At 60.1% G+C, this 555,718-nt stretch overlaps 6 protein-coding genes and 3 long non-coding RNA genes across 20 annotated transcripts; 3 read left to right on the plus strand and 6 right to left on the minus strand.

Annotated features, from left to right (window-relative positions):
- Nucleotides 1-18,970: 18,970 nt before the first annotated feature.
- On the plus strand, nt 18,971-384,641 carry CDH23 (cadherin related 23). 5 transcript variants are annotated; one of them, XM_051823796.3, is made up of 68 exons: nt 18,971-19,109; nt 60,183-60,254; nt 63,801-63,878; nt 117,911-118,053; nt 118,737-118,784; nt 118,895-118,987; nt 169,618-169,812; nt 172,957-173,085; nt 182,249-182,327; nt 218,663-218,775; nt 220,586-220,774; nt 240,326-240,475; nt 240,891-241,049; nt 261,184-261,248; nt 263,543-263,780; nt 265,189-265,294; nt 267,157-267,284; nt 271,238-271,310; nt 272,986-273,102; nt 276,467-276,579; nt 277,644-277,751; nt 283,297-283,486; nt 283,715-283,860; nt 287,252-287,471; nt 288,753-288,905; nt 290,690-290,803; nt 293,436-293,584; nt 307,229-307,289; nt 308,052-308,200; nt 312,071-312,206; nt 313,438-313,826; nt 315,380-315,481; nt 317,922-318,071; nt 318,830-318,958; nt 319,751-319,879; nt 320,452-320,679; nt 349,651-349,872; nt 350,006-350,125; nt 350,710-350,890; nt 355,032-355,165; nt 355,529-355,738; nt 356,225-356,332; nt 357,773-357,875; nt 358,906-359,031; nt 359,645-359,848; nt 362,442-362,900; nt 366,014-366,130; nt 367,097-367,321; nt 367,811-367,980; nt 368,184-368,321; nt 369,077-369,196; nt 370,977-371,154; nt 371,302-371,513; nt 373,665-373,856; nt 374,011-374,124; nt 374,658-374,787; nt 374,898-375,149; nt 375,227-375,388; nt 380,055-380,311; nt 381,130-381,227; nt 381,572-381,692; nt 382,046-382,125; nt 382,209-382,249; nt 382,340-382,400; nt 382,734-382,863; nt 382,949-383,071; nt 383,194-383,298; nt 383,804-384,641. In XM_051823796.3, the coding sequence occupies exons 2-68, from the start codon at nt 60,188-60,190 to the stop codon at nt 384,128-384,130; spliced, it is 10,056 nt and encodes a 3,351-aa protein (XP_051679756.3). In that variant the 5' UTR covers nt 18,971-19,109; nt 60,183-60,187; the 3' UTR covers nt 384,131-384,641. The 5 variants fall into 5 exon arrangements, with proteins under 5 accessions (XP_051679756.3, XP_089169531.1, XP_089169532.1 ...); XM_089313405.1 differs by lacking the exon at nt 383,194-383,298; XM_089313406.1 differs by lacking the exons at nt 358,906-359,031; nt 359,645-359,848; nt 362,442-362,900.
- On the minus strand, nt 298,563-303,104 carry C15H10orf105 (chromosome 15 C10orf105 homolog). Of its 2 annotated transcripts, none has more exons than XM_017348639.4 (2): nt 302,965-303,104; nt 298,563-299,105 (listed from the first exon to the last, which is right to left on the minus strand). In XM_017348639.4, the coding sequence occupies exon 2, from the start codon at nt 299,098-299,100 to the stop codon at nt 298,696-298,698; it is 405 nt and encodes a 134-aa protein (XP_017204128.2). In that variant the 5' UTR covers nt 299,101-299,105; nt 302,965-303,104; the 3' UTR covers nt 298,563-298,695. The 2 variants fall into 2 exon arrangements, with proteins under 2 accessions (XP_017204128.2, XP_069913902.1); XM_070057801.2 differs by lacking the exon at nt 302,965-303,104 and adding an exon at nt 301,740-302,179.
- On the minus strand, nt 321,425-345,498 carry VSIR (V-set immunoregulatory receptor). The gene is made up of 7 exons (XM_070057799.2): nt 345,276-345,498; nt 335,951-336,379; nt 335,288-335,344; nt 330,889-330,996; nt 328,382-328,409; nt 327,396-327,595; nt 321,425-327,281 (listed from the first exon to the last, which is right to left on the minus strand). Exons 1-7 carry the CDS (start codon nt 345,355-345,357, stop codon nt 327,247-327,249), a joined length of 939 nt encoding a protein of 312 aa, XP_069913900.1. The 5' UTR covers nt 345,358-345,498; the 3' UTR covers nt 321,425-327,246.
- A 130-nt stretch (nt 384,642-384,771) lies between the features above and the next one.
- Nucleotides 384,772-411,313, minus strand: PSAP (prosaposin). Its single transcript, XM_008269996.5, has 14 exons — nt 411,246-411,313; nt 398,590-398,723; nt 397,072-397,146; nt 396,289-396,414; nt 394,685-394,885; nt 394,259-394,402; nt 393,070-393,126; nt 388,906-389,037; nt 387,604-387,699; nt 387,164-387,362; nt 386,920-387,077; nt 386,559-386,639; nt 386,212-386,319; nt 384,772-385,481 (listed from the first exon to the last, which is right to left on the minus strand). The coding sequence occupies exons 1-14, from the start codon at nt 411,283-411,285 to the stop codon at nt 385,446-385,448; spliced, it is 1,587 nt and encodes a 528-aa protein (XP_008268218.3). The 5' UTR covers nt 411,286-411,313; the 3' UTR covers nt 384,772-385,445.
- Nucleotides 411,314-414,912: 3,599 nt separating this feature from the next.
- LOC108178457 (uncharacterized) lies at nt 414,913-417,716 on the minus strand. 2 transcript variants are annotated; one of them, XR_016221353.1, is made up of 5 exons: nt 417,374-417,716; nt 416,759-416,905; nt 416,449-416,556; nt 415,276-415,424; nt 414,913-415,036 (listed from the first exon to the last, which is right to left on the minus strand). It is a non-coding gene; the product is annotated as an uncharacterized LOC108178457 (long non-coding RNA). The 2 variants fall into 2 exon arrangements; XR_001795182.4 differs by having other exon boundaries at nt 416,759-417,716.
- Nucleotides 417,717-445,631: 27,915 nt separating this feature from the next.
- LOC149122019 (uncharacterized) lies at nt 445,632-461,650 on the plus strand. Of its 3 annotated transcripts, XR_016220922.1 has the most exons (4): nt 445,632-447,831; nt 450,117-450,493; nt 458,726-458,935; nt 459,882-461,511. It is a non-coding gene; the product is annotated as an uncharacterized LOC149122019 (long non-coding RNA). The 3 variants fall into 3 exon arrangements; XR_016220921.1 differs by lacking the exon at nt 445,632-447,831 and having other exon boundaries at nt 449,885-450,493; XR_016220923.1 differs by lacking the exons at nt 445,632-447,831; nt 450,117-450,493 and adding an exon at nt 454,489-456,619 and having other exon boundaries at nt 459,882-461,650.
- Nucleotides 461,651-461,689: 39 nt separating this feature from the next.
- Nucleotides 461,690-493,563, plus strand: CHST3 (carbohydrate sulfotransferase 3). Of its 4 annotated transcripts, none has more exons than XM_051823795.3 (3): nt 461,690-462,746; nt 487,447-487,662; nt 488,630-493,563. In XM_051823795.3, the coding sequence occupies exons 2-3, from the start codon at nt 487,523-487,525 to the stop codon at nt 489,885-489,887; spliced, it is 1,398 nt and encodes a 465-aa protein (XP_051679755.1). In that variant the 5' UTR covers nt 461,690-462,746; nt 487,447-487,522; the 3' UTR covers nt 489,888-493,563. The 4 variants fall into 4 exon arrangements, with proteins under 4 accessions (XP_051679755.1, XP_008268211.1, XP_008268212.1 ...); XM_008269989.5 differs by lacking the exon at nt 461,690-462,746 and adding an exon at nt 463,547-463,686; XM_008269990.5 differs by lacking the exon at nt 461,690-462,746 and adding an exon at nt 463,702-464,415.
- Nucleotides 491,369-500,480, minus strand: LOC149122020 (uncharacterized). Its single transcript, XR_016220924.1, has 2 exons — nt 495,425-500,480; nt 491,369-494,366 (listed from the first exon to the last, which is right to left on the minus strand). It is a non-coding gene; the product is annotated as an uncharacterized LOC149122020 (long non-coding RNA).
- Nucleotides 500,481-536,905: 36,425 nt separating this feature from the next.
- SPOCK2 (SPARC (osteonectin), cwcv and kazal like domains proteoglycan 2) lies at nt 536,906-555,115 on the minus strand. Its single transcript, XM_008269988.4, has 11 exons — nt 554,788-555,115; nt 544,363-544,371; nt 543,979-544,024; nt 543,638-543,752; nt 542,555-542,669; nt 541,038-541,152; nt 540,540-540,659; nt 539,991-540,209; nt 538,747-538,809; nt 537,465-537,602; nt 536,906-537,365 (listed from the first exon to the last, which is right to left on the minus strand). The coding sequence occupies exons 1-11, from the start codon at nt 554,974-554,976 to the stop codon at nt 537,220-537,222; spliced, it is 1,275 nt and encodes a 424-aa protein (XP_008268210.1). The 5' UTR covers nt 554,977-555,115; the 3' UTR covers nt 536,906-537,219.
- Between the last annotated feature and the right edge of the window lie 603 nt (nt 555,116-555,718).

Consider the following 555,718-nt stretch of genomic DNA (forward strand, 5'->3'; position numbering starts at 1 on the left):
TGCCTGGCCCCCAGACCCAGTGCCTGTCTGATGCCTGTTGGGTGGCCAGGCCCCCTGCTTGGTATCTGCCTGCACAGACAGGCCTGACCTGAGCAAGGTGCACTGGGCAGAGAGCTGGAAATCTGAGATCCCACATCAAGCTCGGCCACTCACTTTGGAAGCCATTCCACTCTGTTTTCTAAGCCCCAGCTGGAGAAATGGGGACCCCAGCACCTCTCCTGTCTCCCCTGTCTATGTGCAGCCAGAACCACAGGTGTCCCTAGAGACTGGTCATGTCCCCACGTGGCCACGAGACCCTGGAGCCAGACTGCCCCCACTTCCTGGCTGTGTGACTGTGGGCAATTTCACTCCTTGTTTCTTTCTCTCGTTTGAGCAGCGCACTGCTCCCCGGGGGAGGCCGGAGGGTGACCCAGGCCTCCCGGCATCTGTCCTCGGCCTACAGTAAGGGCCAGTCACAGGAAGCAAGTGGTAGCTTTAGGCCTGAGGCAGAAGCCATGTGTCTGAAAGGGCCCAGCGCGCGGGCCTGTGAATGTCCGTGCCCTGGCCATCTGGAATTTACCCCGTCTCACCTGGATCCTGGAGGCACAGGGCAGCTACCGCTCACTGGGCGCCATGAGCAACTGTGGGAACACGTGGTCCTCATCCACACTAGGAGCACGCGTTCTTATCCCCATTTGACAGGAACCGAGATGGAGACCCGGACACGCAGCTGCTCCATGGCAGAGCTGAGACTCAAACCCAGTCCTCTGTGACCCCGGAGCACCTGCTCACAAGGTTGTCACTGCAGCCGTCATCTGAGCCGCGGGGAGCGCAGGGCGCACTGGGAGTCTGGGGGGGGGGGCCTGAGAATCTGCATTTCCTACAAGCGCTCAGGCAGTGCCTATGGAGCTTCCAGAGGCCAGAGACTGTGGCGGCGGGGTCTCTCAGGAGCTCCCACCCAGCGGAGCCGGAGAGTGAAGGCTCCAGGTGGGGGCACAGGCATGCATCGTGCACACTCCCTCGCCCTTCCCTGCACAGGGTCATGGTCACGGCTCGGGCAGCCTCTGCGTGTTCATGCCAAACTCATCTTCTCCTCCGCCTGCCCCGGCTGGGCGCCCAGTGGCTTCACTCCTGGGCTGCATCTGTCCCACCTGCTCCCGTCAGCTGCGGCCCCAGCACCATGAATATTCAGGAGCGGGGCGGAGGGCGGGGTGAGTGAGCGAGGGTGAGAGCCCAGGGGCTCGGCTGCCTAGCTCAGGGCCTGGAGATGACAAGGCGGCTGAAGCGCGATCTCACGCCCTGGCAGGCATTCTTGTAGCTGCAGGAGCGGGGCGGGGGTGCAGGGCCGCCTCCTGCCAGGGGTGGCGTCACACCTCCTACCTGTTCTCTGGCACTCATTAGCTGCTAAGGTGATGTGAACTGTTTAAATTCTGCTGAGTCTTCGCTGAGACTCAGGAAGGGAAATGAGCCGTGACCACACAGCAGCCCTTTGGGAAACAGTGAACGCACTACATTTGGTGAGCCCGGGGGCACATGCTGGCCCCTCTCTCTCACACTTCCAGAAAGAGCTGCTCGGGGGGGCGGGGACAAGAGGGGTCAGTGCCACACGGTGCCAGGACTGTGGGTGCCAGGCCCGTTGGTATTTAGAAAAGTCCCTTTCCTTGCTGTGGCTGCACAGGGTCCATAGGCGGTGCCTGGTAGGCAAGGCCCAGCCACTTTGAGTTCTTGAAACGGGGGAGTCAGGCACAAGGCTTACAACCGGGGAACCCAGGGTGAGCCACTCACGCCTCCAAGCCTCAGTGTCGGGAATCTGGGCAGACTTTGCAAGGTTCATGAGAAAATGGAATTCAGTTTATTTTGGTACAAAAGTTTTTGAAGTCCAGCCTAACTTTTTCATATTGTGCACTCCCCAGTGCCTTTTTGAAGGTCCTTCATGGTCATCTGTGTACCCCTCAATTCGGCTGGCAGAGTGCCTCAGAAACGGTGAGAGGCACACTAGCTCTTGTTCCCTGAGCCACTTGTCCCACACCTGGGGACAAGGAGGCTGCGGGACCAAGGGGACACAGCAGCCGAGTGCCCCCCATCCATTCTCCTTCTGAACCATGCTCTGGGCGGTGGGGACACCTGCATCCCTGTCTGAGTGGCCTTGGGGCTGCCTTGACTGCTGGGCTGGCTCCCAGGCCCACTTCCCTGAGGGCACATGGCTCCAGGCACACCTAGGAGCAAGGGACAGCCGTGTGCACAGCGCCCCGCTGGGGTGTGGCAGGATTTCAGCTGTCCTGTCCCTCCAGCTGGGTGCAGAGGTCTATGAGCCAGGGGTAGGAAGCACAAGGAAGCTTGACACACCCGCTGGGGCCTATGCCCCGGGCCCCAGCTGCCCCACAGACCCCAAGGCCTGGCCTGCTCACTGTTTCTCCACATGCGGAACTGGCACTCTGGGAGCCATGCCGAGCGCCGGTGCCACCGGCAGGGCGTTCTGCCACTCGGAGTCCCAGCGCGCGGGTCTTCAGTCCTGTGGTTCCCACTCCCCAGGGAGACACTTGACTCAGTGCTTGGGTTCTTCAGCACCTCACCAAAACTCAACGTCTCTCTTCTTAACAAAGATCTTGCTTGCCAAAGTTGAAAATAATGTTTCTGCTTGTATTTCTTCCTGTTGTTTTTATGACAGGTGATACTGGTTTTTCATTTTCCATACAGGTTCTTTTTTTTTTTTTTTTAAGATTTTCTTTATTTGAGAGGCAGAGTTACAGAGAGAGGGAGAGACAGTGAAAAAGGTCTTCCAACCACTGGTTTAGTCCCCAAATGGCCACAATGGCTGGAGCTGGGCCAGCCAGAAGCCAGGAGCCAGGAGCTTCTTCTCGGTCTCCCATGCGGGTGCAGGGGCCCAAGGACTTGGGCCATCCTCCACTGCTTTCCCAGGCCATAGCAGGGAGCTGGATTGAGAGAGGAGCAGCTGGGACTCAAACTGGCACCCACATGGGATGTCGGCACTGCAGGCAGAGGCTTAGCCCAGTACACCACAGCGCTGGTTCCAGGTTCGTTTTAAAAAGTAGACGCAAATAAAACAATTGAGTTAAAAATATTCGATGAGACAAAAATACAGGTGGCATTTGGATATTATGTTTTTCTTGAGAAACAGGAGTGTCCACGCCCCAGGACAGCGGGCAAGTGTCTGACCCTCAGGAAGAGCATTGACAGCCGTGAGCCCCTCAAGCCGGTCACAGCTAAGTCCCCCCTTTTAAATTCAGGACCCCATCACCCGAGCCCTGGAGCTGGCTGTCCCTGTGTGTGTGGTGGTGGTGGGGGTTCGGGGGCCACCAGGTAGGGGTAAAAATAGAAGTGGAGAGAAGTGTAGGCAGGAAGCGGCCGACAGACGCCAGGGCAGCGCGTCAACGTTTCTAAGGCCCGGCAACTCCGCGGAGTGGTGCAAGTCAGCCCCAGGTTGGCCCTGTGCTAGGCGCGCAGTGCAGTGTCCCTCACAACAATCCGGCCACAGCCACAGCCACAGCTACTCCGGCTGCCGTGGCCGCTACGCCTGCCCAGCCGGCTCTCCCCGGCACGCAGCAGGTGCCAGCCCCTGCAACCCCTCCTGTTAGCATCGCCGGCCCTGAACCTGTTCCTCATCTCCAACCGGGATACAATACCCACCGCTTAGATTTCCACATTAGAGCGTTTATTAAGGAAGGGGAGGAAGTGAGCAAACGATAAGCATGGATGATTATTCACAATCCAATCAGTGCTGCTGGCCCGCCGTGGGTGGGGGGGCCCAGGCCGCTCCAGGAAGAGGCTGCAAGCGGCCGCTCTCAGCCTCCGGGGGCTCAGCAGGGACTTGAGAACACATCAAGCGGGATGCGGCGGAGCTCGGCCCCGCACGCCGCCCAGCTCGGTCTCACGCCAGCCAGGAAGCGCTCCCAGGCCAGAGTCCTCCTGGCAGCTCAACAGCAACCGGCCAGGGAACAGATGGCTGGGCGCCGCTTCCGGGAGCCGCGGGGCATGCCGGGGGCTGGGCAGCACAGCCAATCCCTGTGGGGGGACGGGCGGTGGTTACCAGGCAACGGGAGGGACGCGCAGGTGAGGGGCGGGGCCAGCAGGGCAGGCTGAGCAGGTGTGGAAGCAGGAGGGGCGGGCGACCTGCCAATTCCGGACCTGCGTTTCCTGTCGCCAGTTCCCTGGCTCCGACCTGGACTTGAAGGAGAGGGACGTCCTCAAGACCCGTGATAGAAGAATAAATTTGGGAACAAATGGGGAAGACACTCCCGGGGGTTGTGCACCTGCTGAAGCCCCGGCCGCACAGGGAGTGCTTCCTTGGTTCCTCACGTGATTTTCCCGGGAAGGCGTGATTACTTGTGCCCGCCTTGTAGTGAACGAGTGGACGGAGCTTTAGGCAGTGTGAGTGCATGGTCTTGTGTGGCTAGTGGCCAGCGGTGGACGCTCATTGCAGCTCCCCAATCCTCAGCCTGGGTGCCTCTGAGTTCCAGGAGGCCATCCTGGCGTATTGAAGCTTAGGCACTGGAAAAAGAATAAAAAACTGCAAAAATAAAGCCAGGTACCCAAAAGGAATACAGTCATTCTTGCTTAAAGGACAGGGGTAGGTTCTGAGAAATGTGCGGTCAGACCTTTTTTTAAAAAAAAAAAATTATTTATTTGAAAGGCAGAGTTAGAGAGGAAGGGACAGAGAGAGAGAGGTCTTCCATCTACTGGTTTACTCCCCAGATGGCCATAACAGCTGGAGCTGGGTGGATCTGAAGCCGGGAGCCCGGAGCTTCTTCTGGGTCTCCCACATAGGTGCAGGGGCCCAAGGACTTGGGCCATCTTGCACTGCTTTCCCAGGTGCATTAGCAGGGAGCTGGATCGGAAGTGGAGTAGCCAGGACTCGAACCAGCTTCCATTACTACGATTACTGGAACCTTTCCATTTGCAGCTCTCTAGAAATTGAGCCCCAGCTACAGCCTGGCTGGGAGGGACCGCTGGCGGGTGGGGGCACGAGGGCTCATGGGACCTCTGTCCTGTCTGGTACTTGGAGGCTCAGGTGGGTGTGCGCATTTCCGGGAAGCCACAGTCCTCACTCCCTTGTCACCTGCCCTTACTTCCAGTGGCCCTGCCTTCTCTTGTTCCGCAGCACCTGGGACTCTGGGTCCTAGCTGCCTCCCATGAACCATTGCTCTCCCTGCTTGGATGGCCGGCTGTGTGCCCAGGTGGAGGCAGATGGGAGGAGGGCAGCCATGCGCTTGCAAGCCTCGTGCTTTAGCCTCGCTGCTGAGCTGGGGCGAGTCCTCGTTCACCCCTCAGAGCCTTCACATTGTCATCAGTGAGCCGGGGCGCCCTGCTGCCCTCCACGGAGGATCGTTCTAAGGAATCCATGCTCACTCACAGTGAGTCAGCAAGGTTGGCACACATTAGGACATGAGCCGAAAGGGGCGGGTTTGCAGTGGGGACCCCCTCTGCCTGCCCCATCACAGCTGACCGGAGCGTGGGGGTTGCTTTGGGGTCATCTAGGATCTGGCTCTGCCGGGAGGCAGAGGGTGAAGGGTGAGAGGTAGGGCACTCTCACCAGGACACGGCCAGTCTACCCTTGGTGGGGGTGGGGGGGGTCTCAGGCCCCCCTGGGCCTCGCCCTGCCTCAGACTGACCCTGGACCCACCGTGGCAATCAGGTCCCTTGGCAGCAACCCCCCAGCACACCACGCGCTTTGCCTGCCTGGTGCTGTGTACCCACCTCACAGAGGGGAGCAGGCAAGGACTCTACTAGATACTGTTGCAAACGTTCAAAGAAAGCAGAGCCGCAGTGGGGGTGGCCTGCCCTCAGCCCTCGGTTCCAACAGCCACTGCCTTCCCCAGCTCGGGGAGGCCTCACTGGCTTTTCATCCGCAAGCATCCCCGGATGTAGGGGGAGGAAGCCGCGCCCAGACCTACAGAGTGTGCGCCCCAAGGGCAAATCCCCCGGGGGCCCGGTGCGTGCGTGCATGGTTGCCGTGTCTGTGTACGTCCTTCGCTGCGACAGACGCGCGCTCTTCAGGGAAGTGACGTGGGTGAGGGGCACCACGCACTTGAGGGGAGGGCAGGCGACTCGGGGGGCATCTCTACTTTCCTCTGGGTTTTGCTGTAAACCCAAAATTTGTTTTAAAAAGTCATTAAAATACCCAATCACAGTGCTGTTACCAAAGCTAGAGAACCAGTGAGCCCTTGCTCGGCGCTAGTTGTTCACGTCGCCGCCCCTTGCACGAGGCTGGGGCTCCCTGATAGCTCCCCGTGTGCCTCTGGGCTGTGCCCCAGCATCTAGCCCCTGGCGGGGCCTGAGTGTTTGCTGACGGATGGGAGGAAGGCCACGGGAGCTGGGGGCCACGTGGCTTCCCCAGGACGCCCCTGTCCCTTCAGCACTAGGGGGGGTGACTCTGCCCTGCAGGCTTGGGCAGGACCAGGCAACCGTAAGCCACTCCCCGCCCCCACTGCCCCACCTTCCACGCCACCGGGCAGCACGTGGCACTGATCCTCCCCTGATGGGTACAGCCAGAGCCTGTGCAGGGAGGGCCTCGCGGCTCCGGAGGGCTGCTCGGGCAGTGATGATGTCTGGAATCTGCCAGGCCCCCAGGGCGCCAGCTGGAGCAGCAGGGGCACCGGCGCAGCCATGGCCTCTTAGTGAGTCAGTTTCATCCGCTGCGAGGTCGGGGTAGGGATTAAGGAGACGCCGTCTGTATGGTGCCTGGTGCTGCCCCCTCACACCCGACTCGGCCTCGGCCGCTAGTGTGCTTTCCTTGTATAAAGGCACTTGGCAGGGGGCAGGGGGAGAATGAGGACAGCTCCCTGTGTCGCTGACCAGGACGGGGCCGCCGGCACAGGCCTTCAGGTCTGTCTGATCCCACAGCCAGAGAAGGTGAGCAGGCGGGCGATTGTACCGTGCTTTACAGGTGAGTGAGCAGACTGAGGCCAGGGAGAGAAAGGAGAGGCCTGTGAGTGTTGGAAGCTGGAGCCGCACTCCCCGGCCTGCCCTCGTGGATGCACCTGGGGAGGAGCTGGGCCTGTCTCAGCTCTGGTTCCAGTCTTAAGAGCTTCACAAGCTACAGGGATTCCTCCTCCCGCTGTGCCTGCCACAGGCTGTATCCCAGTGTCCTGTGTTTGCTGAGAATTTCAGCCTGAGGGCAGCCATGAACAGCTGCTGTGGTTGTACACTGTGCAACTCGAGGGACTAGATACTGCTTACCACAGTGGCCATGCATCAGCAGAGGGCTAAGGCCCCACGCTGAGGTTGGGGGTGGCTCTAGGGAGAGGCAGGGGGTCCCCTCCATGCACTGCCCGGACCTGAAGTAACAGCACTGCTGCAGGATGCATGCCCCGCCCCCAGGCGCTCCCTGGCTTGGCACAGGTGAGCAGGGTTCAGTCCATAGTGCAAGCTGATCACCCCCCCTCCCCAGGGAGGAAACAGGAGCACACTGGGGTCTGAACCTAGCGTCAACACTTGAGGGAATTGGGGGAAGGGAGCTGGCCTCCAAGATAGGCTCTTCCAGTAATTCAGCCTTGATAATGAAACTGCATGAGCTCCTCAGCTGAGCTAACAGAGGCAGATGAATTTAGCTGCCTTGCCAAGGGTCCCAGTGGGGAAGCAGCCCAGCTGGGGTTCACCCCGGGCCTGCCTCGAGGTCCCCGGCACTCACGCCGTGTAGCCTGTAAATCACAAGGGCTGTAGATGAAGTCCAGAGAGGGCAGGGATGTGCCCAGCACCAGCAACTGGGCAAAGGCCCAGACTCTTGCCCCATCATGAGCACTTCGGGGGGACGTGTCCCATAGGAGGTCTTGGGTTAGTACTCATGATAGGAACACAGTGAGGGTGTGTGTGGTGAAGCAGACGCTGCTAGGGACCACCACCCCGCTGTTTCTTTGGTCCAGGTCCCTGTAGGACTGCCCCTCTCCCCCACCCCCTCCCAGCCTTCACTCCAAAGCAGGGCTGGGGGGTGGGGTCCAGGAAGGTGAGAGGTGCCATGTGGCTCTCAGCCTGCAGGTGGCGCCCTGCGCTGCAGATCTGGACTCCCCTGGGGACTTAGCCTGGGAGAATTTTCCTGTGGGTTCTCACGGGACTGGCAGTTCATCTGTCCTCAAACAAAACAGACCCCTGTCTCCCCAGGCTGCCTCTGGCTGGCTCCGCCCAGACTGGGGACTCTGTCCTCCCTGGCTGTGCCCCTGAGTGCCTCGGGGGTCACCAGCTGCTTCCCGGACGCTTGTTGCTGGTTGTCGTACGTCTGAGCCCCACTTGCCTTGTGTGTTGGATGGAAGTGGCTGACCGCAGGCCGGTGCAGGAGCTGATGGACAGCCGGCCCATGGCAGGCGCTCAGCAGATGGGAGCTACTGGGGTCATCCCGCCCACCTGGGCTGCCCGTCCAGAGGGTACCGGTGCCTGGCTGCCAGCTCACCCCAGTCTTTCTTGCCTGGTGACACCAGCCCATGGCACTGTGCCTTACACAGCCCAGCAGCCTGTGCCCTCCTCCTCCTCTGGGCCCTGGTACTGCCCCAGAGACAACACAGCCCGTGCTTCAGGACAAGGCTTGTGTCTCATGACCTGGGTTCAAATCCTTGCCTCTCCCCTTCCTGTGTGGGGCTTGGGTGCTGCAGGTCTCCAGCCTGCCGGGAGTCGGCGTGAGCCACGCACTGGTTCTGGCAGGGTGACGCGTGCAGGTGTCACTCCTGGCTGGCCTTGGGGACCTGTGTGTGGCCCAGGGCCGTGTGTCCCAGGAGCACAGCGGGAAGTGGAAGCAGCCGCCTCCCACTGGCCTGGGTGCCAGCAGGGAGCACACTTTCCCGCTGCTGCTGCTGGAGCTTAGAGTCGGTTTATAGGGCCGTGTGACCTGGCCGAGCTTCGCTGCCGCAGCCTACCTGTGCCTTGACAGTCTCATCAGTGAAATGGGGACAATGACGGCATTGTCACAGGTTTCATCATTGTGCTTGAGTGGCAGAGACAGAAGTACAGAGGCGCAGCAACTGGCAGGGCTGAGCCGAGCCGGAGCCGGGAGCCAGGGACCCACCCAGGCAAGCCTGTGCCCGCTGCCTCTCAGGAAGCTGGAGTCGGAAGTCAGGGATTTTTTTAAAAAATAAGATTTATTTATTTATTTGAAAGGGGAGAGACAGAAAGGTCTTCCATCTGCTGATTCACTCCCCAAATGGCTACAGTGGCCAGGGGTAGGCCAAAGCCTGGAGCCAGGAGCTTCTTCCAGGTCTCCCATGTGGGTGCAGGGGCCCAAGCACTTGGACCATCCTCCACTGCTTCCCAGGCGCGTTAGCAGGGAGCCGGATCTGAAGTGGAGTAGCCGGGACTTGAACCGGTGCCATATGGGATGCCAGTGCTGCAGCCGGTGGCTCAACCCACTGCGCCCAAAGTTAGGCATTTTGATGTGCAAATGCCCGCCCTATGGGAGGGTTGCATTCTGTGAGGTCATATGATGTGGAAGCCTCAGTCCCTCTCTCCTCGCATCAGGAGGGTGACACTGAGGCCCAGGTGGAGCAGCCGGGGGGAGGCTGCGTCCCAGGCCACCGAGGCGGAGCTGAGTCCTGCCCAGCGTGCCTTGGGACACACCTCAGTCCTGCCCTCTGGAAGCAGATGATCTGATTAGGAACAAGACAGGTGCTACAAAAGGTCTCTCAGGATTCCACTCGGAACACAGATGAGGGCGACGTCCAGAGAGGGAGGACTCTGAGGATCTGGGGGAGTGGGCAGGGAAGGCTTCCTGGAGGTGGTGGCACTTGGAGAATGGACTTCCACAGAGATGGGCAGTGAGCACTGGGCATTGGCAGGGAGAGGGCAGCGTAGGCCAAGCCAGTGGCCAGCAGGGCAGAGCTGAGTTGTGTTCCGTTGACCCTGTGTCTGTTCCACGTTGAGGGCTGTGGAGGTCCTTGTTCCTTCTGCCCCTCTCAGGAACAGCACCGCCCTGAACGTCCTGTGCCCAGCCCGGGGTGTTGGTGCCTTTTGCCGTCTGAGACACGGGCTGCTGTGGAGAAGAGAAGGGGCCTGATTTGCAGGGCTGGGGCTGGGGGCTCTGTGTGCTACAGGGAGGAGGCTCAGCTCCATTCGCCAGCTCCAGAGCTCCCCGCCTGAGTCACAGACCACAGTACAGCGGCGGAACCGCAGGCCGTGCAGCCAGAGGCCGAGCACGAGGCCTGACTCCCCTGCGAGAGGGGATCAGCAGGTGCGAAGCATGCACTCGCACGCCCCAGACCTGCCCTGCGCGTGTCTGGACTGCAGCGGGATTTAACAAGGGGTTCCTTTCTCGTTGGCCTGGACCTTCCTGAACCCCACCCCCACAGGGTCCCAGGGGCCCTTCCTGCTGTGGCTCGGCTACTGTGGGTGCGGAGGTGGGCGACGCGGAGGTGGGTGAGTAGACCAGAGGCTGCCCGTCTTGCCACTGGACGTTAGGGTTTCTGACGTGTGCCTGCAGGGGGAGCTGGGAGTGTGAAGGGAGCAGGCGTCACTCATGGCTCCCTGGTGCAGGCTGCAGACACGCCTGTGGCCACTGCCTTCTCCCTGCGCCGTCCACCATAGCCAGGCTGGCTCTGTGGGCGTGGGGCTGTGTGGTCACATGGGGCCAGCGCTCTGTTCAGCACTGTCATCTCTGGCTTGCCGAGGACTGAGCGCCCTCGGAGGGAGGCAGACCCTCTGCAGCAACGTGGACAGAGCCGCAGTGGGGGGATCCTGACGGCAAGAAACAAGTCCTAGGGTAGCATGTGCGACAGGACTCTGCTCATAGACAGCAGCTCCCTAGCCTGCACACACTCAGGGCAGGCGCTGGCCGGCCCCTCTCCTCCCCTCCATGGGCTGGTGGGGGACATCTCCCACCTCCCTCCCTCGGGCTAGCCTGGAGTCGGGGCAGCAGCCTGCAGATAGTTGGGCTCACTGTATCTGCACACTTCCACCCACTTCTTGGACCGTTCTAGAAGGTTCTGACTCATTCGTCCCCTTCCTGACCCACGTGCTGTTGTGTCCCGCGTCTTAATTCCATTTTCTTTCTTTTTTTTAAAAAATATTTATTTATTTGAGAGGCAGAGTTACAGACAGTGAGAGGGGAAGACAGAGAGAGAGTGGTCTTCTATCCGTTGGTTCACTCCCCAAAATGGCCATTGCACCAATCTGAAGCCAGGAGCTTCTTCCCAGTCTCCCACATGGGTGCAGGGGCCCAAGGACTTGGGCCATCTTCTACTGCTTTCCCAGGCCATAGCAGAGAGCTGGATCGGAAGTGGCACAGCTGGGACTAGAACTGGCGCCCATATGGGATGCCGGTGACACAGAGGATTAACCTAGCATGCCACGGCACCGGCCCCCTTAATTCCATTTTCAACTGAATGCTACTATTACGCACAGCAATGTTCATTGGTCTTCACCCGCATTTCCCTTTAGGTTGATCCTGCTTGTGCGTGGGGCCCCATTCCTGCTGCCCCAAGCACCCCTTTTCTCTTGCATTTGTAGAAGTCAGGAGTACCGAAGTGTGCCCCGAGACGCATGTGTCTCTCTCTCCACCTCCTGCCGCCAGACCCGGGCAAGGCGTTCCACTTGTATCTAGAGCATTCCACGGAGGACAGACAGCAGACCAGGAACCATGGCTCATGTGCATGGGAGTGCCAGGGCTACACGGCCAGGAGAGCCCCGCTCTGTGGATGGGCAGCCTTTGGTGATGCCCCACAGGGCACGCAGTCTATGTCCCGCGCGTCCCCATGGGGCCGGAGGGCAGGCCTCCCAGGCTCAGGGGAGTTCACCACCCCAGCTGCTGTTACGACGAGCGATCACTGTGTGCTGGCTGCCGCTCTACATCATGGACTCATTCCGCCCCCACGGCAGCCCTCCTGGTCCTGTCCCCATCTTACAGAGGAACAAAGCAAGGCCGAGATCATTAGGGAACTCCCCAGGACCTGAGCCAGGATTCCAACCGAACTCAGGCGGGCAGCTCCAGAGCCAGCTGCCGCTGGCCTCATCTCACAGGGGAGGGAATGGAGGCCCAAAGGGGCTGAGCCGTGGAACCCAGCCCTCCCCCAAAGGGGCTGTCCTCTGCCGCCCCTCCCAGGAGCTTCTCAAGTGTGCCCGGGGTTCAGACCCGCTGCCCTTATCCACAAGGAGCAGGGCTTGGGGTCAGACTGGCAACACTTGAGTTTACCCCAGACTTGGCCTCTCCCTACCTCCTCACTGCCCTCTTGGTTCTGCCCTGCCTCAGTTTCCCTCACCCGTCAGGTTGAGGAATGACAGCACCATCTTCCTGTGAGGACCGAGGTCACCGCGCAGAGCCACTGGAACAGAATCAGCTTAAGTAAGTGCAGGCGTGGTGGCGGTTGCTGTGTGACTTGGTGCAGAATCTGGCGCTCTCTGGGTCCCAGGTCCTCCACATTCCGCTTCATGTGGTGTGGACCGTGTGGCTAGAAAGGTGTCTTCCAGCTCCGAGGTGCCTGTGGCAGGGATGACCTGGCAGCATCTCGGGCCGGCCCCGGGAGCCCAGCCTTGGGTGGGCGTGGAGGCTGCAGCAGGCACGTGCCTCGGTGGGCCACGTCTGGCCTGGGGTTACGGCATCGACGCCTCTTGCAGCCAGGATGTGCTAGGCTGTGTGGAGCGGAATTGCTCTCCATGGGCTGGCGGCTGATGAAGGTGCCAGCTGCCCCCAGAGAGAGGTGGGGGGCCCTGGATGGAGGCCCCTCAGAGAAGCAGGGCAGGGGCTGAGGCAAAGCTGGTGGCCCTGTGCCCACTTCTTACCAGTGCCCAGGGCACTTGGTGCCAGTCCTGGCCACCGAGCACCATTCTGCACCCATGCATAATTCATGCCCCCGCGTGCCAATCTGTGCCAGCTTTAATTAGCTTCTAACTTTTTGTCATTCATTTTGCTATGAACACCTTATAAATAAATGATGGGCCGGGGGAGCAGGCAGCAGGGCAGGCACGCGAGGGGCGGGGCCTCGCTCCTTAGGGGGCTAGGGCAGGCTTCCCAAGCTGGGCCTGGGGAGTCCCATGCCCCCTTGGGGGTTCCTGGAGAGGCTCTACCCTGCAGTTGGGGACCCCAGCCCACCTTGTTAGTCTGAGCCGCCCCGCTCTTCTTTGAGCCTCGTGGAGCTGCTGCAGCTGTGCCGGGCTCCAAGGGCTCACAAAGCAAACTCGGGAGCACGCACGCTTGGTTTATGGTGGCAGCGCCGCCTCGGGAGAGAGCCAGGGAGCTGGGGACGCTGCTGACAGGAAGCCACTAACAGCAAGCAGCAGCTGAGGGATGAGGGCCGAGGGGCGCCGGCACGTTGGGACGGTGACGGAGGACACCCCATGGAGAGGCGCGGAGGCGGGAGTGTGAGTGCCGTTTTCCTGTGATAGTTCACAAAGCGCTCCAACACCAGCTTTTCTCTCCCACCTGAACTGCCGCCTGGGGAGGTTTTCGTGGGGGCTGCAGGCTCTTGTGCCCGTTCGAGTTGAGGAAACCGAGGCTTGGGTGAGCTGGCCGAGGGCCAGGGTCACTGCCAGCCTGGTGAGGTTTGTGTTTTACCACTAGGACCCCTCCTCTCGACAGGGGCGGCAGCCGGGGCAGAAAGCACCCAGGTTGGGGGCTGCAGGAACCGAGGCGCCACCCTCCAACCCCAGCAAAGTGAAGAGGTAGACACACTGAAGCCAGATTTGGGGTCCCCTTCCTCTCTCCCTCCTCGTGAGGGAGGCCATTTGGTGTTCCTGGGGCGCAAGCATGCTGATGGGGAGATGCCCCTTCCTGCAGGAGGCCTGCCCAGGGCCAGCCTGGACCACACGCCCTCTCCCCCACCTTTAGCTCCACGTGCTCCTGTCCCTCCCTGCGCATCGCCAGCCCCCAGCCGATTCCCCGCCACCTACATGGAGCCCAAGGCACACCAGGCCCACACCTCCCGAGACTCCTTTCTCGCCTCTGACCAGGGCACTCCTTGGTCCAGCCCCAGCACCGCACAGCCTGGAGCTGCTCGCCTGCCAGGTGCCCCCGTGCTTTGCACACACAGTCGTCTCTGACTTAAATCCCCTTGCTGCCGATGTCACCAGGGATGCTCATCTTCCCAGGCTCAGTATAAGGGGCCCCCACTCTCGGTTAGGGCGGGCTGCACCCCGCCTGCTGTCCCCTCTGTTGCTGCTGATCCTTGTCCTGCTGCTTCTGGCTGGTTTTGGGTTTTGTTTCTCTAGCTGGACTGAAGCTTCCCTGAGAACCAAAATTATGCCCTACATTGTGGGATGTTGTCTGTGCCTTCGGCACCCAGCCCGGAGCCCGCACACGGCGAGCCCTCCGGGAAGGCATGCCAGACAAATGGGTAAGGACCAGTCCCTGCTCTTAGGGGTCTTGAGACCCAGCGTACTAAAGACGGACCAGAAGCCACGGCGGGGTGTGGGTACAGGAGGCCCCGAGCGTGGAAGGAACCTGGACACCATGTCTGTCTTCTGCATGTCGTTTTCATCATGGGGGGGGGGGGGTCCCTGTAGCACTGCTGCCCTGCCATTGTCAGAGACTCGTCCCCAGGTCCACACCACGTAGGGGCCTCACGGTTTCCAGCAACAGAATTGCACCGCGCTGAACCAAGGTGGAACGGGACTGCTAGTTACACACTCTTAGTTCTAAATGCTGCGACTCTCCGTAAGGTTCAGAAATGACTGAAGCTTCTGATTGGCCAGCCCTGGCCATGGGGGCGGGCTCTATGGGCAGGAGGACCAGGAACCACCTTCCCTTTCAGCTTTGGCCTGGTCACAGGTCGTGTGCGGGGGTGCGCCCCCTACTGGCTGACGCTGGGTCCTGGGCAGTGAGTGTCTCTGGGGGTCTCTAGCATGGCCCCAGCCCTTTGGCTCTCCACTGCCAGGCTTAGAAGTTGACAGATAGGGCGGGAGAGGTCTCTGCCCCTGTGACACAGTGCCCCGCCCTCCTGATGGCCCAGGTGCTGGGGGAGGAGCCAGTGTTCCCCAGGGGAAGGGAGGCAGGGAGAACGGGCTGCCAGGCAGTGGATAGCCCAGATGTGGTTTGAAGAATGGAAACCCCAGGAAGAGAGGAAGGCTAGAATTCCAGCATTTAATCTCCTGGAGACAGAAGCCTAGAATGTCTGAGACGCCTGCTGGCTCAGGGCTCAGGGGAGGGAGGCGGCTTCCCCTTCCCCAGCTCTGAGCCGCCTGCCTTGGGTGCTTCATGTGCCAAAGAGCCAGAGTGCTTCAGGTCCCGCAGTTCCCTGGGGAGGGTCCAGATGCGTGCCTCCAGGCCCTGACATATGCTGTGCCCTCCACAGGGAGCATCCTCCTGCTTTGGCTGCCTGCACCGTGCAGACCCCAGCGCTGACGTCCCTTGTCCAGGCAGCCTTCCTGGACTGAACCTCCTTGGGAATGAGTCACCCCACTCCTCCTTCGGCCACCTCTTGACTTTGCCACACTTGGCTTGCTGGGCTGTAATGGGTTTGTTTGCCTGCCTCTCATTTGCACCAGGAGTGCCTCAAAGACAGGCTGGATGTCAGCACGAGTGCTCATCCCTAGTGTGCGGCCCTCGCTTGTCTCCCTGCTGCACCTGCCGCCTGACCCTGTGGGCTGTGACTCCCAAGCTCCGGGGTCTGCCGCCAGGTGGGAGAGCTGGGGATGGAGGAGCCAGGACACCTCCTCGCACTCTGCTTTCTCGGGCAGTGGCCGCTCTCCTCTGTGGCCCTGGCCCCCATCGGACAGGTCCCCCAGGGGTTCCCACTGCCTGAGTTCACTCCTGGTGATACTGCCACTGCCTCCTTTCATCCCTCCAGCCCAGGGCTACCAGAGTCTGCTTCTGTGAGCCCTGGGTTACCGCACCGCCCTGGTATCACGTGGGACCTAGGTTCACCCTGAAGCCCATGTGTGTGGCCCTCTCAGAGCAGGCAGAGGCTCCCTGACTGCCACCCTAGTGCCCAGCGCGGTGTTGGCACAGAGCTGGCCCTTGACAATGCCACAGAGGCACGGCGTCCGTGTGGGGGGAGGGGCCAGTCCCCCCTGAGCTCTGCGCTGCGTTGTTCACAGGCCAGATTGCTCAGGGTCAGGGAGACGGTGAAGAATCAGAAAGAAGACTGAAGAGTGGGAAGTGCTGTGATAGTCAACATTTTAATTTGATGACAGAGGAGCAGGCGGCCGAGAGAGGCTCAGTCAGTGTCCAGCCGTGCAGCGACGGGGCGATTGGAGCCCAGGACTCCTGGCCCCAGCACCCTGTCTGGGACTGTGACTGTCACAGACACTGAGACCATCGCTGCTGCTCCACCTGTGCCCCAGGGACACCTGCTCACCTCCTCCAGCGCCCCCTCCAGAGAGCCCCACCTCCGTTGTCATCCACAGCCAGGAACCTGGGCTGCTCCTTGATGCTCGCCTCCTCCTTAGCCTGGAACCCCTCCGTCTCCTAGCCCTGTAGATGCGCACCTCCTCAAAGTCCCCTCTCTCCTCTGCCACCACCGCCCCTCCAGGTCCTGGCCACCAATCACCTGGATGGGTGCAGCAGCCACAGAAATGGGAGCTCCACGGGGCAGGGATTTGGACGTGTGCACGTGTGCGTGTGTGTGGTTCACTGATGGGGCTCAAGCGTCAAGACACGATGGCGGGCTTTCCGGTCTCTGACCCGACGTCTGAGCTGTGCAGCCGTCACGGGCATTGGGTAGGTCTGTGTTCTGCTAACCCTTTGCACCGCACGGGAAAGGGCACAGATCCAGCTGTGGGCAGCAGACTCTGACCCCGCTCTAGATGTGCTGGTGCAGTGTTGTACCTGAGGAGTGTGCAAGCTACTCATCGCGGACACAAACACCCCAGAGAAGCTACGTATCAAGGCTGGAGTTTTTTTTTTTTTTTTTGTATGGTTTGGGGGTTTGCTGTGCAAGATTGGGTGGCATCATTGGCCTGGCATCTGAAGCGGGTACTGGAGGGAGGATCTTGTGGCGCTCCACATGGTCGCCCATCCCCTGCTGCGTGATTGGGGGCCAGGAGCGCAGGCGCTGGCTCTCTAGTTGGTCTCTCCTGGTGCAGCACCCACAAGCCAATCCAATGCAGTCACTTTGCAGGGCCCCACCCCCAGACGCACCCCTAGTCCCATAGTGTACGACTCTGGGGTGACACCTAAACTATCACCCATCCATGGTGGCCAGCAAATACTTTTAACTGAAGTCTCCTCTGGTCAGCTGCTGCTTCCGAGGCAACACCCAAAATCTTGCTATATCCAAATGATGATACTCCCACCCCTCAGCCTCCACCCCACCCACCTGCTCAGGAGCCCTTGAGCTGAGGACAAAACCAACCCCTGATTAAGACCAGTGTGCTCTGCAGTCAGGCCCCTGCCTCCACGGTGGCCTTATGTTCCCTGTGTGTGCCGCCTGCCCCCATCTCACTCCTCCCAGCACTGGGCCTTGGCACATGCCGTTTCTCCTGTCTAAAGGCCCTCTATTGGTCATCCTTAGGTCTCAGCTCAGTCACCTCCTCCAGGAAGTCCTCTCTAGGCCAGGCACCTCTAAAGCACTCTTCCTCCTGGCATCGATTCTAGCTGTGAGCTTACCTGTCTATGTGCTCCAATGCCTAGCGTCTGCACTGGAGGATTCCCACGAGACACAAGGGCCTAGCCCGTTGTCCACCTGCCGCAACCCCAGAAGCCACGTCGCACTGCTGACTGTGGATGGATGAATGCCCAGTGTGAGGAACTGCAGCTCTGGAACCAGACAGAGGCAGAGTTCTAGATCCGCCGCCACCACGGGCCCTGTTTCCTCACTGCAGCCTGGGGAGGAGGTTCCACAATGAAGGAACCTCCGGGAGACTCCGCCAGGGTCTGGCTCCAGGCAGCTGCTGACAATGTGCTGCCCAGGATGGCGACAGCTCCCACAGCTCCTGGAGCCTGCGGGTGAGCCCGAGCTAGAAAGATGCAGTGTTTAGCTCGGGACGTGAAGATCCAGTTCGGTGAGCAGCCCCCCAAGAGGGTTACCCGGCAACTTGTCCCCAGCCCCCCAGGCCTCCCTCTCCCATCTGTCTCTGAAAGCCACGAAGTCCTGTCCTTGTGGGAGAGCGCCGAGGGGCCAGGACGCAGGGGCCCGGCTGTAGGGTCTCCAGCAAGGGGCTCTTCCCGCCCCGAGTCGCCCATTTGCAAGCACTTGGAGGCCCTTTGCGCTCCGGTGAGGGAGGGGTGCAGGTGGGAGCCCAGGAGAGGCGCCTGGCAAAGGCAAAGGCAGCTGGTAGGAGCGAAGCGCTGGCCAAGCGGCCCCAGGGACGACAGGGACCGCTCGGCGACTCTGGAGCAGAGAGGGGGCGCTTAAAGCCAACAGATGGCTCGGGCTCACCTACGCCCGGCGCCCGCTCACTAGCTCGGCTTCCCGAGAGCTTTTCCTCGTTTGGCCCGAGGCGCGGAGCGGGCGGGAGGCTGACCAGGCCCCCACTGCTCCACGCGCCCCTCTGCGGGACAGCTGGTGGCCCTGCGGGGCGCGGCTCCGGCACGCACCTGGGGCCGCCTGCGCGGGCGTCCTCCCTGGCCCTTTGGGGGAATCGCCCAGTTGCCACAGCAGCCGGTGCCATGACATCGGCGGAGGACTGCTTTGCCAGCACTGAAATATTCATGCCCTGAGCGCCTGGCTGGGCTCCGCGCCGCTCCCGGGGGTCCGGGCGGGGCCCGGGAGGGAGCCGGGGGTCCCGGCAGCCCCCGTGGGTGGGGGCGCGGCGGAGCGCTGGCGGCGGGCGGGGACCGCGCGCGGGGCGGAGGGGAGCCGAGGAGCGTCAGGAGGCGGGGTCTGGGTGGCGGGGGCCGCGCGGGGCGGAGGAAGCGAGGGAAAGTTGATCGTGGACTTGAGCGGCGGCGGCAGCGGCGGCGGCGGCAGCGGCTCGGAGAGAGGGGCGCGGTGCTCGGCCCCAGGACGCGTCCGACGGCGGCGGGCCGCCGAGCCAGGAGGGGCGGGGCGTTCCGGCCCCGGGCATGGAGCGCGCGGCTGCTGAGCCTCGGGACATTTGGGGCGCGCCTCGTTCGAGCCCGTGGCGCATCTGAAGTTGCGGCCGGCGAGCGGCGAGCGGGCGGCCCGAGGGGACCCCAGAGCGGCCGGTGCGCAGCGGATGAGCCTTCGCGCCGGCAGCGAGACGCGGTGGTGGCCGGGGCCCGACCAGGCGGTCCGCGGGGGCCGATCCGGTGGAGAGCAGAGCCCGAGGCGCGGCGCGGCGCCGCTCCGCACAAGCACACGGTACCCGCAGCCGCGCACCGCCCTTCCCTTCCCGCTTCCCTCGCCTTCCCCCCGCCGGGAAAGTTGGAGCCGCGGGGTCGAGACCGCAGCCGTGGAGCCACTGGTGCCCGGCGTGGCCGTCGCCCGCGGCGGGCTCTGGCCCCAGCCCCGCGCTCCGCGTCCCGCTCGGAGCCCGTTGCCAGACACGCGGCAACTTTGATTCCCGGGAACTCGAATTCCCTCCGCGTTGGCCTTGGGAGGACGCGCACCCATCCCTGCCCGCTTCCTGGGAGAGGGAGCCCTCGGGCGCCCTGCTCCCCGGGTATTGGAGAGGGTGCAGCATGGCGGAGGGTTTCGGGGTGCAGAGGGCGCTGGGATCCAGTCCCATCCCCTTTGAGCTCTGGTCCCCGTTTGGACGACGGAGATGGGGTGGGGCGCACCCCCACCGCAGGGTGGGCAGCAGCGCTGAAGGGACCGAAAGTCACGTAGACCTCCCCGTTCCTCCCCTCCCCTTCCCCCCCTCCTTTTCCCTTCCTACCCCTCCCTACCCCTCCCCACTCAAGGCCCGCGGGAGACTCCCAGGGAACCCCTGCAGCCTCCCCAGTTCTGCCTGGCCTTGGAGAGACGCGCCCCTCATGGAGCCGGGAGCCTCGTGCGGCCGGCGGCGCGTGGCCTCTCCAGCCCAGGGGTTGGTACGCTCTGGGCAGTACTGGTTGTCCCCAAGGCCTCGCGCTGGGAGCGCTGCCCTTCCCTCCTTGGCGGGTGAGCCCGGGATGCGTGCAGAGCCCGCGCATTCCGTATGGTGGTGGCGGGGCCACCCCGCGGCACCTGGCGCTTTGCTTTCCCGGGGCTGGCACATAAGGCTGCCGCCTCCGGCGTGCATAGGTCTGTGCCCTCGCGGCTGACCGCCGCCCCGCCGGGCCCCAGCCCCGTCAGCAGCCCACTGGGAGGAAATTAGCCTTTCAGGGTAGTGATGTGCCCCCACTCTCCGCCGCAATTCGGAAAGCAGAGCCTGTGCCCCTGCACACAGCATTTTGCCCTCTCCTTCCGTCCTCGGCGGCTGCCCCCGCCCCAATCTGGATTTTGAAATCAGCTGGAGAGACCTTTGAGGACGGGTTCCGTGGAGTCAAACCCTCACCTGGGGGAGAATTTCTTTGATGGGTGGGGGTGGGCTTGCAGAGCCTGGTGGGGGCCAGGTGCAAGGTGTGGATGAGTCAGCCCACAGTGGTGGTGAGAGCTGGTGCTGGCCCAGAGGTCAGATCGGCTCATGGTGCAGGGGTAGGCGCACTGCGGTCAGCACCCACGGGGGTGGGGGCACCCGATGTCACTCTGCAGAGCAAGGGCCCCCTGGCTGGGGGATTAGCAGCCTTGGTGCTGTTGCCTAGGGCTGGGGACAGTAGGAAGGCAGGGTGTCACGTGGCAGAGAGCGAGCGTAGCCTGTGGGCTGGGGAGGTGGCACTGGAGGAGTGATGGGTGTGACTGGGGAGAGCCAGGAGGGGCAGGCGGCCGCTGGCCTTCTCTGTGCTACACCCTGTGCACCTGCCTCAGCCTTCCTGACCCCCAAACAGCTGGCATCGTCACATCGGCTTACTCGAGGGTGACAATGGCAGAGCGTTTTGGTCGCCTCCCACCTAGCTCCCTGCCCAACGTGCTCCCGTACCTGCCACATCACCAGGCTCATTCCTTTGAGCTGAACATTTTGAAAGGCACCTTTCTGAGTGCTTGTTCGGAGTGCCCATTCTCCTGGAAGCGGAAGGTCTTCTGGAAGCTTGCTTCTCCGAGAGCGGTCTGTGCACCTGCCGCGTCAGCAACCCGTGCGAGGCAGAGTTGCAGAAATGCAGAGTCTCAGGCCCCTCCCCGGCCTTCTGATCTTGAGTTTGTGTTTGATAAGGTCACTGAGAGAGGTGTGTGCTCTGGTTCACAGTGTCTTAGAGGGTGAGCTTTTCTTTTTGAAAAGTTTATTTACACCTTCTGTAAAGGGAAGGGGAGGGAGGGAGGCCAGCGCCAGCATCCCACATGGGCTCCCGTGCGAGTCCCGGCTGTTCCACTTCCGATCCAGCTCTCTGCTATGGCCTGGGAAAGCAATAGAAGATGGCCCAAGTCCTTGGGCCCCTGCACCCACGTGGGAGATCTGGAGGAAGCTCCTGGCTTCAGTGCTGGCCATTGCAGCCATTTGGGGAGTGAACCAGTGAATGGAAGACCCTTCTTTCTGTCTCTGCCTCTCTCTCTCTCTGTAACTGTACCTCGCCAAAAAAAAAAAAAAAAAAAAAAAAAAAAAAGAAAGAAATCCACCCGTGGTGTCTTGGGGCTGGGGGCTGTGGGGGCTGTTGCCTGCTAATGCCGCCATCAGGTTGTTTGTTTTGAGGTCCTTGAAACAGACTTGCCTGTTGGCTCAGCTTCCTGTGTGCTTCACAGGCATGGGGTACAGGGCTCCAGAAATGGGGCTGCAAACCTAGCTCGTAGGTGCCTGGGGCTGGGCAGATGCTGGCTCTTCTGCCCTCCCACGGGGGCGGGGGCGGAATGGCTCCTTGATAAAACCCCAAGGGGTCTGCTGGCCTGTAGGAGAGACTGGGGCAGGGGCCGTGGGTGAAAGGTTACTGCATGGGCTCTTGTCCCTGGCCACGCCCCACGGAGCACTGCCCCTCCCTATGTTTCCCCGCCCCCTTGAGGAAGAGGGAGGTCTGCGGGGGTGCAGGGCAGAGAGGACGAGCTCTGCAGGACCTGGTTGGCACTGCGGGGGCTTACAGAGGGTGACGCTGAGGTGATTCTTTGGTTTGTTTGAAAACCAGGGGTGCGAACGTGTGTAGCTTAATGAACGCTGTACCGCCTCCTTAAGCCCTCAGGTTTTTAAAAATTTCACATCTTAATGTGTAAAGGTGGCTTTAAAAATTAGCTTAATTGACTTTGAACTCATTGGTTTCAAATTCGATTATACTTCTTTCATTTTAGAAAATCAGTTTTAATTTTTTTTTTTTTTTTTTTTGAGCCTCAATGCGGGTCTCTGTGAGCACTGGGTGATCCCGTCCGTCTGTTAACAGGCGAGCAGGGCTGTTTAGTCGGAGCCGATGAGCGGCTTGTTCAGGAAGGGAGAGCTTTGCCTCCACTGGAAGAGAAACGGGGATAGGATTAGGTGGTGGGGCTGCTGCTGCTTCATTTTAAGATTGATTTATTTGGAAGGCAGAGAGAGTACAGTCTTCCTTCTGCTGGTTCACTCTCCAGATGGCTACAACAGCTGGGTCTGGGCCAGGCCAAAGCCAGGAGCCAGGACCTCAGCCCAGGTCTCCCACATGGGTGGCAGTGGCCCAGGCTCTTGGGCCACCTTCCGCTGCTTCCCCAGGCCCATTAGGAGGGAGCTGGCTCGGAAGCAGAGCAGCTGGGACTCAGACTGGCACCCCAGTGGCGGCTTAACCTGCTGTGCACAGCGCCAGCCCTGGCGGGTTCTCTGTGCTCCAGCCTCGTGAACGTGGTGTGGGGGATCCTGATGTTGCTTGGGAGTCACCGACTGCAGGAAGCCTTCCTGGCTGTGGGGTCTTGGGAGGCAGTGGGTGGCTGCCTCTCCAACCTGCACCCCTCCCTCCCTGGCCTTCCATGTGCCTCCCCACTCTGCTCGGGGCTGGCCTCTCCTGAGCTGGGCTTCCTGCATGGCACAGGCTCTGTGGCTTTTGCCTTGGTCTCCTTGGGACCCCACGCCAGTGGAGGGAGGGCTCAGTGAGAGTCCCTGACCACCTGGGCTTTTGCCAGGTGAGTGCAACTTCTTTAGCCTGTGGGTTAGCTGGGCAGTACCACACCAAGCATTAGCCGTGCCTGTAACCAGTTCTAACCAGTTCTAACCAGTCATGTGAACCAGGTTCATGAGAGGTAGCCAAGGCCCACCTTGCCGTACTCTGGGCTCTGGGCATATGCCCTTGGAGGAGAGGCCTCTGACCTGCTTGCCTAGAGGGGCCTGGTGTGAGACAGTAGGGAGTGGTGGGAACTGTGGAGCACTGAAGGGCAGCAGGTGTCATAACAAAGGAGGGGTACGAGCAGCAGAGTCGGGATGGTGGTGACCCCGGGGGTGGGGAGTGACTGGGGCACGGTGGTGTTTTCGGAGTGCTGGCACTTTCTCTAACTTGCTCTGAGTGGCTGCCGTGCTGGGAAGCGGTCGTGTTTGCACGAGAGCCCATTGAGGAAACGTTAGACGGCGTGTGGGCCGCGTTTATGTGGCTTCAGCGTGGAAAGCTTCACTGAACCCCACGGGGGAGGACAGCACACGCTGGCGAGAAGGGTGGCTGAGAGGAAGCAGCCTGGGGAATTCCCTGGGGAATCCGACCCAGAGCCCCCGTGGGGAGTGGGGAGCGGGCCAGCTGTGGCTGCTTCTCACCCTCAGCACGCGGGACTCCGGGGTTCACACTCCCAGGGACGGGTCCCTTCTGTAAGGGTCACCGCGTGCCTCTGCCTAATGCTGAGGGGATGGGAAGGCCAGGCGGCGCTCCCCGCCTCCGGGGCCGCTGGCTGTGCCGGGCACAGAGACCCAGCTGGCTCAGGCTTAGCCGTGACCCAGCCCCTCGCTAGAGCCGGCTGTTTTGACCGAAGCCCGCTGCCTTCACGGTTTCTGGAAGGCAGCTCGGAGGCCGACAGAGCCGGGCTCGGGCACCACTTCCTGCACTCCGGAGCTCTGAAGCTGTGGCTCTGGTGCGGGACCGCGTTCCGGTCTCCCGTTTCTCCTCTTTAAAGCAGGAATTATTTCCGATTGCCTCGTAGGCTTGCCGTGAGCGTTAATAAGCTGAGAAGTCTGTAGCCGGCTTTTTGGGTGGCGCCTGGCACGCAGCATCCATACGAGAGCAGCAGTGGCTTTTGTTCCCTGCCTCCGACTTAGTCACGCTGGGCACAACGTAGCCCCGCAAAGAGGCGCGACCTCCCTTAATCGTCACAACTTGGCGATCTGTAAGTGCAGGCGCTGAACCTTGCCTGAATGTGTGTGTGTGTGTGTGTGTGTAAATGCTGTTGTGGTTTCTTCATTTGGAAATAATTACTAATGACATTAAAAAAAAATCCTGCAGCTTCACATAAAAACCTAGACTTGCGGCGTCTCTGATTAGAGCTGCCACTTGGGGTCCATGTTCCTGATTGACAGGCTGCTGGCTGGAGGTCAGCTGTCACGGCCCCGTGTATTTTTTGCACTGCTCAGCTGAGCGCTGCACGCAGGTAAGAAGGTAAAGGCATCTTCCACGCCAGTGGTGGGTGTTCCTGCAGGTCCACCCACGTGACTGCCCCAGGAGGAGGCATTTCCCACCACGGCGGGCTCCCCTCCCAGGCCTTCTTTGTCCTGACTAATGCAGCCCTCCTGCCCCCCCCCCCCCCACTGCCCCATTAGATTTTAGGCGAGCCTGCAGCCTGCAGCCTGCAGTTCTCCACGGTCCACACCCTTCCCCATTGTCTCACGGGGCGGCCCGGCTTTCCTCATTTGCCCAACCTCCTGGCCCTTTTGCCTGTGAGTTTGTGGCTGCTACTCAAGGGCTGGGAGCTCTCCTGGACACCAGCCAGCCCTTCCATTTTACAGACAGGGAAACTGAGGCCCAGACTTGGGAACGGCTTGTTCAAGGTCCTCAGAGGAGGCTGGGCCAGAGTGTGAGCCATGAGGAGCCCTGCTGTTCCCAGCTCCCGCAGCAGGAGCTGTGTTGAGGGGGGTGGGCCGGCTTTTGTCTCCCAGACCCCAGGGGCCCCAGCCTGCAATCAGGCCCCCCCCCCAGCTCACCCCTGGAGCTGATCAGCCCAGGAGGGAGGGAGGAAGCCTCTCGCGGCGGGCACTTCTGCAGCCGCCTCCTCTCCTCGCGGCGGGCCGTTGGCCGAGCTGCCTTGGAGAGGACCTGAGATGCCATTTGTGACGAGGGCCCCTCACGCAGCCTTGATTGTGTCTGTGCAGCCAAGGCTGTGATTTGGGAGCCAGCGAACGCTGGGGAGTGAGGACGGAGGGAGGAAGAGGGGAGAGAGGAAGCAAGAGGGAGCGGCTGTGACCTGTCTGTCTCCGTTTGTGCCTCCCGTCCTGCCCCTGGGCTAGGGTGAGGGTGCGATGGTCTCTCCAGGGCTCTGCCTGCTTCTCTCCAGGGCTGTGGGCAGAAACAGAGCCCTCCTGGGCTTCATTCTCTCCCATGTCCCTGCCTGGCTGCAGGCGCCTCCTGCACTCCTGGCCTGGGGCCGGGATTTCTGAAGTCGTCTCCCAGAACCACAGTGACAGACTGTATCCCGGGCCCCTCCCTGCCCCTCCATGGGGCCGAGGTCTTGTCTTGTCAGGGTCGCATGGGTGGGCTGCTGCAGGGAAGCCAGCACGTGTTGGACAGGCTTGGGGGTCCTCCCAGGCTTCGGGGGGGGGCCCTCATTCAGCCATTCAGGCCCCCAGTCCCCAGCATCAGCCCTGTCCCAGCCCCTGACTGTGCTGGGGGCTCACGCTGAGGACGAACGTCAGAGCGTACCTCCTGTCACATTCAAGGGAAGTCCACACAGCTCATGGGAAATGCAATGAAGGGAGAAGCTGATGCTGGTGCAGAGGGAATTGTGAAATCCACACTTGCAGAAGGTCTTCAGCAAGTTCATGGAAAATGTAAAACAAGAGAACCATGCACAAAACAAGAGAACCATGCACAGGTTTCAAATTTTCTTGCACCAAAACAACTTTTTTTTTTTTTTTTTACAGGCAGAGTTAGACAGTGAGAGAGAGAGAAAGAGAGAAAGGTCTTCCTTTTCCGTTGGTTCACCCCGCAATGGCCGCTGCAGCCGGCACACCAGGCTGATCCGAAGGCAGGAGCCAGGTGCTTCTCCTGGTCTCCCATGGGGTGCAGGGCCCAAGCACTTGGGCCATCCTCCACTGCACTCCCTGGCCACAGCAGAGAGCTGGCCTGGAAGAGGGGCAACCGGGACAGAATCCGGCGCCCCAACTGGGACTAGAACCCCGTGTGCTGGCGCCGCAAGGTGGAGGATTAGCCTAGTGAACCGCTTTTTTTAAGTACCCTCATGTATATACTCGTTTTGTGTCAAAAAAGTTTAACATTTACAAAAGGAAAATGATGCAGACAATGTACACTACTAAATTTCATAGACACCACCTTGAACAGGTTCACAGAGACAGGGAAATTCTGATTTAACTTTATTTTTTGGAGAGGTGGACAGAGCCCCTGCCACGGTTTCCTCCCTAGGTGTTTGGGCCAGGCTGGAGCTGAGAGCCAGGAACTCCATCCCGGTCTCCCACAGGGTGGCAGGGGCCCAAGCCCTTGAGCCGTCACTGCTGGCTTCAAGGGTTAGCGCTGTAGGAAGCTGGAGCCAGGACTTGAACCTGAGCAGTCTGATAGGGGACGTGGGTGGCTCAGCTAATCTGGTGAAGTTATTTTTGATAATGAACTTTACCTACTAGAATGTCTCCAATGTCATTTCAACACGTACTCAGTGGAGAGGATTGCCCCTGGGGTGAGGAGATTTTCGGGGTGCTCTTCTCAGGATCTGCCGAGTCTTCTGCATTTGTAGCGCCTCTCAGGGTGGACCTGTGTGTGCTGGGCTCTGGTGGCGCATCAGCGTGTCTCGTGTAAGCACATCTCCAGTGCTCAGTGGCCTGATGCCCACATTGCATGGGGGCCATAGACAGTAAAAGCACACATGGAGGCCAGCGCTATAGAGCACGCAGGCCAGTGACGAGCTGGACGGGGGAGCTATGGGGCTTGGGGAGTCCTCTCGGTCAGAGAAGGGATGGTGGGGTCTGTGTCCCTGGAGCTGAGCCCTGGGCAGGCTGGTGAGTGGTGAGAGGGCCGTGGGCACATGGACATCTCCCCAGCACCCCCAGATACCACCGAGCAGGGGACACTGAGTACCTTCTCCACGAAGACTGGGGCCTCCCGTGGGGTGGGCTGTGCAGGGACGACGGCGACCTAGAGAGGTTTGTGTGTCTGCCTGAGCACTTGGTTTTCCATTTCCCTGTCGTTGCTAGCGTTGTTTTTTATGCTTGGGAGCTGCCAAGCAGGGGCGAGGTCCCTGGAAAGCCACGGAAGCTGGGGCAGCTTGGAGCATTTGGGCTCCGTCCTCTGGGGCTGAGGGTCTCGGGATGCCTGGCAGTCTCTGCAGCTGGACGTGGTGGGGAGGGGCTCTGGGCTTGGGAGAAGTCTCTCGCCTTGGGCAGATGCCCTGGGGCCGGGTAACTGCAGACCTCTGCCACCTGGACTTCCCTGTGGTTGTGCCTGGCTGGGGGTGGACATCCAGTGCCTCTAGGCACTGGCCAGCTGCACCTGCTCGCCCCACCTGGAGGGGACGCTGCTGCTACCACAACTACAACTGCTAAGCTGGTGTGCAGAATGACTTTTAGCCTGGCCAGACACTTAGATTTTTCAAAAGATTCTAGCAATCTAGATTTAAGAGAAAGCAAACCTACAGAGTCTCCCTATTTGAAATGCTAGCACCTAATTTAAATATTCAGAGCACTGCAAGACTGGTCGCCCATTGCAGAAATAGCTGCTGAGCCTTTCCTGTGTGTCCCTGGGGGCCTCTCCCCTTGGGGAGCGGTGTCACAGGGAAAGCCTTGGGCCAACTGCCTGCCAGTCTGTGACCTCTGCCCCAGACCTAGGGAGTGGCAGACTGACAGTACGCACGGGTAGCATTAATTAAGCACTTACTGTGTGCCAGACCCTGCGCTTAGCACTTGATCTAAAATATCTCACTCCGTCCTTGTGGCCAGCCTGAGAGAGAGGGTTTACTGTTACCTGTAGCTTGCAGATGATCCGAGGCACAGAGAGGTTAGGCAGCCCGCGCGGAGTCACCTAGCCAGCAGGTGGGGGGCGGCTGTCCTCATTACTCCTCTGCATTTAAAGAAGGCAGAGCCTGTCCCCCCCCCCCCGCCCCAATCCAGATGGAAGCTGAGCTCAGAAAGGCAAAAGTTGGAATTAAACTCCTAAGAATAACTCTGTGTTAATTAAAGAGCTCAACCAATGGTATCAAGTAGAAAAAGAAAATACTGAAAAGAGTAAAATAGTAAGCTGTCCCTCGACAGTCAGGATGAGGGCTGATCCAGTCATTGTTCCTCATAGTGTCAGGTTCACTTCTACAGGTTTCCTTTTAGGTGCTCAGTTAGTTGTCACTAATCAGGGAGAACATATGATATTTGTCCCTTTGGGACTGGCTTATTTCACTCAGCACGATGTTTTCCAGAATCCTCCATTTTGTTGCAAATGACTGGATTTCATTTTTTTTTACTGCTGTGTAGTATTCCATAGAGTACATACCCCATAATTTCTTTATCCGGTCTTCTGTTGATGGGCATTTAGGTTGATTCCATGTCTTAGCTATTGTGAACTAAGCTGCAGTAAACATGGAGGTGCAGATAGCTCTTTTATTTGACAATTTAACATTGATCCCTGTTAAAAATAAGAGTGGGAATAAGAGAGGGAGATGTACAGTTTGGCACACACTCACTCAGACTTATCCCTAAGGGTAAAGCTAAAAATGTGCCATGGGAGTCCAAATCCCATTAAGTTGGCAGGTACCAATGCCATCTTACTAGTCAAAGTGATCAGTTTAAGTTCATAACTGACCATAAAGATAGAGTTAAGTGTTAAAGGTATCACATAAATAAGACCAAGTGTCTGCTAATAATAATAGATAGAATTAAAAAGGAGGGAACGATCCAACATGGGAAGTGGGATACACAGCAGACTCGTAGAATGGCAAATGCCCTAAACAGTGCTCTGGCCTCAGAATCAGATCTGGCTAAAAAGCCCATGAGAACATTTCAGGCATGGAAAGCCAAGACACTGTGGCAAAAAATGACCCACATGAAAGATCTCTGCAAGTGAGATCCCAGTGGAAAGAACAGGCCATCAAAGAAGGAGGTACCTTTCTCTGAAGGGAGGAGAGAACTTCCACTTTGATTATGGCCTTGTCTAAATATGATCAGAGTTGGTGAACTCAAGAGGCTTCCATAGCCTTGGCAGCTCATGACAAGAGCCTAGGGTGATTACTGACATTATAAATAAGAGTGTCAAATTGTTAAGTCAACAACAGGAGTCACTGTGCACTTGCTCCCCTCCCCATATAGGATCTCTGTCCTTAATGTGCTGTACTATGAGAATTAATGGTAAAACTAGTACTCAAACAGTACTTTATACTTTGTGTCTGTGTGGGTGCAAACTGTTGAAATCTTTACTTAGTATAGAGTTGATCTTCTGTGTACAAAGATAATTAAAAATCAATCTTAATGAAGAACGGAATGGGAGAGGGAGTAGGAGATGGGGTTGTTATGGGGGGAAGAATCACTATAATCCAAAAGTTGTACTTTTAAAATTTATACTTATTAAATAAAAATTTTCTAAAAAGAAAAGGCAAAAGGCCCACCTCGGGTCCCTAGAGAGGCAGCCGCAGAGCTGAGGCTCTGCCCGCACCCCTGCCAGGTGTGTGTACTGCGGCCTGGACTTCCCCTGTAAGTGACCTGGGCTGAGGGTGTTCACAGGCACGCAGTGTCCAAGCAGGGGATGTGAGAGAGAGGATGGATGATTTAAAAAATATTAAGTTGACAGGGGGAGAGAGGTCTTCCATCCGCTGGTTCACTCCCCAAGTGGCTGCAGCAGCTGAGGCCAGGCCGGGTGCCAGGAACTCCATCTGGGTCTCCCACATGGGTGCAGGGGCCCAAGCACTTGGACCATGCTCTGCTGCCTTCCCAGGTGCATCAGCAGGGGGCTGGACTGGAAATGGAGCAGCTGGGCTTTGAACCCATGCTCCAATTTGGGATGCCAGCATTGAGGGTGACGGCTTAACCTGTTGCCCTGTAACTCCGGCCCCTGTACGAGTCACCCATTAGTTACATGAACCTGTGCAGCAAAATGCATCGTGGTATACAAAAATTGTGATAAATATACATTTTCACTTTATTATGTATGTGTTAATAAAATACATGCTGTATTAATGTATGATTATGCATTTGTGACTTAAACTACGCAGGGCTCACAAGATACCTGCAGATAGATGTTAAAACCCCGTGGCAAGTGCAGACCAGAGAGCCATGTCTGTGGAGTGGCTCCGTGCCGCTCTGGGCCCGCTCTGTCAGTTTGACACCCATCTTCTTAAGAAGGTCCCAAGTCCACAAACATTTATTAAGTGCCTGCTGTTTGCAGTATGCTGTGTATGGCACACTCAGATACAGAAGTAGACAAGCTTGGCCCTGTGTCTTCTGTAAGCTCTCGGAGAGCCGTATTTGGGATGGTCAGTTCAAAAAGGGTGTGTGTGTGAGTGTCTGTGAGTGTGTGAGTATGTGTGAAAGGGTGTGTGTGAGTGTATGTGAACATGTGTAAGTGGGAGTGAGTGTGTGTGAAAGTGTGTGAGAGTGAGTGTATGTGTGAGTGTGAATGGAGTGTGTAAGAGTGTGTGAGTGTGTGTGTGAAGGGGAGAGTCCCATGGCCGCCTGATTCAGGGCCGTTCGCCCCGTGTCTGGCTTTCCGGTCAAGGTTTCCCTTTGCTGTGCTTTACCGGCCCCGAATCCGCCCACTCCCCTTGCAGTGCTTCTGGGGCACCAGGTGAATGGATGCGCCTTAGGAAGGGGTAGGGAGGCCGAGGGGTGTAAGGAGTGGGGGCTGTCGTAGGCTGGTCCAGCAGAGCGGCTGACCTGCCAGGCTGGGGCTGGTGCCCGCCTCAGGGCTGTCGGAAACTGGAGCTTGGGCCGGAAGAAGGGAGCCCATGAATAATACAGCGGGAGGGAGCCTGCTAACTGGGTGACCTTGTTGCACCTGCGTGTTTCGCAGCTTTCCCAAGAGCCGCGGCAGAGGGCCTGGGTGGCAGAGGCAAGGGCAAAGGGACACAGGAGAGGCCTGGTGGGGACACAGCTCCATTTTCCCTGGCCACTCTCCGTTCTGCAGCCTGGCTCAGAAGTTCATTGTCCCACCAGCACCCTCTCCTCTCTGTCTCTGACGAAGTGGCCTTGGTCACATGAGCCTCTGCGTGTATCTGGGTCTGTGACCTGGCGGCCTTGGGCATGCGCACCTGTGCCTGTGTCTGGGTTTGTGACCTGGCGGCCTTGGGCACGCGCACCTGTGCCTGTGTCTGGGTTTGTGACCTGGTGGCCTTGGCAATGCACCTGTGCCCTTTGTTTCTGGTCTGTGTGTTGACTGACTATGTGTGGTCTTCTCTCATTCCTTGCCCCCTTGACCTAACTTCCGGGTCTGCCTGTTCAGTTGGGCATCGGCCTGTCCCCGGTCTCTGGCACAGACGTGCTGTGTGACCTTTGCTGAGTGGCTCCCTCTCTGGGCTACCACTGCCCAACAAGGAAAATGAAGCCTTCTGGGCAGCACTGCCTTGTCTGCGAGGCGAGGCTCTGCGAGGGGCCACTGTTTGATGTCAGGATGGGGCATTCCTGTCTTTGCCTTCCCCTGCTGTGCATCGGTCATTCTCTGTGCCCTGTCCACACCCACCCCGGCCTGATACAAAGGAGCCGCTGTGAGCGCCATGCCTCCCAGGTGAGCAGGGTACGTCTCTGGGCAGAGATGAGCGCCACTTCCAAGGCTGCAGCAGTCCCAGGGAGGTGCTGGGCGTTTGCTGGGGCTGGTGTGGGCAGGGGCAGGTGAGATGCTGGGATTCATTCCTACCTGGCTGTTTCCTGACCCTGGCCGGGAGATGCTCAGGGCTGGGAAACTGTGCCTGGGGCAGGCATGGGCGCCCCCGCACCCATCCCCTCCCTTGCCCGAGTGCTGACGCCGCAGCATGGTTCCCGAGGAGCTCCGGGAGCCTCGTCCTGCAGCCTCAGCGCCGTCCCCAGGCCCAGGCCCGGGAGTGGGCCGTGCCTGCCGCCCTCTGGTCCTGGACCTGGGCCTCACACTCCCCACACACTCCCACACACCTCCTCTGTCCACAGAGACATAGGGAGTGGGAGGAAATAGACTTCTCCACAGTGGTGAAATTTCCAGCCCATGAGCAAGATTTATGACTTCAAAAGTTCATGGAAAATGGAATTAAAAGATGGGTTTATTCTGGTGTTAAAACAAATTCTGGGATCCATGCATAGTTTTCTCACGGTGTTCATTTTCTGTGAACTTCATAGCGACCCCTCGTATTTCTCCATTTAATAAATTTCTTTCAAGGATGCTTTTCATTTGTCTATAGCAGTCTTACACTTCTTTCATTATATCTATTTCTGTGTGCTTTATGCTTTTTCATACTGTGATACTTAATTTTTTTCTTTTCTAATTATTTGTCACATAGCATAAAATTCATTTTTAAAAAAATCGGTCTGTATCCTACAACCTTTGTTACATTTACATATTCTCATGGTAGTAACAGATAGGATTTTTTTTTTTTTTTTTACAGTCAGAGTGGACAGTGAGAGAGAGAGACAGAGAGAAAGGTCTTCCTTTGCCGTTGGTTCACCCTCCAATGGCCGCTGCGGCCAGCGTGCTGCAACCAGCGCACCGCGCTGATCCGAAGGCAGGAGCCAGGTGCTCCTCCTGGTCTCCCATAGGGTGCAGGGCCCAAGCACTTGGGCCATCCTCCACTGCACTCCTGGGCCACAGCAGAGAGCTGGCCTGGAAAAGGGGCACCTGGAACAGAATCCAGCACCCGACTGGGACTAGAACCCGGGGGTGCCAGTGCCGCAGGTGGAGGATTAGCCTAGTGAGCCGCGGCGCCGGCCAGATAGGATTTTTGATTTTTAACATACACACATGTTTCCTGTAAATAATAATAGTTTTGTTTTCCTTTCCAATTCGTAACACGTTTTCTTGCCTTATTGCAATGGCGAGGACTTCGAGCAGGATAGCAGATGCACATGGTGTAGGGAGCACGCTTATTCCCATTGTAGCATTAAAGAACATTTGGTGTTTTGCCATTAAGTGTGATGTTTGCTGTAGGGTTGTTCTAGCCCTCTATCAAATTAGGAAGGCTTTCTTATTCATTTGAATAATAAATATTTTTTATTTTCTGATTCTTTTCCCCCCAATTGTGATAAAGTATATAAAACATAAAATTTATCGTTAGATCATTTTAGTGTCCAGCTCCGTGGCATTAAGTCAGCTCCCAGCACTCTGCATCTCCAGAGCTGCCCATCATCCCAGACAGAAGTCACGTGCCCGTTGAACACCAGCTCCCGTTCCCTCTCGCACCAGCCCCTGCTAACTCACTCTCTCTTCTCTCCGAATTTGCCCGTTCTAGGAATCTTGTAGAAGTGGAATAATACCATATTTGTCCTTTTACGCCTTGCTCATTCCAGTTAGCACAGTGTTTCCAGGCTCACCCGTGCTGTGGCGTGTGTGAGAATTCCTTCTTCAGGCTGGATAGCAGTCCATCGTCTGCGTTTGCTGCATTTCGTGCGTCCCTTCATCTGGGATGGCCTCTCGTGACTACTGTGAACAGTGCTGCTGTGACGATTTGAGTAGGCTCCTAGCAGTGGCATTCCTGGAGGGCGTGGGAATTCTGTTTCGTGTGTGGATGAACTGCTGCACAGTTTCCATGGCAGCCCCATCACTTGATGTTTCTCTGTGTGTGCAGGGCTCAGCTCCTCCGTATCCTCGCCAATACTTGTTGCATTGTTAACTTTCCATCCTGGCTTACTGTGCACGTGAAGCGGCACCTCACTCGGCTCTGACCTGCATCTCCCCAGGGCTAGCGATGCTGAGTGTCTTTTTATGCACACAGTGGCCCTCTGTGTGTTTTCTATGCAGAAATGTCCCTTCCGGTCGTTTGCCTGTTTTCGCACTGGGTTGTTTGTGTTGTTGTGGAATTGTAGGAGTTCCTTGTAAATTCTGGATTTTAATCTCGCACTAGCTTCATGATTCACAAGTGTTTCACCCTTTTCACTCTGTCGACAATGTTCTTTGATGCACAGAAGCTTTTAATGATGAGGAAGTCCACCACGTCTTATTTGCTGTCACTGTTTCCTGTGCTTTGGGTGTCACACACAAATCATTTTTGAGTCCAACATCATGAAGATTTTCTCCTACGTTTTCTTCCAAGAAGTGTATGGTTTTAGTTCTTATGCTTAGGTCTTTGATCCACTTCAAGCTACTTTGTGTTTGCAGAGCGAGTCAGAGTTGAGTGTGATGCTTTCGCGTGCAGGTGCAGAGTTTCCCAGGGTCCTTTGTGAAAAGGGTGTCCTCCCTGCATCCCGCGGTCTTGGCGTCCTTATCGACGTCAACTGGCCATGTACGCGATGGTCTCTTTCTAGGCTCTTGTTCTAGCCTATTGATCTGTGCGTTAGTCTTTATGTCAAGACCACATTTCTTGAATTTATTTTATTTGAGAGGCAGAGAGAGAGAGAGAGAATGATCGAGAGAGCGAGCGAGAGAGTGAGCACACTCCCATCTGCAGTCACTCCCCAGATGCCCTCCGGTGGCTGAGGCTTGATAGGGACTGAAGCCTGGAGCCAGAAACTCAATCCCGAATTCGTAAGTGGGTCCCAGGAACCCAGTTACGCGAGCCATCCCCCCAGTTTCGCAGGGCTTCCTGGCAGGAAGCTGGAGCTGGGAGCTGGGGTCAGTAAGCGGATCTGGTGCTTGGATGTGGAAGGCGGACGTCTCCACCACAGGCTGAATGCACACCCTGGGTTGTTCTAGCTCTCCGGCACGTCTGGACGTCGGCCGGCGCGAGTCCTCGCCCTTCGATCTTTTCCTACACGGTCTGCTTGTTTGGGACCCCTTTGAGATGAACCATGAAAGCTTTGGATGGGTTTTTCTATTTTGGTAAAAGCATCAGAGGGATTTTGATTGGGATTGAATTGAATCTGTAGATTTGTGTGAGCAGCGTGGTCCCAGAGCAGTGGCAGCACCTTGACGATGTTGAGTGTAACCTCCTGACAAGGTGAGGTCTTCCGCCCTGTGAACGTGGGGTGTCCTTACGCTGATTTTTCCCTGATTTATTTCAGCAATTTTTTATGGTTTTCAGTGTACAAGTCATTTGCTTCCTTGGGCAAATTTATTTCTAAGTATCTTATCCTTGTTGCTGTTATTATAAACCGATACAAATGTTTCTTTCTCATTTCCTTTTTCAGATTGCCCATTGCAGTGTATAGGAAAATGGAAACAAAACAGAATTTTATTTTGGTACAAAAAACTTACAATACCCATTTTTCATAGCTTTCTTGAAGATTTCTTGTATACATGAATTGCAAAATTTCTTGCACCAAAATAAACTTATATTTAAATTCCATTTTCCACGAGCCCTTTGGGGCCCCAGGTACCCCTGGTCTGTCTGTGTTGACTCTGGATCCTGCAGCCTTGCTGAATGCACGGATGAGCTGTGGGAGGGTGCGTGGAGTGCGGGTGTTTAGGGATTTTTGTGGGAATAAAAACATGCCAGCTGTGAACAGAGGCCGTCTGGCGTCTTCCTTCCAGTTTGGATCACTCGTATTTCCTGCTCTTCTAGAACATGCAGAACCGGGCTGAGCGGAAGTGGCTCAGGCCGGCTTCCTTGCCTTACTCCCGACCTCAGGGGCTGCTGTCCGTCTTGTGGTGCTGAGTGTGACGTCAGTGTGGCATGTTCCACACATGGCCTCTTCTATTTCTTTTTACTAAGAGTTATTATTATCATTATAACTGTCTAATTTTATCAAGTGAATTTTTGCATCTGTTGAAATTATAATATACTTTTTTTCTTCTTCTTCAAGATTTATTTATTTATTTATTTCAGAAGTCAGAGTTACAGAGACAGAGGGAAAGCCAGAGAGAGGTCTTCTATTGCCGGTTCACTCCCCAGATGGCTGCAGCGGCCGGGGCTGGGCCGGGCTGCAGCCAGGAGCCAGGAGCTTCGTCCAGATCTCCCACAGAGCTGGCAGGGGCCCAAACATTTGAGCCATCCTCTGCTGCTTTTCTCAGGCTGTTAACAGGGAGCTGGATCACAAGTCGAGCAGCCGGGACATGAACTGGTGCCCATCGGGGATGCTGGTGTTGCAGGCAGCGGCTTTACCTGCTACACCAGAATGCCAGCAGCCAATTCTTATTTTTTTTAAGATTTTTTAAAATTTATTATTTATTTGAGAAGTGGAGTTACAGAGAGAGAGAGAGAGAGGTCTTCCATCCACTGGTTCACTCCCAAATGTCCACAATGGCTGGAGCTGGGCTGATCCAAAGCCAGGAGCCAGGAGCTTCTTCCAGGTCTCCCACATGGGTGCAGGGGCCCAAATACTTGGGTCATCCTCTGCTGCTTTCCCAGGTGCGTTAGAGGGAACTAGATCAGAAGTGCAGCAGCTGGGACTTGAACCGGTGCCCACATGGAATGTTACCATTGGAGGCAGAGACTTAACCTGCTGCACCATGATGTCAGCACCATTTAATTTGCTTCTTTGAGAACTTTATGAGTTGTGACCATTGCTTTATAGAGTTTCTTCTTTTCTAAAGTCTGAATTTAAGGTTGTCAATTTCCCTTTAATCACAGCTATTAATACTTTGCAGATCTTAATGCCATGCTTTCTTTATTGCGTGGTTAAAAATATTTTCCAATTTCCATTCCAATTTATTCTTTGCTCTGTGGGTTTCTGAGAACTGCAGTCCTTCATTTCCCAACTTTTGGGGCTTTCCTCATTTTGTCACAGTTGTCTTTGAGCTTGATTCTGCTGGGGTCCTGGAGCTCATGTGGAATGGCCGTCCGTGTGAGTGTCTCAGGGACTTCTAGAGTTCCTTTCAGCTCAGCCTGGAGGATTTTGGCAAGTGTTTCCTTCCTCCCCAGCCCCAGCACTCACGCCCTCTGCGACTGTGTGCAGCCCGCGGTTTTGCCTGTGGGTCAGATGCGTCCCTCGTGTTCAGATGCCGGTATCTTGGCGTCTCCCATTGTGACTGTGGATTTGTCTATTTCCTGCTCTCATTTTTGTTTTTTTTGGTCAGGTAGATTAAAAAGTTAGAGTTGTTTAATTCTGCCCGCTTTCCTTATTTTCCTGCTGGATGAGCCCTTGGTCGGGTCTGTTTTGGAAGTGCCCATCGTCCTATCTCCAGTCGTATCTCGTAGCTTCTTTCTCTGGAATGTCCCTTGTAGCTGTGCCAGCTTGCCTTTGAATAGAATTCGCATGGCCTAACTTGGGTAATCCCTTGATTTCAGAGCTTATGAGCCTTTATATGTCAAGAGAAACTTTTGCAAGCAATGTATAGGTGGTTCTTTGTTTTTTGTTATTTTAAAGATTTATTTGAAAGTCAGAGTTTCACAGAGAAGGAGAGGCAGAGAGAGAAAGAGGTCTTCCATCTGCTGGTTCACTCCCCAGATGGCCACAATGGCTGGAGCTGGGCCAATTTGGACCCAGGAGCTTCTTCCGGGTCTCCCACACAGGCACAGGTGCCCAAGGACTTGGGCCATCTTCTGCTTTCCCAGGCCATAGCAGAGAGCTGGATCGGAAGAGGAATGGGATGCCAGTGCTGCAGATGGCGGCTTTACCCATTAAGCCACAGCGCCGGCCGCTGTATAGTTTTTTTTTTTTTTTTTTTGACAGGCAGAGTGGACAGTGAGAGAGAGAGACAGAGAGAAAGGTCTTCCTTTGCCGTTGGTTCACCCTCCAATGGCCGCCGCAGTCTGCGCGCTGTGGCCGGCGTACCGCGCTTATCCGAAGGCAGGAGCCAGGTGCTTTTCCTGGTCTCCCATGGGGTGCAGGGCCCAAGCACTTGGGCCATCCTCCACTGCACTCCCTGGTCACAGCAGAGAGCTGGCCTGGAAGAGGGGCAACCGGGACAGAATCTGGCGCCCCAACTGGGACTAGGCGCTGCAAGGCGGAGGATTAGCCTAGTGAGCCACGGCGCCGGCTTGTATAGTTGTTTTAAAACACAGTCATTGTCCTTTGAGTGTGTATTCCATTTACATTGAATGTACCTGGTGATGGCGTAGGCTGTGCTAGGCTGTAGGTACCATGGTCCTATGAGGCCACGTGGCTCGGTGACACCACAGCTGTCCCAGGCCATCAGCGTGCCCTCCGAGGTTCACACAACCATGAAGTCACCAGGTGAGATATTTTCTAGAACACATTGCCAAGGTTACATGACAAGTGGCTGTGTTTAGGTGGTGTCTTCTACCATAAGAGTTGTTTTTTATTTGCTTGACTGACCTTTTTTTAAAAATGCACTGTTGCCTTATTTTGAGTTCCTTGGACATTTCTTACTGTTTGGTTTCCCTTGACTCCTGGAGTGGACATGGGGGAGGTTAGCCCTGTGTGCTTAGCTGGTCGCAGTCACGTTTGCACTCTCTCAAAGCACGTGGCTCCATTCAGCCGCATCTGCAGTTACTGCGGTGTTTGTTATACATCCCAATGGTCTGTGTATTCTGTGTGCCACGAGACACTATTTTTTCTCTGCTTGCCTGTTTACCTTGTCTGGCGTTCTTTACCTTTCCTCCATGTCATGTTTTCCTTTGGAATCGTTTCCCTGGTGTCTGGAGCTCGTGTGCGCTCGCTCTCATGCGCTCCTCCCCCCGCCCCCAATGGGTCTTCTGTTGAGTCCTAGCAGTTTCTGTTCATCTTAGATGCACCTATCACACCTCCTTGTCAGGCTTGGGGAAGAAGGTTCCTTTAACAACTCACCTGTGAATTTTATTAACACCTTAGAATATACCTTTTCTCTACGGCTCCTCTAAGTTTTTTCCTTCTTTGCTTTTGGTTTTCAATAATTACAGTTTGCTTTTCTGCAATACAGCAATTATACAATCTACAGCTTGATGTTTTTAATTTGTTTAAGGAGAACTTTTTGGCCAATATGTATCCAGTTGTTGTTTCTCGGCTATTCTCCTTCTTTCTCTGGGCTAAAGTTACTCCTGTCTTAGACATTGTTGCCACGCCTATGTAGCTCTCCGGCTATTCTATCAGTTGCTCCCCGCCCCCCCGTGTCTGTCTCCATGCTTCATCCTGGGTCTTCTCTCTCTTCGGTGCCGCATGTCCATGTGCGCGTCTGACGGATGTGCAGCAGTGACCCTAGTCAAAGAGCTGCTCGTTTTCCACTGGCCTCTTTTCCATTTGCTTAGCTCCTCTCTGACTACATCTAATTTAATGGTAAGACTTTGACTTTAGTTATTACATTACATATTTTCTTTTGTTTTATATTTTTTGATTATCTGATGCAATTATCCCTTTTTATTAAATATTTTTTAAAGGTTTATTTATTTATTTGAAAAGCAGAGTTACAGAGAGAGAAGGAGATATGGAGAAAAAGATGAATCTTCCATCCACTGGTTCACTTCCCGAATGGCTGCAAAACCAGAGCTGGGCCAGACCGAAGCCAAGGGCCAGGAGCTTGGACTTGGGCAGCCGCTGCTGCTGCTATCCCAGGCCCTTAGCAGGGAGCTGGATCGGAAGTGAAGCAGCTGGGAGCCGGGACTTGAACCAGCGCCCACATGGGATGCTGCTGTTGCCGGTGGTGGCTTAACCTGCTCCACCGCAACACCGGCCCCGTCACCTATTTTTTTTTTTTAATATGTATTTCCAAAATGTGTCTGTCGGGAAGGTTGCCAGCTCACCTTGGCTCGGGTGCTTTTAGAGCTGCTTCCTTCTGGAGGGGCGGCCTCTGGAAGCCTCGCTTCTCCTGTAGGCCGGCGGAGGACCGTGGAGCAGCCAGCACGCAAAACTCTTGCGTGCGCGCGGCCAGAAGCCCTGGTGACTTTGTAGCAGCCCGGGTGCTTCACATCCATGCAGCAGGACCTGGGGCTCCGCACCAGGCGCTTCCCCTGTGTTTCCTCTCCCCTCTTCGGAGGGGGACAGGGAGATTCTCTGTGAGAGGCATGCTTGTGTGGATAGCTAGGTCGTCACCCCCCGAAAGCCAGCTCTTTTCTTGAAGAAGTCGCTGTGAATTTGTAAGGCCCTATTTTCCAGCTGCAGCGTCCAATCACCTGTGGGCCCCTTTTGTTGTCCGTGTCTCCTCTGCTGTCTTCCTAGCATGGCCGGTCACGTTTCCCGGTGGTGTCAGCGTGCGCGGTGGGATGTGGGGGCTCCGGGACGAGCCGCTCCCTTGCAACCCTGTGGCAGGCGGCAGGGCAGCGGGTCGCTTTACCCCAGCCAGGGCCTGGGCTCCCTCTGGGCTGGGCTGACGCCTTCCTACCATGCTGCCTGCTTCTGCCACCGCCGTACTCCTGCAGCTCCGCCACCCCACCCCGGGGTCGGTGTCTGGGGCCTGGGCCTCCCTGGTTGTGTGCCACCCAAGAGCCCCTCGGCCACTCGCTGCCATTCACTGCACCCTCCCCCCCCCCAAACCTGTCTTCCAGGCTGGAGCCTCGGCACGGGTCCTGAGGGTCACGGTCACTTCACTGCCCCAGGCCGGGCTGCTCTTTGGGATCTGGGATCCTCAGGCCCTGGCTGCCTCCTTAGCCCTAGACTCAATCTTTAATCTCCCCAGGTGGCTGAGATGGCCCACGTTTTTTGTTGCCTCTGTCCCCGCCCCTTGCCAATGCCCTGAGTGGAACAGAAGCTCTCAGGAGGTTGCATTCACCGTGGGAGCTTTGCCCCTTGGCTCCTGGCTTCCCTGCCGGCTCTCCTGTGGCTCCACGCAGATCTGGAAGGGTGCGTGTGTGTGTGTGTCTGTGTGTGTGCGTGTCCAGCCCTGTGAGTGTTAGACTCCCACAAGTTATTGCATCCTGGCTGGGAGCAGTGCCCAGCTGGGATATGAATCCCAGTTCACTATTTCCTGGCTGAATAACCTTGGGGTCCTGACTTCTCTCTTGGCCTCAGTCTCCTCATCTGTGGAGTGGGTATAATGTCACCACGTCCTCCTTATCAGCTGGTGACGAGAACTCATCAGCGCGCTGCTTGCCACACAGATGATGCACTCAGCAAAGGCCCTCGTGGTGGAAACTGACCTTGTGCTTGCTGGTAAGGGAGACTCTGGACCCCTGGTCTGACTTCGAGGAGACTGAGTCAGTGCTACTCCGTGGCCCCAGCGTAGCATCAGCTGCCTTGTCCCTCCCTTCCTGCAGCCGTCTGTAGTCCCCTCCTGCTGTCACCCCCCTCGCTTCTCCCTGCGATGCCAGGATGGACAAGGCTTTCTCCTCCCAAGCCGGGCTGCCCACACAGCCTCTCTGGGGAACCAAGTGACCATGAGGGGGAACCAAGAGGCACCCGCTCAGCTACTGCCCTGCCCTTGCCAGTGGAGGCTGGTTTCCCCCATGGAAAGTCCCTCGCCCGCAGGAGGCCATCGGAGGAGCACTGGCATGCAGAAAGCATTTGTCTCGTGCGCTTCCAGACGTGCAGGAAGAGTGAGTGTGTGCGGCGAGCAGCCCTGGCCACCACCGGGATTGTGCAGTCGACATTCTGGCATTCGGTCACATTTCCTTTCCCATCGTCTGCCCCCGCCCCTTCCCTGTCTGCCCATCAAACCCTCGTTCTTGGGTGCATTGGTTTACGGCGCCTCTAGACACTTCAGCGTGGGTGTGGTTAAGCGGCCACCTCGCCTCACTTAGAAATGGAGAATGGGGACTACAGACTCAAGCCGGCCCCGGGAACAGCTCTTTAAGGGCGGGCGGCCCCCAAAGGGACAGAGGGGGTGCTCCCCGAGGGTCTCCTGTGCAGTGCTGGGTCTCAGGCCCTCCGGCGGCCGCCTGCAGGGAAGGGGTCCCCCGGCTTCTGCAGGCCCGTTGCTCAGGCAGTCTGCCGAGCTCCAGAGGACAGAGCTGAGTGTGCGACTCGAGACCAGAAGTCCACGCAGGGAACGGGGGCTCCTGGAGGGAGGTGGGGGTCTCTTAGGAGAAGGCATCTGTCTCCCTCCCACCCTCCCCCCCTTCCTTCCTGGTTGTTAACATACAAATTATTGGTTTTTCTCTTTATTCCCACATTTATTCTTGGGAACATAATTTGTGGGAAATTACAAAGACCCCCGATGGAATCCGCACGTCCTCTTTCCCCCAGCCCTCTTGCCCTGCCACCCAGGTCTCCCTCCCACAGGGGTCTGTTTCTGGCTTCTTTCCAGTAGTCCCAGCACACACATGACGATGGTGGTGATGGTGGGAATGGCGAGGATGATGGTGGTGATGATGGTGGCCATGGTGACGATGGTGATGGAGGTGAGGATGATGGTGATGATGATGGAGGTGATGGTGATGGTGGTGATGATGATGCTGATGGTGATGGTGACAACGATGGTGGTGGTGATGGTGGGAATGACGAGAATGATGGTGGTGATGGTGATGATGGTGGAAATGATGGTGACCATGGTGATGAAGATGGAGATGAGGATGATGGTGATGAGGATGGTGGTGAGGGTGGTGATGATGGGGGTGATGATGGTGGCCATGGTGATGATGGTGATGGAGGTGATGGTGATGGAGGTGATGGTGATAATGGAGGTGACGGTGATGATGGAGGTGATGTGGTGATGATACGGTGATGGTGGCGATGATGACACTGCTAATAACACTTAGCCAGCGAGAGCTTGCTCACTGTGAAGTCCTAGCCCATGTGTTTCACATGCACCACCACATTTGACCCTGCAGTGCCCCTTGGGCAGGCACCATGACCGGGGGAAGCTGAGGCGCAGAGCAAGGCTGCTCTCGGGCCCACGCCGCTAGGGAAGCAGCTGGGATGAGTGCCCAGCAGGTCTGGCTGTTCTTGTGGGGCCTTGCTCTCCTCCTCCCAGCATCTCTGGGCACCGCTCTGTCTGGAAGGTCCCCCCAGTGCAGCAGGAGGCTGAGGAGGTGCTGAGCTCTGTCCCTGGAGGAAAAGCAGACCACCTCCCGAGGCCTCCCTGCCTGTGGGGCCCGCCAGTCCTCAGGGGTCCCTTTAATCCCTGAGCAGGGGCCCGCCCAGCACTGTAGGAGGAAGGAGGCGGCGACAGGCACAGAGCAGGCAGTGGGCTTTGCTGGGTCGCACAGCAAGGCTGCATCCAGCCAGCAATGCCCCTTCCTGCTCCCCGCCCAGTCCTCCGCTGTCTCCGGACATCGGCCCGGCCTGGGGGGAGCTGTGTGCCAGGGAAGTGGGCGGGGCCCAAGTGGGAAGGAGCGGAGTAAAATTCCTCACTGGGAACAAATCTCATTTTCAAGAAAGTCTTGACAAAATGAGGCATTAAATTACAATATTTCGGAGAGCGTCGTAATTCTATTGCCGACAGCCCTTCATCATGGCATCTGAAAGCTGGGGAAATACAGAACTCATTAGATTAAAATAAACCACCCACTGCTCCAAGCCAGGCTTATTTATCAATATCAATTTACTTACGATTTCTCTGGCCTGCAATTTGTTATTTTTAAGAATTATGATTTGTGTATTGCTCATACAGATGTGAAGGTTTTTTTTTCCCTTAAATTGAGTATTTTTAAAAAGATACCCTTGTCCTTAGTAAAGGTTAGAAAGCCTTCTGGGGAGCGGGAGAGAGCAGGGGGTGAGGAAATGGAGGCAAAGCGGCCGGGGCGGAGGACAGTGAGACGGGTGGGGGGCAGGTGGGGGCAGATGGGGCAGAGCGAGCCGCGAGTCATGGGAGGTTTTTGGTCTTCAAGAAGAGGCCTCTGGGGCTGGCATGGTGCAGCGAGTACAGCCACCACCTGAGATGCCGGCATCCCATATGGGCACAGGTTCGAGTCCCGGCTGCTCCACTTCTGATCCAGCTTCCTGCTGATGGCTTGGGAAAGCAGCAGAAGATGATTCCTGCACCAAAATGAGAGACCCAGATGAAGCTCCTGGCTCCTGACTTCAGCCTGGCCCAGCCCTGGTCTTTGCACCCATCTGGGGAATGAGCCAGAGGATGGAAGATCTCTCTCTCTCCCTCCCCCTCTCTCCCGCCTTGTCTGTCTCTCTCTAACTCTGTCTTCCAAAATACAGGAGTGTGTGTGTGTGTATATTATATATTTGGCCTTGAATTCATTAAGAGGAAGAACAGTCTAGTCACCCAAGCTTTCCACAAGGTAGACCACATCCTGAATAGGTAGTGAGCTTGCTGTCAGCAGGGTGTGCAAGTCAAGGCTGAAGTCTATGGAAGGAGAACAGCCAGGTGCAGCACCAGCTGCAGTTCCCTGCGTCCGTTGCTCAGTGGTTGCTTGACTCAGACCTGGGCAGTATGGGCTGGCAGTGGGCAGAGCAGAAGACCCTGGGTTGGATGTCAGTGACCTCCCATTGTGAACTTGTTGGCTCCAGCACTCCTGGTTCTGAGCAAGTCCGTGCCGTATGTTGCCACAGCAAGAGCTCTCCCCCTGGGTTCGAATCCTGCTGCCGCCAGTTGTTGCTGTGACAACTCTGTCAATCACAGGCTCCCCTGAGCCTCAGTTTCTGCATCTGCAGAATGGGTCAGTGAGGCCCCCTACACAGGGTCTCCATGGGCTTATCTGCCTTCGTGACACAAGACCCCCATTTCACAGATGGGAAAGTGGAGGCTGAGAGAGGGGAAGGGTTAGCATGCTTGTCTGCCTCCCCGCAGCCCTGGGCCCCTATCCTGACTCCATTTCCCGGGCGGCTCCCCTGGCTGTGTGCGTGGACGGGGCAGAGCAGAGGGAAGATTGCCGAGGTCCTGGGAGAACTTACGTGTTCTCTCTAGGAGCAGGGGTGTGCCGGGTCGCCCGTCCCACTCGCTCCTTTCCGCTTGCTCTCCTGGAACATTGCCGCCAGCGCTGAGCCCCTTCCCAGAAAGGCGGCCCCGCGTCAGGCTCTGGGTGAATAAGCAGGACCCTGACTCTCCGGCCCCAGGAGGCTGAAAGTCCCTTGAAGAAGACGGCTGTGCGCTCACTCCCACACACATGCACACACACACACTGCGCAGGGGCTCAGGCAGGACAGTCTGGGTGTCAGGAGCCCAGCAGGGTAGAGGGAATCATGCCACCACCTCGTTGGTGGAATCAGGGCAGACTTTCTGGAGGAAGTGACGGCCAAGTCCTGTCAAGGGTGGAGAAGGGACTTGCTGTGGATTTTGTGCACCTGCAGAACTGGGGCTTGGTGATACCTCAGTGACTGGCTGTGCATTTCCGCCAAGGCTGGGTTCAAAATCACACCCTGTCCCAATCCTTTTACTTTGTAAAATTTTTATTATTGTATGTATTTGGAAGGCAGAGGGACAGAGAGAAAGCTTCCATCTGCTGGTGCACTTCCCAAATGCCTACAACAGCTGGAGCTGGGCCAGGCCGAAGCTAGGAGCAGGGGACCCGATCTGGGTCTCTCGTGTGGGTGGCAGGGACCCAAGTACTTAAGCCATCACCCGCTGCCTCCCAGGTGTGCGTTAGCAGGAAGCTGGAACCGGGAGCAGAGCTGGACTTGAACCCAGGCCTTCTGATACAGCAAGCAAGTGTCTTAACCACTAGGCTAAACAGCCACGTGTAAACCCCAGCATTTCTAGTTCTATCAGTCATACGGGGATGCGGCCCCTGCGAGATCTTGGGGCCTGCCTCGTCCCCTCCCTGAGATTCAGTTTTAGCATCTGAAAAATGGGCAGCATTCCTGCCTCCAAGTGGCCAGGGAGGCAGCTGGCACTCCGCCGGCAGGCCGGGGTGGGGGGGCCCTTGGTCTGCCATCTTGGAGGGGAGCAGGCTCGGGGAGAGTGTGGCAAGGATGGCATTGGGTGTGATGGCGCTGTCTGCAGAGCTGGGCAGGAGCTATGGGGGCTGGAGGTGGGGCAAGGCAGGGGGCACCTGCACGGACTGGGCGTGCCTGTGTGCCATGCCCCCTTTCAGGCTCAGCCCACAAGTCAACCCCCATAGGTGTTCTTGTCTCAGCTCAGAGAGCAAACCAAGGCCACTCAGGGATTTGAACCTACATCGCTTGCTCCCACTCTGATGGCACCCGTAGGGGAATCGTCCCTTTCTTGCCCCATCCACCACAGAAAGAGACCTGGGGGCATCCGGGTCTTCACTGACCTCTGAGTCAGGGCCCACACTCCTTCCTTCTCAGCCCCTACCCGGCACCCCCGTCCTGCTGCGAGCTGGGATGTTAATAGGCGCACAAACCATGCATGCAGAGTCTCACCCAACTATGTGGGGAGGAAGCAGCTGTCACAGGCAATCTGGAAAAGATTTATCACTTAGCTCACAGGGAAACACCCCACTTACTGTTAGAACCCTGCTCTGTCTCCTCCGCCTCCTTGGGGTGGGGCACAGCCTGCCAGCAGGAGACCACGCCCCCGGTTACCTGGCCGACAGCACCTGCTCTGGTGGCTGGTGGGCCTTGTGTCCACATCGCCACCTCAGGCTGTTTCGGCTGGAAGGGACTTCATTCACTCCTTTGTTTATTCAGGCAAGCATGCACTTATTAACTGCTTACTGTATACCTACTGCACACCCAGCTGCGGCTGGTTCTGAGGAGCATGTAGCTGGTCCACGAAACTGTCATACAAACTAGAGCTCACCCTTAATGCCAAATGCATTAAGGCACCTGGGTCACATATTTGGGACCCAAGCCCCAGGATGGAGGAACTGTGTCTGCTGGGCACCGACTCCCCACGGCCAGGTTGGGGACAGGGCCCGAGCCGCGTGCAGAGCTGTGATGTCCTGAGTTGTATGTCGCAGACGACTCAGGTCTGGAAGTCACCCAGCTGAGTCCCGGCACCTGAGTGAGGGCTCCGATTTGTGCCCCAGAACCAGAAGGAGGGGTGCATGCTGCAGAGAGTCATAGGAGGGGCCCTGGAGGGGGTGAGGGCGGAGAGTGGAAGGGAGGATGGATGGAGACAGAGAGAGACAGGGCGACAGGGACTGAATGGTTTCTCCCAGGTCACCAGATTGCCGTGTGGGAGTGAGGAGCCAGGAGGGGCCGTTGCCTGGGGCCCGCCATGCCCAGCTGCCCTGGCTGGGGCCTTACAGCTCTCGCGTGGGGAGTCTCCAGTGACCTGGCACTGGCCTGGTCCTCGTGTTGCCTTCACCCCTGCAGCCCCTGGGGTCCTGTGTTGGGGGAGGCGCCGTTCAGATGGGAGGCCCTGACTGCCGCCAACATCCTAGCTGACCCTGAGCGGCACACACACGCCCTCTCACTGCTCAGTTTGTCCACCTGTGGCCTGCATCTAATGTCCACATGTCTGGGTTTGTGGTCACATTTACCGAGAGCCTCTGCTGGGCTCAAGTGCCCAGAGAGATGGTCTCCTGGCAGCTGCCTGGAGTTGGGGACCGTAACCCAGGACACGGGATGGAAACTGTGGGTCCCCAGGACTCCCTTGGGGCAGATTTTGGGGGATGAGAGGAGGGAGGGCAGAGGAGAGAAGGACACAAACTCCTCCAGGGCTCATTCTTGGGGAGGGCATGAATTAGTTGGTGGGGGTTGAACAGGTGGCCGCTAGGAGTGGTGTTGGCCCATGGTTATCTAGACTGATTGCACAATCTCTCTCTTTTTTTTTTTTAATTAAAGATTTATTTATTTACTTGAAAGGCAGAGTTACAGAGAGGCAGAGGCAGAGAGAGAGAAAGGTCTTCCATCTGCTGGTTCACTCCCCTAATGGCTACAACAGCTGGATCTGGGCTCATCCAAAGCCAGGAGCCAGGAGCTTCTGGGTTCCCCATGTGGGTGCAGGGGACCAAGGACTTGGGCCATCTTCTGCTTTCCCAGGCCATAGCAGAGATCTAGATCAGAAGTGGAGCAGCTGGGACTGGAACTGACACCCATATGGGATGCTGACACTGTAGGTGGTGGCTTTTACCCAATGTGCCACAGCACCGGCCCAGCACAGTCAGTCTTGAGCACATGGTCTTGACTTGGGGCCAGCGTGGGGTCAGCATGTGCGAGGCTCACAAGGGCAGGGCTGGGCTTACTTGAAGTACCAAGTCCACCTGTCACTCTCAGAGTGTTTAGGGCTTTTTGAGGACCACCCAGCAGGTGCACAGGGGACAAGCCTAGGACTAGGATCTCCAATTCCATCCCTGGCTCTCGGACTGAAGATCTGAAGACAGGGCAAGCAGCCCCTCGGGCCTCACTTTTCTTGTCCATTTTGAGTTCATGTCTTATATACGGAGTGAGGTAGGGGTCCCATTTCACTCTTTTGCCAGTGGCCGTCCAGTACCATTTGTTGAAAAGACCGCCTCTTTCTCCCCGCTAGTTGAATGCTCTTCACACCCTCATTGAACTGCTTGACCGTAGACACTCAGAACCCCCAAGTCATAATTAGTGCACTTGCAAATGGGATATTTGTTACTTTATTTAAATGCTACTAATAAAGTTCAAGTAGATAGCTTAAAAAAACACAGAAAAGCACGAAGTATAAAAATCACCATTGTGCTACTGAAAGATACAATGAAGACACCTAAAGACACAAACGTGAATTCTGTTTTCCCAAGGGACACATATGTGTATGATTTGCAGAGACTCCCAGCCTGAGTTTTCCTGTGTGACGATTTGCCATGAACGCTTTTCCTTGTCAACAAACGTTCTCTGGGAACGTGGTTTGTCATGGCTGCTAGCTTGTCACCACGTGGGTGCACATGCTGTCCTCATGTCCACTTCGGCCGCTGAGTATGGAGTCGTCTGGGTTTGCTGGTCCACACAGCACCGTGCTGCGTGTCTGCCCCTTCCTGGTGGGGAGATTCCTGTTGGAGGAATCTGAATCCAAGGATGTGGCTGTCTCTCTGGCTGTGGTTTTCCTGGACTAAGCAGCCTTGCAGAAATTGCAGCCAGTTCACAGTAGAGGTTTTCTGGAAGAAATTGCTCTTGGATAGGTGGAGGCATCTGTGACGTGCAGTGTTCCCTCCTGCTGGTGCGTCCCATCCTTCCAAAGGTGGGCACAGGGCAGGAGAGAGATGGCAGTGTGCGTGATCAGGAGGAGCCCACCCTGCCAGCCCCTCCCCGCCAGCCTCCTCCTCCTTGGCCGGCCCCTGGCTGGGGGTCTGGGACCCTCCGCCTCCCTGTGACCAAACCGAAGGTGAGGGGAGACAGATGGCCAGCGAGAAGGTTGATGGCGCCCGCTGAGGGCGCCGAAAGCCGTGGGAGCCAGCGCAGGGTGCGGAGAGAACAAACAGGGCAGGGGGGAGCTGGCTGGGGAGGGTCTCGCTGAGAAGTGGACAGTGTGGCTGAGATAGAACGGAGCAGGGTCGAGGAGGAGCCCCAGGGAACAGCTGGGCTGGCTGGCAGCTGGCGCACCTGTGAGTGCATTCCCACAGGGCTGGCCCCTGCTGTGACGCTGCGTCCTGTGGGACAGGGGAACAGTGTTGGCCGTGGTAACCCGAGATGCGCCGGAGCCTTTATTTTCTATTCTGCATCGTGGCAGAGCACACACAGCACAGGGTTGACCTTCCGACTCCTGCAAGCGGTCAGCTCCGCAGCACTAGGGCAGTCGTCTTGTGTGACCCCCAGCCCCTGCCTTCTCTGTAGTTCTTTTCATCCTGTGAAACGGAAACTGTGTCTGGTAAACATAGCTCCCTCACCCTGCCCTCCCCCCGGCAGCCACTGTTTCGCTCTCTGCCTGCAGAGTTGACTATTCCAAGCCCCTCAGCTAAGTGCAGTCATATGCTATTTGCCCTGTAGTGTCTGCCTTATTTCACTTATGCATAATGTGTTCAAAGGGCATGCATGTGGTAGCATGTGTAGAAGTTCCTACTGTTAAACGTTAAACTTTTTTTTAAAAAGATTTATTTATTTACTTGAAAGGCAGAGTAAGAGAGGCAGAAGGAGAGAGAGAGAGGTCTTCCATCTGCTGGTTCACTCCCCAGATGGCTGCAACGGCTGGAGCTGAGCTGATCTGAAGCCAGGAACCAGGAGCTTCTTCTAGGTCTCCCAAGCACATGCAGGGGCCCAAGCACTTGGGCCATCTTCTACTGCTTTCCTAGGCCATAGCAGAGAGCTGGATTGGAAGTGGAGCAGCCAGGACTCAAAGTGGTGCCCACATGGAATGCTGGCACTGGAGACAGTGGTTTTACCCTCTACGCCACAGCGCTGGCCCCACTGTTAAACTTTTTTTTTTTTTTTTAATTCAGGAGCCAGAGCTGTGGTGCAGTAGGTTATGCCTCCTCCTGGCATCCCATAAGGGTGCCAGTCATAGTCCTGGCTGCTCCTCTTCCAATCCAGCTCTCTGCTATGGCCTGGGAAAGCAGTACAAGATGACCCAAGCATTTGGGCCCCTGCACCCACGTGGGAGACCTGGAAGAAGCTCCTGGCTCTGGATCGGCGCAGCTCCGGTTGTTGCAGCCTTTTGGGGAGTGAACCAGCAGATGGAAGATTCTATCTCTGTCTCTACCTCTCACTGTCTGTAACTCTGCCTGTCAAATAAATAAATAAAAAAGAATCTTTAAAAAAAATTCTGAGAGGGGCCGGCACCGTGGCTCACTTGGTTAATCCTCCGCCTGTGGCGCCAACATCCCATATGGGCGTGGTTGCTCCTCTTCCAGTCCAGCTCTCTGCTGTGGCCCGGGAAGGCAGTGGAGGATGGCCCAAGTGCTTGGGTGCCTGCATCTGCGTGGGAGACCATGAAGAAGCACCCAGCTCCTGGCTTCGGATCGGCATAGCTCTGGCCATGGCAGCCATTTGGGGGGTGAACCAACAGAAGGAAGACCTTTCTCTCTCTCTCACTGTCTATCTCTGTCAAATAAAAAAAAAATTCTGAGAAAGAGAGCTGTCCAATCCATAGTTCACTTCTCAAATGTTCCCCAAATGTTTGCAACAGCTGGAGCAGGGCCACGGCCAAAGCCGGGAGCTGGAAACTCAATCCAGGGTCCCACGTGGAGGGCAGGAACCTGCTTCTCAGGGCTTGCTGTCACGTCCTGCGCCTCCGCTGCAGTGTGTGCGTCTGTTCCATCGTCCGCCGGTGAGCGTTAGGGCCTTGACCCCGGGCCTGTTACGAGAGCCATCGCTGCAGACCTCAGTGTGCAGGGACTCAGGCTGTGGTTTCGGTCCCTTTGTGTATGCTCCAGAGGGGAACTCCTGGACTGCGTGGCGATTCCATGACAGTGAGGAGCTGTCGCAGTGATGTCTACAGTGACCGTGCCGGTTGGCGCAGTGACCAGCACCCACAGGTGTTTGCGTCTCTCCACACCCTCACCCACACTTGTTTCCTGTGTGTGCCTCATCCCAGCTTTCCCCGCGGCTGCCAAGTAGGAGCTGGTGGTGGTTTTTATTGGCGTCTCCCTGGAGGTAGTGAGGTGGAGCCTCATCTGGTGTGTTGATTGGCTGTGTGTGCCCCCGCCTGGGGGTGATGCTTGGACTGTGCAGCCCCCAGCCCCATCCTCCTCCGTGATTTGGATGTGTTTGGTTGTTGCTGAGCGGTTAGGAGTTCCTTATGTATTTGGATATTGATCCTCTATCAGCTCTGTGATTTGCCGATATTCTCTGTTGACAGTGGCCATTGAAGCACAGAAGGTTTTCATTTTGGTGAAGTCTAATTTATGTCATTTTTGTCTTTTCTTGCCTCTGCTCTGGGTGTTGTATCAGGAAGTCCTTGCCTAATCCAGTGTCTTGACGTTTCCTTTATGTTTCGATGCGGTTGGTAATCTATGAGTGTGTACACACACACACACACATGCACCCCAAGTTCACGGTGCTGGCACTGGTCAGCCACTGCCTTGACAAAGCTGCAGAGAGACCAGTGCAGGAGCATGGCAGTCTCGCATGGCCTGGGGGTCGCAGGGTGAGCAGCAAGCTAGGCCACGTGCAGGTTCCTTCCGCTCATGCTGCTCACTCTTCCGGGCCGGGGAGCTGCCTGGGGCATGTCCTTCTCTGCTCGAGTGGCAGGAGCCCAGTGCATGTGGGGCTCGGCAAAGCATCTGTGGGCCGGAGCACCTCCCAGGGCCGAGTGCAGTGTGAAGAGGTCGCAGCACCGCGCTCGGTGAAGTCCAACCACGGTGTGTGTGTGTGGGGAGGGTGGGGGCAACAATCTCACCCCCCACAGGGATGGCCAAGGCTGAGGCTGAGCCTGCGAGGCCTGGGGCTCCCAGGACTGCTGTGGCTGAGCCGAGGGCTAAGGAGGAAAATGACATTTACTGGGAGTGTGGCAGAAATTCGTTACTGACTTCACCCAGAGAGGGTACGAGGACTGCCTGGATGGATGGAGGTGGATTTGCTGAGACAAGAAAGGCAGGGACTGGAGAGGCCCATCCCCCTCTCCACCCCCCACCCCCACCCCCACCCCCACCCCGCACCTGCTCAGGGCAGACGCGTGCCAGTGGGCAAATGGCAGCAGGCCTGCCACGGATTCTGCTTCCGACAGCAGAGGTTCCTCTGGCCGGGGAGGGGGGCACAACAGGCGTGTGTGATCGTCCCTGCAGCTGGGCTGATGCCTCCGAACGTGTGCTGAGGACAGCGCTCGCCGAACATCTACTTCCCAGCAGGGGTCAGGTTGGCTTCCTGGAGGAGGTGGTCTCTGGGGGCATGGGACCTGCCGGTTGGGGCCAGGTGGTGCTGCAGGCAGAGGGGGCAGCCCAGCCCAGGTGCAGAGAGGGGCACAGGACGGGGCAGGAGTGGGAGCTGGTTAAAGCAACGTCCCAGGCCTGGGCCAGCAGCCATCAGTGGCTGCCCTGCTGCTGAGTCGGGGGTGGGGAAGTTGACCCTGGTCAACTCCTACTCTTGCCCTCCTGCCCTAATGGACTGGGGCTCTGGGGATCGGGAGTCTCAGCTATCTTGGCGGAACACAAAAAAGAACAAGGGAAGCCGGTGCTGCGGCTCACTAGGCTAATCCTCCGCCTTGCAGCGCTGGCACACCGGGTTCTAGTCCCGGTCGGGGCACCGGATTCTGTCCCGGTTGCCCCTCTTCCAGGCCAGCTCTCTGCTGTGGCCAGGGAGTACAGTGGAGGATGGCCCAAGTGCTTGGGCCCTGCACCCCATGGGAGACCAGGGGTACCTGGCTCCTGGCTTCGGATCAGCGCGGTGCGCCGGCCGCAGCATGCCGGCCGCGGCGGCCATTGGAGGGTGAACCAATGGTAAAAGGAAGACCTTTCTCTCTGTCTCTCTCTCTCACTGTCCACTCTGCTTGTTAAAAAAAAAGAACAAGGGTGTGGTGATGGTGGAGGCGCGGGGAGGCCAGCCCTGTGCTGACTGCTGGGGGTTAGTGCTTGGGGTCCCTCTCTGGAAGGCATTTTGTCCACAGCTTTCCTACTTCCCACATCTGCCACTGATGGATTCAAGTGCATGGAGATGCGGGGACAAGGGCACTCGTGTGGCCTCCAATGTCAGAGCAAAGGGTTATAAATGGCCTAGGTGGCCACCAGCAGAGGACGGGCTAACCTGTGATGCTCCCGGCATAGCAGTGAAGCCGACACGGAGCAGTCTCCGGTACCCCGGCCTGTGGAAAGCTAGGACTGGGCAGCACGAGTGGAGCTGCTTTGTTAACATTTTTTCCAATTATTCACTGAGAAATAAAGAGGGAGAAAGACAGCTTCTATCCGCTGGTCCCCACCGCATGCCCTCCGTGGGAGCTGGGGACTGAGTCCAGGCGCCCCACAGAGGGCCTCTCTTTCCATCCCCGCTGCTTGTTGACTGGAGCCTGGGCTGCTGTCTCGCAAGGCCTGCACTGGCAGGAGGCTGGACTCGGGGCCCGGAGCCGGTTAAGGAGGGCGGCCACCCAATGTGGGGTGTGGGCGCTCTGAGAGCTTGTTGGAGGGAGGGAGGCGCCCGTGTCCAGATCCCTCTGTGACCGTGCAGTCTTGCTGGGATGACGCGGCTGAAAAAGGTGTCCGCCCTGTGTCCAGTTTTCTGAGAGACAGTGAGCGAGCCAGCTGCCCCTCTGCTGGCTCCCACAAGGACTAGGGCTGGAACTGGGCTAGCCTGAAGCCAGGGATCGAGAACCCAGGCCAGGTCTCCCACGTGGGTAGCAGGGACCCAGTACTGGAAGCTGGAGTGAGCAGTGACTCTGCTGGAGGTGGGACGTGGCCGTGCGGTGGCGTGGGAGCCGCTGCCCCAGACACCTGCCCCTGTGTAGGTATTTACCCGGCTACACGCTGCTCCCAAGGAGAGTGAAGGAAAAATGGATCTCTCGCTGGAACGTTCTTTCTTTCTTTCATTTTAAAGATTTTGTTATTTATTTGAAAGGCAGAGTTAGAGGAGAAGAGACACAGAGATCTTCTATCTGGTTTACTCCTCAAATGGCTGCAACGGCCAGGCCAAAACCAGGAGCTTCTTCTGGGTCTCCCACGTGGGTGCAGGGGCCCAAGCACTCAGGCCATCTTCCATGGCTTTCCCAGGCCATAGCAGAGAGCTGGATCGGCAATGGTTGCCGGCACTGCAGATGGCAGCTTAACCCGCTGCGCCGCAGGCCGGCCTCCTGGAAGATTTTTTTAAAGTGTCCTCCCATGGCACCCCCTCCCCACAGTGTCTCTGGTTGTGCCCCCCCCCCCCACCCCAGTCCCAGGCATCCCTTGATGGGAATTGTCCAGGACAGAGAGGGCCCCTGCTGTCCCTCACAGCAGCCCCTGTAGCCCGTGGCCTGGGCAGTGCTGTCACCAGCAGCCCACAGAGGTGCCCATGAGCTCCCGATGGCGTCGTCCACGGGCGCCCTGGCTCACGCACGAGCCTCCCTGTGTGTACTGGTGGTGAATAATCCCCAAATTGCATTTGACTTCTGCAGTGTCTTTCTGCATTTCTATTCAAAGCTGAGTGCATCTGATTTTATAGGAATTCCTAACAGTTCAGACTCAATCGTGGCACCCTGCTGTGAAAATCTCTCACTCCCGAGGAACAGAAACGATGCTTAGATGTCCCTCCTGCCCTTCGTGCTGGGCCTGGGAGTGGCTTCTTGCCAGGCGGTGCGGTGCGTTCTGCCCATGCACCTCCCGGCCTGGCTGCAGAGAGGGGCGGAGGCGCGCGCTGAGGGGCCTGCCGGGGACTTAGGCCCAGAGCAGGCCCTTTTCCCAGGAGAGGGGGTGTGCTCTGTGCCAGAGGCCACAGGCAGGGAATACGGCTTTCCAGTCTTTGTCCAAGAAACCAGGCTGTGATGGGGTTTGCCTTAGGTATTTGAGGAGGCATTGGTGGGAGCAGGAGACTGCTGGGGACCTTGGAAGGAACTGCAGCCTGTGCAAGGCAGAGAGGATGGGAGGGAGGGCCTGGCACGATTGGGCCAGGAGCCACAGCTGGGTGGGGCAGCTTGGGGGCGCACCTGCAGGGGCCAGTGTGTGTGTGCGCATGTGTGTGCACGCACCTGCATACACTCGGGCACCTGTCTTTCCTGCATACTGTTAGCAGGGCACAGGAGAGCCCTCAGTCCAGGGCCACACTTCAGACTGGGGCTGGATTTGAGCCCAATCTGCCTCTCAGGGATGCAGCAGTGGGGGCGTGGGGAAGTCCTCCTGATGACGGGGTCGTTGGTCCCCCGGTGCTGCAGCTGGGGAGAGGCGGGGGCCTCTGAGCTGGCGCCTGCTGCCTGGGACACAGGGAGCCCTGGGGCCGGGGGAGTGTCCAGGTAGCTGCTGGGGCCTGGGCTCCAGCTGCAAGAACCTCCCTGGGAGTTCAGCCCTGGACTGTGGGCCTCAGGGAGGCCCAGAAGCGAGTGGGAAAGAATCTTCTGATCCGAGTGGTCCATCCTCTCCCAGGTGTGGCTGCAGGTCGCTAGAGTGGACATAAGCTAGGCCACTGATTATAAAAGCAGGCGGTATTTATTATAGACAATATGGAAAAGCGGAAAGTAGGTAAAAGAAGAGAAAATCACCCAAGACCTCACCACTCACACCAACAGTGTATGGCACTCCACACCTGTTCACAGGTGTCCACACATAGGCACTCACATCTACACAAGTTCACACGTGTCCACTCATCCACACATGTCCACGCACACACATCTACACAAATTCACAGGTGTCCACCCACTCACACATGTCCGTACATGGTCACAGACATCCACACACATTCACACATGTCCACACATATCCATGCACATTTTACATGTTCATACACACTCACACATATCCACACACAATCCTTGATCTGCTTCCCAGGGAGGTCTGACAACCGAGCCAGTCCCCTGTGGGTGCCTGGGCTGCTCAGGGTCGCACCTCTCTGTGGACGCCTCTGTGGCTTCCCGTCCACATCCAGCCAAGCTGATCTCCCCCGCGGAGGTCCTGGACGTGGGACTGCCCGGCAGGCTGGCCTCTCTGAGTAGATGCAGGGTCTTGCCCAAGCCCCCCTTCACCCAGGTGCTCCCTTGGAGCACGTGTCTCAGCTCAGCAAGGGCTGAGGCTGAGGCTGGGAGTGACCGTGATGGCCATCAGTATGGGGCTCAAGTCCAGCCTTGCCTGCTTCGTAGCTGTGTGATCTTGGGCAAGTTATTCCACTTCTCTGAGCCCCAGCACACAGAGTGCATTGCACACCCAGCACCGGCCTACTGCATGTGCTCAGGAAGTGAGAGTTGTGGCTCTTTCACATCTTTGCCGTTCCTGGGAGCCTGGGGTTTCTCTCTCCCAGTGGCCCTGGGCAATGAGGGTCTGTGTTACCCGTGTGGCTCCTAGCACCTGTGAATGCCCATTCTCATGGCCCTGGGGCACCCACAGCGCCTGGCACAGGCTTTGGCATGAGGGAAGCTGTTGGGTACGGGCGGCCGGAGGGGCTGTCTGTGGCTCTCTTTGGCAGTGGATCTGTGCGAGAGGTTCCTGGAAGGCTTCCTGCAAGAAGGGCTCCGAGCCAGGCCCCTGAACGGCGGGGGTGACCAGCTGTGGCCTTTGCTCTGTAGCAATGCGTCAGGTCTCTGCACGCATCCCGGGCCCAGGCAGGAAGTCCAGCAGGAAGGGCGTGTCTGGGAGTGAGAGGTGAGGGTGGGTGGGAGCTCAGGCCCCATCCAGCGAGTGCTGCAGACTCACAGGGTGGAGGAAGCCACGAGGCTGTGCTGGGGGGGAGCGTGGGAGAGTGAGGAGGAAACAGCCGTGGCGCAGGGCAGAGCAAGGTCAGGCTCTCCCAGGGGACCCAGGCCATCCCAGTAAGCAAATGGAGGTCAGGGCCCACGGGCCTCTTCCCTCTGCCCATGGCCTCTGCTCTCGCAGGGCCTTGCTTTCCTCCCTACAGCCAAAGAGGCCTCAGAAAGAACACGAGCTGGGGCCCGAGGGGAGCCCAGCAGCAGGAGGGGGTGGGCCAGGCCTCCCGCTTGCTGCACTCTTGGGAGCCTGAGCCCTGTGTCTGTCCCAAGGCGAGGATGCAGCCAGGGGGAACAGGGGGCTCAGCTCGTCCCCGCTCCTTGAGGTGGCCCTGTCTCACCGAGTCAGGGTTCTGTTTGGCCGCCCTTGAGTGACAGAAGGGGACACTGAGGCAGTGAGCCCGCCCCTGAAGGGGAAAGGAGGCGAACAGGCAGGCATGCAGGGAGAGAGGCAGGGGCCCGAGTCAGCGCCATGGGCACAGGAGGAGCCTGGGTGCCCGGGTGTTGGGTGCAGGTGCCCTTGCTCAGTGGGCGTGGCCCCAGGCTTAGGTGTGGCATGTGCCGTGCTGAGGGAGGGTCTCTGCCTGCACTTGCAGGCACAAGGAAGCAGCAGCAGCAGCATGGTGTGATAGAAAGAGCATGCGGCTCAGTCAGCAGGCTTGGGTCCAAGCTCTGAGCCTCAGTGCCTTCATCCGTAAAATGGGGACAAGAACACCTGCTTCCCAGAGACACCGTGGGAAACTGAGTGCAAACAACACTTTGTAAGCCCTTTGCCTGGGGGGGTGTCACCTGGGGGGCTCCTTCCTTCCCCGGCAAGCTTCCTGCCCCACCTGGCGCTAGGGTGTGCTCACCCTGGCTGTAATGTTCTTAGCAGATGCTTAATGTGTGTAACACCAGGCTGCGAGAGGCAGGGAGCTGGTGGCCGCCCTTCCTGACACGCTCACTCCCTGGGAGATGTCACGTTGTCACGTTGTCCCTGTGCAGCTCTGTGCCTGGGCCTCTCCACATGTGAACCAGGGCTGATGTGGGCGACGCTGGCTGGCTCCTGCATGGACTGGCTGGCCCGAGGTCACAGATGGAAAGAGGCCGGGACGGTGAGAGGGAGGCATCTTGCTCCATCTCACTGGTACCTAGGGAGACTCAAATTGAAACAGCGCTGCTAGGCCGATTGCCACGCGTCGGAGTGGCAGCCATTTCAAAGAGGGATCGCTTCCAGGCGGCCGCACGCGCCGGAGGGCCTGGGAGCTGCCCCAGCCTTCTCCAGCTCACAGCGGTGTCGCATCAGGGTCTCCCTGCACGCTCTGTGTTGTGTTTCCCTGACCCGGCGATCCCAGGACTGGAGAACGCAGATGTAGAGCGAAGTCCCAACACCGTAGTGTGCAGAGGTTTTAAGCGGCAGATAGGGTAACGAGGCAGAGAGGCCGCCCCTGAGGGGGAAGATGTCCAGAGGCAGAGGCCCAGCAGCGACCTGCCTCGGGCAGCAGGGACCCGGAAGCGTCAGGAGAGGGTGGCGGCCTCGACATGAACCATCCCTACTCTGAACTGTCATTAGCTCTTAACGAGAAGGCGGTGGGGCGCACATTGTGGCCAGCCGGTTAGCCATGTGTTGGGACGTCCACAATCCGTAAGGGAGTGTCTGGGTTTGAGATGCAGACCCTGGGAGGCAGCAGTGGTTACTCAAGTGGGTGGGACCCCGCCAGCCACGTGGGAACTCTGGATTGAGTTCCTGGTTCTTGGGATCAGCCCCAGCCAGGGCCTACTGTGTGCACTTGGGGAGGGGACCAGCGGATGGGAGCTCTGTCTGTCTCTCTGCCTCGCCAATCAATCAATCAATGTAAACTGACAAGAGCAGGGGTCCTAAGCCAGGCTGGCCGGGAGGCTTGTGCGGGGGCTGCCACACAGGAGGAAAGCAGGCTGCTGGGATGGCGAGGGGGCCCCTGTGTCCGAGCGGAGCCGCCGGGAGTGACAGGGACGTGGATGCCAGGCGGCAGGCAGAGGCCAGACCTCTCTGTGTTGGCGGCCGCCCGGCGCATGCTTGGCACACAAAGTGTTACTTCCTGACCGCATTATTTGCCAACATTTAAGAATTCAATTTATCGAAACAGCCAAACAGCCAGCCTCTGTTCATTGAGAGAAGTGAGAAACTCCCTTTTGACTGAAACACAGCAACAGCTGCCAGTTTTGGACAGAGCGTGGCCTCCACGTGGCCATTGTCCGCCTGCCTGCCCAGTGTCGCCCAGGGTTCAGTTCCCTGCCCGTACCCCTGGGAGAAGCTTTAGCGTTTGGATGCTGGGGGGGGGGGGCTGGTGCAGGGCTGGGGGCCGTGTGTCCTTGCTTATTTGGACACCTCAGAATCTGGGAGCCGTCGGTACCTGTCTCACGCTGTGGTCAGGATATTTTAAATACCCCATGAGAACGAAAACAAGTGAGCACCTTGGATGTGGGGTCATCTGGGTCAGAAGCGACCCTGGCGGGGTCCCCTGCTTGTCCACTCAGGGTGGGATGGAGAGAGAGTGTCCAGGTGTGGAGTTACAGGTGGGACCTCAATCCCAGTGCTTTCTCCAGCTCCCCGACCCTGGCCAGGCAGACAGGAAGTCTCCCCTGCGAGTCCTTGTCCCTGGTGCCTGCCCCCGCCCTCTGTTGTCCTGTGGTCCAGATGTCGGCACCCCCACTCCCTGGTGGGCACCTCTGAGGGCTCCAGACCCTCTCCGGTGGACAGGTGAGCGCACGGGCAAGGTGGGGGCACCCGAGCCGCTGCCCTGCCCTTGCCCTAACGCGCCTGACAGTTCTTGGGAGGTGGGCTCCCTGCTGGTGAGCCCAGGTCCCCACTGTTCCAGCTGGGCTCTAGAGCGGCAAGGAGGAGGCAGGGCCCCGCCCCTGTCCCACCTCTTAGAGAGGGGCCCTGGCCCTGCTGTGCCTCCGCCACTGGGGCCCGGAGAGCTGTGGAGCTTAGCTCTGAACGCCCCCAGTCCGGCTTCTGCCTCCCACAGACTTGCCGTGGGGCCCCGGGCCGGTCACCTCCCCTCTCGGAGCCTATTTGCACGTCATGACCTGCTGCCTCTTTGCCTATCCGAGGTTATGGGGTAATCGGGTGGATACATTGTAAAAAATAGAAAAGATACGCTCTCTGGCTGGGTGGGCTTCCTGGCCAACAACCTCTCTTTAACCCTGACCCTAGCTAACCAGGCTGTGTGGTGCATGTGGGATGCAGTCCTGGCGGCTGGGGACTGTCCCCACAGCCACGGAGCCCAGACTGGGTCTCAAATGCACCCTCCGTGCCTGCCCCAGGTCTTGCCCGGAGTCCCCCGCCGGGCACTCGGCCCAGCCCACTTACCCGGAGGCCAGCGAGGGTAACACCTGGTGGGGCCAACCTCACTCCTTCCCGTTCCTGCCCACCCCTTGCAGTGGATTCTTCTACAGAGAGTGGGAGGGGCCGGAGGGGCTGGCAAGCCCCTCCCCCACCACAGTAGGAGGCTTCTCACTCTCTTCTCCTTCTTTGTGTCCCCAGGAGCCATGAGGGGCCACGTCCCCAGCGTCTTCCATATGCTCTGGCTTTTGGTGCTGCTCCCTGGATGCTGGGGTAAGTCTCCCTCCCAATCCCCCAGGCTGACTGGTGTTCAGGTGCTGGGGGTGTGCACGCTGGGGCTCCACCTGAAGCCAGAGAAGCAGCCGGCCCAAGCAGGGGTCTCAGGTCCTCCGTGGGGACCTCTCTGAGACTGCCCCCCGGCCCCTGTGTGCAGGCACCTGCAGGCAGCGCTGGCCTCTGGGTTTGCCAGGCAGTGGGAGGTGCCTCAGCCTCCCCAGGGACTCTGGGACCTTGGGCACCTGTGCCCTTTCCTGCTCTGTTCCCCTTGCTCTCTGCACCTGTTACCAAGATGCACGTGCGTGGACAGCAGCTGCCTGCCGCCGGGATCCAGGGTGTCTCCCCTCGCGCTCCCCGGGCGACAGATGCTTTGGGCGTTTGTCATGGGTGCTGGAGAGGAGCTGAGAGCTAGGTTTCCGGGGCCACAGCCCTGCCAGCCGAGGGCTCCCCCTAGCAAGTGTCTTCCCTCTCTGCCTCAATTCCTTTGTCTCTAGGTAGAAATGAGATGGGATTCACCTGCCCCAGTTGCCAAGTGGGGCCCTGGGGAATAGCGCCCAGTGCACACTAGGTCCCTCAGTGCGTGTTTCTGCTGTGAGCTCTTTGCTAACAGCCGTCTGCCTCTCAGGGGAGCAGAACAGGGCACAAAGAACAGAGAAGCTGAGCAAGTTGCCCGAGGCTGCCCAGCAATGCTGTGGCACCCCCTGTGGGTTAGCATGCCTTCCTGTCTGTCATTGCTGGCAACAGCCCCCATTCCCTGTCCCCATCCCAAGTGGCCGGTCTTGCTCCTTGCCCGTGGTGGGCGGTGGCTCCTTGGGGACTGAAGGGTGAGTGGTCTCCTGTGCCGTCTCCCTCTGGACCTTCGCCCTGGCCCCCTAGTCCTCCACCTGTGCCCTAGGCCAGAGCACAGAGCTGCTGCCCTTTCTTTCCCTGGTCCCTTCTACGGCAGGGGGACACTGTGTTCTCCATGGCACACACCGGGTGGGAGCCACTGTGCCTTCAGCTCCTGCCCCCACGCCCCCATTGCTGCTCTGCAGCCTGGGGAGAGAGGCCTGGGCCCGGAGTCGGGCTGCCACGTCTGGATCTGGGCCCTGCCACCTGCTGGGGTCCTTCACACCCTGAGAGGACCCCCCCAGCGGGTAGAGCCGTGTGGTTGGTGCTCCGGTGCCTGGTCACTCCTGCATCGGCGCCCCAGATCTTGGCCCCTATTCCCACCTCGCCGATGGCCAGTGTGGCCTCCCCTCCCCTCCCCTGGCCTCGTCTCTCCTCAGGCCTGCACAGGACTCTCCGTATTTAAAGCTGGCTGGCTCCCTGCGCTGTGGCTGGCCCTGAGCGCAGCACACAGACTCCATGCTTTGCAAATGGTGTTGAGGACAGGAAGGGCCCTGTCTGCCCCGCTCGCTGCCCTGGCCCAGACCCCCGGGCCCCCTGCCTCCTCGGGGAGCTCGGGTCCTGCTGGGCTTGTGGCCTGAGCCCGGCTGCCTGTGCCGAGTGTCGGCAGGTCCTGGGAAACACAGCCGACAAAGGAGCAGCGCTCCTGCAGGGGATGCGGCTTTGTTTCCCTGCTGGCTCCCCCCAACCCCGGCAGCTCTCCCCACCCCGGCAGCTCCCGCCTGCTGCTGAGCCCGAGCCCACCGCCTCTGCTCCCCTGCACCCAGGGCCTGAGGCCCCCAGCGGGGGTCAAAAGCCTTCCCCTCTAGGGCTTTGAAGGAGGCTTCTTTATTCATACCAGGGTCAAGAATAGCTTCCATTTATCGAGTGCTTGCTGTGTTCCGGAGGCACGGTGCTAAGCGCTTTATGTATGTAATCTCCTTTAATCCTTGGGCTGCCCAGGAAGTAAGTGCTACTTTTGTTGTCAGTTTACACTTGAGTAAACTGAGGCATGGGAAATCGCGTGGCTAGAAGGTAGCACCAGGAGGCTTCACAAAAGAAGTGGCCCTGGACCACCAGCCCCTCCGAGGCAATTGTGCTTCTGGATTGAGAAGATGGCGATGTGAGCCCACATGCAAGTGCGTGTTTGAGGTGGTCAGGGAGGGCTTCCTGGAAGAAGGCACGTTTAAAACGAGATCTGAAGGATGAATAGGAGTTCAGTGCATGAAGGCAGAGGAACTGGCAGTCCCGGCTAGGAAACAAGAGAGGAGCCAGAAATGGCGTCAGCCCAGCTGCTTGAACAAGCTGGCTGGGCGGGGAGGAAAGGTGCCGGGGTCTCCTCATCCTTCCCTGTCCCCCCAGCAGGCATCTTGGGAGGGAAGACGAGGTGTTCCACTCTGGTTCCAGCTTCTCTGGAACTTGGCACTAACTCTGAGGGAGCCGCAGAAGGCAGAAACTGGGGGCGGGGAGGGGGGGAGGCTACCCTCTGCCTGGGTCCTGGGCACCTGCAGGTCCCTCCAGGAGCCCCCGACACAGCTCAGCGGCCAGTGAGCCAGCTGCCCCCTGGAAGTGCCCTCGCGTGCCTGCTGGGGACAGCTGAGGCTAACCCCTTAGCCGGGGGCTCCTCTTAGGTGCCAAGTCCCCTGGCCGCTGCGGGCATCAGTGCTGGCCCCCATCTGGAAGCCACGGGAGTGGTATGCAGCTCTCCACCCAGGCGCTGAGACCCGGGCTGCTGTGTGGCCGGCACTTCTGCCGGCTGTGGACACAAGCGAGGGGTCTTCAGAGTCCGTGGAAAACGTGCAGCGTGCAAAAATTATGCGAGGACTTCAAAATTGTTTCACACCAGAATAGCCTCATCTTGCAATCCCATTTCCCGTGACTGTTTGGGCACGGCTTTGTCTGCACGGCAGTTGCTGGCCCTCTGGCCGTCATTGTCCACAGTGCGCTGGGGCTGCGCTGGCCGTCGCCGGGCCACAGGGCTCCACTCAGGAGGCTGGCGTGGAGCATGGGCCCCGGCGGCGGCGGCGGCCTGTCAGTGTGAATATCATTCCGGTTTATTCTGCGGGATCAGCTGGTGCTTGCTTCTCGCTATACATTCCGCTGAGTGTGGGCTGTGCTGTGGCTCCAGGGTCCCCGCGGGGCCAGCATTCAGTCTGGGACCCCCCTGACCAACAGAAAGGTAGCACATGCGCGGGGCGGGAATGGAAACTGGGCAGGAGCCATGCTTGAAATGCAAAAAGAAACAGGCGAGGCTCCCTTTCATCAGCCCTTTGATTCAGTCCCAAGCACTGAAAATAGCATCATGGCGGCACCACGCAGGCAGTGCGGTCGGCCAGTGCGCTGTTGCACGCTGGTGGTTTTTTTTTTTTTTTTTTTTTTGCACAAAGTCTTCTGAATGCCCGCATGTGTGGGACGCTCAGAGTGACTCTCAGGGTGCACCAGGCCCGGAGCCGCCTCTGCCTGGGGGCCCCGCTGACCTGCAGCCCGACATTGCCATCCTGCCTCCTGCCACTACTCCCCACTTGCCTTGGGGCAGGACCAGGGGCCTGGGAAGTGGACGCTGGCCCCGCACACAGGCTCAGAGCCCGCTGCAGCCCCACTGTGTGCCGCCCTAGCAGAGAAAGCAGGGAGCTGGCGAGCCGGTGCGCGTGTGACGCCCTGTCCTCTGCCTTCCAGCCCAGGTGAACCGGCTGCCCTTCTTCATCAACCACTTCTTTGACACGTACCTGCTCATCAGCGAGGACACACCTGTCGGTGAGTGGGCGTGGGGCCGGCGGGCACACGGGGTGGCACAGGGGCAGGGGGTCGTGGAGGGGAAGTCCGTCTTCCACCCGCTACTGGACCGTCTTCCGGGGCGCTCCTTGGGCCCTGCTCGCGTGCTCCGGAGATGGGATGCTCAGCGCCCCCGGCGGTGGCCTGTTCCAGCAGAGGCGAGTGTGACATGTGGACGTCACTCGGCTTGCAGTGCACGTGCCCGTGGGCACTCGTGGACAGCTGTTGTGACGGAGCTCGTTCTGTGGCCGTGTGCACCTCTCTGATCGCTGCGTTTGCCTGCGCCGAGTATGCCTGGTTTTGTCGTCCGACCAGAAGCGTCCTGTGCCTCCCCACCCCCCTAGCTTGAGACATCCAGGCCTGCTGGGGGGGGCCTGGCTCTGACGCCTGCAGCTTCCGGGTCTGGGTGTGTTTACCCATCGCCCTAGCTCAGCTGTAGGGACCCCAAAGCTTCCCAGGAGATGGGGGCGGAGTTGCAGCTGTGTGGCTGGCAGCTGTGCAGGGAGGAAGGTGCGTGTGTCTGGGGGCACGGGGCAGACAGCAGCACCTGAAGAGGCTCCTCCCTCTCCACCCCTGCGGATGCAAACCCCTGACCCTCTCGTTATGGGGCTCCTCATGCTCGGCGGGTGAAGGGTGGGAGCTGTGTGCTGGGGGCTGCGGGCGTCTGGAGCAGTGTGGGGCATCTTCTTGAAGCCTCACTTGTAGCTGAAAATGAGACGGGACCCTGGCTCGGAGAGGGGCGTGGTCTTGAGGTCTGTGGCCATCGGGTCCGTTCAAAGGCTCTTCCTGTAAATCCACGCGGAGGTGCGCGGTGGAGTGGACACTCAGCCCTTCCCAGAACATCTCTGCGGCCTCAGGTGGGGGCCTCAGGTGGCCCAGGCCCTGCCCTGCTGTTTGTGGGGGCCCCCCTGGGGTAGGCTGTCCTGCAGGGGAGGCCGGGCGCGGCAGGTGTGTGTTGTGGGATTGTCCTCACGGCCGGGACTCCAGTGGCAGCGGTGACGGATCCGTGGGCTGCAGATGGATGTGAGGTTGGTGATTGGGATCTGGGTGTTCGAGGGCCATCCAGGAAGGAGGTGGCCTGGGATGCATCCAAAGGCAGAGCTCACCCTGCGCCTGCAGCTGGCACCCTTGCGAGTCTCTGGGGAACTCTCCGAGCCGTTTGCACACAGCCTTCAGGACTGGGTGGGGGAAGCTGGGGGCTCTGGGTTTGTTGCACAGCTGTGTCCTGCCCTCCGCAGCACTGGCGTGGCACCACAGAGCGGGCCCCCAGCTCGTGTGTGTGGCCGAGCTGGTGCGTGGCGAGCAGCGCCCATCGCCGCTTGTGCAGCAGTTGTCAGTGTCAGGCTGACCGGGTGCCCCTGGGCGCCAGGCCTGGGGACGGAGGTCCTGGGGCAACCAGAAGGGCAGGTAACAAAACCAGGGCCTGGGGTGCTTGGGACTGAGCGGGAAGCCTGGTTAAGCTCTGGTGGGCAGAGAGGCGGAGGGGTTTCGGAACGTGGTGGAGAACCCGGCAGGTGCACCTTCCCGTTCGTTCTGCTGCTTCCTGCGTGGTCCCTCCTCCCTTTGGGCCTCATCTGCTAGCGGAGACTCCTTTGCAGGGGTAGGCTGCTGAGGCAGGGGCGTGGCCAGCTCCTCGCTGACCTGGGGCCTGCTGGCGGAAGTGAAGACCCCTCTGGGGTGAGCAGGGCCTCTACTTGACCCCACAGTGCCACGCACAGTCCTGAGCATGGCATCCTCCGATGGCAACGGCGGGAAGCACACCTTGGCCAGTGCTGATCGTGACAAGCCCTGGGCCGTGTGCCTGCCCAGCGAGCCCTCCAGCAGTCTCTGCACCATTACCTTTGGCTCCGGCTCGCCATCGTCTTCTGCAGACGCCAGCATCGATCGGCTTCCGGGAGCAGCTGCCAGGGCCCCGGCTCTGTTAAGGCTGCACTTGGCAGTCACAGCAGGGGCATCTGTCTAGTGCCGTTGGGATTGATCCCTGGCTCCGGGGGGCTGTGGGACTGGGGCAGGGGGAGGGGGAGGGGCTCGGTGAGCTGGAAGACAGCTCTGCTCTTCTTGCTGGGAGGGGATGGGTCCCTGGCCAGCTCGACCCCCTCCCGACCCCTTCCCAACTTCTTGCCTGCCTCTTGCATGCGCATGAGGGCAGCGTGGGATGAGGTCCGGATGCAGCTGCTGTCCTTGCTGTGTGACCTTGGGCATAGCGCGGCACTTTGCTCCGTGTCGCCAATGAGGAGGCATTGGAAAGATGGGCCCCTGGGCCTTGGCTTGAGCAGCCTGGGCAGCCCTGGACATTCCCAGGCCCTCAGGTGAAACAGGTCTGGAGCCCCTCACTGAGCACTGGCACCTGTGTGGCTTTGGGTAGTACAGAGGGTGGACGTACATTCATGTGGACAGGGCAGGCTCTGTGAGTGCATGCCCTGGCTGGCAGCAGCCAGCGTGATGGCGAGGGTAGAGGCTTCCAGTCCAGGGGACTGGCCTTTCGCTTGCCATGTGGGATGGGGGTGGGGGTGGGGTCTAAATATTTGACTTTGGGGCTTGGCTCTCGCTAACTGTTTGCTTTCTGAGTCTCAGTGTTCCAATCTGTGGAATGGGCTACTCCCCTCAGTGGGTTGGAGGGAAGTTCCCATACAATCCCACAAACTCCAGAACCTCTACACCTGGGATGATGTGTGCACCTTTAGGGAGAGCCTATATATGGCCAGGAATGGCTGGCGGGGCCATCCTGCCAGCCACTGGCTAAGCTGCGTCCAGGGTCAGGGTCAGGGCCAGTAGCTGGAGGTGGAGCCCAAGCCGGCTGCCAGTGTCGGCTCCCAGAGGCCAGAGCTGTGGGCAGAATGGGTGTCCAGCTCTGGGGCTGACCCTCCAGCGCCTGCTCGGACACCCGGTGAGGAGGAACGCGTGGGCCTGTCTGGACTGCCAGTCTGCTGGGCCTGACCTGACAGCTGGAGCCTCCCGGGCCCTGAGAATGGAGCACATCCCAGAGACTAGAGTCTCGGACGCTGCTGTGCCGGCCGCACTGTCAAGACTGCGTCCTGAGCGTTTTCCTGCATTCATCCATTTTTTAAGTTGCTTTAAGAACTGGAGGTCAAGTGTGGCTGTGGGCTCTGTCCATGTGAATGCAATTCCTGTTAGGGACGGGGACTCGGATCCACCCAGACTTCCTGAACCTGCCTCTTCTTCACATTTCCGGGAGTGCGCCAGGGGCAGGGAGCAGAGCACGGGGGCCTGGCACGGCCACCGAGATCCCCACGCTATCTCTGCACCTGTCTCGGGCTCCATTTCCCTCTGCCTGATGAGCTACTTGAAGACCATCTCCTCCCAGGGAAGACAGAAGCCAAATGATGTCATTAAGTAGCCTGCTTCCCCGGACAGGGCCCCTGGTCTTGCTCCCGGTGTGAACATCAGTCTGCATCAGAGGCGGGGCTGGCTGTGTGCGATCGGGCGAGGGCAGAGCCGTGGCTCGGTTCCTGGGCAGGCTGGTTGGTGTCCCTACCCTGTGGCCTTGGCTGTGAGCAGTGAACAGCCTCAGGGCACCTGTAGGGTGAGGGATGGGCACAGTTCTGCCCCCAAATCACCTCCAAACACCTCTCCAGTGTTACCCAAGCCAAGTGCACCCCCAGCCTCCACACTGCTGAATCTGATGGTAAAGTCTCAGGCCTGTGGCAGTTGATTTTATTCATTCATTCATTTAGAAAGTCAGAGTTACGGAGAAGGGGGTAGGGGAGAGAAAGTCTTCTATCCACTGGCTCACTCTCCAAATGGCCGTAACAGGCAGCACTGGGCTGAAGCCAGGAGCTTCTTCTGGGTCTTTTACATGGATACAAGGGTCCAAGAACTTGGCCATCTTTTGCTGCTTTCCCAGGCCATGAGCAGGGAGCTGGATCTGAAGTGGAGCTGCTGGGACTCGAACCAGCACCCATACAGGATGCTGGCATCACAGGCAGCAACTTAACTGCTACACTGCAATGCAGGTCCCAAGAAGTTGATTTTTTCGCCACCCTCCTCTCCTTCTCAGCCTCTGTGCTCCCACACCCCCTCCAGCTCTCGACCCTGGAGGACTCTCACCTCTCCTCCGCCGTCTCACCCCACAGTGCCCTCGCCCAGCCTCGTGCCGCTACACACTACCCTGCGCTGGCAACCCCTGGGATCCCCTTCCCCCCCCACCCCCGTGTTTCCCCTGAGTAAGGGGACCGCCCTGACCCCAGCCCGGCCCACGCGGCCCTCCACCTTCCCCCAAACACCTGCCCCTCCAGCAGCCTTTCCACCCAGCCATCGACCCCGGCCAGAGCCATGCCTGGTCCCTGCCTACCGACCCCCAGCCAGTCACCCTGAAATCCCACTGGGTGTACCTTTAGGAAAGTCCCCGAGTCTTCTCACTTCTCGCCCCTCCCCCTCCCACCACCAGGGGCCATGCTGGAACCTAATGAGCTTCCATTCATCAAGCAAGCCTGCCCAGAAGCTGCCGCCTCTGGGCAGCCCTCCTGGGCCCCTCCAGGCATGGGTTAAGGTGCTGCTTCCTTTGCTGTCGGGGGCCGGGTCCTCCCCTCTGCTCGTGCCAGTCACTCTCTATCATCTTGGACTGTGGATGCACCCAGGTGACTGGGCTGTCTGCGTCCCCTGCCCTGTACCTGGTTTGTGCCTGGAACTCGGGGTCCCTTAGGAAGGAACGCCTGGGCTCCATGAGAGGGTAGGGGACTCTCCCCGCCCGCCACCCTTGCAGGAGCCCTGATCATGAGGGAGGGCTGGCCGCCCCGGGAGCGGGCCCGGGAGAGTGCTTTCTGCAGATGGCACAGATGCCGTACGTGCCAGCATGTGAGTGGCGAGGCCCGCACCGTGCCGGGGCTTGTAATTTTGTCATCCCGGCTGCCCGCTGGAGCTGGATGTGGCACATTTGCTGGGGACCCGAGGGGCACTGAGCACTGGCTGGCCCTGGGGAGGGAGCAGCGCGAGCCTGGCTTGGAGACACGGAACCGTTACCTCGGCTGCCACCCTCAGACCTCAGGCCCTGGAGGAGGCAGAGTCCCCCTCCCCACTGCTAATGGCCTCCCTACCCGAGCCCCCCAAGTGCCTCCGGGAAGGACGGGAACCCCCAGGTCTCCAGCCCTGCCGACACCTTCTATACCTGGTGCCTCCCTCCCAGCTCACCACAGTGCCTTTGCTCATCCCGTTCCTTCCGCCGGGAGTGCCCGTTTCTTTCCCTGTCTGGTAAGCTCCAGCTCAGTGCTCAAGGAGCAGCTCAGGGGTCCCCAGTTCCCTCTCGCCGCACCTGCGTGGGTCTTGTCGCTGCCAGGAAAGCACTGGGCACACTGAGGTCATTTGGAGTTGACCTCCCGTGGGGCTGTTCCTTTTGACTTATTAAGGTGATTAATGCTGACCCTGGAGCGAGCATCTTGGCGCTTATACACAGCGCGAGAGTGCAGAGCGCTCCTGCCAGCTGTGGTTTCTCCCTGCCCACCGGTGCCCCTGGCAGGGCTCCTGCAGGTGCCCGTGACTCACAGAGGCGACTTTGACTCCTGCACACAGAGGGACGAGCCAGGCCTCCCCATCGTCTGTGTCACACGCGGGGCCGGGCACAGGGTGGCCCCGGCAGATGTGGACAACTGGCCGACTCCCCTCCCCTCGCCTCCCTGTCCCTCCGTTTGTCATCGAGGCGGGTGCACGTGGAGCTGCCATTCCCAGGCCAAGTCCCCAGCACGCCCAAGCGTCCAGAGTCATGGCAGAGCTGGTGCTGCCCAGGCTAGTCACCTCGGCGGGTGAATTAGTCTTGTCGGGAGCCATTGCGGTGGGAGTACCTGAGGCTGGGTCGGGCCTGGGCAGCGCCTGGCACTGCGGCCACTCGATGCTGATTAATCTCTCTGCAAACTCCATCAATGCCCAGCTGTTTCATCTGGACCTGGGGAGAGTAGTTCTCGGGTGGGCTGGCCCCGTGTCAGCATCTCGGCCTACGGAGGAGCCGTGCGTTTGCAAACACACCGACGCCTCCCACGGCGTGGAGTGGGCCCTGAGGGCTGAGTGGGCAGCCGATGCATGGTGTGTGTGTGGGGGGCATGAGGCAGTCGGGCTCAGACTCGAAGGCGTGGAAGGGGCCGTGAGAGGGGAATCTCGCAGAGGTGTGGGCCTTTCTGGGACTGGTCTCTGCATACGGTGCTCCAGAAGGGGCGGGGCCGCCTCCCGGGCCCTGTTCCTCCCCCTCTCTCCCTCATGTCCCTCTTCTCTCCCTCCCCTCCTTATTTGAGAGGTAGGCGGGTGCATGCGCACGCACACACACACACACACACACCCCCACACAGCCCTTCCATCTGCTGGTTCACTCCCCAAGTGCCTGCAAGGGCCAGAGGTCGGCCAAAGCAGGGAGCCATGAGCTGAATCCCATGTGGGTGGCAGGGATCCAACTACTTGAGCCTCCCAGGGTGTGCATTAGTAGGAGCTGGAGCTGGCTGTTGGTCCCAGGTGCTCTGCTTCTGGGACACAGGCATATTAACCCCCACGTCACAGGCCTGCCCCTCACCCCTGTTTGTTTATTTATTTTTTTAAGGTTTATTTATTTATTTGAAAGGCAGAGTGACAGCAAGACAGCAGGAGGGAGAGACAGATACAGAGCTTCCATCTGCTGGGTCACTCTCCAAATGGGGGTGATGGTCAGGGCTGGGCCAGGCCAGAGCCAGGAGCCAGCAGCTCCATCCAGGTCTCCCACATGGGTACAAGGGCCGAAGCACTTGGGCCACCTCTGCTGCTTTCCCAGGGGTATTAACAGGGAGCTGGATCAGAAGCTCAGCAGCCTGTCCTCAGACTGGTGCTGTGGTATGGGACGTCGGTATCATGGGTGGCAGCTTGACCCATTGTGCCACACGCCGGCCCCCAGCCCCTTACTTCTTTTTTTTTGTTTAGTTTTGTTTTAAAGATTTATTTATTTATTTCGAAGTCAGAGTTACACAGAGAAGGAGAGGCAGAGAGAGAGAGAGAGGTCTTCCATCCTTTGGTTCACTCCCCAAATGGCTGCAATGGCCGCAGCTGCGCTGATTGGAAGCCAGGAGCTTCTTCTGGGTCTCCCACATGGGTGCAGGGGCCCAAGGACTTGGGCCATCTTGTACTGCTTGCCCAGGCCATAGCAGAGAGCTGGATCAGAAGTGGAGCAACTGGGATTCAAACTAGCGCCCATATGGGATGCTGGCACTGCAGGCGGCGGCTTTACCCACTACACCACAGTGCTGGCCCCAGCCCCTTGCTTCTTTAAAGGGAAGAAGCCTCAGGGTGAGAAGTATTTTTCTCTTCACACAGGGTTCTTTAGGACTGATATAGACACGAGGGGCTGTGGCATCCCAGAGCCACTCCTTGGCGAGGGCCAGGTGCAAAGCTATGGGAACCCTGGGTGCAGAGGGCTGTGGCTGTGAACAGCCAGTGTGTCTGAAGTCCAGTGGGCTGTGTGCTCTTGGCAGGCCTGGCTGCCTGTGCAGTGCCAGCCGTGTTAGACAGGAGTGTGGCCAGGGGTGGGAAATCTTCCCCTTTGGTTGGAATTGAGGTCTGCACCGGCGGGGCAGGGGTGGACACCAGTCTGTGTTCCCCACCCGTGCTTTGGCCCCCACCTGAAGGTTCCTCTCTGCTAAGGGCCTCTCACTGGGCAATTTGATAGCCACTCTTTAATCCAATCTGCCCATCACTAGTCACGGGCTCAGTTTGCTTGTCTGTGAAGTGGGGACGATCATCCCGAATTCCAGTCTTTGGGTCTCTGAGCCTATTGAGTGAGCAAACTGTGAACTCTCAGAATCGCATCTGGCACAGGGCACATCCACGCTGGCTTATTCAGACCCACTTGCTGGCTTCTAACCCCTGCACACATGTGTGTCAGGGGACATCGGATGTGTCGCATGGGCTTCCAGCCTCCCAAGGGAGGACCTACCTCTGCTGGCCAGGCTACTGCAGGGCCGTTCAGAGGCTCTCGGAACTGACAACCGGGGACCACACCTGGAAGGTGGCCAGTCTGGCTGTGCGCTCGCTGTGGCCGCCACGTGCGAATCCTCCCGCTCCTGGATAACGCAGCAGTGCCCAGCTGGCCACACACATAGCCTGTGTCTGTGCTCCAGCTGTGGGTGTGGGGGTGCAGAGTGAGGCTCCACCCCCACCAGCTGCTCCCAGTGGGGGAATCTCCAAAGACAGGGAGGTGGGGGCACAAGAGGCACCCCATGCAGAGACAGCAAAAGCTCAGGACAGAGGCACTGTTTGCACACAGCACATGTTAAAATAACACACCGTGTGCGACAGGAAGAGACCCGATCTCCCCCGATCCCGTCAATGGACCCCTCCACGCATTAGGGGCACTGGAGTACCCTAGTGGGCTTACATTTTATGAATTTTAATGAATTAATTTGTTTTTATTTGAAAGTCAGAAAAAGAAAGGCACAGAGAGAGAGAGAGAGATCTTGCTAGTTCACTCCCAAATGCCTACAACGGCCAGGGAAGGGCCAGGCCAAAACAGGAGCCTGGAATTCCATCCGGGTCTCTCACATGGTGGCAAAGACCCAAGGACTTGGAGCATCACCTACTGCTTCCCAGGCTGCACATTAGTAAGAAACAGAGTTGGGACTGGAACCCAGGGCCCCAGTATGGGATATGTGTGTCTCAAGTAGGGTCTTTACCTGCTTTGCCAAATGTCCATCCCTTATTTTTTCAATTTTTATTTGGAACTAACCATAGTTTTAATAAACATTTATTTATTTATTTGAAAGTCAGAGTTATGGAGAGGGCTAGGCAGAGGGGAGAGAGAGGGAGAGAGAGAGTGAGTCAGTCTTCCATCCACTGGTTCACTCCCCATATGGCTGCAAAGCCGGGGCTGGGCCAGGCTGGAGCCAGAATCCAGGAGCTTCCTCTGGGTCTCCCACATGGGTGCAGGGGCCCGAGGACTTGGGTCATCCTCCACTGCTTCCCCAGGCCATAGCAGAGAGCTGGATCAGAAGTGGAGCAGCCGGGACTCCAGCTGGAGCCTGTTTGGGATGCTGGCCCTGCAGGTGGCAGCTTTACCCACCATGCCGGCCCCTGGAACTAATTTTAGACTTACTAAAAAGTTACAAAAATAGTAGAAGCTTTCATGTTTGCATACCCGGCAGCCAGGAGAGCAGCACCGACACCGCCTGTTAGTGATAGGCAGTCGTCACTAACTCCCCAGCTCCCTGCTCATTCTTTTCCACAGGCAGGAGGACTGTCAACTTCTCTTCTAGCTGTGGCGTCGTGTGGGCAGGTGCAGCCGTTCCCAGACGCCTCACCCAGCTGTACCCGGAGACACGTGCATGAGTGTGTTTGGATTCATCCTTTTATTTGGCACACGCCGTCCTGGGTTCTGCTCTGTTGGGCACTGTTCCTGGTACTGGGGCTGTGAACCAGACAGCAGCCCCATCCCGCTGGACTGACCCACACCAGCACTGGGAAGAGTCCCGGGCGGTGGCGGCCGGGGTGGAAGTTCACAGCCGGCAGCGGGGGCGGGAGAGGGAGAGGGAGCTCCAGAGGGCTCTAGGACCAGGACGGTGGATTGCAGTGTTTGTTTTGGTGTGGACGTGTTTTGGCATCCAGGCACAGATTTCTAAAATACGTGTTTTCAGAGAACTGGTTGAAAACACCTTGCATTCCCCAGCTCTGCTTTCACCCCCAACCCAGGGCATCTGGAAGGGGCTTTGGTGAGCCCCTGGTGGGGGGGGGGGGGTCCCTGTGGGATGGTTTGATGACCCGTGTTCTGGTCAAAGAGCCCCATTTTACAGATGGAGAGACTGAGGCACAGTTGTGTGACTGTTGGGCTCCAGCTGCAGCAGGAAGGCCAGGGGCACTGCCCATGCAGCTCTGGGGGTTGGTGGGGATGGGGCAAACCTAGGACCTGAACTTTGGAACAGGGGCTTAGGTGCCTCCCAGGTACCAGAGTCGGGGGGTGGGGAGAGTGCCTGAGTGGGGGAGGGGGTCAGTGCAGCTCAGAGGCTATGGCGGTCAGCGAGGGGGTGGCTGGGTCTGTGCGGCCCAGGGCCCTGGGGCCTCGGTGCCCTCACAGAGCCAGGCTTCTCCTCTGCCTTCGGAGAGCTGGGGGGACAACTTGCAGAGCCCCAGTGGTCCGGCTCCTTCTACAGCCCTCGCCTCCTCTCTGCCTTTCTCCAGGACGGCACAGTCCCGCCCCCACCCCCGCGGGCAGTGGGACAGACAGATGCCCTCTCGGCGGTCCTGTGGGCTGCAGCCACAATGCCACTACTGCTGACCACGCCGCAGCACCTGTGAGGGCCGTGTGGGGGCGCAGGAGGGACAGGCACAGCAGGGATGACGGGGAAGTAGCCCTGGCCCTTAGTTCCACGCCCCTCAGGGTCCACCTCAGCTCCCTGTGCACGTGTCCCTACTGACTCCTTGGAGCCGCTGGAGAAAGTGGGTCTCCCAGCTCACATTTTGCACGTGAAGAAGCAGGGGCTCAGAGAGGTTCTTGAGCTGGTGCTGGGTCACACAGCTTATCTGGGTTGGAACTTGGACTTGAACATGGTGTTGCCTGACCACAGCCTGTGCACTTGACCACAGCTCTGGGCTTCTGCACGTGGGTCTTTGCTTTGAAGGAGTAGAGGAGAGAAAGAAACTCAAGTAAATGACCAGCAGAGCCCAGCATGCAGGAGGCCAGGGCTCCAATGCTGCTTAGTGCCCCGACGAGGGAGGAGTCCTTTCTGGGCATAGCACCGGGAAGGCTTCGTGGTGGAGGCGGCACCCAGTGGCTGGGTTTTGCCAGGCTGAAGTCACAGGGGCGGCTTCCAGAAGAAGGTTCTGGAACAGGCTGGCTGGCAGTGGGGCAAGCCATTCATGGTGTGTCTTGGGTGGTGGAAAGAGACTGTTGTGGTTAAAAATAAAAATAAAGTAGTAATTGTTTAGTCCTTGCCTCTCACTAGCTTGGGTGCCTGCTGGATCAGGTTTAACGCTCACCGCAATGGTGTGAATTCTGTCCCACTACGATCTCCGTGTCACAGGCTTGCAGCCGCTAAGCCAGGTGCCCGAGGACCCTGGCTGAACGCAGCAGAGTCAGGACCGGAATTCCAAGTGTGGAATCTCCACCAGGTCGCTCTTAACCTGCTCTGCTGTGGGGGGATCCTTCTCTAGTTCCCGTGCAGCTGTGTGAGCTGGGGTGAGTCTGATTCTCTGCCCAGGCCTCACTTTCCTGTGACCCTGAAGTCACTGCTGACAGATGACTTGGGGCAGGGAGGACAGAAGCTGACATCAGCTCACTCACTCGTGTGTCCACGGCCATCCAGCAACCCACAGTGGGGGCCAGCGGGGGTCTCGGTCTCTGTGCTGTGGCTGCTTGCAGGGAGCCACTCTGGGGGCTGGCAGAAGAGCCTGGCTCAGCTGTGCAGCGGTGGCGGGGGTGGGGTGGGGGGACGAACGTGCAGCCATGCGGGAACGCCTGGGCTCCCCGGGACCCAGCCGGAAGTATAATTTACAGGAGCTGAAATCCCTCCAGCTGGCGGGGGAGACCGGGGCAGGCTGAGCTGACTTTGAACCTGTCATCACTCCCCTTGTCCAACTGTTCTTTACACGCCCCAGGGGACCTGTGAGCCCGGCAGTCCGGCAAAGGCTTGGCCTGGGCAGGAGATCAAGTTCTTTTGTCAGTCCTTGACAGAGCAAGGGCGTGGACACCAGGGAAGTCAGCACTCAGGGCAGCGATGTCCCTGGGGCTCCCTCCCCCGGGTGCCTGCCTCTTCCTCCTCTCTCCGTCCAGGCTCACTGTGCTGAGCGCCGGGAGTGGGCACGAGGCACGGGTTCCATCTCAGCTGTGGGCTACGTTCAGGTCCCTCGGCCTCTCTGAGCCTTGTCGTCTTCCTCTGGAAACGGGGCTGGTTATAGGTGTCCAGCCAGGCTCACGGGGAGTTTGTGAATGAGCCTTGACAATGAACTGGCCGTGCGAAGGTGGACGTTGCTTTTATTGATCAGTTTGTCTTCAAGTGCCTCCTCCTCCAAGGAGCCCTCCTCTTCTTCCCTGGCTACTTGACCTCTCTCTCTGCTTCGGCCAACTCTGTTGGAGAACGGGAATGATGATCGGAGGGTGCAGTGAGGACTGAGTAAGTTCATGGAAGCCAGGTGCTTGCCACACCCATAGGTGCTGACGGTTGTAGTTGTTGTTGACTTCAGCCAGGGAAGCAGCTGCACCAGGGCAGGAGTCGCATCCCCTGTAGCCCAAGCCCCCGCTGCTGCCATAAGTGTTGGGTGTGGCCTGATGCACTATTGGTTCCAAGGACATGCTCTCTCCAGGTGGCAGAGGCTCAGGGGCCGTCCCACCTCTGGCCTGGCCAGGAATCACCATGGGGCATTTAGACGAGGAAAGGGAGTGACTCGCGTGCAGTCAGAGCTGCACACCCACCAGCACCAACGTCAGGACCCGGAGGTCTGACCCCTTGGGCGTGGGCTCGTGCCCCAGCTCTGCAGCCTCAGTTTCCCCAGCCTGCAAGCCCAGGGCTCCAGGGCTCTCCCAGGTCCTTTCCCTCCACCTCCAGCAGGTTTCCCAGCCACCTGCAGCAGGTGCCAGCCGTGCCCTTGGAGTTTGATTCAGGAGGTCCAGGGCGGGCCTGAGAATCTGCATTTCCAGTGGCTGCAGTGGCCTGTGGACCCGGTTGGCGGGAGTCCTCTATCTTCCAGGCCTGGTCCCTTTTGCCACCCTGGGCAGGGTCAGGGCTCCCCAGGACCTGCCTCTGGCCTCCTGACCTTGCCGGCCCCCTGCAGAGGACGGGCCAGTGTCTCCACGCCTCAGTGGGGACACATCATGGGCAGCAGATGTGTGGGCCGGGGCGGGAGCGTGGCGTTCTGCTCACCGCTGCCCGCCTGCCTGCCTTGTTTACACGGAGTGGCTGCACACAGCGGACATAATCAGTCCTGACGGCCTTCATTAAAAGCGCAGGAGCAATTTACAGTCAATTAAGGAGAAAGGAACGGCTTCCCTCTTCAGGAGCGCCCCCTGCACCTGCCCGCGAGGCAGCCCTGCGGAAGCTGTGTCTCAGGTGCGAGAGGAGAAAGGAAAGGCAGAGCTGTCCTCAGAGTCGCCCCCGAGGGTCGGCCCTGCCCTGTGCATGCAAGGCCTCAGTGTCCATATCTGTAAAATGGGGCTGGTCCAGTGCACTTTGCAGACGGTTGTGGTTGCATAGTGAATGACTGAGTGTGGTGAGCACAGAACCGGGTACTCAGAGGCTGGGAAGGTAATTCCTGTTCCACCCCAGGCTCCCCCCTACACACACAGGTGCACAGGTGCTTTCTGAATCAAAAGGCTATCCAGATGTTGCCAGCCCAAGGCCCACCTGAGCCTAGCTGGGTCCTTCCCGCATGCTTTTTTTTTTTTTTTTAAAGATTTATTTGAAAGAGTTACAGAGAGAGGTAGAGACAGAAAGAGAGGTCTTCCATCCACTGGTTCATTCCCCAAATGGATGCAACGGCTGGAGCTGAGCCAAATAGGAGCCAGGAGCTTCTTCTGGGTCTCCCATGTGGGTGCAGGGGCCCAAAGACTTGGGCCATCTTCCACTGCTTTCCTAGACACATTAACAGGGAGCTGGACCGGAAGTAGAGCAGCCGAGACTTGAACCAGCACCCATATGGGATGCCAGCACTGCAGGCTGGGGCTTTAACCTGCTGTGCCACAGTGCTGGCCCCTCTCCCTCATGCTTTGACACTGGGGTCCAGGCAGGGAGTGCTGCTCTGGGCCCGTCGCTGGCCTTAGCCTGGGATGGGAGAGTTGATGGCCCCTTTTTGTGCCGAAAGGCAAATCTGGGAAAGTGAACATGGAGATGAGATGAAAGTAGCTCCATCAAAAGCTGCTGTGGGGGGGGGGGGCTGTGCGTAATGCCCACCTTTGTTGACAAGAAGACACGCGTCGATGAGAAAAGCGGCACCGCTTTTTACTCCAGAAACAGAACTCTCTGTGCCTGTGTGAGAAGTGGCGCTGAGGAGGCCCCGCTCTGAGATGAGCTCGGGCCCGCGTCGAGGAGACAGGCTGCCCGGAGCCTTGCTTGGGAGATGACGTATGGGCTGTGACACGTGACATGTGGCACACGCTCAACACAGAACCTGGCACACCGTCAGGCTGCAGACCCCAGCCTGCCCTCGCCCAGCTGGCCGGAAGCGTTGCCTTCTCCTTGCTGGAATCCAGTGATGTTCCACCAGGAATGGTGAGGAAGGGGGCCAGGCCCACCCCTCTGGCCCCTTCCAGTCCTCACCTCCTGGGAGGCGGCTTTCCCCGCACCTGTGGGTGGGGAGCATCGGGGCTCGCCGGCCCCAGCTCTGCTGCCAGACTTCCCTGGTACGGAGAGCAGCATGTCCACTCTCTTGGCACAGGCACCACGCAGTTGTCCGGAAGCCAGGAGCCTGAGATCAAAGGCGTCTTGTGTCATATGTGTGGCCTGAGGTTTGCCCGCTGGGGTTCCCTGTCCCTCCCTTGGTCTGGGCATGTCCTATCCCCAGCAGCTCACCTTCTACCCCGGGCCTGCTGGGGTCTCCAACATTGGCTGCCTCTTTTTGAAGAAGGGGTGGTAGACGCTGTCCACCTGTTATCCTCCCTTCAGAGCCCTCATTAGAATATTTTCTTCGGCCATTGCCGTGGCTTACATGGTTAATCCTCTGCCTGCAGTGCCGGCATCCCATATGGGCTCCGGATTCTGTCCTGGCTGCCCCTCTTCCAGTCCAGCTCTCTGCTGTGGCCCCGGAGGGCAGTGAAGGATGGCCCAAGTCCTTGGGTCCCTGCACCCGGAGACCAGGAGGAGGCACTTGGCTCCTGGCTTTGGATCGGCGCAGCGCCAGCCATGGCAGCCATTTGGGGAGTGAACCAATAAAAGGAAGACCTTTCTCTCTGTCTCTCTCACTGTCTATAACTCTACCTGTCCAAAAAAAAAAATATTTTCTTCAGTTTGTCTGTTTGAGAGAGAGACTTTCATTAAGCACCACACATAGCATTTCTGTGTTGATAGCGGCTTTTAGCTCTTGTCATCTTTATAACGATCCTGTGAGCAAGGTACTATTATTCCCAATTTGTAGATGGGGAAACTGAGGCCAGCAGAGTATCAGTGACTTGCCCAAGGTCACAGAGCTGGCACTGGAACTTGGGCAGCCTGGCACCAGTGCCTGTCCTCTCAGCCTAGGTGCTCTCCCTGAGGCCGTGTGACCAGCATGGGCGCAGCGTCCATTAATAATTGAGCATGAAGAAGTGTCAGGTTCAAGGGAACATCCAAAAGTTCATGGAAAATGAAGTGAAAGGAGATCTGTGTGCAAACAAGTTCAAAGCCTGCCCACAAAAATGCAGATTATGAAAAATATAGATGGATTTAAAAAATTTTATATCAAAATAAGTGAAAAGCTTAGTTCTGTTTTTCCATGTATTTTGTAAGGCCCCTTGCAATGGGCACAGCATTGTATGGAACCCTACAGCCGCCCGGCAGGTATTCCTGTCGCGTGGTGGCAGATGCGGAAACCAAGCTGCAGAGGAACCATGAACTTGGCCACAGTCAGAGAGCCCACGGAGCCACGACCTCCATCTGGGGCAGTCTGGCTATGTGTCCCTGCTGCAGGGACGCAGAAGGCGGCCAGCGGTTACTCCCCGGGCGGTCCTGCTACATGTCCTGAGTTAGGTGTGACCAGGACTCGTCCCAGCGGAAGCAAACCCGCTCAGCCCCAGCTGTGGCTACCTACGAAGTGCAGGGACCTGGGTGACTGACTCATCTTCAAGCTCCTGGGAGAAGCCAAGTGAGTGGGGGAGGGCGTGGGGACAGTGTGGGGTCAGAGGCTGATGATGACGCAGGACAACAGCTCCCCTCGTGGGTGGCCGACAGCTGGCCCGGGCCGTGTGCTCCCCTGTGCTCCTCACTGCCCGCATCCAGCTCTCCCTCCCAGTGAAGCCCCACCCTAGAGACAAGAAAGCAAGCCACGTGGGGTCGCCGTACCGAGACCCCTGATTTCGGCCCCTCTGTTGTGTTCTGACTGTGTCCCAACTGTGTCCCGTACATTAATTAGAGGAGGGCCAGGTTTCACCTGCACCCCCTTGGTCTGTCCTCACAGCAGCCCGGGGGGAAGGCAACTCGGCTCTGAGTGCATTTGTTTCAGCATGGGTTCGCCCTGCACACGGAAAAGAACAGAGCCGCGTGTCCAGTGTGGCATCCCCCAGCCACGTGTGGCTATTTAAATGCAAATGAATCATCAGTCAATACAAACCATCATGTACACTGGCCACACACAGGTGTCCCGGAGTCACGTGTGGCGCGTGGCGATGGTGGCAGACAGGGTGGACAGAAGTGGTGGCAAATGCCGTGGCCGTGCTGGCAGGAAGCAGCTCTGCATTGCAAATGAGAAACGGAGACTCTGCCGCCTGCTCAGGGCCACTCAGCCGGGGACGGCAGCTCCCTAGGGCATGCCTGAGCTCTTGAGCTTGGCTGTCAGGGCTCGGGCTCGAAGGACAAGCAACATTCCGTCCAGGTGGCCGTGTGCGGAGGCACTTGCGGTACAGGGAGGCGGCGTGACCTCCCCAAGGGCGAGGGACTGGAGCGCCTGGGAAATGCAAAGTGGGGGCCCTGAGCCACTTGGCGGCGCCACCCAGCTGCCTGGCCCCCCGCTGGGCCAGCTTGGAGCTGGGGCTGTGGGCGAAGCGCCCGCCCCTGGGCCAGAGGCAGCCCTGCTGGTTATGAATTTTTACAGCTGTTTACCCGACGCTGTTCCATCCAGGAATGAAATAACTCTCCCCACGGCCACTATGAATTCCTCGCTTCCCTGGGACAAAAACAGCGCCCGTGATTGGAACATTGTCTGCAGTCCTGTCAGGTAGCGGCAGTGAGTGACAGGTGACAGAAAGCAGCCGGCTGAAAGCCATTACCCTCTTACTTCCGTGGACTTGGAAAAATAGTCATAAATTAGTGCCGGCTGCTGAGCGAGGGGAGAGGGAAAAACACAGAAAAGCAAAAAAACTTCTTCCCGGCAAGTCGTAATTTTCCTCCCGGGATGGGAGGAGCAGGGTGTGGGGACGGGGTGTCCGGGAGAGCCTGCCCGCGGCTCCCGCACCACGCCCCCAACGTGGGTCCCCTCCTGGTGGGATGGCCCCCGGGGACGCACAAGGCGCCGCCTCCTGCTGGGGCAGAGCCCTGCCCGTGTGTGTGTGTGTGTGTGCGCGCGTGTGTGTGTGCCTGTGTATTTGCACATGTATACATATGTGTGAGCGTGTGCCGTTCTCTGTCCTCATGCCTGCATAGGTGTGTCCCTGCCCCCATGTGTGAGAGTGCCCGAGAGTGTGCCCACGTGGAAGTGTGCATGCGTGTGTGTGTCTGTGCGAGTGCGTGCACGGATGTCTCTGTGGGAGAGCCGCGCCTTGGAACAACCTGTCTCGTTGCACGGTGTGTGCGCCAGGATGTGTTTCTTCACCTTTAGCTCACACTTGGCCGCTTCTGTGCTTTTGCGGTGACTCACTTGGCGAGGCAGTGAGGGGGACGCGGTGTGTGTATGTGTCACAGGGCACCCGGGAGGCCCCAGCTCACGACGTGAGTGGGGAGCCGCAGGGCTGTGTGAGCCGCAGTCGGGGTTACCATGCCTTTAAGCAGGAGTTGCTGGGGGCAGGGACTGGGCACGAGGCAGCGTGGCTTGGCGAGCCCCTCCGGAAACCCCAACCTCTGATCCGGGAGCAGCGGCTCTGTTCGTTGTACAGACAGAAACGTGTGTGTTTGAAGGAGCACCGTGTGTGGGTGGCTGTTGTGGTCCTGCGACACCAGTGGGTATCAGAACCCTCTGGAAGGCAGGCTAAGGTGGCTTGCACGCCCCGGCCCCAGGGTGTCTTGTGTGGCAGGTGCAAGGCGGGGCCTGAGAGCCTGGCTTCCAGGGGTGCCGCTGGTCCGGGGGGCTGTTATGAATCTCAGACAGACACCTTTGACAGGTGTAACGGGTCCCTGTGTGTGGCTGGGCAGGGGAGTGCGGGTGCTGACTGCTGGGATTCTAAGCCGGATTCTGCCACCTGTTTGCTTGTGGGTCAGGCACTTAACCTCTCTGTGCTTGGTTGTCTCCTGTGTGAGGTGGGGTGGAACTGGTCACACGCGCACAGGGCTGGCTGGTCAAACCTAGAGGAAAGCAGTGTCCGTGACTGGCCGGGACCCTGTGGCTTGGCTGCTGCTGATACCCCACTGTGCAGCTGAGCAAACCGAGGTTCACTGCAAGTGAAGGCAAAGCTGGGGGGAGCCCAGGCCTCGTGACGCCCGCAGCCTCCACTCCCCTCTCCCCCTGCTCGTGCTCTGTCCCTGGGTCGTCTTTCCTCGCGCCCTGGCTGCCCGTCTCCTGAGCCTCCCCTTGTGCGAGGGGAGGTAAACTCTTACTTGTTCCCTCAGCAAGAAAATGAGGGCGACACAAACCCCGATGGGCCAGCTCTGACCTCTGCCCCCACCCACCTGGGACCCGGCCCCTCTCGCTGTTCTACCGAAGCTCCTGGCCTGCCCAGCCCTCAGCTGTGTGGCAGCAAAGCCAAACCTGAGACTCACCTGTGGCACCTGAGCCGGGGAAGTGGAGGCGTTGCTGAGAGAGGAAAGCCTGGTAAAAGGTCACACATGCACACACACACACGTGTGTTTCCACACATGTGTACCCATGTGCCCACACAGAGACACACACCCACACATGTGCACCCACACGCCCACACATGTGTACACATGCCCACACATGTGTACACACTCACACATGTGCACCCACGCACCCACATTTGTGTACCCACACATGTGTACACATGTGCTTTGCCCAGGAGGAATTCACACGTGCATGCGCAGGTGCAGTATCACACATATACCCGCATGCACCAGTGTAGGGCACACTCCACGCACACACACGCTACTGCGGAAATCTCGGTCTCCTGAGAAGGGAGGGGTGTGGGAGGGGAGCAGTTTGTGGGGGCTGTCCGCCGTGCATCGGAGGCCCCCCGCCCCAGCCTCTCGTCCACCTCACTCCCCATGGGACCTCCTGTGAACAGTGCGGGGCAGGGGAGCAGAGAGAACCCAGCACTGAGTTGAGGACCTGAGACTCCCCCTCACCACGTGCGGATGACCTGAGCGTGGGGATTCGGGGCAGTCCTCCGGCGCCACCACCAAGCACCTTGGCAGTTTTCCCTGGGGAAGCCGAGCCTTCCATGGGAGCTGCAGGCTCTTGACGTGGGTGCTGTCGGGGATTGGTGGCCTTCCTGCTCCACTCCAAGGCTTCCTGAGTCTCCCTGGACATGGAGGGGGGCCACTCAGCACATCCTGCGGCCCCCACCTGCCAGGGCTGACTGTGGCCACTGGGGCTGGACAAGGTGTAAGGGGTGGGGCGGGTGTAGGAGAGAGGCACAGCACTGGGAGGGGACCTGGTGGAGGGAGCACAGGTGTGGCAGGCCAAGCCACCCCCAGCTCTGCACTGGCATCTGCCTGTGGCCCTGGGAGCATGCCGGGAGGACCTTGTGCTATCCTCGTTGGCCCCTGCCAAGGATCAGAGGAAGGCATGTGCATGGGCCCTGGGAGCAGCACTGTCCGGGGTGAGGTCTCCTGCAAGAGAGGGACTGAAGACAGTGTCTCCAGAGGCTGCGCAGAGTGACCAGGACAGGCAGAGACCCAGGGGCTGCTGTCGCCAGCATGGGGCCGTGGCCTGGCGCTCCATCCTCCCCACCCCCGGGGCAGCCAGGCCCTGCCCTGCCCTCCGCAGGGGCCCCCTTCCCTCTCCCCAGCCTCTTCTCCATCTGCCTCCCTCCTTCATCCAACAGGTGCGGCGGGCAGAGCCCTGTGCCTGGCCCTGGGGGTGTCTGCATACTGTGGATATTGGAAGGAGCTCTCCACTGTTGCGAGCCACAGCCACTCGCCTGTGACAGTGTAGGCAGCAGGAGAGGCCGTCACGAGGGGGTTATGGTGGTGTCTGAAACGCACGCTGGTGTGGCAGAGGTGCCCAGAGCCGGCCTGGCACTGACACGGGCCCGTGAACTGACAGCCATAATGGCAATCGTTGGGCACCTCCTGCAGGACGGCCCTCATGGCTCCTACTGCACGGCCAGGGGCCTGGAGCCCATTGGCTGGCCCGGTGGGGCCTGGCTCATCATGGGCACTCTCGGGTGTTCAGGATGAGGCTGCGTGGGGAGGGAGGAGGCTGTCAGCCTCCACCCCTCTCCGACCCCAGCAGCCAAGCCCGACCCCCACCGTGCAGTCAGGGAAAAGTCAGGGACCCCTGGACATAAGCCTTGGTAATGGTGAGCCACAGCAGGTGTCTGAGTGGGGTCCACGCAGGGCCTTGGAAGCACTGCTTTGTGGACTCAGCCCAGGCGCCCACAGCAGCTCCGGCTGTCTGCGTGTCAGTGCTAGACTTCCTACCCGACCAGCCTGGCCTGTGTGATTGCATGTGCTTTCCCCACAGCGTTCTTGAGGTGTAATTGACGTGTGCTAGTCAGCACCATTCGCAGTGCACGGTGGGTAGGTTTTGACACAGGTGCATGTACCTGACACCATCGCCGCAGTCAAGACAGAAGTGTCCATCAGCCCAGAAATTGCCTCCTGACCTCTGCACCCCCCTCCCTCCCCAGGCAGCCACCAGTCTACCTGCTCCAGATGTCTACGTGTCCCCAACTGTCACACAAGTGGGTCCTCTCTGTCTTCATCTCGCGCAGGCACCTTGTCATGGACATGGGTGACTCCTCCTTGTTGCATCCTAGTCTGTTGTAGAAATGCTCACCCCTTGTTTATCTGGGAAGCCCCGGAGACACACCCAGACTCTGCAGTTCTGGGTAAAGCAGCCATGGGTGCACCTTGTAAGCACACGCGCCTTCTCATGGGGGCGTTCCTAGGCGTGGTGACTACATCCTGTGTGCACAATGGCAGGGTGGAAGTGGCCGTATTATAGACTGGTTGGTATGGCCGAGCTTCTTGGGCTAACCCAGCTCGCTCTTGACCTTGATGCCTGGTTTCCCGAGCCACTGCGTGCCGCCGGGCTCCCACTCCCATCTTGCCCCTGGGCTGGCACACACCGAGGCCTGCCCACAGCCTGCATCACACACAGACCTCCATGCTCTCTCTGCTGTGTTTGACCCCACACAGCTCTCACCACCAGGGTCCCGGCTCCTCGGACCCCTCCTGCTTCTCCCTGGCCCCTGGGTGGATTCCTTCCCAGGAATGTGCCTTTCCCCCTTGCACGTGCTCTCCATGGGGCTTTCCCTCCTCCATTTGCCCCACGGTCACTGCCGGTGAGTCCTGGATCACCGGCCCCAGCCTCTTCCCTGGGCTCCAGCTGTGCCCTGGCAAACCCACATCCCATGTATCCCCATTGCACCTGCTCTTGGGCCCTCCTTTCCTAGGCCTGCCCACTCCTTGCCACTGCCTACCCCAGGGCCTTGCTTGTGCCCTGCCTGGGCCCTGGGCTGCCTTGGCTCTCTCTCTTCCCTCACTCATGTCAAGGAAGAGACATGAGTCACTCCTCTCCAGGAAGCCCTCCTGGAATCCCTTCCTCAGGTCTGTCGTCTCACAGCCTGCAATAGAGCGCAGCCCCTACCGTGTGGCCCAGAGATGGCCCATGTGTGCTTTCTCTCCCTCAGCAGGCAGTGACCGCCCAGGGCGCCAGGGCCACTTCTGGCTCATGGCTTTGTCACCCTCCATGGGTGTGCCCGGAACACATGCAGGGCTCGGGAAACAGGGCCAGTCTGGTGTCTGGTGTCAGGACTGGACTCACGGCTGCCCCTGGATGCATCCTTAGGCAGCTCCAGCTCCGTCTGCATGGCACGGAGCTGTCCCAGACCCCCGGCCAGCTGGCCTCCATCTGGATGGAGCCAACGTGATGTCCGGGCAGGAGACCGCAGGCCATTTGTCCCCCCGCCCTGTTCCTGGGCAGTGGCCCCAGGGCTGTGCTGCTGGCTCTCGTTCATACCACGTCCTTCCAGGTCCTGCGGCACAGAGCTGGCCGTGGTTGCCACGCCCCCAGCTTGGTCTCCCTGTGCTACATTCCCTCCGCGCGGCGTTCCCGGTGCTGCTGGCTGGCTGGCTGGGCCCTCACCGACTGACCCTGGCACGCACTGCCCACTGCCTGCAGCGCTGGGCCGAGAAGCACACGGACACGCAGACCCTGGCCCCAGTCTGCTCAATCCTCACCCTCTGGCTGTGGAGGTCCTGCCTGCTGACTGCGCCACTTGCGCTGCGGTCCTGAGGTGGAGGTCCTGACACAGCCGTGAGTGGCAGGCTGGTGCGGGGGCCGCACCGAGGACTCCCCGTGCTCCGTGCGTGGCCCCTTGTCTATGAAGCCTGCTGAGTGGTAAAAGCCAGAGTGGCCCCAGGTGGCGGGATAATAGCGCCTTTAATTGCACTCGCAATGAAATTAACTTCTTATCTGACAGTTTGACATCTTTATTGTTATTAATGCCCGAATAATGCATTGTTATTTTTATAAACTCGGTGGTGGCAAACATTTCCCCTTTATTTGGATTAAAAATAGATATATCTGTTACTTCCCCTCATTATGCCAGGTCGGGACGCTGGGGCCCTGCCTGGGGAGCTCTGTCCACGTTGTCGCCTCCCAGGGGCCCAGGCCTCAGCGTCGGTCACCTGGCAACAGCGCAGCGAGGCCTAAGCAGGCCAAGGCCCCGCCGGGGCAGACGGGGGCCGCGTGCCAGCAGATGGAATCTGGAGACCCGGGCTGGGCTGTGTTTGGAGGAGTGGCTGACTCAGTGGCTCCCAGCAGCAGCACGGGTTCCCCGCGGCATCCAGGGGGCGGAGGAGAAGACGCGGCCTCCCGAGGGCCCAGGGAGGATGCCCACCCTGTAAAACCGCGCGTGCTGTTCCCCGGGTTTGCGCCAAACGAGCTGATCTGGGAACTCCACTTCCCACACGCTTTTTGAATTCCCCTCGATGAAACACGGGAAGAGCTCAGAACACCCTCTGCTCCCCCACCGCGGGCCACGTCCTCTACCTACTGGTGGGTTGCAGCGTGCCAGCTGCCAAGTGGCTTCCTTTGAGAATGGGGTCGAGGGATGGGGCAGGCCAACTCCAAGGTCACAAGCGTGGCTCTGAAGTCAGATTGCCTGGCTCCAAATCCCGGTGCCAAGCGGGACCCTCGCCGGGCCTCAGTTCCCAAGGTTCTTGGAAGCGTTAAATGCCCACGGAGCCACTTGCTGCTCTGCCCTGGGCACAGAAGAGACCGGCAGTACTGGCGATGGCCACGTTTGGTGCCACTCACCGGCCTCGGGCAGCCGGAGCTGGGACAGCTTTCCTGGGGCTCCGAGGGGCAGCCCAGGCTGTGGGGTCGGGTCCTGCACAATTGAGGCAGGGTCCCACGAGTTGTGCGAGAGAGCCCACAGCCCGGTCCCTTCCGCACGACCCCCTGCCCGCTCCCAGGCCCCCCTGGCACCGCCGCTTACCCTGTCGCTCACCAGGCTGACAAGGTCGATAATGCCGCTGCCTGGTAGAGCCGGCGCCGACGTCTTTATCAGAGCCAATATTAATTTTCACTAATTAGAGCTGCCGCTAATGAGCGTCACAGCTAATTTAGCTCATCTATAACCCGGGAACGGCACTGCTCTTGGGCCAGGCTCCCGAGTCCAGGATGCTGGCGCCCGCCGCCTCTCCCACCCCCTCGCTGCAGCACCAGGGGTACCAGCTGCCAATGCAGCCTGCTCCTGCCTGCCAACCGGCCTGTGTGCTCTGTGGGGGGCCCAGCAGCCTCTGTCGCCAGGAAACCCCCCCCCAGGCGGGGCCAGCAGGGCAATCCCACCCTGGGAGGGCTCAGAGTGTGCACCTACTGGCCCCCAGAGCAGATTTGTACCCAGAGTTGGCCCTGGGAGGCTTCCTTCTTATCAGTGTCTCGTCTGAGGCTCAGACTCCATTCTAATGCCTCTGCTGCCTCCTCTAGGAAGCCTTCCAAGACCACTTCAACCCATACAGACCTTTCTCCATGGATCAGACATTGGCAGCTCATCAAGTTCTGCCTCTGATGGTACTTGCCCTGTTGCTTTCCCCTAGGAGGCAGTGAAGCATGGTGGGCAGAGGTGGGTGCTGGGTTCTAGTAACTGTCAGCCGTTAGACCCCTGCCTCAGTTTCCTCTTGACGTCTGACTCGCAGGGGCACCGTGGGCCCGAGAGCCCCGCAGCAGCCATGATTGTCGCTTTCTTAACCGTCCCGCTGTGCTTCGAGGGCCCCGTGCCCAGGGAGTCTGTGTGTCTGCCAGACTGCCTCGAGGGGGCTCCGCCGTCCCCACCTCCATGCCAGGCACAGGCTTTGCTCCAGGCTGGACCCTGGCTGCTGGCTTGGCCCTCACTGAGGTGTCGGTGGTTGTGGAATGGACGAATGGACCTGACTTCTTACTTCCAAGTCTCAGCTTTCTCCATCTGTAAAATGGGTCATTGGCTGCTCCATCTCTAAAGCCCCTCCCAGCTCCTCTGTGCCGAGGTCTCGGGAGATCCCAGGTCAGCAGCTGGGAGCGGATGGGGCCTCGGCCCCTCGCTAACAGGACAGAGCGGTGACTCTGCAGGCCCCCCGGGGGGGTGGCTCCCAGTTCTCAGCGAGGCCTGTCTGAGCTGAGCCCTCTCCCCTCCCTGCACCCGCCACCTCCCAAGCCAACACACGCAGCCTTGTTCACCTGGCTGTGCCCTCGGGCATGCAGTGACAGCCCCAGGAGCAGCCCGGCACTGCCTGCCTGACACACGTGAACCTGGGCCGGGGTGAGGCTGGGGTGGGGAGCAGGCGGCGTGGCACGGTGGGTACACCCTCTCCTCCTTGGCTCCGAGCTCCTGGAGGCCGGGGAGGGCCTGGGAGGGGCGAGGACATCTCGTTCGCACTTATCACCTCGCAGCACGACCTTCAGGCCGAGCCGGGTTTGGGGGAAGTGCCTTCAGGCGTGACAGATTTGCCTATAAATCTTCCGTATTAATGCCCGGTTCCCAAGGTCTGTCATCATGTATGACCACGTGCCGTGGCCCATCCGTCACCGAGTGGTCCCGCCCCTGCTGGCGGGCTCTGGGCAGTGGTAGAGGGGAAGGTGGGGGGGCTGGCAGGGGCGGGCCTGGGGCGCAGGACCCCAAGGTGCTGGCTGGAATGCAGGGTGGAGAGCCGGGCCCCACGCCTGCGTCCTGCAGCCTGGACGAGGCTGGGGGGTTGTCAGCCTCTGAGCTGGGGGCTCCGCTTCCAAGCGACTGTGCGGCTTGGGCAGGCGGCCTGCCCTCTCTGAACCTCAGTCTCTGATTTGCAAAGTGAGAGTGTGATTGACAGGACCCCCAGGCCCCACCCTCTCGCTTGGGCACCTCACCAGCTGCTTTCAGACCTCTGTCTGCTGCTCCGTGCGCTGGGAACTCGGCGTGCTTGCCTCCAGCTGGCGTCGGGGTGGGGGACGCTTTAGCTAGGGCACCATGGTGGGGGTGGGGAGAGCACTTCCTGGCCCCTCCCTCGAGAAAGGCCCGGAGTGTGGTGCTTCTGTGGCTTTATTTATCATCAAAGAATGAGAGACAGACAGACCGAGCTCTTCCGAGTGCTGGTTCACTCCTCAGATGCCTGTAACAGCCAGAGCTGGGCCCGGGGCCAGGAACTCTGCATCCGGGTCGCCCACGTGGGTGGCAGGGACCAGGTACCTGAGCCATCACTGATGCAGGAAGCTAGAATCAGAAGCGCAGCCAAGGCTTGCACCCAGGGCCTCTGATGTGGACTGTGGAAGTCCTGGTGGTGGCTTCAGCCGCTGTGCCGCCTGTGCGCCCCCACGGCAGCGGCTGGAGGACAGCAGGTGCACCCCACGCTCACGAGAGGTGGGTGCTGGGGAGTCCGAGACGGGCATCAGGAAGGGCCCTCGGCATGTCAAACGCAGTCCTCTCGCCACTGCAGGGATGGTGGAAAGGCAAGGGGGTGTGCTCCAGGTCACACAGCTGGGGGTGGGGGGAGGGGAGGCTGTGCCTGCAGCCCCCTCTCCCCCCCGCCCCGCCATGAGCCCTTAGGGTTCTGTGGGAGGCCTGGCAGCCAAAGTCACGCTTCAGGTTCAAAGGGAAAATGAGGAGGCCTTCTGGCCCCTCCCCTTTGCTCCTGCTGTCGACTCCAGAGCTTGGCTTTGGATTTCCCCCGTGAAGTGTGTCACACGGGTGGGCCCATGTGCACTGGCGGCCTCCAGCCCCGGGGACTCCTGCAAAGCACGCAGGCTGAGTTGCGCCCCCTCCCCTGAGCTGCTCGCAGTACCCTGGCTCCTCCAGAGCTAGAACTTTCTCTGGGTCGCCAGGGGAAGGGCAGATAGAAGCCCTGGACATGCCAGGACTGCTTTAGGCGTGCCCTTGGGGAGCCCCCCCGGGAGCTGCTCTCCGGTCTCCACCGGGTCTCTGTGCAGCCCTGACACGGCCCAGGGCTCCTCCCTCTCTGCCCGCCCCTTCCTGCTGGGTGGCCTCAGGCCCCTGTCTTCAGCCCCTCTCCTCCTCCCTGGGATCTGCCTTCCCTGGACCTCAGCCCTGGTGGCTTCAGTCGCCGTGTGCAAGTCCAGACTGATAAGCCGCCTCCTGCCCCTCCCTTATCCTGACACACAGCTCCACACGTGTGCGTCCCCCATCTCCTGGTCACTGCTTGAGACTCCCCCCAGAACCCACCTCCTCTAAGTCTTCCCGTTGCCTGAGCCAAGACACTGCATCGTCCGCCTCCTTGTCCTCCCGCCTGTGTCCTAAGTCGCTAGGTCTTGCTCTTCCTACTTCACAAACATCTCACACTCTGTGTCCTTTTCTCCCACTGCCGGGCTCTTAGCATCTCTGCTGAGGGCAGAATTAGAAAATCCCTAGCACTCGCACCACGTCTGTCTTGTCCTGGGGCTGGGTCAGACATCACTAGTCAATCGCCCTCTTCCTCTTCTCCACATGGCGTTGCAGCAGCCATGACCAGTCTATCAGAACTGGCAACCAGATGAAAGGAATCTGCAGTCCACAGCCTCACTTTGGTAATAACCTCTCCACTGGCCCCTTGCTGTCAGCCTCTGTCCAGACAAAATCTCTTCTGTGTGGCTGCCAACATAACTATTGAAAAGTACAGGTGAAGCCCAGTGACCCTCCGTGGTAAAGTCCTGTCCAAGTTCTCGTTGGTAACAGGATGCAACCAGGGACACGGGCCCTTCACGCCCCAGACCCCGCTGGCCTCTGCACTGCCCAGCCCCGGCCCCTATGCTGTGCCAGTTGCCTCTGGCACTCCCACCATGCCTGGGGGTTCACGGTGCTGCTGACACGTCGCACGCTGTCGAGACACGTCACGTGGCCTCCTGGCATGCCACACACCCTCACAACATGTCATAAACCCTGGCAACAGGTCACACACGCCCCGAGACATGCCGCACACCCTCACACCTCTGCACCTGCAGTCTCTCTGCCGTGGGCAGCCTCCCTGGCGCACCTGCCTCCTGCTGGCTCCTCCCCATCTTTCAAGGCTCCACCTTCCTGCAGCCTCGCGACCACTAGAGCCCCAGGGACAGGCCTTGTCATCAGGGCCCGCCTGCAGCTCCCACACACACACCCTGGGGCCCCAGCTGGTGCATCGGGTGCTGGCGGGGCTGGCTTCTGGGCACCACACCCTGCCTCGCCCCAGCCTGTGCCGGTCTCTGGCGCGGCTCTCACTGGCTGGCTCAGCCCCGACCAGGCTCAGCCCTGGTGGCTGCGGCGAGGCATCGTTGCTGGCTCCCCGGACCTGAGCCACACGTGACCGTGCCCTCGTGTTCTCCTACACCCCTCCATATGAACGCCTCGGCCAAAAATGAAGGCCTCCCTTCCTCTCCTTTTCCATATAGAGAGGCTGGGCGGGCAGGGGCCAGGGGTTATTATCTGTCCCATTGTTTTAAATTTATTTATCTCTTTGAAAATCAGAGTTAGGGAGAGACAGAGAGGTCTTCCATCTGCTGGCCCACTGCTCAAATGGCCACAATTTCCAAAGCTGGGCCTGTCCGAAGCCAGGAGCCTCTTCTGGGTCTCCCATGTGAGTGGTAGGGGCTCAAGCCATCTGCCCCTGCTTTTCACCTGTGTTTCCCCGCTAAGTCCTCAAAATGGCCCTGAGAAGCAGGAATGTTTGCCCTATTCTGTAATTAGGCTCAGAGAGGGCAATTGCCTAGCCCAGTGTCACACAGTAATAAGTAAAAGAGGCAGGGCTCAAACCCAGGGACAGCTGTCTCCCAAATTCCCCCACTTGTCTCTTTCCTACACTGGCCTCTAACCTGCCCACATACAGGGAGGGGAGGCAGGGCTGGTGCCATGGGTGCGGGGGGGGGGCAGGGCTGGTGCTGTGGGTTCAGGGGTGGGCAGGGCTGGTGCCATGGGTGTGGGGGGGGCAGGGCTGGTGCTGTGGGTGTGGGGGGGGCAGGGCTGGTGCCGTGGGTGCAGGGGGGACAGGGCTGGTGCCATGAGTTCCTGTGCTCTTTCTCTCATGCTCTCCCTGCTTTCTCCTGGGGTGAATCTGTGAGAACAGGAGTGGGCAGGGCAGGCGCTGGGACCAAGGGTGGACCTGTTTCCTACAGGGCACTTTGGTGAGGGGCATGGTGGGTGCAGAGGGACCCTGACCAGCTCTCCCGAGCTAGGAAAGCGCCCCTGCTTCTGTGAGTGCCAGAAATTCCACCATTCGAGAGCCGTTCCTTTGGGTCTTGCAACTTTGGATTCTCCAAGACACACAGTGCTCCTGGGAAGCCTCAAGCTTAAGGGGCAGTGGGGTCATGAGTCTCGTGAGGGTCTGTCAGGTGTCAGGAAGGTGGGGGAGCCGAGGTGAGGTGGTGCCAGGTGTGGGCGGGGCCCAGGCAGGGAAGGAAGCACACAATGTCGTGAGCGAGGTGTGTGTCTGTGCGGGGCTGTACACACGCAGCTGGGTTACGACAGGTCGGGGCTCAGCAGAGTGAGGTCTCCTTGCTGTGCACACAGAATGCCAGCCGGGTGACTCTGGGCACCTGCGTGCCGCCTGAGGCTTCAGTCTCAATACCGTGCCTCCTGCGTGTACTGCGGCAGGGGGAGGGGGAACGCCCTGCCCCTCCACACCGCAGCCCCTTCTTCCTGCAACTCAGCAGCCAGACCCAGCGCCAGGCTCTGCTGAATGCCAGGGGGCCTGGGAATGTGGCGGAGCGTGGCACAGATGTCTGCCTCCAGTTCCAGGCAGGATCAGGGTCGTCTGCGCCATCGCCTCCCCCTGGCGCGTTTAACCAAGAAGCGCGTATGACGTCAGGCCGTGTGCCAGGGTGCATGCTGGGATGAGAGTGGAGAGCAGGACATGGATGCTGACAATGAGAGTGAGACTCATATCCCAAAGGCCTGTTGTAGGCTGGGCAGTCGGGGGAGGCTCCAAGGAGGAGGCGGCATTGGAGCTGAGCTGTGAGGGCCAACTTGGATGCAAGGAGATAGTGCTTCCTGATGATGGGGGCGGAGCAGCAGGGGGCGGAGCTGGGAGAGAGCTTGAGCCTGTGTGGGGCACGGTGGGCGTGGGCGTCTCAGAGGCACCGATGCTGTGAAAGGGAAAGGTCAGGGTCAGGATGCTGGCGGAGGGAGGACTATGGGAGCCGGGCCGAGTGCAGGGGGCTGGGAGGAAGACTTGCGTGGGGCAGGTCGGGGCATGGCCCTGACGGCGCTGGCTGGGGGCTGGGGGTCAGGGTGACCACGGAGGGAGATGCCACAGGTTCCAGGGTGGCTGCCGGCTTCCGTGGCTTTGGAGCTGGCGAGGAGCGTTGCCTTCTGGGCAGGAAGGTGGGATGTCATTGTAGACATGTGGGGTTGAGTACCCAAGTGCACCTGTTAGCATGGCTTTGTACAAATCTGCAGCTCAACTGCTCAGGAGCGTGGGCTGGGGCGGGGGGCCTCTGAGGAGCCCTGTCACTGTCCAGCGGTGGCTGGGCGGCAGCCCTGGTCCCTTGACTGGAGGCCTGGAACTGGGCTCAGCTTGTGGGTGTGCTGGCTTCCCCCAGCCCTACCTGAGGCCTCCCTCAAAGCAGAGGATGAGTAAACCCATTAGAAGGGAGAGAGTGAGGCTGCGGGGCAGCTGGGATGGGGGAGCGGTGGGCACCGTGAGCGGGGGCTTCCCAGGAAGGGGTGTGTGGCAAGCAGCCAGCGGCCGACTCCCAGCCACCCTTGGGAGTTAGCAGGCAGGGAAGGGGGCCCAGGATGGGGGGAGGGTCAGCGTGGCCCTCTGCCTGCTGGGGGGCCCTGAGCTGCCACTCCCCTCCACTTGGGTGTCAGGGGGCAGACAGTGTGGTCTCTGCCGGCCCCTGACTAAACAGTAGGTGCGGGGAGGAAAGCTTTTAGGACCTGGAAGCTAAGAGCTGCCGGAGAGAGCGGCGGGAGGAGAGCACTCCTGGGATCTGCCCCTCCTGTGTGGTTCCTACCTGAGCCATGCGCTGGGCAGCTCGGGCCGCCCCCCACCCCCACCCCCACCCCCCGAGCCCAGTCTGAGGCCCACGTAGGGAGGGGCCTGGCTGGGTGTGCTCCTCGCACCTGCACGGGCTGAATGAGCGCCCGCCAGCCTGCAGCCGGGGCCCGGGAGGCAACACAGCACCGAGGGGTGCTGGGAGGGCTACTGTCCTGCCATGCAAGGAGCGGAGAGTCCTGTCACCCCCTCCCCAGAGGAGCTGGAGGTCTTGATCCAGGCCCGGCACCCCTGATCCGCGTGTCCCCCACATCCACAGCCTCCAGCACCTGCCGGGCTAAGCCCCTCCCTGCCTGCTCATCCGCCCCTCGCCGCCTTCCTCACTCTCCTTGGTCTCTTCCTCTCCTGCCTTTCTCTGTCGGCCTCTCCTCCTCTCCTGTCTCCTCCTCTCCTCTGGCCGTGAGTCTCCAAAGCAGACACTCCTGACACGAAGGACCCCAGCCCCAGACTCCCTTGCACGTCTGCCCCTCCCGCCTGGAGGGAGAGGCCTCACCACCTCTTCTCTCAGCCACAGGCTGCTTGGAAGCCATGCTTGCAATGTGGGGCTCCGGGGACCGCTCAGGCAGGGGGTGGGGAGAGGGGAGGAGGCCTCGGCTGCAGGGGACCCTGCGGAGGGGCTGGGTGACCGAGGTCAGCGGGATCGCTCCTGCCGACGGGACCTCGTGTTTATTTCCGACCTCTGACTGCGCAGGCGCAGATCTGGAGGAAGCAGAGAGAGCCGGTGGTGTCCGGCACCTGAGGAGCCCCGGTGACCACAATGGGGACATCTTGTTTGGCCCTATGTTTTCCAATGGTTCAAGGTGAAAGGGAGCCCCACCTGGTGCTGCCCGGCCTTGCACCCAGGAATGTGCAGGGCAGGCTTTCTCCCTGGAGTGCGACTCCAGCTGGAGTCCTTCACCTGGGTCCTAGGACAGAGGACACGAAGGAACATGGGTGACGCTCCCTTCGGACTCGGCAGCCCACCCTGGCCTCACCGTGCAGGGCTGGAGTCGCTCAGCTTGATACACTGCTGCTCTCCCAGCCTGAGCCCTCCCGCAGCCAGGGCAGGTCCTCTAAAACCTCTGGTAGGGGAGGGGGGCTGAGCTCTGCAGGGGCCGGGGCCGCCGGCATCGAGCCTGCAAGTGGCGGTCCGTGTTTTCACTCCCGGATGTCTGTGCCCCTGCGTCCCAGCTAAGTCTCAGCCCTGCCTCTCATCTGGTTTTTTTCTTTTTTTTTAATATTGTATTTATTTGCTTGAAAGAGTTACAGACAGAGAGAAAGACAGAGAGAAAGGGGTCTTCCATCCGTTGGTTCACTCTCCAAAATGGCCATTGCACCAATCTGAAGCCAGGGGCCAGGAGCTTCTTCTGGTCTCCCACATGGGTGCAGGGGCCCAAGGACTTGGGTCATCTTCTACTGCTTTCCCAGGCCATAGCCAAGAGTTAGATCAGAAGTGGCGCAGCCGGGACTAGAACCAGTGCCCATGTGGGGTGCCAGTGCTGCAGGGGGAGGCTTAACCCACTACGCCACAGCGACAGCCTCCTGGCCCTCATCTTGCTCCCCTGCCTGCCCTGTCCCCAGCCTCCACAGGAGCCCAGGGGTGCCCCACCCCTCCTCCCCTCTGGCACCCTCTCCCTGGCTCTTGCTCCCATGGGTGAGTTTACCTTATTAGCTGTGAGGATGGGATGGGGGAGAAGTTCCTGTCCTCGGCCTCTGTGTGGTTAGCCGATGCGCTCCCCCAGGGGCTGTGTGGCAGGTGCAGCCATTGTGCCCATTCTGCAGGTAAGGACACTGAGGTGTGGAGAGTCAAGTTCCAAGGCTGGGGCCTGGTGAAGCAAATGCCGTCTGTTGGTGTGTATCTCACATGCAGCTGTGTTTCTGCAGTTGCTGTCCTGCGCACATGCGCGTGTGCAGACCTGGACATGCGTGCATGCACACACACACATACCATCTCACACGCAGTTTTATATTCCCACTGCCGCAGCTTGGGACCAAGGCCGTGGCTCCATCCTCCGGCCAGAAATTGTGGTCCTGGGATGCTCGAGGCAGCCCACACCTCCCTGGACCAGGGTGCAGCGTGGTCCCAGGGCCGTCCCTAGGCGTGGGGGCAAGGGCCCCACTCCTTGCGGGTGGGAGGAGGCGGGAGCAGCCGGGCGCTCTTAGACGTCTCTCCACGTCGTCCTCATTAATAACCGTAATGCCAGCATCACTCGCTCTTAAATAGCCTCATTCATCAACAAGCAATTTGCCGTGGCGAGGTGGCAGGGACGCAGATAAGCAGACGGGGCCGGGGTGCTTGCAAGACACCTGCCAAGTATCCGTCCCTCTCCTCCTCCATCTCCCTGGGAGCAGGCAGGGCACGGCGCTACTCGGCCCTGATTTGGGCTCTCAGGATCCCCTCTGCGTCCTGCCGCAGAGCAGTGCCGGGCAGGAGCGGCTGCTGGCGAGGCCCCGGCCTTCCCTGCACCCCAGGCCTGTGTGGCACCCTTGGGGTTGGGGGGGGCACTCTGCTTCACAGCGCTTCTCCTAGCATAGGACTGAGAGGCAGGAGGTCAGAGCCCAGCCCTGCTCGGCCACCTCCAGGCAGTGATCTTGGGAACACCTATGGCCCCCCACGGCGGCATCTGCACTCGTTGGCAGTGACGGTGGCACCCCTGTCTGGTGTCTGATTTACGTGGCAGGTGGCATCAAGGGCAAGACCACTTCCTGGGCTCTGTGCTGTTAAGGCTGTTCCCTCCTGATCCTGGCTTGCTGGGGTTTTATTACACATGCATGTCCATCTTCTCATCCACGCTGATGGACTCCTTGTCTACAAAACGGGGACCCGGTAGCCATCGCGAGGACCGAGTGCATCGTCTGCGCCACGGTCACACTGACAAGCCGCATCGCTCAGGGGTGCCCTCGGCTGCAAGGTGATCAGCCGGCTACGGTATCAGCAAACAGAAAGAAGCCCGAGGTTGGTGGCAGCAGCACTGGTTGATTCCAAGAATGAATGACCCCATCAGGGACGCTGGCCGTGTCTGTCACAGTGCTTCCTGCACCTTGCAGGCAGGAGCAAGGGACAGGAGCCTGAAGCTCTTCCTGCACACTGGCCGGAGCCAGCCAGGGGCGTGAGGGGCTCCTCTGCGTCAGCCCAGCCTCCCTCCATCTCCCACAGCCAGGAGAGGGTCCCGCCTGCCTGGAGTCACGGGTTGCCCACTGGGGTTGTGTGGGCCGAGGAGCAGCGTGGGGGCGGCCGGCGGTTGTGGGTGCCAGGGCTGGTTTGGAGGCTGATGCTGTGGATCCCACGTGAATAGTTGTCTGGCCTTCTCACACAGGGGTGCATGGGCCCACGCTGCTCCCCAGGGGGCCAGAGACAAGCCCGCCCACCTTCCTGAGGGACTGGTTGTATTTGGCAATGGGACAGGTAAGGATGGCGCTTCCTGTGGAGTGAGCAGGAGCGCGTCGGGCCTGGAGCGCAGGGTTCCCACGGACTTTGCCGTGCAGGAGTTCAGGCAACACCTGCTGAGTGCAGAAATGGGCAAGTGAAGGGAGAAACAAATAAAACGGTGCCCCTGAGGCTTGGTTTCCAGGGCCTGCTCCATTCCAGAAATGCATGTTCCCTGCCCCACATCTAGGGAGACCTTGGTGGGCATCGCTGAATTAGCAGGTTATTTGGTGCAGACCCCAGCTCTCTCTCAGTACAGAGGAGAGGAGGGCAGTGGCATATGTGACCATCAGGGAAGGCTTCCTGGAGGAGGAGGAGGACCTTGGGCTAGGACAGTTGGGATGGGAGTTTGCTTTTGTGGCATGGGCCAGCCTGGCGCTGAGGGCAGGGCAGGGGATTGCAGTGGGATACCTGACAGGAGCTCAAGCACAGGTCACGTGGTGTAAGGCGACGTCGCTGTCCAGCAGGGCTTCCCCACGGGCGTCTCTCACCGCCTCCTGCAGAGTAGGACAGTGAGTCCTTGTTCGATGCTGAAGTGAAGCTCAGGACACAGCCCCCACCCCACGCCCGCCGTGAACGTGGTGGGTCAAACTCCAGCACGCATGCTCGGACCGCTTCTCCTCTCTCGTCTTTGGGCCGGCCTCCCAGCCGCAGATCTGTGCTCAGGAGGGCTGTGGGGTGCAGGGGCGGAGGAGACGCCAGGGCCACGCTCTGGGAGGGGAAGACCGAGCCAGGGCGAGGGGGCCTCCGCAGCCCCCCCCCACCAGCCTCTCTCGGGACACAGATGGCCCCCGGAGGGCGTGTCCTCCGTGCCCCTCCCCACCTCCTCTCTCACCCCGCCCCCACTCCAGCGGAGCCTCCAAGTCAAGTGCACGCCCTTTCCTCTCTCTCTGAAGTCCACTGATAGAGCCTCACTCCGGGCTGCAGAACCACCAGGCTACCAAGAAGTTACAGCTCTGTACATGTGTGTGTGCGGGTGTGTGTATATGTGTGTATATGGACTGCTTCAAAAGTCTGAAAAACGGAATTAAAGGAAGGTTTGTCAGGGCAGGTGTCATGGTGGGGTAGTGTTGTGGTGGGGCAGTGTCGTGGTGGGGCAGTGTTGTAGTGGGGTGGGTGTTGGGGGGCGGGTGTTGTGGTGGGGTGGGTGTTGTGGGGCGGGTGTTGTGGTGGGGTGGGTGTTGTGGGGCGGGTGTTGTGGTGGGGTGGGTGTTGTGGTGGGGCAGGTGTTGTGGTGTGGCAGATTAAGCTACTATGCCAATATTTGTAACCCGTATCAGAGTGCCTGGCTCAATTCCCAGCTCCTCTGTGCCTCTGCTCCAGCTTCCTGCTAACGCGCCTGGGAGGCCACAGGGAAGGCCCAAGCACTTGGGCCCCTGCCACCCATGTGAGAGACCCGGGTGGAGTTCCTGGCTCCCAACTACGCCTGGCCCAGCCCTGGCTGTTGCAGCCATTTGGGGAGTGAACCAAAGGATGGAAGATCTTTCTTTCTGTCTCTCTCTCTCTCTCTCTCTAACTCTATCTTTTGAATAATTAAATAAATCCTTTTTTTAAGGATTATTTTTTGAAAGGCAGAGTTACGGAGGACTTCAAGTCCGCTGGTTTACTCACCAATGGCTGCATTGGCCAGGGCTGGGCCAGGCCAAAGCCAGGAGTCTGGAAGTTTATCCAGGTCTCCCACGTGGGTGCAGGGGCCCAAGCGCCTGGGCCATCTTCCGCTGCTTTCCCAGGTGCTTTAGCAGGGGGCTGGATCAGAAGTGGAGCGGCCAGGACTTAAGCTGGCACCCACTTGCGATGCCGGCATCACAGGCCACAGCTTATCCATTGCGCCACAGTGCCAGCCCCCAAATCAAATAATTATTAAGAACACACCGAGGTTTGGAAAGTGTGGTACAAGCATGGGTGGGTGGGGCCTGGCCACCTCTCGGCCCTACATGGCACTTGTCACCCGTGTGATGCAATAGCTCCTGGTGTAATTAGGAATTTAGCGGTCACCTCCACCCCAGACTGTAATCGTCGTGAAGGTGCCAGCTCGCTGCCCTGACCCTGTGTCCAGCACAGCCCACGGAGCCCTGCAGGCAGCAGAGTCATGGTTCTCCGGCTGACAGCTCCTCCAGTGCCCGTGCATAAAGCAGCCTGCATCTCCCCTGCGATGGCTTACCCTCAGGCCCGGGGGCCTGGCACAGCCTCCCCAGCATGCGTGTAAGGGGGAGTCGTGAGTGTGTTGGTGACATGGGGGCAGCTGCACCCCCAGGCCAGGCCCCTGCCCACCTCTGCTGTCCACCGGGGCCAACTCCACGCCCTGCGAGGGGCCAGGGCAGGCACCAGGGAGTGTGGGGAGGGGTGGCCCACAGACAGCTGTTTCTTGTGCTGAGTCTGGGGAGGGAGCATGGGCAGCCGGCGGTGGGCTGGCTGGGGAAGGCTTCCCCCAACCCAGACACAGCCCCTCTCCCCAGAGCTGCCTGGGCTATTGTGTGGCGGAAACCACGCTCACCGGGGGAAAGGCGGGGACGGGCGGTGAGGTAGAGGAGCTTCGGCCTGGCCCCCTCGCCTGAGTATGGGATGCTGGGGGTTTGGGTCCAGCCGACACCCCCGTGGCTGCAGCGCCCTGGCTGCCTGGACACGCCTCCTCCCATGCCCCTGAGTGCCCACCACCCGTCCCCACCACCGAGCCACCCGCTGCATCGTGTTCCCAGCAGAGTTCCTTTAAACACCTTATTGTCAACACTTAAAGGTTGGGAATTTTTCTACTAAAACGTGGGGCTCTGGTTTTGGGCGACAGCGAGCTGAACCCAGAAAGCATCCGGTGTGGAAGGGTCCCCGTGCCCTGCCGCCCCTCGCGGTCCCTGCCGAACTTCTCGGTCCGCCCGTCTGCCTCCTGACCTCCAGCGGCCTTGCGCTCGCTCATGATGCCGGTGACTACTAAAGTTAAGTCAATTAAAAGCCCGAGTATGTCTTTGTTCCAATGTGTTCTGGAACGAGATTTTTGCTCAAGATGGATCCTAGGTGGGCATAATTTCACTCCCTCTCAGTGCCTTGAAGACATCCATCCACGGACTTTGGCATCCATTGTTGTCAGAGGGATGTTGAAAAATGAGCTCCCGGCTTCGGTGTCGGTGCCTCGGCGCCATCCGTCTTCCTTCTGGGCTGCGTTTCTCGCCAGCGCTCTGCAGCTCGGCCTGATGGGCGCAGCTGCGACTTGCTGTTTATCCCGCCGGAGTTTCACTGGGCGTCTTGAAGCTTGGGAGTTTCTCATCAGTTCTGGAACATTCCCAGCCTTTATTTCTTCAACCGTTGCTTCTGTCCCATTCTTTGCTTCTCCCATCTCAGCTAAACATAGTGAGACCCTTTCGTCTTAGCCTGGTGCCTGTGAGCCTCTCCGTGCTATTTTCCCAGCACTGTCGCCCTGTGCTCCAATCAGGGTAAATTCTTCAATTCCCTAATTCTCTTTCCAGCCATGTCTGTAAAAGCAACACACTGGAGAGTCTGATGATTGCATTTTAATCTCTAGGTGCTGCATTTGGCCCCTTTAAAAAATCCTCTTGCTCTTTGCCCATATTTGCAAGCCTCTCTTTTAGTTATTGAAAAATAGTGTATTTTATGTTCTGTGCCTAATAATTCCCGCATTTGGAGTGCTTGAGCGTCTGAGTGTGCAGTCTGTTCTTGCTTTTCAAGTTTCTTTTCATAGAGCTTTGCTGAAAGAGACCAGGGTGGGGGTGGGGGTGGGGATGGGTGAATGAATGAACCGGGACTGCGAGCTGCCTGTTTGGCTGGCAGGGGCAGTGACTCGGAGGCCCACGTGGGAGACAGAATAAGCTCCTGGCTCCTGGTTTTGGCCTGGCCCAGCCCCGGCCTTTGCAGCTATTTGAGGAGTGAACCAGCAGATGGAAGATTCTCTCTCTGCACCTCCTCTCCTCAGTGACTCTGCCTTTCAAATTAAAAAAAAAAAAGAGCAGTTGGTTGGTGGCTGACGGCTGGGCCAGGACTGCTGAGGGCTACTGAGGCTCGTGGAGGCCAGGCCTGGCCAGAGCAGGCATCTGCGATGTGAGCCAGCCAGGAGACGACACCGACCGCCGGCATTCATTCAACGCGGCTGTGTGGCAGACCCTCTCCAAGTGTCTCACGGATGTCACCTCAGTTCTCCCAGGCTTACGAGGGAGGTGTTAGGATTATTCCCGTTCCCCAGGTGAGGAAGCTGAGGCAGAGAGAGGCCCGGTAGCTCGCCAGGGTCCCTCACCGTCTCGGTCTGTGCAGCGTTGCTACAGCAGAACCCCCGAGCTCGGTCATGGAGAGTGAAAACATGGTTCTTTCCCACATTTCTGGAGGCTGGGACTTCCCAGGTGGAGGGGTGCGGCTGGAGAGGGCCCCATGCTGTATCCCAGCATGGCGGAGGGCACCCCAAGGTGAGGCAGCTCAGTGCTCTCTGCTTCTGCTCACGAAGCACCGAAGGCCGCCCTGGGCCCCGCCTCCCACCCTCCAACACCCATCACCCCGGGGCCCCACCTCCCTCCTCATCCAGCACCCATCACCACAGGGGCCCCAGCTCCCACCCTCATCTAGCACCCATCACTCCAGGGGCCCCAGCTCCCACCCTCATCCAGCACCCATCAATCACCCCAGAGTCCTACCTCCCACCCTCATCCAACACCCATTACTCCAGGGGACCCACCTCCATGCAGAAACCCAGGAGGCCCCAGGTGCCAAGTGTGTTAGGTCTGTGTGGATGGGAGGCTGCCAGGACATGGCCCACGGGAATCAAGGTGGTTTATGGGGGTCTGCCGTGAGACCCCCTTTGTGCCCACCAGGCTGGTGGGTGTGATGCAGACAGGGGAGTTTGGGTTAGCCTGATTACATTATTCCTGGTAGCCCCACAAACCCATTCACCGGAAAGTGTCCCCTTGGGCACTGACCCCCTGGCCCCTTGGGAGGCTACAGATGGAGGGGGCAGCGGGCTTGGGGGTTAGGCTGGGCTCCTGGCCAGGGTTGGGGAGCAGACTGTGGGAGCGCAGGCAGGCTGGCCTCGGGCGGGTGCCGCGGCTCGTGCTCTGTACCAGCTCTGTGCAGCCCCTGAGACGTCTCCACTAGCACCGCCCCCAGTCCCAGGCCCATGTGGCTGACTCCCCAGCTCCCCACCCACGGCAGGGCCCCGGGAAACATCAGTCACCTTGAGAGGACCTTGAGATGCCCAGGCAAGCAGACCTGCCCAGCCTGGGGCGCGTAGTCAAAATGCAGCAAGCTCTCCCCTTGCCACCCCCCCCCACACACGGAGGCTGGGGGCTGATTCTGGCGGCAGGCAGACCTTGGGAAGTTTGACCCACCCAGATAGAGCACAGCTCTCCCAGTGAAGGAGGCCGCCGCCGGGCAGGCTGGGCATTCAGAACACTGTCCACCTCCTGCTTTCTTCTCTCTGCCCCTCAAAGTCAGCAGGTGGCTCCTCGCGGTGCCCCTTGAAGTGACTTTTAGCATCGCAAGACCCGTACACCTGCAAGCGTAGAGCGTACCACCTGGAGTTACACATGACCCGTCACTCACCCACTCATTCATTCATTCATTCGTTTATTCCGTAGACCCTGACTCAGGCCCGCCGCTGCCCAAGGTTCTGTGGGTGCTCTGGGGGCACTCGCGGGATGGGGACCCACAGCTCCTTAGGCTGCCGTGTGGGAAGCACTGTGTCGGGTCAGGGTCTGCCGTGGGGTCTGGAAGCCTCTTTGGCTGGGTGGGGCTTCTGAGCTGCTCCTTCTGTGCCCTCTGGCTTGACCTTGTGCAGCTTCTGAGGCAGGGACCGGCTGAGGAGGAGGTGCGACCTGCTAAGGCCACACAGCTGGGCCCAGCGGGGAACGCACCCGACTCTCATCCCAGCAACTCTGCCGGCCGCTCTGATCGCTGCTCAGCTGAGCCGAAGGCGGCTTCTCCGGAGACCGTGGCTGGACAGTGGGCGTGCGGCGAGGCAGGTGAGGGCCCACGGTCAGTACCGCGGCATGTCCTCCAGGAAAGGCGGCTCAGTCTGTGCCCCCAGCTAAGGAGGCCCCGGCTGCCCATGCGTGAAGGGTGACCGACAGCCAGGCAGGGAGTTGGGCAGAAGTCAGACTGCGCCCAGTCTCCCCTCCACAGCAGGGGTCCCGGGATGACCCTCAGGTGAGGAGAGTGTAGTTGCTCATCCATCCCCTCTCTGTTCATGGACACATCTTTCCACTACCCACCCTTCAGCCCAACTACCCTCTGTCCACCCATCCATTCACCTACCCACCTACCCATTCACTCACCCATGTGCCCACCCACACACCCACCTGTCTACTCACCCATACACCACCCACCTATCTATCCATTAACATATCCTTCTGCCCACCTAGCCTTCCATACACCTGTCCACCCACCCACCTATCCACTCACCCACCTATCCACTCACCCACCTATCCACTCACCCATCCACCCATCCATCCAACCATCCATCTGCCCATCCCCCAACCATCCATCTATCCATTTACCTATCCTTCCGCCCATCCACCCTTCTGCCCAGCTACTCTTCCATCCATCACTCACCCCTCCATCTATCTCCCCATCCATGCATCCACTCACCTATCCACTCACCCATCCACTCACCTACCCCTACACCCACCCTTCCATCCATCCATCCATCCATCCATCCACTCCTCCTGAACTGCCCCCATGCTCATGCCCACGCCCACGCCCACGCCCACCCCCAGTCAAACAAAGCTACATCCGAAGTCACAATAGCCAGAACAGCTCCTGGCCCAGTGCCTCCCCGGCTGCTATTCCCTGGACCACCAGCGTCCTCCGAGATCCTCCCAGAAGAAAGGGTTTCTTGGCCAAATAAATGTGGGTGCAGCCGTATCTCGCCCAGCACCTTGCGGAGTGCCGCGGGCGCATTAGCGTAATGAAGGCTCTGAGAGAGCCTGCAGCAGAGCCGCCTGTGCGAATGTTTCTCTAACGCCCTGTTCGCCAGTCTTTTCTGACCAAGGAGCGCTTTTTCATGGAGTACCTGTCCGCTCTCGCGGAGTTAATGATTCGTGAAATGCACTTTGGGAAGCATTCCTTTAAGCACAAAATCTTCTTTTAATTATAATGACTTGCATGGAATATTCATAAGACTGATTCTGCGCACACCCGCCTCCTGCTGGGGGAAGGGTGCCTCGTCACCCAGCACCCTCCTGGCACACGGGTGGTGCCGTGACGCGCTGGTGCTGACGGGAGGTGTTTCCAGCTGCTTTCGCAGGCTTGGTGAGCTGCCCTCTTGGGAGCAGCACAAGCTGTTGGTGGCTCCCCTGCTGTCACTGAAAGCAAAGCACTGGGCGCTGGGCAGTGGAGTGACCACGGACCACGCTCGGGACAGTCGTGTGCAAAGAGCGGTCAGGCCCCGGGTGAGGGTCCCACCAATCCCGGTGTTTCCTAATGGGCTTGAACTTCAGCACGTGCTTCGTGCCAGCACTTTGAGCCACTCAAAGGCCTTTGGGGTGGTCTTCTTACTGTTTTTGCCCATGTTCTGGATAACTGAGGATGTGGGGTGTGGCCCTCGGATATATGGCACATTCGTCACTAAACCCCCAGGGGAAGGAAAGGCCTCTGTCAATCACAGGGGCTGGTCCCAGATGTCTTCAAGGTCAGACGATTCCACATTAGAATCCTCGCTGCATTTCTTCCTTGCTGTGTGATCTTGGGCAAGTTGCTAAACCTCTCTGAGACTCCGACTCCTCACTTGTATGTGGGAGAATACCTTCCGCACGTGCTTTGGTAAACCTTAAACGAGGTTGTGTGCAAAGTGCTTAGGGGCTGTCTGTCACGGGGCAGGGCTCAGGAAGTGATGGCAAAGCCGAGACAAGAATGAAGCAGGCGCAGTGCCCGGAGAACTGAGTGTCAAGGGTACTCGCAGCCTTGGGCAGGCGCGGGGCTGCGCCTGGGGGGTCAGCGTCATTTAACTGCTGTATCCTGAGGACCTCCTTGGCCTCCCGCCTGTCTGCGCCGTGGCCAGGTGCCGCCGTCACTCCACTCCACGGTCGTTCTCAGAGGCCCGGCCTGGGATGAGGTGGGAGAGCCCTAGCCCCACCACCTGCAGCTGCATGCTCCCCCAAGGAGCATGCAAGGACCCTGCCATAGAGGAAGACAGGGCACTGCACCTGGGCAGAGATGGGCGCCGGGGGCGGAGCCAAGTGGGAGGCTGCAGGTGCTGGCTCACCTGGGGCCCATGGAGGCCAGGGAGAGCCATGGAGCCCCACCTCCACGTCAGGGCCCCCGAGTCGGGGAGGGCTGTTGCCAGCTTGTCCCGGCCCTCAGTTCCCCCATCAGAACTTAAAAACACAAACAGTGGCAGGAGCAGCATTTGCATAAATCTCATTAGAAAAAGTGCAAGTTTCATAAATCTTGTGATAAATTAGTGCGATATCATTCTCAACGTGATGTATTAATTTTAGGGCAAAATGAATGGTGCTGTGATCATTGTGGGTAATTATGAGTCTCCTCAAAGAGGAAGTGGTCTCTGGAGGGCCTTGGCCGGCCGCCTTGGCGGAGGGAGGGCGGCAGCCCGCGGGGCCGGGGACGCTGTCTCTCCCACCTGCCTGGCTGCTGGCGGCTTGCTCGGTTTCCTGTCCTGCTGTTGAAAGGTGAAAGAAGCCACATGGGGCTCTGCCTAAGGGCTGGATAGTGGCCGTGAAGGAGGGGCGGAGCGTCCCTGGAGCCCAGTCACCCTGGCCTGGGCCTGGAAGCTCCAAACCACTGGTTTGTAAAAAGACAAAGAAAAAACAAAGACGGGGAGGAACCTGGGGAGGATGTGCTGACGCAGGGGATGAGCCACCCCTGTGACACCGGCATCCCATAGCAGAGTGCTGGCTCGGCTCCCAGCTGCTCCGCTTCCAATCCAGCTCCCTGCTAATGCCTCTGGGAAAGCAGTAGAAGATGGCCCGAGTGCTCGTGTTCCTGCCACCCACGTGGGAGATCCAGATGGAGTTCCAGCTCCTGGCTTTGGCCTGGCTCAGCCCTGCCGTCAAGGGCATTTAGGGGAGTGAACCAGTGGATGGAAAATCTCTCTCTGTCTCTGTCCTACTCTGTCTGTCACTCTGCCCTTCAAATAAAAAAATAAGTAAATCTTTAAGAATAAATGAGGACCTGGACAGGCAGCCTTGGCGTCACTTGGAAGCTTGCTGGGAAAGCAGATTTTTGGATTCCCCTTTTCAACACACCCTGGCACAAGCTCAGGGCTGCCCCTCACTCCTCTAACCCAGGTCTCTTAGCTTGACTGTGCATGGAAGTAGAATCAGCAGAATGCTGATGCCTGGGCCCACCCCCAACCAGTTCGTTCGGACAGCGTCCCGAGGGCTGGGTGCCGGGGGGCTTTCGTTTTAGAAGCTTCCCCGGGTGATGCTAATAGGGCTTCAAGCCCAGAGCTACTGCTCAAAGCCCAGACTTCACTTCCTTCTTGGTGCAGGGATTCGAGACGTTCTGAACACAGAAGAGGCCACAGAGCATTTGTTTGCCTTGCCTGGGGGTCGGTCAGAGCTGAGTGTGCCAGGGGCAGCCCGCTCACTGGGGAGCTGGTGCGAACCTCAGCTGTGGTGCTGCCTCCCAGCCTCACCTGCACGGGAAAATCACCTGGGGATTTGGAACTTTCCACAGCCCAGACCACACCCCAGCCCCACTGATCACAACCACGGGATGAGGGGCACAGGCAGGGGCCTGATGGAAAATTCCAGCTGAGTCCAGGGCACAGACAGGTGAGGGAGCCCTGACCTGTAGGCCGTCCTCCATCAGAGTCACTGGACTAGCCCTAAAGGCAGAAGGAGCCCCAGAATTCATCTCGAGCTGCCCAGACCCATAGGAACCATCCTGTGTTCCTTTTCTAAGTTCGCATGCTCAAGTCCCTCCCTGGAGACACTGCTGTGTGTGTGGCCTGGGGCAGGGCCGGGTTTGAGGATGTCACAGATGCTTCAGGGGGTCCCCATGGGCAGGCAGGGCTGGGATAACCCTGCCAGGCAGGATGACGGCCCTGAGCGGGAAGGACGTCCGGAAAGGCAGCTCCTTCCTGGTCGGTGGCCTGGCCATCTCCCCGTCGGCACGTATGGGGAGCTCTGACGCTGGCTGGCATGAGCACAGCCCGGGTCCTGGGCTCTGGGCAGGAGGGGAGCCCAGGGGTCTCTGGACACGCAGCAGCCAGCAGGCGCCTGCCCGTGTTTGGATAATCTCTTCCCGAGCCTTTAGCAGCCTGTAGTGCTCTGTTTATTTTAATGATAATGTCAAGTTCAATTTGCTGTCATTTTTCCACATTTCCCTTTGTAAAGTTAATTGAACAGTTCAATGAATTGAAAAGTTTCAGGAGAAGGGAAAAAATCGCCAGCCCATTCTTATCGCGCGGCTTCGATCTCATAACCAGCGCCTGGCTGTGCGGCCCGGAGTCGGGACGGCAGCCCCCGTGGGTGTGGGAGCTGCAGTGAAGGTCAGAGGGAACATTCCAAGCACCTTTGTTCAGAGGCTGCTGTCTCTGGGCAGGAGGAAACGTCCCGTCTCCCACAGGCTGGGGGCCGCCGCTCCCTGGCGGGCGGCTCACAGGTGTCTCCGGCAGAGTGTAACCCCTCCACTGTAGCCGGGCTGGCCTGGGCTGGGCCCTGCAGCCTCTGGGGTTCCACTCTTGCCCTGTGTACAGATTTTCCTGGACGGGACCCCAATGAGCGATTCCAGTGCCTGCCCCACCACCTGCCGGCTGTTTAGCTGGGCGGCCATAGAGGTGCCACTGAGCCACCACAGGGGCTTGTCCCCACCCGCAGCACCAACATGTGGCGTGGGTACCAAGACCCCAGCCCTGCTCACAGCCGGGGTCACAGTGCTCCTGCTCCCGAGCTGTCCGGGGACAGGTGTGGGCCCCGGAGCCTCAACCCCTTTGTCAGGCCATTCCCCCCACAACACATGGCTGGGAGAGGGAAGCTCAGAGAAGTGTGGGACTCACCCCGGGTCATAGCGGGCGCCGGCTGAGCCCAGAGCAGGGCCCGCCACGGGAGCCCCGTGCCCGGCTGATTCCGTCTTACACGTCTCCGAGGCCCCCTCGCTCCCCAAGCTTCTCCTGAACCGTTCAGTGCTGTGTCCCAGGCCTCAGACTGTGTGGCACGCTTGCCTGCGGCGCCCCAGCCGTGGACCTGGTGGCCGGTGGAAGCTGGATGCACTGCTGAAGTCCTGATTCTTCTGCTGTGTCGCTGTCCTATCGGCAGTGCCCAGAGCAGGGCTGGTACGACAGGTGCCCCTGCAACCCTTGCTGAGTGACGGAATGAGGGACTGTAATCCGAAGGGTGGTGAGCCCTCCCGGCTCCACCACGGGCTGGCTGTGGGACTTCAGCACTGGGGGCGAGTAACTTAACCTCTCGGAGACTCCTTGGGCTCTGGGGGCTTGGAGCACACGGGTTCCTGGAACTGGGCCTGGCAGCTGTCAGCAAATGACACCTCTTAGCTGCCGTGTGACGCCTGGGTTTCTGGGAGTCGCGGCTGAGTCCCTCAGATATCGGTGTCTTCTGACTTCTGTGTGTGTGTGTGTGTGTGTGTGTGTGTCTTTCTTTCTCACTCCCTCCTCCTCCTGGGTTTGTGTTGCCCTGTTCTGCGTAACGTCTACTCCCCTGGATCAGCCCAGCCCCTGGCCATCCAACACCACACCTGTGTGCCCAGGTGAGCTGGCAGCAGCTTCTTTGTCTCTCAGTGCAATGGCCATCTTGCTGACAGGTGCTAAGCAGGCTATGAAATCCCAGGGTGACCAAGGTTGGGGTGAGGGGGACCCTGCACTATGGTCCCTGCCTCGCGGGAGCAGATGGAGCCCCCACAGGGCCATGTGGAGGTGAGAAGAAGGCTGGGTTTTTGCCTTGGAGCAAAGGTTTTGCAGGAAGAGCCAAGAGTGGTGAAGTTGGACACACCTAGGCTAGCCGCGTGGCTCTGCCGCCTCCCGGCTGTGTGACCTCGCACAGGTCACTTTCCCCACTGAGCCTCAGTTTCTCACTGGTGAAGCAGGCGTGCTAAGGCCTGCACGTGGGGCGTGGAGGGAAGCGACGGAGAAGGAGGATGAAAACCCGGGTGCACGCACCTGGTGGTCCCTGTGTGAGCTTCCTTTCCCTGCACAGCCCGGGCCGGCTTCTGTGGGGGGGATGGAGTGACAGGGGACAGCAGGTGTGAAGATGGCCCCCGGGCTCTACAGAGGTAGCTCCCTGTGCCCAGGGCACGGGCTCGCTTGGAGGCCACTTGCCTCTTGGGAGGGATGATGGGGCCTCTGTCGGATCTCACTCCACCGCTGGCTTCCCCCAGGTGGATATAGGCAGAGCCTTGGACGAAGGAAAAAAAATCAGCTCCCCTGAGGTTAAAGCAAGTTCAGGACCCAGCGGGGATGAGAGAGCAGGAGCCTGAGCTGAGTGAAGGCAGGAGAGCAGAGGGGAACGTAAGACAAATGAGCTGCTCCCCGGGAATCCAGGCACTTAAGTGGCCTGTCTCATCCCGCAGGGCAGACAGATGGGGCTGCAGGCTCAAGGCCAGCCAGGCTGCGGGGCCCAGGCCAGGGGAGGGGCCGGCAGGGCCCCCAGTGCTGGCAGAGACGAGGGCCAGACCCAGGAGGGGGCTCCCCTCCTGCTGGGGGGTAGGGGGTGCTTGCAGCAGGCCTGATGGGCTGGGGGTGGATGGAAGGAGTGGTTAATCTCAGAAAACCCTGGTCAGAGCCCGTGACCTTGGATTTGGGCTCGGGGGCCTGCCATCTACTTCTGTTTGGCTCTGCACCATCCCAGACAGCCCCCTCCCGGCTAAGACCCTTGCTTCCCCCTCTGAAAAATGAGGACACTTTGCCTGTTGGGTTCTTGTTTCTGCTGTAATGAGTCTGCATGTCTGAGCCAGCCTGTGGACTCCACGCCTGATTCTGTCCCTGCTAACTGCTCTGACTGGGTAGGGGATGGGTGCTGGGTCCTGGGCCCTTGGATGGGAACAGACAGTAGATCACAAGTGGTGTAAAGCCCTTTTAGGTCATAGAGGGCAAAAACTGTCTGGCTCTCACGTGCCTTTGACGATTGATTATAGTGGCTGCAAGGAGCCCAGTGTAGCGCAGGATTCTGAAGTTGAATATGGACTCAACTGAAAAGGGTGCTATGATTGATTAGTAATGTCTACTTGAGTGACACCTGGGTCTGGCTGGTTCCTTGGCCCCTCGAGGAGCAGCCGTTCCTCGTGGGGGGGGGTGCGGGGAGAGGAGGGAGAGATTTGCCAAGCGCGTCCCAACACAACAGCATCCACCTTCAGGGGCGATGACCTCTCACCAGCCATGCAGAGTGCAGAGCAGGAGGGAGAACTTCCGGGCGGAGGTGGTGCTTGGGGCATGCATTTGAGGTTGACTGGGATCTGAGAGGCAGTGAGAGAGGGGAGGGCCTTCCAGGAGAGGGAGCAGCAGTGCCCCTGTGCAGCACGCCAGCCTTGCTGTGCCCAAGGGAGGATGCAGCCAGGCCGGGGGTGCTGTAGGAAGTGCGATTGGCTGGGGAGGTGGGGGCGCAGTGGGAGGAGCATGGGATGTCACGGCAAGGTCTCAGTTCGGGGGGAGCCCGCAGGAGTGGTATGAGTGGGAAGACAGTGTTGCAGGAGCCGGCATGGGGCTCCTCCTGCCCCACCCCCACCCTGGGGAGCGCCCGCAGCCTCCATGTTCCTCCCACCCAGGACTCAAAAGCCCTGCAGCCTGTCCCCGCCCTTGCCTGAGCTTCTGGCCCACCCCTCGTCCAGCAAGCAGAGCTGCATGGCTCTCCGGGAGCAGCAGGACACTCCAATCTCAGCCCTTGCCCTCGGCGTGAATAACAACAATAATAGTAATAACAGTCATCTCGGCCATCAGCGCGGGCCCAGCGGGGCTTCGGGGAAGCTGTGATTGTCTGCCCCTCGCCTGAGATACACGCGGCCTGCTGCTGAGGCCACCGTGGAGGACGTGGCCCAGCGCTGCCCTTGCAGGGCCCTCTGTGCCCCGCTGAGCTGATCCCCACCTCTTCCAGGGCACAGGAGAGGGAGCTCAGCTCCGAGACGATCCAGGGCTGGTTTCTGAGACTGGACCCCCAGCCAGTGCCCACCCGTGATTCCAGCTGCACCCAAAGCCCAGTGTTCCTGGCCTGGGAGTTCTCAGGCTTTGATGAGCCCTGCCTTTCCCCGCCCATGTCATGGATCAGGGGTCTCCATGACTTCTGGAACTATCTTCTCCCGACACCCCCAGGCAGCAGGCAGGACCCGCCAGTTGACCTGTCGGCTGTTTATTGGATGCCGGCCCCTGTGCTAGGTGGGTGTGGACTATGAGCCAGACTGCTGCCCCCAGGGAGCCTGCAGGACTGTGCTTGTGCGCTGGACAGGGGCGTGGCTCAGGGATCAGCAAGTGAAGTGACGGAGCAGACTGCTCCAGGCGGACGGGGCTGTGAGCACACGGACATCAGCGTGGGGATGTGAGGGACTGAGCGAATCTTCAGGTAGACTATTGCAAGGCGTGGTGGAGATGCTGTCCCTTAGTCTTGGCAGGTGCACACGGGGGAAGCCAGTGGGCGGTGATGCAGAGTGAGGTCGTTCCTGGCAGAAAGTGCAACCGGGGCCAAGGCCCTGGGGCAGCCACTGAGCACTTGGCCTGTCCAGGAGCAGAAAGAAGGACCTTGGGGCCAGGGGAGGGTACGTCCAGGAAGCCTGTGAAATGCGATGGGATGGGCCACCTGGGGCTAGGTCGCATGGGCCCTGGATGGGGTCTGGTTTGTGTGTGTTTTTTCAATGATGGGAAAATACACATAACACCAAGTGGATCACGTGCCCATTTATAAGTGGAGAGTTCAGCAGTCTTGGGTACATTCACGTTGTCACATAGCAATCTCCAGAATGCTTTTTATCTTGAGCACAGAAACTCTGAGCCCATGGAGCAGCGCGTCCCCTCCACCAAGCCCCAGGCCCTGGCAGCCACCACCTGCTTCCTGTCTCTCTCCACTGCAGTGCTGCAGGCACCTCACCGGTGTGCACCCGCTCGCTCGCTCGCTGCCCTTTCGTGACTGGCTCATTCCACTTAGCCTCCTGCCCTCCAGGGTCACCCATGTCGTGGCATACGCAAGCATCGCTGTCCATCCTCCACGGGACCTGTTCACCTGGGGAATCACCCGTGGGTGCCTCCCTCCTTTGACCTCTCATGCCCGGCGCTGCTGTGAGCATGGGTGTGCTTCCTGCCGGGGCTGGGTTGGCACAGAGTAGAGGGTGCCCGGCCCAGGGGTGCGATCCTTCACCATGGAGGTCGGGAAGGCCACGTGTGCAGAATCCTCCAGCTACCCTGATGAGGCCAGGAGCCCCAAGACAGAGCCTTTACATCATCATGGGACTGGGGGAGCTTTCTCTGCATCCGGAATGTGAGCCATAAACCAGGCTGACTCCCAGGCAGTACTCCTGCATTCCATCATTGATGGCCAGCGCCCCTTCTGATTGGCTGATGCCTGGACTGGGCCGGTGGCTGAACAGTTGGCTGTCACCCTGCCACAGGCCAGCCCCGGGACTTCCACACCTGGCTCAGCGGCAGAGTCTCAGCAAAGAGGCGGGGGGGAGGGGGGCTGCTGTTCAGAAGGGCACGCACTGGGCTCCCCCAGGCAGCAGGGCCTGGGAATATGCATTGTGCATTCTTGGGGGTTCTTATTCAGGTTCCCCCAGAGCAGATCTTGTGATGGGGACTGAAGGGCAAGTGGTTTTCCTGGGATAGGGGATCCCGGGAAGGAGGGCTGAGGCTGGGAAGAGGAGGCCAGGCATTGCCAATGGAGGTGCCCACCACCGGTTCTGTAACTGAACACCACACGCTGGGTCACTGTGCCAGGGGCGAGGTGTGTGCGGCTCATGGTTCTGGAGGCGGGCGAGCCCAGGGCTGAGGTGCTGGCCTCCTTGCGGCCCCCCGGGCTGCACTAGCGCATGGCAGACGGTGTTACGTGGTAAGACAGAGCCCACTGCAGGCTGGAGTCTCTCTTGCTCTTACGGTGAAGCCACCAGTGCCGTCCCAGGAGCCCACTGCCCGGCCCGCCTCAAATATCGCTAACGTGTGAATTGGGGGATTGAGCTTCCAACACGTGAACTTTTGGGGACACAAAGCACCGCAACAAGCAAGCTCCATGCTGTGAGAACCTGGAGGTGAATCCTCCAGGGACCCCCAGAGCCAGCACAGAGTCTGGTCCTTGGGGCAGGGGGCCGGGACGCTTCTCTCCCCAATCTGGTCATTACCCACCGTCTTCCGACATGCACATGTTGAGTGCTCTACCAGGGCTGTTGGTTCCCTGGCACTTCCAGTCAGTTGCCCTTGGGAGTCACCGGGCATCCTTCTGCCCACTGCAAGGGACCCCAGCCTCCATCCCTGTGGTGGGGATGCACTGAGCACGAACATCGTGGTTTCTCGGTAAGCTCACACCACAGAAGGAGCATGCGGCCTGGCAGGTGCGCTCACACAGCGACTGCACACAGGTGCTCACGAAAGCTAAAAGGGGGAAGCAGCTGAAATGTCTGTGGGCCAATGAATGAGCACGAGGTGCCATGGCCTCACAGTGGGACGGGGTACCCCGTGAGGTCCCGTCCCAGGCCGGGGCACGCATGAGCTCAGCGACAGAAGCCAGACACAGATGGCCCAGTGATGATGGCCCCACCCCACGGAACAGGCAGAATTCCAGGCAAGTCCTGAGAGATGGAAGGCAGGTGGGTGGCTGTCAGGGGCCGGGGAAGGGGTAGGGCTGCTTCATGGGTGTGAGGCTTCCTCCAGGGGTGATGCAGCTGTCTTAGAACTGCGAATGCACAGGGGGCTGTTCGATCTCACGTTTTCATCCATTTGAATGGGGGCTGGCATTCAGCACGATGGCTAAGATGCCACTCAGGCCGCCCATGTGCCTGGACTCAGGTCCCAGCTCCACTCTTGACTCCAGCTCCCTGTGAAGTGCACCCTGGGAGGCAGCAGTGATGGCTCAGGTACTTGGGTCCCTGCCACCCACATGAGAGATGCAGGTGGAGCTCCCGGGTCCTGGCATTGGTTCAGCCCAGCCCCAGCTGTTGGGGACCTTTGGGAAGAGAGCCAGCAAATGGGAGATCTCTGTCTGTCAAATAAATTTCAGAAAAATAATTAAATCATTAGCAAAGGTAAATTTTATAGGATGTGGATTTTGCTGTTTTTCCAAGAGCTCTGGGCCTTCTATAGCCTCGAGACGCAAGGTGCACGGTGTGTGCACTCCAGGCTCTCACGGCCAGGCCGCAGTGGCCCAAGTGGCTGCCACTGGTGGCTCCAGTGGCCTCCCTCCTGCAGGAGTGGGACCGAGGCGGCTGGCCGCCTACCCTGCTGGAGGAGTGAGTCCTGGTTCCTGAAGAGGCCAGCGTGACAGCAGAGCGCGGGCGGGGGAGGACGGGCCCAGCTGGGGACTCGTGGGGCGTCTCGTCTTACATATACTATTAAATCGGCACCTGTAATTAGTACACTTAGAAAAGGTCAGCCACAATTGCCTGGGACATGGAGGAGGCGTGAGCAGGCAAGAGCCCGTGAGGACGCCAACAAGGACCATTTTGAGCTGCACATAATTGAGGGGAAAATGGATAAAAGTCCAGGAAATTACAGGCTGGGTGACAGCAGCTGATGGCCCCATCCCTGTCCTGCCCAGCACCCCACTTCTTGGGAGGGCTTCGGCGTTGGGCCTCACGGAGCCGTTTGGGACAGTGGGCTAAGCCGAGTGACCTTGAGTAGAGGGCCAGCAAGGCCTGCCCAGAATCCCCGGCCCAGCTGGCAGTGGGGCGTCCCCACACCCCACACCTGGACTGGGCTCTGGAGCGGGAGCTGGGGGCTGGGGGCCGGGACAGCAGGCTGCGGGGACTCCTTGTTTTACTGTGGACAAAGGGAACTTATGGGCCTCACTTTCCCAGTGGTGGAACCTGCCCAAGGCCCGGGGCAGCAGCTCTGTGCAGCTCAGCTTTGTCCCTGAGGGACCCCAGAGGGCTATGGGAAGGAAATGTGTGTTCCTGGAAGTCGTGGCCAGGCTGGCCATCCTTTGGCAGCTTTGAAAGGATAAACGATGCCCCGCGTTCTGCCGGGCTGTGTTCTCCTGTAAGAACGGAGTCGCTGCCAGGCATCGAGCAGCACGGGTCTCTGGGAAGGTGCACGAGTCTGTGACTTCCACACACCCTCTCTGCCCCCTCTAGAAAGAGCTCTGGATGAGTCTGGAAGCTTGGCTTCGCGTGCTGCCTCTGTTGCTCCCACCTGACTTCAAGCAGCTTGCTAACCGCCTGCAGCTGCCGCACCTGTCAGATGGGAAGGTTGGGTCTGGGGGTTGCTCCTGCTCTGTTGCGTGGGCTTCCTCCTCTGCCCTTCACCTTGGGGGTGGGGGCGGGGGTGGGGGGCCGGGACCTCCTCCTCTGCTTTCTGCTTGTCCGTGGCGAGGCCGTTCTGCACCCTGAGCCCAAACTGCCCGATAGGACGAGAGAAGTCGTGTGCTTAGTCCTGGGTTCTGGCCTGTAACAAGAGCCAGTGTCTTCCCTCCTGGCTGGTCAGCTCCTGCCCGTGGAAGCCCCGAGTCTTGAGTTCACATGGCGAGTGCTGGGATGCGCGTGTACCAGAGCAGAGGTGGGCTCCGGGCCTGCGGTGTGGATGTGGGGGACGCGAGCTCCGCCGCCGGTGAGGCCGTGGCCAGGGATGTCATCACTCTGCGGCCTGGACGAGGTGGCCGTGGGGATCGCTCCACTGCCTGCCTGGCGTGTGCTGCACGTAGCTGTCCTGTTGCCAGTGTCCCTCAAGGTGTTCCCAGCGAGGGCCCATCAGCCCTCTTTTCCAGACAATTCTCAGAACCTGGACTCCTTCATAGTTGCGTCTTCAGAGCTGTCTGCTAACGCTGGTCGGTGTCTGGGAGGAGCCGTCCGTCTTGTAAAGGTGTATTTTATTTTCAGTTGACGTCACAGTTGTACGAACACGTGCCTGCGATGTGGACGTGCGTGTGCACTGTGGAAGGATCCGGTTAGGGTAGACACACTCCTTGCACTGAAACGCGTGGAACGCCCTCTGTGAGCTGCAGTGAGCTGCACAATGTGTTCCTGTTGACCGTGGTCGCCCTGGCAGGGTGGCATCGCCCGAGGCCGTGGCTGTGATCTTCCCCTGCTGGAGGGCCAGAGGCCCCCTCCAGATCCCATCACAGGAAAGGAGGCCTCGCACGTTCGCAGCGTTCTGTGTGCAGCTCCGGGGCCTGCGCGACTCCCAAAGTGTGGGTGACCAGCTTCCCTGGTGCACCCTGCTTTTATTTAGCACATGTCCTGCAAATGCCTCTGTCCTGGGCAAGCCAGGGCACTCAGCTGCCCTGCGTGAGAGCTGCCCGGGGAGCTGGGAATTCCAGAAGATGGGACGGGGCCCGGCATCCTGACGGCAAGGGTTTTGCTTCCTGGTGATGGCCAGCACCTCCCTCTCGGTTTCCTTCCTGAGGGCAGGAGCGAGACGGCGGCACGCAGTTCTAGACTGGAATTCCTCACGGCTGAGCACTGCGCTGCTTACGAGGCTGGCACCTACACACTGTGGGGCGAATGCCAGAAGGCTTTGCAGAATATTCAGAGTTGGAAAGGGTGCTTCCATCTGCAAAAGACAGAAATCATAGAGCTGACGAGTCCAGAGGATGGAACTAATATCGGCACGCTGGCCACGGACGCTCAGACCAGCAGGAATCTGCCTCTCTCTGCACTGCTGGCCTCTGTTCTCCTCCCTGTTGGCAGGATTCTCAGGCAGCCTCGTCCCTTGTGGTACCAGAGATGGCTGCCAGCAGCACCAAATTAGCAACCCCATGGGAAGAGCCCCTCCTTTCCAGTCATTCAGGCCAAAGTCCCAGGGTTGGCTTTGATTGGCTAGTCTGGGTCACATGCTGATCACTGAGCCCATCGTTGTAACGAGGAAGATGGCCTGCCCTGCTCGGCTGGGGCTGGGTTGTGTCGTCCCTCTGGGAACATGGGAATTGCAACTTGGGGGCTGGTTCTCTGAGTCACTTGGAGAAGGGGGTCTTCAATTTAAAATCAGATTAACGGGGGCAGGCAGCTGTCCATGGCACACCTCGATCATGGTGGGTGATGGCTCCTGGTACAACCATGCATGCCCACGCCGTGACGGGTGGGCCAGATGAAGGTGGGGCACCTGGCTCAGAGCCTGGGGGGTCTTGCGATGACCCGTGACCTGTGCAAGGTTTCTCTGGTGGCTGCTCCCTGCTGGCAGTCCAGGCACCCGAGCAAGGTGGTGGGGAATGAACCTGACCTCTGTGTCTGCTCTCTCCTCCCCGCCTTGGCTCCTGCAGGCTCTTCCGTGACACAGCTGCTCGCCCGAGACATGGACAACGACCCACTGGTGTTCGGCGTGTCCGGGGAGGAGGCCTCCCGCTTCTTTGCCGTGGAGCCTGACACAGGCGTGGTGTGGCTCCGGCAGCCACTGGACAGAGAGGTGAGCCTGGCTCAGTCCTTGCCTGGTGCTTCCCGGGGGGCCAGGGAAGGCAGCTTACCACCTCTCCAGGGCCTCCCTCTGAGACCCCATTCTGACTCGCAGCAGTGCCTTCCTGCATGAATGGGGCTGGAGTGGGGAGACCAGAGGTGTCCCCCAGCCAGGTCCAGCAGAGGATAGATAGGGTAGACAGTGATCCGGGGTTCATCCTTCGGGGGGATGGGGCTCTGCAGGGGATCCTGTCCACCCCACTCCCAGCAAGTGTCCCCTCGAAGGGCATTTTTCAAAGAAGCAGGAATTATAAAATTTACACACGGCCCCAGGCTTGCCCCCTTTTGCCCCCAAAGACATGGGCCTGCTCAGTGTCCGAGGCTCCTGGCGCCTCCCTCTGTGGCTCCTTCAGGCGACAGAGTCCTAGCCCACGCCTGCATCCCAGCCCGAGCACAGTGCTGGCTTTGTTAGGGAAGCCGCTGGACCCCGGGCCCGACGGCCTCTCGGGGCCCAGCCAGGGCCTCAGCCCTGCCTCTCGCCTTTTTGTTTTTTTTTTTAGATTTTGTTTATTTGAAGGGTAGAGCCACAGTCAGAGAGAGGGAGAGACAGAAGAGTCTTCCACCCACTGGTTTTCTTCCTAAATGGCGCCTTTCACCTTTCTAATGCTGCCCTCCGCCTACCTCCCTTTCTTTCAGACCAAGTCCGAGTTCACCGTGGAGTTCTCTGTCAGCGACCACCAGGGGGTGAGTGTCCCCTGAGGGTCTGTGGCTCTGGGCGTGGTGGGATCTCTGGGCCCTGGGCGAGGGGAGGCCGGAGGCAGCGGCGGCGCTAACTCCCACTCTCCTCCTGCCAGGTGATCACACGGAAGGTGAACATCCAGGTGGGGGACGTGAACGACAATGCGCCCACGTTTCACAACCAGCCCTACAGTGTCCGCATCCCGGAGGTAGGAGCCCGTGGCAGGTGGTGGGGTCCCGGGGCTGCTGCTCGCCCACCACGGTGGTGTGGCGTGGGCCGAACATCAGGGCCTCTCCTGCTGACACCTTTTCCCCGGGCGTCTACTCTGGGCAGCTTGGTGGCCATGCCGGCCCCTCTGAAGGCCAGGGGGGTGTCTGGTGTTCAGGAAGAGTGGCCAGGCCAGTGGGTGGCACTAGCTTTGCGTCTGAGAAAGGGTCTGCCTTGGTGGGGCCCCCGATGCTGACTGGAGTCAACCAGAGGTGGGTGTTACACCCTCCCTTGTTCCATTCAAGGCCAAGTGTGGGTCCCAGGTAGGGTGGACAAGCTGGCCTCCCCCTAGCCCCTCTGGCTCTGGACAGAATCAGGGCTTGCCGGGACCCAGGGAGCACGTGGTTCCAGGAAGGGCGTCCCCCTGCCCTGCACTCTCGCCCGCTGTCTTGGGCCCCTCATCTGTGTCTCAGCGTGTTTGCTGAGAGTGTGGAGAATCAAGCCACGGCTGGTAATGGAGAAGTATAAACTATTGCATCACAGACACCTCGTCAGTGAGCTGGCTGCTGGCTCCCAGGGGCTCCAGGGTGCTTGTGGCTGGCTGGCTCTCACCTGGGTGGCTGATGGCAGCCATATGGGCTGGCAGTTAATGACACAGGGACCTTGAAGATGCTGGGAAAAGAGTTTCCAGCTGGGTGGCCCTCAGACCTGCCCTCAGGGCTCTGGGTTGGGCTGTGGTGGCAGAAAAGGGTTGGGATGGGAGCCAAGGGATGGAACCTTCTAGAAAGGCAGGCTGGCACCAAGGCCTTAGCGTTCTAATCCCTGTTTGCCATCATTCACCAGTTGAGGGGGCCAAGAGTCTTAGAGAGGATCTATTCTGTTTATAGGTAGGGTTCCGTGTGGGACAGTGAGCTGCCCAAGGCCACATGGCTTTGATTGGGTGCCTCCTGACTGACTGCCAGAGTGAGCTCAGACCCCTCAGGATGAAAAGCACCTGCCTCATGCTCCCCACATCCCCCGTTTCTGCCCTTGTTACTCAGCTGTGAGATGGGAGTGGGGAGGGCAAGCATGTGGAGGGTACAGTCAGGCACAGGTGCCCCGCCCTGCCCTGCACAGCCCAGTCTTGGGAGGCAAAGCCTGCTGTCCTGAGCGGTGGCCGCTGCGCCCGGGGACTGCAGCTTGGCTCCAGGCGCGTGCTCATTTGGAAGTCTCCCTAATTTAATTAAGGGTCTCTACGTGCCAGCCTGCACTCTGGGCCCGGACTCAGAAACCAAGGGCATGGCTCGGAGTTAATGAGCCTCGGACCCATTGCTCAGCTGTCGTCCTGGCAGGCATGGCTGCCCCCTGGTGTCCCTCCTGGGGGCGGGGCGGGTGGGCAGTGGGCAGCAGCCATGGCAAGGGGACAAGCATGCACATCCCTCCTCCCCAGCCCTGGGCCAGAGCCAGACTTTTGCCATCTCTTCCTCCAGATGTGACCTGCACCACCCGGCACTGTTGGAACCCCCTGGGCTCCTCCAAAGGCCCTGGCTCTGGGAACAGAGCCTTTTCAGTCGCTCATTTATATAACAAATATTTACTGAGTGTCTGCGTGGGCTTGGCCCTCGGCCAGGCTCTCAGTTCACAGAGGCCCAGGACATGGATGGCCAGGAGTGAGACCCCAGGCAGGAGACAGGGCCCAGCCCTGCTCCCAGGCTGCTGGATCCCTTTGGTGTGTCCCTATGCTCTCCGGGCCCTAGTCCCCCTCAGCTAGTAGCAGCACAGGGCAGGTGGTAGGACGTGGCCTGCCCGTGCCCATCTGGTGAGAGTGTGGGCTGGGAGCCGCGGCGGCGAGGGATACAACGTCCTTGGAGGAAGGCCCATGTGGCTCACTTGCTCCAGTGTGAACACCCCAGGCCACTCGGGTGGCCTGACACTCGATGCCTTGCTCAGGGCTGCTCAGCATGACCAGTGGGGATGGGATGTCAGCTGGACAGTGGCCGGGCCACTCATGGCTCACAGTGGCCTGGCCCTGCCCAGCCCTGGCCTACTGTGGTCACCTGAGCTAGAACTCGGCTGCCTGGCTCAGGCCCCAGCAAGGGGACCAGCACGGGCCCTGCTGGCCCCTGGCCAACTGCCTATATTGAGGTCACCTTGGAAATTCTAGGCGTCTGCCTCTGAGACGTGTGACAGTGGCAGAGACCTGAGGATATGAACCAGAGAAACAGGAAAGGGCAGGCAGGGCCACCACACACCATGAGGCATGAGTGCCGGGGACTGCCTGAGTGAATAGAGAAATCTCAGCGGGCTTCTCAGAGAAGCGGAGTTTCCAGCAGATGCCGGCTGAGGCAAATAATGGGTGCTGCTGTGCTGTGGACGGAAGAGGCAGGCCGGGGTCGAGACACCCAGCTCTAGTCCTAGCTGTGCCGATAACGGGCTGGGAGTGACTTTGGACCTGTCACTGCCCCTCTGTAGGCTTTGCCCCAATAGCTGTCAAACCGGGGAGCTGGACCAGCCACCCCCTCCCCGGCAGGGCTGACACGTGTGGTGTGATGGTGCCATGTGGCCAAAGAGGCTCCTTATCTGTGGGGGCCTTGCTGCTCCCCCTGCGGCTGCCTCAGCCCCCTGCACCCCACCCCTCGCTCCCCAACCGTCTGCTCCCTGCATCCTGGGCCCCAGAACCCGGGGGGAGGCACAGGGGACAGATGCAGGGAGGCAGACCAGGTCTGTGTGGAGAGGACTTTGCTCACCGAGACGCACACACACGCTGCCCCCCGACCTGCCGAGGAGGCGCTGAGCTCCCTGTCCCTGGAGTTACGCAAACAGAAACAGAAGCTGTCCGGCACTGCGTGCTGGGAAAGCGAGGAGGCAGAGGGCCCCAAACGTGCCCCAAGAGGCCTGTTCCTGCTGCGTTTCTCCTGCGGCTCTGCATCAGTAGGCCGGGGAGGGCCAGCCCAGGAATCTGCATTTTTTTTAACCAAACTCCCCTGGAAACAGTGAGACTGACCAGGTCTGGGGAGCCCTGGAGGGTGACCCAGCAGAGCACTTCTGAGAGGCACTGAGGGCGGCCCCTCCGGGACAAGAACTTTAGCCCATCCAAGGCTGCCTGGAAACGTGACCCAGGGGGGTCCTGGGCCCTGAGTCTGGGGATAGCAGAGGGTAGGAGGCGGCCAAAGCCAGGCCCTGTCCTCTGCCCACCCTGCCCTGGCCCGGCCCAGGCCCCAGGTCAGCAGATGCCAGGCTGGTGTGTGTTTGGGTTTGTTTGTTCTCTGTCCCCTCCCGCCCACCCTTCTCCCCTCGCTGAGCTGTTCTCCATGTAATTATCCATTTTATCAGGGTGAAAGACCCTCCATTCACTTGTCGAAGCCCTAACGAGACAGTGTGGATGCTTTCAAGTCCGTAAAGAAAAGGGAAATCCTGCTAGAATTGGCAACTTAATTCACCAAGCCAGCCTCGACAGACCTCATTAAGTCCCCGTGTATTCATTTCAGGCTAATGGCTGTCATGCTGACTGCTGTTTGATTTGCTGTAATAGACTTTTATGGCGTGCCAATTTGCTCAGACGTGTTTGCCTGTGTCTGTGCCCAGCGGTGCTGCTCCACTACCCCGTCAGGGGCGCGTGCCTACCTCGCTGACCTTCAGCACTGCCCCCGCCCCCTCTGCCCGGTGGTCGCCCCCCAGAGCCATCCCCCTAGCTCCCGACATGCCCTGGGGAAGTGACCTGGGGAGGGGGGAGGGCGGATCTCCTGAGGTTAGCAGTCGCAGTCGGATGGTGCCTGGCGGCTGCCAGGGGGCCCTCTGGAGTTCCAGAGTGGACTTGTCCTTGAACTTCTGACAAAGTCAAGCTCCTTAGCTGGACAGTCAAGGCTTTTATCTGGGCGTCCTCAGCCTGCTTCTCCCAGCTCACCTGCTCCGGCTCCTGCTCAGGAATTGTCAGCCCGAGTGTGTGTCTGTGTGTCTCTCTCTCTCATACACACACACACACACACACACATGCACACGTACACTTTTCTAGCCCCAAGTTTCAGCCCCGCTCTACCTACCCTTCCTTCAGCTCTCCAATCTGCTCTGCCACCCTCTGTCCGCGGAGCCCCGCAGGCTCGGTTCATTTGTTTTCCGTAGATGAACGCAGCAAACGTCTGTTGGACGGGGCCAGGGCGTCCACGCTGACCTGCCTGTGCAGGGTGATGAGCAATTCTGCCAGCTGCCAGCTGTGTGGCTTTAGACAGGTGACGTGGCCTCTCTGGACAGGCAGCAGGGTTGGTCTTGCAGGATTGCCATGGGGGCTGCAGTGATGTTGGCAGGAGGAGCCCCAGGTCAGCCCGTGGCTCACAGTCTGTTCAGTAAGGTGCTGGGGCTTGAGGTCAAGGGCTTTGTCCTTGGGGAGGGAAACTTTGCAAAGAGAAAGGCAAGGAAGTAGGTGTCTGACCACACCTAAACGTATCCCACGCCGTGGTGGCACAGTGTAACGAAAGCGCTGTGGTGGTCTGTATAGGGGCCATTTGTTTGGGATGTGTGGGATGAGTAGGAGGGAGTTAGAGCAGGAGACTGTCTCTGGGTACCATTTACATCCTGGGATCATCAGGTGTCATTGCATATGTTGGAATTTCCCGAAAAGTGAGGTAGATTCTGCCCCTGACCTGAGACCCTGCTGGGGAGGGACCGTGGCTGTGTGCATGCGCGGCCCTTCCAGGTCCCTGCTGTTACCTCGTGGAAACAAGGCCAAGCTGCAAGTAGGTCCCTCGGGTCCCTGCCCAGGTCTTGACAGACAGGTCTCAGCCGGATCTCCTGTGGCTTCAGGTGACCGGGCATCGGCTGGGGACAAGGCTGCTTGTGAGGGAGGGGCTGGAGCTGGGGTGAGAGATGGGAGCCTGAGCCTCAGTGGCTGGGACAGAGGCAGAGGCAGAAGCCAGGTCCCGTTGCTCCATAAGGGCAGGGGAACTGCTCATTCGCCAGACCCCTTAATAGATATGGGAAGGGGGGGGGCGCATCCTTGAGATCATGTGCCGGGAACCGACTCGGCCCGTCCTGTGCTGCCGGTGAGACGCTGCTGGTGGGTCTGCAGTGTCCTACACACCCAGGGCTGTGCCTTCCCGTGGGGTCCCAGTGAGTCCCCACCACCACCTGTGGGGCCATCCCTCTGGCTGTTCCCATTCTACAAATGTGGACGTGGAGCCAGGATGGGGAGACAAGGCCTGATGTGAGGCTGGTGGCAAGTGGCTTCCCTTCCCTGCAAACAAGAAGTGACCTGGGGCGTGGGAGCCTCATCAGGAAGGTGGAGGCAGGCTCAGGCCAGGGTGGATCAGTGCCCAGGGCTGGGCTGCTGCTGTCCACTCTGTCTCTGGCCGGGTCAGTGAGGACCAAGCGCCCAGACCCAGAGCCGCACTGCTCTGCTTGCCTGTGGGGTGACCATGGGAATGAAGGTGGCACCTGTGAAAGGTGTCACTGGTCATCTTGTCTCTCAGGGGAGGGGTTCCATGGCCACAGCCAGGGCTGGCGCTGTGCAGAACAGGGCACATGCACACCTGCCCTGCACCCCACTTCTTCCCAGGACACCCGAAGGAGCCGTCCTCTGTGCCATGGCACATGGGGAGCCCTGAGGTGGTGGACAGGTGAGGCCCAGAGCATGTGGGAGTGCATTTGGCCAAAGACACCAGCTTATTAGTACCCACGGGGCCAGCAGCTTTAACCCCGGTGCCCTCCCCGGTGGGTGCTGAATGATTTATAAACTGCAGCTTTAGGGTGCAGCCAGAGGCAGCAGGGAAGGGGGGTACCTTCTGGCTTGTGCCCACTGCTCCCCCTGAGGTGTCAGCTCCACTCACGAGAGCGCCAGCTCTCCCAGCATGCCAGGGGAGGCAGCTCCTTGACAGGCCGTATTAATTTATCCCCTGGGGCCATGGTGCCCGTGGCCCCCTCTGCATCTCTAACCACCCGACTATTGATCCAGGAGAAGGAGCCAATAAATCATGCCGGGGCCCAGGCTCCTGCGGCCCAGCCTCTGTGGTTTGTTCTCGCCAGCCGGCAGTCCCAGATGATGTCGCCACACCCCTGGGTGAGCACCCTCGGGTGCTTGCCACTCCTCTGCTTGCCTTCCTCTGCCAGCTGAGCGACAAATACCCAGGACCTGCATTGGTCACAGTGGACACGTGCCACTGCTCGAGGCAGCCGGGACAGCAAGCCCTGGGCTGGTGGTGGTGACCGCATCTGCCTTGGACAGAGCAGCGGGTCACCTGTTCCCACACAGTTCTCGGATGGAGGGCTGCACCTTCCTCCTGCTTTTTCTTTTCTTTTCTTTATTTTCTTTTTTTCTTTTTTCTTTCTTTCTTTTTTTTTTTTTTGACAGGCAGAGAGAGAGAGAGAGAGAGAGAGAGAAAGGTTTTCCTTCCATTGGTGCACTCCCCAAATGGCTGCTACAGCCAGCGCACTGTGCTGATGCAAAGCCAGGAGCCAGGTGCTTCCTCCTGGTCTCCCATGTGGTTGCAGGGCCCAAGCACTTGGGCCATCCTCCACTGCACTCTCTGGCCACAGCAGAGAGCTGGACTGGAAGAGGAGCAACGGGGACAGAATCTGGTGCCCTGACCGGGACTAAAACCCGGGGTGCCAGCGCCACAGGCGGAGGATTAGCCTAGTGAGCCATGGGGCTGGCCCCTCCTGCTTTTTAAAGATATATCCATTTATCCGAAAGACAGAGTGAGAGAGTGAGACAGAGAGAGAGTGAGAGATTGAGCGTCCATCTATTGGTTCACACCCCAAAAGCCACGATAGTGGGGACCAGGCCAGACCACAGCCAAGAGCCTGGAACTCCATCTGGGTCTCCCACATGGATGGCAGGAGCCCAACACTTGGGTCCTCTTCCTTTGCTTTCCCAGGTGCATTAGGAAGCGGCTCAGAAGTGGAGCAGCCAGGACTTGAACCGGCGTTCGTATGGGATGCTGGGGTCCCAGGCAGTGATTTAACTCTGTGCCACAACGCTGGCCGAACCTATTCTGATGGTATCATCTTCCTTGCCTCCCCGTGTTTTCCTTCTCTTTCTTTTGTCCTCATGACAACTCTGTAAACGAGGGGGATTATATCCTATTCCATAGAGGGAAACTGAGGCCAGAACAGGCTCACTAGCATCTCCACATCGCCCAGGTCAGAGCTTCAGAGCTCACACCTGGACCCGTCGCATTCCATCCAATGTCCGGCTTCCTATGGGAGCCCTGTCCACTCTCTGTTTTCAGGGTCTTTGCATGTGCCTTTAAAATTTTAAAAATAACTTGAGAGGCAGAGAGACAGAGAGGGCTCCCATCAGTTGATCCCCTCCCCAGATGCCTGCAACAGCCAGAATTGGGCAGGACCAAAGCTGGAAACTGGAAACACAAGCTAGGTCGCCCATGTGGGTGGCAGGGCCCCTGTCGCTGCCTCCCAGGGTCCACATTAGCAGAAAGCTGGGATTCAGAGCAGAGCAGGGACTCGAACCCAGGCACCCCGAGGTGGGACATGGGCATCTTCACTGCTTTTTGTGACTTTGCCACAAGTTGCAAGGATGAGGGCCTGGTGCATCCAGGGGATGTGACTGGGTGCTCTGGGCCTCCTGCCAAGGCTCCTCTGCCCCACAATTCTCACACAAGTGGAGGGGCCCGGGTTGGGGGGACACTGCACTTTGAACTCACTGCCTGCCCTGTACCTGGTGGGCATCCCCGTGATCTAGGGACTCCCCCTCTTGTGGCCCGCAGGGTGAGCGTATCTCAGGGGGCCTCCACCATGGCAGCATCACATGTACACACAGCCAGCCCCCTTGCCTGCAGAGAACACTCTGTGCCTATCTACCACCTCCTCCTGGTCCTTGGGTGCCCAGGAGGGAGGAATGCGGGTGCAGAGGGCTCGGCCCAGCCTCTGCTCCGAGTCTCCCCACTTCTTCCCCCACCCAGTGGGCTGACACCAAGCACCCCTGGACCCTAGCTCACCTGTGACACCTCCTCCTGTGATGCCCATGGGGGTGTGGCCAGAGCTGTGGGCACCTCCACTACCCTGAGCATAGGGAGAGAGGACAGGGAGGGAGTAGGAGGTAGGAGAGCCAGATGTAGTTCCAATGCTGATTTTGTTTTAATGGTAGTAATTCCTAATTACATCGATTTCCTTGCTGATTCTAGCCGGCAGTCTTTAGGGGCCCATAGAATTCTGCGGTGACTGCAGGACCCCTGCCGTGAATACGAAGCAGGGGCGTGTGCTGAGCCTGACGCATGGGTATTGGGAACTCTGGCACGTGCCGGGACGCCCTGTATTGGGCTCTTCTGCCCTTTAAATGCAGAAGCTGGTAGTGGCCTGCGACGTTCAGCCCCATGGCTAGGCCCTCACCCCCAGGTGCCTAGGCTCCATCTGCTGTCTCGCATCTGCCTTCCTCTTTAGGGGTGTCAGCCTGCTGCTGGGGCCTGTTGGGGGCAGGGCGTGAGTCTCCTGCCTGCGCCTCTTTTCCTCTGGACAATGGGGGACCCACAGAGGGGTGGGCTTAGGAAGGCAATGGTCCAGGAAGGTGCCACCTGCAACCAGGAGCCATTTTGTCCTGGGGCATGCTGTGTGGGAGCCATGAACGTGGACTCTGATTCCAAACTGGAAGGCTGAGAACAAGGTGCTGGCTGCAGGAGGCCTTGGTTTCTTCATCCAAGAGACAGGAGTGGGTGGAGTTATGCAGGGTCAGTGAGGGCAGGCGCATGAGCCACAGACCGTCTGCCCAGCCCTGGGAGTGCACGGGGATGGCCCGCGTGATGCTCCAAGGAGGGCACTGTGGGCTCGTTGTTGGCTTCACAGGAGAAGAAGCTTATGTGCAGCGGGAGATGGGAAACAGGTGGGAAATGTGCTACCCAGACGTGGCTGGAGGCAATGGAAACAGTCGCCAGTGGGCATCTCATCCTAGGCCAGGGTGCCGGATGCTTTGAAGCCCGCCCAGAGGATGTGTAGGTGACTCGAGCCAAGCACACACCCTCTGGGTGGTCCCCACATCCGGGGAGACCCCAGCCTTGCCCAGGGCACCCAGTCTGTGTGTTGGAAGCCACTGAGGTCTTGGCGGTTTCTAGGATCTGCACAGCGGCACTCATCCTGGGCAGGAGGTGCAGCCCTGGTTCCTAGCCAGGCCTCCCACAGCCTCCAGACCTGAAGAGACACGCCCCACACTGCGCTGTCTGCCTGGGGTGCCCCTGTTCCTGGGGGCTTTGGGCTTTTGTTGCAGCCGCTCCGCTTCCCCTAAGGAGTGTGAGTATTGTCAGAGCAGCTTGGTGCGGTGGTGGCGCGGTGACATTGAGGCCTGTTTTGATGCTTGCTAGCTCCTGACCCACCTTGTTTCCCACCAGGAGGGAAGAACCGGAGGGAAAGAGCTCCTGGCTGATGGAATTATTATAATTTCTCCCAGTCCACAGCAGCCTTTAATTACTTTGCAACTTTGTGGTGCAGGCTCAGCTCTCCCTCTTTGTAATAGCCTTAAGTGGACCCCGCCTGTCCGACCATTAAAAAGCGCGCTTGTCTCTCAGACGAGATAATACCACCGGGAGATGTCGCCTGGGGCATAATCACTAGGTACGCACGCCGCCTTCTCATCTCCCACCGCCCTGCCCACCTCCCGGGCGCGGGGACCGGCTGCTACCCGGTGCAGAGCGCCTGGTCACATCCTTGTCCAAGGGGTCAGGGATTCGGGCTGGCCCCTTCCCCCCGGAGATGCCTGCTGACCCCTGCTCTGAGCCCAGCCACGCCTCCGGCCAGGCCCAGCACAAGCCCTGCAATTCAGGAGGCGCTGAGCTGCAGGCGTGCCTGCCTCCGCTCTCCTCAGTCCCCACCACAGGGTGGGCGGCCACTCTGCTGCTGCCCAGCCTTTGCTCCTGCCGTGTCCTCCCCTGAGATGCTGTCCCCAGAGCCCACTGCATGCTCTTCTCACCAGTCAGCCAACCCCGGTTCTTCCTTCCGCGGAACCATCCAGTGGGGCCGGGCCAGATTGGTCTTCTCTGTACCCATTTTACAGATGAACAGGCCAAGCGCTGGAGAGGTCGCAGACTTGCCCACACCAATTCCTTTACATGTGGCTGGCTGGGATTCATGTGTCCTTCCCTCCCCTGAACTGAAAGACGCAAGTGCCTGCTCCTTGTGGGGAGGGGGTGCCTTTCCTCTGCCCCTCCCCAGTATCTCAGCCCCATTCCTGGGCAGACCCACTGCCTCCTGACCGTGGCCTGGCAGGAGAGGCCAACCTCACCAGGGCCCAGTGCTCAGCCTTCCTCAGGTGGGCCCATGCCCATAAGGTAGGTGCAGCTCAGGGAGTTAGAGCGAGGAGAGCTCAACCGGGGGGTCCGGGGAGACCTGGTGAGTCGCTTTGTGTCCCAGGGCTCAGTTTGCCCCTCTGTTAAATGGGGCTGTCCATGCCCACAGTGGGGAGACGGAGGACTGGAAGGACGGGAAGCCTTGAGTGTAAATCCTCGTGCAGGTGGCATGGATTAGCTCGCAGGGCATTGTCTCCCAAGGCACTCAGGGGCTTCAACAAATCTAGTTTTCATCTCTTTTTTTAATGATTTATTTATTTATTTGAAAGGCAGAATTACAAAGGGAGGGAGAGACTAAGAGAGAGAGAGATCTTCCATCTGCTGGTGCACTCCCAAAATTGCTGCAAGGACCAAGGCTGAGCCAGGGTGGAGCCAGGAGCCAGAGCTTCTTCCAGGTCACCCACATGGGTGCAGGAGCCCAAGGGCTTGGGCCATCCTCCGCTGCTTTCCCAGGCGCATTAGCAGGGAGCTGGATTGGAAGTGGAGCAGTGGGGACTCAAACTGGCGCCTATATAGGATGCTGGTGTGGCAGACAGAGGCTTTACCTGCTACACCACAATGCCGGCCCCTCGTCTTTGTTTCTGAGTGAGCGTATTACTTAAGCATGCATGTGGAGAGGTGACCGACCAGCGTTCAGCTTCGTATGTCGTATAGCGCGCACGCCGTGTGACTGTTCCAGCCCCAAGCAACACCCTTGGCAGTGCCTGGAAGTCCCATGTGCCCTCCCAGCACCCCCCAAAAGGGTACCTGCTGTCACCTGAGCCCACGGGGATGGGCAGCCCCACGGAGCAGCGTTTGAGCCCCGGCTTCACCTGAGAAACTTAACGTCTCCCGTCAGATCGTGTCGTGCTGACACGGGGTTGCCGTGGCACGGGTGGCGGGACACTCAGCCTGCACAGGGCACCCTGCAGGACTGTCTCCGGTCCCTCTAGATGCCATCTGGGTTTTGGAGGAGAGAGGTTTGGTTTGGCTTGAAGTTGTGGCTTCAGGATCGGGTGGGACGTAGGGTACAGCTTTGATGACAGCGCTCTTGCTGCAGAGTCCCGGGGCGGGGGCAGAGGCCATCACACGGTGAGACAAGGCATGTGTGCATGTCAGTGGGGTCTCTTGTAACCACGGATGCCCTCCCCCAGCAGCCTAATCCAATCCAGCCCCACCACCACCACCAAGGCCTCGCCTCAGTGCCGTAATTGGGTGAAGTTCACACCCTGCTAGTGCCGTTGGTGTAAGACTTTGGGGACTAAACTGCATTCTGGGCACAAATATTAAATTGTAGCAGGAGTCACCAGTGGCCATGGAGCTGCCCAGGGGCTGGGGTAGGAGCAGAGGAAGTGTGTTGAGAAGAAGGAAAGGGACAGGAGCAGGGGGTCCCTTTGCCTCGTGCTGTCTCCTGTGGTCCTCAGAGCTGTCCTTCCAGTTAGTAAGATGTACCAGGCCTGATGTGACAGCTGGGGACAGGCCCAGAGAGGGGCAGCGATTTGTCCAGAGCCACACAGCCAGACTCAGGTCTCACTCTCTTTGTTCTGCCCCCATAGCAAGGCCAGACGCACGCAGCGCTGGGCACCTGCTCAGGGCTCAGGGCTCTGGGCAAGGCCATTGCCTTCGGAGGAGGAGCAGCCCTGGGTCTGGGGAAGTGGGAGGGAGCAGGTGCATGGCTGGGGGAGGGGCGTGCTTCCGAGGTGACCTTTCCTGTGTCCCCACACCTCCAGCCTCCCGCAAAGCTGCAGTCCGTATCAGCAACCCAATCTCAGGCCTGCATGGAAAACACGAAAATCTTTCAAGGCTTCTTAGCAGCTCGAATGGATTGCTTTTCTTCTCTTCGCTTTCCTGGGCAGGACTGGGCAGGGCCAGGGCAGGAGAAGGAGAAGAAGAAATTCTTGCAAAGCATTGTCTTTCTCCTCCCCTTGCCTCCCACCCACCCCCACCCCAAACTGATCCCCTGAATTCGGGGGCTACCAAACCTTGAAAGAAAATCGTGTTGAGCCCAGCCCCAGGGACGGAGAGGAAGGAGGTGCGCGGCAGCTATCAGGGCGGAAAGCCCTAAATGGTGCGGAAGTAATGCCTAAAGCGTGCTGGCGATTGCAGCCATCTCCATGGACGCGGCGAGAAACCGGCGTGGCCTCGGGGTCCCGTTAACTGTTGCCGCGCAGAAAGGCGGTTTGGGGCAGAGACGCACGTTCATTCAGCTGCACCGAGTCCCCATGCTGTCTGAGGGGTGTTGCAAAGCCCCTCCTATGGTAGTCTCAGGGTGATGACCAGAATCCCCAAATGCTGGCAGGTCCTGACTCCCTGTCCTCCCTCCAACCTCCCCTCGCATGTTCCTCCCCTTGCTTGTCTGCCTTCCTGCCCCTCCACCTCCTTTCCAGCCGCTGAGGGTGCCATGCCACAGGGCCTTTGCACAGACTTTGCAGCTGCCTCTTCTGCATCACCCTGCATCCTTGTCCCGAGCTCTTGCTTTCCCCCGAGGTCTCTGATCCCTGATGGAGCCCCCTTCCCTGTGCAGAGCAGGCTTCTGGGCCTTCGGAGCACCCCAGCTCTGGTCTTGGAGTGCGATTACACCTGCAGGGCTGTTGATCACCGTTGGTCTCGTGCATGTGGCCTTGAGCCCTGGGAGAGCACAGGCAGGTGCATGTGGTCAGAGCCTCAGGGCCTGGTGCCCCACGGTGGTTTGCTGCATGATGCAGACCCTGCCACGGGGGGCACCTGCAGCCCACCTCCTGGACCCGGTCCTCAGAGCCCTGTACCCCCAGCCAAGGCTGAAGGTATTTCAGAAGGGCCCGTGTCGTGTCACCGGGGTTCCAGGCGGCCGACAGGGAGAGGGAGACGCCTGGCACAGGCTGCTGGGGGAAGGTTTGCCTTGCAGTCGTGGCCTCAGGACCAGGTGGGCCCGGCGCAGCCTCCTGGGGTCCCTGCTGCTCCGTTTGGCCCAAGCTGGAGGGAGCAGGATCCACCTGGGTGGAGGCAAGCAGAGGGGCCTGCCTGGCCTCTGGGCTCTCCACATGCGTCTTTATTTCTGGGGCTGGGGTGGAGGGAGAGCCCAAGAGATGGAAAAGGCAGCCTCGGAACCAGGCTCAGAGGGGCCGCCGCTTCCCGTCTGTCTACGCCACTCGCCGGACGCCTGGGCCCTCCAGCCCCACGTGCCAGAGCTCAGGCGCTCATTGAAGACGGGGTCTGTGCCTTAGGACTGCCAGGAGTCTGAACAACAACAACAATAACAGTAACAGAGACCCGCAGCCCTCCCTCCCCGGTGCGCTCTGTCCAGCCCGTGACGTGGGTACTGACTGAGGTCAAGCCAGTTGCCCACGGCACTGGGGTGTGGGCCCCGCGGGTCACTCCCGGTTGCCGTGGCTCCAAGGTCAGAACATGCAGGGTGTTCACGTCTCAGGCGTCGACTATGTGTGCCTGAGGTTCCCAGAGAACCCAGCAGGCCGCAGACCGCTGTGAGTCGGGGCCAGGCTCCTAGGCAGTGTCTCCCCGTCTCCCACTTGCCAGCTCAGTGCCCAGGGCCTGGGCCAGCAGGGGTGCCAGACAGCTGGCCCGGTCCTCGAGAGCCAGGCGGACAGCTGTTCCTGGAGAGACGCCTCCCCTCCTTCCCCCTGCATGGGCGCCCGCAGGCGCGCACGCCCCTGGGCCGCCGCCTCCCGTCCTGGGTGTCTCCCTCACGGGTCAGCGCCCTGGAGTGCTAAATCATGAGCAAATCGGCCGCAGCCAGCGCCAGCGGGAGGCCAGGAGGACGCGGGGAGGGGACGCTGCCGTCAAGGCCATTAGCAGCAAGCTGGCCAGGCAGACGAAGCACAGCTGATTGGGAGAGAATGCCCAGCCTCCCCTCCGGGGTGCTGTGTGTGGCCCCCCGAGGTGTGACGTGGGAGGGGACAAGCCTGGCGCTCGCCGAGGACCCTCTGAGCTCACTGGTCCATGGCGTGGAAGCGTGATCGCCCACCCCCAGCCACCGCAGTGAGCACAGTGTTCAGAAGGGGGCAGTTGCTCCCTTCCTTGCCGGGGTTTAGGGATGTTCCATCTTGAAGGCAGCAGAGCAGCAAGACTCCACAAGTGATTTAGCCGCCTCTGAGCCCTTGGTTTTGTCATCTGTGAAATGGGGACAATCATGAAACCACTCTGGAAGGCTGTGGCAGTGTGTGTGAGGCACTGAGGAATGGGACTTCCCTGGCACACGGCAAGCGCTCCAGGAGCTGAGAAGGGGTGGCGGCTTCTGCAGGTCCCAGCAGGTGTAGGGAGGGTACAGACACACTGGTTGCCACCCCAACTCTTTGGACAGGGACAAACCTCGCCCCCTCACCCACCACGACTGCAGGGGATCCTGAAGGAGTCTGACACTGGGATTCTGCCATGTGTCTTTGGGCCTCAGTCTACCCACGTGAGCAGTGGGTTTCATAACCTTGGCTCTGGCAGCCTCCTGGCAATGAAGCAGAGGAGCCAATGGGCATCCAGTGCCGTGTGACTGAGAGGACAGCGCCCCAGGTCAGGACCCTGCTGGCCAGTGCCAAGAGGCTGTGGGACCAGGAGGGGCCTGGATGGCATTCCTGTCACACCAAGGGGACAAGGCAGGGCCAGAGGCAGGACAAGGAACACCATCCTGGGGGGGGGGGGTCACTCTGCGGAGACTTGGGTCTTGGGTCTCTGTCTTCTGTGCCCAAGGCAGATCATAGGTCAGTCCAGTCCCAACAGCTGATGGGTGGGGTCAGGGCATGCACTGGTAAACTGAGGCTGGGCGCTGCTGTGGTGTCACTGGAGGGCTGGGCGGGGGCGTCGGGCGGCAGCCCCGTCCCTTCTGCACGGCTGGTTCTGCAGCCGGCCTGCAGCAGACACGGCTTTTTTGTTTTTGGTTAAGAAGCCTCATTGGAGCGTTATGATATTGGAATGTGAAGGGTAATTGAGCTGAAAGCTATTCTCTTCCTGCGACCGGCGCGATAGGAGTGATTGAGTCGCCCGGGGCCTCCGCGCCAGCCTGGGAATCCTGATGCAAGGACTGTGGAGAGAGGGGCTCGGCTGGCCGGCTCTGGGCTCCCGACCCTGCGGGCCCGGGTCTGCTCCCAGCATGCTCCCCCCGACGCCAGGCCGCATGGCTGAGGCCCCTGGCGTGCTGGGATAGTAGGGGTCTCTGCCAGTGGTGGGTCTCTGGGGAGGGGGGCTGGACTGTGGACGGAGACCGACAGCATAGGCTCCTGCCTGGAGGCCTGCCTGCTCCTCCCTGCTTCTGATCGGACTCACCCCTTTCCTGGGCTCACCGGAAGGGTCTCTCTCGTCTGAGTCTCTGCCTCCTGAGCCGCCCACCCCACCGGCCGTGTTCTGTCTGACCCCTGCTGGTGGTTGGACAACCCCCAGTGTTTTCTGCGCCAAATTTTAGCACACATACGAATTGCCCCGGCTTCTTGTTCGAATGCAGGGCCTGATGCAGTGGGTATGGGCGGGGGCCTGGACCCTGCATTTCTGCCAGGCTCCCAGGCGATGCCAGTACGGCAGGTCCTCCCGTCTTCCTTTGAGGACTAGGGCTCTAGGAAGACATCAAGGCCAGGCCAAACCAGAGGGATCCAGGTGTTCAGCATGGGGCCCAGGCGTGAGGGAGCCACCCAGGATAGTGACAGTCGGTGCCCCAGCAGGGCTGCCCTCGGTGGCTGTGGGCGCGGTGCCCTGAGCCAAGGGGAAGGTGCTGGCCAAGTGCAGCCCCAGCGTTGCTCTTGCAGCTTTGCCCCCTGGAGCTGGGGCACGTATGCTGGAGAACGCGCGCTGTTCTCCGCACCGGGGACCGTTTGCTCGGCGAGCTGGGTGCTTGCTCTAAGGCCATCTCTCTCTCTCTCGTTTTGTACAGAAGCACCAGCTGGGTGCCCATGCAGGAAATCTCACCCTGGGCACACTCTGAACCACACACGGACTCCCAGTCCCCTGCACGGGTTCACATCTCCCTGCGCAGTACAGAAAAAGCCCCAGGAGAAGGGAGTGCCTGGGGCTCACACCCCAGCCTGTTTCCCGCTCCGTCACTGCAGCCCCCACCTGAGTGGGGATGGGGTCTCAGGGCTGCCGGAGCCCCGGGAGCTCGAAGTGCAGGCTCCTCCTGCCTCCTGCGCCTCCCGGCCCACGGAGCTCAGCTGGATGGGACTCTCGTTCCCAACATGGGGTGGGGACCTGGGAGGGGATCCTCAGCCCCTGCCCTACCCCTGCCACTGCCCACCCCAGTCCCCAGTGCCCGGTGCACACACTAAGATCAGGCGCTCTTCCTGGCCGGTTATTAATGGCTGCACAGGCAGAGCTGAACGGGTCCCATTAATATGGGCTCCAGCAGCTGCGAGGCCCCGGGCGGTGCTGGGAGGCTGCCCTTATCTCTGCCAGCCAGGCTTTCCTGGCATGGGACTCCCCTAGCACATCATGAGCTGTCCTTGGGGCCCTTGGGCGCACATGCCAGGCCCGGTGAGGAGCCGGGCCCATTTCTCATGGCTCGGCCCCGCTAAGCACAGGCAGTCTTCCTCGCATCCCATGGTGCCCACGGGACAGGTGGACGGGCATCTGCGGGACACCGAGTCCCTGTCCCAACCCCAGCTGGCCTGTTGTGCCAAGGGCCATGGGGACTGCATTGTTCCCCCTGCCTGGCTGGCTTGTCCTCGCAGGGCGGTTGTGGGAAGCTGGGTTGCAGCCCTGCACGTGAGCAGAGCCATCTCCTCTCCTTTCTCCCTCTTTCCCATGCACCTGCCATTCCAGCAGCCTCCGGTCTCACGTGCCCCTGACCAGGGCTGGCATCTCTGGAGGCCGTGCATGACCAAGGGGAGAGGGAGAGACCAGGCAGCTCAATTTCCCAACTCAGAACCAGCAGTGAGCAGCATGACGTGCACGGCCAGTGTTCATCGAACGTGCTCTCTGCCCGGCACTGTCTAGGTCTCCTTCCGTTCTTCACCCACTTGGGAGAAAGGTGCGTTCGCTCTTGCTGGTATGCAGGTGAGGAGGCAGAGGGGGTAGAGGACTGCCCAAGGTCACACAACTGGCTAGTGGATCCCAGAATATACTTGGCAGTGGAGCCTCTGTCAGCACATTTGGCTGGGTCAAGGTCATGGTCTTGGCTCCAAGGCCATGCAGGATGTTCAGGCTTCCCTGCATGATAAGGAAACTCTGCCTGTGCTTCCCTGCCCTTTGCACCCTGCCAGTCTGTGTTTGTTGGCTGGGATTCAGGTCCAGCTGTTGTCATGCAGCTGCTGGAAGCTGCTATGGAGGTAGGCCCATTAGCACTAGCGTGTGACCGCTGGCAGCTTGGGACTGGCTTATAAGGGCCTGTGAGGAGCAAGGAGACCTTCAGATCATTCCCCCCACCCAGGACTTCAGCAGCCCTAGACCCTTGGGCTGCATTGCTTGATTTTTGCCAGGGATAGCAATGCTAGGATCCTGAAGCTACATCATGGAGGGTTTCCAGACTCCACTAGCACTGACCTAGCCCCAAAGTATTGCATTTCTTCAGTGCCAAGATGCCCATTTGCTCCTCAGTTTACAGTGTATGGACTTGAGATGTGTCTGGGTTAGTTGACTAGAGTCTCTTACACAAATACTCATACACACCCCTCCCTTTACAAAGTGTGACTGCTCTGGGCTCCTGGAAAAGTGGGTGGGGGCACTCCTCCCAGCCCCACAAAGGCAGGCTGGGGAGAAATGAGGAGCTGGGGCAGAGGACAAGGGAGCCTCCAGAGGCCATCCCTGCCCTACACCTGGCTGTGGATATGCACTCACCACATGGATAACACGTGGTACTTCCTGTGCAGACAGGAAGTGCTGCCATATTTTACTCTTGCACTCTTCCTGGTTCAACATCAGTGTGACCCCTCAGGCCCAGTCTCTGGCCTTGTCCTCTGACCTCTGGGTGTGCTATTCAGAGCCAGAGAGGGGAGTGGCAATGTTCATTTTCCATTCTGCGCATGCATGGGCCGAAGAGTTTGGAGCAGAACTGAGTATTTCCCATTCTTGTTCAAAAGACCCCAAATCCCCAAGGAAACTACAAGCCAGCACCTCCCAGAAAAGCAGCACCCCTCCAGAGACCCCTGATGGCCTCAGCAAGAGACAGAAAGGGCCGTGACGCCTCTGAGGCCTGAGACCTGGGGCCCTGAGTCCGTGTGAGGTGTGAGGGCCCCCGGAGGCGGCCAGCGGCTCCCCTCCCTGTGCAGCGCTTCCCAGCAGCCCTCAGCGAGGAGAGTTTAATTGATGAACGTGTTCCTAGGTAGCTGTCACATGTCTTGAGCTCATTACAGCCCCATCTGCCTGTCGCCGAGGCCACTCTCCCGCCAGCCCCCGGTTCTGTCTGGAGGGGAGAGCCTGCAACAAGAGCAGCTGGGGTCTGAGGCCCATGAGGACCTTGGAGAGCCCAATCAGGGTAATGGCAGGCGCTGCTTCAGGAGAGCTGAGGGGGCGGGACTGGAGGAGGTGAGTTAACCCTTAGCTTCCGGATGCAGAGCCTGGGGCCATAGCCAGGCACACCGCACTGGGGCCGCTCTGCCGTGTACCCTCCCTGAGGTCCACTTGGCGCTCCCTGGGTGCTGGCTGGCGGCTCAGAGGCCCCAACCCTGAGCCTTTCTTACACCAAGGACTAGCCCTTTCCCACTAGTAGCACTGCATTGACCCGTCTCCATGTGCCCAGTGCTGTGTCCTCCACGTGGGTGACACCCCTGTGTTCCCGTGTCCCCTGCTGGCGTTCAGTGAGTGTCTGCCGGAGCAGCATAGTGCGCTGCAGAGCCACAAGGCCCCTCCAGTTCTGGGCCTGTCTCCGCTCCCCAGCATCCTACCTCTGGCTTCCTCTCCTGCGCCATGAGGACGCGACACCTCCCTGCTGTGCTGCACTTAGCTCTCGGTTTTAAAGGGGATTTTTTTTTTTTTTTTTGACAGGCAGAGTGGACAGTGAGAGAGAGAGACAGAGAGAAAGGTCTTCCTTTGCCGTTGGTTCACCCTCCAATGGCCACCACGGCTGGCGCACTGCGGCGGCGCACCGCGCTGATCCGAAGGCAGGAGCCAGGTGCTTCTCCTGGTCTCCCATGGGGTGCAGGGCCCAAGCACTTGGGCCATCCTCCACTGCACTCCCTGGCCACAGCAGAGAGCTGGCCTGGAAGAGGGGCAACCGGGACAGAATCTGGTGCCTGGCTGCTGTTTATTGGGCCCTGCCCTCCAGGAACCTCCAGTCTAATGGAGGAGGCAAATGGAAACCCACAGCCTCCTGAAGCAGGGCAGATGCTGGCCATCAGCACCCAGCGGGAGCGCCCCCCCACCCCCCACCCCGGAGAAAGCTGAGCCTGAGCAGAGAGCCCCATCACAAAGGACCCGCACCGCCCAGCCCCACTCTGCTCTGCACACTCTCCTCTTGCTGGGGCGGGGGCCTGAGGCCCGGACCAGATGCCATGGTGGCTGTACCTTTGGGGAGGGGCTCTGGTGCTGCAGGTGGATGGGTGGCGGGGCAGGGTGTGTGGATATAGATTCCCAGCCCCCACTGCCCATCGCACCTGCTGTCTAAATCCATCACTGCTTGTGCCCGGGAGTGCAGCTCACCCCACTGCCTGCTCCCTGCAGCACTTGGGCCTGAGGTTTCAGAACGCATCTCCTTCAAGGCTCTCACTGCCCCCACCGCGGTCCTGGCCAGGGTCTGAATTTTAACCATTCTATTTTCTTTACCTAGCTGATGATAAACAGCCCGGTGTTCCCATGCCTTTCCTAAGTGTGTCAGGCTGTCCCTCGAGGCGCTGTCGTGTCCCTTCGCAGTGAGGTGTCCAACCCCATCCCCTCCCGGGCGCATGACTGTCCCCAGCTTCCTGCCAAGTAGCTGCACAGTTCCAGCTCACCCCCGACCCAGAGAATTTGGGGGTGCGTATGGCCCTCGCGGGGGGAATCTGGGGCATGCTGGCTCGTGCACCAGCACGTGGAGCCCGTCTTCAGCCCTGCCAAGGGGCATCCTTGCTAATCTTTCACCGTTTTCCTGCCGCTCTCACACCTGGGAACCCAGCTGCCCCCAGAAAGCCTTAAAGCAAGCCCTCGGCAGAGGCGGACTTACTGTTGAGACAGAAGCTGCCCCCGGCCCCTCGCCCCCCACCCCTCGCCCCAGCATTTCCTTTGCTCTGACCCCATCAAGCCTTATATTGCTGATACAGAAATGCAGTGATTTTATTTAAAACCCCCGAGCCCGGTGCTTTCCTGAATTACCCACGATCCCTAAAGTTTGGAAGATTCCTGCCTACCTGGCAAGTACGGGTGTCTCTGTTTCCACCAAATTCTGCCGCCAGCACCACGACAGCAGTGGCACTTTGACTCCTAAGATGTCAGCCCAGCTCGCCTGAAGTGCTGGGCCCGGCGACACCCGAGGTGCTTTACGCTGCCTTGGCTTCCACCTGCTGTCCACCACTCTGTCTGAGGGTGGCAGGCGCCACCTATACAGGGTACCACACGCAGCGTAAGTGCCCCCACTATTCCTTGGGACTAAGGAGTGAGCTCTGGGATTATGGGATTTGTTCTTGCTATAAACGCTGGCATCCCAGGAACCCCGACCCCTGCCTGGACAGGCAGAAGAAAAGAATGGTCCCTGAACTGATGGCTGTCCCCCTCCCCGGGTGGGAGGCCAGGAGAGGCCCTTCTGGGCCCGGCTCCCTCTGCCGCGTCCTCCGAGGCTCCGCGGGGCAGCATGGCTCACTGCCCGCTCTGTGCCCGGTCTCTCCATCCACACTGCTCATTGCACTTTTTATGGCTTGGAGCCGCTGGTTTATGGAGCAGGAGAAAGACAGCAGCCGAAGCGGAGGAAGGGCAGGCTGGCTGGGGGCGGGGCGGATGGAGCTTCTAACCTCTGGTGAGGCCCAAAGACGCCGGGTGAGTTATGGCCCGTGTCTGTCTTCGTCCTCACTCTGCATTCTTGATCAGATCACCCTTTCTGCTGGGAGCAAGGTGAGCCGGGACCCCTCACTCGGGGCGCAGACCCCTCCTGCCTGCCTGGGGCTGCCCCACATGCCCAGCAGTCTCCAGACCCGCGGACGCCAAATCTGCTCACAGATGAGTTGGGGTTTGGGGCCCCTACTTGCCGACACCCCAAGAAAGCTGCCTCCCATGGAGCCAAGTCAGTGAGTCCATATATAACTTACTTGAAAGAGACAGATCTTCCACCCACCGGTTCACTCCCCAAAAGCCCGCAACAGCCAGGGCTGAGTGAGGGTGAAGCCAGGAGCCTGGAACTCAGTCCAGGTCTCCCTTGTACATGACAGAGACCCAAGTATTTGAACCTTTGCCTACTGCCTCCAGGGTATGCACTAGTAGGCAGCTAGAATTGGAAGCCGAGCTGGGACTTGAACCTAGGCACTCTGATGTGGGCCGCAGGTGTCCCGTTGACACTATTCCAAACACCCACCTGCAGAGAGTCTTAAGAAGAAGGAAGAGGGCCAATGTTGTGGTGTAGCAGGCTAAGCCCCACCTGCAACACCAGCATCCCTTATGGGCACCGGTTCCAGTCCCGGCTGCTCCATGTCTGATCCAGCTCCCTGCTAATGCGCCTGGGAAAGCAGCAGGTGGTGGCCCAGGTACTGGAGCCCCTGCCACCCACGTGGGAGACCCAGAAGGAGTTCCAGGCTCTTGGCTTCAGCCTGGTTCAGCCCTGGTTGTGACTACTTGGAGAGTGAACCAGCAGATGGAAGATCTCCCTCCCTCCGTCTCTCCCTCTCTCTCTGTCACACTGCCTTTCAAATAAATAAACCTTTGAAAAAGAAAAGGAAAAGGCAGAAAGCCTCATTGATGGGCAGGTAGTATCGTAACAGCTCTCCCTGTGTGCAGCTCCTCATTCTGCCTCATAGCAGGGTTTCAAGCATCCCCAGACCCGGGGCATCTGCAAGGGGCTGGCTAGCTGGAGAGACTGCCCCTGATGGACCCCCCAGGGCAGGGGCTTAGTTCACTCTGCCAGGGCACAGCTGGGACCCCTGCCCCTCCCCCAGGAGCCCTGGGGACATGACAGTTTATGTCAGGCAAGTGGCATACTCCCCCTTGTCAACATCCAAAAGGTGCTGAGTCGGCAGCTGTCTCCCTGTGGCCCTGAGTTTGGAAAGTCCCCATAAGTGGAACAGACATTGTCAGCCCAAGACAGATGGCCTGGGAGATGGCTGAGGGAGGGGGCACGCTCTGTGCAGAGGTCCTGCATCTCCGTATTGAGGGGCTGGCCACCCAGGCCATGAGAAAGCACGTGGGTATCAGAGCACGTGTGGACAGGGGGTGGCCCCGGCCTCCTTCCTGTTGTAGGAGATGCACTTCCTGGGGACAGGAAGATGTGGGGGTGCTGATGGGGAAGCTGTCTAGGGAAGAGCCCTTGAGGTGCCCTGGCTGCAGCTGGGGTCCAGGCAGAGGAGCAGAGGTGGGGGCGAGTGCAGTGAGGGTGCTGGGGAGGATAAGGCAGGTGCGGCTGCATCAGAGGGCGCTGGGAGAGAGGGCAGGGCTGGAAGCACAGGGGAGGACACACAGCTGGACTTTGCTCCCGAAGCAGTGGGAACAGTGAGCCCTGGAAGGATTTAGAAGCGATGGCGTGGCACTCGAGAGTGGGCTGCAGTGAGGCAGCCAACCAACCAGGAGGCGACTGGGCAGAGCTGCAGCCTGTGTTTGGGGTGGGACTGGAGACTCGCTTTTGGGTGGGTAGAGTAGAAGATGGTGAGGTAGCGGAGATCCGTGGCCGATAACCAACCTGCTGGGCTCCTGTCCGTCCTGCCCCAAAGGGGCCCGTGAGAAAACAGGCTGCGCTGGGCCGAAAGGGTGCAGAGCCCGTGTGGAGGTGGGGCGACCCAGCAGTGCAGAGTGGGTTGACTTGGGTGCAGGGGAGCGCGTTGAACACAAAAGGGTGAGCACCTCCACCGGAGGAGGTCCCCGGGGCCCTGCAGGCCCGGAGGATAGCTGGCCTGTAAGACTGGGATGCGCCGAGCACGCCCTGGGCACCTGCGTGGGGCGCTGCTCTTGGAGGCTCTGGCACCTTGCCCGGCCCGCACCCCTGCCTTGCCAGCGTGCCCCGGAGGCTCGGCTGGGGGCTGGGGTGGTCGCAAGTGGCAGAGCACCCCCTCTGGGCTGGCAGCCGCTGGTCCCCACGCGGAAGAGCAGCTCGGCTCTCTAATTGAATAATGGGAGGAAATAATGGGATTTCTCCCAGAACCATCGCTTATATTTGGGAGCCAGATCATAACGAGAAAGTCATTAGTAGTAATAAACACAGCAGAGAGGCCGGGGCGCCATCCGTCAGCGCCGTGGCAGCCCCCCGCCCCGGGGGCGGGGGAGCCGGCCTGTCTGCATCTTCGTTAGCTGGCAGGACGTCACTAACGGCTCGCCCCCCTCCAAAACAGAGGCAAGATGCGAGAAGGCACTGAATAGGAGGGATCTTTGTCTGGTATCGACGAGGCTGAGGCCCACGCAGCCGATAACTGCTCTTCCTCTGCCAGGCGCCTCTTTGTATTCCCTTAAAACGGAGGCTTAGTGAGGCGGCTCCCATCGCTTCTCACTTTGCAAGTCCTGGAGGAGCCCCTGCCTGTGTGAGCCGTGCGCGCCTAGCCCTGCAGCGGGCTCAGCCTCTGCCACCTGACCGCCCGCCCACCTGCCTATCATTCTGCCTTTTTGCTTCCTCTGCCCACCCCCAGAAAGATCCAATGGAAGGCGGGCTGGCTCTGTAGCCGGCTTCATGCAGGGCCCTGCACTGGCAGGGCAGGCCGCTGTCAGAGGCACCTTCCCGAGGGCCAGCACAGGGCTGATTCATCCCAACCACTTTCCCTGCTGACTCCTGGGAGAGGACGGTGTTACTGTTGTCCCATTTCACAGAGGAGGAGACCGAGGCCAAGAGGAACTGAAGTAAATGTTCACATTCACTGAGCCGTAGAGAGCAGAGCTGGGAGTCAAGCCAGATGTCTGCTCTCTCCCGCGGGGGGCCTGGCACCAAGCAGGTGTTAGTGAATTTCTCCTAATCATTTTCCGTGTCTAGGAGCCCCTTTTACAGATGACAGTAACCGAGGCCCCAAGTCAGGCCACAGTCACGCAGCAAGGCAGGGGCAGAGCTAAGTCTGCATTTCTCCTGCCCACTCCCTACCCCTACAAGGTCTCCACAGGTCACGTGGCCCAGAGAAGGGTGTCGGAGAATGGTTGATTAGTTCACTTCCAAATATACCAAGTGTGGGGCAGCGCTGTGGTACAGTGGGTTAAGCCAGCACCTGCGATGCCAGCATCCCACATGAGCACTGGTTTGAGTCCCAGCTGCCCCACGTTCAATCCAGCTCCCTGCTAATGCATCTAGGAAAGCAGTAGAAGATGGCCCAAGTGCTTGGGCCCCTGCACCCACGTGGGGGACCTGGATGGAGTTCCAGACTTCTAGCTTCGTCCTGGCCCAGCCCTGGCTGTTGTGTCCATTTGGGGAATGAACCAGCAGATGCAAGATCTCTCTCTGAGTCTCTCTCTGTAATTCTGCTTTCCAAGTAATAAATAAATAACTCTTAAAAGAAATACACTAAGGGTGAACCTTAAGCTGTGAATTCTCACACCTTGCAGAGGGCATAAGGTCTCCTAAGGGCCATGAACAGTGAGGGAAATGCTGTCACCACCGTCAACTTCCCAGAATTCCAGAGCCTCCATTGCCAGCTGGGGGGACCCTAGCACCCCTCTGGCCTGCCCCCAACTTGACATTTGGGGGCACTGAAGCCTAGGTAAGAGCCTGTACTTGCTGTGGAGCCGTCAGCTCTCCGGAAACTGCTTCTCTGCCTGTTCAATCATAGGCGATGTATTTTTATATGTTTACTTATTCTGTTTATTTGAGAGGCCAGAAGATAGAAACAGACAACAGACCGAGCCGGGCCAAGCCGAAGCCAGGAGCCAGGAACTCCATCCAGGTCTCCCATGCAGGCGGCTCCCACTCAGCCATCACCTGCTGTCTCCCAGGGTGCACGCTTGCAGCAAGCTGGAGTCAGCCGTGGAGCGAGGACTCAAACCTAGGCTGGCATCCCGACCAACGTCCTAAGTGCTACACCAGACCCCGGCCTCTAAAGCTATTTTTCCCCGTGACTGATCTGATCTTAGCAAAACAGATGCAGGACGAGTGCATCGGCAGTGTCTGACGCTGGGGCGAATACATTCCGGCAAATGACAGGCGCTGCGCGAGCTGCCTGCTCTCGGCCGCAGCGTGCGACTCACTCCCGGGAGCTCGCACCAGGCATGAACCTTTGTATTTTCCTTTCCTTCAGTGAGCACCTGTGGGTTCCGAAAGGGCACCAGGAGCCTTTGCCTGCCCTGTTCGATTAAATCCCCACCAAGACGCTGCAAGGTTGACCAGGCAGGGTTCCTAGCTCCACAGAAGGCAGGTAGAGCGGTGCCGGGTCCCCGCGGGGCCCACAGGGCCTGAGTCAGGGCAGGTGGGGCAGAAGCCTGGGCCCAATGGCTGCTCTCCTCTCTTGAGCTGCTCTGTGAGGACGGTCCTGCTGGTGTCCTGTGACCTAGGGAGCTCCCAGGGTCGGCCCCCAGAGCTCACCACTGCCTGGTTCACTGGCTGGCTGGTGGGGCAGGTGGTGACAGCTCTGTCCAGGAAAGGGGCACTGAGTGAGGGCCCCGCCACCAGCACACTGCAGCTGGCCACTGAGGCCACTGCTCACTGGCCCTTGCCTGCCTCTAGCCTGCTGGTTCCTCTGCGGCTCCCGGCTCCAACTCCCCAGCACTCGGGGTGGGGTGTCCCCTCCTGCTTCCTCTCCCTCTCCCTCTCCCCCCTCTCTCTCCCTCTCCCCCTCCCTCTCTCTCTCCCCTTTCTCTCTCCCTCTCCCCTTTCTCTCTCCCTCTCCCCCCTCTCTCTCCCTCTCCCCCCCCCTCCCTCTCCCCTCTCTCTCCCTCTTTCCCTTTCTCTTTTGGTCTTTCTCTCCTGGCTCTGTTTGTTAGACACATGTCAAGCCTGATGAACTAAATGATGCAAAACTGGAGATATAGCCGCTCCTTTCATCTCCCCTTTTGAAACCCAGCTTGATCCTGCCGTCCCCTGAGGGCTGGCTACAAACCCAGAGCCTCTCCCAGTCCAGCCGGCCCACACCCTTCCCTCCCCGCCCCTTCGCACTCTCCCTCCTCCTCCCATCTACCCTTTGCTCTGACTCTTTTGGCCTCTCCCTGTGTCTGTCTCTCACTCCCTCTCCTGCTCAGCCCCCTCCCACCGTCCCTTGTCTCTCTCCCCTAGGACAGACTGTTTGCTGTGATCCCGTTGTATGGCGAAGTACAGGTGTCCTGGCAATGGACCGGGACTTCCTGCTGGCTAAGGAGGAGGAGCCCCAGGCCACCGCAGGGGTCCCAAGATCAGGGTGCATTCTCCCTTCCCCTGGTGGAGTGGTTCGGAGGGGACCGGAGTCCTCAACCCTTCTGGGTCTGCACTGCGGAGGGCACCCCCTCCCCTGCCACAACCTGAGCCTAAAAGCAGCTCGTTTCCCTCTGCCTTCTCCACCCATCACTTGGCAGGTGCAGCGGGTTATGCAGCGCTCGTGACGGAAGACTCAGGCTGCTGGGCAGAGCCTGCATGGGCGGGCACTTGCTGGACTGCGGCCGCTGGACACCCCCCCACCCCGCCTCCCCAGCCTCCAAGCTGCTGTCTTTGGGGATTAACAGGAGTGGGTGGGCCCTGGCCCCTGTACAAGCCACACCCAGTGCTGCTGGGGATTGTGGGATCTGATCTGTGTGTTCCCGCAACAGGTTCGGGGCAGGGCTCACCCCACTTCATTCCTGCCCTGAGGGATCCCTTTAAGGGGACTGTTTCCCGCCTTCTCCAAGTTGTGCTGACCGAAGCCCCAGCTCAGGAGTGCCCAGCAGACCAGTCATGTGCTGACCCCGAGTTCCCAGGGACCTCCTCGCCCTTGGGATGGCAGCCCTGAGGCTAACAGCTCGCCCAGAAGAGCATCGAGGATCAGCCCAGGCCTGGGACCTGGACAGGGTCTTCCTCTGGCGGTCCCCAGGCCAGGAGCATGTTCCCCACTGTTTCCATCTGAGGCTGGCTCTCGGCACCGCAGGCCTCTGGCGGTGGGGCAGCAGCTAAGGGGCGGGCCCCACATGTGCCGCCCACGTGTGCCGCCAGCCCCGCGCCCGTCCCAAGCCCGCGATTCTCATGCAGCACATGCCCCCTTGCAAGCAGACACTCATCAGGCGCTTCTGGGTCCTTCAGACCACTCCCTCCCTAATAATCCCTCCTCTGGGGCGGCATCGATTCCCGGCCGCCGGCCGCCTCTTGGTATGCCGGAGCCCCGTCTGGGCTGGATAAATCGCTGTGCTGTCATTTTCACACAGCAATTACCCGCTCTGATTCCTCCCGGCCCCCGAGCCAGCGGCACAGCCACCCGCTTGTTGACAACACACTCAGGCCTCGCAGCCGGGCAGGGTGCCCAGGGGCCTGTGAGCCGCAGGAAGTGGCCGGGAGCCCTGGCTGTGTGCTGGGGGTTGGAGGGAGGGAACCTTGTCACTGTACTTGCCATGAGGACACCGGGGAGCTGGCGCAGGAGCCCCTTCCCTGGGCTCCCTCCACAGGAGTTCCTGGCCCGCCTACACCAGGGGTGGGGGCCCAGGCCCACCTCAGCCTTTTCTGTATGAAACGGTGGAGTTTTTGTTGCTCAGCTTTCTTGTGGAACAAAAGCAGTCGTAGGCAACACACAGCCGAGGGAACTGCTGTGTCCGGGTGCAGCTGTGCAGGTGCCGAGGTGTGAATGGGTCTAATGTGGGCATCTCACGAAACTGTCCGTCGTCTGTCAATTCCCTGCCATCCGAACCCTTAAAAATACCGAAGTCACTCTTTGCTGGTGGTCTGAACAAAAACAGGCCGAGGGCAAGACCTGGCCCATGGACCACACATGCTGACTCCCAATTCAGATCCAAGGAGGCCCACGGGGGTGGCAGGATGTGCCATTCTCCCTGTCCCCATTCTCCCGATGGGGACACTGAGGCTCTGCGAGGAAGCGTCTGGGTCCTCCGCAGGAGGAAGGAGCAGGGTAACTGGGGCTGTGTCAGAGTCGGGGTGGGTTGCTAAGAGCTGCAGAGGTGGCCCTGTCTGGTGACTGACCGCGGGGATCCGGGGGCCAAGGCCTGGCCGTGACCTTGGCAGGTTATATGGTTTCTCCTGAGCCTCAGTTTCCTCATAGGGGAAATGAGGACGAAGGGGACAGGGGATGAAAGACCACCAAGGGTCTCGTAGTTCTTGGAGCAGCGACTGCCATGTCTGGGACTCTGCGGTCCAGGTCCGATTCCGGGCACTTCGCGTGCCTGGTGGTTCTCGGTCGCAAGGCCCCCGGCTCCCTGCCCGGGCAGCAGATGTCAGTCGTCCGGGCCCCCCTCCGCCCATGAGTCTGGCTCCTGGCGCAGCCTGGACAGGAAGCCAAGGAGATAAGGCTGGCCAAGGCCTGGCCACTGATACCTGGCGTGAAATTGAAAAGTACCAGACTCCTGCTTCTGTGGCCAGGAGAGAGCGGCCGGGAGCGGTGGATGGAGCTGAACACGGGCCGGCGCTGGCAGGCCTCCAGGCTGCCACACTTCAGCTCCCCCTGCCCGCTCCGGGGCGGGGGTGGGGGAGCACACACTCGGAGCTTCTTTGAGGATGCTGGGGGCTATGAGCAGGAAGCCCCTTTCCTTCTCGCAGTCTGGAGGCGCTTCTGTGGGCCTGCTGGGCCCTTGGCCTTGGGCTGGGGCCACCCCAAGGAAAGCATGGTACATGTGCATGTGCAGGCATGCCCTCGCGGGATGGTGCCCATCTGGAGGCGGAAGACCGTCTCGTGCCAGGCCAGCAAGTCCAGAACCTCCCAGCTGGCCTGGGTATCGGGGGCACCTTTAAATAATTTGTGGAAAGTAGGATTAAAAGGTAAATTTATTTTGGTAAGAAAAGCTTTGCAATCCATGCAGCTTTTTAAAACAATATTTATTTATCTGAAACAGTTACAAAGGCTGAGCAGGAACGACATAGAAAAAGAGAGAGGAGAGAGAGAGAGAGAAGTCTTCCATACACTGGTTCACCCCCCTGCCCCAAATGGCCACAATGGACAGAGCTGGTCCAAGCCAAAGCCAGGAGCCTGGACCGCCTCCCGGTCTCCCACATGGGGGCAGGGCCCAAGCACTGGCCACTTTCTACTGCCTTCCCAGGTGCATTAGCAGGGAGCTGGATCAGAAGTAGAACTTGAACTTGAACCAGTGCTCCACCTGCAGGGGTGGCAGGTGGCAGCTTCACCCATGGAGCCACACGGCTGGCACACAGGCAGTTTTTCTCAAAGTGCACATTTTTTGTGAACTTCTTGAAGACCCCGTGTATGCATGGGCTTCAATTTTTTTCATGCCAAAATAAACTTACCTTTTAATTCTGTTTCCTATGCACCTTGTAAAGTGTCCTCATGCGGAACCACAGAACACTTTCCCAGCAACCCCATGCACGAGGGGAGGGCACCGGGGCCCAGCAAGCTAAGCACCTGGTCCCAGGCACCCAGGGAGTCAGGTGGGGGCCCCAGGCCCAGGTTCTTGAGACAGGGCTCCCACCCGTGCAACCTCGCAGGACCCAGACTTGTGGCTTGTGACCCCCCGGGCCTCCTGCCTCCTGGAGGCACTGTTGCTGTCACAGAATGAGGGGAGGGGGTCTGGTGACAACTCTCCTCTCTCCCCCAGTCACTCTCAAAGCACCAGAGGGTAGGATGTGATGTTCTGTGACAGCTGGCCAACGGCAGGTGTACTGGGTCCACTTCCAGTAGATGCCATCTGTGCCCGGTGATTTCCTGTACACCCCCCAGCTCCTTCTAGATGATTCTGGCCATGGGGGTGAGCAAACAGGAAGGGAGTCAGCTGTCTTTCCTTCAGTCCATCCTCGGAATTGTTCCACAATTGTTCCATTTCTCGCCACTCTGGCCAAGGAGAAGGTTTTCTTCCCATTTCACAAATGGGAAAATAGAGGCCCAGGGGGGTACTGTGAAGGAGCTGAGCCTCCCAGCACCTTACAATCAGCTGCTCCCTCCCACGTGCTGGGAGTTCTTGCCTCCAAATGACTCGGTTCTCCCGGGGTCGTGGAGAGGGAGGGCCAGGTGTGGACTAGCTGGTGCCCGTGGCTCTGGGCTGGGTAGTGGGGGCACCTGGACTTGTAAAACTAAGTCCAAGAAGGAGGGAAAAAAGGTGAGAAAAAGCAAATTGGAGGAGAGCAGGCTGCGGTGCCCATCCCTTCGATTTAAAGGGCCAGCCTCGCCCTGTGGGGTGGGGGCAGGGTGAGGAGGCAGCACTCTGCTTTTAATCAAAGCAACGCTAGATGAAGCTCTTATTATTCACCTGGCTTTATTATAGCTATTTTTACCCTGAGGTTAGAAGTTAATTTTCCTGGGTTTTTACTGAACTCTGGTCTGCCCGAGACACGGGCGCGGTGGCTGGGAGCGGAGGGAAGCAGGGGGTGGGGGCAGAAATCAAATGGAATCGACTCCCCTCAGCCAGCGGACCGAGAAGGTGGACGGAAAACAGCTCTAATAACAGGGGAGGGCTCCAGAGGTGGGAGCAGGCGGGCGAAATCAGGCCTAATCAGGCCTGCAAGGAGGGGTGCCAATCACCCAGCCGGGCCGAGGGCAGGCAGAGCGGAGGAGGCGCAGGCAAGGCAGCAGGCCGCACCTCTGGGCGGGCCACCCGGGCCCCGGGAGTGCAGTGCACCCCACGCTCCCCACCCCCATCCCCACTGCCCCACCAGGTGCCGGCTGCGGGAGCAGGACTGGCACGCCATGGCCGCAGGTCCCCCGGCGAGTGCCACGAGGCAAAGAGCATTGGCCACGGCTGTCTGGGGCGAGCGATAGGGCTGCCGCCTCTTACTCTCTGAGCCTTCAAAGGGAGCCGCCGCTCTGGCCGCGGACTTCGCGGTCAGGGAATCGCTTTACGACTCCGTGTGGGTTTAGGAGGCGGCCCGTGGCTGGGGTCAACTCTGCCTGGGTGACCGGGGTCTGCCAGGGGCCGGTGGGTGAGGAAAGCCACGTGCCCCCTGGGAGTCAGTGCTGAAGGAGACATTGGCATGCGCTGGCTGAGCGGCCACGGGACGGGAGCACAGGATGCGAGAGGCTGAAAGACCCGGCACTACACCACCCCCGCCCCCCCTCCCCGCCCCGTGGAGTGACAGCAGTGCCGGGAGGGTGTCGGCGGCGGTGTGGGCCCTGGAGGGAAGCAGGGGCCCAGCCTGTGTAAGGTGGAAAGCTGGGGGGCCTGGAGCCTCGTGTTTCTGGGGTGTCACACGCCCTGTCTGGGAGCCTGGTCCCACGGCTGCGTCCCCTGTGGCCCATGCAGGTGGTCACGGGCTGGGGAGGCTCAGCCTCCTTCCTGCCACATCTCCTGACGCAGGGAAGGGATGCTGCGTGTCACTCACGCCCTCTCCACAGCACAGTCGTGGGCAGGGGCTGGCATCCTCCACAGGATCCCCACAACCAGGCGCACCCCAGTTGTCCCACCTGTGCCCCCTCAGTGCTCTTCTTACAAACGACCCTTCTCCACGTTCCTCTCAGCCACCTGTGCCTTAATCCCCACGCTCTCCCCGTCCACCCAGAGCATGCTCAGACCCAAGCCGAAGACATAGGCATCTGTCTTTGCAGGAAATACATTCCGAGTGCCTGACACACGCCAGGCAGAGGGACACACAGGGACTGGGAGCACCGTGGCAGGAACCGGAGCGATGTTGATGCGGTGTGATTGTGATCAATGCCGTGAGGGAGGCATCAAGACTCTGGGAGCCCACAGAATAGGCAGCAACCAGGTTCAGGGAATCCGGAGGACTTCCTGGAGGAAGTGGTAATCAAGTTGGCACTGAACAGGGCATGGGCATTTGTCCCTGTGTCCCTTGTACCTAGGACATTGCTTGGAATGTGTCAGGTGCTCGGTGGCTGTTGAATGAATGAATGAATGAATGAGGCAGTGTGTTTCAGGCAGAGAGAGCAGCATGAGCAAGTACCGGCTGGCACCCCTACAGGTGGTCACGGGCTGGGGAGGCTCAGCCTCCTTCCTGCCACACCTCCTGACGCAGGGGAGGGACAATGAGTGTCGCTCACGCCCTCTCCACAGCAGAGTCGTGGGCAGGGGCTGCATCCTCCACCGCCCCACAGGTCCGAGGACAGAGCAGGTGCTCAGGACACCTTGCTCCCTGGCCCCCGCCCAGGGGAGGAGGCATCATGGAGGTCAAGGTAGGTGCACAGAGCTGGAGCTGGTGGCCCTCGGCCCCGCTCTACCCCAGGGGAGGAGGCATCACGGGCGTCTAGGCACATGCAGGGCACCTGGGCACAGGGGAGTGGAGGACAGCAGGAGACCAATGTGGCTGCAGTGAGCACACGAGGAGTGGGGTACAGGCTGGCGCGCGGAGAGCCTGGCAGCCCAGGCCAGAGCCACAGAAGTGGGCTCGGGTAGCCATCTGGAGGGCAGGCCGGGGGATGGGGTCACACAGGTACCTGCCAGCTGCCATGGGCTGGGGCAATGGTGGTGGGTGTGCGGGGAGAGGAACAGATGGGAACTGGAATAGGGACTCAGAGTGTGGCTTCTGGCTCCGTGACTGGATGCGGGGCCGGGCCTGGCGGGTGGGGGCAGGGCTGTTGGGGGGGGCACCTTTCCCCCATTTGTCCTTGGACATGTGGAGTCTGAAGCATGCTGGAGACATTCGTGGGCAGCGGCCCCTCCGCGTCGTCCGTGCATGTGGGGCTAGGGGTCCGCCTGGCCTGCCTGGGGTCGGGCCCAGTGCCAGTAGAGAAGCCCATCGAGATGGGGGCTGCCGGGGGCCAGGGGGCGGGGCTCGCCTGCCTGGGGCCTGTCACATTGTCGTGGGACAGAGTGTGATTCTCAGTGCTGTGGGAGATCCGGGCTCAGCAGTGCTCTGCCGCACACTGGGGGCAGCAGGGGGCTGCAGTGGGGTTGGGGCCCAGGGAATGGGGAGCCCCAGCCTGCTGGGGACTGCTGACCTGCTGTCACCCAGGGGAGTGCGGAGGAGGGGCTGGAGGACGGAGGCAGGGGAGAGTGACTGTGCAGGGCAGCAGTGGGGGGTAGGGCACTGGTCCTCCCTGCTCCGAGCCCAGCGGCCTGGGAGCGCAGGGCTATCTCAAGGCCCGGGAGGGGCGCTCGAGCCAGACAGCTCCTTTCCCTGACGCGTCGTCTTTGCCTGCCTGCATTAGCAGAGGCCCCAGCTCTCCTCCGAGTGGAGGAGCTAGGACACGGGATGGGAGGGGGCAGAGTCTGGGGCAGACCGTGTGTGGGGCTGGAGAGAGGCAACAGAGTCCCTGATGTGGGGAGGGCACTGCGCACAGGCACGAGGAAGAAGGAAGTAGTACAGTCCCAGGAAGTACTTAGTGGTTGTCATCTCATCTTTCAGACTTCACCCAAGAGCAGCGTTGAGCTGTCCCCTATGAGGCTGCAAAGGGTGTGCCGTGAAGAGGCTGCTGGCTTTGCCACACCTGCCCAACGCAGCCTACGATCAGGCAAAGCCCTCCAAGCGTTCTTGAGCAGCTAGCTCTGAGCCCATCTTGGCGCCAGAGAAGTGACATCCTGACCGCAGTCACCGTAATTGATGGCTCGCACGGCAGACAGTAAATAATTGTTCCACAAGTTTCGAGAGCGGGTGTAATTAGTACCGCGAACAATGTTAGGTGATGGATTGGTTCGTTCAGGACCGGTGTGAATGAGGGAGAGGGTGAGCGGGAGAAGGGGCTGGAGGCCCACCAACACCTGGCTGTGAGCGGCGGCCCGGTGCACCCGCCAGGACCGGGCCCCGGCCCCGGCCCCTGAAACTGTGGCCAGAACACACTGAGCGCAGAGAGCGAGGGCCCCTCGGGGCACAGGTGCAGCCTGCAGAGCGCGCACCTGAGCATAGCCCGGGGGGAGGGGGAGTGAAGGCCTGCAGCTGGCCTCTGTCCCACCCTTTGTTAGCCCAAGGTACAAGAGAAGCGTGCCCGGGGGTCCGTGCCCGAGCGCAGGAAGCCCTGGGCACAGCAGTAGGGTGGGGATCAGAGCAGCCTGAGCCCGGTTTTGAAGTCCTCCAGGGAAAGGGGCTCTGAACAGGGTAACAACCAGCCTTCAATCATGCCGCGATTCCAGCCCCCTGCGGCGCTGGAGCCGAGCACTGTGTTGATTGGTACTGTCTGCCCCTGGCACAGAAGGGCGGAGTGGCAGCCTGGGTGCCGACCATCGCGGTCTAAACCCACCTGAGCCGCCCAGGGTGGCCTCATGCTTTTCTCCAGGGTGGTTTCCTGCAACTTTCTTGTCCCAGAGAAGCAAACGTGGTCTTGACTGCAACTTCAGAGCCCTGGTGTAATGGGGGGAGCGGGAGTTTGCACCAGGAAGACCACCAAGGAGCCAGCATCTCGCAGGGCCCTTCCCGGCCCTCTCAAGAGCACAGCGTGTGGGCCAGGTGCTCAGCCTAGCGGTTAAGGGACCGGCATCCCATAGTGGAGTACCTGGGTTGGAAACCTGGCTCCAGCTTCCTGCTGACGCAACCTGGGAGGCGGCAGCGACGGCTGGAGCAGGTGGGTCCCCTGCCGCCACATGGATACCCTGCAGTGAATTCTCAGCTCCAGGACTTGGTTCCGCCCAGTCCCGGTCCCTGATCATCTGGGAAGTAAGTGGATGAGTAGATGGGAGCACTCTCTCTGTGTCTCTGAAATAAATTTTCTTTAAAAATCTTAAACAAAGGAAAGATGCCAGTGTAGAGCCCCGAAAAGCGAGCCCCTAGCAGCGGCGCCACCAGTAGGACACGGCCCCCTGCTGGGCGGGTGGGAGCTTCTCCCTGGGAGGAGCTGCTGTGTGGACAGCTTTGAGTCCCAGGGTAGCCTCTGCTCTCTGGAGCTGTGGCTAAGCCGCTTGCTTCCTCTTCCTGTTTCCTCTTCTTGTCCATGGGGATAAAGCCTTGGGGTCATTATGAGCACTGGAAAGAGAGTCCATCAAACTTCGGTGCTTGTCATCGGACCTGCAGATCCCCCTCCCGGGACGCCGTGGGGCTTGAGGTGAACATCAGGACTGGTCTCACTGTGGCAAACCTCTCAGGAGCCAAGGGCTGCTGGGGCCATGCCCTTCCAACCCTCTTCCAGCCAAGGTCCATGCAGAGCCCTCACCGCTGTTACTCCTTCCCCTACTGTCCGATTCACAGGGCCAGAGAGCATCCAAGGGGTGCTGGATCCACAGGGCAGAGACATTCTAATTGTGCTTCTGCTGTGAGGGTCGCTCAGCATAGGGGAGGGCTCTAGGGAGAGAAGGACGCATCCTCTGGGGTGGGGGTGCTGCCCCTCCCCCGGCCCAGCACCCTCACAAACATGTATACACGTTTGCCAGCAACAGGACCAGAAAGTGGCAAACCTAATGATTCGTGATTATTATTTGAAGGGTCCCACTGTTACAGATTTATTTGTCATTTCTTGTAATAACACCGACGGTAATGAATTCATTTGTATTAATGTGAGTGTCACGCGGACTTCCGTCGAAATTCCGCATTAATTAATGTACCATTAAAACAAAGTGTCGCCCAATTAATATCAAACGGAGGTGAGGCTGCCAGGGTCCTCTTCCTCTGGGTTTCATTTGTAATTCATGGCGTTAGCACCCCGCTTAATGAAAGGCACGTGTGGTTCTCCCCCTTGGCGGGGGAGCTGTGAGCCCCAGGCGCTGCTCTGCCCTTCCACTTCTGGGTGCCATTGTGGGAGGGCTTGGGCGAGACCCCTGGAACTTCCTGGTCAGGTTGTCCATCAATCCTGAACCCCGGGAGAGGCACCTGCTCTAGGTTCCGTTGGGAGGCAGGGAGGGGAGCTGGTTTGTTTCTTGGCCGAGTCTAGTCTTTTGATTATTAATAATTTGTTTGAGAGGCAGAGAGGTGGAGAGAGCGCCCATCTGCTGGTTCCCTCCCCTCGCTGGGGCCACAGTGGGGAGCAGGCACACAAGGCAGAAACCCTGCAACTTGAGCCCCCAAGGACCTGCCCTGGCAGGAAGCGGAAGTCAGGCGGAGCCCAGGGAGTGCGCGCACTGTGGGATGTGCGTGTCTCCACGTCCAAGGCAAATGCCTCCCCGGGGTCTCAGCTCAGCAGATGAGGCTGTGGCTGTCCCAAGTGCGGTGGGGACTCCGGCTCTCCGTCTTGTCTTGGGGTCCGTCTTGCAGCTCCTCAGGGTCTCTGTGTGCCAGGACGTCGAGCTGTGGGACCCGGAGGGCTCGGGCCACCAGGTGCAGCAGACCAAGGGCTGGAGCAGCAGGGTCAGAGGTGCTGTCACACAGCATGGCAGGTCCCAAGGGCGGCATAGAAGGGCACCACCCCCACCCCAAGGTGTGTCCTGTGCGGGAGTGGATCTCCCAAGCCTGCACCACCGAGCAGAAGGAGGTGAGGCCACTGTTGCCGGGCAACAGTGAAGTTTATCCCGGTTCTGCCTCTGCCACGCTGGGCTGAGCCTTTCTGAACCACATCGCCTCCAAGAGCCGCTGATTCCAGAAGCAGGTGCTTTTAAAATATAGTAATTTTCTGTATGTTTATTTTTTAATTAGAGAGAGAAAGAATGTACCTTCTATCCACTGGCTCATTCCACAAATGCTTGCAGCAGCCAGGGCTGGGCCAGGACAGAGCCAGGAGCCTGGAATTGCATCCAGGTCTCCCACACAGGAGTGTGCCTAGGCAGGAACGTGGAATCGGGGGCAGAAGAGGCGGGACTCGGAGCAGGCACTCCGTACCGGCGTTTTATCCCCACATACAGATTAGGAAATGGAGGTGCAAGCAGCTTGCAGGCTTGCCCAGGGTCACACAGACGTGGAAACAGGGAGACAGGCACCTGGGATGTCACACTGATGGCTCAGCACCTGCCCCCTCCTTTCAGAACGGGGGACCCCCCCACCGAGAGCTGGCAAGGCAGGGCCGCAGGGGTGCGAGCCCAGGAAGTTGTCACCTGCGTGCAGGGGCTGTGTCCTGTGGTCCTAGCACAGGGCAAGCACCTACATCTGGCAGCTGGCACTGTAAGCTGTGCTTCGTCCCAGGGAGAGCCCGGGTATCGCAGTGGGGAGTGAGGCTGTGGGAAAAAAGCCGAGAAAAATGCCTGTGCTCATTTTCACTTCTAAACGTCCTACCTTTGTGCAGTCTGAGGACTGTCCCTGAGCAGAGGGGCTGGCTTTGCAGCAGGAAAGCCCTGGGTTAGATTCAGGAAGGAATTACGACCGCACCCTCATGGAGTAGGAAAGGAACTGAAGGCAACATAGAGTCACACCAAGGCCACCTTGATACAGATCTTCCGGGACTTTTCCCAGCACCCCCTTCTGCTTTCCTAGAAGGTGAGAATGGTGGGTGTTGGGCAGCACCTTCCAGGCTTATGAGGACAAACGAGGGGCCGTCAGGGGCTAAGCGTGAAGTGGGTGCCTGCGGTCGGTTGGGAGCTCTGCTGCCAGCCCCGTGCCCCCAGCCTGGACTGGTTTTGGCCGTATTCCTCCATGCTGGCCGCCCTGGCTGAGCCGCCCCCTTGGGATAGAAGCTAGAGAGCCTGAGCATAGCGGTGCGGGTTTACTGCTCCCGGGGTGAGTGTGCCGCGCAGCTGAGGCCTCGGGTCTTTCCCGCTATGGGGATACCAGCCTTTCTCCGCCTGTTGAAGCTGAAACCATCTCCCAGGGCCCCAGGCCCCAGCGCGTCCCCGCAGCTGCCCTGTCCGAGCCTCGGCCCAGGACCCACCACTGCCCCTTCTCCAGCCCTCACCACTCTTGGCTTCCCTGCAGCCCAGCGTACACCTCCCCCCAGTCCTGCCTGCCATAAGCCCCCAGGCACCAAGTGACAAGTTCCACTCAAGTGACAAGTTCCACTTATCACGTCACTCCGCCTGCAGGGCCGGCAGCAGTAGCCACGGGGATCGCAGAGACAAAACCCGCACCAGGCCTACCCCACGCTCCTGCCTGCCCAGGCTCTGCTGCCCACTTCCCCTACCCGTCCAGCACACACACCTGGCTGGTGGCACGCATGGGCACATGCAGTGCAGGAGCTGGGGGCACAGGAGGGGAGGGGGCCAAGAAGTTGCCTGCCTGAGTTGTCTTCTTGTTCAGAATCCATTTGTTAACCCAGCTTCCCATAGATGTAAGGCCCGCCCTAGGGAGATTTGCATATTCATCGATTTGCATATTCATCGTGTTTAATGTGATTCATCATCACGCGGGGGCTGGGAGATGGAACCCCATTTGTGAGTGATGGATCTGGGCACTGAGAGCTCAGGGCAGCATTGGAGGCTGCTGTGTGCTCAGAGTGGGCCCTTGGGGATGGAGGAGGGGGCGCAGGGCACCCAGAGGGGCCTCTGCTGAGAGCCAAGCAGGGACCTCAGCCTTCAGAGCCGTCCCCTCCACTCCCTGACCTCCCCCGACGAGGAACTTGCAAAACACCTCACAGCTTGCCTTGTCTGAACACATTTGCTCCCAGCCCCTGTGCCCACCCCACAGGTCGGGACATGACGATGGCACACCAGGTTTATTGAGCACCTGTCACCCACTACACACGTGACACGCGTGAGCTCCCACAGGGCGGCTGTCTTGTTAAGCTCATCTGAGGCTGAGGCTCAGAGAGGCTGCCTAACTTCCCCAATGTCACACAGCACGTGAGGGATGCAGCTGGCACTCCATGACTGCAAAGCCCCTGGCGCCCTTGCTCCCCAGAGCCTCCCTTTGTGACATCTGTTCTCGGGCTTGGCCACTTGTAGCTACTCCTAATCACACTTCTGCTGGGAAGCCAAGCAGTGTGCATGTAGCCAGGGCAGCCCTGTGCCGTGTGGCTCCCTGAGTGTGTTTGGGACAGATGTTGAAAGACATGACAGGGCGCGAAGACTCACCCCTCCACTTCCAGCCAGAGCCTGCAGACACCGGACACCTGTCGCCCACAGAGTCCCGCCCCGCTACACAGAGAGCACCCGGAACCCTTGTCACAGAAGGCACCGGCACTTGGCCAGGATGCTAGCAGCCCGGTTTCTCAGGGCCACCTTAGCGACCTCCCCACCCCTGGACCTGGCCTGGCTGACTCCCTGGTCACCAGGAAGGGTAGAGACGGGGTTAAAAGCGTGGGCTCTGGGGCGGCCTGCCTGGGTGTGAATCCTGTGCACCTGCTCATTATCAGATGGCCCTGGGCATCTGGACGATAGGGGGAATCAGTGTGTACTTCACGGGCTGCTGTGGATTGTACCAGAAAATACTGCAGGGCGCTTAACACAGCCTGGCACGCAGGAAGTTCTCAGTAAGTGTGAGTTAGTCCCCTCGACTCACAAATGCCTACTGCTGGTTTTTTAAAACTCCCTGGAGACTCTGTGCCTCCATCAGTTGCTGCTTTCTAAAACCTGCCAAGGCTCGTGGCTCCTTGCAGCCCTGGGCTCGGGGATGGCGTCCTGGGTGCAGGCGTCTGGGCTCTGGGCTCCATGCTCCAGGCTCCGGGCTCTGGGCTCTGGGCTCCGGGCTCCTGGCTCCAGGCTCCAGGCTGTGGGCTCCAGGCTCCGGGCTCCAGGCTCCAGGCTGGCTTGTTGGTGAAGACTCTTCTGTAGTCGCACCAGGACTCTCCCTGGCCCTTCCTCCTGGGGTTTCCTGCCTCTGCAGAGGGTTGTAAAGAGTTGGTTCTTCTGTCTTTGACTTTTCAAAGTGCATTTGTGCTCCAAGTTGAGGACCCCTAATCCCAGGGGCTCGGGACCAGAAGTGTTTCCGATTTCAGAGTTCCAGCACTCAGAATATTGACATAGCCTTTCCAGCTGAGCACCTGTAACCCAAAAATACAAACTACAAAATCTGAAACTTTTCAAGTGTTCTATTGGTGTCTGCAAAGGCTTCTTTGGCGGGGGGCAGCCATTGTGGTACAGCGGCTGAGCCGCCTGCGGAACTCCTGGATTGAGGTCCCCACCCTTCTTCCCATCCAGCTTCCTGCTGGAGTGCACCCAGGGTGGCAGCAGGTGATGGCTCGATACGTGGGCCCCTGCCCCCACTTGGGAGACCAGGATGCAGCTCCGTGCCCCTGGCTTCAGCCTGGCCCAGCCCTAGTCCTTGTAGGCATTTGGGGAGTGAACCAGCTCTGGCTCTGTCTTTCAGATAAAAAAATAAGTAAATAAAACCTTTTAAAAGACGTTTTAGATTTCGAAGCATTTTGGATTTTAAACTATCGGATCACGAATGCTCAACTTGTGTGAGCTCATTTTATTCTATATCCACCCCCAGCACCGTGCAGGAGGCAGCACAAGGACTGCAGTGCCCATTTCCTGGATGGCCACTAAGACGTCAGGAGTTCTCTAGCGACAGAGAAGGGAGTCACGCAGACTGGGGTGGGAGAGCCGGCAGGTGCGACCCAGGGTTTGAGCGGACCCGTCTGGCTGGCAGGAGCTGGTTTGCAAGCCCCTGCTGGAAGGAGGGAGGAAGGGGCTGATCAGACTGATCTCTCAGACTGGGGACGCAGTGGGAAGTTTCCTGGTCCCTGCCTCCACTCCCAGTTACTCCTCCTGCTCCACAGAGAGGAAAACAGACGCCCTGCCCCAAGTGCCAAGGAGGGTGGTACTGCCTGGCATAGCAAGCAGTGGATCATGGCGCTGGTCTCCACCCTGCCCCTGTCTCTGTGCATAGCCAGCTGCTGGGAAGATCTGCCGGTGGGGCAGGGTCCCTGGGATGCACCTGCTCCCTCCCTCTGCACCTGCCAGTCCACAGGAGGGGGTGCCTGGAGGAGGCAGGTGGACAGCCCTGGAATGTGGGTCCTCACAGGAGTCGGCGCTGGGGAAATCTCCAAATTCTGCCATCACGCGTTGCACAGGAAGGTCACAGGGCTGGGGTGGGGATGAGAAAAATCGCCTTGGATCTCCTTAGTCTCCAAACAGAAGAGAAATGTGACCGTTTCACACTGAGGACCACACCTGGCTCTGAAGATTAAGCCTCTGAAAAGGAGAGGGCAAAGCCTCAGATGTTCCTCAGGTGACGCTTCCTCCAGCCCTGCGCGCCCGCGTCTGGGCAAAGGCCAGCGCGTGCATAGGGGGTAGGAGAGGGCAGTGCCACTGAGCCTGAGCATGCACACTGGAAACGGGGTGGTGCTAACAGCCTCTCCCAAGGAGGAGGAGGTGTGGATCCCGGGCGTAGGGGTTCCCCTGGCCCCCAGAGGGAACACCAGTAAGGTGTGGGTGAAAGAGAACCATGCTACAAAAGGCCTGGAGGGGTACTGCCCTTGGTGGTGGATGCAGAGGCCTCTGGGGAAATGGGGCAAGGTAGGTGGGATGACACTCAAGGAGTGGGAGACGCGGCCCTGGAGGACAGAGGCGAGGGGCCATTGAGGAGCAGGCAGGAGTGGAAGGGTGCTGGAGAGCCGTGACCTTGCTGGGGGTTGAAAGGAGGAGCCGCTCTGGGGTACACACTGGGGAGGCACCTTGCTCTCTCATTATTGAAAACACCTTTATGGTTGCAACACATGTGTGGGCTTAGAAGTCAGGGACAGCCTGGTCTCCCAGGAAAGGGCCCCATGCCTTCCACTCTCCTTGGCGAGACAGCCTCACTCAGCTCCCTCCCCTACTCTTCTGCAACTCCTACGCACCTACATTTCATACTTACACGTGTTGTTCACTTACTGCCATGGGGGCTGAAGCTCCACTTTTGCACCACCCCCTCCTCAGCTCCGCCACTGTCCCCTCCCCGTCCATCCTCCCTCCTCCTAGCCGGCCGTGTTCGGTGCATGTGGTGCTGCTTATGTGCGTGTTGGTCACAGCTGAGCCACATAGCATACTGTGGTTGTGCTTCTTCTTTTGTTTCCCCTAAATTAATAAGCGTGTCTTAAGTGTTTGTTCAGGGTTCCATGAGCCTGCCGCATATTCATCCTAAATATCCTGACATAATTGAGTGCCTCCCCTCAGGATATGAAAAGTCTGCTCAGTCTGTATGTTTCTTGGCAACATTGTTCCTCCTGGACAGGCTGTGCTGTCTTGGCTGGTGCCCTGGAGGGAGGTTTGATGAGGGAGAGGGGACCGTGGGGAGAAAAGAGAGTTGTGCTGGGAATTTCTCTTCTCCTGTGTCGGATCCCCTGTTTCATGGATCCCTTGTTTTCCTCTTTTTGGTGGAATACACCCTTCAGTGATTTCCAGGAAGACAGTTCATGGGAAGTCCCCCCCGCCCCCGTCTTTATATGAAAATGTGTTTATTCTGCACAGATATTGGTTGATAGTTGGGCTGGGTATAAAATTCTGGAATGGCGAGCACTTTCCAGCACGGTGATGTCACCCCCTTCCTTTGTGTTTCAGCTCGCAGTGTCAACAGCCAGAGAGCTGTGATGCCATTTGATTTTGTTTTCTCTCTGAAAGTCTCTAGAAGACGGACAGATAGTTCAGTCTGCCGCTTCCCAGTTTTAGGACTCAGTGTGGGTCTTTCTTACTGGTCCTTCAGATCTGGGAGAGTAACTTCCTTCCTGTGCCCTGCTTGCTCCCTGGAACTCCTATAAGCTGGGGGCTGGGTTTAACTGCCTTACAACCCACCCCCCCCCCCCCGGCATTCACCCCTTCAAGTTCTGTTCTCCCGTATCTTCCAGCTCTTCTTTTGAGTTTCCCACTTCTCCTGGGCCCTTCTTCTTCTGGAATGCTCTCATTTAAAGATGCTGCTTCCTGTCTCTCTGAGTGTGTTAGAGACAGTTGTTGTTGTCACTCTTCTTGCTGTCCCTCCCCCGGCCTTCACAGTGGAGACTGTTCACTAACGTTCCGTGGCCCTTAGTTGTTGTTTCTTGTTTAAGCCAAGTTCATGCTTGACTGTTTGGGTGTTCGCTCTGTGTGTTTGGGGCTGGGTAGGGTGGCTGCTTGCCAACCAATAGCTGGTGGTTCAGTGAGGGCCTCCCCAATGTGCTGTCGTCCAGGTTTCCTCGAGGACCAGTTTTCTGTCTGCTGCTGGCCGCTGGGTGACTGACGAGCCCTGAGTGGGGGGTGAGAGTGGTGGGAGACACACACTTGCACTTAACCCCCCCTGGTCACGCATCTGCATCAGCTCCCAACCTTGAGGCCAGGGTCAGACTAACAGACCCTTCAGCAAGGAAACACCTGTTCTGCAAGAGTTTGGGGAGGGATTTGCTCTTTTAAAAACCTGCAGCCAGTCGCCCGCCCTGCTGTCCATGCCACTGCATCCCTCCGCACACAGCCTTACCTGGGTCCTGGTCCCTGAGCTTTCCTGGGCTTCAGCTCCCCGTCTCCTGCTCCGCCTATTCCCAGGTTCCAGATCTCAGCCGCTGTTGTGTCCTCTCTTCTTTTTGCCCTTGTGGATTTATGCATTTTTAATTTCCTTATTATCATTTGGTGGAAGTATTGGGACAAAAGAAAGTGGAATGAATGTGTTCAACCTGCCATGTTTCTGGGAAGTCCTGAGGTTTTTCAAACATTCATTGAATGCCTTCCACACATGAGTGACAAAGCTGGGACTGACGGGATAGCCGAGGCAAATAATGGAGAGATGGAGGAGTCCCAGGAAAGGCGGGGGAGGTGGGGGTGCAAGGTCACCCAGCAGTCACGGGCAGAAATTAGGAAATCAGGCCAGCCAGTATGTGGGCACATTGCTGAATGTCTTCTGGGGATTTGGGGGTGACAACACACAGCTGGAGTGGCTCTGTGACTGACCACAGAGCACAGAAGTGACTCAAGACAAAGCTCTCAGGGCCTCCCTCTGCCGCCCAGAGCTGGCACCGCCACCTGGCAGCCCACCAGTGCAGATGTAGCACCTTTGCGATCCAACAGGCATCGTCTAAGAGCGAGCAGTCACTGTGGAGAGAAGCCGTGTGTGAGATGATCGCTTCCCAGATCCTCCACTGTGCCCGTGAGTGGGTCTGTGCCCTCCCCCCCCCCCAACCCCAGCACAGAGCCACTGAGACGCTGTTCTCAGTGCCCATGCAGGCCTTCTGGCCCATGGAGAGAGAAACGCGGCCCACAGTTCCCAACCCCATGTCTTTACTTCTGTGCAGAAGCGAGAATGCCGCAATCCCTGTGTGGAAGTGGCACCCTCCCAGGGCGACCCCGGGCCTCGGGATGCACCTGCCTTAGCGCTCAGGCGCTTCCCCTCTGCGCAGGCACCTTCCGCGGAAACTTCTTTCCTCCCGCCTGCAGGAGCCCACCACCTTGTTCTCAGCAAGGAGTACAGTTCTGAAGTACCCTCTCCCTTCTGAAATTCTTGAGGGGCCAACGCCTCCCATCAACCCCCTCTTCTCTCAGCAGCACAACCTCAGGCCCCTCCCCCAGGTCTTCAGCCCTGGCCCAGCGGGAGGCCTGAGCCCCTGCTCCACCCTCAGCTCTGGGCCTCAAGAAGTGGGGGCAGAAAGGCTGTCTGAATTCAAACCCCGTTCCTGAACCAGCAAGCCCTGTGACATCACTTCTCTGCGTTTGTACTGCCTCCTCCTGGGATACACCAGGGTGCAGACCATTGCCGGGTGGGAGGGGCTGAGCCCGGCCCAGCCTCTGAGCAGCACCTGCGCGTTCCAGACGGGCCGGTTCCCAGCTCTGATCCACCGGAGCCGCCTGCACCTTGTCAGAACTGCATCTGTCAGGAATTTATTACTAATGCATTTTATAACAGGCTCTATAATAAGATATTAAAGACTGTAGCAGCATCTCGCAAGCATTCCATAAATATTAATAGTGCCTTTAGAGATGGCACCTACGGTAGGCGCAGTAGGGCTTTTTGCTGAGGTGCGGTCAAGGGTGTAAAATGAATGTGACCGTGGGGGCCAGTGCGCACGGTGCACCCTGCAGGCGAGGGTGTGGCCACCTCCTCTCTCCCTGTCTTCCTTCCTCAGGAGGCCCAGTGGCTGGATTTGTGTTCATTTGTCCACAACTTTCCGCTCACTCCCCTTCTCCCTTTGCCCCAGCTCTGCCCCTCCCCTTCTTTGCCTGCCTCTCTCCCCCCCCCCTCTCTCTCATCTCCTCCTGACCTCTCCGGCTCACCCTCTCTGGCCCTCTTCTCCCAGGCTGCGCCTCCCCCACCCCACCCCACCCCGTTCCAGTGAGCACCCCGAGCCCCCTCTGGAGCAGCCTGGAGTGGAATGTAACTGAGCCTGCGAAGTGAGCTATTTATCATGATTATTAACGAACAGGATCCCTTGCACGGCAGAACTTTCCCAGAGTCTATTCCCTTGTCACCCCAGGAGCAGTAGAAAGATTTATTTGTCTCCGAATTGCACAGGGTGGCCCATTTACAGCAGGTCCATCAGAAGTGATGCGGAGCTGAAATGGGAGCTGGGAGAGGCAGAGCCTGCCCTGCCCGCGACCTGTGTGGTCCCCTGGGGGCCTGTTGGCACGCCAGTGGAGTGGCCTTGAAGCCACGGAGGAAGGGGTGCAGAAACGGGCCAGAGCAGGCAGCCAGGGGGCCCGCACCAGCCGTGAGCCTTGACTCCAAAGACCACAGCTGCTCCCTCATAGCAAGAAAGGGGGCCCAGGGCCAGCTGCTACTTGGGCTGTGCAGGGAGAGGTTTCCTCTAGAACTGGGGAGGACTGACCCCCGCTGCGAGGAGCCTTTTGGCCCTGTTTCCCCGGCTGGCCATAGTCCTGCAGGCCCCTGAGTGCCAGCCCCGCACACCACACCTTCAGGCTCTGCTGGCCCAGTGCAGAGACCTGGCCATCCCCGCCCACCTTGTCCTCCCCAGGAGGACGCTGTAATTGCTGTGACCTGAGTGCATTTGCATATGAAAAGGAGAGCCTGGGGGCCACTGAAAAAGCAGAGGAGGCCGCCCTCATTCTGGGCCCTTTCATTCTCCCCACTCTTCCCGCCTGGCCTTGAGGGGTGGGCCCAGCGCCCTCATTAGCAGGCCCTGGATGCTGGCCCTGCTGGGGGCATTCAAGGGGCAGGAGCGCAGCCATGGAGGTGTGGGGCAGCCTGAGGCAGAGCTGCAGGAATGTGGAGCCCTTGCCTGTGGCTGGCATGATCGGAGGGTGCCAGGCGAGAGCGTGAAGCTGCAGCAAAAGGGGCCCCCACAGGGAGGACAGCTCCGAGAGTCACCGCGGCACAGCCAAGGGCAGGGAACCATGTGCAGAGGGGCAGGGAAGATGGCGCGGAGACTGGCAGAGCCCTTCCCCGCTGTCTCTCACCGCGCCCCTCTCATCTTGCTGCCACCCTCTGTGGCCTCCACGTGGCTGTCATCCTCTCCTGATGCCCATTCCTGCCCTAAGGCAGCAGATTCCCACGGGAAACTGGATTAATATCCAAGGCCCTGTCTGATTGGCCTACTTGGGTCAGGTGGTTGCCTCTGGACCAATCCCATGTGGCCTGAGTCTGACATCACTTGCGACAAACATGGCTGCCTGGCCTGCTCATTTGAGGTGGCTGCTTTTCTTGGAAGGAGGGTGGGAGCAGAGGCAGCAGTTGGCATCAGGGTGGATGGTCTAGAAAGAGCGCCCAGCCAAGGTGTCCGACTTCTAGCCGCAGCTCTGCCGTGAGCCAGCCATGAGAGGCGGAACAAGGTCGTCCCTGATCAGTGCCTGCTTTTCCCATCTGATAATGGGGAGGTTATGCTAGCTGGTGCCCAGGTTCCCTCCGGCTGCTGTATCCGAGCCGTCCCAGAGTAGTGTATGGTCGGGACCACTCTCCTGGTTTGGGAAACGTTCCTGGCATCGGGGGCCCCTCCTCTCCCAGGCTCTGAACCCACAGAAAGGTCTGCCCGCCAAGGCTCTCCCAACTCATGGGTCCGCAGCAGCCAGGAGCCAAGTGGTGAAGGTGTTCTCTTTCAGAGCTTTAAGGTGTCCAAGTTCATGGTGCAGACTCATTGTGAAACTATTTCTCCTATCTCTGCGCTTTAAACAGGTCCCATCTCACCTGGCTGCGTGGTCCTTTATTACTAGAGTAATGATTGCAATGCCCGTTTACTGAGTTGGTGTCCTTGGCCGTGTGAGAAGCTTTAGGTTTTTTTCGCACCTTATCTCATATAATTCTGGCTCCCAACCCTAGCATAGGTACTGTTATTAGCTCCATTTGGCAGTTGGGGAAACTGAGGCTGAAACAGGCTCAACTGCCTATGTCTGAGGTCTCCTAGCCAACAAGTGGAGCCAGAATTCCAAGTTAGGTGGTGTGTCTCAGAGGCCAAGTTCTGAGCCATCAAGATTTATGCCTGCAGGATACTGGGAAACCCATGTGCTGCTGGCCCGGTGAACTGCTTGTGTCAAGGTCATAGACCTGTGTGCACATCGTGCCTTCCACCGGGTGCTTGGAGCAACGCCCCCAGGTCTCCCTGACGGAGTGCAGCACCCAGGACCTGAAGTGCAGGCCGGCAGCTTTCCTCTCTGCACTGGCTGGTCTCACAGGAGTAGCTGTTTGCCAGACCCGTTCCAAGGAGAGCCTAAGCTATGCAGAAATGCAATGAGTTTTCACTGCAGGGCACGGCACATGATCTCAGAAGGACAGAAACCGGGCTTGTCACTTCTTTCCGACTTCTCCACCTTGCCTGGATTTTGCTCTGAAATCCTCTGATCAGGTGCTCCAGGAGCCTGGGGACAGATGGAATGTCCTGTCCTGCCCGAGGCCAGGGGCGGGTGCAGGAGCTCACATCCTGCTGGAGCCGTCCCTGTCCTCTGGGCCCCTGCTGGGGGGCGTGGCCAGGCAGCTGGACACACCGGAAGCCAGATCTCCTGCCGAGCACAGAGAGCAGGCTGCTCTGAAATCCGCAGGGCGCATCCCTTACCCTGGCAGCACCCACAGGCCTCCGTGGTGCACTTTGTTCTGGATTGGAGGGGCTGGCTTTGGCACTGGTGTGTGATGGGGCGGGGGTTCCTGTAGCTAAGAACCTCTGGAGGATCTCAAGACCAGCGCCACCCTGTGGGCGTGCCAGGAAGCCCAGCCCAGGGCGAGCTCAGTCTCCAGGGCTGTGTACAGGGTACCTCGAGGTGCATGTTTGTGGAGTGCCAGCGAGAAAGGGGTCATCTGTGAAGAGCCTGCTTACAGGGGGACGCTCCCACTCCCCTAGTGCTGGCAGAGATGGCGAGGGGAGGCGGGGGAGGCGAGGGAGGCAGCATTTGCAGAGCCCACTGCACGCAGGCGCTGGGCCGCTGCTGGCCGGAGCCGGAGCCGGTGAGGATACCATACCCGGAACCCCTTCTCCCCTGCCCCTGAGCTCCGGGCAGAGGATCTGGGGTTCTGGAAGACCTGGTGGATGGTGGGGGGGCTCTGTGTGCTTCCCACTCAAGGAGCCTCCGCTCCACACCCCCTGCCCTGAAGGTGCCCTGGCCTGCACTGCGAGGCATCCAGACCCTGGAGTCACCACGGCCGTGTGAGCGCCTGTGTGCTGGGAAGTGTACACCTGTGAGCTTACAGACTCTTCCCTCTAGCCCTGTGGGAGATGGTTAATTACAGTGTACACATCAGAGAGGTGAAGTGCTTAACCCGGAGACGCACAGCGAGGCTGGGGTCCCAGCAGATGGCAGCCCATACATCCCTGGAACTCTAGCCCCTGTGAGTTCATTTCCTTGTGGTGGGAGAGTACATCTGCCTTCCCAGCCACGGAGCTCGAGAGCGCAGACCCAGCAGAGGAAAAGCGTGTTCAGGGGCCCAGGGGTGCAAAGGGGCCGGCCGGGCCCGAGAAACACACACAGTGCCACGCCACCAGGAATCAGTGTAGGCAGCAAGGCGGCATTCAACCTTGAGGCCTCTGCACAAGGACGCGGGGGTCACGGAAGGTCATCCACTGCCATCTGTGTCCCCAGAGGCAGGTGCTGGGCTCTCCGTGCACTTCCGGGTCTGTGGATGGGGGAGACGCGGAGGCCACCTGGAACACAGGGAACCTGCTCATCGTCCCAGCATAAAGAGAGCACAGAGACCTAGTGTCCATCCTCGGGGAGCTTGCTAGCCAGCCCCACGCTCCTGGCTGGGAGCTGCATCTGTGTGGACAGTTTGCTGGGACATCGTAGAGGAGTCAGGGAAATGGCTGTTGTCTGTGTCTTAGAAAAGTGACTAGCAGAGAGCTTGAGATCACGGGTTTGGGATTAGCTAGACTTGGACTCAAGGCCTTGGTCTACCATTGCCTCGCTGTGTGACTTGGAGCAAATTACTCTACCTCTCTGAGCCTCAGCTGCTTTTTCTAAAACTGGGTAATAGCTACCACCTGGAGAGCTCCCTGTTACACAGCTGGCAGGTGCAGCCCAAGTGTGGGGCCAGCACCCAGCCCTCAGCGGTGGCTTTTACCTTTCTGTGTCCGTGAAGAGCTCCGTGAGCTTGCCTGTCCGCAGTCACGCCCAGAGTGCGTTACGTTAGAAATAGATCCACCCAGCCAAGGTTCAGCAGGCCTGACTTTCTTACCAGACTCTGCCAGGTGCTGCAGACATGGGAGCAGACCATCAGGCAGGGGAGGCAAACGGTACTCAGAACATTACAAGGGGCCACTGTTGTGGTGCAGCGGGTAAAGCCGCTGTCTCTGACACCAGCATCCCACGAGTGCAAGTTCAAGTCCCAACTGTTCAACTTCCTGCCCAGCTTCCTGCTAATGGCCTGGGAAAGCGGTAGAGATGGCCCAAGTGCTCCTGGCTCTGGCCTGGCCCAGCCCTGGCCATTGTGATCATTTGGGGAGTGAACCAGTGGATGGGAGATCACTCTCTCTCCCTCTCTGTGTGTAACTCTGCCTTTCAATTAAATAATCTTTTTTATTTAAAAAAAAAAAAAAAGAATATAATGAGCTAAATGATGTCAGAGTCGCTCACATGGGCTCGAGGAGATTGATGGAGCACCTGTCCTGTGCCAGGCTCGGTGCTGGGCAGGCAGATGGAGCCCATGGCTCCCCACACCAGCTGTGGTACGGGAAGCCTGGCCATGGCCAAGGGGAATGTTGGGGGGTGCCCTGGCCCCCTGCGTGTAAACAGTGGTGCTGACCTGCCTCGGGGGATCTGGAAGGCACCCATGAAGAAGCTGCACTTAATCAGTGGCCCCCAGTCAGAAAGGGTTCTGTGCGCCTCGTAGGGCAGAGGGAGTCCCGGAAGGCTCCCAGGAGACGGGGACATCTGAGTGGGCATGTGGGCTGCCCCCTCGCCCAAGAAAGCAGGCAGCCTCTGTGGTGCCCGGTGGAGCCCCCCAAGGACCTCAAAGTGCACCCCTTGCTTCTCCCGCCCTTGAAGCCTCCCCAGCACACAGACCCCCGATGCCTGCCTGAGCGGCCCCAGCCTGCAGCGTGAGCAGCCAAGGGGCGCCTGACAGGGGAAGCGAAACCGCCAAGAAATGGGTTTGGGGACTCAGCGGCCCCTCGCCTGGGACTCCAGCGGGAGCAGATGAGCTCTGCAACCAGTGCTCTTATGGCCACCAAGAGGCCATCAAAAGGGGGAGAGGCTCACCGCCGCGTGCCGTTAAGTTTCCCGACACCCTCTCAGAATGAAAATGACCAAGGCCGGGGTCTGCTGGCTGCGGGGCTGTGGTTAATGGGCTCTGGGGGGACAGACCGGCGTTGGTGAAGCCACTGCTCCGAGCTCCAACTCACCCTTCTGCTGGCTTTGCTTTCACCCCCAGAACACACCGGTGGGGACGCCCATCTTCATCGTGAACGCCACAGACCCCGACCTGGGCGCCGGCGGCAGCGTCCTCTACTCCTTCCAGCCCCCCTCCCCATTCTTCGCCATCGACAGCGCCCGCGGCATTGTCACTGTGACCCGGGAGCTGGACTATGAGACCACGCAGGCCTACCAGCTCACGGTCAACGCCACGGTGAGTCTGAGTCGCTGTGCGGGGGGCCCGGCGCCCACGCACAGCTGCCCTCTCCCACCCTAGAAGGAGCAGCACTGAGTCCCATGCCCCCCAAGGGTCTGTGATGATGCTGGGGGCCACAGCAACGGAGGTGACAGCTACTGGGGTGTCTGCGCCAGCCCTGGCGCTGTGCTGAGCCGTGCACCCTCACGCAGCCGTGAGGATTACTAAGATGCCCATTTGACAGATAAGGAGGCTGAGACACAGGTGGAACTCGGTGACTTTCCCTTGGTCACCTAAAGACCTGAGTCCAGAGGCCGCCTGCAGCCTCTCAGGGCCTTCACAGAGCAGTGTCCCCTCGCTCCCTGTGACACAGGATGGCAGTGTTAACCCAGCTGCGTCCTGACCCCAGTCAACACATGGGGCCCAAGGGCTCCAGCATGCTGGCCGCCACTTCCCCACGGGGCTGTGCTTACGCAGTAGGAACATCTCTGCCAAGCCCGCTGCTCTGGCCCCTGGGAGTTCCAGCAGAGAACCCTCAGTATCCCATTTTATGGCTGGCATGCGGGATTCACGTAGCCCAAAAGTAGTAGGGGAGGCAGGAGGCCCCGGCTTGTCCGAATCCCAGGCTGTGCCCTGAGCACCAGGCCCCAGGCCAGGAGTGTCTGAGTGACCAGCACTAAGAGGCTGGACCCTGGCTGTGAGCTGGGGACAGGCCGGCCACACCTCTCAGAGCCCGCCCTTCCCCACCCCCTGCTCCTGGAGCCCCCAGCTGGCAGCAGGGCCAACGCCGGCCTGTGCTGCCTTTGGTTTCTGCTGACCAAGCTCAGGCCAAGAGCCAAGCAAACTGTGGGGTTCCTACCAGGATCCAGGGGCTGGGCTCACAGCAGCACTGGGGTCCCCAGGGGGCAGGTCACAGAGCCCGGAACCCAGGCCTTAGGTCTGGGCTAGGCTGAGGGTCTGAATTTTTGTTTTGTTTTGTTTTGTTTTGTTTTGTTTTTATTTTTTTGACAGGCAGAGTGGACAGTGAGAGAGAGAGAGAGAGAGAAAGGTCTTCCTTTGCCGTTGGTTCACCCTCCAATGGCCGCCGCTGCCGGCGCGCTGCGGCCGGCGCACCACGCTGATCCGATGGCAGGAGCCAGGAGCCAGGTGCTTTTCCTGGTCTCCCATGGGGTGCAGGGCCCAAGCACCTGGGCCATCCTCCACTGCACTCCCTGGCCACAGCAGAGAGCTGGCCTGGAAGAGGGGCAACCGGGACAGAATCCGGCACCCCGACCGGGACTAGAACCCGGTGTGCCGGCGCTGCTAGGCGGAGGATTAGCCTAGTGAGCCGCGGCGCCGGCCTGGGGGTCTGAATTTTAAACATGGGGTTCCCCAGGCTTGGCCAAGACGCAAGAGGCCTCAAGAGGCAGGAAAGGCAAACTTCTCACTCAACCCTGGCCCAGCAGCCTGTGAGGAAGTCACCTCAGGCACCCGATGTTTCCTCCTCCCCTGGTTCCCATTACCCGGGAGCAGGCGTACGCCCTCCCCACCACCCCCACCTCCTGCCTTGCACCCACACACTTGTGTGCCCTCCGCCCCCGTCCATTTGCACACACCTGGGCTCATCTTCCTGCAAATCCTTGCCCTCTTTCTCCGTGCAGCTGCATCACGGGATAATTTGTCCTCACCATAAAGGTGGCTCTGGGTTTAGGGGAACGGGCCAGGCAGGACTCCGGGTGGCCCGACCGTTCCGGAGGCCTGGGCTCACGCGGGGACGAGGAACACAGTTAAATCGCTCTTAATCTTGCCGCAGTCGGGCCTGAAGCAGCAGACCTTGGGGATGCTACGACTCGCTGGGGGATGGCTTCGCGCTCGCTCCTGGCCACACGTGCCGTGCGTGGGCTGCTGGGCAGCTCCCCAGGGAGATTCTCCCACGTGGGATCCCAGGCATGGGGAGAGGGCCACGCCCAGGAGGCGCAGCCTAGCCCGAGCAGGGTGCCTGCCCCTCCAGATGTGCTGTCCCCAGCCTTGGGGCGCATGCTGGGCTGCCTGGCCTTAAGGACCACTGGCCCTCTCCTCCCCCACCTGGAGCAGGCGCCAGACCTGTGCCAGACAAACCAAGGGAGCTCTCACCTGGGGATCACAGAAGCCATTCTGTGGAGCCCCTTCATCCACAGAACAGAAGGGAGGACTCCCTGGGATCACTCAGAAAGCTAGCGGCGGGGCTGGTGTTAGAGCCCAAGTCAAGACTGCTGGGGGCAGGTCCCTTCGTGTAAAGGACCTGAGTTGTGAGTCTTCGTGACCCACTCGCACCTCTCTGATCTCTGTTAACTCACCTGAGTAATGGGCCCATAGAACAAATGAATGCAAAGCAGTGCATAGCACAGTGCCGGGAATATCATTGGCATTCCATGCCTGTCAGCAGCCAACAGCGCCGGCTCCCCCCCCCCCCGTTTTTCCCGGTCGGCCTTGGCTTTTAGGGCCCTAGAAGGTAGGTCTCCGGTCTCCTCCCTTGACGAGCTCTTCTAGGTCTCGGTTCCAAGCTGACTATGAGGATTCAGCACTGCCTGCCTGGCCACAGCAGGTGGGCTGCATGACCCCTCAGGATCCCTTCCCCTGCCCCGCAACGTCACAGGCCCCAGAGTGCCCCCTGCTGATACTTCTGGAAAAGTCACTTGCCCCGTAAATCCAGAGCCCAGAGCAGGGATGCTGGGCTGTGTGTCTTCTGGGGAGCCTCCATCCTACTCAGTGCCCTGCTGCCCTAGGAGGAGGGGAGCTGGGAGTGGGCACGGAGGGGGTAATGGCCCCAACCGGACACAGTGAAGGAGCTGAGAATGGCCAGTCTTCCGTACTACTTGGTTATCTCACACACACACACACACACACACACACACCGACACCCAGAGCACCCAGAGCTAGGCAAGGCTGGGGAAGACCTGGTATTAGCCCAGCCCTGCTTGGGACCCTGGAGACCCTGATTTTGGTTCCTGCACAAGTCAGCACTCACAGGGGTTCTTGCAGTGCGTGGGCTTCCTCGTGCTAAGCCCTTGCCTGCAGGAGTACTGGAGTGTATGTGTGTGAACACGTTTGTGTGTCACGTATTGTAGGTCTGTGTGCGTGGACGTACTCATGCGCGTCCACAGCACCGCCTAACCTAGTGCTGTGCACGCTCTCTTCTCACAGGATCAAGACAAGACCAGGCCTCTGTCCACCCTGGCCAACTTGGCCATCATCATCACCGACGTGCAGGACATGGACCCCGTCTTCATCAACCTACCCTACAGCACCAACATCTACGAGCACTCTCCTCCGGTACGGGCCTTCGCTCTGACTGCTGGGAGTTAGGCCCTGGTGTGTGTGGCGGGGGGGGGGGGGGTCGTGCTCCTCCTGCGCCTGTCCTGTGTGTGGTAGCCGTGGATGCCCCAGCAGTGAAAGCCTAATGCATGTCACACCCACACCCCCTTCCCCCCCAAAGACAGACGGGCAAGGAAAGGGGAGCGGTTCTGGGAGATCCATGTGGAGTGCCCGGAGTGCCGTGGAAAGCTCAGCCTGGGCTGGGGGCTGGAGCTGGGCTTGGCCAGCCTGGCTCAGCCACGAGCACCATGGCTCCGTCTGCCTCTGCCAGCCGGCACCACCCAGGGCACCAAAGGCTTGCCCTCCAATCCAGGGGCCCTGTGAAGCCCTGGATTGGGGTTCTCAAGTCAGGCTCCTGCATCAGTGCCAGCATGTCCACCCCAGGCCCGACCAGCTGTGCCTGGGGGAAGGGTCTTGCAGTGCAGAATCTGACTGCCCACCGCGGGGGCTGTGGCCACGCTGCTGTGCTGAGCGGCGGGCCAGGTGGGACAGACGTCTCTGGTCAGGAAGCCCCCCGTGAGTTTGTACATCTAGAAACACGCGCTCCTGCCCGTGCCACCTGGGGAACAGCGTCTTTGGAGAGATAAGTGGGCCCCTTCTTTTCGGGGACGTTGGTGTGTGTGGAGGAAGGCCTCATCGCCTGGAGAGCCTAGTGTGGCACCCACAGAGGGGCTCAGGGCCCGCCTGCACATCCACGCAGGCCCCAGCACGGAGCATGGCTAAGGGCAGCTTCCCTGGGCCAGGTGCAGAATGTGCTCCCAGGCCACCACTGGCCAGGGATGCCCAACCCAGGCTGGACAAAAGGGCTGTTCCAACCTCTGGCATCCTAATCTAGATTGTTTCTGAGCCCTGGCTCCAGTCTCCATAGGTGTGAGGCTACCATTTGGCCACTTCCTACCTGGGGTCAGGGGGGACGGAGGGACTAGCAAGCTGGGTTTTCCAGCTGCTTTGAGGGCAGAGACGGCCTCTCATGGCCCCCAGCTTAGCCTTCTCCTGCATGGCATTCCGTGGGCAGTGGGAACACCAGCCTCCGAGACCAGGGCCCCACCCACTTCCTGGGATTTCCAGACCCTTTTCACCCTGCCCTGCCTGCCTTGGCCGGCAGCATCTCAGCCTGAGGCCAGTGCCCAGGGCTGTTTGCAGATGTCCCCGCCTGGCCTGGGGCTCCTCTAAGTGCTGGGTGCTCTTGTGCCGACTTGCGCAACCGCGGCCTCCCCATGGGGCTGGAAGAGCAGTCTGGAGTCCAGCTTCTCGCGGCTCGGATGCGATTCCCACAGCAGCCTAAGGGCAGGGGGAACGTGGCTCCTTCTGGCTCAGTTTTGGAGGCTCACGGTCCATAGGCAGGCAGCCCTCGTGGACGTGGGCTCTGGCGCTGTGCTAGCAGAGCCCCAAGGTGGCACAGGGTAATGGCAAGAGCCAGGCTTGTGTTTCCCTGTCTGTGTGGTCCCTTATCAAGCAGCAGCCAGGGTTTAATCACGGGGCTCCACCCTGCTCACCCAATCCCAGCCAAAGGCCCTGCCCCCACACGCCCTGGTGGGATCCCATCCTCAGCTCTGCTAATGTGTGCCTCGGAGGTCTAGACTCCTGCCTGAGCCCAGGGTCCAATACTTGAACCGTGGCAGGCAGCCTCTGTGGAATGTACGAGTGAGTAAGTGCACAGACGTGCTGGTCAGACAGCCCCTCCGCCACAGGCCCCGCCCTTCCTGGCTTCTTGTCCCCCCACCCCCCAACCTGGTCCCAGGCGCGGTGACTGCTGCCCGCTTGGCTCTGGTGCAACTGGCGCTCTCTGCCGCTGAATTCACCTCTTCCTCCGTCGCACCTGCAGCGCCCACCTGTGCGGGGAGGTGTGTGTGGGGGGGGGGGGGTACTTCTGAGCCCCTGGTGGGACATCATCACAGGCTGCCCCAGGGTCTCCTGGGGCGTTGTGGCCAGGGTAGAGTGCAGAGATAAGGGACAGGACAATGGCCGCCAGCCAGAGAAACCCGTGAGGTGGGTCTGCTTCGCCATCCACGGCCTTGGCCAAGTGACCCGGGAGAACGAGGCCTTGGTGCCCGGGCAGCACCTGCCTCAGGTTAGCAGACAGGAAACCATGGCTGCTGGCAGCTTGCCTAGTGGGTGGGTCTTAGTGGTCAGGTTGGGCTGGGACTCCCAGCCTCAGCTGAGCCTCAGAGTGGTGAGAGCAAGGTCGGTGGCCGCGGGGTGAGCGTCCTGACACCCCCAGTCTGTCCCTAACTTCCCTGTATCTCAGCAGAGCAACAGGAAGTTACACTGCGCCCCTGATCTCTTGCTCAGCCATCAGACATGATCAGGCTCCCGTGTGTACAAGACCCCGTGCTTAGCTGCTCCCTCTCCCACGTAGAGGGTCCCATGGGCTGCTCTGAGGGCTCCCCTTACTACTTCTTTCAAAAGTTCTTTATTGGAAGGCAGAGAGACAGACCCACAGAGGTCTTCTGCCTGCTCCTTTAATCCCCAAATGGCCCCAACAACCAGGGCTGGGCCAAGCTAAAGCCAGGAGCCAAGAGCTCCATCCAGGCAGGGTCCAAGCACTTGGGCCATCTTCCAATGCCTTCCCAGGCACATTAGCAGGGAACTGATCAGAATCAGAAGAGCCGGGACTGGAACCAGCCCTCCAGGATGGGACACCAGCATTGCAAGTGGCAGCTTAACCTGCTGCACACGACACCTGCACCATAGCGCTGGCCCCACAGAGGGGCTCCCCTCGCAACTCAGTTTCTCAGCATCTGATCTGATGGCCCTCTCTCAGGCGAGTTACGGACAGAGAGGGGGGAGAGAGACAGAGAGAAAGCCTTCTATCCACTGGTTCACTCCCCAGATGGCTGCAATGGCTGGAGCTGGGCCAGGCTGAAGCCAGGAGCCAGGAGTTTCTTTTGGGTCTCCCACAGGGGTGCGGGGGCCCAAGCACTTGGGCCATCCTCTACTGCTTTCCCAAGCCACAGCAGAGAGCTGGATGGGAAGTGGAGCAGCCGGGACTCGAACTGGTACCCATCTGGGATGCCAGCACTGCAGGCGGCAGCTTTACCCACGGCGCCTCAGCGCCAGCTCAGGGAGCTTGCTGTGTCTTTGCCTTGCCTTCTACTGCCAACTGCCAAGGCCCTGTTGTGGGCAGGACACATCTGAGTCCTGCCCTGTGGGTCATGACTGCACTGGAGAGCCAGACGTGCAGGGAGTTGGGGGCTTCAGACCTGGCTCTGCCAGCTCCGTGTGCACTCCCTGAGCCCCTTCCCCCACGCTCCGCAGCTGAAGGCGCTCCCAAGCTTCCCCTCCCCCCCCCCCCCACAGGCTGATCCCTGTCTGCTCCAGGCCTGATCTTCCCAGGCTTCTAATCGGTTTCCGTGCCTTGATCCGGGTCCTCCGTGTCGCTTTATGGTGTGGAGCCCCGATTTAGCACAGTGGATGCCAGGCTGGGCCAGGATGGAGGCACCCCGTGGTCCGCACGGGCTCAAGGCCCCAGCTCCCGGGCCTGCCTCCGCCTCTGGCTGGGCCCTTCCTTTCCCGCTCGCTCGCCGCCCCTTTATCTGGCGCCCGCAGCATGTGCGCCCCGTCTATCGGTGTATCAGGCCGGCACGCCTCATCCAAAGTGTATATATTACCTAATAAAATCCTTCTTATTGGGGATTATTGCATCAAATTTTAATTTCCTCACTCGAGCGGCAGCATGTCGCCTGCCCGTCAGTGGAGGGCCGATAGAAGGGAAGAGCGGATAAACTGCACAAATTACCGCCAGCCGATGCCTATCAGCCCTTTGACTGGAATTGACTGGAATTAAGGACTGAGAAATAGGATTTTCTGCCTCAGAGTCTGCTGTGGCAGCTCGCGTCCCACTCCCCGCTGGCCTCCCTCCCCCCACAAGGGCGCCTCCCATTCCCCAAGCAAACTGTGGTCCCCCTTCCCAGCCCTAGCCCTGGCGTGGGAACGGGTGAGGGGCCGTTCCTGTCCCCGCTGAGTCTGCAGGGAAGGAGGGGGACCTGGGCCTGGTCAGCTGGCCCTCCTGCCTCCCCCCCGTCACAACAGGTAGACTCACGCACCGGCCCTTCCAGAGAAATCCCCACTGCCCTGCGCTGTGTTCCCACTGCCCACGCCCCGCCTCGGTGCACTTACTGGGTCTAGAGCTGTGCGCCCTCGCAACTCCACTGGAAAGCGATGGGCCCCCCTCCCCGAACCCAGCCCCCACGCAGCCCTCCGGGCCCTCACCACCCCAACCCGCACCCCCACCCCGAATCCTGGACCCTTTGAGCCTCAGTTTCCCTACTGAGACAGACAACCCCCACTGGGTCCCCAGCGTGATGTCGGGCACACAGTAGGTGCTCAGGCAGTGGCCGTTTTTCCCTGAGGGCTGCTAGCTGTTCTTTTTTTAAAAAGATTTATTTTTATTTATTTGAAGGACAGAGTTACAGAGAGAGGTGAGACAGAGAGAGAGGTCTTCCACCCACTGGTTCACTCCCCAGATGGCCGCAACAGTGGGAGCTGCACTGATCTGAAGCCAGGAGCCAGGAGCTTATTCCAGGTCTCCCATGCGGATGCAGGGGCCCAAGGACCTGGGCCATCTTCTCCTGCTTTCCCAGGCCACAACAGAGAGCTGGATTGGAAGAGGAGCAGCCAGGACTGGAACTGGCACCCATATGGGATGCCGGCACTTCAGGCCAGGGCGTTAACCCGCTGCGCCACAGCACCGGCCCCTGCTAGCTGTTCTTATAAGGCACAGAAACTGCCTGCACCCTCGGGTGGAGACTCCTCAGCTGTGCTGCTGGGGAGTCTGAATCTGCCGAAACCAGAAATGTCACGTGCACCTGCGCCGTCTGGGAAGAGGCACCCGGTCTCCAGCCAAGGCGCACGGCGATGCCAGGCCCCGGTGGGCAGTCACGGGCACTCTCACAGCATTTGCTGTGCACTGGGCACTGCTCAGAGCTCTCCATGCCCAATGGTACTTCAAAGGGTTCGTGGAAAAATGGAATTAGAAGTATGAGTTTATTTTGCTGCCCAAAAGTTTTTTTCCATAATATGTGCAAAATGCATATCGTGAGAAAGACTGCATGATTTCAAAATTGTTTTTGCATCCAACTCACACTTTTAATTCCATTTCCCACACGTTTTTTTGAAGTACACTTTATAGATCAGTTGCTGAGGAGTGAGGACTGTTCCACAGAGCAGGTTCTACCAGGCGGTCTGGCCGCGGAATGAGGCCCTGAGCCACCCGGCCGTGCCACGCTGTTGGCCTCTCTGAGGACCGCAGCTCGTTTCCCCAAATCACGGGCTCCTGGCAGGGAAGAGGCAAGCTCAGCCTGTCTCTAGCCAGACCTGGGCCTGGCACCCCTCCCCAGGGAGCAGGGCAGGCAGGGTGCCCTCGGCCGTGGGCAGGGCTGCCCATGATCACCGCCTGTCTGCAGGGACGAGTACCGCTATATTGAAAATGTAATCACCGAGGCTGGAAACAAGAGCCGTGGGGTCCCGAGAGCCGCGCTCCTCCCTGTTAATTCCTTCTCATAACATTTCCAGTCCTTCTGTCTGCACTTGTATTAAAAGCTCAGGGTTTTATTAAAAGTGGATTTATTCACCCAAAAAAAGAGATGAAACCCCAAACTTTAGTCGCGAGCCTGTCAGAGCTTGTTCTGTGGAAGCTCTGTGTGGCTCCTACTGGGGAAAGCCAGCCCCCCTTGTCCACCTGCCCTGGGAGCCAAGGGTCTCCTCTGAGCCCTGCCCACCTGGGAGGCCTCTAGGCACCCTCCTGCCCATGGGGAGATGCTCACAGGGCACTGAGGATGGAGGGTGCTAGGTCTAGCCTGACTGTGCACCGGGAGCACGCAGCTGCCCCTGGGGTGTGTTTAGTGACTCCCTGGGAAGAGCTCTATTAGCCCTGGGCTCAGCGACCCTGGCAGGCCAGCCCAGGGATGTTCATGCTGGGTCTTATGTGGGGCTTGGGAGGACGGGGGGCAGTGGAGAGCTGCTCCTGTGCCCAGAAAGGCCATCCTGGCAGCCGGAGCCTCGGGCCACCTCCTGGGGACCCCCTCCTGGGAGAGAACCAGGGCTCTCCTGTGTGTGAGCGACCCCAGGAGGGACAGATCCTCAAAACAGCCCCCTGCCTGGGGGGTGGTGGAGATGGCAGTGTGGACCCCCTGGCCTGGAGCTGTGCTTCCCAAGTGACCGCCCCCCAATATACACACCCCTGGCCCTGGGCCACACGGCAGGCGCTGCCCTGTGAAAGCCAGCAGAGCGGGGAGCCGGGGTCGCCTTGCTGCCTCGGCCCAACTACAGCACATCCGTCCACGCATCTCCCAGGGAGGGACAGGCCACAGCTCCACCTGATTTCCCATGAGTGATTGCAAAGGGCTTACCTACAGCCTGACTCAGAGCAACCGCTTCCCCCAGCACCGTCACGATTCTTAGAGCCCAGCACAGGCAGTGTCACCTAGGACCCGGCCCCTCCATGTGCTCCTTGCCCCCCATGCCTGCGCCCCCTCCCTGCGAAGTGGCAGGATCTCCTGCAGACGTGAAGCCGAGATGAGTGAGTGCCCAGAAAGCCAGAGCAGAGTGCGTGCTGGGGAGCCACGCCTGCCATGGCGGGGCCGTGCGTCTGGGCACCACTCACGCGGCAGAGCGGAGCCCGCCCAGGGGCGCTGGTGTTCTGGCGTCTTTCTCGGCTTCCCTGCAGTCTGGCTCACCCCAGGGAAGGGGCCAAGGGAGAGGTCGGAGCTGCGTCCTCAGGGCAGCTGTTTTTCAGAATATCTGTTCCTTGCTCAGCAAACCTAGACATGTTCCGGATCCTGCACCCCAGGAAGGGACAGAGGGACAGAGCTGTGGCTGCCCCTGCTGTGTCCTGGTGTGGAGACCAGGAGGAGCTGGGAGAGCAGCTTGTCCCCCAGGGCGGAGGGCCCGGCATCAGGGATGATGTCTCTTTGCACAGCGGGTGGCACTCTGGGGGCGGGTGCTGGGCAGGCTCCTGCTTCCTGCTGATAAATGGTGTGTGGGGCATAGGGTGGCCAAGGCCACCAGAGCTCATCACTAGACATGCCAATGCTGGGGTGGGGGGTGTTTGCTGAGGGGGCGGGGCTCTCCAGCTCCGGTGAGGGGGCCTGGGCAGCAAGGGGAGGGTCGCCCCAGGCCCACCTGGACATTTTTTTATGCAGTCAACAGCAGCTATTTGAGTGTGCCCCTGTATGCCAGTCTCTTCCTGGCAGTCTACATAGCATGCCCCCGTATGCTGGGTCTCTTCCTGGCAGTCTACACAGTGTGCCCCTGTATGACAGTCTCTTCCTGGCAGTCTACACAGTGTGCCCCCGTATGCTGGGTCTCTTCCTGGCAGTCTACACAGTGTGCCCCCAAATGCCAGATCTCTTCCTGGCACAGTCTACACAGCATGCCCCTGTATGCCAATTTCTTCCTGGCACAGTCTACACAGTGTGCCCCTGTATGCTGGGTCTCTTCCTGGCAGTCTACACAGTGTGCCCCCATATGCTGGGTCTCTTCCTGGCAGTCTACATAGTGTGCCCCCGTATGCCGGGTCTCTTCCTGGCACAGTCTACACAGTGTGTCCCCCTGTGCTGGGTCTCTTCCTGGCAGTCTACACAGTGTGTCCCCATATGCCAGGCCTCTTCCTGGCACAGTCTATACAGCATCCCCTGTATGCCGGGTCTCTCCCTGGAATGGTCTACACAGCATGCCCCTGTATGCCAGTCTCTTCCTGGCAGTCTGCACAGCATGCCCCTGTATGCTGGGTTTCTCTCTGGCACAGTCTGCACAGCATGCCCCTATATGCCGGGTCTCTCCCTGGCACGGTCTACACAGCATGCCCCTGTATGCCGGGTCTCTCCCTGGCACAGTCTATACAGCATGCCCCTGTATGCCGGGTCTCTCCCTGGCACAGTCTACACAGCATGCCTCTGTATGCTGGGTCTCTCCCTGACATGGTCTACACAGCATGCCCCTGTATGCCGGGTCTCTCCCTGGCACAGTCTATACAGCATGCCCCTGTATGCCGGGTCTCTTCCTGGCACAGTCTACACAGCATGCCCCTGTATGCCGGGTCTCTCCCTGACATGGTCTACGCAACATGCCCCTGTATGCCGGGTCTCTCCCTGGCACAGTCTACACAGCATCCCCTGTATGCCGGGTCTCTCCCTGGCACAGTCTACACAGCATGCCCCTGTATGCTGGGTCTCTCCCTGGCACAGTCTACACAGCATGCCCCTGTATGCCGGGTCTCTCCCTGGCACAGTCTGCACAGCATCCCCCGTATGCCAGGTCTCTTCCTGGCAGGGTCTACACAGTGTGCCCCCATATGCCAGATCTCTCCCTGGCACAGTCTGCACAGCTTACGCACTTCCCCTCTGTCTGCTCTCCCTGGCAAACTCCTGCTCATCCTTCACAGCCCAGCCCGAACGCTGCTGCCTGCATAGTCCATTGTGGCTTCCTCTGGGTTAGCACACTTCTCCGTCTGGGCACCCCAGGTGTGTGCAGCACATGTATCAGCCTTAGCCCCAACTCCTCACCACAGACGTGCTCCCCTCCTGTGAGTCCCGGCTCCTGACCCCTCTCCCAGTCCTGCAGGGACTGAACTGGTTGGGGACGGAGCCATCTGAGGCAGGAACTTCGGGCACCATATTGTGTGGGTCGTGGTTCTTTTGGCCGAGATGGCCCCTGGGACAGCCACTGTCAGCCCTTCAGGGTTCACGATGCTCTCGCCTGTAGAGTAACTGATAAGGGCCCAGGGTTTTTGCTGTTGTTCATATTAGGGTGGGGCAAACAGGTCAGAGAGGTGCAGCAGCCTTCCTGAGGTCACACAGCAATCTAGTGCATGGCTCAGGTAGAGACCAGATCTCATCTGTTATTCTCCTACAGATGAGTCACCCAAACGTGGCACATGAGGAGGGGAAGGAGGAGCCTTGCTTGGGCCTCCCCAGAAGACCCCAGGGTATCTGCCTGGGAGCCTCAGTGTGTGTCCCAGGGACAAGGGGCCCAAGCCGAGTCCTGAGCACGTGACCTCTACTTCCTGGGCTGCCCCTGCAGCTGCCAGTCAGCCTGGGGAGGGGAGATATGGGGGCCAGGAGGCTGCAGGCAAAGGCAGCTGCCTGGATGACCAGACTAAGCCCCTCCTCTCTCCCACCAGGGCACAACAGTGCGCATTGTCACTGCCATCGACCAGGACAAGGGACGTCCCCGGGGAATTGGCTACACCATTGTCTCAGGTAAGGCACAGGTGCACCTGTTCCCCCTCCTCCTCCGAGAGGAGCCCCCACTGGGGCTAAGGAGACTCTTGAGGGTCAGTGTATGAGTCCTGCCTCTGGGGACAGTCCTGGACTGCCTGGACTGCGGAGGGAGGAGCGGGAGGAGAGGAGGGTCTGGGGAAGCCAGCAAGGGCTGGCGTGTGTAGGGTGCTGGGCAGTGGTGGGCGCAGCAGTGGGGGCTGGCATATGCAGGATGCTGGGAAGGTGGGAGCAGGGGCTGGCATGTGCAGGGTTCCAGGGTGGTGGTGGCAGGGGCTGGCATGTGCAGGGTGCTAGGGCAGCCGTGCCAGGGGCTGGAGTTGGCTGCTGTCCCTAGTTCTGCCACATTGCCCACACCGGGGCTCCGAGCAGGGTCGCCAGTGACTGCTACCGAGCCTCTTTCCTGCTCCAGCTCTGTCTCCTTGCTTTGTGATTACATGGTCTTAGAACAGGCAGAGCTGCGTCTTCTCTTGTCACACGGCGGGCCAGGAGAAGTCCCAGTGTGCCGGGGAGGTTGCAGGGGCAGGAGCATCAGCCCCTTCCTTCCTGGTGTCCCTGTACTGACCGGGCAGCGAGTGCTGACCCCTGCCACATGTCCCTGCCCAGCAGCAGCCCCGTCGGCTGTCCCAGGGCTGGGTGGTTTGGGAGTAAAGTTGCTGGTGAGAGATCCAGCGAGAGCCTGCTCAGCCCCCCACAGACTCGGGCTGTGTCTCCACCCCACACAGTGGACACCCCACTCGGGGACCGCCGTGCTCGGCCCACTGCTCTACAGAGGCTGAGCCAGGAGGCTGCCAGGCCACCTCCGAGCCTCTGCCCTGCCTGCCACAGCCTGCAGCCCTGAGGCAGGAGTGCCTGGTGGAGCAAGGCGAGTGATCGGGAGTGCAGGATGGAGTCTCTCGAGCAAGATTGTTCTGGGCGCGTCTCTGCCTCGGTGTGAGTGGGAAGAGCAGATGCCCACGTCCGGGCGGTTTAGTGTCAGCTGACTTAGTATACGACCAGAGCCTCGTCACCGTGCGTGAGGCACTGGATGGTGTGGGCTGTTGTTATCCTTTGTGCTGGAAGCGAATCACACCTCAAGGAGCTGGGGTCAGCTGGAGGAAGAGAGATGCCCCGCGTCCCTGGGAACAGAGGAGATGCAGGTGCTAGCAGGACTGTCCCTGGGCCTCCAAGCCCAGGGCGCCCCAGGAGCCAGAGCCCGGGTGGTTTGGCCTCTGTGCCACCCAGTCGGGAGCACAACACAGGATCCAGCCGAGAGTAAATCCCAGTGTGTGCCTGTGGATAAATGAGCGAGTGTCACTCCAGGGCAAGGAGGGAGTGTCCAAGCCCAGGAGGCCCAAGAACCACCTGGAACTCATTGCCAAAATGCAGAGCCCTGGGCCTCAACAGTCATTCCTATTCTATGGTGCTGGGGTAGGGCCAGGAACCGTTCCCGTCTCATGGCGTGCCAGGCGCTTTCCAAGGCCAGAATGCGAGAGAGTCGGTGTGGGAAGAAGCCCCTTCTGCAGGGCTCCTGGGAAAAGGGCCCACAGCAGGTGGTGGGCAGAGGGGGAGTGGAGACCTGTGCTGGTGAGTGTTGCAACTTGGAGAGCAAAGCACATGTCTCCTGGGGACAGGGATCTGTGCTGGGACAGAGGGAGCATCAGTGTGCCCAGGGCAGCTGCAGGGGAGGGCGCTGGATAAGGTGGCAGCACCAAGGGGACACAGGCTGGGTGGAAGAGCCTCTCCTTTGGCCTCACTGCCTCTGAGCTGGTCCAGATGCACTACCGCCTGAATGGGCCAGGGAGCAGGCGGTCAGGACCTGGCCCGAGGACACGCCCAGACGGGGAGCCTGTCCTCCAGGGCACTGGTCCATTCCAGGCCAGCAGCACAATCCTCTGATCGGCTCCAGCCAGCACGCCCTCCCCCTGGAGGGGGAGCAGGGCCAAGCTGTGGTGCCTCCAGTGTCTGAGCTCCAGTGCTTGCAGTCTGGATACAGGGGCTGCACAGCATCCTGTGGAACCCTCAGGGGCTTCATCTCCTGGACTAGGTTCCCCAGGATGAGAAGGGGGACCCAGGATGTGGACCTATGGGGAGGGGATTGTGCAGAAGCAGGGCCAAGTGGCAGAAACTTCAGAAGGCCAAAGCACTTAGAGCAACTTTAGAGGATTCCCCTTGCTGGCTTTTAGAAAGGGTGACCAATGGATCTCCTCTCCTATGCCATCTTCGATTGATTGGTAATGGCTGCATGAAGAAGATTATGGAGGCAAATGGGCTCAGTGTCAAGAAATGAATGAGTGCAGTCTTCAATTGGTAGTGTCTGCTCTGGGTGTGGAAAGGGAGAAGGCAGCACCTGCGGCATATGTGCACCTTTGGCAAGGAGCACTGGGACCGCCTCAGAGTTTGGCCCCGCTTGTCCTCGCCTGGAGTTTGTCACCCCCACTCTGCCCACGGGAAGCCAGCACGAAGGGCTCATTGCTTTTCTTCCCCACCCCTCTTGCCTGGCTCCACTGGGCCGGTCCCCCCTCGTGTCTGCCCATGCCACTTTCCCAGCCGGGGCTGGTGTGCCCTCGGTGTGAGCCCAGCCCCTGCACCTGGAAGAGGCCTGCCCTGCCTGGGGAATGCTGGCGGAGCCTGGAGGCTCCCTGCAGCCGGCCCGCTGCTGTTTGTCAGCCCCGCGGCCGTGGGGATTTATGTCCGCCCACGGCGCTCTCCCATTACTAACGACCCCACTGTTCTGCCAAGAACAAAGAGGCCTTCAGCAGTAAGTTACGGCTCCATCGCCATCAATTTGTTCTCAGCCTCTTGTGGCCAAACCGAGGCTGGGGAGTGACAGGCTCTGTCCCCTGGCGGAGCTGGCACGGGCCCTATCCCTCTGTCCTGCCACTCACCAGGGACATCCCTGCACCCAGGGCCCAAGGCGGGTGTTCCCAGTGCTTGCCTTGGCCTCATCCCTCCCTTCCAGGCAGAGACAACCCTGCATTAAGGGGCACTGTGCCCCCGCCCCTCTGCACAGCGCTGGACTTGGAGTCCGAGGTTCAGGCACTAGGGTCAGCAGTTCCCTCAGTGGAGAGGACGGTGTTGGGGAGACTCTAAGGGACACAGAATATTGAGGATGATTCATTATAAGAGGCCCCAGGGACACATTCATCCAATCCCTCCTGGGTTCATAGAGAGGTGCTGAGAGCTGCTGTCCGTGGTCCTGACTTGCAGCTGTGCTGGCCAACACAGCTAGCGGTCACTACATGGCTACTGAGCCCTGGGCTAGTGGCTCGGTAGTGAACCAAGAGACACCGTGAACATGGCACCCAGATTCGGAAGGCTTCATGTGCCAGAAAGATGATCAGAGATCCTGATGGGGTCAGTATCGATGACAAGCTAAAATGAGGAGATACTGCATACACAGGAACAAATACAACATGATTTTTAAAAATATTTATCTGAGAGACAGAGCTACGGGGTGGGGAAGGGGGAGAGAGACAGACAGACAGACAGACATATCTTCCACCTGCTGGTTTACTCCCCAAATGGCCGCAGCAGCTGAGGCTAAGCCAGGCTGATGCCAAGAGCCAGGAACTCCATCCAGGTCTCCCAAGTGAACGCAGGACCCAAGTACTTGGCCATCATCCACTGCCTTCCCAGGTGCATCAGCAGGGGGCTGGACCAGAAGCAGAGTGGCCAGGACTCAAACCAGCACTTCTCTATGTGGTGACGGTGTCACAGGCGATAGCTTAGCCCTCTGCGCCACAACACGGGCCCCCACATAACGTATAATTAAGATCAAATTTGCCTATTTCCTTTCCAGTTTTTTTTTTTTTTTTGGCCACAAGAGCATTTGATTTACATGTGTGCCACTGTTCCCTGTGTGCAGGCAGCTCTGTTCTATGTCAGACTGCCTTGCGTGGCTCCTACCACAGACCAGCCGTGTAACCTCCTCGGCATCGTGTTCCACTCTGTAGAATGGAGACAGTGGTGCCTCAAGCCTGCCAGCGCTGATGTTAGCGTGAGGAGAGTTGGGCCAAGAGAGCCTGCAGGGAGCAGCTGACTTCAGAGTCGGCACTCAGGGCGTGATTGAGGGTCTCCTCTGGGCAGGAGCCTTGCAAGTGTCCTGAGGCAGAAGGGGCCGAGGCTCCATCCCAGAAGCTGTGCTTCACTCCAAGCAAGTGGGCTGGCCACTCTAATCCCTGGGCCGGCGGCGGCAGAGAGGAGACACAGGAGATGGTGCTGCTGCTGTAGAGTGAGGGCTCGCGGGGCGGGGGAGGGGGGCGCTCAATGTTCACTTTCCTCTCCTGGGTGTGCAGAAATGTCCCTAATGAGAAGTAGCCGTCGCAAGGAGGGGAGACTGGCCCAGGAACTCTCAGCCAGGTCGGGCGTCGGCAGGGGTGCGGGAACCAGCGAGGAAGGGTGCCTGCGAGCAGAGCCCTGGCATGTCTGAACGTGGGCAGGGCGCGGCTTCCTCATGCAGGTTCGGTCCACATGTGCTTGGATCTGAGCGTAGGCGGGTGCGGCCCCTTCACCCAGGGGCAGTCGGCTTGTGTGCGGGTCTGAGTATGGGCGGGTGCAGGTCTGAGCATGCTCAGGGTCGCGTCTCACCACGCAAGTGCAGTCACACATGACTGCTGCAGAGTACAGGGCGGGTCATGGGGAGATGCGGCCGCAGTCGGACAGGGCCCAGGCAGGCAGCCATGGAGCGCCCGAGAGCAGCAGGAAGCCACCATAGGGGCCAGCGGCAGAGGATGTGGCCAGAGGTGCGCTGTGGTCAGAGTGTGGTGGAACCAGCGGAGGAGGGGAGAGGTGGCTGCAGCAAGCAGGCACCGCCCGCGAGAGACTGACCATGGCAGCTCCCGGGGGGCCCAGCCTGGGAGGGGGTGCAGAGCTGGCAGCAGGTGCCACGTGGGACAGGTGGTGTAGGTGACGGGAGAGCCTGAGAGGCACCTTCAGAGCCGCCTTGGAGAGAGAAGCTGCCTCGTTCACCCCTGCTGCTTGTTTCAGACACCCTCTCTTCCTTCTGAGTGACCTTGCATGACCTTGAGTTACGGACCCTCTCAGAGGGTGTTTCCTGCCTTTAACTGGGGCCGATGGTGTCTTTCTCAGTCAGGAATGAAAATAAGTGTTCACAGCTGCCAGGATATGTGAGCCACCAAACGTGCTGCGTGTGTGCAGGAACACTTGCGGGGGTGTGTAGTGTGAGGTGTGTGGGATGCAGTGTGTGGTGTGTCTGCTGTATGGTGTGTGTGTGTGTGTATATGGTGAGTGTGGTGTGAGTGGTGTATCTGGGTGAGTGGTGTGTGTGTGGTGTACGTGTGTGTGTGGTGTGTGTGGTGTATGTGGTGTGAGTGTGTGTGTAGTGTGGGGTGTATGTGTCATGTATGAGTATGGTGTGTGTGGGGTGTGTGTGGGGTGTGTGTGGGGTGAGTGTACTGTGGTGTATGAGGTGTGTGGTGTGTGAGTGTGTGGTGTGAGTGCAGTGTGTGGTATGTGTGGTGTGTTTGTGGTGTTTGTGGTGTGTTTGTAATGTGTAGTGTGTATAGCGTGTGGTATGAGTGTGTAATGTGTGTGTGGTGTGTGGTGTAAGTATGTGTGATAAGGGTGTGATGTGTGGTATGAGTGTGTAGCACTGGTGTGGTATATGGTGTGAGCGTGTGCTGTGTGTGTAGTATGTGGTGTGTGTGGTATGTGGTGTGGTGTGTGTGTGTGTGTGTGTGCAGTATTGTTCAGCCTTTAAAAAATGGAATGCTGGCATGTGACAACGTAGGTGGACATGGAGAACATTGTGCTGAGTGACACAGGTGTGACGCAGAAAGTACCGCATCTCTCGCTGACACGAGGGGTCTGAGCCAGAGCCACGGTCACGGCAAGAGACAGAGCAGTGGCTGCCGGGGCCCGGAGCTCTTGGGCGGAGGCCCCACGCTGCCGGCTGCGAGACAACCCCGTGCGTGGTGACTGCCAACAGTGCAGGTGCACTTGAGCCCTGCTGAGAGCAGATCCCCAGAGGGACGGCAGCTGGGCCGTGCTAGCTTGATTGCGGCCGTATTCCCCAGCGTCTGCCGGCAGGGTGGGCCACTTCCATTCGTCAGCCCCGCCTTGACGAGCCGAGTACCGGTGTGCCTCTGCGGCCTCCGTGTAGCAGGCCTCGGCAGGTGCGAGCCGCTCCCCCGCCCCTGCTGTCACGCCTGCTCCGCTCCACAGCCAGGCCCAGGGAGCCTGGGGAAGGCAGCTCTGACAGCCCTGCGGGTCTGGGCCCAGGGTTCTTCCACACAGGCCAGCCTCGCCTGCTCCAGTGCCCCATCACAAGGAGCTCATTGACCAGAGCCGGGGTTCTCAAGTGGGGTCCCCCAGCCGGCAGCGTCCACGTTCCCTGGAAACCAGCTCAGCGTGCAGAATGAGTGGGCCAGGATCTGGGCGTGGGGCTCCGCAGTCTGGGCTTTTCCAAGCCTTTCTGTCTGCAGCCTGCTGGCACCTCCATGCGCACTGACAGGTGGGGTCTGGCGCTGGATTCCATCCTCTCCAGCGTCAGAGGGGCCCTTGCCACCCGGGGGCATGCGGCTTGGAGAACGCGATCTTGCCGGAGCTTCTGCTTCCCGTGGTCCAGCTCTGCTTGGGGCTGCACCGGTCTGCTGGCCAGAGGGGCCTCCTGTCTCCTTGCGGCCCATGTCCCTCTCCCGGTCTCCTCCTCGTGCAGCAGTGAGGGAGCGAGCCCCGGGAGTGGTCAGGGCATGCAGGCTGGGCACGAGCGGGGGGCCTACGAGGGAGCTAGTGTCCCCTGTTCTATAGACCAGGCACGCGAGGCCCCGGGAGTCTGCACGGGCTAGCTCAGTCAGGATCCCTGCTGCTAAGTGGCCGAGCAGGGATGTGAACTCGGCTCCAGAAGATACCCGGTTTCCTTGACAACAGAGCTTCTCAAAGTGTGGTCTCTGGACGAGCAGCGTCAGCATTACCTGGGAATTATTAGAAATGCAAAATTTTCTTCCCATCCTAAACCAACTGGATTGGAACCCCCAGGTTGGGGGAGGACACAGTAGTGAAATTTCATGCAAGGGGAGGGGGCCATTAGGAAAAAAAAAAAAAGTCCAGAATAGCTGTTGGCAGTGCAGTGCGGGGGGGGGGGGGGTTGCGATGGTGAAGAGGAGGTTGAGACACACTGGCCCGGCACGGAGGGCAGGGGCTCACTGCCAAGCCCGTGGGGGCCATGTCCAGGCTGCCTTGCCCAGCTCTGGGCTTGACGTTAACGCCACTGAGTGAGAGATTCCTGGAAAAGCCGTGGGATGCTGGGCAGGGAAGGCTGTGTGCTGTGTGAGTGTGCGGAGAGGGAGAGACCAGCTTGTTAGAGTCCGGCCGGCCCCCGCCCCAGCACGCCTGCGCTGAGAGCCTCCGGCTGAGCCCCGGCCACGTGGGACAGCTCTCAGGAGGCCACCGTCTGATGCACATCAAAGCCCCTGTGATTAGGCCACTTGGCATTTCTCTCCCCCTGGGAAGCAAAAGCTCGGGAGAAGCTGCATTGCTTTGGAGATCTGAACTGCACGCCGCAGCCCCCAGCCTGGGGCCGCACAGTGGGTGCCTCAAAGCCCCTGAAACATCAGGGCTTCTGGCCCAGGCATGGGAGCACTGGCCAGAGAGGAGTCAGGGCAGACGGGGGCCATTGGCAGAGGGCACAGAAGGCAAAAGGGGTGGGCGGGAGCACGGCCTCGTCAGAGATCTGTCCACAGGCTGCTGCCCTGTTCCAGCCTTGCTGGGGGAGGGGGCAGAGGCAGCAGGCTCTGCGAGATGCTGCCCTTAGATAATGCAGGAGAAAGGGTGGCCAAGGTAGCTGCCAGCCGGAGTCTGGGTTTCTAGGGTCCTGGTGGTGGCCTGGGTAGAAAGAAGGGGGCATATTTTTAAGGAACGCCCATCTGTTCGTGACTATGAATGGCACCCTTGACCCACATCAGCACGTGGAAGAGGGTAACCCATGTCTGCTTCAGGTAACCCAAAGCAGACATCACTAACTGATGTCAGCACACACGCAGGCCACCTAGCCTGCCCTCTGGAAGCCCACGCTGTAGACGGGCACCTGGCAATGAGGAGTTGTCCAAGGTTTAGCCTGTTGGCCTCTCCGGCTCTCTTCTTGGGAGCGATTTTAATTCAATTATCTAATTGTTTACAGTTCTGTCCCACCGCTATAAGAAAGCAGTGCTGTCCATCACACGGACAGGCGTTCATCCCGAGGAAGCCAGGAGAGCGTGCACAGGGTGCTGCCCCGGGCCTCTGTGCAGGGGTGCGTCTCCCACCAGCAGCCTCCCCTGGCACTCTGCGTGCTGGCCCCAGCTCCCGCCCCTCAAGTGAGGCCCTGAATGCTCCTTGCCGGCAGCAGTGGCCGGGCCCCAGCTCCCATCCTGAGACCACACGGGGTCATGGACTGCCGAGAGGTGTCCCAGCCATGTGGTCTGACACTCCCTTTCCGCCTCCTCATCCCTGCACCCTCCCTGCGGGCAGGAGCCCCTGTCCCTCTCTGGGATACAAGGCCTCCTGGTGCCTGCTGATCTGGGGGGGGCCCCCTCGAGTTCCCGACCCTGTGGTCAGGCCTTCAGTGCACTGCCCCCAGAAGGCAGGGTCGGTAGCTGGGCGCCCAAGGTCCTTTGGGTGATGGGCAGTGTGTAGGCACCAGCATGGTTGGGCAGAGCCGGCCACGGCCCAGGGAGCCGTGAGGGTAGTGGCCGAGGGTGTGGAGAGTGGGAGAATTCTCTCATCTCCCCTGTCATTGCCTCTTCTCGGCCCAGGCTCTGTCCTGCTCTTTGCTCATCTCTGAGACAACTCCCGTGCTCACTTCCAAGGGCCCAGAGGTCTCAGGAGGGTGTGGGAGCCACCCTGTCTGTCTCACTTCAGGGCGCCTCAGCACACAGACTCGACTGAAACAGAGTTCATGCCTTCTGACCCACCTCGGGCTGGACCCGGCTCCCCTCTGTCCAGTTCTCACTTTTCCTACTGGCTCAGACCCAGGATGGCAGCAGCTGCGGACAGGCAGGCGCCCGGCCTCCTGCCCAGTGCCCGCCGCTCCCCCGCCCAGCACGCTGTGCCTTTGAGCCTCGCACCTTTCCCTTCCCTGGCTTCTGGGAAACACGCTGTCACACACACGAGGGGTCTCCACCACGCTGTGAAAATGCTCATCATGAGAAAGCTAGGCGTGGATCACAACATGCTTTGAGTCAAAACGAACTTATCTTTTAATTCCGTTTTTCTCCACGAGGGTTTTTGGGCACTCTCGTACGTGGGCCACTCCGGCTTGGAGGTGGACGTGTCGGAGCTGTTTTTCACAGTACTCTGCTGTGCACGGTCCCCGGGTGCGCGTGTCTTGTGCTCAGTATCCGAGATCCGTCCATGTTGCCCGTTTGGTTTCAGGGCCGCCTGTGGCTCCAGCAGGTGACACTGCCGCAGCTTCCTGGGCCAGGTCCCTCCCCACAGGGGTTTCTGTTGTCAGAACCTGTGCCATGATGAACACCACGTCTCTCTCCAACGAAACCCCACATTCTCTGCCCTCAGTTCCCATCCTGCCTGATGCCCCAAGTGTCTCAAGCCAAGCCTTGGGTCTGTGTGCGGGGCTGGAATAGCCGGATCCGTCCTCCCTTCAGTTAACTGCCGAGTGTTCGTGCAGTGGTTGCCGTGTCGGGCTCTGTGCTGGACCCTGGGGACCACCTAGAGGGAGAGGCAGCCTCATTCAGGGAGGGGGGGGGGCTGATAGATGAGCATGGGGGTGTTTCCCCGTGCTGGGCACCGGGGAGAGAACACCAGGGCGAGGGAGGGACCACGGGGCAGGCGGCATTTAGGGAGGGATTAGGCAGCCTGGCCGGGGGCACCTCGAGCTGCCTGCCTCTGCCTGCCCAGGCTGTGGGCGTGGGGCAAGGTCCTTGTCGCTCCCACCCCAGGAAAGCGCTCCCGGGGCATCAGAGCCAAGCCGAGCCCCTCAGCAGCTCGTGCCCCCAGCTCCCGTTTTCTTCCCACTCCCTGGATGACTGCTCAGCCTTCAAGGCAGCCCCCAGCCGGGGCTAATCTGAAATAAAAGTTTTTATTTATCTAGCTTGATACCTGGTGCAAGGTTAAATCATACAAGAGAAAAAGCAATAAAAGAGAAAGATTAAGCGTAAGGCGCTGTCTTAGGCATGCCCTTTCGCAATGTGGTTACAAAGATATTAAGCCTGAAGTCACCCACACCCCTCCGTGCTGTGCCCTGTCTCTCTGGGCTCAGTGGCTTCGAGGGACCGGAGGGAGGAGAGGATGGGCTTGGGGTCGGGGGGCACCCTGCAGTGCCCCACAGAGGGCGAGGGGCCAGATGGGGCCCCGGTGCCTCCGCTGTCAGCCGCCTCCCACCCCAACACAGTTGTGATTTATGCCTTCCTCGGGGGACAGGCACGGTGACATCTGTGCCTACCTTCGGCCATCCTCGCCCTGTCACTCGTGTGAGGCACTTAGGGAGAGAGTGGGGTGGCAAGGAGCCTTAGTCACTGTGCCTTCCTGCAGGCAGCCCAGCTGCAGATCTCAGGTTCATTCTCCCATGTGAAACTCGGTCCCCTCACCTGTGAAATGGGGAGCACGCTGGGGTTATGGCGAGGGTTGGATGAGGTCATACGGGCAAAGCTCGCAACACCTCCTGGGCACTGGAGATGGTGTGGAAACCATCGTGGTCTGGCTGATGACAGACATGTACAAGGGAAAATACCCAGGTGCCCGTGCCTGTGGGTGGTCGTGTGGCTCATGAGGCCCGTGCTCCTCGCTGGGAAGCTCTCGGCAAAGGCTGCGGAAGCCGGCGGGCCCCGCGAACTTCCTGTCTGACTGGCCGGCAGGTGCCCCGGCACAGAGCCACTTGAGAAGGGCGACTGGCTTCCCAAGCCTCTGCCCACGGCCTCACCACTGCAGGGTGGTCCAGCGTTCCCAGGATGCCCTGTAACCCTGGAGAGGAAGGGACCATAGGTAGAGCCAGGGGCTGCTCCTCTGCCCCACGAGGGGTCTGGGGCCTGTGCACGCATCCCCACCCCCCACCCCCTGGAAACAGCCCTTCCCTCTGTAGGACCCTGCACCACCTCCCCACCCCTCTGTCCCGGAGCCCATGCTTCAGAGCCGCAGGTACCCAGGGTCACATGGCTGCTCGGTGGGAGAGCCTGAACCCCACAGGCCCGCCCTTCTTTGCTGCTCCTGGCCCTGAGCCCCTGCCCGGTGTCGGGGAATCACCAGCTCTGCCTCTAGGCTTCGCTGAACTTCCCAAGCCCCCTGCACCTGCTCAGCCTCTCGCTCCCTCTCTCCCCTCTCTGCCTCTGTCAAGTGCTCTGAGTCAATTAACAGGCTGCTCCCCCTTCAAATATTTGACCAATATTCTGGAAACAGAGATTTCTGAGCAGATCTGTCAGACACTGATGGAAGTGAACAAACACTGGCGCAGAACGAATTCCCTGCTCGACACCTCACGTGGCTGCGCCCGGCTCCCTCCCGGAGATATTCACGGTGCACGGGTGGGGTGGGACCACCCCCCACCGCACCCCGCTGCCTGGAGGACCCTGGGGTGAAGTGCTTTCCAGCTGATAGGCACTGTGCACCAGTGTCCAGCGGCCTGCGGCTTCTTTCCCGGGGGCTGCGGCCAGGGCCTCTGCATCGCCACCCTGGACATCTTACATGACAGCAAGAGCGATGGAGCTGACTTAACGGAGCACTTTGCACATGAGGAGCCGACATTCCGGAATGCTCAAATCCTCTTTAGAAGCCAGCAGGGACGGGAGCATTGCCCTTGACCCACCCAGCAGATGGTTGCGGGGTCTCAACCAGCCAGCCCCCGGCCGGGTTGGTCCTGGGGAGACAGGGCTGCATCGCGGAGATGGCAAGGGGAGAACCGTGCGTTAGAGAAGCTTGCGGATGGGCGGGGAGCGAATGCATGAGGTCACCCGGGTGTATGCACACACTGCTGAATGGTGCGCTCCATAGGTCCTAGGGAGATGAGAGCAGAGTGGGGGGCAGGCTGGGGCCCGGGGCGGGCCAGTGGCCCCCCCCACCCGGCCCCGGCCCGGCTCCCCCAGCTGTGACATTGAATCACACAGTGAGACCAGCATCCCCTTCTGCGTTCCTGCTACTGATTTCTATTTCAGCTCAGTCCAGGAGAAAGTCCGGTCGGGTGCTCACGGCGTTAACCCCTCTCTAGCCCTGGGCTCCTCTCCCCATGGAACAAAGAGAGAGGCACAGAGGCAGAGGGGATGTGGCCAGCTACTTTTCCCAGCCACCCTCTGTGCATGGCCCTCTGTGACGCCCTTAAATTGTCCCTTTGAGAATGATTTTTCAAGAGAAAAAAAAATTGAGTCCGATTAGAGAAAAGCTATGAAATGAACCGTAGGGCAGTTTGCATACAATAGAGCAGGAATTGGGAGTGTGACGTCCAAGCCTGTCAGTCGCCACCACACATGTGACGCACACCGGACCAGCCTCCCCCCGGCCCCGCCCTGGGCTGTGGAAGTGAGGCCACCCTGCACGTGGGGAGCTCTAGCACCCAAACACCAACTTCCGGTACTGCTGCGGCGACGGGCCAAGAGACTACCCCCACCACCCCGAGTAGGGAGGACCAGGTGAACAAAGGCCTGGCAGGGGCTGGAAGGACACTTAGCAGGCAGTGGTGAGTGGTTAAGCCAGCGAGGCTGCAGAAGAGACGAGGCGGAAGAGGGTGTGCAGGGTCTCGTGAGCCAGGCTTAAGGTTGCGACTTTCAGGACAGCCATGGTCGCAAGAATCAGAGCGTGCAGAGAGCTCAGGGAGAGATGGCAGGGGTACCAAGCAGATCCCCCTCCGAGTTGGCCTCCTGACCTTGGAGCTTGGTCACCAGACCCGAGCGCCATCTCCTTCCTCACAACCGCTCTGCAGGTTTCCTACCCCTGCCTGAACAAAGCGCCCCCTACAGGAGAGCTGTGTTCTGCATCCTGAGAGCAGAGGTCCAAAGCAAGGTTTAGGGCGCTAGAGCGAGGTGTCGGCAGCGCTGGGTCCTCTTGGAGGCCCCGGGGAGCCCCTGCCTTGCTGTCGGCTCCTGGCGCTCCTTGGCTTGTGGCCATGTCGTGTCCCTGACTTCCACCCAGGTCGCGAGGTCTCTCCTCTTCTGGAGTTGGCTGTCCCTCAGCTGCCCTCCCAGGACACCTGTGATGGCCGCCCAGGGTGCTGTTCCTGTGTGCGGGTCCTTTACTGCAGAATTGCACCTGCCAGGCCCTTTCCCACATCGGGTCCCACGCAGAGGCGCCAGAGTGAGACCTGTTCTGCCGGCCGTTCCTCAGCCTGCCGCCACAGAGTGTCCTTACACTCAGCCCTTTCCCAGCCACGCCCCGCAGAGTGTCCCTGCGTCTCCACTGCCCAGGAGGGCCACGCTGCCTCCCAGCTGCTGGCAGCCGTCGCCACCTCCATACTCCAGTGCGCCAATTCCAAGCATCCTGGTGGGGCCACATTGGCCGGCAATGCCCAGGCCACAGGGAGCCAGAGGCCTGAGACGGCAGCGCCCCTGGTGGCCGGTGCAGGCAGGGGCAGCAGGGGCCGCGGGGCACAGGCTCTGACTACTTCTCTGCCGTGTTTAAAATAGACTGGTGGGACAGAATAGAGCTCTTTGTCCCAGCCCCACGGATAAATATAGGCACTTGATATATGATAAAGGTGGCCTCGCAAATCAGTGAGGGAGGATGGCTTGTTTAGTAGCCGGGGCCGGGAAAACCAGCTCACCCCGCGGGGAAAAATAAAGCCGATCCCTCCCGTACCCCGTGTAGAAGGTGGCCTCCAGATGGATTAAAGACCCGTGTGTGAGAGGTAAAATATAGAACGCTCATAAAGGAAAGGGGGGGGCATCTGCGTGACCTTGTGGCGTGAAAGGACGTCTTAGCACCCATGGTGTACAAGGCAGAGAAGACAAAGGGGCCTGTGTCAAGGAGCGCCCACTGCCCAGGAATGTGTGGGCAGGGGGAAGGCAGAAGGCGTCCCGAGAGATCCTGTAGCCATGAGAACAGAAAGGGACTCTGGTGGGGGACAGGCGGGGACCCCAGGAAGTGCATACTATGAGTGAACTAGGCAGAGCTTTCCAGCATTGTTGGCTTAAATTAGGCCTCGCTTTTGATTCCACTGCTGCACAAACGAAGTCCCCTTGGATGAGACATTTCTGGATATTGATAGGGAAAAGCTGGGGAATCCACTAGAACAGAGCCTGGAGGAGCAGGTTGGCAAGTTTCCCAGGTGGAGTATGGGGTTCAGTTAAAAGAGGAGTTTACTGAGCTCTATCTTCAGCCCCTGGAAGAGTCCCCAGCCCGCACCACCTGGCTTTGACGCTTGCAAGCTGAGTGGCCTCGGCCAGGTTACCCAAGATCTCCGAGCGTGGCCGCCTCGCCTGTCAGGGGGTGGAGCTCCAGCACCTGCAGCACCTCAGGGTGCAGTGAGGACGCAATGAGCCGTGCTTGGAGCTGCTTAAGCCCAGCAGTGCCGGCCCAGGGCAGCGAGCCGGAGGTGTGGGCAGCAGTCGCCACAGAGGTGCCCCTGCCCACCTCCACCCCGCCTCTGCTGGCACCCTCTTGTGGAGGATCTAGTTTCTTAATGATTCATTTGGAAGACAGACAGACATACACAGAGGAAGAGATCTCCCATGCAGTGATTCCCTCTCAAAGGGCTGCAACAGCTCAGTCTGGGCCAAATCACAACCAGGAGCTCCCTCTGGGTCTCCCACACGGGTGCAGGGGCCCACGCACTTGGGCCACCTTCCACTGCTCTCCCAGGTGCATTAGCAGGGAGCTGGATGGGAGGCGGAGCAGCTGGGACTCAAACAGGCTCTGACCTGGGCAGCTGCCTGGCCCGCTGGCTGCCTGTTGCTGTGACTACCAAGCCTTGGCTCTGTTTGGCCTTGTGTAGGTCTCTGAGGTTGAATCCAGAGCAACTGCGGACATGCAGCTGGTTCTGATCCAGCCCAGCGGCACAGGGCTTCTAACAGATACAGCACGTCCTGCAGTCGGGGTCACTGACCTTTCTCTGCCAAAGGCCACAGTAGTCCGAGAGGCAAGTCAAGGCCACTGTGTCACCACTTCTCACCAAGAAAGAGAGCACATTTTCACCAAGATGTCTGAGTTCAAAATACAGTAATACTTGCGTATAGTTTTTTATGCTCCAGGTCCGCTAATGAGAACAGAGTTTGGAGGTGGGGACGGGCAGGGGTGACGTTTTACCTCACTAGGGCTCTCAGGCAGTATTAGCAGACTTCAGAGCAACTGCGAAGGGACTCATCTCTAAAACCCCAGCTTGGTGCCAGCACGGTGGCCCAGCAGCTCCCACTGCCGCCCGGGTTGCTGGCTTCCCATACCCGCGCCATTTCAAGTCCCCGCTGCTTCACGTCCAATCCAGCCCCCTGCTAATGTGCCTGGGAAGGCAGCTGAAGATGGCCCAAGTGCTTGAGCCCCTGCACCCACGAGGGAGAACCAGATGGAGTTCCAGGCTCCTGGATGTGGCCTGGCCCAGGCCTGGCTGTTGCAGTCATCTGGGGAGGGAACCAGCAGGTGGAAGATTCTCTCTGATGCTCTGCCTTTCAAATAAAAAAATAAATAAATAAAATGTTTAAAAAAAAATCCACAAAGCCATTCTTAGCTTGCAGGCCGCCCAGAGGCAGAGGGAGTGGGGCCTTGGCTCCTGTGGCGATATGCGGCACCCACGGCTGGCCGCTTCAGCTGCCTCTGGCATTGGTCTGATTTCCAGTTTCCAGTCGGTTCCAGAACCTGCACACCTGTCCTCCGGTCACTGGGGCTTCCCATGCTGGGAACGGCCCTGCCCTAGCCGCTGAGCGCCCGCCAGGCACAGGGTCCGCAGAGTTTGGGGGCCTGGGGCCTGCCCTGCCTTGACCCAGACTGGAGGGCTGGGCTGTGTCGTGCGCTCTGAGAGGTGGCTGCGGCCCTGACCGCGCAGGGGCAGCTAAGGGCGTGGGGCCGCTTCGCGACGTTTGTACGAAGGTGGAACTGAAACCTGCGTGTATCTGGGTGGGAAGATGTTTGAGATCAGCCTAGTGTGTCCATATAGGGATTCACTAGGAACTTTGGGAGACCCCTCATCTGCACGGAGTTTCAGAAGTTTGCGTCAGAGTAAGCTCCTCCCTAGTGCCACTTTGCAGGAGCCCTTAGATGTACCCTCTGGCGGTGAGTGTTCGGCTGATCGTGAGCTCGTGAACACCCCCTGAAGGAAGGTGCAGCTGGGCAGAGCAGGGAGGAGCCTGCTCCATCCTGTCCACCTGCCTGTCCTCCCGCACCATGACCACACCACCATCCCTCTCTCTACAGCCCTCCCTCCTTTAAAGCTCATCTCCAGGAAGTCTTCCCCGACTACCTGACCACATTCTTGCTTAGCTGATGGGAGAGGGTTGGTTGCCCCCTCTGTCTGCCGCATTCCTAGTGGGGAGATGAATGCTTACCCAGCAGCCCGGCTTCCATTTCTCCCAACCCACCATTCCCAGGCCTCCTCCCAGACCAGTGTCACCCCTGGCATGGCCCCTGGGTGGGCTTGGGTGTTCACAGCCATTGTTTCCTTTGCCCAGTCTCTCCCTCCCCGTCATGGTGATCCTGGAATCCCTGGATCACAAGATTGATGAAGTGGTCGGCACTGAACTGGCCCCTGGGCCGCTCTTGGTTCTGTCCGCCATGCATAGCCCTTTCCCAACCTGTGAGCAGTAGATGGTTGCACCCCCATGTGGCTGGGTTTCAGAAAGCGCTGGAGGCCAAGCCTTTGGGATCTGGGCCAGGAGGGAGCCGGCAGGAGCTTAGAGGGGAAGGAGGTGATGACTGGCACTTCCCAGCCCTGCCGGCCCCGCCCGCCCCTCCGCCCCACGGTCCCTCCCTCACCGCGGGGACATTGGGCCACGGAGGTCAGGTCTTTGTTTGAAGGACAGATAATTAATCCCACAAAGTAATCCCCGGCACACTCTGGCAGATTTATGGACATCGCCGCTGTCCCAGGAACTCTGCCTTATCATCTTTCATTTCCCAGGCGGAGCGAGTGACTTGTTATATCACAGGCCCCACGCCACGCGGAATTTCATTTAGGGAGTGCTCCAGGTGGAGGGAGATTGATAACCCAGTCCCCGGGCGCCACGCCATGGAGCGGGTCGGAGCACAGAGGCACCGCCAGCCTCTCCCGTGCCCCCCACACCCCGGCTCGTCTCCAGCCTCCTCCCCAGGAAGCCCCTTTTCCCACCAGCCTCACCCATCACAGGCCACAGGTTCCAGCCTTCATCTAGTCTGACCCTCCCAAGTCACAGGTGAGAAGACAGAGGCCAAGGCAGAGAGGGGCCAGGTCTCCAGGCTGCTCGGCCCGACTGTCCCCTCCTCCCCACTCCCCCTCTGCTCTGCCCGAAGCTGCCCCACAGGAAGCTGTCAAGGACTGTAGTGAGGGGTGGGGACTCCTGGGACACCCGCCATGGTTCTGCTCAGAGCCTGCCTTCCACAGGGAAGGGGAGCAGGGGCTGGCAGCTCACCACCAGGGAGTGAGGGAGGAGGGCGTGGCCTCAAGGTCAGGGCAGCTGCTTCTGGCCTGGTGGCTCCGCCTGCAGCTTGCCGGGCAGCTCGAGTTAATGTTATTATTCATGAATATTTATCAGGCACTTTGCATACACCGGCTGCTGAGAGTATAACCATGAACAAGACAGGCAAGGCTGTTGTCCTTGAGGAACTTACAGTTGAGAGGATGACAGGAGAAATAATCAAATAGATTAGTGAGTGAGATCATTTTGCAGAGTGACAACTGCTTGTAAGAAAATCCAGTGGGCATGTGATGGGAATGACTGAGCTGGGGCGACCTAGCGGGGCTGCTGGGGACGGCCTGTTTGATGTGGGGACACCGAGCCTTGGTGCAGCAGGCAGCCACGCGGGGCTGGGGAGGGGAAGTGCTGCAGGCGGGAGAAGCAGCACGTGCAAAGGCCCTGAGGCAAGGACAAGCTGGGTACATTTCAGAAACAGGAAATTAGGGGAAAGCATTTTTTTTTTTTTTTGATGGGACTGTCACATGGCAGGGAATGGGTGAGGCACAGGAAGTGAAGCCACAGAGCTGGCCCAGGACCAACCACTCAGGGGTCTGCAGGCCAGGGTGCGGCAGTGGGATTTGCATCTGTGCAGGGAAGACACTGATCTGTGCTGGGTATTTAGAAGGCCTGCTTCATGGAGAATGGGTGGAGAAGTGGCTAGAGGAGGGTGGGGGGTGTCCAAGAAGCCAGCGTGGGGACAAGCAGAGGGAAGAGCCGAGCGTGCATCCCACTGCCCACTTCCCACATGTGCGTCCCCCTGCCCAGCCACTCGCTTTTCCCGGCCGCTGCCAGCTCCCGGGGCAGCCGCACGTCTGCTCTGGGGCCCTGCCTGCCACTGGAGAAACACCAGGCCTCACCCGCTCTCCCCACCCTCCACCCCAGACCGACACAGAGGAGACCAGGCTCTCTCCTGGGCCAGGCTGGAGCTCCTCCTCCATCTACTGCCCTGGGAGACCAGGGTGGGCACAGGCTCCGGGCACAGCGCAGGGAGCGGGGGGTGTAGCTTGGCAGCGTGTGGGCAGCCCCCAGCATCACCCTCGCCCATGGGCAGGCCGGGTTGGCAGGGACCGAGCACGCAGGGCTGGCTCCTTCCTGGGGCTCACACCCGGTCCTCAGTAAGGAGAGCCACGGGCGGCCCTGGGGAGGGGGCTGCCTCGGCTGCTGCTGCGGGGAGGGTGCAGGTTTGGAAAGCAAAGGTTGTCCGTCCTGGCCCAGTTGGGAGTGGGGTTTGGGCCTTGATGCTCTGCTCGGTGCCGGGACCGTGCCAGGAGCTCCCTCCGCCAGCAAAGTCTCGCTTCCCTTTCCGACGGGCGCCGAGAGTCTCCAACTTGCCAAAGCTGCTCTCTGCCTGGAGCAGGATCCGGGGCTCCCCCCGCCCCTCCAGGGCTGCCTGTGCAGTGCACACAGCTGGGAGTCGGGGTGCAGGGAAGGGCCCTCTGGGCTGGCGGGCTTCCCAGAGAAACTGCCTGCCTGCCTGCCTGCCTGCCCGCCGGGTGAGCGGGGCTCGGGGTCCCAGGCCCGAGAGCCCCTGTGATGGAGAAGGCCCCCAGGCCACCCGTGCTGAGGGTGGCCCCGCGGCAAGACCCTGAACCCCGACCTGTAGCTGCTGTGTCTCAGGAGAGCGGCCAGCGGTTGGGAAGGACCTTGGCTGCTGAGCCGAGTTCTCCCTGGCTGGAGAGCCAAGGCCGTGGCACTCGGTCCAGGCTCTCGCTGGCTCAGCAGGAGCCCTGCCCGGGGAGCCAGGTGCTGGGAGACATCCGGCTGGCAGGGCTCGGTCACTGAGCGGCCTCTGAATGCATCCTGGGTGTGGGCCCTGGGCAAGGGGCCATGGGCACGCAAGAGGCCAGGCTGCTGGGAAGACATGGCCAGTGCCCTCAGCCATCACAGCAGCCCTGGACCCCTGGCTCTCATCCAAGAAGCTGGGCTGAGTTCCCTGGCGAGGGTGAAGGAGTGAATCCCTAGGGAGGACAGGAGCCGTGCAGCACACCCATGGGCCCACCATCCCCGCCCCCGCGTTTGCTGACCCTTTGTCACGTTTGTTTCTGGTCTTTTGTTTTTAAGATGTGTTTATTTTTTTGAAAGAGTTAGAGAGAGAGAGACCTTCCACCTGCTGGTTCACTCCCCAGATGGCTGCAACAGCCTGAGGCTGGGCCAGGCCAAAGCCAGGACCCAAGAGCTCCACACAGGGAGCCAGCATCGCAGGTGGCAGCTTTACCCGCTGTGCCACGCGCTGGCCCTGCTTCGGGTCTCTGCTCCCTGCAGAGGAAGCTGAGGGCGCCTGTTCTTCCGTCTCATTGGCTTCGGGGCCTGCACTCTGGGGACTCCGTGGTGGGGGTGAAGGCCTCCCCCCTTCAAACAGGGGATCCCCTGGGCGTGCGATTGCGTGGTGGTTAGGACGCCCCTCGGGGCGTCTCCTTCCCTACCCCAGTGCCTGACCTGAGTCCCAGCCCCTCCTCCACTTCCCATCTGGCTTCCTGCTGGTGCTCACCTGAGAGGTAGCAGGTGGTGTCTTGACTACTTGGGTTCTTCCCACCACGTGGAAGGCCCGGATCGAGTTCCTGGTTCCTGGCTTTGATGTGGCTCAGTCCTGGCATTGGGGAATGAACAAATAAATGGGAGATCGATTCTCTCTCTCTCTCTCTCTCTCTCTCTCTCTCTCTCTCCCTCTCCCTCCCTCCCTCCCTCTCTGTCTCCCCCTCCCTCCCTCCCTCTCTCTCTCTCCCTCTCAGTCCTTTCTTTTTCAAAACAAAAACCAAGTTTTAATGGCATTCCTGACCTGAATGTGGACTGCATCTTATATGATGTTGAGGAATCATTTCTTTTGTTTAGTGTGATGGGGCATGTTTGATTGCATTTTTAAAAGTCTTTCTGAGAGGGGCCGGCACTGTGGCACAGCAGGTTAAAGCCACCTCCTGCAGTGCCAGCATCCCACATGGGTGCCAGTCTGAGTCCCGGCTGCTCTGCTTCCCATCCAGCTCCCTGCTAATGCACCTGGGAAAGCAGCAGAGGATGGCCCAAGTCCTTGGACCCCTGCACCCATGTGGGAGACAGGGAAGAAGCTCCTGGCTTCAGATCAGCTCAGCTCCAGCCGTTGCGGCCATCTGGGGAGTGAACCAGAGATGGAAGACCTCTCTCTCTCTACCTCTCTCTGTAACTCTTTCAAATAAATAAAATAAATCTTTTTTAAAAAGTCTCTCTGAGAGATGTATGTGGTACTTTTAAATTTTTTTAAAATTTTATTTAAAAAGCAAAGAGAGAAAGAGAGAACTGCCAACTGCTGGTTCACTCCCCAGATGCTCACAGCAGCTAGGACTGGGCCAGACCAAAGCCAGGAGCCAGGCATTTAGCCTGGGTCTCCCCAGATGTGGCAGGGACCCAAGTCCTGGGGCCAGCGCTGGCTACCTCCTGCCTCCTGCCTCCTGCCTCCTGCCTCCTGCCTCCTGCCTCCTGCCTCCTGGGGTGAGCATTAGCGGGAAGCTGGAGTTGCTAGCAGAGCCAGGATTCTAACACAGGCAGTGCACTGTAGGATGTGGGCGTCCCAAGCAGGATCTTAACCACAGGCCCAGCCCTACGTACCGTGTTTTTTAAGTGAACTGGAGTTTTCTCTGACAACCCTGTGAAACAGTTGGTGTCTGCGTGTATGTGTGGAGGGGTGATCTTAAAATAAGGTTGGAAAATTTGCGGATGCCAGTTGAACCCTGGCAATGGGTACATCCTAGGGGACCTCACAAAGTCCCCCAGGAAGGGAATGAAAAGGTTCGGTGCATTTTCCATGAACTTTTTAAGTCACCTTGTGGGGCTCCGTGGTGTTCTGAGCTCTGTATGTGTGTTGGAAATTTTCTGTAGCAAAAAGCTTTTTTTTTTTTTTTTAATTTGACATGTAGAGTTATAGACAGTGGGAGACAGAGAGAAAGATCTTCCTTCCATAGGTTCATCCCCCAAATGGCCACTACAGCCGGCGCTGCACCGATCCAAAGCCAGGAGCCAGGTGGTTCTTCCTGGTCTCCCATGTGGGTGCAGGGCCCAAGCACTTGGGCCATCCTCCACTGCCTTCCCTGGCCACAGCAGAGAGCTGGACTGGAAGAGGAGCAACTGGGACAGAACCCGGCGCCCATATGGGATGCCAGTGCTGCGAGGCAGAGGATTAACCAAGTGAGCCACGGCACCGGCCCCACAAAAAACTTTTTTAAATGTGTTCCCCAAAGATTCCAGGGGACCAGAGGCTGCCCTGGGACCCCTATGGCCTGTGGCCTAGCCCAGCACCCAGACTTGAGCCAAACCTGACACCTACGCGTTTGCCACCGTCTTGCCTCAGGCTTGCTGTGTGGTGGTGGCCGAGTCACTCCCCACCTCTGGGGAAGTCTGAACCAGATGGCTCTTAGTCCTGTGGGCTCTCCATCTCTGACACTCCTATGCTCAGGTGCGCCCCCTGGAGGGCAACCACGGAAAGGGCGCCTTTAGCCCTTCATTCTTCCCCTGCAGATGGCTTGTAGAAAAGGGTTCTGGGGCCAGGTGGTGGGACAGACACTGGTGGCAGTGTCTGTGTCCCGGCTGCCCCCAGTGCCCATTAGCACACTAAGGCCCTGACAAGTCCTGCAGTGATGAATGCTTGCTTGACATTTCCCAAATTTATTTGAGCACAAAAAAAGTGTGTTATTTATTTACTTGCAAGGCAGAATGACAGAGAGAGAGGGAGAGAGACAGACATGGAGAGAGAGATTTTCCATCCAGTGGTTCACTCCCCAAATGGCCAGAACAGCCTGAGCTAAGCCAGGCCAAACCCAGGTGCTTCATCCAGGTCTCCCACGGGGGTGGGGTGGCCCAAGCACTTGGGCCATCAGCAGCTGCCTTCCCAGGCCGTCGGCAGCAAGCTGCGTGGGAAGCAAAGCAGCCGGGACTGGAGCCAGTGCTCAGGTGTGGAACGCCAGCACCTCGGGGAGTGGCTTGACCCGCTGTGCCACAAACCAGCCCCCACAGCACTTTTTTTTTTTTTTAAGCTTGCCTTACACCCCTGGCATCAGAGTTCCCAGGGCACCCAGGCCTCCCTGCTCTCCTACAGGTTCCAGACCCCGAGGCAACTTTGCGTCTTTCCTTGTGAGCAGCAAGGGGCTCGCTGGTTTCCAGCAGAGCCCAGCACCTGCGATGCCTCCCACGCTGCTGGGCGCCTCTGTCCTCAACTAAACACACAGAGTACGCCTCAGTCCCTTCCTGGCCAGAACCAGCCACCTTGCCATCCTGCTCTGGGTCACTGCCCAGATGCCCAGAACAAGCCTACCTTCCTGGTGGAACCTTCTAGAAGCCGTGTTTCCAGAGAAGAGCAGGAGGGAGAACCCAAGCTGCGGCACTGAGGGCCATGGGTTCAGCTCTCAGCTCTGCTACCCACTGAGGCCACGGTGAGACAGAGCAGCACGGCAGATCCAGTGCTGGGGTTCATTCTGCTCCCGGGGAGTCGGTAGTAATCACCGAGTGTTTACCATGTGCAGGACGCTGCTGAGCAGGTGCACGGCCGGCTGTCATCCCCCATCAGCTCTGACCTGGGAATCACCCCTCCCCCTTTACAGCCGCGGACACACCGAGGCCCAGAGAGGGCAGGTCTGTGCCCACAGCAGATGAGGAGTGGCACTGAGACGCGAACTCTGACCCTGCGTGCTGCACCGTGTGGTCCCCATGGGGACATGGTGTGCTCCAGGCCTCAGGAACCTCACCTGACCTGGCAGGGTTCCAGGTCCTTATGTGACTGCGTGGGTGACATCGACCGCATGTGACCTTGGGCGAGTGCTTGTAGGTGACGACGGCATCTTAAAACCCAGAGAACCTAACGGACATCCGGGCCCCTAGTGCAGTGTGCCGGACTGCGGAGCACTCCTCGCCTGTCGGGCAAGGGCATCGGGCTCTGAGTCGAGCTGCTGTTGTGGACTGGGGTTCTGGGGGATGTTCTGTCTGATAGGGGAATCGGCTACCGAGCGCAGGACGCTTGCTAAGCCACTGCCTGGAGCAGCCCTGAGCCCCAGAGATGTCAGTGACTCCCCCTCGGGCCGGTCTCTGTGTCCTCTCGCGGCTTCCAAGCAGGGCCCAGGCTGGGGGGAGGGGCCCTCAAGGTCAGCGGTGGGTGGGCCCCCTGGGCGGGCAGGCTCTGTACAGATCAGCGCCCCGAGGCCGAGGCCAGCTCCCTGAACCTCATCCCGCCACATCTATTTCGGGGCCGCAGAGCCCTGACGGAGCACAATTTGATTCATAAATTACCCAGCTGGAGGTGTGTGCCGGCCTCTCCTTCGCCAGATTTGAAAGTCATTCCTTCCAGAACTGGCCGCACGTGAGGTGCACCCGAGCCCAGTGCAGGCCTGCCGTGACCAGCACCCCTGGGCACGGTGCTCTGCGGGTCAGGCAGTACCACTCCGTGCTGGCTCCACGCTGCCGGGACCCGGTGTGGCAAAGTGTATCCTGCCCCTTCTCGGCAGGGGAGAAACCGGGCCTGGGAAGTCGTCACTGTCCAGAGCCACACCGATGGCAGTGATGGAGTCAGGATTCGCACTCAGAGCTTCCAACGCTGAGGCTTCCCGCGGGTCATCACGACGACGGCAAGTGGCATTAGAGGAGGGAGCCAAGCCAGGGAGCAGGGTGGAAGGTTCAAGGGCGCCAAGCCAGCTTCAGTACACCTGTCACTGGTGCTGCACCCCACCTCTCCACACCAGTCTCTCCTGACCGGCATCATCCACCCAGCTCCGGGCCCTTAACGGTTCCACCTGTGCCTGGCTCGCGGTCCTTGCCACGCACCTGAGGTCGGCTCAGCACTTGACGGTTTATGCGTTTCCGGATCCCTTATCTCGTGGAACCTTCCAACAGCCCCGTGAGCAGAGCAGGTGTCCCACCCCACCCCCCAGTGAGGAAGTGGGTTCAGGGAGGCCCACAAGCCCAAAAGCACGAATCTGGGTCCTAACTCCACAGCCAGTCCTTTCTGCGTCCCTCGATTGACTTACTTATCCCTGGGCTTTGTCTTTCCCCCGTGTGTGTCAGTAGAGGGGTGGCAGTGTCCAGTCTTTGGCGTTAGTTGCCCTGGGGCACTGCCCGGCCTGCCTCTACCTGTGTCTGGTACAGAGGGGCCCGGTGGTGTGGCAGGTGGCCCCTGGTGCCCAGTGCCGGAGGAGGGGGTGACAGCACCACCAGAATGACAGAGCGTGCCCTGCCCCCTCGCACTCCTTCTCCTTGGGCGCTCATCACTGTCTTCTGTGTTTTCTTAAGTGCCTCCCCTCCACCGCCTCCCGCCTCCCAGACAAGGCCTCTCAGATCATCAAATATCAGACGCTGCTTATGCGAGCACCGAGATGGCTTTATCGGGCAGTAAATCTCCCAGAGCCCTGACCTCTCTTGAGTGCCAAACCTCGCTGAGTTATGCGGGCAGCGCAGTGGCGGGCGCAACAGACGCCTTCCGGGCAGAGCCCAAGGAAGGAGTCCAGGTGAGGGTGGGCAGGGGTCTTCTGGGCCCACCGCCCCAGGCCCGGGAGGTAACCAGGTGCGCGGTCCGTGAGCAGGTGGGACGCAGAAGGGTCTTAGCCCCAGCTTCCTCCTCCTCACCTGGCTCATCTCCTGGCCAAGGGAGCAGCAGTCCCACACAGGGGACACCAAGCCTCTGGCAGCCATGAGGTCCGTGGAGACCCAGACAACCCAGGTTTTGCTCCCAGCAATGATGCACCCTGGGGCATGTCGCTCTCACCTGAGCCTGTGGCTACTCAGCGGCTGATGGGCTGCAGGGCAGCCTCACAGGGGGTCCTGAGTGCCCAGGGAGATGGGGTGCAGGGACGCACACGCCAAGCACTTCGTCAGCAAGCAGAAGCGGGCGTCTTCCCAGTCTCTCGGGCACAGCAGTGCAGGAACTAAGCCTGCGGGCTCTGGGCGGGCACCCTGCCTCTACTGCTTGCCAGCAGCAGTGGAACTCTGGTGAAGTCAGCCTCTCCGTGCCTCGGTCTTCTGCCCTGTACAATGGGGAGAGCGGTGATGGCGCGGAGGACGAGGCTGCCCTCCACCTGGAGCGGCCTCGCAGACCGATTGACTGATTCGGGGAAAGTGCTTAGACCCTTGCCCGCTGTCCACAATAAACACTGGCCTTCGTGACTGTTCCTTCCCTCAGTGCCTGCCCTCATCACCCACCCAGCTCCCTGCCTCCAGCCACCCCCTACAGCGGAATCCACGCTGCTGGCCTTGTACTGCCCACTCTGCCTGCTGGCGTCAGCGCTCCTGACTGCTCCCTGTGGCCTCCCGGCTGCCCCCCTGGCTCCCTCCTGGGAAGCAGTGGTCCCACCTCCAGCCTGCCACTCAGGCTGGCCTCCCCCCTCCCCTGCTTACCCAAGGGCTGCCTGCCAAGGCCTGCCTGCAGCAGCCGCCCCACCACTCCCCTCCAGGAATCTTCCAGGGCACAGTGGGCCCCTTGGGGCACAGGGGGGTCCTGGTTGCTGGTCTAGACTGGACCCTGCCTGGGGGCAGAGGCCTCTGCAGTGCCTTTGTCCTGGCCAGCATAGCAATGAGTGAGGCCGGAAAGGTGCCTGCCAGGGCGGGGGCGCGGAGAGGAGGTGCGGGGAACGGGGTGCAGAGTGAGTTGTCAGTAGCGGCAGTCACCCAGGTAGAGGAAGTCACTCATTAAGATGCGTCAGTTGATGAATCAGCCTGCGTGGAACACTGCTCAGAGTACACAGACTTTAGTGCGTGCTTAATGTACAAAATGTGTCATTGTCTGCAGTCAGCCCTGTCCGTCCCATCCACAGCCTGTGAGACTCGCCCCTATCCACTTACAGATCTTTGGGGATGATTTTTAAAGGAACTTGTACTGGCCTTTATTTTAAAAAAATGCATTTTTTATTTTATTTGGAAGGCAGAGAGAGAGAGATCTTCCATCCACTGGTTCCCTCCCCTGATGGTTGCAAAAGCCCCGGGGCTGGGACGGGCAGAAGCCAGGAGGCTAGAACTCCAGCTGGGTCTCCCGCATGGGCGGCAGGAGCCCAAGCACTTGAGCTGTCACTGCTGCCTCCAGCCTGTGCGTTGTCGGGAAGCGTGTGCAGGTGTCGGGGAGAGGTTCAGGAGCAGGGCTGGGACTGGAACGCAGGCACCCAGGCGTGGACCCATGCATCCTAGCTCTGCCTGGGGTCTGGAGCACTCTGCCAAAGCCTCACCTTTCTTTTCAATGAATTACTTCAAATGAGTCAAAAAGGAGAAGCTGGAATGATTCTGGAGAAGTGGTTCTCAGCCAGGGGTGACTTTGTCCCCGGGGAGCCCTGGAGGGAAGGGTGCAGACCCCCACGCACCCAGGGCAGTCCCCACATCTCGGGGACATCCCGCCCAACACGTGCTCCGCCCAGCCCGTGCCACCCTGTTTTAACATCTCGTTCTGTTTAATGTCTCATTTGCATTTCTTTGCTTTTTCCATGTAGATATTTTTAAGCCAGAAAAATGTATGTTGTAGAACCAGGCCATTTTATGAGTCGTCGCCCTTTTTTTTTTTTTTTTTAACAAGTCTTAAACGTGTCTATCTTTTCAAGCCATAAACCTCGGCTGCGTTTTAGCGGCTGCTGCATTTCATGTCAGAACTTCCCTCGCTGGTGCCCTCCTGACGGGCAGCCGGGTTGTCCCGGGTTTCCTTCCTGGCGGGCACTTCCCCGATGGTTCCCTCTGCAGAAATTCTCTCGGTTTTATGGGAAGGTTTCTCAGGAACGGAGAGGTTCTGCCTCTGGCCGTTGTCCCTGGGGAGGACGTCTAGGGCTCCCAGCGGAGCTTCTTCAGGGGACCGGGGGCCGCCTGAGGTTGCCCATATACAGCGCAGGGCTGTGTGGGGGCGAGAGGGGCAGGTTCCGCCCTCCGCAGTGCTCGGTGTAATGGGCTTCATTAGCCTTGGCCACTCAGGTTCATGTCTCATAAATTAGCGCCAGTTATTAGCCAATTAGTCAGAGCCGGGCTTGGAGTCGCGTTAGGAGAGGCAATCACTTGTTGGTTTAAGTGAGTCGGATGAAAACTGCCGTTGTGGGAAGCACCTGGGCGACCGGCGCCTCCCGCAGGGCCCTGGCAGCCCGGCCTCCCCGAGGGGACAGACAGTGCCCCGAGGCCGCTGTCGCCCACTGACTGGCTTCCCTTTTCCTGGACCCTGGTGCAGGGGCAGCGTTGTCGTGATGGGCCGCGTGGTGAGTCACCCCGTATCACTGTGGGCGGCAACCTTTCAGGCTGGTCTCAGCGTGGTCCCGGACATCCTACTTTGGGCCCATTCATTAGTTCAAAAAACACTGAGCACCTGCTGTGTGTGGCTTGGCACTGTGGAAGCAGTCCCCATGCCCTGGGGCTCCCATTTCCGCTGTGGTGGGCCAATGGTAAGAGGCAGAGGAGCAGAGAGGAGGGCTTTGAAAGAAGTGGATAGGGAGCAGAGAGTGACAAGAGCCCCTCTCTGGGGTGCCGTCTGAGCAGGTTCCTGATGCAGACGCACCCAGCGGAGATCGGCCTGACACCCCCACCCCAGGGCCTTTAAGAGGAGCAGCAAGCTCTCTGCCCCCTCCCCTGGTTGAAAGTCAGGGCAGCGCAGGCCGCCGGTTACCATATGCTGGTCTAGGGACTGATGAATGCAGCCCTGCGCAGGTGCTGCCCGGGGCCGGGGGAAGGGGGCCTTTTGTCAGCAGGCAACTAAGTAACAATTTTTAATTCATAAGCTATCTTGCCCAAAGCCCATACCTGAGACTGATTCGCAGTTTCCATTATGCAGTGATAAAATTCTATCCCAGTTGGAATGCCAGGGCCCCGCTGGACAGGGGTGGGACTGCAGGCCCGCCTGCCTCAGGGCCCCAGGTCACCTGCGCGGCCCCCCTGCATCTACTGATGAGCCACAGCAGACAGGGCAGAAAGGAAACAGCAGCCTGTGCGGAGGACAAGAAGTCCTCAGCTCCGGGGTGGGGGGTGGGGGGGCTGTTTCATCCCCCCTCCCAACCTGGTGGCCCATTGCCAGCTGTTTTTAACTGCTCTGTGCCTTGGTTTCCTCGTCTGTTACCAGGGGTGGTAGCCCCTGCCTCATTAGGGGTCTTGTGAACTGAAAAAGATATGCATGCAGAACCCGGTGCACAGTGCCTGGCACAAGAGCTCGGTGCAGCTGGCCGCCGTGGGGACCCCCTCCAGCTCTGGGCGAGGTGGGCTGCAGTTGGGACTCAATCAGAAAACAGCCCAAGCAGGAAGACAGGAACCCAAGTGTGCACCTGCTGTGGCCGGGCAGCCTGTAAGTGGGCTCCACGGTACAGCCCGACCACACCGTACCCACAGGAATCCGAACCGCTGGGAGCTGGCAGCGCTGTTGCTGGCACCTGCGTCCTTTTCCTCCTCAGTGGGCGGTCTTCCTGGGTGCCGATGGCAAGGGACCCAGGCCCAGAGTCCATGGGAGGGGAGCGAGTGCACAGCCCAGGCCTGCCCATCTCCCCGGCAACGGGCGCCTGGGCAGGCCGGGTGAAGCATCGGGACTCGTGGGTCATCTCACCCAGTCCCCTGCCTGCACTCGGGGATCAGCCTTTGGAGGGGTGGGTTCTTCACCCCGGAAGATGACAGCTCCTCCTAAGTTCTGGCTTTTTTTCCTTCTTCTCTCCCAAGACCCCAGCCCAGGGCTGGCCCAGGGCCTCCCCATCATGTGTGCCGGCTGACCCTTCCTGATTACCACAGAGGGAGGAAGCAAAGCTCAGGCCCTCCGACAGAGACACCCAAGTGTGCTTGAATAAGTCCATTTAAAGTGGAATTAAAAGATAAATTCATTTTGGTGCAAAACGATTGAAATCCAGATTCATCTGGGGCTTGACCAAGTCATGGAAAATGTGTGGACTAGGGAGGAACTCTGCATGGATTCCAGAAACCGTCTGGGGCCAGCCCCAGAGACAGAGTGCAGGACCCAGCTCTGATTCTCAAGGCCAGGCTGGGTCCCAGGGTGTGAGGACCAGGGAGCCGCCCAGCCGGGGCAGCTGAGTCAGGAGCTGGGAGCCGGCAGAGCCCGTGGCCAGGAGATGAGGATGAGTATCTCACAGCAGGCGACAGGTGACAGCAGGTGACAGATGGCTTCTAAAGGCAGACAGGGCTCAGGCCAAGGTGTGAGCCTTGGGTTTTCCTGTCACTCAGGGCAGCCAGAGCAGAGGCAAGGCCCCACAGAGCAAAGCCACTGAACATCACCCACCTGTGTTCCCACACAGCCGCCAGTGGCTCACCAGGCTGCTCTTTGCCCAACCCGGCCCATGTGGGTCAAGATGCGGCCAGGGACCTAACTAGGGGATGAGATGTGGAAGGATCAGATTGGCAGCCTGAGGGGACCTGGAGTGCCAGCCTGGAGGGACTGGCAGGTGGCAAGATGGGCCTGCACTCCTCTGACTCCCACGGGCCTGAGAGGGAGCCCCCCCACAAGTCTGACCACCCCCAGACCCACAGCCCAGCGCCCCTCCCATCCCCTTCCCTGCTGCCTCCCAGGGCCTCCCCCAGCCTTGGACCAGGAGGAAGAACCTAGGCCCTTTGCTTGACTCTGCTGCGCCCTCTAGCGGCCGCTCTGCCTCTTGCAGAGTGCACTGCAGCACCTGTGGCCCCCGCCCCAGTGCCACATCCCCACCCTTCCTCAAGTCCTGAAGTGGGATCCTAAGCTCCGTTGGCCGGCCTCTGCATGGTCTGACCGTGGTGATCCTTCTCACCATGGTTTCCTCTCCTGCACCAGGCCCCGGGGCCCCGTGCTGCTTCCGCATCCACCTCTCTCACCACTGCCCCGTCTCCCTCGCTGCCTTCCACATATGCCTGTTGGGCTGAGCACTGGGCACACTTGGACGCCTGCATCCACATTAAAGTTTCAGTTCCAGTTCCTGCTCCACTTTCAATTCCAGCGCTGCTGACGCACCTGGCAAAGCATCAGACGATGGCTCAGTGCTGGGGCCCCTGCCACCCATGTGGGAGACCAGAGGAGTGCCTGGCTCCATCTGGGGAGTGACCCAGCAGATGGAGGACCTCTCTGTGTGTCTCTCCCCCTCTCTCTTCCTTATTAATTAATAAATATTTAAAAATAAATAGCCCTGTCCTCCCCGGTGGACCCACAAGTCTGCCAGGGAGCCCAGGCTGGCCCAGGTCCCTTGTCTTCAGTGCCCTGATGTCACGGGCACTCCTGTGCCCACGGCCCGTCCAGCTCCACCTTCTCCCCCTGGTCCTCGCTGCAGGCCACACACACATTCTGCTGCTACGTGAAACTATCATGGAGGAATTTACCTAGAGCTTCCCAGAGTGCGTGGGTTTTTTCCAGCACCTCCTCTTTTTGAAGTCTTTTACTTTGGACACCACGTGGTGTTTATCAGGTCATTGGATCTGGCGTACCTGTTGCCTCTGTCATCTCTCTGTGGTGAGAACATTCGGAATCTCTGATTCTCGCTGGCTTCAGAGGCATGGTGCTCACGCCTCCTGCGTGACTGTAACGTCCCAGGCTCCGTCCCCAGCCTGCTCGAGGCTTCTGTGAGATCCGTCTCCCAGTGAGACCCCGTGCTGTCTGTCTCGCCGTGCCTGGCTTATTTCCCTTCGGGGTCATCAGTGCCAGGACTCCCTCTCTTTATGGCTGAATGGATTCTGGGTGTTGTGCATTTGGACCTGTGTTCCTGATCTGCTTGTGAGCTGATGGACGCCTAGGCTGAGTCCACACCTGGACAGGTGTGCCTAGAAATGCCGTGAACCTGGGAACGCAGCTGTCTCTCCAACTGCTGATTTCACTTCCTCGGAGATGCGGGACATCTTCAAGAAGTTCATGGAAAGTGCGTGCTGTAAAAATACTGTGTGTGGATTTCAGATGGTTTTTCTTGCCCCAAAATGAATTCCCTTTTTGTGGTTCCATTGTCCGCAGAGTGTCCGGCGGTGGGCTTGGCGGGTCATGTGGTAGCACTTGTTTTCATTTTCCAAGTGCCTGCAGGCCGATTCCACAGGGACCTCACTGCTTGGTGCTCCCACTGTCAGCGCCCTGGGGTGCCCTCCCCTCCATGACTCCCCCACAACGTGCTCCCTGTTGCTTGCCGGAGCAGCTGCTCTAACAGGTGTGACGTGGCTTTGATGCATCCCCATGGGCCATTTGTGTGCCCCATGAAGTGTCCCTTGTGTCTTTTGCCCATTAGGACCCCTAGAGCGCTTCACGGCCACCTCCCTTTGTGACGGACGAGGATCTCACCTTTGTCTTGCTACGTTTCCACATCCCGTAGCACAGGGCACAGTGTGCAGGGGGCGATGCCTGCGGGGAGAAACAAGACATCAGCCTAGGTCCCAGCTGGTCCCTTCCCGGGCAGGTGACCTTGGCACTTCTTTATCATCGCTGCACCTGCCTCCTCACGCAGAAAGGAGGTGATTGCGGAGAATAAATCATCTCACTGTGCAAACAGCTGGAGGCGGAATCCGCCCCGTGGCGAGCGACCCGCAGGCAGTAGCCACTGCTTTTTAATAGATAGGAAGATGAAGACCATGAAGTACCTTCCCTCCCCACCCCCAGCAGCCCGTCCTGCTCGCAGGGCTGCCCCATTCACACCCTCTCCACCTTTCTCTGCAAATCTCAAGAGGTCCTGATTCTCCGAGGGAGCTGATCCCAGGACAGCCCGCTGGGCCAGGGGCGACCTGCTTCCACTCACCAGCTCCCAGAGCCCCAGGGTGCCAATGCTGCCCCTCCCCTCCACCCCAAGAGTCTCTCGCCTGCCAGGTGCCCCCCCACACACACACAGGAAAGCACCTGTCGCAGCAGCTGCCCTGCTGCACAGTGATGGGGTCTGAACAGGTGAACAGCGTCCCTGGCCACCTCCCCAGACCCCCGGACCCTCCTGGGACCTGGGTAAAGAATTCATGGGTGTATCAGTTTCTAGGAAAGCAGGCAAGCGTGTGTGTGTGTAGGTAGGTGTGTGTGTGTGCGTGTGTGTGTGTGTGTAGCTAAACCCACAGTACTGTTGGGGAGGGGAAGAGGGAGCTGATTCGAGTGGGGTCAGAGGTGAAGTGCACGGAGGTCAGAGCCTCAGTGTGATGCCACACGGGCCTGCAGGCTGTGTTCTTGGCCTGGCAACCAGTTTGTACCCAGCAGCCCTGTTTGGGAGGCCCTGCTGGGCAGAGAGAGCTGTGGGTACAGGGTAGGGGAAGTGACGGGACCATGGTGGTGTCCTCTTGGTGCACACAGGCAGCCAATGTGGGCCCAGCACTGTATAAGCTCATTTAACCATCACAACGTTCTAGTATTACCCCCATTTTACAGACTGGAAAACTGAGGTCCAGATAGGGTTATTTAACCAAAGCCACACAGCCAGAAAGTAATAGGGCTACGATTTGAACTCATGCTGTCTGCCTCCAGAGGGCATAGTCCTTTTTTAAAAAGGTTTATTTATTTATTTGAAAGTCAGAGTTGTGGGGGGAGAGGGAAGGGAGAGAGAGATCTTTCATCCACTAGTTCACTCCCCCAAATAGCCACAACAGTCAGGGCTAGGCCAGGCTGAAGCCAGGAGCCAAGAGCTCCATCAGGGTCTCCCACATGGGCGCAGGAACCCAAGGACTTGGGCCTTCCTCTGCTACTTTCCCAGGTGCATTAATAGAGAGCTGGGTCAGAAGTGGAACAGCTGGGACTCGAACCAGCATCCATATGGGATGCAGGCGCTGCAGATGGTGGCTTTACTGCTATGCCACAGTGGTGGGCCCCAGAGGGAACAGTCTTAATCACCTCTCTTGGGGCCAGGCACAGCGGGTTAAAGCCCTGGCCTGAAGCTCCAGCATCTCATAAGGGTGCCAGTTCTAATCCCAGCTGCTCCACTTCTGATCCAGCTCTCTGCTGTGGCCTGAGATAGCAGTAGAAGATGGCCCAAGTCCTTGGGCCCCTGCACCCATGTGGGAGACCCGAAGAAGCTCCTGGCTCCTGGCTTTGGATCAACACAGCTCCAGCCGTTGCAGCCATCTGGGGAGTGAACCAGTGAATGGAAGACCTCTCTCTGTGTCTCTACCTCTCTCTGCAACTCTGTCTTTCAAATAAATAAAATAAATCTTAAAAAAAAAAAAAGTCGCCTCTCTGTACTGTTCTGTTCTGTTGCTTTTCTTCAGGGGCCTCAGCTGGGTGAGTGCTCAGGCCCCCCGCGGAGTGATTATATCACGAATGCTGGTCTTCACTGCCCGCTTTTCTCTGCTGATGCCCAGCACGTGGCACATAGTAGGTGCTCAGTGTGAACTTCGAAGGGATAAGCACGAAGGTCGATCAATGTTTAACTGACATAGACCCGCGTCCCTGCCCGGGGCATCCGGTTTCTCTCCTGCCCCTACCTGAGCCCAGCAGGCGCCCAGCCAGTGTGGTGTTGTCATGGTGACAGCGGGAGCACTGGGGTCGGAGCTCCCTCCCGAGGCCTGCCTGGCTGTTGGTCCTGGCAGTGGGCCGGCAGGGGAGCCAGCTGATGTGTGTGTGTTGTGGGACGGTCCCCGGGTTTGTCTGAGTGTGCACCTGTCAGGGGTATTTGCCTGCAGACTTGTGGGAGAAGGTTCCGCGGCGGGGGAAGGGCTGGCTTATGTGCTGGGGTAGCTTCTGGGTTGGGATGGGCCATGTGACCATGCATGGGACACGGGTGCTGAGTGGGGACTCAATTGAGCATATCACAGCTGGTAACCCTGCTCTCCAAACCCCAAAAGACAGCATGCCATTCACCAGGGGGCTGCTTTGTCAGAGATTTATAGGAGAAAGCTCTCAAAGATAAAGATTGTATCACATTTAGTTAAACACCTGTAGGTGCTTTTACTGGAAAAAATGCATTTCCCCGAGGACCTCGATGGCGGGATGCAGGCCGTGGGGCTGGGAGCCGGTCTGTGCCTGTGCGCGCAGTGGGCACTGAGGCCGGGACCCAGCCTCCGAGCAGCCCCTCCGCCCAGCCCTCACTCCACCCACCCTGGGCCATGAGGCCCTGCTGGAGGTGGAGGATATGACCCTGGCACACAGAGGAAGCACAACACGGGTTTGCTGAGTGAATGAACGAAGGAGCCATTGGGTGGGTGAGTGACCGGCGAAAGCACACGGCCTCGTGTCCTCCCTGCAGCAGGCCCCCTAGTGGACGAAGCGCCCTCATGGTAGTGCCTTCACATGCCCCCTGCCCTCTGTCCTTCCAGCCAGTAGCAGGGGGCCCCAGCTCAAAGCCTGGGGGCCCCACTCCGTCCCCCTGCAGTCCTGCCTCTGCCCCCGCCCCGCTCAGACAGCAGCACTCCCTGAGCACTCTTGAGCCAGGAGCCCTTGCCGGTCAGTGCGTCCTGACTTCCCTCGCCGCCCTGTGCGGCCGACGTCACTATAATCACCCCTGTTCTACAAGGGAAGAAACCAAGGCGCAGAGGGGTTAGGCAAGCGACCCCAGGCCACACAGCCAGGAAGTGGTGTGGGGAATGGGCACCACCTCCTCCGGGAAGGTGGCTCAAAAGCCTTCCATCTGGGAGCAGCCTCTCCCTGCTGACTCTTGCCGGCTGCGGGTGCTTCTGCATTGGAATTCCTGGCAGACGGACATGTGTGTGCCCCAACGCGCCAAGCTCACGGCTTGGTCCATTGGCCAGCTTGCTCGGGGACTGCTGAGCACTGAGCGTGTGCGTGGATGGGAGGGAAGGGGCTGGGGTGTGTGCTTAAGGGAGAGTGGGAAATCAGATTAACACACAGAAAGCGACTGGAGAACAGTCAGTTACTATAGACACTGGTTACTGCCTATGGAGCTGGAAGGAACAGAAGGAGAGATCAAGATGGCCTTCCTGGAGGAGGAGGGGCTGGCTCTGGGCTGGGAGGATGGGAGGATGGGAGAGGAGGCAGGAATGAGCGTGGTGACCTGGGCAGCCTTGGGAAGAGGAGGCGAGGGCGCTGGGTGCGGGGGAGGGGACACAGCGGCCACATTTGAGGGCATCATTGCTTGTGAACCATTTCTGCCAGCACTTTATTTTTTCAAAGACTTATTTTTATTTATTTGAAAGTCAGAGTTACAGAGAGAGGTAGAGCCAGAGAGAGAGAGAAAGAGAGAGGTCTTCCATTCACTGATTCACTCCTCAAATGGCTGCAATGGCCAGAGCTGAGCTGGTCCAAAGCCAGGAGCCAGGAGTTTCTTCCGGGTCTCCCATGCAGGCACAGGGACCCAAGCACTTGGGCCATCTTCTACTGCTTTCCCAGGCCACAGCAGAGAGCTGGATGGGAAGCGGAGCAGCCGGGACTAGAACTGGTGCCCATATGGGATGCCAGCATTGCAGGCCATGGCTTTAACTGTTGCGCCACAGTGCCAGCTCCTCTGCCAGCACTTTAAACACAGGCTTTAAAGTCGCATAAGTACCTTGCATACTCATCTTCTAAATGGAAAAATGTTTTTAATAAACTTACCGTGATGGAACTCTCTGTCACTACCATAGACAAACAAGACAGTGTGGCCACGGAAATTAAGACAAGGGCAGCAAAACATGCACACTGCTCGCTCACTGGCCACCACGGCTGGAGGGTGGCTCTGAACCAGTGGCCTCCTCTCTGTTGAAAAAGAAGCCGATGAGTACTGCAGGTGTCACCTCCACTTGCCATGCCGCCTCCCATAGCACAGTGCTGGCTCAAGTCCCGGCTGCTCCGCTTCAGATCCAACCTCCTGCTGGTGCACCTGGCAGGTAGCCGTGAACGGCCGAAGGGACATGGGCCCCACCACTCACCTGGAGCTCCGGGCTCCTGGCTTTGGCCTGGGCCAGCCTTGCCTATTGCAACCATTTGGGGAATGAACGAGCAGATGGAAGATATCCAGAGGGGTGTGCAGGCCCCAGCTCCATGCGTGCCTCCCCTGGGGATACCATATCCGAAACGCTTCTCTCTGGCAGGAAACACCAACAGCATCTTTGCCCTGGACTATATCAGCGGAGCACTGACCCTGAATGGCCTGCTGGACCGGGAGAACCCGCTGTACAGCCACGGCTTCATCCTGACCGTGAAGGTGAGACCCGATGCTGGCTCCGGTGGTGCCTGGGGGCTCTGGCCCGGGGCGGGGGGCTCCCACAGCACGTGATGGCTGCCCTTCAACTTGCCCTGACTCCAGGGCTCAAAGCCAGGACCGTGAGGCGCACACAGCAGGCGCTTACCCTGCTGTCCCCCAATTGCCCACTCGTTGTACGCCCTCTGCTCCAGCCACCTGGAGCCGTCCTTGAGTTGACCCCGGTTCTGGGGTTTTGTCCAGTTTCTCAGTCCCATCACTTCCCCAGGTTCGGAGACCACAACCCAGCAGACGGGGAGGGTGGAGGCTGCTGGTGACCCCACCCCGGAAGGTGTTGGGGGGAGGGGGCCGGAGGCCCCGCCCTCTGCCACCACCTGCCACTCCTGGCTGATTTTAATTAAAATCAATGACTTGCTGAGCCATTCCCTGGGAAACCCATTTAGGGGTATAGATCCTGCCTGGACCACAGGGGGCCCCAGCCCCAGCCATCGATTTCGAGGAGGGGCGGCTTGGAGACTGAGGCAGGAGGCCTGGAGGGGGCTCCTCCATTGGCCTGTGCAGGATGGGGCAGCCCAGCCTAGCCCTTCCCTGAATTCCCTGCCCCTGCCAGGGCTGGCGGCAGGGCTGGCTCTGTGCGCCCTCGCCTGCCCTCTCGCTCCTTCTCGCCTGCTGTCCAGCTGTCAGTCAGCCATGCTGGCGCCGTCCTCTGTACCCCAGCACCAGGGCCCTGGGCCCCTCTCGACCCTCCCCCACCGCTAATACTGGGGCGAGGGGTCAGCTCTGAAGGCGGATGGCACTGGCAGCTCAGCGTCCAGCCCTGAGCCCCGTCTTCCTGCCTTTACAGAGAATGGGAGAGAGCACTGGGGAGCCGCCTTCACTGTGAACCTGATCTGGCTGTTTGTCTTTGTACATGTTACCTTAAAAAAATTTACTGGGGCTGGCGCCCCAGTGTAGCAGGTTAAGCCACCATCTGCATTGCTGGCATCCCATCTAGGTGCCAGTTTGAGTCCTGGCTGCTGCACTTCCAATCCAGCTCCCAGCTAGTGGCTTGGGAAAGCAGTGAAATATGGCCCAAGCCCTTGGGCCCCTGCACCCACGTGGGAGACCTAGAAGAAGTTCCTGGATCCTGACTTAGGATCAGTGCAGCTCCAGCCATTGCGGACATTTGGGGAGCAAAGCAGCAGATGGAAGACCTCTCTCTCCCTCTCCCCCTACCCCTACCCCTACCCCTACCCCTCCCTCTCCCCTTATCTCTCTGTAACTCTACCTTTCAAATAAATAAATCTTTAAAAACAAAATATGTTTTATTTGAAAGGCAGAGTTACAGAGAGGGAGGGAGAGGCAGAGAGAGAGAGAGAGAGAGAGAGAGAGGTCTTCCATTCCCTGGTTCACTTGCCAAATGGCCACAATAGCCAGGGCTGGGCCAGGCCAAAGCCAGGAGCCAGGAGCTTCTTCCAGGTCTCCCATGTAGGTGCAGGGGCCCAAGCACTTGGCCCATCTTCTGCTGCTTTCCCAGGTGCATTAACAGGGAGCTGGATCAGAAGTGGAGCAGCCGGACTTGAACCAGCGTGCGTGTGGGATGCCGGGGTCTCAGGCAGTGGCTTTACCTGCTGTGCCACAGCACTGGCCCCTGTATGTGTTAGTTAACCCCTCAGTCTCCTTGTCAGCAAGATGGGTTAACAGTGATGGACACTTCCTGCTGCGGTGGCGGTGAGGCCGGGAGGGGAGCATGGACGCTGAAGCACAGTGCCAGCACTGAGAAGGGCCTGGGTGGGCAGCAGTCACGCTCAGGCTCACTGTCCCCCGTCTGCAGGGCACAGAGCTGAATGACGACCGCACCCCGTCTGATGCCACCGTCACCACGACCTTCAACATCCTGGTCATCGACATCAATGACAACGCGCCCGAGTTCAACAGCTCTGAGTACAGCGTGGCCATCACCGAGCTGGCGCAGGTCGGCTTCGCACTCCCCCTCTTCATCCAGGTGGTGGACAAGGACGAGGTGAGTCCCCGGAGCACACGGCCCGTGCAGGCCCACTGCCCTGCCTGTGCTGGACAGCCCTGGAGAGGATACTGGGTGTCTCTGGGCTTCCAGCCCCTCGGCTGTACATGGAGACAAGCGCTGGGGCCCCCTGCCCTGCCGTGTCCTCAGGATCAGGCAGTAGCTGCCCGCCAGTCAGCCTCCCCTTGGGCCCCTGTGCGCGCTGTTTGAGCCGCGCCTCTGGGTGCAGTTGCTGCGCATGGAAGTTACATACACGAGCGTCGAGCTCAGCTAGTCTGCGCATTAGACATCCGGGCAAAGGTGCAGAGGAGCCGTTGGTCTGTTTTCCCACGCCCTGGGGGTCGTCGCGGTGTCTCTCTGGGACACACGCGGCTCCTCTTCGGAGGACGACCTCGGCAGCAGATCCCGGGTCCTGCTTTGTGTGCAGCGATGGCCCCAGTGCTTCTGTGCGAGGCTGTGAGGGGGCAGTTGAGAAAGGGGCCTTGGGCCAGAGGGGAGGGGACCTGGGGCTTGGGGTTCGTGGGAAGGCTGGCCAGCCAGTGGCCCGCAGCCAGGCCCAGGCCAGGGTTCTGGCAGCAGGCCAGTGTGCGTGCTAATCGTGCGTGGTTTGTGTACTGGGCTGCTGGGCTGGGCTTCCGATCTGAGAGGGCCTCGAATGCCAAGCGAAGGAATGTGGACTTGCTGCCGATGCAAGCCCGGAAGGAGGCGGCCTCTATAGCAGCAGCACGAGCTGTGCCATCAGACAGGCCGTGCGTTCGTGCTGCTCTGTGACGTGAATCAATGGCCCTTTAATGTAAACATGCTTGTAACATGTATTCATTTACTAGAAAGGTAGAGCAATGGAGAGAGAAATGAAACAGAGAGAGGGAGAGAAGCAGAGAGACATCTTCCATTCACTGCTTCACTCCCCCAAATGCCTGCCACCGCCAGCGCTGGGCCAGGCCCAAGTCAACAGCCAGGACCTCCATCTGGGTCTCCCGTGTGGGTGGCAGAAACCCAGGGACTGAGTCAGGACCTGCTGCTTCCCCAGCGCATGAGCAGGAAGCTGGAGTGGAGCAGAGCACCCAGGGCCCAGACCGGCACTCTACCTGGGGTGCGGGCATCCCACAGGGAGGCTTCACCTGCTGTGCCACAGGCTGGCCCCTGATGACCCTTTCTGAGCCTCCTCTTCTTTAAAGATTTTATTTGTTTGAAAGGCAGAGTTACAAAAAGAGAGAGAGAAACAGAGAGATCATCCCCAAATGGCCACAATGGCCTGAGCTGGGCCATTCCAAAGCCAGGAGCCAGGAGCTTCTTCAGGGTCTCCCACGTGGGTGCAGGGGCCCAAGGACTTGAGTCATCTTCTACTGCTTTCCCAGGTGCATTAGTAGGGAGCTGGATCAGAAGTGGAGCAGCCAGGACTCAAACTGGCACTGACATGGGATGCTGGCACTGCAGGCAGCAGCTTAACCCACTGCGCCACAGCGCTGGCCCCATTGAGCCTCCTTTTACTCATCTATTTAAAAGGAGAGGGGGCAGGTGTTGGGCACAGAGGGTTAAGCCACAGCCTGGGACACCTGAATCTCATATCAAAGTGTCTGGGTTCAAGTGCCCCCTCCTGCTAATGTGCCTGTGGGCAGCAAATGATGGCCCAAGTACGTGGGTTCTTTCTATCCATGGGGGAGACCCATATGGGCTTCCAGGTTTTGGCCTGGCCCTGGCCCAGCCCGACTGCTGTGCTTATTTGGGGGAGTAAACCAGTGGATAGAAGATTTCTCTCTCTCTCTCTCTCTCTCCCTCTCTCTCTCTCGCTATGCCTTCCAAATACATTAATTAATTAAAACTTTCTAAAAAGCACATGTGTCAGTCAGTGTATGTTTCAGCCCCAAGTCAACTCCAAAATGTAAGTTGGGTTCCCACGGGACTGTGCCCAGCGCATGTCCAGAGGGGAGCCCCCTCCAGGTTGTCACTCAGATGTGCAGTCAGCCTACTTCCGGCCACTGACTGGAGGAGGGGTGGGGTACAGCTGTCTGTACCTCAGATCAGCAGTGGCCCTGGGGACTTCTGCCCACTCAGTGGCCCATGGCCAGCGCTAGGCACAGGCCCCCACCACACTGCCCCGAGGCCAGGGAGGAGTGGAAGCAGCTCAGTCTGTCTCCACCCCAAAGATGTGAGCCATGGGATCCTGCCGTCGCCATAACCTTGAGATTACAATCGGTGGGGGGAGGGTGAGACGGCGTGGCACACCACTTGCAGCCGCCACCACGGGCGGGGCTCAACTCCCTGACCAGGGCTGGGTTTCTGAGCTCCACCGGGAGTGAGGTGGGCGTCCCCAGGCCTGCTCACCATGGCTGTCAGGGAACGCCAGGGCCACCGCTGAGGGTTCGTTCTCCGGAGTTCCCTGTGCTGCCTGGCTGGGAGCGTGGATGGGAGTGTGTGCAGGAATGCTGAGGGGTGTCTGGCGCGGCTGCTGGTGACCACGCCCCACCAGGCCCAACCCACTGCCGCCCAGGTGCCCACCATGACCAGGGACCACTCCCTGCCTGCCCTAGCTGCTTTCTCCACAGTGTGGGCTGATGGAGGCAGGCCTCCTGTCCCCTTGTCCTTCCTCCAGGGCACGGTGGCACACAGAGAGAGTACTAACTAGGAGGACAACAGCCCAAGGGCCGAGACCACCCCATGCAGAGGCCCCTAAACAGTCCGCCTGTGGCTCTGGGCTGGCCCCCAGTAAGAGAGACGGCCAAGTCACTCTCTGCACTGGCCTGGCTGCGCCACCTCCCACCTCCTCCCAGCTCCAGGACCCCGGAGAGATCCCGAACCGGCCGGGAACTGGCTCCCAGGGCCCAGCCCCGATGTCGGATGTCGAGGAGGCCCTGGGTACCCATGTGGACTCTCAGCCATGGGGCCCGCAGACAGCAGGGGCCACAGCACGTGCCCAGAATCTGGGAAGAGCCAGGGAGCCTCAGAAGGGAAGCAAGCAACCATTGTAAAAGGGATGTGGTTTTTTTTCCCAATGGTCAGCTCTTGAAGTTCTCTTTCCGGGAGAACATGCGTGTAGGCAGCCGTGTCTGGGACAGAGGGGACGGGATTTGCTCGGGGCAGCAGAAAAATGTGTTCATGGAGCAGATTTGAAGGCAGGCAGGCCGGCAGGCAGGGGCACGAGCAGTCAGACCCCTGCGTCACAGGCTCTGCAGAGCACGTGGTGCACAGCCCCCCCCCCCGCCCCGCCCCCGTTGTCAGCGTGATCTTGTCACTGTCCGTCTGGCAGTTACCCTGAAGGGGTCACATGTGTACCACTCGTGGGCCCTCCCCAGAGTAGGTGCTAGCTCAGTGAACACGCATTTCCCAGGCGTGTTCCCAGGGGTCCACTTGAGTTTGTGTAGGAAGAATGACCTCACCAACCCTGCGGGGCAGTAGGGGGGCCTGGTGGGAAACAGGAAGGGGAGGAGGAAGCAGCTGGACCCCACAGTGGGAACGTGGTGGCAGCTGCTACTGACGAGCATGCTAATTCATGCTAACAGGGTGATGGCTGCCATGCACAACTCTGCTGAGTCTCCCGCTGAATCTTGGGCTCTGCCAGACACTCTGGCAGCAAAGGTGCTTGGGCGTCCCTTCCTGCCTGCCCAGGACTCTGTCATGTGGTCAGTGTCACTGGGTCATTTCGTAAGGAGAGGGCTGGTGTGGGCTGGAGCCGGGAGCAGCCCCTTCATGCCCAGAGATGCGAATGGAGGGTGGGGTGCACATCGCAGAATCTGAAGGGAGGAGCCCAGAAGTCGGCCTGGGGGTAGGGCACGCATTTCTTGACTTTGGCCTTGAAGCTGCACCCCTTCTTCCCGTGCACTGGCCGCTGGGCCTCTTCTCCATGGGAAGTAAGCAGCAGGTTCACCCACTCAGGTCCTGCCCTGCCTTCCTGCGCCTTGCCCCGCACCTGTTCCTGGTGCTCTCTGCCTTTGACCCGCTCCCCCTCCTCCAGCCCCCAGCACCTCCGTGGGCTGGGGAGCCTGCTCAGCTGCACATCTTCTGTCTCCCGTCCGAACGGGGCGGCCTGGAAGTTTCTGCTCTCTTACCCTCAAGAACCCTGTGCCGGTGAGTGCCAGAGGACTGTCCATGTTTCACACCCCGCCAAGCCCAGATCTACCCAGGGAGGGAGAGCCCATGCACCTGGGGCTACTGCACAAGACCCAGAGAAAACGTCCTCACCGCACCGGGTGACCTGGCTGGCTGAGACCGGCCCGGTCCTCTCATCTGCATCCACCTGTCACTAGACCTGCCGTGCCTGTGCGCTGCACCGCTCTGCTCGGAGGCTGGGAGCATTTGGGCCACTTTATTTCTGTCTCGCTTCTGCCCACAGCCTCTCAGAATGTATTTACTGCTCTCCTCGAGAATGCTTTCTGCGGGCGGGAGACCGGGGGAGCGGGGAGTGGGCGCCAGCACCCTCTGCATCTAGCCGCTCTGTGAATCAGAATAGCTTCTGAATGGCCTCACTCGTTTGCAAGGGCCCTGACCTTCCTGAGGGACTGCATTGGCATGGATGCTTGTAGGAGAATTACTCAGGCTCCCTGAACAAGCGTGGCCATGCACCTGCTGTGTGTCACAAGCATGTGGGTGTCTGCTGCCCACCTGCCCTATGCTGGGTCCTGGGCGATTGTGCTGATGCTGTGGCCCTGCCCTTGGAGAGCTTATATTTTTTTTTAATGATTTATTCATTCATCTGAAAGTCAGAGCTATAGAGAGGGAGGGAGAGACAGAGAGATCTTCCACCTGCTGGTTCACTCCCCAGATGGCTGCAACATCCAGGGCTGGGCCAAGCCAAAGCCAGGAGCTGGAAGCTTCTTCCAGGTCTCCCACAGGGGTGCAGGGGCCCAAGGACTTGGGCCATCTTCTACTGCTTTCCCAGGCCATAGCAGAGAGCTGTATCAGAAGTGGAGCAACCCAGACTCGAACCAGGTTGCATATGGGACACCGGCACTGCAGGCAGTGGCTTTAGCGGCTGCACCACAGCACTGGCCCCAGAGCTTACATTTCCTTCCAAGGGAGAAGCGGAGGAATCAGCAGCAACATCACCACGGGTGGAACACTCCAGAAACAGGGAGAGTGATGGGGTGGGGTAGGGGCTGCATTTGGCTCAGCGGTCCCAGGGGCCTGCCATGGAGGCGGGTTAGGTTAGGTGGTGTGGAGGCAACCCCAAGAGCCATGGGGTGCGGGGAGTTCTGGCCGTGCCAGGACAGAGGTCCGTGCAAGGGAAATGGCTGGCATTCATTCTCAAAGAGCAGAAAAGGCGAAGCATGGCTGGTGTGGCCGGCCAGAGGGTGAGCAGGGGAGGCTTCCTCAGCCCCGGGGCGCCATTTCCCTGTTACAGGGAGTCCTGCCAGAGCCGGAGCTGACCGGTCTGAGTCGTGGCTCAAGGAGCCCGCTGACTGCTGTGTTGACAGTGAGGTGGACTGTGGGGGCCGGGGCGCAAGGTCTCTCATGTGGGCAACTGCCCCCATTGCCCCCATCCCTCACCCACCGAAACCGCCCTCAGAACCCACCACGTGGGCGCCTTCCGCCTCGGGACGCGGGCTCTCAGGCCTAACCTCAGCTCAGGGATAGAAGTGTGGACCTCCGCCTGCCCACAGTGGATGAGGGAAAGCGTGGCTCAAGTCCCTGTCAGTCTCCCCGGCCCTGAGACCTTGGGCGGGGAGCGGGCCGCTGGGGGCCTCTGTGGCCCAGCTTCGCTCCCCGGGGCTGCCCGCTCACCTCTGTGGCCCCACCACTCCCAGCCTGCCCAGGCCTCTGTGTGTTTGGTTCCTAGAGGCAGTAAGGACAAAAGAGGCAGCTGGAGCGATTAAAAATAAAAACCCCAGCTTTGCCGGCAGACTGCCCGGGTCCAGACATGGCTCCCCACTCCTGAACTGCGAGACCCTCGGGGACTTCGTTATGCTCTGGGTCTGTTTCTCGCCTGTGAAGGAGGGACAGTGGCTTCCTCCCTCCCTCTCCCCCCGCCCCCGCCCCCCCGGAGCTGTGGCCAGGGTTGAGTGGGCTGCTCTGTCTATCCAGGACAGCGGCTGGTGGGAGAGGAGCGTGCCCAGCCCTGGGAGACCCGGGGATGACTTTGTCCTGAGAGAGGAGGAAGGCTCAGAGAGGCTAAGGGGCTGGCCCAGGGCTCCACGGCCAGCAGGTCCCAGGCTGTGGCCCTGGGCATCTCGTCTCGCCTGTGCCTCGGGGCTCCCCACTAGGGGGGACACGCCAGCCCTCTGTCCCTTCTCAGCCCTCCACACCCTGTTGATTTGCACTTCCCAACTCTGCTGAGGAAATGAGCTTAAGTGACCGCCTGGCACAGGTGGACACGTGTGGGCGGGCAGCTGAAAACAGGAAGTGGTGACTCAGCTCAGGGCCCTCTGTCCCTGTGGTATTAGGCATCCCCCTCAGGGGCCCCTTGGGGCTACGGGGTTGGCTGAGAATTCAATGCAGGGTTTAGGGCTCGCTGGGCGACCCCCCAGGGGTGCGGTACCACCCTGCAGAGGCTCCTCCCACCTCCAGCCTGGCCGGCCGTGGGGAGGTGTGAGGGGTGGGGGGTCGGAGCGCGCACCGCAGAGGTGACCGGGGACACATCTGGCGGGAGTCATTCCTGTTCCAGGCAGGAGATGACACGATTCATTTGTTTGAGGGGCACAGGAAAAAAGAACAGAATTACCCACCTCCCCAAGGAGAAGACATCGCCAAATAAATACAGAAAAGAAAGCAAACGCAGGGCGAATCGGCTCCGTCCAGAGCGCCGGGTTCATTTGTGCATGGGGGGCAGGGAGGGGGCCGAGGGGAGACTTCCCGTTCTCCTGCTCGTCTCCGCCTTTATTTTTATCCACCGCCCTCATTTTCCATTCTGTGTGTGTCCTGGGCCTGTCAGGGAGCCACAGCCCGCAACCTGTGTTTATTGGAATTCGTTTTCACATTTGTTCCTGTTAGTCGGTTTGTCCGGGCTGCGGGCTCACCAGCCCCTCCCTGCTCGCTCGGCAGAGGCTGTGTCCTGGGCTGCGGGTGTCCTGAGGCCTCTCCCAGGCTCCCTTCCAGGGGGTCCAGGCATCAGGACCCAGGATGGAGAGGCAGGGGCCGCCTGGCCTCCACTGAGGCTGACTGAAGGGGGCAGCAGGCCGGCAGGCATGAACCACCTCGCAGGCACCATGGCTGTGACTCTGATCTCTCGCGCCCTGAGCGGGTGCTGTGGCAGTCTCAAAGTTCCGTTCACACTCTCGCGAACTGGCCATTGCAAGCGCATCTCACCCTGACGCCAGTGCCGCTGTGGACCGCGCCCCAACACACCCTTGGGACTGTAGTGGCTTCTCAAAATACTCTGATGCTTGTGTCAAAACAGTAGCTGGCTTTGTGGCCCTGTTTCATCTTATGCAGTTAAAGGTGCTGTTCTGAGTAGGAGGGACCGTGGGCCGCACCATACCTGCGTACATACTGGGGCCCAGGCAGGTGACAAACCCTTCCTTCACCCCCCACCTCCCCAACCCCCACCCCTGTCCCTGTGATCCACAACCAACGCCCGCCCTGCCCCATGGCTCCCTCCCCGGGCTTTTGTTTCCAGGCTGACACTTTTAAAATTCTTAACGTTGGCACCCCCACATGCACGTTCAGCTGAGCGTCCATTTTGCACTTCTGGCCCCTCCAGGCCGCCGTTCATCTGGGCGCCGTCAGTGCTTCCCCAGCACCCACACAGCAAGAGGCATCCTTGCCACCCAAAGGAAGGTCGGAAGGTCACAGCCGCCCTCCTCTATTCCTGTTCATCGCAGGGCAGCAGGTGTAGGGCGTGGCACGCTCTGGGGATGCAGGGATGTCCCAGTCTCCAGACCCTCCTTTCCTGTCCATGAATGAGGGCGACACCTGGGAGCTGGCTGGGCGCTGCCCGCCACTCACTGAACCCCCCCCCCCCGCCAGGGGACATAAAGGCTAGGGGTGGCACACCTCCCTCGCCCTGCGGTAAAGTGGAACAGGGAGGACGTGGGGGTGAGGACGCTGGCCCGGGGAGCAAGCAAGGCAAAGCTGGTGGGAAGCGGAGGTCAGCAAGCCATGCGCCGTGCCCCGGCAGCAGTGACTATCGAGAGAGAGACAGACAGACAGACATAGAGAACCCTCCCATTCACTGGCTCCCTCCCCAGATGCCGGCAGCTCTCAGTGACTCTGACCCTTGGCAGAGTTCCGTGTGCTCCAGAACCCAGGTTCTGCACAGCCAGAACTTGGGCTCCCGGCGCCTGCTGCGCATCTCTCAGCCTCTTTACCCCCACCCCAGCAGCTGGCAGGGGTCCACTCGAAAGGCCCCCACTGTCTCCCAGCTCCCACCCCAGGTCCAGGATTCCTCCCCCATGATCCAGGCTTTCTGGGAAACTGGCTGCTGACGGCCAAGCAGAGCTGGGGAGGGGTGGGTGGCAGCTTCTCCCATTAACTTCTCCCCGGTCGCCTCTGCGGAGCTGCTAGGCTGGCGCCGATGATTGCTGGGATTTTGCTGTCCCGGCTGCGCCCCGCAGTGTGACTGCTCCCAGCCAGCTAAGCTCCAGCTCCCCAGGGAGCAGAGGGTGTCCTCACTTCCTAATTTAGCCTCATCCCTAAATCTAATTAGCATGCTGTTTTTGCTGGGGCTTGGCCCTGGCGGGGCTGGGACTCCAGCCCTCTCGCCCCAGTCCCCGTGGCTCCTGCCAGCCCAGAGAGAGAAGTCCATCCTTCTGTTGGCCTGGGGGTGGGGGCTGCTCTCCTTTTGTCCACCTCTCTGGTGGTCTCCTTCCCCACCCCACCCTGCCCCATGTGCAGAGGGCCAGGGTGGTGGGAAGCCGTGGGAAACATTGTATCCTAGGACCCTTACTCCCGGTCAGAAGCAGAGCCAGCAAACCTTGACCTCCACCCCTCTGCCTCCCAGCCCCGACCCCTCCCAGTGCCACTTGCCTGGGCCATGCCCACCTTGGGGCCCTTTCCCTGGGGACACTGGCGAGCCCAGTTTCACTCCAGCATGGTCACGTGCTCCCCTCGCCCACCCCATCCCACAGGACGGTGCTGGGTGCAGGCTGTTGTTGATCCCGTCTCTAAGGCAGGGGTGGGCACAGCACCCCCTCACCAGGCCACAGGCTGTGAAATACTCAACAAGGAACAGGAGGCACAGAGCCCCACTGGGCAGACGTGGTGAGGGGGCCACGGAGGAGGGCACCCGTCTGCTCCAGAGCCTGCACCCACCTCAGCTTTCCCGGACTCGTGCTGATGCACCCTGCAAAGGGAGAGTGGTGCAGATAGGACAAGGTGGGGAGTGTGCTGTCACTCAGGGCACACCTTCCCCCTCCCCCTCCCCCTCCAGGCCTCAGTTTCTCCACCTGCTAAAAAGGACTTTCAAGTGAGAAGTTTCAGCATCAAGGTTATCACACATTTGCACCCAGGTGAGAGGTGCAGAGCTGGTGTCAGCAAGCAGGTGATAGCTCAGTGCGGAGCAGGCTGGGGGGGGGGGGGGGCAGGTGCCCGCAGGCCTGGGACGGGAAGAGACAGGTGGCCACCGAAGGGCTCCTGTGTCGGGTGGGAGGTGGGAGTCCGCTCATTGCATCATTTATTCAGTGGTACACATTGGTGCTATTCAAGTGACCACAGGAAGTCCCGCCCTCGGCAGCTTACACTCTGGGACCATACTTGCAAACACACACTATGTCAGGTGGTGAACAGAGTCGTGGAGACAAGCAAGCCGGGGTGGGGGTGGTGGCCAGGGTCAGATGTGCTGGGCGGAGGAGTCCGGCCTGGTGAGAGGACATGGTAGGGGGGGACCTTGGGAGGGGAGGGCTGAGCAGAAGAGTACGGCAGGTAGAAGACAGAGCAAGCGCGGGCTCTGAGACAGGGGCGCACCTGCACGGGGCAGCGAGGAGGCTGGAGAGGCCTAGGCCACAGTCAGGGTCTCTGCTTCCCGGACTCACGCCGCATCACACACACGGGGTGACTGGAGGTACCAGGAGGTTACTGCGGAAGCCACCCGGACATCCAGCACCTAGGGAAGTGAGACACAAAGCCTGGTGCCCTGTGCCAAGCGCTGATGGGCAGCCATTCAGGGAGTGCGGGGCTGATCCACCAGCAATGCAGGGGGAACCCAGGAAGCACAGCGCTGCCAGAAAGCAGCCGGGACAGAAGCCGCTACGCCCACCAGGCCATGGATGGCGCGTGTCCAGAGGAGGCAGATCCATGGAAACCAGCAGCAGATTGGCGGTTGCCAGGGACTGGGGTGGGACGGGGGTGGGGGGTGGGGGGGGAGTTGGTGACTGCTTGCTGGGCACGGGGATGAACATGTTGGGGAGCTGGAGGGGGGGTCTCACTCCCGCGGCCCTGTGCACAGAGCAAGAAGCCGCGCACCGTGCACTTGAAAGTAGCTGAAAGGGTGACCCTTCTGCCATGCGGGTTTCGCCTCCATCTTTAAGTGGGTGGGCTCCATGATGGTCCCCCCCAGTGGCCCTAGCTATCAGCAGTCTGCAAATTAGCATGCCTGTCTGTGTTTACTTTTCTGTTTTCAACATAATGACTGTGTTAATTGTCCTCATTAGGGGATGTCCAAACACACCAGCACTTACTGAGCCCGCCCCTGTTCTCCCTCGGCACCCTGAAGGGCTAACCTTCTTACAGGGCTGGGCACTCCCCTCCGTCCCCAGCTCGCGGGATCCTAACTGGTCCTGCAGGAACTAGACTGTACAGCCCGCTAAGGCGCAATGAGAATCAGCTCAGAGGCATGAGGCTGGGCCAAAGAGGCAGGTGTCAGATGCCACAGCCCCGGGTGGGCATTTGGGGCAGCGGTGAAGATGGGGAGGGCCTGGGTTCCAGTCCTGGCCCTGCTTCCCCTTCCAGCTGGCTGCCAGTGCCTGTCCTGGGAGGCGGCAGTGACGGCTCACGTGCTTGTGTCCCTGCCAGCCACGTGGGGGATCAGCAGACGTTCCAGGCTCCCGGTTTCGGCCTGACCCAGCCCAGCCTCTCGTGGGCACTCCGAGTGTCAACTTTTCAAGTGAAAAATACATTTTTTCAAGTACAAAAACTTTTTTTAAAGAATCAGACGCTGCAGACTGCATGATTCTGTGGCAATCTCAGGAAGAGAACAGAAAAATGGTTGTCAGGGCAGGGGTGTGGCAGAGGGTGAGGCGAGGGGGTGGGTTCTGTATCCTGGCTGAGAGGGGGCCAGTATGGCTGGAACCAGATGCACAGACCCCCTGCTTTCCACACCAAGGACAAGGCCCTGGAGGTGCATCCTCCGGACACCACGCGCACCAGGGCAGTAGCGCTGACTGCCTCCTGCTGGCCTCTTGCAGACAAGCCTCGTCCAGTTGGGATTGGAACCAGTTACCTGGGTATGCCTGAGGCTGTCCAGGTGTTGATGTTATAAGTCCTCATCCTGGCACCCCGCCTCAGTCCCAGGTATACCGGGCAAGCTGGTCAGCCAGGGGCAGCAGCCTATCATGTTAGACTCAAGTCTGAGAGGTGACCCGCCTCCAGGGTGGGGAGTCCCAGGCCCGGAGCCCAGCTGGCCCTGGACCGTGGAGGAGAAACACAAGAGCTGAGCTAACAACCGTGTGACGGGGGCTTTGCTGGAACTCTGCCCAGGTGTAGGAGAGGAGAGCGCAGGAGACAGGGGGTCAGGTGTTGCAGGCTTGGGAAGCTGTAGGCTGCAAATTAGGAATCCGAAAGCACTTGTCCCTTAATTTGCCTTCATGCAGGGTACCCAATGCATGTTATAATTCATTTCCCAGAAGAGCTGGGGCCGGCGCAGGAGATCCCTCTGCAGGGAGGGAGGGGAGAGACGTATGCGCGTGCAGGTGAGGAGCACCTGCCGGCGGCAGCGCCAGCGCCCTCCTCTGTGGACAGAATACACAGGTCCCCGCGAAAGAGACAGCGCTCTAGTATGCCTCCCCCGAAGTGCCAGCTGCCAATCGGATTGAATTCGATTTCACAGGGGCTTTTGCAATACACGGAATTCACCAGCAAATTACTCTTAAAGAGGGAAAATCAATCATTTGGAGCAGAGATAAGCTGAAGGCAAGGCAGCCTCGGATTGATCCGTCTGTGCACGCGTGTGTGGAATTCAACAGATAACCTGGGGAGAGGGAGGGTCCAAGGAGGCGGGGAGAGGGAGGGAAAGAGGGGAGGAGGAGGGAGAGGTGGGGGGAATGGATAAGAGGGGTAGGAGGAGGAAAGAGAGAGGCCTTGGTCCATCAGGGGCCTGGCTGTAGCCAATTAGCACAGACCCGGGCTGCCAGCCCTGAGAAACACGTCCCCCCAGTTCTGCTGTGGCCGGGTCAGCGTCTGCTGGGTCCTGCACAGCTGTCCTCTGACTCTGTCCCCGCAGGGCAGGAGGGGCAAGGGTCACTCTCACAGGGAACCTGCCCTTACCCCCCAAGCACCTCCCTAAGGCACTACCTCCAGGAGGGTTAGGATTCCACGTAAGGACCTGGGGTGGGGCACAAAAATTCAGTCCAGAGCAGAAGACAAAAAAGAGAGAGCGAGAGGGGAACAGGAGAGAGAGTGTTAGAGCAGAAAGCAATTTGAAAGGCACTGTGGGTGTTAACGGGGCCTCAGAGAATCGCTCAGTCCAAGCTTCCCATTTTGCAGATCAAGAAACTGAGGCCTCCCCCAGTCACCCAGCAATGAATGGCAGCTCCAGAGAAAGTAGACTCCAGACCTCAGCTCCACACTGCACAGGAGCCCAAATCACAGAGAGTGCCGGGGAGGGCCGTGGCGACAGGGTGCGAGCCAGACACAAGGGCAGCGTCTTCCCTCTGCAGGAAGAGAGGCGGCCCCTCCCTGGCGTGCAGAAGAGAGGCAGCAGGGCTCGGTGCCCGGCGACATGGATGTGACCTGTGCAAGGCTCTTTCCATTGTCCTTGGGACGCTGGTATTGCGCCGGGCAGCTGGTGCCCCTCGGGTGTAGGGGCTGGAGGAGGAAGCAGCCAGCTCCAAGGTGAAGGGGCAAGGAGAGACTGCCCCCTGCCAGGGTCCACTTGGCCGTGCCTGATTGGGGTTAATTAAGCGGAAGCATGGACAAAAGAGTGATAAAGACGACATCTTCGGTGGCCTTTGATTTTTCTGCTGCTCAGTGACAGGATCAGAGCAACAGGAAGCCGAGGGGAGGGGAGGGAGACCTGCGGGACCCCGCCTGGGGTAGGTGTGGTGCCTCCCTGCGCCCTCCGCGTGCACACACATCCAGGCCTCGCCCGCCCCCACCCCACAAGACTCTCCTTTGTTCCCCAGCAGCTCTCCTGACTGGGATCATGTAGTCACCCCCAGCAGCCCATCCAGGGGCGGCTACCTTCTGACCACTTTGCAGACGGAAAATTGAGGCTGTAGCGTGGTTCACGGAAAATCGCGGCGCTGGAGATGGCAGTGCCTGAGTGAGGGCTCAGGGCTGACTTCAAAGATGGTTTACGCAGCGCTGACATTTAGGGCTTCGCACGCTGGATCCAGGCTGGCAGGCCTGAGTCCTGGACAGGGTTTCTGTGAGGGAGGCACTCACTGGGGGTCCAAGGTGTCCAGCAGCCCACACAGCTCCCCATGCTTCACTCTGGCCCCCAGCCCATAACGGTGGCCTTGGTCCTCGCACCCATCCCGAGCACAGGTCACAGGTGCACTTGCCGGATCTCGGTCTTCCCTCTGCAGTTGACAGGGACCCAGGTCCCCGCCAGGGGCACGTTGTTGTTCACAGAGTGGGGTAAGGGGCCCCTAGCATTTGGGGCACCAAGAAAGGAGCACACAAGACCGCTGCCTTCGGGGACCTCTGTCTTCCGCAAGAGAGCACAGGGCATGGTGGGACAGAGACCACCCTGCCTCGTTTCCTCTGGGGAGGAGAGCTGCCCTCTCCCCACTTCACAGATAAGAAAATGGAGGCTCCGGGGCTGGAAGTGGCCGCTCCTCACCTGTGAATCTGCTCTCTTTGAAACCATCACTCAGGGTCTCTAACCCAGGCACCAGCCCCCACCCCATGACAGCAGAGAGGGGGGCACACAGGTGTCACCATCGGCTGGGCAGGGCCTTGGGATGGGGAAAGGCAGGCGACAGCTGGAGGGATCCAGGAGGCATCTTCAGGCCTTGAGCCCAGAGAGGGAGCCTGGGGTGCCGAGGGGAGCCAACCTGAATCCACGCGGCGCAGGCAGGGTTGGTGTGGACACCACCTGGCCCCTCCCAGGGCTGCAGCTGCCTGGAATGCCTGGCAGTAAATAGCAGGGAGAACAACCCCGGGTCAGGGAGGGCGAGGGCAGGTCCGACCGGGCAGGGCAGGGGTTGCCCTGGCGCCCGCAATAGCGGGAGGTGGGTGCAAGGGCAGGTGTGGGCGTGGGGCAGGAAGCCGCTTCTGGCAGCCGGCTGATAAGGCACAGGCCTCCTCGCTCCCTGCAGCCCAGGGCGGCCCGGCAGGGAGCGCGATTGCAGGCGTCCTGCCCCCCTCCCAGTAAGTAAATAAAGCCGAGCCCTGCGCTGCCTCCCGCGGGCCGCCGCCAGCTCCCAGCCCGCTGCGTGGAGCCCCGGACTGTGGCTGCCGCCAATCAGCCTTCTCATCGCCTCTCCCAGCTGGAGCAGAATTTAATCCACAGGCTCCTCTCCATACACACACACACACATACACATACACACACACACACACACGCATGGGGGGGCTCCTTTTGATGTTCCTCTTTATCCCCCTTCTCAACAAAATCCCCCTCCATAGCACCGCTGCCTATTCCCCACCCCGCCCCCGCGAAGGCCAAGGTGCAGTGGGCCAAGGGCACAGAAGCAGGGACCCAGACCCGCCCAGCACGGGTGGAGGCACCGTTCCCTGACCTGGGCTGAGGCCGCGTTCTGCCACCTGCGGCACAGCAGGGCTGCCCCAGCATGGCCCATGCCAGCGGCGGGCGGGGCTCTCAGAGGCTCTACCCCCTGCCCCAGTCCCTGTCAAACCCCAGTGGGAACTGGCTCTCTGGGCAGGTGCTGGCAGGTGCAGGCTTTGCATTAAGGGAACATGGTCAGAAGATAACCAGAGGGCCCCAGGGTCCTGACTACTGCAGAGTCGCTGAGGACAGAGAGCTGTGTCGCAGGGGCTGCCCTGGGGGGACTTGTCCCTGCTGGGGGCTGCTGCCCACCAGGCTCGCAACCTGAACCTACACTGAGCGCATGCTGTCTTCCCAGGCGTCTCTCAGTCCCTCGCTGCTGCACGTAACAGTGAGAGCCCCAGCCCCAGCCCCAGCCCCAGCCCCATGACGTCCCCGCCTATCCCACCATCTTGCAGGGCGATTCTCTCAGGTCCGCAGACTGGCTCCGTCCCAGGCATCGCCCTGTCCCAGTGCTTCTCAAACATTGACTTGCAGCAGAACACCTGGTGGAGAAAGGCGCGCGGCACCAGTGCTTGCGGTGCCTACATCCGGCACCCTAGTTGCTGCATGGAGTTGGGGCTCCTGGTATCGCCCTGGCCCAGCCCTAGCTGTTTGGGTGTTTGAGGAGTGAGCTGGGGGATGGAGGATCTCTCGTTCAAAATCTCTTTCTTTCTAAAACTGCAATAAATAAAAATAAGACTGGAAGGAGGGGTTGTCAAGGCACAACGCAGGGCCCGCCCTCAGCGCGTCCAATGGGGCGGACCTGGCTGTGGCCCCAGAGCTGCATCTGACAGGCTCCCGGTGCCTCTGATGCACTGGGTCCCAGTGCTGCACCTGGAGACTTCCCCGTCTGCGTGAGCTACCCCTACCCTGAGGCCTTCGCAGCTTCCAGCCCCCCAGTGTGGTTTTCTTGGTCTAGGGCGCAGGCTACCGTGGGGTACTTCTCCAGGCGACTGTGGTGTGTGGCCGGAGACAACTGCCTCTCTGGGTCTCTGCCCTGCTGGCCCCTTCTGGACCCCTGTGGGCACCTCGAGCCGCTCTCCCAGCCCCACGGACGGTTTCACAACCCTGGCCATGCAGCACGAGTCCCTGGGGAGCACCCGGGGGGTCCTGTCACAGTGGCTCTGGGCAGCTGCATTCATTTCTTTTTAGATGTCTGCTGGCAATGGTAATCCGTCAGGGGGAGGGGCCAGCGCCCAGGTGAGGCGCGGGTGGCTGCCAGGTCACCTTCCTGTGTTGGCCTGGTCTTCCCCTGCTCCAGAACGTAAAGTGGTTCCCCATTGCTCACAGAAGCACCCCTGAAGTCCTCTGGTACCTGGGTGGGACCCTGGGGCCACCAGCCCCCCTCTCTAGACCAGGAATCTCTCAGGCTTCCCTACATGGGCTCCAGTGACAAGTCCTTCCTGATTGAGGCCGGGGGTCACAGATGGTGGTCTCCCCGCAACATCCCCAGTGCCTGGAACTCAGCCCCAGGCCACACTTGGAGAACCAGGGATGGCAGCGGGAGGGAGCGAAGGGAGAGGAGAGCAAAGTGCACTCCCACAGACCCGCCGATGGTTCTGCGACCTGCCCTGGACTGGGAGCTCTGCGTTTGGGGTTCCCTTCTCCACTTGCAGTCCCTTCTGTGATGGCCGGAAAGGGTCCAAAACTCCCCTTCTTAGGCACCTGCCCTGCCTGGCCTCACCCTGGAGGCTCCATTTGCCCTGGCGACTGGCTTGGCCACAGCGTGCCCAGTGCACCTGCACTCACACCACCCACAGAGGGCCTGAGCTCTGCTTCCTTTGTCCTGGGAGACCATGTGGGGGCCTGGGAGCCAGCCTGAGCCCATCTGTCACTGTCAGCCAGCTCCCTCTGTGCCCAGGAGTCCCTCTCTTTCCCCAGGGGTCCTCCCCACCCTCTGGCCCCTGGGAAGAGGAGGGCGCAGGGTGACAGGTGAGGTCACTTCCCAGCACCTGAGGCAGACGTGCACAGCCCCCCGCCTGGCCTCTGGCCTCACAGGCTCCAGGATGACCACAAAGGGGACTGTAACCCAGTGGGAAGTGCTCTGTAGCCCTTAAGGAAGAGGAGGAAGAGAGTTGGTGCTTCCGGCATTTAGATCAGTGCTTGGCACAGAGTGGGTGTCACTGCGCTGTGCCATGTGGCCCTTGTTACCGCTGTCATCTGTGTGTCAAGTGATGCAGCGGGGAACAAGGGACAGGGCACTGGCCTGGGATGGGATGCGGGGCCTGGCCTGGGAAGGCTCTCCAGTGTCAGGTGGCGGGTGCAGGGGGCCATGTGGGTGCCCTTGAGACTTCTGCCTTGCTACAGGGCCTCCCATATCTCTGCGGATCATGTCTCTGACATGTCTCTGATAGTGCTGGGGGCTCATTCCTGCGGGGTTTGATCCAGGCTCCTGGGGTTGGGTTGCAGGGACCTGGCCCTGCCTCTCCCAGCTGTGGCCCTGGTGGGATGGGGAGGGCCAGTGAGTGAGCGAGTGAGCAGGGAGACCACAGCCCTGCTGGCATCTCATCTCCTCGGCCTCTGTGCCCTGCCCTGTCCTCTGGGCTCCGTGCTCGTCCCTCCTGTCCTCAACCCTGCCAGGCCCCCAAGCCGGAGCCTTTGGAATGTGGGCAGCACTGCAGGGAGCTGTCCTGGGGTCCAGCCCACCCACTCCCCCCCACCCCTGCTGACCAGGAGCTCACGGTCATTCTCTCTGCTTCCTTCCTCTTCTCCGTACTTGTCTGGCTCCTTCTCCCGGCCGGTCCCTCCTCTCTGTCTGCATGTCCTTTGACGGACCGGCCCCCACTGCCAGAACTTGGTAAGTGAGCCAGTGAGCCTCGGGAGGCAGGCCGCGTGGGGAGGCGGGCGCCCTGGGGAAGGGGCTTCACCCTTGCTCTGTGCCTGCCCATGTCCAGCCCAGCTCCTCTCCTAGGCCTCCAGGTCCTGTGGTCACGGGGCCAGGGCTCAGGGTGAGAGAAGTGTTGGTGCCACCTGCTCATAGCTGGTCATTAGTGCCCTGGGGGGGAGTATAATTGGTCCCCTGCATCTAATGGGACTGAGGCCACCCCAGGGAGGACTGGAGACTCCTGGGCCCCTTAAGCGCAGAACCCGTTGGGCCCCAGGAGGGGCAGAAAAAGCCAAGGGAGTTTGGCCCTGTCCCTGTTCAAGCCCTCAGTGCCAGGGGCGGGGCAGGGGCCTGGGTCTGCCTCCCGGCTCGGAGGAAAGTGTCCCTGTGGTCCCAGTTAGCAAAATGGGAACCCTCCAGAGACGGATGGGGAAATCCTAACAAGCCTTTTGTGCACATGTGTCGGGTGAGTGCCATGGGACCACTCCCTGGGCCCAAAATCCTGTGAGGCCCAGAGGCCATCACTGTCCTGTGTGGGAGAGACCTGCTCTCGCAGGGAGCAGCCTGTGACCAGATAAATGGTTTCTGCGGCCAGCACCGCCCGGTGCTACCCCCGCACCAGGAACAAGTTCCAGAAGGAAGTACCTGGGTGTCCACTGGGCTGGGCACAACAGCCAGAGGACCAGCTGCCCTGGCCTCCAGGCACCCCACAAGGTCAGGAGCGGGCCCTGGTCACAAAGCCACTGCACCAGCGGGGAAGTGAGGCAAGCCCTTTTCTTTTTCTTTTCTTTCTTTCTTTTTTTTTTTTTTTTTTTTTTTTTTTTTTGACAGGCAGAGTGGACAGTGAGAGAGAGAGACAGAGAGAAAGGTCTTCCTTTTGCCATTGGTTCACCCTCCAATGGCCGCCACGGCCGGCACACCATGCTGATCCAAAACCAGGAGCCAGGTGCTTCTCCTGGTCTCCCATGGGGTGCAGGGCCCAAGTATTTGGGCCATCCTCCACTGCACTCCCTGGCCACAGCAGAGAGCTGGCCTGGAAGAGGGGCAACCGGGACAGAATCCGGCATCCCGACTGGGACTAGAACCCAGTGTGCCAGCACCGCTAGGCGGAGGATTAGCCTAGTGAGCCGTGGCGCCGGCCGAGGCAAGCCCTTTTCCAAGCACCTCAGACTCTATGGCCAGCAGGATGACCCTCCTCCTCCCCCCCCTCCCCCACTGGCTCCTGTTCCTGATCCGGGGACCTCAGTGACATGGAGACGTCCACACTGCTTGACAACAAGCTGGGTGGCGTGCAAGGGGTTCTGCGGGTCCGGGCCCTGATTAGAATGACCAGGAACACCAGAGCTAGAGAGCAGCCCCACCCCCACCCCACCCCAAAACCACACAGGGGGCCTCTGGGACAGGCGTGGTGGAAGCCCAATGAATGTGGCCGCCCTGTGCTCAGCCTGGGGTTCGGCATCCTCCAGGGCTGCTCCCGTGCCACGTGGAGCAGACCCAGGTGCTCGCCAGGGGACTGGTCGAGAAGGAAGAAAGGGAGCGGCCTCTCCCTCCTAAGCAAGCCTCTCAGGGCCCCCTACCTGCGTCCCTCCTGCTCCCTCCGTCTCTGCTGGCAGATCCTCCCTATTGGGGGGGGGTCGCTGGGATAGAGACTGGGACCAGAGATGCAGAGTGAAGCAGGCCACCTAGAAGGGACACTGTGGGTACCAACAGGGCAACGCAGGCAGAGAGAGCCACAGCAGATTTCCAGGTGGCCTGGATCCCGGCAGGAGCAGGCAGCCAGGATCAGAGGCAGCCAAGCCCCATTGGGGCCCTTGGCCCACTGAGACAGCCCCTGGCTGGCCCCCGGGGCCCTCTGCACCCCCTCCAGGCTCCGGACCTGGGCCTCCTGTGCCCTCTCTGACCCACTGCCTCTCCGTTCCCGCACCAGGGCCTGAACAGCATGTTCGAGGTGTACCTGGTGGGCAACAACTCCCACCACTTCATCATCTCCCCAACCTCAGTGCAAGGCAAAGCCGACATCCGCATCCGCGTGGCCATCCCCCTGGACTACGAGACGGTGGACCGCTACGACTTTGATGTAAGCCCCTCCCTCTCTCTGGAGCTGGGGGGCGGAGTTAACACCATCCCCTTAAATCCCACCTCCTGCTGGTCCCTGTCCTGCCCCTGTGGCACCTCAGGGACAGCAGGATGGGCCTGAGCCTCCCTCTGCACAGGACGAGCACTGGATGTGTACAGGAACCGAGCAGAGCAGGATTTCACCAGCCCCAGGGCCCCCCCTGCAGCCCCCACTGCCCAGAGCCCTCAGCCTCACCCTCCCCCGCAGAATCCCAGGCCACCCCTAGCCCTGTGGAGCAGTGGGGGTTGGAGGGGAGTTCACGGCTGCGTCCAGTGACTCTCACAGGTGACTTGGGGTGGGAGCAGCCAAGGCCAAAGGAGGACTTTGAGGGCTCCGCAGGAGCTCACCCAGCCCCTGCTCTCTCCACCCCCTCCAGCTCTTTGCCAATGAGAGTGTGCCCGACCACGTGGGCTACGCCAAGGTGAAGATCGCCCTCATCAACGAGAACGACAACCGGCCTATCTTCAGCCAGCCCCTGTACAACGTGAGCCTGCATGAGAACCTCACCGTGGGCACCTCCGTGCTGACAGTGCTGGTGAGTGCACGTGGCAGGCAGCAGGGTGCACGTGCCCAGGTGTCTGAAGGTTCCCACGCCGCCTTGGCCAGGGCTGCAGCATGGAAAAGGCGCCAGCCTGGGAGAGGATGAGCTTGGGCCAAGGCGACATCAGTTTTCCACCTTTTCCCTGAGTGTGCCAGGAGCAGTGGAAGCCCCTCTAATGCATGGGTCAGGAGCTGGGTCAGGGCCTCGGAGGGCAGCGACCCTCCCTATCTGAGCACAGGCAAAGAAGAATGAGCTCTTTCAGGGTACCTGGGTGTCCCCAGCTGCCCTCGGGTGACACGCGCCCTTTGTGTCGCTCAGTACTCTTGGTTGCAGGGGACAGAAAGCCTTGAGTGGCTCAAGAAAAAAAAAAAGGATTGGCTCCTGTAGCTCAAAAGTATAAGTGATTTCAGGCATGGCTGCCTCCAGGCACTCAATTGAGAAAGAGGCTATTTTGAGCACTGGGCTCTGCTTTTTCTTATTGGCACAGAGGAGCGCTAGCACCTCTAGTTTTACTTCTCACCAATTTATCAGCCCCAGTGTTGGGGGAAAAATCCTCTCTCAAAGTGCCCCTGAAGTCACAGTGTGCTTCTCAGTGGGCTACTTCCAGGGGGTGGATCATACGCCCCCTAGTGGAGCCAGACGGTAGGGTCCTCTTCATCCAAATTACCAGGACTGGAAATGGGGCTTCTGTTAAGAAGAGGGGGGCTGAGTGCTGAGCAGCCCCACGGGGTAGGTGCTGCTGCACACTCTCGGGGTCTTGCCCATGGCAGGTGCTCAGTACATGTCGTGGTTTAACTCACTGCTGTCCCCGGGCCCTCGCTTCCGCTTCCTGCTCTGCCTGCCTGCGGTCCCGGGCCCCTGGGAAGTGTGCTTACTCTACAGACAGATGGTGTGTGAGAGCATACCGAGCCCTGGGCCTGCCCATCTGCTGGAGCCGGTGGGTGGAAACAGGAAGTCGGATGCAGCTGCTTCCTCCGCCCCCTCCCCCTCCCTACCCCCCAGCTTTCACCCAGGACTGCGGCAGTGAGTCCCCTGGTGCCCCAGGACAGGGGCCCGAGGCTCTGGCTTCCTGGACCTGAGACAGCACCGTTGGACCCTCCCCCACACCTTTGAATGTCGGGGTGAAGGGCTACAGGGGCCTCCCAGAGGACAAAGGGCCCAGCACCACGGGACCAGGTTGCAAAGATTTCCAGGGTCAGGGTCAGGCCAGGTGCACCCTTGCTGGGGACAGAGGGTCCCACTTCGCACTCCCACCTTCCTGTGAACTGCAGGGCTGGAGTGAGGTGTCCTGGTGGCCACAGGTGTTTCAGGCTGATCCAGGCTGGGGTTGGCACAGGGAAGCAGCCTTGGGAGACACGAGCTGAGCCCCCAGCCTGGGTCTTATCCAGAGCTGGAGCAGACCCTGGACCTGTCGTGGACATAACCCAGCCCCGACTCGGATCCCTCTCCCAGTCCCCACGGGGTGTTGAGCAGATGTGGCTACTGAGGATCCCTGCCTGAGGCTGACATCGGGCCAGCCTCCTTCACCCAAGCCCCTCCCACCTCCTGCTCACCCCCGCCCCCATCCCAGGGTCTGTGGGACTGCAAAGACAGGCAGGGGCCATGCCACCCACCACTACACTCTGCAGCAGCACCACGCGTGGGCCCTGGTCTCCCTGCCTTCACCACGCGCCAGCCCATCCACAGCACACCAACAGCCTTTATTTACTCATCTGTGAAATGGGCATGAAAGCTCCCGGAGAGGCTGTCAAGAGGGTGTGAAAGTGTCCCTGGGGAACCCCCACTCACCCCAGCTCCCAGAGTCCGCAATGGCTGTCAGGTTCCCCAGCCCCCTACCTTCCCACCCCCCGCAGCCCCGCCCTGGCCTCCCCCCTCTGCCTTCTCTGCTGGAACCCTGGGCCAATCCGATTTCCCGCTCTCGCTGCCTCGAGAGCAGCTGACGGGAGCGCCGCCGCTCAGGGCCTGAACTCCCTCCTCCCTGACCTTTTCCAGGATATTATTAAAGCCTTTCCCGGGCACTTGTGGCAGGAAAAGATGTTTGGGGAAAAGGAAAATGTTTTCACGTGCACTGAAAGCAGGCCTGGAGCCTGCTGCGAGAGGCTCCCGCCCTCCTGGTCGGGCCCTGCGCTGTGGCCGCCCACATGGCATGGGGGACGGGCCCTGCTCACCTCCCGCCTCTCTAGACTCCCCTAGCCTGGGTTTTGAGGTCCCGGGAGCTCCCCCCACTTACAGCAAAATGAGTTTCCCCTGGTGGCGGGGAGCAGTGGGGGCCTCACGTTCAAATGCAGCTCACCCCAAGACTCCAGTCCCAAGCCAGCTGCCAGTGCAGGGGGTTCTATGCCAGGCCCTGAGCCATGACCTTGCAGCAGCGTTCAGGGCTGAGGGCACAGGTGAGCAGGGTGTTCTCCCCTCCATCCCAGGGCCCAGGGGGTCGCTCTGACGCCCAGACCGCTGGGAAGCCAGGCCAGGAACCAAGCGTGCCGCTCAGGGCAGGCTCCCAGGAAGGGGTGGGGTGCCGTGTGCGGGGCAGCCACACGCGTGTGTGAGTGTGCTGGGGTGTGTGTAACCTGCTCGTGTGTACGTGTTTGTGCCTGCGTGCACTCGGGTACCTGTGCCTATGCATCTCCGTGTGGGACTCGCGTCTGAGGCTGTGTGTACCCCGTGTGCGCACAAGTGCGGGGACGTGCAGGGCGGTGCTCAGTGAGTGTCCTCTCCCGCCCTTCCTCCCACGCTGTGCAACGCGCCCTCCTGGGTGCGCGCCCACGCATGCGTGCATGCAGGTCCATGACTGTTGCTGGCGGCTCCCCATTTGCTAGGCAGGGCGGTTTGTTCTCCTCTCATGGCCCCAGCCATTCTGTGATCCTCGCTCCCGACCTGGCCCGGAAGTCATGGAACGTCTTAGCTAGGCATGGAGCAGTCAGTCAGAGTGTCGGTCTGACAGGGTGTGTGGGTGCTGCTGGACAGCACGAGAGACCCGGAGTAGTCCAACCATTCATTCATTCATTCATTCCCCATGTTTGCTGAACATCTACTATGTGCTGGGCTCCTGGCCCCACGGACGTGGTGATGTGAGTCCTGCCCTCGTGGCATTCACAGTCCCCTGGGAAAGCCTGACACTCACACCCAGGGAGGAGCTGTGACGTCAAGTGTTACTTCCCAGAATGCAGAGCTAGGGCGGTAGGAGAGCCTCCACCAGGTACCTGACTTTGACGTGGGGCCAGGGAAGGGCCTCTTGGGGGAGTGGCATGTGAGTAGGCATTAGTGGGTGAACAAGGGGAGGGAAGAACACTGGAGAAAGAGCAGCATGTGCAAAGGCCCTGTGGCTGGAGTGCAGTGTGGAAGGGATGACGTGCGGGGAGCTGAAAGCACACAGGGCTCAGCTTTCTTCCTCCCCAGTGGACACCCACCTTAAATATGCCCACTGGGTTGCCATCCACACCCCCTTGCCTAATCCCTCCCTGTGGCCATGGCAGGCATTTGGGAAACAGTTGGCAGAAGCTGTGTCTGGGAAGTGCAAGGAGCCGCCTGGCCCCTGCAGAACGGGATAGGTCTTTCTGCGCTCCCAGGCCTTCCCTCGCTGCTCCGGGAGCCGGAGCTCTGCAGGAGCGGCCCTCGGGCTCAGAAGCCACCACGGGAGAGGCGGTTCAGCTCCCATCTGTGCCCAACCCTGGGACTCCAGCCTGCCTGGGGGAGCAGAGCGCAGAGAAAGGGTCAGTGAGGCCACAGGGAGAACCAAGCCCCGCAGGAGGGAGGCCGGTGGCAGGAAAGACACCAGCCTGAGCGTGCAGGGGACCTGCATAGTGTTGCGGGCACGCTTGGCCTAGCTTCCCCTGGCTCCCTGCCCAACGTCCTTCCCCAGGCAGGCTCCGCTCTGTCCCTGTGTCCCCTCTCTGGGGGCTGCAGCACTGAGTAGCTGTGCTCCTGTGGCCTGGGAGTCCAGGGCCACTTCCTGGAGGAAGGGGTGTGGGCAGGAGAAGGTGAGCAGAGACCTCACAGGGAGACGGAGGCACGGAGAGGGGAAATTACGCACCCAGGATGCCCCGGTGGCAGAGATGCCTGTCCGAGTCCAGAGCCTCGGAGCCCCACGTTTCACGTCTGTGCCGGGCTCCCACGGGCTCCTCTGGGGGTGGGTGGGGAGTGGGAGTCCCAGGCCGCTGGCGTTCTACAGGACCTTGTGCCCACCTAGTGCCCTGTCTGGGCCACAGTCTCCTGCTGTGTCCCAGGAAAGGGCAGACCGGCTGCCGTCTCAGTGTCTGTTCTCGGTCAGACAGGGGCTCAGGGCTGCAGAGCCAAGGTCAAGAGTAGAGAAGTGTAATGGCCACCAGGTTCTAGCATCCCCGGGCCTCCAGTCCTAATCGGGGGATGTGATGCCAAGGCCAAGGCTGAAAGCCGCCTGGCTCTGTGGACAGGAGAGCAGGCTCTGACCCCGGGGCCTCCATGGCTGCCTGCCAGCCCCAGTGTCTCCCACCCCGTCACACTGCCTGCCATTCCCGAGCAGGACCCTGTGCCCTCTGGGGCAGAGGACCACTGATGGAGGCCCTGGAGTGACGGGGGCGGGAGACAGATCGTGCACAAGGACAGCCGGAGCGAGTCACAGGGGAGGAGCCTGGGCTGGGCGGTGCCAGGGCTGGGGTGGCCCGGCCTCTCCCACACGTGACATGGAACAGAAGGCAGATGGAAGCCAGGGGAATCCAGGCTGAGAACCAGTGTTGAAGGCGCTGCCCCAGGTCTGGGAGGCACAGGTGAAAGGGGTGGGGCCAGAGCCGGGTGGGGGCGGCCACACAGAGAATGCAAGGTCTCAGGAGTTGATGAAGGCCTCTCCCTCCCGGTCCCAGAGCCCACCAGTGAGGCTGGGGGTGGGGGGCAGAGGGCACTGGGATGGAACTGGGAGGAGCAGCGCTGAGGCTGCGGCCAGAAGCCCCTGGAGAAGTGATGGCTGCAGCCATGCAGGAGGGAAGCGGTGGGAGCGTCTCTTCTCCCAGCCCATGTTAAGTCCAAGCTGCAGTGCCAGTGAGGTGCCTCCCCCTGCGTCTCCACCTGACCGGCCAGGTGGGCCTGCGCCAGCGCAGACTTCCAGTGGAAAGGGCCGGGTTGGGGGCCTGCTCAGCACCTCCCTAGCAGGTGGGCCATGGGCATGTCACTGCTGACCTCTGGGTCTCCACTCCCGCTGCCGCACAGTTGAGAAATGATGTCTGTCAAGGTCAGAGTCTGGGCCCGCAGATGGCAGGTGCACGCACCGTGTGGTCATCCCAAGCCGTGCGCCCAAGCATCCAGGAGTAGCCGTGGTTTGCTGGCTCCCCCCACTGCCAGTAGCTTTGGCTCCACTTGAGTCTACCGCTGTCTAAAGCTGCTGCCAGCAGTTGCCACCATGAATTATTAGTGAGTCTGGGAGAAGGGAACAGCCCGACGAGTAGGCCCCATCTGGATACTCTCGCAAAACCCAGAGAGGAGAGGCGGGTCCGCTCCCGGGGAAGACAACGCTTGCGGCCCTGCCTGAGAAGCAGGGCTTCATGGCTCCCAGCCTCCCCTGTCCACCATTCCCCTGCGTCCCCCCCCACAACCTGGCCAGATCTCTCCCCGCCCCTGCTGACACCCCTCACCGTTGGCATCTTAATTGATCTCATTGTTCTCAAGCCCCTAGAGACCTGAGACTCCAGCTGTGCTTAAACAGAACAAAATCTCTTCCAATTTCCCCACCGTTTAAAAGAAAATTGAATTCTTTATCTGCAGCCTGGGGAGGGGAAGAGGGAGGCCAGAGAGAGAGAGAGAGAGAGAGAGTAAACAGTGGGGCCCCCAGCCCTGCTCCCAGCTGGCCTGGGTGCCTTCCCCTACTTGGGGGCGGGGAAGTCTGTGGCTGTGTCGGAGCCCCTTTCGTCCACTCCTGGCTCCCCTCCAGCCTGAGGGGCAGGGGAGGCTGGGCTGGCTGATGGGGAGGACAGTCGGGAGTTGCTGTCAGGCCTCAGTGCTCCTCGGCTGTATTTATCTTCTTAATCTAAATATCAATCCGTAAAACTGAAATAGGATGGAGTAAGAGGCAGGACGGGCGCTAAGGGGAGACAGTTCTCCCCACCGGCCGCCTGGGCTTCCGGGAGGGGCCAGGATAGGGCCCCTGGGTTGAGAGGCCGCAGTGGGGCCACCCCAATAGGCTACGGGGCTGAGCCTTCTGCACACCTGAGCCCAAAATGCAGGGGCCTGGGTGAGGTCTGATGGGTTTTCGCATCAACCGTTCAATCCTTTGACTTCTGGCAAATTGATCGAAGGCCCTGTGGCCTGTTGGGCTTTGAAGCACCCCACAGGCTCTGCACTGGTGCCCCGAATCCACCTGCCTTGACGGGGAGACCTGCTGCCGCCAGCCTTTGTCCCTGCACCCAAACCCGGGCCGCTGCTCATGCTCACAGACCTGGCACAGCACACCAAGAGCTCGGGAGCACCATGCACTTCGCTGCGGTCTCTCCTTGCCTTGTGCGTCACACACATGGGCCCAGAGAGGTGAGGCACCTGCCGCAGGATTGAAACTCCACAGCTCCTGGCTTCGCCCTCACTTCCACTGCTCACCATCAGGTACCCCCACCCCACCCCCGCTGATCACCACTCCTCCCCACGGTCCAGGGCCAGCAGGCCTTGGGGAGGGGCCACCTACTCACTGGGTGACCTCAGGCAAGCACCTCGGCGACCTCCTCTGGAAAAGGGAGGGCTTGTGCGAGTGACAGGTGACCCCCCACCCCGCAGTCCCCCCCTCTCCCGCCTGTCACAGGTGACCCGTCAGTAGGATGGCTGCTAGTTGCTCAGGCGATTGCTCAGAGGATGCTGGAGCAGAGACGATGGCCCCCTGGGCAAGGGGACAGTGCTGGCTGTGCCAGTGGCCAGGGCCAGAGTGGATGCACAGGTGCTGCACCTCGGTGCCTGTGCGAAGGTGGCTGGGGCGATAGGGCACGGATGGGCCAGGAGCAGCCACAGGGCCCTGGCCTGAGGCCGTGTCTAGGGAGCAGCCAGAAGAAAGGCAGGGCCGAGGCCCACAGGGGCTTAGGGAGAAGCCGAGCTGGACCTCTGGGCTTGGGGCGGCTTCGTCTGGCTGCTCAGTGCCTGCGGGAGCAGGTGTAGCTGTGGTTCCTGCCGGGTGTTTCTGGAGCGGCTCCCAGGCCCCTGTGCCCGCTGGTTTGCTGGCGTTTTTCAAGTCTTTTCATTTTTTTTTCTTTCATTTTAAGCATGACCCACAGTAAAAACTTCATTTGTCTTCGTGACCCAGGACAACACTCACGGGCACACATATCCAGAGCAGAACAATGCGATCATTCACCCGAGTATTTCCCATTTTGCTCTACCAGATTTCACCTTTTAAAATGCTGCTCAAGATTCACTAGATTGATTTTGTGACCTAAGTTTGAGATCTCTGGAAGGAGCCTTGTCCATTTCACTGTCTGACAACAATGCTGGTGGTGGTCATGGTGATGACGGGGGTGATGATGGAGGTGATGATGCAGGTGATGATGATGGTGGTGATGGCAATGATGGTAATAGTGATGATGATGGTGGTGGTGATAATATCAATTCAGGTTTTTCGCATGCTGGCTACAAGGGGCACCGAGTTAAGACCCCCCCGACTCCAGACTTAGCCCACCCTGGTTTCTCCTGAGCCACCTGACTCTGACCAGGTCAGTGTGTCTGCAGCAGTGACCAGTGCAGCTGCCAGCAGCAGAGACGCCGTCACCCCCACAGCTGCGTGAACAAGGTTGCGGTGTGTTCCTCACCTGTGTAACAGCGCTAGAGCGTGAGCAGCTTTGGGTGGCTCCTCCAAGCTCTCTTCTTTATGTCTGCTAGGGTGTGGCCGTCACCCTCGAGGCCCAGCACGGTGGCTAGAACCCCAGCCATCCCGTCCATATTTCAGGCTACAGGGTGGAGGGAGCAAAGGAGGATACTTCCCCTCCCTTGAAAGGACTTCCTGGAAATGCCTTGCAAACTTCTGCCCTCGTCTCATTGGTCAGAACTTAGTCATGTGGCCATGCTTATCGGCAAAGGAGGCTGGGAAATGCAGTATTTTAGCCAGGCTACATTGTGCCCCACCCCCCATCCCCCAAAAATCACAGGTCCATTTAGGAAAGTTGGAGGGTGGGAGGAAGCATGGATGTTTAGTCCCTGCCTCAGTTTCCTCTCCTTAGAAATGGTGACGCTGTTTCCTTAAGGTCTGCTGTGGGAACGTGTGAAGCCCTCAGCCCCACGCCTGTGACAGTAGCTACTAAACACACAGCTGTGTTATTGCTAAGTGCCTGGCACCAAGCCAAGCACCTCAGGAGCATGGTAGCTCACAGAGCGCCTGTGACAGCCTGGTGAGGACCAAATCCGGTGAGCGAGATAGCCCTGAGGTCAGAAGTTAGCAGTGTGCAGCTCCACCATGTGACAGGGACAGGGCCGAGGGGCGGGCCCTGTGTCCAGGACATCAGCCTCCTCACGGAGCCCCTCGCTGAGACCCAGGGCTCCCTCTCTACCCAGACACCTGGGGGTAGAAACAAAGCCATGGCCAAAGACCCCTGCAGGTGCCCCCGGGGACAACACCTGCATACTTAGTGTCAAAGGCTGCAGGGCCCGGCTGCTGTGTTCCCTCTGCAAGCCTCAGTATCCCTGTCTGCTAAGTGGGGAGAATTCGGCGGAAGCCGCTCCACTTGGGTGACGTTTTCAGAGCAGAGGCCAGGGTGCCTTGACCTCCCAAGGGAGCGCGTCTTTATCAATGGCTGCTCCTGCCTGACTGCATAGGAGTGAGGGGACCAAATGTCAGGGGGCACGGGGTGGGGGCTGCTGCCGGGAATGAGGGCTCCCAGCACGCCCGCCCTGCCCACTCCATCCCCGCGCCTCCAGCCTAGGCTGCGGGGCGCGGGTGAGTGAGGGGCAGGATGGCTGGTGATTTTGATTTCCTGCGAGGGACTTTGACCTTAATTCCTTCTGGCGGCCTGGGGCTGTAAAAGTCATTAGGGCCCCGCGGCACAGTGATGGAGATGTCCGCGAGCCAATCGTGTGGGTGTTTAATCTATCAGATGTGCAGCTTGCCATTTAGGGTGACAACAAGAGAATGTGGGATCAATATGGTTCATTAGTGAGCCGCACAGGCCGGCCCAATCAGTGCCCGCCAATGACAGCAGGCGTGGGCGCCAAGTCACCTTGTGGGAGGACGTGTCCCCGCCACATGGGCGGTGGCCAGCTCGTGCCCACAAGGCTGGGAGCTGCTGTCCCCTGAGTGTCCCACAAGGGCAAGGAGGGAGGGGCACAGCCGGGCCTCGCTGGTGCCCCCTGGGGGGCCAACTGGATGTCTTTTCCCCTCTTTCCCATCTCCACCAGAAGGTCCCACCATTTTTATTTTAGATTTTTATTTATTTATTTGAGAGGTAGAGCTACAGACAGAGAGAGGGAGAGACAGAGAGATCCTCCATCCGCTGGTTCACCCCCAAATGGCCACAACGGCTGAAGCTGGGCAGATCCAAAGCCAGGAGCCAGGAGCTTCTTCTGGGTCTCCCGCAGGTGCAGGGGCCCAAGCACTTGGGCCATGTTCTGCTGCTTTCCCAGGCCATAGCAGAGAGCTGGATTGGAAGGGAGCAGTGGAATTCGAACCAGCGCCATATGGGATGGGGGCACTGCAGGCGGAGGCTTAGCCCACTGCGCCACAGCACCGGCCTCCAGGAGGCCTCTTTAACTGAGCCTCAGACACCAGGTCTGTCCCCACGTCCCGGGCACCCTCCCCTTCTCTTCCACACAACGCCTGCCCCAGGTCTGCTCCCGGCCCCAGCAGAGTGAGGGCAGCTTCAGGAATGGGGATGCCCCACCGTTCTGGCTGCTTCCTTGAGACACAGCCCACGGGCACAGGGGCACGGACCCTGGCTGTGTTGAGGGACAAGTGCTGAGCAGTTGTGTGTGGGTTCGGTGGCCCCGCCAGAGCCAGGCACGTGGGAGATATTCCGTGAGCACCTAGGGGAGGCGTGCCTCGGTGTCGGGTCTGGGAAGGCTTGGCAGAGGCCCCGCCCTCAGCCGGGCGCACTCGGGCTGCGGCCGCTCATCACAAGCTCCCAGGTGCCGGCAGCCACGGTCACGGTGCCGTCCACAATGACCATGGGGAGGAGGGCGGCAGGGGCACCGCCTGGGGACGCTGGGGCCCTCTAAGCAGCCCTGGCATGACCACGGCTTCTAGCCCGGGCTCTGACCACTGCCAGGCTGGGCTGGGGTTCCCGCCTTGCCCCGAGGAGGCACTCTTCCAGGAGGGGCCAGCTGTCGAGCGGCCGTCTCTGGCCGTCACCTCCTCACCAGCCCAGCAGGAGAACAGTGCCGCTCCCGCAGGTTTGTGAGTGCTACATGAACCACAGCATCGTTGGCATTTGGAACGTGCTGAGCCCCTCCTCCAGTTTCCCTGGGGTGCTGCGACACTTCCCACCAACCCGGTGGCTTAAGCAACCAGAGAATTCCCTTGGCGCGCTAGAGGTTGGGGATCCAAGTGCAGGTGCGGGCACGGCCACGGCTCCACCAGCGGGCCCAGCCCCTCTACCCACACACTCTGGGGCTGCAGGCTCTTGGGCCTCCCTCACTCGCATGTGCAGCTGCCACATGCCCCCCGCCCCCAGCCACCCATCTCAGCCCACCCTCCTTCCAGCTGCAGTGCCTACTCCTCCTCCTCCAGGAAGCCCTGAGTCCTGCCTCCCTGCCTTCCTTGGGCCCCCTTGCCATCAATACCATCCTTTGACCCTTCACCTCTGGTCCTGTGGGGCGGGGAGCTCCCTGAGGGCCAAGGCCGCCTCTGACACTTCCCGGCGTCCTTACTTGGCCAGGGCGGGGATGGTGTCCCAGGAAATATGTGGTGGCCTCACCTGTAAGTGCCCAGCCCAGCAGGAGCAGAACCCCAGGTGCCCCGGGGAATAATACAGCCAGGGAAGCCGAGGCATGAGGAGATGGAATGGCGGGTTCAACACCCCCGGCCCGCTAGCAGCAGGGCCCCTGACACCAGTGCGTGCCCAGCTTTGGAGTCAGACCCACGTTCAAATCCTGGCTCTGCCACTTGGGCTTAGTGGCCTCAGGCAAGTTGCCGCAAGTCCCCGAGCCTGAGTTCCTCAGCTGAAAGGGGGGCCTGATGACGGGACTCCATATGGCGGCAGTGAAGTAACACACTCAGCAGAATGTGCCTGACAGGTGCAGTAAATTCTCAACGTGATAAAACCGCTGAGCACTAAGACTGTTTCTAAGAGCAGCGTGAAGCACCTGCCTTCATGCCTGACACCCAACAGAATCTTGGAGCTGCTGTGTGACTTCTGCCTGTTGCTTAACCTCTCTGAGCGTCCGTAAAGTGAGGATAGCATTAGAGCCCATCTCCCAGACCAGGAGTGCAGGTGCAATGTGTCAGTACAACACGCTACCGCCTGGGATGCAGCAGGGACTCCGCGGAGGGAGCTCCGGTTACTACTCTGTGGCTGTTCCCAGCCAGAGGTTCTTCACCTTACCAATGGATGGTGACCCTGCCTCGCTGGGTATTTTCAGGATCAAGGGCAAGTGTGCCAAGTACCTCAGGATCTTAGTTATTCCTATGCCCCCAGGAAGCCTCCACACTGCTGCACCAGCATCTCCTGGCGGGAGGCCCAGGGACCACCAGGCAGGGCCGGGCTCTTGATGTAGGAGCTGCCGGCCACCGTGACAGCCTTGGATGTGCTGTAATCGCTCCCCGTGATGACTCCTTTAAGTGCAAAGCTGCTGGCCAGAGCAATTTGCTCCCCATCATTTTTTATTTCCAGGTTTTAAAATAAAATAAAGGAAATAAAAGAAGGGGCAGCAGCACTCAGAACCGAACGACACCTGCAATAGCAAACGCATGGGACCTCACACCTGGAGGGCACCTGCCCGCCCTCCTGCCGCGTCCGGGATGGACACTGTAATACACAGGGGTCAGGCCCGGCTCCCGCCGCCTCCCTGCACCTGCAGCTGGCCGGCTGCTACTGCGGCCCAGGTGTGTGGGGGGTTGGGCCGAGAGGGGTTGCAGCAGGAGCCTGTCCAGGGCTGGAGAGAGAGCAGTTAGGATGGGGGTGGGAGTCATTAAACCTGCCCCCCACCACGTGCTCCTGCTCACCAAGCGCGGAGCTGGAGCACCTGGCGCGTTACCGTTTTTCATCCTTGCGGCGCCCCCTCGAGGAGGCTGCTGTCTTAACAGCGAGGAGAGTGAGGCTCAGGGTTCGAATCTTGCAGTCCCTTCACTCTCTCCCCCCTCCTCCTCTTCCTCTCTTGGTCTCTTGCCCCTCCCCCTCCAGCAACCCCCTCTGCAACTCCCAGATTCTCTTTCCTCCCTAGCAGCCCCCTAGTTAGGGCTGGAGACTCCTGACCCACCTTGGCTGAGCGCAACCTCGTCGTCCTCAGGGAGCGATCTCGTGCCTGCCTTGTTCATCTGCCTGGTGTTTGTTGAGGGCCTGAGAGTGCCAGGCCCTGGCTGGATGCTGGGGACCCATGGGGACTGAGACAGACGGGGCTCCTGCCCTCACAGAGCTTCCGTTCTAGCCTGGGAGGTGGCCAGCCAGCATTTGCCTGCCAACGCCAAGACCTTCTGCCCCATATCCATGCAGCCGCAGATTCGGAACATATGCCAACTATTCCCCGAGCACCCTGGCCCCAGCCTTCCTACCTCTCAACACCTTACACTGCACCTGCCCCACCTGCCCAGCTCCAAGCTGCTTCCGGCTGCTGCCCAGGAGTCCTGTGCTAGCAGCTCAGTGAGCACTTACAAATGCAGATGGCTTTACCAGTGACTCACGTGGCACCCACTGAGCACAGGCTTCGGAAGGAGCTGCTGCCAGGAGGAGCCAGAAGCCCGAGACTGGGCAGCAGAGCTGGGCGGGGAGAGGGGAGTTTGGAGGAAGACCGCTGGGCAAGGCTGCCAGACATGGGCAACTGCTCAGCGGGTGAGCAGCACACACGCCCCCAGCACTGTGCTCCCCGCCCCCCGTCCCACAGCAGCCGGGGCTTCGGGCGGAAGCTGGGCCAAAACCCAGGTCTTACTGCCCTACGCGGTGAGTTTTCATGACTCTGGCCCTTAGCCACAAATCCTTGTTAGTTTTAATTTCTTTTTTATTTATTTGAAAGGCAGATGGACAGGGAGGGGGGAGAGAGAGAGAGAGAGAGTGAGAGAGAGGAAAGGAGAGGAGAGGAGAGGAGAGGAGAGGAGAGGAGAGGAGAGGAGAGGAGAGGAGAGGAGAGGAGAGGAGAGGAGAGGAGAGAGAAGAGAGAGAGAGGAGAGAGAGAGAGAGAGAGAGAGAGAGAGAGAGAGAGATTTCCTTTCTGCTGGCTCATGCCCCAAATGCCCGCAGCAGCCAGGCCCAGGCCAGGCTGAAGCCAAGAGCCAGGAACTCCATCCTGGTCTTTTGCAGGGTTCAGGGACTCAAATACTTGGGCTGTCAGCACTGCCTTCCAGGGCGCACATTCGCAGGAAGCCAGAAGCGGAAGCAGAGGCAAGACTTCAGCACTTTGGTATGGGATGCAGGTTAAGATGTCCCAAGTGGTATCGTAACCACTGCCCCAAATCCTTTTGGAGGCCATTTGTGTGCCTCTGAGCAATGGCCCTGTCCCCTCCCTCCAGGAGAGCACCCCCAAACAGCACCGTGTTCCCCAGGCGCAGTGAGCAGCCATAACTCAGGCTCCGGCTATTAGCTGCTCTCAGGAAAGCTGGAGAGACCTTGAGGCCTTCTCTGCGGTCAGTGCCATGACCATCTGGTAATGTCTGCCTTGGGCACAGGTCAGGGATGGAGCGGCAGCTGGGAATCCCAGGTCCCCCGTGACTCCCTTCCCTTTCTCTGCCAGGCTAGGTCCCTCCCCTCTCCACCCTACCACATGCCCGAGCCTCCAGGCCCAGCCTTCTCACTGGCACCGCTTGTGCTAAGGCCTCTCACAGGCTCAGAAGGCCCAGGGCAGCCAGTGGGGGCTTTCCTGAGCATAGCAGGTTCCCATGGTCCATGCCTCCCCCACCCCCTCACTGCACCTGTTGCTCGCTCCCTGGAACCACTGCCTTCGCAGATCATTCACCTCATTCCACCCGCAAAGCGTGCCTGGAGCCCCCATCGCATCCCCCTCTCCCTGGAGCATGGCCACCCTGCCAAGGGCCCATGAAGGTGCTCAGAGCAGCAGCCAAACTTGCCCCTTGCACACCACCAGCCCTGGCTTCCTTCTGAGTTAAAGGAGGTGATCCACGCACGCAGAAGCGGGGAGCAGACCGGACGTTGTTTCCTGGCCACAGAGGCTAGAATCCCGGCCCCCCACACTGGGACCCCTGTGGAGGTCCCCAGGGCTCCGGGCTGGCAGGTTCCTGCAGCCGAGCGCTCCTCCTCCTCCTGCGGCCCCGGCAGCCCCCAGAGCTTGCAGGAGTGCAGCTCATCTGCTGGAGTTCAGGGAGTTATCTGGGGGGCTCGGCGCATGATGAATGGGGAAGGCATTCCCGGCCCAGCACCGGGGCTCGTGGAGCTGTTTAAAAATGCATTCTCCCATGTAAATTTCTGCTCCATCAATCCCGATGACATGTCAAACATCGCTATTGTTTCCTGAACAAATTGTACCGCGTGCCCTTCTCGGCAGATTTGTGCACAGGAGCAGAACTGCTCGCCGCCGCCTGCCGCCGCGGCTGGGACCCAGGGCTGGCGAGCAGCAGCTGGGCCCGCCGTGCTCCAGAGCAGAAGCCCCGTGCGGGGCGCCTGGGCAGGCACGCGTGACGGCGGTGCGGGGCTGGCAGGGAGTGATTGAGTGGGTGCCTGCCGGCCCTCCCCGTCGGGAGACACACAGGTGGCCAGGGAGGGGGTAGAGGGGACTGCAGGGGCTGAGGCCAGGGGGCAGGGGGCGTGATGGAGGCTGAGTGGGTGTGTGTGCGTGTGATGGGTGGAGGTGGGGGTGTCTCTGGGAGGGGTCTACTGAACCAGACAGAGGACAAGAAGAAAGGGTTCTAGGAGAGTATGTTGGTTGGGGGAGAAGGTGGGGGTGCAGGCAGGTGTCGGGGCTGCCTGAGACACAGAGAGAGGAGAACCTGTGTGTGTGTGTAGTTAGGGAAGTGTGTGAACTCAGCAGAGAGAGGACACAGGGCAGAAGCTTCCTGCCCTAAACAAGGGTAGGGAAGTTAGTGCGTGAGAGGGGAGGGCTTCCATCCTGTCGGAGTGGCGACATCGGCGTTAGCAGCAGCTGAGGGAGGGCCTGTGGTTGAGAGAAGACCCCAGAGAACAGAGGGCGTGAGGCCTAGAGGTGCAGGCTAGACTCCGTGGGAGTTACAAGGCCTGGCATCTCCAGGACCATGAGCAGAAGGACAGCAGGTGCACAGATGGTATGCTGGGATGGCTGGGCACAGAGTATGGGCAGGGGGGCCTCCTGGGAGAGGCAGCCCTTGTCTGGGCAGACAGATGGAAGAGGGTAAGAGATGGTGGCTGTTCATTGCAGACAGGCTGTAAGGAAGGGGGAAGGAGAGACAGGGGACCTCCCCACTGCTGGACTGGTGCGTCCCTGGCAGTGGGCATGAGATGCTACAGCAGGCACCAGAGGACAGGGAGCTGGGCTGGACGTGGAGGCCTGGAGAACCTTCTTCGCGGGGTGTCAGGGGAAAGCCCCAGGAGACTGGAACGGGACTACACCTATAGCTCTTCTCCACAGGGTGCCGGGGGGTGGGGGGAGAGCCCGGGGGATTGGAATTGGATTGCACCTGTAGCCCTTCTCCACGGGGTGCCGGGGGGCTGGGGGAGAGCCTGGGGAATTGGAACAGGATTGAGCCTGTAGCTTCCCTGACTGCAATCCCAGACCAAGGCCAAGCTTGGGGCAGGGCGAGTGAGGGTCGCAATGGAGGGGCTGCATCCTGGGGATGCGGAGATCCTGCTGCCTCTGCTGTGGGCATGGCTGGGGTTGCTGGGAGCCCACCCTCTCCAGGCCGGGGCTCGGGGGTGTGCACGAAGAAGGAGAAGCGTGGACCCTGGGGCTGGGCTCCAGCACAGCCTCAGGGAGGAGCGGGGGGCGTGCCTTGAGTCCTCGGCCCTGACCTTGGTTGTTTGACCTGGGCAGGCTGGCCGGCCTCTCTGCGCCTCAGTCCCCTCCGTCTGTAAGGTGGGGGTGGTACAGGTGCTGGTGCTGGGAGGATGGGGTAAAGTCCAGAGCAGGAAGTGCGTGGCAGATGTTGTGGCCCACATTCAAGGCTCAGAGAGGCAGGAGCACCCTCTCGCCAACCCCGCACCGCAGCCGGGAGAGAGTGGTGCTTCCGGCTCAGGCCTGGCCAATCCGGGGCTGTGGTGTGCCTCCTCTCACCTTGTCTCAACCTTTGGAACGCCCCCCTGCCCACCCCTTCTCCCTGTGTGTGTGTAGATTTTTTTTCCTTTCTGTCGGCCAAAGAAAATTACACTTGGGCTGGCGTTGTCTATCACAGAAATAAGCACTTGTCGTGCAATTATCAAGGCCCAAACGAGAGAATTCATTTTGCTGGTAATGCCAGTGTTGGGGGAATCGGAGGAAGCACCTCATAAATCAGGCGCCCAGCCGCGCCCTCCCCCCATGTGCTGACCACAGGACAGGGCTGGCCGCAAGGACAAGTGCTGACCACAGGCACAGGTGACTGCGGGGACAGGCGCTGACCACAGGGATGGGTGCTGACCATGGGGACAGGCTCTGACTGCAGGGACAGGAGCTGACTGTGGGGACAGGCGCTAAGCATGGGAACAGGAGCTGACCACGGGGACAGGCACTGACCACGGGGACAGGCGCTGACCATGGGGACAAGAGCTGACTATGGGGACAGGCACTGACCACAGGGATGGGTGCTGACCATGGGGACAGGCGCTGACCATGGGGACAGGCACTGACCACAGGGATGGGTGCTGACCATGAGGACAGGCGCTGACTGCAGGGAGGGGCCTTATCAAAGAGATCTGCCATTTGGATCAGTCTCAGCTGGTGACCTCAGAGAGCTCTGGGCCCAAGTTCTCTGTCCCCCTGAGTTCTTAGCCCTGGCTGCACCTGGGCTGTTTAGTTCGTCCTCTGCCTGCTCTGGACATGACCAGCGAGGGCCTGGTCGTGCTTACGGTGGCGACTTCAGTGCCTGGCGTAGCAGCCGGCAAGAGCTCGAAGCGCCTCCACTGGACGTGTGGCTGTGTGAGCGTCCGGCCACGTCCCCTCCACGTCCACTACTGCTTCACCATTGCCTTGAGTTTCCCGTGCCTCCTGCCTCCAGGGTTTGCCCAATGGGGGCTCCAGCAGGAGACCAGGGCTTTGGGAATGTTCTACAAACCTCAGCGTCAGCCCATTGTCACTGCTCACTGGCCACCGTGGTGACTGCAGGACAGCACACAGGCACCAGAATGTGTCACACAGATGTCGCAGAGGAGGCAACAGTGGCAGACACGTGAGGGCCTTTGCTACGCTGCCTGTATGTCCATGCCCTGCACCAGGCTCTGGGCACATCCAACCCCACACCCCATGTGTGAAACAGCCTTTGTGCTGTCAGGGCTGGGAGTCTGGGTGAGCACCCCTGGGGCCAGGGGTGGGTGGGTGGGGACAGGAGGGAGCAGGTGGCAGAGGAAGACCCGCCCTCCAGGCAGAGCCAATGCCGGGTTAGAGGTGAGGTTGGACCCAGAGGGTGGAGAACACGAGTGGAGGAGGGGCTTTCCCTTGCAAGCCGCCTTGTTGCCCCCCCCCCGAGGCCCAGGGCACCCCGCAGTGGGCCTCTGTGTCCATGTCGGCTGCCCCCACCCTGGCCAGGGCCCACAGGCGGTTCTTCATCCTCAACTGCTTCGTGCATTTGAAGAAGGGAAGCCCCCTCCCCTCGCGGCTCCACACGCATGTGGCGCTGTGTGGCCGTCACACCAAGGACTCTCCAGTCTTCCCTGGTGAGCAGGGTGAGCGGGCACAGGGTCACCGTGGGAGCCGGGGCCGTGCTCAGTCAGCCTGTAGAAGGGAGAACGGCTTGGGGGCCAGAGGTGGACCCCCAGGTGGAGGGGACGGAACGAGGAGACCTGCGGGAGTCTGCCCACCCTGATGGTTCTGCAGGGCATGTGGCTCGGGAGGGCTCAGCCATGGGTCTACACACGCCCTCCGGTGGGGGTGAGGTTGGGGGTGCGAGGGACTAGCCCAGGCCCCCGCCCGCCTGCGGTCCCAGCTGCCTTCTCCCCGTGTGCCTTTCTTTGTACTCCCTCCTCCTGTCTGCCCCATCCCCCTGCCCCACCCTTCCTTCTCTCCACCCTCCTCCTCACTGTCGTCTGCTGCCCATGTTCCAGCCTCGGGAGGGGTCTCCAGTGGGCCAGCCCCATCTGTGCTGGACACAGAGCCCGGCAGGTGCCAGCCCTGCCCTGCTGCTGCCTCAGGCCTGTCCCCCCGAGGGGGCCCTGCTGGGGCGCCCGTGACCAGGACTGTTGGTGCTGGCCTGGAACTGAAGCCTCCACCCCCCACCCCGCTCCCACCCCCAGGGGCTCACTGGTGTCGCAGTCACACTCCTTCCCCACCTGAGCCACGGTTGGTGCCGACTGACTGCTGGGCCCAGGCGTGAAGCCAAGCGAAGGTTCTGGGTCCCTGGAAGGAGCTGTGAGGCGGAGCCTATGTCTCCCCACTCCTCTGGGGTAGCCAGGATGAGGGTGTGACTGGATGGTGCGGGCTCGGATCCCAACGAGGTTCTTTCTCTAGCTGTTGCTCCGCCCCAGCCTCAGTTTCCCCATCTGTAAAGTGGGGGCGGCACTAATAGTACCAGCTGTGGCCTAGGGAGTGAAGGACTGATGGGTCTAAGGTGCTGGAGGAAATAGCTCAGGGCGGGGGCTGCCCAGCAGGGAGTCAGTCCTGGCTGGCGGGGGGCTCCTGGCACTCAGCAGCGTCCCCCAAGGACCTGTGGTGAACTCTGAGGCTGGCACGGTGGTGGCAGGGCCAGAGGCAGGCATGTGGGCGCAGGAGCGGCAGCGGCACGAGAGGCGGCCCTGGGAGAGCGGGCAGCCCCGAGCCCCGGCCACATCTTCCGGAAGGCCAAACCCTCAAGCCTTGGGCATGAACGTTAGTTCATCCCCGCCATCCAGGAGGGGGATTTCTTCTTCGTGTGTTGGCCTACCTTCCCCAGGGGAAGAGCTGGAAGAGGAATGAGCTTTCTCCTGAGAAAAAGGCTGATGGTAAGGAACACGGGGTTTCGTAGATTCCATAAACTCTGGGAGCTTTAAAAGGAGCCTTGCAAATTCTCTGGCGCAAAGGCATCGATGTGTTTTTGTCAATGGGGCCTTTGTCCACTTGGGCGTGCCAAGCGTGAGACGGATAGAAGTGGGCCCCACAGCCAGTCTGTGGTCTTTCTCTCCTGGTGTGGAGGTGGACGGCCATCGGCCCCACAGCAGCAGCCTGCGGACACTACAGGGGTCACACCCAGGGCAGTGCCGGGCACAGCGTGGTGTGTGTGAGTGACAGGCACGCTACAGTAGCTAACCCCTGTGAGAACTGCCATCGCCCTGGGGAAGGCAGGGGCTGTGCTGGGATGGGGCAGGGAGACCAGCTCCACCCTCCAAGTGCTTCTGACCCTGGAGGGGTGACAGAGCTACCCCAGGCCTTCCGGGGACCTGGGCCTCAGTGTTGTGATCTGTGAGATGGGCGGAAGTGTCTGTCTTCCCGGCACATGGATGGTAGTGAGGGTGAAGTGAAGCCATGCAAACGTGTGTGTCCTTTGAGAGGTCAGAGGTGTGACAGCCGCACGGGCTGCCAGTGGCCACCATCACCCCGTGTCACCAGCATGGGGCTGGCCCCTCCCCCTCTAGACCCTTTGGACTGCAAGTGACAGAGACCCAGCTTGCAGCAGGCTGGGCAAAAGGGGTCACAACGCACCCGAGCCAAAGCCACGGCGGGAAGGGAAGTCCGAGTCAGGACCCTGAAACTGCCGGGGCTCGGTGGCTCCACCCTCACCCACCGAGTCCCGGCTGCACTCCTGGAGGGCGGCCCCGACCCCCAGTCCCTGTGCATGGCCAGGGCCGGGCAGCCAGACCCACTCCTGCCGCTTAGCCCTGCAGAGGAGGAGTCGAGGGAGACGGGGGAGGTGGCAGCAGCCTGTGATGGAAGGCAAGGCCTGGGCTGGAGGAGTGGGCGAGAGAAGCAGGTTTCCTGGGACCCTCGCTGGGCCGGGCAGTAAGGCTTCTCCTTCTCACCGTTGTAGGCCACGGACAACGACGTGGGCACCTTCGGGGAAGTCAACTACTTCTTCAGTGATGACCCTGACAGGTAAGGCCCTGACCCTGGCCCCTCCACAGGGGCCCTGTGCTGCTCACGTGGGCCGAGGTCTGGGGTGCTGGGCCCTGTGTCACTCACGTGGGCCAGGGGTCCGGGTGCTGGGCACTATGCCCCTTACACGGGCCAGGGGTTTGGGTGCTGGGCCCTGTGTCACTCATGTGGGGCTTGGCCCCGGTTGTGGTGCAATGTGAATGGTGCCCTCGGAGCTCTCCGGGCCTGCCTTCTCCAAGCCCCCACAGGCAGCACTGCCTTGGGAATGGAGCAGACCGTGTCTCCAGAAGGCGCTGACGGTCGCTCCCCGCTGCCCCGGCTGCCGCTGTAGGAAGCCCTATGTGTACCGGGACTTGGCCAGGTGCTCTGGGTGTGCTGTGTCCCGCAGGCCCCACACTGAACACTGAGCCCGCGCTAGGCAGTTCCCGCCCCCTGCTTGCAGATGAGACCAAGGTGCTTGTGCAGAGTCCCGCAGCCGCCAAGTGCAGGGTGGGGCTCCTGCAGGCTCCTCACCCCTAGGAGCTCCGCGTCCCGCAGGAGGGGTGCCTGAGGCGCAGCAGCCATCAGCTGGGTGGCTCCCCTCGTGCCCTGAGCTGTGCCAGCCTGGCCCTGCCCCCAGCAGAGTGACATGGTTCCGGGCGGGGCTTGGGCCACCTCTTCCCTCCATCCTCAGTTCACTTGAGCCCATGGAGAATGCTCTCGCTGGTTTTTAACATGAGACCAGGCCACGCTGAAGCGCAGGGCAGGTCACCTTCTGAACCCAAAGGACCCGCTGCCTTCCGAGGCCGAGAGGAGATAAGACGTGGCCGGCAGTGTACGTCACCTGGTGGGTGACTGAGAGGCTGGAGGCTGGAGACTGGCTCACGCACCTGGCCCATCTCGGCCACTCGGGGGAGGCCGGGTAGAGGCTCAGAACTGGAGGCGAGAGACGGGCCTGGGCCTGGGGGTTAAGACATGGGCTGGGACATGGCGTCCTGTGGCGGAGGGCCCGGTGCAGCTCCCAGTGGGGCTTCCCTCTCCACTAATGCGACCCTGGGAGGCAGCAGGTGACGGCTGCAGTAGTTGGGTCCTCGCCACCCCTGTGGGACGCCTGAATGGAGTTTCAAGCTCCTGGCTTTAGCCTGGTCCACCCCAGCAGCCACAGGCATTTGCAGAGTGACCCATCTCCTCCTCTCTGCCCTTCAAATGCATTTTTTTAAGAATGAGAAAAAGGCAGCGGCAGCGGCTGCCTGCACAGGGACCCACGCGGGCTCTCGGGCAGCACTTGCTCTCCTGGTCTTGTCTGATCATCTTGGGTCTTCCCGAGTCTTCACACCTTCTGGGCTTAGAGCTTTGCCTGCGTCAGAGCCAAGACCTTCCAGGCTTGGTGGCTGGCGGCTGGGGACGAGGCGTGAGCACACAGATGTCCGCTGACAGCTCAGAGGAGGCGCCCGTCTGAGGAGGGGGAGGGGCAGTTGGAGGGCAGCCTTGCTGCACCTCGCCAGGCCCCAGAGACATTTGCCAGCCTCTCACCTGACGCCGAGTCCCTCGAGCTGAAGACCGTGGGTCAATGCCGTGAGAGGACCAAGCACCCCTCCCTGGCTGAGGCTGCACTGCCTGTTCAGAGCAGCTGGGTGCAAACCATCTGGGGTGGCAGGATTTCTGGCCCAGCGTCCTGCAGCGTCAGTATTCCGGCCAGCGGAAACCCCTGTGGGCACTAAGAGAACGTCGTCCTGCCAGTTTGCTCCTGGGCTAAGTCAGCCTGCTCCTGCGCTCAGCACCCAGCCACCCCATCCCGCCTGTCCGCCCCCTTCAGAAGTAGCTGCCCTCGGGCCGGTGTTGCGGTGTGAGACACTGCCTGAGACGCCAGCATCCCATATGGCCACCGGTTCGAGTCCTGGCTGCTCCTCTTCTGATCCAGCTCCCTGCTGATGCACCTAAGAAAGCAACAAAACATGGCCCAGGTCCTTGGGGCCCTGTACCCACTTGGGAGACCCAGATGGAGCTCCTGGCTCCCAGCTTGGCCTGACCCAACCTTGGCCATTGCAGCCATTTGGGGAGTGAACCAGCAGATAGAAGATCTGTCTCTGTTGTGCCTCCTCCCTCTCTGTCACTCCAACTTTCAAATAAGTAAAATAAATAATTTTTAAAAGAGAATAAAGAAGTGTCTGCTCTTGTGTAGGGAGAATGAAGGAGAGGCTAGACTTCTGACTTGGTGCATTTTTCTTTGTCGCCTTGGTGAGAACAGGCCGTTACCTGCAAGCCCGCTCTCACCAGGGCGGCCTCTCTGTCCCACCTCCCCCGCCCCAACACAGGTTCTCCCTGGACAAGGACACCGGACTCATCGTGCTGATTGCCAGATTGGACTTCGAGCTCATCCAGCGCTTCACCTTGACCGTCATCGCCCGGGACGGGGGCGGGGAGGAGACCACGGGCCGGGTCAGGATCAACGTGCTGGACGTCAATGACAACGTGCCCACCTTTCAGAAGGACGCCTACGTGGGCGCCCTGCGGGAGAACGAGCCTTCTGTCACGCAGCTGGTGCGGCTGCGGGTGAGAGCCCGGGCCCTGTGGTGCAGGCCCTTGGCTGGTCCCGGCCCCTGCATTTCCCCCTTGGGAAGCCACTATGGGAGGTGCCAACCTTGAGTTGGGGGTCAATCTTTGGGCTGTGTGGGACCCCCTGTGAGCACCACCTCCCATCCCCGTGACACCCATGGGGCTGCATGGACCATACCCAGCATCAGCTTATGTTTCAGGCCCCCATGTAGTAAAAGGATGCCCCTGTCTCCCATGGCAAGGACACCGAGTGGACGGCATTCCCCATCCAAGCCCTCAGGGCTGCTTCGAATTTAGCACCTGCTGCCGCTGAATGGAGCCACAGAGGCCTGGGGTCCAGTCCTGCTTTCCGGAAGGGGTGCAGGAGGGGAGAGGCAGGCCAGGGAGGACACAGCCAGGGCAGCATGAGAACGGGGCTCTAGGCTACAAGTGTCACCGGCGGGGAGTCCCCACCCCACTTTCAGACCTCCGGCTAGAGACGTCTCAGTGTCATTCCCTTCCCCAGGGCCCAAAGCCCCAGGTCCAGAGCCTCCACTTGGAACTTGCTTCTGAGGCAGGCAGGGGTGGAGAGGCGGGTGGGCGTGGGCCGCCCCCTGTGGCCATGGCTCCCCTAGGACCCTGTCCTCTCCACCCGCCTCAGCTCCAGGCACACCCGGAGTGGTGGGGACCCCCAGAGGCCCTCGAGGGTCAGAGGCAACCTGGAAAGAAGCTAAGCAGGTCAGCTAGCCCAGAAGACAGCCAAGGGGAAGAGGGTCCCTGGCCCCATTCCCAGTACTCCTTTCTTGCAGTATGCATTTATTAGACACCTGCTGTGTGACACACACTGTGCCAGGCTCCAGGGGTGCAGCAGGAGTCAAGAACCCAAGTGCCTGCTGGCGTGAAGCTGGCCGTGTCCGCAAGGCAGGCGGAAGTTAAACGGGGAGCGGCAGCCGGGAGTGAGAGAGGGACGGGCGGGTGGGGGCGGGCGCACAGCGCAGGCCCAGCGTGCTTCCTGTTGCTGTAGCAACACGCCTGAGGCCAGGCCATAGAAAGAAGTGGCTCATTTAGCTCCCAGTAGGAGACAAGGACAGTTCAGATTGGCAGGCCCCACTGGTTCGGCCTCTGGTGAGGGCCTCTTGGTCCATTCCAGCACGGCAGGAGGTGTTGCGGCAGGGGTTTAGGGGAGATGGAGAGACCCCATAGCAGATCAGACAGCCAGAGGGGCTCAGAGGCCCGGCCTGCTCTGGTGGGGACTACCAGAGCTCCAGAGAGCTACACTGGGTGGCCTACCTGTCTCCCACTAGTCCCTGCCTCTTAAAGGTCCCACCACCTCGTAACACCTCCAGGCTGGGCACCAGGCCTCCAGCGCCTGCACCCTTGGGGGATTCTGCAGGCTCACGGGGCCACGTCTGCCCTCTCCCTCCAGGCCACAGATGAGGACTCCCCGCCGAACAACCAGATCACCTACAGCATCGTCAACGCCTCCGCCTTTGGCAGCTACTTCGACATCAGCGTGTACGAGGGCTACGGAGGTAGGCGAGGCCTGCTGGGGGCGGGGGTCGCACACCTCTGGGTGCTGGCCGGCGTGGTAGAGTCCGGCCCTCTGTCTCCCAGATGCACTGCACTGCTCAGGAAGCCACCGCAAGCTCCTTGCCTTAGCGTCCCCGGCAGGTGGCACATCAGCCTGACCTTTGTCCCAGGCCACAGCTGGCCCTCCAGGGAAGCCAGGGGCCTGGAGTTCCCAGAATTGGTGGGGTGCATGCTGCTTGCCACGCTGCCTGGGCAGACCCGTGGGGCAGACAGAGGCCCCACCCACTAGGCCTCCCTGCCTCTGTGGCAGACCTAGGACCCCTCTCAGCCTTCCCAGATCCCAGCCTGTCCCTCCCTGGCCCACAGGCAGTTCCTCCCTCTGCACCTTGTGCCGGCAGCCTCACGTGCATTCTGCCCCCTGCCTAAGGCCCTGGCAGGGAGAGCAGAGCAGCAGCCCCAAGCTCCAAGGTCCCCGGAGAGACCAGCGTGCTTCTTGGGGAGGCGCGCAGGCCCAGAGACGCGGAGCAGGGGCCACCCGAGGTCGCCCAGCAGAGCTGCCCGTTCACTCTCAGCCGCCCGCCCCCCAGCATTGGCCACTTTGCACCCCTGGTCGCTGTCCCCTCGCAGGCCCCACCTCATCGGTTCCTTCTGCCAGGAGGGCCCTGCCTCCCTGCCCTTGGCCCTGCTCCCGGTGGGGGTGAAGCTCTGAGGACTCCCCTGACGCCTCCCTCCTTCCCCTCCCCACCCTGGAAGCATCCCTAACGCCGAAGGCCAGGTCTGTGCCACCAGGACAGATGGACATGCACCGGTGGCTCTAGGCTCATCCCCGGCCCCTGCGCTATAGAAATCGCAGTCCGGGCCCCGGAGGCCCCAGGCCAGCATGCCGCCCCTCTTCAAACAGCTCCAAAGTTCCATGTCACCTGCCCGCCCTCAGCTAGAAGAACCCCCTTAGGTGCCGTGTCGCTAAAGCCAACGGCTCATTTGCCTTGTCCCAGTGGAAAATCGTGGTGGTGCCCTGGCACCCCCATCTCAAGCCTATGCACCCCTCGCATGGCTTAGCCCAGAACAGGACCCCATGAGAGTTCCTGCAGGGGCAGTGGGGGAGGGGACCGTAGCAGGGACCAGGCATCTGCACTCCCTGCAAATCCTGCCTTGCCCGTTGGCGCTCTTCAGCCTCCTCTGAGCAGAGCCCCGCAAGAGGGGAGGCCTGCAGCCCCTAGCCCGAGTCTCCCCAGGACAGCCGCACCCTGCTCCAGGGGCCTTGGGGTGGGCAGGGAGGGTGTGGAGGGTCACGGAGGAGGGGAGGAAGGGCAGAGCAGGCGACAGGAGAAATAGCTGGGGCCACAGGAGCCAGAGCAGGGACCCCATAGCCCCATGCTGGGCCCTGCACAGTGAACAGAGTGGGGGTGGCAAAGGGGTGGGGCTTCAGAAGACAAGGCATGACCCTGTCCCCCGAGGAGCTTCTAGACCAAGTGGGGAAAGGCATAAAGAAAAGGCCGGGTGAATGGGAAGACCCGCAGACAGACGGACAAGCAGGCAGTGGTGCCTCCCAGGGAGGGGCCTGGGCTCTGGACTCAGCCACACTGGGCTCCGTTAAGTTCCTCTAGTGACCTTGGATGAGTCTCTGAGCCTCTCTGAGCTTGGTTTCTCCATTACCACTGGCAGTCACGGCCCGGCGAGCTCGGCACAGCGCCATCCGTGCACCTGGCTCCCCACCGTGAGGTCCACACGCAGGTGCAGGAGAGGACACCAGGGCAGAGCTGGCCTCAGCTGTGCCAGCCCCGGCCCCTGCCCAGACACTCCCCGGCGGGCTGGGCTGGGCTTGAGGGGCTGCCTCCAGGGGGCCATGTTCCTGTTGTTTCAGTGATCAGCGTGAGCCGGCCCCTGGATTACGAGCAGATACCCAATGGGCTCATCTATCTGACGGTCATGGCCAAGGACGCCGGCAACCCCCCCCTCAACAGCACTGTCCCGGTCATCATTGAGGTGTTCGTAAGTATCCGAGGCTGCTGGCCTGGCCCTGCCAGAGTTGGGGTGGCGAGTGCCTCCCAGTGTCGGGGCCCTGCCTGGCCTGGGGGTGTGGTAGGATGCAGTGCCCCACCTCCTTGGCTGTCCCCACAGTGACCTGGGCTGTTCCACCAAACCCCTGCCTCAGCTGCCACAGTGAGGCTACCTCCCAGCACTGTCAGGGGAGGCCGTGGGCCCTGGAACTCAAGAATTGAGACAAGGGGCCCTGCTCTGACCTCGCCTGTGGTCCTCGGGACACCTCAGAGAGGAATGGAGCTGAGATCCGGCCAGGAGGACATGGCATGGAGTCCCTCCTTCCTGGCCTCGCTCTGTGAAGGCTCAGGGAATGCTGGGAGGTCGTCTTCTCCCTTCTCCCGCGCTCTCCCCACTTTGTCCTTCCTTCCTCTCCCCACTCCTCTGGAGCGGCCTGAAGCCCAGCCGCGGCTGGTGTGGCCTGAGTGGCGAGCAAACCCCGGCGCTTCCCATGTCTCGAGTGCCCTCTGCACTGGTTCCCCTGCCGCATGCCACCCCTCCCCCCGCCACTGATCTCAGGGATTCGGGGCATGGGCTGACCACAGGGCAGACCCTGGACAAGGCAAGCCCCAGCCTCTGGCTGGGAGGGTGATAGGGTGATCTGGGAGGGTGATTGGGTGTTAATGAAAGTGCGGGGGCATCACAGGCTCCCAGATTAGGTCAGATGTCAGGTGAGGAGCCTGCTGAGATCTGATGTCAGCCAGGAAAGCTCACCCCCGCCAGCCTGGCCGCCTGGCCTTCCCACACCAGGCTCTAACACACCTCACCCTCTCCCCGGAGGCCGATGCCCCAGGGCCAGCTCCCGAGCCACAGGGTCCTTGTGACAGGAGAGCTTGTGTACTTGCCGATCGGTGGAACTCAAAAGTCGCAGCAGTGCCTCGGGGAGCCCTCCCAGCGGGCAGGTGGGAGCCGGATTTCAGGGTGGCCGGGAGGCCGAGGCTGTGCAGGCTCTGGGACAGCAAAGGGACCACAGAACCAGCGACTTGCTTCTGGAGCCAGTGTGTCTGCCCCGGGCGCCAGGGAGTGGCAGGGGATGAAGGACAGGGCAGATGAGAGCCACAGAAGTGGACTTGCACTCAAAGCCACCCGCCTCCAGATGCCAAGGGCGGTGCCCAAGGGTGGGAACGCCCTCCCTGCCAACTGTAACCTCTCCCTGACATTCCTCACCGTGTGGCCTGACCCTGCCCGCAGCCCTCACATCCCACCCCTTGCCTGGCCACACCCATGCCCACACCCACACCCCTGAGCACCTGCCCAGGGCTGGGCCGGCATCCCTGGACAGGACATGAGAGCTTGCTGCAGTAAGCCAGGTGCTTGCACACTGCCTAGACCCTTGCTGTCCCATTTTACAGATGAGGAAACTGAGGCCCAGGGAGATAACACAGCCGGCCCAGGGGTCCCTTCCTCATTTATTGATGGGATTTGACCCCTGGGTGGACATTGTTGCCAGTACAGCCTTCCAGCGAGCACCTCGGTCATCCCCGTCCATGAGTGACTGAGTTCCTTGTGCACAGAACTACCTGGGCACGTAGCAGAGGGCACATTCTAAGCTGGTGGCTGAGAGGACGGCCCGAGACGCCGCGTTTCTACCGAGCACCCAAGTGACGCCGACCGTGCTGCTCAGGCGACCCCACTTCAAGGAGCTTGAATAAGGAGATTCTGAAACCCAGAGACTGCCCCCAGCCCCAGGCCCTGCCCCAGCTGCAGCTCAGTTAGGGCAGGAACCTGAGCGAGGGGCTGAGCACATCTCCTGTGGGCTGTGAGTCCCAGTAGCCCACAGCCTCCCTCCCTGGACTGGAGAACCCCCGTGGGTGGGGGGTGGGCGGGAGCCGGGGCCCCACACCCTGAGAAGGGACGCCATCGCCACAAGCCCTCAGCGCTGCCATGCGGGTCAACAGGAACCCTGCACATCTTCTGTTCCTCCCCTGGCCAACCGGGCCCTCTGGCGGCAGAAGGCTGTGGTAGCCAGACCAGGTGCGGCCATGGCTGGGGGTGAACTCATCTCTGGACAGCGCAGTCACTCATGTCTAAGGACCACACTTGAAAAGGTCACCGCCTTCAGGTTGATTTTGCACGTGGGTGGTTTTTAAGTAGCTGTCACTTGGCGCAGCTGCCTCCTCCCTGCAGCCCTGGTGGGGGAAGCCGTGGACCGGTGCGGTGTGGGCCGCAGGAGGTGGCAAATGGCGGCGAGTACTGAACAGGGCGTGGGTGGGGAGAGGCAGATCGCAGCCAGCCACCGGCGGGCGCCAAGGGGCTCCGGCGAGCCCAGCCAGGTGACTCCTTTCGATCCGCTGCTTGTTGGTTTTTAATAAAGAAGTCAAACTCGGTTTGTAGATTTCCCATTAGGGGACAATAAGCTTTTGTAGAGGGAGCCGCTGAATTAGAACTAATAGCGAATGCAGTGCCAGGATCCGGGGAAATATCACCGCTAATAAGTTTCTGCCTCGTGCTCTGTCGCTGACATTCTCGGCGCCACTTTGTGCAGCTGAGCAGAAGCTCGGATGTGTGTGCATGTGGGGAGCATGGGCCGGGCCGGGGGCGGGGCGTGCCCAGGCATGCCCAGGGGCGCGGGACATCAGCTGTGTGGGCAGAGGGACCAGTCAGCACAGGTCCCGGGCACTCAGAGCCAGAGGCCAAGGAGAGCTTTCCTGCCGGGTGCCACCACCCAGCACCCTTCTCTGCAGTTCCCAGGGTGGGCAGCCAGATAGCATACCTCTGTCTCTGTCACATTGCTCAGCCAGGGGGCCTTGATAAAGGACCCTGCCCCCCAGCGAGCCCCCCGTTCTGTGAGGTGAAACCCTTGGAGTGGGATCCACTGAAGACTGCAGCATCAGGACCCCCAGGGTCTCCAGCTCTGCACTGGGCTCTTGGAACTGGGGGAAGACTCAGGGAAGACTAAAGAGAGCCTGGGGGGCTTCCTGGAAGAGGGGGCTGGGATGGCTTCTTTTTGTCTGTTGATTGGTTTGTTTAAAGCTTTATTTATTTATTTGAAAGGTAGAGTTAGAGAGAGAGAGAGAGAGAGAGAGAGAGAGACCTTCCTTGTGCTGGTTCATTCCCCAAATGGCCACAACACCTGGGGCTGGGCCAGGCTGAAGCCAGGAGTAGGTAACTCCATCTTGCTCTCGCCTCTGGGTGACAGGAACTCAAGCAGTTGAGCCATCACCTGCTGCCCTCCCGGCTGTGTGTGTGTAGGGAGCCGGATCAGAAGTGAGGCAGTCAGGGCTCGAACCAGGCACACCGACAGAGGCACTGGTGTCCCTAGCGGTGGCTTAGTCCACTGTGCCCCAACTCCCCCTCCTCCCCCCCGGCGAGAGCTTCCTGTTGAGTGGTTAAGGATGAGGGTCTCGAAGGCAGCAACTCCTCCTCTGACTGGAGAGCAGCATGGGGCACCCTCCCCCCCGCCTGCAACAGCCCCTGGGCAGTGCCACGCCCTGGCCTGCCAAGGGTGGAACCAGCAGAGGGAGCCCTCCAGAGAGGGTGGCTGGGGGCTCCGGCCAGGGTTGCCAGGGAGGGGCTGCCTCTGTGGACGTCTGAGTCAGGGTGCCTCTTTCTCCCTGCCTTCTATGAGGGTTTCCAGAAACGTCCACCATCCTCACAGCTGAGCGGGCAGGGCAGGTCCGAGTGGGCACCTGGCATGGGGCTGATAAGCAGAGGGTAGGAGTAGAGGAAGCCTGGAGCTCACGGGGACACGGGAGAGCAGGGGCGTGGGCAACCCCACTGCCGCCTTCAGTCCGCAGCTCCTGTCCCTCAGCGTCCCTTCTCTAGCCTGCGTGCTTCCCCAGGGCCAGTCCTGCCTCCTTGAACCACATCCCAGCAGGGGGACAGCTGACCCCTCATGACGCCAGCCTCGGGCGGCTGGCCGGCGCGGCACCAGCCTGCTCCTGAGCCTGTCTGTCTCCTTGCAGGATGAGAACGACAACCCTCCCACCTTCAGCAAGCCCGCCTACTTCGTCTCCGTGGTGGAGAACATCATGGCAGGTAGGTCCCTGCTGTGCAGACTCAGGGTGGCCCCGGCAGGCTTCTGTGATGAACCAGGGCCCGTGGGGGCAGCCACTGCTCTTTGCTGACACAAGCCCTGCTCTCCCGCAGCGGCCGTCTCGCAGGCGGGAAAGGACCACTGGTTGGTGAAGCCCCATGGGTTGATCAGGTGCAGAGGCCCCGGGACCACGACTCAGGACAGGAGGGGCCTTAAAGGGAGCCCTTGTCTCTGTGTGAGGATGGGATTGGGAGACTCATCCCCAGGCTGCACCTCTGCTGGCTGCTCCACACCCAGACTCTGGGGGGTCTGCTCCATCCTCAGGGCAGCTTCGTCCTTACAGCCAGACTCACCTGGCCTAGTGGGAGAACACCCCTGTCAGGGACAGCTGCAGGAGGTAGAGGAGCCACGGACAGCCAGAGCCCGGGACAGCCAGAGCCGGGGACAGCCAGAGCCGGGGACAGCCAGAGCCAGAGACAGCCAGAGCCAGGGACAGCCAGAGTCTGGACAGCTGGAGCCAGGGACAGCTTGAGCCAGGGACAGCCAGAGACCACCAGAACCACAGACAGCAGGAGTCAGAGACAGCCTGAGCCAGGGACAGCTGGAGTCTGGACAGCCAGAATCTGAACAGCTGGAGTCAGGACAGCTGGAGCCAGGACAGCCAGAGCCAGAGGACAGCCAGATTCAGAGACAGCTGGAGCCAGGGGACAGCCGCAGTCAGGGGACAACCAGAGCTGGGACAGCCGGAGCCAGAGACAGCCAGAGTCAGGGACACCCAGAGCTGGGACAGCTGTGGGAAGTGTCAGGACAGCTGGAGGCTAGCCGTTGTTAACAGTAGGGTCAGGGGACAATGGGAGTCAGTGTTAACCTGGAGGTAGAGGACACCACGAGTCAGGGACAGCTGGAGCCAGTGTCAGCCAGAGACCAGGTGGCCTCCCGACACCATGCACCCTGCTGGGTGCTGTCTGCCTGGTGGAAGGCACAGTGGCAACCCCCAGTACTGTGGCTTGTGGATCGCACTGCACCCCGCACGCTCTGCCCCAGGACACTCCCGGAAGCCCTGCCGTGGTGCTGAACCCATTGGCAGGGGAGGAAACTGAGGCTGAAAAGACCCTAGGAGCCCGGACGCTGAGCCCCTTCCTACCCCACCCGTGCTGGCAATAGGGTGACAGGAGGGGGCTGTAGCCACAAGCCCTGGGGGCCACAGCCTGGGGACAAGCCACTCTCGGATCTGCTGAGGGCAGCAGACGTAGCTGAACCCTGGGACTGGGATGTCACAGCAATGGAAATGCAGGTGAAGGCCTCGCCTGGATGCTAAAACCAAAGTAAAACCCTAACAAAAGAGGGTAAAAGCAGGCGGGGATTGGCCTCAGTAAACACAGAATCACTGCACGCGGGGCCTCACTGCTTGGACTCCGTCCCAGGCCGGTCAGGCCGAGTGCACACAGCGGGGTGGCCAGGAGGCCAGGGCGAGCAGGAGAGGAAGGTCCCCCGTCCAGTGGAGCCTTGTCTGCCGCAGCCCAGGGCTCTGCTGAGCCACTGTCATGCCTGGGACCCCCCAGCAGGTGGGCTCCCCACCCCACCCCCAGGGCCGGTCACTTGGAGGTTCCCAGTGCTGGGGCCTGGGATTGTGCGTCCAGGGTGAGCAGCCGCCACCCCACCTTTGTGTCCCGGAAGGCGCCACAGTGCTGTTCCTGAATGCCACGGACCTGGACCGCTCCCGCGAGTACGGCCAGGAGTCCATCATCTACTCCTTGGAGGGTTCCGCCCAGTTCCGGATCAACGCCCGTTCCGGTGAGTCCCCCAGGCCGGGGCTGCACCCCAGGCTGACTCCCCACACCCAGTCCCCGACTGGCCTCGGGGCCAGGTCCCCTCCCTGTCTATTTGGAGCAAGCCAGCTGCGAGCACCCTGCTCGGTTGCTGCGTGGGGTCCTTGATCTCCCCAGTGTGCCCCTCCCACCACAGTGCCTGTGGGTGGGGGGCCCCTCCCACATGAAGACGCTGCCCCATCTCTCTCCAGGCGCCTTTATTCAAGCCCTCAGGTCCCCTTCTCAGCCCTGACCTCAGGATCCTCCCCTCACATCATCACGTGCCTCAGTTTCCCTACCTGCAAAGTGCACGGGAGGCTGTGGTGGGGACCAGACAGGCTTCGAATGGTGCCTGGGACGTTACTGTCACTGGCCCTTCTGCTCACTCACAAGGCCCCCACCCCAGCTCCCTGCTCAGCCGCACCAGCCTCCTCCTCCTCTCTCCACGGCCCCTCCAGCTTTCTCTCCTCCTTGAAGCCGGGTGGGGAGTGGAAAGAAGCAGGGGAAAATTCCAGGGTTTCCCTCCAGCCCTGGGAGGAACCCGGGAGCCTGTGTACCCAGTCACTCATGGCTCATTCAGAAAATGGGAGGGCCTGCTGGGAGCCCGGGGCTGTGCTAAGTGCTGGGGTCCAGGAAGGGGGGAAAGTCCTGGCCCTCGGGGGCAGGGCCAGGCCAGCTCTGCGGACGTGCAAGGTGCCCCACTTCCAAGCACCCATTTCTGGATGTGATAAGGAACCCCAGACACCCAACAGGTTATGCCTGAGACAGGCAGATGTTCAGGGGATGGCCTCCCCGGGGCGGGCAGGGCCCAGACTCCAGCCCCACCTTGTGCCGGGAGGAGTTTATAGGCCAGGCCTAGAAGTGACGTCCATCACCTCTGCCCACATCCCATTGGCTGAACCAAGCATGCGCCCTGCCCAGATGCCAGAAAGACTGGGGAACAGAGTCCCTGCCTAGCAGCCCCGGTCGCACGGTCATTCCTCCCTGGAAGGGACACTGGCCCTGCTGGCCACACGTGGTCAGCACAGCAGGGCATTGGGTCCTCCTGTTACCCACACCTCCCAGGTCGGGGTTGGCTCCCATCCCTCTTGGAAGCTCGGGGAGCTGACGGCTGGCACTGATCCAGGGAGTGGAGGTCCCGGGGACAGGTGTCTGGCGCAGTAGCTGCCACCGCTGGGGACACCCACGTCCCATACCAGAGTCCTCTGCTGACCCAGCTTCCTGCTGCTGAGCACCCTGGGGGCAGCAGGTGATGGCCCGCATGCTTGGGTGCCTGCCACCCACACGGGAGACCCAAGTGGATTTCCAGGCTCCTGGCTTTGACCCAACCCAGCCTGGCTGTTGCGAGCGTCTAAGGAGCAAACCAGCGAATGGAAGATCCGTCTCTGCCTCTCTTATGACAATGTTTTCAAACGTGAGCCCGCGGACTTCTCAGAGCAGTCCTGTGAGACGGGGCCAGCCTGAGCCTCCCCTGCTGCCCCCCTCGCTTCTCCAGGCGCCCCCTGGCCGGGGTTGGCCGCAGGGTCCACAGCCCCAGCTCCCCTCCATGAATTCACACAACCTCCGTGTTCTTCAAACCAACTCTCCATGCCGTATCCTGCCCTCGCAATGCAAATGCGGCATTAAGTAGGTGTTAGCCCGTGTCATTCAGGGGACCGGATGGACGCCAGTATAAATGCAGTCTTTTCTGCACCTTTCCAGTGCGTGGCTGGTTGAGTCTGAGGATGCAAATCATGGATCCGGTGGGCTCACTGCGTCAATTCTAGCAATTAATGATTAATTATTGTTGATAAATACAGAGTGCTGCACCCTCTGACTGCCATGGTCTCGCTTCCTCCCCTCTGGGAGGCAGGGACCAGACGAGGAAAACAAGGCACAAGACAAGCTAAGGACCCGAGTGAGGACTCCCAGGGCCTGAGCTTGTGACGCCAGAGCCGGGATGTCGCGACCCAGCAGGCAGCCCCTCCACCCCCACCCCACGCCCGCAGGGGCACAGTGGCCAGCTGGCCTTTCGGCACTGGGGCCTGTGTTGACCACAGGCCATTTTTTGCTGCCTTAACACAGCTCCTTCAGCTCCGAAGGCGTAAGCATCTCCCTCTGAGCTCCTTGGTCAAATTAGCCAGGCCTGCGCCACAAAGGTGGCCTTAATTGGATCTAATTTCCCAGACTGAAGAGGCCATCTATCACGCCGACAAGTTCGTGTTTTAAACTTTTTAGAGATTAATTTTTTCCTCGCCCTGCCAATTAATTGACACCACGCCGACTGGGATTGGGGCTCAGCCAGGCAAGGCTTTGCTGGTCTCCGTTCCCAGCCTCAGCTTCTCTATAACCTTATTCCACACCCCCAACTCCCCATGGAAGAAGAGCAGCCAGGACTCGAACTGGTGCCCATACGGGGTGCCGGAACTGCAGGTGGTACGTCACAGCGCCGGCCCCTTAAGTGTTTATATTTAACAATAACTTGTTTATACACTTCAAAAAATTCAAGGCAATATAATTATGCTACTCACCAGGTAATTAGGAAATTAGTATATAACTGTTCATTCTTTTATTTATGTATTAATTTATTTGTTTAGAAAGCAGAGTGACACAGAGAAATAGTCTTCCATTTGCTGGTTCCCTCTGCAAATGGCCTCAACAGCCAGGGCTGGGCCAGGCCAAAACCAGCCTAGAACTCCATGTGGGTCTCCACGTGGGTGGCAGGGGCCTCACTGCTGCCTTCCGGGGTGCATCAGCAGGGAGCCGGGTCGAAGCAGAGCGGCGGGGACGCTCTGGTGTGGGATGCTGATGTCGGCGGTGACCATCTAACCCGCCGTGCCACAGCGCCGGCCACCCCGACTGCTCGTTCTCCAGGCACCGGGGGTGGAACTGTCCACCACTCGTCACACGCCACATGTGTGTGAAACACTCGGGGTCCTGCCTGCCTGTCCTTGCACAGGGGGACTTCCAAAAGTCTGTGGAAAGGGGCTTCAAAGGTGACTCTCCTTTGGTGCAGAGGATTTGGAACAGCCCAGCTTTTGCCCGCATGCATTTCCACAGCCTTTGTAAGGCCCTCGTTTTCCCATGGGTGAACACACAGGGCCCAGGCTGTCCCCAGACCTCCACCCTGCCGACTAAATGAGCTCCACACGGCTGGGGAAACTGAAACCCACGGGATGTGGGCGACAAGGACAATGTCAGAAGTCCCTGCCCTGGGCACCAGCCTTGGTGTCCCCACACCCACAGCTCCCTCCTGGGCGTGGGGTCCCGTCGCCCCTCGCAGGGGGGCCCCTGTGCTTCTGTGAGCACGGCGGCTCACTGACATCTCTCTTGCACCTCCCCCTGGCCCACCCAACCCCCGTCCCCCACAGGTGAGATCACCACCACATCTCTGCTGGATCGGGAAGTCAAGTCTGAGTACATCCTCATCGTCCGCGCCGTGGACGGGGGCGTCGGCCACAACCAAAAGACGGGCATCGCCACCGTGAGCGCCCCCCCCCCCCCGTCAGCCTGCAGCTCCCCAGCTGGTCCTCGGGTTGCCTCCCTGAGGCCTCTGGGCACTCTGTCCTGGCCCAGCGCGAGGCAATGTGAGAGGGGAGTGGGGTGGCAGTGCCAGCCTCTCACCAGCAGAGGGCAGCACTGGGCCACAGCAGCCGTGGGAAAGCACAACCCAGGCACCTGGGCCTCCGTGTGGGAGGAGTCAGTGGCATATTTCCTCTGCGGCCCCCAAAAGCCCGGCCAGGCAGGGTGCAGGAGGCACAAGCCCCACAGGCCCCTTCCTCGTGTGGCACCTGCCAAGAACCAGAAACCAGTATTCCTGGCACACAGGGCAGCTCGGAGCAGGAAGTGGGGCTCTAGAGGGTCCCAGGGGACTTGTGGCCACCCCAGCCCTCTCTGACCTGCGTAGCAGAGGGCAGGGATGCTCCCCTCTCCCCACCTGAAGCCAGCAGCCTTGTCACCCCCATCACGGTGCCCAGAGAGTAGAAGGCAAGAGGAAGGAACTGCGGGCCCAGGAGCTCTTGAATGGGGCAGGGGGGAAGCAGAGCCTCTGTGGCCAAGGAAGAGGGCCAGCTGCCCGCTCTGTCACCCGGCTTGCTTTCTCCAGCTCTCCCTGGGCACCCCCTGCTGGCAGCTGCCCCCCACCCCATCCCTGTCCGGCCAGATTTGGCTGGGACTCAGAAGAAAACCCCCAATGCCCTCCCCAGCCAGGGAGGCCCATGCTAATAGCGGCCAGAGCCCTAGCAATAATTTACCTGGTGGCAGGTGAGCAGGAAAATTGCTTGGCTTGTAGCTGAGATGGGGAGGCTCAAGGGGGTCTCAGACCCACACCCTGCCAGTTGGGGTGGGGGGGCGGGGAGTCACAGCCAGGACTTCAGAGCTCATCTGATCCATTCCTCCCCCAAAGGAGCCTGGCTCCCTCCTGGCCACCAGAACCCAGGCTCTGGGCGAGGCTCCCACGGTGTGGGGAGCTGGTGGAATTAAGGCAGTGGGCCTCGCCCTGGCCCATCTCTGGGAATGTGTCCCACAGCGCCCCTTGTGGCTCTGCAGGTGAACATCACCCTCCTGGACATCAATGACAACCACCCCACCTGGAAGGACGCCCCCTACTACATCAACCTGGTGGAGATGACGCCGCCAGACTCGGACGTGACCACGGTAGGTGGCGGATGGCTTTGTGTGCCGGGAGGACTCTGGTGGGGCGGGAGGTGGAGCCACAGCTGCGGGGCGCCCAGGACGGGGACCCTCATCCTCCACGGGGCTCTAGGAGCGCACTGCTGAGCCACCTGCCTCTGTCCCCATGGGGAGGCCCATCCCGCCACGTGCGGCCCTGCTGCCACCCAGCCAGCCTTGTGGCACACTTGAGCCCTGACGGCATGTGGTAGCACCACACACTGGCGAGCCGGGACCAACCGGCACCGCGCCGAGGGCTTCCCACGGGTTCTCTCCCATCCTCCTGCTCTCGCAGGCAGGTGGGGCCTGTTCCCACCCACCCTGGAAGAAACTGAGACTTGGGGTTCGGGGTTGTCCCAAAGTGCCAGGGCTGGGAAGAGGTGTTGCTGGGACTTGAACACTGGTCTTTTTTTCCCCTTAAGATTTTTTTTTTATTTGCAATGTAATGTTAGAGAGAGAGATCTTCCATCTGCAGGTTCACTCCCCAAATGGCCACAACGGCCAGGGCTCAGTCAGGTCAAAGCCAGGAGTGGAACTCCACCTGGGTCTCCCATGTGGGTGGCAAGGATCCAAGCACTTGGGTCATCCTCTGCTGCTTTCCCAGGTCATTAGCAGGGAGCTGGATTGGGAGTGGAGCAGCCGGGACTCAAACCGGTGCTCATATGAGATGCCAGAGTCCCAGGCAGCGGCTTTACCAGCTGCATCACATGCCAGCCCCGGAGCACAGGTCTGACTTGAGACAAGGAATTAGAAGGCTCCTGGCCCAGCCTTGACTCCTCTGCTGGCTGAGGTGGTGCCCTGGCAGGTGGCCCTGGTTCTGAGAATCAGGTGAGGCGGGAGGAGGAGTCCAGCCCTCCAGGAAGGCTACCCCATGGGCCCAGGCAGCCTTGGCCGCTCCCTCATCATGCATGCCCGTTAGGGACCAGGACCACCCAGGAGGAAGGACAAGGACAGAGGGAGGCCAGCCGCCACACGGTCCTGCCCGCCTCTCCATGTGGAGCTCAGCCAGTGCGTGGGTGTCCCCTCCCAAGGGTCCCAGTGCAGTAAGGCAGGGGTGAGGGTCCTGAGACCTACGATTTCCAAAGCCCCAGGTGGCCGGATGCCTTCCAGGCCACCAGCAGCTCCAGAGACCACAGTGCTGGGCAGTCTGCCGGCCGTTCTGGGGCTCTGGGTTGGGCTGACCGTCTCTGCTGCCACCTGGTGGGCACTTGGGTACTGGCGCTGGACAACCTCCTTCCCACTCCCGACAGGGACCCCAAGAGCTGGGGCTTGACGCCCACCTCTGAACCCCTGCTCAACTCTTTTCCGTGATCTTTCCTGTGTTTCTAGAAAATTCCTCCCAAAGGGAATTGAGAGGCAGGTAAAGGATGTGGTTCCAGGAGGGAGTGGCTCCATGGGACACCGATCAGAGATGCCTTTATCAAAGAGCCCACCTGCCATTGCCAGGTGGGATCTGCACCTGGCTGTGGGCGTGTCCCAGCTCTGGCCCCTGGTGGTCTTCTCCAGGTCTCCCGCCTCCCCCATGTCCTGAGCCATGGGCAGGTACAGACAGCAAGCCAGGGCCAGCTCCCCAGGGCCCACTCGCTGTGCAGGCGTTCTCCACAAGCCTTCCGTGAGCACCTACTGTGTGCAGCCCTGTGCTTGCAGACAGGGATATAGGGAACAACTGTGCCCCCACCTGCCTTCAGGGAGCACCGTGCCACGGTGTGCTCAGATCCCAGGGCTGCTGTCTCGACAGAGGAAGAGCCAGGGTCCTCAGCAGAACCTCACAGCCCATGGCAGCTGCGCCGTGCCTGCCTCTACGCAGGCCGACGTGTGAGAGCCCTGCGGACGGGGCAGGCACAAGGCTGGGGCTCTCGCCTCTCAGCACCCATGAGACCCTTAAGTTTAAAAGAAAGAGCAAAATAAGAGGGAACACTTGGTATATTAAAGTTACTGACCGTAAGACAGAAGCTTTAGTAATGGTAAAAATTTCACTGCATCTGAGGACCAACAGTGTCTAGAATTTCTAGAATTCTTGAGAATTTTCTAGAATTCTCTGAAACGCCCAATTACACTTGATAATTGCCAGGAAATTGTTACATTAATCAAGTTTGTCCTGGCAAAATAGTTTCAAAAGGAGCAGTCGTAAAAATTCAAATTTTACAGCTGCGCACGTATGTCTGTGCACATATGAAGGTACTTCAAAAAGTTCATGGAAATGGAATTAAAACCTAAGTTTATTTTGCTGCAAAAAATTCTTGAAAGCCGTGAATAATTTTCCATGATACGCATTTCCCTGTACTCTTTGAAGACCCCTTATGTGCATGGATTCAAAATATTTTTGCACCAAGATAAATTTTATCTTTTGATCCCATTTTCTGTGAACTTTTAGAAAATCCCTCAAGTTTTATACATACATCTGGGGTCTATTTTATTACCTTTCAGGACACCCAGGGTGAGGCAGGGGCTGTGGCTGGGTGTAGGGAGTGGAGGGATGGCGACCCCTGGTGACATCAAAGAGAAGGTGATGGTCAAACAGGGACTGGCCTACCCCCGACTCATCCTACACACCTCATGCATGTGTGCACACACATACACGCATGCATGCAGACGTGCACATGCATGTACATAGACACGCACACATTCACAGACATGTGCATACATGTGTGTGCATACATGTGCACACACAAACACAGGCATGCACACGTGTGCGGACATGTGTATGCATGTACATAGACACACATTCACAGACATGTACATACATGTGTGCGTGCATGTGCACACACAAACACAGTCATGCACACGTGTGCAGGCGTGTGCGTGCGATGCATGCCTGCACGCATGCACAGGCATGCACACATAGGCACACACCAATACTGGCCTTTCTGTTCCTGCACCCACAGAGCTCTTTCCCACCTTGGAGCCGCGTGAGCTCTCCCCCCGCCCTGCAAGCTCTCCCCCCGCCCCTGCTGACCCTGCCCCTTCCGCTGGGCTCCTCCCCCTCCATCTGTGCCAGCTGAAAACACCGCCTCCTTCAGAGAGGCCCCCGTGTGTCCCCCTGTGCGTCCCCTTCCTGGCCGGGCCAAGCCCGTGCACGGTTGTTGACTGGGTCTCTTGCTCATTAAGAGGCAAATAACTTAGGAATGAAGCGGCAGTGAAGGTGCAAACCACACAGGAGTTGTGGTTGGGTGTGTGCGGCCTGTGGCTGGCGTGCCACGCTCCCGTCATCCTCCTCCCCCGCTAGGGTCTCACCCGTTGGGCTTACCCGTGACGCCCTGCCTGGCCTAGTGAGGCCGCCTGTGAGTGTTCAGAATCTGACTGCCCCTCCTTCCTGGCAGACCCCAGCCCTGGGGGCTGGGGGGGCGCGGCCAGGACTCTCCCCAGGGCCCCCCTGGAGCAGGTGCTGGCCGTGGCCCTGGGCCCCAGGCAGCAGCAGTTTGCAGAGAACTGTGTGCAGCCGAGCCAGCCTGTGCCCCCCACCCCGTGTGCTGTACTTCGGGGCTCCCTGTGGGTGTGGGGGCGTGGCTGGGCACGTGGGCACCGCCAGGGCAGCATCTCTGTCTGCGAGTGAGGTGGTGGCCCGCCCCCCCCCCCCGCCGGCCCCTGCAGCCCCCCTCAAGGACCTGGCTGATGGGCATTGATTTAGAGCCTTTCAAAGCCCTCCAGCAAAATAAAGGAGTGGGGCGAGGGAGAGAATTATTCCCCGTCAGGCCGGGAGAAAAATGGTGCGCGTGGAATGGGAACTAAATGAGCGAAAGTGGGGAGATCCGGCAAAATCGCCCAGCAGGGAGCCTGCAGGAGGGGCTGCAGCCCACAGCCCAGGGAGGGGCCAGGAGGCCAGACACCAGCGTCCCCGCCCTGGGGCAGCCCCTCGAGCTTCCTCTGGTGTGGCGGGGGCGAGGGAAGCGGCCATCACCTGCTGGCCTGGGGAAGCCCTTGTCACTGCTCCATGCCTCAGTTTCCCCAGGCAGAGGCCAGTGGCAAAGTCCCTTCGTTGTCTCCCTGGAGGGAGATGTGTGTGGAGCCACCAGTCCCATGGGTGCCGACTTTGCCCGACTTGATCGGGCCCAGAGTGCCTAGGAGCCCTGGGCCTGTTCCCAACATGGGAGCAAGCGGGGATCCCAAGGCCTCATGCCTGCGCCACACCAATGCTGCAAGGCTGGGAAGGCAGGGGCTGCCCCCACCCCCCTGCGACACAAGAAGCCTTGGCGGTGCAGGTGCGGCCCCTGTGTCAGCCCCCTCTGCCTGGGCAAGGGGCTGGGGACAGCTGGGAGTGCTCTGCCAGGCGCCCATCTGTCTGTTCTGGTCTGGTGGCTCCAGAGACACTTCCACCAGGGCCGAAGGCAGGGGAGGGACCGATTCTGCCACTGAAGCACAAAGCCCCAGGACTGAGTGAGATGGAGGGTGTGCAGGCCGAGCGTCCGCAGCAAGGATGCGCTGTCCTCCCGCTGGACGGTGTTCACGGCGCCTGGCCCTCACCCTTCTGTTCATAGCCGGCCGGCCGGGGGCCCTGCAGTTCGTCCGGCAAGGTTAGGTTAGGACGACGCTGAGCACCGATCCCTTTCTGGGGCGGGGCCTCGGACGTGGGACCACAGGTGGGCTGGGGAGTGAAGGTGCCGGCCCCTTGCCCTTGTCAGGTGGTACTGCCCACTCCTCCTCAAGCCCCACCCGCCTCGAGCCCGAGACCGTCCCAACCTGCTGTGTCCCGTCCTCCCAATCAGTCCCAGCCCGTGGCTCCCCTGCTGTGTGCGTCACCCCTAGTGTCACAGGAGCCCGGGTCTCTGTCAATCAGGCAGAAGCAGCAAAGGACATATGCAGAGGGTTGGGGGTGAGCAACCACTTTCCAAAATCCAGGCAGGGTTGCAAACCCTTCCAAAGGCCCTGCCCGGGGCACAGACTCCCCACTGCCCACCACTCTGGGGAGCCTCACGGTCTTGGACCCACTGGAGCCCCCTGCTGGCCCTCAGCACCCTGTGTGTCCAGACAGGAAGGACTCAGGAGTGTGCCAGCAGAGTGGCCCGCCGGCTGCTAGCGTGGGTTCTGGGAGGACCTGGAGCTGGGGTAGAAATCCTAGCTCTTCCACTTCCTGGCTTTGAAACCTTGGGGCCTCATTGTGAAACTGGCATAATATAGACACCTGCAGTGTGGGGACAGGGCCTGCTGCACACAGGTGTGTGCTGGGTGCTGGCAGGTGCCTCGCTCGTCCTCACACCTTGAGGCAGGGTCTCCACTCTCACCTCTACGGACCTGGAGGCCCAAGGGGGAAAGGCACTCACCTAAGGTCAAAGGTGGCAGATGAAGAAGCTGGAGAGGCCCAGACTTCCGCTGTGGGTTGAGCTCTGTACCCCGCAGCTCCCAGCCCGGTTCAGAACCCCCTCCCAGGGCCGACAAGGGTCCCTTTGCCTGGGCTGGAGCCACAATGCCCACCCCTCGCAGGCACCAGGGTATGAGCTCAGACAACCAAAGGCAGACACAGAGGGCGCCTCCCTGGGCTGGGCTCAGGGCAGGGGTCTCTCCTCTCCTCCCTTCCCTCCCCGCTCTGGGGCAGGTGGTAGCCGTGGACCCAGACCTAGGAGAGAACGGCACCCTGGTGTACAGCATCCAGCCGCCCAACAAGTTCTACAGCCTCAACAGCACCACGGGCAAGATCCGCACCACGCACGTCATGCTGGACCGGGAGAACCCGGACCCCGAGGAGGCGGAGCTCATGCGTCGGATAATCGTCTCCGTCACCGACTGTACGGACGCGCCCGCCAGCCAGCCCCTGGGGACGGGGCCCTGGGGCTCCCTGGGGCTGGGCGGGAAGTGATGCGTGGCCCACTAGTGACCCCCCACAGCACCCCCAGAGGAGGTGAAGGGGCCATGGGGTGCAAGGCCTGGCCCCTGTGTATCCTACAGGGACCGTGGGGCTGGAGGGGCACTGGAGCTGCTGCTCTCTCCCGACTTCCGTCTCTCCCCTCCCGCAGGCGGCAGACCCCCTCTGAGGGCCACTAGCAGTGCCACAGTGTTTGTGAACCTCCTGGACCTCAACGACAACGACCCCACCTTTCAGAACCTACCCTTCGTGGCCGAGGTCCTGGAGGGCACCCCCGCCGGGGTCTCCGTCTACCAAGTGAGTCTCCCGTCCCTGGCCTCCCAGGCAACAGGTGGGTGATGGGCACCCAGCCCCATGCAGGGGTCAGGACAGGGGGTGCCAACCATGACCACCACACAGTAAGTGAGCTGCTCCAGGCTTGCAGAGCTGGTGCTGCGAGCGACTGGCAGTGGCTGGGAAGGCTTCCTGGAGGAGGAGTGGCTACAGCTTGGACTTGGAAGACAGGCGGACTAGGCAAGATGGCGGGAAAGCTCCAGGGAGAAGGGTGAAGAAGCCAAGTCAGAGAGTTCTCATCACCTGACTATAATGGTCTAGCCTCAGACTCTCCATGCCCCAAACCAGAGGAGGTTCTAGAACACAAAGATGAGGTAACCTAGACCCTTAGCCAGGCATCCCCTCCCCCCATGCCCTCCCGTGAGCCCCAGGCAGCTCCGTGCAGGGCTGGGACTCCGCCCTGAGTTCTAGGAAGCTTTGCCCAAGAAGAGAGCCTGCCCTGGGCCTTGTGTGCCACCGTCCCAGTGCGGGAGGCCCTGGAGGTGCTGACGCCCCAGCAGGAGCTGTCTAGACCCACAGGGCCACCCCCATGGTATGCGCATGGGCTTTGGAGTGTGTGGTCCCACTGTGCACTGTGTGACTTGGAGCCTCAGTGGTCCTGCCTGTGAAGTGGAGACAGCAGGAACACCTGCCCAGCCGCACTGCAGGTATTCAGCCAGACACCCCTGCACGCATCCCTTGTGTGCGTTACACGTCTCACCGGGGGCTGTCCTGGAGAGAGCAGCACCGGGCCAGCTGGGCCCCATTGGGAGCACACAGGAATGCACCGGGACGCCAGGGGGGTGGCCCAGGGCTGCCTCCTCGGAGGTTCCTGGTGTGCTCTGACCACTCCCGGCCCCCAGCAGGGGGAGCTGCAGCCCCAGGAACAGCAGCCTGTTCCCAGGAGTCCCCAGAGGAGAAGGTGTGGGGACAGGCCAGCCTGGGAGCCCGGGACCCAGCTCGCAGCAGAGGAGGGAGTCACCCACCAGCCCACCTGCTGAATTCACAGGGAAGGGCCCAGGCTCTCGGGAGGCGGTGGGAGGAGCTGGGAGGCCATTTGCAGATGGAGGAAGGGGCTTCCCACGGGAGCTTTGGGGCTCCTTGGTCACCCCAGGACCTCCACTAGCAAAGATTTCCGCTGGGAGTCCCAGGCTCCTGGCTTCAGCTTGGCCCAGCACTGACTGTGCAGGCACTTGGAGAGTGAACTAGCGGATGGAGGAGCTCCCTCCCCCCTCCCTCCCTGCCTCTCCCCCTCTCTCCCCCTCCCCCTCTCTCCCTCTCTCCCTCACTCCCTCATCTCTCTCCCTCTCTCCCTCTCTCCCTCTCTCCCTCATCTCTCTCCGTCTCTCCCTCTCTCCCTCTCTCCCTCCCTCTCCCCCTCTCTCCCTCTCTCCTTCTCTCCTCATCTCTCTCCCTCTCTTTCTCTCCCTGCATTTCAAGCAGATGAAAACCAAGAAACAGACTTTCATTTAAGATTCCTGCTAGAAGAACTTTCTCCAGAGATCAGAGCTGTGTGCAAATACAGCAGGAGTAGTGAGTTCCCCATCCCCCAGTGCAACCAAGCTGAGTCTGGACTCTCTCCTGTCAAGTTTGTAGAATGGGAATTAGACTAGATGACTTTGACATCATTTTCCAATCCTGAGTGTCTTAGCTTAACCCGAAGCTCTTATTTTAACCACTGTTACAGTTGTCTTTTGTTCAAATGCCTGAGCCCATTTCGGTGAAACTCAACATATCAGGGTCCTGAGTCGGGATCATTCTGATGGGGACAGAGGAGCCAGCAGCGCAGAGCAGGCATTCTGAGGAGCCTTGCCCACGTGGACCCAAATGGCTTCTATAAACAATAATGAAATCTCCAAATGACTTGTTGAAAATCATCCTTTTGGGGAAAAAAAAAAGGATTGGTTGACTTATTTAAAAGAGTTACAGAGAGAAAGAGAGAATCTTCCATCCAGTGGCTCACTCCCCAAGTGGTTGCAAGGGCTGGGGCCAGGCCAAGCTGGTGTACAGACCCAGGAACTCCATCCAGGTCTCCTGTGTGGGTGACAGGAGCCCAAACACTGGGGCCATCTTCCTCTGCTTTCCCAGGCACATTAGCGGGGAGCAGGATCAGAAGCAGAGCAGCCAGAACTGGAACTGGCACCCTAACATGGGACGGCGGTATCACATGCAGTGGCTTTTTTAAAAAAAAAGATTTATTCATTTATTTATTTCTTTATTTATTTGAACAGCAGTTACAGAGAGGCAGAGAGAGAGAGAGACAGACAGACAAGTCTTCCATCCACTGGTTCACTCCCTAAATGGCCACAATGGCTGGAGCTGGGCTGATCCAAAGCCAGGATCCAGGAGCTTCCTCTAGGTCTCCCACGTGGTGGCAGGGGCCCAAACACTTGGATCATCATCCTCTGCCTTCCCAGGCACATAAGCAGGGAGCAGAACTGGAACTGACACTCTGACGTGGGATGGCGGCATCACAGGCAGTGGCTTTTAATTATTTTTTCATTATTTTTTAAAGATTTATATATTTATTTGAAAATCAGAGTTACACAAAGAGAGAAGGAGAGGCAGAGAAAGAGAGAGAGAGGTGTCTTCCATCCACTGGTTCATTCCCCAATTGCTGCAACGGCCAGAGCTGGGCTGATCTGAAGCCAGGAGCCAGGAGCTTCCTCCAGGTCTCCCACGCAGGTGCAGAGGCCCAAGGACTTGGGCCATCTTCTACTGCTTTCCCAGGCTATTAGCAGGGAGCTGGATAGGAAGTGGAACAGCCAGGACTGGAACCGGTACCCATATGGGATGCCAGCACTGCAAGTGGTGGCTTTACCTGCTACACCACAGCGCCGGCCCCAAAAATCCTCCTTGATACTTTTCTGTTTTCACTATCTTACAAATCAGAACAAAGGAGAGGAAGCCTATTGACTGTGCAATCACGTAGTTGAGCTCCAGGTAATGGGAGGATCTGGAAGCTGTGAGAAGTGCTCCATACACCTGTACAAGGGCTGGAGGACCAGGGCAGCTGGACAGCGTGGAGGCCCCGAGCTTGCGGGAATAAATCCTGGAGGGCCCCCTGAGAGAAAGAGCAGGGTTAAAGGCAGAAGGCCGTGGGGGCCTGGGCTCTGTTCCAGAAAGGTCCTTTCCCACGCCAACCCCAGCCTCGCTCAGTGCATCTGAACCAGAGGGCGCTGGACGCTGACACGCTGCCCCCTAGGGGGCATCTGGGAGGGTACATGGCGGCGGGGGCGGGGGGCGGGGGGAGTGGCCAGCCGGGGCTCAGAGGGGCAGGTGTGTGGGCTGCAGCCAAGCTGGGTCAGCAGGGAGGAGGGGCACTTCCTGGCGGTCCTGGTGTGGTCACCCCTCACGCAGCTCTCCTGCCCCTCAGGTGGTGGCCATCGACCTGGACGAGGGCCTGAACGGGCTGGTGTCCTACCGCATGCAGGTGGGCATGCCCCGCCTGGACTTCCTCCTCAACAGCAGCAGTGGTGTTGTGGTGACCACGGCCGAGCTGGACCGCGAGCGCGTCGCCGAGTACCAGCTGCGGGTGGTGGCCAGCGACGCGGGCACGCCCACCAAGAGCTCCACCAGCACGCTCACCATCCGCGGTGAGACGGCGGGGCTGCCCAGGGCGGCACCAGGCCGAGTGGGGAGCCCGCAGTCATGTGGGCACAGACGCATGCGCTAAGGGGACCCCCTCCTCCACTGGTCCCCTCCCCACAGCAGAGCTTGGTCCTGACCCGGCCTCCAGGACCCGAGGGCAGTGACTGGGACCACTGCCAAGCTCCCGGCCCCTGACACCAGCAACAGCAGAACGGGTGGTGGAGCAGCCAGGGGAGATGGTGGTGCCCTTTGTCCTCTCCGGAAGGCGGGGATTTTCCTGGGAGGCCCCACCTCCTGTGGGGATGAAGGGCGGGACTCCACTGCAAGCCCCGCCCAGCGGGAGGGCAGCTGCAATTCCCAGAGTCCTCTTGGCCCTGGGTCTCATCCGCTCCGGATGTGTCTTTAATGAAGACGCTGACGCTGACGTGAGCTATTGCCCAACAGCCAGGAGTAACCACGGAGGAAATTAGAGCGAGCTTAGCAGGCAAGACGCGGCCTGCGCTCTAGGCGTGCAGGCGGGGGCCTGGGAGTGTTCCCCGCTTACACGGGCACCAACGCTGGCCCTGCTCAGTGGAGAGCCGAGACCCCGAGGAGCAGAGAGCGCCGGCCGGACATTCCCTCTCCTGCTCTCCAAGGCTGCCGCGGGTCCCGGGGGCAGTGTGAGGACCCAGGTTTTCACCAGTGACTGGCAGGGAGCGTGCCCAGCCTGGCAGAGAGGACCCTGGTCGCGGGACCTTTGTCTGAGGCTCAGCAGCAGCTGTGCCATGGAAACCACGTCTCTAAAAGGCATTAGCCTTGTGGGGAGACAGACCCCCAAAGTCAGTCCCCTTCTGTGTGACCCCAACATGCACCTGGGCGTGACCCCCCCCCAACGACCCCAGCCGCTCCACTGTCTGGCCGTGTGACCCGGGACAAGTCACTCAGCGGCCCTGAGCGTCCGCCTACCCGTCTGCACAGTGCACCCGGTGGTGCCTGTCCTGTGAAGGCCCCAGGAAGGGTACTGCGGCCCCGCATGGGAAGCACTTGGCGTGGGCTTGGCAGGTGGGAAGAGCGGGAAGAGCCGCTGTCGCCGTTGTCACCAGGCCCTACGTTCTCACCTCCGATGACCACGGGAGGCCGTGTCCCTCTGGCCAGCTTGGTCCTGGCCCCAGCAGGCATGCGGGTCCCAGGCTCAGGACCAGGTGTTGACACGGATGCCACCTGCAGCCTGTGACTCCCCTGCGAGTTCTTTCCTGCTCGCCCCGAGTGGAAGCGGGCTCAGCTCCCCCACCTGCTTCCGCCCGCAGTGCTGGACGTGAACGATGAGACGCCCACCTTCTTCCCGGCCGTGTACAACGTGTCGGTGTCAGAGGACGTGCCGCGCGAGTTCCGGGTGGTCTGGCTGAACTGCACGGACAACGACATTGGCCTCAACGCTGAGCTCAGCTACTTCATCACGGGTACGGCCCCGCCCCTCCCGCAGCCCCGCCCCCGCTCACCCTGGCCTGCCCCTCCCAGATGTGAGGGTGGGAGGGAGGCTGCAGCCCCCACCACGTGCTCCAGCCCCTGCGTGTGGCACCCTGAGGATTTGCGCTCGGCTTCCCCCATGTTTGCAGCTAGGTCTCTCTGGCCTGGCCCCCTAGGGACCTCCTGAAGCTGTTGCAGGCTGAGAGGCTGATGAGGTGTCCAGCCCACCTGCAGTGAGGGCGGGGAAGCACTGACTGCAGGAATGTGGCCGTGGCCTTCCCTGGGAGACCCTTTGCTCATGAAGAGAGTCCCCACCGGTTTAGAGGCCGATGGTTTAGCTCTCCCTAAATGAATGGGTTTAGCTCCAGATGTCCCGTAGCTTCCACCTGTAGAGCCATGGAGGAAGATTGTAGGGCGGTGGAGGAAGATTGTAGGGTGGTAGCCTGGCCCAACAGGGGAAAATGAGCATAATCGATTGGTGATGTCTGCGCAGTGTAGTATTGGTATGTGGTGGTGTGCATGCCGTGTGCCTGGCATTCCTGGACGAGAACCAGTGCTCAGTATCAGGACCTGACACAACAGACAGGCACCAGGACACAGGGGAGGCAGGAAAGGTTCTCCCACACTCTCGGCCATTTGCCCAGTTCAGTCTTCTCTCTGTCCATGATCTACCTGCAGCCACCTTGCTCACATGTTGTATGAGGATGTGTGCACCTGTTCACACCTGTTTCTGCTCGCTGCAACCAAAGTGTCTTCCCAGAACTCGGCCCCTCCTTCTCAGATCCCTTCCCTCCCTATCTCCCCTGGTCTGGTCCCTGAGACTACCCCAGGACAAGCAGCATGGGGACCCCTCGCACACTACGTGGTTCAGCTGCCACACTCAAGGCATCGTAGTTCCTCCCATGGCCGCTGCAGAGGGGACTTCAGAACTAGGGAGCTCTGGAGTTCAGGAGCCAAGGGGTCTCCCCGGGGGCAAAGCAGTAAGGACAAGGGAGCCCTCCCAGCACGCAGGGAGGTGGGTTCCTGAGACCTGCTGAGAGCCCCTCCCCGATTTTCCGTTCTTGTGCATTGTGCTGGGAGCAGAGCAGAATCCTGAACCCATTTTGCTCCAAACCTAGCGCAGAGGCGCCCTCTGCTGCTGGCATCTCTGCACTGCCCGCCAGCTGGCAGGGGAGGGGTCTCCCACACTGTTCTGTGCACGCAGGACAGGAGGCTCTCATGTTTCCCAAGGAGCCCAGAAGTCAGGGGACTCAGGGGCACCTGGCTCTGGGCAGCTGCCTCTACTCTTCACTCTGTGTGTGGCCGCCATAAGTGCCCCCCCCCCCGGGGGGGGGTCTCAGAGCTGTGCTCCAGCCCATCCCTCCCGCACTGCCGAGAAGATACTCGGGCACCCGAGGTCCTCAGCACACGTAGAACCCCAGTGCAGGTTAACTGCTCGGACGCCGCTGTGGGGCAGGCAGGTGCAGAGTGGTGGAGGGCACGGGGCCGGAACCAGCACAGAGACCATAGCCCAAGCCAGCACACACCCTCACTCAAGGACCTCTTGTCCCTCGGAGGTTAAATGAAGTGCTGCAGGTGAAGTGCCAGGTACACAGCAAGTGCTCAGTAGGTACTAGGTACACAGTACCTACTACAGTCCACACAGGCTCCTCAGAGCCCTGGGGCAGGGCTGAGCCACAGTGCAGCCGCCCACTTCTGAGAGCAGAGTGGGTGCCACCCCTTCCCTGCCCGGGGGCTCTGCTCTGTGACCCCAGGCCTCGGTCCTTTTCGCCCACAGGTGGAAACGTGGACGGGAAGTTCAGCGTGGGCTACCGCGACGCTGTGGTGAGGACGGTGGTGGGCCTGGACCGTGAGACCACAGCCGCATACACGCTCGTCCTGGAGGCCATCGGTGAGCCCCGCTCCACCTTGCACCTCACAACAGTCCCTGCTGGCAGAGCTCACACAGGGGACCCCCCAAGGGGAGGGGCCAGGCCTGGAGCCGCAGGATGACCTCTGCCCACCACAGCGGGGAAGCAGCCACAGCCACTCAACAGATCCCTGGAGCACTGCCAGGCGTGGGGCCCCCTGCCAGGAGGGAGGGGCAGCTCCAGTGACTGCATGGCCACAGATAACAAGCAGGCAGGGAAAAGGGGGGTTCTGGGAGCGTGGGGCAGGCCAGGTTCAGGAAGGCTTCCTGGAGGAAGCAGCATCTGGGACCACCTTTGAGGCAGGATTCTTTGGGTTGCAAATTTAACAATGAAAATGAGCTGACTTCAGCAGTGTGGGCTGACGAAACCAGTCCACTGGGAGGTCTGGCTTTAGGTCTGACTGGTTCCGGGCTCAGGGGATGCTGGCAGGCTCAGCACCTGGGTGCTGAGGTGGGAATCCTTGCAGCAGCCCTCCTTCACATCCTCCAAGGTCAAGGGCAGGAGCGAGGGGCCAGCACTTGCCTCTTTCCCAGCCTCCTGAGCAGCAGCGCTCAGGTTGGGTCTGATTCGCTCCATTCCGCCCAGGTGCCTACCCTGGACCCCGCGTCACAGCCAAGGACGTGAGACGTGCCCGTCCTGGGAGCCGGGGCCAGTCTCCCGAGCCCAGAATTCCAGGCCTGAGAGTGGGAAAGTGGGGAGGGGTCCTCAGAGAGACACTCAGGGCGAGGCCTCCCCGGGAAGGAGCAGGATGGTGCTGCTGGGCGGACGCGAGGGGCGCCCAGTGCTGCCCCGAAGGCCATGCCGCAGCTGAAGACGCAGGGGGGTGCTTCAGGCAGGGGAGCCGAAGGGAGCCAGCCAGTGCAAGGGCCCGGAGCGGGGAAGGAGCTGCTGAGTGTGAGAGTGAGTGAGAGGTGACTGTGTGTGTGTGTGTGTGTGTGAGAGGGAGAGAGAGAGGGTACGAGTGTGAGTGTATGTACGTGTGTGTGTGAATGTTGTGTGTGAGTTTGTGTGAGTGTGTGTACATGTGCATGAGTTGGGGTATGCGTGTGGGTGTGAGTACATATGTGTATATGTGTGTGAGTGTGAGTATATATACATGTGTATGTGAATGTTGTATGAGTGTGAGTGCATATGGGTGTGTGTATGTATGAGTGTGTGTGTGTGAGGTGTGGGTGTGAGTATGTGTGTGTGCGTGTAAGAGACAGAGGGAGGGAGGGAGTGTGAGTGGTAGCCGGCCCTTGGTGTGGCCTGCACTGGAGAGGAGGTGGCTCAGCCAGGCAGGGCAGGCTGCAGAGGGCAAACGTTGGCTGGAAGTTTGGTCTTCGGTCTGCAGGCAGCAGGGAGCCCTCAAGGGCTCTGCCCCACTTCCCTGTGGCAGCATGCTCCCAGTGAGAGGGAATGGCCTCTCTGCCATGCCCGGATGCCTCTGCCCTCAGCCTTGCTCTCCTCCCAGCTGGGACGCCCCCCCGCCAGAGCCACACTGCCCCCCACCCCAGTCCAGCTTGAGCCCCAGCCTTTGGCTAGCAGCAGGTGAGGGCCTGCGCTTGGGCCTTCTAGGGGGCCCCTAGCCAGGGCAAGGAAGCAGGACCCTCAGGGTGTGGAAGGGGGTGGGGGCTTTCCCCGTTGCACGTGGCCTGGAGAAGAAGGAGGCAGTGGTCCCAGGCCCCCAGGCGGCTCCCGCTGCCTGCACGCTTCCCCGGTGACCACTCATGCCTGGACACGCAGCACAGCACGCCGGTTCCTTCTTCCAGGGACAGCAGCTAGCAGCTGCCCTGGGGCTGTCCTGGGAGGGCCTGGATTCCTGGGGTTAGAAAGGAGGGAGCCCTGGGCAGAGTCCGTAGCCGCGTGTGGCCGCCCATCCTATGTTGCATAAGGAATGAGAAGTAGTTGTGGAACACTTAGAAGCAGGAGATTTTATTCCAAAGTTCAGATGCTCCGTCCTCTTGAGAATCGCGTGTGGGCCCGCAGCTCTCAGCCTTGGCCATGACAGTTCTGTGTGCCGTGATCTTCACATAGCAAGCACAGTGGCTTCGCACTGCAGAAACGTACTCTTCGTGGTTCTGGAAGCCACAAGTGCACAGTCAAGGCACCGCAGGGCCCTGGTCCTGCCAAGGGCTCTAGTAGAGGGGCCCCCTGCCCTGTGCAGTCCCTGGTGGTTTCAGGTGTCCCTGGCTCGTGGCTACAAACCCAGCCTCTGCCTCCATCCTCTCAGAACCTGCTCTCCCTCCCGCCTCGCCCCGTGCCTTCTCTCGGAAGGACGCTGGGCACTGCATGCCTGGCCCCCTGGACGATCCGGGTCGGTCTCCTGCTCAGCACTTCAGTTAGTGACATCTGCAGGGGCCCCGTGTCCCCACGTGAGTTTACATTCAAGGATTCCTGGGGACTTGACACCGGCGCACTTTTTGGGAGCCGCTGCTCAACCCACAGCAGCACCTCTGCTGAGTAGGGTGATAGTGACGGTGCCCATGGCCCAGGGCTGGCCCGGTGCGAAGCCCAGCCCTTGTCACCTGTGCCCTGGAAAGGAGAGCAGTCACGCGCTGCAAAGGCCAGGGCCGGGCACCCGGGAATGGTCACAGGCAGCCGCTGACACCTGTCCTCCTCCACCCCCGACAGACAACGGCCCCGTAGGCAAGCGGCGCACGGGCACAGCCACTGTGTTTGTCACCGTTCTGGACGTGAACGACAACCGGCCCATCTTCCTGCAGAGCAGCTACGAGGCCAGCGTCCCCGAGGACATTCCCGAGGGCCACAGCATCGTGCAGGCAGGTGGCAGCTCTGAGTGCACCTGCTCAGTGGGGTCCTGGAGGGTGGAAGTGGGGGTGCGGGCGGGCCTGCTGCTCTGGGGCCAGGGGGACCCGGCCCTCTCCTCCTTCCCAGGGCGAGCAGCCACGGCTTCCGGCTCCCACAGCCCTCCTAGGGTGGCCTTTCAGAGGTGGGCCCAGCAAACGCCAGAACTGCGCGGCTTTGACCAGGCCCTCTCTTGGGCAATAGCAGGCCCAGGAAGAAAGGGCTTCTTTGCCCAGGGAGCGGGAGTGACGAGGGAGCCGGGGGAGGGCCCTGAGACCCAGCGCAGTGCCCGCCCCCGCTCTGCCTGGGAGGCCTGGGTTGCTAGCGGGGCGGGCGAGCGGCCCGAATGAATCCCAGCCTTCATGAATCGCTCTCTTGACGAGCGCTGGCCGGGGCTTTCCGACCCGGAGCCTGAGCCAGCCAGCGAATCCGGACCTGCCTCTGGCCCCGGCTGCCAGAGAGCAGAGAGTGGGCGGCTGGGAGTGTGCCCGGGACAGGGCCTGTGGCGCAGAGCGTCCGGGAAGCCCTGGGGATTGGCCAGCGTCTGTTAGCTCTGGAAGGAGGAGGAGGTTCTCTTCTGGGGTCTCGGCCCCTGGAGCGCCCCCTGCAGGAAGCTGTGGGCCCCTCACCCAGCCTTGTACCTGTGTCAGCCAACTGGCCAGAGCCCCAGGGCTGTGACCCCCTGCCTGAAGCTCTCCTCAGGTCTCAGGGCAGCTGCCCCCACCCAGTCCCGTGCACCCTCAGGAATGAGCAAGCCTGGTGCGCAGCCAGGGTGGACGACCACAGACTGCATTCAGCCTGGGCAGTCTCAGGGAGGCCCTGGGGGAAGTGAACCAGGAGGAGAATCCGAGACGGAAGGAGGAAGCCGGCCCCACTTGCTAAAGCCCAGAGAATTGGTTTCTATTTGCACAGTGTGGCTCCGACTGAAATCCCGCAGTCTGTGATGCAGGGCAGGCCAGATTCCCCACCCCCCATTCCTTTTTATTCTATTTTATTTTCATTTGAAAGGCAGATGGACAACTCCATCAGTTGGTTCACTCCCCAAATGCCCACAAGAGCGGGGGCTGGACCAGGCTGAAGCCAGGATCCCAGAACTCTCTTCTGGTTTCTCATGCGGGTACCAGGGACCTAAGGACTTGGGCCATCACCTGCTGTCTCCAGGAAGCTAGATCAGAAGTAGGAGACACAACTCAAACCCAAGCCCTCTGATACAGGTGCAGGTGTCCACCTGCTGTGCCGAACGCGTGCCCACCTGTCGCTCCCCCTCTTCGTGGAGGAACGACACAGGACCCTGCACTGTTCTTTCGTCTGCTCGGCCCTTCCCGGGTTTGCTGCTGGTTCTTCCCGGGTTGGCTACTATCCCTTCCACCTCCGTGGAAGGGCAGTTCCCCCTGGCCACATTCCCCACTTCCGCAGGGGAGCGGCACACCGCCGGCCGGCTTTCTCGGGGGCTGCACGGGTTCCCTTAGATGTTCCCCATAGATGTTCCTGGTGCATGCCGTCTCTCTCCTCCTTTATAGTCCTCCTCCGCCAATCCCAACTCGGCTGCCCACACGCCGAGTACGCTGCTCTCCTCCAATCAGGAGCAAGTCCTACAGTTTATTAGTTGAACTGGAGGCAGCTGTGCGGAAGCTGTTTACTTCTCTCCCAGTGTCATATTGTGGGAGAGCAGATGCATAGAATAAGTCTTAATTCCAGTAACTTAGTCCAGTCCGGATTGCTCCCCACAGATCCCCCTTTCTTTTTATTTTTGGCGTTGATACGCGCCTGTCTTCGGTGTCCCGCGGCACACACTCTGCTCTACTTGCTAGAGTTGCCACAGGTTCTTACAAGTCCTATCAATCAGGCAAACCGAATCCGGGTCCTCTCTTCGCCATGTTGTGAGGAGGTTTTTAGGCGCTGATGCGTGCCTGTGTTCGGTGTCCTGCAGCGCATGCTCTGCTCTGCCCGCAGGGGCTTACAAAACCTAGCAATCAGGCAAACCGAATCCAAGCCTTCTCAGCGCTGTGTTGTGGGGAGACTTATTAGTGTTGGTTCGTGCCTATCTTCGGTGACCTGCAGCTCATACTCTGGTCGAGCTGCTTGCTGGCGCTTACCGCCTTAATCAGGCAGACCGAATCCAAGCCTCCTAATTGTATTGTGGGGAGGCCTTACTGATGTTAATTCGTGCCTGTCTTCGGTGACCTGCGGTGCATAAGCTGCTAGCCGCCGCAGGTGCTCATCGCCTCACTTATCGGGCAGACCGAATCCAAGCTTTCTAATTGCCATGTTGTGGGGAGGCCTTTCTATTTCTCTATTTCTCTATGTCCGGGCATTCCTATTTCTCCCATTCTACTTCCATCTTCCAGCATTCCCATTTCTCTCATTTTACTTCTAAACTTCTGTTTCTCTTATCCCTGCGGCTTCCCGGCGGCGCCCGCCCCGAGGCTGCTTCTCGGCACCTCACCCCGCGGCAGCTTCACGGCTTTGCGCGGCTTCCCGGCGCCTCGCCCCGCCGGCGGGTTCCCGGCTCTGCGCGCACGCTCCGCGGTCTCCACGCACTTCGCGCCAGCACCACGGCCTCGCGCCAACGCCCCGTGCTCTCTCTGCACGCGGCGGCTTCCGCGAATGTTTCCGCCACCACCGGCATTCAGTCCAAGTTCCCCGGACTAACCTGGCGAATCCTGGCGGCCCACGTCTCTGCCTCTGGTTCCAGATCTTCGCCTCTTGCTCCCCGGGGTGACTTGAAGAATTCCAAGATGGCTTGGCCTGCACTCGCGGCCTCATCCTCCCTAACATTTTTCTCTACCCGGTGTGTTTCCCTAAGTTTTCTTCCAACAATATTCCTCCCTCATTTCTCCTGGCCTCTCCCCACAGTCCGTATCCAAGTCTAAGTTTCTTATAGGCTTCACTTTCACTTTCAACCTGCAGTCCGTATCTGAGTCTAAGTTTCTTCTTGCTTTCACTTTAAATCCTAACTTCTTTCTCACAGTCCATATCCGAGTCTCTGCCTAGGCTTTCAATAGCTTCTTCTGGCACCTAGGCTCTTTGCTAGTCTCTCTCTCCGGTATTTTCCTGCTTCTTCCCTCCTAGGTTTCCTATCCGAGTCACGGCACCATTATGTCGCTCCCCCTCTTCGTGGAGGAACGACACAGGACCCTGCGCTGTTCTTTCGTCTGCTCGGCCCTCCCCGGGTTTGCTGCTGGTTCTTCCCGGGTTGGCTACTATCCCTTCCACCTCCGTGGAAGGGCAGTTCCCCCTGGCCACATTCCCCACTTCCGCAGGGGAGCGGCACACCGCCGGCCGGCTTTCTCGGGGGCTGCACGGGTTCCCTTAGATGTTCCCCATAGATGTTCCTGGTGCATGCCGTCTCTCTCCTCCTTTATAGTCCTCCTCCGCCAATCCCAACTCGGCTGCCCACACGCCGAGTACGCTGCTCTCCTCCAATCAGGAGCAAGTCCTACAGTTTATTAGTTGAACTGGAGGCAGCTGTGCGGAAGCTGTTTACTTCTCTCCCAGTGTCATATTGTGGGAGAGCAGATGCATAGAATAAGTCTTAATTCCAGTAACTTAGTCCAGTCCGGATTGCTCCCCACACCCACCCCTTCCCCCTTTACTCCTGCGCGAATTCAGGGTCTCGGGGCAGCTCCTTCAAGGCTGGACGTGTGGAGCTCAGGCTGGCCCGGAAGAAAGGGAGCACAGCCCACCTGGAGAGAGCTCCTTCCTCCGTGCAGCCAAGCGGAGAGCAGGGCTCTGGGTCCTGCAGGCTCCGAGAGCGTGCATTCCACCTGGGGGTGGACACGGCCTGGCTGCCTTACCCCCGCCCCACCCCCCGCCACCGATAAACAGAAGCCTCACCCCTCTGTGTCCAGTGAGGCACAGAGAGAGGCTGCAGGGGGTCTGGCCCTCCACAGACTCCCAGCCTGATGCGAAGGAGAGGACGTAGACCAGAGGGCTGCCAACAGGAAGTCCTCCTCGTCCGCCCCCAGAGCGGTGGGAGGGGAGGCAGCTCGAGGCGGAGCAGAGGGGACTCCACAGGGTGGGCCCCTTTGCCTCAGGCCCAGCTGAGGAGAAAGAGAGACGGGAGCCAGTTCCAGAGGGCGCTGCCCACCAGGCCGGGCAGCGTGGGCGGTATCTAGCGGGAAGCAGGGAGCCAGGGGAGGTTTTAGAGCCGGGAGGAGGTGAACCCAGCGCTCAGGCCTCAAGAAGCCTTGGCCGGCTGCACTGTGGGTCACGGCGGGGTAGGCAGGGGTGCTGACTCTGGGACAGGAGCAAGGCAGTTCAGGCCCGCTCTGTCCACTCTCTGAATCTGGAACCAGACCAGAGTGTGTAGTCATGGCTTGGGGGGGAAGGCCCAGGACTTGGGGTACTGAGAGGCCTCCCTGGGGTGGGATTGCATCTGCAGGTAGCCGGCCAGTGAAGCAATCTCCACTAGCACAGCCTCTGTGGCCCCAGCCGGAGGCCCCACAGCTGTCCTGGGGATGTCTGGACCGCCCACCGAAGGGGAGGCCACTCCTTCCCTGGGCGAGGCACAGAGCCACCGGCTCCCCTCCCCGCCCCGGCCCTTCCTGGTGGCTCCTGACGCGGGTGCACTGAATCGGGCCTCAGCTGCCGGGGTGGTGACTCTGTAGGCGGTGCCTCCTCCCAGCCGGCACCCAGGCCGCAGGTCTCCCGGTGGGGTGCCAGCCACTCGCTCGTGTGGATGGGCATCGGTGGCAGGCCCGAAGCTTGCCCGAGTATAAGCTGAGTAGTGTCCATGGCTGGAGAGGTGCTCTGTCGCTCAGCAGCTCCTGGAACTGGCCTTAGCACCCAGAGTGCAGCAAGGCTCTGTGGCGGAGCAGGGGTGCCGCTGCCCGGAGGAGGCCCTGGGCAGCCCCAGGTTGTGCCTGTAGGCTCAGCGGCAGCAGGTGCTCCCCTTGGCCCAGGGATCCTTTAGCAAGCAGCAGCTGGGGGGTCTTCAGGGTGGAAGGTCCGGAAAGGGCACAGGCCTGGGCACACGAGATGAGTGTGTGGCCCAGGTTGCACGGGCTGCTGTCTGCCTGCAGCTGCAGGGCCAGGCAGGAAGGTCTGGAGGTGGACCGGGGGAGGGGCGTGCCGTGGCCACCTGTCACATCTTGGTGGATTCCGAGCAGTCCCAGTCGCCCTGGCTGTTGTTGCAGGCTGGCAGCGGGCGTGGAGGGGCTGCGGGCCGGCCCCGGTGGAAGCTGCGCAGGGAGCGGCGCAGGGACCCCAGGCGCTTCCAGAGGCGCAGCTGGGGCTCGCTGGGGCTCCCAGGGTGGTGGGGCATGCACTCGCGGGCGCCGCGGCGGCGCGGGTCCAGCGCGGCCGGCTTGCAGAGTGCCATGAACAGCAGGCAGGTGGCCAGCAGGAGGAAAATGCAGGCCAGGGCCACAAGCACTGGGACCGGGCTGGCCGCCTCCGCCAGGGTGCCTGCAGCAGCTTCCTGAGCTGTGAGAAAGGCAAGGGGACTGGTAACCGGGGAGCCGGTGAGGCTGGGCGCCTCTGTGCTCATGGTGCCTGCAACAGGAACGGGACAGGAGGTCAGAGGCTGATCCGCAGCTCCCAGGGCCAGGGAGGGAGGCTTACCTGGGAACCCCGATGGGAGCTGAGCCTGCTAAACTAGGCAGTAGCCTGGTCACCATTCAGGTTAGGACAGTGAGGCCCAGGGGGTGGCAGGTGTAAGTTCCCACAGCTGATACGCGGTGGAGGTGGGCCTGAGCTCATGTCCTCCGGCTACCTGACCCCTACCGGGCTGCCGGGGAGGAGACAAGAGGGTAGTGCCTCCTGGTATTCCCAAATTAACATTATTATTTAAAAGGTAGTGAGAGAGAGAGAGAGAGAGAGAGAGAGATCTTCCAACTGCTGGTTCATTCCTCAAATGCCCACAACAACCAGGACTAGGCCAGGCTAAAACCAAGAGCCTGGAACTTGACCCAGGCATCCCACGTGGGTGGCAGGACCCCAAGTTCTCAAGCCATCGCTGATGGCAGCCTAGGGTTCTCAGGGTAAGCATTAGCAGGAAGCTGGGACTGTGAGCAGAGCTGGGACTGCAACCCAGGCACTCCGAGGTGGGAGGCAGGCGTCCCGAGTGGCCTCTGAACCACTGTGCCAAGTGCCCAGCCCCTCCCAGCATTTAAAAGTCAGTTCCCATAGATCACCACAGAGGCGTGGGCTAGGAACCCGGGCTCTAGGGCCAGTCTCACAGCACTCGCTCTGCCACCGGGTGTGAGTCGGGGGTTACCCAGTGCTGCAGCTGGGGGGAGGGGGGCTCAGCTCTCATCTAAGGCTCATGCTGCACGTGCAGGCCCACAGGTGCATTTGGCTGAGTCACTGCAGGGGCTTTATAAACCTAACTATGAATCTTTAAAAGATTTTATTAATTTATTTGAAAGTCAGAGAAAGAGAGAGACCTTCCATCTGTTGCTTCACCCATCCCCCACCCCCACCCCCACCCCCCGGGTAGCTGCAACATCCAGAGCTGAGCTAGGCCAAAGCCAGGAGCTTCCAGGTCCCCCACGTGGGTAGTGGGGCCCAAGCACTTGGGCCATCTGCTGCTGCTCTCCCAGCCATTATCAGGGAGTTGGCTTGGAAGTGGAGCAGCCGGGACATGAACCGGTGCCCATAAGGGATGCGGTGTTGCAGACAGCTGCTTTACCAGATACACCAGAATGCCAGCCCTGGTTGTGAATTTTTTAAAAAATATTTTGGGGCAGACATTGTGGTCCAGCGGGTTAAGCCACCGACATCCCATATTGGAGCACCTGGGATCAAGTCCCTCCTCTGCCACCAATCCAGCTTCCTGCTAATGCGCCTGGGAAGCAACAGATGACAACTGAAATACCTGGGCCCCCACCACCCACATGGGAGGCCTGGATGGCGTTCCAGCCTCCTGGCTTCAGCTTGGCCCAGCCCCGGCTGTTGTAGGCATTTGGGAAGTGAACTAGTAGATAGATCAATCTGTCTCGCCCCACCCGCTTTCTCTCCCTCTCTGTCACTCTGCCTTCCTAATAAATTAGTTAGCTTTTAAAAAATATTGTGCACGAGTATCTGGGTGCCTGGCTTCTCTTGGAACCTCAGCTTTCCATCCGTAGAAGCACTGGACAGTGCCTCTGCCTGGGGCCAAAGTGCTGTAGCTGGCACCTCCAGACAAGGCGTTCACCACCAGCTGGCCACCCCCCCCCCAGAAGCCCACCACCCACCATATGTCACCTTCCTGGCCCATGGGCATTCCCGCTGCTGTTTCCCTATGCAGTCCAACCCGCTCGCATACCAGGCGGGGAAACTGAGGCCCAGGGTCAAGGCCTAAACAAAGGCCAGAGCCAGGTTCCTTGACTCCTGTCACCCCCAGTGACATCCAGGCTCAGGGAGCTGCTCTGGGAACAGGTAGAAAGAAGCCCCCAGGGGTTTCTGAGGTGGGGCGGGGTGGGAGAGCTCGTCAATTCCATCATCATTTCCCATCGCCCAGTAGAGGGGGTGTGGCCAGTGGTGCTCGAAGGGGGACACCCAGGGTGAGCTTCCAGGTGATCTCGGGGGTTGCACATAAAAAAGCTTCCAGAGCCTGGCCAGCATGGGGCCGGCCGGCGGGGCTGCCTGGAGCACATGGAGGAAGTGGGTCTGCTTTTCCCATTTCCCAAGAGAAGCCAGAAACCGGGGTTTTCTTAGGCAAACAATGCTGGTGTTTAAATGTTGGCAGCTAATTTAAGTTTAAGGCTAGAGAGAAGAGAGAGGGACAGAGGAGAGAAACACAAGGCCAGATAAACTCAACTCCAGAACGAAAGAAAACATACGTGCAAGCGTTTGAAACAGGCTGAGCAGGACACAGAGGCGGAGCAGGACACCGACGCGGGCTCCCTGCAGCTGGCAGGCCGGCGTGTATGGGCTGTGGGGTCTCCACGCACAGGCCAGGAAACCCAAGAGGCTCTCACCAAAAACAACCACCAAAAACAACCATTTGTTTGACATTGGGGTCTTTTCTGAGGCAGGGGGCGAGGTGAGGGGAATGGCTGTCCCTCCCCCCGCCCCTCCCGGCTGGGAGCTGGGTCTCTGACCCCACAGCTCAGCAGGGAGAAGCCTCCAGCCCTGTGGTGCAGAGTCCTCACAGCAGGCACAGGGAGTAGAGCGCAGCCCCTAGGCCCCATCCCAGGCACTCACCAGCAGCCGCAGGACCGACTCCCAGCTCCCTGCAAGCAGGCGACAGGGCAGCCCTGGCAGCCCCCTCAGCCAGCTCCTGCCACCACCCTCCCAGCGCTCCCCAGGCTGCAACGCCGCCTCCCAGCTCCCGGCTGGAAACTCTGATGCCCGTCCAGCTGCCCAAGCCCCCGCCTCTCAGGCGTCGTGTCTGGAGTGTTCTGGTGGGCCAGCCCACGAGGGTTGACCCTTCCCTGGGTCTGAGCAGGAGGAGGGGAAGGGTGTGCCCACCGCCGCCTCCCATGGGGAGGAAGCCAGCTGCCCTCTCTCCTCCCCTGGGCCATGCTTGGCGGGGACCAAGAACAGGGCAGCAGGAGCCGGGAGGAGCCGGTCCAACCAGCTGTCGTGTTACTGCATGGCCTGCCCGTGGGCGTGGGGACCACACTCCAGGCCTTGGGGTCCACTTAAAAGGAAGTGGAGGGGTGGGCGTAGGGCCCAGCAGTCAAGATGCCCCTTGGGATGCCTCATCTGCCATCGGAGCCCCTGGGTTGAGTCCAGGCTCCACTTCTGATCCAGCTTCCTGCCATTGCACACCCTGGGAGGCAGCAGGCAATGGACCAAGTCCTTGGGTCCCTGCCACTCATGTGGGAGACCCGGATGGAGGTGCAGGCTCCTGGCTTCCACCTGGCCCAGTCCGAGCTGTTACAGGCATTTGGGGAGTGAACAGCAGATGGAAGATCTGTCTGTGTCCCTTTCTGGCCCTTTCTGGCCCTCTGTCTCTCTCTGCCTTTCAAATTAAAAAAAAAAAAAAAAAAGTGAGGTTGTGATGAGCCTCTGAGTGTGGCTGTGGCAGCAAGGGCCCCCCAAGTGCTGGGCAAGGGCCAGAGCCCCTTCCTGACACATGAGGCTGTCCCCTGAGGCCTGAGCTGCCCAGTGCTGAGCGCAGCTGCTCCAGGGAGAAGCCCAGGCCCAGCAGAGCCAGGCTGCACCTGCGGGCCCTGCTCTGGGCAGATCTCTGCAGGCTCAGTCTAGAACTTTCTTCCCTCACTTCGAGCTCCGCAGAGCAGGGCTTGCGGAGGGCAGAGAAGGCTGCTGCATGGCCCTGGGCCAGCCGCTGCCCTCACTGGGCCTTGTTCCCACTCTGCGGAGCGAGGGGCTGCCCAGGTGTGAGCGTACCCTCACATCCTCCCAGTAGCCCCCGCCAGGGCCACACCCCCACTCTCCTCTCCTGTAGCCCCCGAGCACTGACCTCAGAGCAGCCCTCAGCAGTCCCGGCTTGGGGGGCGGTCTCTCCGGCTGTCTCTCCAAGGGGGCCCCCAAGGAGCTTCGCGTGGGGCTCGTGACCCCAACCCTGCCCTGCCTGTGCCCCTCAGCCAGCCAGGCCTTCTCCCCTCACTCGCAGCTGGCTTTGTCTGGGAGAATCTGGGCCCTGCCCTAAGGGGAGGGCCGGCCAACGGGGCAGGGATGGCCACTGGGCTGGGACGAGGGAGCCAGAGCTCTCTGGAGGAGCCGGGTGCCCCTGAGCCTTCCCACGGCTCAGCCCCACTCCAGCCCGTCTCCTTGGAGCCTTCTCAGGGCTGGGAGGCACTAGGGGGACGCAGGCACAAGGTTGCGCTGCCCCTCGGGGCCCCAGGGCTGTCACCTTCCCCCGTTGCCAGTATGAATGGTATGGTCGGGCGGCAGCCAGCGGGTCGCTATTCAGGGGCTGCCAGGCTCCAGGTTTCCCTGGAGAGGGGCTCCAAGTCACACGGTGGGAGGGGAGCGGGCTGAGGGATGGGCCCCGGCAGGCTGGGAGGCCCCGGCTGCAGTGTCCCTGAGCCCTGCTCCCTTGGGGTTCTCCTCTTGGCCTCCCAGCCGAGCACCTGGTCTTGACGGTGTGGGGCTGCGGGAGTGAGGGAGAAAGCGGAGTCGGCGGGGCAGCGTGGGTGGGCCGCCATGGCCCTCTGCAAGCCCCACCAGCACACTGCCCTCCTCCTGCCGCCTCTCTCCCTGGGAACCAGAGCTTCCCAGGCAACCAGCTGCCTGCTGGGAGGCGGGGGTCTGGAGCAGCTGCCCCGTCAGGGAGCTCCAGGCTCCCGGGACACAGCACACTTTTGGGGTGAGGAGCTGTAGGTCTGCCCAGGACCTGAGCTGGGACCAACACTACTGTTTTCCAGCCCCAGTTTTGTGCTTTTTTTTTTTTCCCAAAAAAGGTTTACTAATTTATATTTAGTTTATTTGAAAGGCAGACAGACAGATGGAGAGAGATCTTCCATGCACTGATTCACTCCCCAGATACCTCACACAGCAGCCAGATCTGGGCCAGGTCAGAGCCGGGAGCCCAGAATCCCATCTGCATCTCCCTAGTACGGGGCAGGAGCCCAAGCACGTGAGCCATCCTCTGCTGCCTGCCAGGGTGTGCGTGAGCAGGAAGCTGGGGCGGAAGTGGAGCAGCCAGGGCTCGAAGCAGGCGCTTCGATGAAGGAAGCAGGTGCCCCAAGCCGCGACTTAACTGCTGTGCCAAAGCCTGCCCGCTGGAGCCCCAGCTTTCTGAGCCTTCAAGCACGTTAATGAGGCAGTGGTCGCCTCCCCTGGTGTGGATGGGACCTTTCCATGGCCTGGCTCAGCTGGAGAGACCGTTAGGAGCCATGGGATCCAGCCCCCACCCCAGAGACCAGGCGGAGGTCCCGAGAGGTGTGGCCCGCCGGGGTCGCCCAGCGTGTTGGTGGTGGGGTTTGGTGCGGGCAAGGTCCCTGGTGTGTGTGAGCACCTGGAGGCCTGGGGACAACCCTGTCTTCCGTGGCAGCCTGCACTGTCCTCGGCTTCTGTGACGTCTTCCCAGGCTGGGCAGCTCATCTGGGGGCTTACTTTCCCGGCATGGCAGGCGCCAGTCTTCCAGGGTGATGCAGACTGCTGGGGGCAGGGGGCAGGGGGCAGCAAGGCAGCCTCCCCGTGGACAGGCACACAGGCTGTGCCCCAGGCAGCTCGGGCCCTCCTGCTGACTGCCTCCACACCACTGCCCTCTGCCTTCCAGCCCTTAAGACCTCTCAGGGAAAGCGGAGAGAAAGAACTTCACAGCCAGGGGCAACCCAGCCAACCAACCCCAGTGTAAACCAAGAGGGCCTCCCTGGAGAAGGCGGCATCCTCATCATGTCCACCTTCACTGCCTGCTCCTGGGCCAGGACCAGATGAGATGTTTTGCAGGACGGCTTCTAATCTCCCCATCAACCTGCAAGGTGCTTGTCCTTGTGCCCAATCTACAGATGAGGAAACTGAGGCTCAGAGGGCTCATAGTACTGCTCCATGTCACAGAGCCAGTAAGCGAACCAGCCTGGACACGCGCGCGCGCACACACACACACACACACACAGAGGCTGTCTCTGGACATCCTATGAGTCCCATGGGGCCAACGCCGGCTGCCAGGCTCGCCGTTCCCGTCCTGGGTTCTACCCTGGCATTTGGGTCATGTTCTGCTGAGGCTCTGGGGACCTCCAGCCAGCGCCACCCACCATGGCCTCTGCCTGTCTGAGGTTTGCGAGTGGGGCCTTGCCCTTCCTCTCTGAAAATCGGTCGATCAAACAAGGACAGAAGAGCCCGCATTCAGGCTTCAGGCCATAGGAAACAAGAACCCAACTCAATTTCCCTGGGCAAAGTGGGGAGTGCACTGGTGCAGGACTGGGACACCCCACAAATGGAAGGGGAAGTTGAAGGGGAAAGATGGAGGAGGAGGTGCAGCTGGGCTCCAGATTCCGGCCAGAAGCCGCTGGCCCAAACACTGTGGCCCCATGAAAGCCCTGGTCATACCTCTTGCTAGAGGTTTGCTGCTAAGTCACTCACATATTCATTCAACAAATATTTGACCCTACTGTGTGCCAGGATCGTGGTTCTAGAGGCCAGGGCTATAGCACAGCACCAGCCCCTACTTTCAGTGGCTTATGGGTCAGAGGGAGACGGGGGCCAGGGAAGGCCAACGGTTGGAGTGCAGCTGCTGCTCCGTGGACGGTGGTCAGGAGGGGCCTGTGAGAAGGAGGCGAGGCATTGAGCATGCGGGAGTCCACAGGGAGAGGTGGCCGGGCCGGGCAAAGCGCTCGGGCAAAAGCCTGAGGCTGCCATGCACCTGGCATTCAAGAAATCACAGGGAAACCAGCGTGGCCAGGGCAGGCTTGGAGCCAGCGCTGGAAAGGGAGCTCAGGCGGGGAGGGGCACACGGGTGGTTTTCCCACATCTTACTGCAAGAATCAATCTCTCTCGCCCAGGGGCTCTGGGCCCAAGGTCTGAAACCCCATAGAAAGGTGTGCTTGGCTCAGTTTGATCAGACGCCCGCTCCGGCACCAGCTGCCTCTGGCTGCAGTGGGGGACGGGGCGGGCATCTGGCTTGCTGGAGGTTGCAGGCTGCATTGCCCGCGTCACGTATCAGGGTGCCTGGGAATGACACACGGCCCGGATGCAGACTCCGGGAGGCAGTGGTGATGGCTCAAATGGTCGGGTTCCTGCCACATAGGAGACCCAGATGGAGTTCCAGACTCCTGGCGTCAGCCTGGCCCAGCCCTGGCGGTTATAGGCATTTGGGGAGAGGAGCAGCACATGAGAGTGTTCTCTCTCTCTCTCTCTCTCTCTCCCCCTCCCCCTCCCTCCCTCCCCATTTCTGTGTGTATGTATCTGCCTCCCGCCTTCTCCCTGCCAAACGCTAAACTGGCAAGGCAGTTCTGGAGCACCCCACACACAGGGTGGAAGTGAGAGGTGCAGAGAGGAGGGTGGTTCCGGAGGAGGGGGTGTCTGGGGCCTTACACAGAGATTCACCCCCAACCTGGGAACAATGAGAGGGGGCTCTGGGGGCATCTTCCCAGGCCTCTTGGCACCACCTTGCGCAGGTATGTAGTGCGGAGCAGGTGTTCAGCTCTTGGCTCGACAGGACTCACTCGGGGCCAACAGCCTCGGAGCCGAGCTCGTTGAACAGAGCCGAGTTCCAGGCAGTGTTCCTGGGGGGAGAGCAGCACCCCAGCCCCAGGGACAGCCAAGGGAGCCAGGTGACTGCAACTAGCCCGGAGCCCCGGTGCGCGTGAATGCACTGGGGGCTGTCCTTTCAAAGGGGGGTTCTCTGGGCCTCCACAAAGCTCTTACTGTCTCCAGCGCCCAGCTGGGGCCCAGTGTGGCCAGCATGACCTCAGGCCGTGGGAGCTCCAGAAGCAGTCTGGCTATCCAGTCTCCCTGGGCGAGGCAGCTCGAAGGCAGGGAACCGCTTCCTCTTGGTCAAAGCTGACTCTGATGGCTCAGGGCAGGTGTCCACCTGGTCCTGCGTCCTCGCTGGGAACCCAGGCAGGGCAGCCTGGAGCCATCAGCACTAGGATGTCCTTGTAGGGGCTGAGAAAGACAAGCACGTCCCCTGCACCTCCGCACCCCCACATCTGTGGGCAGCCAGGAGCTCGGCTGGGGCAGGGGGAGTGCCGTAGAGGGGAAGGAGGAAGCCCCACAAGCATCCGCCGTCCTCGCTACAGGGGATTGAAGGAGTAACGGCAGGGTCTCATTCTCCACAGCTGAGAGCCACCGATGCAGATGAGGGCGAGTTTGGGCGAGTGTGGTACCGCATCCTGCACGGTGAGAGAGGCTGCCCCGGCGCGGGGATGCCCTTGGGAGGGCGGCACGTCTGCTGGCTGCCCAGGCTGTGGGAGGGAGGCTGGGGGTGGGGGCGGGCAGAGGGGGACACACGCAGTGCTCTGGTGATCGGCCCTGGGCTGGATGTGTTTCCGGAAAAGGTGCTACCTCGGATTGCCACACTCCCAAAAAAGTGCCTTGGGTACTGCATGCTTCCCAAAGCTGTGACCCTGACAGAAGGGGCCTGGCGGGGCAGGGCAGCCCCGCCGCACCCGTGAGCCCCCGGGAGACTGAGTCTCACTGGCCCAGCTGAATCTCAGACCTCCAATTACTGGCCAGAGAATCAGATATGCTGCCGGCCCCCTCCCGGAATCTGGGCGCAGCCACCCCACCCAAACCACGGGGGCAGAGTGGGGGAGGGTGGGTCCCAGGGGAAAGCCGGGGGTGCTCTCACAAGGTGGGGGTGTGATTGTTGGGCTGCCCAGGGATGTCCACTAAATCCGGGTTCAGCCACCACAGAGAAGCTGGTTCTGGCCCTGGATCCCTCTGAATACACAGGAGGCCTCATCGTGCCCACACCTGTGGTGGGAGGGTCAAGGGAGACCCCCCAGTTTACCCCCAAAGAGCGCAGATGAACTTCTGCCCCCACCCCAACCTGGGCAGCATGAGTCCGAGGCCTCCCTGCTGAGCGTGGACTTCACACGAGTCCAGAGACCTCTGGGCAGGCCCACAAAGAGTCACACACCGCATCTGTCCCGCCCACAGGTAACCATGGCAACAACTTCCGGATCCATGTCAGCAACGGGCTCCTGATGCGAGGGCCCCGGCCACTGGACCGAGAGAGGAACTCGTCCCACGTGCTGGTGGTGGAGGCCTACAACCACGACCTGGGACCCATGAGGAGCTCTGTCCGGGTAAGGCGGGCTGGGCGGGGCTCCACCTGGCGCCAGCCTAGGTGCTGAGTGATGTCCAGGTCTAGAGGCTGGGCAGGGAGGGCCACTGGCAGGCTCAGTGCAGCCTGGGATCCTGGACTCACCGGTCTCCCCGAGCCTCAGTTTTGCCACCTGTGGAAAGGGACCAATGACACTAACAGCTATCCTAAGGGAGGAAAGAAGTGGCCCTGCGCCCACACAGCCCTCCAGGGTGAGCCAAGGAAACCAGGCAGAGATGAGCTTGGAGGCACACAGGCAGCCTTGCCGCACAGGCGAGGAAACTGAGGCACGGGGAAGCCACGAGCGACAGAACTAGGCTGGGGCCCAAGTTCAGGGCTCTCTGCACTGGAAAGTCCCTGAAATGCTCCAGGCACCCTCACCTGTGCGGCTGCTAGCAGCTCAGCCTATGCCTTCTGGAATGGCCAAAAAGAACCACACCGGTGTGCCCAGGCGGCTGCTAAGCTCACCGCCCGCCAGTGGCAGGGCCGACAGAGGGGAACAAGAGGAGCTCTCCAGGCCGCCCCCACTGCACACTCAGCAGCTCCCAGCCCTCTCCCCTAAACCAGGGGGAAGTGAGTCACAGCCCAGCCAGGCACGAGTGGGAGGGAGATGGGAAAAGTCAGGTGGAGAGCCGCCTCCGGACTTTTCCCCAGAAGGCCCTGGGGCAGCACCAGCTGCCCTTATCAGCCCCATCTCTAGCACCGTTCCCCCAGCTGGAAACAATGAGCTACCTGGCCTGCGTCACTGGTGGGCGGTGCTGGGGCGCAGGACTCAGGACTGGGGACTCTTGGCCCCTGCTACTGCGGGCGCCGCAGCTGTGCCCCGGAAGAGTGCTGGGGTCCCGGCAGCTGCTCCTCTCAGTAGGAAATGGCCAAGGGGGTCGGATCCTGCGGGTTTCCACAGGGCCCTGTGACTGAGTGGGTGCTGGACAGTCCCATGCGGCCACGCTCGCCTGCCCACTGGTGAACCACGTATCTGTGGCCTCACCAATAACCCACAGCAGAAGTCTGGGGCGGGGGCGGTGCTGCACGCCACAGAGTGATGGACAGCAGGGAAGGCTGGGGTTGGGCCCTGGACTTGAGGCTTCCTAACTGTGGCCCTCCTTGTGACCCCCTCCTCCCCACCCACCCAGGGATGGACAGGCTCCTGCCTCCAGGGCCAGTTCCCATCAGTGCCGAGGCACTGGGACTGCAAAGCTTTCTAAGCCGCACGATGCACAGCACGCGGTAGGCAGTAACCCAAGGGTGTGCTGTGCCGATACGTGCCAGGGTGGGGACATGCCCCCTCCTTGCTCCTCTCCGCCGTGAACCCGAGGCATAGGAAACCCTCACGTTGGGTTCTCGATGAGTGCTTTGTGTTCTTGAGATCACTGAACCCTCTGAACAGCGCTGCAGGGTAGGTGCTGTTGTGACACCCATTTTACAGATGAGATCAGGCAAGTTGTTGAGTGTTGCAGGGCAGGAAGGGTAGAGCCAGGTTTCACACCCAGGCAGTCAGCTCGGACTTGCACTCCCACTGCTGCCGCACAGAGGCTCTTGGGAGCCCAGCTGGAGCCCACTGGCTCATCCCCAGATTGTTGTTTCAAGGTGAGAACTCGCTGAGGACATAGCCTCCGTACCCAGCGAGAGCCAGCAAAACCGCACGCTGCCTAAAGCAAGCATGGGGGCTGCAGCCTGGCCCTGGATTCGGTTCTGCAGCCGCGGTAGTGCCGGCCCGAGCCATGCTGTTCTCCAGTTCCTGCTTCAGCAAACCAGGGACAGCCAGGGAGGGGGTGTGGGAGGAAGGGTGCTTGCCGAGCCTGGGTGCCTCCGGTGCACGCACGCAGTGCACACGCGTGCACATGAAAATGCTTGCCCACGTGCCCACGCACACCCTCTCCCGTCCCTGATGGCGGGCACGGCCCTGGACGGAAAGCGCGCCTGCTTCTCCAAGGACCCCGTAGCTCTGTTCTGCTCCGCACACACTCGGCAGGCTGCTGCGCTTCCTGTGCATCTGTTTCTCTCAGGTTTGCAAACCACACGCCGTCTGGCCTGCACCGCTGCTCTAAAACACACTGCTGAAACCAGCCGGACTCCCCAGGCCGCGCCACACCCAGGCTCCCCGCCTCGCCCGCTCCCTCCCACTGTCAGACTGGCCCTGCCTCTTCCCCGTGACCCCTGGAGCCGAGGGCATTTGGACAAGCCCACTCAGGAAGGGGCAGGCTCCGGGTTTTAAAAGATGGATGGTCAGTTTCTGTTTACAGAAAGAGAGTTCCCGAAATACATCCATGCAAATTCCCCCCACACCCACCCCACCCAGGATCTCCGCAGCCAAGGCCTGGGTGAGGCCAAACATAGAAGGCTCCAGCAGGGTGAGCAGCTGTGTGCACTGCAGTTTGCATAGCGGGTTCTCAGTGTGGGGACGGGAGCTCGGGGCCGACACGGCAGGGCTGCGGGAGCCCTCCACCTGTAGGCAGCCAGAGACCCCTGTGCTGCTTCCACTGAGCGCCCAGCTCAGCCCGGGCTGGTCCCAGAGACCGAGCTCACTCAGAAGCCAGATACTAAGGGATTCAAAAAGGTAGTGGTAAAAGGGATTTAACAGAGAAGTTTATTCTGGTGAAACAATGGCTCAAATCCATGCATAGTTCCTTCCTCAATGTGCGTTTTCCATGAACTCCGTGAAGACCCCCTGTATGTGCATCATTGCAAGCTGTGCACACGGGCGAAATCTACCCAGCCTCGCTCTGCTTCCCTCTTGCTCCACCAGGCCTGTGCCAGGGCCAGCTCGGCCCCAGCGCGCAGTAGACTGGGCGCCAGAAGAGCCCCCATCCTCTTCCAGCTCTCCCAGGTGCTGGGAGGCCTTCAGCTACTCACTTGCACCCTCTGGGCCTTCTCCCCCTAGCTTTGAAAAGAAGCCAGGCCCTGGCCCCCTGCACCGTGGGGCTGTAACCCTGGCACTCCCTCCCCTCCTGGGTTGCGCGTCTTACGCCTGCACCCACGTTCCTCGCAGAGAACTTGAAAAGCGCAGCTGGGCACCGGGAGAATGATGCCTGATGACGCAATTCAGAAACAGCCGCTCTCCTGGGTGGGGCTCCCAACGGCAAACCCTGCAAGAGGGAAGGCTGTGCACAAGTGAGCCGGAAGCGTCCTGGAGAAAAGCAGGAAGGGGTGCGGGGCCAGGAGGGAGCCGTGCTCAGTCCCACAGGAGCTCTGGGCTCACCTCGCTGCCCCCGACAGGGCCGCGGCCTGGAGTGCTTGTGCTCGGTGCCTGTCTGTGGGATATGGATTCCCAGGAGCTTCTGTCCTCAGGAGCTTGGCTTCCGGCCACAGGGGTGGGGAAGGGGGGTGATGGGGCCGGGCAGTTGGCCTCTGTGGGTCACTGCACTCTGCAGGTGCTGGCGGTTCACAAAGGGATCTGGGCGCCGGCCTCCTGCGCCCCCAGCACCTGTAAGTCTTGTTTCGTTGTGTGAATGGGGTCAGCTCGTGCCTCCTCAAGCCCCTCTGCGGGCCCTGCCTCCTTTGCCTTCCTGACAACCCTGGCAGCGTTATGGGGCCGTCAGTGCTAGCTGACATGGCTGCTTCAGAGCTGAGACACCTGCGGCGGTAATTAGCCACAGGTTCCCCCAGGGTCAGCAGCAGAGCCCAGAGCAAGGGGAGGATCGTTCCTAAACACGTAACGCTTGCGCACCTGTCACACGCCAGGGGCTGTGCAAGGTGGGGGGACACGGTGTCCAACAAGACAGCCCAGCCCCCTCCCCATCCTCTACCTCTGCCTGCACTGAGAGGTTGCTCCCCGCTGGCCCAGGACAGCAGCAACCTGGGCTTCCAGTCTCCGCCTCCTGCTAACCCTGCACACCTGGCCCGGCCCGCACAGGTGATCGTGTACGTGGAAGACGTCAATGACGAGGCCCCGGTGTTCACGCAACAGCAGTACAGCCGCCTGGGACTACGCGAGACTGCCGGCATCGGCACCTCCGTCATCGTTGTCCGCGCCACAGACCGGGACACTGGTGAGGCCAGCAGGGGAAGCCGGTGGTGTCCCATTGCTCAGTGACCCCCACCGCGAGTCCCCCCAGCCCATTCGCCCCGGGGCATCACCTTTGATGCCTCCGTCGCCCCCATTCAGCTGCTCCCAAGCCAGGGATGGGGGCCGTGGGACTGACTTGCCCACCGCCCCCCAACACACACACCCCACCAGCTGCCCTGGCCCAGGAGTCAGCAGAGGTGTCCATGACATGGGCTTGGGATGCCCAGACTTGTCAGCTAAGCTTCGGCTGGGGGCGGGGCAGGGCCCGGGAAAGGTCAAGGGCGTTTGTCAGAACGCTGGCTCAGGGCTGGGTGTAGGCAGGCTTTCAGAGGAGCAGTGGCCTTCCTGTCCCCCAGGGCAGCCAGAGCCTGCTGAGGTCACAGTGAGCAGGTGCAAAGCAAGGAGAGCACACCCAGGCTGCCGCAGCCTGCAGCCTCTGCGTGGGGCCTGGCCCCAGCAAGGCCGCGGCCAGAGAGGAGCTCTTTCTCGGGTCCACACGGACGCGCGCTTGCCAAGCCGCCCCTGCTTTCCCCAGCCATTGCCCTGCCTTCATGTCAGTTCCTACCCCCACCCCCAGCTTCCGCAGCTCACCTGTGCCCCAGGCCGGGCTGGGAGGGGGAGTGCACCACGATACCCAGGTACCCGGTTCTCCCTCGGTGGGGGCTTCCACGGCGCGGGGCCCGTCATTCCGTGCCGGGGACCCACGTGCATGGCTGTGTCTGGCGCAGGCATGCCTTTGAGAAAATCTGCATTCACCCATTCCCCCCCAGAAAACCCATCAGAGTTTTGCAGGTAGTTTCAAGGGGCTCTCAGATGTCCCGATTTTGTGACCGTTCCCTCGAGATCTGCGGACTTGGGCTAAGGAGTCCCAGGGCTCGCTCTGGGTGAATGGGTGCGGCCACGGCCCAGGGATTGGAGTGGAGGTGGTAGGGAGCCGAGGCACTGAAACCCTTGGGTCAGAGGGATAGGGGAGGGCTGGGCCACCTCTAGCTGGACGCCCCTACTACAAGATACCCTTAATCTCCTCCTCATCTATTGGTCCAAATACCCAGGCCCCAAAGCGGGGACTCCACAGTTCCCGGGGCCTAGCCACCTGCACACCACCCTTGGGGTGGCCTCAGGGCCAGCCCTGGGTGTGGGTCTGGGTGGCAGGAGAACTCCGGGGGCAGTCCCCCCTCCCCCAGCCGAACCACACATCGCCGTGTGCTCCACAGGGGCCGGCGGCCTGGTGAATTACCACATCCTGTCGGGCGCGGAAGGCAAGTTTGAGATTGACGAGAGCACGGGGCTCGTCATCACGGTGGACTACCTGGACTACGAGACCAAGACCAGCTACCTGATGAACGTGTCCGCCACGGACCAGGCGCCGCCCTTCCACCGCGGCTTCTGCAGCGTCTACGTCACTCTGCTCAATGAGCTGGACGAGGCCGTGCAGTTCTCCAACGCCTCCTACGAGGCCGCCATCTGGGAGAACCTGGCGCTGGGCACGGAGATCGTGCGTGTGCAGGCCTACTCCCTGGACAACCTCAACCAGATCGCCTACCGCTTCGACGCCCACACCAGCGCCCAGGCCAAGGCCCTGTTCAAGGTCGATGCTGTCACGGTGAGGACCCCCTACGCTGGCTGCGCGCCCCCTTCATGCATGGCCCCTCGCCTCTGTCACAAAGCGCCCTGGGGCTAAGTATCTCTGCCGTGCAAGCCTAAACGATTGAGGTGTGCATCTCAGCGACCTGCTGTCCTCGCTGGCACTGGAGGAGACAGCTAGCTGTGGTCCTACTGTGCTCACACCGTGCTAGGGCGCTGCAGTCTGGTCACCCCAGATGGGGTGGGGGAGGGGCTCGCCCTGTCATGCGGTTCCATTCCGAGCCCCCTCTCTGGAGGGCACAGCCCCTCCCGTGCCCTGAGCGGCTCCACAGCGCACACAGCCAGCTGGGTCCGCAGGTGAACTCCAGCCCCACACGGGCTATTCAGAGAGCGGCAGAGCCCAGAGCCGGCAGGCGAGGGGCTCCGCCCAGGAGGCGGCCCTGCCCAGTTTGCTGTGTGCCTCTGGCTGCCTGGCTCTGAGGGGCTTCCCACTGACCCCTTGCTGGGTGCGGTGCTGGTGCTGGAGCACCCCCCAGAACACAGGGCGACCCTGCAGTCTGCACCGCTGAACACCAGCAGCCCGAGGACGAGAGGCCCGGGGCAGCGTGGGGACAGGTGCGGGGGCTTCCACGGCCTCCAGGAGCCTCCGCAAGCTTCTCCCGACTCAGAGAGCTCCCTGAAGCCCCACCCCCACGCCCACGCAGGCGTGACTGAGGCACACTTAGCCTGCAGCCCAGCTCCGCTCCCCGGAGGCCGCGGGTAGGGCCGAGGGCCGAGCTTGGTCGTCCTGCCCCCATCCAGGAGCCCACCCGGAGCTGCCTCAGAACAAACATGCTCTCGTTGCCCGGGGATTCCAAACCATGAGCTGCTCTGTGCCAGGAGCCGGGGCCGGAGACCACGTGTGGGAGCAGAAGTGTCTCCTAGCACCCCTGTTGCTGAGGCAATCACAGCCGTTTTAGGAGCTCTGTCCTAGGAACTGGGGCCAAAGACTAGATGTTTGGTTCTCGTTACTTCGACATCACAAGTCGTCTTGTTTCCCTTTGAGCTTGGCCGTTAGGAAGCTCACATATAAATTCTGTGTTTCTCAGCAAGGTGACAGGCGCAGCTGCCTGGCTCTCCTCCCTCAACCTTACTGTCCTGTGTCTCCTGTCAGAAGCCCTTTGAGAATAGGCAAGGGATGGGCCCCTGCAGTGTGCCAGGCCTTGGTCTTTGGAGTATGGGGAGCACAAAGACGGGCTCTCCAAGAGGCTTGGGGGTGAAAGTGGGAATAATCAAGGATGCACTTCAGAGCACCCCAGGGGAGGTATGAGAAGAACTCCAACGGATAAGAAAGCAATCATAACTGGCTGGGAAGCAGGAAGCCTTCCTGGAGGAGGTGGCATCAAAGTGGGATTTGAGAGGGAAGTAGGATTGCACAAACCGTGGCTGGGGGGAAGTCGTGCCAGGCAGAGGGAGTGGCGGGCAGGTGGATAGTGGGCAGAGGCAGGTTTGGCTGCAGCATGGACTGCTGTGGGGAGGGTCTGCCCGGTGGGGGTGCTGCTGTCACTCAGCCACGTGGCCCACTCTCTGCAGGGAGCGATCACCGTCAAAGGCCTCGTGGACCGGGAGAAGGGCGACTTCTACACCCTGACTGTGGTAGCAGATGACGGCGGCCCCAAGGCAGACTCCACTGTGGTGAGTGGGCCCAGGTGGGCGCCCCACAGACGCCCCCACGCCCACGTCTTCACCAGCCACCCAGCATGCGGGCCTGGCAGTGGGCAGGGAGGGCAGGGCCGCGTGCGGGCCGGGTGGGGTGAGCCCCCGGGCTGTGGGGAAGGGGCGGAGGGGCCCACACTGCTGACCGTCTGCATCTCTGCTTTTCCCCGGCTGCCCTCGTCCTGCCCATGTCGGCTGCCCGCAGAAGGTGAGTGGCCTGTGGGCTGGGGCTGCCCCGTACCATCCGTGTGCCCAGGGCGCTTCCCACCCCCTCTGCAGAGAGAGGCGTGTGGCGGGTCCCTGCGTACACCCTGGGTGACCTCCCTGGTCCATCCACTCTGTGTCTGGGGTGCAGGCCCCTTGCCCCCAGGCTGGTCCCTGTGTGTCCTGCCCAGTCCCCCTGGGGTCCCAAAGTAGGAGGTGCACTAACAAAGAAGTAGCTGGAACAATGGAGGGAACCCCGCAGCCTGTGCCCGGCTCCGCTCCTGCCTGGCTGTGGGGCACGGGCGAGGTGTTTGGCCTCTCTGTGCGGGCGGGGCCAGCAGTCCCGAGATGGCAGCTCGGGAGCCCTTGGTGGCATTTGCCCCGCCCCTAGGCTGCCTCTGGGCTCGGGTGGGGGGTGCCAGGGGAGGCCCTAGGAGAGCTCAGGCTGCGCACGGGTCCGGGGGCACCCGAGCACTGCCGGGATGGCCCCTGTGATGACGGTGAGACACTGAGCCCTAGGGGAGGCTGGGGCACGGCTGGGAGGGCCAGATGCCCTCTCCAGTCCACCTGGGGTGTCCTGCTCCAGCCACACGCCACCTGCCCCCACCCACCCCCACCGCGGCCAGCCCAGAGGCCAACCCAGCGCCCTGGTTGAGAACCAAACATAGCCGCCTGGGGTCCCTGGCCCCATGTTCCCTCAAGGTGCCAAGCCCCCCGGCCCTGGCTACACCCAGAGGCCCCCTCCATCCCCAGAGTCTGCCAGGAGGAGCGTGGCTGTGGGGGTCAGTGAACCCCAGCCTGTGGAAGGCAGGGGGCTGGCTGGTGGTGGGCGGTGGCCAATGTCCTGCAGCTCCCAGCCAGAGGATCCGAGCCTGAGAGAGGTTGCGTGGAGTGTGTCTACTAAGCCTCAGCAGTTTCATTTGCAAAGTGGGCCCAGCTGCTCCCCAGCCACAGGGTGCCCTGAGGACTCAGGAGCTGGGCGACGCCCACTGAAGCTGCCCGCACCTGCTGTGGGCGGGGCACTGCAGCCTCAGAGCGCACAGTCCCGCCGGGGGCCGCTGATTCCACAGCGGCTTCGCCCTCTTCCAGGAAACAGGCCCGCCCCGCCGTGCTCTGCCCCGGCTTCCTCTCCGTGGCTCCCACTGCCCCAGCTGCAGCGGCCCCGCCAGCCGCACACCCTGTGCGAGGGCTGGGGCGGGGGCCCACCAAGGGGCCTTCGGAGATAATGTTATTTCCTCCGCGGGGTCAGAACCCAAACCACAGCTCACCTCCACCTGGCTCCTCCCTGGCCCAGCAGCTCCTGCAGGCCCAGAGGGTGGGGAGGCAGAGAGGAAGGGGTGGCAGGGTCCAGGGGCTCTGTCGGAGGAGCTCTGGGTGGCACCACGGGCCACGGGCCTTGGGGGCTAGGGAGGGACGTGTGGGCCCTGGGTGTTCCCCAGACCTTGCACCCATCCTTTCTCCCCCACAGAGGCCCAGGGCCTCCTGCCAGGGTGCTCAGCTGCCCCTCGCCCCCACCTCACCACCCTCACCATGACTGAGTCGTAGTCGCGGTGGGGACCCTGCCGTGGGCCAGGCCCTGAGCGTCAGCAGGAAACCAAGCCCGGACACAGCACCTGGCCTCGTAGGCAGAAGGCAGAGTGAGGGAAAGACCTGATCCGAGGATCAGAGCAGGAAATGTGGGCCCCACGAGAACACCTGTAAGAGGATGTCAGGGAGATCAAGGAGGGCTTCCCTGAGGAAGTGCCTCAGGCTGAGATCCACAGTGTGCTTAGGAATGACCACAGCCAAGAAGGAAGAGCCTTTGGCAGCAGGAACCCCGTGTGCAAAGGCCCTGTGGTGTGAGGAGGCACGGTGAGCCTTAGCAAGCCTTGCCCAGAGCGGGGCATGCGTCGGGGATCAGATCCCAGGGGCCTTGGTGTTTTCGTTCTGAGGAACAGCGGGGGCACTGGTTTTCACCTGCTGTGCCCTGACACCTGCCCCTCCTTCCTCTCTAGCCCCGGCTGGGCTGTCCCTGTCCCCACTGCTCTGAGCACCTCCCCTCCACCACACACCTTGCCCCTTGCTGTGAGTGTGCCCAGGGACCCCCAGACCACGAGGGCAATGGGGCTCGTGCCGCCTCTGATGCCCCGGCGGGCTCTGGAGCTGACGGCTGCGGCCGGCCTCGGGCCCGGCGAGGAGCTGGAGCCGACATAGGCTGTGTCGCGCTCGCCCCCAGGTCTACATCACGGTGCTGGACGAGAATGACAACAGCCCGCGCTTTGACGTCACCTCCGACTCGGCGGTCAGCGTGCCCGAGGACTGCGCCGTGGGCCAGCGGGTGGCCACCGTCAAGGCCCAGGACCCTGACGCCGGCAGCAATGGGCAGGTAGGCGCCCCGGGGACGCGGCAGGGACCAGCCTGTGTGTGGGGACTGTCAGGGCTGCTCCCCCTGGAGGAGGCCGTCTGAACTGTCCCAGACCCCGCTCAGGACCCCCAGGAGGGAGACCAGGCCCAGCCGCCCCATGGAGCTATGCAGCCAGGGCCATGCCTGGAGCTCGGGCACCGGATCCCTGGGGCAGGCCGCAGCCCCGCCCCGCAGCGAGGAGGCAGCAGAGGGCCTGGGTTTTCCGGCAATGCCCCGGGTCCACAGTCCACGCAGCACCTGGTTCCTTGTGAGCCAGCCCTGCCCCCGCAGCCCAGGTGCTCCTGAGGACACACCCTCCCCTTCTACAGCAGGAGGTAGTCCCTCCCTCTAGGCCTGGATACAAGGCGGGGGGGGGGGGGGGGGGGGGGCTCGGTGCTCGCATCACTTTCATCCCTTCCGGGAACTGGGGGAACAGTGGGAGGTTTGGTCACTCGTGTTCGTCCTCACCCCTGGAAACTTCTCAGCAGGGATGTAGGAAGGGCCAGTAGAATCCCCTGGGAAGACAGTCCCCCCGCCCTGTGCCCTGGCCTCCAGGCCCAGGCACCTGCCATGGTCAGTGCCCCTCTGAGATCTCGCCGTCCGCTCTGCTGTGCAGGGCGCTCGCTGAACCCAGGGTCCAGCAGGGAGCAGGTGGCCACCAGCCCCACCCCTCGGCCTGACCTGCCCGCCGCTACTCCTCCCTCCCCCAACCCCTCCTCCCTCCCTCTCCCCCCTCGCAGGTGGTCTTCTCCCTGGCCGCCGGAAACATCGCCCGGGCCTTTGAGATCGTCACCACCAACGACTCCATCGGCGAAGTGTTTGTGGCCAGGCCCCTGGACAGAGAAGAGCTGGACCACTACATCCTCAAGGTAGGGACAGCCCCTCGTCCGCTCTGGGCCACTCATGGCCGGCCGGCCGCCTCCCTGCTGGCACTGGTGCTGTGGGCCGGCCGCACCCCGTGGGGACAGCTAGAGGAGGGTGACCGGGAAGGGGTCTTTTTGGTGCCTGGCCCTGCTGGGAGAGCCTTTGTTTCCCACAAACCCTCTGTGATCTCGAGCCAGTCATTCACTCTGCCAGGGCCTTGGTTTCCCTACCTGTGCAGTGGGCCAAAAAAAAAAGACCCAACCTGGCCTGCCCCTTCCGAGGGAGCCACCAGGGCAGGACTGCTGTCTCAGTGCCGGCCGCGTTTGCAGGGGCTCTCTGGGCTCCAGGAAGTGCTCCAGCAGCCCAGGTGTCATCCAGGCTGCACTGAGACTCCCACGGCCAGGCCCGGCCTCTGCTTAGCATCCCAGCTGGCTGCTGGAAAGCTGGTTCAGGGCTCTTGCCTTATCTGCCAGGCACCCGCTGAGTGCACAGGGCAGGCGGGAGCCCTGGACCAGGTTGCAGGCCCAGGGTCGGGTCAGGCGTAGGGTCAGGAGGTGAAGGCTCAGGCACACCCGAGCCTCCTGCTAAATGAGGATCGCAGGTCAGATACCGACTGGCCGGGATTATCTGCAGCAAGGGCGGAAGCTGAAAGCTCCTGGAAGATTCTACTGCCCCCAGGGCAGGGATGGGTCTGCAAGTCTCTCTGCCCACCCCTCCCACCAAGGGGATCCTGTGGGCTGCACGTTCCTGGTCCCGCCCCCGGCTCCAGTCTTGCTGTCCCCTCCCCCTCCTTGCAGGTTGTGGCTTCCGACCGGGGCAGCCCCCCACGGAAGAAGGAGCACCTCCTGCAGGTGACCATCCTGGATGTCAACGACAACCCTCCCGTGGTCGAGAGCCCCTTGGGCTACAACGTCAGCGTGAACGAGGTGAGGGCACATCCGGCGTGGACAGTGGCATGAGCCAACCCGATGCACCTGCCAACACCTCTGCCAGGCTCGCCAGCCTCTCCCGCCCCAGGGGCAGCGCTGTGATTCTCCCCTACTTGTGCCCAAATGCCCAGCCTGTGTCCCGGAAATCCACAGCTGTTCTGTGGTAGGGGAGAGAGGAGAGAAGGAAGCACTCTCACCTGGTAGCAGACTGCGGCTTTTCCTGGAGGAGCCGCTGTGTGAGGTTGAGGCACCCTGGGAGAGGGAGCACCCCAGCGTCACTGGGCGGTGTGCCAGGGCGGACACTCATGGGAGCAGGACAGCCCGGGGAAGAGCCCAGCTCAGCTGATGGGCTGCGTGCACCTGCACTCCTCCCTTCCCTGCACCTCAATTTTCCTCTCTGTAAACGGGGTTGCCACCAGGGCCCAGCCCGTGTTGGATGCTGACAGAACTCCCACCCTCGCCCATGTGGTCCTCACTGTCGCTCCAGAGCTGAGATGTCAGGAGGTGCAGGTGCAGTCCTTGGCCTCCAAACTGAATCCCCGTCAAGCCCTGTCCTGCTCTCCTCACAGAACGTGGGCGGGGGTACTGCCGTGGTCCAGGTGAGAGCCAGCGACCGTGACATCGGGATCAACAGTGTCCTGTCCTACTACATCACCGAGGGCAATGAGGACATGACCTTCCGCATGGACCGCGTCAGCGGTGAAATCGTCACACGGCCCGCCCCGCCGGACCGTGAGCGCCAGAGCTTCTACCACCTGGTGGTCACCGTGGAGGACGAGGGCACCCCCACCCTGTCGGTGAGTGACGGGCAGCCACGGAGGGGACAGGGTGCGTGGAAGCAGTGGGTCCTGGACAACACGGCCATCGCGCCTTGAGATGGCCAACCTGCAAGTACGTCTGCAGGGGCCATGGAGTGCATGGCGGGGCTGCTGGTCCCCCAGGTCTCCAGTGACCCTGAACCTCTGTTTGGTCCTGCTGGCTATCACAGAGCAGCTGTGTGGGATAGATAGTACAGGTTGTGCCTCTACATCAGGGCCTGGCCCAGGGAGCAGGTGGAAGCTGGACTCAGCCCCAGTGCACCCGCCGTGCAGTCACTGTGGGGCAGCACTCACCCTGTGTGGGTGCCCCAGTCATGTCCCCAAGGCACGCTGGGGAGACACACTTGCAGCATGTCGGGGTTGGAGGGGGCTGATGTCAGGTCTGGTCTGATGCTAGAATGAATAGGGCCGCTGCCCGCAGCCAAGGTTTGAAGTTTGCGAGGCTGGACAAGGTGTGGGTTTGAAGGGCTGGATGGTGATGGTCTAGGAGGTGACAGGCCGCCACAGGAGTTGTTTATAAGTTGAAAGTGAGGAATTTGGAGCCGGGAGCACTGGACTGGGGGCATGGCTATGGGCAAGTCAGAACCTGTCAGAACACCAGTTTTTTCATCTGCCACTCAGGTGTTGTCCGGGAAGCCTTTGGAAAACCAGAGGAGGGAGGGGATTGTACCTGCTGTCTATTGCCACAGTTATGCTGCATTATAAACCAGGCACAACACATGCATAAAACGGCAGCCGTTTATTTAGCTCTGATTCTGCAGGCTGGTGATTTAGACTGGGCTTAGCTGGGCGGTTCTTCTGCTCTCCACACAGCACTCTGATTCACGGGTAGGCAGTGGCAGGTCAGCTGGGCAGCCCCAGGCTTGTTCTTATGGCACTGGGAAGGCTGCAGGGGAGAGAGCAGAAGCATGCGGGGCCTCACGGGCACCAAGTTTGGCATTGGCACAAGACTGTTCATGAAAATCTCTTGACCAAAGCGGGACCAGCCCGGTTTTGATATGGGGACATAAATGCCGCTGTTTGAAGAAATAAGAGGCAAACTATTGCAAAGAGTGAGGCCCCCGGAGGGGTCAGGAGCAGGCACAGCCTTGCAATCCGTCCCCACCAGGGTTTTGATGCAAGTGAGGCCTCAGCCTGCAGCTCCTTGCAGATGAGCCCCTCCCTTTGGCAATGATGCTGTGGGAGGGGAGTTCCTAGGAAGGGTGTGGGGGTGGGGCAGTACTCCCAGGGGCCCAAGAAGTGGGCTAATGAGAGGAGCATTCACAGGACAGCTGTAACCGCCTGGGGGCAGGGGCAATGGAAGCAAGGGTGTCACGGAGGTGCCGTGGGGGGACCCAGTATTGACAGAACTCTGCCACCCTGCGCCTACCCTCAGAGTGACTCTTCTTGGTCATCCCTCCAATGGCATTGAAAGATATGTTTGTCTCCAAGTAAAGGGACGCTTAACTATGGAGTCACAAATCAAGATGCGTTCCTTCACCTAACAGGGATTCTGGAGAGAATTACAGATGGTGATGCTGGGCTCAGTGATGTCAGGGCTCATGTTTCTTAGCCTTTTGCTCATGGTTGCGAGATAGCTGCTATGGCTCCAGCCATCAAGTCCACTTTGATCCTTTGCCAGCCACTTCTCCTCCTTTATCAGGAAGGTGAAAGCTTTCCCAGAACCACCCTCCAGAATTTTGCTCGGTCTCTGAGCAGACATGGGCACAAGGGCACCTTAGCTCCAGGGAAGTTAGAAAAAAGTGAGGCAGGTTGTCACAATTGGCTTATTACTTGGGGGAGGAGGGAACTACATTCGTTACTGCCCACAAGCAGAATTGGGACTCTGTAAGGAGGAGGTAGAGGACAGGCTTTGAGTGTGCACCTGTCCGCATTGGCCACACCACCCTTCCCCATCCGGACCTGGGCCAGGCAGCACACCCCTCCTCCCTCCACACATATGCACGGCCCTGGAGTTCACAGGGCGGCAGCCAGCGGGAACCCTCGCCTCCTAACACACAGGTGTGGAGGCAGCAGTGGTCCCTAGAAGCAGGAATTGAGACAGGAAGTCACCGTGGCCACATTAACCTCTCAGAATGGCGGGCCACCATCCAGTCTCTGGGTGTGCTGATAGCTGGATGGGTCGAGGACGAGGGACAAGATGCTCCCAGCCCCTCGCAGCCACCCTGAGTCCCAAGCAGTGGCTGGACAGCCCTCCTGAGGTCTACTGGCCGGAGGCAGGTGCCACCCTGCACAGATCGGGCCCCGCGCTGTCCTCCGAGTCCCACTTGCAGCTCGGGCCCAGCCTGGGGGCCAGGGGTATGTGTAGGGGTGTTTTCTCCATTGGACACCACCTCTGTGTGAGCTGGGAGGCGGAGCCCCGCGTCTGGTGGGAGAGGGAGCAGAGACACTGCCCCATGACAGCTGCTGGGAGCCAGGAACCGGGGAGGGTGTTCCGGAGAAAGACTCCTTTACGCCCTTGTCTTAAGGGATGAAGCTCTCTACGCAGGGGCCTGGGCTCAGCGGCCAGCAGCTTCCCAGAAGCCCAGAAGGTCCGAGCACCGCCCCGTGCCGCAGCTCCACTGTCCTCCCTGAGCCCCTCCCCCAGGTTCTGAGAGCCGGACATTCCAGCGAGCAGCCTGGGCCGCCTCCGCCCAGCGCTGGCCCTGCGGCTCGGCACAGCTGTGGTGGGAGGCCAGGCTTGGGGGAGGGGTCTCAGTGGCTGTCAGGAGCTAGGCGGAAGGGTGGAAAGAGGTCAAGAGCGGAGCCCAGCGGGCAGGCAGGACGGCCTGACCCAGGCCTCCCTGCAGGCAGCGGGTGATAAAAGCCCTGGCTAGCAGGCTGGTGGGGACCAGGCAAAAGAACAAGTAAAATCTCCCAGCCCCCGACACGTGGTGCCCACATACCCAGCAGGGCCCGCCTGATAGTCCGTGAGCGGGGACGCTGCTCTTGGCACACGCCTCGTGTCTGGTGCACAGGGCTCTCTGCTCTAAGCCCTGCCTCCCCCACCGGCGCGGGCTCAGGAAACCCCACCCGCCTCCTTCCCGGTGCTGCACACACATGGATGAAGCTGGACTTTCTCCTGGCCTTGCTTCTGGAAGGGTGTCCTGCAGCTGCCCAGATGTTGCTCAGGCCACCGGCTCAGTTCCTGCAAGAGGCCTCCAGGCCCTGCCATGAACTGAGGGCTCTCCCCTCCCCCACCCATACTGCAGGCCAAGGGCAGAGCACGGGGCCTCCACGTGGGCAGCTGGGTCTTCTGGACTCACAAGAAGGGCCAGGCAGGGCCCAGGCAGGAACATGGCCCATGTGGAGTGAGGTGAATCTGTGGACTTGTGGGCCTATCTCATCTCCCCAGGCCCTGATATGTCTGTAGTTAAGTCCAAGGTGAAGACCATGCCTGGGCTGTACCACCATTCAGTTCAGTGACAAGGGGCCAGGAGGGGCATGGGCCAGGGCAGCAGGAGACCCAGGCATTGGATCCCAGTCCCACAGGTCACTCGTTTTGACAAAAGGCTAACCCTTCAGAACCTCGGTTTCCAAATGCATGAAGTGGGGACAGTGAAGCCTGGTGGGGCTGGGGGCTCAAACAAGGAATAGCTCGCTCACACGCACGTGTTTCAGGAGCACAGGGCATTTTAACAGAGCAGCACAGACAGAGCACACACACTCGTACTGCCACTTCCCTCTCCTGGGCAGGCATCGCCCGCCAATCTCGGCAGTCTCAGTCAGCTGTTATCCACAGTTCAGAATCCCTCTCAACACCTAGTCCAGGAAGCAATACCAACTGACCAGAACTGCAAAACCAGCAACATCTGTGCACCCTGCCCCCAACCCCCCGGCCTGGCCATGACGGCTGCTGAGGCCCCGTCTGCCCAGGCACAGCCGCTGGCAACCAGAGCTGGGGGCAGGTGGGAGGCGGCCCCGGCCGCAGCACGTGCTCCAGGGGACCAGCCGCGGCCTGGCTCAGCCTCTCACCCAGGGGCTCGCTCTCCGGCAGCAGCTCGGCAGCCAGCTCAAAGCCCCTGCCCACCCAGAACTCTGCACAGTCAGGGAGACGCAGCGTCCCTGGGGGAGGAGAACTGATTGCAAAGCAGGGAGAGGCTGGGCGGCCAGCACCCTGGCGGTTCCTCTTTTGCCCATTGCAGTTCCCAGAAAATAATCTTAGCATGCTCCCCTCCCCCCACCCCCAGCACAACCGGGCAGCCCTGTGGTGCTCCTACAGGGACACCCAGCACGGCCTCTTCCGGGAGTCAGGGTTGGAGGGGAGGTCCCCTCAGGAGCCCCTTGGCCCCACTGCATTGCTCCCTGAAAGGCCAGGCATTAGCCCCCTGCCCAGGCCCAGGGCTGCCGCAGGTAGTAGGGAACTCTGGCAGGCCCAGCAGTGCCGGAACACCCTCCCCCAGGCAGGGCCAGTCTGACCAGCAGGTGCTGCGCAGCCGCTGCCTCTCCCCGGGAGGTGTTCGCTGACCCCAGTACAGGACGTAGGTACGAACACCCCTCCCTGGTGCTGTCCTCACAGTGAACTCCTTCCTGAAGGCACAGACACCCCTGCCGGGGCCTCCGTCAGTGCCAGCTTCCAGTCCCGCCCCGCGCACTCTGTCCCAGGCACCTGGCCCGCAGCGCCCCGCCCCTGCCCCTGCCCCTGCCCCTGTGCAGACAGAGTCATGGTCATGGATGAAGAGGGAGCCTGGAGCTCAGAGTAGGTGTCTCTGAAAACAGGAAACCGCGAAGCCGAGATGCGCTTACTCGGGAGGGTCCAGGGGAGAGGAGAGCGCGAGGTGTGCAGGAGGAAGCCATGGCGGAAATGGGGGCCTGCGCCCCGGCAGGGCCCGCTCTGGGCTCTGGCAGCTCCGTTCTTAGAAGTCACCTGGCCCCCAGGCTCTGCAGCTGAGGCCTCCCCAGCAGGCAGCGCTGTTTGTGCTGAGCCAGCGGAAGGGAGTTGGGTTTGTGGGTTGGAGCAGGTGTCACCCCCCCGACTCTTGTGCTGTGAGGACAGGACCCTCTCTGCAGGGCAGCTGGCGCCGAGTGTCCCAGAACTGCAGAAGGGGCCCCAGGAGCACACAGTTCGGTGCTGCGGCTTCTCAAGGCGGCAGGCCACGTGCTCACTCTCTCCTCAAGGCCCCGGGCCCCCAGCTCAGCAGCAGGCATAGGGGAAGCCCGCAGTGACCGTGCCCTTGGCCCTGCCAAGGGGGCCTGGATGCAGGGCCGCATGTCCAGGTGGCTCCCACTGCAGCACACACTCACTGCTCCCCTGTCCTGCCCCTGCCCCCCAGGCAATGGGCCGGACTTCTCCCCGCCTGCTGGGCCTGTGGGGCTACCCCAAGCCCTGGCTCTCAGCACCCGGGCCCAGCTCAGCAGAGCAGCGTAGGCTGCGGGAAGCTGGATGCCTGGGTTGGAGGTGAGGCCTCTGCACAGCCCAGGGCTCCTGTCCTGCTAAGGGCTGGCTGGGGGGCTCCACACAGCACAGCCACACCCCTGCTCCCTCCAGACTACAGAGAGACACCCCTTCCTCCCCCACCCTCCCCTCGCCATGCCACCGAGGACCCCCTGGCATGTGTGTATAAAAACAAACGCAGGTCAGGCCCGGAAGCAGGAGGGGGCAGAAGGTTCTGGAGCAAAGCAGAAGCAATTGTGTGGCCCCTCAGGCCAAAGACGGCAGGGGGCTGGGGCACCTCAGAAGCAAGGGTTCAAGCTGGGCCCTCACAGTGTATGCTCAGCATTTGCCCCCTGTAGTTTTAATAGCACCCCCTTTGCACACTCAGAAGTGTCGAGACATTGTGTGCCCACCCTTGCCACTGCCACACGCAGCAGGTGTTGGGGATGGCAAGGGCAAGAGAGAGGTCCCTAACACTCAGCTTCCTAGGCCTCCCACAGGCGCTGGGTAGTTCAGCCTCTGGCCTGGTTGCACATTGCCCAAGACCTCAGCTGGCGCACAGCGGCCACCGTGCCCCAACACGTACTTCCTGTTTCGGAGCCTCTGGGGATCAGAATGCAAGCAGCGGGAGCCCTAGACTCACTTAACCTGTGGACAGACCCTCAGAGAGATGGCTACTCAGAAGCACAGAGCAAGCGCCAGTGACCAGGGCCAGGTCCGCCCAGGCCCAGAGACCCCCCGCCCAGGGCTCAAAGAGTGAGTGCAATAGCCTCAGATGAGCTGGGGGCTGGGGGTGGGGCGGGGGCCAGGTCCAGCGCGGGTGGCAGGAGTCTCTCCACTGTCCCGTCGATGCGCCCAGGCCCCAAGGCTCGTGTCCCAGAGAGAGAGGCTATGGCAGAGCTGGGCATCCGGGACTTGTTAGGATGCAGGTCATTTGGCATCTGCAGCTGGTGAGCTTCAAGTCTTTGAGGGGGACCCCAGCACCCCATCATCACTGGGAGGGGACCGAGCAATCCAGCATCTTCCTTCCCCTGCAGCATCCAGAGGGGGAGAGGGTCTGGGCATCGGGGGGGGGGGGTCACAAAGTCTGGGCTCAGAGCAGAAGAGAGCAAACCAAGGCCGAGGAGGCCATGCCGAGGGCTGGTCCAGCTCCAGTGCACCTGCCCCAGGCCATCCACTGCACCCGAGCTGGTCTAGACCTCAAAGCTTGGGGAGTCAGGAACAGGGTCTGCAAGGCAAAAGCAGCAGAGTGAACGGCAGCTCCTAGGCCCCTGGCCCCCAGCACCAGCCCCCGAGGCTGGGAGGACTCCCAGGACAGGGCGAGAACCATGGAAGCACTCACCCAGGGATGGGAAGAAGACATCCCCAGGACCTGGAGGAGACAGGGGAGTGCTGGGCTCTGAGAGCAGGTGCCGCCCGGACTCTGAAGGTTGCCGCTGGGCCATATAGGACAGTGGGGGCTTGGCCTTGGCCTCAGGCATCCCCTGGGAGGTTGGAGAGGCCTCATAGCCGGGGTTTTCCAGTCCTTGGGTGTTGCTGCTGCTGCAGAAGCAGAAGGGAAGCTCATCAGCACTAAGCGTACAGCCTCTGTCCTCCCTGCTGCCCCCGCCCCTTCCCTCCCCTCCCCTGCTGCCCTAGCCGCCAGCAGCCAGGCCTCAGAGACAGGGCCGTGGGCTGCACTGTGTCCCTGCCCTTAGCTCAGGGCATCAGGGCAGCCAGTAGATGGGCTGACATCCACCCCGGGCCTGGCCACAAAGCCTGGGGTTGGTGATACTTCGAGGACAGTAGGCTCAGGAGCTTGGCTCCAAGTTTCTCTTTGGTCATCAGAGTTAGTGGCATCAGGACTGAGTGTCCCCTGAGACTGGAGCTGAGGAGTGTGGTCTCTTCCCAGAAGGGCTTTGGGGGCTTCCTGGGATCCCTCTTGAAAATCGTCCCTTTCAAAGCCCCCAAGGAGTTCTGGGCTTGGCGCTGCTGGCCTGAGGCCAAGTCCCCGAGTGTGGCTCACTCCCTGAGCGCCCCGGCCCGTGCCCCCATCCACTCGGCCTGGCCTGCTGGGGGGAGCTGCGCCTCCAGGTGGGGCTGGGCTTAGGCCCCAGCTCCTCTGTTTCACTGTCCGCTCCAGGTCAGCTGCTTCCTCCCCTTCCCATAACCCAGGCTCAGCCACTGAGGCCCGAAAGCGGGCACACGGCTCATCACCCTACTGGGGAAGGGGCAGCAGCCCAGGTGTATCGGCATCAGCCAACACTCCCGGCTGTGCTAGGCGGCCACTGGTGGCCCTCCAACACAGCCACAGGGAAGCTGGCTCCAGGAGGGGTCCATGGGCCTTACCTGTCCATCCGCACCAGCTCCTGGGCACCTAGGGACAGACAGAGAAGCGGGTCACTGTAGGGAAGACCTCCCCAGGCAGCATCCCTGCCCACCGGCAGGTGCCTGCTCACCCAGCCCCCCGCTTCTGTCGGCCCATGAGGCCCATCTGGTACAGCTCTGCAGGTCTGTCTGGTGCGTCCAGCAGTGGGGCATCAAGGGGGGCCCACTGCGACTGTTCACAGATAGGACATGACATGCAGGTCCCCGGTGCGCAGGACATCTGCCACCAGGAAGCCAGAGGAGCCAGCGCCTTCTCTATTGTTTGACCCATACGGTGTCAGCCAAAGCCCCAGCTCCTGCATTTGCTAACCAGGGTTTCCTGCTTGGACATCTGCCACGTGCTGGTCTTTGGCCGTGATTGGTCAGCTCCTGCTCACCGGGGTCCTGGCCATCTCTGCCCCCACCCTCCACACTGCCTAACAGAGGTGACATCTCCCAGGGCATCCGAGGGCCCCGTGACATCCCCATCATTCCCCCCACTTCCTGCCTCCCTCCTGGGCTTCCCTGTGCCCTGCTGGCTGCCAGCCAGATGCAAGGCCCCAGCTCCACTCCGTGCAGGGTTCCCCAGCTGATTGTGGTGGGGGAGGAGCTGGACGCCAGCATACACACAGGCTAGTGACTCCCACGTTCCCGAAATCTGCATCCTGGCTGCTGTTTCCGGGGTGACTCTTCTCCTTGCCCGTACCTTGCCCGTTGGGGTAGGCGCTGCTATTCCTGCCTTAGAGTGGGGAAACAGCCCCAGTGGAACGCTGGGCGGGAATCACAGCTGGCCTCTGCTGCACACCCCCACCCAGTGCTCCTGCTCCTTGCTCTGTGTGTGTTCCTGAGAAGAGCGCCCCACGGAGCAGGCTCCAGGCCAGCTTCCTGCCCCGAGCGCACCCCGCCCCTTCTCCTGACTCGGCTCCGCTGTGCCCCTCCGGCTTCCACCGCTGGCCCAGACTCCCAGGACTCGCCAGGTGCTGTCTTTCCCCTGAATCCCAGCAGCTGTTTGTCCAGCGCCTCCATCAAGGGGGCACAAACTCAGTCTGCCCACCTTCTCTGTTTGGCACCTGATCTTTCCCCAGCTTCGGCCTCGACGGCATTTCTCGTCTCTGCCCCAAGACTTCAATCAGATGGCTAATTTGTCTTCTGTTGGGGGGAGTGGCATCAAAGCTATTTTTGTTGGAAGATAAATGACAGAGACCTTTCTCTTATGCACATGGTGAATCTGTGGCTAGGGTGCCATGCAGACTTTGCAGCCTGTGTCGCTGTGCCAGCCCCCTGTACCCACCCGTCCCCTCTCAGTTCAGTTCATCTGCCCCTTCCCCCAGGCAGCCCCAGGAGCCAGCACTTGGATGGAAGCCGTCATACTGCGTGCAGCAGGAGGTGTTGGGGGCTGATCCCAGACTCCCAGTGTTCTGTCCTGGGGCTGTTCCCTCTCACTGTCCTTCCTCCAGCTGTCCCCCACCCAGTAGGCCTGGAGCACAGGGAGAGGCTGGGAGCAACTCGGGACCCTGTGCCAGCAGGAACCCAGCCCCCGCACCCCCACACACAGCATCCTCCTCCCACGATGGGTTTGGTGTCCAGGTCCTGTTCCCAGCTCTAATCCCAGGACCAGGACACAGACCACAGCCCTTGACCTGGAAGCCACGTCTGGCTGAGCAGGCCTCCCTCCTGGACCCCTCCCATACGTGGATGGGCAGGTGCTCCCGCCGCCTCTGCAGCTACTTCTCCCCCTCGATAGCCCCTGGGTTCCTCTCTTCTCCCAACCCCTTGACTCAGTCTCAGGGCATTCCTGGGGGTGGGCCGTGTGCCTTGGTGCAAACATATGGGAGTCCTGGGAAGAAGGGCAAGGTGGTCACAGCCCCCTGCTGACCCCCTGGGCACTCTGGGTTGGGCGGCCCAGAGAGAGGGGAGGGAGGGACATCGGGTTGTCAGGAGGAAATCGGGTGTGAGCTCAGGGTGTATGTGTGTGCGTGTGTCCCGTGGTCTGTTTTTGGAGAACAGGAGGAGCAGAGCTCAAGCAAGGCAGGGTCCCCTGGGGGTGTGTCTGTGGCCATGACTTGAAGCCTGGTCCCATCACTCATTCGCTGTGTGGCTCCTTAGGCAAAGCTACTTAACCCCTCTGAGCCTCAGTGCGTTTGTCTGTGCAATGGGGACAGTGGTGGCACCAAGCGTACGGAGAGCTGAGGACGCTCAGGTTGAATGCGCTCGGGCTGGGCCCTGGCTCTGCCAGCTGCCGAGTCCCCTAGCATCAGATGACTTACTTAACCCTGCTGGGCGTCGGCTCCTGTCTGTAAGAGGAAGGGGCTGAGTTGTCTCTAAGACCCCTGCTCCTGTCATTTTTGTCCCAGAGGGCACTGCCCGGGTCGCTTCGTCTCTCAGCCGTGGAGCCTGGCTCCACGCGAGGACAATGGAGCAGGGCGTGCAATCCCAGGGGCAGGGCAGGTCACTCACGCCCCCGTGCCCCCGTGGCCGGGGATACTCACGGCGGTTGGAGGCCACCTGCCTTTGCTTGTAGACCAGCAGCAGGATGAGAGGAAGGCAGAGGATTCCCACGATGCAGGCGCCCGTGGCCAGGGCCGCGGCCGTGATGTCTGCAAGGGCAGAGGGGCAGCCGAGTGAGGCCTCAGTCCCACCGCTCCTCCCCACGGCAAACCGGGGCTCCCGGAGCGAAGGATGCACTGCCCCCGTGACCTGCAGAGGCGTGGAAGGTCTGGATCCCGTGTAAACAGAGCCCCGTGCCTCCCCCGACGTGCGCCAAGAGCACAGAGGAGCAAGGCAGCAGAGGCGCCTCATCCTGGCCTGCAGGGGTCAGCTGGCCCACCATGGGCCACAGGCTGTCCCCTATGGGGGGGGGGGGCCTTGAAGACCCCATGCCACAGAGTTCAAGGTCAGAAGCAGTCCGAGTGATGGAAAAGTGTTGGAATTAGCCAGTGGTGAGCATTGCACGACATGGAGAATTGCAGTTAAGGCCACTGAGCTGCCCACCTGAAACTGGCTAAAACAGCACGTCCCATGTTGCATAGGAGTGTGTTTTATCTCCACAAAAAATCAGTAAAAACTCCAGCTCACCCCCACACCACTCTGCAGGCCCCTCCTCTTGATCTCATCCACACAAGTGACGGAGGACAAATTGTGCCCCGAGAACTAGACACACGTGCCCCACTGCAGGACCTTTCTGAATTCTGAACTTTTACAGTTGCAAAAACATAAAGCGCACAAGTTTAAAAAGCCTTCACAAGGCTCTTCCCTGCAGACACCTCCTCCCCATCCCCACGCCCTCGTGTACCCATCCAGACCTGCCCCCTGCATGCCCTCGTGTACCCGTCCACACCTGCCCCCCGCGTGTACAGCTGCGGTGGCCCCTCGGACAACCGCTGTGTGCACCGAGCCTGGCTGGGCATCTCCACAGCAGCACAGAGACCTCCCACGTTCTGCTTAGGGCTTAGCACAGTTCGGCCCAGATGTATTGAAGCACCACCAGTTAGCGTGTGTGTTTGCTTTCATTTTCGACAAAGCTAACACTAGAGCAGGGGCCACCTCGTGGGTACATCACTGCTCACTAGGGCAATGATGAGCGTACGTCAGAAAGTATGGAAACCTGGAATTAAAAGAGGTTTGTCTTGGTGCAAAGAATCATAAAATTCACACAAACAAGGGTCCTTCAAAAAGTTCAAGGAAATGCATGTTTTGGAAAACCCTGTATTTTCAAAAAAACTTTTGCACCAAAACAAACTTCTCCTTTAACTCCATTTTCCATGCATTTTCTGAAATTCCCGGCCACTTCTGTGCAGGAACTCCTGGCAGGCAAAGTGCTGAGCCAGAGAGTACGTGCATTTTCTTTTCGGCTGCTGTAAAATTTTCCTCCGGAAAGGTTGTACGTCTCCTGATGCCATCAGCACAGGAGGGTCTGGTTTATTTTAGTTCATCTGCTGACTCTAGGAGTGTAGCTGGGAACGGCTGTGCCCTTGGAACCACAACCGGCATACACGCATTTCCTTCCCAATTTGAGCCCTTCCCTCCACCAAGAGACGGGCTGGGAACCCTCCTGGCAATGTCAAGTTCACGTGGTGGACGTGCTGCGGTCTGAGCGTTGCCCCTGCACGCTGCATTTGGGAATGAAGGCCATTTGTATCTCATGGTATTGCTCAACAGCCCAGGGGTGTAAACAAGCTTTCAGCAGTGGGGTAGCAATGCCACGCGGAAGAGAACAAACTGTTTTCAGCGCTGTAGAAGCACCCGCTGGTACAGGAACAGCTGCCGTGTTAATTACCAAGCAAGCGCCACTCCGTGTTAGAGCGGTTCCCCGCAGCTCCAGCAAGGCCGCCTCTCAGCGTGGAATAGTGAAAGTAAGAACCGGCGCTCACTCAGATGTTCCGCGCGTGCGTCCGAGCTCCTTCAAAGGCCCGGCTACGGGCAGTATCTGAGAGACAGGCAGTGCTACAAGGCTTCTCCCACGGTTGCTAAGCAACAGTCGCTGACGGGGGCCAGGTGCATGCCAGCCTGTTCCCATCTGCCCCTGGGGCTTGGCCCGATCTCCCTGCCTGCCTCTCATCCACAGGTGGAGAGTCCCTCCCTGCGGCCCCAGAACCTGAGGTTTCCATATCCTGGGCTGGGCGTTGAGGCTGGGGCAGAGGGCAGGGGGTTGGGATAGGTCTGCAGGTCCAGCTGCCCCCTGAAGCTCCTGGCATCTGTGCAAGCCCAGCCTGGCCACAGTTCTGCGGCCCTCCCCTGAAGGGCGGCCGGTGCCAGGGCTGCACCTGCTTGGGAGGGGCTAGGGGCTGTGCTTGGTCACATCCTGGGGAGGTTTTGCAGGCGCTGGCCGGGGCAGTTGCCAGCACCACACGGAGGAGTGCGCCAGGCCTTTACCCCGCAGCGTGGGAGGGGAGTGGCCGCGCCAGCTCAGTCAGTTTTTTGTCCAGGGCCTGCCAGGTACCTCACAGGTGTCTGCAGAGGAGGGAGCTCAGCTTCTCAGGACTGGGCGGCCTGCTCCCCCAGGCAGGGAGGAGGCTGAGGCAGACAGCACCCCCTGAAATGTGGGGCTGCCCGCCTGTGGCTCCGCCCTCCTGCTTCCCCCACCCCTGGCTCCTGAGGACTTGGGCTTATCTCATGGTTTAGCCGCTTTCCTCCTGCCCAAGGGTAACATTAGGAGGCTGGGGCAGAAGGCAGAGAAGAAAACCCCCAAGGACTTGTTCCAGGGGCAGCAGTCACTGGCCAGGCGCCGCGGTGGCTGTGGAGCACCTGTCTTAGAGCAGGGAGCAGCACCCAGCCGCCAGCCCCGGGGTCTCCAGGCCAGCGGTGCAGAGCCATCAGAGAAGCACCAGGCTCTCCACTGCCTTGGTGGCTTGGGAAGTCACACCTCAGGAAGCAGAAAGGGCCGACACTTCCACGGCACCTTGCCTGCACCTGGCGTGGCTCGTGGCACTTTATGTAGAATGCCCAGCTTTAACCTCAACACCTCAGCACGATTAGGACATCATGTCCACGTTACAGATGATAAAACAGGCCCAGAGCCCCTGCCCAGTTTGTTCAGAGTCACTGCACGGCCTTTCACTGGAATGGATGCAGCTAGCAGCCATGATGCACACAAACAGTTTTTCTTAGTAGTTGGCAACATTTTTAAAAAGGGAGAGACTCCGTATAAAATCTGACTGTTCCTGAAAACTTAGTTGCTCTGCAGGCCCTGGGGCCCTGTCCTGACACACAGCAGTTGGCACTGCCCTTACACTGGCAGCTGGGTGCTCCCTGCAGTCCCTGCTCATCCCTACTGTCCTGTCACCTGACCCATGTCCATCCCTGATGCAGCCCTGTAGGTAACACTGATGACCTCCCTGTTAGGAGAGGGACACAGTGGCTCCTCACTCTCAGGGGGCTGATGGCACCCAGACAGTGAGGAACTGTCCAAGCCCCGCGCCCCCCAACCCAACAGAACGGCTGGGTTTCCTCTCATCTGGGATCCTCTCCCTGTGAGTGCCAAGACTTCGGAAGGGGGTTCCAAGGTCATCAGAACCATCCCCCTGCCCCCAACAGTTGGGACCAAAGCGAGTCTCTCCCAAGGAGCCAGCTCACTGGGGACAGCAGCTCAGGGGAGTAGAGGCCACAGCAGAGGTGGAGGGGATGGAGATGTTGAAACGCCCAGCAGGGGAGCCCTGCCCCCTCATCACAGTCAAGCTTGCCCAGGGGCTCTTCTCCGCCTGACCCCTGGGGTGGTCTGGATGCTTGGTTTTCCTGAGTTCCACCAGCTGCTTCTCTGGATCAGGGGGAATGCACCGAATCTCAGCTCCCTCTCTGTTCTGTACCTGGTCTCTAGAGCAGCGCCCATCTGGCACCTCCTGTCCCTGTCGCCCGGACTTAAAGGGGACGACCGTTCTTCAGAAAGTCTGTTGAGGGCAGGAAAGCAGCCCAGTGCTCAGGCGGTGCGCACGTGCCCCAGCGTCTCCCCTGGGCCCCGGGGCGCCAGTGCCCTCGCCTGCCTGAACCTGGGCTGCCCACCTGTGATGGAGATTGCTGTCTCCAATGGCCTTGCAGCAACTCGAGGGTTCCCAGAGGAAAAAGCAGGGAGGAGCCATGGGGAAGGGGGCGTGGCGTGCGCCCCGCTGGCCGTGCAGCCCTTGCACAGGTGCCTGTGCTCAGGCCGCGAGCCGGCTGGGTGGGGAGGAGGGGCCGCTCAGAGGGGAGGTGAGCGCAGAGCCAGCTTTGAGCACTGCGGGGTGCGGGGGCGCGGCCTGAGCCCAGGGCTGTCTTAGTTCCCCAGGGCTCTGGCTCAGACCAAAATGCATGTTCCGTGAGCATGGGAAGCCAGGGTCAGGGTCCAATAAGGGGCCTGGTTTGGGATGCGGGCAGAGGAAAACAGAGACCCCAGAGGGGCAAAGGGTGGTGCCTTACTTTCGCTCTCCTGGGGCGAGGGCGGGTAGGCAATGCATTTGGATGGTGCGTCTTTGCCTGTGGGAGCAGAGAGAAGGGCTGTTAGGTGGGCATCAGGCTCACAAGGCTGGGGGGCCTGTCCACGCTGGCATCCGCTGCCCATGCGCGCACACACACACACACCCTGGCCTGTTCCCTGCATCCCCACGCCACCCCCGCAAGGGCACACAGACACCTGCCAGGCCACACCTCTGTCCATCCAGTCCACCAGCCCTCACACTACCCTCCCGCGACCCCCGACACACACACACACACACACACACACGCACGCTCCCCAACAGCCATCCTGCCACCCAGCCAGCAGCTCACACCACATGGCACCTGTCAGTCACACTGTCATCTGTACCCACCACAGCCCTGGGGTTGTCAAGGGCACAGTCACATTCCCAGCCCAGGCACGCCACCCTCTCAGATGAAAAGGTCCCAGTGTCACAAACAGCCACACACACCCTCCTTCTCACACCAGCTAACCACATGGCCACGCCCACACACCCACAGCCACCCGTCTCACACACAGCCTCCCAGCAGTGCCGCTGTCACCCCCACCCTGCAGAGGACCTCGCACCGCCACATGATCAGACGCGCAGTACCACACACTCCCCATCACCTAGAGCAGGCCCTCACCTCTCTGCACCTGCAGCTCCATGGCCCCGTGGACCCTGTGCTCCGAGTGGTGGCTCCGGAGCTCCACCACCAGGCAGCAGTAGAGGCCGCCGTCCCACGAGGTTAGGTTGCGCATGGTGATGGAGAAGTTGCCATGGTGGTCAGAGGCCAGCTCCAGCCCGTGGCTCCGGGCCAGGTTCTGGCTGCTGTTGGCAGCCTGGTGGCTCGTGTGGTGCAGGTGAAGGTTCTGGAATGTGACGTTGCGTATGGGCCGGCGCTCTGAGCAGGCCTGCACCTCGCCCCAAGAGCTGCGGTACCACGTCTTGTAGAAGGTCACGTCGTGCCCCTTGGCCACAGGGCCCAGGAGCCGGCAGGTGAGGGTGACATTGTGCCCCTCGGGACACACATACAGGGAGTATGGCGTGCTGACCTTGAAGGCTGCCACCAGACCTGCACAGAGAAAGGAGAGCCCTGTCGCCTGCCACCCGTCACCTGTCTGAGCGCACACCGCTCCCAGCACCCCCAGAGCAGGCGAGAGCCTTGGCCTTGGCCACGCCCCAGCCGCAGGTCAGCAGGTCAGCGGACCTCCCCCAGGCCCCAGCTTCTTCTTTAGCACAGGGAACCACAGGAGCTTCCCCAACTCGGGGTGTCCCGAAAAGCGGGGCAGGACGAGAAGAGACTCAGCCGGGCCCGGCAAGTGTGTCTCTCCCCCGGGCTCCAGCTGCCCACAGAGCAGGAAAGGTGACCACCCAGGCCCTTCATCGCCCGGCCTCCACGGCTCACCCTGTGGGAGGTGGGGTGAGAAAGGATGTTTGCTACAGCAGCTCTGTGCCCCGGGTGCCCCTGCCAGGGGTCCACCAACACCCCGGGACAAGCTGTGCCTTCCCATCTCATCAGTCAGTCCCAGTGGGGGGCCCACACGTGCCACGCCATACACGTGGGCTCCCCTGAGAGCCGACGATCTGGAAAGGCAGAGGCACCCACTCGCGGGACAAAGGACCCCCACAGACAGAGACAGACCAGTGCCAACCTTCAGGGCACTCGGAGGAGCGAGCAAGCGGGACCTCTACAGATGACTGAGGGGCTTGGGGGAGGAGGAGCCGCTGTGACCCTGATGGACAGATAGGATTGCAGCAGGTGGAGGGGCGCCTTTGTCTGGGCGGTAGAGAAGCAGGAAAACCGAAGGCTCTGAGAGCCGGGGCGGGGAGTCCGTGACAGGTGGACAGGTGGCCTCACTCCTACACCCGCCTCCCACCCGACCTCAGAAATGGAGCAACCCCCCGGCTTTTAGCCAGGCTGACCCCCACCCCACCCCGCAAAGCACGGGAGTGGTGGGGGTCCCTGCACTCTCTGGTGGATGAGTCTGCTTCCTCAGCTGTGCCAGGAGAAAATAGTAGCAGCACCCAAGGTTCCGAGAGAAGCGGATGAGGGGAGCCGAGAACACGAAGCGTGCGCTGATGCCCTCTGCACACCGAGGAGGTGGCTACGTGTGTTCTGTGCGAGGGCTGCTGTCAATCCTGCACACAGAGAAGGGAGGTTGGGAAATACGCACCTTTGCCCTGCCCCAACACGATGGCATTGCCTGCACCCCAGATAATGCCACGCCCTCCTCCCGACACCCCATGCCTGCCCTTGGAGCCCAGGACCCCAGGCAGCAGGCTGAGAGCCTGCCCCGGCGCGTGGGAGGGGCAGCCTGCTGTGCTTCCTAGAGCAGGGCCAGGCTGCACTGGAATCCAGTGGCTGGGCCTCACTATAGACTCCTCCGAATAAAACAGAAATGGAAACGTCCACCGGCGGGAGTGAGGCCAGGGTAGTGAGCATGTACGTGACGGGAGCTGCACGTCCCGCCGGTAGCTGCTGCTGGATGCACGGGAGTGGGGGGGTCTCTGATCCATTCAGCAGATCAGGTCACGCTCGCCGGGTGGGGACAAGGCGATGGCAGGGAGCAGCGGGCTTCACCCTGTTTCCTACTGAGGTGGGAAGGACTGGCGACACTCGCGCCCGGGCCCGAGGGCCTGCACATTTTAGGGTGCCCAGGAGACAGCAGAGTGTGTGTCTGCAGGGGCGCAGTGTCGGGCCCTGGGAGGCGGGGAAGACAGGCGCTCTGCCCCCACGTGTGAGAGGGAGCGGCGCCGGGAAGCGAGATTTCTGGGAAGTCGACGCCAGGGTGAGCAGAGACCGCACAGGTTCTTTGGCAAGACACAGGTGTCCCCGCCAGGCAGAAGTTCGGAGGCCCAGAGACGGAAGGCCGCTGGCCTGCAGCCCCATCGGGTGTCAGCGGGAGCAGGGAGTGCGTGGGGGGCTACGCTAAAGCTCCGTGGCCTCTGTAATCATCTCGTAAGGTAGTGGGGGGGGTCCCATCCACGGCTGGGGAAGCTGAGGCCGAGAGAGGCTGCATAGCTCACCGCGGCCCACACGGCAGGTGGGTGAGCCCGGGCGCCTGGGCACTCTGCTGCAGCGCAGGAGTAGACCTGGGCGCCCACAGGCCACACCCAGCCTTCAGAGCGATTTTACTTCACTCTCAAAGCCTCTTGCAATGATTTTGAGATTGCCAACCTTTACAAACTAGGAATTTGAAACGGAAAGCCTGACTCCTAGCTTCCCTTTGAAGATCAGAAGAGAACACAAAAGCGGCTTCCCCGCAGGGCAGCTGTAGCTGCAGCTGAAGAGCCACCTCCCCTCGGGGACGGGGGGGGGGGGGGGGGGACACTGACCGTCCAGCTTGCCACAGTCCCCACCACTCCCTAACGTTTCACTGCCTCACCACAGCTGTCAGTCCTGGGAACGTCTGAGTTTGCGATGCAAGCATGTGGCTCCCGGACAAGCCAGGGTGGGGCTCCACAGCCTGCAGATGTGACCCTTGGGCTCAGAGAGGTGGTCTGCCAGCTTGCCCAGGGGAAGCTTGCTGGGCAGGGACTAACCGACTCTGCTACCCCACTGCTCTTATCCTGCTGTGCCCAGCTGTGCCCCTGGCTTTGTCCATGCCAGCCTGAGATCCCCACCTCACAGGCTGGCATCGCGTGCATGTGGCTACAAATCTGTGGCTGTGCCAAAGCCCACAGGGTGGGTGGTACCTAGGGGAGTGACTCTCCCAGGTGCCCCCCGAAAGGACTGACTCACCCAAAGAGTGGCCCCTGGTGTTATCTCTGCCCTGTGTGGCCACTTTTCCCAGCAGGCCATGTGGCAGCTGCCACCAGCACCTCTCCCAGCCGCTGCCCCTTTCCCTTTCCTAACACCGTCTCCAGCCCCGGGGCCACGCTGGGGCCACCCCAGGGCTTGGAGCTGCAGTCCATCCCGGCAGCACTTACTGGCAGTACTGTGTGCCTTGGGGCGGCAGGGTGTGGTGTGCAGCAGAGGCAGAGGCAACGCACAGAAGTGGAGCTGGGGGGAGGGGCCCAGATGGGGGCCTGCTGGTGGGCTGGGTGTCCCTGTGAACGGGGTGGGGGAGGGGCAGGGAGACAGGCTGTGGGTCTGCAGTGTGCAGGCCGCGGTGGTGACCCCACAGCTGGGAGGGAGTCTTGGGCCCTGAAGGCAGCTTCCTTCAAAACCCACAGAGACGCAGAGAGAAGTAGGGTTTGGGCACGGCAGGAAAAGGGGGCATTGCTCAATCCCCAGCACCCAACACACCACCCACCCCTTGGCTCCCCTGAAGACCTCTTCCCCTTTTAGAAAAAAGGAGAAGCTGTGTAGGATTCGGGCCTGGGGGACAGGGCCAAGAGTTCACTTTCAAGCAGCTGCCCAGGTGGGAAGGGGCTGAGGAGCCACAGGGCTTGGTCCTGGAGAGCGAGGGGAGGCCAGCGCACAGCTGGGACAGAGCCCAGAGCGGCTGTCCGTCCTCCGAGGACGTTCGAGGTCACGGTGTTGGGGACTGCGGGCGGAGACGTGCAGGCACCCGGGCCGCTCCAGGCTGCAGTCGCAATCACTGGTGGAGGATGTGGCTCATTGTCAGGAGCAGCTGCTTTCCCACACCTGGCTCATTGTCAGAGACCGGGGAAAGTGGGTGGGGAGGAAGGCCCCTGGCTCCAGGATGGCCGAGAGCACGCGCGACAGGAAAACCACCAGGGCCGGGCCCTGCGCTCGTGCCAGGCAGGAACAGCCAGCGCCCGTGCTGCTCCTGGGGCCACTGGGTGAACAGGCGGGGATGCTTTGACCCCGGAAGACCCTGAGGGTCAGGATGAAAACTCTCGCCCCGGCAGCGAGATCCCTGGGCCCCGCGTGCTGTGTGGCCTTGGGTGCACCTCCTTTCTCCATCTGTAGCCAAGACCCCTCATGCTGGAGGCCCCTCCAGCGCTGAAGTGGGCAGGAGGAAGGGCCATCTGTGACCACCTCCCATGCGTGGGGCACCTGCTGAGCACCTGCTCCCCTCACTTGGTTCTAACACGCCCTGCCACGGGTACTGCCAGCTCCATGTCAGTGAGAAAACAGAGAAGCCAAGCGTCTTGCCGAAGGCTGCACAGCCCTCTGTGACCAAGCTGAGAGCACGCCTTGAGCACCAACCCTGCAGACAGGAAGGGCCCCCGGCCCCCAAAGGGCTCTGAGCCCATGCCTCATCCTCCAGCTGTTCCGACAGGATGCTCTGACCCCACGCCAGCCGCTGCACGCTCAGACCCAAACTGAAAACCTCATTTTCATTCCACACATAGTTAGCAAGGTCCTGACATGAGCCTGGCCCAGCGCCACAGAGGGGTGAAGCTGGGGATTCAGGCTCGCGTCTGTGGCACCCAGAGCCCCCACCCCCACCCCACAGCCTCGGAGCCAAGCTGCTGGTGCTCCCACGTGCCCCCTCCTGGGGACCCTCACCTGGCTCAGCCCAGCAGGCTCCTGGGAGCCCACAGGACGGCTGTGTGTGGGTGTGGACGGCTGGGTGTTTTCCCTGACAGCTGTGACCTTAGCCTGTGGTCGCCAAGGCAACACCCAGCCCTCGGAGGTGGGTCCCAGGCTTGATTAGTCAGGCCTGGGAGGCCCCACCCAAACACCAGGACTCCGTCCAGCTGCGGAGGGGGTTGTGGAGTAAACATTTGCAAACTGTCGGCCACTGCTGGCCCCAAACAAACCCAGGAACCAGCTCCAGCTCCCTGCCAGGCCCCGTCCCCCAGGATGGTCCCCGGGGGGCTGCAGGGCGCAGAGGGAAACAGAGGCAGCGAGCAGTCAGGACTGCATCTGCTGGGGCTAAGAAAGGAAGTGGGCCAGGGCGCAGGCAGGAGCGCTGGCCTGCGGGACAAAGGGCATCTCAGATGTGTGTGCTGATACCTGCCCCCTCCGGAAGTGTCCATTCACAGCCGACCAAGGGGGCCGGGAAGGGGAAGCCGGGCTCTATAGGAGGAAGCAGCACTTCCAGCACCTCGGGAAAGCGCCCGTGCATCCGGGGCTGGAGGCTGCAGGCTGCAGGCTAGCATGCCTGCCCAGGGCCGGCTCCCCGGGAGGGCTCCTTCCCGGGCTCCTCTGCCGTGCAGGCACATCGGTGGTCAAGCAGGGGCTGGGCTGCTGCTTTGAGCCCTTAGATCACTTCCTTCGACCTCCCCTCCCACCTACGAGGCAGGTGCTAGAATCACCTCCATGTCACGGGTGAGGAAACCAAGCACGGGGAGGGGCCGCGGCCCTCCATCTCGGGGCTGGTGGTGATGCCGGGAGCAGGGTCCAGTGCAGGCTGACCTCTCCCAGAGACTGGAGGGCGCCCCAGACTGTGCAGAGGCCCCACCCACTCCCTGCGGATAGACAGGTGGCCTGGCCAATGAGAGCCCAGCCTGCCTGCAGCATCTCTAACTTAGTTTTACTTTTGGTTTTACGGCGTTAAATAACATTGAATCATATAGAGAAAAGGTTATTCCCTTTTCAATTCTCTTTCTGCCCTGGTTATATCAAAGAGAAAGTCCCAGTCGGTGACAGTGTGTTCACAACATCCTTGCCTCGTGCCATCTGCTTATTAATTCAGTTGGGTTTTGGTTTGTTTGTTTTTGCCAGGGGCAGCTGATTTCAGACTTAGAGCCTTCCCTGGGCTAAAGTTTCCAACTAGAATCGAATGCCCTTATTTGGCTTTCCTATTATGATTTTGTTCCATTTCTGGCAAATGATACCGGCTTTCCACTTACGGCAGTGATTTAAAGTTTCCTTTTAAAATCTGCTCAAACAAAAGAATGTGTAGATTTAAAGAAAAAAAAAAGGTGGTGTTAAGGCTGACGAGCAAACGGCTCAAGCTCGGGCAGCACCACTGTGGAATTACCCTTGAGCAGGGAGCAGTCGGCCTCACGGGGGAGAACTGTGCCCGGCCCGCAACCTGGCCACCGCAAGATGAAGGGGAAGTGGGGTGGGAGGTCCCCAGCACAAATGAGGAGCAGAGGCAGGACTTGGCTCGGGCAAGGTGGGAGATAAGATCCTAGCTGATCCTATGTTAACGGGGCTGCAGGTGTCTGTTACCAGAGCTTTGGCAGCAAGGTGGCAGAGATGGCCAGCCAAAGCAAATGGGCTGAAAGATGAGGGGCGGGAAAGCTCGCCGGGGCTCAGCTGGAGGACCTCAGGTGGAGAAACCGCAGGCACCTTGCTGGGTATGGCAGACCGGGAGTGCTACAGGCGGCCCCCGGGGGTGCTGCACCCAGCCGCTGCCTCCTTCAGACTCCCGGATCCCGGAGCCCAGCCCCAGGGAAGCAGCCAGGGCCCTCCGCAGGGCCTGGGAGGCAGCCCGGAGCTCAGAGGGAAAGCCCCGAGGAACGCCGCAGTGTGAGGATCCAGGCCCCGGGGGACGTATAAGAGACGGGCTGCCAGCGCCCCTCTTTGAGCGATGGATGCAGACCAACTTGTCCGGGTTCACAAAGCATCTGGCGTTTGGGCCGAGCTGCCAGGCAGGGCCTGCACAGGACCCTTGATTAGCGCTCCCACCCAGGCGTGCTGTGGGGAAGGCCCCGGGATGGCCGGCACTGCCGCACTGCTGCTGGCCCGTGGGACATCTGAAGCCAGTACCAATCCCTGCTCAGCCTCTGCCAGCGTGGCCGGATGGATCCTGGCTGCACAGTTGGCCGAACACCTGGGGCCTCAAGCCTGGGTTCTGGAGCTACGTCCCTGCCAACAGCCTAGAAGGGTCCCCGGCGCCACTCCCTCCCTTTCTCTGCCCAGGCCTATGACCCCCTTCCCAGTGTGCAGGCAGGGATGTGACCCCTTTCGCTCCTCCAGCAAGGCACCCTTGCCTAGGAGGTCAGGCCCCAGCAGGGAGACCCAGCTCTGCCTGGGGTGGGGGGAGGCATCCCAGCTCAGCACGGAGCTCCTCGGGGTTCCTGGGCCCTGGCACTGGGCAGCTCGACGTCAAGGCTGTTTCTCACACTCCAGGACCTCTGAGCAGTGGGTCATGGATTTCCCAAGAGCTGACCGCTGCCGCGTCAGAGACTTGCAGCACTGAGTTACTCCACAAGGGCCCGCGGCCCCGTCTATCAAGAAGGGGAAGAAGAGACCCCCCCGCCCCGCCCAGCCCCACTGCACCCATGAACTTGGCTGTGCTAGTGCTGGCATTCTGGGCTCCCGAGTCAGCCTGTGAGCACAGGGCAAGGATAGGGACGTGCACAGGTGCTGGGAAAGCTGGTGGGGATGACGAGGTCCACCCCCTTGGGGTCTTCAAGGTCTTGGCCCCTCCACCCATCTCAGCCTGCGCCAGGCCCAGGAGAGGGGCCTCTCTGATGAGCCCTTCTTGCTCGCCTCACACTTGGTCTTTGGTGCCAGCCCAGCCCAGCCCAGCCCAGGAGCTGGAGAAGGGGTCTGTTCCAGCTACTCCCCCCTGCCTTCCCCGGTCTAAAAGGCTTTGACCTTGAGAAGTCCTGCCCAGGACAGCCCTGCGCCTCAGCAGGCTGGGGAGTGTTCTCCCCCACTCACTGCAAGGCCTCCCAGCGCGACCTCCTGTGTTGCAGGCTGCAGTGAGGAGTGTACTGAATATGTGTGCGCGCACCTGCAACCCAGTTAGGAATACTGAGTGCAGAGTTAGCGTTCTGCTAAGTCCCTTTAGTGGAAAGCCACACAGAGCCCTCATTACCCCCTGAGTGAGGTCCAGGAAGAGCTGGCCCTTTGGGGGCACCAAGTAGTTTGAGTGGCCAAGGAGCTGGCAGTGACGGGTCCTGGCTACGCGGGTGATGGAGGTGAGGGGTTCTGAGCCCCTCACGGGGCTGCCCTGCCCCTGGATGTTCTGTGAGCCGGGCCCCTGGGCCCTGGGTATCTGGAACTCAGTTTCTCCAGCTGAGTTTGCTAAACAAAGTGCAGCCCAGCCCAGCGAGGTCAGGGAAGGGCCAAGCCCACAGGAAGAGCCTCACGGGGTCTCCTGGGGAAGACCGCACAGGGCAGGTGGCCCTTGGGGGGGTGCGGTGCTGGCCTTCCTGCCTGCCCTCATCCCCTGCTCCGTCGTCCCAGCCAGGGTGTGGGCAGCCGTCCTCCCTAGCAGACACCCAGCCTGCCAGCCGGCACCTGGCTGGTTTCTGAGATACCTTCCAAGCCCTGTCCACTTCCTCCCCCTCCGACCTGCCCATCGGCTCACTCTGCCAAACTCTCCGCTTGCCTCACACTTTCCCTGGGCCCTCCCGACTATCTTCAGGTCCACAGGCTGCCTGCTGGCTCTGTCTCCCCTCGACATGCAGAGACTCTTCAGCTCTAGGCATGCAAGACCCAGGGGCCAGGCTGTGGGTACCAGGGCCTCTGCCCCCAGGAGCCCTGGCCCTGGACAGGAGGCCATCTGGAGCTATGACAGGGTGGACTGTGCGAGAGCAAACTGGCACTTCTTGCATGGGGCTTCAGCTGAGGAAGCTGAGGCCAGAGAGAGGCCCTAAATCATCCAGGGATCCAGAGGGACTCGCGGCTGAGCTGGGAGACTGTCCTACATCACCCCTCCCTCCCCCACCCATGCCTCACGCTGGCCTTGCTGATCTGTCACTCAGAGTAGTGACCAGGTGGGCAGCACCATGCATGGCAGGAGTGGAGCAGGGCCCACCAAGGCTCAGCCAGAAGCTGCCCCAAGTCAGAGGGCAGGGAGTCGCCCAGCTGCCTAGAGCTGTTACCACCTGCAGGAGCCCACAGGGGCTGCCCCACCCCGGCCCACCCCATGCCCTGCAGAGCTGCTGAGCATGGGGCACCTGGGCACGGAGGGTTGGACAGGCAGGCACCAGGGACGGCCTGCCTGTGGCTCGGGCAGCTGTCAGGGTGTACAGGTGTGCGTGCTGCCCCCTGCCCTCGGCCCAGCTGCACCCTGCCCCGCCACGCCAGCAGCTTTCAGTATGCGGGTGGGGTCCACAGCAGGCGGGGAGCGGGGGACTCTCAGGGCCTCCCAGCCACCAGTGTTCCCCACCCTGCCTGCTGGGCTCTTCCCCCGCGCCGACCTTACCTCGGGACGCAGCCAGGAAGACAGCAAAGAGCACGGGGCCCCAGCGCCGGCCGCAAGCGACCGCGACCCGGGGGACGCCCATGTCGCCGTCGGGCGGGGCGTCGTGTGGCGCGGCGGGACCAGAGTGGAGCGGCAGGCGCGCGGGAGACCCCGGCTACGCGGGGAGCGGCGGGACGCGGCTGCCCGGGGAACCTCCCGCGAGCGAGCCCGCGGAGCGAGTGAGCGCGGCGGGCGGCCGGGGCCTGGCCGCTCCCGGGCTCCGCAGCGCCCCCGAGGGGCCGCGGCCGGTGCTGCGTGAGGGACTTCCCGCCGGCCGCTGAGCAGGGGAGCCCGCAGGTGTCCCCCAAGGTCCCGGAAAGGAGCCCTAGCTCCTCTCACCCAGGCCTTCTTTGTGGAGGATCACGAAGTTGCACACCCAAGAAGCAGAGTTACCGGTTTGTTTGGGGGCCGGCACTTGGCTGCTACAGCTTCCAGCCAGCCCGGGGCCTCGTTTGTGGTAATCACGCCCAGGTGTGGAATGGGTGAAGGCAGGAGTGAATTCTGAGGCTGAGAGAAGCAAGGTGGAGCTGCTGGACTACAGATGTGGAGGCCAAGACTCGCTTCCCACACGCACCCACGCGCTGAGGGCCAGGTGCAGGAGCACACAGCGGCTGGGCACATCCCCCTGGGGCCCACACAGGTGCGTGTGCAGCCTCTGTGGTGTAGCCCCCAGGCTCCCAGCCCAGGTCCGCCGCGGGCTCAGCACCAGCCCTGGATTTCCACAGCTCTCTCCCTTCTAACACCTCGGCTGTTGCACAACTCCTCCCCACCCCACCCCCAGCCCCAGGGTCTCCTCTCTCTTCTCCAAGTTGTCATCCATGGTGGTGCAGCTGGAATCCTTCCCTTGCACAAAGTCCCTGATGCTCCCCAAGGCCCTGTCCAGGCCTCCTTCTCCTGCCACCACCCCAGGCCTGGGGACTAGCCGGCTGCTGGTTTTTGCCGGGGGCTCCTCCGCCCGGATGGGAACCACAGCCAGCCTCTCCCAGGTGTGTGTGGCGTGGAGAAGGTATTTATTGCCTTCTTATCAGGATGGACAAAGCTGTGAGTAAGCACTGACTACGTGACTGTCTGACTGAAGGGGCGGAGATGACTGTGGCCGGGCGCAGGGTCCAGGGACAGCAAGGACACCAGTGCTGGACTTGGTGACTCCAGCCTGGCTGAAGTTCCCAGGCTCCTTGGGGACCTTGAGCTCATGGGTGACCCCTGGCTGAGGAGCAGAGCACAACCAGAGGCCAGCGGGGTGAGGAGCCAGGGGTGTGGGACTGAATGGGAGGCAGAATTCTGGGGGGCCCTGATCCCTGGGGGCTCCTGGGGCAGGGAAGGCCACCACGCAGGACAGGTAGGCATTCGTGTTGTCACCTGGCGACTTTGTGCAGGCCTAGTGGCCCTGGAGCCGGGGAGCCCCCCTGGGCTGGGCACCCAGAGGCTGCCAGCACACAAGCCAGGTCCTGGGTCACCATCCTGGCCTCGGGACCCCACCTGGCAGAGGGCACGCTGATCACCCAGGGAAGGTCCGAAGTGGGGTGAGATCAGGGAGCGCTGGGCTCATTCCACCTGGGGTCACTCCAGGGTGAACCCCCAGGGCACCTCCCCCATCCCTTTGACTTCCTTCCTCCCCACCGCGAAGGCTCCTGGGCTTGCACCACAGTGAGGAGAGGCATTGCCCAAGGTGTGGGCACGGTCCTGAAACCTCCAGTGATTTCCTCATCACCGAGGCAGGGAGGGAAGGGCCGTGCTCAGGGCCTCGCAGCCTCTCACTTCCTCCTCACTGCAGGGGCCACAGGAGACAGCGGGGCTGGTCTGGGTGCAGGGCAGGAGCGCCTGCGAGTGGCGACTCCGTTAGAAGCACCCCTGGCAGCCCCGCAGCCCGCGAACGCTCAGACCCACTTCCAGGGAGTAGGGGAGGCAAGTCTGCAGGTGGGAAATGCCACCGCCTCCACCCCTTCCCAGCAGGGCAGCTCTGAACCTGCTGGCAGGCGGGGGAGCCCAGGAGGACCCAGCGCTGGGCTCCTCCTTCGTGCATGGGCCTCGTCACTGCACCCAGGACTGTGCAGAACCACGGGGGACACCGGGTGGCCTTCCTGGGCAGCCATCTGCTCACATGGTTAGGGCCTTGCAGCTGTCTGTCATGAAATCACACAGGAGGACACCTTGAAGAAGGAGGCCAGATCCCTACGTAGCTCACGCCTGAGACACCTGAGACGTGCAGTTCAGGCTGTGCCCCGGCCTCGGTGCCACTTCCCCTCCACTCTGGTGGAAACACTGGAGAAGGGTTAACGTAACACATCTTCCCTCATGCAGCCCTTGGTGTTTTTTTTTTTTTTAACATTTATTTATTTAATTGAAGGGCAGAGTTACACACACACACACACACACACACACAGCTTCCATCTGGTGACTCACTCCCCCAAATGACCGTAACAGCCAGGGCTGGGCCAAGTGGAAGCCAGGAGCCTGGGACTCCGTTCAGGTCTCCCCCACGGCTGTAGGGGCCTAAGCACTTGGGTCATCATCCACTGCTTTCCCAGGAACTTTAGCAAAGAGCTGGATCGGACGTGGAACAGTCGGCACTCAAACTGGCACCCATATGGGATGCCGGTAAAGGCACCTGCGGTTTTACCCACTACACCACAGTACAGCCCCAGCCAGATTCACCGAGATCCTACAGCTCCAAGCGCTGCCTCCCTCATGGTACAATTCAGTTCCCATGACGGGTGACAACAGACTGGAACCCCAGAGTACCTGAGCGACTTTAGAGACCACGTCAGCACCTTGATCAAGAGACGGAAGAGGCGCAGCAAGGGCACAGAGCACGCCCAGTGTCACACAGCTCCAGCCCAAGGCAGCCACCCAGCACCCCCGGCCCAGGATCCAGAGCTGCAGCTCTGAGCAGTCAGCACCTGCCCGGGGTCAGTGACAGCCCTCTGGGGTCCAGGTCCCCCGCCCATCTGTCCCACCGCAGGTGGCTCTAGAGCCAGTCAGGCCCAAGGAAAATGTTTTACCCATGGGGCCTGGGTCCAGCTTTTAGTACCACCCACCTTCTGTCCCCTGGGCTTGGCAGTACCCAGGCCTCCTGGTGGGGGTCTTGCCTTTGTTATTTTGCATTGGTCACACGTCGTGGTTGGTGTGGGGCAGGATCCTGGCAGGAAACAGTTGGCACACTCAGTGCTTAATGGCTGAGTGTCTGGAGAGGGTGGTGAGGCACCCAGAGGCAGCAGCCCACATGCCCAGAGCGGGCAGGGAGGCGGTAACGCTGCTGGGGCCCAGCAGGAGAAAGGCAGCCATGGCAGGATCGCGGTGAGGAGCAGAGGGAGTGTGGGAGCCTTGACACCACCTCCCTCCTCCCCGCTCCTGCCCCCTGCCGGGCATCCCGTCAGCCAAGCCCGGCTGGACACCAGCCAGCAAGGGAGCCCCCATCAGATGGTCCACGGGGACCATTCTCCCAGCTGGAGCGAGGTGGAGGGCGGGGGCGGCCCAAGGCCTGTTGCTTTTGTCCACATCCTCCTGTGTTTGCGAAATGCATGTCAACCATTTCTGGTCTGGTCATTTTATAGAGATTTTAGTGGACGCAGAATGGTACCATTTGTGGGGAACGGTGTGGCATTTTGACAACTGTATACAGCTTGTGACGGTCACATCAGGATGATTGGCACTCCCAGCCTCTCCGACATAAGTCCTTTAACTCTGTGCCGAGAACATTCAAAACCCTCTCTCGGGGCTATTTTGAAATACACAGCTGTTGTCTCTAGCTGGGCCTTGGGTGCTGACCCCTGCATTCTGATTGGCTGAGTGTCAGCCAGAGATGGCCAAAGCCACAAATTCTGCCCCCCACACAGAGCCCCTCCTCTTTCTTCCATTTATATGACTAATGAGCGAAGCTGAAGTCCTGCGTTGGTCTGAGTGCCTCCAGTCTTGCCTCTTGTCACCTGGCAGCCAGGCCCTGGTCCAGGCAAAGCTCTGGCCTGGGGAAACCATGGATGTTCATCCCAAGCACCAATTTTAATCACTAGATCACTGTGTTGACAGGGATCCCAGACTTGCTGCTGGCCTCAGCAGTGCTGTGATTGATTAGTGATGTCTGCCACAGGCACAGACTTAGCAGTGTTGGTGCAAGTGCTATCTTGGACCTAAACAGTTGTCGGCTTGGCTTTTGGTGGTGCCTCTCTGCTTTCTTCCTCTACCAGGCAGTGACTCCACTCCCCCCACCCCATGTTTTCTTCCTCCTTGTCCTTTCCGTTTTGGATCATGCTGAGCGAGTTCAGCCCGGGGGAACAGCCATCAGGCCCCCCTTTAGTTCCTCCCTGACCAAAGGCACCTGCCCATGATCTCCTCACAGGCCACCACCCACGTGTACGTGACCATTGTGGACGAGAACGACAATGCACCCGTGTTCCAGCAGCCCCACTATGAGGTGCTGCTGGACGAGGGCCCCGACACCATCAACGCCAGCCTCATCACCGTCCAGGCGCTGGACCTGGACGAGGGGCCCAACGGCACAGTCACCTACGCCATCGTGGCAGGCAACATCATCAACACCTTCCGGATCAACAGACATACGGTCAGCAGTTGGCGGCAGGCCCCGGGGCGGAGGCGGGGGACAAGGATGGAGTCCAGGGGAGCGGGGAGGGGGAGCCGGGGTGAGACGGGGCCTGGTCCATCGATCCACCCTCACCGCCTCCCTGTGTCCCCAGGGGGTCATCCGTGCCATCAAGGAGCTGGATTACGAGATCAGCCATGGCCGCTACACCCTGATGGTCACCGCCACAGACCAGTGCCCCATCCTGTCCCACCGCCTCACCTCCACCACCACGGTGGGTGGGCGGGGCTCAGCCCCAATGCGCATGCCAGGGGCCGGGGCCCAGAGCACTCTCCTGGGGAGGATGGGTGCCAAGGCTGTCCTCGGGAAACACCCAAATCAAGGAGCTCGGCCTCTCGCACTCTGAGGTCACCGCACCTCCCCGGGGCATTGTCCTGATCAGACAGGTGACAGCTTCTCCACGGGAGAACACAAGCTCCACTCAGACCAGCAGGGACCCGAGTCCCTGCCCTGGCGCTCCCGGCTGTGAGAAGGAGACCCTGGGCGGGTCTCCGAGCTCCCCGAGACTCAACGTCTCTGACGTCTTCCTCTGTGAAATGGGACAATGTCTCGGGAGTGGGCGGAGCAGTTGAGGTCGTGGGATGATAACGCCGCCGCAGTGGATAGAAGCTCTTAGCAACGTGGCCGCCAGAACCCGTCCCCACGCGTGGCTTCAAAGGGCCTCCCACGTGCACTGTGGTTCCGGCACTGGTGCCACGAGGCGGGGTTACCAGGCCCAGTTTGCAGATGAAAGAACGGAGGCCCAGGGAACGGCTCTGGGCGGGGGTGGGGGCTGGCTAAGCCCGCTCCCCACTGCAGGTGCTCGTGAACGTGAACGACATCAATGACAACGTGCCCACCTTCCCCCGGGACTACGAGGGCCCGTTTGAGGTCACAGAGGGCCAGCCGGGGCCCAGAGTGTGGACCTTCCTGGCCCACGACCGGGACTCGGGCCCCAATGGGCAGGTGGAGTACAGCGTCGTGGGCGGAGACCCGCTGGGTGAGTAGGGTCTGTGCCGGGTGGAGGGCGTGGGCACAACCCAGGGCTCTCTCCCCACCCCCACTCAGGAGCAGGATGAGCAGGGACTCTGTGGGCAGGTGGCCCCACCCGGCATGATCGCACTCCCAGCCTCAGTTTCCCCATCCCTAAGGTGGTGGAGATCAACTTCTCCTACCCCTCTTCACCAGGATATAGCAAGAATACTCTGGGAGCTGAGAACAGACTCAGAGCCTTAGAGGCCTGGTCACAGATCCCTTTGAGAATATGCTAGAAAATGGGCAGCGGAAGGGCATGCATCCTGCCATGTGTGTGGGACCCAGCCCCAGGCCCCAGCACCCCCACACACATCCAGGCAGCCCCACCTCTTTTTTTTTTTTTTTTTAAGATTTATTTGAGAGGAAGTTACAGAGAGGGGTGGGGGAGAGAGATCAATTTTTCACTCAGTGGTTCACTCCCCAAATGGCCTCAACAGCTAGGGCTGGGCTGATCCAGAGCCAGGAGCTTCTCCTGGGTCTCCCATGTGGGTGCAGGGCCCCAAGCACTTGGGCCATCCTCCACTGCTTTCCCAGGCACGTTCATAGGGAGCTGGAAATGGAGCAGCCAGGACTCGAACCGGCGCCCATGTGGGATGCCAGCACCGCAGGCAGGTGTAACCTACCACACCACAGCGCTGGCCCTCACTTCCTCCTTAGTCCCAAGAGCAAAGCTCGCCCTGGCCTCGGGAGCCGTTTCTCAGGTCGGTCTTCACTCATTTCTGTAGAGCAGGACCCCGAGCTCAAGAGGCTACCAGAGTCGTGCAGGGCACGCATGCAGAAGAGGTCCAGGGAAGGCAACAAGGAGTGGTGGGGACTGGGGCAGCCCCGGCTCGGCTCCCAGCAGCTGTAGCTGTGAGAACGCAGGCTGTGTTCAAGGAAAAGCAGCAATGCAAACCTCTCTGAAATGCCCGGATTGTTAATGTATCGCTCAATAAGTGTTTGTCCAGCACCTGCCACGTGCTGGCCGTGGGCAGTCATCCAGGACAGTCACACACCCCAGCAGAAGGACACAGGTGTTGAGCTCACTAATTAAGCTGATGACTTGATATTTTGTGGGGCGCTCAATGCTACAGAGGAAAATAAAACCAAGCCGGGGTGGTAACAGCAGTGACTGCCGACGGGGTGCTCAGAAAGGTTGTTCTGGGTGGCGATGCTCGAGCCAAGAAGGGAAGGAGATGTCCATGTGGAGAAGAGCATCCCGGGCAGTGGGAACTGTGTGTGCCAAGGCCCTGGGGTCAGCGTGTGCCTGGTGTGTTCACAGAAGAGCAGCATGGGCAGAGTGGGGGCAGATGGGATTGGGGGCAGCAGGGCCTCGGAGACCACTATGAGGACTTGGCTTCTACGCCAGGGTGGGGACCACACCATGACCCTGAGTGGAGAGGGTTCTAACAGCCTAGGTTCTAACAGCACCACACTGGTTCCTAGGCTCAGGACACTCTGGGGGCTAAGGACCAGGGTGTGGGCCGCTCTGGTTTGTTTGGGAGGCGGGGCCGACAGGTGTGCTGAGTGCAGGTGGGACGTGGGATAAAGTCCAGGTTTGCACCGGAGCTGCCCTTAACAGAGGGCACCTGCAGGGGGAGTCGTGGAGGGGAAGGCAGGCGAGGGTGACATTGCAGGACGGGACGGATATTCCTGGAGGGAGTGCAAAGGAGAGGCCTAGGCCAGAGGCGACGGTGTAGGAGTTTGCAGCGGAGACGGATCTGAAGCCAGGAGACGGAATCCAGCAGCCCCGGGAGAGAACGTGGAACCTGAGCGAATTTGCAATAAAAGGGCTAGGGGGAAAAAACAGCACAGGTCTGAGGGCCAGGTCCAGAACCCCTTTGCCGTCCCCAGGTCTCCTCTCCTGCCAGCCAGGGTCCTTGCAGCCACAGTGGGCACCGGAGCCTGGCGGAGACTTCCGGCAGCAGCCTCGGGGTGCCGGGCCCGCAGCTGTGCCCCAAGGACCAGGCCGCCCGCTCTTGCTGTGGGCTTTGGAGTCACCCGTGAAACCAGCCAAGGGGGTCAGGGGTGCAGCCTTAGGAACAGGGGCCCTTGGGGATGTCCCTGGAGGTGGAGAGACAGCCCGCACCCCGAGAGGATGAGCGAGGCCCGGGGCTTTCCTAGGCTGGGGGCTGTGTCCCCCTGGAAGGCAGGATCGGCACCCAGAGCCCAGGGAGAGCCAGCCGGCCAGCCCAGCAGAGTCCTGGAACTGGCTGCGTGGCCCCAGTGCCCGCCCCTCACGATGCCTCCCAGCACCGGCTCCTGGCCAGGGCCTGGCAAAGCCCCCATGTGCGGACACCCAGCTTAGCTTCACGCCCTCGGGTGAAGGGATGCAGCCTTCACCCAGCTTGACGGTGCCTTCCCACCCCGGCAGCCCACGCCTGGCGGGGGACAGCTGGGATGGCTGGGCTCCTGAAAGCCCCGCTAAACCTGGAAGGGGAGGGGACATTGGTCCGAGAGCAGTGGGCGAAGAGTCCACAGCTACTTGCGCCGCTCCCACCAGCCCAGCCTTCCCAGGACCCCGAGCTGCCCCTCTGGCAGGCCCCTTTTCCACATCCCCGTCCTCCCAGAAAGGCCCCAGGTCTTCCCGGGCACTGCCTGGGCTCCCTTTCAGGATGTCTTTGGTGATACCTAGAGCCTCCATAGGTGGGCACGTACAAGGGGGACCAGGCTTTGTCCAACGTCAGCACAACCCTGCGGTGATACCTCTGTATTGGCCCACTTTCCGGATGAGAACAACAAGGCAAGGCCCCATAGCGTGGCCAAGGGCACGCAGGAGTTACTTGAAAGCCTGTGCTTGTAACCTCCTCTCTCCAGAAGGGGTGGAACGGGGGCAGCCCGGGTCCCGCAAGCTGCCGAGAGCATGACTGACAGTGTGGGGCCTTGGCCTGTGCCTTCCAAGGCGCAGCCCCCAGCCGCTCAGGCCTGCCTCTCGGGAGCATCCAAGGGGATGGTGATGGGCCTCCCCAGGCTTTGGCGGGAGAGCCAGGGCCCGAGGCTAGGGCCGGGAACCCCTAGAAAGGGAATCCCCCGGTTCTTAAGAGATTCTGGAAGACCAGGCTCCGGAAATCCTGCTCCAGCTGCTTCCGCCCCTTGGGCAGGGAGGCTGGGAGCGGAAGGGCCCCGGGGGAACCCCAGCTGCAGGTGGCACTGCAGGGGCAGTGGGAGGAGCTGGGGGCGGGAATGGCCTGGTCTCTGTGAGTCCCAGGCAGGTCAGCACCCTACTCTGTTCACCAGAGTCAAGACGGGGAGTAAAGGAGTAACTTTCCAGGCCCCAGCTCCTGGGGAGTGTGCAGTGAACCCGCTTCCCCACTCGCCCTCTCCCTCTGCGTCCCCTCCGCTCTAGGTGGGCTCCCACTGGCCCGCCCCGCCCCCCGTCTCACCCTGATCAGCTCTTAGTGGTGCCGCCTAGGAAGACAGCAAGACCCACAGCCCTGGGTTCTAATCCTGGCTCTGTCATTAGCGTGATCCAGACAAGCTGTTCTCCTTCTCTGCACCTTGGGCTCCTTTTCCAAGGAACATGAGGGATTGAGGTCCCCAAACTATGTGAGGTTCTTACTCTCAGACTTCTGGCCCCCGAGCCGGGCCAAGACCAGGACTGAGGCCAGGGGTCGGCTGGGGGCGCTCAGGAATGTTATAGAAAAGAGAGGTCCCTCTCCACACTCCAGCGTGGCTCACTGCGAGGGCTGACTGGGGGGCTGGGGGCTCCTCAGCCCTCCCGCCCACCTGCCCCTGCCTACAAAAGTTCCACCGTGTTCAACTGCGCCCTCCCCGGGATCGTCCGTCGCACGACATCGTTAATGAACTTCTCATCAGCTGCGGTCAGCAGGAGGCGGCTCGGGAAGAAATGAGCATCCCCTGTTCCCTCCTGCCCAGTCCCTGGCCTGCCAAGGCTGATTGGCCGGCACTGGGAGACACGTGGTGGGAGGCTCGCCCATGCCCCCCCACGCTGCCGCCCCACCGCCCTTCCCAGCCCCTGCCAAACCCCGAGAGGATATCAAGTGGGGAGTGGGTGGGCCTGGAGGACCCAGGCCCGGCTGTCCTGCAGCCTGCTGTGGTCGGCATGCCAGAGGCCAGGGCTCTGGGCCGCCCCCCACTGACTCGGGCCTCTCCTGGGCGGCCTGCAGGGGAGTTTGTGATCTCTCCCGTGGAGGGGGTGCTGCGGGTACGGAAAGACGTGGAGCTGGACCGCGAGACCATCGCCTTCTACAACCTGACCATCTGTGCCCGCGACAGGGGCGTGCCCCCGCTCAGCTCCACGGTGAGTCTGGAGGCCTGCCTTCTCCCAAATGCCACCGCCCTCCTGCCCAGACGGGCCACGGGCTGCCTGGGAGCCGGCACAAGCCCCAGGGCCCTGCACAGGCCTCCAAGGTTCGCGCCCCCCACCCCAGGCCAGACCCGGCACTGGCAGCTGTGGGCACTCAGCCCTCCCCACACTGCCAGTGCCCCACCCCACCCCTTCCTTGGCCCCTGCCCATCCTCCTGCCTCTTGTTTGGCCTTTTCCGTCATCTCTGTTCCCCCACGGCCACCTGCGCCGTCCCTACCCCCATGCTGTCCACCTCCTCCTCGGTGGTCCTGGCACCATCCTTCTCTCCCCCTCCTCCTCCCGCCGGCTGGTCGCAGATGCTGGTGGGGATCCGGGTGCTGGACATCAACGACAACGACCCCGTGCTGCTGAACCTGCCCATGAACACCACCGTCAGCGAGCACAGCCCCGTCTCCAGCGTCGTGGCTCACGTCCTAGCCAGCGACGCCGACAGCGGCTGCAACGCCCTGCTCACCTTCAACATCACGGCAGGCAACCGCGAGCGGGCCTTCTCCATCAACGCCACGGTAGGGCCGCCCCTACCACGGAGGGCCCCGCGCTGTGGGCTTTCTCACTCCCCTGGGTCGGGTCGGGGTGCCTCTGCGGGGGGAGGGGGGAACTTGTGGATTCCCCAGGGAGGTGCGTTGGAAGGATTCCTTAGCCCCAGGTCACCAAGCAGAGTGGATCCGAATGAGGAAAAACAGGAAGAGTGCGCAAAACACTTGCAAACAGGGGAGCTCCTGGAGCTGGGGATGGCTGACTAAACTGGCTGTGGCTTAATGAGTTCATTGCTTGCAGCCTAATCCATTCACTGGGTGCAGGGTCTGCGGGTGCCAGCCAGAGCACGGGCACCGTGCCGAGCTCCACTTGGGTATGCCGTCTGCATGCATGGGGCCGGAGCCTCATCCACCGCAGCGGCCCAAGAGCCAAGTCTGCTGTCCACGGGTGTCGTGGAGCTGCAGGCAGAGCGGCGAGGCCCGTGCAGCTCGGCTCACCAGCCCCGCACATCCCAGACAGGAATCGTCACCGTGAACCGGCCCCTGGACCGAGAGCGGATCCCCGAGTACAAGCTGACCATCTCCGTGAAGGACAACCCGGAGAACCCGCGCATAGCCAGGAGGGTGAGGCTGGTGCTGGAGGTGCAGGGAGGGGGCCCGGGCCTACCCCACCTCCCACTGGCGGCAGGGCCCAGGCTCAGGGTGTGCACGTGCTGGGCCAGTGGGCACAGGGCTTTGACACACGAACTCTCGGCCAGCCTCCCAACTGGGGAGAGCGTGGAAGAGCCCTCTCACACAAACGGCTCTGAGCACAGCGCTGGGCACGTGGCAAGCCGCCAGCAAGCCTGAGCTGCTGTCCCTGCTCTCCAAGTCGCAGTACCGGCCTGCGAACCTGCATGCACGTACACGCACACGCGCACATAGATGCACACACACACTCCAGGTTGCCGAAAGGATGTGTGTCTTAAGTAGACTTCTCCCTCGAAAGGCAAGGACATCGAAAGGCTAGTGTAGCAAAGCGAACAGCCCCTGTGGGGTTGGGGTTGGCTCCCTTGGTCCCCAACGTCTGGAGCAAGAGCCCTGGCCGGGACTCCTTGGGTCTGGCTCATCTTGGCTTAGGTCCTGCCTAAAAGGCCACCACAAAACCCACCAGACAGTGGAGTTGAAGGAAAAGCTTACTGGCAGGGTAGGGGAGCCCCACAGGCTGGAGGGAGAGGGCGCAGAGCCTGTGCAGGAAAGCAGGCCTTGTCATGGCTTTGCAGGGCTGAGGGAGCGGGAGCAGCGAATCCGTTAGGGTGAGGGTTGGTCCGTTTGGTCACCTGCCTGCTGGTGAGCCGGGCAGGATCCTGGAGAGGCCGATCTTGGTGCACCAGCCCGAGACAGCGCCCCAGGTGGGACCGATGCTGCCTGCTGGCCTCTCCTCTTTCTGGGCCTCCGTGTTCCCATCTTGCTAAGCAGAACAGATGTGGGGCTGGAGGTGCTCATGAGCCTTGCACCTCTCCGACTGGGTGCTCCCCCGCATCCCACCTCTCTGCTTCTCTCCCTGCCCCTCCCATCCCTTCCATTGCCTGTGCATCTGGAAGGCCCCAAGTCCTCCTGAAAAGTGGCAGGCTTGGGACTGGGCCCGGCTGCATGGCCACTGTGCCACTCTGGGCCTTGGCTCCCTCTTGGCTCCCTCTTGGCACCCAGACACGGAGGGTGCTGAGGATGGAGAGACGTAGTGCAGCACTGGGCAGGGCATGGGTGCTCTCTGACCCAGACCTCGGGCAGGTCTCGAGGGCCTGGAGAGCAGGACTTTATCCTGCTGAAGTCCTTGCGTGCAAGAGCTGCCGTGTGACTCGGTACCGCTCACCTCCGCACTCCACGAAGGAGTTACGATCCCATTTGCCAGATGGGAAAACTGACCCATGCAGGAAGGAGTTCAGGGTGGCCGGCAGAGCAGGGACTTGATCCCAGTGTCTGGGTTTTCTTGCCTGGGCTTTCTTGATTTCCATCCCTCAGCCCTTCCTCAATGGGGGACTTGGCTAGAGCGAGGCCTGCAGCCCACCCCCGTCTGGCCCACAGGACTATGACTTGCTGGTGATCTTCCTCTCGGATGAGAATGACAACCACCCCCTCTTCACTGAGAGCACCTACCAGGCCGAGGTGATGGAAAACTCTCCTGCTGGTAGGTGCCGGGCCCATCTGCTGCCAGGTCCCACGAGACGGCCTGCCCAGGCCCAGACCTCGGGAGTGCGGAAGGGGGCCACAGTGGGGAGCGAAGGGCACAGCTCTGAGGGCCAATAGGCGGAGGCTCCCAGGCCCCTTGCGAGTCACCCAGGAGACTGCAAGTCTGTGGAATGGACAGCTGTGGTTACTGGTCCCCGGAGTGGTCTGAGAACAGCACTGCCATACCCTAAGGGGCACAAGTCAGGTGTGAGGACTACCCAGGAGGGGCTGAGTCCACCCCTCTCTGCTCCCCCCACCCCAGGAACTCAGGGCGCCCAAGGCTCCAGGGAGCTCCCAAGAGAGGTTGGGGATCAGGGGTCCCAAGGAGGCCAGCACAGCCCTTCCCCACACACATGCCCCGAGCACAGGGCCAGAATCGCCTCCTTACCGTTCCGGGCTGGTACCCTCGCTCCTCCTCCAGCTGCCGCGGTCCCTTGCGACTCCAAGGCAGAGAAGAGCTGGGAGACGGTTCCTGGGCTTGCACAAGTGCCAGTGCGTGGGAGGAGACGTGTGCATGCCACGCGCTCCCGTGCCCATGTGTCTGCCTGTGAGCGCTGCTGTGTGCACCTGCAGCCCCGTGAGCGCGAGGTACACACACACAAGTGTGTGGATTCCTGGTCCCATGGGGAGCACTGGGCACACGCACAGGTGTGGACAGACAAGGCCCAGGCCAGGAGGGAGCATCAGGGAGCCCGGACCCTCCTGCGAGGGGCCAGCCTCAAAGGCTGCTGGGAAGCAGGCGTGGCTCACTCTGTGTTTTCTCCCCAGCAGGGCTTTGAGGCTGCTCCCCAGGCATCTGTGTTCAGTCTGCCGAGGCTGCCGCAGGCCCACCCCTCGGCCTCCCCAGCCCCACCTCCCGCCCGCCCCTCCTCCCTCCCCTCTCATCCATCATCAGCCATGGCTCACTGGGCACGGAGGGGTTTGGGGTGGAGGGAGGGAGGGGGGGTCCCATGTGGCCCTGCGGTGACTCCCCCCCCATCCCGGCCTAGGGACCCCCCTCACGGTGCTCAACGGGCCCATCCTGGCCCTGGATGCCGACCAGGATATCTACGCTGTGGTCAGCTACCGGCTGCTGGGTGCCCAGAGTGGCCTTTTTGACATGGACAACAGCACGGGTGAGGCCTCCACACCCGGGGCTCAGCACTCCGGGCCCAGCTTTGGGTGGGACTGGGCCCATGGCTGGACCCACGGCCTCCCTTCTCAGTGCTGGCTCTCAGCTCTCTGAGGAGGCCTCAGTCTGCACAGTCCCCCAGCCCCACCTTACAGCCCGATGAGGCCACACAGGTGGGAGGCCCCAGGAGAAGCTTGGAGGTGATGGGAAGGTCCTGCTGAGCCCCGTCCCACACCCGCCCCCTCCCTGCGCCCAGGCCAGAGGCCAGCCCCTGCTTAGCAGGAAGTAGGTGTGGCAACTTTCTTGTCCTCACTTCAGAGCCACAGCTTTCCAGGGACATGCTGCGTGGGTGTAGTCGTGGAGGGGAGGCTGATGGGCTGACAGGTACCAACAGGCATGTTGACCCTCTGCCCTGGGCCCCTCCCCAGGCAGAGAGCTGGAGCCCTAGAGGGGGTACTTGAGGGGGGGCCTCTCTGAATGTGGGCAGTGCAGCCCCGGGGAAGAACGTGCTGTTCTGGCTCCCTCTGATCTGTCCCCATCGTGTCCCTGTCTTCCTCTGTCCCTAACCTGTTGGCTCGCACATGTCTCCTGACTGCCTCCCTGGCTGGTGGCACCAGGCGTGGTGACGGTGAGGTCAGGCGTCGTCATTGACCGGGAGGCCTTCTCGCCCCCCGTCCTGGAGCTGCTGCTACTGGCTGAGGACATTGGGCTACTCAACGGCACAGCCCAGCTGCTCGTCACCATCCTGGACGACAATGACAACTGGCCCACCTTCAGCCCTGCCTTCCTCACTGTTCACCTGCTGGAGAACTGCCCGCCCGGTAAGCAGGGCTCCGCCCAGCCCCAGCACCCCACCCCCACCCCGGAGCTGCTTGTGGCCGGTGGGAGGGGGTGCCTCCGACTGGATGCAGAATTCACCTGTGGGGGTGGGGGGAGGGAGTAAGGTGAGTGGGAGCTGGGAGGCCCCGCCCCCTGCCCTGAGCCTCACAACAAGCTCACGGGGTGTGTCCCACGTGTGTTCCTGGATGGAAGCACTGTTTAGCCCTTTAAAGTTTTTACTTATCTGAAAGGCAGAGTTAGAGAGAAAGGGAGAAACAGAGGTCTTCCATCTGCTGGGTCACTTCCTAAATGGCTGCAACAGCTGGAGCTGGGCCAATCCAGAGCCAGGAGCTTCCTCCAGGTCTCCACATGGGCGCAGGGGCCCAAGTACTTGGGCCATCCTCCGCTGCTTTCCCAGGGACATGAGCTGGATCAGAAGTGGAGCGGCTGGAACTCAAACCGACACTCAAGTGCAATGCCGGCATCGCAGGTGGCAGCTTCCCCTGCTGCACTACAGCATAGACCCCTGAAATGCTGTTTTAAAATCAAGACAGGGACAATGTGATTCCCATTGAAGTGTGAACTGGGGGGATAAGTTTAGCTCCAAAGGTCACGTGGAAGAATAAGACTGTTTTGAAACTAGAGTGTGGCAGAGCCGGCTCTGCCACACTCAAGTAGGAAGACGCATGTGAGGGCTTCCGAAGGGCTGCGGAAAGTGCATGTTGTGAGAAAACCATACAGAGTTCCCATGTTGCTTGGCTTCTTAGTTTTTGAAGGGACTCGTATTTGAAAGCTACAGTGTTTGGAGAGGCAGAGCGCAAACGCCCATCTGCCGATTGGCTCCCCAGATGCCCACAGTAGTCAGGGCTGGGCCAGGCCGAAGTTGGGAGCTCAGAACACAGTTCAGGTCTCCCCTGTGGAGGGCGGAGACTCAACCCTGAGCCATCACCGCTGCCTCCCAGGGAGCCTGGAGTCGAAGCAAAGTCGAGTATGACACCCGGGTACTGATGGGGCTAGGCTTTTTTTTTTTTTTTTAATTTGACATAGTGAGAGGTCTTCCTTCCGTTGGGTCACCCCATTGGTTCACCCCACAAATGGCTGCTACAGCTGGAACTACACCGATCCGAAGCCAGGAGCCAGGTGTTTCCTCCTGGTCTCCCATGCGGGTGCAGGGCCCAAGCACTTGGGCCATCCTCCACTGCCTTCCTGGGCGACAGCAGAGAGCTGGACTGGAAGAGGAGCAACCGGGATTAGAACCCGGCGCCCATACGGGATGCCGGTGCCACAGGCAGATGATTAACCAAGTGAGCCAAGGTGCCGGCCCCGATGGGGGCTAGGGCTGTCTTAAGCCAGATTCCTGTCCCAGTGTCACAGTGTGCAAACCCTGTGATAAGAACACAAGGCTCACGGGCAGTAGCCCAGGAGCAGGTGCTGTCTGTTAAAGACCACACAGGATGTGACCAAGACAAGAGTAAAACCACTTAGTAGGCGGAAACATTTTATGTAATTGTGCAATTTATGTATCTATATAATAGATTTACTGTAGGTTCTCTAAATCAAATACCTTCTAAAGAAATATGCAGAAGCTGAAAATACTGTTTAAAAATAAACGGGTTTGGGGGCCCAATGTTGCGATGCAGCCTGTGATACCAGTATCGCATATGGGAGCAGATTGGCGTCTCAGCTGCCCTGCTTCTGATCCGGCTCCCCCAGATTAACAGACCTGAGAAGGCAGCAGATGATGGATGGCCTGAGTCCTTAAGCCCCTGCCACCCACGTGGGGGACCTGCATGGAGTTACTGGCTCCAGCCATTGTGGCCACTTGGGGAGTGTGCCAGCGGATGGAAGATGCCACCTATCTCTCTCAATCTCTATCACACACACTGCATTTCAAATAAAATCTTTAAAAATGAAATGGTTTGGGTGTTTGGCGCAGTGGTCAGCCACCACTCAGGATGCCCATGTCCCACACTGGAGGGCCCGGGTTCCAGTTCTGGATCGCTCTCCACTCCATACACACCCTGGGAGACGTAAGTGGTGACTCAAGTAGTGGGTCCCTGTTGCCCATGTGAGAGCCGGATTGAACTCGTAGCTCCGAGCTGCAGCCAGGCCCAGCCGTGGCTATGGCAAGCAAGTGGGGAATGAAGCCATGGATGGAAAACCTTTGTCTCCATCTGTTTCTCTGCCTTTGAGATAAGCTAAGTTTTCTTTAAACACTTTTAATATTGGACTTCTCTATAAGAAATCTCTACACATAAACAGAATTCAAAAAAATGAAATACTAAATTTCAGTACACACAAAGGTGAACTTCTTTACCTCAAACCCTTATGAAAATAGGCAACCAACCAACAGAGGAAGAAGATATTTGGTATAAGTTCTTCATAAATTGGAAGAAAAATGGGCAAGATACAGAAGGAGACGATCTATAGAAAACGCGTGTAACTCAAACTATTTAATCAGAATAAAGTGAAATGAGATTGTGTTTTCCGATAAAATTGCAAACGAGGGAAGTGTTGAGACACGCCAGCCCGAGGCCTCGGATGTGCAGTTGATGGGGGCATCAGGGAGCTCAGCTCCTCCTCCTCCCTCCCCAGGATTCCCAGTCCTCCAGGTCACCGCGACCGACGAGGACAGCGGCCTCAACGGGGAGCTGGTGTACCGCATAGAAGCCGGGGCCCAGGACCGCTTCCTCATCCACCCGCTCACCGGGCTCATCCGTGTGGGCAACGCCACCATCGACAGGGAGGAGCAGGACTCCTACAGGCTGACCGTGGTGGCCGCTGACCGGGGCACCGTCCCGCTCTCGGGCACGGCTGTCGTTACCGTCCTGATCGATGACGTCAATGACTCCCGCCCCGAGTTCCTGAACCCCGTCCAAACCGTGAGCGTGCTGGAGTCGGCCGCGCCCGGCACCGTGATCGCCAACGTCACCGCCATCGACCGCGACCTCAACCCAAAGCTGGAATACCACATCCTCGGCATCGTGGCCAAGGACGACACCGACCGCCTGGTGCCTGACCAGGACGACACCTTCGCCGTGAACATCAACACAGGTGCCGGGCTGCCCCCTGCCCTCAGCTCCCAGCCCGGGCTCTGGCTTCCTCCTCTCTCTCCTCTCCCCTGCTGACGCCACACCCTGCCCTCCCTTCTCTGTCTCTGCCCTGGATCGTGCCCTGGCCCAGCCCCTGAGGCCTTTGAGTCCCTCGCTCTGCTGGGGTCATTCAGGAGCGTCCACCCCGCCGCACTCCTGCCAGGAGTCCACATTTGTAATTTCAGGGGAGAACCATGCCTTGTTTTACTATACATAGCTTTAGTGAGCAGACGGAACCAGACACCCCATCCATGTACTGACCGACCATTTAGTCATCGGTCATATCTGTACCCTTCATGATTTTCCTACACTGTTACAAAGAGCTTATGTTGCACAATGTGTGCAGCATATTGTAGCTTGTTTTTTAAAGTACAGTAGAGTTCTTTTTTTTTTTTTTTTAATTTGTGAGGCATAGTCAGAAAAAGTGGGAGATGGAGAAGTCCTCCATCTGCTGATTCACTTCCCAAATGGCTGCAACAGCCAGAGCTGGGCCAATCTGAAGCCAGGAGATTCCTCTGGGTCTCCCATGCAGATGCAGGGGCCCAAGGACTCAGGCCATCTTCTACTGCTTTCCCAGGCCATAGCAGAGAGCAGAATCAGAAGTGGAGCAGCTGGGACTCGAACTGATGCCATATGGGTGCTGGTGTCACAGGTGGCAGCTTTACCCGCTTCGCCACAGCACTGGCCCCCGTATTGTAACTTTGACTGACTTACCGTTTTTCCCCCAGAAGTTCAATATTTCCTCTCTTCTGGGGAGTTAGAGAAGGAAGAGTGGTCCTTAGAGCTGTATTTCTTGGAGGGCCCAAAACAGCGACAGAAAAACTAGCGCGGCTATGGTAAGATGCTACAAACGGTGGTTATTCAGAGAACTGTAGTAAGACAGCAGTGAGATCAGTGTTCGTGTGTAACTAGTGGACACGAGGATGCTGTAGAATGTTGACAGGGGTGGCAGGTGGGCCACTGGGCCCTCACACACTGCTGCACGAATTGACGCCAGGACCACCGTCAGGACAGCAACCCCGCACCGAGCACGCGCACGTCCCAAGGCCAGCAGCTCTGCTGTTGAGTGGATCTCCCGTGGCAGTGTCCCCGGGGGCCCCAGGTGTGTGTCCCTGGCAGACTGTGAGGGCGGTGCAGGTGCACACCAGGGGGCCGGCAGGCAGCAGTTCTGAGCAGTAGATGAGTCACACAGCGGCGTAGGTAGTGCGTGAAAATCAGGACATGCCGCCATGAGTAAGGAATAAAGTGAGTGAGACCACCGTGCCTGTCGCAAATGCAAAATACACGCTAAGCAGTCCCTGATGAGCAGGATTATTTTTAAATAACAGGGACACTTCAGTGCCAGAGAGGAGAAGGGAAGGGGAGAGGACTAGGAACGTAAAAGGAAATAAAGATGCATGTAAAACCAGACAGGCGCCTGTGAGCAGTATGCGGACAAGCGCAGGGTTAGGAGTTGCTCTGTGTGTGTAGAGCCGGGACAAACCATGAGTGCGGGGAGAAGGTGGGTGGAATCCATCTAGGCCCATAGAAGCCAGAGGCGTGGTGGCCTTGGTCGGTCAGGACCCTGGAGAGCTGCTCCACGCCCTGCCCAACTCCAGCTCTACTGGCGATGCCTCCCCTGCTCTGCCTGCCCTCTCCCCTTCCCCCCTTCCTCTGTCCGACTGACTCTTCTTTTTCTTTCCAGTGTCTTCTCTGCCCCCTTCTCCTCATGCTCTGCCCACCTCCCCTCTGCTTTGTTCTTGCCAGAGACTCTGTCCCCTGTGCACTGCACCTCAGCTGGGCTTCCACCTTGTCCCCTGGTTTCCTTGTCCTCTGCCTCCCCGCCCCCAACCCTGCTCGGGCCCCCTCTCCACTGCACCCTGAACTAACTGATGTTAACCCTCTTCTCTCCTCCTCACGGCTGGCAGGCCCACAGGTTTGAGTTCTGTTTCTCTGTCACTTCCCACCTCATCTCTTCCGCTTCACCCCATTGCCCTCCTCCATGCCCGCCGCACCCCCACCCTTCCCGCCCCGTGGGGCCCGGGCCACGGCCGTAGCCCAGCCTTTGCAGACTGAATGCAGCCGCCCTCTCCCCATCCTCGCTCCCCAGCCTGGGGGACAGGGAGCGAGAGTAGGAAGAGGAGGAGGAGGAGGCGGCCGCCCAGGGTAAGTGACCGCCCACGGCTGGGGACCCGCAGAGGACAGGCACCCAACAGGGGGATCTGGGCCAAGGGACGGGAATCCCTGAGACCCCAGTGTCTGAAGGGGAGAGGGTCTGGCTGTGGGATGAGGCCAGTGAGCCGAGGAGCCACCAGGCCGGAAGGAGACAGAGCCCAGGAGACCCGGCCCTGAGGCTGGCCCAGCTAGGTCCGCCAGTGCGAACCCAGGGCCCTGAGGGCTCCTCGGCGTATGGGGCAGGCAGGAACTGCAGAGACGGTGGGTGGAAGAAAAGGAGCGGCTCATTGACGCTAACACAGGAGCAACGCTCCTGGCCCAGTCAGCCAGGTCACTTCCCAATTCATCAAAAACCAAGGGGTAGGCCTGAGGCATCCCACCTGTCCCCACCGGGGCCCCCTCGGGGTGTCTCGGCCACTGTGACCTCCCTGGAATGGCGGGTTTCCTTGAGGCCTTGATCAGGTGCATGTAACAGAACTGGGCCCCTGGACCGTGTCTGAGCGTCCAGCTTGGTGGTGCTGGGAGCAGCTTCCCACTGTGTGGAACCTGAGTGCCTTTTACACAAAGTCACGCTTCCCGTGGGCCAGGCACTGTTCTAGACCCCTCACAAATGGAAACTCGTGGTTCACATCCTCAGAAGGACCCTGGGCAGTGGGCAGTGGGCAGTGCAGTTAGCTCACAGATGAAGAAAGGGGGTAGCGCCCAAGGCCGCCCAGCGAGTAAGCGTTGAGAGGGGAGCAGAGTGCTGTGGGCCCTGCCCTGCTCACACAGCAGGTGGCTGGGGCTCCATCTGAGCCTCAGGCAGGGTCTGATGGGGACGGTTGCCCATGTGGGTACTGGGAGTGTTGGTTAGGAACCCCCCAGGAAAGCCCATGTGTTAGGGGTTTCCCGAGGCTGAACCTGGCCTGGTCTGCCCCACAGGGTCTGTAATGGTGAAGTCCCCCCTGAACCGGGAGCTAGTTGCCACTTATGAGGTCACTCTCTCTGTGATTGACAATGCCAGCGACCTACCGGAGCGCTCCGTCAGTGTGCCAAATGGTAAGGTTCTCCCACCAACATCTCTGATGGATTGCTCGGAGCCAGTCGGAGCAGAGGGGTGGGCTGGGAGCAGGCACAGCCTGGCCCCGGGGGGAGCAACAGGATGCAGGCGCATGGGCTGCCGGGAGCCGGGCAACACTGGGCCGGGAAGGTGCGAGTCAGGGTGAGCACAGGCTGGATGGCCCTGTTTGTGCCTGATCTGGTCCTGTGGCTCAGACTGGAAGAGGCTGGGGGAGCCCGGAAGGGGGTTGAGAAAGGCTGGGTGGACAAAGACAGGTGGGAATCAGCTGTGAAAACCGCTAAGCAGCGGGTGACTCGGGATCTGCGGGGAAGCCACAGGGTCGGCAAGAGCAAAGGCAGGCGACTGGAGGCCACAGACGCCTCCCCTGGGACAGTGCTGCCTTCTGCTCTGAGGCAGGGGCTGGGAGGGGGCTGCCCAGGGCTGGGTTTAGCGCGGGGAAGGATGCAGTGGACGGGGATAGGGCGGCCTCCGCTGGCTGTGCTGGGAGCTGAAGATGGCTGTCGAGCCGGGAGCTGTCGGCTGCTTGTCTCCACGGCCAGCTCCTCCAGCAGGACAGGCAGACTTGTCACCACCTGTGTTCCAAGCTCAGGGGAGAGGTCCCAGGCTGGTTCTAGCGAGGGGACTACTTGGACCTCGGAGGGGACAGGAGGGGGCCTTAAAGATGACCTTGCTGCTGGGTCACTGAGCAGGTGAGGAAACGGACACACACAGAGCTCAGCGCTCCGAGGTCACCAGGCCAGTCGGCGCGACCCAAGCCGCTTCTGCTTATGGAGACCAGAACAGGGTGTCACGTGTCACGTCTGCGGGCTGGGTCGATCCTCGAGGAGTCCTAGGAGGGCCACGAGACGCTGCCATGCCTCCAGGCTTGGCTGAGGCTCAGGGAGGCCCGGGCCAGGCACCATGATGCCGCCTCACCCTGACCCTCCCTCTCTGCCATCCCCCAGCCAAGCTCACGGTCAACATCCTGGACGTGAATGACAACACGCCCCAGTTCAAGCCCTTTGGGATCACCTACTACACAGAGCGCGTCCTGGAGGGGGCCGCACCGGGCACCACGCTCATCGCTGTAGTGGCCGTGGACCCCGACAAGGGCCTCAACGGGCTCATCACCTACACCCTGCTGGACCCGACGCCCCCGGGCTACGTGAAGCTGGAGGACTCCTCGGCGGGTAGGCGGGAACTCTGCCAGCGCAGGGCTGGGGGACACGGGACTGTGCCTGCCGGGCCTCCAGGGGGGTCTGTGGCTTGCCTTGCCTGTCCCCTGGCCCCTCTGTGGGCTGGGGCAGATCCAAGCTGTGCAGCACTCAATTCCCAAAGCAGCGTAAAGCACGGGGTCCTGGGCCAGCATCTCGGCCCCTGCTCCGAGGATTCCGATCGCTCGGAGCAGGAAAGCGGAGACGGACGTGGGGCGGGGGAGTCTGGCCTGCTGGATGCTCTGATCTTGGCTTCCAAGAGGCTCGCCCCGACCTGCTAAGTGAGGACAGCTAGATGCCAGGCCCTTGCCGCCTTCCGCCTGCCTGGGCGGTGCTCCCTGGCCCCGGTCCTTGTTAAAGGGCCCACCCCTGCCCCCGCAGCGCTCCGGAGTCTTCTCTCCATTCTTGGGAGAGCTGCCATGAGCAAGGGGTGGCCGAAATGGCAGGGGTGCCTCTGTGTCTCAGGAAAGGTTGTTGCGAACCGCACAGTGGACTACGAGGAAGTGCACTGGCTGAACTTCACCGTGAGGGCCTCGGACAACGGGTCCCCGCCCCGGGCGGCCGAGATCCCTGTCTTCCTGGAGGTCGTGGATGTCAACGACAATAACCCCATCTTTGAGCAGCCCTACTACCAGGTGGGAGGCCGGGACCCGAGCCCTTTCCTTGGCAGAGTTTGGGCATCTTCCGCTCGCACCTGCCAGCTTCTAGGTCCCCTGCAAGGGTCCAGCACGTGAGCAGCTGGACACCTGGGCTCCTGTCCTCGGGGAGTTCCCAGGGCGAGGCGTGGGCTCTGGCACTGACCCTGGCCTCCTCCCTCTCCCTGCCCGCTGGGCTGCAGGAGGCTGTCTTCGAGGACGTGCCTGTGGGCACGGTCATCCTGACGATCGCCGCTACGGACGCCGACTCGGGCAACTTCGCCCTCATCGAGTACAGCCTCGGGGATGGAGAGGGCAAGTTTGCCATCAACCCCAGCACGGTGAGGGCCCAGGGTCAGACGTGCGGCTGCGGCCCCCGAATGCTGGTGCTGCCCCCGGCCCTGCGCAGCTTCAGAGTTCCTGGAGCCAAGTCAGCAGCCCCGTCCTGGGCCCTTCTGTCCAGCAGACGTGCAAGGAAGTGGCCCTGTGTGTTGTAACTGGCGCTCTGGGGCAAGAACTGAGAAGTGGTCCCTTGAGGACACTTTCAGAAGAGACACAGAAAGTGGGCATGGTGTTTGAGCACCTGCTGTATACACAGTCCTGGACTCTGTGCTGGGGGAAGGAAGAGAGCCCCAAAGAGGGATTCCCTGTGCTGCCATAAGTCACAGACCTGTGGGAGAGCAGAAAACCAGGGGGAAAACGGGTGACGACTCCGGCTGTCTCCTCATTGAGTCGAAGCCGCTGTCTTCCAGAGGGGCGGAGAGCCCCGCAGCCTGGGCCTGTTGCTCCGCAGGGCCTCCCATGGCTGCCGGAGCTGGGACTGGACTTTCTTTCCCATCGCCCCCCTCTACCCTGTCCATGGGTACAACAGTCAGCTCTGCCCCCAGCAGCTAATGAGTACCACCTGTGTGCCGGCCCTGGCCCAGCAGTTAGCGGTTTCTGGAGTAGCAAGGGCAAGGCTCTCCTTTGGAACTGGAGCTGTCATCTCTCTGGTTGGGTGCTCTGTGTCCCAAGCGCAGAGCAGAGCCTGCCACAGCAGGTGCTCCGTGGGCCCCTGTTGACGGATGAAGAGTCTGAAGCCAGGCTTCCCTACCAGGGTGACATCTACGTGCTGTCCTCTCTGGACCGGGAGAAGAAGGACCACTACATCCTGACGGCCTTGGCCAAGGACAACCCTGGGGACGTGGCCAGCAACCGCCGAGAAAACTCGGTGCAGGTGAGCTGCGGCAGCCTGGGCTGGGCACGCTGGCACCTGGGGTCAGGCAGGCCGTGAGCACAGCCTCTGTGGAGGGGACCCCTCAGAGACCTGACAACAGGAAGCAGACGGCCAGTGGCCAGCTGTGGGGCACAGGAAGACAGGGACTCCCTGGGAGGAATCTCAGTGCCAACCTGGCCTGTAGAAAGAAACGCAGTCCTGCAACCTGACGAAGTAACCCTTCCTCACGTGTGCTTGGAACTGCTCCCGAGGAGCGAATCCACTGTGCCGTTCCAGTCCCAGGGTCTGCACGGCTGCTCCGGGGCCAGCATCTCGCCTCCTAAGCGAGATCTCCTATCCCTTTTCCCTCTTTAAAATTTTTTAAAACTTATTTTACTTGAAAGGTGAAGAGATCTTCCGTCTGCTGGGGCACTCCACCACAGCTGGGGCTGGCCCAGACAGAGGTTGGGTGCATGGGTGGCAGGGAGCCAGCTAGTTGAGCCTTCACCTGCTGCCTCCCAGGGTGTGCATCGAAAGGAAGCTGCAATTGGAAGCGGAGCCAGGCCCTCTGGTGTGGGACGTGGGCATCCCTAGTGACACTTAACTCTTGCACCAAACCCTGTCACTCTATCCCATTGCCTTCCAGAGGCCCAAGCCATGAGCGCTGGCTTCTTCCTCATCCCTGCCGCCTTTCTCCTGTCTCCAGTAGGCCTTTCCGTGCCTTTTCTTCCATGTCACACCCACGATAACTCCGTGATCCAGAGAAAATGCTCCTGAGGGGGGAGGGCATTGGGACACTAAGTGGGCGGAGACAAACTGCTCTGAGCCTCTGTTGTCAAGCCTCTGAGGAGGGTGCAGACATGATGATGAAGACCTGTGAAAGTGCCTGTGCACTGCAGGTGGGCGTGCTGAGTCACTGCCGTGAAGGGGGGTGGTGACAGAGCAGCTGGGCTACAGCAGCTGGGTATAAAAGGCCTCCTGGTCTGCTGATTCCATAGGACGTGTCCTGGGGAAGCCGAGTCCCAGGGCAGGCAGGGGTCCCATTCAAGAAGGGGCCTTTGGCAGTGGAAGAACCAGTGATTGGGCATTCAGGTCCAGAGATTAGAGCCAGATTTTCAGGGCTGCAGTGGGGAGTGGCAAAGGGCAAGTAGAAGGTGGGGGTGGGTGAAGGGGCTCCTGCGTCAGTGCCCAGGTACAGGTAACCTGCCACCCACTGCGTATTTGCTGAAGCCACACACTACACCAAGGATCTATCATGCATCCAGTGAGCCTCGCGTGGGACCCTAAGACAAGACACCATGGCCCCCATGGAGGCTTGGGGGTTATGTGAGTTGTCTGAGGTCAGATCCAACTCATTAGAATAGAGTGCCTGGGTTGGTGATGTGATATAGAAGACTAAGCCTCTGCCTGCAGTGCCAGCATCCAATGTGGGCAACGGTTTGAGTCCCGGCTACTCCATTTGTGATCCAGCTCCCGGCTAATGGCCTGGGAAAGCAGTGAAAATGACCCAAGAACTTGGGCCCCAGTCGTCCACATGGGAGACCCAGAAGAAGCTCCTGGCTTCAGCCTGGGCCAGCCCCAGCCATTTTAACCATCTGGGGAGTGAACCAGTGGATGAAAGATGTCTCTCTCTCTCTCTGTAAATCTGCCTTTCAAATAAACAAAAAGAAGACAGAGGCTCCCTCTCAAGGTGGCACCTGTCCTTCCTCTACCCCGGCTTACACCCGAGTCGCCAGGTCCCTGGGAACAGCTCCCATCATGCTCCTGCCCTTTGGCCTTGACCGTCCCTGTTCCCACCCAGGTGGTGATCCAAGTGCTGGATGTCAACGACTGTCGGCCACAGTTCTCCAAGCTCCAGTTCAGCACCAGCGTGTATGAGAACGAGCCGGCAGGCACCTCAGTCATCACCATGATGGCCACTGATCAGGACGAGGGCTCCAATGGGGAGCTGGCTTACTCGCTCGAGGGCCCTGGTGCAGGTACGGGCCTGCCCGGGATGCCTGTGACGGCTCAGGGGCTGGGGAGGGCAGGCTGCCACACCTGCAGCCCAGGCCAGGTGGGGGAGGAAGAGGGATAGAGGGGAGGAAGCCAGAGCCAAGGCCCTGCTCTCCTGCCCCTCCTGCCAGAGGCCTTCCACGTGGACGTGGACTCGGGCCTGGTGACCACTCAGAGGCCGCTGCAGTCCTATGAGAGGTTCAACCTGACCGTGGTGGCCACGGATGGTGGCCAGCCCCCGCTGTGGGGCAGCACCATGCTGCTGGTCGAGGTCATCGACGTCAACGACAACCGCCCTGTGTTCGTGCGCCCGCCCAACGGCACCATCCTCCACATCCGGGAGGTACTCCTGCCCCCAACACCCGCTCCCTGCATCCGACCCCGGGTGGGCAAAGTGAGGCCAGACATGCAGGGCAGTGTCCAACAGGGGTTAGTAGCAAAAGACGTGTGGCTTCCCAGCCGATGACTCGGCTTTTTCATCTGCAAAATGGGACTAACAGGAGTAAAAGCCCCCTTTCTGGTTCCTACCAAGATGGACTGTCTCCCCAGCAACCCCCTTGCCCCAAGCTTGTCTCAAAATAACCCCCGCCTCCCTGTCGGCTGTCTGCTGTTCCTGCTGATACGGGTGCGGAGACGGGCCAGGACGTGAGGGACAGCATCTGGGTGAGAAACCAGCGGAAGTGGCCGGGGTCCTGGAATCTCTCCAGTTCTTCTTTCATCCCTCGGTCTGAGTCGCCACAGAAAGCTAGGGGAAGTACCCTGTCTGTCTCCTGCATTTCCCTTTGCTCTGCCCAGCACCCAAGCCCTGGATGCCCCCGGTGCAGTCTGGGTGTCTCCCACTTACTCTGTCCTCCCAGCGTTGGCAGGGCCCCGCGGTGCGGGTAGTCGGTGCTGAGACGGAGCTGTTGCCCTGTCTCCTCCCTGAGATCCCACAGTTACAGCTCTGCCGGGGGCCAACCTCCCGTGCTTTCGCCTGGGTGCAGTGGCTGGCCGAGGGGTCCTCTTTGCTTGGCCCACTGGGTAGCTCAGAATGGTCAGCCCATCTTACCTGCAGAGACACAGAGTACACAGCTTGCCTCCGTTCTCTGTGTGCATCTTCCTGCCAACCTTTTTCTCCTGTAACCTAATTTTTTTTAAGATTTTATTTATTTAAGAGGTAGAGTTACAGTGGGAGAGACAGAAAGGTCTTCCATCTGCTTTTCACTCCCCCAAATGGCCACAACAGCCAGAGCTGCGCCGATCCAGAGCCAGGAGTTTGCTCTGGGTCTCCCACATGGGTGCAGGGGCCCAAGGACTTGAGCCATCTTCTACTGCTTTCCCAGGCCACAGCAGAGAGCTGGATCGGAAGTGGAGTAGCCAGGACTTGAACCAGCGCCCATATGGGATGCCGGTGCTGCAGGTGGAGGATTAACCCACTGCACCACAGCGCCAGCCCCTAACCTAATTTTTTAAAACTCGTTCCCTCTTATAACTTACATGTCCTGGTCAGCTACCTCAAATCTTTTTATGGGATGAAGCAGGGTATAAATCAGTAACCGAGGGGCCAGCACTGTGGCATGGTGGTAAAGCCACCACCTGTAGTGCTGGCATCCCATATGGGTGCTGGTTTGAGTCTCAGCTGCTCCACTTCTGATTCAGCTCTCTGCTATGGCCTGGGAAAGCAATGGAAGATGGCCCAAGTCCTTGGGTCCCTGCACCTGCAAGGGAGACCCAGAGGAAGCTTCTGGCTTTGGATCGGCGCAGCTGCAGCTGTCGTGGCCATTTGGGGAGTGAGCCAGCAGATGGAAGACCTCTCTCTGCCTCTCCTCCTCCTCTGCATAACTCTAACTTTCAAATCTTGATTTTTTTAATCTAGCTCTTTTCCACCCCAAAAGCCCCATTTACTAAGGCTTTCCCTTAAAGGTTCCATATTTGAGAAAACTTCCGTCTCCCCAGCAGCCAGCATTTATAAAGCAACTATCCGTTAGTCACCCCACATTTTATTAGCTAGATGGAACTGCCACTTGGAACTTGTGATTTCATGATGAATGAGGTAAACGGAGACCAAGAAGCAGGGACAGTGCTTGTTGGGCTCTTGGCCCCGGCAGCCTGGTCGTGGCCGGTGCCGTAGACAGAGTTCACATGAACTGAGGCTCAGGGCGTGGCGGCAGGGCACCACAGGGACTCAGGGACAGGCCCGGTGGCTGACTTGTGCCCACTGTGCCCCCCTGCCTGCATGTCCCCCACTGTGGAGGGATCCGGGGACACCCAGAGCTGTGACTTGGGGGGGGCAGAGTCCGTGTGACGGAGAATGGCTGGCTGCTCCGTCCTGGAACCCTCACTGTGCAGTGGCCTGGAGGGATGGGCATAGCTCCTGGGAAGGGCCCCACCCCCCACCCCCACCCCCGCTGCACTGTCAGGGCCCCAGGCCTTGGCTTGGGGGAGGGGTGGCCGGGACCCTGGGCACAGCAGCCGGCAGGGCTGGGAGCTGGGCTCTCTCCTGGGCCGCCCTCAGGAGATCCCGCTGCGCTCCAACGTGTACGAGGTCTATGCCACCGACAAGGACGAGGGCCTCAACGGCGCGGTGCGCTACAGCTTCCTGAAGACGGCGGGCAGCCGGGATTGGGAGTACTTCACCATCGATGCTGTCAGCGGCCTCATCCAGACCGCACAGCGCCTGGACCGCGAGAAGCAGGCCGTGTACAGCGTAAGGAGGCGGGGACTGCGGGGGACACCTTTCTCTAGGCCCCCCCTCTGCCATCACGCAGACTGCTCCTGGGGGACCATGGCCCCAGGGAGGGAGCTTGTGTGGAGCCCGAAGCCAAGCCCCTCTTACTCTCACCGTGCTCTGCCCCCTCCAGCTCATCTTGGTGGCCAGCGACCTGGGCCAACCGGTGCCCTACGAGACCATGCAGCCCCTGCAGGTGGCCCTGGAGGACATCGATGACAACGAGCCCCTCTTTGTCAGGCCCCCGGTGAGTGTGTCCCGCCCCTGCACCGGCCACGCCCGCACAGGGCCACAGCTGGGGACCACTGATGGGCCAGACTGAGCCCTGTTGCACAAGCTACCCTGTGGTGCAGAGAGCAGCCAAAAAGAGCTGGCTCGCAGAACATAGGCTCGCATGTGTGTGTTCAAACATGCAGGCACGTGCACTCCTGACTGAGCTTGGGGCTGAGGGGCTGTTGTGTGGACGCCACCTTCCCACCTGGGTTCTTTGTCCTTGTGAGCACGTGGGGTGGAGGTGGGGCGGGAGGCTCCCGGCACCCGGCTATGCGCACACGCAGGTGCGTGGCCAGGTGCACTGACCCCCGCCATTCCAGCACTCAGGTGCTGGGGTCCATCGAAGAACAGGCTGAGCCTGGCCCTGCCCTGGCAGAGGGCGGCACCGAGTGTCAGCTCCCCAGAGGCGCGGCGCAGGTCCCCAGGCACAGTCCCTGCTCCTGTGAGGGGACAGCGCCGCCGTCACCAGCCCTAGCCTCACACGGTGACCTTCCCCTTGCCCTGCAGAAAGGAAGCCCCCAGTACCAGCTGCTGACCGTGCCCGAACACGCACCCCGTGGCACCCTGGTGGGCAACGTGACGGGCGCCGTGGACGCAGACGAGGGCTCCAATGCCATCGTCTACTACTTCATCGCTGGTGAGGCCTACGAAGCCACTGCCCCACCTGCCCAGGGCTGGAAGGGGACCCTGACCCTGACCCCGACCCCGACCCCGACCCCTTACCCTTCTATCACGGCTCCCTTTCAGCCGGCAATGAAGACGAGAACTTCCACCTGCAGCACGATGGGCGCCTGCTGGTGCTGCAGGACCTGGATCGGGAGCGGGAAGCCGTCTTCTCCTTCATCGTCAAGGCCTCCAGCAACCGCAGCTGGACCCCGCCCGGCGGCCCTGCCCCCGCCCTTGACTTGGTCTCGGACCTGAGCCTGCAGGAGGTGCGCGTCGTACTGGAGGACATCAACGATCAGCCGCCGCGCTTCACCAAGGCCGAGTACACTGCAGGTGCAGGGCTGGAGCCCGGGCCCGGGGCGCGGGGCAGCCCCTGCCCTGCCGCTCACTCTGCCCGCCCATCCCCGCAGGGGTGGCCACCGACGCCAAGGTGGGCTCGGAGCTGATCCAGGTGCTGGCCCTGGACGCAGACATTGGCAACAACAGCCTGGTCTTCTACAGCATCCTGGCCATCCACTACTTCCGGGCCCTCGGCAACGACTCCGAGGACGTGGGCCAGGTCTTCACCTTGGGTAGGAGCTCGGCCACGGGGGGCTGGCCTTTGTCACAGTGTGAGCTGTGGGGGGCGGGGGTTGCTGAGCCAGCCGTGCGGGGTGAGGGCGGCCTCCTGCCAGCCAAGCCGGCCCTGTACCGACCCCCGCCCGCCCCTGTGCCTGCCCACCTGCTCTCCTTGTCTGACCCCTCCACCCCCACGTCTTCACTCTTTCACCCATTGTACTCATGCGGGGGCTACAGGCTGACAACCTCGTGCGCGTCTGTGCGGTGGAGTGGTCATGGTGGCCAGTGTCTGTTTTCTGAAACGCAGGTGGTTTCTGGGTTGGGAACCTAAACTCATCTGTCCTGGCTCTTGGTTGCTCACATCAGCCCTGTGCTAGGGGATGCTGGCAAGGGCCTCTCCCCTGGGCCCCTGTCCCCCGTCTCCCACCACCACCACCACATCCACCCTCCAGGGGCTCCTCCCCTGGGCCCCTGTCCCCCGTCTCCCACCACCACTACGTCCACCCTCCAGTGGCTCCTTCCCTGGGCCCCTGCCCCCCCTCCAGTGAGCACTGTTTGCCTCTATGCTATGAAGCCAACTGTTTCTGCCTCCACATCTGGGCAGGAAGAGGTGACTGTGCCAGGCTTGGTTTCCTGACCTCCCTGGTCCCTTCGGAGTTGCCACCATGACTGGATTTCCTTTGTTTTCTTTTTTTTCTTGATTTTTAAAGACTTATTTATTTGAAAGAGTTACCCAGAGAGAGAGGTTTTCTATCCGCTGGTTTATGCCCCAACTGGCTGCACGGGCTGGAGCTGTGCCAATCTGAAGCCAGGCACCTCCTCCAGGTTTTCCCACGTGGGCGCCACTTTTTGCCCCAGAATTCCTTAGTGTTCAGCTTGTCCATTTTCTCCGCATTGCACTTCTTCACTGGACTGAAATGTCGGTTTCCAGGCCAATGGTGAGAGGGAGGCTGGCCTGTGCCCTCTGCCTCCTGCTCACAGGTTTGATGTGGGCAGTTTAAAAAAAAATAATTTTTTATTTGAAAGGCAGAGTAACAGAGTGAGAAGGAGAGAGAGAGAGAGAGATCTTCCATCTGCTGGTTCACTCTTCAATGGCTGCAACAGCTGGAGTTGGGCCAGGCTGAAGTCAGGAGCCAGGAGCCCCATTCAGGTCTCCCACATGGGTGCAGGGGCCCAAGGACTTGGGCCATCTTCTGCTTTCCCAGGCCACAGCAGAGAGCTGGATCGAAGTGGAGCAGCCGGGACTAGAACCGGTGCCCATGTGGGATGGCAGCACTGCAGGCGGCGGCTTTACCCACTACAGCACAGCGCTGCCCCCTTTCTCATGACTGAGGGATGCTCCTTGTGTCGGTACACACTTCCTTCATGGCCAATCCCGTCTCAGCTACTCTGAACGGTGCAGCAGGGAATGCGGGCTGTTGGTGTCTGACAGGTTTCATCTCCTTTGAGTTTTCCCCAGTGGTGTGACTGGCGGAGCACGTGGGCATCCTAGTTTTAGTGTGTTGAGGAATTCCAGTACTGTTCTCCCTGATGGGGGTGTCATTCACATGCCTCCTAGTGATGTTAGCCTTTTCTCGGCATCGTTGCTTATCTTGATTGTACTTATTTGAAAGGCACAGTGACAGAAAAGGAGAGATAAAGAGGTCTCCAACCTGCTGGTAACAGGGGCTGGGCCGGGCCCTCCTGGTCTCCCCCGAGCTGACAGGGACCCCCGTACATACGGGAGCCGTGACCCCCTGCCTTCGCAGCCGCCTCAGCGGGAAGGCTGCACGGGAAGCGGAGGAGCAGACCCTGGGCTGTGGGCCGTGCGTGTCCGTGCAGCAGCTCTGTCCCCACACCGACCGGGCCGTCTTCTGGCTGCAGCCATGCTGGCTGCAGTGAGATGGCGGTGCCGTGGGGTCCGAGGGACACGGAACACGTCCTCACCCGCCTCACGGCTGTTCGTGACTCTTGACAAATGTCTGCGCAGAGCACGTGCCCAGGTTGTCAGCAGGCTTTGGTTCCTTGTAGATCCGGCAGACTCGGGCTCTGTCGGACAGCTCCCCCACGCTCTCCGGGGCCGCCTCCCCACGGTGCCGCAGTGCAGTTGAACGCCTGGATTGGCTTGGCTGGCCCCGCGCTTTCGGGACGAATCCACAACGTCAGTGTCGGCACCCGTGTCGTGAAGCATCTGCTCCTCACGCCACTCGGGCAGGGTCGTAGCGGTCTTGGGTCCACGGCACGTTCCGCACGTGCTGAGAGGCGGAGCCGCAAGCTCCTGCCTGCAGCTGCCCCGACGCCCCAGCCCTTCCTCCAGGGTGTGTGGTGGGTGCCATGCCGGGAGACCTGTGCGCTTCCTCCGGGGGCTGTGTTCTGTCCCACAGGTCTGTGCTGGCTGTTACGCCAGAACCATGCTGTATGGGTTACAGTAGACACACACAATGGTTGCGGGTTAACCATTCTGATGGCTCCAGTATTGTTTTGTTGTTAAAGATTTATTTATTTGAAAGGCAGATTTACAGAGAGGCAGAGAAAGTAGTCTTCCATCTGCTGGTTCACTCCCCTGATGGCCACAATGGCCAGAGCTGAGCCAATCCAGAGCCAGGAGCTTCTTCCAGGTCTCCCATGGAGGTGCAGGGGCCCAAGGACCTGGGCCATCTTCTGCTTTCCCAATCCATGGCAGAGAGCTGGATCAGAAGTAGAGTAGCTGGCTAATCCTCCGCCTAGCGGCGCCGGCACACCGGGTTCTAGTCCCGGTCGGGGCGCCGGATTCTGTCCCGGTTGCCCCTCTTCCAGGCCAGCCCTCTGCTGTGGCCAGGGAGTGCAGTGGAGGATGGCCCAGGTGCTTGGGCCCTGCACCCCATGGGAGACCAGGAAAAGCACCTGGCTCCTGGCTCCTGCCATCGGATCAGCGCGGTGCGCCGGCCGCAGCGCGCCGGCCGCGGCGGCCATTGGAGGGTGAACCAACGGCAAAGGAAGACCTTTCTCTCTGTCTCTCTCTCTCACTGTCCACTCTGTCAAAAAAAAAAAAAAAAAAAGAAGTAGAGTAGCTGGGACTCGAACTGGCGCCCATAGGGGATGCTGGCACTGCAGGCAGTAGCTGTATCCACTACACCACAGCACTTTGGCTATTTGAGGTCTTTTGTGATTCCATATGGACTTTAAGATTGATTTTTAAAAATCAATCAGACTTTATGTATTTACTTCAAAGTCAGAGCTACACAGAGAAAGGAGAGGCAGAAAGAGAGGTCTTCCGTCAGCTGGTCACTCCCCAGATGGCCACAACAGCTGGAGCTGCGCTGATCTGGAGCCAAGAGCTTCTTCTGGGCCTCCCACGTGGGTGCAGGGGCCACGGCAGAGAGCTGGATCGGAAGTAGAGCAGTCAGGACTCGAACCGGCACCCATATGGGATGCTGGCACTGTAAGCAGCGGCTTGACCTGCTACACCACAGCGCCGGCCCCACGATTATTTTTTCAATTTCTATAAAGTATGTCTCTGCTATTTTCATAGGAAGTCTTATTGAAGTGTAAATAGCTTTACATCCATTACTTCTCATCCTTCCATCCAGCTGTCCATTCATCCGTTTTTTTTGTTTTTTGTTTTTGACAGAGTGGACAGTGAGAGAGAGAGAGAGAAAGGTCTTCCTTTGCCGTTGGTTCACCCTTCAATGGCCGCCGCACTGCGCTGATCCGATGGCAGGAGCCAGGTGCTTCTCCTGGTCTCCCATGGGGTGCAGGGCCCAAGCACTTGGGCCATCCTCCACTGCACTCCCTGGCCACAGCAGAGAGCTGGCCTGGAAGAGGGGCAACCGGGACAGAATCCGGCGCCCCTACCGGGACTAGAACCCGGTGTGCTGGCGCCGCAAGGCGGAGGATTAGCCCAGTGAGCCGCGGCGCCGGCCTCCATTCATCCATTTCTCCGTGTCTCTCCCTTTCTGCATCTCGCTGCCCGTGTGTCAGCATGGAAGCAGAGGCCAGAGTCAAGGAGCACACCTGCGTGTGCACCTGCCTGGGGCATGCTGAGCCTTTGGGGTGGTGCTAGAAGATGCCCTGGGGGTGTCCATCACTTACTTCCACCCCAATACCTACCCGCCCCCGTCACCCCTCCCTGCCTGCAGGTAGTCTCTGGGGCTGGCATTCAAGGCCCCTCCCTCTTCCTCCTGACCCCAGGTCCTGTTCCATGGCCCCTAGCGCAGCCGTACCGAGCTACGTGCTGTTCCTTCCACAAGCCCCGTGCCATCTTCTTCTCACCCTTGATCCTCTCGTTTCCTGGAGGGCCACCCCCAGTCCTTCAAGGTCCAGCTCATGCGTCACCTCCTCGATTTACACAACCGGATCCACTCTCTCTCCTGAACTCTCTCTTATCTGAGTAAAGGTCACCCAGGTCTGCCTTAGACAGGAGCAGGCTTTGAGCTCGGTCAGTCTGTGCGCAGCCATGCCTACAGAATTCAGAAGTGGGTGTAAGAGCCAGGGCCGACTGGTCCCCTACAGCCCTGGGCGGGCATGAACATGCAGAGTGTTTGGGGATTTCGCATCCGCACAGCGCCCTGCACTACGGCCCAAGCTGCCGCCTCCTGGCGGGGCGCTATTCCCATGCACCTGTCACCTGCTCCCCGCCAGACCCTGGGGCGCGTGTGCCGCCTCCCCCTAAACATCCCTGGGCTGTCCCTCAGCTGTGCCCCGCCCTGGGCTCTTCCGCAGGGAGTGTAGACGGCATCCTTCGCACCTTCGACCTCTTCATGGCCTACAGCCCTGGCTACTTCATGGTGGACATCGTGGCCCGGGACCTGGCGGGCCACAACGACACGGCCGTCATCGGCATCTACATCCTGCGGGATGAGCAGCGCGTCAAGATCGTCATTAACGAGATCCCGGACCGCGTGCGCAGCTTCGAGGAGGAGTTCATCCGCCTGCTGTCCAACATCACGGGCGCCATCGTCAACACTGACGACGTGCAGGTGCCCCTGCTCCCCACCCCCACCCGGGGCAGAGGCCAGGCCCTAGGGAGGGACAGGGCATGGCCGACAGGTCAGGGGCCTGAGAAGTGGGGTCACTTCCTAGCAGCGAGGCTGTGAGGAGGTTCTCCCAGGCCTCTGGGCCTCCTGTGTCTCCACAAAATGGGATTAACAATCAGTACCAGGACCAGCAGAGGTGGAGCTATGCGGCACACGGCAGCAGGCATCGGCAGTGATGGGTCTGTGGCTGGGAGGTGGGTAGGAGGCGCTCCTGGCAGAGAGCTGCCTGTCGCTCCCCCTCTTCGCGGAGGAACGACACAGGACCCTGCGCTGTTCTTTTGTCTGCTCGGCCCTCCCCTGGTTTGCTGCTGGTTCTTCCCGGGTTGGCTACCGACCCTTCCACCTCCATGGAAGGGCGGTTCCCCCTGCCACTTTCCCCACTTCCGCGGGGGAGCGGCACACTGCCGGCCGGCTCTCTCGGGGGCTGCTCAGATGTTCCTCAGGTGTTCCTGGTGCATGTTGTCTCTCTCCTCCTTTATAGTCCTCTTCCACCAATCCCAACTCTGCTACCCACACGCCGAGTACGCTGCTCTCCTCCAATCAGGAGCAGGTCCTGCTGTTTATTGGTTGAACTGGAGGCAGCTGTGTAGAAGCTGTTTCCTCCTCTCCCAGCGCCATATTGTGGGAGAGCAGATGCATAGAATAAGTCTTAATTCCAGTAACTTAGTCTAGTCCGAGTTGCTCTCAGTTGCTCCCCACACTGCCCCGCACCGCCCTGGGCCCTGCTGTGGTGACCACCCCCCACGCCCCTTCTCGCCTAGTTCCACGTGGACAAGAAGGGCCGGGTGAACTTCGCACAGACAGAGCTGCTCATCCACGTGGTGAACCGCGACACGAACCGCATCCTGGGCGTGGACCGGTGGGTAGGGGGCCTGGGCCGGGACCTCTCCACCTCCCTTCCCGGGAGGCACGAGGGCCTACTCTGCCCCCCACCAAAGGGGGCAAGGCCAGGAGAGAGGACACGGCTTGGGGATGCCCCTGAGCCTTACTCTCCCCGTCCGTAAAATGGGAGCGTTCCTCCTCCTGTGAGGATGAATCAAGGTCCCAGGTGGAGCCACGTGGACCCTATAAAAGAAGTCAGAGCCGGGTGGGTCTGAACTGGGCAGGGCTTCTGGGTGCACTGGAGGCCTGAGGCAGGAGAGGGGCAGGACCACCCCGGGGGCAGGCTGAGGGCGGGAGCTGAGGCCCCTGCCCCGCACCCAGGGTGATCCAGATGATCGACGAGAACAAGGAGCAGCTGCACAACCTCTTCCGCAACTACAACGTGCTGGACGTGCAGCCAGCCATCTCCGTGCGGCTGCCCGACGACATGTCGGCGCTGCAGGTACCCCGGGCGCCGCCCTCACTGGCCCCCAGCCCTGGCGTCCCGCGCTCAGCCCTGCCTGCTGTCCCCACTACCCTGGGCGCCACCCTCCCCGGCCCCCAGCACCCCGTGCTCAGCCCCAGCCTGCTGTCCCCGCTACCCCGGGCCCCGCTCTCCCCGGCCCCCGGCATCCCGGGCTCAGCCCCAGCCTGCTGTCCTCCCTACCCCGGGCCCCGCTCTCCCTGGCCCCTGGCCCCTGGCCCCTGGCCCCGGCATCCCGGGCTCAGCCCCGGCCTGCTGTCCTCAATACCCCGGGCCCTGCCCTCCCCGGCCCCCGGCATCCTGCACTCAGCTCAGGCCCGCTGTCCCCGCAGATGGCGATCATCGTCCTGGCCATCCTCCTCTTCCTGGCGGCCATGCTCTTCATCCTCATGAACTGGTACTACCGGACAGTGTGAGTGCCCCTGACCCCGGACAGCCACGGAGTGGGCAGGGGAGCCCGGCCCCCCTCAGCAGCATGTCTCTGCTTCTCCCCAGACACAAGAGGAAACTCAAGGCCATCGTGGCTGGCTCAGCAGGTGAGAGCTATGGCCGAGGGACCGGCTCAGGCTCCCCCAGCCCCTGCTGGCTGCATCCCTCCCCTCCACACCCCACGCTTGTCCCTGCAGGAAATCGCGGCTTCATCGACATCATGGACATGCCCAACACCAACAAGTACTCCTTTGACGGGTGAGTGGGGCCCTCACACTGCCCAGGATCCAATTGGCAGAGATGCCATGGACTGGCTGGAACCTGGGATGTGAGCACCCCCTGGTGGGCTGACCACCCCCTCACTCCACCACTGACAGTGCCCAAGTTCCAAGGGCACAGAACTGGAGCACCAGGCCCACTGCTGCACCAGAGGGCCGATCCTGCTCGTTCTAGCAGGATCCCAGGTGGGGAGAACACAGCCGCAGCTGCCGCTGCCGGAGGCCTCCTTCCCACGGCCCGAACCTCAGGAAGGCTCCGCAGTTGGCCAGGGAAGCAGGAAGGGATTCTGCCCCTCCTTCTCCCCACCTGCAGAGCCAACCCCGTGTGGCTGGACCCCTTCTGCCGGAACCTGGAGCTGGCGGCCCAGGCTGAGCACGAGGATGACCTCCCCGAGAACCTGAGCGAGATGGCCGACCTGTGGAGCAGCCCCACCCGCACGCACGTGAGCTCCAGGAGCCCTCCCTAGGGGATGGTCCCGGCCCTGTGTGACATTTACCTGAGCTCCAGCCCATGCTCCCTGTCCCCAGGGAACCTTCGGGCGAGAGCCAACAGCCGTCAAGCCTGCCGATGACCGGTACCTGCGGGCGGCCATCCAGGAATACGACAACATTGCCAAGCTGGGCCAGATCATCCGGGAGGGGCCCATCCAGGTAAGCCCGCCCCACACCAGGGTGCCTGGAGCAATCCCTCCTGGGCCCTGTGAGGCCAGGGCCTTCCTAACGCAGGAGGGCGATGGCCTCGGAGGGGAGGGTTAACCCTCTCCCTCTCCCAGGGCTCGCTGCTGAAAGTGGTCCTGGAGGATTACCTGCGGCTCAAAAAGCTCTTTGCACAGCGGATGGTGCAAAAAGCCTCCTCCTGCCACTCCTCCCTGTCCGAGGTAGCCGGGCGGCCCGGCGCTGTGTGCTGTGCCCCGCTGCTGGGGGTGCTCACTCTCCTGCTACCTTTCTCGGCCCCTCTGCAGCCAGAGCCAAGGATCGCTGTGGGGCGGGGTGCAGGGAGTAGGTGGGGTAGCGTTCACAGGACTGGGGGATGGGTTAACTGGCCCTCGGGGTGAGAGAGGCCACCCTGTCTGCATGAAGGGATCATGTATTTGAGCTACACTAAGGCCTCCTAGCTGGGCGCACATTCCCACCGGGAGTGGTCCTCGAAGACTCAGTGTGCTTCCCCCTTTCCAAATTCCCCAGGGGACACTTGCCGCAGTTGGCCCTACACGAGGCCAACGCGGTGACAGAGCCGGACACTGCACTGCAGACCGGTGTGCATGCACTTACAAAGCACCCTACGCGTCCCTCTGCACCCAGGTCCACTCCGGGCCATGCACCTGCCAGCCCTGGGGGTGGGGCCCTGAGCACCTTGCTGGGGGGGTTCCTGGCCTCTTGCAGCTGATCCAGAGCGAGCTGGAGGAGGAGCTGGGGGACCGCAGCCCAGGCCAGGGAAGCCTGCGCTTCCGCCACAAGCCGCCCATGGAGCTCAAGGGGCCCGACGGGATCCACGTGGTGCATGGCAGCACCGGCACACTGCTGGCCACCGACCTCAGCAGCCTGCCCGAGGACGACCAGAAGGGCCTGGGCCGCTCCCTGGAGACGCTCGCAGCCTCCGAGGCCGCGGCCTTCGAGCGCAACGCCCGCACCGAGTCCGCCAAATCCACGCCCCTCCACAAGCTCCGCGACGTCATCATGGAGAGCCCGCTGGAGATCACAGAGCTATGACCAGGCCAGGCCGGTGGGCGCTGGACGAGGACCGGTTGGCCCTGGTGGCCCCCATCAGCTGCTCCGAGTTACTCCTGCCAGGCGTTCAGTCATCTGACCTACCTTCAGTAAATGTTATTTTTTTAAGAAAACCAAACAAAAATGCTAAGCGTCTAAGGACGAGGTACAGTGGGGACGTGGGAGGCCAAGGGCCAAGCCGGACCTCATGCACTGCACATGGGAGACAGGGGAAGCTGGCGCCCCCTGCTGGCCTACACCTGTACTCCACCCAAGCCCCGTGGAGGTGATCAGTGTCGCCGACAGAGCCTCCTCCCCGTGTCCCGGCTGCCCCCTCCGCCCAGCTTACGGAGAGAAGACTGCTGCTCCCTCGCGTCTGGAACGTGGAGTGTCTGTGTGTATTCCTTTAAGTTATTCTCAGTACTCTCCCACTTTTGTTCAATTGGCACGCATTGAGAGTTTCTGGAATGGTCCATTTAAAAAGAAAAGCAACTCACAAGGAACTGGCACTACACTCTGGCTCTGGTCCCCTGCCTCCGCGCTGGCCGGGGGAAGGGCGGCGGGCTCGGGCGGCACCGAGGGAGGGAGGAGAGGGGTTGCCGCTTTTCAAACCCACTTGGCGGCACAGAAACGATCCTGGCCAATCTGGTTAACAGAACTTTATTAAATCACAGGAACTTTAGTGCAAAACAAACAACTCAGGTTCATCTGCTAGCGACGGCCCCCCTCGCTGGGTGCTGGCACCCCAGGAAGAACAGCAGCTTCAGTAGTCACACGGGCGGCAGCCGGGTGGGCACCCCGGGGTGCAGGCTCCCAGGGAATGAGCGGCGTACATTCAAGCAGACTCCCCCTCCCCACCCAACCCCGGGGGACCCCAAACAAGGCATCACCAGGATCAAGGGTACCCAGGCAGGGCCCAGACACAGGAATTAACACAGCCGCGCTCGGGAGCTGCTCTTCCCTGGGAGGCCCCCTGGTTAGGGCAACAGGGCTCAGAGCAAGGCCCCAGCTCGGAGGGTGGACAGCTTCCCATGCCCCCACGACGCTCCGGCCCGCCCGAGTCCACCGCCACGTGCGGGCAGCCCGGAGCCCTCGGTGCACACTACTGCCACCAACCGTCAAGCAGTGAGAACGGGGACAGGGGAGTAGGGAGCTGGACCTGCCCTGGGGGCAGCAACACTACAGGAGAGAAGTGAGGTGCGAAGGGTGGGGAGGGGGTCCTATTTTTAGAACAAAGTCAACTAGGAGGAGGGGTTCTTTACCCCAGGTGAAAGTAGGTATAACAAGGCTACGGCTTCCCTTCCCAAGGCCCGACCTCCTAGTTCCACACGTGCCGTCTGCAGTGCTCCACAGCCTGCGGAGGAGGAGAGAGGCTCAGAAGAGGCTCAGGCCACCCCCACCCATCCCAGAACCATAGCTCGTTTAAGACCATCCCATTATCCCATTCAGCCAGTGCCCAGAGCAGCACGTGCAGAGGGGGCGGGGCCCGGCCGGGACCAGGACCCCAGGCTCGAGGCAGAGGTGCAGCCCCCACGGGGGGCACACAGGCCCAGGCCAGCAGCCACAAGCCGTTCCAACACGGGGCACGGCCCAGGACAGGTGCGGCCAGCACCCGGGGCCCCTGTGCCCCGCCCTGCCATGGTGACTCAGTGCCCCCTGGCCTGGTCACAGGAACCCCAGGGAGGCGGAAACGGTTGCACAGAGGAACACTGGGTAGAACAGGCCACACCTGTACTGCTCCCACCAAAGGCAGGCAGCAAGAGGTCAAACAGGTGACGGCCAGCGCGGCCAGGGCCACGGCACCCTGCGGCTGCAGGGCAAGCGTGCCCCGCGACACACATCTGAGTCAGGCCCGTGGGCCTTGTGCAACCCCTGCGGTGACGGTGCAAGTCTGACAATGGCACAGGGGAACTGAACACGGCCGAGAAAGCAGAAGCAAAGCCCACGGCAGGACACCCGCCTCCCTCCCGGAGGGCTCAGGAGCCAGCCTAACCGCGGCTCTGGGCCGTGTCCCGAGACCAAGGCGGGGGACAAAGTGGTCCCCGGGTCCGTTACACTAGGCAGGGAGCCCGCCCACTACTCACGTTGCACTGGGCAGCAGTCTCCGAGTTCTGGCACCAGTAACTGGGGCCCCAGACACACTTCTCCGTCCCCAGGAGGGGCTTGGGGCCCGAGGGGCAGGCTCCAATTTTCTACACGGTGAGAAGAGGAGGAAAGAGGAGGGTCAGAGCGAGCGCAGCCCTGCGCAGCCCTTTCAGGACAGGGCGGCAGCCAGCATGGGAGGGGACACAGCGGGGAGCGGAGCACGGGGCTGCCGTCCACAGCCCGCTGCTCTGCCTTCCTGGTGCGCTCTCCCCACACCCTGTCCGCGGGCGCGAGTCCAAGAGGCGGCGCCCCGGGCGGGGAGCAGCCGGCGGCCCGGGCCACTTACCAGGCACACGAAGGCGGGGTCCATCACCTCCACGAGCACCTCGATCAGCACAGGCTCGTACTCGGTCACAAACTGATCACACTGGCGAGGAGAGGGGACACGGTCCAGGGGCGCCCAGGAGGCCAGGCCGGGGCAGAGCAGGCGCCTCCAGGAGAACACCGACGCTCCTGGCCAGCGGCCCTGGGGCCTCCCTCCTGACACCTGCCCACGCGGGGCGGCCTCAGCCCATTGTCCCCCCGTGGGGCCGCCTGAGCCAACCAACCTCCAAGTGCTTCACACCTCCCTGGACCCCGTGGCTGGAGGCACCCACAGCGGGCTTCCCCGCCAGCCCCCAGCCCGGGGTCCCATCGGCGGGCCGCACCTGCTTCTGGTAGGGGTCAGGCAGGAAGCTGCAGCCTTTCTCCAGGGCAGCCAGGATCTCCTGCTTGGTGCTGTTCTTCTCCAGGTTGTGCTCCAAGTAGCTGACGAGCTTCTTGCACACCTCACAGAAGCCGCCGTCCTTCACCGGGGCCACACGGGCTAGGGCGGAGGACGGGACACGGGGCTCAGTGCCAGCAGCCTTCCCAGCCCCGGCACGGGCCGGCCTCCACCCACCCGCGGCTCACCGGGCACCACGGGCAGCCTGGGCGGCGTGCTGCCGGAGGAGCAGAGGTGGAAGATGTGGCACACCAGCTCGGGGTCCACCTCCTGCCGCAGCACCGACAGGATGGCACTGCCGTACGTGTCCACCACCTCCTGGCACTCCTGCGAGATGGACGCGGGCAGCTCCGAGCACACTTTATCCAAACCGTGGATAATTTCCTCCTGAAACACAGCCAGGGAGCCATGTGAAACCACAGGGCAAGGAGGGTGGGGGTGGTAGGGGAGATGACCAGGAACCCGGGCGGAAGGGAGGGGCGGCTCCCTGCCCGTCTAAAGGGCTCACAGCAGACGCGGCTATGCCTTCTCAGACGGGCGTCCACACGCAGCACCGGCCAGACCCGAACCCCCCACACCCCGCAGGGCCGGGCTCACTGGGGGTGGGGGCACCAGGATGGCGGCACACCTCGGTCTTGTTGTTGTCGATCAGATCCACCACCTTCTTCACCACGAGCTCACAGGCCTTGCACAGAAGGTCGGAACGGGCCTGCACGGGTCTCTCCTGCGGACAGGGCAGGAGCACACGATGCCGCGACCCGCGCCCCTCAGCCCTGCTCCCCTAACAGAGGAGGAGCCTGGGCCGACGGAATTCGACGAGCGGGGCTTCCTCTCACCACCACCCACGCTCAAGTTCCTTTCTGTCCTAACCCTGCCCCGTCCTCCACACTGCCACCCTCCCCTCCCCCGCACCCGACTACGGAGAACTGAAGCAGGGTCCCTGTCCACACACGGTGTTGGCGCTGGGGAGGTGAGTAGGGGAGGGGCAGGCCGAGGAGTCGCGGTCCGGTCCGTGCGCCCTGCGAAGCTAGGCTCTCCCACCCCGGCCGGCCGGCGGCTCACTCGGCAGCGCCAACGCGTCAACCTGCCGCTCTAGGGCCTGTCTTCAGACACGTGGCACGGCTGTGGGGAACCTCCTGTGGGGGCACAGCGCCACCTCCGTCGTGCACGAGGCCCCAGCGGCAGTCAACAGGGAGGCGACACTCCACGTTTCTGTCTGCTTGTATGGAATTCCCGGTCACAGCAGGAGCCCGAGGCTCGCTCACGCTCTCGTGTCGTGGGGAAGACAGGTGGGAGGGGGGCTTCCCTGACCACGCCTGATGCTGTGGCACTTCCTGTGGGCCACACACTTGTCACACGTTGGGGGGGGGGCCCGCTGGTGGCCAAGTGCCAGGGAACATTCTGGAAGTGATGCTATGCCACATGCTAGCGCAGCACACGGATTGGGCCTTGCAGAGCCAGACCACCAGCCCCATCAGCATGTGTGCTCAGCACTGCCTGACCCACAGTGAGCACTGCGGGGTGGAGTCCTGGGATCGTTACCCACCGACAGAGTCCAGGCCCCAAAATGCACTCCCACACCCCCAGAGAAAGCCACCAAGGGGCGGGAGCAGGAGGGGCAATCCTGTGGGACTATCACATCTGTGCCATGATGCAGGGCAAGGGGGAACCCAGGCAGCACATGTGCAGTCGGGCTGGAGCCAGGCACAGAAATCCCTCTTGAATGACATGCTGAGAAAACACACACTGACCCCGGAACACCGGGGTCTGTATTAGTGCAGGGAAACAGCTTCTCCCGAGACCTCGGCGCCAGGTGGCTGCGTTAGTGCAGGAACAGCCACACCGCACCTAGCGGTGTTGGACCTGGGGATCTCCAGGAGCCTGGCCTGACTCACGGGCGCAGCCCGCACCCCACAGGGACACCAGCTACCTTGACGGGCTCCACCAGCTCCAGGGCAGGGACGACGTTCTCAGCGGCCGCTTTGGCGGGGACCAGGGCCTGCATAGGCATCTCCTTCACCTGGTCGCAGAACCCGACCAGCCCACAGATCTCCTTGGGTTGCTGAAGAGAGCACAAAACTGCCAATCAGATGTGAGCCTGAACTCACCACTCCGTAACCCGCTCCCTACAAAAGGCTGGGCGCCAGGGAGCACCCTGGGCCCTCCGTTAGGTCCACCCCCCCACCGCCCCCAGGCCAGGCCAACATCCCAGCTTCCACTGAAGAGGGCTCGGCTGTGTCTGGGGAGAGGACATGCAAAGCCCGGAGGGCTGTCAGGCAGGCCGGCAGCCAGGGCCCCCCGGGGAACAGGGACTCCCAGGACACCCGTGCTCCAGGATCTTTCTGGAGGGGGAATGACCCGGCCCACACACCAACAGCAAACCAAGTGTGGCAGAAACAGAACCACACCGGATCTCTCAGTGGCGGCAGCACCCGAGGCACTAAGGGGGAAATGCCGGCTCCTTTAAAACCACATTCCACGCTCACAACGCAGAGTGCACACAAAAACCCAACCCCCAGCGCTGAATCACTTCCAGTCCTAAGACCTGTGTGGCGCTCCCTTCCACCATCCAGAGAGCCAACCACCAAACCGCAGAGCACGAGGCAGCTCAGCCACGCTGACCACCGCACTGAGATGCCCAAAGCCAGACAAGTATACACGCTTGGCGCGCTCTGTATACTGTGCGTCAAGTGCACCCAGCACCCAGCTGCGGGCCTAATGGCATCGGCCTCCCACCAAGAACCCCACAAAGCAGTGGCAACAAGATTACTAAATCAGGGGCTGTTACGGGAGGAGGAGCTGGGCCATGCCTGTGGTTCACCCTGTTTTATGTCAGGGGGGTCTAAGATTGTCAGGGTGGGGACTCTTAATGGCAAGCACATCCCACATAGCCCAGCTTTGGCGCATCTTAAGAATGGAGGGGAGGCCGGCGCCGTGGCTCACTAGGCTAATCCCCCACCTAGCAGCGCCAGCACACCGGGTTCTAGTCCCTGTCGGGGCGCCAGATTCTGTCCCGGCTGCCCCTCTTCCAGGCCAGCTCTCTGCTGTGGCCCGGGAGGGCAGTGGAGGATGGCCCAAGTGCTTGGGCCCTGCACCCCATGGGAGACCAGGAGAAGCACCTTACTCCTGCCTTCAGATCAGCGCGGTGCGCCGGCCGCAGCGCACCAGCTGTGGCAGCCATTGGAGGGGGAACCAACGGCAAAGGAAGACCTTTCTCTCTGTCTCACTATCCACTCTGCCTTTAAAAAAAAAAAAAAAAAAAAGAATGGAGGGGGAAAAACAGAACAAAGCTGCAGAAGCAGCAGGCTTTTTAGTAGAACTGCGTCAAGACCCAGAAGGTGCATCACTGCTTTTGTCTCAGGATCAGCGTTGCCCCAAGTCCCTGAGGAGGCCCAGGTGAAAAGTCCGGTGTTTCAACCGAGGTCATTTCAAAAGACCTTCCAAAAATCACGCATCTCGAGGGGCAAGCATCAGTGCAGCGGGCAGGACGTGGCTCGGGATGCCGCCTCCCCTGTCACAGTGCCTGCATCTGAGTGCTGGCTCTACTTCTGCTCCAGCTTCCTGCACATGCACCTTGGGACACGGCAGCGGTGGCTCCAGCACTTGGATCCCAGCCACCCATGGGCAGGACCTGGACTGAACTCCAGACTCCTGGCTTTGGCCTGGCCCTGCCCCAACCTGAGCGGACATTTGGGGAGTGAACCAGCGGATGGAACACCACTTCTGAAATAAAAATTTTAAAAAATCTGTCTAGTCTAGAAGCTAGATGCCAGCACCGAGAGGGGGACAACCCTCACAGTGGCCCAAGTACCCTGGCGCAGAGCAAGAAGGGCCTGGGGACTCGGTTCCCACAGCAGGCCCTCAGCTGTGGTTCCAGACCCCAACGCAGCCCATCACCCAGAGGGACAGAAGCCATGATCGAGAGACTGCTTCCACCTCTGGATCCAACAGACGGGGGAACAATCTGCCAGCTACTTGTGAATGATGTGCTCATGCAGAAGCGCTAAGACATGCAACGCCCACTCACGACATGACAGACACAAGGCGTCCTGCCGGAAGTCAGGCCTCCACGAGAGAGGCTCGGGCACCTCCCGGGCCACCTGTGGCTCCCCATCATCCCACTCGTGGCCTGCCCGTGTGCGGCCTGCGTGTCCATTCTGACCAGAGCCCAGAGCTCGGCTGGCTTTGTTTTCCAGCCCCCTAAACGAGTGAGGAACCTCAGAGGAGAGATGCAGACGCTCTCCCCAGCCTGCTCAGACGGGACTCTGCCTTTCGCAACCATTCTTTGCATCTGTCAAAGCGGACCACACCATACCAAAGAGGAAAAAAAAAAATAAAGCACCAACTAGGAGAGCAGCAGACCGCAACTACAAGCAAATTCCCCATCACATACCTGATCCTGCTGTTGAACAAAAAAACAGGAAATCGGAGATGAAATAAGAGAAAGGAAAGGACACACAGTTAAGAAAATTAAAACAATAACCAAGCAGTTCACTAGGTGCAGGGACGTCACAGCAAGTTAAAGGGCCAGAACCTCGCAGGCGGGTTATCAGGCAGCTTCCCTTGTTACTACCCTGTGGACAGGGGCCCTGTAAACCCTCAAGGGATGACCACACTGTCCAGCAGCGTGTGCGTGGCCCCCACGGTCAACCACTAAATCCTGCTCACCACGCTGGGCAGCGAGGCCCCCAGAAGATGCCCCTTTAGAAAGGGCCCCATCCGCAGGAGCCTACCCCGGGCAGGTGCACAAAGGAGCAGAGGGGGCTGCCCAGGGAAGGGCATGTGGTACGCAGTGCCCTCTCCACTACCCAGGCCTCTCGGTCCTACCAGCCTGAAGGTGGCCCAGTGCTGGCCTGGAAGCAGATCCCACAGCACTATCAGAAGCCTGGTGCTGGGGCTCGGCGACTCCAGCTTGTCATTCCTCCTCGGGGGATCCCACAGACCTGACACCCACCGGCCGTGAGGATGGCCACCGTTCCAGGGGCAAACCAGAAACATCACCAGCCAGCCACGGGGCACGGGCTATGGAAATTCCTGGCCACACAGCCGTTCTCAGGCGGCCACTTAATAATCACTCAGACCAGTTTCTCATCATCAGTATACATTTTGTGGCCAAAAACATCCTGGCAAGTACAAAGTAGCAGATGATGTACTACCCCAGTGATGTGTTAGGAAACCCCAAATGGTCTTTGGGATGAGCAAGACCATCCATGCGTTCCGGACAAAGCTGCGTGCTGGCACTCTGACCCCGAGGGACGTACCCGTGAGCTGGAGGAGGCAGCGCACCACAGCAGCCCTCTCAAAGGCTTGCTTTGCCTTCCAGCGCGTGCCTGCGCCAGCGGCCTCAGACAGCTGTTACAACGAGGCGGGGTGTGCGCAGTACCCACCCTGGCCTGGGTGGACATCTGATGGTTCCAGAGGGGCCACAAAGCCAATCCTGACGGCTCTGCCGGTCCTAAAGTCCTGACTCCAGCTACTCAGCGCTGTCCCTGTGCTGCTAATGGGTGACAGCGAAAATGCTGCGCCCTGTGGACAATCAACAAGAGCTGTCCCCGAGTCTAGACCTCATCAGCCAGTCAGCGTGACAGAGGACAGAGTGCACCCCTGCAGCTCAGACCGGGAGGCCGAGTGCTGTTCCCGCGTGTGGACGCCCGCAGGCCGCCCCACCGCTCCGTGGGCACCGCCCAGCCAGCCCCCTTCCCTTCGCTCAGCCGCTGCCGGCCCCGCCCCTCCCCGGCAGGCTGCGACAGGCGCCAGTGCAGGAGCTACGGGCTCACGCAGCAGGGCCTGCCACAGTGCACGAGGCCAACTCCACAGGGCAGGACTCCTCCCAGCCTCCGGCCGCGTGCTCAGTGACACAGCGGACTATCTCTAGGGGCTGCAGGTGGAAGCCAGGTCAGCTCGCCTCCGCACAGCACCAGGAAGGCGCCAGGGCCGTCCTGAGCACCGGCTGCTTCCCTTTCGGGGGAGACAGTCTCCGCAGGGGGACAGCCTGCTGGTTGGAGGGGGGCGTCCGGGCTCCAACGTCACGGCTCAGAGTTCCTGGAAATGACGAGAGCCGAGGAGCACGCGCGAGCGCTGCCCCGCCACCTACCATGTGCATCATCATCTGGACGGCGATCTCCGAGTACTGGTTGATGTAGTTCTTGCACTGCGGGGACACAGAGACCGTCAGTCCCACTGACGCCGCCACGGCACACCCAGCACACCCCACCCCACCCCACCCCTCGCACGCCGTCACCCCGGGACTATCAAGGACATCCCCACCGCAGAATTCTGGGAGTGTCTGCTCTGGGCCAGCTCTGATAAGACAAAGATGACTGCTGGGTGCCTCTGCAACTTAGAGGCACCGTGCAGGACAGCGGGAAACGCTCACCAGGGACCAGACAGGGTCCCTCTTCCCAGCTGCTTTCTGTGTGCCTCAACTTGCCCTGGGGTCACAGAGCGGCTACTCGGCCACAGCGGAGAGAAGGCGGCTGCCGGCCACTGCTCGGGAACCCGAGACTCCTACTTTAAGGCCACCGACACGCGCCTGGACAGGACTCTAGTGACAAGGAGTTCTACCTGCCTGGCTGCATCCAAGTCTAGGGGTGTCCAGTACCTGAGCGGACTGAGAGGATGTCAGGAGCGATGGGACCACCCCCAGAGAGGGCTTCTCTGGGCAAGGAATTAAACCAGCAGTTGAAGACACTGGGACGATTTCCAGGCAGGAAGCCAGCTCCCACGCAGCCTCCCGCCTGGCAGAGGCGCGCTCACCCAGAGCAGCTTCCCCGCTGCCAGCCCAGCAGGTTCTCCAACCATCAGCCACTGCGGCACCCGAGTGATGCAAGTCCATCTCCCGAGTGCGGCTGCTAACAGGACAGAGCTCCAAACCCGAGGACCCGAGAGGCCGACACAGCGTGTGTCTGAGCCCGAGGAGGAGCAGGGCTCCCGGCAGAGCCTCCTGCTGGCTGTGCCCGTGGGCTCCCACTGAGGCAACCCTGCTCTCCGCAGGAAGCACCGAGAACCCCAGTGCTCTTAGAAACAGGGTCACGCACGGCTGCAGTGTGGTTTCTAGCGCGTACACTGACTGGAAGAGCGCGCTTCCACCAGAGTGGCCTTCCGTCACTCTGTCCCGTCAGTCACGCAGCCAAGCAGCTGGGACGGGGCACGGGGCGCTCCTTCGACAACAGTTCTGGCCAGGATGCAACTTAAAACGCTGCCACAGGCGGCAACGGGCCGCGTCTCCTTGGTCCCCCCTCCCGGACCCAGCACACTCCCCAGGGCACGGGGGCGAGGCTCACCATGTCAGCAACGCCGGGGCCCAGGCGGTCACACTGCTCCTTGGCGTGCTCCACCAGGGTCTCCACGAAGGTGGAGTTGGTGCGCACAGCGTTCTGGATGTCGGTCACCATCTGAACGCAGTCCTGGCACACGTCGCCATCGTCCTGCAGACAAGGAGGCGAGGTCAGCTACACCGTGACCGAGAGGACGGAAGCCCAGGAAGCGTCCTCACCCACTCCCGGCCACGGCGCCTGGCGCTCTCCAACCACCGGCCGGGTTAAAGTCAGTGGGGTGTTCATTACCGCGACGGCACAGTCCCCGTGACCAGCCCTTCAAGGCGGGCAGGTGTCAGGCGCCGTCACACAAGGGATAAGCCGCACAACCGCACACGCGGCCCCCTTCCCGTCCCAGCCCCAGCACGACCAACAACGGGGCCCCCGCCTCACCTTGGGCTGCGGCTTGCTGCGGGGGCCGTCCTGAGGGTAGAGGAGGAGGGGGATGTTGGCCATGAAGGGAGCCACCACCTCAGGCATGTCCAGCTCCGGGATCTTATTGGACGCGAGCTGTTTGCGCTGACTCAGCTCCGCCAGGTGCTTCTGCAGGGACTGGCAGAGGCTGAGCGCGGAGCACACCTCCCCGGGCCGGCTCTGCAGGCAAGAGGCACAGCTGAGAACCTGCTCCCTGCACGAGCACACGGGGGCTGCCCGGCACCATCGAGTGCGCCCCTCTCCCCACACCCATAACCAAGAAACACATCATCTTGTCCAAGCTGACTCCCTGAGCAGACTACCACAATCCCAGCCCTGGTGCCTAACTACCCAGCAGCCTCTAGGCTTCCTGAACATCCCCTGTGCTCAACCTCGGCTCTTCTTTTGAGAGAGGGCTGGAGAGGAGGGTCAGCAATTCCAAGCCTCTCCACAAGGCAGCCAAGGCAACACCGGGCTCTGAGCACCTGCCCGTGCCGCCGAGTCCTCACCTCCTCCGTGCCTCACACGCCCGCGCCCAGCTCCGCATCTCAGATTACTGTCTCCAGCCCACCCAACCTGCTCCCCTCTGCCCTCATCTCCCCAGAGACCTAGAAGGCACTCCCGATGCGTCTCTTCTCAGTGTGATGACCTCCCGCACATCCTGCTACCCACAGCCCACGCAGCTCCGACGACGCAGTCCCTCCTTCACTGCTCCGAGGGCTCCCGGCCACAGCTGCAATCCTTGAACGCAGCCCGGAAGGCCTTGCACAACGTGACTGCTGCCTTCCTTGTCAAAACCACGGTCCTGTCTCAGGACGCTCCTGCCCTGCCACCCTCTTCGGTCTCCTAAAGCCACTCTGTCTCTGTCCCTTTCCAAACTCCAGAGGCAGCTCCTTGCTCATGGCTGAAACCCAGCATCTGGCACACAGCTGGGGTACAACATGCTCGTGTGCCTGCTGGATTAACAACAGGAAAACTTACAGTTGAACCCACAAGGACAGTCCCCGGATCACTCCTTAATTCTAAGTTCACAGAGATGAAGTCACCTGCTTGATCAAAGGGTCAGCTGAAAGATTGGACACAGGCCAGTGCCGTGGCGTAATAGGCTAAGCCTCCGCCTGCACTGACAGCATCCCATATGGACGTCAGTTCGCGTCCCAGCTGCTCCTCTTTCCGATCCAGCTCTCTCCCACTGCCTGGGAAAGCAGTAGAATATGGCCCAAGTACTTGGGCCCCTGCACCCACGTGGGAGACTCAGAAGAAGCTCCTGGCTTCAGATCAGCACAGCTCCAGCCATTGTGGCCATTTGGGGAATGAACCAATGGGTAGAAGACCTCTCTGTCTCTCCCTCTCTAACTCTGCCTCTCAAAATCTTAGACTGGATGTGAGCCCCCCAACTGGCAACTCTAAGCAGAATCCTGGATCACACTCCTTCAGCACCATCAATTCCACCACCCCATCGCCGCAGCCTCCCCAGCTGTGCAGAGCTGTGCAGAGCTGTGGAGGGAGCCCCCTGCTGCAAGCAGGCTTCCCGTGCCCAACCCTCCCCTCTGGTCTCCGGAGTGCCTGTTGCCACCACTAACCGCTTCTCCTTTAATGAGGTCCAGGATGACAGGGAGGTAGGAGTCCACAATCTCCTTGCACGAGGCAGACAAGTTGGAGTTAGGAAGCCAGTCACAGGTCCTCTCCAAGTACACGAGGATCTCCTCCTAAGAGGGGACACCGGGCAAAGGTCAGGGTCGAGCTGGGCTTCCTCCCTGCGGAGCAGCCGTGAGCAAGACAACCTTTAACAGACCCTGGAAAAAGCAGGCCTGAGAACAGCCAGCCCCCAGGGAGGAGGACTTGATGGGGGGCCGGTGGTTACCCACGTCTGTCAGCTCAATCACACAAAAGCAGGCAGGAAAATCCAAAATGAAGACCCCTGACCCGACGTCCCACAGACACAGGGAGTTCTAAACAGAGAACACCCAACTGCACCTGGATGTTAAGGTCATGCACATAAAATCCCAATTAACCTTGGGCATTTAATACTTAGTCCAGCAGTCAGCTAACTTCAGCCTATTTTTGTACAGCCCAGTGCTAAAAGGAATGTTTACATTTTTAAAGTGTTGAAACATCCCCCATTTCTTTAAAAAAAAAAAAAAAAGGGGAGGGAGGGGGAGGGAGAGAGAGAGACATATAGGTGCCCACAGGCCTGTAATACCTCCCCAGGGTCCCTGACAGAAGACACCTGCCACCCTGGGCCCACCCAGACCACTCCCCTTTGGGCCCTGGGGCTCGGCTCTCGGGTGGAGGGTGGAGCCCGCCCGGCCGTGGCGCCCGCCTTCCCGGCCGTGGCGCCCGCCTTCCCGCCGGCGGCTGCTCACCTCAGTGGCGTTGTCCTTGAGCATCTCGCCCACTGCGCTGATGACATCTTTGCACAGGCGGCAGGGAAGGGATTTCTACGAAGAACCCGAGGGACAGAGATCTGTATTTGTGCACACAAGTCACACGCCACACAGCTGCGGACGGCCACGGCTTTCCTTCTCCACTAGCTACCGCAGGACGTGCGCACGGCGCGTGCCTGGCTGCAGGACGCCATGGGGGTGGGGGGTGATTTACGGAAAACCCCTGTGCTCCCACAGGGTACAGCGCTCCTGTCTGTGCCTTCCGCCCCTCTGCACCCTCCCTGGTGCACAGGGTACAGGTCACGTTCTCCTGAACACACCCACCACTCTGAGGACACAGGCTCAAAAGCGAAGCCAGAGCCACATCTATCACACAGCAAGGCGCGGTGGGGCAGCCGGCACACCCCGCTGCCATCTCCCTGCACTGGGTCGACCTTCGACCTCCCAGCAGTGCTGTGCCGCGTCAGCCACACCAAGGCAGCCCCCTGATGAGCCTGAGCATCAGGGCCCCACCCAGCCCGGGAGCCAAGGAGACCCTGGTTGGCTTTCACCGCTCTTGGGGAGGAATGCACCTGCCGGCTCTGGACCAGGGAGCGGGAACGAACACCTCCGGGTGGCAGTAAGGGAGGCTGCGCCCGCCTCTGCGTTTAGAGAAACCAGTCCAATCAACCCAAACCTGGGGACCTGGCTGGGCGAGTACGGCGTTTGGGCCACACCCAGAGGCCAGGCAGCCACAGACACCTTCCCATCCAGACCTCACCTGACAAATTTGTAAAGAGGAAGCAGCAATAAAATCGAGATTGGAGCAAAGGAGGAACCAAATCTGAAAGCACTCCTGGCCATGCTCAGAAACAATCCAGAGAATGGCGGCGTTAGTTAACTAAGTGTTCTGTCTGAACTCGTGGCTGGTGACTCATTTCAGAGCGCAAACTCCACTCACTGAACATGGCCTGTGCCACGTGACAGGCTGGGCCCAGTCCCCCAGGGTCAGCTGCTGGTTTCCTCCTTGGTGTGTTTATGGCTGGAAATAAGATGTTAAGTACCCCCTAAGCTCCAAGGCCTCACTCAGTGGGTTTTCCTGTCTGAGAGGGAGGAGGCGAGAACAGAATCTCAGACTGCAGGAAGAACCTGCAGAGCTCAGCATAGACTTTTTGGAGTAAGTGGCCAAGGTCAGGGCTGTGCCTGTGTGCCCAGTGCTGGGAACAGCACTGCAGAGCACTGGCCCCTTATCCAGGGTGGGGAGTGAGGGCTCCAGAGGCCTGGGGGGCGCTGGGCGGGGCACAGCAGAGGGCCTGGTCCTCTCCGCCGAAGAGACCAGATGACCGCAGGGAAAGGGAATCTTAACCTGAGCCTCTGCTTTCTCGGCAGGTCCAAGAGGTACATCCAGTGACACAGGGCTACAGGGTCACAGCCAGGAGCAAACAAAGCTAAGCAGGACAAAGGCACACAGGGAAGCCCCACCCCGCAGAGGGCCACACGTGGGATCACCACGCTCACCACAGTGGGCTTGCTCCACACGGTCTGCAGGCAGTGCTTCACCGCGCCGCACTCGGCAGCCGTCTTCACATTCTGGCACCACACCGCCGAGCCTCTGGTGCATTCTTTCAGGCCCAGGACTGGGCTGGCTAGACCTGGAAAGAAAAGCCCCAGTGAAGGTGTTCTGCCTTCTCAAGACACTGGCCGCCCCGCATGCACTTCCCCAGGACGAGGCTGGTCCTGGCCCTCTGGCCAGGTACTCTCACTTGGCTCTCCCCGGCCTAGGAAACACAACTCCCACAGCTGTCTCCAAACAGAGCTGGGTCGTCCCAAGTCACAGGGCTGGAAGGGACTCACTTATCTGGTTCATTTTCTTTCTGCTTTTTTTTTTTTTTGAGACAGAGAAAGTGGGGGAGTTCCCATTTTCTGGTTCACTCCCCAAATGCACACAGCAGCCAAGATCAAGCTGGAAGCTGAGAACTCAATCTAGGTCTGCCCATGTGGGTGCAGGAGCCCGGTGACTTGACCCATCACTGCTGCCTCCTAGGGTCTGTGTCAGCAGGAAGCTGCAGCCAAGAGCAGGGGCTGGGACTTGAACCCAGGCACTCAGCAAGGGATGTGGGCATCTCAGCTGCAGTTTAATCCCTAAGCCAGATGCCCTTCCCTAGGACTCTCCAACTATTTCCAAACAGTGTCAGGGAGCCTCACCACCCTGTCTTGCACCCCAAAATAAAAAAGCCTTTATAATCTAAGATTTTCTATAGTGGGGCTGGCACTGAAGCACAGCAAGCAAAGTTACCACTTGCGACACTGGCATCCCATATGGGCACCAGTTCATGTCCTGGCTGTTCCACTTCTGATGCAGTTCCCTGCTAATGTGCCTGGGGAAGCAGTGGAAGATGGTCCAAGTGCTTGTACCCCTGCCACCCAAGTGGGAGACCTGGTTTTGGCCTGGCCCAATGGTGGCTGCTGGCAGCCATCTGTGGAGCGAACCAGCGGATGGAAGACCTCTGTCTCTCACTCTCTGTAACTGACTTTCAAATAATCTTAAAAAAAAGAATTTTTTGTTAAGTGATGAGAGCAACCACAGGAGAAAAAACTGCTTTCAGCACGGAGATGTCCACTTCCGTAGAATGACAATCAGCTGCAGGGATGGCTCCAGGACTCGGGTCCCTGCTACCAACGCAGCAGACCCAGGTGGAGTTTCCAGCTCCTGGTCTCAAACCGGCCCAGCCCCAGCTGTTGCAGGCACTGGAGAAGTAAGCCACGGATGACACATCTATCTCTGTGCTGGTCTTTCAAATTTAAAAAAAATTCACCCCAAACCACTTTCTGGTAAGTTATTTCTCAAAACACAGCCCCAGCAGAGTCCACCCTGCCCCCAAAGACCAACTTCCTTCTCGAGGCAATATGAACTCTAAGAAAGTTCTTAGAACGTCTGTTTGCCCGGCCTCCCGGGAGACTTCTGATGAAGTGGGCCGCTGAGCACACCAACACCACTCCAGGCAAACCACACACTACACCTGCGGCTCAAGGGCCTGCATGTGAGCCAGTGCAGACATGCCTTCTGTGCAGTCACGGACGTCCACGCTATTTCCTCGGGAAAGCTGGGACTGCCTCCTGACCCCCGGGCTGAGAACACACAGAAATGTTCTAGAAGAAATTCACCATGTTCTGAATGACTTCACATGGACGTCACTGTATCAAAGACAAGTCTCACTGCAAGTATACTGAGACTGGCCAAGAGCTGGACCTGCTGGGGTGGGAGGGGGTGTGCAGCAGCTCGGGAGGCAAGGAGAGCTCACTGGAGCCGTGGGAATGCAGGTGCTCTTGAGACTTCTTGCGAGAGGGCACTAAGTCTTAGACGCACACTTTCTAGGGCAATTTACCACCATCTAATGCTCTTCGCAACTCCTGGTTCAGTGGAAGCAAACACAATCTGCCTCTAAGTCAAACTCTGGGATGTCCTCTCCAAATAGCCTCAGGCAGATCACTGCTCCCCAGACTCTGTCCTCCCATGTACAAAGTGAAGACAACGTCAAGTTCATACAATCACACATCAACATGCAACACCGCCAGGGCACTACACCATCCGTTCCGCCCTGCCCATCACCTCCCTGAGACTTGAACTTGTCTGCTCCGCTCCATGACGAGCTTTGCAATCAGGCATGAGATCCTGGCGCTACCACTTTGAATCGCGTGACCTTAACTCTGCAAATGGGGCCTGGCCGGGGTGGCTACTCTGAGGAGCTGGTGAAACGGAACCTCTCGCTATCAGCCGCACTGTGCGTGCACGCCCGCACCCTACGGGAGGGCGCCAAGTGCTCTCGCCCACAGCAGCAACCGGATCAGCTTGCTCTCATGCACCCACCGTGACCAGGAACAGGTGCCCCACAGGGGGCCGAGTCAAGGCTGCTTCAGCGGCTCACTCTACGCTTCCCAGGTAATTAACTGGCAGTTCAAAGACCTGAGGAGCCAGATCCCGACAACCTCAGACAGGCAGTTACCCAACTCAAGACCCAGGAGTGGCCAGAGAACGAAACCTGGGCCACGCTGTGAGGTACCAGCCCAGGGGGTTGACGCTGGGCCTCCAGGTGCTAAACAGGTTCTGCATGAGCAAGGAAGGGGCCTGGCAGGGCACGAAGGCCACAGGTGAACCGCGTTCTGAAGCTCATGAAACTTGAGCTACAAGCCGAGTCCCCTGCAGGAGACTCCAAGCCTTAGGCATCACTGTTCAAAGTGTTTCTAGAACCCAGCTCTCCTAAGAGCCACCCCAAACCCTCTCCAGGCGCTCCTTAAATAGGAGGGGCAAGGAGGCACACGGCAACATGTTACTCGTCTGTGTGCTGGGAGCAGTCGCAGCCCAGCAAAAATCCCTGGCCTGCTGTCCACCAGCCCCTGGGCACCTGCCACCACAGTGAGCCCCTGCTTCTCAGGGACTGAGTGAAGATTACACGAGAAGGTGCTGACCCTGACAGCTAGGAACTCACTGAAGGTACACCTACCTACCTGTAGGGAGAGGACCAGGACAGGGGTTCTAGTTCTTATATTGTAGCATAATTTTAATGTTCTCCTATGCTAACTTTAAAATCAGACCAAAAAGAATCCTAAGCTTTACAAGCCGATTTGAGGAACAATCCTTCCCCACCACAGCCAAGACACAGGCTGCTCCCCTACTTCCTTCCCCCCTTCCTCTGTCAGGACAGAACTGCAGATTTTTAGCTCAACACACGGTTGCCAAGATTAAGGACCACATGTCCCGGTCTCCCCCGTTCCCCCAAAGCAGAGTCTGCTCATGAGACCCCATTCCGGTCAACAGGGTATAAGCAGCAGTCCCACGCCTTTGGATGCAGGTGTGGTGGCTGGAACTTAGTCAGCCATCTCGGGCCATGAGACAAAGGGCTAGACTTGAAGGATGCTTGAAGGCCCCTGCTGCACTCCTGGCTCCTCCATTTCCTGTGATAACCAGGAGGAATCCAACTGTATTTAAGCCACTATTATTCTCAGTATCTTTTGCTTACAGTCAAACCTAAACCCAGTTTAATAAACTACCTCATTCACGCACAGAATCTGCAAATGACAAGTTTCTAATGAAGCACAGCACCACTGAGGGTGCCAAATGCACACAATATCATGACCAAAAATTTTCAAGAGCCACCTCAAAGAAGGGCCCCACCCTGCCTGGCACACGTACCTGACGCTCTACCTGCTTGTTTTAGCCACACAACGTGTGCTCTTCCTTTTAAACACTTCAGGTAGCATATGCTAAATACTGTTTGAGTCTAGTTACCAAAATAAAAAACAGAAAACACAAGGTGCAGCCTCCCAGTGCGGACAGTCAGTGCATACATTCCACAGGGCAGTGGATCTGCTGCCTGGGTAATGCGTCACCACGGCAACAAGCAGGTTGCTAGGAAACTTGGAGTCCCTGGAGGGAGCTCCCCAGCACCGAGACATTTCTCAGAGGAATGCATGCACTCCAGTCCCCCAAGAGCAGCTCCTACAATGCGCTCAACACTGACCACCGTACCCAACAGCTGGCAAAACACACTCGCCCCTCTTCACAGAGCCCTGCTTTTGGAAAACACCTGTACAACAGGATAAAACACTGCCTGTTCAATCATTCAGAATGGCGCTGTTCTGGTCTGGGGAACTTAAGGCCCAAACACCTCATTTATGGCCTAAGTAATCAGTGGCGTTTAAGCTCTTAAGCTCCCTGGGCTGACACCCATCACCTCTGACCTGCGTCAGCTGTTACTGAAGACAAAGGCTCTTTCTTCCCTGCATCTCCTCTCTCACCAGCAACCTCACTTTTTAGTTTTCCTCTTAAGCTGGTTCATTCCAGGTCAAGAGATCTACCACACGGGCAAGGCAACAGCCTCCCCAGCTCAACACTCCGCTCACTAACAACTGAGATGTGAGGACAGGGCGCAGTGGGAGCTTCATTAATTTGGGGAACGTGAACTCTGATCGAGTACTTTCAGGAGTGCTGCAGTCCAATAAAAACTCTAACTCGTGGCATGGTGCGTTAAGCAACCAACTGCGACATTGGCACCTCATATGAGCATTGGTTTCCGTCTCCAATCCTGATAATGCACCTAGGAAAAACAATGGGGGGCCAGCACTGTGGTATAGTGGGTAAAGCCACTGCCTGCAGAATTGGCATCCCGTGTGGGCGACGGTTTGAGTCCTGGCTACTCCACTTCCAATCCAGCTCTCTGCTGTGGCCGGGGAAAGCAGTGGAAGATGGCCCAAGTCCTTGGGCCCCTGCACCCACATGGGAGACCCGGAAGAAGTTCCTGGCTTTGGATCAGCCCAGCTCTGGCCGCATTGCCCATTTAGGGAGTAAACCAGTGGATGGAAGACCGACCCCTCCCTCTCTACCTCCCTACCCCCCCACCCCTCACATCCTTCTCTGTATAACTCTTTCAAATAAATAAATCTTTAAAAAAAGAAAGAAAATAAAAACAATGGAAGATGACCCAAGCATCTGGGCCCCTGCCACCCCCATGGAGAACGGAATGGAGTTCAGGTTCCTGGCAACCTGGAGCCACAGAGGAGAAATAAGTTCCTCAAACCACAGCTGATTCCCTTTTCAGATTCACCTCAAATCAGGGCCACCAACACCATCTAAGCTGCATAGGCTCCGTGACCCTTCGACCCAGCATTTTTAACCTGGACACACGTTATTGTGTAAGGTCAACACTTCACTTGACCTGAAGTCACCATCAAGCAGCAACTCCTAAAATCAATCTCAGAAAAGCACGGAGGGCCGGCGTCACGGTACAGCAGGTTGAGCCACTACCAGCGATGCCAGCATCTCATATGGGCACCTGTTCGAGTCTTGGTTGCTCCGCTTCAGATCAACCTTCCTGCTAATGCACCTGAAGAGTGGAGGATGGCTCAGGTGCACAAGTGAGAGACCTGGATGGAGTTCCAGGCTCCTGGCTTCTGCCCAGCCCAGCCCCAGCTGCTGCAGTCCTTTGTGGGGAATAAACTAGTGAAAGGAAAAATCTTTGTCTCTCCCTAACTCTGCCTTTCATATAAGTAAATCTTAAAAAAAATAAATAAATAAAAAGGAAAGTGCTCTATGTAACTGTGACAAAGATCAAAAACTTCTAATTTCACACACACCAGTGCACCAACACATGCCAAGCTGAAGTACATCTGACCTTACATCAAATCAGGAAGTGAGCCAAACAGTAAGCCTACCACAATGCAGGTGGCAGAGCGCACTAGAAGAAAAACAGAACAAGCTCAAGGAGCAGGGCTGGGCTGGGTGGCAGCTCCAGGTGCAGAGTGAAGCAGTCCGACGAGGCGACAGGTGACCTGAGCTTGGCCGTCCCCAGGGACGAAGACCCTCGGCAGGGCGGCGGGGGAGAGGACCGAACACAAAGGCTCTGAGCACCGACAAGGGCCCAGGAGGCTGCCCAGCAGCCCTGACTCCAGACAGGGCCAAGAGCTGAGAGGTAACTAATGAACAGCAAGTCCCAACTTTCACTTTTTTTCTTGTTTTGTTCTTTATTTGAAAGGTAGAGCAAAAGAGAGCGAGAGCATGAGATAGAGAGCAAGCTTCGGCCGGCACCATGGCTCAATAGGCTAATCCTCTGCTTGCGGTGCTAGTCCCGGTCGGGGCGCCGGATTCTGTCCCGGTTGCCCCTCTTCCAGGCCAGCTCTCTGCTGTGGCCAGGGAGTGCAGTGGAGGATGGCCCAGGTGCTTGGGCCCTGCACCCCATGGGAGACCAGGAGAAGCACCTGGCTCCTGCCTTTGATCAGCGCGGTGCGCTGGCCTCAGCACACCAGCTGCAGCAGCCATTGGAGGGTGAACCAACGGCAAAGGAAGACCTTTCTCTCTCTCTGTCCACTCTGCCTGTCAAAAAAAAAAAAAAAAAAAAAAGAGCGCAAGCTTCCATCTACTGAGTACTCCCCAAACACACCTGTACCAGGTGAAGACCAGGAGCCTCAATCTGCGTCTCCAACAGGGGTGCAGGGACCTAAACACTTGAACCATCATGCGCAGTTACCCAGGATGCATGAGCAGGAAGCGCTGTCGGAAGCAGAGGGCTGGGACTGCCCCCGGGGCCATACTTGTGCTCATTAGAACTACTCTGCCACTTGTCTGGAAGTCTAAGAGATGTTCCAGAACCTGAAGAACAAGAGGCAAGAAGCGGGCAATGCAGCACGACTTGTGTGACAGAGGAGGGCCCGGCACAGCACCAAGTCCCCCAGGCTTGGGGAGGCGCTCGCCCGCACTGCCTGGGGAGGCACAGGTCCTACCCTCCACGCTCACACCCACCACCCTTGCTTCCTGCACGCAGCTATTATCTGCTCCCAACAGTTCTCCTCCATTTATAGAGAGGGGAACCTGACTGGGGGTTCGAACAAACCTACCCAGCCCCCGAGCACGTGACGACGCCTCCTTACCCAGCCCCCCAGAGTGCATGACGACACCTCCTTACCCAGCCCCCCAGAGCGCGTGACGACACGCCTCCTTGCGAGCAGTCAGGTTACCGGAAGCAGCTGGGATCTTCTGGGTGCTCTGCGAGGACTGACCTAGGAGCTACACCTCGTTTGCCTCCCTCGTCTACATACCTCCAACTCCCTCCTAATCGCTGTCTATCTACCTGGGTTTGTTGTTTTGCTGACCCAGTAATTAGGCCCTTCACGTATAACACACTAAGTCCATTTAACTTTGTCTTATTTGTTAAACTCCTATCCACTGAAATAAAAGGCACTGGGAGGTGGTGGGGGTAAGAGGGCCACCTTGCTGCTGGGACAAGCTGCTAAGAACAAAGTATGGGCCGGCGCTGTGGCTCACTTGGCTAATCCTCTGCCTGCGGCGCCGGCATCCTGGGTTCTAGTCCCAGTTGGGGCACTGGGTACTGGTCCCGGTTGCTCCTCTTCCAGTCCAGCTCTCTGCTGTGGCCCGGGAGGGCAGCGGAGGATGGCCCAAGTCCTTGGGTCCCTGCACCCGCATGGGAGACAGAGAGGAAGCACCTGGCTCCTGGCTCTGGATCGGCGCAGTGCTGGCCATAGTGGCCATTAGGGGAGTGATCCAACGGAAGGAAGACCTTTCCTGTCTCTCTCACTGTCTATAACTCTGTCTCTAACTCTGCCTGTCAAAAAAATAAAAAATAAATTTTAAAAAAACCCAGTATGGTTTGTACAGCAACAAACAGTACTTAACTAAGCCCCTCCTCGTATTAACTCAGTAAAGCCTCAGAGCAGCCCAAGCAGAGAGCAACAATTATTCTACAGATAAGATACAGGAATCCAGGTTGCCCAGGATCAGGCAGCTCATGTCCACCACGTGTTTAAGATGAAATTTCCACTCCACAGGCCTTTCAGCCCCAAGACAAAGGATTATGAAATTCGACAAGTTATTTCTTAGGACTTCATGGCTTTAGAGACAGGTGTGGTGGCACAGCGGGCCGAGCCATGGCCTGCGACACCAGCATCCCACATGGCTGCTGGTCAGAGTCCCAGCCGCTCCACTTCCGCTCTAGCTCCCTGCCGGTGTGGCTGCGAACGCAACGAGATGGCCCACATGCTTAGATCCCTGCACCCACAGTGGAGGCTCCTGAAAAAGTGCAGGCTCTTGGGTCCAGCCTGGCCCAACCCCAGTCATGGTGGCCATTTGGGGAGTGAATCAGCAGATGGAAGCCATCTCCTTCCTTGTCAACCTGCCTTTCCAAGATCAATAAATCTTTTTAAGAACTTCATGAGTTTTGAAAAAACGGTTAGTACTTTAGCAACAGCTGAATTCTTCATCCCAATCACTACATTTATCATTGTTTTAAAATCAATTAAGAAACAGAAGCAGCCAGCAGGGCAATGTCATTAGTGTTCCCCTCTTGATTTTTAACAAAGTCCAGAATCTGCCTCCCAGAGAGCAAGACTCGGGGCCTGGCAGGCAGTAATCCAGAATCTAGGCTAGAAGATGGCCTCAAAACGCTGCCCGGCACACCTGTTCACAGGTGTGTCCACGAGGCACACCTGTGCTCATGGCCTGCTCTTGGCCTTGTCAGCTTTCAAGCATGCCCTTAGGTGCTGCCCCCAGCCAGCAGCACCCTGCCCTTCCTCTTCTCCAACCACGCAAGCCTCAGCCAGCTGTCTGGATGGTCCAGTTTCACACAAGACAACAGAATCAAATTCTCCTTCTGATCTAGAAAAGTCGATACCGCTCAGCTCAACACACATCAACTAACAGCAGGTATTCAAAGCAACCTGTCCAATGTACTTCAAACCATGGATGCGTTAAAGCAGATCCTTCTGGGGCCGGTGTTGTGGCATGGCAGATAAAGCCACCACCTACAATGCTGGCATCCCTTGTGGGTACCAGTTTGAGACCTGGCTGCTCCACTTCCCATCTGGCTCTGCGCTCATGCGCCTGGGAAAGCAGCAGAGGATGGTCCAAGTGCTTTGGCCTCTGCACCCATGTGGGAGATCTGGAAGAAGCTCCTGGCTTCAGCCTGGCCCAGCCCCAGCCACTGTGGCCATCTGGGGAGTGAACCAGCAGATGGAAGAGAGGATCTGTCTTTTCCTCTCTTTGTGTCTAACTCTGACTTTCAAATAAAATAAATTTTAAAAATCCTTCTTCCTTCATGATACTACTACTTCCACAGAATACAAGTTGATTTACTATGGATAAACAAGAGTCATCCAGAATTCCTGGCAGGTGAAACTTGGGAGTTCTTGGTATTTAGCAGGTGCAACTACAAATGCACACCTTGCATCACAAAAAGGTTAAAAAAAAAAAAAAGCTGCAAACGCACATACATTTATAGGTAACACGGCCAGCGCTGTGGCTCTCTTGCTTAATCCTCCACCTGCGGTGCCGGCATCCCATATGGGCGCCAGGTTCTAGTCCCGGTTGGGGCACCGAATTCTGTCCCGGTTGCCCCTCTTCCAGTCCAGCTCTCTGCTGCGGCCAGGGAGGGCAGTGGAGGATGGCCCATGTCCTTGGGCCCTGCACCTGCATGGGAGACCAGGAAGAAGCACCTGGCTCCTGGCTTCAGATCGGCGCAGCGCGCCGGCCGTAGCAGCCATTTGGGGGGTGAACCAACGGAAGGAAGACCTTTCTCTCTGTCTCTGTCAAATAAAAAATTTATACGTAACACTACACTGTAGCATCATCCCTAGAGAAGACACCTGCCTCAGTGCGGGAAGACTCGTGGTCGGCCACTCAGCAGGAAAGCAGTGAGACAGCGGAGCCTCAGAGAGCCCTGCCTGCAGCTTCCTTCCTCACTACCCCTGCACCTGCCTCTCCGACGACAGCGACCACCCAACGCCTCGCCCTTGCTGTACGACTTCGGTTGAGAAGAGTTGCCAAGGGCAGGGTTTACATGTCCCACCCCTTTGGGCGGTGAACGAGGGGGCTTGGGGCTCCCAGCATCGGTTATCGGGCTGCTTACAAGGACAGCTCACTCTGGGGTCATTTCCTTCAGTGCCCGTAAGACCAAAATCTTAAAATGCTCATGGGTGTCAACTGCCACTGAGCTTTCCGAAAGCGCAGATGTACAAGTAGACCCGGGGGGGGGGGGGGGGGCAGAGGCCAAGTCCCGAGTTCTGGGCCTGGCGTCCCCAGAAAATGGCCAGTGATTTGCCAAGGTCACCTCTGGCTGCCTGTGTCTTAAGGAAGGAGATCGGGGCTCCCCGGCTCACTCATTGTCAGGTGGGGCTAAGACAGGGTCGACTGGATAAAGTAACTCAAAAGCAAGAGTCCCAGCCCCCAGACCATCAGGACAACACAGCACAGAAGGCCCTGCCAGCTTCCAGATGGCCCTGTGGAAATGGTCAAGTTCCGGCCAGCCAGGTTCCGAGAGCCTCCCAGGGAGCAGACAATGGCTGCAGTCCCCAGGCCCTCGCGGGTGGCCCCGGGGCACTGAGTGGATACCAGCTCCCCGGCTGCCCCCAGAGATGCATATCACGAACAACAGAAAACCTCTTGGGCCACAGAAATTCATTCTGAGGAAACCCTGCAGTTCCAAGTCTGCTTCCTGGATTGTGGTCCGGATTTTTGGCCGGCTGCTCCCTTACAGGCAAGGAGGTAACAGTCACTCTAACTAAAAAGGGACTGCCGCTACGGTACAGACCCCCGAAGGTGCACACCGGTCAGCCCCTGCCTGCCCCGCCAGCCTGCCCACTGCTTTCCTGCAGTGTGTTCAATGAATCTAGCACTGCTCACTCTCTGGCGAACTATTTTCACATCCTTTGATGCTGGCTCAATCGACTGCATCCCTCGGGATCAAAGACTCTAGAAGTCAGGAGTCAACACTTCTGAAAAGCTCCAACAGAGCCCGTGCAGTCAAGGCGAAGCCAGCGTTCAGAAGTTCTCAGCACGACCTTGGCATAACCCGAGGCCGGGCAGCAAGGTGAGGCCAAGGCCATTATAATGCCTTTACCCAAGTGTCCAGGGAAGAAGGTTCCTTGATTAACTATTCTGGTAAAACACTCTCCCACATACACCAGAGGTGGAGGTCACACTGCCAAGTCCCTTCTGGGTGAGCCTGAGCAAATCCGCACTCTTAGGGGTCTCACCAAGAGTGACTCAAGGCCAACAAGAACAGCTTGCTACTGTACAAGCAGAAGAAATGCAAGACGAGCCCCGGTTTGCTCAACAGACCCTGTCGGGACTGCAGTCCAAGCCGCGGTGAGAACTAGGCTCTCTTCAGTGCCCATAAAGCGCAAACTCTCCCCTAAGCAGGATCACCTTCCCAGCCGAGCAGCAGAACAAACCTAAGGGCTGGGTCCAGCGTCAGTCACAGTCCTGGGAGCTGCTGAAAGCTAAGAGGAGAAAAGCACCCTGTACCCAGTGCCTCCACAAGTGAGATCTAATTTCTTCGACTTCCCATTAGCTGTTAGCTCCTGTATTACGGTGTATTGAACCCCAGTGGGGGGAGGGCGTTTGAGCCGCCTGCATCCCATATCAGATCCAGCTTCCTGCTAACGCGCCCCCTAGGACCCAGCAGCCAACCGCCCTGCCATCCACAAGGGTCCCAGGCTCCTGGCTTCGGCAGGCCCAGGCCTGGCTCGATGTCGGAGCCAGCCAGCGGATGGGACTTCTCTCTCTGGCTGTCTGCTTTTCAAATACATACATCAAGGAGCTGAATGGTAAGATGGAAGCTGTTCCCTAAATGACACACAATTACTGAAAACCAGAAAGGGAGGGTGAGGAAGCCGGAGCTCAGATTCAGCTCCCTTGGTGTGCCTCCAGGACTGGGCACTCCACAGCTACCCCGCCTCACGGCTTCCCCTGCCACGGTGATTCAGTTTAAACCTGAAGCGTGAAGGCCGGAGTTAGGCAACACAGAACGGCTGGGGTTGGGAAACCCAGGAGGGCAGCGCTCGGCCAGGAGGGCAGCGCAGCTGGTTCCCAGGCGTTCTCCTCCGCATCTGCAGGGCCTTTTAACAACCCTCAGCACCATTTCAGGATAATAAACAGGTGTGCCACTCTGCGCACAACTCCCCGACTTACATTTTTGCAAACACAAAGGCCACTGCTAAAGGGGCCGAGGGTGGTGCAAAACCTTCCAGAGCGGAAAAATCCGGACCCCACCACCACCACCACCTCCGCGACGTTAGATTGCCAACCGGACCGCGGCAGGGTAAGGCTGGAGGAGAAACCCACTTTCTTCAGTGACTGTGGAAAGCAAAAGCGCCTTCCAGGTGCAGGGCGCGGAACACACACACATGCAGAGATGATAAACATCAACACAGGGGCTAGGCATGTTCTTCAGGCCACTTCGACGCCTGACCAGGCTGGCCAGCCTTCCGCCCCCAGGATGGGGGGGCCAGTCCCTCGCGCTCACGTGCGCCCTCCCTCAGGAACAACACGGCTGCGGGAGGGTCACCCCACGCCCGGAACGGCAGCCTTGGGGACGGCCCCAACCGCACCTACTCGGGTCCCCAGGGAGACGCGGCCACCCGGCCACACCCGCCTCGCCCACTCGTCCCTCACCAAGCCCGGGCCGGCAGCCCCAGCGCCGCCCGGTCTCCCAGCCCCCTCCCCAGGCCGCCCCAGCAGGTACCGGGCCGCCCCAGGCGCCTGCGCAGTGCGCGCCCCTGGCCCACCCGGGCAGGGGGAGCGGCAGGAGGAAGCCCGGTCCGGCGGGGTCCGCGGCTGGCGGGCGCTGAGAGAGCCCCCTTCCCCAGGACTAGGGGGTCCCGGGGCTCACCCGTGCCCAGGAGGCCGGCCAGGAAGAAGAGCGCGTACATGGCGCCGCTCGACTCCGCAGTCTGCAATGCAGGGCGTCAGCTGATGCCCGCGAATATAAAGCCGCCCTCCGCCCGAGCCGCCCACGGCGCAGGCGCAGGCGCCGGCCCCGCCCCGGCCTGACTCAGCGGCGCTCAGGGCGCCTGCGCCGTGGGCGGCGACGCGGGGCGGGGCGGCGGGGAGGTTCCCGGGGGCGGGAAGGCGGCGCCCGAAAGGCCCGGGAGCGTTAGTTACGCAGGTCGCCCGCGAAGCCTCTCAGCCAGCGGTCGCGGTGGTTGGCCCGGTTTTACGATGCCCGGGTTCTACGGCCAGGCTACACCCACCCGGTGTCCATGGGTCACATTGCCGAGGCTCTCATCCAGCTTCTGAGGACGTCGGGGGAGCCCTCGGCAGCCTCGACCGGGAACGCCACAAAACCTTAGAGAACCAGCCGCTGTGCCTCAGGGCCACGTGGCCGGCAGGCGATTAGGAAGGAATGTTCAGGTCTGCTTACAATGTCCTCAGAACCGGAATCCGGTCACCCCTGCACGGGCACCTTGGGCACAATGCCGGAGGCCCGCAGCGGCTGGAATCCTGCGAAGGCCCCTCCCGGGGTGGCCTCACGCTCCGTTTTGGAAGCTCTGTAACGTTTCCCTCCAGGGTCCACAGCCCTGGCCTGGCTGGGGTCAGCCCGGAGCGCGTTCTGTGCCCTGCTTTGCTAGACCATTTCCCATGCACCATCACCTTTGTGAGACGCTGGGCTCCCCAGCCCTCCCTCCACCCCCACCCCCAGACAGGCGCTGGAGTGGAATCGGAGCAGGGGGAGACTCAGAAGTGCCTCCGGCACTGGAGGAGGAAAGGCAGGATTGGAGAAGCCAGCTGAAAAACCCGCCTCGCTGGAGAAAGCAGCAGCCTCACCTCATTGCAGACAAAGAGAGGCAAACCTGGAGGCCCACACAACCACAGGCTGCGTGGCCGGCCCTGCTGGGTCCTCAGCCGGGTAATGGCTGGGACAGCAGCTGTCAGCCCCAAGGGAAAGGGGGCAGGGTCTCAGTCCACTTGGGCAGGCCCTGGGAGGCAGTGTAGCCCTGTTCCATCATTGTGCCTGTGGGAAAACAGGCCTGGAGAGAGAAAGGCATGTATCCAAGGTCACGCAGCCGCTGGGAGTGGAATCTGGTCCCAGTGAGGTCTCCCTCCCACCTCCGTACTTGCAATCCCCTCAGGAACAGCCCACAGACGCGGGAGGCCCTGAGGCTTCCGCCTGATCCCCTGCTGCCACCCCACCCCCCATGCTGCAGCTCTGAGGTCCCCGTCAATACCCTGCCAGGGAAGTGGACGCCCCGGGGGGCATGTGGAGCCCCTGAGTGCAGCTGCGACCAACTCTAACCTGGATGCTTCAGGGGTCGGCCTCCGTGGCCGCACACTGGTGGCCGCACACTGGCTTCATTGTTGCCCGGTGCACGGGTGAACCGTCAGCTGTTGCAATGCAAGAGGGGCTCCAGGACAGGGAGCCGCCCTCAGCTGCTGGCCAGTGGAACAGAACGTCCCAGTGGTCCATCAGAGCTTAGTAAGAGTCCAAGTCAAAGGGAAGCAGAGGGGTTGGCACTGTGGCATAGCCGGTAAACACAAGCGCCGGTTCCAGTCCCAGCTGCTCCACTCCCGCTCCACTCCCTGCTAATGTACCTGAGAAGGCAGCAGAAGACGGCCCAAGTTCTTGCACCCGGCCACCCACATGGGAGACCCAGAAGATGCTCCTGGCTCCTGGCTTCTGCCTGACCTGGCCCCCGCCATTGCAACCATCTGGGGAATGAACCAGCACATGGAAGATCTCTCTCCTTTCTCTCTGTCTCTCTGCCTTTCAAATAAAATAAATCTTTAAAAAAAAAAAAAAAGAAGAAGGCGGTGCCGTGGCATAGAGGGTAAAGCTGCCAAAGCCCTTTGCGTGAGCTCTCTGGCAGGAGCAGGGCCCGGAGCAGCTGGGATGCCTCGTCCACAGCAGTGTTTTGGAGATCAAGTGTGGGGCTGTTCCCTTTCCTCCCCTGGGACTCAACGGTGGCTGTTTACTTCATCTGCCTCCTCTGAACCCTATGAGGACAGAATTTTCCTAAAGACCATGCAAGCAGTGAGCCGATTCTGCAGATGTTTTAGCCAAGGCAGTGCGGGCCCGTGTGGCTTTCAGCCCCGGTAGACACACACGCCCACTCCTGGGAGGTGCCCCTGTGGCTGAGGAGGGGTCACAGACAGGCCTTCCTTGCAGTGGAAACTGGACAGGTCCAGGTGCGGGACGGTGGTGGGGTCACCAGTACCCATGAGGGCCCAGGGCTGTGGGTTGCAGCAGCCTCCCCCCTGCCCAGGCTGTCCCAGGAGGGCTGTGACTTTCAGAGAGGAGGGGAACAGAGACTTGGAGGTGGGGAGAGTGCCTGCTAGGTTTCGGTGAACTCATTTTCCACTGTTTAATTTGCCTTGTCACTTGAATATTTTTTAAAGAAAACAGTGAATACAGAGGAAAGTGTAAAAGAGAAAAGAAAATCCCCTCCCCCGTGCCGGAGCTGGAAGCCCAGGCCTCCAGGGAACCAAGCAGCGGGTAGTTCTCAGCGGCCCCGCTGGCAGAGCTCCCCCCCTGCCTTTCACTTCTGGGTCTCGGTTCCTCCCGCGGCCCCCGTGGCCCAGCCCAGGGTCTCCCGAGGCTCTCACCCACCACAGCCTTTTCACAGCCTTGTGCCCCAGAGGAATGCCACCTGCTGCTGCTGCTACAGCGGAAGGGCCACCCGGCTGATGTAGCCCAGTCGCGGTGGCGTCCACTGTGAAGGCCCGGCCCAGGCCCTGCTCCCAGAACTCCCCTGGGGCTCTCCAGGTGGCCACCCTGGGGGCCCCCTCAGGCCCTGAAATACCACTCCCCACTGTGTCACAAACAATGACGACGATGAGGCTCCTGCACCCATCTATCACAACCTCTGGCCTTGGCCTCTCCTGCCTGGGTCTGCTACTCTGGAGACCCCAGGTGTCACTCAAGGCAGTCTGGGCCTTGCCCCCAAGGACCCTGCTCCCTGTCACCCGCCCCAACCCCCAGCCTTCTTTGCTCCTGCTGTACCCCCACCTCCCCAGGGCTGCCTGAGAATCGCCAGCTCCGTGCTCCTCGGCGCCTGCCCTGCCCACCCTTGGTGAGGGCTGCTGTTGTGTGCCAGTACCCTCACCCTGTCTCCTTGATCTCCACGGAAATCCACCCTCCCGTTTCCAGGTAGGCAGCTGGCCCAGCAGTTACGACAGCGCAGGGTCAGATGCTTGATCCCACATTGCAGCGCGGGCTTGATGCTCAGCTCCTGCTCCTTCCCACCAACGCAGCCCCTGGGAGGCGGCAGTGATGGCTCAATGATGGGGTCCCTGCCACCCACGGGGGAGACCTGGACTGAGTTTCCGGTCCTTGTCCAACTTCAGCCCAGCCCCAGCCATTGCAAGCATTTGGGGAATGAGCCAATGGGTGGGAGCTCTCTCTTTATCTCAAATAAATAATATTATAAAACAAAACCCTTTCATTTCTAGCTGGGTCCATGGCCACCTAGAATAAAGACTACATTTCCCAGCCTCCCTTGCAACCACAGAACCAAGAGGTAAAAGACCAATACCCAATTTGTGACTCCCAGCTGCTGTTCTTAGAAGGAAGGCATAAATCCAAGCCAGTGTTCACATTTTAAACAGCTGGTCCTGCCAGGCCGATGCTCATAGCGCTGGAGAGACATCCTGGGAGGCCCCTGCCCAGCCAGCTTACTGTGGTTCCTGGGGGGTGGGGGGGAGGCATCAGGGGGCCAGCAGGTACTCACCCACTGGTACAGAAGTCATCCATAAATAAAACTTTAAAAACTTATTTTATTTGAAAGGTAGAGAGAGAGAGATCGCCCATGAGTTGGTTCACTCCCCCAAATGCCAGTGACAGTCAGACCTATGTCAGCCAGAAGCTGGGAGCTAAGAACTCCATCCAAGTCTCCCACCTAAGGGGCGGGGACTCAACCACTCACCTCATCAGCGCTGCCTACCGGGAACTGGAACTGGAAACCAGAGCCAGGAATTGAAACCAGGCACTCCTCTATGGGATGTAGGCATCTAAACGGCTGGGTCAAGCGTCCACCTCGAAATGGCCTTGTGACCTCCAATCATCTGTAAGAGACTGGGTCCAGGCCCCCTGGATGCCTCACTCTGCTGATGTTCGAGTGCCTTGCATAGAACAACGTAGGATTTGCGTGGAACCTGCACACACACACCCCGTCCACTTGAGTCATCTCTAGATTCTGTGCCCCTTACGCTATGCCTGCACGTCACTCCATTCACATCAATTCACTGTGGTATTCAGGGAGTGGGAAACTCAAGGTTTTTTTCTGGAACATTCTGTAATTTTTTGGTAACACTTCATATCCTCAGTTGGCCGAGTCCATATATTCAGAAGCTGGGGATATGGCAGCTGACTGTGATTGGCTCCCTGTTCCTCCACCTGTTCCCCCCACCCTGGCTTGGCATCAGTGGCACACAGCGCCCTGCAGCGATGCCAGACGTGTGCCCGCAAGGCCCCTCTGCCCGTGGCCTTGCCCATGGCAGACAGCACTGCTCTGTTCAACTTCACTTCTGAGGCTCTCTCAACACAGTGCTCCAGCCCCACCTACCAACTGGCCCAAGCTGCCATTGGCTTCACACACATTTGCCAGCTGTTTCCTGGTTGCCTGAGGTACCCTGTGAGGCCGAGATGGGGGCCATGCCTCCAGGACTGCACCTGTGAGGCAGCCAGGGCCTCAAATGGGGCAGGGGGAAACTGAACCGCAGTGAAGCTGCGGCCGAGGCCTCTGCCCACGCCGTGTGGCAGGGATGGCTCCATGGTAGACCTGTCCTCAGCCGAGGGCAGGAGAGTGGTGCTGGAGGGGGGCACGGCTGTGTGTCCCCAGCGGGTGCCCTCTGGCAGGGACCAGGCCCGACTTGGCCCTGAGAGAGTCCAGGCAGGACGCTGCGCCTCTCCCAGCTCTCCTCCCACTTCTCAGGTCGCTGCCCTGGGCCCTAACCCAGCGGTGCAGTCTCTTCTGCGATTCCCAGCCTAGCCCTCCCTGCCCCTGCTCCCTGTCTCTGTGAATCCAAACAAGCCACGCAGCTTCCCGTCCCTGTGCCCGCAAGCCCTCCCTCCCCCTGCCTCCAGTTCCCTTTCTTACCTCTCCCCCCGATGCTCTCTTATTCAGTTGTCAACACCTGATGATGCCCAGGGAATGGTCGGTGCTCCCTCTTCATGGTTCCCACTGAACTCTGTTCCCAAGTAGCAGCTGTCAATTTTTAAATTTTACTTTATTTTAAAGGCACAGTGACACAGAAAGGGAGAGAGAGGGGGAGAGGAATCTTCTATTCCCTGCCCTCCCCATACCCCCAAATACCCACAACAACCAGGTCTGTGCCAGGATGAAGCCAGGAGTCAGAAACTCCATCCAGGTCTCCCACATTGGTGGCAGGGGTCCAAGCGCTCAGTACCTCCTCTGCTGCTTTCCCAGGAACACTAGCAGGGAGCTGGATCAGAAGCAGAGCAGCTGGGATTCCTCTGGGGCTCCGATGTGGGATGCTGGCATCTCAGGCAGCGGCTTAACCTGCTGTGCCACCATGCTGCCCCTAGTATTTTGTCTTGCAATTGTTTTAGCAACACATTAATTGAGCACATAGTGCAAAGGGTGTTCCAAAAGTTCATGAAAATGCATATTATGAAAAAATTATGCTCAAATTTCATAACTCCTGAACCACAATAAACATATCTTTTAACTCCATTTTCTCATGTACTTTCTTTTTTTACAAAAAAAAAAAAGATTTATTTATTTGAATGGCAGAGTCACAGAGAGGCAGAGAGAGAAAGAGAGAGAGAGAGATCTTCCACCCGCTGGTTCACTCCCCAAATGGCTGCAAAGGCTGGAGCTGGGCCAGGCAGAAGCCAGAAGCTTCTTCTGGGTCCACCACGTGGGTGTAGGGGCCCAAGGACTTGGGCTATCTTTCGCTGTTTTCCCAGGCCATAGCGGAAAGCTAGATGGGAAGTGGAACAGCCGAGAAGCGAACCAGCACCCTTATATGGGATGCCAGTGCTGCAGGCAGCAGCTTTACCTGTTCCGCCACAGCGCCGGCCCCGTTCTCGTGGACTTTCTGAAGTGCCCTCGTGTCTACAGCAGACATGCACTCGGACCCAGGACACCGAATCGGAATCACAGGCTGAGCGGAAAGCCCATACAAGGAGCCTTATTTCATCCGGTTCCCTCCAGGAACCAGAGTGCCCGCCAGGCCACAGCTCCCTCCTGGAGCCGGCCAGTGCCAGGATGTGGCTGGGGCCCCAGAGCCGCACAGGTGAGCTCACATCAGTGGCTCCCCAGGAGCGCGGGGCGCCAGCTGGTGAGTCAGCAGCAGCCGGGAGCTGCTCAGTCACCCTAGGGAGCCGGCCAGTGTGGGTGAGGTCGGAGCCCATGTGAGAGTCTGCTGCCAGCTGGGCGGGCTGCCAGAGAAACACTCAGCCCCAGCATCTGCACTGATTTCAGGGGCTTCTCAGGCCTCCCGGCTTCTGTGAACGCCAGAAGGGGGAACTTGAGCAAACCCGAGAAGGGGAAGTGCCTTAACGGCTCGCATCACCGATGTTACGGAACTGCGGCAGCCCCAGCTCTCCTGGGTCTCCATGGAGCAGCTTCACATCTGTCCCCCAAGCGTCCATCAAGCCTTGCGCTAGCTGGAGCTGGCGCGTTTTACCCTCTAGCCTCGGGGTCGCTTTCTCCCTCCAACTTGCAGAGCGCTTTGTCTCCAGAGCCCTTGCTCTCTGCCAAGCTTGGAGGGGGGAGTGACCAGGAGGAAATTAGACCGAGTGGTTCCTGGGCCAGAAAGAAGAGACCTGGCTACATCACATGAATTATATTAGCACAGCAGTAAGGATCGAGGCCTCCTGAGAGCTGGGGGCAGGTGCTGCAGGAGTCCCCTGGGGGGAGGATTTGAGGCTCACGTTGAAGAGTGACAGGAGGGGAGACGGGAAAAGGCAAAAGAAAAAATCTGAAAAGGAAACTTTGGCAATATGCCATTAAATAAAACTCACAGGAGGCACCAGTCTGGACCAGGCTCTTACCCTGAGACCAGGCTGAAAATCAAAATGAGGTCACCCACACTAATTCACATGATGCTAAGGCAAAGCCAGAAACCAGAGAAGTGGCAGCTGCCTTTCCCAGACAGGCTGAGTACGGTCAGCCTGGGCAGAAGCTCCCCCTGCCTGGCTGCTTGTGACCCAGCGTAACCCAGGGTTGACCAATCCGTGTAACCCAGGGTTGACCAATCCATTACTGTTCAGTCGCTCTGTCTCCCCGTCCCCTCCTCACACATTCTGAAATGCTCAATCCACTTTTGTTCTTTGTTTCTGCTCCTTTCAGCCTCTCTGTCTACAAAAAACCAACCTCTTCTGGCCGACCCATGGGAACACTTACTCCAAAGTGGACGGAAGTGTCACCTGATTCTAATTGGAAAACAAAGGCAGTGAAGCTCTTTAGATGGAATAGTTGTATTTATCCTCTGACAACATAAGAACAAACGCGGGCATTAGCCTGTTAAAACACCAGGCTCCCCACTGATCCCTCTACACACTTGATCTCCAGTCTTTATTGTGTTTTATTTATCTTGTCTATCTGGGAGACAGAAAGAACCCCTGTGTCCAGTTCACTCCCTACATACCCGCAGCTGCCAAGGCTGGGCCAGGCCAAAGCTGGGAGCTGGGAACTCACTTCAAGTCTCCCACACGGGGTGGGTGGCAGAGACCAAGTCCTTGAGCCATCGCCTGTCGCCTCCCAGGATGCCCAACCCAAACACTTTGTTGTGGACATCAAGGTTAGATCATGGCCACCTTACAGACAAGGACACTGGGTCTGGAGGAGGCTGCCTTGCCTAGGACACCCTTGACCCTGACAGAACCAGGACCCAGCCCAGGGCAGTTTGGGGCTGACGTCTGGACCGCGCGGCCTGCACAGAGAACTTGACTTTCCCCCCTGTCTTGCCTGACAAACTCGCCTGCATGTTTGAGGTGAGCAGATGTCTTGACTACAGCAGCGCACGCCCCCACCCCACCCCCCCGCACACACACAAAGGCCCCAATTCCAGGTCAGGTTCCGCGGCCCTGCTGCTTGCCTGACCTGGTTGGTACAAGAGGGACATGCTGTCCAGCTGGCCAGATAATCGCTCAGGTGACAGGGCCACTCCTCGAGATAAAGGACTGTTAGGTGGTAGGTGGGTGATGTGTCAAACTATTGCAAGTGCTTCCTGAATCTCATCAACTCTGGGTGCCAAAAACTTGTGACATTCCCTGCAGAGATGCCGAGAGGACACCTGCTCCAGCCCTCAGGGCAGAGACTCGGGCTGGGAGCCTGTGCCTTAACTGTCTTCAGAAACAAGCGGGCTGGGAATCGGGTTTTCTGGAGCCTTCTCTGATAACACATGAGCCTGTCTTCAGAGTGGCTTTATGCTGCCTGATAAATACTGAGTCACACACTGAAAATTCCAGGTGCCGCCCACAAGATCACAGGCCCCAGCCCCAACATGCAAGTGTGCTTCTAGACTGAGACCTGGGATCTCCCCCTCGGTCTGCTTCTTGCTGGCTGAGCGGCCTCTGGGGAGACCCCCTGCCTCCCCTGCCTCTGTTTCTCCAGGTGCACATGGATGTGGCAAACCTCACCAACTACACGGAGCTGCGCACACAGAGGAATCATTGTGACAGCAGGAGCAGAAACCTAACTCAAGGTCAAATTCGCCTGTTCTGCCAGTAACCTGATGGCGTTCAGGGCCAACCCAGGGCTGTGTACTGGGCTCATGAAGGTTGATGTTGGGTGAGCACCAGCCTCTCTGGGAAATCTCTCATCCCCCAGCAAAGCGTGTGCCTCCTGTCACTCTTCAACGTGAGCCTCAAATCCTCCCCCCAGGGGACTCCTGCAGCACCTGCCCCCAGGGGCTGTGCGGGGGCCCAGAAAGTCGATTCCCATCTCTCACCCTTGAGTGGATCCTAGCCCCTCCCTGGAGCCTGCAGCCTTGTCTGGGCAGGGCAGGCTCGGCCCTTGTCAGGACAGATTTTCAGGATGGAGAGGCTTGTATCTGGGTTCGGCTCTGGTAAACAAGTAACCTGTCTGCCAGATGACTTTCTCCTGCTCCTTGGGAGCCTGGTCAGTTCCCGGGGAGGAGGATAAAGGAATGTTTCTGATAAACAGGTGGGCATGCTTCTTTGTGTCTCGGCTCTCTGGCCAAGATCCAAGATGGGATGCACTGCTTGCCTAAAATCTTGGCAATGAGCCCCCTTTGTCCTTGGGGGCTTTAAGGGGGAGCCGGAGCAAGCCTCTGCTGCTGCTGTTCCATCCCGGGGGAACACGCAGTCAGGTTGGACGTTGAACGTGCCCGTGATGACTACTGATGATGTTTGGTTCTCAGTGTGGATCCTTTTCCGGTGCTGTGTGAAGATTGCCTAGTGGTAGATTTCCAGGTTGAGTCCCCTACCCTCAGGGACTACCCCCTCCCCAATTCTCTCTCTCTCTCTCTCTCTCTCTCTCTCTCCCTCTCTCTCTCTTTCCTGCTTCTTAAAATTTGCTACTTAAATAAACTGCTTGTTTCTTAGCATTGCAAGGCTCGCAATGTATGTCTTGCAGATCGAACTACAAGTAACTAAGTCTGTGCACAGCAGACAGCTGAAAAAATAATTTGCTGTCACAGCCCTGGAAACCCTGGCACACAGACCAGAGACAGCAAAGTGGCCCAAGGTGGCCCGGGGCGGGGGAGGCACGAGGGGGGTGAACAGGTGGAGCCCAAGGTATGTTCAAGGCAGTGAAACTTGTATGTCTGCCTCTGAAATGGCAGGGACCCTGCCTAACCTTACACCTGGGCAAAACCCACGGGCACAACACTAGGAGGAACCCACAGAAACTACCCCAAGAGTAAAACTGTGAACTATGGACTATGATAACCCCTCACGTGGATCCACTGTGCGTCATGAAGGTACCAGACAAGTCTGATAACCACAGGAGAAACTGGAGAGGAAGAGGGAGAGGGGAATTCTCTGTACTGTCCACGCAATTTTCTGTGGATTAAAAAACTACCCTAACAAGTAGAGCTGAAGGCACACGCTTGGCCTCCCAGCTGAGACACCAGTTACGGATGCCGGCCTCCCACACGGGAGGCCAGTGCCCAGCTCCCGCCTCCAATTCCAGCCAATGCAGACCCTGAGAGGCGGTGGTGATGGAGCAAGGAATTGGGTTCCTGCCACCCACGTGGGAGACCTGGGCTGAGTTTCCAGCTTTCTGCTTTACCCTTGACCAAGGCCCTGCTGTTTCTGGGTTCTCTATGTTTCTCCCTCCCTGCCTCCCTCTCCCCTACTCAAATGATTTTTTTTTAATTTCTTTAAAAAGAAGAAGTAGCCCATAAGCACATGAAAGGATGTTCAACATTATGAGTCATCAGGGAAATGCCATTCAAGACCACTTCTCAGGGCCAGTGCTGTGGCGGAGCGGGTTCAGCTGTGGCCTACAACGCCAGCATCCCACACGGACCTGGGTTCAAGTCCCGCCTGCTCCACTTCCAATCCAGCTCCCTGTGAATGTGCCTGGGAAAGCAGTGGAAGATGACCCAAGTCCTTGGACACCTGCACTCATGTGGGAGACCTCAAAACAGTTCCAGGCTCCCAGCTTCGGCCTATACCAGCCTTGGCTATTGAGGCCATCTATGGAGTGAACCAGTGGATGGAAGATCTCTCTCTCTCTCTTTCTTTAGCTCTCTCACTCTCTTTGTAGCCCTAACTTTCCAAATAAATGTCTTAAAAAAAAAAAAAACTGCCAGAATGACTACTATCAGAAAGATAGTTAAAATAAATGAATAAAAGGATGCCTGGGACAGCACCACCCCGCGTCGGGTGCCCGTCCCAGACCCCGCTCTGCTCTCTTCCAGCTCCCTGCTCACGCGCACCCTGGAAGGCAGCCGTGATGACTCAGGTTGATGATAATAGCGCTAGGGAGGCTCCGGGGAAACTGGAACCCTCGTGCCGCTGGTGCCTGTGCTACAGGACAGCCCAACAGATCCTCGGGTTCGACACGGACAGCGCAGGATCTAAGGTGAACATCCAGGAAAGTGACAACACAGTAGCCTCCCAGAAAGGCACAGGAATGTTCACAGGAACATTACCGCAGTCCCCCCAAAGTTAAACAACCCACACGTCCGTCAACCGAGGGGTAAACAACAGGTGATGTGTGCTGTGCTACGCAGGCTGCAACAGGAGTGCAGCTTACCAGCCTGGTGCTGGGGCCCACGCTCTGGCACAGGGGCTAAGCTGCCAGCTGAGACGCCCACACCCCATGTGAGCACTGGTTCAAGACCCGGCTGCGCCACTTCGCATCAGCTCCCTGCTGAAGCTCCCTGGGAACGCAGCAGAAGACGGCCCAAGCACTTGTGCCCCTGCGTCCCACGTGGGAGAAGCAGATGGAGTTCTTGGCTCCTGGCTTCAGTCTGGCCCAGCCCTGGCTGTCGCAGCTATTTGGGGGGTGAATAGGTAGATGAAAGACCTCTCTCTCTCTCTCTCTGTAACTGCCTTTAAAGTAAATAAACAAATCTAATTTTGAAAGCCAGCATGGTGCTAAGTGAGGGAATCAGACAAAACAGCCACCTAGTCTGTGGTTCTACTCTAGAAGACATAGATCCACAGGGACAAGTGGGTTAGTGGTGGCCTAGGGCTGGGAAAACTTGGGGGTGTCAAATGCAGGATTTCTTTGGGAAGGTAATGATCTAAAATTGTTCTACTGTCAGAGTTACAGAGAGAGGAGGAGAGACAGAGAGAGAGAGAGAGAGAGAGAGAGAGAGTCTTCCATCCGCTGGTTCACTCCCCAAATGGCTGCAACCGCCAGAGCTGGACCAGGCTGAAGCCAGGATCCAGGAGTTTACCTGTGTCTCCCATGTGGGTAGCAGGGACCCAAGCACCTGGGCTGTTATTCATTGCTTTTCCCAGGCCATTAGTAGGGAGCTGGATCAGAAGTGGAGCACCTGGACAGGAAGTGGCACCCCGAAGGGATGCCAGCGTTGCAGGTGGTGGCTTTATCTGCCACATCACAACGCTGGCCCCCAGGTCCACTCTTGATTCCAGCTTCCTGCTACTGCAGGTCCTGGGAGGCAGCAGGTGATGGCTCCAGCAGTGTGGTCCCTGCCACCCACGTGGGAGAGCTGGATTGAGTTCCTGGCTCAGTTCTGCTCAGGCCACTGGCGGCTGCTGGGGAAATTCGGGGAGTGAGTGAACCAGTAGATGAGAACTCTCTCTCTCTGCCTTTCAAATAAATAATTATTAAAAAAATTTTTTAAGTGGTCAGAAAATATCTCCTGTAAACAATCCAGGTTTTGAGACGTCCCGAGGGTGAGGCATTAGGTCCCAGCTGCAGCTGGCCAGCTGCTGCACCACCCGTGAGGTCCTGGGCGCATGCCCAAGCCTTGGTGTCCTCATCCAGGAGAAGCGGGCACAACCACACCACATCACAGGCGTCGTGAGACGCAGGTGAGGGCGGGAACACGGATGCAGTGCAGGGCCCACTCCACGCCAGCCCACGCCGCGTGAACAGAAGCCCTGGAGGAGGCGATGGGGGACTGAGGTGTGGGGGTCGTCTCTGTGGCTTAGTGAGGAAGAGGAGGGGCTTTCTCAGGTGGAGAGAGGAAAGGAAACTGTCCCAGAGCCTCATACCCCTGTGTGGTTAAACTCCACCTGCCCCCTGCCAACCTGTGCCAGCCCCCTCCCCCAAAGCCCCACTGCTGGGATCACATTGGCCCGTGATGGAAGCCAGGCAAGGGGCACTGACATCTGTGCTGGGGGAAGGGGAGAGCCCTCAGCCCGGGCCACCAACCCTCCTGACACAGCTGCTGTGCTGGCTGCGGGCCAGGCTCTTGCTTCTTCTGCTTGCCCACAACCTGCAGGTGCTCCTGAGCCCCCACAATCTGCCCCCCACCACACACACACAGGCACACACACACACACAGGCACACACACAGCCTGCCCAGCACTTGCTAAGGGAGTGTCCGACGACATCCAGACTCAAGGAGGAAGACCGTGTCCCCTGCACCCCAGGGGGCTATTCCTAGTTTCTGGGGTTGTGGTCCACAGAAGATCCTGCTGGCAGTCAGACCTCATTCCTAGTTCCTGCTTATCACAGAGGATCCGCAGGACCTTGCACATAGCAGGTCCCCATCACCAATGGGACTCTGAGAGTCTGGCCACTCTACTGTGCTCTCGATGTCCATGGTGACACAGCGGCTGGAGCCCAGTGCTCTGGGGAATGGGGGTCCCCACACTGGTGCACACTTCCACAGGCTCTCTTTGGCCCTGGCAGGCATGGGAGAAAGGGCTATGACCTCCTGATGTACCAGGCTCTCTCTCATTTAAACTTCACTGAGCCCATGACCTACATCTGAGTAAGGAATGGAATCTTCCACGCTCTGAGGTCCAACCATCCGGGCTCATATCCCAGCTCTACTATGGACCAGCTGAATGACCCCTCAACCTCTCTGTGCCTCAACGTACCCATCTGTAAAACAGGTCAGTAATAGTATTTCCCTTCTACAGTTCTCGTGAGAGATTAAACAAGTTCACGCATGTAAGTGATGAGAACAGTGCCTGACACATGCACACTGCACAGGAAGTGTTACCGTTTTTCTCGTTTTATAAGGAACCCAGTGCTCAGAGAAGCTAGGTCACCAGGACACACAGCTGGGAGACGGTGGAGCCAAGCACTCAGCCCAGCCCTGTCTGGCTCCAGAGTCGTTACTCCTCCCACCACTTAGCACTGGTTCTTTAAAAAAAGAAAATGTGTTTATCTCAAAGGCAGAAGGACGGAGATACCATCCCCCCCAGATTCCTTCCCCAAATGGCCCCAGAGATACCTTCCCCCCCGAATTCCTTCCCCAAAAGGAGGGACCAGGCTGAAGCCAGGAGCCTGCAGCTCCATCTGGGTCTCTCGCAGGGGTGGCAGGGGCCCAGGCCCTCGGACAATCACCTGCCGCTCCCCAGACGTGTTAGCGGGGACCTGGGTCAGAAGCAGAGTAGCCAGGACTCAAGCCAGCTCTCCGACATGGGATGCAAGCATTCCAGGCCGAGGTGTGACCCACTGTGCCATCAATGCCGGCCCCAGGCCTGGCTCTTTATAAAATCCCTGACATGAGCAGAGTGGTCGATGCTGATCACCTCAGGAATGCCACTAAAGGAATAAAAATAGGTCTGAGGGTCTGGTGCTGCAGCATAGCGGGGAAAGCCACCCCCTGTGATGCTGGCATCCCATAAGGCGCTGATTCACGTCCTGGCTGCTCCACGTCCATCCCAGCTCCCTGCTAATGGTCTAGGGAGCAGTAGAGGATGGCCCGAGTGTTTGGGCCCCTGCCACCCATGTGGGAGACCCAGATGAAACTTCTGGGTCAGCGTAGCTCAGCCCTGGCCATTGTGGCCATCTAGGGAGTGAACCAGCGGCTATAAGCTTGCACTCTCTCTAACTCTGACTTTCAAATAAAAAATAGATCTTTAAAACAAAAACCTGGGGCCAGCACTGTGGTGTAGCAGGTAAAGCTACCACTTGCAGTGCTGGCATCCCATATGGGTGCCCCTTTGAGTCCCGGCTGCTCCACTTCTGATCCAGATCCCTGCTAATACACCTGGGAAAGCAGCAGAAGATGGCCCAAGTGCTTGGGCCCCTGCACCCATGTCCGAGACCTGAAAGAAGCTCCTGGCTTCTGGCTTTAGATTGGCCCAGCTCCAGCTGGGTGGTCATTTGAGGAGTAAACAAGCAGATGGAAAATCTCTCTCTCTCTCTCTCTCTCTCTCTCTCCCTATCTCCCTATCCCCCATCTCCCTATCTCTTTCTATAACTCTGCCTTTCAAAATAAATAAATCTTTAAAACAAAACAAAAACAAACGGGTTTGTCTCCTTTTTTCCTGATTACCAAGGCAGTGCAAGCTCCCTATCAGCAAGTGAGAAAAGGCGGAAAAGTACCAAGAGGAAGTAAAACCCTTTCCCCACTGGACAAAACCGTGTCCCCTTGGCATTGTGGGACTGCCACCTCACACAAGGCTTTCCAGGGAGACACTGCTGGTGCCACCCTCCCAGGGCATACACACCACCACCACCCAGACCTCCAGGCCCCCAGCTGGGGTCACAGCCCTGGGAAAGCCACAGCCTGCAGCCATCCGGGTCACGTACTGGGGTGCTGCAGCCGCGGGACTCAGCACTCACAGATAGCGTGGGCTGCGGGAGTGTGTGACTCAGGGCCATGTGCAGAGACACAGATGTCAAGAGGTCCGCCCGCTGAATGCCACTGCTTTCAGAAAATGAGCAAAGGACTCCCTGGGGCCCTGTGGGGGCAGGCACAGGGCTGGGTCGAGTAAACCCTGACCCCGACATGGGAGTACGGTGAAGTGAGAATTTACCTCCCCTGGGAGGCCCCTGGTCCAGGGGCTTTCTCTTACAGGAAGGGACACTGAGGCCCAGGGCAGGTAAGGGACTCCTCCAAGGTCCCTCAGCAAGAGGCCAGAGTGGGGACAGAGTCCGAGTATCCTGATCCCACTACTGCGGGAAGCCGATGGCAGCTCCCTTTCCTAACCCACCCCTACCCACCCAGGCAGACGGCAGCCGTGTGAGGGACCCAGGCGGCGTCCAGGGTGGCCGGCGACCTGGCTGCTCCAGGAGCTGCCCCGCTCTCTGCTTCCCTGCCCCCAGGGACGAGCCATGGGTGGGTCCCATGCACGTGGTGGGAGGGGAACTTCTGACTGCACATCTGCACCCGGGCACCCACCCACAGCCAGGAACACAGCGGCTGAGGACTCACTGAGCTTGGCTTCCCACAGCTGATGACAAAAATGAGCTGGCATTGTGGTGCAACAGGATAAGCCGCGGCTGTGACGCCAGCATATCCCATGTGAGCGCTGGTTCAAGTCACGGCTGCTCCGCTCCCAATCCAGCTCCCTGCTAATGCACCTGGGAGGGCAGCGGAGGATGGCCCAAGACCTTGGGCCCCTGCCACCCCCATGGGAGACCCAGGTGGAGTTCCAGGCTCCTGGTTTTGGCCTGGTCCAGCCCTGGCGGATATGGCTATTTGGGGAGTGAACCAGTGGATAAAAGGTCTCTCTGTCTCCCTTTCTCTCTCTGTAACTCAGCCTGATGAGGCCAAGGCAACTTCGGCTGGCTGACAAGGTCACAGCAGAAGGTCTGTCTCAGCAAGGCATGAGAAGGACAGCTGCGGTCCTCCTGGTGGTTTTAGGTTTGTTGGGAATTGCACTCTGCATGAGAAAGCTGGAGCTTCCTGGTGGTCCCGCTAATGATTGCTGTATTCCTAATTTTAGGGAGAACGCTTAGTCTCATTATCCCCAAAATGTCCATTGCTTTGTAGAATTCTAATCAAAGCAAATGCTAGTATAGGAGAAGGGGTTAATGCTTTACCCAAGGTTGAGCTGTTAGTGGAAAAGAATTAAAAGGCAATAGGCGGCTGGCGCCGCAGCTCACTAGGCTAATCCTCCGCCTTGCAGCGCTGGCACACCAGGTTCTAGTCCCGGTCGGGGCACCAGATTCTGTCCCGGTTGCCCCTCTTCCAGGCCAGCTCTCTGCTGTGGCCAGGGAGTGCAGTGGAGGATGGCCCAAGTACTTGGGTCCTGCACCCCATGGGAGACCAGGATAAGTACCTGGCTCCTGCCATCGGATCAGCGTGGTATGCTGGCCGCAGCGTGCTGGCCGCAGCGGCCATTGGAGGGTGAACCAACGGCAAAGGAAGAACTTTCTCTCTGTCTCTCTCTCTCACTGTCCACTCTGCCTGTCAAAAAAATTTAAAAAATAAAAAAAAAGGCAACAGGCTCTCTGGTATATACGTCCCACTAGAACAAAGATAAATGTTATTAAAGCTTTAATTCAATATATGCTACAAATACAATGGTTAGGATATCAAAACTGTAGAATAGATCTCAGTGAAACTTTAAATAAGTACAATAAAGAAATTAAAGTATTACAGAAAGAACTGCAAAGAGGGAATACATTTTAAAAAGGGCCTGCTTTGAACTTGGGGCTTCTAGGCGCTGTGGCGCAGCAGGTTAAAGCCCTGGCCTGAAGCGCTGGCATCCCATATGGGCACTGGTTCTAGTCCTGGCTGTTTCTCTTCTGATCCAGCTCTCTGCTGTGGCCTGGGAAAGCAGTAGAAGATGGCCCAAGTCCTTGGACCCTTGCACCCATGTGAGAGACCCAGAGAAGGCTCCTGGCTCCTGGCTTTGGATCGGCGCAGCTCTGGCAGTTGCGGCCATCTGGAGAGTGAACCAGCAGATGGGAGACCTCTCTCCCTCTGCCTCTCTCTCTGTAACTCTGCCTTTAAAAAAAAAATAAAAAATAAAAAGTGCCTACTTTGAACTTGGGGCTTCTAGTACAGATTAGATTAGGAAGGTACTATTCTAGCTTGTGTAGCCAATTTCTGCATAGCTCAACAGCACTCCAGTTCTTGGCTTGTGTGAGCAGCCTGTTATCTCGCACCTGTCTGTGATTGTAACCCGTGCTCTGAATATGCCCTTGAAAATCAAAGAAATTATAATTAGAAAAAAATGGACAACAGATTTGTTATTGTGAGAAAAAAGAGTCATTGTGTGGCTTATAATATAAAAATAAAGGCTGGTGCCTGAGAGCAGAGCCATGCCACCAGCCTTGCTGTGAGTGTCTCTCATTTCTTCGAGCGCCGACACCTCTCACACCTTGGGGCCCCTGGACTGGCTGGAGCTGGTCTCCGGCACCAGCCTTTCAAATAAATAAATAAACCTTAAAAAATGAAAAGACTTAGCCTGAGCCCCTGTCTTGCAGAATCACAGCCCAGCAGGAGCAGAGCACACTCAGCCCGCGTGGCCTGGGAGGGCGGACTTGAGCCTCCAGTGCTGACATCAGGAGGGTCTCATTGCCCTTACTGCACCAGTGGGAACAGGTGACTCTGAGGGGCCCAAGGTCATGCCTCCTGGAAGGTGACAAGTTCAAACCCCGACCCCCATTTCTCAGCGCAGAGTGCACTGTGCCACCCGCTCCCTCTCACATGCACCCCTCACCCCTTGCCCCCATCCACAAGCTGTGTACACAGCCCAGGTGCATGTTATCAGTTGGTTTTAAAAAGTATTTCCTACCCTGGACTGATGTGTGGCTGTGTGTGTGGTTGTGTATGTGTTTGCACCTGTTGACTGTGGGTGGGTGACTGTGCATGTGTGTAACTGTGTGTGTGTGACTATGTGACTGTGAGTGTGTGGTTGTGGGTGTGTGGCTGTATGTGTGTGGCTGTGTCTGTTAACTGTGTGTGGCTCTGTATAACTGTGTGTGTGTAGCTGTGTGAGTGTGTGACTGGGTGTGTGTGTGTGGCTGTGTACCTGAGTATACACTTTTTGGCTATGTGTGGGTGTGTATGTATGTAACTGAGTGTGTGACTAGGGTGTGTGCATGTGCCCCTGTGTGTAGGTGTGTGTGGTCTCCCAGCCCTGCGGCCCTGTGCAGTCCACAGGGATGTACACTTGCCTCATGAGCCCCTCAGCACCTTGCCTTCAGAAGCCAGCCTAGGTACACAGCTGGACTCCAAATGGGGAAACTGAGGCAGAGGTGCCACTGTGAGGGAAAGATGGCTGCTGTGGCCTGCAAGCCGCTGCATCTGCCTCTCTGTGCAGTAGGCCAGGCAGATCAGAGTCAGGCAAGGCCACTGGTGAAGGAAACCACTGGAGGCTGGGCGTGGGCTGCGAGAAGCTCCCATGGTGCCAGGAGCATCCAGGGTGGCAGGCTGGCCTGACCCTGAGACACAGCTGCCCAGGCCCCTGCGACCCCCAGGCTCTGGAGGCCTAAAGCGGGCTGAGTCCATGACTGAGGCCGTACAGGGAGGCTCCTGGGGCCCGGGGAGTCAGCGGCTCCCTGTGAGTTAGGCGGCTTTTCCTGCCCCCAGACAAGCCCTGGAGGTCCCGCAGCTGCCCAGGGCTAGGGCTGGCCTTGTCTCCTCACCTTTGCTCTTAGCACCAAGCCTGGGTCAGTGACTACAGCTTGCCAGGCTCCAGACTCCAGGGAGAAGCAAACGCTCCCTGACCCAAGCTGCCCCCACCGCCGCCACCACCACCACCTCTCACGGTGGTCTCCGTGGCCTCCGGGAGGTCTAAGAGTGGCCCCTGGGGCCTGAGGACAGATTCCACGGACTCACTCTTCACGACCCCCAGACCCGAGTCCTGGGGTGTGCAAGTCTGTCAACACGGCTGGCCGCTCCGGCCATCCCACGATCCCTCTCCTGCTGTCCTCCCGCTGCACACGAGAGGCACACCGCCCACCCAAGCAGCCTTTCAGTGGGGCACTGCCCCGAATAAACCCTCCCAGACCGCACAGAGCGGCAGTGAGAAGGGGGCCCTCCAGCAGAGCCCTAGTCGCCCCGTGCACCTGTGAGAGCAGAAAGCAGGGCTACGCTCCTGCGGCCGGGGCACGAGGCTCAGAAGGGAACGGTTGTCATGGGAATGGTGCTGCTCTGTAAAGAACGGAGCCAGCGCTTTCTGCTGGAAAGCAGGCTGCACCCAGGCCGACTGTGGACAGGGCGTCGGGTGTCAGGCAATCTTCTCAAATCAAACACGTAATGAATAGAGAGCCATACAAGGCATCACTTGCAAGTTTCAACTAATGGTAAAAAAAAAAAAAAAAAAAAAACCACCACCTCGAATGGGTTTTAAAGGGCGTCCCATGGGAAAAAGCATGATCAATCTGGCGTTCAAGTGATCTTGCATTTTAAAATTTTTTATTTTTTTTTTATTTGAAAGAGAGACAGAGATCAAAAGTTTTCATCCACTGGTTCACTACCCAAATGCCTGCAACAGCAGGGCTGGCTCAAACCAAGGCCAGGAGCCCAGAATTCCACGTGGGTTTCCACATGCGTGGCGGGGATGCCAGCATCTGTGCCAGGCGCTCTGGTATGGGATGTGGGCATCCTGAGCAGGGTCCTAACCGCTGTGCCAATTTACAAGGCCAATCAGATCACAGCTCGCCGTGCACAACCCTCTAGTGGCCTTGGCTGCTGTTTCTCAAACACCCCCAGGCCACTCCTGCCCCTACACACCCCCAACCCCGGAGGCTGCTGCCACTTGCTCCTCCTCCATTCCTGTTCTGTTCCCAACACCCCCCAAAGACGGCCTCTGCCTCCCACTGGCTGCCTTTTTTTCCCTGATGCTATTCTTACTGTGAAAACGGGTGTCTCCTGCAGTGTGGCTCGCTTAAACCTAAGTGTGGGGTGGGTATTCACACTAGCGGTTAAGATACCGGTTGGGACACCAGCATCCCAAATCCGAGTGCCTGGTTCAAGTCCCGGCTCTGGCTCCTGATTCCAGCTTCTCACTTACGCAGACCCTGGGAGGCAGTGGTATTGGCTCAGGTACTTGGGTCCCTGCCATCCAAGCAGGAAACCTGGACGAGTTTCCTGCTCCATCTGTTGTGGGCTTGGCTGGGCCTAAATTTCTATTCCAGACTCTAGCCCGTTACCTAGAGAAGAATTCAGTGGATTAAGGTTTGTTTACAGACAGAGGATACACAGGAAGGGAAACAGTGGCTTCCGTACCCTGCTTTTCCTCAGGCCATGGGGACGGGGGAGAGAGGGAGAGAAATATTAGACAGGAGAGCCTTTACTAGGCTTGTTATGAGCTTCCAGAAGGGGAATGGTTACATAACAGGGTCCCCAGGTCCCAGGTAAGGGGAGGTATGTCGAGGTCGATTCGTTCTGAGAGGAGGAGCGTGGTGGGGGCAAGAGGTGCAGAATACACAGACCCCGGGAGTGGGGTGAAAGCGGGCCAGAGGTGAGCAGCCCACAGACTCGTTTATTTCAGTTGTTATAGCAGCTTAAATAGCCAAGACCAGCCAATCCAGTGAAGGGGCGGTCTATGCCCTAACCACTCATAGCCTGTTGCCAGGCAGGCTCCGTTGCCAGGTGGGTTTCGAAGCCATTCCTGAGTAACTGACACCTGCTTGCCAGTGGCCACCTTGGCATGGCCTCATTCCACCACATTTCCCCCTTTTCGTTTATTTGTGAGCAATAGGAGGCATGATTCTTGGTCATACATACCATTGTTGACCCCGTTTCCATGTGGTCTCCATACGTGGCTGTGCCTGTGTTAGGTTGTCCCCCTGAAGATCTTACCCACCATTGACTTACCAGCACTCAAAACAGGAGAACACAGGATTGCTTGCTCAGATCGGGGTAGGAATGAGGAACAATGGTTATCAGGAATGGCGTGACTGTATGTAGGCTGTTGGCTGTTCGAATGGCTGACTGGAGCTAGTGGAGTATAAAACAGTAACGGATGTGGCTATGGGCAGTTCCTCAGGGTAGGATGATACACAAGGCAGACTCTCAGCCTTGTTCAGCTGGTTCTGGTTGACTGTCAGTTGCAGGCTTGATGTTTCTGGCTGGTACCCAAATGGGCTGTTCTGCATTCTCTGGAAAGACACAAACATATCCTCGACCCTTGGTTAGCAGAAGCCTTTTTACGAGTGTTGGAACCCAGGGCCTGAATTTTGCGTCCACTTTGACAATAACAGCAAACGTGCGGATGGCATGTGGTCTAGCGGCTGCCCGGAGAGCCTGGGGTGCCCAGGACTGCCACAAATGTGGGGATCCTCACTGGGTGCGGATGGGATGACCTCCCATGGGTTATTCCCTCGAGGTCCTATAAGTACTTCCCACTAGGATTTGGGAGGGTGGCTGACTAGGCATTGCTACATTGTTTGCTACATTGTCATTTTCACTGTCCGGAGCTCTCTCTCCCTAAGTCATCAACTGTTGCCTGTGAGGCAGAGGCCTGGAGTGACAGGCTCCTATCACTCACAGATTCATTATGTTTGGTAATCTGCATGGGATTCTGAGAGGGGGGTATCTTTCCCATGTCTGAGTGCTTAAGAGCAGTGCGCCACACCAACTCTAGCCAAAGGAAAGACAGCCACAGTACTGCTGCCATAACAAAGCAAATTCCTAGTACCTCAGCGGCTGATGGCATTCTGCAGGGGGTTCCCTATGTTTGACGAACATACAGTGGTCTATCAGATCGCACGTATGTCCTGTGCTTAGTGGGGGACTTCCTTGATTCGTTAGGTCAAGGCCGGATACCCACACGGTGTCTCCGGAGCGTCACCTCTCTCAAGTGAGGGAAGATGACTTGGTTCCGAATTCTGGGGTGATCACCCTTACGTGAATTCGCCGGGTGAACCGAAAGTAAAAGGAGGAGCCGAGAAGAGGACAAGGACAAGGAAAGGGGCTTAGGAGGGGTTTCTGTGCTCACCCTCACAGAACCGAACAGCACACAAAACACCGAGGGGCCTACTTGCCATAATCAAGGGGGGACCTTGCCAAGTTCAACACACTGTCTCTCTGTTAGTCACGTTGGCGTGCCAGATGTTGCGGTAGATTCGTTTTGAGAGGAGGATTCGTTCTGAGAGGAGGACGCAGAGTCACCACACAGACCCCGGGAGTCAGGTGAAAGCAGGCCAGAGGTGAGCAGCCCACAGACTCGTTTATTTCAGTTGGTACAACAGCTTATATAGCCAAGACCAGCCAATCCAGTGAAGGGGCGGTCTATGCCCTAACCAATCACAGCCTGTTGCCAGGCAGGCTCCATTGCCATGTGGTTTCCAAAGCCATCCAATCACAGCCTGTTGCCAGGCAGGCTCCACTGCCAGGTGGGTCCCAAAGCCATTCCTGGGTAACTGACACTTGCTTTCCAGCAGCCATCTTGGCATGGCCTTCTCATTCCACCACACTGAGGTACTTCCTGGGGAGAGGTCCTCTGATTGATGGGATTACATGGGGTGAGGCAGGCGTGGCCTCCAGCTCTCCCCCACTTGTCCCACATCACATCCAGGCTTTGGCCCCAGTCGGGAACCTTTGTGGGTGCATTGGGAGTGAACCAGAGAAGGAATCTCTCTCTACCTCTCTCTGCCTCTCAAATAATAAAACAATCGGTCTTGCTGTATTTTAGCCTTGAAGTCAGGGCCCAGCATGCAGCAGGTGCTCAAAACCAGGGCACCTGGACCCCCAGCTTGGGACAGCTGTACCTTCTCCCAGCAGCCAAGCTTCTTAGCCACCCCTCGTGACTGCTGCAGCATCACCCCTTCTGCACGAAGATGCCCTCCAACCCACGGGGAGAGTGTCCTCCTCAGGCACCCCAACCTCCGTGGGGCTCCCACTGCAGCGCCTGCACCTGCCAGCCGGGGGCCCAGCCAGCCCTGTCCCGGGCTCTTCAGCACATGCTAGGTGGACAGCGGCTAGGGACACAGCGCTCCTCCTCTGTCCCCCTACACCCCGTTCAGCTTGGGCACCTCCTGTGTGCCAGGCCCTGTGCTCCAAACCCCAGCCCCCCTCCCCAGGCAAAAACCATCCTCACCCTCCCTATCACACAGCCGGCAGATCAAAACGTGTTCTATTTTATGATTCTCAAAGGGATGCTCCTTGGAAATAAAATTCAGAAATATTAAAAAAAAAAAAAAAAAAACTAAGGAAGACAAACGCGGTTCTCTGCCTGCAAGCCCGCGATCAGCACCAGGAGGGCAGTGGGCACTGCGCCCTCGCCGCGCCCCCCACCCCCGCCCGCCTTGGCTCTGGGTGAGCATCCACTCCGGACCACAGACAAGTGTGATCTATTCCTGAAAGGACCCACAGGTGCTGGATGCCTGAGGAAAGAAAGGAGCCCAGCTGGAAAGCCAAGTGGAAAATTCCGGCTGCGGGGGGCGGGGCGGGGCTGGCCAGGAGGGGAGAGGCCCCGCCCCCGCAGAGCGCGGTGGGCGGGACTTAACGTGCGGATTCCCTCTGGCCCAGTAATTCGCTGCGGGGAACCGGTGCCAAGGCCCACGGCCAAAGGTGCATTAGGGCGTGGAGCTGCTTATCGCAGAATGAGTCAGAATGGTGAAGCGCCTGACGGTAAGAAAGTGATTTAGCAAATGGAGACAGAACAGAATATCCCAGAGCGAGTAACATCGACAACTTGAGTGCCTTTTCAGGGGAGGGGTGAGGGGGGATGCTCCAAGGGTGCGGTGGGGGCCGCTGGCTGGCAAAGAGGTTATTTCAAGCTCCCACCCGCGGCTTCCCGCCAACACACACCCTTGAAGGCCAGGCCCCTGCCGCCGCCATGGGAGACCTGGATTGAGCTCCTGCCTCCTGGCTCAGTCCTCCAGCGTTCGGTGAGACAGCAGATGGCCCCCCTCTCTCTCTGTCTCTCTCTGTCTCTCGCTCTCTGTCGCTCTCGCTCTGTGTCTTTCCCCATCGCTCTCTCTCAAAAAAAAAAAAAAAAAAAAAATTAAGTGAAGAAACAAGTGAAGAAAAAACAGGATGTGACTTTTTTATTTATATGAAGATTTATTTGGGGGCCAGCACCGCGGCACAGCAGGTTAAAGCCACAGTCTGCAGCACCAACATTGCATATGGGCGCGCACCGGTTCATATCCCGGCTGCTCCACTTCCAATCCAGCTCCCTGCTAATGCACCTGGGAAAGCAGCAGAGAATAGTCCAAGTCCTTGGGCCCCTGTACCCACCCCATGTGGGAGATCAGGAGGTTTTCCCAGCTTTAGCCTGGCCCAGTCCTGACTGCTGCAGCCATTTGGAGAGTGAGCCAGCAGATGGAAGATCTCTCTCTCTCTCTCTGTAACTCTGCTTTTCAAATAAATAAATAAATATTTAAAAACACAAATACTGGCCCCGTTTTTTTTTTCTTTAAAAAATAAAAAATATTTTCAATGCTTTTTCTAATAAGAAAATCAATATTCTGCTGGTAAAAAGTTTTTAAAAAATAATATAGATGCATATGAGAGTAAAAATAAAAGAACTTCTGGAACTCCGCTGTCCAGAGGCAATGGCATTAACAGCTAGTATCTTCTTAGTCACATGCAGACACATGAAAATACGTGTATACATACATGCATACACAAACACACACATGAATATGCATGGACTTCAAAATAGGCTCATCCTTCTCAAACATGTTTAAATATTCATTCATTTGAGAGGCAGGAATCGGCTGGTTCATTTCCCAAATGCCCACAGGACTGGGGCTGAGCCGGGGGAAGCCAGCAGAACTGGGAACTCCATCCTGGTCTCCCAGGTGGATGGCAGGCACCCGACGACCCGCTCCCCGCTGCGGCGCCTCTGAGTAGGAAGCGGGAACCTGAACTCACACTCAGGCACTCTGCAATACGGGGTAAGGGTTTCCCAGCCAGCAGCCCAGGCACGAGGCCAGACGCTCATCCCAGCTTCTCTTTCAATGCCATTTTCTGTGGCCTTTTGCAAGGACCCTTAGGTATAGCAAAACAGGGCCGTATCCAAACGCTCATCTGGAACTGGCCCCTATTCACATAGCATCACATTATCCGGCCAAGTTAGAGACCAGTTCTACAGGGAACACACAATGTTTTTTTTTTTCTTTTTTTCTTTCTTTTCTTTTCTTTTTTTTTTTTCTACCAAATCCCTTACTTCTGGACCTCTGAGCTGTCTCCAGTTATTTCAGCCTCTGAATGTACACCTTGGCCCGCACAGCACTGCCACGCCTGCCCTGTGCCCTGCACCAGCACCGAAGACAGCCCGTGTGTCGGCATGGAGCACCATGGCCCCGAGGCGTCACGTGGCCACGGCTCACGTCAGGTCTTCGCCAGGGCACAGGGGGCGAGAAGCGTCCTTGCTGGCTTAACTGGCGTCTCTCTAAATCTTAGCCACGTCCCTTTTTTTCTTTTTTTTTTTTTTTTTTTTTTGACAGGCAGAGTGGACAGTGAGAGAGAGAGACAGAGAGGAAGGTCTTCCTTTGCCGTTGGTTCACCCTCCAATGGCCGCCGCGGCCGGCGCGCTGCGGCCGGCGCACCGCGCTGATCCGATGGCAGGAGCCAGGAGCCAGGATCCAGGTGCTTTTCCTGGTCTCCCATGGGGTGCAGGGCCCAAGCACCTGGGCCATCCTCCACTGCACTCCCTGGCCACAGCAGAGAGCTGGCCTGGAAGAGGGGCAACCGGGACAGAATCCGGTGCCCCAACCGGGACTAGAACCCGGTGTGCCGGCGCCGCTAGGCGGAGGATTAGCCTAGTGAGCCGCGGCGCCGGCCGCCACGTCCCTTTTTACATGTGCCTTGGATTTCTTTTTTGGCAAATTACCTGCTCATCTATATCTTTGTTGCTTATTAGAGCTGTATTGCCTTAATTGGAATAGTAACGCAAATCTTAAAAAGATGTATCTACATAGATAGATCTACACAGATGTCTACGTAACTAAGATCTCTCTCTCTCTCTCTCTCTCTCTCCCTCTCTCTCTCTCTTTCCCTCCCTCTCTGTACCTGCTTTGCCCAGTCGGCTGCAGCTCTGAAGGCAGAGGAGTGTGCACAAGGACACACGCGCAGCCTGCAGGGACAGCAGCAATTCTGGCTCCAGGCTGCTTCTGTGTGTGCCCTGCAGGGCCGCTGAGGGCGCGCCCCTGGCGTCCTGAGGGCTTCTCCTGCCTCCTCCGTGGTCAGTGTTTGGCCCAGAGCGTGGGACGCAGGTTGGGATGCCCTCATCCCCTATCCGAGTGCCTGGGCTCTGACCCTGGCTGTACTGCGCACACCCATTCCTGCTAACGCACACCCTGGGAGGCCGCAGGTGCCGGCTCAAGCAAGTGGGTTCCTGCTGCCTAGGTGGGAGGCCCGGGTTGAGCTCCCGGCTTCCTTGTGGGTGCCTGGGGAGTGAGGCAGCAGATGGGAGCTGTGTGTGTGTGTGTGCCTGCCTCTAAAAAAGAAAACCTTCAACATGGAACCCCATAATGGTACCCCAGTTTCTCAGCCTTGGTTTCCCAAACACACAGCCCTCTCCACGCCCCAGAACGCCCGACTCAATGACTGACCAGGCTGCCCGGGTGATTCTGGTGTGCAGCCAGGGTGAGGCCCTCACACCAGGCAGCGCCGCAGACCACACCCGGCCCCTCTGTCCGCTCCCCCCGGGGCCCAGGCGCTCCAGGAACCAATGAGGATCCGACACAGCAATGCCACACTTGAGGGACAGAATGCCACTCGACCACCAAAAATAACGTGGAGGCGGTTGTGTGACCTAGCAGTTAAGACACCAACCGGTCAGGACACCTGCGGCCCATATTAGAGAGAGATCTTCCATCTGCGGGCTTATTCCCCGAACGCGAGCTACAGCCAGGGCCGCGTGGGTGGGAGCCAGGAGCCAGGGGCTCCACCCAGGAACTTCCTTGGAGCCCGGGGACTTTCTCCTGCAGCGGGCGCTCTGAGCCCGGCTCTCCTGTGAGATTTTACTGTGAAATAAAACACAGACACTGAGCAGGCGCGGTGTAACACAAGATGAATGCCGCCTCCCCGGTCCCCGCAAGCCCCTCGGCGCCCCCACTCCCTCCTCCGGAGCGGTCGCTGTCAGCCTGACCGACCGCGGCCCCGAGGTTGCACAACACGCTCCCGGCCCGCCGACCGCTTTTGGAAACGCAATTTTTGCTACCCCAGCACAAAGAGAAACGAAAGAGGATGAGAAACCGCGAGCTGAGTAATTTCAGGTCCAGCGACGGAGGGGGAGCCCCTGCCTGGCGGAGCGCGGGGCTGGGGGCGCTCCTCGGTCTGCAGGCCCAGAAAACAGCTGCGGGGGGCGTGCAGCTGCGGGGGACGCGCGGAACCAGGGCGTCTGCACCTGTGCGCCTCCGGGGGCGTGGGAGCCTGGGGCCCGGGGCCTGCCTGGTGAGTGTGGCCGCGTCGGCCGCTGTGGGTGGACACAGCGGTCCCTTCGCGCCTCTCCGAAGCCCTACACCCGTCCTGGCTGCAGTCCGGGACCGCCTCCTCCAGAAAGCCCCCAGGCTCCCAGCGTGTACCTCAGGTTCCTGGTCTGGACGTGGGCACGAGGCGCGCAGCTCCCAACGCCCTTCCCCGGCCTCGGCCCCAGGCGGGCCTCGTCTTCCACCCGCTGCTTCCTGGCTGTCGCCCTCCTGGGCTCCAAAGGGAAGGCGCGAAGCCCAGGAGTTTGCTATAGGGGACCTTACAGACCTCGTCAGCGGGAAGCAGCTTTGCTTGGCCCCATGCCCCGTGCTAGCGGCCCCAGGCAACCTCTCCCGGTGAACGTGCCCACCGTGGCCCCGGGCTGTGGCCGGCCGAGGAAGCCCGGGCCTGTCCAGAGCCTGGAGGACGCCACGTTCAGCGACGGCTTCTGTTGGTGGCCAGTGTTCAGCGTGCAGACGTTACAGACGCTCGGGGGTCGCTTTCCGCCAGGTGCAGGCGCTTGGCTGAGACTGGGGCGAGACCCACCTGGCCCCTGAGCCGCCCCTGTGGGGACTGTTTTCAAGGCTTGGCGCTGAAGGAATGCATGGTCGTGGAGCTCGGGTGCCGCGGAGAGGCGTCCTGCAGCTGGGGGCCCCCACTCCCGTCAGTCGCGTAGCATCCTGGGCCTCAGTTTCCCCATCTAGGCAATGGTCCACACACTGTTGGCCTGGGAGGTGCCTGTGGACACACACAGACCTTGGGGGGCCAGGGCAGCCACTGTTGGGCCCTTCGGGACCTGCAGTGCTGGGGGCCAGGCCCTGCCCTGACCGCTGCCCTCTCCCCCCAGCGCCTCCCCTCCCCCTGCACTGCGGGGCAAGGAGCCATTCCTACTTCTGCAGCCCAATTCTCCTTCCACCGGCGGCTCTGGCCAGGGCACCCCCTCCCCTAAACTCGTAACCCCCTCTCCCGGAATCCCACTTCCTCCTGGTACCTTCCCCAAGGGGCAACTTTTTTCACTGTTCCTCTTTCTTCCTGCTGGCCGGGAGCCGGGCACAGGGGCACCACGCTGCTCTCTGGCCACCCCGCCCTGGCGCCACCCCACACGTTGGCCCAGCTCTCACAGGCTGCTCTCCCCACTGATGGGTCCCTGTCATCCTTGCGGGAGACCTGGATGGAGTTCCTGGCTCCTGGCTTCAGCCTGGCCCAGGCCTGACTGTTGCAGGCTGCAGGTTAGGGAATGAACCAACAGGTGAGACCTCTCTTTTTCTCTTCCTCTCTGTCTCTGCCTTTCAAATTAATAAAAACTCATTTCAAAAGACATCCCCATGGGGCTGGCGATGTGGCCTTGCAGGTTAAGCTGGTGCCTGCAGTGTCAGCAGCCCATGTGGGCACCGGTTCAAGTCCCGGCTGCTCCACTTCCAATCCCGCTCTCTGCTAATGTGTCTAGAAAGGCAGCAGAAGATGGCCCAAGGGCTTGGATCCCTGCACACACATGGGAGACCCCGATTCAGTTCCTGGCTTCGGCCTGGCTCAGCTCTGGCTGATGCAGCCATCTGGGGAGTGAACCAGCGGATGGAAGACTCTCTCTCAACCCCCCCTCTTTTTCTCTCTCTCTCTCACCCCCCTTTCTCTCTTTTTCTCACTCTGCCTTTCAAATAAATAAATAAATAAATCTTTTCAAAAAATGCCCCGTGTCCTCTCCTGATTTTCATGTCGGTAAAATCCAAACTTTGGCTCCTGGCTGAGCATGCTGTGGTTTGTGTTCGGTTTATTTTTCCGTTTTCCCAGCTGTGCTCAGAGAATGAAAGTGCTGTGTTTTATAGAGAATTTCTCCGAGACTGAAGCCACATTAGAAAACCCCTGCACCCACCACGTGCGTTCCACCTGTGGGTGGCGCCCGCTGGGGTCAGCCCAGCTGACTGCAGGTTACAGGTGGCTTCCTGGAGTCTCCTGGTTTACCTCCGCCGGGCCTGGTGTGGACAGCAGGTTTTTATTTATTTATTTAAAAGGCAGCATCACAGAGAGGAGGAGAAACAGAGAGAGGTCTTCCATCTGCTGGTTCACTCCTCAAATGGCTTCAAGGCCAAGCTGAAGCCAGCCCGGAGCTGCTTCTGGGTCTCCCCCATGGGTGCAGGGGCCCAAGGACGTGGGCCATCTGTGTTGCTTTCCCAGGGTCGGAAGTGGAGCAGCCGGGACTTGAGCCGGCGCCCATAGGGGATGCCATGGCTTTACCCACTATGCCACAGTGCTGGCCCCTGGGCACTGTTAATCGTGTGTGTTGACGATTGTGCCCTAAGGCCCTGTCCTGACAATACTCAGACGTTGCTGCCCTTTCACTGTGACGGCACTGATGGCAAAACTGCCGACCCTCAGCAGGCAGCAAGGCGGGGGCCGCAGGTGGGCAGGTTTCGCTGTGCCCTGCGTAGACACAGGTGTGATGACACAGTATGCCGGTGTCACTCAAGTATGTCCTGATGAAGAAGTGGGGTGGGCATTTGGCATAGCAGCTAACCTGTCCACCTGCATGGCTTGCCGTCTCAGCTCCACCTCCGATTCCAGCTCCCTGCTACTCCACCAGGGAAGGCACAGCCGATGGCTCAAGTGCATGGGCTCCTGCACCCACATGGGAGACCCGGATGAAGTTCCTGGCTCCTGGCTTTTGGCTGGCCCAGATCTGGCTGTTGCAGGCATTTGGGGAGTGAACTGGCAGATGGAAAATCAATCAATCTCTCTCTCTCTCTTTCCCTGTACTCTGTCATTCTTTCGTTCAAGTAAATAAATAAAATCGTTTTGAAAACCCCTACATCCAACATAAAAACCTACAGAAACGTTAATAGTGGCACTGTTTAAGACAGTCAAAAATAGAAGCAACTCAGATGTCCGTCAACTCACAAATGGACAAGTAAAACGTGGTCCCTCGACCCTTCACTGGGATGTGAGGAGGTGCTACACCTGAGGGGGCCCTGACATTGCCTGCTGGGTGGCAGAAGCCAATTAACCATGTCCCGTGCGAGTTTTTTCACACACAACGCTGGGAACAGCAGAAACGTGGACTAGAGGCAGATGCACAGACACAGAAGAGAGATCCATGCTCGCCCAGGGCTGGGGCTTGGAGGGTGGCAGTGGGGTTACAGTTAGGGGATGAGCGTTGCTAAAAGGGGTGAGGAGAATGTGTTCATGTTAGATTGTGGTTGCACAACTCTGTTAATATACGAAGACATTGAATGTACACTTATGGTGCGTGGAGGGCTTAGGGTATGAGTCACAGCTCCATAAAGGAGTTTTTAAATAACGCAGGTTCTACGCAGCAGGGGTAGGGTGGGGGAACCTTTCCGATGGAAACGTGTTGGGAACACTGCCCTCCTGTGGTCACTTCCAACATGGCAGTAGGCCGGTGAGGAGGCCGGCCCTTGCCATGCCAGGATTTCCCACAAGAGGGCAGAAGAACACAACTTTCCTGGGCTACACTCGGAGCCCTGCTTCCTGAACTCCAGGGGTCCTCACTCAGTTCACATCCACGCAGGTGCAGGTGCCTAGGGACTACGGTAGGGGGCGAGGAAGAGCCGGGCCGAGGCAGGGGGTACTGCACAGCTGCACCCGGTGCTGATGGCCGCAGTGGCCCCAAGCCCTAAACCCACAGTGGCAGAGGAGGCAGGGAGGCAGCAGGGACCCAGCAAGCTAGTGGACAGCCCTGGCCACCACTGTTCTGTGCTCTGAGGAAACCTTTTCATTCTCTCTCTCTTTCTTCTTCTTCCTCCTCCTCCTCCTCCTCCTCTTCTTCTTCTTCTTTTCTTTTCTCTCTCTCTCTCTCTCTCTCTCTCTCTCTCTCTCTCTCTCTTTCTTTTTTGATGGTAAGAGACAGGGAGAGAGAGAAATAAAACTCCTGAGAGATCTCCCATCCACCAGTTCACTCCCCCAGATGCCCACCCGCAACAGCTCAGGCTAGGCCAGGCTGAAGACAAGAGCAACGCCGGTCTCCCATGTAGGGGTGCCTGAGCCATCATCGCTGCTGCCCCTGGGGTCTGCACTAGTGGGCAGCCGGCGCCAGGAGCAGGAGCCAGGCACTGCATGTGGGACAGGAGTGCTTTCTTTCTTTCTGATTTATTTTATTTATTTGAAAAGCAGAATTACAGAGAGATCTTCCACCCACTAGTTCACTAACCAGATGGCCACAATGGTCAGTGTTGGGCCAGGCCAAAGCCAGGAGCCAGGAGCTTCTTCTGGGTCTCCCACATGGGTGCAGGGACCCAAGGATTTGGTCGATCTTCTGCTGCTTTCCCAGGCTCATTAACAGGGAACTAGACTGGAAGTGGACCAGCTGGGACTTGAACCAGCATCCATATGGGATGCCGGCATTGCAGGCAGTAGTTCAACCCATTAAGCCACAACGCTGGCCCCAGCACGGGTGTTTTCACTGCTAGAGTTAATGCCCCGATCCTGGCTCTGGGAAAATTTGATGTCTTTAGAAAAACTTTGGGGGCTGGCATTGTGGCATAGTGGGTAAAGCTGCAGCCTGCAGTACCGGTATCCTATATGGGCACCAGTTCAAGTCCCAGGTGTTCCGTTTCTGATACAGCTCTCTGCTATGGCCTGGGAAAGCAGTAGAAGATGGCCCAAGTCCTTGGGCCCCTGCACCCATGTGGGAGACACGGAAGAGGCTCCTGGCTCCTGGCTTCAGATTGGCGCAGCTCCAGATGTTGCGGCCATCTGGGGAGTGAACCAACAGATGGAAGACCTCTCTCTCTGCCTCTCCTCTCTCTGTGTAACTCTGACTTTCAAATAAATAAATAATTTTTTTAAAAAAAGTGATTATCAGTGCAAGTTTTCTCTGAAGGAAAACAAGCACTCAGTGTGTGGAGTTCAGTGCTCGGACGAGAGCCAGGCCAGGAAGTGGGCAGCCGTGGAGCAGCAGAGCCCCCGTGGGCAGCTGGGATGTTGAACAGCTGTCGGTGGGCCTCGTAAATGTGCGTGCTTGCGGGCGCGGTGGCGTTCTGACGCCTGTGACGGGCACATCAGGGCACCAGCCTCACCTCAGCCGCCGACCATGTCGAATGGTGCTCTCAGAACCCTCTCTAGCTACCTGCAAATGCACCGGACAGGTTTGCTGGCTGTGGTCACCTGCTGTGCACAGAGCAGCAGCAGCCGGTCCCCCGGGGCACCTGTGACTTTGCCCCTGCTGGCCGACACCCACCTGCCTCCGCCAACAGCTTGCACATGGCCATCTTGGCGAGGAGCGTGTGCCTGCATGCACAGGATGCATGGGTGGCGCCCGTGGCGAGGCCAAGGCAACAGCAGGTGAGAGCAGGTGTCGCGTTCACACACTGCTCTCCTCTCCTGTGAGTGTAGACACGGGCGTAGGACTGCTGGATCCAGTCTGGGCTTCATCACCTGCAGGGCCGCCAGCCTGCTCCATCGAGACTCAGGCTGCATCTCCCGGGCTCTCCTGTCCATGGGTGAGCCAGGACCCCAACAGGAACAGGGGCCCAGCGTCTCTGAGGGGTCTGAGAGCACCGGCAGAGCCCAAGGATGCAGCCCCAGGCCCCCACCCCGTCCGCCCATCCGCCAGTCAGCGCTCAAGGCCTTGACCTACTGTGGCTGCAGGGCCTGGGGTGCTGGGTGGGCGTAGCTGGACCGGAGAGGGAGGAGACTGTGGTCGCCGTCTGCCCCTGATTGTCCCTGGAGTGGCTTTGGGGAGCAAATCCCTCTTTCATACATTTAATTTTATCCGTTATTGATTCAATGTATTTAAAAGTCAGGGGGAAAGAGAGACCGAGAGACAGGAGGGAAAGAGGAGGGGGAAAGAGGGAGGGAGAAAGGGGCGGGCGGGGGGATCTTCCATCTGCTGGTTCCTCCCGATGCCCACTTTAGCCAGGGCCGAGCCAGCAGTAGCCAGGAGCACGGGACTCAGGCCAGGTCTCCCCCGTGGGTGGTGGAGACGCACATGCCTGAGCCGCCAGCCACTGCCTCCCAGGGTGCTCTGGGCAGGGGGCTGCAACCAGGAGCTGAGGCAGGCTGGAGCTCAGGCAGCCCAGCCCACCCTCTGCTGGAAACGCCTGCCCCAGCAGATGCCCCTAACACCCTGGGACTGTCCGTCACTCGACGCCAGGGTGAGTGCGTGGCTACTTCCCTCTGCTCCCCTCTCCGCCTCCCACTGTGCAGCTCTTAGCGCAGCAGCCCCTGTGGCCCAGCCTGGATCGGGCCGTTGAAAACCCCGAGCCTCCGTGTTCATCCAGGAAGTGAGGCAATGTCACTGCTGGTGTTGCTCTTCCGAGGGAACCACTGGAAAGTCTGAAAAAGACGGTTCTCTGTGCCTGTATCATCCTTAAAACTGGAGTACGGCTGTCCCTTGGTACCCGCAGGGGCTGCTTCCGGGACCACCCCTCCCCCTCCCCTGCCCAGGATACCAAGTGGCTCAAGTCCCTTGAGTGCAACCTTCGTGGTTACTCTCAACACCTGGCACCATGCAACAGGATCCGTTGTGAATGTGCCCACGTGGAAACCAGCTTCCTACACAGAGGAGTTGTTGTCTACCTGCTTCTGTAACGTTGCCTGCACCACCCACCCGGCTCCCAAGTCAACAGAGGGAAACTGAGGCAGGGAGGGTGGAGTAATCTCAGAAAGACTTGTGAGGCCTGGATCTGTTCGGAGAGCCCGGAGAACACCTGTCCAGGCCAGCACTGGCCACCGGGCAATGCTGGGCTGGGTTGTTCCTCGGTGCCCCTAAGAGCTTCCGCCTGATGGGGGCAGGAGGACACCAGCCAGAGCAGATGCAGCTGGTGGCCTTTGTCGCCCCCCCTCGGCTCCTGTGATGACAGCCACAGCCGCGGTGGCAAATCCGTGCATGCTGACGACGTCTCATCTGCTCGAAGCTCGCCACTCTGCCATCCCCTGGACTTTCTCCAAAGCCGGGGACTCTGGCTGGAGCCCTGAGCAGGCACAGCCAAGAGACAACCCCCCAGGCCGTCCTCACCCAGCGCGGGAGGAGCCGGCTCAGGACCACTTGGCCGCCAGCCCTGAGACTGGCGCTCCCAGCTGTCTCTCACGGTGACCTCAACCTCACCCCTGTCTAGCTTTTCCTCCTTCCCTGTCTCCCTCGTACTCCCTCTCCAATAAGCTCCTGCACCCAAGTCCTCATCTGCAGCCCTACCTCAGGGCAGCCCTAACTAAGGTGCACAGGAGTGGTCACCACCCAACCCTGAGGGTGCTCAGTGCCGGGGCGTGCAGGAAAAGGGCTCTGGGACCCCGCAAGGTCTCTGCCAACACAGACAGGCTTGGCGGCTGCTTTCAGATTGGACTGGCCCAGAGCGACTTCCCCAGAGGCGGCTGAGCAGTCTGGCGGGAAACAAAGGACACTCTGCGGAGAGCTGAGGACGCCTGAGAGCAATGTGGACTGCACGTCCGATGCCACTCTTGGGGTGACGCCGGATGCTTCTGCGATTCAGCAGGAGGAAGTCGGTTCTCAGAACAGGCACGCGCCGTGTTCATCTGTGAGGGGTCAGGATGTCGGCAGGCCCTCAGCCTGGCTGTTAAGACACCTGTACCCTCCATCAGGCAGCCTGGATTCCACACCACGCTCCGGCTCCCTGCTGATGCACACTCGGGCCGGCCGTGGTGACCACGGCTCAAGCAGTTGGGTCCCTGCCTCCCGTGGGGGAGATGGGATTGAATTCCTGGCCCCCACCTCTGGCCAGGGGAGTGAACCAGCAATTGGGAGCTCACTCCCTCTCTGCCTTGTCTCTCAAATAAACCCAGAAATTTTCAAAGACATTGCTACGTGACTTCCAAATGATCAGGAAACAGAAGCAGGTGGGAGGGAGAGATATGTCAACCTGCTGGAGGCCCGAAGCTGCTCTGTGGCGTGATCAGCCTGACAGCGCGTGCGTGGTGTCACATGCGCGGGGCCCTACAGCTCAGGCTGCGGTAAGTAGGCCTGTCCCCTCGTTGGTGACACGGCTGTCTTCCCAGGTCGCTGTTCACGGGGCCACGCTGCCCTTGTCCACGCGGGTCTGTGTTAGCCACGTGCAGACAGCTTTGTCACTGCACCACGCCCTTCCTGGAACCAATTCCTCACGATGCAAGTGTCAAGTCCGAGCCCTGCCTCCGTGACATCCCCTCTTTATTGGAGTCCTCTGAGCCCCTCAACACTAAGTGTAAGAAAGACAGAGGTTTAACAGCCACCGGGAGGCCCCGGTTCCCAGGTCCCCTTCTAGAAGCAGCTAACATTAGTTTCTAGAGCCTTCTCCCAGGGCCCACCCAAGCCTCGGTATGAAAAGTAGGCACACATCCCCCACCCCGGCCCGCTCAGGCACACCTTCTGCCCTTGTAGCATGTTGCAAAAGCAAGAATCCTTCCAGAAAAATAAAACACAACACTACAAGCTGTATACACAGGCTCTAAGATGTTATCCCAAGATCCATGCTTTTCAAAAATCAGGCCCCAAAGAAGACAGGACGTGAAATAAGTAACAGTAGGCTGTGACACTTTCTTGGCCAGGGTCCCAGAGCTGGGAGTGCCTCTCACAGGGCAGAGGTTCCGGGCAGAGGGAGTGGCTTTGTGGCCAACGGAGGCTTTGTGCAGAAGGAAGCAGGCCCTGGCCCCCAGTGCCTGGCCCAGGCCACGTCTGTAGCCCGTCCTGCTCTCCAAGGCGAGATGCCACCCTTACCTCCTGATCCTGGCTGGGGGTTATTTTTGTCCATCCCAACTACCAGTTAGCCAGGCAGCCCTATAATTTGGGGCCCTGGCCGCCCCCATACTGCAACCCCGAGCTCGGGTTGGGTCCCAGCAGCTGTGCATAAAGGATGCTCTGTGGCTGAAGTCTCTTCTGGAAATGAGAGGTCAGAGTGCAGGGAGCCACAACGGGGCGGGGCGGGGCGGGAGCCTGGGGTGTCTGGGTTGACTGCACCCCCTTTACTCCACCATCAGACTGATCGTGGCTGTCTGGGGGAGATGAGTGTGCCGTGCTTTCTCCGAGGGTGCAGGTGCACAGGGGATGGGGCTGTGAGGCTGGAGCCCCGAGGGTCGGGAGGCTCGGGTGCCCGGGCAGCCCCGACTCTCACTGCCTTTGCAGGCTCACGTCCGAGGGCCACGGTCTCTGCTACCTGCCTGGGACAGACCCGCCCCTCCAGGGCCCTGTGGCTGCCGCTCAGGGCTCTTCCAGTGAATTCAGGGTTCTTCCGCTGTCACTCAGCTTCCATCCCGCCCCTCCCCCAGAGTCCACAGACAAAGCCCCGGATCCTCAGGAGGCAGGGCCTTTTGTGGGATCTCACGGGGCTGCGGTGGGTAAGAAGGGGCTTTTGGTTTTGTTTTTGAAGATTTTCATTTATTTCATGTGATGAATGAATTTCAATATTTTAAATTCCATTTTAACTTAAAGATAGCTTCATTTCTATTAAGGAAAAACAAAAAATGTACCAACACTTTAGTGTTGATGTCATTTCACATTGATAGTGACATTACCGTCTAGTTTATGAGTGCTGACGTGCCCAGTGGGATCCCAGCCCTGGCTCAGGTGCCGCACGTGCAGGGAGCCCGACAGGTTTTGCAGAACGCCTTCAGGGCCACGGTCCAGACCTGCACTCAGTCCTCTGGTCCCAACGCCAGTGCTTTCTCCATCTCACTGTCCTGCTGAGGAGACCAGGATGGGCTCACTTGGCAGGGAGGTGTGGGTGGTGGAAACAGAGGGCTGCAGGTACCTGAAGCCGCAGCTGATCCCGAGGCCCCTGTGGTCCGGGTGGGGAAACTGAGGCCCAGAGAGGGGGAGCAACTAGCCCACAGTAAGAGGGTGTGAGAGGTAGGAAGGGCTTCGGCTGGATTTGCCGAGGCCAGGCCTGAATCCAGATTCCCATGAACATGATTATTTGAGATTAGGATCCCAGGAGAGCCAGGTGGGGAATGGGGAAACGGGAGTGGGGAGGCACAGGGGCCAAGAAAGGGGGTGAGGGGGCCAAGTACGGGGGTCCTGTGCAGGAGGCTCAGCTCAGAGCGTGTCAGGGCTCAGAGTGGTTCCAGCAGGGGTGCAGGTGGTGCGGCCCCGCCCCGGGGCAGAGCGCAGGCTCCCTACTTGCCTTACCCTGGACACTTGCTGTCCGTCCGCCTCTCACCGGTCTGCGAGCTCCCCAGCGCGGGCACAGCATAGCCGGCTGGACACAGAACGAGCGCCTGGCAGATTTTGTTTAGAGGGAATGGATGGAATCCGTAAACTGCAAGGCCACTCCCCAGGGGCTGGGGACCCAGCCCAGGCCTCCTGCGCGGTGTCGGGGACCCAGCTACTTAAGCTGTCACCGTCGCCTGGCGCTCAGAACAGGAATCTGGGATGGAGAGAGCTGGGACTGGGACTCAGGCACGCAGACGTGGGATGTGGGTGTTCTGCTTGGTGTTCTGACTGCTGGGCCGAACGCTTGCCCCCAAGAATGCAATGCTTAGAACCCAACGACCTGGCTTCACATCTTGGCTCTGCCTACCCCAGGACAGGAGGGCCTCCGGGTCTCAGACACCACATGCATGGTGACTAACTCTGCAGGAGCCGTGGGCGGTGCCGCCTGCCAGCGCTGGCCTCACACCCCACCCATGCCTGCCCCTGCCTCCTGTCTTGGGCCTCCCTGACGTCATCAACACATGGCCGCCGCCTTGTGCCGACCCCTGCACGGGTCCAGGCCGAGACAAACACAGCCTTCCTCTAAGGGTCTGGAAGAAGTGAGATAGGCCTTTCAATGTAGAGGAACTGGGTCAGGGCCTCCCCCCTCTTCCCGGTCTTCTCACCGCTAGGCCCCTCCCTCCTCCTCCCCTCACATCTAACCAGGGGCCCTGCTGACTCCACCCCCTGAGCCAATCAGAGGATGTCCTTCTCTCCCCCACCTCCCCCCACCCACGGGCACTGATCCCCCAGGTCATGCCAGCTCCCCGCCTGGACCCCGACTGGGTCCTCCGGTGCCCGGCCCGAGCCCTCTGCTCTGCACTCATAGCATCCTTCCCAGGATGCACCTCTGCCCGTGCCCGCCTTTCCCCCAACCTCTTCCACGGCTCCCCACTGCTCTTGGTAAAGGTGCTCCAGCCCCCTCCCCGGCCACGCCCAGCCTCCCACCACTGGCTCCTGCAGCCCATACCTGCTTCCTCTCCCCAGCGATGACCTCCGCCTGCCCTGCACCCCTCTTCAGCTCGCTGACCTTTGACTTTTTACTGAAGAGGTCTTTAAATGCAACGCAAGCAAAGGCACAGTGAGACCACGGCTTCACCCAGCCTCACCCACCTCAACAGATGCCTCCGCACAGCCTTGGCTCCGCCCACCTGCCACCTGCTCCCTCCCACACACCTCGCCCACCTCCGCATCTTCACGCAGCCCGTGGCTCTGCAGAAGGGCCCAACCACGAAAGCACAGCCACGTGGCCACAACCACACCTGTCGGACCAACAGATGTTCCCGCTGGCATCAGATGCACTGCAGAGCCCACCTCCCCCAAATTATTTTACACGTCTCCTGAAAATGCAGTCATTGGTTCGGGTAAGGATCTGGGTAAAATTCGTCCTTTGAACTTGTGTCCAGACATGGGGAGCAAGTCCCTCCTGTGGAATCCCCAGGGGCGATCCCACCCTGAACTAGGAAACCACACTGGGGGAGGCTTGGGAACTTAAGGGGTTGTTAACACCCAGGGATCCGAGAGACAGCAGGGGCCGAAGCCCAGGCGCTCCCAGGGTCCCCCTAGCAGGTGGGCACTGGCAAGGCAGGAGGGGATTTCCTGGTATGGGACAGCACTACATCACAGGGGCGAGAGAGGGAACTTGTGGCGGGAAGGACCCCCTAGGCTGGGGGTCACGGTTTGTTGGTGAAGACGTTGAGGCATCAGGAAAACAGGAAGTTTTTAAAATCCGCATTACAATTCCTCTGAAGCTTTCTTTTTGGCCTTCAAACTCTATAAATTTCCTTTACATTTGTTCATTTTTTTTCCTTGCTATTTTTATTTGTTAGTTGTTACTGAAAATCTGAGTTTTTCATCTGTGGGATTTTCCACAGCTGGGCCGATGATGATCTGGGTGGCATCCCGTTAACCACGCCCCCTGTCCCTGTGTGTTCCGAAGATGGCAGCTGGGCTACAGGTGCAGCCACATGCGCCCTCAGGCCTCCTCTTCCTCCTCCCCACCCCCTTCTTCTCCTTCTTCCTCTTTTGTTTTAAAGGTTGTGAAACTTCCTCATCATTGTTACTTTTTTTACTATTTTAAAAATATCTATTTATTTGAGAGGCAGAGAAAGAAACAGGGAGAGTAAAACCCATCTCCCCGAAATGCCCACAATGGATAGGGCAGGGCCAGACTGAAGCCAGGGCCCAGGAACTCAACCCAGGTCTCCCACACAGTGGCAGGACACGGTCACCAGAGCTGTCACCTGCTGCCCCCCGGGGTAGGCCCTGGCATAGAGCTGCAGTCGGAAGCAGAGCTGGGTCTCAGACCCAGGTTATCGTGGGGGACACGGGTGTCTCTCTCAGTGCAGTAACTGCTGGGCTCCCTCTGTCTCCTCCCCTCCTCCACCTCCCCTCCTCCTCCCCCTCCCCTCCCCTCCTCCTCCACCCCTCCTCCTCCTCCCCTCCCCTCCTCCTCCCCTCCTCCTCCTCCACCCCTCCTTCTCCACCCCTCCTCCTCCCCTCCCCTTCTCCTCCTCTCCCCTCCCCCTCCCCTCCCCTCCTCCTCCACCCCTCCTCCTCCACCCCTCCTCCTCCCCTCCCCTCCTCCACCCCCTCCCCTCCTCCTCCCCTCCTCCTCCCCTCCCCTCCTCATGGGGGACACGGGTGTCTCTCTCAGTGCGGTAACTGTTGGGCTCCCTCTGTCTCCTCCCCTCCTCCCCCTCCCCTCCTCCTCCCCCTCCCCTCCCCTCCTCCTCCACCCCTCCTCCTCCTCCCCTCCTCCTTCCCCTCCCCTCCTCGTGGGGGACACGGGCGTCTCAGTGCAGTTACTGCTGGGCTCCCTCTGTCTCCTCCCCTCCTCCTCCTCCCCTCCCCCTCCCCCTCCCCTCCTCCTCCCCTCCCCCTCCCCTCCTTCTCCCCTCCCCTCCTCCTCCCCTCCCCTCCTCCACCTCCCCTCCTCCTCCCCTCCTCTTCCTCCTCCCCTCCTCTTCCTCCTCCCCTCCTCCACCTCCCCTCGTCCTCCACCTCCCCTCCTCCTCCACCTCCTCCTCCACCTCCTCCTCCTCCCCTCCTCCACCTCCCCTCCTCCTCCCCTCCTCCTCCCCTCCTCCTCCTCCTCCCCTCCTCCACCTCCCCTCCTCCTCTCCTCCTCCTCCCCTCCTCCACCTCCCCTCCTCCTCCACCTCCTCCTCCACCTCCTCCTCCTCCCCTCCTCCACCTCCCCTCCTCCTCCCCTCCTCCTCCCCTCCTCCTCCTCCTCCCCTCCTCCACCTCCCCTCCTCCTCTCCTCCTCCTCCCCTCCTCCTCCTCCCCTCCTCCTCCACCTCCCTCCCCTCCTCCTCCACCCCTCCTCCTCCTCCTCCCCTCCCCTCCTCCTCCTCCTCCCCTCCTCCTCCCCCCCACCTCCACCTCCCCTCCTCCTCCCCCCCACCTCCACCTCCCCTCCTCCTCCACCTCCTCTCCTCCTCCCCTCCTTCCCCTCCCCTCCTCCTTCCCTTCCCCTCCCCTCCTCCTCCCCTCCTCCTCCCCCTCCCCTCCTCCTTCCCCTCCCCTCCCCCTCCCCTCCTCCTCCCCCTCCCCTCCTCCTTCCCCTCCCCTCCTCCTTCCCCTCCCCTCCTCCTTCCCCTCCCCTCCTCCTCCACCTCCCCTCCTCCTTCCCTCCTCCTCCTCCCCTCCCCCTCCTCCTGTACACTGTACCACCGTGAGTCCGTCTGTGTTCTGGGATTCTGCGCGACTTCAGCGATGTCCTCACTGATCTCCTCCCTGCTCTGACGCTGTTCTCTGACGGCCTGTCCCGCAAGCGCCCAGGAACGTTCCTTCGAGCGTTTCCTGTAGTGACAGCTGCTGTGCGGCTGTACACTTGAAGCTCCGCGTCACACAGCACAAGACCCTGGCGTCACGTTTCCCGAACGTTTCATTAGATTGTCTCCCGGAATGAATCGTTGTTGCTGACGTCAGGTGACAGAGTGTCTTCTACAGTCACTTATTTACTTTCTTGAAAGAGCCGCAGAGAGAGACAGACGGAGACACAGAGACAGAGAGGGGTCTCCTATCCGCCGATTCACGCCCTCAAATGGCCGCAAAAGCCAGGGCTGGGCCAGGCCGAAGCCAGGATCCAGGAACTCCACCTGGGTCTCCCACAGGGGTGCAGGGGCCCAGCGGGTCGGCCATCTGCTGCGCTCCCAGGTGCATCGGCAGGGAGCTGGAGCGGAAGCCGAGCAGCTGGGGCTGGAACAGGCGCTCCGATGGGGGTGCTGACGGCACAGGTGGCCACTTAACGTGCTGCTCCACAGCACTGGTCCCAGTGACTTGTTCTTCTGTTCCTGATACATGAATTGGGGGTTTTGCTTGGGTTCCTCCAGTGTTTTTCCCTTTTTTCCTTAAAGCCCAGTAGTTTTCTTAGATGTGAGTCTCAGTGCCTCTCCGATGTGCAATTTCAAGTCTCCCTGCGAGGGAGCGCCCTTGCATCAGTTTGGGGTTTGCTCCGTTCTGTTGGCTTCGCTTTCTCCTGCGCTCTGCACCGACTCCTGTTCCGTGTGTGCTCAGTCTTCCTTTTCCGCCTGCTCCACGGGGCTGCTTCAGAAAGCTCGCAGTAGCGCCAACGTCGGGGAGAAGAACCGCCTGGCTTCCACCCCGGCCCGGGCCTCTCCGCGACACTGGGAGAGAGCAGTGTGGCTCAGTACTTCTCACCACCCCATGGGAAACAGTTCCCAGCGTCCGGCTTCAGCCTGGGCCAGCCCCTCTGTGGAGGGCGCTGGGGAGTGAACCAGCGCAGGAGAGCTCTCTGCCTCTCAAGTTAAAAAAAAAAAAAAAAACTTTAATGGAAAATTGAAATTAGAAGACAAGGTTATTTTGGTGGAAGCCATTTTCATAACTGTTGCAGTTTTCCTGTGAACTGTTTGAAAACTGCCTCCGATCTGTGGTTTCACCTGAACTGCTTTGCATTTCTTTATTGGCCAACGCCCGCCCGCCTTTCTCTCTCCTGGCTCTCTCAGGCGCTGTCTGTGTGGGCGTCCTCGCTCCTCTCACTCCTGCCCTCGTCTGCAGGCCTGCAGTGGCCTCTTGTCCTTCTAGATCAGCTACTTTGATTGTCATTTTCTTTTAAAAAAATATTTATTTATTTATTTGAAAGTCAGAATTATACAGAGAGAGACAGACGCAGAGAGAGGTCTTCCATCCGCTGGTTCACTCCCCAAATGGCCACAATGGCCAGAGCTGAGCCGATCCAAAGCCAGGAGCCAGGAGCTTTCGTTGGATCTCCCACGTGGGTGCAGGGGCCCAAGGACTTGGGCCATCTTCTACTGCTTTCCCAGGCCATAGCAGAGAGCTGGATCTCTCTGTTACGGGGCAGTCGGGACATGAACCAGCGCCTATATAGGAAGCCGACACTGCAGGAGGCGGCTCTGCCCACTACACCACAGTGCCGGCCTCATATCATCATTCTTTTCAAAACTTCCCTTTTCCCCAAAAATCACCTCACCTCTGAGTCTATCTAATCTTGATTTAGGTGATTTCATAACTTCTGTCGTCAAAAACTTCACTTCGCCGTGCTGGGTTACAGCCTTCATCTGGCTTTTCTGACTCACTTTTATTAACTGTAAGAATGTTGTGTTGCTATTGACTTTTTTTCTATTATTTTACATAGGATTCAATCTTGATCCTTTTCTAATACTACTCTTTTTTTTTTTTTAAGATGAACTTTTCAAGTTTGTACTCTTATTTTTTATTTTTCCATTCTCTGGGTATCTCCTTGCTTCTTTAAAAAAAAAACACACTTGTACTTATTCCTTTTATCATTTTATTAATTTGAAAGGCTGCTGCTCACTCCCCAAATGCCCACCGTAGCAGGGTCTGGGCCAGGCTGACTCCATCCAGGTCTCCCACGGGGCGGCCAGAACCCAGCCACTGGGGCCATCACCACTGCTCCCAGGTGTGCATCAGCAGGAAGCCGGAATGCCGAGCAGAGGCAGGACTTGAACCCAGGACCTCCAAGGTGCACAGAAAAGAGGTGCATTTAGTTCACACTTCTGGGTGCTGAGAGCCAAGGCCAGGTGGCCCTGTTCAGCCTCTAGCGAGGGCCTCCTGGCTCTGTCACAAAATGGTGGCTGCTATCTTGGGAAGCGAGGGACCAGGGAGGGGCCAGGCTCACTGTTTTGTAACAATTCACTCCTCTGGGAACTAATTCCCTCCTGGGAGCTCTCCTCTTCCCACTCCACCAGAGCCCTGCCCCTGTGGTCTAATCATCCCCCCGGGCCCCACCTCTTAAAGGCCCCATCACCATCAATACCGTTGTGTGGGGGATGGAGCTCCCAGCACGTGAAGCACTGGGGAACACACTCAAATCTCACACAAACCCACAGCAGAGAGCTTTCTCCCATCACGGCTCCTGGGCTCCTCATGCTGGGGCATCCACAGGTGGCTATTCTAGCTACTACTGCTGTGTGATAAACCACACGAAACTTAGTGTGTTCCTATGGCAGTTACAGAGTGCGTGGGTGGGGGATTCAGCAGGGGTCCGGGGGGCTAGCACGTCTCTGCCGGAAGGCTGAGTGAGCTGACTTGCCAGCTAGGGGCTGGGGACACCTGGAGGCTGCAGCACGGACGAGCCTGGCCAGCGACACTGGCTGGCGGCTGCAACTGCCTGGAACCATCTCTCCATGTGGCCTGTTGGGTTTCCTCCCGCGCACAGTGGCCGATCTCCAAGAACAATCCTCTAAGAACAACGGTGGACATGTGCAGCATGTTCACTCCAGGCAGCCTGGAAGTCACAGGGCTTCAGCTCCACGGCCCTGCCTGGGTCCAGGCAAGCACAGGCGTCATGGGCACACCCGGCGGGACGAGGTGACGGTTTCGCGGCCATCTATGGGGAGTTCACTCTGCCACGAGGATGCTGTGCGTGCGGCTTTCTCTCCCAGCTTCATCCCAGCCCCGCTTTGAGCCCCTCATCCCGAGCGGTCTCCTCTCTGTTCCGGTCAGCTCAGACTCGACACTGACAGCCTGGTGCAGAGTTTATGCCATGAAAGGAAGCTTCAGTCTGTCAGTGTCGGGAGTTTATGGAGGAAGCAGAGAGGAGCCTGTGGGGCCCAGCTGGCTGCAGCACCCCCCCCAGACAGGACTTCCCTGTGGGCCCCTTGCACCCACATGCAAACTGGACTCCGCTCCAGCACCAGCCTCCGCCCCCAGGCCGTCCTGCTGCCCTTCTGAGGACTCAAGGGTGCTTTCCGGGTCCACCTGCTCTCAGGCCACCAGCAGCCTGGCCGGCTTCCTTCTGCCCTCTCCTACACAAGTCTGAAAGGCAACGAGCCCTCTAACTGCTGGGGTGTGCCCCCGTCCCCAGCTGTATCATAGGCTTGTGGGTTTAACTTGTCTCCTGGTTTTGCGGTAGATATTGTCTGTGGATCTTTTTTTATCCTAGTTCTGTTATTCTGGGGGTGTGTTACTCTACCAGGCCTGTAGAGCGCCAACAGCAGAATCGCTCGCCATCGCCACCCTGCAGGCTGGAAGTCTGAGAGGTGGGTTTCTGGCAAGCCCTGCCTTCCCAGCTTCAGGGGCCTTGCCCCCGAGATCACCCACCTGCCTTCCCCTCATGCTGGGTTGGGGGCCACCCCCACGAGCTCATGCACTTTTCATTGTCTCCATAAAGGCCAGTCTCCATCAGTTGAGCTGCTCTAACAGGGACACCTACGAGGGGGTCCTAAAGTATCAGCTTTAGAGGTGGAGCCTGGCGAGTCCCACAAGGCCATGCCAGCAGGTGCAGGGTACAGCCAAGGCTCACTCTCTACGGGAGAGGCCCACAGCCCTCGTAAGCCTCTCCTATCTGGACATGCATCTCCTCCATGGGGCAGAGCCCCCCCTGGCCTGACCCTTTCCCAAAGGCCCACCTCTTAACACCACCCCTTTGGAGCCAGCACCGTGGCTCACTTGGTTAATCCTCTGCCTGCGGTGCCAGCAACCCATATGGGCTCTGGGTTCTAGTCCCAGTTGCTCCTCTTCCAGTCCAGCTCTTGGCTGTGGCCTGGGAGGGCAGTGGAGGATGGCCCAAGTGCTTGGGCCCCTGCACCCGTATGGGAGACCAGGAGGAAGCACCCAGCTCCTGGCTTCGAGTTGGCGCAGCTCCGGCTGTAGTGGCCATTTGGGGGATGAACCAACGGAAGGAAGACCTTTCTCTCCGTCTCTCTCTCTCTTACTGTCTAACTCTATCTGTCAAATAAAAAAAAAAAAAAAAAAAAAAAAAAAAAAAAACTCCTTCAGGAGTGGGTTTTGGAGCTCACTCAAACCATGGCATCAGGGCCTGTCCCCAAGGACAGACTCCTGGGGGGCTCGGGCTTCAATATCGGAATCAAGGTTGTTGCGGGCACAATTGCAGCTCTAACTGGAGTAAGAGAGGGAGGGGCACAGGCCGCCCAGCTCAACTACCCAGGACAGGAGCAGAGTGGGGCAGGGTGGGGCAGGGTGGGGGGAGCTCCGGGAGGCTGAGGGGCGGGTGTGCAGTACGTGCTAAAGCCCTCCATACCCGGCTCTGCCTGCCCCTGCCCCTCCTCCGCTGTCACGCCTGCTGCCTCCCCCTTCATGGTCCAGGGACAGCAAACAGCTTCTCACTTCCACTGTGCACAGCACCCAGCTCTGGCCTCCTTGCCACGGCTCAGGCAGTCCTGATGGCCGGTGTTGCCCTGTAATGCCATCTCTCCCCATTTCTGCCAGGCGCTCTTGTTTATTTTATCCTTCTGCGCTTTCTCTAGAAAGTCTGTGCACGTGTCCAGCTGGCTGCAGGGACCCCCCCACCCCGCCGTGTGTGCCCGTAACACCCACACACACCACCACGCCTCCTCACTGTGCTGGCCGCACTGCTCTGCAGCTGGGTCCCCGTGAGTCCCCGAGGGCAGGACCTGCACCCCATCAGCTGCAGTGGACAGGTCACTGCTCTCCAGGCTCCCTGCCCCTGCCCTGACGGTCCCGTCCACGCCATGGCCTTGGCTTCACAGAGATCAGCACACACTGCTTTGCATCGATGACTTTGAGTTTGGGCGTGGGGTTTACTTTGGCCATGTCACAGGCAGAAGTCTTAAACGTACTTGTGTGGCTTGGCTCATCTCTTGCACTCATGTGACCTACCCTAGGAAGAACACCCCCCGCCCCGGGTAGCCACTGGTCCAAGGGAAGGGGAAATGTGGAGACACGTGGAGTAGACCTGAACCCACCCCAACCCGGTCCTAAGTCCAGCCAATCCCATGGCCCAAAACGAACTCACCTGAAACCAGGAGCCCGTGAATGAGAACAAAAGAAGCCTGGTGCTGTAGGCCACTGAGATTTGGAGCGTGTTTGTTATGTGGCACAATTATAATAGCTGCTAAGACATCATCGGTCCTCGTGCTCCCAAGCTCTTCACGGTCCAGGACTGAACAATAAAGAAGCAAATAATTCTTTGATCCACATGTTTGCAGTGTGAATCTGCTCTCGTCACTGCACCTAGCACAGCCTCTGCCACTTCTCCTTTCCCAAAGGGCCAGCAATGGCCTCTCTGCAGGGCTGTGGTGAGGATGCACTGACGCAGCGTGGCTAAGCCTCCCTGCTGCACGCTTTGTGCTACACAAGTGACAGCGTTTTCCTCTTCTTCACAGCTTAATCGTTGTTGTTAGACTTTCCTTGCCCTGGTTCACTTCGCAAATGCCTCCAACAGTGCAACAGCCAAGGGCTGGGCTGAATGGAAACCAAGAACTGGGAACTCAAGCCGTATCTCCCACGCGGGTGGCAGGAACCACATCACCTGAGCCATCACCTGCTGCCCCCCAGGGTGTGCGTTAACAGGAAGCTGGAGTCAGGAGTTGGAGGTGGGTAGCAAATGCAGGGGCTCCAACATGGCCCCTGACTGCCGCACCCACCCTCTTAACCGCTAGCCACCCTGGCAGCTCCGTGTGAGCTCTTAGGTTAAAATTCTTAGGGGAAAGGGAGCTGAGATGGGAGACAGAGCAGAAGGAACGAGCTGTCTGGGTCCTTCACCTCCAGGGACAGGAGCTGCCCCGGACCCTGGAACGGCTCGGTGGCTTCGGGCCCAGCGTGGAGCCGGGCTGCTGGACACCTGGAGGCTCGTTGCTGTGGGAGCAGACCCTCTCCTTCAACCTCCCTGCTGGGAGGAAGCGAGAGCTGGTCACATGCAGAGACACGAATGTGCCGCACAGGGACGTGAGGCCCAGCCCTGCCGCTGGGTGCTACAGACCCAGCAGTCTCAGCTGATACCTTATGGCACGAAAGGATCTTCTAGATGAATCAAGTCAACCCACCAAGTGTGAGGAACAAATACATTTTTTTTTTTTTTTTGACAGGCAGAGTGGACAGTGAGAGAGAGAGAGACAGAGAGAAAGGTCTTCCTTTGCCGTTGGTTCACCCTCCAATGGCCGCCACGGCCGGCGCGCTGTGGCCAGCGCACCGCGCTGATCCAATGGCAGGAGCCAGGTGCTTCTCCTGGTCTCCCATGGGGTGCAGGGCCCAAGCACTTGGGCCATCCTCCACTGCACTCCCTGGCCACAGCAGAGAGCTGGCCTGGAAGAGGGGCAACCGGGACAGAATCCGGTGTCCCGACCGGGACTAGAACCCGGTGTGCTGGCGCCACAAGGCGGAGGATTAGCCTAGTGAGCCGCGGCGCCGGCCCATACATTTGTCTTAAGTCATTAAGTTGTGGAGGTGGCTTGTTATACAACATATAAATTAGTATATAAGTGAAACTCTCTAATTATATGCTACATGTGATAGTATCATAAATTATTATTTTTATTTCAGAACCATTTGAGAGGGAGTGGACAGAAACTGTGACCTTACATCTTGCAGTGTGAATCTCTAACAAATGAAGTAGCCTTTTCCATGACCAAGATACAATGGATAACTCTGGAGATTTAGCATCAGTATAAAATCATTGTTTACTAATTCCCCATTCATATTTTGCCAAATATCTAATGATCTTTTGCAGTAAATTTTTTTCAGCCCCAGGATCCAACTTAAGAAGACACACTACATTTGGTGGTTGTGTTAGCTATACATGGCTATGTAACCAGTGACCCCACACTTAGTGGCTTATAGCAGTATTTATAGAGCTGGTGTTTGGAGCCCTGGTTAAGATGCCACTCGGGTCCTGGCTCTGCCTCCGATTGCAGCTTCCTGCTAATGAACCCTGGGGAGGCACAAGTATTTGCTGCCCACATGGCCGCTTTAGCTGGGGCCTGTCTATTGCAGGCACCTGAGGACTGAACCCATGGATGGAAGATCTCTCCATGTGCCTCTCTGCCTTTCACTCTCTCAAATAAAATGAAAATACATTTAAAACAATTTTTTTTTTAAGAAGCAGTACTGGGGCCAGTGCTGTGGCCTAGCAGGTTAAGCCACCGCCTGCAATGCCAGCATCCCATATGGACACCGGTTTGAGTTTCAGCTGCTCCACTTCTGATCCAGCTCTCTGCTAGTGGCCTGGGAAAGCAGAAGAAAACGGCCCAAGCACTTAAGCCCCTGCATTAGTGTGGGAGACCCGGAAGAAGCTCCTGGCTCCTGGCTTAGGTCCGGCCCAGCTCCAACCATTGTGACCATTTGGGGAGGGAAGACTCACTCTCTCTCTCTCTCTCTCTCTCTCTCTCTGTCTCTCCCCTTATCTGTCTGTGGCTGTGCCCCTCAAATAGAAAATAAATTAAAAGAAACAGTACTTACCACTTCTGCTCGTGTGGAGCAGGAGTCTGGAAGCAGCTTAGCAAGGCTGTTCAGCGCAGGGCCCCTCCCAAGTCGAGGAGACGGCCTTGACACAGCTCCAGGCTCTCCTGGGCAGCTCTGCCCACCGGTGGACTTGGAGCCTTGGCTCTTTGCTGGCTGACCAGAGGCCTCCCTTGGTTCCCTGAGACACAGCCCTCTCCTTCAGTAGCTCACTGTCTGGCCACTTGTTTGCTCAGAGCAAGCACATTGACATGGGGCACAGAAGAATCTGAGTGAGACACAACCTCAGAGTGACACCCATCACCGAAATCTGCCTGTCACAGGACTCCATCTCTTGTCACCTGGAACGAGCTCTTGCTTACTTTGTCTTTCTTAGCATTGGCATTGACAATATGTCGCTCAGCGGTGCGCAGACGTCTGGGTTTGTCGGTCATGTCCTCGTACTCCGACCCAGGGCTGTGTCTCTCCTAGAAAGCTCTTGCGTTTCTCAAACAGTAAACCATGAGACCTGGGCACGGGCACTGGCGTCCGTCACGACTTGGGACGCCCAGTTCAAGTCCTGGCCACGCTGCTTCTTGCTAACATGCAGGATGGATGGCTCCAGCACCTGGATCCACGCCCCCAATGTGGGAGACTCCTGCACTCCTGGCTTTGGCTGCTGTGGGTGCTTGGGGAGCAGACCAGAGGACAGAAGATCTCTCCTCTCTGTGCCATTCTGTCCTTCAGATACAACGAAAATAAAGAAAAATAAAAATTTAAAAACAGACTTGATTTTCTTGGCCCAGAAATTGTGGAAAGAAGTTGAGCCTGAAAAGTGTCTTAGGATGAAAGCTCTGAACATCCAGGCTGAGACCTCCCCCCCCCACCCGGGTGCCTCACTGTCCCGCCAGCCGCAGCTCGAGGCGTGAACGCCCTGGCACACCCCCCTCCCTCCGCACCTGAGAACTCCACCTTGTCTCTCAAGCCCAGGCGAGCGCACCAGGCTGCAGCCTGCACACACCGCGGCCTGGAGCCCCCTGGAGCCCCTACGCCTCCCCTGTGTTGCTGGTGTCTCTCTTCCCTATGGAAGGTAGGACTGCTGCTCGCTCTCCTCTCTCTATATACTCAGGAGGGGCTGAGTGAACACGCAGCACAGAGGCCCACAGTCTGCAACCTGACAGCGACCCAGTTCTAGCGTCTGCCCCTGGAGTGCATCACAAAGTCACAGCGATAGAATCCCACGTCTGTTCATCCATGTGACCCGGTGGGAAGGCCTCACCGGCCCAGCCAGCAGGTGCAAGCCAGCACAGCCCCCTGACGGCTCTGGAAGGCAGGAACACTGGCACTCCCAGCGGAGAAGGGGCGGTAGAGTCTGCAGGAGACTCCTCTGACCTGCCCGGGGAGGCCAGGCTCCCATACCCGGCCCAGCGCTGCGAACGACAGAGGGGGGGCACCCAATCAGGTTTTTCTGCTGAAGAAGACTCTGCGGTCTCGCATCATGGACTCTGCCCGGGCACGCCCTGGCCGGCAGCCTTGGTGGCAGCTCCAGCCTGCCTGGACCTCGGGCGCCAGCCCCCCAGGAGGAGGGCTCCAGGGAAGGCCCAGGTGCTGCCCTGTGCTCCCTGCCGCCTCCTTCCTGGGAGGTGAATTCTGCAAGTGATGGGGCAGGCTAAGGGAGGCCTGCAGGCTCCCCCAGCTCTGCAGGCTCCTCCTCCTCCTCAGGAGTTAATCTGTGCTTAAAACTCGCACCATCAGGCCGTGTCACAGAGGCCTGAGTTGGCTCCCGACCCAAGTCCTAGGAAGCCCGGGACCAGCAACACGGGTTGCTTCGTGTTCCAGTCCTGAGCCCTTAACCGCGCTCCGCACAAAAAAGTCTTTGTACCCCAGAGCCGCGCTGCCCCCACGGGCCCTGCAGACAGCAAGCAGGCCACAGCCGCAGCTGCTCGGAGGGGCTCAAGACAACGCCAGGTGGTGAGGACCCCATTTCTTCCCCGCTTCCTGGGTCTTGGTGTTCAGGGAGCCCCGGACAGGCTGGTGATGGGAGACAGTCTGCACAGAAGGGTGAAAGGGTGATCTGTTGCCTCCCAAGTCTTTGGAAACAGGGAGTGGGGGTGGGGGACCGTCCTTTACACCCGTGACCCCGCGGTGGGGACGGCGCGGGAAAATCCTCGCTGGGGCAGAGACCGCAGAGAAGCCACGCAGCCCACGGGGTCCCAGGAGAGGCGGCTCCGGAGGGTGAAGCCGCAGCCGCGGCCCGGAGCTCCTCCCAGCCTCGCCGGGAGGGGTGGGGATCCGAGCAGCTCCAGGCGGGTCCCCCGGGACGCACGAGCCCAGGCGCTGCGCCCGGAACAAAGGCCCGCAGAGGGGTCCCGGAGAGGCGGCTCCCCGGGGGCGGGTCCCGGTCCCCTCCCGCCAGCTCCTCCCCCTCCTCCCCTTCCTTCCCGGAGAGGCCCGGCCCGCGCGCAGCCTGGGCAGCGCCAACTTCACCAACGGTTCCCAAGTAGCCGGGCGCGCAGGGGTGGGAGCTGGGTGGGGTGAGGAAGGAGAAGAGGAGGAGGGTTCCCGAGCGCCTTGGACGCGGTTCAGGAATCCACCGCCGCCGCGGGCCGGAGCGGGGAGGGCGCGGGACAGGACCGCTTGCTCACCCGCTCGCTGCGCAGGACGGCGCCCGCCTGGCGCCGCTTCCCGCCGGGCGTGCGGACCGGGCCGGCCGCGCCTCCCTCGGTCGTCGCCCGCCGCCCGCCGCCGCTGTCCCCGGGGAGCGCGCAGAGCCCGGGCAGCGCGGGCGCCGAGGTCGCTCCGGCTGGGATCTTCCGAGAGGAGGGCGAAGTTGCGAGCGGATGCTGCTCGCGCCGGACCGCAGCCGCGGAGACTTGGATCCGCCCGCGCCACAGGCGGCGGGGCGGCCGTGGTAAGTGGGGCGCCAGCGTGCTGGAACCGCTGGGGAGGCCGCCCGGACGAGCGCCCCCCACCAGAGTGCCGAACTTTGGGAGAAGGCGGCCAGGCGGAGGATTCAAGAGGGAGCTCCCGACGCGGGGCGAACTCCACGCAGCCACCCCGAGCCGTGGCACCGGGTGCCATCCGCCGGGTGGTCCGGGTCCTCGCTGCGCCGGGCGCTCGCACAGACCGCGCGTGCCGCGGGGCTGCGCCCGTGTTCCTGCCGGCTCCGGGTCTGGGCTTTTAAACCCGGCACGTCCTCCGGCCCCTCAGTCTGCGCTGCCCACGCAGCCCCCGGGGAGAGCGAGTCCCCCGGGTGCCAGGGAAGGGGCCTCTGTCTGTGGCAGGTCGCGGCCGCCAGAGCCTGGAGACCAGGCGAGGGAGAGCAAAGCCGGCGTCGGAGGCGGCTTTCGGGTTCGGCGGGAGCGTGTTTGGGGTGGAAACTCGGTGTCTGGGTGATGTGTCTGGGCGTGCGCAGCCCTTCCGGAGGCGAGGCCCGGGGAGAGGAGCGAGTGATTCACAAACTCAGGCCGGCGTGCTGGGCCCGGGGAGCCGAGTGGGGAAGGCCGGCGGGCCGGGCTGCGCCGGCTGCAGCCGGGCGGTGGCCGTGACAGGCCTGGAGGGAGGCGGAGACCCTTCCCCCAGCGGATGTGCTTCCTCCGAGGACTTCAATGGGGAAGGGGCGAGGACATTCCGGCTCTGGGTACGTGAATGTGGAGGGGCTGGGAAGGAGAGTGGGAGTAGTAGGACTCCAAGGTCAGGAAGAAACTGGTTCTGTTCCGAGGTCTGCTTTTGCTTGCCCTTGAGGTTGCGTGTGGCTTCCTCGGCGCAGTGTACTGGGGCCTGAGGATGTTCTAAGGATTGTCCTGGGCCTACCCCAGTGCCTGGCACAGCGGGTACTCAACAGGTAGTCCCTTGATGAGCAGTGAGGCTGATAGCTAATATTTGTTATGGACTCTGTGAGCCGAGCCCAGCTGGGGTGCAGGTGGCTCCGAGGAGCCCTGCCTGGTGTGTCTGAGAGAGTGAGTGGCCCCCTTGGGTGCTGGCACAGGGGCCCAGAGCCTCCTCCCTGGACTCCGGCGTCTGAAGAGGTTTCCTGTTTGCATCTGGCTAAGCTGGGGTGAGGTGCTGTTTGGCAGATTCACTGGGGTCTCGGTGGGAGATAACTTTAGATGTGTCGCGGGTTCACTGAGGTCTCAGTGGGAGATAACTTTAGATGTGTCGCAGGGGAAGGAGTTGATTCCGTTGTCCCTCCCAGGCTGCAGGAGCCAGGGCTGGGTAAGTGAGAGAGATGGGTGGGACAGGCAGGGGCGGGGGCAGAGGGACCACCGGAACACGTGGCATCCAGGGGGCATGCACTCCGGGGCCTGGCTCTTGCTGGCCTGGCTGGAGATGGCTCTCACGAGGAGCTGTGTCCTCCCCAGAGGTTTGGCTCCGTGGCAGGAGCAGGTGGAGGGGCCGTCACAGTCCCTGCAGCGAGGATCAGTTAGGTTTTTCTGTGCCAGCTGGCGTGAGTTTCCCAGAGGAGCAGAAACATACGTTGTTCCCCAGTTTGGGACTGAGAGCATGGGGGCGGCCTGGGCACCGTTGGGAAGAAGTGTGGGGTTCTGTGCCTTTGCCTCCTTGTCAGGACTCGAACTCGGCTCAGTGGGCATTCCACGCTGTGACGCCTGAATGGGCAGCACGTGTGGGCAGCACCACGGACTGGCCCGAATGAGAGAGGTGACAAGCCATGCTTGGCCAGTCCTGATTTCACAAGGGGCTGCATGGCCAAGCCCTGTCACCCCATCACTTTTCCACCCTCGTCCTGCCTTCTGTGAGTCAGGTACTATACGTATAGGAGTATCATCTCATCAAGCCATTACATCCCCATGAATTAGCATTTCATCCCCACTTTACAGATTGGGAAACTGAGACTCAGAAGAGTTAAGTAAGGTATTCACAGTGACCTAGCTGGTGAGAGACAGAACCAGGACTTGAACCTGGAAAGTGTTGACTCCAGACCCATACTGCCTCCACCAGGCCAGACTCTGGGATCCCTGCTGGTTCTCCACGGCAACAAGGAAGCAGCCCTGCTGCTGCTTTACCCAGGTGGCCCTGAGGCCTCTGCCCGGCCTCGGCTGCACCATGCGTCGTGGGAATCAAAGGCCAGCTGGTCCCAGGCTCCTGGAGCCTTCTAGGTTGGGGTTCAGGGGTCAGTCTGGGGAGATGTGGTAATTCTGTTGAGATGATTTGCGGCTTATCTGAGAAGTGGGGACAAAGCGGCCGCATGTGACTGACCCTACCTTGGGGAAGAAATTGCCAGGTGAGTGGAACAGTGGTTAAATGGATGACTGTGGTTCTGGGAGATCGCTGTGTTCCTTTCCCTGGTGGCCGGCCCCACAGTCACGTGTCCCTGGGAAATCAGCCCTTGTTTGCCGCCCCCTGTGCTCGCTTACCTGCCAAAGAGAAGCCGAGAGAGCCAGGGGAGGGGATGACCGCGTGGCTCACCTGGTCCCCAGCCATGGAGCCCACGGAGCTCTCTGCTGGCCCCACTCTGCAGATGAAGAAACGAGAAGGGAGTGTGCGAGGTCGTGAGGCTGGGGGCGGTTGTGCCCACCTTCTGCCTGCCACCCTACCCCACCTCTTCAAGGGCTTAGGGGGCTTCCCCCTGCTGGGGCAGTGTCCCCGCTGCCTGACCCTGCCACACCATCTTACCCACTCTGGGGCCCATGGCACAGGTGTCCCCAGGATGGTGACAGCTGCACCCTTCCAGGGAAGCCGGGGACACTGGATGAACACCGCCAGCCCACCTCTGCGCGCCTCCCACAGGAAGCCCGCCTGGGCGAGTCTGAGAGCCTTGGAGCTCTCGCCCTGTCCACTGCACAGAGGGACAGCGTCTGGGGACCGAGCTGGGGAGGAGCTGCCCTACCCGAGGGTCCCGGCTCCGACCCAGTGCCTGTCACAGGGGAATGCGTGGGGACACTGTTAGGTGAAGCCCGGAGAGGGACTGTCCCATGCAGGGCAGCCAAGGCCGTCTTGGCTGGGAGGGGACCCTCAGGAGGAGATTCCAGCAGGACACAGTTCTCCTTTTCATGCCTGAAGCAGGAGTGGCACCCATCACCCTCTCTCCTTGCCGTGCCCTGAGCCTGTGGATTCCACAGCAGGGTGTAGGCCGGGCCCCACAGGCTGGACGGTGTGTTCTGTGCCCTCTGTCTCTGTCACCTCAAATCTGGCTGCGGGCATGGAGGGAGGGGCGGGCCACGGGAGCCCCTGGCCACGGGGGACGCCTACCGCTCTCCTCCGTGTCCCCACCTCCTCACAAAGGTGGCTGTGTGGTGGGGGAGTGTGGCTTTCTCTGGGCCCTGGGAAATCTGTCACTGGGGATTGGGAGGGCTCTATGGAAAGCAGTTGGAGGAAAGGTGTGGAAAATAAACAAGCCGGCTCTCAGCACAGCCTCTCCTGATGCCACCATGAAACCACGGCCCGGGAGCCAGCCTCCCGAGGCTTATTTGGCCTTTTGTGGTTACACCTGCCCCGCCCCTTCTCGTCTGTTTTCGGAGCCTCAAAAGCCAGGAAATACACCCTTCGCCAGCCAGTCATGGTGGTACTGCCGGGACGCGGGTGGCCTGGGTAGGAGCATGTGGGAGGAGAGAGCGTCCCCCCACCTCGCGCAGGGGCCCGTGATCTGTCCGTGAGTTGGTGAGTTTGACTTTGGTAGTGGAGAATGGTGGGGCCAGGGACATTGGCAGGAAGCTGGATTGGAAGTGGAGCAGGTGGGACCAGAATGGGCACTCGGGTGATGCGGACGTCTCGGCCCCATTCTGGCTCTAGAATCTGCATTCTCACACTATAGCGTGCCCTCCCAGCGAGTGAGTCTCCCCCTGTGTCCCTGTAGGACAGCACCCCCCACCCCAGCTCGTTTTCTGGAAGCAGTGTGGGCATTTCTTCCCCTCCCTTCCCCTCCTGCCCGCCCCAGAAAAGATGACTTCTTCCACAGCACGGGTTTTCAAACTAGGTTCCGTGGAGCCCCAGAGTTCAGCGGGGAACCCTTAGAGGCCTGGTGGGAGGGGCGACCAGGCCCCCCTCTCTCTCTTGTTCTACGTATGTATTGTGCTTCCAAGGAAGGTTCTGGGTCACAAGAAGCCTCCAGGGCTGTGCCTGCAGGCTGCCCTGCGTGGGCCCACTCACGTTGGGACGTGGCACGCCTGTGCCAGCCCGCTCGGCTACCTGGGATGTGGCCCGAGCCTCTCCCACTCCCCCCCCACCTCCTCTCCAGCTGCCTCACCATCTGCAGGATTCTGGAAAGTGCTAACGTGTTTGAGCCAGAGCAGCGCTATCTGGGGAAATATTTTGCAAACAAACTGGGCCACCCCCCTGGCTGGGACTGCGCTGGTTTTCAGCAAAGGATTTCACAACTCCGGCCACACTGGCCAGGGCCCCAGCTCTCCGCTGGAGACCTGCAGGGCCGTCTTGGAGCCTGAGGGACAGACAAGTCTGCAGAGGGAGGCTGTCCTTTTCAGAAGGCAAGGAACTGATGCGCCGTGACCGCGGAGGTCGGGGCCTGGCTGCTCGCTGTTCTGAGACACGCTCTCTGTCACTTTTCTCCCCGCCCTGGCATCTGGCGCGCGTACGGGGGTGGGGGAGTGGTTTACACAGGACACAGAACAGCTTGTGTGCCCTGCCCTGCTCTGCTGGGGTGATGACCATTTCACAGATGGGAGCGGAGAGGCAGACAGGCCGAGTAAGTTGCAGCCGTCTGCAGTGGGTGAGCAGAAGTGGCCTTGAGCCCAGTAGCTGCCTCCAGGATCTGGGCTCTTATCCCTGCCCGGAAACCACCTGTGCGTCTGCTTGTCCTGCCGGGTCTCTGCCGAGGGCAGAAATGGCCCACAGGAAGGCTCACTGCATGACTGTGGCTGGCTGGGCCGCTGGGTCAGGAGGGGAAGCTGGAGAGGCCACCCAAGAACGTGGGCACCTCGGCCTTCCCCTGCCGCTGGGCCCTGGTCTCAACATGTGGTGCAGGTGGCGGCGGGGGCTGGGGGGGGCCTGGAAGATTGGGGGTCTGCCCCATGCTTGTCTCGGCATCACGGGGGCCCCTGGGAGGAAGCACGGAGCTGCCCAGCAAGCTCGGGGAGCCTTTGCCTGCACTGCTGAACTGCTCTTGACCTCCAGACGCCCACACTCTGCCCTCTGCAGCCCTCCCGGCCGCTGCAGGCACCCCTCCCCTCGCCGCTCCTATGTCTGGCTGGGGGCCTCGCCGGAAGTTGCTCTGGCCCGTGGTCCCCGCCAGGGCAGGACCCTGCCCTCCTTGCTGCCCTGTGCACCTGCCATGCTTAGCAGTCCTGGGTGTGCAGCATGAGGGACAGAGGTGACGCAGGCCGCGTGAGGGGCTACTGCCTGGGAGGACAGCACAGCCTGAGTCCAGCACAGCCCTGTTCAGAAGTGGTTTGTGTCTGGGAAGGGTGGTGGGAGTCACAGTGGCCCTGTGGGCACCAGGCTGGGGTCCTGAGGATGGGCCTGAAGCCCGTCAAGAGGCCGCTTTGAATTATGGGTAGACAGCTGCACTCAGGGCACCAGCAGGTGACTGCCCGTCCTGCCCTCCTGTGGACGTCATTCAGCCTCTCCAGGGTGCAGTCCTGACACCCGGGACCACAGCCCCACCCAGAATCCCTTTCAGGCCAGAGGAGGAGAGGACGCATGGGCACACCTTGGAGTTCCACTGTGATGAGACCACAAAGGTGGCCTTGAGACTTGGGGAGGCCTCGTGGAGGAGGCGCCGTTCCAGTGCCGGGAGGAGAGCTGGGCAGAGGTGTGGGGGTGGGGACGTTCAGGCTGAAATGCAGGGCACGGTGAAGCCCGCCCAGACTGAGGTGCAGTTTGCGGGAAGCAGGTAGGAGAGGGAGAGAGCTGCGCAGGCAGGGCGGCCTGCACCCAAGCCCCCACCCCCACTTCCTGGCCGTGAGACCCCGGCGAGTTGCTTGACTTCACTGTTTCAGTTTTCTCAGTAATGGTGTCTGCCACGTGGGGGTGATGTGAGAATAAAATGTTTCCGTTTTCCGTTTTTTTAGCTTTAACTTTAAAAAAATAATTGTATTTTCATTTTATTTGAAAGGCAGAGTGACAGTGAGAGAGACAGAGATCTTCTGTGTAGTGGTTCACTCCCCAAATGCCCACAAGAACCAGGGCTGGGTCAGGTCGCAGCCAGCAGCCAGGAGCTCCATCCAGGTCTCCCGGTGGGTGGCAGGGACCCAGGGACTTGAGCCCTCACCTGCTGCCTCCCAGGGTCTGCATTAGCAGGAAGCTGGAATTGGAAGAAGAGTTGGGACTCGAGCCCAGGCACTCCAGTGTGGGATGTGGGCGTCCCAAGGGACATCTCACCCCTGCACCAAATGCCACCCTCAACTGTGCCTGCGTATGGGAGTTTAGAGCAGTGCCTGCCGGTGGGCAGTGCGTGTGAGCGTACACACACGTGCATACGTGGGCAGGGACATAACCCCTAGAAAGGCAAACAGAGGCCCCTGCCTGTTGTACTTTGTGAAGCACCTGCTGTGTCAGGTGCTTTACCCATCCTCACTAAGCCCCATACAATGCACCGTCTCCATTTTACAGATGAGGAAGCTGCCCGAGGTCACTCAGCCGAGCTGGGGCTGGGGGGTGGGGTGGGGGGGTGGCCGTGGTCAGAGGCTGCAGGGACACCCAGATGTGTCTGCACTTGGGTCTTTCCTCAAAGAGGATGCTGGAACGGCAAGGCGGAGTCTGCATGAGCATGTGCCTTGGGCAGGGGCCGCAGCCAGGATCGGAGCCCGAATGCTGTGGGCGTGGTCCCCAGGGCAGGGAGAGCAGGGAGCCCTGCAGGCCATGGCACACAGCTCTGCATTCACAGCCCTCGGGCGGCCCGTGAGCCACTTGGGGAAAACATGACTTCACGGAGCCGGCTGTGCTTCGCCGGTGACCTCAGTGCTCAGCTCCCCCACTTCCTGCCCCCGGGGCCCCCTCCCTGCCGAGCGCCCTCACCCCAGTCCCAGGCAGTGTACGCTGCCAAAGCAGAAGTTTCTGGCGCTGGCGATGGGCAGAGCGAGCTTCCAGTGGGACCTGGGTGCCCGGCCCTTGATTGGAATCCAGGGTGGGGAGGAAGCAGCCCCGGGCCTGTGTCACTTTCAGACTGGTGTTTCCTTCGGGAAGGCGCCTGCTGCTCTGTTGGGGTCAGGCCTGGGGAGCGATGTGCCCAGACTGTGCCCTGTCCCGGGGGCATTCAGAGACTGGCACACAGGCCCCGCCTCCTCGCTCAGCGCCTCACCGGCGTCAGTCCAACTGCACGAGGCAGCCCCACTCCACAGAGGCCATCACTGTCACCCGGGGAAGTTCACTGATTCGTCTGGGAGTCAAACCGATGGCTGCCCAGCGCCGCACGTGCCCTTAGCCAAGCCACTCTGCCGTGCGGCCCCCAGAGACACACGGGCGGTGAGGTGCACCCAGCCTGCGCCCAAGGAACCGTGCAGAGCGGGCGGGAGGCACCAGGGCCGTTTGTAGCTCACCGAGAGCTTGATGGGGATGGTGGAGCCACCCTGTGGGCAGGGGTCCCTCTGACTCCTGTCCACCCTCGGGCCTCCTGGGGTGGCTGCCCAGGTTTTGGTGGACCAGGCCTGGGGAAGGAGTGTGTGCCAGGCCGAGGGCCATGTGCCAGCTTCCTCTGCCCAGGCTGTGGGCGTGGGTGCCAGCGCCCCTGGCTGCCATCGGCCAGGCCAGTGACGGGGAGAGTGGCAACCTCCCAGCCTCCCCAGGGCCTCTCAAGAGAAGCAGGATTGGGTCCATTTTCCCGGTGAGCACACGGAGGCCTGGAGAGGTTTTGTGACTACCCAAGCTCTCCCAGCTGGGAAGAGTAGGCGTTGCAACGCTCAGGTCATCTGCTGGCAGTGACTTGCTGGAGGCGGGGGAGCCGGCTGCCCTCTGACCCCGGGCAGCGCCCGCCTGGCCACTTCCTTCCCCGTCGGGCCTGACTCACTGCACAGTCACCAGGTGTCTGTGTTTCGGGACCGAGCACTGGGGTAGAGGATGTCACTTCCCATGGGCAGTGAGTCACCCTTTCCCCTGGAACACATTTGAAGCCCTGGCACCGAGGGCAGGTGCCTTGTCCATCCGGGAGCCAGCACCACTGGCCCGGGATCACCCAGCACGCACCACGCTGCTGACAGGTGCTGCGTGGACACCCAGAAATCTGTGGCTGTGCAGCCTCCAGGGTTCCCTGTCCCTGAAATGCCCAGGTCACCGAACCCCAAGCCCCGGGCCGTGTGGTTCGCACAAGGCCAGCTCTCCTCGCCCCAGTGATTTCTGGGAAGCCCCCAGACATGCCTGTAAGCCCACAGCCTGCAGGGCACCCCTCCCGGCTCCGCCCTCCCCCGCCCCCGGGCCCTGCCTCTTCCTCAGGCTCGTCCAGGCCCCTGCAGCTGGTTTCTGCACAGCTCTGGGCCTTTCTCTGCAGGGCAGTTTTGCTTCCCCCAGCCCCCTTCTGCCTTTGCTGAAACCCAAAGGCCTGTTACGATGACCTATGACCTTTCCCAAACAAGAACATCTACCTAGAAACTACTTTGACTTTATTTTTTGTAAAGTTTTATAAAATGTGTGTGAGATGCTTTTAAATGATCCAGTTTTGCCCTTTTTTATACTTTTTTTTTTAAGGCAGAGAGAGTGAGTTTCCATCTGCGGGGCTGGGCCTGGCTGAGGCTGGGGCCAGGAACTCTGTCTGGGTTTCCCTCAAGGGCAGCAGCGGCCTGCCTGGAACTCCAGCCGGGTGTCTCACGTAGGTGGCAGGGACCCCACTCCTTGAGCCATCACCTGCTGCCTCCCAGGGTGTACCTCAGCAGGAAGCTGGGATGGGGAGCAGAGCTGGGGTCTGAACCCAGGCTGATAAGGGGTACGGGTTGCCCAGCCAGCATCTGAACTACCATGCCAAACGCCAGTTGTCCACTTTTAAATTAAATTCAAATTTAAAAAGTAAAATCTTACCCACCTGGGCTCCCTGGTCTATCATTAGGGTAAACTGAGGCACAACCTGGAAAATAACTGGCCTTGGAGATATCCCGCTCTCCCCACCCTCCCACCCCCCACTACGGAGTCCAGCACTGCCCGGGGGCTTCGGTCTCCCGAGCTGCCCTGGCCGCCCGTAGCCCTGGCTCCCGGCCACCGGCCACTAGCAGTCACCTTTCACTCCACCTACGGGACACAGAGGCTTCACGCTCCCCACCCGCCCTTGCAGCTCCGGGTCAGCCCTGGCCTCCTGCCTGCCCCTTCTCTGTTTTTCCTTCTTGTCTTGGTGGGGGTGGGGTGGTCCCAGCTGGGACTCAGTTGTGGCTGCCTCGGGGCCAACCTGTGTTCACCTTCTCCTGGGCTTGGTTCCTTTTTAAAGCCTGCCACCCACGGGCTCAGAGCCACATGCAGAGGAGGGAAGGCCCGCAGCACTGAGTAACAGGGACACCCGCCCCCGTTCCCCAGGCCTCATGCCCCTTGGTCCTCCCAGCAGCCCTGCGTCATGCCGTGTGCCCCGAGCAGAGGGGTCAGTCACTTGCTGGAGGACCCAGTACAGAGTGGCCCAGGCGAGCTTGGAGCCGCAGGCAACGCTGCCGAGCTCTAGCCACGAGGTTCCTGACCCCAGTGCTGCCCCTGGGGCCCTGCGATCCGCTTACTTCCCCCTTCCCTGCAGCTGAGCCAGTCACAAGACCAGCAGGCACAGCACGCAGCCCTCTGCAGCCCTTCCTGTGCACAAGGTGCTTGCGCGGTGGTCAGCTGGTCCTCAGTGCTCCTGTGTGTCACTGTGCCCTTTTTACAGATGGGAAGGCTGAGGCAGGGGAGCACTGCACAGCAGGCAGGCCACGACAGAGGAGCAGGAAGCTTCCTCCTGCACCCGAGGCCAGCCAGCCTGCTCCTGTCCGTGCAGCTGTGCAAGCCGTGTCTGAGGTGCCGCTTCTGTTCAGCGTAGCCCTGTGGGCCCCATGCAAGAGTGCCAGGCACAGCTGTGTGACGGGGGACTGACCTGGGGGGCCCAGTGGCAAGGGGAAGTGCACAGCACCCAGGTTTCCCCGTGGCCCCGGGACAGGTGCCTTCTCCCCCCTCACTCCCCCCCTGCACCCTTGCGTCTTGTGTTCTCTCCTCCTGTGTCTGTGCAGCACAGTGCAATGACAGCAGGAACGTGCTACTTCTAGTGCAAGGTGGGAAGTGTGCAGAATGGTGTGTGTGCAGGAGGCCTCACCGCCCACCCCTGGCTGGGTGACTGGGGCAGGCCACTTAGCTTCTCATGGGGATAGTGGAGGAGGGGTGGTGGCGAGCATCCAGCCTGCCCCCAGGGCTGGTGCGGGACTGGGGAGGCACAAGAACGCTTTGTAAGGAGGTGAGGGTAACGGATGGGGGGGGGTTAGAGCTAGGCCCCTGGGGGATGGGTCCAGGCTGTAGGGTAGGGTCAAGGGGGGGCTCTGGGGACGTGTCGGGGAAGCTCCCAGGCTGCGTGCAGACCAGGGCTGGTGGCAGCATGGCCTGGGCTGATGGAGCTGGTCCCTTTTCTCGGTTTCCATGCAGAAGATGGGCCCTCAGCTTTGACTGTCTTGTTTTGATAATACTGGTGATGCGGAGTGTGGAGTGTGGAGAATTCAAGTGCCGTGAACTGATACAGAGAAGAAAGCAGAGCAGCCTCACACCCACCACCCAGGTGTAGCTGGACAGGGACTCGGTCCACAGCACGCACGCAGCCACCTCACTGCCGGGGGCCAGGCAGGGTGGCAGTGGAGGCTGGGGGCCGCCTTCAGCCGGGGGAGCTGCCCGTCCTGAGAACGGCACAACTGTTTGTCCACCGCCTGCCAAGGATGTGGGGTGGGGTGTGGGGTGCGAGGCGCTCACACCAGCCACTAGCCTTAAACCTCACCCCACCCCCCCCTCCCCGCCTGGGACAGAGGAACTGGCCCCACGAGTACTGGTCTGGCTCTCAAACAGTGGTTTTCAAACGTTTTTGACCAAAACCTCAGACGCGTTCATCACAGAAACAAAAGCTTCGTGGAAGCCACACTTGTCCTGATGACGCAGGGTTTGCTCTGCTGTTTTCTGTTCTGCACCACACCGTTCTCTCAAAGAACACGAAAGCTTGTTGCCCCACCGGACGGACCAAAACGCTGTCACTCAAACAGTGACTGTCAATGGCTCGTGTGTGCGTCAGACACGGCCCCCCGCAGAGCTGGCTAAAACAGCTTGCTGTCCCCGCCTCCCGAGACCCTCACTCGGTTTGGGGCGGGGGTGGCCTGGGAATGTGCATTCCCACCCAGTTCCCAGCCGAGGCCAAGGCCGCTGGGCTCAAGTTCCACCCTCCTAGAATTTTTGTGCCCCCGCGGCAAACACCACCAGGGGCTTTGCTTTACTGAACAGGTGAGAATTGCTGGCAGCTTGTGGCCCTCGGGAGGGTTTTTTGGTTTTGTTTTAATTTAGAGACAGAGAGAGCTCCTGTCCTCCAGTTCAGTCTTTAAATGCCCACAGCAAACGAGACGGAGCTAGGACCAGAGCCAGAGCTGGGAACCCAATCCAGGTCCCCCACATGGGTGGCAGGAACCCAGCCTCCTGAGCCATCACGGCTGCCTCCCAGGGTTGCGCTGGCAGGAAGCTGGAGGTGGGAGCCGGACGCAAATACAGGCGTCCCCAGCAGCGCCATCCACTGCTGCAGGCAGCCTCCCCCGGCCGAGGTTGGAGAGGGTGCCGGCCGGGCGCAGTCCTGGCGGCCTTGACCACCACCTCCCTAAAAGGCAGCCCCGGCCACGTGCGTGTGAGGAGCCGAGTGGAGAAAGGACCCATTCAGCAGAGGCCCCCGCTGGATTACCTGCCGCTCAAGCTCCAAACCCACAGGCCGTGAAACCCTGCAGCCCTTCTGAAACGCTGCGCTGCTCAAGGCCGTGAAAGGCGCCATTGACCACGCCGAGTGCACCTTCCCGTGTTTATCCAGGGCAGGAGCTGGGGCGGGCGTCCCCGGGGCGCTAAGGGGGGCCCAGTGCCTTCACCAGCTGTCCTCTGTCCCCCAGTTTGAACTGGAGCCCTTTCCCGGCATGGCAGCCTGCTGCCAAGTCCAGAGAGTAGCCCACGGCCCGCGCTGCTCTGCCCCTCCCCCAGCCAGGGGCTGCTGGCCCCCTCGCCTGATCCCTCAGTCCTACAGGGCCGCCGCGGCCCCCTCCCCAGCCTCACAGCCCTCCAGCAGCTTCAGGAGGGAGGGGAGTGTGGCGGGGCACAGAGCCCCTGTGTTCCTGTAACAATGGCCCGTTGATGACTGCATTCTGCCCGGGCTGGCCCCTCGGCTGCACTTTGGGGAGGAGAAGGGGCCGCGGCCTCCCAGGCAGCCGTCTCTGGGCTGCGCCTCACTCCAGGGCCCCAGGCTGCAGGCCCCATGCAGCAGCCCTTGCCCCGGGCCGTTCGGGGCCCCACTGGTGGTTCACTGCTGCTCAGCAGACACTCAGTGGGCAGCTCCTGGGAATGGAGCTTCGGTGGACTAATCAGAACAACTGGAGCTCGGCGCCCGTGGCAGCCCGCCAGCCCCCAGGAAGCCCCCGGACGTGCCCAGGCACAGCCCCCTCCCCAGGATCTTCAGGGGCGAACCAGGCACTGGTATTTTTTAAAAGCTCTCCAAGTGCTCTCCTAGCAGCCGGGATGAGGTGCGCGCAGCCTCCCGCCAGGCACGCTGGGCCAGTGTTGCGCGGCCTCATTTAAGGAGACAGCTACTGTGGGAGTCTGAAAGTGGCCCCAGTGATGTGCGCTGCCCACGGTAGAAGGGGCTTTGCCTGTGTGATTAAGTTACAGGGTTTGCGATGCGAGTCGATGACCCTAATTCCAGTCTCCAGGGTCTGTACAAGAGGGAGGCGGGGGGGGGGGGGGTTTGACAGCACACGGGGGTCTGTTTGCTATTGCTGCAGAACTACCCCCCGCCGGCTACTAGAGAAAGAGGTAACAGACAAAGTGCTCAGGGCCGCGTCACCACAGAGCAGAGAAGTGGCAAGAGCACTGGCCACAGGCCGGGGGGACAGTGTGTGCAGCAGCTCACCTGTGACAGCCTGCTCTCACCATGACTGACTCACTCTTGAGACCAGGACTGGCCCACGCATGACAGTGGAGTCCCCGTGACCTAACTCCCTTCCGCTAGGCCCCACCTATTAGGGGGTCCTCCATGTCAGCGCTGCCAGCACACAGACCCTTCCAAACCATGGCTAGAGAAGGGGGGGGGGGTGGGAAAATACAGCTTAAGCAAGACTCGGCCTTTGCTGGTGCTGGTGCTGAAGACAGGGGAAGGGGCCGTGAGCCATGGAATGCGAGGAGGCGAGGCAGCCGATTCTCCTCCAAGGCCTCCACAAGGAGTGCAGGGTGTCCCACGCCTTGATCCTAGGCCAGCGCCCCTGACCTTGAGCTGCTGCGGTTCAGACCTGGAAGGTAACAGAAGGGTGCTGTTTGCAGCCCCTGAGTTTGTGGGCATGGCTGTGACAGCCACAGGAAATGAATGCATTGCTCTCGGGCAGATGAGGCCCTGTGGTCACAGCTATAAGTTACTGAGCTGAAAGAACCCAGGCGTGGGGGCGTGGCTGACCCCATGGCCAGTGTGCTCCCCGCCTCCCCACACTTGCCCCCTCTGCAGCCAGCCAGACAGGGGTTCAAGTCCCAGCTCGGTCCTGCTGTCTGTGTGTCCTTTGCTAATGGTGACGGCTGCATACCGGGGAGAGCCAGGCTGTCTCCCCGCAGAGGAGTTTGACTCGACTTTGCAGGAACGGCACCCCCACCCCCGCGTAACCTGGTGGTGCCTCAGACTTCCAGGCCTGCTCAGTCTTGGGGATCTGCCTTGTGCAGCAAGCCAGTTCCCGTTCAGGGCCGGGGCCAGGGTTGGCGGCCCTCTCCTCATCACCTGGGACAGCCTGTAGGCTCCCATCTCCTGGGAGGTCAGCAAAGACCTGGGGCCTCCAAGGTATGTTTCTTTCAAGACTGTCCGAGAACCTCGCGCTTGGGCCGCGCGTCTTAGAGAAGGGGTGTGGGACCCGAGGGGTCACCCCACAAACTGAGGGCGGGTCTCTGCCCTGCCCCTGGCAGTACGGCTCCCTCTTGTCTATGGTTGAGTCCCAAGCTGTCCTGGCCGGCAGCCTGGTGTGCTGGGCGAGTGGCCCTCCAGATAATGCCAGAAAGGGGAGCCCTTGCCCGGGAGTGATGGTCTCGGCAGGCAGGGACCATCTGGGCTGCTCCCTAGGAGAAGCTGGCCTCCTTACCCTGAAGCTACTCGCACCCCTGCAGGGAGAGAGACGGAGGGAGGCGTGCGGACCAGCGGTGCCGCTCCTATGGCCAGGCTCCGGGCAGGGAAGCCCAGCCTGTGGGCAGGCCTCCTTCTTTTCAGAGCCTCACGCAGGCTTCCCGGGTGCTCACAGCAATGCCGGGGGCCCAGCGAGGCCCAGAGCAGGGCAAGATCTGCCCAAGGCCAGCAGAGGGTGAGCAGCAGAGCCAAGACCCAGACCAAGCTGGCTCCCAGTGACCCCCGAGACCTCTGTCTCCCTCCTCAGACCCCACCCCTTGTCTCCCAGGGCCAGGTATAGATGGGCTCCTGACTGACAGCAGCAGGCACATGCAGGCCGAGACCCCTGCTGTCATGTAGACCCCAAGGCTGTGGTGGTGGCAGAACCCACTGCCAGGCCGTGGCTCAATAGGCTAATCCTCCGCCTTGCGGCGCCAGCACACCGGGTTCTAGTCCCTGTCGGGGCGCCGGATTCTGTCCTGGTTGCCCCTCTTCCAGGCCCAGGAGTGCAGTGGAGGATGGCCCAAGTCCTTGGGCCCTGCACCCGCATGGGGAGACCAGGAGAAGCACCTGGCTCCTGCCATCGGATCAGCGCAATGCGCCGGCCACAGCGCACCGGCTGCGGCGGCCATTGGAGGGTGAACCAACAGCAAAAAGGAAGACCTTTCTCTCTGTCTCTCTCTCACTGTCCACTTTGCCTGTCAAAAAAAAAAAAAAAAGAACCCATTGCCAAAAGGGAGCGGCTGGGATTCCTGACAGCCCTTCCTGCTGTCAAGGGTACCCCTCAGTGGGGTCTGTGCGGAGACTGCCCCAGGGAACCCAAATCCCATTTCTTCCACACTGAAGATGGTGGGGACACGGAGAAGTAAGATTGGAAGAAAACAAGGAGCCGAAGAAGTTTCCTTCTGCCCCGGCCCTTCCCTGGGTACTCCAGGGGCAGCGGGAAGGCTCAGAGTCTCCTGGGGAAGTCAGTGGGTGGCACGGAGCAGGCAGTGAGGTTTTCTCCACCTGGTTGTCTACAGAGCTGCAGAGCAACATGGGACAGCTGTTTAGCCACAGCAAAGACCAGCCCCGGGAGCGTCTCCTGAGCATGTTCACATGTGATGCACCCATCGCATGCACGTGCGTGCGCACACAGACCCCCCCCCCACATCCACACATCCACACACTGATCGAAAGGCAAATGATCAAAACTGACAAAAACACCAAAAACCCCAGAAATGGACACAGGATTTTGCAACAGTGGGCACCCCCTCACGGCAGCAACGGGAGCACGAGGAATGAGGGAAGTCATACAACGCCAGCCCTTAGCCCGACTCCTACAGCAGAAGCAGCAAACACAGCTGGCCCTCCGTGTGCACGGGCCCGCGTCTGCGGATTCAACCCATCGTGGACCAGAAATGGCCACAGAAATAACTGCATCTCTGGTCATTATTCCCTAAACACTGTGGTATAACAACTATTTACATGCATTTACATTTTAATAGAGATCATAAATAACCTAGAGATGGTTGAAGGATGCCAGAGTGTGGGTAGGCTCTGGGCAAGCACTGTGCCCTTGTATTGGAGGACCTGAATGTCTCAGGTTTTGTTATCTGCGGGGGACCCAGCCTCGGATGCTGAGGGTAGACTGGAACTCCCAGCACAGGCATTGCTTATTTAAATGATGGTTTCAGCAAATTGCCCCTTAAAAAAGACACCCCGCGTCTCGGGGCCCTGGCACAGCCACTATCAGACCTGCGTCTCTGGCCCTGCCACAACCACTATCAGACACGCGTCTCCGGGCCCTGCCACAACCACTATCAGACACCCGTCTCTGGGCCCTGCCATAGCCAAGGCTGCTCCTCCTCTATCACACCTGTGGCGGGTTAGGTGGCTCTCCAAGGAGCATCTCAGGGTGCAGCTGCTTCTGTCTTGGACTAAGCCTGCTGGAGCTGTGGCCTGCAGCATTGCCACAGCAAGGACAGGGAGGCCCCCCAAGGCATGTGGGGGTCATTGCAAGGACCAGGCCTTGCAGAGGCATCTGTCACTCTCAACCCCACCCCCACCCCCACCCCTGCTGGCCAGAGCCAGGGCCACTGCCATAGCCTCACTGCGAGAGAATCCGAGAAAAGCAGAGACGCACAGGGGCCAGGCCCCCACCCAGGGCTTCTCCTGCTCGTCTGGTTCTTGTGCTCTCATGAAATACCTGAAGCTGGGCAGGAGCTACACCAGGAGGCTGGTGTAGTTCACAAGCCTGCAGGTTCCAGGGTGTGGGCTCCACCTCTGCTAAGCCCTGGTGAGGGCCTCCTGGTGGAGGTGTCTCATTGGCAAGAGTGTGTGCAGAGGAGATGGTGGTGAGCCAGGAAGCCGGAGGGCACCAGGGCCAGGCTGGCTGATTGAGAACGACTCTCGGAGAACTCACTTACCCTGCCAGCCCAGCACAAGTCCCTTCCAAAGGCGGGGCCCCCAGGGACCCCGTTCCTGCCAGCTCTGAAAGGCTTCGCACCTCTCCCGTCACCATGGTGGGGACCACGCTTCCAGCACGTGGACCTGTGACCCCTGGGGGACACAGGCAAACCACAGCAGTATTCAGGGATGTTTATTCTCTGCCCACTGCGTCTGCGGGCAACGTGGCATGGCAGGTAGTTGCTGTTGGCCACCCCTGCCTTCCTCCCCAGCTGCCCACCGCCTTTGGCTGCTGTGAGACCCAGAACATTCTGTGCACACTGCGCGGCCTTGCCCCAACTTTCCCGAAACCCAAAGCCCTTTTGTGGGGAAGGCCTACGACTCTTTTTCATTCTGGCTGCTTTTCATGAAAACATATGAAGGCGTGTGAGTAATAATATAAAATTAGCCGTGTCACGCTCCCTGCCAGCCGTGGTGTGCCCTGGACAGGCAGCAGCGTCCCTCGGGTCTCGTAGGCTCACCGCGTCTCCGGTTCCTCTCGTGTTCACAAAAACACAAGGCAGGCGAGTGCAGAGATGGAACTAACAAGGAGAGCCTGGCACCCACTGCGGTTCTTTTCAAAAAGCAAATCTTCTGCAAACTTCGAGGCTTTTAGGTATCTTAATAACCTCACAATTAATGCACCCTGTGAGTTTTTGTTCACTAAAGGGCTTTATGAACTGAAGGCTTGAAGGTTGAATGCACAAGGCCTATGTGCTTGGATGGAGGGTTTTTGTGTGTTTTAAGATTTATTTATTTGCAAAGGCAGAATGACAGAGAGGGAGACCTCCCACCCGCTGGTTCACTCCCCAAATGGCCACAAGGACTGGGGCTGGGCCAGGCTGAAGCCAGGAGCCTGGAACTCCACCTGGGTCTCCCACATGGGTGCAGGGGCCCAAGCACTTGGGCTGTATTCTGCTGCTTTCTGAGGCACATTAGCAGGGAGCTGGATCAGAAGGGGAGCAGCCAGGATTCGAACTGGTGCTGTAATATGGGCTGCTGGCCTTGCAGGCTGAGGCCCACATGGAGGGCCTCGTGCCTTGCTGAGGGACACCAACAGTGTTGAAACGTGGCCATTTCACAGACGGGAAAACCGCACTCGGAGCTGCCAGTGCCTGCTGAGGTCCCAGGGCTTCAGAGATGCTGAGGAGGAGCAGGGAGGCCAAGGGCACCCCTAGCTGTAGAGAGGACCGTGAACTTGGTCAGCCTCTCTGAGCCACGCTCCATCTCCACGTACGTGTGTGCACATGGGGGACAGGCACATGGGCTTATTTTTTAGCTAAGAGGAGTGCAGCTGCTGCAGCTCCGGGGTGTGTGTGCACGTGTGTGTGATGCTGGGTGTGAGTGTGCGTGGGTGTGATGCTGGGTGTGAGTGTGCGTGGGTGTGATGCTGGGTGCAGCATCCTAACGTAAGCCTCCCTGGGGGCAGTCAGCCATGGTGTGACAGCATTCTATTCTCCATGGAGGTATTAACTTGAAGCGTCTCACGTGTGCCCAGGCCTGTGCCAGCACTGGGCAGGGAAGACCGGGCTGCAGGACACAGCAGCTAAGTCTTCAAGATGGCGGGCACGACCATGTATCACTTCCTAAACATTTATGGAGGCCTGCCCTCTCAGGCGCTGTGGGTGCCACCAAGCACGGGATGGCCCTCTGCGGACAGAGCCGGGGTCTCCCACCTTCCTCTGCCTCCCAGCCTCCCCCGCCCTGACACTTTGCTGCTGATTTATTCCGTTTTTATTGCGGGAAACTTGGTGCGTAAGTCTTACCATTTTAACTGTACACCCAACTTGAGCAAGCAACTCCAGACTTCCTTTCATCTTGCAAAACTGCGCCCATGAGCCAGCAACTCCCCGTGCCCTCCCCCGGCCCTGGCACACACGCTCGACCTTCTGTGCCCATGGCTGTTAACTGCTCTAAGGACCCCGCACGAGTGGGACCGCAGGGTGTTTGTCCTGCGACTGGCCTGTCGCGCTCAGCGTGATGTCCCCACGGTGCGCTGGACTTCCGGAACACTCACGCTCTCCCCTCCTCTTCCTGCCTCTGCCACCACCTTGCTCTCCCGGACCCTTGCAGAAGGGACTGCCTCCCATACCACCTCCCCCCTTTTGAAGTGTCAGATCAGATCTGGCCGAGCCCTGCACCAGCACTCTAACCCCTGCCTGCTGCCAAGTGCTGTGCCCAGGCCCCCGCTGGGACATTTGAGAAATCCTCGTGTACCTAGCTTCCGGGCCCGGGGCGCTTCCTGGGCTGTGCATCCTGGTCCCTGGCCAGGTCAGTTCCGAGTGAGCCACGCTGGCTGGGTGCACATGTGTGGTGGGGGGAAAGCGGCTCTCTCTCATCTGACCCCAGGCTGAGTCTGCTCCGCCACGTCCTCACACAGGCATGGAAGGGGCCAGGCGTGGAGGCCGTGGCAGCCCCAGCCCTCAGCCCACCACCCAGGTACACGGACGTCCACCGACTCTCGGGTGCCGTGTGCACTGTCTGTGGGCTGAGGCTGCACACAGGAGTCACAGATGGGTCCATTCTGGGAGAGGGAGAGTCCTGAGCTGCAGGAGCCCAGGTGCTCGCCCGCCCCGCCTCCCTCCTGTTAATGTAGCTAAGTAGACGTTAGCCTATGTGGGAGAGGGGCTGAAGGAAAGGGCAGTTTTGAAGTAAAATGAACGTTTGTGTGACGGCACAAGGGAACGTGCCTGGGAGCTGACCGGCAGCTGCACCTGAAGTGACTGTTATGGGGTTCGGCCCCCTCCCTGCGGGAAGCTTACGGGAGTCCCCCGCCCTGGCAATCAGGACCCACAACACTTCGCTGAGACGGTCCCATGAGGATTTTGGGGGAACTCGCATCCAGAACACCACCCCCCCACCAATAATCTCCCTGGGAGAGGGAGAAGAAACGGGGTGGGGACACCCACAGTCATGCCCGTGAAAGCTCCAGTCTGAAAGCAGGGGGGGGCTGTGAGTCCTCCCCTTGAGGCTGCCTGTGCTGTCAGGTGCACCCTGCTCGCTTCTCTTTGCCACCTCGCCTCCCAGCGTGCTATCCCACGGCTGGGCTCTTCCCAGTGCCAAGGCCAGAACCTCGGAGCGGCCGTCTCCGCTCAGACCTCTGCTGCCTTCTCTTCCCCCTCACTCACTGGGTGAGACACAGCGCTCCAGGTAACGGGTGCTCAGCCTTCCCAGGCCCTGTCTGGAAGTTCCCGTCCTGCACGGGCCGTCCTCCCTCCCTGTTTCTCCAAGCCCTTCTCTGCCAGTGGCCTGGGGGCTCCCCGGCCCATTCCCCCACCCACACAGGGCCGCCACTCTCCAGGGATTCAGGGACAAAGGCCTTCCTGCCCGGTGTCTGGCTGGTGGGGTGCCTCCCGCGCGGGGCGCCGAGCTTTGCCTGCAGCAGGTATGCAGGTTTCTGAGTTCCCATCTCCCCCCGACACGGAGCCCCCTCCCTCCAGCTGTCAGCAGCCCACCCCAGCACAGCCTGTGTGAGCGGAGCCCGTAGCAGCTGAGGCCCCATCCTCACCGCTCTCAGCCCAGGGAGTGGAGTTTTGCTGCCTGATGCATCTGGCAGGGCCGGGCACCCCTAACAGAGCTCCACTCACGGCCCCCACCTTCCCCGGGGGGAGGCAGGGCTGCGCTGCCGTCCACTTGGAGCCTCCGCAGAAGGGCCTGGCTGGAACTGGTGCTCTGCTGAGGCCCCTTGCCAGGACCTGAGGGAGCCTGAGCAGAGACCCCTGAGGGGCTCCAGGTCTGTCCCGGGCTGCCTGCTGCCCTCCCTCACAGCACAGAGCTGTAAGCCTGCACTGGAGGGCTCCAGGGTGATAGGAGGACGCAGGAGGCGGCAGGAGTGGGGGTTTGCCCAGCGACACTGATGCCCCAGCACAAGTTCCCGGCACACACCTGCAGCGGGCACACACGGGAGTCACCCACAGACGGAGGGAGTGGCCGCTGCTGCCTCCTCTATCCTCTAAGCATAAACCAGCACCTTATGCTGAGCCAAATGCTCAGGAACTCCATTCGTTCTCTCGACAAGGGTCCTGGAACACCTACTGTGTGCCAGGTGCGGTTCTGAGCGCAGGGCAGGCCGAGGTGGAGGGACGGATGGAGCCCTCCTCCCGCGGACCTGCCACTGCCTCGGGTCAAAGAGGCCCCGCCGGAGTTCACTCCCATCCCTAAAGGAGGCAGGGGGTGGTGCTAAGAGGGAAGCAGGGAGCTGGCCGGCACGACACTGGGGGTCAGCGACGGACGCCTAAGCAGGGGGTACTGAGCTGACTCCTGGATGTGAAGAAGGAGCTGCCAGAGACGGTCTGGAAGGGCCTCCCGGGCAGAGGGCCCAGCTCATACAGAGCCCCCGGCGGGACATGGCCGCTGGACCTAGCTCGTGCAGAACACCCCCCTGGGGGGGGGGGGCTGGTCAGGGGACCGACCAGGGATGAGACATCTCTGAGAAAGGGTGACAGGGAGCAGGGTCTGCACCTTGAAGGCCCCTGGACGGCCTGTGCTTTACTGAGTGGTGCCTTGGAGTGTTTGGAGCTGCAGGAGCCGTCCCGTCGGCACTGGCGTCGTCCACACCTCTGAGTAGCTTCCGTGTGTGCTGGGTGACAACACGGCTGTGGGCAGGGGCTCTCTGGTGCTGTCAGGAGAGGCGGGTGGTAGGGGTCCAGGGGGAAGGAGGAACTGTGCCTGCCAAAGACAGGGCAGGAAGCCCGGGACAGGCTGGGGAGGACGCAGCTGGAGAAGAGTGGGGGAAGGGCGCCCACCTGTGCGGGAGAAGGCAGGCGGGGAAACAGGAGTCAGGGTGTGACCTTAGGAGGGGGCGTGGTCCTGGCCTCCAACAAGGGCTAGCTGTGCAGGAGGGGTGGGAGGCAGGACTGAAACGGGAGCACAGTGCTTTGGTGGGGCGTGTGCTAGGAAGAGGTGGCGAGGGGCGGGGTCCACGACAGCTGCCAGCTCCCGGAGGGCCAGACTGCTTCCTTGGGTTGACTGCATACTTGCTCAGGACCTGGCCCACGGCAGCGCCAGTTCCCGGGATAGCCGCTGCCATGGAGGAGTTCAGTGCCCCAGGCTTCGTTCTCTGCCTCCAGCGTTGGCTCCCAGCGAGCAGAACGCGGAGGATGTTGGGTGGAGGGTGCCAGCCCACTGCCTACTGCACCCAAGCAGAACTGGGCTCACACGTGTCCCTGGTGCCCTGCAGGTGTGCGGGACATCACCGCTTCCTTTGCTACTTAGCTGCTAGGGCGTGGAGGGGGTGAAAGGTGTGGGTCAAAGGTCAAAGGGGCTGGGAGGGGCATCCACCAGGAGGAGGAGGGGCTTTTCAGTTCATTCCATGAGCCAGGCAAGGAGGCAGAGCAGTGCTCACGCTGGGAGATGGAGGGAGGGCACAGAGCTTTGTCCAGTGTCGCACGTCACAGCCCATTTCTAGGAAAAGCCCTCCTGCAGGCAGGTTCTGCCTGGGCCTTTGCCTGGTGACCCTCATCCAGGTCCCCCTCCCTCGTGACCCTGTGACCTCCAACCCCATGACCCTCCCCTGGTCCAGAGAGCTCCCACATCCCCTCAGAACCTCTAAACCTCTTTCCCTGGGGCCTCCAGGGCTGAGCGGAGGGGCAGGCTCTAGGGCAGAGCCAGAGCCCCAGCCTGTGCAATGATTCATGTCGGAGCCTTTGTACCCTGGCTGCTTCCTTTTAGGGCAATGCTGGGAACGATCTCGGCAACCCCGTGTGGTTCTCGGGTGAGGAGGCTGCGACTGCAACACAAAAATGGGAAGGGAGGGGGAGAGCAGGTGCAGGAGCCATCACCAAGGCAACCCCACTTGGAAATCAGCAAAGATGTCAGACCCACGAGGGAAACTACAAGGGGGAAGGCCACGCCCCCTCTGCACGCCTTTCTCTTCTCTCTCCTAGTTAATGCACGGTTACCTACTGTGCACACCTACCTGCTGTGCTTTCCACAGAGCAACCTTGTGCAGTAAGGACCGCCCCGTTCAGAACCTGGAGCCCAGGGAGGCTGTCACGTGTAGAAGCTTGCACGGTGTGGTAGAAAGGACTAGAACCTGGAACTGCTGGCCCCAGCTCCTTCTGCTCCCCTCCCCATCCAGCCCAGGCAGCTCGCATGGTCTGAGAGCCCAGAGGGCAGAAAGCCAGAGTTTCAGCACCTTGCATGACAAGGACACAGCGCCGGGTTAGACCCTCTCAGAGGGACAAGTGACTTCAAGGCCCACCACGGCCAGCGGGATGCCTGGGCAATGTGTCCTGTCACCTGTCCTGCTCATGCCGACAGACTGCCCATGCGTGGTTCACTCCCCAAATGCCCACAAAAGCTGGAGCGGGGGGAGCAATGCCAGGAGCCAGAAACCCAATCCAGGTCTCACACATGAGAGGCAGGGACCTAAGTACCTGGGCCACCACCTGCTGCCTCCAGGGAGTACAAGAACCGGAAGTGGAGCCAGGACTTGCACCCCAGCACTGTAACATGAGATGCCGGCACCAGACGCCCAGTCCCCCTGCACTGTTGGTGGCCACGTGGCAAACCACTGCACAGATGCCCCCCATTTTTATTTGGGTATCTGCAGGCTTCCGCCGTTACAAGCATGCAGGCTGTTCTGGGGAGGAGCACTGTTTCCGTATACTCATCCATGCCTTTCATTTCGGGGTCAGGAGAGAAATTGCTAGGGGTGAGTGGCCGAATGGGTTCATTTTTCATTTGAGCAGCAGAAAGAGCTCTTGTCTGTCAAATGTCCGCAATGGCTGGGGTTGGCCAGGCCAAAGTCAGGCGCTAGGAGCTCCATCCGGGTCTTGCCGGGACCCAGAGACTTGAGCAATCAGCACTGCCTCCTGGAGTCTGCTTTGGTGGGAAGCTGGAGCCAGGGCCGCCCTATGGGACACAGGGATCACTGCTAAGCTAAGCTGGGCTCTCGGTTAGCGTTTAAGTGACCAGGACAGAAACCTGGAGTCTCGGGGCCTGCTCTCTGGATGGGTCTGGCATCCTCAAAGGGTCTCGTGGGGCTGTCCCCTTGCCTGTCCCGTCTGCAGACCAAGGTGTCCTGAGTGCCCCTTCTCCCCACAGGACGAGGGTGTCACCCACCTGAGGACACTCCTGAGCTGCGAGCCTGCTGCCGACCGCGGCCCCACCTACCTTCCCCATGGAGAAGGGACTGGCTTTGCCCCAGGACTGCCGGGACTTCGGGCACAGCCTGAGGATGAGGAGCAAATACGCCCTGTTTCTGGCGTTTGTGGTGGTAGTTTTTGTCTTCATCGAGAAGGAAAATAAGATCATCTCCAGGTGAGGGATGCGAGCCTTGGTGCATGAACCCCGGGGTGGGGGCGACTGCAGGGCTCGCTGTGCACCTGCGCGCATGCTCCTTCCACAGCTGAGCCCAGCCCCTCCTGTGGCCCCTGGCGGTGGCTCCGTGCAGGACTTCGACTTGGGCTGTGGCCTCCGGCAGCCTGGGTTGGAATCCCCACGTTGGCCCTTCCCAGCTGAGAAAGCCCAAGATACCTGAGTTGCTGGGTCTTCAAGTTTCCTTCCATACATGAAGGCACCTGCCTTGTTGTAACGACTAACGTGAGAACATGAGAGCCTGTAGCCCGGCGCCTGGCACGTAGTTGGTGTCCAGTATTTGCTGCTGTGACTACGTTTTATTATCATTAATATTCTTCCTGACCTGCAGTGAGTCTCTGCATTAGTAATGCATCCCTCTATGAGTCTTGATGCGTGCCTGGGGTGAGCCCAAGAGAAGGCTGGGTAGACAGGGAGGCAGGGCTGCCATGTGGGACTGCCCAGGTTGTGTAGGGCTCGACTCCAGAAGGGTGTTCCCCCAGGAGGCTGCTCCGGGAGGGATGCCCCCGCCTCAGCCGCGTTCCCTGTGTGCAGAGGGCCTGGTTAGATTCCTTCTCCTCCCAGGCGCAAGCCCTGGAAGGAAGCGGTGGCCAGGATAGGCAGGTTGGGGACTGGGCTGTACAGCAGCCCCTGCCAGGTCCCTTAGCATACTGTTCCAGGTCACGCTTCCCAGCTCTGGCGCAGACTCTGCAGCTCCACAGCTGAAGAGCGAGGGACGAAGCTCTTCCACCTCAGGTGCCCCAGCCCCCTACCCTGCACTTCCCACGACCTGCCCCAGGCGAACCCCGCACACACACATCCTTACCCCAGAGCCCGCTTCTCAAGATGGGCGTGGGGTGGGGGAGAGGGCGTGGAAGACTGCTTGGCCTTGCCAATCACTCACCGCCTCGCCCCGCTCTGGTCTCAACAGGGTCTCGGACAAGCTGAAGCAGATCCCCCAGGCTCCGGCAGAGGCCAACAGCACCGATCCCGCGCTCGTCTTGGCGGAGAACGCGTCCCTCTTGTCCCTGAGCGAGCTGGACTCGGCCTTCTCGCAGCTGCGGGGCCGCCTGCGCAACCTCAGCCTGCAGCTGGGCGTGGAGCAGGCGGAGGAGGCGCCCCCGCCCCCGGCCGGCGCGGGGCCGCGGCGCCACGTGCTGCTCATGGCCACCACGCGCACGGGCTCCTCGTTCGTGGGCGAGTTCTTCAACCAGCAGGGCAACATCTTCTACCTCTTCGAGCCGCTGTGGCACATCGAGCGCACCGTGTCCTTCGAGCCGGGGGGCGCCAACGCGGCGGGCTCGGCGCTGGTGTACCGCGACGTGCTGCAGCAGCTCTTCCTGTGCGACCTGTACGTGCTGGAGCACTTCATCAGCCCGCTGCCCGAGGACCACCTGACGCAGTTCATGTTCCGCCGCGGCTCCAGCCGCTCGCTGTGCGAGGAGCCCGTGTGCACGCCGCTGGTCAAGAAGGTCTTCGAGAAGTACCATTGCAAGAACCGCCGCTGCGGCCCGCTCAACGTGACGCTGGCTGCCGAGGCCTGCCGCCGCAAGGAGCACATGGCGCTCAAGGCCGTGCGCATCCGCCAGCTCGAGTTCCTGCAGCCGCTGGCCGAGGACCCGCGCCTGGACCTGCGCGTCATCCAGCTGGTGCGCGACCCGCGCGCCGTGCTGGCCTCCCGCATGGTGGCCTTCGCCGGCAAGTACGAGCCCTGGAAGAAGTGGCTGGCCGCGGGCCAGGACCGGCTGGGCGAGGAGGAGGTGCAGCGGCTGCGGGGCAACTGCGAGAGCATCCGCCTGTCGGCCGAGCTGGGCCTGCAGCAGCCGGCGTGGCTGCGCGGCCGCTACATGCTGGTGCGCTACGAGGACGTGGCGCGCAGGCCCCTGGAGAAGGCGCGCGAGATGTACCGCTTCGCCGGCATCCCCCTGACCCCGCAGGTGGAGGACTGGATCCAGAAGAACACGCAGGCGGCCCGCGACGGCAGCGGCATCTACTCCACCCAGAAGAACTCCTCAGAGCAGTTTGACAAGTGGCGCTTCAGCATGCCCTTCAAGCTGGCGCAGGTGGTGCAGGCCGCCTGCGGCCCGGCCATGCGCCTCTTCGGCTACAAGCTAGCGCGCGATGCCGCCACCCTCACCAACCGCTCCGTCAGCCTGCTGGAGGAGCGGGGCACCTTCTGGGTCACGTAGGGGGCCCGGGGCACCCAGGACGGCCCCTCGTGATAAGGCCCGCCTGCCTTCCCCACACCCGGGCCGGCGGTGAGCCACAGCCCTGGCACGGGGCGCTGGGAGTGCTGCCGCCGCCACCGCCGCCGCCGTAGCAGTAGCGCCCCAACCCGCCCCCAGTCAGCTAGCTTCCCCGCCGCCGCCGCGGCCCTGGGGCTCTCGCTGAGAACGGACAGCGCCTGACCCCTAGGGGGACGCCACACTGGACCTCAGGGGCTGCGGCCCCCTGAGCAGGCCCTGGCAGGCCTGGGCCTGTTGCCAGCCTTCCTCCCTGTCTCCCACCCAAGAACAGGCCCGACACCCTGCTCCCACCGCGAGCCGGAGTCCAGCCATTTAACGACCAGAAGGGGCTTGGGTCCTGACCAGTCACGGCCAGCGGCCCTGCACCCCTCAGTGTTCCCCTTTGCATTTCTGGGTTGTGGCGAAGCCTGCGGTCTGGGCAGAACATTGCAGAGGGTGCCCGGAGTGGGGGTGGTAGTGGAGGCACATCGGGTGACCGGAACTGGATGCCTTAGTGAGCAGGAGAGCCCGCACTACTTCTGATGAATGTCAGCCCCACCCAGAGCTACGGAGCACGCGTGTGCCTGTAAAGACATGCATGCACACAGAAGCGTCACAAAAACGCAGAGCCGCACACATGCAAGGATATGCACACAAGCTGCCGCGTGGCTCTGTGTCCAGGCCTGCAGAGGAGCCTTGAGTGGCGCTTCGGGGTCACCTGGAGGAGCGGGGGAAGGAAACCTGCTCAAGGGCAGTGACACCCGACACTGCCCCCTGCAGCCAGATTTGGGGCTGAGTGGTAGGCTCGGAACTGCAGCACACACACACACACCCCGCTTGGATGGTGGGGCCATCTCCTGTGGCCCCCCCCCCAGGCCCTCATGTTGGCAGGCAGACTGTTCTGAACTGAGGTGGCCCGGCTGGCTCCCAGAGAGCATGTCTGTATTTGAAGGCTGCCTGGAGCCCAACCAGAAGCAGCTGTGGTCCCCGGAGGCAAGAGGCAGCCCACAAGTCTGGTCCTGTCCAGCCAGGCCTCCTGTGCGACAGAAACAAGAAGAAAGTTGGGGGGGGGGATGGGAAAAGGGGTGGAGTCACATCATTCACGCCTCTCCCTCCGCCTAGCGGTCACAGGTCAGCCACAGGTGGCCATGGTTGTAATTAGTGTCCCTAGGACTCTTCTTTAGGTCTCTAGGGAAAGTATTGCTCAACTTGGGACAGGCTGAGTTTTATTGGGGTTTTTAGGTTATTTATGGCTTGGTGTCTTTTTGCTCTGGGGCTGTGACTCTGCAGCAGAACCGCTACCCCGAGGGCTTGGAGGAGGCGGGGGGGGGGGGACCAGCAGGGAGGAGGAGGCGCCCAGGTGCACCAGCTGCGTGTCCAGAAGCAACAGAGATTGGCCGCCCCCTGCCTCCAGAGAGAGGCAGGAGGGAAGATCACCCCTCTATGGGGGGGGCACAGGCCTTGGGACCAAGCAGTGAGTGTCCCCAAAGTGGAAGTCTGGCCCCACACCCTCCCCAAACCCAGGAGAAGAACCTGGGAGCTGCCAGGGATCAGGACGGGCCACCCAGCTCTGGTTCTGACTTCTGGGCAGCCTCTGTGTCACACGCGGCCCACGGTGCAGCCAGAGGGCTGGGGTTTGGTGTAACAGGGACACCGGGGAAGTCCAGCGCCTTGGCTGTGGGGGAGGAGAGAGTGTCCTGGCAGGAAGCTGCAGTTTGGAAAGACGAGGGTGACACAGGGGACCCCTGTGACCAGCCGCTGGCCTCTGGCACAGGACCTTACTCAAGCCGCCTCGCTCCAGGTCTGGCAGGGCAAGCTTGGGCTGTGCTGGCAGCTGGCCTAGGTTGAGATCTAACTTGGCACACCAGCTCAGAGACCTTGACCGCGGGGCCTGGATGTCTGGGGCAGGCCTGCAAGTGCAGACCGTCCTCCCTGAACCCCCACCTGCTGCCTCCCTCTGTGTGGGGCTGGGGGAGAAGCCACCCACATCCGGGGCTCTTGTTTGCTGCCTGCCTCTGGGGCCATGGCCTCCGAGCCTCAGCTCTCAGCGGCTTCTACCCTTGGGACTTCTCAGGACATTGACAATGTGTACACTGCGAGTGGACTTTATTTATTTATTTGGTGAAAAGAAGAGACAGAAAATACCTTATTATTTGCAGGGACCCAAAGCTGTACCCAGATCAAGAAGCAGCAGAAAGGAACCATTCCCACAGGAGATGACTGGGGATGCTGCCGGCCCCAGGCCCCTCCGCCGCTGACTCGAAGAGGCACCGGGGAGCCTGCCCTCTGCATTAGCTTTGCCCAGGGGCCTGAGGCAGGCGCAGCTCAAGCAGCTGGGGTGAACCCATCCCCTGGGGCTCAGCCTGGCTCCTGGCTTCCCGCTGGGTAGAACTGGTTGTAGGCTTGCGTTTGGGGCTCTCCGTCTAAAGTTGGGAGGGAGAAAGCGGTCCAGCCAGTGCAGTGGGGCCACTGCTGACCAAACCCCACGGAGCAGGGGGTGCCCAGGGAGCCCTCCCGGTGTCATCTTGCCCCATCATCTGTGCAGCCGTGGAGGGAGCTCTGGCAGGAGATTGCGGGGACCCTGAGCCTGGGAGATGGACTCTTGGCCTCAGTGGCGGAGAGTAGACAGACGCACCAGCTGTCTGATCCCAACGCTGACAGCCCCTGCCAGCGCTGGGTGATCCCTCCCACTCCAGGGCCTACTGTAACTGACTACAGCGCCTGGTCCGTGATGGGCCCTGGATCTGGAAGACAGGAGCTGAGGACTGGATCGCTGGGTCCCCAGGGCAGTCTCCTCCCACACCATCCCCAGAGTGAAGGGAGTCCCTGGGATGGAGGAGAGGGAGGGACAGGCGCCTGCACAAACCACACGCAAGAGCGACGGGCAACATCGGAGGCCTGGGGTAGGGGAGCCGGGCACTCGCGGGGAGTCCTGGTTTGAGGTTCTACCAGGTGCCAGGGAGAAGGCCCAGGGGGTCCTGCATGAGCCACAGTTCCCAAAATAGCAGAAGCTGCTCTTTACCTCAAAAGCAAGAAGATGCCTTAAGAGCATCTAGGTCCTTCAGTCCCGTGTCCTGTGACCGTTTGACCATATATGGGGGATGAATTCACTGTGCGCTTCCAAGGATACAGACAGACATGGTGCTATCTGCACAGCTCTTGCTCACTGGTGGCCCAGGTACTTTATTTGGGGGAAAGGATGACCCATGTCACCTGCTTCCTCTACCACCAGCCTGGCACTGGGCACCGCCTGCAGTCTCCAGCTCATCTCTGTATTCCAGGCCGCGCTATCCTGTTGCCAGGGCCATGGTGCGTGGCCACAAAGCACGAGGAAGGCCCTGGCGTGGCGTACGTGGGTGTGGCATGTGCATGTGTGTCCTCGCGTGTGCTCGGGTAGCGTGCAGCTCACTCTGCTCGCCCTCTGGTGCTGCCTGCATTGCTCCCAGCCCCCTCGCCATCATGGTCCCAGATGTCCCTGCTGTGGCCACAACCTGCCACCTCCTGGAAGGGCGGGGCTTGCCCCTTGGGGGCTGCCGGCCGCTGGCGGTCAGGGTCTGCTTTGCCGAATAGAATGTGAACCCAAGGCCTGATGCCTTACTTGACTTATTTAATTAAACACAGAAAGATGCAATGAGCAGAACCTGCGATGTGTCTCAGCCTCTTGCTTCCGGTTGCTCTCAGCAGCAAGTGGGTCATAAATATTAACCGACAAAGAATCCACTGCAGTGGGAGAGAGGCGACATCCATCATGCAGCTGGGCGGGGAGAGGCCCCATGCGTCCCGCGGGGTGACAGGCACGGAATGTGTGTGTAACGCAGGCGCCCAGTGAGTGAATTTGATGGTCCCGGGATGGCACAGCTGGGGGTACTGCGTGGAGGGGCCAGATGCAAAGATGAGGTACGGGAGCGAGACACAGCCGTGTGTCACAGCCCAAAGGCCGGAGCGAGCCCCAGCTCGGCGCCCGGCCATGTGACCTTGAACAAATCACCTCTCTTATCCGGGCCCTGCTTTGCTCTTGGAATGAAGGCTGTAAGTGGTTTCTTCCAGAAAAACTCCTTCCAGGACTCAAAAGTGAGCTCAAAGGGCAGGTGGCGCGCTCGTGCCCAGAGCCACTGCACGGGGTCTGCTTCACGTGTTGAGGTGGCACTCACGACGTCATTCAGGCAGCCGGCCTCTCGCCTCGTGGCCGAGATGTCTGAGTGCCTGTCCAGCTTCCTGTCAAAGAGCAGCGATGATGCTTCAATAATCTCATTCCTGGACTGAGTTCCCAGCTTCATTCCCTGCCTGGAGCTTCATCCGGGTCTCCCACGTGGGTGCAGGGACCCAAGCACTTGGGCCATCTTCTACTGCTTTCCCAGGTGCATCAGCAGGGAGCTGGCTTGGAAGTGGAGCAGCCAGGACTTGAACTGGCGCCCGTATGGGATGCCAGTGCCGGGCCTTCAACTAAGAAATGTAAAGCAGTTATTTCAAATTGCGGTGTCACATCGGCAGGAAGCTGGGGTCGGGAGCCGGTGTGGTATGGGATCATCCCATCAGTATGGGGTGCGGGTGTCTTAACTGCAGGGCTAACGACCTGCCCTGGATGGAATGCTTCTGTCTTGAAAACCATTTCATCTCCAGTCTCTGGCATCCTAGGGCCAGCAGACCGAAGCATGCGCTCACTCACTAGGCTGGGTGAACAGGCTGGGGAGAAAGCTAACAGCCCCATCCCACTTCGGCCCCAGGCCTGCGTCACTCACTGTGGGTCAGAGGTCATGCGGGAGCCTTGGTCTCCTCTACTCAACCCACACTTGGGGAGACCCCCGCAGAGAGCAGGGGCTCTGGAGAACAAGGCAGGCATGAACACCACGGGGATGAACACCACAGGGTGCTGTTTACCAGGGAGACTGGATGTGAGAAGGTTCTGAAAGGAGCCACTGCTGAAACAGCTGGGCCGAAGCCCCCCACCCCCACCCCAGACCCCGTCAACAGGCTCCCTGGAGGTGTGAGCCTCCCGTACCCTGCTGCTGCCCCGGCTCTACCGCAGGAGCGACAGGGACAAAGCAAGGGGGAAGGGAGGAAGGAAGAAGGCGGCAGTTAGGACGAGGGGGTGCCTTTTCATGCAGGTGCAGGGGAGGAAGACGCCAAGGCTGAGGAGAGCACCTGTGAGCACAGCCACAGCCGCGGTGCCCAAGAACGGAGGGGCTCTGGGTCAGCCCAAGTCCTCGCGCACAGTCCTGCACGCCGCTGGCCAGGAGCAAATCCGCCCTGTGCGTGTGTGGCCCACGCAGTGTCTGTTTTTGTTCCCAACAGTTGGCAGTAGAAGCCAACACTTTGGAAAACGAAGAAGCTTTGTATGGGAACCAGATTTGAGACCACTTGAAAATCAGGTGCATCCATTTGTCTCCAGAAGCCGATGCTGATGGGGGGGGGGGGTTTGGAGAATAAGTGGTTTACTGGGGAGCTGTAGGTGGCCCAGCCGGGGGTGGGGAGGAGGAGAGGGAGACTGGCAGTGGCGGTACCTGGCTAAGCCAGCGGCAGCCCTGGGAGGCGGGAGCAGAGTCAGCCAGCAGTGGCAAGAAGCCTGTGCCTCGGGCTAAGGCGAGGGAGCCTGTGGAGCCCGCCCCCCACCCACCTGTGGCTACAGGCTGCCCCAGCGAGCACGATTCCCCAGCTGGCCCCAGAAGCCAAGAGGAAGGTGGCTGCAAGTTTCCAGGGCAAGTGGAAGGAGGGGCATGAGGATGGGGAGCGAGCCTGATGGCCTGCGCCCGCTGGGGTGATCTGGGTCCCTGGCACTTCTTCCCACATGAGCAGCGAGCTGCAGCCGGGAAAAGGCAGCGGCCCTTCTAAGAGGGGCAACCCCCCCAGTCTCTCCCCCCCCCCCCCCAGACTGAGGCAGCAAGCTCATTACCACCATCACAGCCCCAACACTGATGTCTGGTTTCCAACAACAAGTCCGTGTCTGCCCAAAGACAGCTGTGGCAGCCCCGCGCTCCCTGGACAGCCCCGCCCCTGCAGGCACTGGAGCTTCCGGTGCCCAGCTTCAAGTCCCGGGGCCACGCTGAGGTCCTGGCTGGCTTTCCCAACAACGCCCACCTGGGCTTCTTAACACTTTGCCCTCAGGAACCCGGCCACGCGCGGGTGTGCGTGGTCAGAACGCCACGGGACTCGGCCAGCCAGCACCGGCTCCCGCTGCCGCCACCTGAGCTGCGGGCCAGAACGGAGCATTCCTGGGGTGCAGGCTCCTTTAGCGTGTGGGTCTTGCTGCTTGGGAGACTGAGAGCCAGCGCGGCCCTGGCACCTGCTCCACCCTAGCCGCAAACCCGTGGAGAGCACTGGCTTTTATAACAAGCCAGCTCCCTCCACCCTCTCTTGCCCATCAGCCCAGGAGTGAATCCACCTGCCCCAGCCATCCTCGGCCCGAGGGCCCGCCTCTCCAACGCTATTAACATACGATGTGGGCGGGGCGATGCCAAGCTGGAGCATCAGAGACAGGGTCGTCACCTGGGGAGTGGGCGTGGCCAGGCATGCTCCAGTCTCTACCAGAGATGTGCTCACCTGTGGGGCTCACGGGCGCCGCGGCCCACCCTTGCTGGGGTCAGCACGGCACTGCCCGCTGCCTCGTCCTCTCCTCACCAGGAGAGCCACACAGAGAGACCCAGGAGACCGTGTGCAAAGGCCTAAGACCGCATTGGCCGTGGGGAGTTTGGGGACCAAGAAGCAGTTTGCTGTGGCTGAGGTGGGGATGAAACAGGAAGGTGGGGATGAGAGCTGGGGCCTGGATGCGCTACGGTCTGGGAGGTGTGCCAAGAAGACCCCGGGCCGGCTCCCCCCCGAGAGCTGCAGGAAACCCTGAGCAGCAGAGGGTGTAGTCCAGTCAGCGGCACCCCACTTCACAGATGGACAGAGTGAGGCTCAGAGGGCTGGGATGACCACAGAGGGGGCTGTCAGTCCCTGCCTGTCATCTTCACAGACTGCAGTTCCCAAACCCTCAGCCACGCCTTTGCCCTCCCTCCCCCACATCTGTCCCTGGGGATCCCACAGGCATCATGACCTAAAAGTCCCTAAAATGCGTGTGTTGAAACCTAATCACCAAGGGGACAGAACTAAGCACCCAGAGGGGGGCTTTTAGGATGTGATTAGGGCAAAAGGGTGGGAGCACTCGGCCTTACAGAGGGCGGGGGGCCCTGGTGCAGGATGCAGGAGCACACGCCGTCTTGGAAGCAGAGCATGGCCTGCAGCGGACACCGACCCTGCAGCACCCTCACCTTGGGCTTGCCAGCCTCCAGAGAGGTGAGAAACGCATCCCAAAGACACGGTCTGAGCACCCTGAAGCTCAAGGCCAGGACCAAAGGCGTCCCTCTGGGGTCATCCGGGCCAAGCCCAGCGCCTCTCCCACGGGCCAGCTTCTCCAAGTCCCACGTGGGCCTTGGCTGTGTGCCCTTGGGCCAGCGCCTTACCCTCTCTGAGCTTGGTGCAGCTCGTGTGGAGTGGGGATGCCAGCAGGAAGGGCAGGTGACGTGTGCAGCATGCCCGGCTGGCCATGAGCCTGGAGCCAGCAGTGGCCATGGTTACTGGAAGGCGGTCAGGGCCTTCGCCCCGGGCTCACCTTCCTGGGAGCTCTTCAGCTAACTGTGCGATCAACAGCGTGAAGTCGAGAGTGGAGGCCCGAGGAGAGCTTAGAACAGAACCCAGGCCAGACGGAACAAGTCCCTGGGTTCTGCCCCAGCAGGCACGCTGCCCCCTGCAGGCAGGCGCGGAGCAGCAGCGCTGGGCTCCAGGGCCGGACCCCGGAGCCCCCTGGGGCGAGTCCCGAGCCCTTCCCCCATCCTCTGGAAAGTACTTGTCCATGTACTCCAGGCTCCCCTGAAGTGGTGCTGACTTAGCCGAGCTGTTTCCCTTCCAGGCAACAGTGGCCTCTGCTTTCTCACCGTCCTCACCAGTGGAGACGGGGACACTTGGGAACCGTGGGGAGGCTGCCTTCGATCGCTTCACTGAGGACACAGCCCGGTGGGTGGGGCTTCTCCCCCGGCCCCAGGGGCATCTGGCTGCCTTCACATTGGCCTACAGCCCAGGGCTCCCCAACACCTCCTGTCCACGCTTGGCAGGGGAGTAGTGAGAAGAAGGTGTCACCGTTGGCCTGTGGCCCAGGATCCCAGGAGCCTGCTAAGCAGGAAGGCTCCTGACATGTGTCCTCTGGGTGCCTGCTTTTGTGGGTGCTGCCGCCCCAGTCCTGACCTCAGCACTCACACCTCTGCCACCATGCCTGACCCAGCAGGAGCGGTGAGTGACTGAGGAATGAATGAATGAATGAATGAGCAAATGGTGTCGAGGACAAGAAGCACCCGGAACGAGCACTTTCCCTCTGTGGCACTGTGGTGGCAAAGTACCCATCCCACGAAGTACGCCACCTGTTCCACCGGTGACACTTCACCACCATCTCCTTCCAGACCCCAGCAGCTCCCTAGAGGCAGGCCTCGTGCCCCCTTCCAGACGCCAGTCCATCCACGGGCACGTGGACATGGACTGCTCCGTCTTTGGGCAACACTGCCACTTTACAAGCATTTCCTGAGCGGCTGCTTATCTGCTACGCAGCCACTCCCAGCTGGGCGGACCTTATGTCCCCATCTCACAGATAGAGAAACTGAGGCTCACAGAGGCTTAAGGAACATGCCGAGACAGAAAGCAGCAGAAGCGGGGCTGGTGCTGTGGCATAGCAGGTGCGGCACCAGCATCCCATGTGGGAGCCAGTCAAAGCCCAGGAGCTCCACTTCTGATGTGGCTCCCTGCTAATGTACCCGGGAAAGTGGCAGAAGATAGTCCAAGTGACTGGGCCCCTGCACCCATGTGGGAGACCCAGAAAAAGCTCCTGACTTTCGCTTTGGATCGGCCCAGCTCTGGCCACATTTGGGGAGTGATCCAGCAGATGGAAGATCTCTCTCTATGTCTCCCTGTCTATGTAATTCTGCCTTCCAAATAAATAAACAAACCTTAAGAAAAAAAAAAAGGCAGCAGAAGCAGTCCAGTGCAACAAATACAACTGTGTGCCTGCTGTATACCAGGTGTGCAGAATAAAGACCAACCCCAGCTCCTGAAGCCCTCAGGGTCGATGTGTCAGCTCCTGAAGCCCTCAGGGTCGACGTGGGAACGGACCTTTTGTGTCAGATTATCCAAGGAGACATGGCATGGCGCACTCTCACACTTTCTGTTCAAGAGTCATCAGTGGTTTCCACGTGACTTAAGTTCCCAATCCAGGAACACCCCCAGCACCCCCGTCGCACCTGTGCCTGTCTCTCTCGCCTGTCACTGATGCCACCGTCCCGTGAGGCTGGAGCCTCGACGGCGCAAGTGCAGCGCACCTGCTCTCGTGCCCTTGGCCCTGCAAAGTCGGGCAGCCGGACCTGCAGCACCGCCCCCCGCCGGGAGGCTTATCAGTCCCCTCAAGAGGCCCAGGGACCCCTGCAGCGCATTTCCTTTCGCGCGTGGGAGCAGTGAAGCACCCGCATGGCTGGGGCAGGATTTACGTGCGACTGGGCATCTTTGCAAACGTCAGCTTCTGCGTGGCGCGGAAGCTGAGCGTGTGAGATCTGCGGCCGGCTCTGCCCACTTCCTCGCTGCGAGACCTTGCACAGAGGGCTCGACCCGTCTATGCCGCAGCTTCCCCATCCCTAAGGTGGAACTGTCTGTTAGGCTTCCAGCCCTGTGAAATGGGCTCTGGGTTCTCACCCATTTTACAGATGGGAAAACCAAGGCTTGGGGGCTGGCGTGACAGTGGGCCCAGGCTGTAGGCCCAGGGCTTTCTGCCGCTCAGCTGACTGAGAACACCTGTGCCTCCTGTGTCTCCTGTGGAGACAGGAATGTGCTAGGGCCTCGGGCCCTGCCCCTCTCCTTGGTGACAGATGTCTAAGAAGCACTACTTTGCCAGCCTGGTCCCCCGGGCCTGGGCAGTCTCGGCAGGTGCCGTGTGCCTCTGTGACCGTTGCTCGCCAGCACCTCGCTGGCCCCGCCCCAGGAAGAGGCAGTGGCTCTCCCTCTTTAGAGCCTGGCTTCTGAGGCTCCACTGCAGAGCCAGGGCAGGGAAGCGGAGCACGATGCCTCCTTTCCCTGCCCGCTGGGAGCGGAAGCCAGCACTCACCTGGCGGGAGGCTTTCCCAGGGCAGTGTGGGGAGAGGGAGCAGACACCCGCATGGGTTCCTCTGTACCCTGTCATCCGATACATCTCCCAGTGACAGGGACTTACCCTAGAGACGGAACTGTGGCTGGAGGCTGGTTCACAGTCGTTAGACATTAAGTGTTGGTCACAACAGTGGAAAACTGGAAAGCCACCGAGGTCCTGAGTGCCGGGGACCGGCTAAGGAAGTCACAGCTACGCGTAGGCGGAGTCTGCGTAGCTGTCAAAATGATCTCGCAGAAGGCTTTTATGACAGTCAGGGATGGTTAGGATGTGCGAGTATTGGGTGACGAAAGCAGCCCATGAGACCACGCACACCGGATGACCCTGTCTTTGTAAGATGATGTACTGTCTATGGAGGGAAATGCCTGCAAATGTCTAACCCAAACTGGTGACAATAAACTATGCATAGCCTATGGTTTTGGCTTTCTTGATCCGAATGCCTACCAATTTCCTTCTTAGAAACGTGTTGATTTGAGAGGCAGAGACACAGAGCTCCCATCCACCAATTCAAAATGCCCACAGTGGCCGGGGCTGGGTCACGGCTGTAGCCGGGAGCAGGGAACACAATCCGGGTCTCCCAGGTGGGTGGCAGGGACCCCGTGACCTGAGCCATCAACACTACTCCCAGAGTCTGCATTAGGAAACTGGAGACGGGAGCGAACCGCGGTCACCTGGGTGGAGGCTGAACACCCGCTCCTTAACAACGCGGACTTTCTGTGATTGCAGTGTAGAGAACGCAGCTGCTAAAGTCAGCCTGCCCAGGTTCAAACCCCCAGGGAGCCGAGGCCTCTCTGGGTTTCCATCTTCAAGTACGGAATGGGGATGGGGGTCAGGCTCCCACTGCAAGGGTCGGGCAGTGGTGAGCGCAGTGTACCAGGGCCCTCTGTCACTGCCGGCATCACGCTGGCACTTGGGAGGAGGAAAGCCTGCGCCTTTGCCCACGCCCTCCACCCCGCCTGCCCTGCTCCGAAACAAGGCGCCTGCTCTCCCCGCGAGGTGCGCAGCCCCCGCCGCTGTGCAGACCTCCGCGCCTGTTCCACAGCGACGGCCTGGAAGACACAGCCCAGCAAGCGCCCGTCTGCTGGCCCCGGAGCGAGACGCGGAAGTTTACAAAAACGCATAACCAAATGTTTGATTTGGGCAGAGGCGCCCCAGGAGCACCAAAGGACAGAGGGGCTTTGCAGTGAGGCCCGGGGGCGGGGGTGTGCCGCTTGCCACGGGCCTGTCTTCCCACTTGGTTTCTTCACTCCGGCCTCACCACTTCATCTGCGGCGGGACATCTGGCCCCAATATGGGGCTGATTTCAATAAAACCAAGACATCCCCTTTAGCCCTGTGGACTTGGAAGAAGCCAAGGAGAAATCCTGCGAGGAGGCCAGCAGGAACCCTGAGAGGCAAGGAGGGAGACAGCAAAGAGGAGGGAGTTGGCGACCAAGCGAGCGCTAGGACCTGCGGGGGTGGGGAGGGCGGGGTTGAGGGCTGCCCCTGGGTTCCTCTCTCTCCTGTCGCCCCTCTCCAGGCAGGAGCTGGCTGACATGGGTCCCAGGTTTCTCCAGATGTGGGAGAAGACGCGCTGAAGTTGGCCCCTACACGCACGCATGCGCACAAACCCCTGCCCCTCCTCATCCCGCAAAGGGAGAGCAGAGCAGCTATGGAGGGTGCACCGGCCTCCATCCGCCAGCTCCTTCCCAGGGGGGAGCTGCAGCCCCTCTGCCTGCAGACACCCATGCAGGTGTTACGGGTTGTTTTTTTTTTTTTTTTTAAGATGATTGACTTTCATCTATTTGAAAGGCTGAGTGACACAGACAAAAGGAGAGACAGAGAGGGAGAGAGAGGGAGGGGGTAGAGAGAGTGAGGAGAGAGAGAGATCTTCCATCTGCTAGTTTACTCCCCAAATGCTTGCAACAGCCAGGGCTGGGCCAGACCAAACCCAGGAGCCTGGAACTTCATCCAGGTCTCCCACGTGGGTGCAGGGGCCAAAGCACTTGGGTCATCTTCCACTTCTTTTCCCCAGGTCATCAGCAGGGAGCTGGATTGGAAGTGGCGCAGCCAGGACATGAACAGGCGCCCATATAGGAGGCTGAAGTACCGGCTACTCCACAGTGCCGCCCCCTGCCCCCACCCCCCACCTCCCGCTCAAACGCAGGTGTTAAACTCTGGGGACAGAGGAACTGTCACTGGTGAGCGCATCAGGAAAGGGACAGGAACGGCGGGCTGCACATGAGAGAACGAAGAGAGGGAGAAGGAAGCTGTGGTTCCTAGAAAGTCCCACTCCGCCCACTCCACAACGATTTCATTTCTGCAGAATGAGAAAGTCATTCTTCCAGGACCAGGATGGTGAAGAGGGTGCCAAGACCCAAGAGAAGGGCTTCACGTTTGCAGGCCGTGAACTTGGCTCCGGTGGGGCCCCCTGGCCATGGCGCAGGGACCCTGCTGGCCGCCCCCACACGTGGCACAGCTGGTGTGGAGGCCCAATAGGGCGGGGCTGCCACATCTGTTCCCGGCGTGGGCAGGAAGAGGCACTGTGACAATGGCTTGGTCTTGCTCTCACTTGGGCACGGGGAAGACGCTGAGAGAAGGCGGCCAGCTGGCCTGGCAGGGAGCAGAGACCAGCTCTCCTGGGCTGCGCCCGGGCCTCTGAGGGCAGAGATCCATGGCTGTGGACCAGGGTACCACATGCAGACAGCACTTGCCCCCTCACTGTTCATTAAAAAAAGCAAAAGCAGCAAGAAGAACACCCTAAATTCACACAGGGTCCTCAAAAAAATACGTCTCCAGCACTTAAAAAAATTTATTTTTACTTAAGAGGCAGAGAGACAGAGATCTTCCATCTGCTGGTTCCTTCCCCAATTGCCCACGACAACTGGGACCAAGCCAGGTAAAAGCCAGGAGTCGGGGCCTCATTCCAGGTCTCCCATGCGGGACACAGGCCCCCAAATACTTGAGCCATCCCCTGCATCCTCATGGGCACGGTGACGCTGTGGGCGTCAACGCACACGGCCAGCTGTCGGTTCAGTCCTCCCTAGATGCCAGCTGCTCTCACCACCGCCTTGCCTCGCCCCTGTTCTCTTGTCACCTCAGAGAGCGGGCCGGGCTGCTCTGCGGCTGTGCAGGGGCTGTCTCCCGGCGCCCGCTCTCTCCTGGGCCTCAGCCAGCTCCTGGCTCTTGGTGTGCGCGCCCCCCACTGTCTTCACGCCTAACCTCCTCTCCCTCTTCCCGTCGTCCTGCGGGGCCCTGCCCAGCCCCTTACACATCCCGCAGAGGTCCCTGTGTCTTGCCTGCCTTGTGACGACCACCAAGAAAGCTGCTCTTGCCTGGACACATGGAGCCCTTGGCCTGGGAGGGGCTGGCCCTTGGCCTGCATGGACATAAATCACAAGGATGTCAAGGTGGACGCTGCCTCCCTCTGCAGCCCGGCCGCCAGCCCCCACCGTGGGAAGACTTAGGAAACAAAGCACACAAGCTTCCCACAGTGACCCACTGCCCCCCCCCATCCCCCGCTGCAGCCGCATCCGAGCTGATGCCGGGGCGCGTCTCCTGGCTTCCTTCCCTCAGCTTAGTATAGAAATAAGGAGCTGGGAAGCAAGCTGCAAAGAAGCAGACACTGTTTTCTGCTTTGCAAGACGACAGAAAAGGCGTCTGGTCTGAGAGCGGAGTCAGGGTGCCCCACGTGGAACACTGCTTTCAGGAAGTGCACCAGGCTTCTAAGGCCTCACTCTTTTCCTGTGGGGTCCTCCCATGGGGGCGCCTATGGGACAGGGTTTCACAGAAGGTCTGCTCATTGGCTTAGGGCCTGTGGAGACAGTGGGGTTCTCTTGGAGACATCCCGAGTCACCTCGGGGGGCTCAGCTCCCCTCCTCTGCCAGTTCTGGGTGGAAGACTGCAACTAGCTTGAGGCTGTGGTCCAAAGCCAGAACAAGATGTTAACAGTGGGGAGAGGTGAGGAGCAGCCTTGGAGCAAACCTCCCAGCCTGCACGCACCAGACGTTCTGCTGAAGCCTAAGCAAAAGGCCTCAGAAGGGAAGGGCTGGAGACGCTGGCCAAGGCCTGCTCAGAGCAGCCTCCAAGGAGACAGCCAGGCCAGCCCTGTGACCAGGCAGCCAAGCACATGCTGCCCAGGCCAGCACCTACAAGCCGTCTCTTGTCGGGAAGACAGAGCAACCGGCTCAGAGAAGACAAGCCTCCTGCCTAATCACACAGCCGTTTGACAGCTGATGTGTGCTGATCCTTACCGCGTGCCAGGCCCCACTCTAGTTGCCTACACAGCTACGTAGAGGCCCATCAAGTCCTCCCAACAATCCTGGAGGCACTGGGCAGGTCATGCTGCAGTAACACACACTCCCCAGTCTCAGGGCCTAACACGACGCGGGCTGACCTCTCACCTACAAAAAGGCAGCTGTGGGTGCACCAGCCCTGGGCCCTGCAAGGCAACCTCCCTTCCCGCGGTGAGCCATCAGCCCCGCAGATCTGACCTGGGGCTCAGCCCGCAGGCCTTCGGCCGGCCCTAGTCTTACATGGCGCCTGCCTGGCTGCAGGAGGCAGGGGAGTGTGGGGGAGCAGGTGGGACGTTGTGGGTCCAGCTATCTCTGCGGCAGGCGAGTCCTATTATTATCTCCATGTTACAGACAAGAAAATCGAGACAGACAGGCGTTATGAGAGACTGTCATAACCAAGTGTCACACACCAGGTAGCTTACACGGCTGAGGGCCATTGTTGGGGTGAGACCCCGGCGTCAGTGGGACTGGTCCCAGGCCTGCCTCCTGCTCCCGGGGTTTGCTGGTGTGGCTGGGGCTCCTCGCTTGTGCAGGCTGTCAGCTGCCACAGCCCCACTCCTACTGGACTGGGGCCCACCAGGCCAGGATGACCTTATCTGAACCACATGTGCAAGTGGCCCCTCTTCCACAAAGTCACATCCGGGGCACTTAAATACGGAGGGGGTGGGGAGAAGGAGACAGAGATCGGCCCTCAGCAGGTGTGATCGAGGTCATGCCAAGCCAACAGGCAGGACAATGCCCGGCAGCCTGAGTAGACTCAGGCAGCTGCCTGAGCCGGTGGCTGGCCTGCAGGGGTCGGGGCAGGGTCCCCGAGAGACCTGGAGCCTGGTGGCGACGGAAAACCAACCATGTTCTAACTGCCGGCTCTGCTCCTGGTGCTGTCTGTGCTCTGTGAACACAAAGCCCACTTCAGTCTTCAAAGAAGATGTTGAAAACCTCAAACCTCGGGGAAACAGCCCCTCTGCCTCCCCTCTCTCCTGCCGGCCTCCCAGAGACTGGTGGCGCCTGCGCAGGCGCCCCTCGCCACAGTCCCCCATGGCCTGGGCCCCCAGGAAGGCGGCTCAGCCCTTCCCATCCCTGCCGGCTGCGGTGACAGTGACGGAGCGAGTGGCCCCTCAGCAAAGCTCCAGCTGGAAGGTGTGACCACTGCCCGACTCCACCTCCATCCCATAACAGCCGGAAGCGGGGAAGGGTGCGTGTGCGTGCGTGCACACGTGTGCAGATGTGTGCCTAGGCATGGCTGTCCCCCAGGCCCTGCCCTGGACTTTCCCCAACCTCTCCGCACACGGATCCCACTTTGACTTCGTTTTTTAAGGGTTTACTTATTTATTTGAAAAGCAGAGTAACAGAGAGAGGCAGTCAGATCTGCTGGTTCACTCCCCAGTTGGCAACACTGGCCAGGAGGGTTTCCCACGTGGGTGTAACCGGCTGCTTTCCCAGGCGCATTAGCAGGAAGCTGGATGGCAAGTGGAGCAGCCGGGACTCGAACTAGCACTCACATGGGATGCAGGTGTCAACAGGTGGCGGCACCAGCCCCACCTTTCAGCAGGATGGTGAGGGGCATGTGCTGCAACACGTGAATTTAGCAAGAACTCAAACATGCAGACCACAGCACCAGCAAAGCTTATGATGGTCAGCAGCACTAGGGTGTCAGCTCTCATAAGCCACAGCCAGGCCCCTCTCTGCTCAGCAACCTGTCTGATGGGCACCAAACAGGAGCCTCACGATGCCCACCCTGGGGCCTGTGCAGTGGCACAGCAGGTTAAGCCACTGCCTGAAACATCAGCATCCTCTGTGGGCACTGGTTCAAGTCCCAGCTGCCCTACTTCCCATGCAGCTCCCTGCTAATGAGCTTGGAAAAGCAGCAGAGGATGGCCCAAGTCCCTGGGCCCCAGCACCCATGTGAGAGACCTGAATGAGGCTGCTGGCTCCCAGCTGTCACAGCCATTGAGGAGGGAACCAGCAGGTGGAAGATCGCTCTCTTCTCCCTCTCCCTCTGTCACTCTGCCTTTCAAATAAAAAATTAAATCTTTTTTTAAAAAAAAGCCTACATCAAACCTGTGAGCAGGAGGCAGAGGGCACAGGCCAGCCTCCCTCTCACCACTGGCCTAGAAACCGACATTTCAGTCCAATGAAGAAGTACGATGCCAAGAAAATGGACAAGCTGAACACTAAGGAATTTCGGAGCAAAAAGTGGCACGACAGGTTAAGCTGCTGCCTGGGACACCCGCACCCCACATCAGAGTGCCTGATTTGAGTCCCAGCTGCTCTGCTTCCAATCCCGCTTCCTGCCACCTCGCTTGACATGGCAGTGGATGGGGGCTCAAGGGCTTGGACCTCTGCCACCCATGTGGGAGACCCTGATGGAGCCACAGGCCTCAGCATGAGCCAGCCCTGGCCATTGTGGGCATTTGAGGAGTGAACCAGTGGATGCAAGACCTCTCTTTCTCTCTTTCTCTCCCCCCCGCCCTGTCTCTGCCACTCTGCCTTCCAAATCAATAAATAAATCTTTAAAACAAAAGAAAATAAAATAATTCACTACAGATGAATCTGAAAAAAAAAGGCTTTAATTTTTTTTTTAATTTTTTTTTTTATTTTTATTTTTTGACAGGCAGAGTGGACAGTGAGAGAGACAGAGAGAAAGGTCTTCCTTTGCTGTTGGTTCACCCTCCAATGGCCGCTGCGGCCGGCGCGCTGCGGCCGGTGCACCGCGCTGATCCGATGGCAGGAGCCAGGAGCCAGGTGCTTTTCCTGGTCTCCCATGGGGTGAAAAAAAGGCTTTAAAAGAAGTTTATTCTTCTTGGAGATGAATGTAGGAATCAGTCTCTTAAAGAAAATCGGCGATTACGAAGTCTGTGTAGGAAGAAATGAAGCAAGAGTGGATAGAAGAATTGTTTGGTATCTCTGAAGTGCAGGGTAGATCCGTGGACTTAACAGAATGGGTAGAGTCTTCTGGAACACAGCTGTTTAGCTCTGCAGAACGTATTCTGAGCGGAACAAAGAGACGATATAAAAATCACTGATGTGGCCGGCGCCGCAGCTCACTAGGCTAATCCTCCGCCTTGCGGCGCTGGCACACCAGGTTCTAGTCCCGGTCGGGGCGCCGGATTCTGTCCCGGTTGCCCCTCTTCCAGGCCAGCTCTCTGCTGTGGCCAGGGAGTACAGTGGAGGATGGCCCAAGTGCTTGGGCCCTGCACCCCATGGGAGACCAGGAGAAGTACCTGGCTCCTGCCTTCAGATCAGCGCGGTGCGCCAGCCCCAGCACACCGGCCGCGGTGGCCATTGGAGGGTGAACCAACGGAAAAGGAAGACCTTTCTCTCTGTCTGTCTCACTGTCCACTCTGCCTGTCAAAAAAAAAAAATCACTGATATAACTGCGTAACACTCTATCACATGTGAGCTTGGCAAGTCTGCAGAACACAAGGGCAACCTCCCAAAAATCAATTCCACTTCCACTCACAATGAATATGTATAAATCTAAATGAAAAACCCAGTACCGGGCTGGTGTTGTGGTGCAGCAGGTTAAGCCTCTGCCTGTGCTGCCGGCATCCCATATGAGTGCCAGTTCGAGTCCTAGCTGCTCCACTTCGGATCTAGTTCCCTGCTAGTGCACCTGGGAAGGCAGAAGATGGCCCAGGTACGGGGATCCCTGCTACCCACATGGGAGACCTGGATGGAGTTCCTGGCTCCTGGCTTCCGCCTGGCCCAACCCCAGCTGTTGAGGCCATTTGGGGAGGGAACCCGCAGATGGAAGACCTCTCTCTCTCTCTGTATCTCTGCCTTTCAACTAAATAAATACATCTTAAAAACAAACAAATAAGTAAAGGTGGTGTTGTGCATGGCTTTGTGAGAGGGTGGCTTTAAGTGTAAGGTTTTCCCACAGGACACAGCCTGCCCGGGTGGTTACAGGTTATCTTGCGTGGTTGCTTCAGGGCAGGGACTGTTCCTTTGAGAGAAACAAGTTATAGCTATCAGTCTGCTCGTCCGGCAGTACCCGGCATATTTCTGGCTCCTGTACTCTGCTTGCTGGATAATGGCCAAGGCCACCGAAATGGAGTTTCTGCCTTTAGAAGCCCCCCATTGCAACTTGGGGCCGTCTTCTCTGGACCTGCTCTATGAGAGGGCAGTTGCCAGCCCTAATACAGACTCCTGATTTGACCTCAGAAGTCTCGCTGTGTCTTTAGTCTGTGCCCCCACAATAGCATGAGCAGTGGGGTAGATCAGTGTACAAACCAGAAGCCTCAAGAACAGATGTGCCTGACATGCCAGAGCAGCTCTGTGCAGGGGAGACGCCCTTTCCAACCAGGGGCTGGGACAACCCAGCTCTACAGAGTAAGACTCGAACCTCAACCTCCTCATCACCTGGTCACCTTCCACTGCAGAGAGCTCGGCGTGGTCACAGGCTGCCGAGTAAATGCAACCCTCCAGAACCTCGAGAAAACCTTAAGAACCTAAGGGTAACCAAAGTGTTCTTCTTTTTTTTTTTTTTTTTTTTTTTTTTTTTTTTTTTTTTTTTTTACAGGCAGCGTGGACAGTGAGAGAGAGAGAGACAGAGAGAAAGGTCTTCCTTCCTTTACCGTTGGTTCACCCTCCAATGGCTGCCGCGGCTGGCGCACTGCGGCCGGCGTACCGCGCTGATCTAAAGGCAGGAGCCAGGTGCTTCTCCTGGTCTCCCATGGGGTGCAGGGCCCAAGCACTTGGGCCATCCTCCACTGCACTCCCTGGCCACAGCAGAGAGCTGTCCTGGAAGAGGGGCAACCAGGACAGAATCCGGCGCCCCGACCGGGACTAGAACCCGGTGTGCCGGCGCCGCAAGGCGGAGGATTAATTAGCCTATTGAGGCACGGCGCCAGCAAACAAAGTGTTCTTAAACTTGACACTGCGAGCGCAAGCCATGAAAGAAAACACTGACACATTAAACCTCAGAGAGATTAAACCGAAACACATCATTTGGATCTGGATTTGTGTAAGTGGTAAACACAACAGGAGACAATGGAGAAATTATAGCATTGATTCGATAGGTGGTGACATTAAATGATTAAAGTCACATTTTTACGTGTGACATTGTTGCTGTGACCTCTTTATGATCCTGTCCAAGGGTACTGATCCTTTAGACATCCTTACTAAGATATTTGTCAATGAAAAGATGCAAAGTCTGGGATTTGCCTCTGACTTGGTGGATGAGAAAGGGATACGGGGAACTGGACCGGGGGGGGGGGGGGCGGGAAGTATCACCACGTTCCTGAACCTGTACATAGGAAATACATGAAATGTTTATACCTTAAATAAAACTTAAAAGAAATTAGACTGGTCATGCATTGGCAATTTTTGAATCCAGGTAACAAACAGAAGGCAGTTCTTCAAATTATTCCATATACATTATTAATTTTCCATAATACAAAGTTAAAATGGGGGCTGACACTGTGGTGCAGTGAGTTAAAGCCCTGGTCTGAAGCGCCAGCATCCCATATGGGCACTGGTTTGAGACCCGGCTGCTCCACTCCCAATCCAATTCTCTGCTATGACCTGGGAAAGCAGCAGAAGATGGCCCAAGTCCTTGGGCCCCTGCACCCACATGGGAGACCCGGAAGAAGCTCCTGGCTCCTGGCTTCAGATTGGTGCAGCTCAGACCGTTGTGGCCATCTGGGAGTGAACCAACAAATGAAAGATCTCTCTCTCTCTGTCTCTACCTCTCTCTAACTCTTTCAAATAAATAAATCTTTTTTTAAAAAGTTAAAATGAAATTCAAAATATTCTATCAGATTAATGTGGCAATACTCTTTCCCCTTACTTTCCTTGCAATACAGTATTTGATTTTTTTTAAGATTTATTTTATTTATTTATTGGAAAGGCAGAGTACAGAGAAAGAGGGAGAGTCAGAGAAATCTTCCATCTGTTGCTTTACTCTCCAGATGGCTGCAACAGCTCAGGCTGAGCCAGGAGCCAGGAACCTCATCCAGGCCTCCCCCGTGGACGCAGGGGCCCAAGTACTTAGGCCATCTTCCGCTGCTTTCCCAGATGCATCAGCTGGGCGCTCCATCGGAAGTGGAGCAGCTGGGACTTGAACCTGCTCTCCAATGTGGAATGCCAGCGTCACAATTGGTGGCTTAACCTGCTGTGCACCCAGGCCCCAGGATCTATTTTTTGTGGGCTCCCCACCCCCACAGAGAGCCCCAGCCTCAGGCCCTGTCCCCACAGGTGCTTCTCCCTAACCTCCCCCCAACTTCAAATGAGACCTCACCTGGGCTTTGACTAAAAACAAGCAAATAAACCCAAAACTAAAAAGCACAGCTGTTGGGCTTGGTGCTGTGGTGTAGCAGGTAAAGCCGCCACCTGCAGTGCCGGCATCCCAAATGGGTGCTGGTTCAAGTCCCGGCTGCTCCACTTCTGATCCAGTTCTCTCCTATGGCCTGGGAAAGACAGTGGAGGATGGCCCACGTGCTTGGGCCCCTGCACCCATGTGGGAGATCCAGAAGAAGTTCCTGGCTTCTGGCTCCAGATTGGCATAGCCCCAGCCATTTCGGCCATTGGGGGAATGAACCAGCAGATGGAAGATCTCTCTCTCTCTCTCTCTCTCTCTCTCTCTCTGCCTCTGCCTCTCTGTAACTCTAACTTTCAAATAAATAATCTTAAAAAAAAAAAAAAAAACTTTGGTATGTTGTGCTTGAAGCTCTGTCCTCTGACATTGAACAGTAAAGGATAACAACGGCTGTCACTGGTTGTGCCTGGCTGGAAGGTAACAGCGGTCACAGCGCCCCCGGGAGCGATGTACAGATGGGGACACTGAGTCAAGGAGCAGGCAAGCACTGCACTTACCCAAGGTCACACGGTTCAGGGTAAGAGTGTACAAAGGCCCCACGCCCCACGCCCTGTCTGCTGAGGCTCCGTGTCCCCGCAGGCGCTGGGCTGCCCACTCCTGCCTGGACGCCACGGCTCTCAGGGGCGCACAGAGCCCTCCAGTTGGCCACAGGTGGCAGAATCTGGGCAAACGCCACACCTGGCCTGGGAAAGCCTGGCGAGCCTGTGTTTACCCCGCAGCTGCCACGTGCACAAAGGCTCCTTGTTCAGTCCAGGCCGGCAGGTTTTGAAGGACGTGGGTTTAGGACCGGGGCTGTTTACCAGGACTCTGCTCCATGTCTCAGAGGCGGAGGGGATGCTGTCCCTCCCTGGGTGAACACCGAGGCCATGTCCGCTGTCCCCTGCCCGGGCACACAGTCCCACCTGACAACTTGCCCCCTCCACACACGCACATGTGCACATATATTCCAGGAAGCAGGGAAGGTATTTCCTGAGTCCATAAATGGCCTCGTGGGAGCCCACACCTGTGATGACATCTGCGATGTCGTGGGGTGTGTGTGCACGTGTGGGACCGGCTACCCAACTGCCAGAACCAGGTGCAACAGGACGATTGGACCCCCTTGTCTACTAAGGGTTTCCAGAGGGTGAGAGCAGAGCGATGAAGCAGGCGTGAGGCCCTTGCAATGGTGAAGCTTCTGGGCTGCCAGCCTGGGCCCCCAACACGGGCCACGCGCCTAGCACGTGGGCCCCACGCACACACATCACGTGTTCACACTGTGGGCACTTTCCTGGCTAGAGGGCGCCCGGCCTCAGGAGAACCTCCGAGGTCTGTGGCTTTGGAAAGATTAAGGTTTGGTAGCAGAAGGCCGGAGGCAGACACGGCGGCCTGGGTTTGAGCCCCAGGGGTGCTGTTTGCCACCTGTGGGCCCTGGATCAAGTCCCTCACTCTTCCTGAGTCTAGGGCCTCATCTGTTAAATGGGTTGTGAGAACATGCGCCTCCCACAGGGAGCAATGACTTTGTGTTCCCTTGGTTCAGCCTGTTCTGGGGTCACGTAGGAGTTTCCACGGCATCCCTGGGCTCCTGGGGACATGTGCTGGCATTTCTGCCAACCGGCCTGACATCAGAGGGGGTGAGCCTGGGCATGGAGGTGGTGGCTGCCCAGCCTGTCGGGCCCTGCCTGCCGGTGACCTCGCCGGCTTGCTCCACACTGCACGGGCCACAGGAGTATGGGACAGATGGCAACAACCTTTGGAGTCCCCGGGGCTGGTGGGCAGAACACCCCCAGGTGAGGCCCCCAAGAGGACCTCGCAGCTCCTGCGGCCAAGGTCACTCAGGACAGAGCCCCTTCCAACGTGCAGCACCCAGGGAGGCCTCTTGGACACCCGGAGCCCAGCGGCCCTTTGTGGCCTGCAGCAGTCGGTGCTTGGTCACTCTCACTAAACGCCTGGGTGAAGCTACTGATGAAGGAAGGGGGTTGACTTTGTCTCTCGGTTTAGGAGCTTCACAGGCCAAGATCCAGCTTCCCCGCTGGTGTGACAGCTGGGGGTGGGGATGATGGATGGGGGATGCGGATGAAGGGAGGGCACATGGCGAGCCAAGAAGCCGAGGGAGAGGCTGGGCCACCAGCTTTGCAGCCAATCCTCTTGCAAGAGCTGCTTCCAAGGGCTCACGCATGGCAGCTCAGGGTCCTCGAGCTAGGCCCACCTCCTAGACGGCAGAACTGGAGTGAGTGCCCACACTGCTAGCACCCTCAACATTTTGGGATTCAGCATCCACACAGATTGGGAGTCAGATGCTGTCCAGACCAGAGCGTGGTGTCCACGTTTTTCCCGACCCCACATACTGTCCCCCGAGCTGTCCCCACTGGGCCTGCTGGCACAGCAGGGAGAAGAGCCCCCCCAGCCTGGCCCCCCAATTCTTTCTTACCTCTTGTGTGGCCTCTCAGAGTCTCCTAGTGGAGGGAAGGGGGCCCCGGGCTCTGGGCTCTGGGCCTGAGCCCCTCGTGTGGTCTCAGGGAAGCCTCATTTCCAGGTCTATAGGTGCAGGTGGGGCATCTCCATTTCTGACCCGGAGGGGCCCTCCTGTTGGGGGCACATCCAAGGAGGGGACTTTTTTATTTTTAAAGATTTATTTATTTATTTTAATGCAGAGTTGCAGAGAAGCAGAGAGAGGTCTTCTATCCACTGGTTCACTCTCCAGATGTCCACAACGGCCAGAGCTGAGCTGATCCAAAGCCAGGAGCCAGGAGCTTCTTCTGGGTCTCCCATGTGGGTGCAGGGGCCCAAGGACTTGGACCATCTTCTACTGCTTTCCCAGGCCATAGCAGAGAGCTGGGTCAGAAATGGAGCAGCCAGACTCAAACCAGCGCCCATATGGGATGGTGGCACTGCAGGTGGTGGCTTTACCTGCTACACCACAGCGCTGGCCTGTGGGGAGCAACTGGGAGCAACTCGGACTAGACTAAGTTAATGGAATTAAGACTTATTCTATGCATCTGCTCTCCCACAATATGGCGCTGAGAAGGGAGAAACAGCTTCTACGCAGCTGCCTCGCGCCAATTTGATTGACTGAGCTGCAGGAGCTGATCTTGCTCCTGATTGGAGGAGAGCAGCGTACTCGGCGTGTGGGCAGCCGAGTTGGGATTGGTGGAAGAGGACTATAAAGGAGGAGAGAGACAACATGCACCAGGAACATCTAGCTGAAGGAACACCTGTGCAGCCCCCGAGAGAGCCGGCCGGCGGTGTGCCGCTCCCCCGCGGAAGTGGGGAATGTGGCAGGGGGAACCGCCCTTCCACGGAGGTGGAAGGGTCGGTAGCCAACCCGGGAAGAACCAGCAGCAAACCCGGGGAGGGCCGAGCAGACAAAAGAACAGCGCAGGGTCCTGTGTCGTTCCTCCACGAAGAGGGGGAGCAACACTGGCCCCTAGGGGACTTTTCAACATGACCCATGTGCGTCTTTGTTCTGACGGAAAGCGGAGACTGAGGGGGTGGGCAGATAGACAGGACACACACAGTCACACATGGACTAGAGGCAGCACTTCTTGAAAGCTGAGAAGAGGCCGCCGCTGCCTGCAATGCCAGCATCCCACATGCGCACCAATTCTGGCTGCTCCGCATCCGACCCAGCTCCCTGCCAATGCACCTGGGAAAGCAGAAGACGGCCCAAGTGCTTGGGCCCCTGCATCTGCACAGGAGACATGGAAGAAGCTCCTGGCCTTGGCTTGGCCCAGCTCCGGCCTCTTCCCTCTCCTCTCTCTATCACTCTGCCTTTCGAATAAGTAAAATAACTTTTCAAAGTATCCAGGACATATTTTTAACTGAAAAATGAAAATTATTAAATAATGTGATAAAGTATTTAGATAAAAATAAACTATAGGTTCTCTAAACATTTATGCACAGGGAAAGCTCTGGAAAGGTATAAAGGGGTTTCAAAAGTTCATAGGAAAATGAAATGAAAGGATACGTTTATTTTTGGTGCAAAAAATGTTAAAGCCCTGCACATCTGATCTGCAGTAGGCATTCTCTCTGAGCACTTGGAAGCCCCTCATATCTTACATTGGTCACCATGGCCGCCTCTGAGGAGGGAGGGGCTTCAGGGGCAGCCAAAGAGGGCTTTCTCCTCATCCTCCTGGCACCATTGACCCGGCCCAGGGAGCCTGTCCCAGCTCCCAGGGGCCCCAGCTGCAGTGGAATTCCTCGTCCCAGGGCCAAGGCCGGGCTGCGCCCCTGGCATCCGGGGTGGGAATTCTGAGTGGCTTGTAAATAACCAGCTTCCAGGACACTCATAATAAAACTGCTACAGCCGCCTCCATTAACTGCCCACCAGCGGCCAGGCTGAGCCCGGCTGTCACAGCAACCGGGGGACAGCCTCAGGGGTGCGGCAGAGGACCTGAGACAGAGGACTGGACAGCTTCAGCACAGCGGGCCATGGGGGTTCAAGTTCCCCTGGGCCTCCCCGCCTCCCGGTCTCACAGGGCTGGATCTGGAGGGGGGCTTGTGTCCCAGCTGAGCCACCCTGAGCTGGGGACGGTCCCAGTCTCCGAGGGGGATCCCAGGCACCCCGCCAGTGTTTGCCTCCAGCACTGTTTGCTGCATAAAGGTGCTTGAATACATCGCCCAGAGCAAAAGCTTCCGCACCAGAGGCCCTTGGCAGGCAAGGGAGGCTCTGAGAGGCCGACTCCTCCCCCAGGGTCACACAGCAGGGCACAGCCCACCGCTAAGCCTTTGCCTTTTCCTCCGGCTTCCAAGATGGGCGGGTGGTCTAGCCTGGGAACCAAACAACCGCATCTACTGTGGCCCCCAGGGAAGAGCCACTCTGGGCTCTCCATAGTGGCCACAGGGCCTGTCCGTGGCTTGCAGGCCGGGTGCTGCCCGCGTGGCCCTCTGGAAAGTGACAGTGCCTCCCATGCTGGCCCCCTGCCCCAGTGATGTCACGGAGGAGCCAAAAAGGAGGATGGGGCTGCCGGGTATGCGGAAAACGCCGTTTTCTTTTGCAGACGGAAAAAACCACCGCAAGTTCCCTGTTTGTTCAAATACGAAGCGTATTTATGGAGCAAAAAGGGTTGGTGTCGCCATTCAGCCCCCTGCCAGGAAATGGGCTTGGTTTTTTTCTGTCTCCTTGGGACACCCTGTCCCCTGGTGACCCAAGCTGACTCTTCAGGGTTGGGGGCTGGACCCTGGCCCCTGGCTCTGAGACCTCCCCTCCCCCAGCCTCTGGCATCTCGAGCCCACGCCTCTGCACTTGGAGAATGGGCAGTGAGGAGTCAAGTGTGCCACCGGCTTCCTCTATCACTTTTTCAAAGATTTGTTTATTTGGAGGGCCGGCACCGTAGCACGGCGTCTCAAGCAGCAGCTTAAACTGCTGTGCCCCAACATCAACACCCACCCATCACTTACTTGTTTGCAAAATGGGAACTCACACACATATACCTGCCTGTCTCATGGATTAAAAGTGACCTAATAGGGATCTGTGCTGTGGTATAGTAGGTTAAGTCTCCACCTGTGATGTCAGCATCCCATATGGACGCCAATTCAAGTCCCAGCTGCTCCAGTTCCAATCCAGCTCCCTGCTAATGCACCTGGGAAAGCAGCAGAGGATGGCCCAAGTCCTTGGATCCCTGCACCGATGTGGGAGACCAGAATGAGGCTCCTGGCTTCAGCCTGGGCCAGCCCCAACCATTGTGTCGATTTGGGGAGTGAACCAGTGGATGGAAGATCCTTGTCTCTGTCTCTGTCTGTCTCTCTCTCACTCTCTGTAACTCTACCTTTCAAATAAATAAATCTTAGAGGCCAGCAGAGTGGTGCAGTAGACTAAGCTGCCGCCTGCAGTGCCAGCATCCCATATGGGTGCTGGTTCAAGTCCCAGCTGCTCCACTTCCAATCCAGCTCTTTGTTATGGCCTGGGAAAGCAGTAAAAGATGGCCCAAATCTTTGGGCCCCTGCACCCATGTGGAAAACCCAGAAGAAGCTCCTGGCTCCAGATCAGATCAGCTCTGGCCGTTGCAGCCATCTGGGGAGTGAACCAGTGGATGGAAGACCTTTCCCTCTGTCTGTCCTTCTCTGTAACTCTACCTCTCAAATAAATAAAACTTATATACAAATTTTTTTATAAAGTGATCTTATAGCAATAACCCTGGCTTCCAATGTGGCAAGTTGCTAACATGCATCTATATTTATAGCTAAGGAAATTGGGGTGCCAGGTTTTCCTATGTGGAAAGCCAGCCACTGTCCCATAGCCAGGACAAGGCCCGAGATCCTCGCTACTGGACTGAGGCGCTGGTGGGAGGCAGGCTGGCCCCCAAGCCAGGGCTGGGACTGAGGACCGTGCCCTCTGCCTGAGTGAGACCATTCCCGAGTAAGTCCCAAATAAGCTCGGGTGGCAGACAGGGGAATTACAGGGTGGGGTGCTGGAGGCAAGCCGGAAGACCAGGGAGGGGCAGGCCTGGCTGCCCACGCTTTCCTGCCTGGGCCGGCCGGCTGCTAAAAATACAGGCACCTGCAGCAGGTGAAACCGGGAGAAGCCCACCTGAGTGAGGCTGGGCACCCGGGGCTGGGCACGACCCTGGGGAAGTCTCTCACCCCCAACCCAGGCAGAGTGATGAATGTCTCCACCTCCCCCACCCCCACCCCTGCTTTCAGAGCTCAAAGTCCCTGTTTCAGGAGGGCCTCCCTGATCTGCCCGCCCGCCACAGCCCTACTGCCGGGGCTGGCTGCGCCTGCACACTGCCAGACACCTGCCGTGTCTCTCATCCATTGTCCTGGGTCTCCCTTGTGCGCTCCACACAGCTGGGCCTTGTGTGGCGTCCCCACTGCCTCTAGCACCCAGTACGGGCCTGGTGTGTCGAGGGCCCCGGTCTCTGGGCGTGGGCCCCAGTCATGTCACCACCATTCGCTTGCTCAGAGTCCTAAGAGAAAAGAAACTTGTCCTGTGGTCCCAAGAGGGCAGCAGAGAAGCAAAGCAGAGGACCTCGGGAAGGGACTGGGGCCCAGGTCTTCAGAAAGCCAGCTGGGGCCAGACGCCTCCCCAAAGGGCAGGCCTGGCCCCAGATGGAAATGCTGGCCCTTGGCCAAGGACTGCTAAGTGGGTACACGACAGCAGTGGCGATCACATTGGCACCGCACACCTTTGATACAACACGACCAGGACACAACCTCTTTGGCCCTCTACAAACCCCATCGCCCCTCAAAACCTCAGAAAAACCCAAGCTCAACAGCATTCTATGAAATTCCTGACTGATGCACCTTGAAAATTATGAAGAATTTTGAGACAGCAACGGCAGAACATTAAACTGGACATGGAGCCCTCCAACTGCACAAGTCACACACCCATGCCGCAGCCCTGGGCAGAATGTCTGAGAAGCGGTTGGGGGGGGTGCAGGTGCACCCCAGGTCTCTGGAGCCCACAGACAGCAGGACAGGGCCTGGGAAGGGGGCCAGGCCGGGGGTAAAGGGCGTGACCATGGGCAGGAGCTGGTGCCCCCTCATAGGATCTGTAGAAGAGGTTGGAATGAGGTTGGGCACCCCCTCTAGCAGGAGACCCCCACAGGCACAGGGCCACAGTATCCAAGGAAGTCTGAGGCAGGAAGGCAAGGCCAGGGTGGCAGGGTGGCCGCCCACAGCCCAGGAGACACCCTCTCCCTCCCTATCCCACTCCTGCCCTAACAACAAACAGACTGGGAGGGGGGAGGCCTGGGGGCATAGCCTGGAGTCAGAGGCCCCCTTGCAGCCAGGGCCCAGCTCGGACCTGCTCTGGGGTGTGCAGGAGCAGCTGTCCAATCAGAGATGAGATCAGCATGTTACAGAGACAGGGCTAATTCCACAGCTGCCAGCGAGTGGAACAATATAGAAGGCACTCCACATATCACTAGGGGGTGATGGGGCAGGCGCCCAGCCCAGCTAGCAGCAGCAGCCGGATGAGGAACAGCGCCACTCTGCATTCCCACGCAAGGTCAGAGCGTCCTCCAAGCTCCCTGACCACCTCCCTGAGGGACCGAGAGGGGACGCGTTTCTCTCTGCCGCTCCTCTACTGTGTGACTTGGGGCAAGGATCCTGCCCTCTCTGGGCCTTGCTTCTTGAGTGAACAGGAGGAGGGCTGGTCACGTGAGCTGAGCTCCAGCAGCGGGGGAGCCTGTGCAGTCCTCACGGCCCTGCAGGGCTGGGTGCGGAAGGGTCGGGGTGGGGGGAGGAGCCCTGTTGGGCTGGCGGAGGCAAGCAGGCAGCCCTGGGCAGGACCCTGCGTGGCCAGAAGCCCAGGTTCAGAAACTCAGACTTGGGTTTGGATCTCAGCTCTGCCATTTATTTGCTGGGTGATTTTAGGCAAACAGCACGACCTGTCTGGTCTCGGTTTTGCCGTCTGCGAGGCAGATGAAGTGGCTGTACCCACCCCGAGAGGACACGGCCAAGAGGTGGGTGTGCAAGTTTAGCCGGTCTGTGGGGGGCGCAGCCCCTGTCCGTTCCCACACAAAGCCCTTCCGCACCGCCTGTCGCTGTGACGGCCACAAACAGAGCACCACTGAAAACTTAGCCACGACTCCAACATCCCACCTGAGAGCCGCGGCCCTGGGGCGGCTGCGGGGGCTCCCCGGGATGCGTGTGGGGGCCCCTGGCCAATGGCCAGGGAACACGCGAATGCAGGGGAGCGGACAGAGGCCCAAGCCCCCCGCCCGACCCTGAGGGGCTCACCAGGCAGAGCAGCACACGGCACTTGTAACTGCTAAAGTTAATAAAAAAGAGCAATGATGAAAGAACAAAATGGAAGCGAGGCGGGGGAGGGGGCTCCGCGGGCGCCCAGAGCACCACCCCCAGTCCCCCCACCCCGCCGCCCCGTGCCCAGCAGCACACGGAGCCTCCCCTTCGCCAGGCAGCCTGGGCGCAGCACCTGCCGGCCTCCAGCTGCCCGCACGGCACTGGCAACGCCGGCCAGTTCACAGCCGCCCTCCGTGGCCACAAAGGCCGCTTTCTCTGGTGGCTGTTTGTGTTGGGCCCTGCCCGGCTCCGTGGCGGCCTCCAGCCTGCTGGCGGGCACAGAGACAGCGCCCCGCCGGCTGCTCAAGGGCTGGCTTTGTGGACTGAGGGGCAGGCGGCTGGTGCCCATGGCCTGCGGGAGCCAGCTGTCTCCACCTCCCCTCCCCCAGGAGGCCTCTGCCCCGTTCCCAGCCTGCCTCCCCCACCTCTCTCTCTGGCCCCGTCCCGAGCCCAGAGAGGAACACACAGCCCCTGTTCCTCTTCTGCCCACGACATTAATCACTGCTGCTCTGCCGGGCAGCTGCACCCAGGACCCCACAGCCCCGTCACAGGCGCCATTGACAACCACGCCCGCCCCTTGGCTGCTGGGGCCCAGGAGCTCCCACACCGCAGCCGGGGCAGTTGCAAGGATGCATTTGTCATTTTTAAAACACTCGCTGCATTTACGCTCGCCCCGCCTCATCCCAAGGAGGCAGAAAGCAGCTAGGAAGACACATAAGCCACAGCCAGCACATGCGAGGCCTGGGACAGGACGCTCACGATGACAGCGACAGATTCTGCCTCCCTGGTTTAGCACAGAGGAAGGTCAGAAGCCGCCCCAGTGTCCAGCAACAGGGGATTGGCTGAGAAAGCCACACGACTGCCCACTGTGGCCATGACGGCTACACAACCTCATTTATTTATAAACAGCTCACTCTGGGCCTCAGGCTGGATCCGTTTCTGTGTGCCCAGGGTACTCTCCTATGAAAGGAGCTGCGAGGTTGGCCCCCGAGCAGTTACGAGCCCCAGAACGACATGGGTCACACGATGCCACCACCAGATGCTGGCGCTGTACACCGGCTGTGTCGCCGGCCAAGGTCCTGTAAGTGGCTAGCCTGGGAGGCCGCCCCACGGACATCCCGGGCCCCGCTTCTCCACCTGCATGGTCTACATGCTGGCCATGCGCGTTCCAGCCACCAAAGCCAACCCCAGAAAGTCGTCAGTTCCTAACTCCTGGCATCCCTGGGAGGACGAAAGGACTGCTTTTGGGATTGAAGAAGGTGGAGAGGGTGGGAGGGAGCGTGCGATGCTCCCCACCTCTCCCCTACCCTCGGCCAAGGCTCTGCAAACACTGGCGATCTGCCTTGCTGGCCCCACGCAGGTATAGAGGCTGGCTCACTTCCCCTCCCGGGGCTCAGAGACTCCCTGTCCACCTTTCACAGAAAGATGGGCAGTGACACCTCCCAAAAGGGCTCAGAGACTCCCTGTCCACCTTTCACAGAAAGATGGGCAGTGACACCTCCCAAAAGGGCAGCCACTGGCGGGGGTGGAGCAGCAGCCTAAGCGGCCCCTTGGGACTCCTACATCCTCGGAAACCATATCAGAGTGCCCGGTTCAAGTCCCAGCTACTCCACTTCTGATCCGACTTCCTGCTAATGTGCATCCTGGGAAAACAGAAGATCATAACTCAAGCATTTGGATCCCTGCCACCCACGTGGGAGACCTGGAAGGCGCTCCAGGCTCCTGGCTTCAGCCTGACTCAGTCCTGTTGCAGGCATTTAGGGAGTGAACCAGCAGATGGACGACCTCTGTCCATTTATCTGTCTCTCTGCTTTTCAGGTGACATACCATTTTTAAAGTGCCAGGCACTACCAGTGAGCGGTCTGAGCCAGGAGCAGAACACTGGGGCTGCTGGAACCCTAACACAGAGAACACAACTCACCCAGCCTAGGAGGTCCTGGAGAATACCCCAGAGTATGTGCCAGTGTGTTCTGCTGAGTGACCAATCTCCCGAAGCCCAGTGACCTCAATCCACAGCGATCATGACTGTCACAGGACTTCTGTAGTCACGAAGTCAGGACAGGCCCAGGGTGGTGCTGGCTGACGGAGGGGCCCCCGAGGTCGCAGGCGGGGAGGCCAGGGAGGGAGCAGCCCAAGCGCGGCCACGCAGCCCTCTCTCCCTGTCTCCCCGCGCAGGTCAGCCCGGCTTCCTGCCAGCATGGAGGCCTCGGGATGGTGAGTGTGCTCACAGGGCCGCCCGTGCACCTAGTGGGGGCCAGCTGCGTCCCAGCCCCTGGGCTGGTGCTGGATGTCACCTGCTTACTCCCCTTGCTTCCTGTAGGTCAAGGACAAACCACAGGATCAGATTCAAGGGTACAAGACGCAGACCTCATGCCTCGAGGGCAGGGACACCATGGTCAGCCAGCAGCACACGGTGGGACACACGGCAATCACTGGAAAACACCATTGTCCACGCACAGCGGCCACCCGTCCTCACAGCAGGCAGAGCAAGCCGAGGCACACGGAAGCCCTTTGACCTTCGGACCTCGTGGGCCTCAGCTCAACCACGAACACTCCAAGCTACGGCGGTGCAGGGGCACGGGAGGTGGGCTTTGGTCACAGCCCTCAGTCTAACCAAGGGCTATGTCTGGGCAATTATTTGTACCTATTTGTACCTGTTACTGAGTTCTGCCATATTCTCTGATATTTATTTAATTATTTATTGACAGACAGAATTAGACAGTGAGAGAGAGAGAGAGAGAGAGAGAGGTCTTCCTTCTTCTGTTGGTTCCGCCTCAAGTGGCCGCTACTGCCAGCACGTTTTGGCCGGCGCACTGCGCCAATCTGAAGCCAGGAGCCAGGTGCTTCCTCCTGGTCTCCCATGGGGTGCAGGGCCCAAGCACTTGGGCCATCCTCCACTGCCTTCCCGGGCCACAGCAGAGAGCTGGCCTGGAAGAGGGGCAACCGGGACAGAATCCGGCGCCCCGACCGGGACTAGAACCCGGTGTGCCGGTGCTGCAAGGCGGAGGATTAGCCAAGTGAGCCATGGTGCCGCCCTGATTTTTATTTTTTAAAAGATTTATTTATTTGAAAGAGTTACAGAGAGGAAGGAAGACACAGGAAGGAAGACACAGGAAGGAAGGAAGGAAGGAAGGAAGGAAGGAAGGAAGGAAGGAAGGAAGGAATAGAGATAGAGAGATAGAGATAGAGAGATAGAGAGATAGAGAGATAGAGAGATCTATCTGTTGGTTCACTCCCCAAATGACTGCAATGGTTAGGGCTGGGCCAGGCCAAAGTTGGAAGCCAGGAGCTTCCTTGGAGTCTCCCACAGGGGTGCAGGGGCCCAAGCACTTGGGCCATCTTCCACTGCTTTCCCAGACTATAAGCAGAGAGCTGGATTGGAGGTGGAGCAGCCAGGACTCGACCCAGTGCCCATATGGGATGCCGGCGTCACAGGCAGAGGCTTTACCCGCTACAACACAATGCCAGCCCTGCCATATTCTCTGATTTTTTAAAGAAATGAAACAGGGGCCGGTGCCATGGCTCACTTGGTTAATCCTCCGTGTGTGGCACTGGCATCCCATATGGGTGCCGAGTTCTAGTCCCGGTTGCTCCTCTTCCAGTCCAGCTCTCTGCTGTGGCCCTGGAAGGCAGTGGAGGATGGCCCAAGTGCTTGGGCCCTTGAACACACATGGGAGACTGGGAAGAAGTACCTGGCTCCTGGCTTCAGATCGGCACAGTGCTGGCCGTAGTGGCTATTTGGGGAGTGAACCGACAGAAGGAAGACCTTTCTCTCTGTCTCTCTGTCTATAACTCTGTCAAAAATTATATTTATATATATATATATATATAAAGGGAAACAGCAAACTGAAGCTGTGCATGGGAATGAGGCAAGTGGCATTTGTTCCACCTTCCGGTGAGCCCACGAGTGTCAAGAGGGCTGGCACTGGCCGAGTGGGCTGTCAGCCTCCCTGGGAATAAAAGAACAAAATCAGACTGTGGGGTCAGCAGTTTGGGTGGAATGATAAAGCGTCCGCACTTGGCTTTTAAATACTCCAACTGACAGCACCCGGAGGCCGAAGGAGCGGACACGCCTGGGTTGGACTCTGGAAGGGGAGAGGGAGAGCGGGAGCTCCGGCTCCCTGCTAGTGCACATGCCGCGGGCAGCAGTGGTCGCCCAACTACCTGGCTCCCTGCCACCCACGAGGGAGACCTGGATTGAGTTTCCAGCTCCTAACTCAGGCCCCAGCCTTTCCCCCCGCTATTGTGGCATGCGGGGAGTGAACCAGCAAATAAAAGTTCTCTTTTTCAAAGAAATAAACATTTCTAAAGAGGTACCAGGCAACAAAGATTAAGTTTAAAACGGAACACACTTTGCCCACAAGCTGCTGCCCAAGCTGAGAAACCTAGCACCGCAGCCCCTGGATACCGCCTGGGCTGGGCGACCCGGGCCTTGCCTAACGCAATGGCAGGTGCGCCCTCTGGTGGCTTCTGGCACAAGTGCGCAGGTCCAAGTTCCTGCCCGCGGCGCGGAGTAGTCGTTGGCAGCAAAGGTCCCAGAGGGCATAAAGACGCCACACAGCAATCTCAAAGGTTACTGATGTGCCGCCAGCGTTTGGAAGTTGGCATTCCACATAAAAACCCGTCAGTCTGGCTTCCCGGGGCAGCGGCGCCTGGACAAGGCCCGGCTGGCGTCTCTGTAGCTGCGGGCTCTGCGGGCAGGGTGTCCCGCACACAGCCCCTGTGTGGGCAGCCAGCGTCTCCCCCGCCCCCACGGCCCTGTGGAACCTGGCCCGCTCTGGCAATGGGGGGTGGTGTCTGTGCAAAGCATCGCGAGTGTGACAGCAAGGGCTGGAGGGAGGGCTTGCGGGTGCAACGGAGGTGGGCCGGTGGTACCTCGCAGGGAGGGCCTGGGTTCGCTCACAGCGAACAGGACCGGCCCCATGCGCACCTCGAATTAAGGCTTTGCCCTCCGCTGCTCTGGGAAAACCCATCCATGTTGTTGCAGCCGCCCATGCCTGACCATTTCTTAGGCAGCTCTAGGAACCGGATACAGAATTCCCAGGAAGTGTGGGCCTGCCTGCGACACCCCCCAATCAGGCGTCTGCTCTGAAGCGCCAGGGTGGAGCGTTCACCAGCTCCCGTCTTCATGGTGGGCCCATGACGGGACAGTTCTTCCCACCCAACCAGTCCAGAACAACAGCCATGCAAGACCAAGTGGGACCCCAGCATCCCTGTTTTGTGGGATCCTGGAAGGCTTCGTGGAGGCGGCGTCACTGGACCCAGGCCTTCCAGGGTGGATGTGATCAAAACAGGTGGCAGACACATTCCTGGGGCACAGCAGTGAGCAGGGAAGTGTGGGCCACGCGCAGAAACGCTCGTCTGTGGACACGCAGTCACTGGGCAGGGAGCCACGGGCTCAGCCGGAACTGAGGTGGGTGGCTCGTGGGGTCGGCTCACAGGAATTAAAGAGCACAGGACCTCAATCTCCCCCCGTGCTAGGTTCCCCTTGCACCATGGAAAGCCTTCACCGCACCAACTGGAGCTCCTACTGCACACTCACCCGCCTGCCCTCCCCTCCCGGGCTTCAGACAGGTGCTGTATCTCCCTCCATCCCTCTCTGGGCACAGACCCTGCCCTGGTGGCACGGGTGGGCCCGTGATGCTGGCCTGGCCAATCACAGCTCTTCCACCCTCCCAGCCACAGCGAGGGACCCAATCCAAGTCCCTCCCCAGGATGATGGACGCGGGGCAGGAGCAGCCCCCTCTGCAGGCGAGCTCTTCCCCGCCACCTGGAGCCCGCATCGGGCATCAGGGGAGAACGCGAGGGCGGCGGGGGCCAGAGGAGGCCGGTGGGGAGGGGCCCAGCTGCAGCTGCTCCCCCCCCACCAGGCCCTTCCAAGAGCAGCCACAGCGTCCACCCCGTCTGCGAGCGCCGATAAACACCTTGTCCATCCAGGCCGAGGGGGGCTCCTAGGGTCCGTCACCAAAGGGTCCCGGCTGCCACCCTCAGGCTCCCAAAGCTCTCCCCCGGCCAGCAGCCCCCGCCTCCCCACTCCCACACCGGGTCAGAGAGGTCGCCCGGCCCACTTTCTGGGGCCTCTCGCAGCTCCTCGGCTCCTGACCCAGCTTCCTGCAAATGCACGCCCTGTGAGGCAGTGGGTCATGGCTGAGGACCTGAGTCCTTGTCGCCCATGCGAGAGACCCGGATGGAGCTGCAGGCTCCTGGCTTCCAGCCTGGCCCAGCCCTGGCTGTTGCAGGCATTTGCACAGTAAGTCAGCTGATGCATGATCCCTCTCTCTCTCTCCCTCTCTCGGCCCTTCTAATAAAATGAATTAAAAAAAAAAAAATCCTGACGCGCAGCAGAGAGATTTGAACCCCAGTTAAACACAAAACAGGAGGAGCACGCGGTACGCCCAAGCCTCCTGCTTGTGTATCTCTGCCCTAACGCCACGCACTTCGCCTCAGAGCTGCATTTCTTCAGTTCTGCTTTCAAAATACCAGCTGGAAAGCAAAGTTCAGGAGGCAGAAAACTGGCCAATTTGCCAAGAGCTCAATGTGCCTTAGACAAATGCACCAAACATGTTTTTTGTTTTGTTTTGTTTTTGACAGGCAGAGCCAGACAGTGAGAGAGAGAGAGTTATAGACAGTGAGAGACGGAGAGAAAGGTCTTCCTTCTGTTGGTTCACCCTCCAAATGGCCGCCGCGGCCGGCGCACCGCACTGATCCGAAGCCAGGAGCCAGGTGCTTCTCCTGGTCTCCCATGGGGTGCAGGGCCCAAGCACTTGGGCCATCCTCCACTGCACTCCCGGGCCATAGCAGAGAGCTGGCCTGGAAGAGGGGCAACCGGGACAGAATCCGGCGCCCCGACCGGGACTAGAACCAGGTGTGCCAGCACAGCAGGCAGATTAGCCAAGTGAGCTGCGGCGCCGGCCAAACGTGTTTCTTTTAACTATCAAGCTTTCAGAAATTCACACGAAATATTGACATTTTGGTTCCCAACGAGCAGCAACTGGGACACGCTGAGTTGGGGGGGCAGGGTGGGGCGCAGAGCCAATGAGGAGCGGGGAAGCCACCGCGCGGGGCACGGAGCTCCGTTACCTGCCCTGGGCCAGGCCTGGCCTTGGGGACACAGGGTCCTGCCAGGGGAGACTGCGGAGCGCCGACTGCATGGGCGGGAATGCAGAGCGGTATTTAAGGAAACAAAAGCGAATGGGAAAATAAGACTTCACTAGCAGTAAGCAAAAGCAAAAGCCAGAGAGAAAAAACTCGCAGCACCAGCGAGCAGAACCAGGAAGAGAGCCGCCAAGCCACCTGCAGGCTGGGTGGGGGGTGGGGGTGGTTTGCTGGCTGTGAAGGGGGCGGGCCTCCTGAGTGGGCCCAGGAAGGGGTGGTTTTCATTGGTTAACTGCATGACAGCGCCAATGAAGACTCAACTGCAAACAGGTGGCCCGCGCAAATCCTTCCCTAGCTCGGTGGCCCCAGCACCAGGAGCCCTGATTACCAGACTAGCATGTGCCATCCACACCCTGCCTGGACTGCCTTTCCTCCAGCAGACCCTGCCCACCCACCGGGAGTCTCTCTCCATGGCGGGGAGGGTGTCCGAGGCCTGAGCAAGGCCAGAGAGGGACGGAAGAACGGCCGCGGAGGCCTGCACTGGTGGGTTTTGAAGGATCTGTAGGAGTTCACCAAGTAGAGAGAGGAATGATGACACACTTCAGGTGCAGGGGCAGGCTCGTCACCTGCTGTGAGGCTGGAGAGGCCCAGAGATGAAGACAGGGGTTGAAGATGAGGCTGGGGGCAGGCGTGGGTGAGGGAGGGGGCCCTTCCACCAGGCTTTGGGAGGTAAAGGAACTTGACATTCAGCCCATGGCAGGGGTGGGGACGTTTTTCCTGCCACGGGCCATTTGGATATTTATAACATCATTTGTGGGCCATATAAAATGACCTACTTAAAAATTAGCCGGGGGCCAGCTCCGTGGTGCAGCATCCCACATGAGCATCTGTTCGAGTCCCAGCTGCTCCACTTCTGATCCAGCTCTCTGCTGTGGCCTGGGAAAGCAGCAGCAGATGACCCAAGTCCTTGGGCCCCTGCACCCACATGGGAGACCCGGAAGAAGCTCCTGGCTCCTGGCTTCAGCCTGGCCCAGCCCTGGTTGTTGCAGCCATCTGGGGTGTGAATCATCTCTCTGTAACTCTGTCTTTAAAATTAATCAATCAATCTTTTAAAAAATCGCTTTTTTTAAATTAATCTACTCTGGTTTTACCGAATTTCGAGTCCCATGTGCAGTTACCATGACAGGGCCGGGCCAAGTGACTTCACCGGCCTCGTGCAGGCCACGGGCTGCACACTCCCACCCCTGCCCTGTGGGTAATGGGCACTGGCAGAGGGCTCTGTGCAGAGCGCCATGGCAGCTGTAACAAGGACAGGCCAGCGGGGCTGGAAGGGAGGGACCCGGGAGACCGGCTGGAGGCTGCTGCAGCTGTGCAGGGGGTGTCAGGTGCGTGGGGCCGTGCAAGGGTGGGGGGCCCTCTGCTCAGTGCATTAGGCACCACTGCCAGCCTGCAGACGCTAGCCTGGGGGCCCAGACACACACTCTCTGTCTCTCTTTCACTCTACCTTTCAGAGAGAGGAGAAGAAAAGGGGGAAGAGGAGGAGGAAGAAGAAGAAAAAGAAAACTCGGGGAGCCAAGTTAAGAGAGCTGAGCGGAGCCGAGGGGGCGTAGGAGCCTGCACACAGCTGTGCTTATGGCAGAGCAAAACCGGCAAAGGACAGCAGGTGCCAGAGCCCCAGCGTCCTCTCCTGGAGTCACGCGGGGCACGGTTAGCTCCTCGGCAGGGAGCAGCGGCGACACGTGCGCCGTTTGCCGTCATGGAAGCACGGTATGTTCTTTCACCACTGTCCCTTCACCGCTGCAGGGCGGGACCCACGCAGCAGAGAACAGGACTCCAGGCCCGGCCTCCGGACCTTGACTTGGCTGCTGTGGTCCCCTCCGGCTGGTTCGGACAGTGGTCCTTGGGCAGGTTCATCTCACCGGGAGCAGCTGGGCACTGCCGAGCCTGGTGTGTGCCGAGGGCCAGTTCTCAGAGGCACCCCCTCCCCGGAACTCCCCCCCCCCTCGGCTTCCGGAGGAGAGCAGGTGTTCGGCATAAGCCACGCTGTGTCATTTACACAAATGCTTTGGACACGGTGAGCCACGCTTCCTGGAGAATCGTGGGAATCCTCCTGAAATCCAAGTTCCCAGAGCCACGCCAGCCAACAGGCCTTCCGAGGGATGGCATGTGGCCCTGCTATGTTACCGCTGCCCTGCCCAGTTCCCAGGAAGGTGGCACTTGACCTTGGCCTGGACAGTCCGGGGCAATGCTGAAAGGACAGAGCTGGCCAGACTGGCCCCAGCCACTTCTCCAGCATTCAGCAGAGCCTTTGGCTTGCTTCGCCATCACAACACACACATGAGATCTCGGGGCCCCCAGCCCCTCTGCACAGAGCAAGCCACCGTGCCCATAGCTCCTGATTGTCACATGGGCCCTGCTGTGCCTTCTCGGAGAGTCTGCAGCCCCTGGGAGAGCTGCTTCCTGCTCCAGCAAGACTCCCACTCAGATGTTTCCCTGTGTGTGAGGTTGGCTTCCTTCTCGTCCGTGGGATTCCTAAGACAGGTCTCCTCTTCCTCTCCATGCCCTGAAAAGCAGCGAGACTGGACCCAGCTGGCTCAATAAACGCAGCACGTGACCACGCCAGTTTCATAGGCAAGGGTGGCACAGCTCTGGGGAAAGGCAGACCAGAGGAGCCCCAGAGTCCCTGGGATTTGATGTCCCCAGGAGTCTCCGAGTCCGAGTCTCAGGGTGTACATGGTCAATCTGGTCTTGAGCAAGGGTGAGCCTCCTGAGGCTGGTTTGCCGCAGAGAGAACCGGCAGGGAGTAAAACCCAGGAGAACCAAGTGAAGTGCGCCCTGAGCCTGCTGGGACCGGGGCTGGAGCAAGGCTGCCAGGGAGAAGGGAGGAGGCCACTGCCCTCTCACCCGCGGCAGGGCGGGACCCAGGCAGCAGTGAACAGGGCTCCAGTCCCGGCCCCAGGGCCTTGACTGGGCTGCTGTGGTCTCCTCCGGCTGGTCTGGAGGTCCTCGGGCAGGTTCATTTCACCGGGAGCAGCCGGGCACTGCTGAGCCTGGGCAGGCCCTCTGGGACCAGGCAAGTGCTGGGGGAGCCAGCTGGGGCCAGCTGCCTGGCAGATTTGGGGAGGGGGCCGGCTGCCCTGCTGGAGATGCTGTCTCCATGGTGTCCGTCACTGACTGTGATACTGTGATGTCCATGCAGTTGGTCTCTGACCTGGCTCCTGACCCAGGGCTCCTAAGGCCTTGGCAATTTCCTGGGGGATCGCGACTCAACACAAGCTCCTCAGTACCCTGGAATTCCCCGGGTGATGGGCGCATCTTCTGTCCCAGGGAAGTGGCTCCTGGATGGCCTGGTGATGGGCGCTGGTTGCCGGGGGAACTGGCCATGTGGCTGGAGGCTGGAACTTTCAGCAGCCCCCCAACCTCAGCAAACTGGGGAGCTGCTGAAGGGGTGCTCACCAGTGGTTCCATCCATCAGGCCCGCGTACTGAGGCTTCCGCACACCCCCGAGAGGACAGGGCTCAGACAGAGCTCGTGGAGGGAGGCGAGCTGGCGGTGAAGCCTCGTGCCTGCCCCACCCCCCACCTGCCTCTGCGGTGCCCCCTCACCTGCTGTTCTGGGTGAAAGCGTCTCCCCGAGCCCCATGATGGCTCCAGTGCATCCCGGGAACCCCATCGACAGTCGGGCAATCAGAGGCATGGCCTGGGACTTGCTCCTGGGGTCTCCAGGGTGGGGACTGGCCTGGGCCGGGGGGTGGGGGGGAATGACACCACCTCCAGGGCACCCAGCTGGAGAATTCTTGGTGTGCGGAGAAAAATCTCCACCCGGTTACCGGTGAGCAGAGATGCAGGAGTGTGTGTTGGCCGAGCAAGAGCAGGGCACTGCCTGGGTTTTCCCCCACACTGCCCCTAAATGTGACAGAGAGCAAATGGGGTAGGGAGGAGCCTCCCACCAGCACCAAGGAGCAAATGACCCCAGGCACGGCAGGAAGTGGCTGGCGGGATGGAGCTCGGCTCTTCCAGCCTGTCTCCACCACTGTCGGAAGTGCAGTGCTCCCGACTCTGTCCGGGGCTCCAGATTCCAAACATCCTCTCCCGACCATGGCGTGCCCACCCCCCAGCGCCCTCAGCAGGCTGCAGCTCCTCCAAGCTGTCAGCAAATGCTGCAGCAATGGCCCAGCGCCGAGGCCAGGGCTGGGGACTGTCAAAGCTGGCAATTCTGCACGTTAGACACTTGCTTTAGCTTTCCTGCCCTGGACCTGGCCCCCAAGCCACCCGCCCTCCACCTGGAGGGGAGGGCCAGTCCTCACCCCTCACAGGCCGCTCACCTGGCCGCCTGCACAGCCTGTCCCCACCTGTGGGACACTCCCTGCCTCTGTCTGCCAGGCCGGGGTAGCATGCACGTGGCTGCACAATGGCATCACGCGGGGACCTTCTAAGACACTGGCAACAGAATCAGAATGTCTTGGGGGTGGGGCCTGGGGGCCCCCAAATGTGCCTAATGTGCAGCCAGCAGTGAGGCCCCGGATCGTCCCTGCCCCGCCAGGGGACCTAGCTGAAGTCGCGGTGCCCTGTGCGGCTGACCCTCCTTCTCCTACTCACAGGAGCTGTAAGCCCCTGGGCACTGGCCACCGCCCACTTCGTGCTGTGGTAGATTACACAGGGCGTTGGAGCTTCTTCCTTGGAATTAGGACCCGGCACAGACTGCTTATGAACGAAGAGGCTCCCATCAGTCCGAGACCAAACAGGTCCCCTTGGTTTGGAGTCTGGTGAGGCCAGAGGAAGCACAGGGAAGATCACACGGTGATCCGGGAGGCCGAGGGGGCAGCTGGGCCCAACTCCCCCAGATCTTAGAACTGCCTCCTGGACACCACGACTGGACTAGGCCTCCGCCCTCGGCACCATTCACTTACGACTTTGGGAATTAAATGCCTGCATGGGCTCGAGAGCCACAGCACCAAACCATAGCGGACAGGAGCAGAATGCCCCTCGCCAGCTGCGCATCCATGGTCACTGCTGAGCCTCAGCTTGCTCTTCTGCGAAATGGGCTTTGATAACCGGATCCACCTCTTGGGCTGATGCAAGGGACCTCCTTGGCATAGGGTCCTGCCCCTAAGAGCAGGGCTGTGCCAGCCTCGTACGAGCAAGTTCACGATCCGCAGAGTCAACCCGAGCTCCTCCACTCCTCTCCTTCCCCAGCAGCAGCTTCCGGCCCCGGCGTCTGCATCCCCACCGCCCCCCACCCGCGGCCTCCCTCACCCGGATGCCGGGAGCGGCTGGTCGACGGAGGACACCCTCCCTCATGCACTTCCAGGAGAACTCCTGAGCCTCCAGGTCTGAACCTTGGGAAGCAGGAAACACAGGGAGGACAGAAAACCCTTCCCAAGGGCGTGCTGCCACAGGGGGGGAGCGTGGGACCCGGACACAGCGCATGCGGGGGGGAGCGTGGGACCCGGACACAGTGCACGCGGTGGGGAGTGTGGGACCCGGACACAGCGCACACAGTGGGGAGCGTGGGACCCGGACACAGCGCACGCCTCTGCGGTCTGCAAAGCACACTGCCAGTGAGACGCTGCCCTTGTGAGACGGGCGCTCTCCACGTCCGGCAGCCACCTCACCCATGCTGACGGTAGCCATTCCAGGGCTAGTGCGTGCAGGTCCTGCCTCTGTGCCCAAGGCCCGCCAGGCTGCAGAAGGCTCACCTTCAGGGAGGAAATGGGCAAGGCCCACCAGGGAGCGCCAAAAAGTTTGTGGAAATGGAATTAAAAGATGCTTATCTCACTGCAAAAAAAAAAAAGTTTAAATCCATGCACACTCATATGAGTAGAAACATCACAAAATAATAACAGCCATCTGCAGTGCTGATAAAAAAAATAGTTATTCTCTTCCCTAACTGCTCGCGTCTGTAAGAACCAAGAGGCAGGGGCAGGTTACAAGGCTTGAGATGCGCGCATCACCTCTGCTCCTCATCCAGCTTCCGAATGAGCCTGGGAGGCAGCGCATCGGGACCCCCGTGTCGGGGGGACCCTGCACCCACAGGAGAGACCCAAAGGGAGCTCCTGGCTCCTGGCTTCACCCTGGCCACGACCCAGCTGTTGTGGGCATCTGGGGAAGTGAACCAGCCCCTTTCTGTCTCTCTCTTTTTCTGTCTCTCTCTCTCTTTCCCCCAACTCTACCTTTAAAGTAAATAAACAAATCCTTAAAAAAACGGCGGGGGGAGGAAAGGCCAGCATTCAGTGTCTTTTAAAATAAATACTTAAAAACTGTGGGGCAGGCGGGCAGGTGGCCCAGCAGTGAAGTCACTGTTCAGGACCCCTGCGCCTGCAGTGCCGGGGCCCAAACCCTGCTTCCTCTGCTTCTGACCCAGCTTCCTGCTGCTGCGCACCCCGGGAGGCAGCAGATGATGCCCAGGCACCTGGTCCCTGCCAGCCTCCCGGGAGACCTGGACTGAGTTTCCGGATCCTGGCTTCAGCCTCGTCCAGCCTGGCTATTTCAGGCATGAGGGAAGTGACCCAGGGCCTGGCAGATCTCTGCCTTTCAAACACAAATGGAAAGAAATAGAAGCTTTAATAGGAACTCCTGATGCCACCGAGTATCCAAGGAGCCAGATGGGTGCACGTGCTCATCTGTGCGTCTCTTCCGGATGCCACTGAGGAAGGGGTGCTGAAGTCTTTGTAAATTCATGCCCTTAATAAAAGCGCTCTGGGGGCCGGCGCTGTGGCTCACTTGGTTGATCCTCCGCCTGCAGCGCCGGCATCCCATGTGGGCGCCGGGTTCTGGTCCTGGCTACTCCTCTTCCAGGCCAGCTCTCTGCTGTGGCCCGGGAAGGCAGTGGAGGATGGCCCAAGTGCTTGGGCCCCGCACCCCATGGGAGACCAGGAAAAGCACCTGGCTCCTGCCTTCGGATCGGTGCAGCGCCGGCCGTGGCAGCTATTTGGGGGGTGGACCAACAGAGGGGGGACCTTTCTCTCTGCCTCTCTGTCTGTAAGTCTGTCAAATAAATCAAAAATAAATAAATAAATAAATAAAATAAAAGCGCTCTGGAAGCAGATGGTGGCCACGGCTATACAACCCTGAGGGTGCGAAACACCAACTCCTGAAAGTGCTCACTTTCCTGTCACAGCCATCTCTTCACAGTCGAAAACGCAACTCTGCCCCTCTCCAGGCTTTCTATCTCTGCCTGGGGGAGAGAACCCAAAGCGACCCCCAGCCCCTCACCGAGCTGTTTCTATCAAGGAGCTGAAAACAACCTAAGTGTCCAGACACAGGGACTCGAGGAAATCCAGGCGAGTGCCCCCAGTAATGCCACCCACAGGGGAAGTCCCGCCTGCAGGACGCCCTCACAGCGGGGTGGGTGGGGTGAGAGGTGGTACCGGGCTTCCAGCGCAAGGCATGCCGGAAGTAGTGTGTGTGGGCTCCGCCTGGTGAGAGATGCATCAGCCAGCACATCTACGAACACGAATGTTTTTGCAGTAAGACCGACATATGTTAAAGTTTTGTTCCCCAGGCCTGCATTGTGGCAAAGCCAGTAAAGCTGCCGCCTGCAGTGCCGGCATCCCATATGGGCGTTGGTTCGAGTCCTGGCTGCTCCACTTCCGATCCAGCTCCCTGCCAATGACCTGGGAAAGCAGTAGAAGATGGCCCAAGTGCTTGGGCCCCTGCACCTGCTTGGGAGACCCAGAAGAAGCTCCTGGCTCCTGACTTCAGCCTGGCACAGCCCCTGGCTCTTGTCTCCATTTGGGAAGTGAACCAGTGGAGATCTCTGTCTGGACCTCTGTCCTCTCTGTAACTTTCAAACAAATCTTTAAAAAAAAAAAAAAAGGTTTTGCTCCTGACCCTCCCTGAATAAATCAGGCCCCACCTCCCAGACCCGGCAGGGCCCACGCGAATCTGGGGTCGCCTTGGGGGGGGGGGGGGCGGTGTTTTTTGTGGAACATGACTCCGTGGGGAGAATCAGCAGAGCGCAACCAGCAGGTGGTGTTTATAAAGTTTTTATTTTCCATTTTCTGAAAAATAACATTTGACTTCCTGTATGCATGTGTGGAGTGTACTTGTTATCTTAGGCTGCAGAATAGGCAGATAAAGACGACACAAGGCGGGGTCCCCACGTGGAGGCGGGCGGGGCGAGGGGTGGGGTCCCCACGTGCAGGCGGGGCCCGGGGTGAAGGGCGGGGCGACGCCCGGGACGCTTGTGCCCATTGTCGCAACACACGCGGTCTAACACTTCGTGTTTAGTTTTGTAAAGACATCTAAGATTACTGAGACGACTTCAGCACTGAAATCTACGGACGGGAACCCAAGCACTGAACACAACTCAACGCTAAGCTCGGTTATTGCACATCACACGGACTGAGCAGGCTGCAGGCTACGAAGCAGGCGGCTCTGCCAGGGCATTCCGGGGGACAGGCCCTCGCACTCTACCCCCTGCGTCTCCTCCCCGGGACCCGGCGATCCCACACGCGCGGCCGCACACGGGGAAATGCGGGCGTCCGGGGCGCGCACCCGCGCACGCCAAGCGCTTGGGCTGCTGCGAAGAGCGGAGGCGGCCGCCGCTGCGTTGTGGCCGCAGCCCCAGCAGGGGGCGCACTCGGCCTCGCCGCCTCTCCGAGCTCCCGGGCCGCGACCCTCGTCCCCCACCCTTGGGCTCCTCTGCGTGGTCTCTCAAGGCACATTTTCTCTCTGCTGGCCCAGCGCACCCCAGCCTAGACGCCCGCCTCTCCCAGCAGCGAGGGCCAAAGCCAGGCCAGACGCCGTTCTCGTGAAGTTTGGTTGAGCTTTTTCCACCGAAGCCACGCTCCCTTAGCCTGCCTAGGCCCGGGCAGCGGGGCAGGCAGGGGCGAGGACTTCCACATGCAGGGGCTGGGAGCCAGGCGGCTCGGTCACGGACATGGAGCCAAGGGGCCGAGGGAGGCCCGACCTGCAACCTTGCCCCCGAGACCGTCAGCCCCGTGGGGGAGGGCTGCTTCTGTCTGTCCCTGGGGGTCCTCAGTGGAGTGGAGTCGCGTGGTGGGGGGCGTCACAGAGAGGGGTGAGGCTGCGCCCCTGCAGCCCCACTACGGACTAGTTCAACACCTTTCACTTTCGTCCTAAAACATATGTACAAGGTCAGATAAACGTGCACAACCAGAAAACCCAGAGACAGTGAGAGGCGGAGGCGCCCCCTCCTCTGCAGCCCGCCCCTCCCGGGAGGCCCCAGGGGACAGGTCCGGAAGTGGGTCGGAGAAAGAGGTGAACTCCAAACCCAACTTGCGAAAGAAGTCTGGGGACAGCAGGGGGCTGGCCTGCCACAGAGCAGGGACCTCAGGGAGGAGGGGAGGAAGCAGGGGCCAGGGGAGCTGGAGCCAAGCGACAAGCCCACCATCAGTACTGTGCTGCCTTGGAGTCTCCCAGGATGGGAGCAGCGCCCAGGGAGTGCCCTCACCCCCACCCCAGACCCCCACTCACCCTCCCCGCAGCTCTTCCGGCACACAGGGTCCCAGGCCACCAGGATGGTCCTGGGTGTACACACACAAACACACACACACACACACGTACACCACTGGGGCACCAGAGGCCCAGGTCCAGGGATGAGATTCTTGAGCACGGATGTTAGGATTCTGCTTCTCCAGTGAGGACGGGACAGACTGGGGAAACAACACAGCCAGCGGCATCTGCTTCCTTGGACACGAGGCCTCAGGGCCCAGCCACCAGGCCTAGGGCAGCCCTAGGGGACTCCAAGAGGCAGCAGAGGCCAGTGGGGCTGGGGATGTCCTGGGAGACAAGGAAGGCGGATCATGAGGTCACACCACAGGGTCTCGGGGACGAGTCTTTCCGTCAGCCCGGGCACGACAGGAGCATTCAGGCAGGGTCATGGTCACGGGGGAGGTGGATGCACACACCTGGAGCACACAGGGGGACAGATACCGAAGCAGCACCCTGCAAGCTGAACCAAGGCAAGCCAGGGGGAGCTGCACGGTGTCGCCACGGCCCCGCCAGGGACGCCCAGAAAGGGCCAGGACAGTCTTTGCTCTCCCGGAACTTGGCTCTTGGGCTGCCCCACCCCCATTCCTAAAACCCCACCCCGGGTCTGCACCTGCCGCACTGGGTCCTTGTCCTCACAACAGCCCTATCACCTCACAGCCTCAGCCCCTTGGGCATAGGTGGCAGAGCCTCCCTCCAGCTCGGGAAATGGAGAAGCCAGCCACAGGGCTTGCCGCGGCTGTCCTGGCCCACCCCTCCAGCCCTCACCAAAGCAGCCCAGCTCTGTGGGAGGACTCTGGGCAGCAGACAGCTCCCTGCGGGCCCTGCCCTCTGCAGTGGGGACAGCACACAGGCCAGAAGGGGGAGGGAAGGGGTTGGGGGGGTGGAGCCAGGGTGGAGAGCCAGGGGAATCAGGGCGGGGCTGGGGAATGGCTGGGGACATCCATTCATCCCGTCAGGGTGTGCAGGCGTGTGAATGTGTATTTAAAACCCAACAACAGATGCAAATAAAACAACTACAAGATGGCTGAAGGGGCTCTGGGTGACTGCCAGGAGCAGTGTGGGTCAAGGACACGGTTGTCAGCGCATGCCACACGCACACACGCACTCACACACACACCCTAGCCGTACGGGCCACACACGCGCCATGCACCCGCACTTCCAGCCCTCCCCGTTGGAGCCAGGGTCCTGCCGTCCGTCCTCTCCGGATCCATCCACTAAGCCGCCTGCTTCTGTCCAGGCTCTGCTGGCCCGTCTCCCCCGCGCCTGAGGGCCATCTACCAGATGTAGCCTCCGTCATCCGCCTCGCCCGCCTCGCCCTCCTCCTCCTCGGCCTCCTCGCCGGCTTCCTCTGTCTCCTTCTCCTCCTCATCCTCCCAGCCAACGCCGCTCCCAAAGTCCCCTGAGAAACCCACGAGGTCGTCTGTGAAGGGAACGAGCCGCGGGTGAGCGAGGGTCCTGCAGGCCACCCCCAAACCTGCCCTGCCCCCGCCCCCGCCCCCGCCCCCGCCCCCGCCCTTACCGCAGTCGGGGCTCCCGTGCGTGCGGGTGCCGGTCAGCTCCAGGCCCAGCTGGTCCACGCACCAGCAGTCCCCGCTGCTCTGGTCGCACTGCATTTTCCGGTAGTAGCCGTCCTCGTCGCAGCTCGGGATGAAGATGCCTGAAGGGGACAGGCGCGGCGGAGCGAGAGCTCAGAGAGGCAGCCTGGGGGCCCCGAGCGTGAACAGGAGCCGGCCGCCCAAGCTGCCCAGATGCCCAGGCCCAGGCCCCTGTGATGCTCCGGCTCGTGGCCCGAGTGCCCCAGGACAGCCAGCCAGCTCTCCCCGTGCCCAGCATCCTCCATCCTACCAGGCGGGCCCGGCCTGCTGCCCCCGGCTCCTCTGCCGCTGACCTGCTGCTCCTGTGTCCACCCTCTGCCCTCTCAGTGCCGGGGAAGGGCCACGCAGACCACGTCAGGGCGCCAGGAGCCAGGAGGCCGGCGCCCTGCGGCTCTGCTTCCGGGCAGACCCGGCTCACGCAGGCTCAGTCAGCGCGGTGTGTGAGCGCTCGCGGGGTGGCGTTTCAACTTCCGGTCTCTACCGTCCAGCCACGTGGCTGCTCCTCTGTGCGCCCTCGACACTGCCCTTGGCAGCTTCCTTCTCCTCCCTGAGATCTCCCCGCGAAGGTCGCTCCTCCGAGAGGCCCCGGGAGGCGCAGGCCGACTCCAATGCCCTGGCATCACGCCTCAGCACCACGTGTGGAGCCACAGCTGTAGCTGTGTCTTCACGGTGCATCTGCGTGTGTGGATGTCTGTGTGCATGTAGCATGTGTATGTGGGTGTATGTATGTGTGTGCATATGGATGTATGAGTGTATGCATGCGGCATGTGTGTGCATGTATGTGTGTGGTGTGTGTGCATGTGGATGTATGAGTGTGTGTATGTAGCATGCATGTAAGCATGTATATGTGTGTGTGCATGTACATATGTGTTGGCGCGTTTTCCCAGCCGGCCCGCACTGACTTCAAGGGGACCAGGGCCCACTTGTGTCCTGCTCAGTCTGGCCCCGCCGAGGGCAGTGGCTGCCGTCTCCGCAGGGCTGGCAGTGGAGTGAGCACCTGTCACGCAGGGCCCTCACCTGAGCTCGCTGAGTCCAGGTGACAGGAAGGTTCTAGGGTCCTCCTGTGTCCCAGGCTCCAGCCCCCGCACACACGGCGGGGAATCAGAGCTCAGAACACACCTGTCAAGGGGATGCTGGGGAGACCCCGCCCCCGCCCCAGGTCCTCCTCCTGCTGCCCCGTCCTCAGCACCGCGACCCGGCCCTCACCTGGCTTCCTCTTGGCAGCCTCCTGGATCTGGATGCGCTCCAGCTCCGCCAGGCAGGGCGGCTCTGCGGAGAGAGGGAGCCTCTGAGGGGGCCGCGCAGCAGGCGCCCCCTGGAGGGGAAAACGTGCAGTCTCCAAACAGGACAGGCCCTTCTGGCTGTGGGGTGAGCTGAATCCCCGAGGAGCCCAGGGCTCTCTGAGGGTGGTGGGCACCCTTGGGTGGGCAAACAGGGTTCAGATGAGGAGGTGGGGTGAACACATGGACAGCCCCGGTGAGGGACACCAGGGGGAACAGGCGGCTAGAGTAGGACAGCGCTCCCAAGGCCTGAGATGACTGGCAGCCGACCTGTGACATGCCTGTGACCTTGGCCCCTGGGAGCCTACCTGTGCCACAGGAACCGTCCCCAGCCTCCCAGCCAGGAAGGTGGACGGAGTGGGTACAATGAGCTCAAGGGTGTGGGACGGGAAAGTGTGGACGCAAGGCAGGGAGTGGGAGGGGCACACAATCAGGGACAGACACAGACCAGGAGGCCACCCTGGAGAGGGGATCTGTGAGGCCCTGCTCCTGCACGGGGTCCTGCTCCCTGATGACCTCCGCTCATCCTCACGACCGCCTCCAAGGCATGCACCCTTCTCCCAATCCCGAGGAGGAAGCCGAGCTTGAAAACCTCTGCTCACTTGCCCAGGGTCCCAAGGTAGCCTACGGTGGAGCCCCAGCCGAAGCCTCAGCCCCTGGCCACAGATGCCGTACCCCTCACCCGAATGCAGGAACCAGCCAGCGAGGCACAACCTCAGGGCCGGCCCCAGCTCCCAGGCAGGCAGGTTGCCTGACCCCACTGCGGACTTTGCGCCTTGGCTGAGGTCATCCCTAAGCACACGTCCAGCTCTGGTTCTGGGTGTAGACATCTCACAAATGTGTCCACACCGCTGAGGCACTGATGACTACCTATGCGCTTATCCAGGGCAAAGAAGGCAGGAGCGGATTCTCAGGGAAGCTCGCACGTTTGGCTCGCAGGCCCTCTTTCTCAGAGAAGGCCCCCACGTGTGCACAAGCCCCATCATCCAGCTCTGCCTTGCAGCCTGCCCGGGAAGGGGTCAGACACCCTGGCTTCGCTGGGCTCCAAGCGAAGCAGCCCTGAGAGTGCTGGAAGTGGGAGGACCCGAAGTCTGGACTCAGGAGTGGTCAGGAGGAGTGACTGTGCCCCCCCGGGGGCGGCCGGTCAGGTGGACCAGGGGCCACACTCACTCTCCCTCCAGAAGCAGAAGCACCACTCGGCAGTGGAGACCCGGCCATCCTTGTAGGTGTCGCAGGAGTTGAAGAAGGGGCGGATGCAGACCTCGTACTTGTCCAGGTTGATGGCGGCCAGCTCCGACTGGTCCAGGAAGAGGTCGGCACTGGTGTCCAGCTTGGAGAACATCCAGCCGATGGAGTCCTTGCAGCTGGCGCCCAGGCTCTTGTCCAGCCCTGGGGGAAGGGTGGGACGTGTTCCATCCATCTGTCCTTCCTCCTGCCTCTGGGCAGGGTCAGTGCCACTTGGACGTGCCAGTCCCACTACACTTCCCTGCTCTGAAAGTCCTTCAAGGAGAAGAGTGCCTCCCTCCCCTCGGCTTCCAACCCCAGGGCCTGGGCCTGTTCACCCGCATCCCATCAGCAGCCGCACCCCTCACACTCTGGCCACTGCTGGCCTCTCCTTCTCCCGGGTTAAGGCTCTTTTAGGGCAGGAGGAAGCGAGCACAGGCTGGCCCCGTGCACCGTCTCCTGGATCCCGCGCCCAGCCCACTCCAGCTCCCATACCAGCCACGGGGCCTGCGGAGCTGCTGGCTGAGCCGTTCTGCTTGGAGTTCTCGTGTAGGAGCTGGAACCAGTCCCGCAGCCGGTCTCCCAGGTCAGCCAGGTCCTGGCCCGTGCAGGTCTCTGCAGGTGGCAGGACAGAGAATGTGGGCAGGGAGGATGTGGGGGTAGGGTCTGTGGGCTCCTGCCCCACAGGCCAGGAGGCCAGGCAGTGGTCAACGAGGCACCAGGGAAGGGCAGCTAGAAACCCAGGGTTTCCTTGCTGGCCTCTGCCACTCTCCCCCTGAGCATCAAACCCCCTGCCTCCACCCCACCTCCCGCACACCCCCGGGAAGAGACATGAGGGCTGAGCCCCCCGAGTCCCTAGGCCACTCTCTGTTGCTGCCACTTTCCCTTCCAACCTTGCAGACCTCTCTTGCCTTCCTAGAGCCCTGAAGGAGGCACCCAGGGCAGCCCGGCAGTGGGCCCCCCGCCCAGGCTGGGGACCCAGGCTCCCGTTACCTGGCTTGCCGTCCGTGGTGGAGGTGGCGGCTTGCTCGGTAGGGCACGGACAGGGGCCCTCGCATCTCACTGTCAGCTGCTTACTGCTCAGGCATGCCTGCTGCTCCAGCTTACACTGCACGAGAAACATGGGGCTGGGGGCCGGGGCTGGGGGCTGAGGACCGGGGGCTGAGGGCTGGGGACTGGGGGCTGGGGGCAGCCTCCAGCCTACCTACAGTGGCAGCCACATCTGCCTCATCTTTGAACCGCCTGGAAGAGCCCCTCTCATCCTTTGCAGATGACAGGGCAGAGTGGCAAGGCCTGCAAGCCCAGGAAGGGGGTTGCAGGGAGCAGTGCCAGTTCTTGAAGGCTCCCCCAGACCCACCCCTACCGGCCTGCCCTCTCTAAATACTTGTCCTTCCCATCTCCCTCTGCGCCCCACTTTAGCTGCCCATAGCTCATGCCTGGCCCTCGGGATGTACCCGCTTCCTGTAAAAGCTCCTTAGTCCCTGTGTCTGGCCCCTCTCTCATGGTCTTCCCAGGTCACAGCCAGGGCAGGGGCTCCTCTCAGCTCTCTGGATAACAAGCAGCCACCGTCCACCATCCACCAGGCACCTGCCAATGCCCCAGCCATCGGCTACAGAGGGTTTCCGGAGGGTATCGGCGTGAGCAGGCTCACCCCGCCCTGTGGCCAGGGCCTCCCCAGTCTGCCTGCATCTCCTGTGGGGGACGGCGGTGTGGAGTTTATCCCCTCACCCAGACAATCTGCCAGGGAAGACTATCTTTCTCCTGGTACAGGGAGGCCCGGGGCTCCCCCGCACTGGGATGGAAGCCGGATGGAGCTGCCTCCCCTCCCGACAGCACAGCATGACCTGCAGGACACTGCGCCCTTGGCCACAGGACACACACTGTCCTCGTGCCCTGCTCTCCTAAGCACAGCCTCTCCCTGGCCTCGCCCGTCCTCTCCCCCCTCCCTCCCCTCTTCTCAGGTGGCCCTGTCCACTCAGCAACATCCCACTCCGGCCTGCACCTCAGCCCTGGCCAACAGCCAGTGTCCTCCACGACCCAGTGGTCCCCGGCCCCTCAGTGCTAGCAGTGGGCCCTGCGTGTCTCGGGTTCATGACACGTGGCCTCACTAAATCTGCACCCACGTCCCCCACGGCAGCCACGGGCACCCCACCCGCCACACTTCCCTCCCGCAGCCTGTTCCCTCCTGCCCAGAGCGCCCGTGCATGCAGTGGGCGGCAGGGTGGCGCAGCCCCTTCCCCACACTACTCCGTGCTTCCGCGAGGCCCTGCCCTCAGTGATGCTGACTTGGGGTCCCCGTCCAGTCTTCCAGGCCCTACCCTCTACCTGCACCTGCCTGTGGTCAGGGCAGGGTCTGGCTGTGAGTCTCACGTGGCCCCAGCCAGGCCGCTGGCTGCACTGAATGCAGTGAGCAGCACTGGGGACCCCTGGGGAGGTCCAGCAGTGCTCGCCTCTGCCCCTGCAGCCTCGGGTGTACCCCACCCCAGCCCCCCAGGGCCTGCGCTGCTCACCACGGAGCTGTAGGTGTGGCCGTCAGAGCCGCAGACGGAGGCGAGCTGGGCCATGTGGCAGGGCTTGCAGAGGGCGTCTTTGTTTCCATGGAGCTTCAGGGGGGGCTGCTTGATCCTACAGGACAGGGGTGGCGAGGGGGGCGAAAGAGAGAGGCACGGGGAAGGGAAGGCTCAGGACCGTTCCAGCAAGAGGCTGGCCCAGCCGTCTACACAGAGCAGCCCCCGTCCTGCCCTGCCCATCCTCCCATGGCACCCCTGGCTGGACCCTCCTCTGACTCCTAACGGTGGAACCAACCGAGCAGGGCACAGCCCCCAGACCCCTTTCCAGGGGTTACTGAGTCCACTGGGGCCTTCACATAGCACCGCCCAGGCTGACTGCGGGAGCTGCAGGGGCGTCATACTCAGAGACCAGCCCACAGCAGAGGCCTCTGGGACAGCCCGCAGGTCCCGGCCCTGCACACCCACATGGCCTCCAGGGGCCAGGGCCGAGGCGGCTCCTGCAGGCACCTAAGGGCCATCTTCTGTGGTCCTGGAGACAGAGCCTCCCTGGGGGTCCTGGAGCCAAGTCTTGTCTTTGGGCTGGAACTCGGGCCTTCTCCAGTGGCCCCTCGGAGGCTACGGCCGTGGACACTGCATGCAATCTGCTTGTCAGAGCCAGAAGGAACTCCAAATCATGGGGGCCAACCTATTCGCCTTAGAGACACAGATGCCCCATACAGCGTGACTTCCCACGTGCCCTAAGGAAAGTCGGCTGCTGTGCTATGAGGATGAGATCCACACGACGAGGAACTGAGCCCTCCGACCAGCGGCCACGAGCCTGGAAGGGGGGGTCCTCCAGCCCCAGCCACCTTCTCGACTGTGACCCCACGACAGGCACTGAGCAAAAACCATCCAGCGGAATCACTTTGACTCCCGGAACCTCAGAAATCGTGCAAGGTAACACCTACCCATTGTCTTAAGCTACTGAGTTTTAGGGTGCTCTATACGGCAACAATAACTAACAGGTAAGGAGAGGTCAGCCGAGCCGTTGCCCTTTGAGCAGGGCCCCTGCATCCCACCTGGGCACTGCCCCCAGCCCCTCACCTGTGCGCCAGCTTCTTGCGGCTGATGCACATGGCCCGCTGGTAGCCCTGGGCGATGCACACCTTGTGGCGGCTGCACTTCACCTTCTGGCAGGGGTCTTTGGTGGTGTCCAGGGCTGGAGGGACACAGGGACACAGGGTCAGGCCTCAGGTCTCCTGGGAGAACACAGGACCCCCCCCCCCACACACACACACCTCCAGCCCTACTTCAGAGCCTGGAGGCCCCTCCCTCCAGCAGCCCCTCACTGAAAGCTCAGAAGTGCCACCCCCGTCAGTCAGGGCCTGTGGCCAGGCCTCACCCTCTGGTCTCGGTCCTCCTGCACGCCAGGAGGGGCACAGTACCTTCATCTCCTTGCTGACTGTCCTCCCAGCTCTTGATGTAGTCGTCCTAGGGCAGGGCAGAGAGGGACAGGGGAGGAGGAGCGCTGAGTCACCTCCCAGAGCCCAGATGCAGCCGCAGCAGCAAGGAGCGGGGAGACGAGGCCACTGCGTCCACACGCACTCCGCCGCCACGCTGCTGTCTGCCCAGCGCGGCCCCTGGGCACCCGGGCCCTGCCAGCTGCCCCGCCCACACGTCTCTTCCCCTGAGCCCACATCCAGAATCCTCTCTGGCCTCTCCTGGAAGTCCCTATTCCCCCTGTGCCACACTGGAGGGAGAGTGGGGGTCAGGAGGGAAAGGGCTGCTCTGCAGAGACCTAGGCTGGGGGACACGGGGGGGGTACTCACCTCCACCTCCTGCAGATCAGGGAATGGCGGGCCCGCAGCACAGATGGAGCAGGAGGGGAAAGGAAGAGAGACGGAGATTTCAGTGTGAGCTCACCTGCGGGCCCTGCCCACGGTGCCCAGGGACTCCAGCAGGAGCCAGGAGACTCTGACTTCACCGCTGGGGCGCAGCAGGGAGCGGGGCTCTGAGAGGGCCTTGCACAGCCCCGCCCGGTGATTCTCACGCCCGTGCCCGGGGTGTCCCAGAGATGAGACAGGGAGCGCTCCCTTCTGCCAGGGTCCCCTCCTGACACCCACGCCCCTGAGAGTACAGCAGGAAGAGGGGCCCTGTCTTCCGGGCCGCCGGTCACTGGTGTGGGCGCAGTGTCTGCCTTTCCTGCAGAGTTCTGACGGCACGCTCAGTGAGGGAGCCAGCGTGCCAAGGATGATGGCGTCATAACCCATCACACCCTCGGTCAGAGGGAGGGTCCTGAGAGGTCCTCCGGGGCCAGCTCAGTTGGCCCAGCCACGAGAGAGGAAATGACCTGACCCAGGCCCCACAGCTCTGCAGCCTAAGGCATGGGAGACCTCGCCCTGTTCCAGCCACAGGGGCTCCTTGCCAGTGTGGCCAGGAAAAATCGGCTCCCACCCTGGTCCCACCTGCTCGGCCAGCACAAAACACCCAATGCATCTGGTTCTCCTTTCTCTGCTCTGGGGTAGACAGAGTCTCTGAAAACCAGCCCACAGCCTCCAGGGTGGCTCCCAGCAGAAGCCCTGCCAGGCGGGCAGGGAGAGGGCTAGCAGGCTGGCGGGGCCAAGGAGCCAACTGGGGCCCCAGGGCTGGGGGCGAAGGGCATGAAAAGCCACCGAAGCTGCCCGCTCCTCCTGGGTTCCGTTCCGCTCCAGGACCAGAGACGTGCTGGGGTTGGGGGCAGGGGTCACTTAGCTGTCAGGCCTGGAACTCTGGCAGCAAGGGACACAAGGAGGACACCTCCCACATGACTTTGGAGGCCCTGGGGCTCTGGTCCCCTGAGCCTTCCCTGGAAGCCAGCAAGCCTTGGAACAGGCCGGGACAAGGGCCTCTGTGGCAAAGGTCAGTCGGAGCCCAAGCAGAGCAGGTAGATGCATTGTGTACAGGTGTAGCTGAGTGTGTGCTTGTGCACACGGTGTGCACTGCTCATGCCCAGGTGCACGCACACATGCTCACAGCGTGTATTATATAATGTGTGTAGGCACGTGTGTGTGTGTACACGCCCTGGGCTATGCGCATGTGCACACACGTGCAGAGCAATCCTGGAAGACAGGACACTTGAAGGCGGCTCACCCAGTGCCAGATGGTTCCCATCCAGAATCGAAGTAAAAAACCCACTTCTGCGAGCAGCCTCCAGTTTTCACACTCGGAGGCCAGGGGTCTCCCTCAGGCTGGGCCTTCCTGCCTCTCCCCAGCAGGAGGGAGGGAGCATGAGATAGGATGGGGAGGAGGGGGTGGGCAGGGAACAGCAGAGCGCTCCCCATGACAGCCCGCCTGGGGCTGGCCATCACTCTCACTTTCATGATGTCTCTTGGTCTTTCTCCCTCTGTCTCCTGCATTTGGCCTCTCCCTTCCACACCTGCTCTGCCCACACCTGGCTCAACACACACCTGTTCGCAGCCAAGCAGCCCGGCACCCAGAAGCATACAAGAGGGCCTCCCGCTGCCCACGCCCGCCCCAGCTCAGGCACCACCAGTTCCTCAAGGCTTGCACTGAGCTCTCTGCACTTCCGGGCGACTTCCGAGGAGGCCACAGGCCCAGTGTCCCTGCTCGGCTAGGGCCAAGGGAAGCCAGTTCAGACCCAGCCTTTCTCCTGGGCTCCCTGAGAGGGTGCGGTGCCCAGCCAGGAGGCCACACTGCCACCACAGGTGGGAAATGGAGGCTGCCAATGACTAAGTAGTGGGCCAAAGTGGATACTGGCCTCCATGAGGATGGGGTCTGTCCATCTGCTCCCGCCCTTCCCTGGGACAGGGACAAGAGAAACGGCTGGGCTTTGGGGGGCCAGGGAGTCACCTGCTGGCAACCCCAGGCCCCAGCCGCACCAGAATTGTGGGAAGCTCAGCTGAGGCCTTGGCGCCGGGGCCCTCCCACGCTCAGCCTGACCCTGCTGCCCGAGCCCGTGCAAAGAGTCTTTGGGACTCAGTACACAACGGTGTTTTCTCGAGGGGCAGGACCAGGAATTTCTGGATGGAAATTCAGGGGAAGTTGTGGCCCGGAATTGGAAGAAGGGGGCTTTTGCCCCAGCAGCTCCAGCCACGCCCCGAGCCCCCAGCAGACGTGAGCCTGCTCTCCCAGGTGCAGCTTGCAGAGCCAGGGCCCCTCAGGCTCACGGGTGCTGGCCCCGCCTCCAGCAAGGCTCTGCCTACTGTACACCCTGGCAGCCAGGGATAGTCAGCGCTGGTGGGGCACCTGGGTGGAGCCCTGCCTCCTGGGAGAGGGGGAAGCAGCCAGCCAGAGAGGGGGAGAAGACGGCTGCAGTCCCACAGAGACTCCCCCATGCCCTGACCTGCATATAAGTACACATGCATGCACGCACGGGTGGGCACGGCACGGGGCTCAGCACCTGTGTCCTGGCTCCAGAAGACAGTGCTCAGGGGTGTGGGTGCATGGCATCTAGGAAGCACTCAACAACCCCAAGCGGTTATAGCAGCACAGGAAACCTGGGGTGGGGCAAACTGGGGGACACGAGGCCAAAGGAGGAGGCCCAGGAGAGAGGTCACTGGGGGAGAGCAGACAGGGGCCCCCGGGGTCAGGTGCGGGCTATGTGTGATGCCTTTCCCGCAGCCCTGTATGTTGTGAGAAGTGGCCTGAGAAGGGCACCAGGGTCTTTTCTACGCTGGCCCTGCTGCCAGAAAAAATGGGTCCCGGGGGGGCCCCAACTCTCGTGCTCTACAGCCAGGGCCTGGCCGGCGGGGAGATGGGTCACAGGCGGAGACCCCAGACTCTGGGCTAACAGAGGAGCGCGTCCATCACCTGGGCGTGAGGACGCCCAGCGGGGAGCACAGAGCAGACAGGAGAGCAGAGCTTCTAGAACGCAGGCGTGCTCCGTGCCTTGGGTGGAACGGTGCCTATAAAGGTGGAGCTGGGGCCGATCTGACCCATTTCCCAGGTGATGAAGCTGAGGCTCAGAGAGGCTAAGGGACTTGTGGGGGACTGGCACGCAGAACTGTGATGGCAGAAACGTCACCTGATACAGAAAGTCCTAGGCCAGCGGTGGCCCAAGCCCGGCTCACAGGAGTCCTGCCGTCGAGGGAGGGGCTGGCAGTGGAGGCAGAAGACACCTGGGGCCCCTCTTCTCCAGGCACTAGCAGCCCCTTCACACACCCCTGGTTCTGCTGGTTTGGAGCTAACCCATCTCCGGCTTTGATCTCTGTGGCTCTGAGCTCGGTTGCCATGGAGACAGGGCCCGCTGCGCCAAGCCCGGGAGAGTGGCGGGCGGAGTGTGTGCAGGCAGGGCTCAGGGAGGGGGGTTGCATGCTGGGTGTTTCCAAGCCTGTTTACTTCCTGTCATTTTAATTAGCACCCAAATCACCCGCTCACTTCACAGCTTGAATTAACCCCCTCTCTCCCTGCCTCTCCCTCTGGTGGGAGGGTGGGGCACAGAAGCGTGGCCCACAAGGCCCTGGCTGCTGTCGGGGTTGAGACCCTTCCTGGGTGGTCCTGCACCTGCCTCTGCAGCAGAGTAACAGGAGACTGACAGCCGTCACCGCCCCCGCGTGGACTCAGGCGCAGGCTCCTGCTCTGCCTGGCCACTGCCTGCCAGCAAGAGTTACTCGCCCTGGGTGGGGGGGGCTGTTTCCTTGTCTATAAAATGGGGATGACCTCCCCTCCCCCCCCCACCCCTTGCTTTCCTCCTAGAGCTGCAGGAACCCAGAGGACACTCTGTGACCTGGGAAGCTCCGTGCTTCCAGAGAACACAGACAGCGACCCCTGAAGCCCGCCTTCCTCCGGGCTCTGAGATGTCTCCGTAGGACGACTACAACCAGGGACAGCCTCGGAACTGCAACACGTTCATCCTGAGACTGGAAAAAGCCACGTGGCTGCAGCCCCGCTGGGCGCCGCGTCTGCTTTTCCTAGCGCATCGAGAATCTCTGGGGATGGAAGTAGGCTAGGCTCACTCAGCCTCAGAGAGGCCCTGGCCCCCGCACTATCTACACCTCGTTCCTTGGGGCAGGGAGCCCGAGGGGCCCGCCTGCCTGAGAAGGCCCAGGAGTGGGTGGGACCTCCTCCCACTCAGACACAGCCACGGGAGCACGGAGAGGCAGCCAGAAAGGATCGAGGAGGGGTGAGGCACTAACCCTGGCCCCTCTCGGAGCAGGCATCCGGGGGACTGCTGCCTCCCACCTCCCCTTCCCTCTGAAGAATTCCCTTGGAGGGCAAAAATGTGCTTGTTGTTGCTCCCTGCATACCCGTGGCCCGGCCCAGCTCAGGTACCCAATGCCTGACTGCCCCCACCACTGCAGTGGCCTCTGGGCCCCATCCCTGGGGTCGCAGGCTGCTCCAGGCATCAGCCCAGAAGGGCAGGGGACAGGTGCAAGGGGCAGGAGCCTGGGGGCGGGGGGTTCCGTTCTGAGCTGCCTCAGGACCTTGGCTTCCCTTCTGGGACATGGGTGAAGGTCGGGTATCAATGCCAGGGGTCTCTGAGGAAGACCCGCGTCTGCAGCTTTGGAAACACGGGCCCTGGCAGGTGGCAGAACGGCAGGCCATGGGGAGATGGCGTCTCACTGCCTGCCCTTCCCCAGCCTGTTCCTTTTCTTTTAAAAAAATTATGTATTTATATGAGAGACGCACACACACACATACACACGTCTGGTTCACTCCCCAAATGCCCGCAAGAGCCAGGGCTGGGCCACAGCCAAGGTAGCGCGTCAGGGACTTAATCCAGGTCTCCCCCTTGGGTGCAGGAGCCCAGTGACTTGATCCCTCACTTGCTGCCTCCCACGTGTGCCCCTGTGGGAAGTGGAGTCCAGAACCGCAGCAAGGAGGGGCACCGGCACTGGGACGTGGAACACGAGCGTCTTGTCTGCTGGGCCAGTCTGTGCGGGCACTGAGCCCTCAGCGACTAGCGCTACTGAGCTCTTCCAAACTGAGCACCGCGAGGCCGGCACAGTTGCAGCCTGCGTCACGTCCCCCGGCCTGTGCAAGCAACAAGAGCTCAGGGAAGCTTGCATGAGGCTGAAGGGGAGGCACCAGTAAGCCCGCCTTGTCCTGCTCAGCAGCCTTGACCTCCGGTTGGTGCCAGGGAAGAAGAGAGCAGGCGAGGGCAGGACACCATGCCTTGGGAAGCTGCTCCCTACAGGTGTGCGGGCCGGCCAGCCTGCCTCGTGGGGTCAGAGCTTCCCACCCAGGTGCAGGCCCGCAGGCTGGGTGACAATCTTCCTGCATGTCACTACTCACCCCCTTACCCTATGAATTACAGAAGTTAGGGTGCCAGGGTTCTAGCTGTGTCTATCTCAGCTGGGGTCCAAGCGGGGCTCAGAACCGGCCCCGGACCCTCCTTGCCCTCTGGGGCCTGAGCACACCGCTGCTCCCTGGAGTGGGGGGAGCCCTGGGAGGGCAGCTAGATGGGAGCCTTTCTGGCCGTGACAGCCCCCAGGGTGTAGACTTACAGTGAGCACCTGCTGCGCACGAACACACATGGCGATGGGTGGCAAGGCACAGTCTACTCCCGACTGTCCTCAGGCACAGGGAGGTGAGCACCACAGGTTACAAATATCAGCAGGAGGCTTCTCATCCCCGCCCACAGTGTGACGCTCCGAGGCCGCACCCAGTGGGTACCATGCGCACTGATGGCCACTAAATATTGCAGGAGCTGCACCTGCGGCCAGCACAACTGAGGAACCTGGCTGGGCCCCGGGCTGCCCAAATGCTGCGGCCACACCCAGGTGTGGGCAGGCCTTTTCCCTCCCCACACCCTGAGCAGGCTCACCTTGCACCAGCGAGCACGCATGCAGAGACAGCACTACCCACTGCATGGTCACGCCCACCGGGAGGGTGCTGGGGGCGGGCCTTCTGGAAGCAATCAGACCTAGGAGCAGTCAGGAAGGTAGAGCCCCAGGATGCCACGTGGGGATCCAGGAAAAGCACCCAACCGCGGACATCCCAGCCTCCTGAGCCGTGGGAAACAGAGCCCAGCTGACCAGGCCTCCCTGTGAGTGGTACCCTGCTACAGCAACGCAGGACCAGGGCCGGGAGGGGCCTCCCAGCCCCACCTGCCACGAAGGCCCACGTCCCAGGTTTCCAGGTCTCTGGCTGACACACGCCCGCCCCGGCCTGCTCACAGAGAACGGCTCTTCCTTAACCCCAGACACCTGCCGCCCAGCCGGTGGTGGTGGTGGGACAGGGCGGGCTCTGTCTGTGGGTGGAGGAGCTGGTGACAGGCTCTTGTGCCATCTTCGCAGAGTCTCAGGATGCTCAGGGCTCTGCAGATCCTCCTGCTCAGCCTGCCCGTTAAACCCGTGGGAAAGTCAAGGGCCGGGAAGGTGAAGGCCACCCAGCTGCTTCTGTCCTTGCAATGGGCAGGCCGGCTCCTGGGGCTCTGTCCCGCCTCAGATGGCTGCTGACCTTCTGCAGAATTAGGGGGAGGGGCACTGGCGCCCCATCTGCTCCAGGCTGCTGGAAGATGATGGGGGCAGGACGGCCTCCCCAGGTCGGGCTCAGAGTCCCTGGAAGATGCCAGCCCCCACCCCCAGGGGGACAAGAGTTAGAAGCCAGAGAGGAAGAGGCGACTGGGGAAGGACCCATCCTCCCATCCTCATACCCCAATCCGTTCTGACTCATGATGGGGTCCTTCTCGCCCACCTATGCTTCCCCACAAACATCTGTGTGGCTCATCGCACGGGTTCAGGTGTGTGGGGTAGCCAGGGGGTAAGAGGCGGAGCCCTTTGTGGCCACTGCTTGCTGCCAGTGTCTTTGATGTTCATAAACACGCAAGAACCCCATGGAATTTGCAGGGAATGCTGTCCCTGGACCAGCCCCAGGGTTCATGCGAAGCCCCCCGGATGCGCAAGGGGCCCGCCTGCTGTGACTGAGTGAGCACACTGTGACTAGGAAGTCACAGTTGGGGGAAACTGAGGCACGGTGTGTGTTGGGGGCTGTTTTTCCTCTGGGGGAAGGGGGAGACTGTTGCCTGCGTGAACAAGGTGTGCCCTTCCTTCCAGCCGCTCGGTCTGCACCCGAGGCTCCACCACGCTGCCTCCCACCTCTCCTGGGTGGAGAGGCTGCCTTGGGGTGTTGCTCGGCGCAGCTGAGATGCAGGCTGTTAAAGCCCCTCCCGGCAGGGCGTCTCGGGGGACAGGCAGGACACGAGCCAGGGTGGACTTTGTTCCTTCTCACTCCCACTGTCTTAGACCTGAGTTCCCTGCAAGGCCAAGTTGAGTCAGATGACCTGGGTTCAAATCCCACCACTGCCACGGACCAGCTATTTGCCCCTCGAGGAAGTTACTCAGCGCCACAGTTTCTCGCACTATAAAATGGGTACACTATAAAGAAGCAGGCTGGGGAGCCGCCCAAGAGGCAATGGCTGCAAAGTGCTCACTGCAGGGTCTGGCACAAGAGAGTGCTCCCTGCGGTCAGTGATGCAGCAGATAGGAACCGTGCGCCGAGCACCATGCTACGCTCGGAACTGAGTGGAGGACAAAGCAGAGAGGAGCCCGAGAGAGACAGACAGAGAGAGAGAGAGAGAGAGGTGTCAGTTCCTCCCCGCCAGGCTGTGGAGCTGCCCTGCAGATGGCTGCAGAACGCACCTCCTCCCCTCAGAGGGCCCAGCTCGGTGAGGCCCTGTGTGCTTTGTTCCAAGACCTGCAGCAAAGTCCCTCCCCATGCTGCAAGGAGTGAATCTAGAGATGGGGCCAGGGAGGGCAGGGCCAGACCCCAGCATGAGCAGAGCCATATGCAGGCTGCGGGTGCCAGGGCCCTGCGCCCACGGCAGGGGGGTTAATCAGCTGGTAAACCCTGCCTTCCCGGTAATCCTGGGGCTTGGGAAAGAGCGCTCAGCTCTGCTCCCTGCTAACCAGCTCAGCTGGTGCAGCTCCCAACCTCTTACCTCTTCCTCCCTGGATCCCCTCACGCCTCCCTGAGCAATCCTGACAATGCCGCCGAGTGAGGAGACACCTCCTTCACCGCACTACTGACCCCCTCCTAGGCCTTGAGAATACCCCTCCCAGCCTGCTTGTCTCCCCTTCCAGGCAACAGGGGCCTGCACCATTTTATGACTGATTAGCAACAAGGTTCTGGCTCAACCTGGCAACGCATCCGGAATTCAAAAGAAACTCCTCTCTCTCTTGTGAAGGGCCAAGCACCGCATTTTCAAAGGAGCTGGCCCGATGGAGATGTCGCTGGGCCCAGAAGCGGGGCCTCTAGAGGCAGAGGAGGCTTGACAAGTGTCTGGAGGGCTGTTCCAGCCCTGCGTATGGTCTGTGCACTGCACAACTCCAGGGGGCGCTATTCACAACAAGGCACTGCTGGCATCATGCAATGCAGTGGCTCCGAGCAAGCAGCCTGCTTCCTGCCTTTCTGCAGACGCTGCCGACACCTCCCAGGGCCAGGCCCTCCTGCTCGGCCTTCTCTGTCCTACTTCTCCCCCTGACCCTGTGCTCCTGCAGCTGGGCTCTGTCGTTTCAGAGGAAATCTGTGCTATCAAAGCCTGCGCACCCCCTCACCCCAGTTAGCATCTGTTCTACAGCTTTCCATGAATTCTGTGGGGACCTGTCCTACAGAATTTCAGCGCTGGTGCTTTCTCCCGGGGAGCCCGGGAGGAGAAGGGATGCAGCTGGCACCTGTGGTGGGGGCCGGCCCTGGGCTGTGGGGTTCAGCAGTCCCCGCTTCTCACCCTCCACCCACAGAGTGCCCCACTGGAAGCAGGTGCAGCGAGGGGGGTGGGAGGAACCTTTTATTTTTAAACCTCTACTGTTCCGGTGAAGCATTTCTTTTTCCTCTGACCTATCTGGGAGGCTCAGCCAGCCAGTGAGCTGGAGGGAGGCCTGGACCAGTGACACATGGCAGCCGGCTGCCGCCCCCTCGCTGCAGAGGGCGGGCTGCCGCCCAGGCAGCGGTAGGACACTGCAGCTACCACCGGACTGGGCCTGCAGGTGCCTCGGGAAGGCCCTGCTAAACCCCCAGGCTGCAGCAGCCGCGGCTGGCGCACGGAAAGAGACCGCCAGCCTACTCGGGGCCCTCGGCCTGGCAGCTTGATTTCAGGGCGACACAGGGACTTGTCTCCCCCTAGCAAAAAGATCGGTCTCTGCTCGCTCCCCTCATCTGGCTGGCGACCAGGGGGAGCTTGTGTGTTTTAAACAGGTCTCTAGGGCACTTGGTGGATGCACGCGGTTTAGGAGAAAGGTTGCGGGCGGCTTGTTCGGATCGAGGTGCTCGCCTGGGGGGCCGCTGGGGGGACGTGTCAAGAACGGGGGTCGCAGAGGAGGAACCCGTCCAGGTCAGGGCGTCTCCGGCGGTGCACTGGCTCCCCACCCCCAGCCACGGTGCTCGGGGGCCCAGCCACGCCCTTCGTCCCCCTTCCTCGCGCCCCCGGCACCCCTGGGACCCGGCCCGCAGCTCCGCCCGCCCTCGGATCCACAGGTGCCGGGAAAGCGCCGCAGCGACGTCGGCGCGCCCGCAGCCGCCTCCCCGCCCCCACCCCGCAAAGTTCGGTCCAAGGTGAAGCCCGGGTTCCGGCGGGCGTCCGCTGCTGGGCTATCCTCCCCGCTGCCCAAGCCCGCCGGGCTACGGACTCTTCCTCCGGTTGGGAGCCGCTCCTCTGGCCCGGGTCTGGGCTCCCCGCAAAAGCTGGAAACCAGCCTGGGTGACGGGGACGCGCCCCTGGGCAGGGGGGCCCAGACCTGGCTCTGACGGGGCCCCATGGCGGTCTCGCCTTTTACCATCCAGCCTTCTGAGGCTTGCAGGGACCCCCAACTCAAAGCTCGGGCACGGTCCGTTCCCCCAAAGCCCACGGTGGGAACACGGGGCGCCCGCGCCACACGGGCTCCTTCTACCGGCCCCACCCAGCCCTGCCCCTTCCGCAGTGCCCCGTATGTGAAGCCTGCAGCATCCACCCGCTGGGGGCAGGCCCGGGGGCCACTCAAGCTGGGAGCGGGTCGGGGCCCAGTCGCAGCGGGGCCCGCGTCCTCCCCCCGCACCCCGCGCCCCTTCTTGGCACCCGGCCCACGAGGGACCCGGTGGCGAGCGCGCGCCCCCGGAGCGTCTCCTTGCCCGGGGCGGATGTGGGACCAGAGTTGGGGGGGGGGTCCCCAGACCGTCGGCCGAGGGCACGCGGGGAAGGGGTGCCGGATTGGGGACTCTCGGTGTAGTCGGCGGCCGGGCTGCTGGGGCCTCTGGCTGCGACGCGCGTGGGTCCCCGCGCCGAAGCTCCGTCTCCAAACCCGCGGCCCCGGCCCTCTGCCCGTGCCGCCCTGCGCACTCACGTCTCGGAAGCGGTTCCAGTGCTTGATCTTGCCGCTGTACTGCGAGATGGACGACAGCCATTGCTCGTCCTCCATGAAATTGCCGGGGGTCTCGCCTTCCTTGAGCCCTTTGGCGTCGCCTTCGGCCAGGGCGGCCGCTGCGAGCAGCAGCAGCGGCAGCGCTAGCCGCCCGCAGCCCGGGGCGCGCATCGCGGTCTGGGTTGGCCCGGGGGGGCCTCGACTCGTGCGGTATTTCAACGGCCTTCCTTCCACCCGGCCGCCGGCGAGGCAGACACTGCCGCCCTCCTCTCCTCCCGCGGTCCGACTCCGGCGACGGGCGGGGAGTGGGTCGCGGCTGAAATGTGACCTGGTTAGGAGATGCACTTGTCTGAGAGAGCCGGGCGCTGGACGCGGCGGGGGAGGGCGGAGGGGGGGGGGGGATCAGAGAGCCTGCGCCGGCAGGGGCTGAGTCTGTAGCTGTAGCTGTAGCATCAGCATCACGTTTGACATCATCATACCTGGTTTAAAAAAAAAAAAAAAAAAAGGAGGGGGCAGATTTCAGAGGGAAGCGCGGGATCTGAGCGCCTCTCGCCAGCCGCAGCGCAGCGCAGCGCGCGCCGGGAGGCGGACTCCTGCCCTGCTCCTGCTGTCTCTGCAGCGGTGGATAGCACCGGGGCTCCCTGGGCCGGATGGGATTGGGGAAAAGAGAGCAAATATGCTCTGGTTACACAGCCAGCCCCGTCTCAGGTGTCTGAAAGGGAGATTCGACCACACTCTTCTCTCCCCTCGCCTCCCACCCTGAGGGGCCTGCGCCACAGCCCTGACAGCTGGCTCCCTGCCGTAATGGGTGGCTTCCCTAAGACAAAAGCCATGGAACAACTGGCCGCCTCGGAGCCGTGGCTCCCAGCACTGCGTGCTCTTTCCCAGGGCTCTGGGTGGCTCAGAGGCAGGC

This window comes from Oryctolagus cuniculus, chromosome 15 (assembly GCF_051225735.1).
Source record: "Oryctolagus cuniculus isolate XC-2025 breed Fujian yellow rabbit chromosome 15, ASM5122573v1, whole genome shotgun sequence".
Taxonomy (NCBI): domain Eukaryota; kingdom Metazoa; phylum Chordata; class Mammalia; order Lagomorpha; family Leporidae; genus Oryctolagus; species Oryctolagus cuniculus.

Bases quoted from the DNA above. Each gene is read 5' to 3' on its own strand.
- CDH23 (XM_051823796.3), top strand. From the start codon at position 60,188: ATGAGGGGCCACGTCCCCAGCGTCTTCCATATGCTCTGGCTTTTGGTG. The intron at 118,785-118,894 runs GTGAGTGTCCCC...TCCTCCTGCCAG, and splicing joins CTGTCAGCGACCACCAGGGG to GTGATCACACGGAAGGTGAA. The intron at 375,150-375,226 runs GTGCAGGGCTGG...CCATCCCCGCAG, and splicing joins CAAGGCCGAGTACACTGCAG to GGGTGGCCACCGACGCCAAG.
- C15H10orf105 (XM_070057801.2), bottom strand. From the start codon at position 302,019: ATGGGAGGCGGCGGTGGGCACACCCTTCCCCTCCTCCTGCTCAGACCC. The intron at 299,106-301,739 runs GTGAGTGCCTGG...TTCCTGTTGCAG, and splicing joins AGTCGGTCCTGCGGCTGCTG to GCACCATGAGCACAGAGGCG.
- VSIR (XM_070057799.2), bottom strand. From the start codon at position 345,357: ATGGGCGTCCCCCGGGTCGCGGTCGCTTGCGGCCGGCGCTGGGGCCCC. The intron at 335,345-335,950 runs GTGAGGGCCTGC...CTGCTCCCACAG, and splicing joins GGAGCTGCAGGTGCAGAGAG to GCAAAGACGCACCATCCAAA. The intron at 330,997-335,287 runs GTAAGGCACCAC...CTGCCCTTGCAG, and splicing joins CTCGCCCCAGGAGAGCGAAA to ACATCACGGCCGCGGCCCTG.
- PSAP (XM_008269996.5), bottom strand. From the start codon at position 411,285: ATGTACGCGCTCTTCTTCCTGGCCGGCCTCCTGGGCACGG. The intron at 389,038-393,069 runs GTAGGTGGCGGG...TGCTCTCTTCAG, and splicing joins TCCAGATGATGATGCACATG to CAACCCAAGGAGATCTGTGG. The intron at 385,482-386,211 runs GTGAGTAGTGGG...CCTCCTCCGCAG, and splicing joins AGACTGCTGCCCAGTGCAAC to GCTGTGGAGCACTGCAGACG.
- CHST3 (XM_051823795.3), top strand. From the start codon at position 487,523: ATGGAGAAGGGACTGGCTTTGCCCCAGGACTGCCGGGACTTCGGGCAC. The intron at 487,663-488,629 runs GTGAGGGATGCG...TGGTCTCAACAG, and splicing joins GAAAATAAGATCATCTCCAG to GGTCTCGGACAAGCTGAAGC.
- SPOCK2 (XM_008269988.4), bottom strand. From the start codon at position 554,976: ATGCGCGCCCCGGGCTGCGGGCGGCTAGCGCTGCCGCTGCTGCTGCTC. The intron at 540,660-541,037 runs GTAACGGGAGCC...TGCCACCTGCAG, and splicing joins CACCACGGACGGCAAGCCAG to AGACCTGCACGGGCCAGGAC. The intron at 538,810-539,990 runs GTGAGTGTGGCC...CTCTCTCCGCAG, and splicing joins CTTCTGCTTCTGGAGGGAGA to AGCCGCCCTGCCTGGCGGAG.